This window comes from Notamacropus eugenii, chromosome 3 (assembly GCF_028372415.1).
Source record: "Notamacropus eugenii isolate mMacEug1 chromosome 3, mMacEug1.pri_v2, whole genome shotgun sequence".
NCBI classification, from domain to species: Eukaryota; Metazoa; Chordata; class Mammalia; order Diprotodontia; family Macropodidae; genus Notamacropus; species Notamacropus eugenii.
In genome coordinates, this window is record NC_092874.1 from 176,372,717 (window position 1) to 176,949,432 (window position 576,716).

The 576,716-nt window shown below is 38.3% G+C and overlaps 1 protein-coding gene and 1 long non-coding RNA gene across 5 annotated transcripts; both read left to right on the forward strand.

Moving 5' to 3' along the window:
- The first annotated feature begins 17,099 nt into the window (after positions 1–17,099).
- SFMBT2 (Scm like with four mbt domains 2) lies at positions 17,100–312,142 on the forward strand. 4 transcript variants are annotated; one of them, XM_072653415.1, is made up of 21 exons: positions 17,100–17,451; positions 68,844–68,996; positions 77,433–77,527; positions 80,968–81,208; positions 170,851–170,939; positions 172,821–173,067; positions 186,234–186,331; positions 210,664–210,765; positions 214,314–214,461; positions 221,046–221,128; positions 227,671–227,797; positions 248,543–248,656; positions 254,153–254,195; positions 260,450–260,520; positions 262,346–262,485; positions 285,672–285,781; positions 298,358–298,533; positions 303,449–303,615; positions 303,964–304,203; positions 305,292–305,420; positions 311,276–312,142. In XM_072653415.1, the coding sequence occupies exons 2-21, from the start codon at positions 68,894–68,896 to the stop codon at positions 311,414–311,416; spliced, it is 2,664 nt and encodes an 887-aa protein (XP_072509516.1). In that variant the 5' UTR covers positions 17,100–17,451; positions 68,844–68,893; the 3' UTR covers positions 311,417–312,142. The 4 variants fall into 4 exon arrangements, with proteins under 4 accessions (XP_072509516.1, XP_072509517.1, XP_072509519.1 ...); XM_072653416.1 differs by lacking the exon at positions 17,100–17,451 and adding an exon at positions 19,713–19,893; XM_072653418.1 differs by lacking the exon at positions 17,100–17,451 and adding an exon at positions 21,466–21,561.
- A 45,452-nt stretch (positions 312,143–357,594) lies between these two features.
- LOC140533547 (uncharacterized) lies at positions 357,595–360,659 on the forward strand. Its single transcript, XR_011976967.1, has 3 exons — positions 357,595–357,970; positions 360,221–360,460; positions 360,574–360,659. It is a non-coding gene; the product is annotated as an uncharacterized lncRNA (long non-coding RNA).
- The last annotated feature ends 216,057 nt before the right edge of the window (positions 360,660–576,716 follow it).

Consider the following 576,716-nt stretch of genomic DNA (forward strand, 5'->3'; position numbering starts at 1 on the left):
CTGCTCTGCCTTCTTCCTAAGGTTACCTTGTGTCACCAGGCAGCTAGTTTGTGCAGTGAATAAGAGCACCAGTGCAGGAGTCAGGAGGACCTGAGTTCAAATCTCACCTCAGACACCTGATACTTACTAGCTGTGTGACCTTGGGCAAGTCACTTAACCCCAACTGCCTCATCCTGGGTCATCTCCAGTCATCCTGATGAATATCTAGTCACTGGATTCAGATGGCTCTGGAGGAGAAGTGAGGCTGGTGACCTGCACAGCCCTCCCTCACTCAAAGCAAAGTCAAGTGCAAGTCATGTCATCATTTCTCTGATGGCAGGGTCTTCTTTGGCAGTGAAGGACGAACACACACCTTGTGTCAACATTCCATATGTATATGTTTATAGGAATGTTTATATGTGTATATGTTTATAGGCATGTTTATATACCTTATAGGTATATGTTTAAAATATGTATATATTCTCACATATACACCTCTGTAGGGGTATTGTGTCTCCCATTAGAATGTAAGTGCCCTAAGGGGCAAATATTATTTTTTTCCTTTTCTTTGTATCTCCAGAATTTATCAAAGTGCCTGGCACATGGTAAGCACTTAGTAAGTGTTTGCTGATTGATTGGTTGCTTTCCTGAATTTTCATATTCATTACTTCCAAGGGAACAACAATATTCCATCACATTCATGAGACACAATTTGTTTAACCACTCTCTAATCAATAACTGTACACTTTGTTTTCAGTTCTTTGCCATTAAAAAAAATACTTTCATGAATATTTTGGTAATTATGGGAAAATTGTTTTGTCCTTGAATTCTGGGCATATAATTACAATAGAATTTCTGGGTTAAAGAATATAGATGTGGAAACTTTTTAGTAAAATTTAAAATTTCTTTCTGTAGTGGTTGAACCAATTCATAGCCCCACTCAATGGGTATTAGTGTAGGGTGCTTTTCTTTCTTTAACCCCTCTGTCATCTTTGACAATTTGGTAAAACATTAGAGCTATTTTGATTTGCACTTTTCTTAATATTAATGATTTGCAGCAGGCTTTCATAAGACTTTTTAATAGCTTTTTATTTTTTTAAAAACTGTATGCTTCATTTGACCACTCCACTGGGAAATAGCTCATGTTCATTAATTTCCTATGTATCTTGAATTTCAGACCTTTATCAAAAATATTCCTGGCTGCATTGATTTTGTTCATGTAAAAGTTTTGCAACTTTTATGTAATTAAATTGATCTATTTTATGTTTTTTTTGTGATCCCTTCTATCATTGTTTTTAATTAGTACAGTGTCTGACACAAAGTAGGTACTTATGAAATACTTTTCCTGATTGATTGATTGATTAGTTTAAGAATTCTTCCCCCCCAGACATTGCTACGAAAAATACCTGATCTCTTCATTTTCTTCCTTCTTTCTTTCCTTCCTTCCTTCCTTCTTTCCTTCCTTCCTTTTTTTCTTTCAAAGTAGTGTGACATTTTCTATTCAGGTTGCATATCAAATTTGGGTTTATTATCATGTAATGAATAGGAAGTTGGTCTAACCTTGACTTTTTTCCAAACTATTTTCCCAGCAGGTCTTGTCAAAGAAGGAATTCTTCTTCTTGTTCTTTTAAGTTACTTGTCAAAGAAGGAATTCTTCCTCAAGTAACTTAAAAGAACAAGTTTATTAAGAATGATAATAGCAGTAATATCCCCCACCTCATTTCAATGAGCTTTCTCTTTTCCTTACCTCTATCATAGCTTATCAGTGAACCCATAATAAAGCTCAATCTAGCACCTTCTTACAATGGATTTGAGGGGATGGGAACCAATATAGCCCTTATTCACAGTTAAACTCATTATAGTAGAATTGAGGGCCTTGATTGAAGGGGCAGCATCTGTGGTATGCTCACCTGTCTCTGCCTCTATGGTTTCCATTTAACCTTCTCCTCTTTGGTTTCTGCTTCATAAACCTGCTCCTCCTTGGGCTCAGGGTTGTCTATATTCCAGTGCATTTTAGCAGAGAAGAGAGAGCACAATCAATGCTCTATGCTGGCTCCCATGCCTCCTGGCCACTTTGTTCCCCTGGGAATTTTCTTGGTCCTTCTGGGAAGGAGTTAATGGTTCAAAATAGCCATTTGGCAGGAAAATTCCATCTCCACTTTCATTAGTACCTGATCCCCAACTAGTCTTGCATAAGGGAATGGGGTAGGGTTATGTTTGAGTAAATCATCTACAGGTACATAATGAAAGTTTAATTTTTAGTCTTTTTAATACCATTAACAATCAGAAAAAGGAAAGGTGAATAATTTTTTAAAAGTGGGAAAAATCAGCAACATAGTTTAATCAGTGGTTCCCAATGTTTTTTGTTCCATGAACCCCTTGTAACAACAACAAAATTGTGTTGTGAACCCTCGGGGAATTTAATATACTATTCATAATATTTTGCAATTATTTACTGCTTAAAGTGTCACTAAATAATTTTTAGAGAGAATCGCTTTGACCATCATTGTGAGCCCAAACCACTAAATGAGAACTATTCATCTAAATCAACAAATTTATTGGCAGATGTTCTGTCAGTCTCTATAAGACTCACAAGGAAGTATAAAATATGGTCATTGCTCTCAAAGGGTTTATAGTTTAGTTGAAGCAATATATAAAAACACAAAGAATTAATGAACAATACAAACCAGTATTTGATATAGGAGAAAGAATAGTAGATTGAAAATCAAGGGAGAAGTTCAGCCCTTTCCTTTGCCACAAACTAGCTATATGACTGTAGGCAAGTCGTAACTTCTTGGGGTTTAACTTCCTCATCTGTAAAAACAAGGGAAGCTGACCTCAAATGTCTGTTAGATTCTAAAATTGGTGGTTCTATAAATTGCCAATAAGTGCTATGGTGAATTAACATCGCAAGATTTCATAATTGTGAGCAACTTGGGAGGTTACATAAGCAGGATTTAAGTCAGAGCTTGAGGTTTTGTAGACATGAAGAGAAATGGCACATGGAATGGACAGTGCAGAAACAATGGGAGCAAATTTGGAGAAAGAATTCATGGGAAAAGTTTCACATAGTTGTTATTGTTTGTCCCTCATTCTCAAACAGGACCAGTGATATCATGAGGGTGATGTCTTGATTTGTGCATGAATTAGATCTAAGTAAGACAGAGCTATGCAAAGTCATCTATTGAGAAGCATCTCTCTTTGCGAGTTACCTCCAGTCAGGGACCCCACCAGTCAAGAAGCCATTGTAATATTCAAGAGTCCTTTCAGAAGTCTCCAGATAGAAATGCTTGAACTCTGGACTAGACCTTATGCTGTTGCTTTCTTTATAAAATGTTACATTTACCTGGCCTACACATTATAAAATGTTATATTTACCTGGTCTACACATTACCTCACTCTAATATAACTCTATTTTTATAATTTAAGTCACCTACATTAAGTAGAAATTTTCTAGATTCCTGCCTGTGCCCTCTAGGGGATAACTCTGGACCCAGAATAAAATCCTAAGGAACTGTGCATCACACCTCTTGCTAATTTATTACCAAGTCACTGAACAGTCACTCTTTTAAAAACATTCTAACAGCATTCTCTGTCCCTATTCCCACAGTCCTCTGATGTCTTATTATGATGTGGAGATGACTCTAGGTTCTCAAAGCTCAGGCAGATTCTACCTACCAGGCAGGAAAAGATTCAAGGGTAGCTCTGGAGAGATTGTCTGTTGACCAAGAGCAGATCTAGCTAAATTCAGAGGGTCTCATTTTTCCCTGAGCCCCAGAGAGATGAATATTTTGACCTCTATAACTTTCAAGCTACCTATTAAATTTTAGAGGGATTGCCACAGTCATTAGTGGAGAAAGTGCCCTTCAATGAAATCATGGGTGCTAAAAATATTGATGAATCCCCATAATAAGGCAGGTTGATATAGGGGATAATAAGCCAGCCTCAAAGTCAGGATAAATTTCAGCTCCAGTCCTTTTATCATATTTTGTCCATGTGATCCTGTCTCTCAGTGCTTTAGGCAACTCTCTATCTTGTGTGTGTGTGTGTGTGTATGTGTGTGTGTGTGTGTGTGTACAGATAATCAGGGTTAAGTGACTTGCCCAGGGTCACACAGCTAGTAAGTGTCTGAGGCAAGATTTGCACTCAAGTCCTCCTGACTCTAGGGCCTGCACTCTATCCATTATGCCACTTAGGTATCTCTTTAAGACTACAAGTTATAGAGAAGGTGGTGATATTCATGGGTAGAAAGAATTTCTTCATCTGGAAGTTCTCAATATTAATGAAATCACAAGTCTAATCCTTATTTCCATAATAAGTTTTTATTACTCTGGTAATAAGGAAAGAGAAAAGGCAAAGGCATGTAGGGAACTAAAAGTTCATTAAGTTGATATTTAGTGAGATATTGTACAGAATTCTAGAAAACTAGGAATATCTATAAATTTGTTTTATCTCTTTGGAAAAATAACTTTTTTGGCTATTTCCTATTTGGGAACAATAGTGTCCATTGTTCAGTTCATATTAAGATGGAAGATGAAGTCAGAGGTAATATTTCTGTTACTAAATAACTTCTAAGTGTGTATTTAGCTTTTTTTCCTATTATCATCTTCTTATCAAAAAGGCCAAAGTAATCCTGTAAATCAGATGTCTGTTTTGTTTTCCATTAGCTAGTCCTCTCCCTTACCTTTCTAATTAGCAATGTTTTCTTTGAAAAAGTTTTACTCTATATTTTACATGATTGCACATGTATAATCTATATCAGTTTCCTTGCTATCTTGGGGAAGGGAGAGGAGAGGGAGGGAGAGAGAGAGGGAGAGAGTAAAATTTGGAACTCAAGATCTTATAAAAATGAATGTTGAAAATTGTCTTGACATCTAATTAGAAAAAATAAAACTACTGACATTTAAAAAAAAAAGGTTTTCCTTTTCTAGAAATTGGTTTAGGAAACATGAATAGGTTGTTGGGGCTTATGTTAAACTTTAATCCTTGACTTAGAAAATTTTTAAAAAGCTGCAGAATCCTCTATCCCTACCCATTTTAGTATAAGGACATAAACAGATTTTTATTGAGGCAAGAAATAAAATTCTAGCCCTTTATTACAAATGGAGTTTTATTACCAATATCTTCGTTTTCAAACATGAAAGTAGCAGGAGATATCATTTTAGAAAAGTATATAGGCATAAAAGCTAATTTCATTTAAAAAGTTAAAGGTTTAAGAGAAATAAAATTGGAGTCTATTTTTATGTATAACTTTCAAAATATCATCTGTGACCATTCATCTTGTACTAAACAATATAAGAGTGTCATTCTTTCTGAACTGTTCATATTCTCTCACCTTCCTAATAATACTCCTTCTTTAAGCAAAATCTGGATACTTGAATGAAGCCGATTCAGTTTCTGTTGCCAGTAGATGGCACTGTACATCAAGGCTTTACAGATTTCAGTATGATGTGCTTTATCATTGCCTTTTATTATTACTATTAGTAGAAGTAGTAGTGATAATAATAGTAGTAATAGTAGTGTTTTAAGTAGCCCAGCCCTCACCGATATCATGAGGTCAGCCATTGACACTCACAGAGCAGGCAAACCAACTTATCTGAAAGAGATAAGGCATCATATGCCATGGCCACCATCTTGGCCACAATCTTTCCACAGACCTGATGGGGTCAGTCCAGGATCCTGGGTCCAAGAGCCTTGGTAACAGCAGTGCCCCCAGACCATCAAACCAATCCTATAGCCATCATCAGGAGAGAAATCACTGTGGAGAAAAGGGCCCCCTTTCTCATTAACACCAGAAGCAACTGCTAATTGACTGCCACTAACAGGCAAGTGGGCCCAGGAACCCTGAAAGGGGCAACATATCTCAGACCACAAGGCCTGCTTCCAGCACATCCCTCAGAGCCAGTATCTGGGGAAGCAATCCCTGTAAAGAAGGCCTAGCCCTCCCCACCAACTGCCAACCAACTGCTCTACTCACAGAGCAAGGGAGGCACTCTGAGCAAGGAAGTCACATATGCCAGGCAAGTCAAACTACCAATTATCACCACTACCATTTTGACTCCCATCTCTTCTCAGACTCTGATGGAGACAGCACAGGACCTTGAACCCAAGGGCCTTAGGAAAGCAATGTGTCTAGCCCATTGGTCCTAGACATCATCCTGAGGAGCATTTTCTGTGGAAGTGGAACCTGGCACCTGCTCCTATAGATGCTAAAGCCAAAGCTACTGAAGACCTAGAAAAGAAGGTTATTATCACTCAAGTTCTTGGTACTCTCAAATGGTTCCACACCAGAAACTGATAGTATGTTATCACTGGAAATGACATTAAAGTAGAGACATCAGCCTTTCCATTGTCCCCCAAGGACCATGGGACCATTCCATCTGATGCAGCCAAAATCTCCCACATATTTTGTCTCCCCCAGTAGAATATGAGCTCCTAAAGAGAAAAGACTTACTTTTTAAATATATCCCCAGGACTGTGCACACAGTAAATGCTTAATAAATGCTCATTCATTCATTTATTCAAGTATCAGATAATCAAAAGGCATAATCATTGACTTTCTGAAACAAACACAAATGAATTGGAATCTTTGAAGCTATGATAAAACAATACTTTCATGGTAACACAACCCAGGTACTACCTATCCCATATATACATCATATAGATATATAGATATATAGATACGTGTGTATGTATATATATATATGCATATATATATATATAAATGGGTATTTAGTAAAATTGTACTCATAAAACACAAATTATCATCTGCATTTATACTAAATTCTCTGTCTGATATGGGTTTTTGGCTGCTTGGCTCAACTTATTCAGTCTGCTTTTCTGTTGTCCTCTGAAGGATCTCTTTATAGTTTTATACTGTGACAGAGTCATTCACACCTGTGTCAGTTAGCTTTTAATAGAACCCCTTCCCCCCCAAAATAGACAAACCAATCTTCCAGTGCAGCTTTAATCCCCTTCGGCTGTTTTGTTGGAGAGCGGGGTAAAAGAATGAACGGCCCAAACAATCTGTGCTATTGAAGAACCATATCCCACTGAGTACTAGACTGAGCTTATCACATGTATTCAAAGGGTGTTGTTATACAGTCCATTTTCAGTCCTGTACGATGTTCATGACCTGTTTTGGGAGTTTTCTTGGCAAAGATACTGGAGTCATTTGCCATTTTCTTCTTCAGATAAGGAAACTGAGGCAAACAGGATTAATTGACTTGTCCAGGGTCAAATGGTCAGTAAATACATTAAGGTCAAATTTGAACTTGTTTTCCTAACTCCAGGACCAGCAGTCTATCCATTGTGCCATGTAGCTGTCAATTCAAAGAAGAGTATACTTTAAAATACTGGTATTTAATATTTAGTGCAATATTTTGTATGTTTCAATGGAGTGAAAGATTTTTTCAGTCTTCCTGAGCTGGAGTGATTGGATATATAGGCCTAACAGCAGACTTTGTTTGCTAAAGAACAGCCTGGCTAAGTTTGGAAAGATCCTTCACATAAAAGTTGCCAACTGGGCTTGGGACAAAGCAACTCATGAAATTCCAATTCTTAAGGAATAGGGAACTATTTTGAGTCAATGGAAGGGGTTAAAAATCATGAATACTTAGAATATCAAGGTAAATATATAGTAAATGAGTGTTACGTAGAGGCTGGGTAGTGAGGTGGATAGAGCCCTGGCCCTGGATTCACAGAGAATTGTGTTAATAAAATTTAGCTTCAGACTCTCCATTCTGTGTGATCCTAGGCAAGTCACTTAACTTCTGCCTGCTTTAGTTTCCTCTTCTTTATAATGGGCATAATAGTAACTGCCTTCCAGGGTTGTTGTAAGGATAAAATGAGGTAATATTTGGAAAGTGCTTTGTACATCTTCAAGCTATAACAATGCTAGCTACTACTATTACTACAGAGTGGATCAGCATATACTAAGTGTATACATGTATCAGTTTGAGAGTCTATGCACTCAAATACATGTGACAGTAGGTGTAGAAGTGTTGCTGATTTTCATCAGAGCATTTATCTCCCTCAAGGGAAAAAGGTGGCCATACATCAAATCTGGCATACTTGCAAATAAGCCATACTAACTCTTTAAATAAATGTCATTGGAAAGTACAAAAGTCCTGTATTTTTTAAAAAAATATGTTCTATATGTTGTTCAGTTGTTTCTGTTGTGTCCAACTCTTCATGACCCCACTTGGGGCTTTCTTGGCAAAAGACACCGGAGTGGTTTGCCATTTTCTTCTCAAGTTCATTTTACAGATGAGAAAACTGAAACAGACAGGGTTTAGTGACTTGCCCAAAGTCACACAGGTAGTAAGTGTCTGATAGTATATTTGAATTCAGTAAGATGACTCTTCCTCACTCTAGGCCTGTACTCTATCCACTGTTTCACCTAACTGAATCTCTCATGGGAGAAACCACAGGTATATACATGGGTATTTAAAAGGTAAATTTTGAGAGGCCCTCGTCAAAAGTTTAGAGACTTTTCCCATCATGGTGCCACAGAATAGGGATAGAGAAAGAGATAGAGGTAGCACAATATAGTGGGTAGGACACTGGACCTGGTGTCAGGTTGAGCTGCCTCAGAGGTTTTTTAGCTATACGTTTCTCAAGAAGTCACTTAATCTCTCTGGTCCTCAGTTTTCTCATGTGTAAAAAGAAGGAATTGGACTCTGTCACCACAAAGGTCTCATTCAGCTCTAAATCTGTGATCCTATGATTTTTTTTTTCTTGGTCAGGAGTCCAAGATTTCAATTTTTCCTCTACAAATAGAGAAAAAAAGTCCATTGAATATTCATCGAATCATCGAAATCCAGAATTAGAAGGGAGCTTGGTGGCTATCTAGTCCAACCCATATCCGAAAAAGGAATCGCCACTATAATTATCAGCTTTTTCTTGAAGACATCTAATGAGGAGCAATCTACTCCTCCCTGAGACAGCTCATTCCACTTTTGGAGGCACTTTTTGCCCTTGGATAGCGGTTGAATCTTCCAATCTTTGCACTGGAAGGCACTTAAGGATTTTTGAATCTGACACTTTTATTTTATAGATGAGGAAGGCTGAAACCCACAAAGAGTTAGGTGACTTATCTAAGAAAACTCTTAATTATGAAGTGACAGAGGTGTCACTAGAACAGGTCTTCTGAACCTTCTGATTTAGTGCCTTTTCTACTGTACTCAACTAGATCTCGCATTCGGAGTAGGGAAGAGAGGAACAATGGATGAATTAAGGTGGGGAGGAATCTGTCTACATTTCAGATCTCTTGACAAAAAAAAGCCCTAGGTTGTTTGACACATTGTCATAGTAGAAAACAGGTAATGATTGACATATATGTTTAAAGCTGTCATGGAGGAGATTCGGCACAGAGGGATAGAGTTCCAGGTTTCAAGTTGAAGAGGGATTTCCTATTCATAAGATGGTAAGATCCTCTAGATAAGGCCTGTGTAACATATGGCCTGCCAAAGTATTTCGGGTGTCTGTCATGTTACCCTTGGAGGGTCATGGACCCTTGGAGGGACTGATCTAGATGTTCCTTTTTTCAAAGGACATTATGATGATTGTGTGCCCACAAGAAGTTCACATTCTTTCGGGGGGACACAACATGAACAGAATGAATAAAATACAAACCATTTGCAAAGTAATTTCCAGGGGAAAAAGGGACTAGCACTTGTAGTGATCAGGATAGACCTCATGTAACAGGAGTCTCTTGAACGAATCTTGAAAGAAACTAGAGATTCCTAAGAGGTAGAGCTGACAAAAAGGTACATTCCAGGTCTACAGGACAGGCACAAAGATGGAAAATTGAATGTCATGGGCACATAACAGCAAGTAGGTCACTTTGGATAGAATAAGATTGTGAATGGCTTTAAATGTCTGTCAAACAAAGGAGTTTGTGTTTGATCCTAGTGTTACTAGGATACCCCTTGAGTCTACTGAATAGAAAAGTTACATAGTAGGACCTGAGCTTAGGAATTTTCGTTTGGCAAGTTAGTAGGGGATGGATTGGAAAGGCAGGGCAACCAATTAAGGGGTTATTCCAATAATCTTTGCAAGAGGCTATGTGGGTCTGAACCAGGGTCATGTGAGGAGAGATAAGGGAATGGATGAGACATAGGTTGTGGAGGTAGAATCACATGATCTATAAAATGATTAGATATGGGAATGAGGGACATAGAAGAGTCAAAGATGGCTCTGTGGTTGCAAACCTGGGTGACTGAACATATGGAGATACCTCCAACAGAAATGGGGAAATCAGGTACAGGGTAGGGTTTGAGGAGAAAGAACAATGAGTGTTGTTTTGGTTATGTCAAGTTTAAGATATCTTCATGACATTCAGTTGGAAAGGTCCAATAAGCAACTGGAGACCTGGAACAATAACTCAAGTAAGAGACCAAGATGGTGTATGTTGATCTGGGGATCATCAGCATAGAGATGAGTTAGCAGAACCCATGGAAACTAATCAGATCACTAAGAAAGTATAGAGAGAGAAGAGAAGAGGGTACAGGAAAAATCCTGGAATACATCCGTACAAAAGAGGTGATCCAACAAAGAGACCGAGGCTAAGGCCAGGCAAGCAGGAGGAGAATTAGTCAAAACATCAAAACTCAAGAAGAATACTTCAGGAGAAAGGGGGAAATATTCAGTTTCAAATGCTGTAGAAAGGCCAGGGAGAATAAGACAGAAAAGAGGCCATTGGATCTGGCAGTTAAGAGATAGTTACACTGTTGAATGATGAGATTACAAGGCAGATTGTAAGGGTTTGAGTAGCAGATAGAAGAAGTAGAAAAAAGAACCAGTAGTTTTTTTGAGGGTTTTGAAAGAAGTTATATAACAGGATATATGGTGGGGGAATGTAGGAAAGATGTAAGATCAAATGTAGGTTATTTAAGACTGGGGAATATGGGCATGTTTGGAGGTAGTGGATAAGGAGTCAAGAGATAGGGAAAGATTGAAAATAGACGAGGGAGAGGTGATCTCTTATTTATAGGAAGCTACTATAAAAGATGGGAGGGGAGGGGGTCAAGAGCACATATCCCATAAATAGAGGGAATGTCATTGACAAATAGAAAGACCAACTCTTCATCATTTGCTTAATCCTGAAGCAAAGGTAGAAAGATTGGTGAATGAGGTCAAAGGATTCTGAAACATATAATATGGGAGAAGAGGGAGGTCAGGGTGGATAGCTTTTATTTTCTTAGCAAAGTGTGGGATGAGGTCCTCTGTTGAAAGAGAGGAATGAAGATAGATTGTGGGAGGCTTAGGATAGAAGAAAAGAAGCCATTGGTGAAGTAGATAATCAATTAGAGGAGAGTAAAAGGATTGCTGTGCTTAAGGGAAGATCCAGGTGAAATCAGATAATACATATTTGTAGTGAACCCAGACTGCATTGCTATGTGGTTTCTGGAAGTTTTCATTCAGCAGCATGAATAAGAGTAGTAACAGTGAATGGTGAGGGTATTCTAGCTCTGGGGCTTGACAAGGTTTGAGTAGTGATAGCATAAAGGGGCAAGAGAGTTGTAAGGGTGTGGAAGACAGTCTCCAAAGAACTCAAAATGAGTGTAACACAGAAGAACATGGGTGTCCATAGGCAGTCTGTAAAACATTACAAATGAAGAGATACAAAGCAGAAATGGAATAAAGGATGTCATACAAAAATGTACGGGTAGAAAAGGAAGATGGTAGAAAGAAAAGATGGACTAGTCCACGTTGAGAGGAAGGAATAGCCAATTCATTCTGGTATCCTTGTGATGTCAGGAGAATGTGAGAAAGGTTCCCAACACATTTGGTGAACCACCAATAGTGACTTTATAATAGAATATGGACATGAGTGGCCTAGGGTAGGGAAGGCCCAGTTGAATTGCCCTTTGTACACAAGTGAGTGAAGTACATTTCATTATGGATTTTTATTTTTTTAAAGTTGAGCATTTATTGAGTCCACAATCACAAGTCAACAAGCATTTATTAAACACCTATTATATACCAGGTGCTGTGCAAAGAGCTGGGGATACAAAGAAACGCAAAAACAGTCCTTACCTTCAAGTAGCTAACAATCTAATGGGGACAATATTTTTATTCACAAAGGATTTTAGTCATAAAACTAAAGAAACAAACATCAAATTTAAAATGAAAAATTAGCTAAGCCTTACATTTAAAAGAGAAATGAAAAACAGAAGCAAATTATAATTATTTTTGAGATATTAGGATGAGCTTGAGAACACCTGACATTTTACTGGAGGGAATAATGACATCACTGAGAACATGGATGAGTTGACATACTGGATTAGGTCAGAGGATCTGCTCTGGAACCCCTATTCTGCAGCCCCCACTATTCTGATTGGAATGACCCACAAGGTCCAGTACATTTAGCTGGACCCAGTTAAACTTCATTTTTTATGCCCAGGCCACCTCTTGCTTGCCACTGTGAATATATCTCTCCTCTCTCCCCTTTCCCGCAATCCCTCCACTTTCCAGATCCTGACCCATAATCAATTTAATATTGCCATTGGTTCTGGAAAGGGTATGTCTTTCTTCTCCCCCTTATGGCTTCACTCATCATTTCTGTGACTTTCCAAACCAAAATACCCTGAACTGGCCACCATTTTGGTAAATTTGCTGTCTTCCTTTTTGTATTCCCATCACTTAATATAGTATCTGACACATTGTAAGCAAATGTTTTTCCTTCCTTCCTTCCTTCCTTCTTTGTATCCATAGTTTTAGAACTGAAAGGGAACTCAGAAGCTGTATAGTCCAACCCCTTTTTTCCTGATGAGGAAACAGATCTAGAGAAGTTGCATGATGTCATAAAAGTCCTATACTTCAGAGACAGGATTTGAACTCAGGTCTTCTGACTCCTGTTAGTGCTCTTTGATCCTGGAAGCACTAAGGTTTTACAGTGGTTAGTTCTGGTAAATTTTGAGCATTCTCCCTCCCTCTGCCCCCACTTTTGTTCCAAGCTAGCAGTTTAAACATGTGGAAATGTTTGAGTCATTCTGTATATTAGGAAAAAAGATGATGGCTTTTCTCCCATATGGCATTTATCTTCTCCAGTGAAGAAAGATAATTTAAGAGTGGCAGGGCTATGAGTGAGTTGTCCCAGCTCTTTCTATGGAGTGAAGATTAATATTATAGGAAATCAGTTATCATGTATCTTTTATATAAAGCATATACATAGAGATGTGATGGAGCACAGATTTTTGATCTGGAAGGGACCTCAGAGGTCATCTAAATCAATCTCCCTTTTTTTTTAATAGATGAGGTAATTGAGGCCCAATAGTTTAAGTGCTTTGTCCTAGGTCATAATGTAATAAGTGACACAGCAAAGATTCTCTGCCACCCTTCATCACTTTTGAAGTGATACTTGGGAAGACAGAGTATATGCTTAGTGCGGGTGAGAAATGTGTCTTGTGACTTTCATTTTTATTTCTGAAAAAGATCCATTGGTTATGCAGTACCAAATATCAGTTTACTTGGAATAGAATGTGAAAGTGTTAAGGACATGATAAAACATCATAACTTTTTATGTAATGTAGCACCATTAATCCTGAAAGTTTTTCAAAGTCTTAGAAACTACACTTTAAAAAAATACAGCTTCCTTTTGAAAAGAGTGACTTGCAGTTTATGGTCACATAGGAGACAGTGAAATGAAAATTTTAATCTATGGGTATGGTAAAATGCTTATTGCTAGATTTAGGGTAAATGTTTAACATTGTGCACTGGGATTTGGTGGTATTAATCATAATGGGGTTTGCTTGGCTAAATCTCCCTGCATTGAAAGTACAATTCCTAACAGAGAGTACATTAAGTCTCCTTGACTTGGGAAAGGCATCAGTGGGTTTCACCAATGCTTTAGCTTTGGCAGGATATGCTGTTTTTTTGGCTTTAATTGATTTACTGTGGCTCCTAACTCTGAATATCTATATCCCCAATGTACCTAGTTCTGAAATAAAAATTAAAGTTGGAAGGTATTGGAATGGGAGGAAGGGGCCACTTTAATTGCCTCAGGGAATCACCTAACCAATTTTCAACTTTCTCATTGGTGTCCTTGGAAGAAGGAGAATGGGGAAGAAATTTAAGGAAGAAAACCAAGGAACGTTCTAGAAGCCAGGAAAAAACAAGTAGAAAAAGCATATAGGTTAAAAAAATTGGAGCTTCAAAGAATGCTTTGAAAATGGAAAGTTTTAGGTGACTGCAGAATCCATTGATTATGTTATGAGAAGTTAGACATAGATACCACTAGTTAATAATTTTAACTATCATGAAATCTTTTCCATCTTTTTTTAATCTGTAGCTATTCTGGTCTTCAACATCCCTAAACGGAACACAATATTGTAGTCACAGGTGATGGAGTTATCTTAACCATTAGGATCTCAATGCTAATATAGACCCAGTTTGCATACATTAGTACACTGGACTGAATGTTCTTTGCATATCTGTTCAATTTGTTAAAAGAGATTCTTCAACTCCTTAAAAGTCCAGAAAATTAAAGGGAAAAACTGGAGATAATAGAGAAGTAGCTTTCCATTGTCCTCCCACATCCCATCTCACAGCTACAAGGACACAGATTGTTCAGACCAGGGAAGAAATCATTTCCTCCACTAAGCAGACAACATCCAGAACTTCTGAGCACTGACAGAGAAGCTAAAAGGACGCTTGATCTCTGAGCCGCCTTTGGACAGACTAGTGTCCTCTGAAGATGAGACAGTAAGCTTCATCTGCTGACAGTAAGTCCACAGTGAATGGAGCAGTGCCTGGGAGTGCGTTTGAATGAAGAATGGTTTCGCAAATAAACATTTAAAGTGTCCACGTGGACTGAGACCGGCCCTAGAGCTCTTTGACTTGAGTGAGGGCACACACTTTCTCCCACACACTAGTTCGGATACGCACAAGGTCATTTGCAGACCATCCTGCGTGGGGTGTCTCGAAGCGCGTATTATAATGGCATACTAGGGGGCGAAGCGCAGGGCTCAGGAGCCCGTTTAGGCTCTTAACCGATCAGGCCGTGTATTAATAAGGACGCTGCGATCCCCGGTCACTTTGGTTCCACCCAGAGTCCGCGCTACGCAAAGTGCAAGGGGGACAATCCCGCAACTCCCCGGGGCTGAGGATGACTGGATGCCCGCGCAGGGGGTGGAGGGTCTGTAGCTGGGAGGGCTGGAAGGAGAATGATCATTCCCACCGAAGTGTATTTCTGCCAATTCCTGGGGAAAGTCGTGGGGATGAGAAAGAGGGCATTGATCCCACTTTCCCTGGAATCAGGATCTCAGGTTCAGATCTGAAGGCTTTTTTGGGGGGGGGGGGGCGAGAAACAGGGGGATTTGGAGGGCCTACGCCCCCAGTTTGAATGTGTTTGCATGCACATCTCAACCTCCAGCGGGCCCATCCTGAGCTCCCACCGTTTTGGCTAAGGGGGAATTTCTGATAGTTTATATTCTGAAGCACGCTGTTCTTCCCCTAACCCTGGAATTCTCTTAATTCAGGCGATCGTTCTATTGTCGGAGGGGAGTCTTCAGGACCCCAAAGGATGAAGTGAAATTCTAGATCCTGGGCCTCACCATCCCCCTCCTTAACCGCGTCCCACCCCAACAGCGCCCGTCTTCCTATCTTTCATCCCATCCCATCCCGTGCCATAGTCGCCACATCAGTCTTTGAACTTATGGACCACACTTCGCAGCTTTCGGGGTCCGCCCCGAGACACACTCTTCCCCCCGGCGGTCAGTCCTTAACTAGGGTCCGGTAGCCCCGAGGCTAACCTGAGGCTGGAGTCTAAAGCCAGGTACCCAGTCACATCTCAGCAGCCTGACTCCTAGAGGTTACTTGATCTCTGGGGTGAGGAAGGGGGAGGGGGAAGAATCAATATCGAGATAAACCACTTCTAGACACCTTGAACCACTGAGGTGGAGCAGAGGGAGAGGGAAGGAAGCGGTTACAAAGCCCAAAGAGGTTTTCTCCAATCTTTGGCATTTGAGGGAACCCCACCCCCCAACATCAACTTTCCCAAGGGGAAAAAAGTACACACACAAAAAAATCCCTTAGCATTCAAACGTCAACCACCACAAAACCCCACTTTTCTCTCGAAAACCTAAACCCAAACCCCAAATCACGGACAAAACCTAAAGCTAATCTTTCAAAAACACCTGGTCCTATTTAGCAATTCCACGAAATCCCCAGGATGGGGAAGCTGATATTTCACTAGGTTCCTGCCAATCAATCAATCAATCAATCAATCAGGAATCAAGCTAAGGGGTGGGGGTAGGGAAGACCGTCTTTCCCTACCCCGACTCCCAAACTGCTTTTCTGGGTAATGGACTGATTTTTAAACCAAGTCCAGGATATAGCGCCCCTGAGATGAATTCAACTCCGACAAACTTCGGATTGTAATTTTTCGCTGTCGCGGGGTCTTTAATGTTTCATTCTCCAGTTTTATCTGCCTTCTATTCTCCACACCTGCCTCGTCTCCATTCCTGACCTAGAGCCTTGTGCCACGCACAGCTGGGGTTGAGCCCACCTTACTGACCATATAGGGTTTTATTAGCATTGAAAGGGACTTTTAAGAGTGCAGCTAGTAGCCCCAAACTCCTACCTAGGGCTGGAATTATAAATTAAACAGTTTTGTTTTCCCTTTTCCAAACCCGAAGACAGCAAAGTACAGCTCTGGGGACACCTAGTTAATTTCCCACTCGGTGGGAAAGTTTTCCCCATGCGGTCTCCTCCCTTCCCCTGGTAAAAAGGTTTCTGAAAGCCTGCTAGGGACTAGGCTAAGTTTAAGTCAAAGCTGGGCGCCACAGAGTGGGAGGGGCAAAAGTTGCTTACAGTTATTTCCCCACACTTGTTAACATTAGTTTAAAAAAGAAAGCACCCCAACCACCCCAACTTTCGAAGAACTGGCAAGTTTGTACACTTGGACCAATAAAAAAAATTAAATTACTCAAAGAGCAAAGCGAGCAGCCAACGGACAAAACCCAAAACGACTCAGTTACATTTTGTACTTGTCAGTTTCACCGCTGGCGATGTAAACTTTCAGTTGCAAGTCTACCAAGGGGGAACTGGGGTGGGGTGGGGTGGGGTGCGGTGGGAGGGGGGGAGCAGAAAGCAGTGGGCGGGCGGAGGGAAAGGGAGCTAATGTTGTGAACGCGGGCCAGTGGGTTTAAGAAATTTTGCAACCGCTGGAAAAGGTCATTGAAGGAATTGAATGCAAAAAAAAAAAAAATCATCTTAAAAAAAGAGTGCCGGGCATGCGCAGAGGGAGGATGCCATATTGGAATGAGTCTGTAGTGAGAGAGCGGGAGGGAGAGGAGAGAGAGAGAGAGAGAGAGAGAGAGAGCGAGCGAGCAAAGGGAAGGAGAGAGAGAGAGAGAGAGGGGGAGAGGGAGACAGAGAGACGTACACACACAGATCGCCTTTTCACCACTGAGCTGAGGGGGGCTTTGCCCTTTTAGAGACTGGGGAAAAAAAAACTTCATCCAGGTAAGACGTCGCTGCTTCTCCAGGCGTCCCAGACTTAGCATGCTTAAGGAAATCTCTGGCTGGCAGGTTGAGCGCGCAGATGAGCAGATTTTTTTTTTTTTCAGTTTAGAAAGAAAAAAAGGGTGGGTGAGTAGAAGGAGAGCTTTTGGGCCAGGGGCAAAGGGCTATGTGTGGAAGGAAAACATCCCAGTCTCCAACTCTCCAACTCTCCTGGATTGCCTGTCTGCAGCGTTTTTTTTTAATTTTTAAAATTTTTGCTTCCCCCCCATCCACCCGAAAAGCGAGGGTGGGTGTGCAAGAGAACCTAGCACCCTGCTTGTAAAGTGTCTCCTTTGGGAAACTGCGTCTTCCTCACCGTGGCACCCTTTACACCTTTACTGGTGAATTCCTTTTTTACACTGGCACCACCATCCTCTTCTTCCCTTTGGTAGTTGTTTTTTTTGGGGGGAGGATTGGGAGCAACAGCAGGGTAAGGTGGGGGCTAGCTTGGTTGGGAGGACAGCTAGTGAATTTATATATGTATGTATATGTATATCTGTATTTTTTTAAAGTAGTGTTGGGAAGGATTTGCATATGTAGCTAAAATGAAATTACCACTAGTTCTGGAGGGTGCTTTGGAATGGATGGGCTCTCCTTTTTTTTTCTTCTATTTTTTTTTTAAAGTAATATCCTGTCATTTGGGGCTTTCCTGTTCCTGTGACTTTCTTTCGAATTGACTAGACTTGATCTCTGTTGTCGAGTTTATTTTCTTGCTTTTCTTGGTGTTTTCCCTCCCCCCCCCCATCAAGCAAAAAACTGCACCGCTTATTTATTTTGATAAGGGGGTGAGCAGCGGAGGGAGGAGGAGGGGTGTGTGTGTCTGTCTCTCTGTGTGTGTGTGTGTGTGTGTGTGTGCATGAGACGTTGGACAGATAATCTAGAGCCCGTGTTTTCTCCGAAGCTCTACAACTGCGGTAAATGAATATTTATAAATCGTGTCAGTTTCAACATGGCGGGCTAAGGTGTCTTTTAAAAACTGAAAATGAAGATTTTGAAGTGGGAAAAAACCCAACCGGAGATGCCACCTTTTAGGTTCCACTCTCTTTGGTTACCCCAGGAGGTGTTTTAGCGAATTAAATGGGAAAGCGAGACAGGGGCTAGCTTGCCCTAGTTTTTTCCGCGGTAAAATTCTCGGTGTGTAAAGTCCATTACTGGAAGGGAGGGGGAGCAGAAGGCAGCGAAGTTCCCTCCCCTCCTTCGGGCTGAGAAAATACCCGATGATGGAGGCAATCTTTACTTTAGATGTACTTGAGATAACTTCGGCCCCCTCCCCCCCTTCTTCCTCTCCCTGTGTTTACGTTGTGGTCTCTTCGCTGTCAAAGGCTCTCAGTAGGTGGAGCGAGGGGGTCCCTATTAAACGAGGCTAATTGTCCAGGGTGGTCGGAGGCGCTGGTGACTTTTCTTCCCCGTCCTCCCGGTGCGAAGAAGCGTGCTGTGCTGAGAACGGGACTGCTCTTTCTGTCCTGTGTGTGTGGAGGGAGCTGGGGCTGGGGGTGGAGGGGGCAGTAACGTTGAAGTAGAGAGCCCCCGAGGGTGTGACCGGACCTTGGAAGCACCGCGTCCAGGATGCTGGGCACGGAGGCTCTTCCTGGTTACTTGGAGACGCGCTTTCTGGAAGGCAGGAGGTGTAGAGGGAGAAGGGGGTACATGGAGGAATAGGTCCCTCCTGTAGGTAGAGTTGATGTTGTGTTTGTGCTTCCTTCTCCAAGAGGACCGTGACATCTAGAGGATGGCATGGCTTGCAGTTGACTTGGATGTACCTAGAGGGCTAGGCTTTGGAAAGGTTTGCTCTTGGGGGTCCGTGGGGTGGGGGAAGGGGGTGTCTTTGAAATTGCAGGTTTGATGTTTGGGGGGGTGGGTTGGGAGGGAGGGGGTGTATAAAAAAGCTAGAGCATTCATTCAGAATAGGATGTACCCCGTGGCAGGGAAGGGACTGGAAGAGGAATCCCAAATGGGGGTGTGTGTGCATACTAAGAGAACCAGAGAACAAACACAGAAACAAACCCCAAAGCTGAATTACCCTAATGATTTCTAATTCCGGAGAAGCTTTGGATGGGTGCCTGAGACCGTAACAGTGTGACCTTGCGCGAGTCACGCACCCTCTCGGTGCCTCAGTTTCCTCCCCTGTACGACGAGGGCGTGGGGCTCGGGTCCCTTATCGGAGGATCCTTCTTGCCACGCCGACAGGGGTCGCCGAGAGTCGCCGCGCGGCCTCGCTTAGCGTAGTAGCCGGAGAAATCCTTCCCCGAGGGAGCAGGGGCCAGGTTAGCGCTTTAGCGCAGGGCAGGGGGAGGGAGAGCGGAAAGCCGAGGGAGGGGGCGTAGACCAGCCGGGCTCTGCCTTCCGCAGTGTCTGCAAACTTAACCAGAGCCGAGCCGGGCGCACCGTCGTGCAGAAGTGAAAGTTAGTGCATTTCATTTTTTATTTCTCAAAATTAGGGTTTCTTTAAAAAAAGAGAGATATTCTGGACAGGGTTGGGAGTAGATGCGGGCATTTTGAGTGGGGGGAGGAGGGATCGATACAGTCTATTCCTCCTCCCTTTTAAACGGATGCTTACATTGTGTGAAAGGTCCTCGCCATTCATTTGGTTCCGGGGGTCTTCGGGGAGGGAGCCGCAGGGACTGTGGGCGTGCGCGTGTAATGTGTGTGTTGCGGGGGTGGTGGAGGAGGGACGGGCTAGCCCGGGGGAAGGAGCGTCGTTTCAGCCCCCTCGGGGCTGCGGGGACCGGGAGTTGAGGAAAGCCTAAAAGAAGAGCTCTGGTAACGGGAAAAAGCAGCCCTGGCTCCTTCCCCGTCCCGTCTTTCCCTCTTCTCTCCGCCCCTTCTTCCAGATTGCCTGTGGGAAACAGAGGAGGCTTTGGTAAAGTAGGAAACCAGCCTAAAATGGCTCTTTGCTCGTAAACTGCAGTTTCAGCCGGGAACACCTCCCCTCCTCCTGACGTCGCTTATGACAAGCAAAGAATTAACTCCAACTCCACGAAACCTGCATTTTTTTTTGCATTGTACAGTGGAGGTGAAAATGCATTCGTGCGTGTGTTTATTAAACTCCTTAGAATCCGTGTGCGTGTATGTGTAGGGGTGTGTGTGTCTGTGTGTGTATGTATGTATGTATATATTATGACTTTTCTTTCTTTTGGGAGAAAGAAAACCTAGGGGTTGGTTGTTAAGAAGTCGGGCCAGACCCACCGCCTCTTTAACTAAGCTACCCTGAGAGCCAGCTCAGCTGTTTCTTTGACTGGCAAGGTTACTAACCAACGGGTGCCAATAAATGGATTAAATGACGTGGAAACGGAGATCTTTACGAGCCGAAGAACTCTCCTATCTCCACCCCCCAACCTCCCTATCCCAGGGCGCCAGAACTTGGCTTTTTTTTCTGCTGGGGGAGGCCACAGGTGACACTCAAAGCTCAGGGGAAAGGTTGGGGGGGGGGTTCCCAGGGAAACAGGAAAGAGCATCCCTAAACTTCTTGCAGTTTCGCTTTCAGAATTCGAATCCCTCTTTGCCATCAGGATCTTTTATTTCCAGGCTTGAGTGGGGGCTTTAGGGAGGAGGAGAGGCCCCAGACATTACGTTTTGATGGGGGTGACTTTTTGGGGGGAAACTTAAGTGGCTGCCATTCCTAACAAAAGCCCTGTCCTTTACACGAACTTTTTGCTTCTCCCTCTCCTCCGAGAAGCCCCGCCGTCGTAGATGTGTATGTTTTTCCTTTGGACTCCGTGCCCCCCTCCTCGCCAAGCCCCCTTCGCCCGGCGCAAGGACGTGGAGAGGAGACAGCCCCCGGCTCCAAGGAGAGCCTTCCCTCGCACCACGTTTTGTCAGTTTCAGCAGTAGCGCAGACGCGGCTGAATCCGAGCGGATTGGTGGGAAACCGATTTCCTACGTAGGGCCGAACCTGCTTTAATCGGGATCAATCGCTTCTCCTTTCTCTTCCTTACCCTCCCCCTTCCCCCTAATATGCCTCTAACCCAGTAGCGATTTGGAAACTGAGAAGGCGAAGCCTGTGTCCTACACCAAGTAAATGGATCAGTCTTTTCATCCAGGTGGAAAACCCAGCGAGGGGGCTTAAATCTGGTATGCCTTTTACAGGGGAGGGGCAAAGAGGGGGAGGGATGGGGGAAGGGGAGAGTGGAAAGGATGGGGAACTGCCGGGAGCCGGGGAATACGCCCTTGGCTAGTGTAGGAGGTGTGTTACTCCCCCCTCCCCCCGCCCCCCTTTAGCTTTTCCATCTGATACCCCGGCCCACTTGTATACCTTCCTTAGAAAAAAACTGGTTTACCCCTAAAAGGAAGGAACTCCTCCCCTCCACTGCCCACTCTCCCCTCCCCAGCACTAAAGTGCCCTACAAAGTATATTAAATCTGTGTGCTCCGTTGGTACAGTACCATACTTTTACAATATCACAAATTCCACCCAAACTGAGAACCTGACAGCCCCTGAGGCCTTATATTTGTGATCTTGAAGCCCTTTGGGTTCTGAGCTGTTTCTGCCAGAAACACCCTGGAGAAAATTTCAGACCCCCAGGGCTTGGTAATGGTGGGAGCTCAAATCACCTCCTCTCTCATTCCCCTCCCTTCTCTTCCCCACCTCCCTCCAGTGTTTTTGAATAGCTGAAGCTCCCCCACCCCCGCCACCCAAGGCTTATTGTAACTATGATAGGCTGTCCAGCTGGGAACTGAAATTCACCAGTGATGAAGAGAAATTGATTGGAAAGAGTTTTTTTATCCTCACCTTTTCTTGAAGCACTTATGGACTAATTTTTAACTCCTGGCTATAAATAACTCTGGGCTGCGTGCTTTCTGGTTTTTTTTTTCTTTAAATGGCAGAATGAATTCTAGAGGAAGACTTGGTGGCTTAGGATTTTTCCCTCTCCCCTCTTTATTTATTGTGGGGAATTCTAAATTACCCCAACCCATTCCTCTCCGAACCAGCCAAGGAGGCATCTCCAGCTTTGTTTCAGTAATCATTCTCTATTCCCCTCTCCCCACCCTACTTTATATGTACAGGATGCTATATGATGGAAACCTTGTTTTTAGCAATAAGTGAAAGGGAAGGATATACTTCAATTGCAGTGTGCTTTGGGGAATTTAGGAATTCTCTGCATGTAATTAAGAACATTCAGGGATCATGCTAGACCTTAAAGCTTCTCTCTAGCTTATCTGCTACCAGGAAAAAAAAGGTTTTATTTACATGGTGTCTCTGTGAGCAAGAGTGAGCATTTGAATGCACATTTGGGGTTACCACCAGCTTTTTCATGCCAGACTTTTGGACATAGTTTCTGTTCAGCTGAGATCCTGTTGAAGAAGATTGGGGTTGTCACTTAACCTCAGTGGACTTCAGTTTCTTCACTTGCAAAATGAGAGTTGAGCTAGATGGTCTCCAGAGTCCTTTCTTGTTCTATAACTCTTTGAGTTTATTAACCTATGTAGTAGGTATACCTAAACAATCTTATCTTCTGAACTGAAGTTAGGTAATATAAGTGTGACATAGTAGTCTCTTTAATGTAGCCCAACCTAATCCTTGGAAGGTGGTTGGATTAGTTCATCTTTAACTTTATGATTTAGGTTTCATAAGTTTGTGAGCATGTAGCTAGACTAGAGAGGGCTAGAGAAATCAAAACCAAAAAATCCTTAAAGTGGAGAGTTCATAGATGATGTAGGAATATGGGATAAATCATTTTGTGTTTGTCTGAGGGTCCAAAATCCTTTGAGAAGTATGAGACTTGCTTCAGTTCTCACCATGCCAGGCCTTGATGCAACCATTCTTCATGGAGAATCATTTGAGACTACTGAGTATCCATATTTTACTTGTAAATAATTCTCAAGATGAAGATTTGATGACCCACTTTGTTCACACCTTGTTCTACTTTTCAGTAGAATCATATGTAAAGCCCAAGACTTTCATTCCTATTCCTTTCCTTTTAAAAGTTTAAAAGGATTAAAAAAAAACCTCCAAACCCCCAAACCTTAAGCCAGTTCATAAGAAAGATGATATAATGTAGACAATAAGGCCATGCATTAACCATATTTGTATTCCAGATGTTTATTAGGAGAGATGTATACTGTAAACCAGGGATGATTTTTCAGCTGGCAGTCTTGGAATAAGACATGAAATCTTAGTAGCTTTTAAAAGTTGCTTACTACTCAAAATTGTTGTGTGTCTATGAGTCATAGAACACTATAGTCTCTGAGGAATTAATAATAAATGTCACTCAGAGGGCAATGGAGAGGCGTGTAAGGTGAGTATGAGCAAATAGCAACATCTATGAATGATAAAGAAGTGTAGAGGACTCAAGTACAGTCATCAAAGAGATATGATTGAAAAAGATGGGCTGGTCCTAGGGTGAGAGCCAGGGATAACTACCTAGTGGCTGTCTTTCTACAATAATCCCATTAAAACTCTTAGCTCTAGTGTTGAAAGATAAGTATAGTAAGCATATCATTTTATGCATTATCATCCTCTTTTCCCCTGTCATCTGTATTCCTTAAAAAAAAAAGCCATAATTTTTTTATAGTTCTTGGCATCTTTATAAATGGCAGCTATCTGGAGTCCATAATAATCAAACTGTCTTCACTTTCATGTCATTTATTCTCATGACAAGATGCCATCTTTTGACACTGGTTTGAGAATGGGGCTGTTGTATTTATTTTCTTTCTCATATCTTTTTGATTTTTATAAAAATGATATGTCTGTCTAGATACATAGTGTTTAGTTACTGTAATAAAAAATTCTGCAAGGTGGGGTAGGGAATGAAATTGCACCTTATAACTGTTGAGAAGGTACAAAGATGACTGTAACTCCTCACTGATATTTTCATCCTGTGAATTCTTTCATGGAGTTTTGTAGACTAAGAAAAGCCTTTCTTTAAAAAACAAAAACAAAAACCCAAACTATTGAAATAGACCCATTCTTCTGCTATGTTTGATAGTTTTTCTTCCATTTCAGTCAAAATTAAGTAGTAAATAAGAGTCTAAATTCCCATGTTTGTAGATTTTGCTACCATATGTGGTCTGTGGGCAATATTATTCTATTGTCTGCTGCTCATTTAAAAAGCAAGGATGCTATGTCTGGTGGGTGAGGATTGATTGTTGCGTTCATCCTTTGTTGCTGAAGAAGACCATGCCATCAGAGAAATGATGACATGACTTGCACGTGACATTGTTTTGAGTGAGGGAAGGCTGAGCAGGTCACCAGCCTCACTTCTCCTCCAGAGCCATCTGAATCCAGTGACCAGATATTCATTAGGATGAGTGGAGAGGACCCAGGATGCACTAAGAGACCTTGGGCCCTTTAGGCCAAGGTCTATCCAGGTGCTCGTGTAGGGTGAGGTAAGGCCCATTCATTGAATAGACCTGTTTAAGAAATAGCCAAGACACGGCCCCTTTAATGAGGTCAAGAAAAAGACATCAGGCTGGGTGGTGGGTAAGGAGATTAAAAATGATTGGGATGGTCTTTTGATTATGCTAATAATTTTGTCTGTATACTGGCCTAAAGTACTTTAAAATGTCTTATTGGACTGCTTCTGCTAATAGAATCTTCCTTTGTTACTAAGAAGTACAACAAAGAAAAACAAAGATATTGGTCATGTCTGACCAACTATATGTGCCATGTTTTAGTCATGGTCCACTACTGAGAAGAGGAAAACATGTTTTACCATCAGTCCTCTGAGGTCAAGTAGTGGTCATAATTATGATGCTTTTACTTTTCTTTTAAATTTACATTATTATGATCATTATATGAATTATTCTGACTCAACTTACTGTGCTGTGCATCAGTTGATTGAGGCCTACCAAGTTTCTCTGAATTCTTCATGATTTGTCCCTTCTTTATAGCGGGGTAGATTGCATTCCATTCATATACCACAATTTGTAAAATAATACTAAAAGTATTTCTTTTGTGTGTGTACGTGGGACCTTTCACAGTGTCTGACGAATTTGACTTACATACCTAGAAGAGTGGTATGACTAGGGTCAGAGGGAAGGTACAACTCAATAACTTTTCTACCATATTTCAGTATTGTTTATCAAGGCAACATGACATAATAGAGAGAACATTGAATTTGGGAGTCAGTATTGATTGGTATTGCACCTTGGATTCTTTTTATCCTATGCAAGTCACTTAAGCTCTCCAAAGCTTAGTTTCTTCATCTATAAAATGAGGTTACTAATGAGACCTAAGTTATAGGATTATTTTGCTGATCAAATGAGAAAGTGTATGTAAAATACTTTGTAGAACTTTAAGTATTATTATAAATATCTGTTCTTATTTTCTGATGAGGTTGAATCAATTCACAGCTCTCCCAATAAGGCATTAGTGTACTTGACTTTGGGCAGTTATTATCTTTTATTACCATTCCCAGCCTGATAGGTGGAGGAGAAGCCTCTGGGTTGTGTAAATTTGCATTTCTCTTAATAGTGCTTCTGAGCATTCTTTTGTGTGGTTGTTAGTGTGCTATTCTCCTTGAAAACTTCCTGTTCCAATTCTTAGACCCCTTGTTTATGGATCTTCTTATATTTTTATAGTGGGCTTCCTATGTCTTGGATATCAACCCTTTCTCAGAGATTGCTGCAAAGATTTTTCGCAAGCCATAGCTTCTCCTTTTAGTATAGCTGCATTGATTCAGATTTAGCATCATGGCCACCAAACTGCTTTAAATAGGTTACTTCTTGAACTAGGCGAAATAATAAAATTCATTTGGAGGAACAAAAGATCAGGCATCTCAAGAGAAATAATGACAGAAATTAGGAATGAAGTAGGTTTAGCATTACCAGAACTCAGTCAGGACTTATCAAATTATTTTTAGACTCGTTTGTGATTCATTAGTATGGGGAGTCCTGTACCAATAATAGGAAATAACATTCTCCCAGCGTTCTCAGCATCTGTCATTTATGCTTTTAGAGAGTTGTTTTTGGGGTTTGTCTCAAGATGGGGGTGGTGGTAATATCCCAAGTAGTGTATGAGAAGTCCACTGTAGGTTGCATGCCCACTGTCCCACTCAACCATAGCTATCGTTTACCCATTGCAAACCTATAATCCTCTACACATCTTCCTTTCCTTGTGCAAATTCCCAGTCTTGCCACTTGTGAGTGAGGTGCAGGCCTGTCAGAGCAGTTATTAACTGACCCTAGCCAGACACCCGTAGCAGAAGGTATGGAGGTGCTGTTAGGAAAAAACCTTCAATATACCCCTTAGTAAAAAAAGTACTGATAGGGGTACATGATCAAAAAATTTGGAGACTACTGGTGTTGAAAGAGATGAACTTGCCCAAGGTCACAGTGACACAGTATAAGTGAGATTCAGGTCTTTCTGAATAGGAGGCCAGGCTAGGTCTCTATCTGTGGTGCCATGCTGCTTCTACTTGAAACTGATGGAAAAATAAAGAAATTGACCAATGGGGAATAGATTAGCCAAGCTAGAGTCTGAAGCAATTGAGCAAAGTTGCTTTCCTGTTGTGTGAATGCAAAACTGGAATACTGGAATAAGAATTCCTTATTCAACAAAGACTTCTGGGAGAACTAGAAGGCAGTTTGGCTTAAATTCAGTTTAGGTTAATACTTTTTATCTTATTCCACAATAAGTTCCAAATGAATATGTGACCTCAATTGAAATGGTCATATCATAAAAACATTGGAGGAGAATGGATAGAGGTACTTTGTGAAACTGTGACTAAGGAAAATTTTAGCTTTATGAGGGATAGAGGTGATAATAAAAAGTAAAATAGATAATTTTAGTCATACAAAATTTTCCTTAAATGCTTATTTTAATCCAAAGTGTTAAAGGCTAGTTTTGACTTTTGGTGTTTTTTTGAAAGGCCTTAATTTTACTATGGGGTTAGACCAGAAAGTGGTATGTTGATTAAGCCATTATTTCATTTAGGGAATTACTGGCAGGAGGTAGCAAGATGCCCAGGCAGTCCTATTGGAGGCACAGCAGGCAACAAATGGCCTTGCTGCTCAATGCATTACCACTTAATGTATCAGGCCAATGTTTGCATCAACTCTACAATATTTAATTCATTTAATTATTAAGTGTCTACTGTGTGCAAGGAACATATTGAGTTCTAGAAACATTAATGTTAATATGATTTTGGGTAGACCAAAATGATGTTCACTGACCTGTGTGACTTGAATTATAAATGGTAATGTGGGGGAAATGAACTTTGAAAAAAGGTTGAGTAGCACACAGGGCCGAGATGTGAGAGTTTTTGGCCACTAAAGATTTTAAAGGACTTGAATTTCTGAAATTGCAGCTGAGGTACTGAGCAGCATTCAATTTTGATTATAAATTGATTTCATTTTTTTTCCTCTGTCAGTATTGGTACCTACCCATTAAATACATAAACAAGAAAAACAAAGAAAATGGTCTTCTGGAAGAGGGGGAAAACAGAAATCAAAAGACACTGGGGAGGGGCTGGCGTTTTCTTTTTCTAAAAAGTGTTGGCAGCTGATGAAAACAGACTTTGGATTCAAACTTAAGTTTTTGGCTTTTCTTTTGTATTTGATTTTCTTGATCACTAAGAAAACTAAAGACAAAAAACAAAAGCTGGTATTTATCTTATCCCTACATAAATACCATCTTGTGCTTCCTCTCTTGGCTCATCAGCTGTTCATAGACCCTATTCCCATGGCAGAGTTGACCTCAGGCAGTGATGCTGACAAAACAAAGGTTCTTTACTCTATATGAATGAAAATTAATTTCAGCTCTTTTCAAAGCACAAGAGAAAAATCAATGTTTGCCAAGTGGAAGTAGCAGAATTCTCAGAGAATCATTTGGCTTTCATATTCCTATATTCTTCGAAATGACGGAAAGGAAATGTGGTCTGGTGGTTAGCATACACCAGATACGTGGAATTCTGAAGTTGATGTGTTTTAAAGAGTATTTTATCAGTTTTACAAAGCCACTACTCTTACAACAACCCTGTGATGGATATAGTATGAGTATTATCCCTTATTTCATAGGTAAAGAAATTTGGGATATATGAGGTACAATGACTTTGTCTCTGATTACACAGACCAGACTTATTTAAGCTGAGATTTGAAGTGGGCTTTCCTAACTTCTAAATGAAGTGCTTATTTCCACAATTGTCTTTACTTAAAAACTGCTCTCTAGGTTTCAGAGATCATAGAAAGAAAGCTGAGAGATGTAGTTAATCACCTCATTTTACAGATGAGATCACTGAGGCACAGAAGGTTAAAGTTTCTAGCAACAGAGCCAGAATTCAAACAAACCCAGGTTCTCTGACTCCGAATACGGTATTCTTTCTACTCTACCACTCTATTAGTGACTCCTGTTTTAAATGGCCAATTAGTATTCTTCCCCACTATCTCACAGGACAGTGATGAAAACAGATCATATTTTAAGGTAAATATGTTACCTTTATGACAAGTCTCATTTGATTTTTCTGTTTTTAAAAATGTATTTATCCATTCCTTACCCTATAAGCATGTGGTTAAAACTTTCTCCTTCCCCTCCCGATCATCATTTTTTTTTTCATATTTTATTTTTAATTTATGGAATAAAATAAGCATTTTCATAACATAATGTAGTAAAAAAGATGCAACATGAAACTGCCAGTCTATTTTGTACAACTCGATATAATAAAGTTATTATGTAAATTTCTTCCTCCCCTACCATTTGACACAAATAGGTGTGTATACACTCACATACACACACACATGTGTAAAATTATTCAATACATCTATTCATGAGTTCTTTCTCTAGATGCAGACAGTGTCTTCCTTCACATGTCCTTTATAGTTAATCTGGATATCTGTTATAGTCAAAATGACGTATTTGCCCAAAGTTCTTAAAACAATATTGCTGTTACAGTATACTGTGTTCTCTTAGTTTTACTCATTTGACTCTTTATTATTTTGTGCAAGTCTTCCCATGTTTTTCTAAGATCATTGAGTTCATTTCTTACAGCACAGTAGTATTGTTATTAAGATGATCTTAGCCCTAGGTCTGTGTCGCAAGACACCCACCCCCATTCCTCCCAAACCCCACCTGTTCATTCTCTTTCCTGGGGTGAAGTGTTGTCTTGGGAAGTACTAACCTTCCTTTGAAAAGGAGGTCCTCTAGTCCGTTACTCATGGATTCCTTGACATACTGATGAAGCTTTTGCATCTTTTTTCAAAATAATTTTTAAAAAAATGCATGACATGAAATACCTAAGGATTACAAAAGAAACCAGCTGTGTTGAAATACAGACTTTTGAGATTCCAGATGAAGAACCCTGACCATAGACAAAATCCATTCATTATAAAGCTCTCATTACAGATACGCACTCTCCCTCTCCCAACCCTGCTCCCTTGGGCTTTTTCTTTAATAGCATCTTTTAATTTCTTCTTGAAAGGAGAGGCCTGCCTTCCAGTCTTCCTATCCCAGACTTTTCCCTCTATTGCTTTTACCTAACTCTACTAACACTACTGTTAAGACACTGAATTACTATAGGCTTGGTGGGGTTATTCAGGGACAGGGAACCTTTGGCCTTCTAGATCCCTAAGTGTGGCCTTTTGACTGAATCTGAATTTATACAATTATAAAATTTGGATTCAGTCGAGAGACTGTACTTAAGGACCTAGAAGGCTGCATGTGGCCTTAAGGCTGCAGGTTTCCCACCCCTGGGTTATATACCTTCAGCTGCCCTCTGTCTTTTACATTCCTCTCTCCTGGTTTGAGGGATTCCCACTGTTGTGGCCCACGAAAACGATAGTGGTATACTTAGAGTGGGATTGAGCCCAAAGACTATTGCGTCAGTTCTTTTTTCCTGTTTCCTGATTGCTTAAGATCATCCAAATTTCTCGAGCCTCTTAGATCTCTTATTTCTCATTTTTGTCTCCTTTGCTCAGTCTATTTCCTTTAAAAAATCTTCTATAGATATGAGAGAATTCCATTTCTTAATCTTTCCTTTACAATTATACTTATTTACCATTGTTGGGATGTTTGAATTGGATGTTCTACGCTCTCCCCCCTTCTCCACTCTCTTCTCCCTGCCTCTGTCTCTGTCTTCCAGAAATCTTGCAAATGCCTCTCTTGCTGAAAATCTTTCTTTTCCCTTTAATCATTAGACGCAGGTTTGCAGAATGTTATTTAGGGTTGACACTTGGGTTCCTCTGCTTTTTGGACCATTCTGTTCTGTTATTTTCTTTGATTTCTTGACTATGAATAAGACTGAGTGATTTAAATTGAGGCTATTTCATAGCTGAAGACCTTTCTCCTTGTTGCTGGCAGTCTTTGTTGTTTGGTATTGAAATTCTGAAATGTTACCACTACATGCCTTGGAGTTTCAGGAGTAAAGTTTTTCTTTGGTAGTGATCTGTGGTTTTATTCAACCTGTGCTTTATTGTCTGTATTCAAAAATTCTGGATGACTTTCTTAAGAGTATGGTATTCAGGTTTGTAAAGTTTATCATGTTCTGCTGGGAGAACTGTAGCCTCTAATTTGTCTCTGCACATGTTGTCTTCAAGTTCAGTTACTTTGGCTTGCAGAGAATTCATGTGTTCTTTTATTTTTTATATTTTCATTGTTATTTTCTGATAACATAAAACCCTCCCCCTCCCTGAGAAACATCCTACATGGCAAATAATATTTTTTAAAGAGAGAATAAAAACTCAGCACAACTGATGAATTCATTGGAAAAGTCTGAAAACATGCAATATCTCCCATCTGCACAAAGAGGTAGATTTGGGGGTATCTTCTCCTAATTCTTCATTTGAGTCTTATTTGGACTTTATGACTTGTTATGTTTGCTTTTGATATTTTGGTGTGTCCTAATTCTTTCCATTTCCATTGTTGTGGTTGCTGTGTGTGCTGTTTTATTGGCTCTACTTACTTCACTCTGTATCAATTTATATAGATCTTCCTATGCTGCTTTGTAGTTATCACATACCTAAATTCTTGCAACTTAGCAATATTCCATTATGTTCATGTACCATAATTTGTTTAGCCATTCCTTAATTGGTGAACATTACCTTATTTCCAATTCTTAACTTAGAACAAAAAGTATTGCTATAAATATTTTGGATTATATGGGAAATTTTTTCTTACATATGACTTTCTTAGGGTATATATAAGCCTGATTATGAAATCTTTGTTTGAATGGGCATGAATAGTTTTAGTTTATTTGGATAATTCCAAATTACTTTCCAAAATGGTTGTACCATTTCACAGCTCCACCAATAATGTATTAGTGTGCCTATCTTTTTATAACCTCTCTAATATTGACTTGCTGTTTGGAGGTCATTTTTGCCGGTTTGCAGAGTGCGAGATGAAACTGCAATTGTTTTGTTTTGCATTCCTCTTATTAGTAATCAGAAGCATTTTTTCATGTGGTTGTGAATACTTTTGCAGGTCTTTTGATAAACTGTCCTATGATTGTCTACTAGGGAATGGCTGTTATCATATATCTTGGAAACCTTATCTGAGCAGTTTGATACAAAATATTTTTCCGATTTGACCGTTTCTTTTCTCATTTGAGATTCATTAATGTTGTCTCTGCAGAAAGTTTTCAGTTTCAAATACTCAAAAGTAATCTGTTTTGTCTTTTGTAATTGTTTCTATCTCTTGTTTGGTTAAGACTATATCTCCTAACCATAGTTGTTAGAGTTTTATGATCTTTTTAATTTAATTTTTTAATAATATGATCTTTATTATTAAAATCATATATCTATTTAAAATGTATTGTGGAATGTGGTGTAAGATGTTCTTAGGCGAATTTATGCTCTCCATTTTTCTAGAAGTTTTTATAAAATAAGGAGTTTTTCTCTAGATAATTTATAGTTTCTACTTTATCAAACACTGAATTATTGAGTTCTCTTGTTTCTGAATCTTTTTTTCTCTAGTCTTTTCCATTGATTTATTCTTTAGAAATACCAGATGGCTTTGATGACTACTGCTTTATAATATAGTTTTGAGGTCTGGAAATGTACTCCCCATTTATTCATACTTCATCATTTCCCTTGATATTCTAGGTCTTTTGTTTTTTCAGATGAATTTGTTATTGCTTCATTAATCTCTGGAAAGTGTCCCCTTGGTAATTTGATTGGTATAGCTTTAAAGTGTAAATTAATTTTGGTAGTATTGTCATTTTTATTATATTGGCACAGCCTAGCTATGAGCACTGAGTATTCTTCCACCTACATAAGTTCTTTATTTCTTGAAGGAATTTTTTGTAATTGAATCTATACAAGTCTTTTTTGTACTTTGGATGAGGTTGCTCCCCAGACACTATGCATTTTATAGTTACTTGGAATGGAATTTCCCTTTCTATTATTGCTTTTTGTGTTTTGTCATTATTATATGTTGATATTATATATTGATTTTTAAGGATTCATTTTGTAGCCTGAAACTTTACTGAAACTGTTAGTTGTCTCAATGAGTATTCCTAGGGTTTTCCAACAAACATTATATCATCAGCAAGCAGGGACAGTCTTATGTCATAACTCTTTACCCACTTTTATATCTTTAATTCCTTTTCTTGTCTTATTTCTATTGCTAGCATTTCCAGAACTGTATTAAATAATAGAAGGTTCATGGGGGAGGAAAGTGAGAATTGTTTCACTCCCACATTTATTGGGAAAGGTTCTGTTGTATCCGCATTGCCTATGATGATTGATTTTGGGTTTTTTAGCTATTTTTTGTGATATTTAGAGAAAAGGTCTTATGTCTGTTCTTTTCAGTGTTTTTAGCGTAAAAGTATACTTGGTCACGTATACTTATTCATCTGTTGAGATGATCCTGTGGTTTTGGATGTTCTGATTTTTAATATGATGAATGATGTTGATTGTTTTCCTAATGTTGAACTATCTTTGCATCTCTGGAATAAATCCCACCTGGTCATAGGGAATGATTTCTTGGACACATTGATGTAGTCTGTTCTATAGCATTTTAAAATTTGAGTCAGTGTCCATTGACTGGTCTGTATATATGCAGGCCATATACATACATACATACATACATACATACATACATACATATATATACTGGTGTATAGTTCTTTTTCTGTGTTTTGTTTTTCCTTGGTTTGGGCAGGACTATGTTCTGTAAAAGGATTCTGGCAGGTTGCTTTCTATAACAATTTTAAAAGTTTGATAGAATTTTCCCATGAATGAATCAGAACGAAGAATTTTTCCCTTTGGTAGTTCCTTTACAGCAAAATCTATTTCCTTTTCTGAGATCAGATTACTTAAGAATTTTAGGTCTTTTGGTAATTTAGATACTTTATATTTTTGAAGGTATTCTTCTATTTCTTTTGTGTTCTCAGCGTCATTAGCATGTAACTGTGTATAATATGTTCTGATTATTTTTATTTTTTCTGGTTTTACTTCTTGCTGTTTTGGTGATATGATTTTCTGCTCTCTTTTCAATCAGACTGACAGAGGCTTTTATCAGTTTATCAAATGCTAAGTTCCATAATACCCATACGCACCTCTTCACTCTTGCCTCCGTCAGATACCCACCTTCATCTTTGGAAAAAAGTCTCTAAGAGAAGTCACTCTGTGGCTGTCCTTGCCTGCCTGCTGCATTCATTTGCTCTCTGTCTTTCTGTTGTTAGAGGTGTTTGAAAAGCAGATAATCTCTTCAGTTCTAGTTTTTTTTTTTAAATTTTAGACTCAAATACTAAAACATAAATATACAATAAGAAAAGAAACATTATAAATTTAAATATTGAAACTTAAATACAAAATAAGAAAAGAAAAAAAGCATTGCCATATGCACAGCAGAACATGAGAGAATTCAAAATGTGCAGCAATAAATTTTCATTTCAAGAAAGCCTGTATAATAAATACTACATACTGTGCTGAGAACTGTCCATCTTTGCTTCCTTGCAAGTTTTCTTTTGTTCTCTGCTGGGCACTTTTTACTTTGTTCTTTTTTTCTCCCTTCCTCCCTCCCCAGAAGGCTACAATTAAGTACATGTATAGATGTATATATGTATGTCCACATACATATATACACATAGACATACACATATACACTTAATACATATACTTATGTACATACACACTTAGATATCTATAATCATATATGTAGACACACATTCATATGCATCTGTGTGTATATGCAGACATGTTCACATGCATCTATGTATACACATATAGACATAGACATTCATATGCATCTATGTAAGAATGTACTATATTTATTTGCCCTCTGTTTCTCTTGAGGGTGGATAGCTCCTTCCTTCAGAAGTTCAAGTCTTTCCATAGTTTTTCAAGTCCACTAACTCATTTCCTATACCACTGCCATATTCCAGACTTATACCATCTAGTTATTTTAAATAGTCCAAAACAGCATTTCTGGATGTGACTGCCACATAGTGTACTTTTCCTATCTCTTTTAATTAAATCTTTTTAGCCTTAACTTAGTCCAAGACCATGATTACCACTCATGCTCCTTTTCTCATAACAGATTCTTCTCTCGATCTTTATTTTATGCTTGTGTGTGTCTGGTTTTCTTTCTAAAAGTGTTTCAAACTCTTTGTGTTTGAATGAACATCTTTTGTCTTGTAGGATTAAGCCCAGATTTGCAGGATAGGTCACCCTAGACTGCATCCTGAGCTCCATTACCCTTTAGAAGCATTATTCCATACTTTTTCCAGCCAGTGTGGAACAGTCTTGCGTTACTTGAATGCCCTTTCCTTTCTCCTGATGGCTTATAGAACCTGTTGTTTCTGAGTTGAACTGCTAAATTCAACAACTGCATTTCTTGGAATTTGCAGCCTTATTTTTTTTTTTCTAGCGGTGATCTGTGAATTCTTTCAATAGCAATTTCATTTTCTATATTTAGAAATTCAAGACAGTTTTCATCTATTATTTTCTTCATGACAGTGTTAAAGTTTTTTGTCCTGTTGTGTTCTGAGAGACCTGTGATTCTTAGGTTGTTTTTCTTTATCGTGTCTTAGAGATCAGTATATTTTGCTTATATTGTCAGCATGTTTTCTTTTAATATTGTGGTTTTCTTTTTCTTCACTTCTTTTGTGTATTTGCATTCCCAATCTCTGGTTTCTTTGGTGATCACTGCATATCATTTTGCTCTGCATGCTATAAATTTTTTCTCATAATTACCGTTTCTCTCTTAAACCACTCAGGCTCAGTGTGTTGTGGTTCCATATTCTCCTCAAACTCCTCAGGGCTCTCTTTCTTATCAAGTGTTGGCTCATTTTCCTTCATTTTGTAGCAATTTTTCAGATGTTTGAACTCGTTTACTAGACCTGGAGGTCACATTTCCTTCTGTTGTTGCTGTTTTTCCTGTTGTTTTATCTATTTCTATTCATGGTCTTTTGAGTTTTATTCTTCCCGAAATTTTTGGTACTTCGAATCTTTTTTCTCCCTTTATTTTCCCTACCACTCATTTTTCTGATTCCTCCCTCCCCTCTGACTATGGGTTTCCTTGGGGGCTGGATCTCAAAGCATCTAAGCTTCCTTTCCTTCTGGGAAATTCAGTTTATCAGTCTAAGTTTCTGCCCTGTCTAACTTTTGGGCAGTCAGAACTGACCCTAGAAGTGCTTTTCCCCTTCATCTTGATGAAGTACAACACAGCATGGTGTCTTGTCCCTGTGAATTGTCCCATTCTCTGTACCTTTGTTCACTCGCAGTTCAGAGCTTTGCAGCTCTGGTACTTCCAGGTTGTAGCCCCTGGCAGGCTTCTGCTTCTGCTGGCTACTGAAGCTGGAGCATATATCTTCAGTCTGGAGCTGCAGTTTCCAGGCACTGGACAGAGGCAGGGGGAACTGAGTTGTAGGGGTGAGTTTTATTGTAAGCCTGTATGGTGTCCTTAGGTCTGTTAATGTGGGCTCATTCTTGGTAGGATAGAAAATGGGAGAGGAGCAGTGAGTGAGCTGGGGGTCAGTGAGCATCAGTTCATTTTTTTTTTTTTTAAAGTTCTTTCTGTTCTTGGTGACTTAGACCATAGAGACAGCTGAAGTTTTTGATTTTGGGGGCACAGTTTTTGTTTTGAAGAGGAATGAGAGGTTATGAGGATCAAAGAAAATGGCTAGTCTACCTTCTTGTTGCTCAGGTGACCCAGAAGTCTCAAAGCTATATTCTTTGTCACTTTTTTTCCCCACTTGAGTATTTTTGAATTCCAAATCTGGCATTCTTTTGTTTAGTCACTCTAAAGTTCTGAAGAGATTTTCTGTGTTTTAAGTTGTTTATTCTGTTGTCTTTGTTAATTCTGCTTTGAAATCTTTGATTTCTAACCCAATTCCCTTGCTGATACCTTCTTTTGAAATTTTGTTTGACTTTTGAATCATTCTGGAGTTTCTTCCTATTTGTTCTTGGATCTCTGGGAGTCTACAGGATTTTTTCTTTCCCCTTTGGGAATTTTGGGTTTGTCTTCCTTAATATTTGTTCAGTGTGCTCTTTGAATTTTGAGAGTCTCCCAATTTGTCTCACTGCTTGGGAGCCAGATTTCTTTTTTCTTGTGAACTTTTTGTTTTTTCCCCTTTTTTCCCCCCTGTATCCTAGGAGCTTTGACTCTAAACTCCCCCCTAATTTTTGACCACTTTCCCCTTTGCTGCTGTGTTATCCTGTCCTCCTACAGAGAACCCTGAGAACAGGGCATTGGTAAAGTAGCGGGGCCTGGCTGGTTCTCTGCCCAGAATAAACTCCATGGGGAGAGAGCCGACTCCAGCTAGGTTTTTAGAGCACCTCTCCCACAGACACAAGAGCCCCTTCCTTGGCAGCTCTGCATCTTCTGTCCCTCCCCTCATTCCCTTTCCTTTTTTTTCATGGATCTGTATAATCAGCCTTCTGCCTCTAGTGGACTAGGGGAAGACTTTAGACTGAGTTACTCCTGCCTTTGGAAATTAGGAGAGGCCCCTAGCTCCAGACTGTGAAACCCAAGCCCATGAGGTTTCTTGTGTTGGCCGTAGTCCGTGCCATGGTAGGAACATTAGGAGTGGGAGCTTTTAAAGTATTTCAGTTCTCAGATGTTATTTCACGAGGCTGTTATCTTGTATCGTTTCTATCATCTTATCCTTTGGGTTTCAGCTTTAATTGCTCTAGGTTTGGCACACATTTCTCTCTTTTTAGGTTTTTAGGTTAGAGTTATAAAGGAAGTCAAGTACTTTGCCATCTTGCCCCAAATCTCTCGGGTTTTTATAAAGAAACATCCATTGTTAACTCTCTTACCAGGTATAGTACTTAAAAAATTGCAGGAGAAGCATTTGCAGGAGAAGCCAGTGAATCATTTTTCCTTTTTCTCTCTGTCCAGATTATAAAGATGTTTCTTCTATAATGTTTCTTTTTAAAAGTAAGCAAATGAAACCCACTAAACCTCTGTATGCTTACAGTAGAACTAAACAAAAGCAGAAGCTGAGTATTCTATGGAAAATACAAGCTGTCATATGGTGTAAATGGTGCCAATTTTTGTGTGCATGGCTTAGGTTGGACACCTGAAATTAAAAGGCAGATATACATAGGCAGTTGTCTTGACTTCCAGTTGGTGGTCTGTCCAGAAGAGCGTCAGGCTGTTAGTTACTTGGAGATCTTAGAGAAACGCTGCCTAAAATTGAGAGCCTTCTAGAGGGTGCAGCGTGTCTGAGGCTGGATTTGAACTCATGAAGATGAGTCGTCTGAGCTCAGTGCCCTATCCACAGAACACCCAGAGGGGAAGGAGATCATGAGGAATATCATGATAGCAAGCAGTAGGTCTCTTTCTGGGCTCCTTTTCCTTGATTATCCTATCCTGAATCCTTAACTTTGGTCTTAATGGAAAATGAATGGTTGGAAGTCAACCTAGTGATCAGCAACTCTTCAGGGTTCTCTGTGTTCGTGTTCAGACAGATAGATCTATAATCATAAAACACCAGAACTGGAAGAGACATTAATATCATCTAGGTCAACTCCTTTATTTTACAGGTGAAGAAACAGGGTGAGAGAGGTTACGTGAATTATTAGCATCAGTATTAACCGTCTAATACATACATGCTCAGTACACACTTGTTCTGGTTTCCTGGCTTCTTGAGGAAATGGTACCTTGGACCATAGGTATTTAATAATTATTTGCTGAATTGAATACTTTTTTCTTGAACTTTCTTTCCTTTTATTTTTATTTTATTCTGTTTCTCCATCTACCTCCCATACCCCCTTTTTCCTCCCCTTGTAGGACCATATAATGCAATTTACCCCATGCCTAAAAATTGGTCAAATAAGAACACATTAAGGTTTGCAAAAGCAAAGACTGAGCCCAGATATTAAGTGGCACAATTAAGATTTAAATTTAGGCCTTACCTGACTTGAGGTCTAGGACTTTTCTGGTATCTTAGGCCATCTGTCTGGAATTGTGGACTTTAATTCTTCCTTAAACCTCACCTCCTAAAAGCAATTATTTAGAAACTCATCTTATGACTCCTGAGGAGAGTAGTAATTCAGTCTTTACTTCAGACTGACAAAAAGCCCTTTTAGGAATAAAGGTTTTGCGTAGGCTGTGCTGTGTGTTTAAGGAGTTTCTGAGGCTGGGCAGTCCCTAGCTGATCCCCTGAGTAGGAGGGAGGAGATCATTGATAAGTATTAGCACCGACAGGCTAATTATAAAAAGCAGAATGCAGCTGGTGATGGTTTAATATAGAATCTGACAGTTTTCAAAGATTCTTCAAGGCCCTGTGCCTTAGTGAGTGTGATCTCTGCCAATTGTGCGCCTCCTGATTTTTCCATAAGGAGATGTGGATGGTTGGATACTGCCCTTTTAATAACATTTGACAGTTCTATAGCACGTTTATTTCTTCCTGTCTTTCTTTACTCTCTCATCCATTCCCTGTAGCATCATTGAAATATAGCCAGCTCTGGGGTCAAACATGGTATTGGGAATTGTGTCTGCTAAGGCTCCTGTGGAGAGAGTACGGTTAGGTTAGATTAAACCACAGGTTGGAAATTTGGGTTTTTGAACCGAGTTGTTTATTAATTTGTAAATTTTTTTCTCTTTGGCCATTAACTTAATTGTTTTTCACTTTCATATCTTTATATATCTCCTCCATATGCTTTTCTCTTGGCCTCCCATATCTCAAAATATTTCTCCTCACCTTGTGATAAGTAACACACATACATTTAAAAACAATACCATGTTATCTTCCTTCTTAATAAGCCACCAGAGCTACTGATTGCTTGTCAAACCAAACTCAGCTTGTCATTCAAATCTGGTCATTACTAGACTCCATCTTAAACTAAGCTCTCCCTCCCCTTCCCCCTCCCCAATGTACCCAGTACTTTGAGTCTGGCTATTTTCCATACCCTTATGCTGGTTTTTTTTTCCCACCCTCACAAAATGCTTCATTCTCTCTATCATTCTTACCTCTTGTATATCTCTTAGGGATCTGTTCAAAGTCTTTTTCCTTCATAAAACCTTCTGTGACTAATCGCCATCACGGAGATTTATTCCTCTCTCATTTCAAGTATGTTCCCATGCCTATGCTTCATTATCTGATTTTCTTTAGGTACACCTTGTTTTAGTCTTAGAAATCTGAAATTTCCCATGTCTTGTTTGTTTAGTTAGCTGTGAATGTTTCGTTTGGGACAGCTCTGGATAATGGAGAGAGAGCTGGCCTGAAGCCAGGAAGATTTCAGTTTGAGGGCTGCCTCTTACTGGTCTGGACTTGGTGACCCTGGACTAATTTCTTAATCTTTCACTTAAGTTAACTCTCAACACTATAAATTGCAGAGATGTCAGCTTGCTTTGGTACAGGAAGTTTCCTTGCCTGAGAGTTCTTATAGCTATGAAATTATAAGTCTGCTTCCTATTCCTGATTTGCCTTACAAAAAGATTATTACATATAAATATCAAATGATAATTAGATAATAATAATTAGATAATAAAATATTAGATAATATTTTTAAAAATAATGTTCAAGTTTTTTCAATGGTGCAACCATGTGAAATGAATGATTTTGTATCCATATGTATACATAGATTCATGAATTTAATCACAAAATTAATTATATTTGCTTTCAATTAGAATTACTAATTGATCTAGGCCTGTTATATATGAGTTATAACTGACAGGCCTCCTTAGTTCATATGAATTAGCTGATTAGTTAAAACTCTGTGTGTGTGTGTGTGTGTGTGTGTGTGTGTGTGTGTGTATGTATAAATCTCAAACAGTTATAGGTCATATTTTTGATGTGAAGTGATGCTTTAATCATTCTACATTAAGTAGAATGGGGTATAAATACTCAATTTACATGCTACATTGAAAAAAGTCTACCATGTGGACCCTGCTGGCTTTAGAGTGATTATCAGTAGTAACTGTTGCTGTTTCCCACCCAGCCTGATGTCTTTTTTTTTCCTTGCCTCATTAAAGGGGCCATGCCCTGGCTACTTCTTAAACAGGTCTATTCAATGAATGGGCCTTGCCTCACCCTAAGTGAGTACCTGAATAGACCTTGGCTTAGGCCCAAGGTCTCCCAGTGCATCCTGGGTCATCTCCAGTCATCCTGATGAATATCTGGTCACTGAATTCAGATGACTCTGGAGGAGAAGTGAGGCTGGTGACCTGCACAGCCCTCCCTCACTCAGAACAAAGTCAAGTGCAAGTCATGTCATCATTTCTCTGATGGCATGGTCTTCTTTGGCAATGAAGAACAAAAAACACGCCTTTAAAGTCAAAGGATCCAAGTGTGAATTATGTATGGCTCTGCTGCTTAGTACTTGGGCTAGCAATTTAATCTCAGTGGGCCTCAGTTGCTTACTTGTACTTCCATGATCCAGGAAGAGAAAGTGAGACCAACAATTCTGTGCAGCTCTGCTTCCCTTAAATCCAATTCCCTGGAAAAGTCAGGACACTGCCCATGATGTCATTGGACCTCTTCAGAAAAGAAGTGCAAACATCACCCCCAAAGTCAGGTAGTTAAACCACATGCTCTCTAAGTACCCTGTTCAGTTCTAAACTCAGTGATTTTTTCCAAGCTTTTAAGAAACACATCTATTGCATAAAGCAAGGAATATTTTCTCATTTTACTGATGTATGTATCTTGTCTTTTCAACTTGATTATATATTCCTGGTTGGGTTGGAATCAATTTTTTAACTTATCCTACAGTATAATTTGCACAAAAGTTTTCTGCGAGTAGTACCTAGAAATATTGTGACTGATTTACAAAACATTTGTAAAGTTCTTTGAGTGCCGTGAATGAAGCTACTAATTAACTACATGGGAGATATGGTATTATTACTGAAATCTATTCCATTTGTGGAAAATGCAGTATACAAAAATATTTTCTTCCAAAACAGAAACATAAGATATTGACCTAGAAGGATTCTTTGCTTTACAAAAAATTTTGTTCAAATAGAGAACACTTACACTACATTTAATATGTTGTTTGATTTGGCCAAATTTGACTTGTAGGCACATATATATTCAGTATTCTTGCCTTTATTAGAGGTGGGGCTTGGCTTATGATTTCAGTTGGTATAAAGAACCCCTAAAGAAGAAATTCCCTCTGATTTCAAGGCGAGTTGTCACCTTTTCTGCAATCTAGAATCTTGAGAGTTTGCCTAGGGGAGAGCTGTCAAACTCTCCATTAGTAAAACTGGAGAGCAGTTAGAATCAGATTAAAATGTAATTGGGAAATGTTTAACAAAATAGATAACAATACACTACAATACCTATTACCTATATTACAATTATCTATATATGTTACCTATATTACAATGGTCTATAGGTAATGTTGATTTATAGTTTTCTAAGCTATGGTGTTTATCTGCAGGGATCCATTTCCATGTGAGTGCCCAAGTAATAAGCCCAGAGCCATGATTCACACTCTGGCCTGCACTAGAGGAATCAGGGAGCCTCACCTCCTTCCATACCACAGCCAATGTAGAGCAGAGGGAGAAACTTGAACACAGGTCTTCCCAGCTTTGAGTCAGCTTCCTCTTTACTATGCCATACTGCTTGTATATGTTGCAAACATTAAAATATTTAAAATTATGATTTAGAATCAGAAATTTTTATTCCCTTTTAGTAAGAGTAATCCTAGAGTTGATAATACAGTATTAAAGTAGATCTTCCATTCAGGATGTCAAGAGTGACTCAAGAGAACATATCTTTATTCCGTTCATAATGCTGTCTTCTCTTGTTAAGAGTTCCTTCCTAATTTCATATAATTCCACATACCTGTCCATGGAAAATGAAGGACCATGTGCTCTTAGGTGTCTTCTTACAAATGCGAGGCTTCTACATTGCTGTGTTATTACAAATCCTAATTATAGAGGAATCCTAAATCTGGTATTTGAATTCTTCTGTAATCTAGTTCAGACTTCCTTTTCGAGCCTTATCACATGACCAGTACATGTCCATTGCTCAAGTCAAAGTGGACAACTTACTATTTCCTGGATGTGTGATAAAATGGAAAAACTAAAACAAAACAACACTGAGTCTGGAGTCAGAGGATGTAGGTCAAGCCACATTTTTGATGTTCATGACAGGTGGCTTTGCGCAAGTTATTTAACCTCTTTGCTTCTGGGTTTCCTCATTTGTACAACGAGGAGAAGGTCTCTGAGGTCCCTTCCAGCTCCCTACCTCTTAGTTTGTTCCTTTTTTTTTTTTAAACTGGTCATAGGATCTTAGATTTATGAAGGACCTGGAAGGCATTTCAAGGCCATCTAAGTCACCTCTTTCATTTTAAAGATGAATAAATGGAGACCAGTGGGGTTAAGGGACTTGTCCAAGGTCCCGCAAAGCCTATATATCCTTCAAAGTTCAGCTTGCCTGATCTCTTTTTTTCCTTCCAACCCCTTGTAACAGAAAAGCATCCTCGTAGTATTGTTAGGGTCTCTTTGGGCACTTATTTCTTTCTGCTATTCTGCTATTCTGTGTTGCATGATAATTATTTACATACTTATCTTCCTACTTAGATTAAAAACTCTCTGAAGGCACGGAATCAAAGGCAGGCAATGTTTTGCTTTTGTAATTGTGTCTTCTGTGGCTGGACCTTAGTTTAGGTACTTAATAAATTTATCAATCAGTCAAAAAGTAGTTGTAAGCATTGGGCCTGTCCTCTGCCATTGTTGGAATCCAATAGATATTGTTGATTGATTGAATGAATAGAATGAATATCTCTTAAAGATGCCATGCTGAGCACCCAGAGGTTTGAGTAACTAGCACTTGCTTTATAATAGGGGGAAGGATGCTTTATCATCTCATGTACTGCATGTCCATCTTGGGAACCTCATAGTTCAGTTCTAGTTTGTGTTTGTAAATAAAATCCAGCTTTTACTGGATTAGAGGGCTTGCTACTTAAAGAGACCTTAAAATTTTGTAAAGTAAATGATATTTTTATAATGTAAAAATAATAACAGAATTAGAGCTGTTTGGTAAGATTAGAAATGACATATTTAGGAAGACGCTTAAAAAATCAGATGTTACTTTCACTTCAATTCAACAAATGCCAATCGAGTACCAACTATTGTGTGGGGAAGTGTGCTGGGTGCCAAGGATACAAAGACAACAAATGAAATATTTCTATTCTCAGGAAACTTACTTCCTACAGGGAGAAAAACTATGGGTAGACATTAACTCTAAGGGGACTTGCTGACTTAGGCTATTGCTGCTGTTGGCCCTTTGTTTTCAGAGGGGACTAGTGATATCACTGGTGATGTCTTGGCTTCCACCGGAATGGCATTTAAGTGAGGGAGGGTTGCAGAGAGTTGTCAGGCTCTCTTTCTGTTCTTGAGTCATTGAAGTCCAATGACATGACAAAAGGCAAGACTGGCTACAGCCCTGGCTGCAGCTGGCTCAGACCCTTTGGATACAAAGACTGCTCCATGGAGAATGGATTGGAGTGGGGAAAGGTAGAGACAGGGAGGACAGTTAGGAGGGTTATTAGATAAAAAGATGATTGGAAAAAATATCAGTTACCCCTTGTCTACACCTTTATTTTTCTAGTTCTACAAAGCCTTTGAAAAAAATCTGCAGCATATGTATACTCATACTTATATACATGTATAATATATTGAAACTACTCATATATAACTATGTGTAATATATAGTTACGCAGTCTATATTTAAAGTTAGAGTGAAAAGAAATTTATTTTCTTAAAATATCAACTGAGAAGTAATTATCTGACTATTTTCCTTAGCAAAATGAATAATTTGTATTGGTTATGTTTATATCACTTTTACATTTTTATTATTGTTACATCTTAAAAAAACATGTTGCTTTATTGCAGGTTTAGTCATTCTGTGAGTGTGCCTTGAGTATATTGGCATTGGTTTATAATCATATGACCCAATTAATTGTGACGTTTGAAATGTTTTGTGTTGGACCAGATACGAATTGAATAATGTCAAATGTTTGTTTCTCAGTAAGAGGGCATTTGGCATTCTTTCCCTCTACCAGTGTTCAGGGTTAACTTTCAGTGGGAATTTATGACTTTTCCATTGACTGGGTCTTTCATTTGATGATTTCTGTATGTTACAGCTAAAATGTCTATTTAGATTTCAGACTTTAAGATGAGTTGCCCTAACTAGGTATTTATTGTCTCAATACCCAAAAATTACTCTAAGATTCCTTAGTCTAAGGCAGTGACTTTTTCCTCCCATGGGCATCCTCTTTTAAACTGCTAAGGAGCATAAGCATCCCAAATTGGGATAGTCCTGGGAAACCAGGTTCAGTCAATCAAACATTTTATTAAGCACCTACTATATGCCAGGCACTGTTCTAAGATTGATTAGATAGGAAACTGGCTTGCTGTATAACTCTGAGAAAGTCACAACTTTTCTGGACCTCATTTTTCTCATCTTTAAAATGAGAAAATTGGCCTTGTTGAGCTGAAGGTTTCTTCCAGGTCTAATGTTGTGTTATTCTGTGGAATGGTATGACTAATAGGCTGTAGGATCATGGAGGGTGAGAAGTGGAATACCTTACTAAATGTCAAAGCCCATGAAGGGCAGGGATCAAGTCTTATTCATCTTTGTAATACTCATGACCAGTTATGAATAGCATGCAGCTGGATTGGATTCCTGGTAGGCGCTCAGAAAATACTTATTGAATGAATACAGCAGTAGGCAAAGAAAAACATAGCCTTTCAAAAAAAAGAAAAGAAATCAAGTCTGTGCTACAGTGATTGGAATTTTTCTTTTCTCTATTCACTACAATTTACTGCATTTAGCTTCTCATTTCATGTCTCCCAAATCTGAACAACAAATTTAATAGTCCGGCTTACCACGTCCTGGTGTGCTACTGCATTGGGAGGTCTGAAGGTAATATATTGTGGCTTGTAATTCATGGTCTTTAGTTGTTACTGTGGGAATAGTAGGCTGCCTTAGACCTTGATATTCATGCCATGACCCTTCTCATATCCCTTGGTGGACAGAGGGAAAAGAGGAAGGGAGAAGAGGAGGGAAGGAAGGAAGGAGTGAGTGAGCTGCTTTACCCAACTGGAGCTGGCCGATTGGGTCTCCAGTGGGGCAGCTCCTACTATTTACAGATGATTGATAGTTTGTCCTTTGTTCTCAAAAGAGGACCATGACATTGGGGAGGTGATGTCATGAGCTCCAGTGAATTAGATAGGGAATCATACCCATATCTGTGGATGCTCTGCCCAAAGGAATATAAATTCTGATTGCTGAAATTTTATAAGATTTCATTTTTATGGACCATGCCCTTAAACCCAAATCCCTCTGGCTTTCATTGATTGGCCAACTATAGGTCCCAGCCCAAATCTCATCTGATCATTGTTTAGGCTCTGATGACCCAGAGCCAGTGTAAATAGCAATTGTTTCTGTTTTGGCCAGAAACTCTGAGGGTCTTCCCTTCCCAGATTGATTTTATTTTATTTTTTTTGACTAGGTAAAGAGGCCAGTCTCTGCCTCATTTCTTACCTAGCCTTAATCACTAAATGGGTGTCGCCTCATTCAGACTAAGACCTGTTAAAGACTTTAGTTTAAAAGGGCCAAAATCTCATCTGCAGTCATCCTGATCTACGTCTTACCACTGGACCCTTATGTCTGTGGAGGAGTGAGTGAAGCTGGTGACTTTGCACAGCTCTGCCTTGCTTAAATCCATTCAGTGCAAGTCATGGCATCACCATCTCAATTTCTTAATCCTTTTATAGAAGAAGGACAAGTAGCAACGATGCTCTTATCATTCTGTATTATGTTTCTTAGCACTGAGGTGTGAATTCGATTGAAAAAGGAAAAAAAAACCTAGTGTTTGGGCAGCAGTTTGTCTCAAATTTCAGTCTATTTTAAATGAAAACCACTGAGGCCATTTGAAAAAAAGAAGTAGATTGCCTTGCTAATCAAGGAAAATCAAACCCTAATGGTGAAATTTCACCAGTTTTTGCCAATAAACAGCTCATTTCCACTTGATGAGGGAATGAGGCAAGGCCTGTGTCTCTCCTTGTAAGTACTTGAGGTTGGCAGATGAGGGTGGGAGGATATGTTCTTAGGCATTATCATCAGTGATCCCAGTCTAGGATGGCTAACTAGAAGGCAGTACAGTGATAGATTTCTATCATCAAAGCTATTTACCAATATTGGTCCTATGGAATATTCTCAAGAGGGATTGCTGTTATTTCCCATGTTCTCTGAAGGGGAACTGGAACCTAGAACCTAGAATGACTGAGAATTTCAATGAGCATCTCCATCAGAGCCCTCTTAAGTTTTTCAGTTTGGTTGATTTCTCCCCACTCCCCCAAATTCTTCTTGCAAGCTGGTTTCCAGTAATCATTTTGAATTTCTCTGAGTGTCAGATGAAGTCTGGTTTTTGAAAAACAGCATGATTTCTGAGACTAGCTGGAATTTCATAAAGTCTCACTTTTTTCTGTCAGAAAGGACTAACAAGTTCTTTTCCTCTCAAACTTTCTCAAAAGTAAAAGACATAATAAAGTGACTAATTTAGACTGCTTTGCGGTGAGGCAAGTCTGAATTAGGGAAAAGTCTACAGGGTGAAATATGGTATTGTCTCTTTCAAATGGCATTTTTGCTTGGCCCATTTCATTGTTCTTACTGTGGGACTTGGCCACCCCCCTCTTCTGTTCCTACACATTCTTGATGGTATCTTTTGCCACTTTGGGTGTACAAGCCTTTGTTGATAATAGGCTGTAAATCTGCTGGCACTCATCACGTGTCTTTCCATTTTCCTTCAGATCACCTGAAATTGTGATTTTCCTGAGATCATGATGTCCTCTGGTTTGGAACTACATAATATCCCATAGAGACTAATAATGTTAAAGGATGAACATTGTGTCAATGAGCCACTTGGCCGCCAAATTGAAACTGATAGACTCTTTCCCAAATTCAGTCTTGTCTGCTCTGTTTTCAATTTGGGGGTGCCCAAGTAATTTCTAAACTAGAGGTACTGGGTGCTGCCCATTCCTTTGCAGGCCATAATCTGCCTGGGATGATACCTGGATTTTCTTTTCCTCCTTTTTTCCTTCCTGTTTCCCTCCTAAAATGCTCTTTGCTTTACATAGTATAGAAGTGATCTATACACTCTTTCCCTCCTGTTTGATAGGGTTTTGTTATTAGGTTTGTATGCTAAGACTGGCTGCCTGTCCCTGGTTTGCCTCATGTCTGTTTGGCCAGGAGATTGTTTGCTGACTATGAGGGCTGCTGGGCTTTTTGGGTCTTCTTGCTCTGGCATCTTTTGAGTTTTCTAAATTCAGATTTTCATATAACAGTTTTCCAAAAATGAAGGACGTGCCAGCAGCTCATAAAGTTTTCTTTCTTCTCTTTCTTTCCCCTTTCCCTTCTCCCTTTTCTTTCTTTTTGAAGGTATTTAAAACATTTTAAATATTGAATTACAAATTCTCTTTGCCCCCCCATTGAGATAGTAAGAAATATGCCCATGATACATATGAAGTCATACAAAATATTCCCCCCACCTTTCTCTCTTTTGGTTGTTCTTTTTCAGTCATGTTCATTTATGTCTCTTCTGTGACCCCATTTGGAAAAAAATACTGGAGTGGTTTGCCATTTCCTTCTCCAGCTCATTTTACAGATGAGAAAATAGAGACAGGATTAAGTGACTTGCCTAGGGCCACCCAGCTAGTAAGTGTTTGAGACCAGATTTGAACTCAGAAAGATGAGTCTTCCTGACTCCAGGTCAGGCACTCTTATGTGCTGAGCCATCTAGCTGCTCTCTCTATGTTAGCCATATTTAAAAAAGACTTTGGGGAGGGGGTGGGGCAAGAAAAATAAGAAAGGAAAAATTGTGCTTCAGTCTGTATTCTGAATCCATCTATCTGGAGGTGGATGGCATTTTTCAACCTGAGTCCTTTGGAGTTCTGGAGGATCGTTGCATTCATCAGAATTAAGTCGGTCACAGTTGTTTATCTATGCACTATTGCTGTTGCTGTGTACTCTGTTCTCATGGTTCTTCTCACTTTACTTTGCATCAGTCCATAAAGTCTTCCCTTGTTTTTCAGAAACAGTCCGCCTTCATCACAAGTAAATTCCCTTACATACTTATGTCATAACTTGGTCCACTATTCCCTGGGTGATGGTTTTCAATTCTTTGCCACCACAAAAAGAGCTGCTATAAATATTTTGTACATAGGGTTCCTTTTTCTTTTATCTCCTTGGATATAGACATGGTGGTATTGCTTGGCCAAAAGAGCCCTTTGGGCTATATATAATTGTTCCAAATGGTTCTCTGGCATGATTGGACCAGTTCACAACTCTACCAACATTATGTTCATGTACCTATTTTCCACATCCCCTCTAGCATTTGTCATTTTTCTTTTCTCTTATCTTAGTCAATCTGTGAGGTATTTAAATTAGCCTCTGGGTTGTTTTAGATTTTCGTTTTTCTTCATATTAGTGATATAGAGCATTTTTTCATATGATTCTTGATAGCCTTGATTTCTTTCTTCGAAAACTGCCTGTTCCTATTCTTTGACTATTTTTCAAATGGGGATTGGCTTTTATTTTTATACATTTGTATCTGTCTTCTAAGCATTTAAAAAATGAGATCTGTCAGAGAAATTGGCTGTAAAATTGTTTTTCTTTTTTGTTCCTGGTTTTCTTCTCATTCTGGCTGCATTGATTTTGTTTGTGCAAAACCTGTTTTATATAGTCAAAGTTACCCATTTAACTTCCTGGATCATGAACTCCTCTATTCATATATCTGACAGGTAGTTTCTTCCTGGCTCCTTTCATTTGCTTGTGATTTCCCCCTTTGTCTAAATCATGTTCTCGTTTTGAGGGTTTATGGTGTAAGATGTTTGTCAGACTGCTCCACATTTTTCCCAGTCTTGCCCCATCAGCTAGGATCTTTGGGTTTATTAAACACTAGGTTACTGTGTTCATTTGCTTCTGAATGTTGTGTACTTGATCTATTCCGTTGAACAGCTACTCATTTTTTTTATCTAGTACCAGACTGTTTTGATGATTACTGCTTTGAACAGTGGTGGGAGATGTGGTACGTCTAGGCTTCCTTCACATTTTTTCCCCGTTGATTCCCTTGATATTCTTGACTTTTGGTTCTTCCAGATGTATTTAATTATTAAATTCTTTGGTAGTTTTATTGGTTTGGCACTCAACAAGTAAATTAATTTAGGTAGTAAGTCATTTTTATTGTATTGAGTTGGCCTACCCATAAGCGAGGAATATTTCTCCAATTATTTACATCTGTTTTTAGTTGTATCAGGAGTGTTTTGTCGTTGTGTTCCTTTGGTTCCTGTGTGTGTCTCGGGAGGTAGAGTTTCAAGTTTTTTATAATATCTATGGTTAATTTTAAATGGAATTTCTCTTTCTTTTGCTGCTGGACTTTGTTAGTAATATATAGAAATTCTGATGATTTATATGGGTTTATTTTCTGTGCTGCAACTTTATTAAAGTTAACCGTTTCAGCCAGTTTTTTAGTTGACTGTAGGGTTCTTTAAGTAAACCGTCATATCATCCACAAAGGCGATACAGTTTGGTTTCCTTGTTGCCTGTGCCTTTAATTTTTATCTAGTCTTATTACTATGGCTAGCATTTCTAGGACAGTATTGAACAGTAATGCTAACAATGGACAGTCGTGCTTCACTTCTGATCAAATTGGAAAGGCTTTTAGTTTATCTCCATTACAGATAATGATTACTCTTGATTTTAGGTAGATACTACTTTTTATTTTGAGAAAAGCTCCACTTACTCCTATGCTTCCTAGTGTTTTTGATGGGAATGGGTGCCTTTTTTTGTCAAATGCTTTTTCTGCATCCGTTGAGATAATACTTTAATTTTTGTTATTGATATGGTCAATTACGCTTATAGTTTTCTAACCTTGAACCGGCCCTACATCTTTGGCATAAATTCAGTCTAGTCGTGGTGTGTGATCTTTGTGATATCCATAAAGTTTCAATACTTAAGTTATAGTATTAAGAAATCATCACTCCAGTCATTAGCAGTGGATAATAAGCTCTAGATTTGCAAGGTCTCAGGATAGGTGATAGTTTCAAGCAGTGGGGTTGAATGAGATAGTGGATAGAGTAAATGTAAAGAGATATAAGAACCCAGAGAACACAGTCTGTGTAGTGGAGACAATTTGCCCTGACATTGTTAACTTATTGGTCTGTCATGTCAAGTTTTCTTGACATGATAGACCTTCTTTTATGTCAGCATATATTTTGGTGTATAAATCTCAAACAGTTCTGGGTCGTATTTTTGATTTGAAGTGCTGCTTTAATCATTCTACATTAAGTAGTATGGGGTATAAATACTCAATTTGCATGCTACATTGAAAAAAGTCTGTCATGTGGACCCTCCTAGCTTTAGAGTCATTATCAATAGTAACTGTTGCTGTTTCCCACCCAGCCTGATGTCTCTTTTTCTTTGCCTCATTAAAGGGACCATGTCCTACCTACCTCTATTCAATGAATGGGCATTTCCTCACCCTCAGTGAGTACCCACAAAGACCTTGGCGTAAAGGGCCCAAGATGTCCCAGTGCATCCTGGGTCATCTCTAGTCATCCTGATGAATATCTGGTCACTGGATTCAGATGGCTGTGGAAAAGTGAGGCTGGTGACCTGCATAGCCCTCCCTCACTCAAAACAAAGTCAAGTGCAAGTCATGTCATCATTTCTCTGATGTCTTCTTTGTCAACGAAGAACAGAAAATAGACACAACACAACATTTTAATGTTCATTGACTTTATTGTAAAAAAAATTATAAAATATTGAATTTATTGTAAAAGTTGACTTTATTGAGGGAATATGGCAAAAAGCATATTGTAATATTTGATTTGGAAATCACGAAATGAAAGATGTTTGTAGATTATTTAGACACTTCATAGCTATAGATCATGAATATTTTCTTGAAGAAGGGAATCTGAAAGCACTAGAAATAGTGATCCTTAACAGGATCGTAGAATATTAAATTGTCTCTTGTAATGATATTGACTGATTATAGATGAAACAGTCATTCTAGAATAACTTTTCTGGTTAGGACTTGTCCTTATTTCCTTATTGCCTAGAAGGATGTCTTGCGCATCATAGGTGCTAATAAATGCTTGTTGAATTGGATTGATTTTGGTTGGTTAGAACAAAGGTCAAAGTTAACACTTGCTAATAAGAAAGGATAAAGATGAGAGGATCATACTACATGAACAAACTATTCAGCTGAATAAAATGGCAGTTTATGGGCCAACTTCTTTGCAGAAGATAAAAATCGATATTCTCCATAGTACTTGACAAGATACAAACTCCTGACTCTTGTATTTGCCTCTTTCAGAAGGACATAAGTCACCTTTCCACTTAGTTAAGACTTACTTTTGTTTCATTTATGGTGATAATGTCAATATGAGTGTTTTTCTGTGCCCAGTGTCCTAAAACACTGTCTCATCATTTCGTTGTGCATCTTATATTGCATTGAATACTACCTGTCAGTCTTTCTTTTTGTAATTTTTTTATTTTAAACTTAAATGCAAAATGAGAAAAGAAAAAAATATTGCCATGTATACAAGCAGAACATAATGTAAAACAATATATTTCCATTTTAAGAAAATCTATATAATAAATACTACACATTGTTTTAAAAGCCGTCCAGCTTTTCTTTGCTTCCTTGTGGTTTTCTTTTGTTCTCTACTTTGTACTTTTTACTTTTTTTCACCTTCCTCACCCTCCCCCAGTTCCCAGGAAGGCTGTAGTTAAGCACGGAGATGAACACACACGTGTATATAGGTATATAGACATGTGTTATATATATGTGCACATACACGCATGCACATACACACATACACATATCTATAAACATACACACATACACTGATACATACATACATACTATATCTATTTCTTCCTATCATGTGGTTCCCTGAAGGTGGATAGCAATTTTCTTCATAAGACCAAGTCTTTCCATGTTTTTCTAAATCAATCAGCATATCATTTTCCTACACCACAGCAATATGATAGTCCAATTACATACTAACTGAGAGGTTGTCTTTAAAAACATAGTGTCTTAAAAAATATTCCTTTGACTTCATAGGGTGCCTCCTTCCTGGTAAAGCAAACTCCCTATGGACTGACTGGGAGTGGGGAAGGGAACCTGATCTCAGTTTGATTATAACTTGCCAAGTGGAGTCTTTAGAGTGTTAACATTTTGAATAGTAGAAGAGCTGAGAATAATGGTTTAGGAGGTAATAGACATTTCAAAGGAGGGTGGGAGAACCAAGTTATTCTGAAAGGTAGGAAGCAATTGGTCCTGGCCAAGGGGAAGGTTTTTTTTTTTTTTTTTTTTTTTTTTGACAAAACCCAATAAACTAATGAAGCAATTTGGAAAACTTCTCAAGATTGGAAAAAGAGAATGAGATTATTCTTCTTTCCCCTCTCTTACTGTGACTCTTATATTTATTAAGGGATATTCTAAATTTTCTTCCAAGACAGTGGTGCAGTGAGGTGTTTCTGAGTCACAGGGCCTGAGTTCTAATTTATCTTCTGACAATACAAGGTTAACCTTTTACGTGTACGATGAAGTGGTTGAATCGGGTGATATCTGATGTCCCTTTCAGCTTCAGATCGATGATCCTGGGAAATGGCCAACAACTGCACATGCTTGAATCTCATCAGCTCCCGTGGATGTAACCATCATCTCAGTGCTGATGATCATCTCTCCTGACTTCAGTCTCTCATCTCCGTCAGCCTGTCATGTTTCAAATCGTATATCCCGTTGGCATCTCAAGCTTAGCATGTCTAAAACTGACTTTGTTCTCTTTTCCCCTAAGGTGTCACCCTTTTTGAACTTCTGATATTATTCAGGCTCACAAGTTCCATGTTGTCCCTCATGCGGTCTTTCTCAGTCCTTGTCAGTGCTAGTGCCTTCCCTTCTGAGATCACTACTTTTTGTATCTTGCATGTGCCTAGTTATTTTCATATTTGTCTCCTCTGTTAGAATGTGAGCTCCTTGAGGATAGGGATCATATTTTTACTTTGCATCCCTAGCACTCGGCATGATGCCTGGCATGTAGTAGGTGATTAATACATGCTTGTTGACTGACAGTCTCTGATGTATTGAATGAAAAAGTAGAAACAGCACTAGAGAGAGCCATGATAGGGAAAATATCCAGTCCAGACATTTATACACAGATAGTACAATTTTGAGGACATTAATGAATTGCATTTCAGTCTTTAGAGAGAATATTATTATTGGACATTATTACCAAAAAAAAGTGATCAAGAAGATATCGGTAGCTAGAACTATAACCATATTCCTTCTTTTCCATCTTCACAAAATTATTATGAGAATAATGTTGTGAGAATAACCTCTACCCTCATCAGATAAAAATGTGAGAAGGAAGCAGGCAAGCCTTCAGAAGCTATATCCTACAGCAGACATTATCTTTACAATCAAACTGACTGAAAGGGCTAGAAAATACAAGAGCTCATTTGTTTTTTGACTGCAACAAAAAAATTGATTTGGTACAGCAGAATGCTGCCTTAAAGGCTTTTATTCAACAAACTGTCTTCTCAGCATATGTCAAAATCTTTTAAAAATACAGTTTATTTTTAACACTCATTTAAATCTTTTTTTATTTTTGAATTTTCTCTTACCTACCCCTTCTCAACTCATTGTGAAGTCAAGAAATGTGATATCAATTTTACATGTGAAATCAAGCAAAACATATTTCCATATTAGCCATGTTGCAAAAAAAGCAAGAAAAATAAAGTGAAAAAAATTATGCTTTGAACTGCATTCAGACTCCATCAGATCTTTCTCTGGAGATGGACAGTATTTTTCATCATGAGTCCTTCAGAAATGTTTTGGATCATTGATTGCTGAGAATAGCTAAGTCAGTCACATATGATCATCATACAATTTTGCTGGTACTGTATACAGTGGTTCTGTTCACATCATTTTACATCAGTTCTTGGAAAGTCTTTCCAGGTTTTTCTGAAACTGTCCTATATAGTAGGAATACTGTATAGGAATACTATACAGTATTCCATTACAATCCCATACATAACCTTTTTAGCTATTTCTCAATTGATGGACATCTCCTCAATTTCCAATTCTTTAACAACACAAAAAAAGCTGTTATAAATATTTTGTACATATAGACCTTTTTTACCTTTTTCTTTGCTGGGCCAGAGGGTATGCATAGTTGTAGTGTTTTCGGCAAAGTTCCAAATTGTTCTACGAAATAGTCTCTGTTCTGTTATATTAGCTGTGAAGTGGTACATGAGTTTTAATTTGCCTTTCTCTAATCCATAATGATTTAGAGCGTTTTTTCATATGACTATAGATACCTTTGATTTCTTCTTCTGAAAACTGCTTATTCATATCTTTTGACCATTTATCAATTGGGGAATGACTTATAAATATTTTATAAATTTGACTTAGTTCTTTATATACATGAGAAATGAGTTCTTTATCAGAGAAACTTTCTGTAATTCTCCCTTGTGCATCCCCTGCATTTCCTGCTTTGTAGTCTTGACTTGCATCAGTTTTGTTTATTGAAAAGATTTAAAATTTAATGTTATTAAAATTATCCACTTTCTGTCCTGTGATGCTCTTTCTCTCCTTTTTGGGTCATAAATTCTTTTTTTATCCAGAGATCTGACAGGTAAAATTTTCCATGCTTTCCTACTGTGCTTATGACATAACCCTTTATGTCTAAATCACATGTGCATTCTGACCTTATCTTGGTATGTGGTGTACGTTGTTGGTCTATGCCTAGTTTCTGCCAAATCACTTAACAGGTTTCCCAGCATTTCTTTGTCAAATGGTGAGTTTCTGTCCAAAGAACTTGGATCTTTGGGTTTATCAAACACTAGCTTACTATGGTTATTGATTTCTGTACAGTGTGTTCCTAATCTGTTCCACTCATCCACCACTCTATTTCTTATCCAGCACCAGATTGTTCTGATCATTTCTGCTTTGTAATAGAGTTTGAGGTCTGCTACTGCTCCGTCACCTTCCTTCACATTTTTTTTCATTGATTCCCTGGATATTTTTGGCTTTTTGTTTTTCAGATGAATTTTGTTATTTTTTTCTAGCTCTATGACATAATTTTTTGGTAGTTTTATGGGTGTGGTTGAATAAATAAATTTACTGAATAAGTAAATAAATTTAGGTAGAATTGCCGTTTTTATTACATTGGTTCAACCTACCCACGAGCAATTAATATTTCTGCAGTTGTTTAGATCTGTCTTTATTTGTGTGAAAAGTTTTTTGTAATTGTGTTCATACAGTTCCTGCATTTATCTGGCAAGTAGACTTCAAAGTATTTTATTTTGCCAGCAGTGATTTTAAAAGGAATTTCTCTTTCTATCTCTTACTGCTGGACTTTGTTAGTAATATATAGAAATGCTGATGATTTACATGGATTTATTTTACATCCTGCAACTTTGCTAAAGTTGTTAATTGTTTCAACTAGTTTTTAGTTGATTCTCTATGGTTTTCTAGTATTTAAGTAAGAATTGAGTGTTGTATTTTGTCAAAAGTTTTTTCTCCATTTCGTGAGATAATCATAAGATTTATTGTTAGTTTTGTTATTGATATGGCCAGTTATGCTGATAATTTTTTGAATGTTGAACCAACATTCATTCCTGGTCTAAATCTCGCCCTATTCTAATGTATGTATCGTCTTTGTGATATATTGCTATAATCTCCTTGCTAGTATTTTATTCAAAATTTTTTCATGAATATTCATTAGGGACTTGGTCTGTAGTTTTCTTTCTCTGTTTTTGTATTTTTTTGGGTTAGGTATCAGTGCCAATTTGTGTTGTGAAAAGAATTTGGAAATGCCCCTTTTTTGCATATTTCCCCAAATACTTTATATAGTATTGGAATTGATTGTTCTTTAAATGTTTGGTAGCATTCACTTGTGATTCTCATCTGGTCCTGGGGATTTTTCCTTAGGGAGCTCATTGATAGCTTGTTCAATTTTTTTTCTAAGATAGGGTTATTTAAGAATTCAGTTTCCTCTTAATCTGGAAATTTATATATATATATATATATATATATATATATATATATATACACTCATCCATTTCACTTAGACTGTCAGATTTATTGGCATATATTTGGACAAAATAGTTCCTAATTTTAAATTTCGTTTTCATTAGTGGTGCATTCACTCTTTTTATTTTTGATAATGATAGTTTGATTTTTTTTCTTTTTTAAACTTCAAATTAACTCATGGTTTGCCTATTTTGTTACTTTCCCCCTACAAAACCAGCTTCTGGTTTCATTTATTTGTTTAATGTTTTTTCTTAACTTCACTTATATTAAGCTCTCCTTTGATTTTTCAGGATTCCTAATTTGTTGTTTAACTGGGGCTTTTAAATTTCTTTTTCTGTTTTTCTTTACTTTTTAAAAATTTCACATCAGTTCATCGATCTGCTTTTTCTTTTATTGATGTTGCACATTTAGAAATACGATTTTTCTCCTAAGTCCTGCTTTGGCTGCATCCTGTAAATTGTAGTATTTTGTGCCATTGTTCTCTTTAATGAAATTATTATTTCTATGATTTGTTCTTTGACTCTTGTAATAAAATAATCTAGGACTATTTAATTTTCAATTAATTTTTAATCTGTTTCCAGTCATTTATTCAATGTAATATTTATTGCATGTGTTCTGAAAAGGATGCTTTTAACATTCTACTTTTCTGCATTTGTTTGTGAGATTTTTATGCCCCAGTTCCTGGTCAGTTTTTATGAAGGTGCCATGTACAGCTGAGAAAAGAAAAAGTATATTCCTGTCTGTTTCTGTTCAGTTTTCTCCAGAGGTCTGTCATATCTAACTTTTCTAAAATTCTATTCCTGTCTTTAGCTTCTTTCTTAGGTACTTTATGGTTAGATTTATCTAGTTCTGAGAAGGGACATTTGAAGTCTTCCACTAGTAGAGTTTTGTTGTCTATTTCCTTCTGTTAACTAATTTAACTTTTCCTTTAAGACTTTGGATGCCATGCCTTTTGGTTCATATATATTTGGTATTTATATTAGTTCAATGCCTGTGGTACTTTTTTAACAAAATGTAGTTTCCCTGCTTCTCTCTTTTAATTAGGTCTATTTTTGCATCTGTTTTGTCTGAGATCATGTTTGCTATCCCTTCTCTTCCTGTCCCCTCAGTGAAGCATAATACATTCTGCTCCAGCCCCTTATTTTCACTGTGCCTCTCTGTTTCAAACTTTTTTTTTCAATATTGTAGAATTCTAGTTTCTAATCCACTCTACTACCTGCTTCTGTTTTACGGGTGAGTTCATCTCATTTATGTTCAAGTTATGACTCCATCCTCTTTTTCCCATTCCTCTCTTTCCCTCTCTCTTTTTTTGCCCTGTCTTTTCTCAAGTCTGTTTTGTTTCTGTCCACTACCTCCCCTTGCCCCATCCCCACCCTCTTTTTTTACCTCTTTCTCCTTTTACTTCGCTATTGGGAAAGATAGAATCCTCTACTCAACTCTGTATGTGTCATTCCCTCCTTCGCCTCGAGTTCTCATGAGAGCAGAGTTCAGATGCTGCCTTCTACCTTGCCTGTTTCCCCTCCACTGTAAAAGCTCTTCTTTGCATGCCTTTTTACATGAGATATATTTCCCTGTTCTTCATACGTCAAAATCTTACAAGATTCCTTTAAAGATGTAACTGGGGATGTTTTAGAAATGGTCGTGGAATAAGGCTTAATTTAAGCCTAGTAGATGCACGCTTAATAAAAGGTGTTTCCCATTATCATAGAAAAAACAGAGTACAATGGTAGAGGGACTTCCTATAGATGTTAATGTTTGCCCAGATAAATCTGTTTGTAGATGACATTGTGACAATTGCAATAATACCTCTGTTGTTCTTTAAATCTTATTTTTAATTATTTATACATCGCCTATACTTTTGAATATTTTCTTCCCTCACCCCTTCTCAGGGAAGCCATCCCTTGCATCAGAGATTTAAAAAAAGGAAAAAGGCAGCTTAGCAAAATTAACACACCAGTTGTATCCAACTGTGTGAGCATTCCTCACCTCTGTAAAGGTGAGAAGAACATACATTTTCCCAGCTCTTCTCCAGGGTCAAATCATGACAACATTCTGAGGCTCAGTGCAATCAGTATATGGTATTTGACACCAGAAGTCGCTAGAGAACCTTACCCTTCTGTTTGCATCTTGTTCAGGGAATGTTCTGTGACTCTGAACAACTTTGAGGAGCATATGACCCAACATCTTATGCCTTGTTACTGACACACAGTTCTCTGGTTTTATCTGTCTTGTGACTGATTGTGTATTTTTTTTCCATTGGCTTTGAAGATACCATTTCTTAAGAGAGACTTTATGCTTGTCTTAGGCTTGACTGAGTGAAATGCTTTTTCAAAATTAGAAATTGACAAACTGGGACTTTATATCATGCCTGCCTTTCAACTGTGCCAACCGATAAAGATGTAGTTTATTACAGAAACAAGTCAGTGACATTCTGCCTTGTTCCTTCATGTATATTCATCAAGAATTATTATTCCCCTAAAGATTTTATAGAGATGAGAAGTTACAGAGATAGGTAGATGGCTCATAGATTTAGGGATGGAAGGAACATTAAAGGCCATCTTGTTCTTTCATTTTATAGATAATAATAATCAAAAAAACCGGACCTTGAGAGGTTAAATGCCTTTCTGAAAGTCATATAGTTATCATGGTCTACAGCCAGAGTTTGAATCCAGGTTTACTTATTTTCAGTTCCTTTAAAATTATGTCACTTCTAGCACAAGTTTTTTCCATGGGGTCCAGAAGTTTTCCCGATTTTCTCCTACTGTCATACAGTATGTTGAGATTATCATGGAGCTGCAGTCCAAATGTAGCTGTAATTTTGTTGCCGATTAGGTTAGTTCGTCATAGAAGTGCCGGAAGATTTGTTCCACATGGTCTTTTTTCCGATTACATGTCCAGTTGCATCCACAAAGCTCTTGGGAGGCTCTGTTGTGGCTGAGTTTCGCACCAGGCTCTCACCAAGGTTATCTTCTCTAATGTTTTGTCTTGGTTTATTTCCCATCACCATGTAACTTGTATCTTAAATTATCTTCAGTACTTCGCAAATGTGCTTGTCTTCTGAATGGGGATTCTCATGATTTCCACCTGTGGTAGGATGATTGTTGTCTCTGGGGGTTTGGGGCTTATTCTGGTCTCCTCCTTGTGGTGACTTCTTGGTATCCGTTAAACTTTCCAAAGAAATGGTGGCAGTTTGAGTCAGTGTTTTTACTTGTATCTGTTTCTTGTTTTTCTTTTTCTTTTTTGTTGGTCAGATTGTGTAAACAGTTATAGAATTTCTCCGTCTTTATTCTTCAAATACGGTATTGATCTGGTCTATTATTCAGTTGATCCATTCTAATGGACATGCACATAGACATTCTGAAATGATTCCCAGGTTGCTTGGTTACCATTTATTTCCTATCAGTTAATTTCCAAGAGGCAATGTGATTTAGTGTCTAGAGAGCCTGCCCTGGAGTCAGGAAAACCTGAATTCAAGTTCCAGTTGTGACAAATGGTACCTGTGTGACCTTGGGCAAGTCACTTTTACCACAGCGAATACTGGATCTATTATGGTAGAGGGAGTCTCTTCATTGGCAGTTGCCACATTCTAGTGAAATCACGAGTCAGGTCCAATAGGAAAAATACTCAACAGAAAATAATTGTTAAAATAAGTTTAATTAAGTCACTAAGTAAGTTGTAATTATCTGTGGTATTTGTGTTACTACCAATGAGTTCTGTTGGAAATTAATGATTTGCTACACTTTAATTAATGCCTCAGACAAACAAAACAAAACAGAAAATATCCCAGATTAACCTTTCTGCACTATCTGATTAGAATCAATTGTATAAATATTGTAACCATTAAGGAATAATAAAAGCTTCAGCCTTTTTTTAAAAAAAAGTGTCATGTTAGCCACTTACATTTAGCTGATTTATTATTAGTTAAATTTATGGAAACTTTCTTGTTCTTGGCATACTATTTTTTTAGTAAAAATTTTTTACTAAAGTTTTTTTCTTTTTTTCTTTTTTTTGGTGGTGGTGAATAGTTTTATTTTTCTTTCAGTGGAGAGTTGGGAAAAAAGTATTCCAAGCATTACTGATGATTATTTTTGAGAAAATTTTTAAAAAGTATGGCTATAAAATTCATTTATTCAGTAAGAATTTATTCGGAATCACCTTGTTGTCTCCATCAGGTTCAGGGTATTTTTCCTCTTGTTTTTCTCCTCTTGTCACTGATATATGAATAACTTATAATAGATCCTAGAATTTATGACTCATAAACAAGTATGTTTCAAACCCTTAATTATTCACTCTTGATTATCCATGTTAAAACCAGAATGCATAATGCAAAGTGGTAGATAATCCCTCAATGTGGTGTTTTTAATACTTACTTGATTTCTCCCTGTCTCTCACCCCACCCCCTCCTCTCTGTATTCCTCAGAAGATTTACTTGACCAATTTTGTTTCGCTTACATTAATTTTAAAATTGGTTTATATTCCCCGAGGATATTGAAAATGATGGCAGGAGGGTAAAAACTTTCAATGTAGAAAGGATCTTGGAGGCAATCTTCAACCTTCCCCATGTTTTTTTACTCATGGAGAAACTGACGCTCTGAGATGTTAAATGACTTTACCACCATCCCACAGGTAGTAACTGGTAGAATGAGGAAGTAAACTCATATCCTTGGACTCTTTCCACTGTACCACATCACCTAGGGGGTAGGGATGATGGCAGGAAGGCAAATTTTTACTAGCAATGGAAAACATTGAAAATTATGAAATTTTTGAGCAAATATTGATAGAGGTGTGTAGTGCATTTTTCATTAGGATGTGCAACCAGGGAATTTTAAAGACAAATATTTATTGAATAAGGGATAAGGGATTTTATTTTTATTTCTCTAACAAAAGAAACTAAACTTAAAAATTAACAAGTAAACCACTTAAAAATGCAAACTTAGCAAAGGCACTTTTAATCAAAGCCTTCCCCTTTCCCTAAGATACAGGATCATCTTTTCAACCTGATCTTGAATAAAAAAATGCATCTTTCCAAGTGGTTCCTATTCTCCTAATAGGCTCTAAAAGGTCCACCAGCAGAGCCATTTAATTAAATGGACTGGTGGTCAGGGGTGAATTTTTTTTTTTTAACCTTCCTTGTTCTTATTATCAACTATAGGCCTGGGAAAACAAAATTGCCAGAGGAATCAGAAAGGAAAAAATGTGCCATTGACTTTTCCCTTGACCCAGCTATAATGGAATAGGGTTCTTTGGGCCGGAGAAGGCCTCCTGAAACCAACAGACAAGCCTAAAAACTAAACCTGCTTGACCCTTTTGGAGAAGAATTGGACTCCTTCCAGCAAAAACATCTTTGGACCAGTAGAGGCCGCACAGAGAAGAGAATCTGAAAAAGGGTCGTAACCAGGTCCTGGACTGACCCAGAACCTCATGGAAGCTGTGGAGGGGAAGTGAGTGGGAAGTGGAGGAAGAAAACAAGAAATAATGATGGAAAAAATTAGTTAAGGATGCAGCATCTACAGCGACTGGAGCCAGGTTGAAATGGCTTCATCTGACAATGAACAAAGAAAAGGAAGTTGATTTAGCCATAGAATGGAAAGTATGCTCGCCAAAGAGCAGCTAGATGGCCTGGTGGATAGTGTTGGACTTGGAATAAGGAGAACCTGATTTTCTGTCCTACTTCAGACACTAGCTGGCTGTTCCTAGGAAAGTCACTTGACCTCCCTGTTCCTTAGTTGTCTCATCTGTAAGGGAGGGGCTTGGACTTGGTGGACTTTTAAGGACTCTTCTAGCTCTGATTGATAATCCTGTGATAGAATATTACATTGACTCAGCTGTGCCTCTGGGAATACACAGGCAAGATGTGTTTGTCAACACTGAGGAAGGAGCTTCCTAGTTCCTTGTGGGCTGGTTTTTTGTACTTGGGTCACCAGGAAGCTTTGTCAGAGATTTGAACTTTGGCCCATTTAAATTTAGAGGAAAGTTTCTAATATCTTATTTTTCTTTTTTGTGAGGAAATTGGGGTTAAGTGACTTGCCCAGGGTCACACATCTAGTAAGTGTCTGAGACTGGATTTGAACTCGGGTCCTTCTGACTCCAGGGATGGCACTGTACAGCATACCTTTTTAAAGGAGAAACTAACCTAGCCTTTGAGGAGGTGAGAACATGAAGAAAATCTATAACATGAAGAAAATCCCTTATGAAGGTGTAAAAGGGTTTTCATCTGTTGGCACAATTTAACACAAGCTGTTTTGTAGTATGTCCCAAAAATTAGTTTCAGGACTATTTTGGGGGGAATGGGACAATGCATATTATACTATGTGTGAACTCTGTCTCCTATCGTTATCTACCTCTTGATGAGCATAGTATAATAAACATTTATAGAATAAATAATATAGGTGAGAGCTAGGTAAAATGAACTCCAAGGACACCCTTGAAGGAAAAAAAGACAAAGGGAAGATATAAATTAAATTGGATGGAAAGGCCAGATTAGGTCACCAGTTCTCCTGTATTGGAGCCAATGGTGGACTTGATACATATTTCCTGAATATAAATGAATAGTAAAGGAAAGCTGTTCAGTGTTGAAGGGTGCTGCATTTGAAATCAGACTAACTTGGGCTCAAGTCTCAGCCTTACTTGTTGGGTGACTCAGCCTCAGTTTCCTGGAAGGTGAAATAGAGGTAATGTTATATGCACTGTCTGCTTCACAGGGTGGTTGTTAGGAAAGTTCTTGGGAAGCTCTGGCACCATATCCGTTTTTTTTTAGTGATTTGCTATGTAGCTTTGTCTTCCTGTTTCCCACATTCTCATAGCAGCATCTCTTCAAGTATTCCCTGTCCCCCCTTACCCCACATCCATATTGCTCAGAGTTGTTTTCCTGGAGAAGACAGTTGGGTCATGCCACTCTTACAGAGAGCAAGCTGGGCAAATTCCCATGATGCCTGGCAGCTTAGTAGAATTTTTAGGGGGGTGGTGAGTCACTGGTCTCCTTTGTCGTACCCTAAACATAGCTTTCCTTTTCCTTCTGTGCAGTGTAGGTCATGGTGTAGTTCACCAGTATGGTCTAGTTAATGGCTCTGTTGCTTATAAAGGTTAAGGACTGCCTTTTATATTGATCCATATCTTCAGCAGTGCCTAGCACACAATACCTTGCTCCTCAGGAGGTAGACACTCATTACAATCTCTTGATTGGTCAGTCTCAGTGAGTGACTTGTACCCTAGTGACCTTAGTGCTTTTTCCACATACCCTGTTATCCCAAGGACATTAGAGATGAGTATAGTATGTGAGCAGATGCAGCTGGCTGAATGGGGACCCACTAACTGGGTAACTCAACTCCTCCTCTTCTCTTGTCTGCCTCCACCTCCCCTTTCTTCTCTTCTCCAAAGGATGGTAAATTTGGATGGCTAAAAGATGCCCAGTTGACTTGAGTTTTACTGGCCCCTTTCCTTCTCTTCCTTTCCTCCTGTTCTGTCCTGTCCTGTCCTGTTTTCTCCCAAAACCTTAAACCTGTTGCACTCTGAAACTGTAAAACCAATGGGCCCCTGCCTAAGGGCTCTTCTGGACCCTGCTGGCTTTAGAGTGATTATCAATAGTAACTGTTGCTGTTTCTCTCCCAGCCTGATGTCTTTCTTTTTCTTGACCTCATTAAAGGGGCCATGCCCTGGCTACTTCTTAAGCAGTCCTATTCAATCAATGGGCATTGCCTCACCCTAAATGAGTACCTGCAAAGACCTTGGCCTAAAGGGGCCAAGGTCTCCAAGTGCATCCTGGGCCATCTCCAGTCATCCTGATGAATATCTGGTCACTGAATTCAGATGACTCTGGAGGAGAAGTGAGGCTCGTGACCTGCACAGCCCTCCCTCACTCAAAACAAAGTCAGTGCAGGTCATGTCATTATTTCTCTGATGGCATGGTCTTCTTTGGCAATGAATGACGAACTGCAGCATTTTTAAATTTAAGGAAAATAAATGTAAGAAAATTTAAGGAAAATAACTTTAAGAAAAATAGGCAATAGTAGAAAAATATAGGAAGTTAGAGTCTTGGTGTTAGTGGCAGGACATGTTGTATCTGGGCACTTGATGTTAAAGGAGGGTTCTAGAATATTTGGATACATCAAGGCCGAGTTGATGAAACCTCTGAATCATTTTGGATCAAGCAAGCCTCTGTGCTGGTCTGCCCGCCCATTATTGGTCCAATCATAACAGCTCTGTTCCTACTCTATATTTTGGCTGTGAGAAGGCTATTCCAAGAAGACAACCCATGCTCTCCTTTGGGATGGTAGAGTTTGTCAGGGGGAGAGGTGATTCCAGTCAATCATGTGATCCTAGGGTGTCCCTGCAAGACCTCTCACGTACCTCAGTCTGTCCCACATCATGGCTAGTGAAGGAGATCCAGTCATATATCCTATAGACTGAAAGACTAGCAAGTGGAAGGAACTCGGGATTTTTAGCTGGCAGAAGGACAGATTTGGTCTTCAGTTATGTGAAGGCTCTTCTTTTGACATGCTCCGCTTGGCCTAGGAGGACAGACCTTGGAGCAGAGGGTGGAAGTTGCAGAGAGGCAGATTGAATCAGGATGGTAGGAAGGTGGAATGTGCGCTGCTTTAGGGAAGGGTGGATTCATCCTCACCTGAGGTTGATGAAGGCCCAATGACCTTTTGTTGGGCATATTGTAGAGAGGATTTGATGTAAGGTGCAGGCTATGACATTGAGGCCCCTTCCAACTCTGGGGATTCTCCAGGAGGGCTCTTGACCCAGTCTACCCCTTCCTGCCTGGCTGAAAGATGCCAGCATGTTGACCAGTCTGCAGTTTTTAAAATAGGTCTTCCCCAATAGGATGCTATCTTAGAACTTTAAATACATGTATATATATTATATTAAACTGCAGCTGATGTTTTACTTTTGTTAATGTTTTAATTTGGAACTTGCTCCCTAAAGGGATTTTTTTTTGTGAAAGGTATGATTAACAGAACATCCACATATATAAATATTAAGAGAGTACAATGGAGAGAAGGCAGTTCTGCCCCATCGGCATCTGAGTGATTTAGAGAATTAGGGTTCCCAGAGTAAATATTTTCTGTCCCCAGTACTGTGTATGTGAATGTTTTCTGCTCAGCCCTCTGTTAAACTCCTCTGTCCATTAGGCAGTTTGCTTTTAATTGATGATGTTTAGTAACTAATTGTTCAGGCATGTTGTTGTAGAGGTCGTTTTTAGTCATGTCTGAATCTTTATGACCTCATTTAGGGTTTTCTTGACAGAGATTCAAGAGTGGTTTGCCATTTCCTTCTCCAGCTCATTTTACAGATGAGAAAACTGAGGTAAACAGGGTTTAGAGACAGGGTTAGAGACAAAAGTTAAATAATTAAATTGCTTAGTGGATAAAGTGGATAAAGCCTATGGCTTGGAATCAGGAAGACTCACTTTTCATGAGTTCAAATCTGGCCAAATACACTAGCTCTGTGATCCTGGACAAGTCACTTATCCCTCTTTTCCTCAGTTTCCTCATCTGTAAAATGAGCTGGGGAAGGAAATGACAAAGCTCTCCAGTATCCTTGCCAACAATCCTCCCCCCCCAAAATGGGGTCACGGGGATCAGATGAGTGAAATGATTGAACAAAGAGCATACAGCATAATGCTACTTACGGTACGTGCAGTTTCTTACCATAATAAGCTAATGTGTAGTGATGGCTTACATAAGCCCTAAGGAAATTTTATTTTTCCGGTCATTCTTCTGTTCCTTGTATTTGCCTCCTATTTTATTGATTTTTGCAGTTTCATATCTTTTGCAGCAGTGGGAAGCTCAGGGAGTATTATAATGAAGCAACATTGATATTACAGTGAAAGTGTCAGCTTCTGTCCAAATTGATCTCTGTCTCTGATTTTGTCTCTGTCTTCTTTCTCTCTGTTTAAAGAAACGTTATGTCTCAAATTCTTCTCCAGGAACTTCCTAATTATTCACTGGTGAACCTTTGTTGTAGTCAGTTAAAGAAAAAACCACTGTGATGTAGGGGAAAATGCCTTCAGTGGATAAACACTTGGGTTTAAATAAAACAGACTCTTTCTCAGCAGTTCAATCAAGAGAAGCAAGCCACCTACCTTCTCTGAGCTGCCTCATCTTTAAAATGAGATGATGCCTGTAGCATTTACTACTTCACAGGCTCATTGAGAAGATCAAATGATGAAAAGTATTTATAGGGCTTTTGCAAACCGTAAAATGCTATGTAACTGTTAGCTATTAAAGGAGGAAAAAAGCAGTGTTATTGGGTGACTTGCCTTAGCCTCAGAGTTGGTGTAGAACCTCTGGCTGTCTGTGAAATCAACTAGGATGATTCTTTTAAATTTTGACCGAGTTAATAAAAATGATAATATTTATTATTACCTAATGTATCTTCTCTCCTCCCCTGACTCTTCCAGTTCCTCTGTTCCCCTGCCCTCTTTTACTGGCAGGTTAGGTTCCCAGAGGGGAGAGTATTACTTACTGTTCTCTTCTAGGTTCTAGGGATAACCCTGAGGGATAAGTGACTTCTAATAATATTACGCAGGAATCCCCATCAAGTATGCCCCCCAGTATTGATCAGCCATGTGACAGTTTTATAAGGTGATATTTACTGAGATGATAGAGCAAAAATTGTAGTTACAAAATAATCCAGTAAAATGAGAAGCACATGCTCCCTTGAGAGTCTCCCTTGGTCAAACTTGAAGTACAAACTTGGGTAGAGAACACATGGGGCTGAGGAGTGCCTCTCAACTCCTAGCTTTGGGAGGCCTCCTCTCCCTTTGAGAAGTTCCCACTAGTTGAGGTTGATGAACTAGTTGTTTTCTGGCTCAGCCAGGCTGCCTTCTTGCAGGGCCTGGTGTTTTGACGGATGGGCCAGGCCGCTGCTGGGCTGAGAAAGCAAAGTTGGTCAGTGGATATGCTGGGTCCCTTAATGGAACAGGTTTCTCCTGCTGCTATAAACTCTAGTTATCAACGGTACCTCTCTGATAGTTCTTTCCAGCTCATGGATCACCTAGGTACTTGCATCTCAGGATGCTTATTCATAGGAAGGAGTAAGTACAAAAGAATCCAGAGGCATTATCGATCAGGTAGAGAGTAAGGGAGATAGTCAATCAGATTGTAAACGTTTATTAAACTCAATGTGCTAAGTGCTGGGGACACCGAGAGAGGTAAAAGATGGTCCCTGCTGTCTAGGAGATCACCATCTAATCAGAGAGACACGATGCAGAGAACTATAAAAGGGTCAAGGGAGGAGCTTATGGATCTTTTTGTACCTGGGCTCAGTTCCATTTGAGTTACCATTCTTTCTGACTCTTCAGCCAACCAGAAAACGTCTCTTCACCAAAAGCACCTGCCTGTGTCAGTCGCTGTAGGCAGCCATATATTATACTGAAACTAGCCAGAAAATATTTCTCATGCACTTTAATACCAACTAGGTAGGGCATTGGTCACCCATCCATTATAGTGATGATAATAGCTAACATTTCTGTATTGCTTTAAGGTTTGCAAAGTTTTTAACATATGTTCTCATTTGATCCTCACATCAGCCCTCAAGGTAGAGGATACGATGATCCACATTCTACAGAATGACTTGTCTGGGGTCATGCTTCTAATAAGTAGCCTAGACAAGACTGAGGCTCTAATCTTCCTGACTCCAAGCCTTGCACTCTATACAATTCACTGACTATAGTGTGAATTATGTGAATCACCTATTGGTAAGCAGGAGGCAGTCTGTCCTAAGAGCTGGATGGAGTTTTGAGCTTGACCTCGTTCTCTTCTGGTTTAATGAAGTGACCCCAGGATTCCTGATGCCTGTGGAGTCTTCATTAGTCAGAGTACTTTAAATTTTAATAGTCATCATAAAAATGCAGTAGGACAATATTTCCTCTTCTGGAGAAATAGGACATATGTAGACTTGATGAACATGTCTTAATATGTAACTCTCTTGTCCTGAGTGTTGCTTGTTTTTTTCTTTTTTTTTCTTTTAAAGGAAACGCTTTCTACAGGATGAAATAGAGAGCAGAAGGTAGTTTTCCTCGAATGGAGAGCAGTGTGTCTTTGGTTTCCAACATGCAAGAGACTTCACGTTTGTCACTGGAGAAATGTAACAGTCCAACCAATGGTAACAATGACTATGATTCAGGTGAGTTGATTTATCCGGGTTCATTTTACTGTGAGTTACAAAATCGTTGTGGTTTATTTTTCTGGAATGAGAGGAAGGTAATTCCAGTTTTATATAATTGAATTGAGCAATCGTTTTCAAACCCATATGTTGCACATTTTGGATGGTTTGCTTTCATGTTTTTAAAAGTATGCCTTTAGAGTTTTGCAAGCTGACATTTAAAATTACCTTCACTTCCAAATCAGAGAACATCTGACATGAAAAGTTTAATAATTTACAAGAAATTTAAGAGTTCTAAAATTTGCACTGAATCTTCTTTTCTTGTTTTTCCTCCCCTTCACTCTCCATCCCAATCTAACATACAATCTAAGAGGAAAAGTCTTCAACTAAATCCTAACATTTTTCATATTAATGATAGATGGTGTGGAGCTGAGGGAGTAGTTTCAAGAAGGAGATTCCAGAAAAAGCTAGGGATAACCAAAAGGACCTATCTTTAAAGAGTATGTTCAGAGCAAATAAAATTTTGGGAGACATGAGTCTACTACTGAGAGTGGATTGGTATGATGATAAATAGCAGAGAGAAAGGCAGACAGTTACCTAATTTCTATTTTGGTTCTGTCTTCACAATCTAGGAGAAGATTATTTAGATGGGAAATTTAAGCCCAGCCTAGGTGAGTAATAGAACACCTGGCTATTTGTGAGTAAAAGTTGGTTGGTTCAGAAGATTATGTCTTAGAATGCTGAATGAATTTGTAGAGGAGCCCACTGAATTGGTGCCAGCATTGTCTTTGTAATTGTGGAGAACGAATGAGAGTCCAGAAGGCTGGAAACAGGCATATGTTGTCCTGAGTTTTAAAAAGGTGGGTTCCAAATGGTGGAGTGATAAATGGATTTGAAGTCATAGGACCTTGATTTGAATTCTGGCTTTGTCACCTTCCCGGAGCTCAGTTTCCTTTTTTGTACAGAGAGGCAATTGCTCTGCTGCTCATTGAACTACATGACCCTCTAAGTCATTTCCAGTTCTGCTGTGAAACTTATAGATGGCAATCTCAACATTAATCTCCAGAAAAATTTTGGAGCAGGTCATTAAAAATGGAAGTCTTGTAGACACTTAAGGAGCACTAAACTCCAGCCAGGGTTTGTTCACCAACAACAAGTAGTTCATGCTAACTTCCTTCCTTTTTTGATAGATCTTTAGGCTGCTGGATTAGGGAAATGCTCTGAGAAAGTTGTATGTGGATTTCAGCAAGACATTTGACAAGATTCTTTCATGAAATCCTTATGGACCAGATGAAGAGACATGTGGAGGGTATATAGTCCAGGAAATGAGGTGTCTAAATGAGTCTTGATTAAATGGATCAATGTCAGCTTGCAGGGAGGTTGAATGATACGTGTCAGGGCTTTGTCTTGGACATCCTGCTGAATGCATTTGTCAGTGATAGATAAAGACATGGGATTATCAAATTTTCACAAAACACGAAGATGAGAAGGGTAGCTAATGTGTTGGACGAGAAAGTCAGAATTCAGAAGGACCATGGCTGGATAAAATAAAGGCCTGAAACACCCTCTGGAGTAGGGCCATTCTGAAGTAGGCTAATAATTTGTTAAATTATGCCTTGGGAATCTGCAAAGGCTATAAGGTGGAACTTGATCTATCGTTTTGTTGATTGTTGAGCTACTTAAGCTACTTATATTAATAAAATATTAATTAACAATGCTGATGAAATTTATCGTAGGTACACTTTTCTTTTTGTGGAAGAGCTGATTGTTAAACATTTACCGGCATACCCCTGCTGTGGAGCTGTGGAAGTGAGGAAACCCAAGTAGAGACAAATCCTTGCCCAATGGAATCAGGCCGAATATCTCATGAATGCTTTTTAATATCTCTTAGTTCCTTAGTTCTAGGACTACAACTTAGAGGACGCCTTTCTTGAGCTCCTGTCCCATTAACCTTCCTGCTCCTGTGCCGTGAATACGGGGCTGGGCCCAGAGTCAGAAAAAACTGAGTTCTAAGCCAGCCTCAGACACTTAGGAGTTAGTTGTATGATTCTGTACAAGTCACTTCACCTCTGTTGGTCTCAGTTTCCTCATCTGAAATGTGAATAATCATAGTATCTTAGCTTGTTGGTTGTTGTGGGGCAGCTAGGTGGCACAGTGGATAGAGGTAAGCTAGGCCTAGAGGTAAGAAGATTCATCTTTGTGAACGCAAATCTGGTCTCAGATAGTAACTAGCTGTGTGACCCTGGGCAAGTCATTTTACCCAGTTTGCCTCAGTTTCCTCATCAGGAAAAGGAGCTGGGGAAGTTTCGCAAACCTGTATCTTTCCTGAGAAAACTCCAAATGGGGTCACAAAAAGTTGGATAAGACATAAAAAAATGACCGATTAATTGTTGTGAGGATCAAATGAGATGATAAGTGTAAAGTGCTTACTTAGCACAGTGCCTAGCAAGCACATAGTAGAAATTCTCTAAATGTTAGTTATTATAAGTAGCATCATTATTATTATCCCCCAGTGAGTGAGGGGTCCTTAAAGGCAGGTACTTTCCATTTTAGCTTTTCTCTTCAGTGCCATGCCATGAAGTGGGCATTGAATAAGAGCTTGACAGATTGACCTGAATAGGTATGTTTTTCTTTTCAGGATACTTTTCAGTTTTTCTTTTCTTTTTTTCCAGTGCTTGTTGAACATGGGGGTTTTCAATTCTTAAAGCTTCTGGCTTTGACCATATCTTGCTTAGCATATCACCCCCCAGCCATCTGCCTTCTGTTGCTGCTGGGCCCCTTTCCACCAGCTAAAGCCTTTAGAAACCAACTGGCTTTTGACTTCTATGAAATCTTAACTGTTTCCTTCTGCTCAAGTGCTTTCTTGTATTCATTAATGATCCTAGCATGTTAGAAATATTACACCTCTTCTACCTGAGATTGGCCTGCTCGAGGAAAGTCTGTTCTGACATGGTTTATGGATCCAGGTATGCCATGGTTCTGTAGGCAGTTTTTTCCTCTTCTGGTTATTCTTGTTGGATTGCTGAAAGCATGGATACAATAAGATATGATATATGATATAGCTTTTATGGTTTGTAAAGTGCTTTACATGTTATTTCATCCTCAAAAAAACCATGGGAGGAAAGGGATATTACCATTCCCATTTTACAGAGAAAGAAACTGAGGCTGAGTGGTTAAGCGACTTGCCTAGGGGATCACATGAAAAAGTAAGGGGCAAATGCAGGTCTTCCTGAGCTCCACGTCCAGTGGTGTATCCATTGTGCCACCACGTCCTCACAGTTCATGCTGTATCTAATTTTCTAAGGTTGGGGATCCTTGATTCTTTCTTATGAGGATTCCCTGTGATTTTGCCTTCACAGTGCAGCAGGGAAGCCCTTAGTGGATCTCCCAACAAAAAAGAAGCTTTGTGAAAGTAGAAATGGTGTTATAATAAGGCGCTGGGAGTAGGAGCAAGACCAGTCACTTTATTAGACAGGCAGAATGAGATGCCACCTTGGACACACAAAGGAAATGGGTGAATCCCAACGTGGTTTCACCCGTTGATGACAGGTATATTCAAATACATGAATACAATAAGTATTAAAGTTTGACATGTGTTAATAAAAACAAACCCCTTTCAATTCTGAAGTCAGCTTTAGAAAGCTTGCTAGGTATTAACTGGGAGTCTCTGATATGGTGAATGCTGTAAAATGTCTGCTCTATACAGAGCCTATCTGGTGGTCAAACCCTCACTGTGCATCCAGGTACGGCTCTTTTAAGCAAACATCTAGCCAGGTTTAAATGACCCCAAACCTTTGCTACTTTTTCTTTGTAACTCAAGAGTGCAGACCACAGTGTCTGTTGTGACATAGGGCACAGTTGGCTCTTCTTTCTCATCGCAGGATTTGTTTCCTTCAATCCTGAAGAGAACCTAGTCCTTTTTAGACAAAAGCTTGGGACGAAGGAAGGGAAAAGCTAATCTGCTCTGTTCTAGTATCTTTCTCCCTTGTGTGTATCTCTCTGCCTGTTGCTGGTCAGGAAACTGCTATGATTCTTGACAGTGGTGATTTTTTTTTTTTTCTGAAGCAGAACTTCAGATTAAAACAATGGACTTGGAGTCTCATTAACAATCTCTTTCCCTCTCCTGTCCTGGTCTCTTTTCCTTAAGAAAGCTCAAATAATAGCGCGGATCAATAACTGACACCCAAGTCCTGTAAATGAAATAGGCACAACATAAAATTACTCCTCATCCTGTGAACACAGGCGACGTGCCTGGAATGAGCACAAATAGATGAGCTAGCCCAGGAACTGAAGACCTCTCCAGCAGACAGAATTGACAGCATTATCACAAGAAGCACAAAGAAGGAAATATACGAAAACACAATTTCTGGAAATTCTCAGCTCCTTCAATTTCTATGTGATAAAAGCAAGCAAAACAATATTCTGACACAGTGATAAATGGATTCCTTGACATTATTTTTACAGACACAATAAATGTAATTTCCTGATGAAGTCTGTAGATAAAATGTTGATGTAAATTCAGACCAGGGGAGTGTCAGGATGAATAGGGGGCCTGTCTAGTTTTTTTTTCTTCTTCAGTGATGGGAATATATCAACCATTGCATTCCTTGGATTTTTCTGTTTGGGAAGGAAGAAATCAAGACTTATGGGAAAATTTGCATCTTTTAATTGAACCCCTTACTCATTTTGGGATTCAGTTTAATATGGTACTGAATTGATTCACTGCCTGTTTTGTGAAATGATTCAAGTAAGACTCACCAGTGTTCTTTCTTCCCCAGTCTGCCCTAATTTAATTTTATAATTTACAAAAGTGGTCTTTATTAGGATTTTCCCAGGAATCTCAGCCAGTTTCCTAAAATTGTGACAGGTGCCTTAAGGACCGTTGCATATAATTGTACCCATTTGGAGAGCCCTGGCCAACATGCTCATCAGAAAAAGAAGTCTCAGTTCTTTCCTCAAAGCCTTGGGTTTATCTGATGTGTAGATATGTTCAAGGGTTATCTCCTCCCATGAGGTGGCTAAATCTTTTTTGTACTGTACTAAAACATTACCCACTAGCACTCCATAAGTTTTCAAAAAGAGGTAGAAAAAAAATAAAAGCAGTGACATCATGCAGAAACTCTCCAGGTGAGAGAGCTGTTTTCCTTACCTGATTTCAGGTGCCTTTTTTTATCCCCAGGCTCATGCTTAGCATTTTATTTGATGCTGCTCTGAAAGCTTTCCAAAGATCAGGAACTGATCACCATTTCTTTCTCACTGTTTACAGTTCTTTCTTTGTAAGGCTGACATACAATTGAATAAAATAATATTAGTTAATATAATATATATATGTATGTATATAAAGTAGCATAGACATGAACATGTCCTTTCTTTTTCATGCCTTTTACCCATCCAATTAGTTCCTATTTCTTCACTCAGGAATATATTGTAGTTTTTAAGTTAAGCTTGATAAGAGGCAGTGTGGTGTAAAAGATCGGGCACTGGTCTTGGGGTTCAAGAGGCTTGATTTCAAATGCCACCCGAGGCACTTAGTAGCTGTGTGACTGGGCGAGTCATTTAATTTCTGTCTGCCTCATTTCTCATGTGTGTAATGGGGAGGAGTTTGGACTCCTCTGAGGTCCTTTCTGGCCTTAGATCTATGATCTTGTGATCCTAAAAGTATTTTTATTTGACGATAAAATCTATCCAAACTTTTCTTTCCCCTTGTGAAAGCGTGTATCCCCGGTTCTTTTGGAAAGGTGAGAGTGGATTTATTTTTTATATTAATACTCTAACAATCTGGTTATGCAAATAGCTCTCTGTCTTCCATATCAAGAGACTTTGCAGGGATTACTATTGATGAAGGCCCCTGTTTTTCGTTAGAACTAGGGAGCTATGGGCTTTTCTTAATGTGACTTCTGATGAATTTTCATTACATTAATAGGGAAGTTTTGTGGAGTAGTTCCTTAGCCCAGTGCATGTAGTAGGCACTTACTAAATGCTTATTATTTTGTGTACAGGAAAGGGACTGTCAGAATGTCCTTGAAAAAATGTTTGAGGTTAAGAAGTTTATAGATGAGCTACAAAAGCTTGCTCTGAGTTTATGTGGTCTTCCATCGGAAATATTTTGTCTGCTTTATTTGGAATTTCTCAGTGATTTATCTTTGTGGAATCTCCAGGTCTCATCAGGAAGTAGTATATTGAACACAAATTTTAAAATGTGAGGAAGACCAAATTTGCATGTAGTCATTTGGTCATTTATTATAATACCTGGTCAATAGATTAAGACCTAATGTTAGAACAATAGAACAGAGTGGACATACATTTTATGGTAGCAAATAAATGTCATAACCTTGTGTTTGACAAGCGTAAAGACTTAAAATTTTGGATAAGAATTCATTACTTGGTAAAAATTGTTGGGAAAACTGGAAAGGAGTATGGCAGAAACTGGGCATAGACCAATATCTTACACCATTTACCAAGATAAAGTCAAAAATGGATATATTGACCTAGGTATAAAGGGAACTATTGAGGAAACTGGAAGAACGTGGAACATGTTATATCAGACTTAGGTGAACAATTTATGAATAAATGAGATAGAGAGCAAAGTTAGGTATAAAATGGATACTTTCTTTACGCTGAGTTAAAAAGCTTTGGTGTAGATAAAACAAATGCCACCAAGATCAGAAGGAAAGCAGAAAATTGGGGAAAAAATTTTATAGAGAATTTTCAGAGGCCTTTGGAAAGGGTCATAGGATGTTGGATCCAGGACTGAAGCAGACCCTCTTCAGGACTCATCTAGGCCAACCCCTTTATTTTGCAGATCAGGAGGGCCAAGAGAGGGAAGCATGTTAGTTAGAATCCCAGAGCTAGAAGGGATGGGCCTCTCGTTTTACAGATGAGCTCATTGTGAGGCCCCAGGAAATTGAGTGATTTATCTTTGTATCTTCAGATAGTGGAATCCGAACCCAGGTCCTAAAGAATCAGTGATTTTCTGTTCTGTTTTACCCCTTTAAGCCTGTTGCCTGTGATTTTGGTCACCTTTTGTCTACTCCCTTTGATACACATTTGGATATTTTATCAAATTGGTAGGTACAGTGAGGCTTATGTTCTCACTTCCTGCTGCACCCATCTGTCCCATGAAAACAATTGTATTCATTGAGTTTATCAAACTGGATGAACATGAAGATGATTTTGTAAAACATTTTATGTTTGTTGCAAGAAGAGGATTAAGTTGTTGTGGGTGTTTAATCACATTTAAGCCCCTGCTTTGTGCTAGGCATTCTGCTTAGGTATTGGGGATACGAAATTTTCACAAAAGCCACCAACAACTCTGCCCCCTTGCCTCAGCCCCCCAAAATCCTCAGCCAGTCTTTACTCAAGGAATTTACATGCCAGCAGGGAGACAACGCACACATGTAAGTGGATACAGAATAGCTGCAACCTATAATAAATTGAGTAAAATTCCTGGAAATGAAAGAATTCTAGGTATGTCATAGGTAATTTCTCAATGAATTTTATTAGCTGCTAAGTTTGCTGTTAACAGAGTGGTGACATCAGATCAAAATTCTGTCAGGGATGAAAGGTTATGATAGATGGTGTCAGGCTCAGTACCATTTTGTGTATTTGTTTGTGTTTCCTGTTTCATGTTGTTGGGTAATTAGCTCCCTCTCATTAGACAGTTGGATCTTTTGTTGGGACTCTTTTCTAGCGAGAATGGCATCATTGTGTGGCTCGAAGAACAGTGGAATAGAGATACTGGAATCTCCAGGTCTGGTGCTGGTCCTGCCGCCAGTTCACCAGTATAATTAATCTTCATTTGGTAAATTAATTGTTCACCTCTCATAGGCCTTCAGTAAATATTCATTGAGCAGTGACTGTAACCTCTGTTGCAGTTTCCTTGTCCATAAAATGAAGATTTTTAATGACCTTAAGAGAGCTGATTCTGTTTGCATTACTCTTCCAAGAACCCAATATAGTGCTGAGCACATAGTAAATTCAGTGAATACATAAAGTAAGAGGAATGAATTAAAACGTCAGAGTGCTCCAGTGTGGAGAAAGACTTTGTATTGCTTCCTTGGTTCCCCTGGTCATCCCTTTGAAGTCTGTTGTAGCTACATTCAATAACTTAAACCGGTGCGCTGAAGCTCAGTAAAGATGTCAGTGAAATACTGTAGAACAACTTGTTTTGTTCTTAGAAAGCTTATTAAAACCTTGACTCTAATAGGACCTCCAAGTGGAATTTCTTCGTGGCTTCATTTCCCCAGCAGTCGTCTTGATAACCAGCAAACCAAAGCCACGTGTGGAATCTAACAAAATCCCTTTAAGCCAGTGCATCAGTTTTTCTTGCATTAAAGATTTTTCTGGTCTGACTGAATTTCTCTTGCCTTTACTTATTTCACCATGGGATTAGTATTTTTGTGTTTTTCAGGGGGCTTTATTTTGGCTTAATTTTTGTCTCGTTTTGTTTTTGAACAGATGAAGGGTCAAGCATGGAAGATCCTGACTTTAATTGGGGTGAATATTTGGAAGAAACAGGAGCAGTTGCTGCTCCTCATACATCCTTCAAACATGTATGTAAAACCATTTTTTTTCTTTTTTTCTTGTTTTTCATTTAGATGGTTAAGGGTGAGCTTAAAAATAGATGCTAAACAAATGACCAGCAAACAACGACACCTTGAAAAGTAAAGTATGGAAGGAAACTCAACTGTTTTTTGTTTGTTTCAAGAAGTAGAGCTGACAAGGAAAGTGAGGGATCTGGTTTTACCTACAAAGGGTCTATATTAGAGAATTCTCTTGTCCTTAAAATTAATATCATCTTCATTGCCATCAAGCAATATTGATTTAAACACACCCGCCTAGACTCTAAACTCGCTTACTGTTTTTCTTCTCAGACATCATAGCATAGTCTCGCGATGGTGGGCACTTACTCAGGGTATGCTGACCGACTGCAGATGGTGGTGTGCTGGGTCTTGTGCAAAACAGATTAGACAGATGTTGTCTCTGCTCTCTAGGGGCACACAGCCCGAGGCAGGTGCCATTAATATGGACAAACAGAAAGTCTTCAAGTTCCAGGAATGGTATTTTAAAACAACCACATAGATATCTGTTCAGTTTTATTTTCTACCCTCATATGTATATATGTATATGTATATAAAAGTATTCTCTTATGTGAATATATAGAACTTTGGGACAAGTAAGAGGTGGTGATAGTCTTCCTTAAAAAAGGTTTTATCAATGCCTTTTTTTTTTTACATCACAATTATTTCTGAATACCCCTTCTGCAAATGGATAGCCCTTGTACCAAGAATAAGCATTAGGCAAAATTATGCAGGTGTGGGGTCCTCCCTCCCGAAAGGAGGAGGTGGGTTTCATTATCTGTTTCCTGGGACCAGTGCTAGGATCAATATTGATTAGTACAATGGGAGAATCTCATCATTGTTTTTTACCTTCTTTTGATTTCTGTTGTTATTTTATATATTGTTCTCTGACTTCTGCTCATGTGGTTGCATCAACATATAAATCCTCCCATGCTTCTCCATTTTCTTATTAGAATTCTTGAATTGTAAGTTTCTTGAGGGCAGGGACTATCTTTTGTCTTTTTGTATCTCATGCTTAGCACAGTGCCAGGCACATAATAGGTGCTTAATAAATGTGTACTTATTGACTGATTATGGTGCAATATTATTGCGTTGAATTAATTTACCACAATTTATTCTGCCATGGTCTAGTTGTTGGGCACCTACTTGACTTCCAGTTATTGGCTCCTACAAAAAATTCTACTCTGACTATAATTCATGTATATGGAGTCTTTTTTTGTTTTCTTACTACTGTCTTCTTTGGAGGTATAACCAGTATTGGGATAGTTGGGTCAAAGGGTATGGACAGTTTAGTTACTTTTCTTGCAGAATTCCAAATTGTTTTCCAAAGCTGTTGGATAGACAAATCCACTGCTGTACTAACAATGGATTAGCATGCATGTCTCTCTGAAGCTCCCAGAACATTTTCTGTTTTTTGCCTTTTGTCATCCTTTGCTAGTTTGTTAGGCTATGAGGCAAAACCTCAGAATGCTTTTGGTTTATATTTGTCTTAATACTAATGTGAAGCCTTTGAAGATATGGTTGTTGATAGTCTGCAGTTCCTTTGAACTCTTCACATTCTTTGACTACTAATTTGTTGGGAGTGCTTTGAAACAAAGCCTGTAGATTGGATTTAAAGAGTTTTGTATAGTTCATTTTAAAGAACAGGGTTTACTGGGTCTTCCAACTAGTGGGGAAGGTTGTTGGGTGGTTTGGGGTCCTGGAGTCACTTTTTCTTGACTCTGTAAGAGAAGTCATGTGATGACTTTGAAATGGAAATCTTTACTTTTCCTGGGTTCCCGTTTTCCTGTTCTCTTTTCTATTGTTATAAATTTGTGTCTGTTCCATTGGGGTGTTTCCTTTTAGTCTGAATATATTTGTTAATACTTTCCAACTTAGGATCCTAGTAGTTTTTAACTTTAAGCATGGTGGCTGAGGCGGAGCAGTCAAAGCAGGAGATTGTTGTGTGGTAAGAAGTACTTAGTTGTAAGTCACTATAAATTTACATAAAATTTATTGAATCTGAGCCTAAGAAAACAGCTCTTATCATTAATATTGCTTCTCCACAGAGGACAGATGACATATTCACCACTGGACAAGCTTCCAAAGAAAGCACAATCCTCTTCTTAATTGGATTATTACTAAAATAAGGAAATTGTATTTAACAGCATTAGAGAGGAGGTTAAACTTCAGGATATGTGCTTTTAACTATAATAAACATTGTTTTGTAGGAAATAGGAATTTGTCTGAAGAGCACGTTTATTCTGTGGTGACTTTCCCAAGTGTTCAGGGCAAAAATTGATCTAAGCCTCATATACTGAATTTAGGATACAGTCTTATACTTGCCCTCCTTTAGTGCTTGTGCTCTATCACCAGGCTTGACAGCTCTTTGGAAGTAGGATGTTCCACTGTGAAGGTAGATGCAAAATCACCTTTATTCAAGCTCTTTTTATTTCTTCTCTAAGGTGAAGGATTCTTTTACCTTTAGGGGATGGATCTTTAATGCTTAAGAATGACTAGCCGCTCATGAAACCTTAGAGCCTTAAGAATTAGGCACAGTCTGATAGTGCTAGAACAGCCAAGTCTCAGAACTGCTTTTCTTAGAAAAGGTTTAATACCTACACATAGAAGGAAGGAACCAAGCATTTATTTCATACCTACCATGTGCCACGCATGTATCTTACAAATATTTAATTTGATCCCCACAATAACCCAGAAAGAGGTAGGGGCTACTATCATTCCCATTTTACAGAAAAGGAAACTGAGGCAGAGGTTAAAGGACTTGCCCAGGGTCACACAGCTACAGACTCATAATTTTTCCACTGGGCCACCAGTCTGTGGTATAATCAGTTATACTTATATACTTCAGTGAGTCATGATTTCTTTGCTGCTGTGCTGCTGTTCACCGACACAAATCACAACCCTCTCTGTACTTAGATAGTTTTGATTAATTGCTGTAGTTGAGAAAATTACATCAGCCAGTGGCCCAGTTAGAAACGTCCTGGCACTATCTTTCAGGCCATGAATGTTTATATTCTGTTGAATTGTGAGCTTTGTGAGGGCAGAGAACATTTCTTCTTCTGTGCATTCTCCATAGAACAAACATAGTGGTTTCCATATAGGCATTCATGCATTTCTTGGATGCTGGTGTCTTTTGATACATCATTAATGGGGCATTAATATGTTCCATTGGTATGGTTTTTTGAGTTGGCAAACATGTTGGTAGTTTGTTGGGTTTAAAGACATCTGTCTGCTGCCGTTTTAGAATAATAATATTTTGTGCATTATTTTCAACAATAGTTCATTCCTAATTTGTTTCATCAGGGCACAGTTGGGTTGGTCTTTGCATCATTATCGATTCATATTAGCTATGTAAATCACCTCTCCCTGCGTTGCATGTTATAATCATTGCAATGTGTTTCTGATCCTGTAAGGTTGAAATCAGCCTTCAGAGCAGCTTCCAGCCTGGGATGAAGTTAGAAGTAGCTAACAAGAACAATCCGGACACATATTGGGTGGCTACCATTATAACCACATGTGGACAGCTCCTGTTGCTGCGTTACTGTGGCTACGGAGAGGATCGAAAGGCCGATTTCTGGTGTGATGTGATGACGGCTGATCTTCATCCAGTGGGATGGTGTACTCAGAACAACAAGGTGTTGATGCCACCAGATGGTAAGTTCTCCTCATCTGTTGTCCATTTTGAAGACTTTCTTGCTTTGTTATCCTCATGTTCGTAGTTATTACAGGAGTGGAAAGGAAATCATAGATAATGAATTAGAACCCTAAAAAATGATTAATAGTAAAACACCTCTGTGATATTTTTTGGAACTAGTCCTTTATTTCATTATCTGAAGAGTAGGGATTTTTTTTTTTTGTCTTTTATTTTGTTTTTTAGCAGGGGCAAAGGGTAGACAAAGAATCCATTTCTAGATGTCAGAGTCTGATCTGACAGTTTTGTCATCCATGGCCTTTAATAGATGAAGGTGTTTGAGCACAGAGCTAAATTTTTTTTTTTATGGGGCCTGGGGAAGGAAGCTGAAGGGGGAGATCTGCCAAAGAGAGAATCTAGTTTTCTCTTTGGTGATTGATGACATCACTTTTTCCTTTTACTTTGGATAGCTGACATTTTGAACATTACTGTTGAGCATCTTAAATATCCTTCCTCTAATAAGCTTTAATCTGCCTCATTGTCAAGAGATGGTCATAGTGGGAAGCATTGAGAAAACCAAATAGATGTGGGAAAATTACATCATTTTCAAGGGAGCTTGTGAAATTTCTATCCCTAAGGTCACTATAAAACTAGATTAGTCTGAATGCTAGAAGTAGAATTTAGGAAATTGCTTTCTTTTGCTGCTGAGGTGAGAAAACTTCTGTATCAGATCCCATGATTTTGGGGTCACATTTTACATGTGTGCTTTATGCCTTAGCAGATTCCTTTGTATTGAAAATATCAGATTCAGTCTCTTCCTTATTTAATGTAGGACTTACGTTCAAAATGTTTTTTAGATTAAATTAATTAAAATGTGTTTTAGATTTTAACCTGTTGGTGGTAAGAAGTTGTGATGTTTTAAAGTTAAATGATGAATACCTTTGAGTGTAATGTGTTGTAAATCACTTTAGTTTTTCAAGCCATGAAACTTACTGGTCTTTTAAGATGCCTGATCCATTGGAAGTAAGGCTTTTCCTTTGATTTTTTGGGGTGGGTTTGGTTTTTATTGGGTTATTTACACTTTCTTGTCTGGTCCTTCTTATGGTGGTTCAGTAAACTGAAGAAAGAGCGGGCTTAGGTTGGGGTTACAGTATGTGACTGTGCACACAGCTGGTCTGTGTGAAGTTCAACTCCATGACCTTGACCTCTGTGACATGTTCTGACCAACTGAGGTACAGATCCCCAGAACATATCATTTGATAAAGAAGATTAAAGCAACTTTGGCACAGCAACAAATAAAGGCTTTTTCAGGAAAATAAACTTTGAACTCAAATTGGTGACTTTCAGGAAAATAAACTTTGAACTCAAATTGGTGACCTATGTTTGCAGCCTGCTACTAGGGAGATGGAGACTGGGGAGATGGAGGCTGATGAGTCATTTGAGTTTGGGAGATCTGAGTTACAGTAAGGTTGTTGCCAAGTGGGTTCCCTCCCCACCATCAGGAAGAGCATAAAAGATGAACGCACACGCACACGCAGGGGGAGAGAAACAGTCAGACACAGATGGATGGAGGCAGGGAGGGGTGGAGGGAGGTGAGAGAGACACAGAAACACATATGAATGAATGCAGACAGAGATGGAAGGGGAAAGAGAGACAGATGGGAATAAGGAAGAGGAGAAGAGAGAAAGAGAGAAGAGATGAGAGAATCCACTACTCTTGTGGTCGCTGCTACATTAATTGCTTGCGGTTTTTGTATCCCTTCTACCTCCAGCTCTGCTATTTGATTTCTGTTAAAAACTTCTTCACTTAGAAAATTCTTGCTTTTATGGTTTTGAGAGAAGGTTTTTAGGCAACACCCTCTGATATTTTTGGGTCAGGTTCCAGCTGTGCCTTAGCTTTTGTCTCCGTAGACCTTAATAAATAAGCAATATGAGAATCAGCCTGATAAACAATTCAGGACTTGGAGTCAGTAGTCCTGGGTTTGAATTCTGGCTTCTCTACTTACTATCTCTATGATTTGGGACAATAAGCTAAACCCTTTGGGCCTCATTGCACCTAGTAGAGTGTGTGATACACGGGCATCTAGATAAATTGAGTAATCTGTTAAAAAATAGATATGCCCAAGGTCCCTTCCAACTCTGAATCTGTGATTTGTGTACATTGTAGAGGATGGGATGTGATGTCTTAGGCTGAACAGTGTAGCTATTTGGAAACACTTGTTCTAGAGACCAAGATCTGGTCCAAATTTATAACATTTTTAGGAACCATTTTGAATGAATAACATTAATATAGTGTAGTAGTATAATAGTCAGACAAGAAACAGTGTAGTATCATAAGAAGAAAATCTGCCTTGGATTTAAGGTCAGGGTTAAGGTCAACCCAGGTCTTTTTCACTTCAAGTTATGGTTCTGACACATAATAGTATAATCATGGGAAAATCACTCCCCTTCCCAGTGTCTGAGGTGACTCTTTAAGACGATAAGTTAACAATTAGTTACTGATTTGGAGAGGTGGGGAGATTTGGCCCAAGCATTACTCATGCTGATAAAAATCACAGACTTGGACTTCCCCCACCCCCAGAACAGCAGCAGCAAATATCTGGTGCGGTACTCTCAGGTCTTTACAAGAGTGTCATATTTGAGCTTCAGAACAAGCCTGTGAGGTGGATGGTACAGGTTATTATCCCCATTTTACAGAGAAGCAAACTGAGGCTCTTTCATTGAGATGGAGGGGCTTGCCTTTTGGTCACACAGTGAGTGGAGGTAGGGTTTGGGGAAGTCTTCCTGACACCAGGTCTGGCAAACCAGCCATTCTGTTATGCTGTTTCTTTATGGTGTCTCTTTGGGATGTTAGAGATACCAAAATATTTGGAGATGTTTTTCTTATTGGCATGTACTATAAAATTCCTAAAAAAACTTTCCCTTGTGATTTTTTTTACATTTAAAAAAAATTTGGAATTTTACAGATATTGCCAAAATGAGCCCTTATGTATATACTGTAGAACGAGAGGAGTTATACATGCAACTTCAAATCTCTTGCTTTTATTTTCAAGTATATACAGTTTTCATAGTGTTATTTTTTTGCACTGTTTTGTTTGTGATTGCTTCTAGACTTTCTTCTCTAATATAAATTCCCTCCAACTTCACTGATATGTGCTAGCTTAATGGTAGAATATTAAAATATTTCCCAAGTAATAATAATGTTAATAATAAAATAGCTAGCATTTATATAGTGCTCTAAGGTTTGTAAAGTGGTGTTTACAAATATCACCTCAATTTTATTCTTCCAACCATCTTAGGAGATAGGTACTACTATTATCCCCATTTTTACGCATGAGAAAGCTGAGGCAAATGACTTATTCAGAATCATAAAGCTATTAAGTGAGGCTGGATTTGAACTCACGCCTTCCTGACTCCAGGTCACTGGAGTGGATAGGTGAGTTATTCACAGAGCCATGTAGTTTTGCTGTGAGGCTGCCTTGTGTGTGAGTTATTTATAATGATGTCCTTTGGTAGCTGATTACTAAATTCCCTGGGGAGGCATCCAGATTAGCGCCACCTTAGAATGAATTCTCTATTGTGAATAGCACCAGTACCCTGTAAGAGCTAATGGGTTCATTTAGTGAAGAATCCCTACCATCGCTTGAAAATAGTACATCGTTTATTAATCAATTCTCTTTTCTCACTTGGATGAAATGTGTGTCAGCAGTCACAGTTTCAGAAACACTCACATTTATAACCTACTGATTTGTACTGTTAAACAAGACCCAGACACCCTAAACATGACAAATTCAAAATGAAAAACAGAAAAACCTTGTCAAAAGGAACCTAAAAAAAAACTAAGGGGGAAAAAATGCTGCCTAGTAACTCAACACTAATAGAGTTGAAAGGTTTATTATCCTAACAATAGTAAATTATGTTGATTTGAGGCTGCTTCTCTTTTATTTTCTTTTAAAAAACTTAAAAAATTTAGCTAATAATCGATATAGCTTAGAAATCTACAGCACAGAGAACAAAGTCAGGAAATGCCAAGGTCATGGGGCAAGAGGTTTTATTGATTGCTGTAGTACAGGATAATTATTGCTTTGTAGCTAGACGCTGCTGTTCTTCAGGGGAACAGTAGAATCTCCTTTGATCCAGGATTCTTGTTTTTGGATTTTTGAGCCATAGAGAGGCAAGTATAGACCCTTCAGTTGAAGCTTCTTTTAGGTTAGGTATGGCTGAATTGGGAAGGTAACATACTAAATATTAACTTGAACAATGAAAGTGCATGATGTGATCTGGTTTGAGTTGCTAGAAGGTAGTTTAGAGATTCCTTTATTAGTAGTATATTATAGTGGAAAGAGCCTTGGACCTTGGAGTTAGGAGAAATAGATTCTGGTTCCATCTCTGGCATTAGCAAGGTGTATGTCCTGGGATGAGTACCTCCTTTGATCTGTAGTTTCTCTATCTATAAAAAAGGGAGATGGAATGAAAAGTCCCCTTCCCTGTAATCGTACGTAATGTGCCTCTTTTGCAACAACTAAAGGCTGCATGGTTTTCTCCCAATTTTACATGTGTACCCTGAAGCAAAGAGATATTGTGAACCTGCATGTACCACAGTTAGGTGGTGATTCTATGATGAAGTTGGGACCAAAATGTGACATTGAAGCCCAGTCCAAGGATTCCAAATGGAGCTCAAAAGTCGAGGGGTGCTACTGATGACTGTAGAGTTTGAATTGACTGATGCATAAAACCCACCATATTAAGACGATTTTGGCCACTATATAGAGAGGATTGTGGAAGCAAGAAGCCTACATGTTTCACATAAACAGAACAAATAGAACTTCTCGATAATATGATTTTGGAGCAGAGTCAAGTCAATGAAGTGACAGTTACTGCTACCAAGTTGGGTTGAGAATGCCTAAGGGGATGAGACGACTTCCATGTCTCTTAGGCCAGACAGTGATGGGTGTTGGGAGGGGGAAAGGAAGAGAATAGGGAAGTGACTTCTTTTCTTGGAAATTCAAGGGCCTTTGCAGTAGATTGTAATACACTGAGTGGCATTCTGAGATTATCTACAGGGTCATTACACTTTTCTCAAGTTCTTTTTGTTGTGAGAGGAATTTTATTATTTTAGATGACAGTTTTACAAAGCACTTTGAGCTCCTCACATTGGCATATTTTCCTGCATTGCTCTTTTAAATTAATTTTATCTGTGAATTAATGGGAGCAGCAGTTATTCCATTAAGTGTTACGAGGAGGCAAACAGCATGGCGGCAGCTCAACTGTCTGTCATTAAGATTTGATTTCATCAGCCCTGTCAGAGAACTCCATTAATAAGGATATGTTTTGAGAGGCCCAGGTTTCAGTCACAGATTGCCTATTCAAAGAGCCATGTTCTTGCTTATAAGCTAGATAGGACTAATCAGTACTAATCTTTCATATTAAAAGTATTAAGAAAATATTCTACATTACAGCAGAAGATTATGACTCATATAAGAGGAGTGAAATGTAAAACATTTTGGCTTAACAAATCAATAATGCCTGATTTATTCATTAGCACATACAGTGCTTGGAAAGGGCAGCTGCCAAATAATTATTGTTTATAGTGATAATGTAAGGAAATCATTTAATCCACTGACTGTTTCATTGTTATTTATTGAGAGATAGTGACATTGCCCCATGGTGTAATGGTGGGCAGGGAGCTGTCTACTTTGGCAGGTGCATGTTGGCATCCTTCACAAGAGGTCTTCTAACTGTGGAGTTGCGTGTGCGCATGTGTTCTGGGACAGTGGGCCTCTAAGTAGAATCCCTAGTTTTATGAACCAAGAAGGTTTTGTGACTGCTTTCTGTGGTCAAAGTTAAAGAAATGGTCTCCTTGCTTTTTCAAAATCAGACCACCAATTTAATTTTCCTCCTTATTTCTGTAATTTAAACTGCAAGCTTAGCTGTCAGCATAGTGGCTTTTTGTTTCCTCTTTAAAGGAGAAGCAACATTATTGAAATCAGAAAATCTACATATAATCAAGCAACTGAGGGGCACGTATTTGTTATGGCCTGTTATATGCCAGACATTGTGCTGGCTACTCAAGATTCTGCCACAAAAATGAAATAGCACTTGCCTTTTAGGAACTTCCATTCCATTGGGAGAAAGAACAGGTACACATGTGAAATATGTGGGAAAATATAACTTATTTGAATGAAAAAATGTTTATGAAGAGTTAGAAAAAAATATTGAAATCAGCCTTCAGTTCCCAGTCCGTTTTTGCTCCTAAGGTTCTGAGCCTGATTTTGCCTATCATTTTATTGCAGTTGTGGAGGCAAGTATGATGCCAGGAGCTATCTGGGACTATTCTTTAGTTGGGCCGCTGAGATCAGTGAGTGGTTATTTCTAGTTTTAAGAGTTGGCTTGGAGGAGGATATGGACTTTTGTGGGAACTGGGAGAAATCTAACTGGCCTGTAAAAACTGAAGTGGGCCCCCGGACCAGGGAGATAAGTAGAAAGCAGCCTTCTGGAAGGAGGAAAACAGCCAAGTTAGAGATACAAAATAGGGCAGGCCTGATGTCCTTCAAGTGGGGCAGGAGCTATGATGAGGGGCACTCTGTGGAAGTTGCAGTCATATTCTATTGGCAAATAAACTACTGTCAGTAATCAAAGTAATTATTCTGTTAGTTGCTTCAACATTGGTCAGATTTTAAAAAATGTGTCAGTATCGTCTGCAAGATGTTTGGAATTTGTATAGAGAATCCAGAAGATGTGAGTGAAAGTTATGCAAGGGTTTACCATCAGTCAGCAAACCTTAGGCAAACCATTTAACCATTGTAGACTTGGAGAGATGATCTTTGATGTCCTTTTTAGCTGAAAAATTACACACTTATGTTCTTATTGCAACTGGGCAAGGGATTGGTCCTTTGACTCTTGTCATAGGGATGAAAAGACAATGATCCAAGTGGGGGTGACGTGATACAGTGGGGAAAGTGCTGGATTTAGAGTTGGGGCCGCAGCATCAAATTCCTGCTAGCTACTTCCTATTTGGGTAATTTTGGGTAAATCGTTTCCCTGGGGCGTTGTTTCCTCATCAGTGAAAGGAGGGTGTTGGAGTAGGTGACATCTAAAGTCTTTTCAAATCTCCTCTCCTCTGGTTCTTACACGTAGGGTGGAAATGGTTCAGCGGGCAGACATGGATCACGGTCTATCTGTCTGTGGTGGGGAGGGGATTGAGAATGTCATAGCGGTGACCTCCGTTTGTAAGTAGGTTGCCTTTAAAACCATATTAAAGCTTGAATGCAAACATTCATTTTGTGCTCCATGAAGCAGGAGCGTGGATCTTGTGATTGACAGCTGGATTTGGTCTGGATTTCTGTTGTACAGCTGAGCCAACAGACCAGAATCTCCTCTGGCATTATCTTAATGCCTTCTCTGGGATGTATTATAGGCACTAAAAGAGGAGAGTACTGTGTACACTTGTAATTGCCATGGTAGTTTTTGTCTTAACATTATTGACAGACAATAATTCAAGTAGATGGGTTTTAGAATATTATGATATTAACAGAAAGCTGGGGCGGAAACCTGAGAGGTCTGCTAAGAACTATGTGAACATATTCCTATGTGCCTTTATTTTGTTGTGTTGTTTGATGCCTTAAAAAAAAGCCACAGACCTTTCCTGATATTCAAAGTGCCCCCCGACCTGTGCCCTGTCAAAGGGAAAACCAATTAACCAAACCTTAAAATTCAGTAGCAGTTGCTGATGATATAGTATACCCAACCCCTCCCCCCAATCTCTCAGAAAAATCATAGGACTATAGATTGAGAGCTGGAAAGGATCTTCGAGGTCATTTAGTCCAACCTCATTTTAGAGATGAGTAAACTGAGGCTGAAGGAGTATAAGTGACTTGTTCAAGGTCATCCGTTAAGGGGCATACATAAGGGGCAGAGGTGATGTTGGAGCCCAGGTGCCTCTGGCTCTAAAGCTAATTTTGTTCCTGTTGCACTACTGGAAATATTTTCTCACCTTTCCCCTGGAGTAAGTATTGGTTCCTGTCTTTCATCTGCTGTTAGCTACCTTTTAATGGTTTTCATTTCCATCATTGTACTTGTTTATTTATGAGACCATACGTGCGCAGTGGAGAAAGTGCTAAACCTGGAGCTCAGAAGATCCGAGTTCACATTTGGCCTCAGACACTTAAGAGCTCTGTGACTCTAGGCAGGTCACTGAACCTTGCTCAGCCTTCATTGCCTCGTATGTAAAACGGGGATCACGAGGATCATAATGGCACCTACCTCACTGCGCCGTTGTGGGGATTGAGGTAATATTTGTAAAGTGTCCTGTAAGCCTTCATGTGATGTATAAATGTTAGCTTTTGTTATATTTTTGTTACTGTCATAATTATTTATTTTTATTCTTGACCTCCTACATGGGATCATTAAGTCAAAAGATATGATCAGTTTAGTGACTTTGGTAGTGGATAGAAAAATTATTTCTTAGTGCTCTTGATTTTTTGGGGAGTGGGGGGAGTGGGAGATGAAGATAACTAGTTGATGCAGCAGATAGAGTACCAGGCCTGGAGTCAGGAAGGCCTAAGTTCATATCTGACCTCAGACATTTACTAGCTGTATGATCCTGGGCAAGTCACTTAACCCTATTTGCCTCAATTTCCTTATCTATAAAAAAAGAGTTGGAAAAGGAAATGGCAAACCATGCGAGTATCTTTGCCAAGAAAACCCCAAATGGGATCACGAAGAGTTAGATGCGACTGAAACAAATGAATGACAACAAAGTGGGAGATGGATTTAAAGTTAAAAAACATGAGGCCAGTTTCTTCAAAACAATCACAAAATGATTTTTTTCTATATGTAGGCTGGTGTTATTTCCTTAGCTGTTTAATATTCTCCAAGAGCGCAGGTCTATTACGGGTTACTTACAAATAATTCATCTAGTATATACCCTTCTGGTATACAACTGTTTGCTAAGGATTTGAATAAGATAGTTGCTTTACGTGTTTTCATCATGAAGTGTGTCTGGGGCCTGAGTTTGCCTTTTGGATTTTTTCCCTTAATTCCCCCGTTGGGAAGCCCTTAGATGTTACTTTTCAGTACTGTCTGTGCTGGTACTAGATAACCAAGCCTTTTAAAATGAAAGTATAATTGGGTAAATAGGCTTTGAACTATGGTCCAAGGACATCTCTGTGGAGTAAAATATGAATGTGTACTCTGTACAGGTATTTCTGTGGCTCAGAACTCTTCAATAAAAACTGAATATTTTATTAAAACTTAATGAGCATCACTATTTCCATTTAATTAATTAATTTCAGTGCATAAGAAACAAAGATCTAAAAAAAATCCCTCCTGTTAAGTAAGCCCCCACCAGGATTCCTTGTCCGTCCAGTCTCATTCTTTTTCCTGTGTGGAACATGTGCTCCGTTCTCCTGGTTTTGCTTACAAAGGCCCTTTCAGCGATTCTCCTTGTTAGTTTCAATAGCATCCAGTCAGTTGCCACATTACCTTCCCAGCTCCCTCACTCACATCTGTCCCCTTCTCTCCGTTCTGCTCCCATCCTAGCTTAGTGCTCATCCCTTCCCTGGGCTGCTGCAGTGGTTCCCTAATTGGTTCCCTGCCTCCAGTGTCTCCCTTCTCTAATCTATCACCCATCCAGTTGCCAGATTGATGTTCCTAAAGTGCATGTCCGACCGTGTCTCTCAGCGCGATTTAGTGGATGCCAGTTGCCTCTAGGTAAAAATGCAAATTCCTCTGTTTGGCATATCAAACCCTGCACAACTTGGCTCCAGACTCCCTGTGGAGAGTGATTGGATATTCCTCCCCCTTCACTGAACTCTCCAGCCAAATTGGCCTTATTCACCTTCTCTTGACGTGACATTGTATCTCTTACCTCTTTGTTTTTGCACAGGTTACTCTCTCCCCATCCTTTCCCCTGGAATGCCTTCTTTCCTCTGTTCCTTGGCATCTTTAGCTCCTATAAAGGTTCATCTCTGCTTCCACTAATTGGTTTCCTCTCCTCAACGATTTTTAATATATTTTTATTTGCCTATCAGTATGTATGCCATTTTCCATGAGTAGAATACAAGCCCCTTTAAGGCAGAAACAATTTTCATATTTGACTTTGTACCCCTCGTGCCTGGCCTATTGTAGATAGATGTTTGTTGAATACCTGTTGAATGCTTTTGGGGCTAATACTGGATTTTCAAATAATAATTCATTATCAAATGCTCTACATATTCCATGGGATATAATGGACTGGACAGAAGGCTTTTTGAGAGCTCACTTAATCATTCCTGTTTCCTTATGGCAGGAGTGTAGATAAACCATTTCAGCCAGATGAGAATCTCTCTCATTTAGAACAGTAAGAAAATGTAGTGGCAAGAGAATGTTTGGAGTCAAGGAGGTTTGGATTTGAATTCTGGCTGTGATGGGAATGAATTCTGTGACTTTGGGCAAATCACCTGCTGTGAGCCTCAGTTTCTCCCATTTTAAAACAGGGATGATAATGTAGCACCACTGCCAGATGATATTGCAGTACTTCTGCCAGTCGTTAGGAAAGTACCTTACAAGTCTCAAAGCCATCTCTGTGATTGGGAGTTGTTACGATCTTTGAGAGGATACACGGGCACAGACCCCCTTTGTTACTAGTCTCATATACTCACTGTCAGGAAATCGTGTCTTGTAGATTTAGATGTTCAGAAGTTTAATCCTAAGAGTCATTGAAGTGGTTCATTATCATTAGTGACTTGTGGAGCAAATGCATTTATATGATTGGGATGACCCAAATGTCTGCCAAGAGACTTGGAAATATTTCAAATGGCCAACTCCTTTTAACACCTAAGGAAGCTCATGGGAAAACAAGAAGGGAGAATTAAAAACATTCCAGAAACATTTTCAGCATTGGTGGTCCAGTAATTAGTATTAATTTTACATTTGTTTTTGTAAACAAACATATTGTATTAAATTATATACAAGGGAAGTGGTTACTAAGGCGAATTTTTCTGTTCAGTCATTTTCTCCATTATATCTGGCTCTTTCTGACCCCATTTGGACTTTTCTTGGCAAAAATACTGGAGTAGTTAGCTGCTTTCTTCTCCAGCTCATTTTACAGCTGAGGAAATTGAGGTAAACAGGGTGAAATGATTGCCCAGGTCACACAGCTAGTAAGTGTCTGAGGCCAAATTTAAACTCAGGAAATTGAGTCTTCCTAGCTCCAGGGTGAACTTAATGTATTTGAAAAAATTCTTGGTTTCATAAAGATTAATTGGAGTGTTTGTGTAACAGAAACTATGAGGTACACTTATCCAAACATTGTATATAGTAACATACATATTGTAGTAATTGCTGTCTTAAAAATTAAAATTCATCTTAATTATTGAATCCCCCTCATGATTTGTTGTCTGTGAGGTGTGAGCCTTGTGTTATTCTAGGTTCTGTGAAGTATACAGGCAAGCGCAAGGCTTGATTTTTTTTTTTTTCTGCACATATATTAGCACAGTGTAGGTTTATAATAGAATAAGCATTTGGACTTTTAAAATGCACCCAGGTGACACCCTTATTTGTGGAACAGATGTTCAGCTGGGTAGATACTAATGTCAATTGCCTAGGCAGCAGTTCATTTTTCAGTAGGTTGTTCGTTTTTGTTTTGGCACGCTACATTCTCACTTTATCTTTTAAAAAATATTTAGTGCATGTACATACTGTTTACGTGGATCTTGTATCCTTGTTAGAATTACTCCTTAAAGGCAGCGTCAATTTTTGCTTTTTCTTTGAACCCCTAGGGTTTAGCATTGTATCTGGCGCATAGTAGAAGGTACTTAAATGCTTGTTCATTGATTGATGGTTGATTGATTTGCCCAGATCTCTGTGTTGTTCAAAGGCTATGGAAATTGTTTGAAATGTTACTCTTTGGAAACTTGGACTCTGTGTTATTCACTGATTAGGGAGAGATTCTTCCCAACCTTTTCAGTTAAAAGTAGACTTATATATGTATGTATCTATATATCTGTCTACTCTAAGCATTTTAAAAGAGCTATTTACCTGGAGTGAAAATTTATGGCATTTGAGCCAACCTGATGCTGTCTCGGTGGCCTGTAACTTCTGTAGTAGTGGGTCAAAGATTACTAAATTGAAAGGTCTCTCTAGAGTGTAATCTTTCAGTTTTAAATCAAGGAAATTGGAGCCAAAAGAATGGAAAGCTCATTCTTTCCTCCTGATTGACTAAAAGACTTTTTTTGTTTATTCCCTGAGTGTATTTGCAGTTGTGGTACCCACAAACGGAATTCTTCAGATAACTGAAACTGAACCTTTTCAAATATCAGCCACAGGAAGAAGGGCTATATCCTAAAATGGGCATAGATCAGTACGCTGCAATAACTTACTTAATTGGAGGGCATTTATTCAGTACTTTAAATGCTTCAAAACATTATTGAACCGGTAAAAAAAGACAGTAGAGTCTAATCCAGGGAGCTGAAATTGATGTCCTATTGGCTGTGTACTAAATAGCTCATTTACTTAATTCACACCCTTTACTCTAATTTTTTTTAAATCCTACTGTCTTTAAAAGGTTTCCAAGCCCATGACAAATTAGAAGGATTGATGGAGAAGAAAGAGGACTTTGAAAATCAGTTATAGCAAGAGATAACAGTAAAGGAGGAGAAAAAGGTTTTTTTATAGTAACTTGAAATCATATCACAGTACCTTTGGGGTAATTTAGCCTAGAGGCACATAACCCTGTACACACATTAGTAGCTCTTGAGGGTGTCCCTCTATTATACATAGCACAATACAATGATTGATTCTAATAATAAACCTCCCTCCAAGTAATTTAAAAATAAATTAAATTATGTTTAGTATAATTTGCTTGTGAAGGCAGTTTGGTATAGTGGCAGAAATACTCAATTTGGAGCCAAAAGATCTGGGTTTTAATTCCAGCTCTGTGCCTTTGCTGGATTTTAAAGAGCCTGGATTTTTTAACTGCACATATGGCTAAGTCACTTGACCTTTAGGCCTCTGATTCATCCTCATCTGTTAAATGAAGGTGTAGGAGATCCCTTCTGGTTCTAAATCCTGTGGTTCTTTAAAGGAACATATTTAATAACTTGACAAAATTTGGTAAAACTGTAAAAAGACTTTAAGATTTTAACAAGTGCTGATATTAGAAAAGGTTCAGTTTCAGTTATCTGAAGAATTCTGTTTGTGGGTACCAATTCAGTATGAAAAATTTACCTCATTTTCCTACAATGTAGAATTAATGAGATTTTAGTGTATTTTGGTCAAGTAATTAGCTACGGTAGTAGTCAACAAAATTATGTAGCTTTTGGAAAGTGACTAAGAAAAATGAGATCATAAAAAAATGTTTTGAGCTCTTTGGCAGAAAGGTACTATTTGGGTCACAGTAAAATTACAAAATTATGACTACTTATCATTCCATAGATCAGGACATATATACCATGGTTTTAATCCTATTCCTTTAAAACTCATAGCCACATGTGGCAAAATTCTGATAAAGCCTGATGTGTATCCTATTATGTGAAGGATTTGTAATTTAAGGATATTGAAACTCCATCCACTAATTCAAATCTCAGCTTCATCTCTGACTTAGAATGTCATAAATGATGATGGGGTAGGCTCTTCAGCTCCCCCACCTTGGCTCTCAAACTTCTTGGATGAGCTGATAGGTCCAGCGATAGTCCTTCCCATAAAATGGGGAAGCTCCAGGGTGCCAGACCCCTGGGCACTGCCATTTGAACAGTGTAGACTGTTCCAGATGCCTGGAACCTTGCCCCCCCCTTCCTTCTGCTGTACTGTTAGGAGTTAATGGGCCTTCTCTATCTCTTCTGCAGATGAACTCTGTTATATATATTATCTTCTCTAATTAGAATAGGAACTACTGGAGAACAGGAACTGTCTTGCTCTTCTACTTTGTCTCTCCTTCACTTGGCACATAGTAAAGTGGCTAATTCTTTCATGATATTGTAAGTAGAGCCTTGTCCAGTGTCCAGGATAACATAAGTTAGCAAGGGTCTATTTAAACCCAAGATTTCCTGAATGCTAGCCCAGTGTGCTAGTATTCCATTTTCCCATCTGATAGAACAATTAAATTATAAACTGTTTTTAATGCTATTTTCCCCAGCCCTAGCATTATTAAAGTTTTTCACTGTCACAATGATGATAAGTCTGCATTATGTTAAAATTCTTATTTTTGCCTTGTAGTTATCCTTTGTTGCTGGAACTGAAGGCAGAGTGGGAGAGTTGGAATTTGAGCTCTTGTGATTCACTGGACTGTTTTCTGGGCCTTCCTGGCTTGAGTGATGATCAGCAGTAATTGTTGCTCTTTCTCTCCTACCTTGATTTACTCTTTTTCATTTGGTCATTAAAAGGGGACATTCCCTGGTTGCTTCTTAAAGAGGCCTGTTCACTGAATGGGCGTTACCTCACTAAGTGAGTACCTGAATAGGCCTTAGGAGAAAAGGCCAAGGGTTCCCACTGCATCCTGGGCCATCTCCAGTCATCCTGATGAGTATCTGGTCACTGGATCCAGATGGCTCTGGAGGAGAAGTGAGGCTGGTGACCTGCACAGCTCTCCCTCACTCAAAACAAAGTCCAGTGCAAGTCATGTCATCATTTCTGTGATGTTACGGTCTTCTTCGAAAATGGAGGAGAAATGCAACGACGAACATAGGGCAAATGTTATAATACCTTGATGTTTTTTAAATAGGTGAATGCGGTGTGTGATAACATAGTGCCATGTTAAAAAAATCCCAAATCCCACCTTACTGATATTAAATACTTTGCTTAAAGTATTTATTTAGTGCTTATTGGATTTCAGGCCCCAGTAACTTAGAGGATGATTATTTGCATTAAGAATTATACTTAACTTTAGAAGGTCCTTTGTTACATTTTAAATTGAACAAAAAAAAGTGAATTTCAAAACTTTGACGTAAAATGAGGTGCAGTTGCATTTTGATAGGCCTGTTCAGGCATCTTTTGAAAGTTGTTGCCATGATCAACCTATATTCCTAAAGGCAAATAATTTCAGAGAAGCTGAAAAATAGCAGGCTTATTAAGTTGAAAAATAACAGGTATATTAAGAAATTCCATAATTGTTTATTTTTCTGATGATCTCTTATCAACGCACAAAGCTATTACAGATAGTTGAGTAAACAGTGCTAATTTTTAAAAAGCCCGTAATAGCCATATTTACACAATAGTTACTAATGGTTTCTTAAAGCCCGTCATAGATTATAGAGTACATTATAGCCATTAAAAATCTGTAATTATTTTTCCACAATAGACATTTGTTTCGTGCTATTAGCATCTGTTCTGTTAATTTCTCAGAGAATTGCATGATGAATTTCTTTTAAGGCTATTGTAAAGAAAACCAAACTGTGCAGAACGCGTCATCAAAACAAACAAAAATCTTTCCCCAAAGGCAGTTTAAATTCATTTAGTGGCTTTTCTGGCTCAAGTTTTTTTTTTTAATTATTTCTTTTTAATTGCTCTATAGAGATCAAATGATAATTTATATGCTTTGTTTAAATCTGATTTGGGATATTATTTAGTAACAGACATATTCTGTGAAACTGAAGAAAACAGTACTTTTTACTTTAACACTGGGAATACTAGTGAAGGAATTACCCATTTCCTGGCACATTCTTCATGTGTTGGTCTAGTATGTAATTTGTTAGCCCATCAAAATTAATTTTAGATCCTCTAATGTACGTGGATCTTTAGATTTATAAGTACTGTTAATGGTCGTTTCAGTTAAGTGTACGTATTTATGTGCCCTTCCAGAGTGGATTTCCGTGAAGTATTATGCAGGGAGGATGTTAACATAAATAACCAGCTGGCAAATAAATGTCAATTAAATATTCTATTAACATAGCTGGTAGCAGCCCTTTAACATATAAGTACAGAATGTTTCAATCAAATTTTATTTTTTGAAATGTTTTCTTATTTAGCTTTCATATTTCAAGGCATTTTTTTCTTTTTTCTTTCTTTTGGCTAACAAAGGGAACTTTATTTTCAGAGGAGTGTAGCACTGGATATCGACATGAGTGCTCTATTTTAGCCATATAGGGATTTTCAAGTGTAAAATTTATAAAATAAGCAGATTTTGGTCATTTTTGCTTTTTTAAATACCATTTTCTTTTCTTCGGGGGAAGAAGAAAAAACTTATTCCTTTCCATCTCCCCTCCCACCTCCAAATTGCCAGATTCTAACACTTGATTAGACTACTCATTTAGTCAATTTGAATTTACCATATAAGATGATTGTTTCAGCCATAGAAAACATCTCATAGACAATGAAGAAAAAATTCTTAAGATCTAATACCCAGTCACTTTCTTGTGGCTTTTCTGGAAACTGTAAATGGATGCTTTCCTCAGCCAGTTTAGTGTGTTGGATTTTTAAACTTGCAGTTACTGGGCTTGATTTAATGGAATATGTACTTTCCCCTGTATTAACTTTTAAAGAGATTAATGACCCAAGCTGTTATCTTCTTTCCAATACTTAGGATAAATCAACGGTACTGTTTAGCTGTCCCACTGAGTCTTTGTATTGTGGTACATCTGCAATGGTGTATGAAATCATCCACACTTTGTGGAGACTTGTCCTGCTTAGGGAGATAGGTGTTTTTATGTCTGTGCCTGTTTGTACACACCACATATATGTGTTTACATACATGTGTAGATAGATATAACTGCTGATTTTCTTTTTTTAATTTGATAAAAATTAGTTTCTTTTGTAATTAGATAGGGCAGCTACATGGCACAGTTGGTAGAGGAAGACCTGAGTTCAAATCTGGCCTCAGATGCTTATTATCTGTGTGACCCTGGAAAAGTCACGTAGCCCTTTTTGTTTCACTTTCCTCATCTGTCACTCCAGTATCTTTGCAAGGAAGACCCCAAACAGGGTCATGAAGAGTCGGACGTGACTGAAACAATTGAACAACAGTTTACTCAGAGGAGTTGTATAACAAAATGGTTATCAAATAGTACGTTGTAATTTGAAACTAAAATTGATTAAAACATTTTGTTCTGTCTCCCTTTTACAAAGAAAGAGATATTACAGCTGTTGAGAACCCAAATAATCATGGATTTGTGTGTAGCACAGAGTGATTGTGGTATAGGCAACACATTCAGGTATACTAAGTTAGCCTTAGGAATTTAAGAGCATCAGGAAAGGTGTGGTGTGGTGATGGCTCCTAGCCATATCAACCCAAATCCCCTTTGTACCAATGCCCTTTCCTCCCCTCCTCTTCCTCAATAATAGTGAGTGTTCAGGTAAGAAGAGTAGCCCTGATACACACATACAGGTATAGATGTATATGTCTATATATAGAGATATATGTGTTAAGTGTCTTGCCCAAGGTCACACAGCTAGTGAATGTCAGGTGTCTGAGGTAAGATTTGAACTCAGGTCCTCTTGACTCCTACACTGGTGCTCTATCCACTGTACCACCTAGCTGTGAATACCACATGACTATCCTCATACTTATATGTATGTGTGTATATAGGTATGTATGCAACATGTTTGTATACAAAGTATATGTATTTATGTGCATATGCACAATAACACAATATGTGCACATGTATCTTTAGGCATATATATATATATATATATACATACACGCACACACACACACATATATATATGTATTATACGCACACATCTGGACATAGACACATATACTAATCTCTCCTGGTACTTCCCATTACAGAGGCTCAGTATTGTACTGTAGTAGAAAAGACAGCTGACTTTCTGGCTTGTACCTGGTACTCAGGTAACTGTGATTTTGGGGCAAGTCAGTGTACTTTCTCTGAACTTCAGGTTCCTTATTGGTTGGGCTGAATGATCTGAGAGGGCCCTTTCTGCTCTCAAACGTTATAATTCCATTAGAAGCTTATCAGTTTGCTTTCTGCTCTTGCGCCCTAATTATCATTCTCTCCAAGCTTCTATGAGTGCCATTCCCTATTTTCAAATTACATAATTTATACAGAGCTGGAGAGTCAGTAGGCTTCCAGTCTTAGTTCTTGATTTAAGAGCATCATGCTCTTTTGAATTTTGTTGGGAGTTTGCTGGATCTGTCTGTAGGTAGAAATATTGAACAGGGAAGGCCGAATGTCCTTTTAGCAAATGGTAGAACCACACATTGAGCCCATAAGCCTGATGGAGAGTGATCATGTCTTATTGTGGTTTGCTGCCTGGGACTTTGTTTGCATTGAAAATGGGTATATATTAAGAAGAACTTTGAACAAATAAGTCATTTTGACTTATAAATACTAAAATCACTCCAAAGAGTATATGAAGACTATCTGCATTCAGAGAAAGATCTGACAAATTGAAGTATGCATAGAGTGATTTTACGTATATACATTTGCATATGTATTCACACACATATTTGTGTCTAATGGTAATCATCCCTAGGGTGGGGGAGAGGGGAAGGAAGAAAGAAAAGGAAAAAAAGAAATTTATATTATAACCTTGTTATATATTTAAATGGAAGAGCAAGTTATATGAATAGTTCTGTACTTTCATGTGTTTATTATGTTATAGAAATGCTTATTTCGGAAATTAACAATAAAATAAATTTAAAAAGTACACATTTTAGAGGATACTGATGAGGAGGTTGGATTAGATTGCCTGTGATAGCCTCTTCCAGCTCTGGAGCTGTCCTATGACCTGTGGCATAAGGGATTTAGCTTAGACTTTAGACTGTCTAAAAGACTGATTGATTATTTCTGTCAGTGTTTTTATGAAATAAGGTTGGTTTAGGTAGTTCTGTCTGAAAACAAGAGCAGCATACTTTAGTAACTCCTCTAAAGGTTTTTCTAGCATTGTAGCACCATAGTTTGACCTCTGATCTTTCTAATTTCATGTTCTAGAACCTTTTAACCATGATACTTATTTATAAATAGGGAAGGAGGGGGAGTATATACAATCTTTTTGTGTTTTGAGTCTAAAGTAAAGTGTGTTTATAGAAATCAGTGCTGCTGTTTGGAAGAGGTATTAAGTGTTTCCTCGAAGGCCATTAAGGGATTGTTCTGTTTTGGGAGCCTTCTGGTTTGAAGTTCTGTGAACATCCCTCATAGGTTGCTAACTGTCACGGTTATGAAATCGGGAAATTCTCCATCCTAGGATCTGGTAATCATATGGCTTATCAATTGTGGAACAAGTACGTGGATAAACATATCATGGCAAACAGTTAAGTTGAAAAAGGCTTTCAGGAGACTTAGTCACAATGCTTAACTTGGCTTCCCCCCTTAGATTCCGTGACTACTAAATTGGTGCAGTGCTTAGGGAAAAAGAATCATTAAAAATTCGCCTAATATGAGTGATTGGAATAACCTTCAAGATGAGCCTTCTCTCAGCTTTCCTTCCTACTTCATTGTCCGCCTCTGTTCTTTCTCACGTGGCAGTTTATACTTCCGACTAATGAGACTATTCTTTTATTTTAATTTTTTTTTTTGGTGGGAATCCAGTGTTGGGGTGGTTTCGGAAGGATCATGTTTTCTGTCTCCTAAATTCCGTAGCTACTGTTGTGTTTGACTTTTTTGGGAATTCTAGATAAAACACACACACCACACACACAAATTAGCTTATTTGGTCAAATTGGATTTTTTTTTAAAAATAGAATGACTTCTGATAATGTATTGTTTTCTTGATCTTTTTTTCATAGTTCATGAAGTTCTTTGGAAAACTTGCTAATCCTAGTAAACCATCTCTGTTATGGTCAGCCAGTCCAATCATCATATACATTTAGTATCATTTCAGTCATTGTTTTCCCTTCTTTTTTTTTGTAAATAGTATTATATTTTTTCCAATTACATGTTAAGATAGTTTTGAACATTCATTTTTTTATGACGGGGTTTTAGGTAAAGAGACATGTGTTATACTCCTAAATGGTAGCCATTGCCTATTAACGGAGGTAGGTGAGGAGAATAGACTCCTCTTAAAAACGAAGAACTGATTCACCTAAAGTAAATTGTTTTCTAAGTTATTGTTTCTCTTTTAAGAATTGGAAATATTTTACTTTTTTGATTTCATTATAATTGCTTACCAAGTTTACCTAAGTGTGCCGTGTTATGAGCTTGATTCATGATCTGGATTAAGAGACTACTAAGTGTAGTGTGATGCTTCAGGCGTCTGTAATTTCAGAGTCACAAATCTTCAGAGCTGGAAGGGGTCCCAGTGACCAATCTGTGCTGGAAAAATAATTCCTTCTCCAACATCCCTGAAAAGTGATCGTTTATCTGTTGCCGGAATGACTCCAACGATCAGGAGTCCACCATTCATTTTATTTTTAAACAATTGTAAATGTTAGGAAGGTTTTTTTATTATAGCGGTGTTCTCAAACTTTGTAATCTTAGGATTCCTTTACAGTCTTATAAGTTATCAAGCCTCCCCCCCTCCTTCCCAGGGAGCTTTTGTCAGCCATTTATGTCTATTGATATTTTACCATTTTAGATATTACAGTGTCTTAGAATTATTATGAAAATAATTTTGACTTTGCTGACCCCCTGAAGGGCTCTCAGGTCCTAGACCACACGTGGAGAGCCATTGTATTATATCAAGCTTAAATCTGTCTCTTTGCAACTTGGATCCATTTTTCCTAATTCTTCCTCTGGGGTGAAACAGAAATAGTCTAATCATTAGATTAGATTAAACATCTTTCTATTAAGGGGATTTGTTCTGGGAAGTTGGAATTCAGTCAAAGAGCCACACTTGAGGACCTAGAGAACCAGATGTGGATCAGCCCTGGATTTGTAATTCAAGTTACAGCCCTTCAGATATTTGAAGATAGCTATCTTAGTCTCCCCTGTCCTCCATTTTCCCCCACAAATGATCCTCGTATGCTATGAAATGGAAGCCTTTTTGGCCTTTATTTGAATGCTCTGCAGAGGAATGACCTCTCCTTCAAATGGAGGTCCCAGAAGGAACACAGCAGTGGGAGAAAGGGGACCAGCATGGTATGGGATGTACTGTTAGACGCCACAGGGTTAGTTCTAGGGTAAGATGGCCACTCGGATACCACAGTGGCAAAGACTGGAAAGTCATAAGAAGCATAGTTATAGTTTGGGGAGGAAAAAACAGTTAAGGAAAACTGATCCCCATTTAGACTGTGTCTGATAGTGTATGTACTTATAGTTCCCCCACCTCATTTCTTGAAAGTGGGAAATTATGTGTGTTTCATCTTCTGTCCTCTAACTTGTTTTTGGTGAAGTCACCGTGACTCTTTGTGATTTAACTTTCCCATTCTAGATGGTTCACTGATCATGCCTTTAATACTGTGTTCTAGGATTTTGCCAGGAATTGAATTCAAATTCATTGGCCTATAGTGTGTAGGCTCCAATCTTACCTGTTTTATTCCCTCCGCCCCTTGCTGATCCCCTAGTGCTGCTATTGTTGTCTGAGGATCTTTGAGAGGTCAGCAATAGTGACTTTTCAGTCACACATGGCAGTTCTGTTGGAGTGTGCCCCTACTCCAGTAACACGTAGTACAACCTGCTTGTAAGCTGGTGGATTGTCGTGGAGAACTGGTTTGGTGTGGAAGTTATCACTGCATAGTCATCCTTGGTAAGGAGCCTCGCCCAACTGAGCTAGCTGATCTGGAGACAACATTTAGTCCCTTATTAGACTCATACTTGAAGTTTTTTTTTTCCGTTTGATAGCATGTGGGAGACTTTGTAAACTTTTGGCATAATTTGAGCCCCCAGTGTCACCTCCATGACGATGAATTAATCAGCCAGAAGACATTTTTTAAGTACCTGCTATGTGTCAGGCACTTTGCTAGGTGCTGGGGTGCTTGGCCTGGAGTTAGGAAGATCCATGTTCAAATGTGACCCCAGACATTTCCTAGCTGTGTGACCCTGGGTGAGTCACTAAAGCTCTTTTTCCCAATTTCCTCAGCTGTAAAACAGGAATTATAATAGTGCTTTCCTGCCATGGTTTTTGTGAGTATCAAAAAAGAAAATATTTGTAAAGTTCCCAATAAGTGGAACCCTTGCAGGTGCTTAATACATGCATATTCTGTTCCTCACCTAAACCAATTCAAAAAAGCTACTGTCACTTGTCATAAATGAGTAATAAGTTAGTTATTTTAGAGCATTTCCTTGGCAAGTGCATGACATTTTAAACTTAAAGAAAAGCAAGATGTAGGACCCAAAGTCAGATTCTCAGCTGTGATTGGTTTTTTTTTTTAAACGTACTGACTTGAATGATATGAAAACATCCGGGTACTTTTATCTGTAGTAGAAGGATTGTAGTTGTAGACTGGGTTGTTACTCTTGGTAGCTTTTTGTTTCTTTTTTTAAAATTTCATTATATGTATGAATAAAATATATTTACTAGGAGAAGTTAAAAACATGGCACCCTCAACACCAAAACGAAACACAGAGGATGACTTAGATTTTATCATGTAGTAGGACAGTTTAAAACTTAATTTTTCTTTCCTAGACCCAGGATGAATGTTTGGATTTAAAACTGCTTTCTTTGAATGAAACAATTGTGGGGGAAATGACTTTGTCACTAAACAGCTGTGCAGTTTCTATGTTATATATTTATAAATGTCTAATAAATTCAGTAGTAATCATTAGTCCACATAATAGTAAGATGTTGGCAGTGATCCTTGAGTAAGCCAGGATATCATTAAATGCCCCAATAGTGGTAATTTTCCAAATGATCCCCTGAAGGCATTCGCTTACTGCCTGGGGATGAGCAGCATGCTGTGGGAATGTATTTATTGGACGCCCTGATCAGGCCAATTCCTTGAGTGTCTTCTTTCTTCTGATTATTTCAGAAAGAAAGCCCCACTCTATGGAACTGTCCTGTGTTGTCAGTACTTATCTGGACAAATACGATCAACATTTTCTTTTTTTATTCTTTGTTACTGGCTAGGATTCAAGTATTTAAAATACATCCTGGATGTTTTCTTGTGTAGCTTTTTCATGGATACATCTAAATCACTAAAGTGTATCATGATTTTGGAAATGGAAGGAGTGTTGTTTTCAATTTCTTTTTCCTTCTAGAACATGAAAAATAGTAAGTAGCATTAATCTACTCAGTGATAAATTGAATCATGACCTTCCTTTACACAGGAATAAATGACTTTAGTACCTGTGTATTCTAGGGTGGGATCAAGAAATACCCTGAAATTTTGTCTCAAATGCCTTTTCTGTTTTTCTCAGAAATATTTTCTGTCTGGATTGCTAAACACCAGCACTGTCTCTAAGGTTGTGCTCATATGTTAAGTGTTTTCTCTAAACACCATTTCCCGACATTTAAACCTGGGGCTTTATATGTTGTAACTCTATTACATATTGACTTTTTGTCTATTCTCGATTGCTTTTTTTTTAAATCTTTTGTTTTTTGGCATCGTAAGTATTAAGGCTGATCTGGGATCAAAGCTATGGTTATTTTATGATCTCTCTCTGCTTGACTCCTCCCTTGTTATATAAGCTCCAGTGGTCCTCTATTACCTCTCAGATCAGATATAAACTCCACTATTTGGTACTCAAAGCTCTGCACATTGTGTGTCCTTCCTGTCTTTCTAGTCTCTTAATACATTCTCTCCTCTCTGTTCTCTTCACTCCAGTAATACTAGCCTGTTTGCTGTTCCTTACACATAAGACTCCATGTCCTGGCTGTTTCCATATCTGTCATGTTCTCTCCCTTCTTAACTTCGATGCTTAGGGTCCCTGACTTCCTTCAGGACACAGCTGAAGGTCCATCTTCTGCAGGAGGCATGGTTTCCTCCAATGCTAGTGCCTTGTTCCCTCTAAGGTCATCTTCTGTCTGGTCTGTCTGTGTCTCGTATTCATTGTTCATGTCTTCTCATTAGAATGCAAGGTCTTTCAGGGTTGGTACTGTTTTTGCTTTTTTTTTTTAATTCCCTTTTCATAGTTATATTATGTTCCTGGCACAGAATAAGCACTTAATTGATTGTTTGTCTCAAATGTGTGCCACCACAGTCTTATTAGGCTGTGAGTACTGGTCTCTGCTTTGTTATGTCACAGGACCTACTTATTTTAAAAAAGAAAAGATGTTTTTAGTATTCTTCCATGATGGTCCTTTCCTGTCTATTTCCCCCTTCCTCTCATTGAATTCCCTCTGTAAAAAAGAAAGAAAAACCAAGAGATAAAAGACATGCAGCATTTTGTTACAGAGTTTACTACCTTTCTACTGAGAGAGTATAAATGTATTTTTTTCATATTTTTTTCCAAGACCAAGATTGACCAATTCAATTAATCTGAGCTTGGTTGCCTGTTGGTTTTTCTTTTTCATTATTCCAGTCATTGTGTATATTCTTTTGTCTCTACTTTCGTCATCCTGAGTCAGTTCATAAAAGTCTTCCCACCTTTCTCTGAAATGCTTTCATCTGCCAAAAATATACCATTATGTCCATGTGTCATAGTTTGGTTAGCATTTTCCAACTGATAGATTCCTTTCTTGTTTCTGTTTTTTTTTTGCTTTCATTAAAAAGTACTGCTTATAAATATGTTGTCGTAACATGAGTCATTAGTGGGATTAATGGATCAAAGGGCAAGGGCTGAATTTTTTTTCTTCACTTACTAAATGTTTTCTTAGAGTTTAGAGGTTTTCTGTCTGAGTGCACGGTAAGTTGTTACCGTGCTCTGTAACCTTGGGCTATCCTAAAGCACATTTCCATATCTGGAATGTGCAGTTGGCATCAGGATGTGTTGGTAACACACTTGGTAATACCGGTGAGAGAGTGGTGGATGCTTTATAACTGCAGAGATTGTCCTAGGTCATTCATTGCTGTTTCCTGGCCTGAGGGATGAAAAGGTGCTTCCCCCAAGTGTACAGGACGCAGTGAACGTATTTAGTGCTCACTCTAAATGTCATGAGCAAACTTCTCAGTAGTGGGGAAACTTTATATTTGACACTTGAGTTCATTACAGATTTAAGTGGAAACCCTGTGAGTTGGAAACTTGGGTAGATTCATAGCTGATAGGTTAATTATTGTTATGATTACTTAAATAATTGATATTTATTTGGCATTATAAGGCTTGCAAAATATTTTGCATGTCTAATTGTTGAGGAATCCCTGCAGGGCACACAGTTCACTGATGGGGCCCTCTGCGTGACTCACAGGAATATGTTCTGACTAGGTTCAGTCTTGGAGAAGCCTGGCGTTTCATGAAAGTGGGGGCTGTGTTTGCTTTTTTCATATTCTTTGGTTCCTGAAACCCCTACTTCATGACTCCAGTTTATTTAAAGCTCAGTTCTCATCTCACATCTAGGGTTTCCCAAAATGTGTGTGTGTGTGTGTGTGTGTGTGTGTGTGTGTGTGTGTGTGTACGTATGTGTGTACAAAAAGGTATTCAATGTACAGTCTGAATCAAGTATGAAATACATTTTTCTTTCCCCCCCACAAAAGGAATGCTAAGCAGAGAACACTCATAAGCACTCACTTGATTAAAAAGTCTTCAAACAGGATTCAGTAATAGCTTAGAACTGCTTTTATACTCTTCTGGGGGAATGAATCCTTAAATCTCATCAGAACATAATGTGGTTTGTGGCTTGTGGATTAGGCGTTGTACCCTTCATCTCAGTTTTGCACTGTAGAAACAACTCCTGGTACATGGCTGGTAGTAAAACAGCCCTCCTGTTGGTGATTTAGAAGCTTCCTTTGCTGTTCTGACTTTAGTTCTTACTTGGTGGGCCCTAGGACTTCTGGGCCACTTAATAAGCAAGCTTAGTCATGTTGATCTCTGCAGAGATGCTTGTTGCCCTAAGATCAGTAAAGAATATACCCAAAAATGTAGAAGGCAGTGAGGGTGCCAGGTGAAAGATTGTCAAGTTGATTTTCCCTCCACTAGCTGCCATGTGGGTGGAATTGGCAGTACTGTATACCAGGGTGAAGAAAGGCTAGCTTTTCCCCATCCCAAATGGAACTCTTGTAGTTACGTTGTGCCCACCAGACTCAAGAGCAAGATGCTAATGTGGCCCAGTACGTATACCCTAATGTGTCCCAGGGCTGGAGGGAGGACCCAGGGAGCACTCCGTGTTTGCTCCATTATTAAAATTTGTGTAGTTTAATTGTGGGTCACCGCATGGCCAGAGGCAGCCGGGGATTCGTCTCCAACATAACTAAATGCTTTTTTACATGTCCCTAGATACATTTCAGGGGAACTGAGGAGGCTTGTTCCCTGGGAAGGCCCCAACTTTTGCTACCCTCATAATCTTATTTGATTTTCACAATAACCTTGGGAGGTAAGTGGTATTACCTTGATTTATAGATATGGGAACTGAAGCCCAGAGAGGTCACAATCACATACATACATACATTGATTAGTAAAGTGTTGGTGGCAGAATTTAAACATAGATTTTCCCCAATCCCAGGTTCAGCACTCTTTCCAGTATATCTTCCTACCTCTATTTAATGGGTACACTCATCTGTTTTATTTTCTTTCAGTAGCCATTTGTTTCAGAATCAAATATATTTCATCCAAATTGAATTTATTCTCCTTTGGCATAATATAAAGGCAAAATGAAAGATGTACTTTAGAGTTCATTATGCAAAGTACTAAAGGTGAAGATTTTATTACCATTTAATTAGTTTCTCCTTTTTTTCCTCTTCTATCTCCAAACCTCTGAGGTTTTTCATAGAAATTTGTAGGTAGCTGAAATCAAGTATCAAAGTGCTGTTCCTGCTTTTCTCTCTGTATTTTTATGTGATTTGATGAGTTCTGTATCTTTGGAATGCATTATTTTCAGGCCATTGGATTATAGACTTACAGATTTAGATCTGGAAAGGGCCCTTTGAAATGACCTCATCTAACCATCTAGAGGAAGAAACTGAGATTTAGAGAGGGTAAAGTGACTTATTTAAGGTTACAAGGGTAGAAAGCTACAAGTCTGCTCCTCTTTCTATATGTTAACAAGTTAACTGAGAGACAGAATTACCTTTTTATTTATTCATTTATTTTAATATAAATTAGTTTAATTTTTTCAATAGATTTTCCTTCCCTCTTACCTCAAGCTCATTTGACAATTGAAAAAACAAAATAAAGACAAATATACTTTTTATAATAGGTATATACAGTCAAGGAAAAGACATTCTTGCCTTGGTCACGTCCAAAAATGTAGGTCTTCTTTCTGCATCTCGAGCCCATTGCTTACTTGTCAGGAGATGGGGAGCATGCTTCATTGGTTCTTTGGAGATGGTGGTTGTGGAGAGTTCTTGTCTTTCAAGATTATTTATATCTTTGATGTTATAGTTATACATAATTTTTTTTTTCTCCTGATGACTTCACTTGGCTTCATTTCATAAAATTCTTCTTAGGTTTTTCTGAAACTGTTCCTTTTTTCTTTTTCTCAACACAATGATATTTAATTACATTTATATACCATATTTTGTTCAACCATTCCCCAACTGGTGGATACTCCCTTGGTTTCCAGACCTTTGCCACTTCAAAAGAGCTGCTATAAATATATACCTCTGTGTGTATACATATATACGTACATATATATTCATTATATTGATATCTTTTATAAATTTGAATCCATTCCTTCCATATCTTGGAATGAGACCTTTTGATCAGAGAAATTTGTGGTGCTGTTCCCAGGTAATTGTTTCCCTTACAGTTTTAGCAACGATGGTTTTGTCTGTGCAAAGCTTTTCTGTAAATAAAATTATCTCTTTTAACTTCACTAATCCTCTCTGACCTTTGGACATGATTTCTTTCCCTATTCGTAGATCCAAAAGGACATTTCTTCCATGTTCCTCTAATTTGTTTATGATGTGGCCTTTACGTCTTAAGTTTATCTGCCCTTTGGAACTTATTTTGGGATGTATGACTTGCCCTTTATATGATTGAACTAATTTATTTTTCTGGGAAGAAAAAGGCATTTTCCTACCTTCATTATATGTTTTAGTTTTTAGTGAAATTATGAAAAATTTGAAAGTAATTAGTAAGTATTCATGGAGTGCCTCATAGGTATAGATTATTCAGTTGTAGGAGAATGTCATTACTTTAGAGGATATTTTGAAGATGATAAAAATTAAAGTTTCCTAGACAGCAAAAAGCAAGAAACTGGTAGAGAGAAGTTATGAGAAACTGTAAGGATAATAGCTCAGTTAAGGGATTTTTGGCAGGGATGACAGATTGTTGGCATGGGGCAGATTTTAGGAAAGACTGTGGTCACCTCTAAAATCACCTGGATGAACTTCTGCATAAGGAGTGGCAAGGAGAGGAGGCTTTTATCGGTAATGGATGGGTGAAAACGATGTAATTGCTTTTCTGCTTCATGGGGGCCTGAAGCAGCCATTTAATTCTTAGGCTCCTTCATAAGAAATGCCACCCACTGATGTATGGACTTTGAAAGAAATAATTTTATTTGGGCCTAAAAGGGAAGGGGGCGTACAACTTTAGAAATACTAATAAAAATTATTCCCAACTGTTATAGCTTTAACGTCAACACAGTGCTGTCCGTAGCGATTTTAACAGCATGATGTTGCCATAGGTTGATTCCATTTGACTAATCCTGAGGATTTACTAATCCAGTGAAAATAATATCACTTGTCTTGGCATCATAGATGGAGATATCCAGGATTACTTTATCTGGAAAGGAAAGCTCTACTTTCCTTGGCAATGCCAAAAGATACCCTAGTTATCTAAGGACTTGAACTTTTCTTTAAAATAAAATTATAAGGATTCTAACAGGAAGCCCAGGATTGAAGACAGTATAGCCCGTTGTTAGAACCATGCCATATCTCTTCTTTTCTTTCTGAGATTGTGTGATTTTTGGAGGGCAGGCCTAGATGGAGATATGTCCCTAAGTATCCTGCAATTTTTTTTCTTGAGGTCTTCTCTGCTTTACTCTTTACTTTAATGACATCATGCTTCACTTTTGACTGTGTCTTTCTCATTTGGTTATCTGGATAGTGAGGATAGTTATACTGCAGATAGGAAGGAAGGAAAAAAGCATTTTTTAAGTGCTTATTATGTGCCAGGCACTGTGCTAAATACTTTACAGATATCCCATTTACTTCTCTAAGTAACCCGATGAGGTATTATTTACCCCATTTTAAGTTGAGAAAACTTAAGTTGAGGCAGATATCAGGGACTTGCCATGAATCACATAGCTGGTGTCTGAGGCAGGTTTTGAACTCAGATCTTCTGACTCTAGGCCCAGCCCTCTCTCTATCAACTGAGACATCTAGGCTGCCTCAGGGAGAGGAACTGGACTTGTGATTTCATTGGTCTAGGGAACTCCCAGAGAAGAAACTCCTTTTATCAGCGTAGGTTGGTACCTTCTCTTCAGCTTACAGTCTTGGGGGTTGCTTAAAGTACTTAGGGTCATGCAATTTGAGGTAGGACTTGAATCCAGGCTTTGGCCCTAGCTCTTAATCCACTACACTATGTTGTCCTTTTAGATTATTTTTTATTTAAATTAAATTAAATTAATTTATTTAAATTTTATTTAAATTGTAACATTAAGGAAGCCTGAACATAGCTTGCATGGTCTGTGGAGATGAGTATAAATCACATGCAAATTAACTTCTGGTTACATGTAAATACACTTTTATGCATTGAAATTTGGGCCTTAGGAAAAATCCTGATAATTAGCTTAATTTGTTTTCACATTTCACTGAAATTTTGGGAGCACCTACTTTTTGTGGATGCCTGCTAAGTACTGTGGGAGACAGAATGATTATTAAAGTATGGTTCTAATTTTCCGCAGACATTATAACAAAGAATTAAGGCTCAAATAATTGGCAATTTGATCGAAATCACAGAGCTAATAAGTGGTAAGAAGAACCAGATATCCTGAATGAATGCGAAGACTGGTATAGCTTTAGATTGTACATCAAAAAGGGCATTTAAAAGATTAATGCCACAAAAACGTAGATCAGTGCATTTGTCTTAGGCAATGCAGATGGATAATGAGATGCTGAGAGGAGATTGAGATGAATTACAATTGGGAAAGTGGCTTGAATTGTCTGTCTTTAGGTATTTTTCTGCCACCTAAGCCCATTAAAAAACAAAACAAAACAAAATGCATGTGAATCCTGGAACACTACAGTCCTAAAAGAATAAAGATCTGAGGCGCTGGGAAGGTTCGTGGTGCCTGCGGGTAGGTTGGAACATATTACTAGTGGTGGAGAAAGAGATCCCTCAGGACATGTAGGACTGGAAACAAAGGTGGGCTTGGTCATATGTTGGAAGTGGGTAATAATAGTTGGAAAACCTGAATGTTGCATTGGTATCCACAACATGTGAAAAAGAACCAGGGGCGCGGTCCTTTGGAAGAAAGATATGGACAAGAATCACTTGGAATGAGAATGTATGGATTGTATACCATGTTGGAGTCAGGAAGACCTGAGTTGAAATCTAGCTTTAGACAGGAGCTTTGTGGTCCTGGGGAAGTGACTTAACTGCTGCCTGCCTCAGTTTCCTTATGTGTAAAATTGTAATGATATTGGCACATACTTCCCAGGGTGGTTGTGAGGAGCAAATTAGACCATAGTTGTAAATCACTCTGCAGATTTTTAAGGTATATCTAAATGCTAGCTATAATTATCTTTTTTATTAATGATATTGCCCATCAGAAAGGAGCTACTCTCAGTCAGATTACAAATCCTCAGAAGTATTCAAATTATGATAATGTTACTTCACACAATAAAATATAGATCTGGTGATCATTGTTAATGTTAATTCTATAAGGGAATTGAAGGACCGGCTGGAGGCAGATCTGCAGACCATATTTCAAAACTACTGTCATAAAGTGACCATAAAATAAAAGTTGCCCCTAGCCGAGAGTTTATCCTGATTTTTGTCTCTCTCAGAAATGTGTTGTATTGAAAAGGTGCTCCTTTAAAAAGACTCTTAAAAAGGCTTAATTTCTTTGTTTGGAGCCATCTTGCATGGAAGAATTTGTAACTGTAGGGCAGCTAAATATATCAAAGTGAATTTGTGCTCATAAACGTAGGAATTACTTGAATTTGAACATTTTGCATGTTTAACCATTCAGGCCAAGTGACTGACATTCAGTTTTTAAGAGTAACGGGGCCATAGATCCATTCATAGGGTGATAAACTACAGTTTCACTGAAACTCATAAACATCCTTAATAAGTCCGTATAGTAATTAGCAATAAGAAAAAATGACATGTAAATCAATAAAAATCAATTAAAAATTTAAAATAATAAATAAATAAAATAAATAATAAGAAATAATAAAAAATTACAGAACCGAAATCTGCCAAGTGCCCTTCAGGAAGTTCAGTCCAACCTGACGGTGGTTTGTACAAATTGGATGTTTAGTTCAGTTGCTGAAATCCATCAGGGAGCGGGAGGGAAAGGAAGAAGCATTTATGTGGTGCCTGGTATATACCGGACACTGTGCTAAAACACTTTTTATGAATATTATTTTATTTATTTCATCAATAAACATTTATTATAATGAGCCTGCTATTTACCAGATAGTATTTTTGGTCTGGTATATATAAAGACAAAAAAATTAAACTCTCTGCCTATAAAGGCTTATATTCTCTTAAAGGAAAGTCACTTACATTTAAGTAAATACAGAATATACGAACAGTACATATAAGGTAATAGGGGAGATGGACCAGCCGGTGGGAGAGTTGGGCAGGAAAGGTCTTATAGGAGGTGAGGTTCTTGAGCTGAACTTTGAAGGATGCTAGGTATCTAAGAGAAACCGAGGCAAGTTGGGGAGTGAATTCCAGACTTGGAGGATAATTGTGCAAAGGAAAAGAGCCAGGAGATGGAATGTGTCAGGTGCCTGAAGAAGAGTAAAGTATAAAAAGCCTTGAGAGAGAGGGAGGCTAGAAAGAGATTGTGAAAGACTTTAAATGTCAGGTACTAGAAGCAATGGGGGAAAAAGAATTTTTTGAGTAGGGAAATCACGTAGTCAGACTAATGGATAGATTGGAATGGGGAAAGGTCGTGATCAATTAGCAGAGGGATTCCTGATCCATTAATTTGTTCAAAAAGTATTTTGGTGCCTTTTTTTTTTTAAATATAATTGGTTTCCTTTGTAATCATGAGTATTTTATTTTATGCATTTAAAAATATTATTCTGAGAAGGGATCCATAGGCTTCACCACACTGCCAAAGAAGGTTAGGAACCTTTAAATTAGGCAGGTTATTGCTGTGATCCAGGTGAAAGGGGATGAGGATGTGAGATGGGTTGGTGGCTTGTGTGAGGGGAGAGAGGGGATGGATGTGGGAGATATGGAGATGGAATCCACTAGGCATAGTCACTTGGTTTCCATGTATTTTCAGTCTTTGGTACTTTCAAATGCTAAATGAGGGTGGTTGTATGGATTAATTAGTTAATGTTTATAAAGCCTTATGTAAGTGCCAAGCAGGATTATTGTTAAGGGTTGAACTCCTGCTAATTCCAGTGTAAAGAAAGCAGTGAGGAAGAAAACAGGAGACAAGGAAAAGGTAATTACACAGAAAATAGGCTTTTATGACTCAATTTAGCACATTAACATACTCTTTCATTATTATAAAGTAGAATTTTATTTTAAAGTGATCCTGTGCCCTCCCCCATTACGCAAATAGAATTATATAGAGGTATGTTAAACTATAAAACAGTTTAATTTCCATTTAGTATATTTTTCTGAATTTTGTACTAGAAAACAAAATTCAGAGTAAAGAAGTGTTTCTTTTTATTGTACTGGTTTTCTGCTATTCTTTCTCTCCCTTATTTTTGAATAAATAAATGTTCTTGGGTAATCACAACTCAACCAGTATAAAAGGTATAACCAGTAAAAGTTTAAAATATGGGTAGAGTTCCAGCACCTTCCAGATAATAATTAAATTATTAATTTTAAATGATAATTTAGAAGGTCCTTTGCCAGTCTTGGACTCAAGCCTTTGTCACAAACAGAAAATAGTCACTTGCCTGTTATTTGCCATGTGACTTTTAAAAAGCCCCTTTTCCTAAGAAACCCCAAATTGATTGGAATGTCGCTTGATGTTTACATTGTCTCACTAATATGAATAGAACTGAAGTGATTTTCTTTCTAAAATTAACACAGATTTTATGCCAATTTGTATATAGCCTTGAAAAGCTTATCAGGATAAATTCCCTTCTCAAGGAAAGGAATGCATTTGGTTTGAAATTATAATCGTGATGATCAGCACATTCTCCATAGCAACCTAGAGGTACATACTGCTTAGATTCTATACGCCCAGGAGCATAAGATAATTAGGGTCACCATAAAATGTTATACTGCAAATCGTATCATGGAAACAACCACATGTTTTAATATATTGCCTTCCCAGAGACAATGTGGACTGATTAAATTATAAGGTACTTTTAAAGTGCACTTCCATATAGATTTAACCTATGTCATTTAGGATACTAAGATCATAGATTTAGAGCCAGAAGGGACTTTTGTGGTCATCAAGGTCAGCCTCTTCATTTTACAGTTGAGGAAACTGAGGCAGAATCAGGTTGAATATGAATGAATGAATGAAATATCTCTTTCCCTTTCCTCCCCCCAGGGTTGTGTGTGTCTGTGGTTAAAATAATAAATTAAATGAGATTAATTCAGCCTGGGAAATAAAAAAAATTCTTTGAACTCATTTAGTGACAACTGAAAATGGCAAGTTAAAATAGACGTAGCTCTTTAGCTGAAGGTGAAACAGAGATATTGTAGTTACTAAGAGCTATTGAAAAACATTTATGCTGGCTATCAATATAATAGCATTTAAGGCTAAAGTCTGTGCAGGTAGAGAGTAATGTTCTTAATTAACAGTATGACCCTAGTGCTCCAGGAGGATGATTGGGAACCCTCTGGAACACTTAATTCACCTCCTAGCTATGGCATCTTAATGATGTTGCCCTGTGCCTCTGTGCCAGTGAAATGAAGGAAGTAATTTTGAGATACACCACAGAGCTACTTTCAGGAACTCTAAAAATCTGAAGCAACAAATAGTAAGCTTTAGTGCCCTGTTCCTTGGGATTCTTGTTTGGAGCCTTGGGTTGTTTTTGGACAAAAGGGAAATGAAAGTGGGAAGTCTGTGTGATGAATGCTTGGTGTTGCCTGGGCCAGGTGGATCTGACAGTGAGTTTTTGGGCCACCTGTGAATTGCATTTGATTTTTCTTTCATTACACAACATTATGTTGGGCCCATAGTCATCATTTAAGGGTATTGTTTCCTGAATAAACCATATGTTTCTAGAGTCTAGGAATGACATGGTAAGCAGTAATACAGTACATTGATTGAATTTATTCAAGCAAATATGGGGGGTGGGGAAAGGAAGGATTTTGTTGGAGGATCCATTAAAAAGCCATTTGCTTGAACAGAATAGATTTCTGAATAATCTCCAGATAGCATCCCAAAGCAGTTGTTCTCAAAGGACATGCCATGAAACACTTGGGATAGGTGCACCTGAATTATATGGAGCTTGTCATTTTATGCTGCCTGAGTCTCTTGGGTGGGCATTTGTAATGACAAAGAATTATACTGTGCCCTGAGGGGGAAAAAGTTTAAGAAACACATCTTCACACTGTTACAATCAGTAGCTCACAAATTGTTTTCATCCTGTAGTCATCTTTTCTCCCTCTAAAAGTGTATACTATACCTCACGGTACTTTTTTTTTGAGGGGGTCCGTGAACTAGTCATTTCAAAGGTATATGAAACTCCCAGGAGGTAATGCCCTCTAGCAAGCCATATTGGGAAGGGAAGGGTGTGAGCATTTATGTAGCACCTACTATGACTAGGCACTGTTTATACCAGTGAATATAGGGAAAGGGAATAAGCATTTATACGTGTGACTACAAAGTGACAGGCACTGTTGCTAAGTACTTTTTACATATACCTCATTTGATCAACAACCCTGCAAGGTGGGTGCTATATCCCCATTCTATAATTGAGGAAGTTGAGGTTGACAAAGTTTAAGTGACTTGTCCAGGTTCTCACAGCTAATTAGTGTCTGAGGCTGAATTTGAGCTCAGAACCTTCTTGACTCCAGGAACTCCTCAAATTCTAGCTATGCTGTTGTTATTATTATTATTATTATTATTATTTTTTATTTAACTTTTAACATTCATTTTCACAAAATTTTGGGTTACAAATTTTCTCCCCTTTTCTCCCCTCCCCCCCCCAAACCCAAGCTTTCTAATTGCCCCTGTGACCAATCTACTCTCTCTTCTATCCTCCCTCTCTGCCCTTGTCTCCGTCTTCTCTTTTGTCCTGTAGGGCCAGATAGCTTTCTTTACCCCTTTACCTGTATTTCTTATTTCCTAGTGGTAAGAACATTACAGTTGATCCTAACACTTTGAGTTCCAACTTCTTTACCTCCCTCCCTCTCCACCCCTTCCCTTTGGAAGGCAAGCAATTCAATATAGGCCAAATCTGTGTAGTTTTGCAAATGACTTCCATAATAGTTGTGTTGTATAGGACTAACTATATTTCCCTCCATCCTATCCTGTCCCCCATTACTTCTATTCTCTTTTGATCCTTTCCCTCCCCGTGAGTGTTGGCCTCGGATTGCATTCTCCTCCCCATGCCCTCCCTTCTATCATCCCCCCTACCCTGCTTGTCCCCTTATCCCCCACTTTCCTGTATTGTGAGATAGGTTTTTCTACCAAAATGAGTGTGCATTTTATTCTTTCCTTTAGTGGAATGTGATGAGAGTAGACTTCATGTTTTTCTCTCACCTCCCCTCTTTATCCCTCCACTAATGAGTCTTTTGCTTGCCTCTTTTATGAGAGATAATTTGCCCCATTCCATTTCTCCCTTTCTCCTCCCAATATTTCTCTCTCACTGCTTGATTTCATTTTTTTTTAAGATATGATCCCATCCTCTTCAGTTCACTCTGTGCACTCTGCCTCTATGTATGTGTGCGTGTGTGCATGTGTGTGTGTGTACTCCCACCCAGTACCCAGATACTGAAATGTTTCAAGAGTTACAAATATTGTCTTTCCATGTAGGAATGTAAACAGGTCAACTTTAGTAAGTCCCTTATGACTTCTCTTTGCTGTTCACCTTTTCATGGTTCTCTTCATTCTTGTGTTTGAAAGTCAAATTTTCTTTTCAGCTCTGGTCTTTTCATCAAGAATGCTTGAAAATCCTCTATTTCATTGAAAGACCATTTTTTCCCCTGAAGTATTATACTCAGTTTTGCTGGGTAGGTGATTCTTGGTTTCAGTCCTAGTTCCTTTGACTTCTGAAATATCCTATTCCATGCCCTTCGATTCCTTAATGTAGAGGCTGCTAGATCTTGTGTTATCCTGATTGTATTTCCACAGTACTTGAATTGTTTCTTTCTAGCTGCTTGCAATATTTTCTCCTTGACCTGGGAACTCTGGAATTTGGCCACAATGTTCCTAGGAGTTTCTCTTTTTTGGATCTCTTTCATGCGGTGTTCTGTGGATTCCTTGAATATTTATTTTGCCCTCTGGTTCTAGAATCTCAGGGCAGTTTTCCTTGATAATTTCATGGAAGATGATGTTTAGGCTCTTCTTTTGATCATGGCTTTCAGGTAGTCCCAAAATTTTTAAATTGTCTCTCCTGGATCTATTTTCCAGGTCAGCTGTTTTTCCAATGAGATATTTCACATTATCTTCCATTTTTCCATTCTTCTCTCTTTGTTCTGTGATATCATGCTTTCTTGCAAAGTCCTTAGCCTCCATCTGTGCCATTCTAGTTTTGAAAGAACTATTTTCTTCAGTGAGCTTTTGAATCTCCTTTTCCATTTGGCTAATTCTGCTTTTGAAAGCATTCTTCTCCTCATTGGCTTTTTGAGCCTCTTTTGCCAATTGAGTTTGGCTAGTTTTCAAGGTGTTAATTTCTTCAACATTTTTTTGGGTCTCATTTAGCAGGGAGCTGATCTGCTTTTCATGCTTTTCTTTCATCTCTCTCATTTCTCTTCCCAGTTTTTCCTCCACCTCTCTAACTTGATTTTCAAAATTCTTTTTGAGCTCTTCCATGGCCTGAGCCCATTGGGTGGGCTGGGACACAGAAGCCTTGATTTCTGTGTCTTTGCCTGATGGTAAGCATTGTTCTTCCTCATCAGAAAGGAAGGGAGGAAATGCCTGTTCTCCAAGAAAGTAGCCTTCAGTAGTCTTATTTCTTTTCCCTTTTCTGGGCCTTTTCCCAGCCAGTGACTTGACCTCTGAATATTCTCCTCACACCCACCTCGCCTCCTGATCCTCCCAGCCAGCGTTTGGGGACTGAGACAAATGCTGCTTCCAGCCTTAGGGCTTTTGGCGGGGGCAGGGCTGCTATTCAGTATGAGATTATGTTCAGGTGGTCAGGTCGGGGCAGGGCTGTCTCTCAGGCTCAGTTCCCTCAGGGGGTTTATGCACAGACCTTCCACAATGGATTCAGGCTCCTGCCCGCTTGAGGAGCCCCTGTCTGCAGCGGCCTCTCAGCCTGGGGGGGGGGCGATGGGGCGCCTGAATCATGGGGGCACCCCACTCCCCTCTCGACCCGCCAAAGAGACTCTCTCACTGACCCCCATCACCTGTGGGTGGAGGGACCCGCGTGGCCGCTGGAGATCCCGTCCCCGAAGCCCGCTCAGATCTTTTCCTCTCGGTGCCGCGGCCGCAGCAGGGCTGCTCTCAGCTTCCAGTCCAGGCGCCCAGTCCGCAGCGCGAAGGACCCCCGCGAGAGGTTTGCAGATCCCTCCGGAACAGAGATCTCCCTCGCTCCAACATTCCGTGGCCTCTGGGTGCAGAATTCGCCGTGAGTTACTCCCCTGTAGCCGTTCTCTGGGGTGTGGGTTCGGAGCTATGTGTATGTGCATCTTTCTACTCTCCATCTTGGCTCCGCCCCTGCTGTTGTTATTATTGATGGGGGTAGGGGGAGGGCATCTGTAGTAGTCCTGATCTCTATCTTGCCATTGGACCCAAATGGCTCCAGAGGAGAGAGTGAGGCTGGGGACTTTGCACAGGCCTCCCTTACTTAAATCTAGTTCACTTTCATGTTATGTCATCACCTCTGCGATGGCACGGTCCTCTTTGAGAACAAAGGACAAACACCAAGTGGTGGTGGTGTTGGTAGAGTCTATTTTAAGCCCATCCTTAGCTCTCCATGTATGGTTGCCCCCACAGAGGCATTTACTAAGAGTAAAGATACACACTGTCTCATGCATGGCTATGTTGCCTTCACATTAGTAAATATAATAGAGGTTTGCTGTTCTTTAGCTCCATTTCCCATCAGAATTCACTTTTGTAGTAGCTGTTACAGATGTGGATGATGAGAGCGATATTATTAATTCATGGAGGGAATTTCAAAATAATTTATGCATAAATTGTTCACCCCTTGAACTTAGTTGTGCATATAATAGATAGGTGAAAAGCTGGAGGGCAAAATTTGAGAAAGTGTATTCATTGTTTAACATGGGGACAGTGACACATTTGGAGGAGCTAGGTGGCACAGTGGATAGAGTGCCAGACCTGGAGTCAGGAAGACTTAGCTTTGTGAGTTCAGACATGGCCTCAGACAAGCTGTGTGACCCTGGGCAAGTCATTTAATCCTGTTTGCCTCAGTTTCTCATCTGTAAAATGAGAAGGAAATGGCAAAACACCTCCGTGTCTTTGCCAAGAAAACTCCAAGTGGGGTCATGAAGAGTCAGACGTGACTGAACGGAAGCTGAATGCAGTGAAAATATGAATGATCTCTTGGGGAAATTGTTCTTTCCTCTTAGGGGCTCACCTAGCATCACCTCATTAGCTTTGAACCTTTTAGCGTTCTTGTTTAGCAAGAGATGTGATGCTATACCAATTCTTCTCTCTAATTCTTAATCATAAGTCAGTCCGCCGATAATCATTTGTTAAACTCTAATTATGTGGCAGGCACTGTACTATGCATTGGAGATACAAATGAAGGCTCCTTGCCTAAAGGAGCTCACTCTTAACCCAGGAGACAATTGCAAATCACCATATTCATGTAAGATATACACAGCATACAGGTAAGGTAATGTCTGAGGGAAGGCACCAGCAGTAAGATGCATTCGGACAAAGTTCTTCTAGGAAAGAGGATCTGAGCTGAGTCTGGAAGGAAGCCAGAAAAGGAGAAGTTTGGGAGTGAGAGCATTCAGGACTTGGGAGACTTCCATGAGATGTAGTGGTGTGTGAGCAGCTACAGATAGATCAGGGTAGTGAGATCTCAGAGGGCAAAGATGACCACAAACTGGAAGAAGACTAGACAGGTAGGAAGGGTTTTAAATGCTCAACAGAGAGTTCAAAAGTTTGTTTGAACTTGGAGGTAATAGGGAGCTACGGGAGTTTATAGAACAGGACATGTAAACCAGTTTTGTGTGTGAGCTTCTTAATTAAAGCTATCCTTTGCATTTTTTAAAGAATATGTTCTGTCTAAATATTTATTTTAACGTATCGTATTTTCTTTAAATAGGTATATTTACATCCTTATTTTACAGATAATAAGAAAGATAACTGTGGAAGATATTAATTGTTGCCACAAAGTTAACATTACATAAAACATTTCTGAAATATTACAACCCTTTCCCTGTGAGTTCTTCACACCCTTTCTTCATGGGCATAGCATATAATAGGAGTAGTCAGAAGACCCGGGGAGAGCTGGTTTTAGCTTGGCCACTTGTTACTTTGACCAATTAAGTTAATATAAACAAACATGTATCAAGTGCCTGTTGTTTAAAAGACACTTGCAAGTTACCTAACTTTGGGGAATGGGGGCTCAGTTTTCTTCTTTTTTAAAATAAAGGGATTGGAGTAGATAAAGGATACCTCATAGATATTGTCAGAACACCTCATTTTACAAAAGAAGAAACTGACTCCAAGAGAATTACCTTCCAGAGTTATTCCTTGAGACCTCCAGCACAGTTTGTTTTATGTCCTGAGAGCCAAGGACGTTGCTTGAGGTAGTATTGGAAGTGAGAAAACAGTTTTCTGACATTCCAGGCACCAGAAGTGAAAGTTAATAGCACAAATCTAGATAAACACATAAGTTGCTGGCTGGTGGTTGAGGAACATATTAGAATGTCAGCTCCTTTTGAGTAGGAATTATCCCATATGGATTCACCATCATCAGGCAAGATGTCACGACCTTCATGTCCTTCATGTCCTGACCACTTCAGGTATCATTCCTTCCCGAGACCTCTTGTACTAAAATGTAACTGTGTTTTCTTTTTATCCCAAACTCTTAGCGTAGTGACCGACACATAGTAGGTGCTTAATAAGTTTTGTTGGCTGATGATACATTGTGTTTAATAGTTGCTTTCCTTGATAAGTGTGATAGACATACTGTCTCTTAATTCCCCACCCAGTGTGTATATATTATCTTCCTATTAGGAAATATAAACTGAGAATGGAGTTTCAGTGTATTTGAAATTCATTTGTATGGTCAATGTATTGCAAAATGATGGAAGGATAGGATAAGATTTTAGTCTTTTGGGGATATATGAGGTGATAAAAATGGCTAGTAGTGGAATTGGCCTGACTTATTACTTTTTAATCCTAACAAGATATGAATAAAGATTTGATAGATTGCAATCCTTTTGGAAGAGCACCAACCCAAAGGAGAGGTCAAAATTCAAACAAGCATCTGACAGCTGTGATGATTTTAAGGATAACCAAGAGTTAATGAGGGTTGTAATGATGCTGTACTTGGATTCAAGGCATGTCATGGCTGAGTTTGACTGTACCAGGGTTTGAAAATGATTTCAAACATGCTGACAGTCACTCATCAACAAAGGGTTTCTATTGTGCTACAAAAATCAGACACACAGAGAGTGAAGGAATCAAAAGTCAAAGATTAGAGAACTTGTTGTTTTTCCCTGTCTCTTGACACTAAGAGAGGTATGACAGTATGTGATTGGTTTTGTGACAGCAGCAAAAATTAAATAACCACTTTTGACAGGGGAGAGGGGGAGAGAGAGAGAGAGAACAGGAGAACTCCTTTACTAGGACAAAAGGTGGCTTGATGGAGTTTTTCTTGATTATGTAATTATGGTGATTATAAATTAACACCTTGTATTTAGCATATAATGTACCTCCTGGGGTTATGCTGTGTTGAGGATGCATGATTAAAAGTATGAAAGGATATGTGATGTATGTCCATAAGGCCACTGGGGTGCTGATTTACTTGGCTTACATGTTATAGCCTTATGGGACAAAAGGGATTCATTAGTATTTGATCATAAGAAGTCAGGTGATGTAATTCAAATTAATTACGGGATGTGTTCTGAAGGGAAGAGTGGACCTGAAACAGTTGATTTTTATAGGATCTCAAAATAGCAACCACAGACCTTGCCTGAGTCGTTATTTTTGAAAATAATGAGAAATGTAATAACGTTGGCTGATGGTATCGATTCATCTTTCAGTATGTACAAAAGGGGAATCTTGAGAAACAGGCTGGATACGTGGTAGTAGGGAATAGCAGAAAACTCCCCTTGTTTAAAAAAAAAAGTAAAACACGACAACAGACAAAGCTTCACAGCCATTCTTCTGGCCAGAAACAAGGGGGGGAAACCAGATGATGAGACCTTTAATTCTGTGAGATGATCCCACGGGCAAGGGTGGCAGGATCTGCTCAGAGTCATGTTGCCTTGAGGTTTTCTAACATGGATTTCAGTGGCCAGGTTTGCTCTAGTAAGCTTTTCTCTTTGCTTTCTATACAATGTATAGGTGGCCCTCAGCATTTGCTGGTGATACAGCGTGCGTTACCATATTGCATCTCATGGTCAGTCAGACTCACTAATGCTTATAGTAGCACTGCACATTTATAGTCATAAGATTTCCAAAGCATGTCCATGTGTGGTTTCAATTGGATCTTCACAATAACCTTGTGATATTGTTGAGTTGTTTCAGTTATGTCCAACTCTTCGTGATGCCGTTTGGGGTTTTCTTGGTCAAGATCCTGGAGTAGTTTGCCATTTCTTTCTCCAGCTCATTTGACAGATGAGGAAGCTGAGGTAGACAGGGTTAAGTGACTTGCTCAGGCTCATGCAGTTATTAAATGTCTGAGGCTGGATTTGAACTCAGATCTTCCTGACTTCAGGCCCAGTGCTCTATCCACTCTACCACTTAGCGGCCATACCCTCTGATATAAGTTATAATAATAATAATATTTTTCTAGTGCATCAGGTTTTGCAAGGTGCTATACATATATAATCTTGTTTGGTTCTCACAGCAATCATTTGAAAAATGTGCTCTTATCCTCATTCATAGATGAGGAAACTGAAGCTGAGCCCCACTAGCAGGATTTGATCAGATTGGTCTTTCTGACTCTCTCCACTGCTGCGTAGTTGTCTGAGTATGACAGCTATTGAGGGTAGCTAGATGGCACAGTGAATAGAGCACTGGACTGGGAATCAGGAAGACTCCTCTTCATGAATTCACATCTGGCCTCAAACACTAACTAGCTGTGTGACCCTGGGCAAGTCACTTAACCCTGTTTATCTCCATTTCCTCTTGTGTAAAATGAGCTGGAGAAGGAAATAGTAAACCATTGCCAAGAAAATCCCAAAATGGTATTATGAAGATTTGGACATGGCTGAAAACAACATGATAGATGTTGTTATCCCCACTTTTCAGATGAAGAAGTTGAAACTGAGGAGAGGTTTTGCCATGTTAAGGTTACATCGAAGTAAATTTAAAACTGAATTTTTTTTTTTTTTAAACTTGACTATAAATCCAGTACATTTCTCATATAGCATGCTGCCTTATCTGACTTTTTCCCGAAGAGTTGGTCACCAGAAGTTGACTATTTCATTTTGTTTTGGTATCCCCAAGTGCCATGTATGTCATGGGTGCCTAATCAGTCATTGTCAAATTAAATCACCAGTTGGTTAGCTACCAGAAAATGAGTGTTTCTAACCATGACAATTTATGGAACCTTTCTAATAAGACCTCGGACATGCTGTGATCTGTATTTGGTGGGAGATTCCACAGTCACTGATCCTTGCACTTTTTTAGTGAATGTTCTTAGGATCTCATTTCATAGGCCTCACTTTTTATTACCAGCACTAAGGCAAAGGTTCTCAGCAATTAGGTCCTGTAGGCATTCAGGCATGACTTCTGGTGGCAGTTACTGGGAAAGGCAATAAAGCTTTTAGGCTCTGACATTACCAGATAGAGGGATGCTGAGGTCTTTATTCACCTTATTTACTCATGATGTTTCAGAGGCACACAACCCTGTCTGTCATGACTTGCCGTAGTGGAGCCTTGATGTGGTTCGTACTTACAGACTCAGAATCAGGTTTTCGAATATTGAACGACTGATTAGTTTAGAACCTTAGTGAAATTAAAAAGGAACACAAAAAGGCAGATGTCCTTAAAGATGAGTGTATAGGTCTTTTAGTGACCTGTTTGCTTCAGTGGTATTCCCCAGGTGAATGCTGCATGGTTCCATGGCCCACAGAATGTTGGTGAAAAAGAGCTATACTTAGATTGGATTTTTGGAAAGACTTTGAAGAGGAAATATTTAAGGAAAAAGAAGGGAAAGAGTTGATTTAAAGAGGATAGGGAAGGTGGGGATGGGAAATTTTCGATACATTTTGCCACAATTTTACTTCATGATTGAAAATGAAACTTAGGGAGAAAATGTGGGAAATTTGGAACACTCAGAGAAATTAAGTGACTTGCCTGGGGTCGCACAGCCTGTAAGCACCTAAGGTGGAATTTGAACTTTGGCATCAGTGCTCTGTCCCCTCTGCCCTGATGCATTCAACCTAGGTCTCCCCATAGTTCATAGAAGAAAAACCAGAACTACCTCAGAGGATTTCAGGTCTAATTTCACAGTTCTGGTTTAGCTTACTACTCTCCATGGGATATTTTATTATTTAAACAATATCATATTTTTGTAGTATCCTTTTCTCAACCTTTGAATACTTTCCCCTACTTTATCTTTGCTACAGGGTCTCTTCAGCTGGAGAAGACAAGCATTTTAAATGAAACAATATTTTAAAAGGGTGTAGGTAGCTTTGCCATAAGAAAAAAAAACACAAGAAAAAACAAATATAAATCCAAATATTAACAGGAGGAAAACGAACTGGGAAGAAAATGCTTTTTGCTCTTGTTGCCTAGTACTCATAGAAGACTCAGAGAGCTCTTACCCTAAAGATTTGTCATTGTCTGTTTTCTTCTGTCCATCCTCCCCATTGGTGTGTTTCTTTTTTTTTAATCTCCTTTTTACAACTGCCCTCTTTCTTCTGTGCCCTTCTTTCCTAAATGTAGGGCTTTATCATCACCACGTTGTTCATCTGCTGTGTTTGGTATGTATGAAAACTGTGTCCAGAGGTCTTTCAGTCAGTGGATGCTTTTGAAGAAGCAGTTTCATTCTAAATCTAGTAAGAAAATGCGTAAGCCTGCATGGAGATTTGGCAGACATTCTTATTGTGTCTCTCTCAATTGGGCACATCATTTCTGACAGGATCTTAAACTTAGCCACTGCCAAGATGCTCGTACATGCTGTGGTAAAGCTTTCGGGCAGACTCTCCTTTTGAAAGGTTGAATGTTTTTACACAAGGGTTTCCTCCTATTTCCCTCCAGAATGATTGTTAGCTTGTATTATACATGAGCAATCCTGTACTAAAACTTGTCACATTATTAATTAAAAACAACACATGGAGGGTCCTGGGGGACTAGGTTATAGAAAAAGTATTCAGTGTAATTTTGAATAGGAATCTTTTTAAGGTGGTCTGTTTCATTCTTTTTTGTTCCTCTGACCAGTGATGGAATTGGTGATTGATAGAACAGAAATTAACAAAGTCCTGTTATCTCATGGACCTGTTAGGGTGGAAATCATTTCTATAGTATATAGACCATGAATGAATAATAATATATTCCCTATACTTGGGCGATTTTGTTTCTGATCATTAGGTTGGATTTGGCTTACTCCGTTAGCAGGATGAATAAAACTCCACCTGGAATCTCTTACCATGTTGTGTCTCTTCCATCGGACTGGGTATGTTTGTTTAGAAAGCATCATTTTCTTAGCATTTCTTAGCGGAGTCAGAAGGAAGGAACTTAGTTTCTCTTCATTCCAGAAGTTCACCTAGTCCTCCCTGATTTTGTGAGTGTCTTGGAGAAGTTGCTACTACATCTTAGTTTCTCCGTTGGAGGGATTCCCCATTCTCTTTCTAATGAAGGGTACCCAAGAATGCACTGTAAAATTCTTTCAATCCTATCATGGAAGCTACAACCTGAATATGAGTTACTAATTAATTTAAAGCATAACAATTGCACAGAAAAACGTTTCTAGTTTGATACTAAAAGAAAACATGTTCAATGAATTAAAGTTCTCTGATATGGATGACAGCATATTAGAGTAAATGAGGGTAATTCATCTTTTTATTTTCAGTTTGTCAAGCCTTTGAACTCTTTTGTTGTTAGGTTGCTTGGTTTCTTGTTCTTTTTTCAAAGGAAGAAGAAAACAGGATTCCATTAATTTTGTTTTATTTACTAGAATCAGGTGGGGAAAAAAGTAACCCACTAAAACCAGGCACTGTGTCTTAATAGTTTAAATCTAGAACCCAATTTATTTTAAAGGAGGACTCAGTAGATTGTTTCTGAGAGTCAAGTATTATGTAGAATAAACCTGTTTGAAGGATAGTAGTGCACTTGGTTACATGTCAGACCTGCCCTGAAGCTTTTAAACTGGGAGTTGATGTCATTCAATCAAAATGAACAAACCACAAAAGACAGAGCTAAAGTGAACTCAAATAAATGCTTGTAAAATGTACTTTCTTGAACTGAAATGAATTGTGTGCAGCTTTGGGGGGTGGGGTATGTGAAGAGAGCTAAGCCTTTCCTGCTTTTAGTAGAACTTGTGTGTTCTGTAATTATTGATAACCTTTTCTAGCTGGTTCATCTTGGTCATTCATGCCCTGCTCAGCCACACAGAATAGTCTGTCTAGTGTGTTTTTCTAGTGCTGTGGTAGCAATGTCGTCAGTACTTCTCATCGTACACATTAGTTGTTCTAGACACATAACTACTCAATAAATGCTTGTTGATTTATCCAAGTACAGTCCAAATAGTGGATACATTCACTTGGGTAGTTTTGAAGGATTAGTTTTTGTAAATGAACAACATTCCTCCTTGCGTCTTAGGTTCACAGGTGGTGAGCCATTTTAGGTTGTGACATAAAGCTTAAAAATTCAGGTACATTATGGTTTACTGATAGCAGCCAGTGGCCACATAAGTATTAGTTGTTGTTTATTATTGTTATTAATTATCATTACTAGCTTGGTCAACTGACCTCCAAAACCAATAAAAGCTCTTTGGTTATGTACATCCCCCCAAATTTTTATGGTTTCAGTCTCTTTGATACTGTCACGTGAGATATGAGACTGTACATTGGTGAAAACAGTATCATATTCTATGCTTTTGTTGTTCATTTGTTTCAGTTGTGTTGGACTTGTGACCCAGTTTGGGGTTTTCTTATCAAAGATACTGGATTAGTTTGCCATTTCATTCTCCAGCTCATTTTACAGATGAGGAAATTGAGGCAAACAGGGTCACATGGCTTTTCCATTTTTCTTTGCATCCTTAGGAGGTAGCATAGAGTCTTGCACATAGCAGGTATTTCCCAAGTGGTTTCTTATTGGTTAAAAAAATATGGAATGGCCTAGGGTCAGGGCCAGATTTCCTTGGCACCTTCCAGGAGAGACCTACTCCAAATTGGCATCTATTTATTTTTTTCTCCTGTTTTAAAGTAATTATTTGAGTTAATTCCATATTAAACTAACGTTCCCCTTTTCTTTTCATTCTCTTCAAAAATTACTTGAATCGGACAACTTTCAAAGGAAAGATAACTCAGTCTCAAATCTGTGACGTATTAAGTACAGAGGATTTTGTTAACATTCTGCTTATCACGTTTGGCCCTTTTCTAAGTACTATGTCAGTCAGTTGGGCAGCACTATACTTTTGGTACTAGAAATTGCATATACTCCTCAAACATCAAAAAAATCAGTTGGGTGGTTTGGTATCTAAACCAATTCTCTATCAAACAGCCTCATTGCTTTTTCTTCATTTGTTTAATCCAGTATGAAGCAGAGATACATCCCAGCTAAAATTGTCATGTCTCTTCTCTTTAGATTCACTGGACTTCTTTCTCTCTTTCTTCAAAGTATCCATTTCTTTATAGGATACAGTGAATTTTGTCATCCAGATGTAAATGTTCTTCATAGAATATTTTAATCTTTTCTTCCTAATTTGGGAGTTTCCCTTTGCCTGTTGTCCTTATATCCATCCAGCAGTAGTTTATTTCTTTCTGAATATTTCCTGGTTTGGGGTCATCCTCATACTTGTCAACTTTCCAAGACCTTAAGTTGCCAGAACCGTTCCTGGTTGACTGCACTACACTTGGTTGTTATTCAGTTGTGACTGACTCTTCACCACTCCATTTGAAATTTTCTTGACAAAGATCCTGGAATGTTTTGTCATTTCCTTCTCCAGTTCATTTTGCAGATGAGAAAAACTGAGGCAAGCAGGGTTAAATGATTTACCCAAGGCCATGTAGCTAGTTAGTGTCTTGAGGCCAGATTTGAACTCAGGAAGATGAGTCTTCCTGACTCTGGCTCCAGCACTCTACATGTCCAGTGGACAGCACACCCAGGTTTTAATCTTTGAGACTTTTCTCAAATTCTTTATAGAATCATCTATTTACAAAGCTTCTACCATTTCTGTTTTGTGATGAGCAACAAACTTTCTGGAGAACTCCTCCTGCTTTACAGTTCCTAGAGAAGGTCACCCTGTCCTCCTACTCATTTATTATTAATTTTAGGATCTTGCCATTTCAGCCAGTTCCAAATACATACAACAGTTGTGTAACCTACATCCCCAATTTTTTTTTTTGCCCAAAAGGATAGTATGACAGACTGTCAAATGCTTTGCTGAAATATTTTATATAGCTCTCTTGTTATTTTACAGTTGAATAATCCTTTCAAAAAGTAAGATGAGGTTAATCTAGAATTACTTGTCCTTATGAAGCCATTCTGGTTATTTGTGCTTACTATTTGTTTTCTAAATGTTGGCTAAATAAATATTTGTTTATACGTTTTCAGATTTTGCCAAAAATGAAAATCAGTCTCACTGGTCTGTACTTTGTAGTCTCTTTTCCTTTTTCTTTTTTATCCTTGTCTTTTTCTTTTTTCTATTTCATCTTTTCTTTTTTCTTCTGCTTTTTTTCTTTCTTCTCCTGTACTTTTCTTCCATCTTCCAAGATCTTCCAGACATCAATAGAGTGGCTTAACACTCACATCTTCAAATTCTTTCCTTCATTACCAGTTCTTTTGGTACTTGATGATAAAGATTCATCAAGAGCTCTTAGGTGTACTTTCTTATGAACTTCTTGCTTCTTGGAAAAAAATGAATATATTTAAATTTTCCCCCGATTATATGTTATAAAATAGTTTTTTGCACTTTTTCTTAAGTTTTGAAGCATGAAGTATCACTTGTCACAGTAACTATCCAAAACCATAATGAGGAGACTCCATGAATTCAGTGTGATTCAGCAGGGATTTATTTAATTTCACATGGTGCATAGGGTTCCCATGGGAAGTCAAGAAGACTAGAGAAAGGGATGATCCTAACCTCTAATGCCATATCCCAGGAACAGAATATTTCCTTTAATAATCATGTGATAATTTTTAAAATCAAATACTATAGATTGCTTTTATATTTAACATCGTATTGATTATATCTCACACTTCACCTACAATATTTTCAGGTAGGTCTGAATATGATTTTTATTTCCAGATTGGGTCACCTCATTATCTAGGTATGTCAGTTGACCACAGATGGGTGCTTTTATGGAACTAAAACGGCTTAGGGACATCATTGGTTTCTTTTTTGGCAATCTGAGTTGCTTCTATTTATCCTAGTAGGGTATTTGAACAGCCAGTTATTGAGTAGAATGTTAAATTGATTGACACTGAAATTCTGCCTCAGGAAGGAGGGAGGAGGAGTCATGTATTTTTAACTCTTTTGAAGTCTGTTACTTTGTGTGTATGTTTGTGCATGTTAGGTGGAGGGGGGGCAGAAACTGCATAGGAATACTAGTTTGTTTTTAAATTAGCATAGTTTTTCTGACTTTTAGAAATTTTTGTCATGTCAAATTTAATTTAGCTCTTTGTGTCTCATGTATTTTTGTCTTCTCATTCTTGTACATACACGTACACAAACTTACTGATATCAACTCCCAAATTTTCCGTGTAGCTGTTGACTGTTCTTTGCTGTACATGTTCAATCATTGGATCTGGTTATTACCTTCTTCAGGGATTCTTGCCTAACTAATACAGCCCTTTTCATCCCTCTTTATTCAATTTATGGAACAGTCCGCTGGTGTCTTTTCTAGAAGTAGTTACAATATATTTTTTTTCTGCATGTAAATCCCAGTGATCAAATAATCATTAAGAAATCTGAATAGAGTGACTTGATTAGTCTTGTGGAAGACCATTTGTTACTGATGTTCAGTTGCCTAAAATTTGCACTGATGTTAAGTAGCAATAATGCAACAGTGGCCTTGTTGTTTTGTTAATGTTGTGTGGATTTTTATTTAACTGCTGAAACCAGGTTTGCAGATTGAATTATTTTGAAACCAAGCAAGTGGAAAAAGCTAAGCCTGTTGAATGTTGTAAGTTCCATCTGTCTTATTCCATCTGCTGCCCTTTTGAAAAAGAATTTTTTTTTCCTTCTGACAATTGAGTGAAATCCTTTTTTTAACACTGCTTTTTGTACATGTAGTTCATAGATTTCCCATGTTATATTAGGCTTCTAATGTATTTATTTGTTGGGTAGGTCTATCCTAGGCAGATCTGAAGTTATACCGTAATTGGGGTCTATTCTAAAATATATCTATTTTTTAATCAGCATGATAATAGTGTATATAGAAAGAACTGCCTAATACAAGCTAAAGGAGATGTAGATAAGTAGCAGTTTGTCTGAAAAGGATCTCAGAGATTTTAGTGTGATACAAGCTTAAAATAAGTCAGTAGTGTGATATGGCACCCAGGAAAGCACAGATGATCTTGGGCTGCTTGTAGTAAGGAAAGACAATATCTCAGAATAAGGGTGGGACCTTCCTGCTGTGTTTTGTGCCGGTTGGACCACACCTGGATGTTGTTGTCGTTTCTGGGCATCATATTTTAGGAAATACAATGGAAATCTAAAGTATGGTCTAGAGTGGGGCAGACTGAGGAATGAATGGCTTTGAACTCATAGCATTTGAGAATCAGCTGAAAGAACTAGTGATGATCGGCTTTGAGAAGAGGTGCTGCCTTCAAGTATCTGACGGGCTGCGAGATGAAAGAAGGAATTTGCGTTGTTCTAATTTGTATCTGAGGCCTGATTTAGGAGCATTGCATGGGAAAGCTGCAAAGAGGCAAATCTAGGTTTGACAAAAGCTATGTGTACTTAATCATTAGAGCTAATCAGAGGTGGAGTGAGCTGCCTCAGAAGGCAGTAGGTTTCATCACACCTGAAGTTATTTATTTATTTTTTTTTTGAGGGGGAAGGCGAGGCAATCTTGGTTAAATGACTTGCCCCCAAGGTCACAGAGCTGGTAAGTGTCAAGTGTTTGAGTTAGGTGCTACATGATAATCATGTTGGCATAAAATACTGCTTTGCTCTGCTTATACTTGAGTATATTATGTACCTACCATCTAACCTCTTTTACTAAGTTTAAGACTAAGACTAATGGAGAATTCAACTAAAACATAATTTTCATTTTGTCAGAATCAACAAAAATACCATTTTGATGTACTAGAAGGGCAGGAACCATCTGCTGATTGAATAGAGACTGTTAAGTTGCAAACAAATATTAAATTATGTCAAGTCCACTGCCTTTTTTTTTTTTTTTTACCGTTAGATATTAAATACACTTTATAGACAGTTAAAGATGCAGTTGATCTGATCATGTTCTTCAGTGCATGAGTGATCTCCTCAATATGGCTATTGCCTCTTATAACTACCCACATTGTTCTTAGTTCTGTCTCCTAGAGCCAAGGAGACCAAGCTAAACCCCTTTTCCACATTGCAGCCCTTCCCATACTTTGGAACAGTTGCCATGTCCTTCTGAGTCTCCAGGCTTAAAATCTCTGATTCTTTGACCTGATCCTTCTGTGTGGCATCAGTTCACCATTCTTCACCAGACTGGCTTGCCCTCTTCTAGTTACCTTTCAGTTTATCAATATCACTTCTAAAATGTACCACCCAGCACTAAAAATAGTATTTAGATATGGTCCAGCTGGGGAAGTGTATGGCAAAATGATTACCTCCTTATTCCTGGAAGTTCTGACTCTCTTAATATGCTCATCAGATTTTTGGCTGCCTTCACACATTGTTGACTCATCTTTTTCAAAAAGACTTCTATCCAGCTATAACGTCTTCATTTTTGTACTTGTGGAGTTGGTTTTTTGTAAATCCAAGAGTAAGACTTCACATTTATCCTTATTAAATTTCGCTGTATCCAGCTTTGCAATTTAGCTTGTTGGGGCAGTTAGATGACACAGTGGATACAGAGGTAGACTTATGTTCTGAAAGATTTAGTTCACTCCTCTTACTGTGTGACCCTGTACTTAACTTCTATTTACCTTAATTTTTTATTTTTGGCAAAATCAGGTTTTGGGCTTGATGGCTTCTCAGATTCCTTCCGGCTCTAAATCTATCACCCTATGATAGGATTATTTGGGGGGGGGGGGGTTTGAATTGGTTACTTGGTATGTGAATGATCTCTTACATCTTTATGGCAGGTGAAAATTTTCTAACTATGAAAGCTTTTCTTTATCCACGTTGTTGATAAAAATGTTTAAACAACACAGGGTGGCATTAATTACAGCACCTTGGGGGTACTTCCCTGGAGATCTCAATTCCATCAGCTTTGGGTCTTGCCATCTAGTCAGTTTCATAGCCATCTAATCTTATTGTCATTAATCAATTAATACTATCATTAATATCACATCACTCTATTTTTTTTCCACAAGAAGAGCATGGTAGACTTTATCAAATATCTTGCTAAAGACCTACATCAACAATTTTTACAACTTATATAGCATTTTCCTGCTTTACCTGTTTAGTACTTCCATCAAAAATGGAAATCCTTGTCTGGCATGAACTGTTCTTGGTCAAGTCACAGTTATCACCACTACATTTCCAAATGCACACTAACCATATTTTTATATTTTGTAGGATTTTTCAAGGAATTGAAGTAAAACTAACTGACCTATATTTTGCCTTTCTCTTACCATTTGCTGAAATCCTCATATTTGCTCTTCTCTGTTCCTGAGTTTCCTTTTCTATTCTTTTCACTATCTTTCTGATGTTACCGATAGTGCTTCAGCAATAATGTCTGCTAGTCTCAAGGGTGTAGTTCATCCAGATGACTTAACCTCAACAAGGATAATGAAGTATTCTTGGACTATTTCTTTAATTACCTTGGGTATCATCCTCCCTTGTAGCCCTTTGTGTTCTTTCATTTCTATTTCACAGGTCATTCTTCTTGTTTGAGAAAGCAAACAAAATGAGATGTGGACATTTGGGTTTTTCATTTGACATAGGTTATCATCATCATCCCATTCTTTCTGAGCATTGATCTTATCCTCTCTTTGATCATTTTCTGTTCTCCAATATATGTGGGTAAACCCAAAACCAAACCCTCTCAGTTTTCTTAAACTAGCTTAGTTAGACTCAGTCAGCCTTAGCTCATTCTGACTAGTTACTCCTGACATTGTTGCTTGGGAGTAAGAATTTGTTAGGAGTGTGGTGGGAGTGACTCTGAATTAAAGACTGAATAGCAATATGAATAGCAAAAATACATGTGTGTGTGTGTGTGTGTGCGTGTGCGTGCGTGCACGCGTGTGCAGTGATTTTTGGGTAAGGACAATGCACATTCAAACAAGTTAACTAGTAATGTTGATTCTGAATGGAGGAAAAGTAAAGCCAGTGATGCTTCATCGTAGGAGAAAAGAAGAGTAGTAGAATTTTTGTTAGAATTAAGGCTAAATTAGCTCTGTAGCCTCTGATTTGCAGAACCATCTGTATCAACAAAGACCCTGATGTACACAGGGAGGGCCTGCTGTACAGATTCTTAGATCTGCTTTTTCTGAAAGGAAAGCAGCTTTTGAGGGGTTAACAATCACTTTAATCAAGCACATATATCATTCACTTAGTTTAGGGGGAAAAGTCAGCACCCTGAACTTCAGAGTAATATGGAGAAATAAAAATCAACAGACCAGGCTTCCCACTGTCTGACCATAAGCAGTACATAGATAGTTACCAGAGAGAGAAGCCCCAACATCTGGGTTTTCAAAGCCGGGGGGCTCCTTCACGGCTACCCAGAGTTGCATCTGGCCAAACAAACACTTCCAGTGAGTAAACCCCCAAAGTAAAACCTCACCTCAGAGGATACGTATACTTTTCAGAGCCAGAGAGTATCCCAACCCTTGAGAAATGGTGCCTCATTAGAAATTAACAAAAGACATAGGCCTTCCTACAAAACAAATCTCCCCTAATCAAAATCCCTTAATGGGTAGACTCATTAATTTGTGGGGAAGATCTTTAACTCTCATAATTACCAGTACACCATCGTCCTTTCCCTTTTTCTTTCCCTTCTCTCTTGCTTCTCTCCTCTTCGCTCTTTTCTCATCTCCTCCCCCCCCCCCCCTTAAAAATCAGGGTATTTGTCTGACTTCTTATAACCCATTACTAATTTTACCCGTCATTCAGAAATCACTGAAAGTGCTCAGGAACCACCTCCCCTTGGTATAATACTATGGGTTTCCTTTTCTTTAGTCTTGGTGATGGAGTGAGATGAGTGAGGTGTGCTCTCTTATTAGTCAGTTCCTAACTTCTTTTGGGTTATAACTCCCTATTAGCGACTTGTCTTCTTTCCTATAATGAAGGTCATTCTTTTTAGCAGAAAAAAAGAAAATCAGCTTTGACTCGTTCTGCCTTTTCACTGCTTACCATTATTATTATTTGTTAATATTACTATTCCATCCTACCAAACTGTGCCAATCTTCTGTATTTATTCTTACTTACTCTTATTTCCATTTTCTCCTACTTGTCATAAATATAGGCCTGTATATTGTTCTTTTTAGACAGCTTTTTCACATCTTCCCCAGTAGAATTCTTTATGTTAACATCTTCTGAATTTCACTTTTAATTTCTTCCCATTTCTCTTGAACTGACTTCCCTATGTAGCATCTTAGGCCTGAAGCTTGAGTCTTTCCTTTTCCTAAACTTCGTTTTCCCCAAAATGGAGGTTTGTGTCAGACCATACTCAGATTTCTTTTCCTTCTCTTTGGCAGAGTTTCAGATGGGTGTTTGCTCACCAGGGTTCCTTTCCTTCCTGCATCAACATCCAGGTCTAGAATACCAACAGTTCCTCTTGTTGATTACTCTACTTTGTGTAAAATGAGATTATTGTTGAGGCAGTGGAGGAGTTTATCAGATACTTTCCATATCGTAGGAATAGAGCACCTGCAGATGTCCAGGTGTCACACATCCTTCATCAAACTCATGTCTCTACGCCACATTCTTGATCTATTTACGGATTCCTTTTCCGTCTTCTCCTTCTTCCTAAGTCCTCTGGAGCACTTGCTTCGCTCACTGTTTTTCTTTCTATTGAACTTTACTTAAGTGATTTCGACTGTGCTTCCACCCCTGGGTTTTCACCACCACCACCACCGCCATAAAAATCATATTAATCTGCTATTATCTTCTCTTTTTAATCAAGAAAATGAGTGTATCATTATTGCTGTATCCTGCAAAGGAAACTGAGAATGAAAGAGTGGCATAACTGGCTTAATAGTTTTTAGGATCCTAGATTTGAGAGCTGGAAAGGACCTTAGAAGTAAGTCATTGGGTTCAGTCTTCTCATTTTATGGATGAAGAAATTAAGGTACGCCAGGGCCACATAGCTCATTAATATCTGTGGTAGGATTTGAACCCAGGTCTTCCTGATTCTACTTCAAGTAGGCAATTCACTGCTAACCAGGTGGTGCTGTTATTACTGTCATTTTACAGATGAGACAGTCGAGGCAAATAGGTTTAGAAATTTGCCCAGGGTCACACAGAGGCCAATTGAAGCTCTCGTCTTCCTGATTTGGGGCCCAGTGCTCCATGCACTGTGCCATTCTCACAATGATTTCTCTTGTATATAGTGCCACTTTAATCCCTCCTTTCCCTGTCATTAGCCCTCGTAAGTAACTTTCCCCCCAAACTTAACGACCTAAGCCACTCATCAAGGTGGGTTAGTGCTTTGGAGAGTGGCGATTGTAAAGGGAAAGATACTTGTATGGATTACGAATTTATAGTTTCAGATGTTGTTATTCTCTTATTTATAAAGCTCTCCTCTGTCTCTGGCACTAATATGAACCCTTTTAGAGGCATTAAAAGATGGCTGTGACAACTGTAGTCACAGCAGATAAATTTAGCTCTTGTATTTTATCTACATAATCTGATTGTAATTTATATGTCTTCTGTCTAGATAAAGTAAAGCCATTTCTCATTACCAAATTTTTCTTTTTGCCAACATGATGTGAGTGGGATATTGACTTTAACTGAAGGCCGGTGATTAATCAGGCGGTTTGCAGGGAAATCATTTATTGCTCTGGGTATTTCAGTCACTGCTTGGATAGTTGTATTTGCTGTGCGTCAGTCAAGATAAACTCAGGTGGGTTAGTGCTACCTGGATTCCAGTGCAGGTGGTGAAGGATTTATTAGCCAGATTTTCTTTCTGAATCATTTTACATTCTCCTTAGTTTAATTTACAAATGGAAGAATTATGAGTCTCTCTCAACGGAAGAATTTATCAATGGTTGCTGTCCAGCCAAGAGCTGTCTGCATCAAGGGCTGATGGTGCAGTCCCTGCCCCTAGAAATGTTTGTTCTGTACTGTGTGCAAGAGTTCAGTAACTCCCTTCTGGATCACCATATATTAAAGATTGTGAAAAAGAAAAGAGCTGATTCTGCATCTGTTTCTGCACAGGGTTGATGGTTTTTGTTTTTTCTTTTTTTAGAAATCATTTGGTCATGGGAAACTATGTGTGGATTTTCCAAAGCAGATTTTCAACCCAGGCCTGTTTCTTTCGTCACTCACCTTAACAGGAAAATCTTGCATTTGTCTAATACAATGATGATTATAAATCACTTTCTTCCTGACAAGCTGGTGAGGGAGATAGTATTAGTATTATTACCACCCTTTTTCAGATGAAGAAACTGAGGCTCTGTATGGTTAAATGACTTTTTTTTTTTTGAATCACCTAGCTAGTGTCAGAGCTTAGGCTTCAGTTTGGGGTTCCCTTTCTCTAAGACTGACTTCTTTTTCATTTATCCCATTCTACTTCTCCATGTCCTTAAGCTGTCTTCCCTTGCTACTGTTGTGTATTCAGGAAATACGTATCAATTTGAATGTTAGCCCAAGTGGAAGAAAATTAGAAATATAATCTGCTTTTAAAATTTGTACCATTCATACCAACTTATAACATAAAGTTATTCATGTTTTTATTATTTGCGTCACTTTCCCTGCATTATTGTGGATTATTAATTGAGCATTAGCTTACATTAGTTTAACATTAAAGCAGAATTTTATTAAGGGCAGGGGGGCTTACTGAGTAGACTACTGGTTGACGTCAGGAGCCATGTCTAGGTTCATATCCTGCTTCTCAGATATAATAGCTGTGTGACCATGGACAAAGCACAGTCTCTCTTGGTCTCAGGCATCCTTCTAAGACTATTAGATACAGATGTTAAAACATCTTTTGTGTGGGAATTCCTACCCTGATGAAGCCACAGGCCCTTGAGTTACTGATAAAAACAACTTGGAGTAGTGGATTGGGCAGTGGGTGTGGAGCCAGGGAGACCTGGGTTCATATTCTGTTGAAGCTGGGTGGCCCTGGTTAAGTTATTTATCCTCTCTGTGCCTTCATTTTTTTGTCTGTAAGATGAAAAGATTGGACCTGATCCCTTCCAGCTCTAAAATTTATTATCCCATGATTTTGTTATAGTTCAGTTGTTTCCAGCTGTGTCCGACTCTTTATGGCCCCTTTTGGGATTTTCTTGGCAAAGATGCTGGAGTGGTTTGTTGTTTCTTCTCCAGCTCATTCTACAAGTGAGGAAACTGAGGCAAACAGGGCTAAGTGACTGACTTGTGCAGGGGTGCACAGCTAGTGAGTGCCTGAGGCTGGATCTGAACATGTTTTTCTTGATTCCAGACCTGGAACTCTAGCCACTGTGCCACCTAGCTGCATGATCCTATGATATATCAGGCCAGGCACGGCATTCATTAATTCTCAGTTTCCTTTGGTGGATAGTGCAGCAATGATGTACTTATTTCCTTGATTACAAAGAGGATATGTATATATACATATATATATATTATATATACACATATCAGATTAACAATATTTTGACCATGGCTTTGTTAAGAGCTAGTGTTTGACATTAAATTCTGGGCATAACCTTTGGTGTTTGTAGTCGTGTTTGGAATTCTCCAAAGCTTGAGGTTGTCATGACCAAAATACACTGTTGTCTCCTTCTAGTAAGGTAGACGTTTTCTCTGGATAAATTTAATTGTTGCGTTTAAAGGTGGGCCACATAGTCAGATAAGTGTAGTTTAGAAAAAATGATCAGTTCTGTCTTCTACCAGAATTACGAATTCTGTTTCTCACTGATGTTCTAGCAGCGATACATCTAAAAGTAAGTAATTAATAGCAGTGCCTAGAAGAAAAGACTTAACCAATCCCTTCCATAACCTGTAATACAAGTATTAATTAATTACTTAAGTATTTATTAAATAGTGCCTGTCCTTTAGGAACTTTTCATTTTCTTGGGAGGGGAAATCAACATGGACAGATAGAGATAAATATAAAATATGTGAAAAAAGCCATTTTGGGGAGTGGGGAGTGGGATCAGGAGAAGTCTCACAGAAGGAGATGATCCTTGAGCTGAGCTTCCAGTGAAGCTAGGAATTCTGAGAGGCAGAGGAGAGCTAGGGGATCCTTTGCGGGCATGGGAGAGAGCTTATGCAAAGGCCCAGAGATATATGGGAGGTGAAATGGATGGTCATAAGTGTGTGTAGCACATTTCATCAGAGTATATATACAAAGATTTAAATTTTTTTTAAGGCAGATGTTGAATGCTCCCTTTTATTTGTCAAACCAAAAAATGATAATTTAAATTTAATTTTAAAAAACACTCTAAACTTTGCTTTAAAAATACATATTTAAAAATGAGACACAAAATACCATTTTTTTTTTTTCGGAGACAAGTGTGACCAGCTATATCTGGCATACCCCATACACATGCCAGTATAGAATAGTTAGGCTGCAGGGGGAGCCCAAGATGGAGTAAGGTGAATTAAGTCTGGGTAAATAGATTAGAGCCAGACAGTGAAGGGATTGAAATGCTAAATACAGGAGTTTTAATTTTATCCTGAAGCTAAAATGTGTTCTCCATTCACTGTAGGGAAATGACATGGCTAGACTTTACGCTTCAGGAATATCACTTTGGCAGCTTGTATGGATGATATCTTGGGAAGCGGTGGGAGTAGTGGCAACCAGATCAGTTAGGGAGCTATTGCAAAATAGTTCAAGTGAAGGAGAATGACCTCAATGGTATTAGTTGTGTGAACACAGAGAAAGGAAAAAGTGTGTGAGAGATATTGTGGAGGTGGAATCAACAAAACTTGGCAACTGATTGGATGTGGGGGAAGAGAGAGATACTAAATTGATAATATGGGTAACTGGAAAGGGGATGAGTGCTAGAGAAATTCAGAAAATTGGTTTGGGGAGGAACAAATTGAGTTATCTTTGAGATATGTTGAATTTGAGATATCTGTGGGACAGTCAAGTGGATGTGTGTGTGTGTGTATGCATATATATATACACATACACACATACATACATATACATATATACACACACACATACATCTCTATATCAGAGATGTGCAGCTGGAGAGAGAGGCGTGTTGGATATATAGATTTGAGAGTCATCTTCAAAAAGATAATTGAATGGATGGGAGTTGCTGAGATCACCAAGAAAGAGAGCTTATAGAGATAAGAGGCTCCAGGACAAAGCCTTGGGATACACCCCTGCATGTAGAATATAGCTTGTGGATGATGAGAAAAATGAGGCAGGTAGATAGAAGACTCACAGTAAAGCAATGTCAGAAAAACCCGGGGAGGAGACAGCATTTAGGAGGAAAAAGTGGTCAAGCAATCAACAACTGTTTATTTAATGCAAATTTATATGCTGTGCTATGGCTACAAAGACAGTAATGAAAGTTAAACTGATCTTGCCCTTCAGGAACTTAAAATGCCATCAAGGAGAGATGACATATACATAAACACATAGAAATATATACAAAGTAAAAAATAAATACAAGGTAGTTTGTGGGAAGCACAAACAGCTGCAGGTAATAGCATCAGAAAAAATAGACCTCCTATAGGGTGGTATTTAAGCTGACCTTTGAGGAAAGCTAGGGATTCTGGGAGGTGGAGGTAGCGGTACGGCGAACTCTGAGAAATTGAAATAACCTTGTAGAGAACAGTTTCAGTGTAGCTTGTGGTGTTGAAAGCTGGATTGCAAAGGGTTGAGAATTAAGGAAGTGGAGGTAATGAGAGTAGATAGCTTATCCTAGGAGTTTGATTAAGGGAGGAGAGAGGGCAAGAAATAAAAGGGATGGTAGGTTTTGTTTTTTTTTTTTTTTTAAGGATTAGGAAACCTGAGTATATTTCTAGGGAATAGGTAAGAAGTCTGTAGATAAGGAGAGACTGAACAACAGATAAGGGTTTGGGGAGGGAGAACTGTGGGATCAGTCATGGTGGAGGAGATGGTATCACATAGAGTCAAGAATTGAAGTAGAAGGGTTGGCTTTGGCAAAGAAGATGTATCCTATCTTCCTCAGAGATTAGAATAAAGGAGGAGACCCTTGAAGATGGTCTTTTGGTGATTTTGTGAAACAGAATGGAGAAGAATTAGGAGCTCAGCATATGGTCAAGTCCTTTGCTCATATTTCTGATTTTCGTTCTGCTTTCCTCACCATGTGTGCCTGATCATTTCTGAAGTGGGGTCAAGTGGAACATTGCTGATCCTCGTGGCTGCTGTTCCTGGTTGTGTCAGGGTTATGTGATTGAAGATTTAAAGGTTCACAGTTGCATATATACTGTAATCATGAGGGCAGATGCAGGCTCACATTCTTTGTTTTCCCTTCATTGCTGTAGACCTCCTCCATTTGAAAGGGCAGCTGGGGTCATAGCCTTAGAGCTTGGAGGGAACTTCAGAAGCCACTTAGTCCACTCCCCTCATTTTATAATTAAGGAGACTGAGTCCCAGAATAAGTCAAATGACATGTACAGAGTTACACAGGGAGTAAGGGATAGAAATAGGTTTTAATTCTTGTCTTCTGACTCCCAGTCCAGTGTTTTTGCCATGGTACTGTACTCTCGTTTATGGGTAAGGTGGGCTAGAAGAGGGTTAGTGAGAGCCAATGAGTAGATGATCTTATTTTTGAAGAAAGTAAGGGTTTCATGTTCCTTTTTAATCATCAAGGTACTTATCCAATTGGCATCAGCATCTGTTTCTTTTAAGAAAAATATTCAACATTCAGTTCCACAAACTTTTGAGTTCCAAATTTTCTCCTTCCTCCTCCCCAAGATGGTATGCAATCTGATATAGGCTCTACGTATACATTCACATTAAACATATTTTCTCTTTAGTCATCTTGGAAAGGAGAATTATAACCAATAGCATGAACCATGAGAAAGAGGAAAAAAACAAACCAAAAAGAGAGAGAACAAATATTATTCTTTGATCTGCATTACAACTCCGTAATTCTTTCTGTAGATGTGGATAGCATTCTCCATCATGAATCTTTGGGAGTTGTCTTACAACCTTGCATTGCTGAGAAGAGCCAAGCCTATCAAAGTTAAACATCACACAGTGTGACTGTAACTGTTTACAGTGCTCTCCTGCTTCTGCTCCCTTTAGACAAATATCTATTTCTAAAGAGATGACTTAGTTTCTTGAGTGTAATGGAACGTGTACTTAGCCATGAAACCCATGTTTTCAGACATTTTAATAGTTTGGTTTTAATGTGTAAGTCATTTAACTATGGTGGACTATTCATTGACAAATTAACCTTAATTTAAAAAATTTTATTTTAATAAGCCTTTTGACATCATCTTTTCTGAACTTTCTGAGTTATTGTCATTGGATGGGATGCAATAAATATTAGGGCCAAGAACTTATGTTAAGCAGCCAATATCTGTAGATTTCTTTAAATATATACATAGGCCAAGTATTTAGGGGGCAGGCGGTGAATTGACAAATACTTAATCAACTCATCTCTAGGAGGGAGTATCTTCTAGTCCAAACCCCTCATTTTACATATGAGGAAACGGGCAGGTTAACCCAGGTCAGTCAGTCGACATTTGTTAAGCACTAGAATTAAGAGGGATTGGGAAAAACTTCCTGTAGATGATGAGAATTAATTGAGACTTGAAGTCAGGGAAAGTAGTAAGTGGAGATGAGGAGAGAGAGCATTCCAGGTATGGGGGATAGCCATAGAAAATGCTTAGAACCGAGAGATAGAGTGTCCTGTTCCTGAAACAGCCAGTAGGCCAGTGTTGCTGGGTTGTGAAGTACTTTTTGGGGAGTAAGGTGTACAAAGACTGGAAAGATAGGAGGTGGGCTACCTTATGAAGGACTTTGAATACTAAGCAGAAGATGCTGATTTTGATGCTAGAAACAGTAGGGAACCAAGGGAGTGATATACTAAGCAGAAGATGCTGATTTTGATGCTAGAAACAGTAGGGAACCAAGGGAGTGATATCGGAGGACCTATGCTTTAGGACAGTCACTTTGGTGGCTGAATGGAGGATGGATTAGGGTGGGAAGAGACTTGGCAGGCAGACCCATTATCTGGCTGTTGTAGTAGCCCAGGAATGAGCTGGTGAGGGCCTACACTAGAGTGATGGCAGTGTCATGGTGGAGGGAACTTATTTGAGAGATGTTCAGAGGTAAATCAACAGACTTTGACAACAGCTTGGATATGGCGGATGAGAGATAGTGACGAGTCCAGGAGGACTTCTAGGTTGTGAGCCTCAGGGACTGACTGGGAGGATGGTATTGCCCCAGTAATTAGGGAGGTGTGGAGGTGGGGAAGATTTAGGAGAAAAGATAAGAAATTCTGCTTTAGACATATTGAGTTTAAGATGTCTACTGGATACCCAGTTTGAGATGTCTGAAAGGCAGTTGGAGATGAGATGACAGGTCAGCAGAGAGGTCACACAGGTCGCAGGTGGCCAGGGTTTGAACTTCTCCATTTTTTCTTCCAGTTGCACCACACATCCTCCCTTGTCTGTAAACAAAGACTTATTCGAAGTTGAGAATATGATTGCAGGCTGCAAAGCGCTTGGAATGCATTATCTTTTGGTATCCTCCACACACAGTACATGACAAATGTTAAGAAATGGTTACAGATAGTTTGATTTTCTTTGACGTTCATTCCAGTGGAAAGCTTTTGGTATTTGTGGTGGTGGTGTTGCTTTTGGGGAGTGTCTTTGAATTGGTGGTCTTTTTCCTGAGGCCTGCCTCATTTATTCTTTACTAATGAAATAAAATTCAATATTGATGGATGGGAAAATATGGCAGTTGTAATTTAACTGATGATCATTTAGGTGGAGGGAAAAGTTCTAGTACTCTCATGCAAGTTGCTATGAGTGACTCATTATTAGAAGAATATAGAGACATCTCCTGTTCTGCTTTGTGCAGAGTTGGCAACAAATTGTGCTTTCTGTTTTCTTTCCCTCCAAAAACCCCGTGGAAGGGAAGGCTATATCAGTAACTTTGAAGAGCATGACAACAACTTTTCAGTCTTAGATGTTTGGTCGGGTGATTCCCATGAAAAAACAATCCTGGGGTTCGTTATATGATGACGACACTGGTGCCAGCATGTCTCCTGGGGAATCCCTTCAGATGTTATTGGGGTAACCAGTAATGACCCCAACAGGAACAGTGATCCTGCACTCTCTGGGCTATGTCAGTGGAAGGCAAGTTCTAGCAGGACTCCATAAGGTGAGAGAGCTTTGAGAATTGGCCCAGGGAAAGACTGGACTTCTGTCATTCGAGGACCACTCTAGGAGAGTTTGGATAAGTTTATTACCAGAAGGGGGCACCCCAAGGTGATGAAATTTTCAGCCCCTTCATCTCGTGAAAGCCATCTAGTGAGGTGTGGGGAGGAATGGGTGATCTGTCAGATCCTTGGAATATTAAAGTGTTTCATAGCAGCAAAGCAAACAAAATCCCAAAACGGGAAAGGTGACTCTTCTCATCTTGCCAGTTCTCCTTTGCTTGCTGAGGGTCACTATGGGGTGATTCTAGAGAATTTCGTAGTATTCACTGAGTTCATACTAAACATGGAAAAAAATCTGTCGTGGTAATTTAAGATAATGAGAGACTAGATGCAAGAAATAGGTGGTATAAAGTAGGAGGGTCAGTTCTGGAATAGTGAATATGAAATCCCAGGTTTAAGGCAAATTAGGCAAGAGCTATGTTGGAGAACTGGGAGTTTGTAGGCATTTAGGTGGCAATGAAGTCCAAAGATCATGGGATTTAGGAGTGGAAGAAACATTCATGACCAGCGCCTCCCCCCCCATAAATAAATAAATAGAACTTTACATTTAATCTGCATCATTAACATTTTCTTTACCACTTCCTCAAGTTTAGGCAATCAACAAAACAATAAATTAAGTTCTGAATTGTTGGGTTTGCAGATTTCCCAGGTGTAAATACTCACACCAGAATTTTAACAGTCAGACCTCTGGTTTGAGCCATCTCCAGCAAACCCCTGGGTCTATTTATATCTTCCTAATGAGAGAAAAGGAAGGCATTTGGTCCAGAAAAGACTCCAAAGACTCCTAGCTAAAATGATAATAATGTTAGCTGGCTAAATGTCAGCCTTTCTGGTACTTGAAGCCTTACAACAGCCACCCTGGGAGGGTAAGTTCCACAGGTATTGTTGGCCTTCTACAGATGAAGAAATCTACTTGGAGAGGTGAGGTGGCTTGGCTACCATGACAGTAGTTGTTACGTAAGTAGTAAGTGTCAGAGTATGGGTTTGAACTAAGGGGCATTCTGACTCCCAAGTCCAATTTTGCATGAAAAGGAAACCTGATTGAGGTAGCCTCATTCAGCTCCCTGGGGCTCCTTGCTAGAGACTGTCCCTTCACTGGCTTTCCTAGTGTTTAGAACAGCAAGTGCACTCAGTATTTCAACAGAGCTGATTCAGTTCTAACACATCTTTTTAGTGTTGTTTCCTTAAACATCATATGTGCTCTTGTTTGGACTAGATGATACAATACGACTTGATAATCTTGCCAGACATTTTGTATTCTATCCTCTAAGAGGAAGATCTTCGAAGGGATTGATTGCCCAATTTGTAATTGGCTCAGGCACCACTTTACACTTAGTATTTGCGTAATTAAGAAGCTGGTTACACAAGCTCAATTTTTGCAGCAATCTTTTTGCAAGATGTGTTTGTAAAAAAAAAAAAAAAAAAAAAGTACTTCTAATTGAAAAAAGCAGAAAAGGGACTGGTTGTTTTTTGTGTCTGTGATAAATGGAAGTTTTTGAAGAAGTCTGATTATCAGAGAGTGTCAAATGCACATGTCCCTCCTGATTTGATGCACCCATATTCACTCTTAGCAGTGTCACCAGGAGAGAGGTTTCCATTTATTTTGCCTTGGTGAATTTCTAGTTAATAATGTAAATTGGGAGCCCTGCTCCACAACTAGAGATTTTTGGAAACAGGGAATTCCTAATTTGAGCTGCCATTGACTTAAGGCGTAAGAGGAACCCTGGCTTCTAGTGCCTAGTGATGGTACCCTGCTGTCTGAGCCTTCTGTGTGAGCTGGAGCCACTCCTAAGCGTTATTTCTTCTCCAGTTCTTTTCTGAACACTGGGGAGTGATTGCCCTATAGAAGTACTTTTTTGTCATGCAAATGCCCAGTTATCAAGTTTTGTTGGCCTAGGATCATCTGTTCCCTTTGGGGGAAGAGCTGCCCTAGACAAAAACTATTGTTCTTATTTTCTCTGCCCAGCTGTTACTGCTTCAGGGACAGAGAAAACATACATTTTTAAAGTGCCTGCTGAATGCCCAGTGCTGCCTTGGGGGAGGGGAAAGGGATTAAAAAACTGAAATAAAACAAAGCCTCTGCCAAACACAGGTACCTATAATGCACAGCAGTTTTTGTACGTGCATAAGAAAGTTCTCCAGTTATAACTTGGCAGGAGCATTTACTCATTGAAACAGTGTGGATGGTAAGTTGTAGTTGAAATAGGTTATTCCTGCCATAATGGCACAGATTATTATATATAACATTATTTCTATGTGAAAATACATTCTGAACTTACTTGTGAATTAGTGTGTGGTATGTAATATTTGTGTATTAGTGATCCCCTTTAGTGGAGGTTTTTTTTAATAAGCCATGTATTTATGAGTGGTCTATTTGAGTTGAAGTCTTGCACATACACAAGATCACTCACCATTTATCATTCTCCTTTTTGTTGCCTCAGCAATTTGAGGACCCTTTCCATGTTACTGGATAATCTCATCACCATTTTCCTCTTTCTTTGATAAAACCAGTTCCAATTGATATTTATGAAAGAACATTTTTTTTTTTTGAGAGGGAGGGGGATCTGATGGAGTGGCCTGAACCAATAGTAGAGACATCAAATTAAAGAATATTAAATCTGCGAATAACGTTAGATGAATAATTCGGCCTTATGTGATAGATTTCAGAGGCCAGGGCAGGGTAAGAGGGAAATGACTTGACTGAGGTTTGCCAGTTTTTGAGTGGAAGTGTGATCAATCTCTTTCTCCTGTACATTTAAACCTTTTCCTCTTCTGAATGACATCCGTCTCTTTACTGGGATCGTAACCAAGGAGGCATCTCCTAGAAAGAAAGTCATTCAGTGTCCTAAGAGAATTCATAATAGTAGCACGATTTCTGGTTCTCTCTTCCTGTTGATTACAAAGGTGACTTTATTTGTGGAGGAGATTTCAAAGGACCAGTACCTGGTTGGGTATGACTCCCTGGAAAGTCAGGTTTTCACATTTATTCTTAATACTTGTAGAAATGTGAGCAGTTCCACAGCTTGCCAGGGTTCTCTGTTGCAGTACAAAAAGCAGTAAAAGTGGCTAAGAGCTCATGGGAATTGTGACAGTATGCCTAGTTGTCTTAACCTAGCTTTGTAATGAAAACAAACCTTTGCTAGCTTGAATGGTTTTTTACTTTCTTTCCCCCAATTAGCCTTCCTTCCCCAATGGAAGGACTCTATGAATAAAATAAAAAAAAATTTTTTTTCTTTTCACTTAGCATGAATTTCTTGCCTAGCATAAGGGATTTACAAAATGGTTTTATTTCGTTAAACTCCCAGATCTTGTTTGCTGTGGTTTTAGTGTTACAGTAAATAGGCACATAAATGGATATTAGTCGTAGTGTTATCTTACTTTAAATAATTTTCATTGTAAATGCATATTTCCTCAGCTATCTTTTGATCTCATTTTATTAATAGAGTGAAGATTTGGGGAATTTGCCCAGGCTCTATTTATAGCGGAGTTCTTGAACTGTGTCACGCAGTGATTCCAGATGAGTTCTATTTGTGTAATAAAGCAGGCAGAATTTATGGTACACTCAGAATGAATTACTGTCACGCAGAAAAGCTCCATAGTCTTTTACATACAGTGACCCTGCTGCACAGTGGTTATTGAGATATTTTATGATAGGTTATAGCATAGGCTTTTTTTTGTTGTTGTTTGTTTATTTTAAGGATCAGAGAGGAAGAGTCCTAAAGGACTTTTCATCATTCAAAGCTTTTCTCCTCAATGATCATAATGAGGGCAAGCGTTAAAGCAGAGACCTATACTGGTGTGTTATTGTTTGTTAACTAAGTATAGGTAACGGTTGAAGTATTTCAACTTTTTAGCTTTGCTGAAAGAAAGAATTTTTTATTTCTCAACACCCTTTTTTTCTGTTAGAGATAGTTCTTTTTTAAATACTCAGGCTGTTATATAGCACTTTGAATATAAAAAACTCTTTCTAATCATTCTATTTCACTTTTATCCCTCTTTTCCTAATTATATGGATTATCTGTGCCCAATCTATGGTAGAGCCTTGTGTGCATGTATTGGTCTGATCAGCCACAGTTGTCCTTTGGGCCCAACATAGTGATGCCATTCTGTTCCTCTTTAAGAGTGAGGGGCAGCCACCTGCCATTCCTAATCGCCCTATCTGATAAACCTGCATCGTTGCCTGACCATCTCTGTATATGGGATGGCAACAGGGAGAACTTCTGGGAGTTGACTTCAGGTCACGCTGAATCCGTGTCATAACTGCCATTGGAGTGCTGAGTTGATTCTCAGGTTACTTTGCAAGTGACACTAGCTTGCTGCGAAGTTGATTAATTAATAGTAATTCCTCATAGCATTATGGTTAAGCGAACGCTACGACTGTGACAATATTAATTACAATTTAGAAGACACATCACTCCTGTTCAGGGGCATCTGTGATTTCATCTTGGAAATTATTCCCTCCATTCATGAATACTCACCCCCACCCCATCCCGTACTTGCCCATCCTGTGTCATTCTTGTCCATGACCTTCCATAAAGAAAGTCATGGGACTCCACCCAATGTGTTGGAGCCCTTTCTTGAATTCTCTTGACTTTGAGAGGAATTCATAGCCTGTCTATATCACTGGCTCTTCCATATTTTTTTTTAATTGTAGAAGATGATGTAGGACCATTGAAACTGGACTACTGTAAGTGTGTTTCAGCAACATGCATTAGAGTTGTGAAGTTTATGATAAGCAGAATAGTGACCATCTGTGCCGGTTCAGTGAAGTTAGATAAGACAGCATTTGTTAAGACTGCAGCTAGATACATTTAGGTTAGAAATAAGGGACTTTAAAAGAAATTACCAAGAGAAGTTTTGAAAATTTCTTAATTGGATGAGGATGTGAGAGTAGGCATTGTTATTCCCATCTTACAGATGAGGAAACTGAGGCTGGGAGAGCAGAAGTGACTTGCCCGGACTCACAAAAGCAGTTAATATATGAGATAGGATTTCAACTTGGGTCATCTACATTACAGCATTGGGAAGTGGGGAAAGGGAAGGGAAATAAACACTTATTAAGCACCTGCTGTGTTCCAGTCACTGTGCTAAGCACTTTGCAAGTGATCAACTTGTGTAGTTTTTTGAGTCAGGAAAGTAATCTGGATTGAGATGACAGAGTCCCTGTTTTTGGTCAGAGCTACTTTAGGCAAGCAGACATTTTGTTTGACTTAGGGGTTTCTGCTTATTTCTTGTATGTGCTCCTCTCATCCATGAGACTTGCTTTTCTTGTGAAAGTTGCTTCTGATCCTTTGGCTATAATTCTAAATGGCAAATTATTTTTGCTTTTAGGAAACATTCAATCAGATCTAACTTTCAGTCAATGGTCAGGAATGGGAAGAGAGAAGAATGACTTGGATACGCTTGCTTTGGGAGCTCACATTGGCTGATATAAAATTTCTAAGAAAAGTAAACAATTCTTAGGTCAGAACCTAGGTTCCTTGACTCCCAGTCTCCTCAGTATTAGACTTCTTTGATATTTGAGTATACCATGAGTTTACTGGTGTATGATACAGCCTCCAGAATAGAGTGTAAAACCACCACTCTTCCTCTTCTATCTGATTCTTCCCTGTGGCCTTCTATAAATCCTCCATAGAGGATACCTTCCCAACCAGCTGGAGAACTTAAAGTATTTTAACATCCTCTGATTATCAGAGCAGCACACTTGCTTTTCCCATTGATTCTTACTCATGGTTTCTACATGACTAGCTTATTGCCTTTTCCCTTATATATTAATTTAATGTTGTTATTTATGCCATTTCTTACTTTTTAAATGCTGTTCAGTTACATGTATCATACCTGCTCGCTTCTGTTGATTATCTTAAATTTTTCCTACATCTAGCTTGGTTCCTACATCTAGCTAGTTGTTTGCATTAGACCGAGGTTCTTGAGAACAGGGAATGCCTTTTGCCTGTCTGTCCCCAGTTCTTTGCGCAATACCTGGCACACAGTTAGTGTGTAATAAATGTTTATTGGCTGACTGATCTACTTTTATCTCTCTTGCTCTTTGGGTGACCTACAGTTTTGGTCTTTTGGAGGTAAATAGTCTATTATTCATGACTATGTGGCATCACTGTTTAGCAAGATGGTGTGTGTGGGTGTGGGTGGATGTGTATAGGAAGAATAAATTCTATTTAAACCATATTCTTCCAATTTAATCATTAGTTCAGCTCATTCTCTATCTACATTGCTTGTTCATGAAATCAAAAGAACCTAAGAGTTGGCCAGGACCTCAGACTCTGTCTAGTCCAACTCATACCTGAATAAGAACTATGAAGCCATGCAACTTTTGCTTATAAATCATTGGGAAGGGAGAACTCGCCATCTCTGAGCGAATACATTAAACCATCTGATAACTCTTAAAGTTAGGAAGTTTTTCCTTACTATTCAGTGTAAATGCTGCTCTACAACTTCCGCTTATTCCTTCTAATTCTGTCTTCTGGGACCAATCTAACACAGGTCTCTACCAGAGACCTTCAGATGCTTTAGTTTATTTAAATAAACATCATGCCATGATTCTGAGAGTTATGAATATGATAAAGAATTGGATACCTGGGCTATGTACAGGAGGCAGGATATTGATTTTAGGAAGTAGTGAGCAGGGCTGGCTCCCAAACATTGAGTTTGTAAAAGAGAGTAATGTGAAATAAATCTGGAAACATTAAGTTGGGCCCAGACTGAGGAGTTAGGATTTTGCCTAGGAGCTGCTGAAGATTTTTGTGTAGGAGAATGAAATGAATGAATGAAAAGCATTTATTAAAGCACTCACTGTGTGTAAAGCACTGTTAATTGCTAGAAATACAATTGGAGAACCCCTGCTCTCAAGGAACTCTTAGTCTAATGAGGAGGACAGCACATCTGGAAAGTTTTAGCTGAAAATCAGATGGGAAAGGTTCTATGATCCTTAGGGTACAGCAGCAAAACAGATGGTACTGCCTTTTCTTTAATGTCATTTCTACTGAAAAAAATCTAACCAGTTTCTGATGTTGAACCATTTGAGAGTACCAAAGATTTTGGTGGCAAAAACTTTCCTTTTTAAATCTTCACTAACTGTGACTCTAGCACCTGTAGGAGTGGTTGCCAGGCTGTGTCCACAGGGGCTGCTCCCAAGGTTCTTGGGTTTAGGATTCCAGATTGATGAATCAGTCTGAAGGGAGGTGATGTCAAATTGCTGCTGCTGCTGCTGCTGGTTTGACTGGCCTGGCACATGCTGCCTCTCTATCCCTCAGGGTGCCCAGCTGCTTCAGCTAGGCTGGCTTGCCTTCCTTGTGGGTAGCAATTGGTTGGGCATTGGTGGGGGTAGCTGGCCTCTTTTTAATAGGAGTTACTTCCCTGGTTATGGCTGTGAAGGCTGAGCAGAACTTTTGGTCTGATAACATGTTTGGATCTCTGCATTAGGAATGTTAATTTGTGGAAAATGGATGGGCAAATGGAGAGACTGGAATCAGGGAGATGGGTTAGGAAGCTCTTCTAATAGTCCAGGTGAGAAGTGATGAGAGTCTGAATTAAGGTATTGGCCACAGAAATGATGAGAACAGGGAGCATGTGAGACCTGTTATGGAGGTAACCATTAGGAAGACATGACAGATCACTGAATGTGGGAGTGAAGGGGGAGGGAGAGCTGAGGGTAGCTCCCATTAAGGGAGGGATAGGAAGTTTGGATAAGCGACGAATTTAAGGAAGATGATAATGAATTTGAGACAGTGATGGAACACTCAGATAAAGATGTCTAGCAGGCTGTACAAGACTATCATATTATAGACCATATGTTGCGCTATCTCAGTGGCTGTCTGACTATATGCCCTCATTTGGGCAATCTGTACTTTCCATCCCCTCCTCATCTCTGCCTCCTGGCATCCTTCAAGTCCTACCTAAAATCCCCCCTTCTAGAAGAACTACCTCTTGATTCCCTTAATGCTAGTGCTTTCCCTTTCTTGATTGAATCTAATTTATCCTATATATAGGTATGTGCATATGTGTGTGCATACATCCATCAATGTGTGTATATATATACACATATGTATATGTATCTTGTTTGTATATATGTATGTATATATATATATATATATATATATCTTGTGTGTATACACATACACACATATACACATACGTATGGGGAAAAGGGGGGCAGGTAGACAGGCAAGGTAGAAAGAGTTGTTGGCCATGTCCAATTTTTCATGCCCCCCCTCCCCCCAATGGACCAACTGTCCTTGGCTTTTCTTGGCAAAGATACTAGGGTGGTTTTCCATTTTCTTCACTAGCTCATTTTTTACATATGAGCCGGGGTGAACAGAATTATATGACTTGCCCAGGGTCACACAGCTAGTAAGTGTCTGAGGTCAGATTTGAAATCTGATCTTTCTGACTCCAGATCCAGTACCCACCTAGTGGCACCCACAGTGCCACCTAGCTGCCCTTTCTCTCTGTCTCTTTCTCCGCCCCTCCCCTCCTTGTGTGTAGATATTTGTTTGCAAGTTGTCTACCTCATTAGACTGTGAGCTACTTGAGAGTAGGAATGATTTTTCTTAGGGAAAGTGGGACTTTCTTTGTATCCCTACCGTGTAGTGGAGCGTCTGGCTCTTACTAAATTACCTTCTTTTTTGCCCAGGGTAGTAGACATCCTAGAGTCATAGACTTCTAGAATTGGGAGGTGAGATTTGAGCTCATCCAGACCTGTTAACACTCCGTTCTTACAAATGCATGGTATAGGCAATAGTAGAGCTAAAAGCAGGACTTTTTGCTTCTGTTACACCAGACTGAAACCTGAAAGCTGTAATGAACCAGCATCTTTGGACTCTCTTGGTCCAAATGACATATTCATGTTTTACAGAATCTGCCACCTTTTGTTTCTCTTTTTTATCCTTAGCAAATTCTAGACTTTCCCCTGACAGTGCTTTCTGGGAATGATGATGAGCTGCTTCTTAGAGGATTTTGTTTTTGTTTTGAAGTGTTCACAGGTGGGTAGATTTTTACTTCAGCCATCTCCTCTGATGCTAGTTTTGTTCAGGTCACTTAATCAATCAACTTCTTTGGGCCTCAGCCAACTGTCTAACACTTTGTTATCTACTGGTTGAGATCTGTTTGGGGGAGGGAGTTCTTATATCTACCTACTAATGAAATCGTAGGGCCTTGACAAATGAGACTGTTTTTAGTCAAAAGTTTCTGGAAACATGATATTGCTTAAAAAACAAAAACCCCAGATGTTCTTCTTTGACCGAGATCAGACCTATGACCTTACTACCCAGAATTCACATGATCTTGTCATCTCTAAAGTCAAGAAGGATTGGGTCTGCTTAATACTGAGATGGAAGACTACCTAGAAATACTGGGTGCTGTAGGCTTTTATTTGGGGAGTAGCAATGTATGAAGGAAAGAGCATGGGTTTTGGAATTAGATTTGGGTTCAAACCCTAGCTGTGCCATTTACAGCCATTGTGACTTTGGGCAGGTCACCTAACCTCCCAAGATTTCCTCATCTATAAAATTCCTATGTTGGACTAGATGGTCTCCAAAGAAACTTCAGTTATAAATCTAAGAGACTGTGAGGTCTAAATTTCAGTTTGATTTCATTTTATGAATTTGTGTGTTCCATGACTTATAATTAAAACAACTCACTGATTTTGGGAATAGTCTGTTCAATCTGTTAAGAGAGACCAAGTTATATCTTATTTGAATTGTGATTGCTCACATTTTAAGAAAGGCAGTTTTTAAATTGGCCTATCTTTTGAAATTACAAAACATTCCAATGAAATTTCATTGGTTTCAAGCTGGAAGAGACCTTAGCAGCCATTGGATTTAATTCCCACCACACCCATTTCATAAATCAGGAAAATGAGGCACATAAAGATTAAATGTCCAATCACACCACTAAGTGTCTGGAGAAAGAGTGTTTGAACTCAGGTTCTCTGGACTCCCAAATCTGATGTTTTATCTTTTAATATACATGCCGCCTCTTAGGACTATGGATTATTTCTTTACATGAGTGGAAGATAGTGCACTGAGTCAGGTTCACAGATCATAGAACCCCAAGAAAGCACAGGATGATTGATTCATCTTTTTTCAGCAATTCACAGTTACATTTGTCATTTTTTCCTACGGTAAGTTGCTGCTACATCAAGGACTGTGAGTTTATTCACATGAATGTGTCCTTATTTAAGCATACATGCTTATAAAGTTATTGTTTTCGAATGATTGACATTGTTCTTAGTCAATGGAGGCATTATATGCCTCCCCTTCCAGAGAACTGTTTTTTATAAGATAATTTAAAAAAATCCAATAACCCCAAACCATCGTTCACCTAATCAACACCAGTTTTGTTGTCATGATCCATACCCATGGTCTCTCTGCTTCATCAGCATATATGAGGGCTTTCTTTTTAATCGCTGATCTCCTTGGGCAGAATATGTCTAGCAAGTGGCAACTCTGCAAATTGTGGTCATTTTAGTTGCTTTCCTAGCATGATTTGAATATTACTTTGCAGAATTGCCAGCCCAATTCAAAAATTGTGTTATTTCTGATTCTCTGGGCCCTGTCTACTTAGATCTGGTAACTACTTAACCTTTTTTAATGTTTCCGTTGGCATCCTCTACCTGCCAACCCTGTCTTATTTAGTTGGACTCTAGGCACAGACCATCTGTAGAGCTTTGTGTTTGAATACAGTAGTCAAAAATATGCACATGAGTACCTGTATAATTTCAAGACATAGATGCCAAAGTCCCAAAGGAAAAAAATAGCTATTTCAGGGATAAAACTCTAGAGTTGCCAAGAGAAGAGAGAGGAGAAGGAATGAGGTCAGTTCTTGGATTGAAATAGAACCTTTGACATTTTGTTGTTGGGAAATATACGATAAACTTATGTTTCTCATTTTTCAGAGGAGACTCATGTGTAACCAGAATGTATATACATACTCACCCCTAATTTTAATTCTTATTAATAATCCCTGTAGTTTTTATCTGTTAAATGTTCATATGCTTTGCAGATGGTGTGTGTGTGTGTGTGTGTGTGTGTGTGTGTGTGTGTGTGTGTATGTGTGTGTGTGTGTGTGTGTGTATGTGTGTGTGTGTGTGTGTGTGTGTGTGAGTGGGTGTGTGTGTGTGTGTGTGTGTGTGTATGTGTGTGTGTGTGTGTGTGTGTGTGTGTGTGTGTGTGTGTGTGTGTGTGTGTGTGTGTGGGGACACACACCGTGGGAATAGTAAAGTATACCTAGAGCAAAACTGGAAAGAATTTAAATCTCCTTTAACTGTATACAAATTTTGTTTTGAGACAGCTGAGCTGGTGAAAACACTTGAAATGTTTCTTTTTATGAGGAATAATGCCTTGAAATTGTACCTGTTCCAAGGAGCACAAATTGTTTTGTAAACAGAGCTCTCCTTTTTGAAGCATCTTGGAAGGCAGGTAGCAGACAGTTTTCTTTAGCATTTCAAAATTTGACTACATTCGAGGGGCAATATTTGCTTGCAGACATGCCTATTAACTACCACCTGTCTCGTCATTTATTTGGTTGCTTTATCAAATGCTTAGAGGAATATCATGCTTAAGAAAGCTGCCCTTGATTGTTCACATGCCCAGTGTTTCTCATGAAATGCGGCTTCTAATCTTGTTTTACTTTACCAAAGAGAAAAATTTCCTTGTGTATTGTAAGAATGCTAGATCTTGGTCTGAACAGTTAGATAGAATCGTTCTGTTGACTCTCTTTATTATCTTTCACTGAAGTTGTATATAATGATAATTATATTTACAGGTACTGAAGGTAAAATCAGAATTGATTTTTATAAAGTTACAAATTAATATTAATCTGATTTGCATCTGTTGAGAGGAACATTCCATGATCTGTCACAAAATTTTATTTTTTATTAATGATGTGGACTCTAGATGAATTAAATTCAGTTCAAGCTTTTGTGAAATACTTACTCTGTGCAAGTCACTCTGGTTGTCTGGTTTAAAGGTTTTCTTTCTTTTCTTTCCTTTATTTTAATAGTTTTATTTATTTATTTTTAGATTTCGATATTCATTTCCACAAGATTTTGAATTCCAGTTTTTCTCCCCATCTCTCCCCTCACTCCACCCTATAACACCTTGCATTCTGATTAGCCCTTCCCTCGATGAGTCCTCCCTTCTATCACACACCATCCTTCCCTTATCTCCATCTTCTCTCTTTTCTTGTAGGGCAAAATAGATTTCTATACCCCATTACCTGTGTTTCTTATTTCCCAGTTACATGTGATAATAATTCTCAACATTTGTTTTTAATACTTTGAATTCCAATTTCTCTCCCTCCCTCCCTCCCTCCCCATTCCCACTGGGAAGGCAAGCAATTCAATATAGGCTATATATGTGTCGTTTTGCAAAAGACTTCCATAATAGTCATGCTGTGTAAGACTGACTATATTGCCTTTTATCCTGCCCTTCCCCCCCTTTTTTATTCTCTCATTTGACCTTGTCCCTCCCCAAAAGTGTTTATTTCTAGTTACTCCCTTCTCCCATTTGCCCTCCCTTCTACCATCCCCCTCACCCCACTTGTCCCCTTCTCCCCTACTTTCCTGTAGCATAAGATAGATTTTCATACCAAATTGAGTGAGCATGTTGTTCCTTCCTTAGGCCATATTTGGAGAGAGTAAGCTTCACTTTTCCCCTCTCACCTCCTCCCTTTTCTTCTCTACTGAACAAGATCTTTCTTATCTCTTTTATGAGTGATGGCCTGCTCCATTCCATTTCTCCCTTTCTCTTCCTGGTATTTTCCTCTTTCACTCCTTAATTTTATTTTATTTTTTATGGATATCATCTCTTTTGATTCAACTCAACCTGTAGTGTGTGTGTGTGTGTGTGTGTGTGTGTGTGTGTGTGTGTGTGTGTGTGTAAGAGAGAGAGAGAGAGAGAGAGTGTGTGATCCCTCCACCTACCCAAATAGTGGGAAAAGTCTCAAGAGTTACAGATATTATCTTTTCATGTAGGAATGTAAACAGTTCAACTTTAGAAAGTCCTTAATGATTTCTCTTTCCTGTTTACCTTTTCATGCTTCTCTTGATTCTTGTGTTTGAAAGTCAGATTTTCTCTTCAGTTCTGGTCTTTTCATCAAGAATACTTGAAAGTCCTCTATATCATTGAATGACTGTTTTTTCCTTTGAAGTATTATACTCAGTTTTACTAGGTAAGTGATTCTTGATTTTAATCCTAGTTCCTTTGACTTCTGTAATATCATATTCGAAGCCCTGTGATCCTTTAATGTAGAAGCTGCCAGATCCTGTGTTATCCAGATTGTATTTCCACCATACTCGAATTGTTTCTTTCTAGCTGCTTGCAGTATTTTCTCCTTGATCTGAGAACTCTGGAATTTGGCCACAATGTTCCTAGGAGTTTCTCTTTTAGGATCTCTTTTAGGAGGGGATAGGTGGATTCTTTCAATATTTATTTTGCCCCCTGGTTCTAGAATATCAAGGCAGTTTTCCTTGATCATTTCATGAAACATGATATCTAGGCTCTTTTTTTGATCATGGCTTTCAGGTAGTCCCAAAATTTTTAAATTGTCTCTCCTGGATCTATTTTCCAGGTCAGTTGATTTTCCAATGAGATATTTCACATTATCTTCCATTTTTTCATTCTTTTGGTTTTGTTTTGTAATTACTTGGTTTCTTATAAACTCATTAGCTTCCATCTGTTCCATTCTAATTTTAAAAGAACTATTTTCTTCAGTGAGCTTTTGAACCTCCTTTTCCATTTGGTTAATTCTGCTTTTTAAAGCATTTTTCTCCTCTTTGGCTTTTTGGACCTCTTTTGCCAATTGAGTTAGCTTATTTTTAAAGGTGTCACATGTCTGGTGCGACAGACTTTTCCCATTGGCCTTCCAGGTCACCCTGGGCTGGAAATCTCATCCTATGGCTTCTGCTGCTCTAGAATTTGTTGAGAGTAATTTTTTACAAGTATTTTGTGGGATGTGGGGGAAGCGCTAGAGTATATGTGTCTTTCTACTCCACCATCTTGGATCCTGGCTTAAAGATTTTCAAAAAAATCTTTATTTGTAATAAAAATGACATTTTATGCTTTTGGACTTACTGATCTAGTACAGTTGGAAGATAACATAATTACACATGAAAAATCAGTGGTTTGGAGAAGTTATAGTTGGCTTATAAATAGATCCTGATTAGTTGTATATTTTGGATCAATGAATACGTATTCTATTCCTATTGGTTTCCCCTGGGCAGTTAACTTAGTTCAGCTTTGTGTTATCCTATTTCTTTGAATCTCTCCCCTTCCCTTCTCTTGTTGCTGTCCACTCTTTTCCAAACCCCAATGCTTTTTTAAACTTCCCCATGTGCCATTGATTGCCAATGGAAGAAGACTCATGACTATGCTAACTGGGTTCACTACTGTATCCTCTCAGCTGTGTACTCTTTGGGTTTTATGCCAACCTGTTTTCATGTTCCTGATTGACTGTCTGCCCCATATCCTTTGGCATTTGTCCCGTACCTTTTTTTCTCCTCACACCACCTCTGCTACCTCATCTTCTCTGGTCTCTGCCTCTATCTCTCTCTGTTTTTTCCCCCTCCTCTGTCTATCCTCTCTTTCTTTTTTTTCCTTCTCTCTCTGTCTCTCCCTCCTCTCCTCTTTTCTTTCCCTTCCTCTCCCTATTCCTATCTACACTCTCAATTCCCATCCACTGCCCCACCTCTCACCAGAAGGTCGCTCCTCGCATTCTGACTTCTGACTTCATGACTCCACTGAAACTGCTGTCTCCCAGGGTTGCCAGTAATGTTTTAATTGCTAAATCTGATTGTCTTTTCTCAGTTCTTGCACTTTTTGACCCCTCTTAATTACTTGAGACTGTTATCCAATTTATTCTCCTATATCTGGGGCTTTTAACTTGGGATATACAGATTACAAAGAGTCTGTGAATTTGGATGGGGGGAAATAATATTTTTATTTTCATTAACTAAAATGTAGCATTTCTTTCATTTATGCATTAAAAATACAGCATTATTTGGAGAGGGGGTCCATAAACTTCACCAGACTGCAAGAGAGTTCTGTAATGTAAAAAAAAAAATAAAGAACCTCTGTCCTAGGTATTCTCTCCTCTCTAAACTTTCATGGTTCTGCTATCTCCTGGTTCTTTTTCCTCCTCGATCTCTTTGGCTAGAACCCCCCAAAGTTGTGAGTGCTCCACTTCTCTCAGAAGTGACTTTCTGTATTTTTTATAGTTAATTTTCAGTATATACATTGTTTTTCTTATATAACATAAAAATTCCTTGAGGGTAGGTAGTTATATCATTTTTATCTTTGTCTCTTAAGTGGCTACCATAGCACCTATCAGATGCCTAATAAATACTTATTGAACAAATGAATATTAATTTGTATACTTTAAAATTGTTTTAGGATATACCTTGCAAAAGTCAATGATTGCTAATTTGCCATTGGAGTGTTTTATGTAGATTGTAGTTTGATTGGAAAAGTATATTTCTTTTTCTGTAGATGGACACTTAAAACACCTGTGTAAACAAAAAGTAGAATTTTTCTAAATCATATAACATTTCAAATCCATTAGAAGAAATTGGAATTTAAAATAATACTGTGATATAAACCCATCCTCTAAGAACATCCCAAACTTTAAAAAAATACCCCCCCATTTTATCCATTTTGAAATTCAGATTTTTGCATGTTGAGAAAAGATGTAAAAATTCAAGTATTGTTCAGTAGTTTAAATGAAGTTCATACAAATTAATTGTCACATTTAGAGTCATCGAAGTATTTTTTGATTGTATTTTACACATATACATAGACATGCCAGGAAGATTTTATTGAGTCTCTGTTGGTCATTTCTCAGCGTAGTTCCTCATCAGAACCTTCCTTTGTCCCAGAGAATGTGAGAATTTTTTATAATTCTCATTAACTAAAATTTAGCATTTCTTTCAATTATACATTTAAAAGAACAGCCTTATTTGGAGTGCAGGTCCATAGGCTTCGCCAGACCGCACGAGGGTCTCATAATTTTGTAATTCTCACCCCCACCCCCAAACCTGTTGACAGGTGCTTCGTTCCGCCCTAGCAGGCCTGGCTCACCCCTCTGCAGAGGAGAGGGAGGCATGCTTCACCCTAGGTCTTCTTGCGTCCAGAGTGATCATTGCATCATACTGGATTCTGACTCGTTCTTGATGTTGTTATGCTTATTGTGTGTATTGGTCTCTCTAACTTCAGAGAAGGCCCAAGTTTCTCTGAATTATTCATGTTTGTTTTATCTTATGGAATAGCCATCTGTTGTATTAAAAATATTTCATTATATTAATTTATGTCAATTTGTTCATCCATTTCCAAAGGATTAGGCACCTAGTTTGTTTAATTTCATGAACAGAAAGTTCTGTTATGAATATTGTGGTTTATATAAGACCTTTCCAGATGTCTTTGACCTCCTTGGGACATATACCTTTGTCAAAATATACGAACATTTTATTTGCACTTCTGGCATAGTTCAGAATTCATTGTGGTATTTATGCGAAGAAATACCAGAAGGCATTGTGTAGTAAAAAGGAACACTGTGGTTAGTCAGAATATTTGGGGCTTTCATCTCAGTTATAGCCCTTTTCAGACATATAATCTGGAACAAATCACATGACATCTTTGGGCACCATTTTCTTATCTCTCAAGTGGGGATAATGTATGCATTGTGTGTCATATAGGCTTGTTGTGAAGATCAAATGAGATCTTGTGGAAACACTTTACTAGCTGTAAAGCTCCATAATAATTTAAGAAATAATCATGAAGAAATTTTAAGTTATTAGGTATTAGTATCAGAGATTTAAATGTGGTGTTATGGTCCCTGTTATGGTCCCCTTGCCACCTCTGACACACATTCTGAGCCGGAGTTTCCTCATCTTTTAAAAAGAGGGATAATCCCCATAGAACCAACCTCTTAGGGCCATTTTAAGGATCAAAGAGATACAATAAGTATTTTCTATACTTTTCAGTTATTGCTAATAACTGTCATAAATCAGCAAGATTAAAAAATGTTTGCACTTAGAACATTTCCCCAGAATGGGGAAGATGGTGATGGCTCCCACTCTTCATCTAGAAACTATTTAGACTTCCTAAAACTAATTCTAATCTGTGAAATAGTGTTCCTAAGGATGTGGCCTGGGGAAAATTCCTGTTTTGGTCCTCATTTATTCTGCTTCAGTTTTTGGTTTGTCTTTTCTGCTGTTTTTATGTATTCGTTGAATGAAATGTTCTTTGGAGAAGGAGAGTGAAGCCAATCAAGAAATGGTAACGTTTATTATAATGTAATGATAACAAATAAAAAAATAATTAATAGCGATGTTAACTTGAAAATTGCCTGAAAACAGACGGAATCATTTATTTGGACACATGCAATTCTCATGCTAATGTGCAGATTTTATGCACGTGTGCTCATTATTCTTCTATTTTCTGTACCTAAATGTGGCATTTTGAAAAATCACAATGAAGGCAATTTTACTCTGACATAAAAATTATTTTATGAGAGTAAACAAGAGATAGCCCCAAGGGGATAAAATCTTTGGCAAGCAGGTGTCTCATTACATTGAACTTAGAACTGTGGACTTTAGGTGACTTGTTGATTCGGAATGGATGACTTTTGTATAGGAAAATAGATAGTCAGGAAAATTAGGATGGTGGAAAGAAGTACCTAATGCCTTAAGAGGAAATTATGTCAGATGCAAGAGTGCTTAGAGCAAATGATTTGAAGCGAATATTTTGATTTTTGTTTCCAGCATAAACATGGATTCCAACAAGACTTAAAAGTTATAGAATTTGGAACAGATTTCTCTGACTTCATATTCTACATCTGTATCCATGATTGGTGGTGATTGGCTCCTGGAAAAGACTGGAAGGAAATGCATAACAACAGCAGTTCCATTTCCTGCTAGATGAATCTCTAAGCAATGGAAGATGCCAAGATTTTAAAATTTCCTTTAATAGTCTTAAAGGTCTTAAAGGCTGCTTAACTTCTTGGCCCCTTACAGAAATTATGCCAGATGGCAGGAGGTGTACCTTGATTCTATTAGAAGCAGGTGTTATCATTAATTCATCCAAGTTAGTATAATTACTTTTGCTTGGTCAACCTCTGATTGCTCTAATGAGTGAGCAGGACTTCACTGTCTTCACAGAGAACAGTAGGTGCTTCTGGTAGTGGAGGAGGGGGCAAGGGAAGGAGGATGATTCACCTGGAATTACTGCCCTGTAGCCCCTACGTGTACTGCCTGCTCTTGTCTGAAAGGGACTGGCAGACGTGCCCACCTGATATATGTGTGTGTGTGTGTGTGTGTATACATGTGTGTATATATATATATGTGTGTGTGTATGTGTGTATATATGTATGTGTCTGTGTGTGTATATATATAGGGGAACATATATTATGACAGAAAAAAAAAAGAAATTCCAGTGTGCCTGAGTAATGTAAAAGATGTTAATTTACATAGAAATGCAAATATTTTTGAAAATCAGGTGGAAAAATACATATATGAGCATAAAAATATGCTGCTTGATAAATAGGGCGCTATTGTAGGTTATACTAGCAAAAGTTTGTGTGAGCTTTGGTGGATGATAACATAATAATTGCAATTTGACAGAATTTGAGTAAGTTCTCTTGAGCACAAAAATGTGCAAAACAAGTTTTTGCATTTTTGTGAATGTTGTACTCTATTTAAGCCTTCTTTTGTCATTTTATTTTTATCCCCTTATTTCAGAGGAGCTGAGGTTGGAACAGCAGGGCCAGAGGTGATGGAGAGAAATGTGGTGAAGTGTCACTGGGACAGCGTAGGGGTTAGCCTCTGGACAGGGCAGAACAAACAAGTGAAGGAAGAAGATGAGTGTGGAGGCAGGGACGTAGGCAACTGTATGACTGGACTTTGTGCAACACTGAGGGGAGAGGAAACAGAGGTGAGGATTGGGTGCAGAGAACGTATAGAGTCCAGGATCCCTGGTGCAATCAAACCGAAAACCTATAACCGTAGGTGCAGCAATCTTTGTCTTTGTAGGACCACTTAGTTCATCTCTGATCCTTCCACCAAAGCCCCATGTTCAAGAAGTGTTACCCTCTCCCACCAAAAAAGAATATATCGCACACAGATCTGCACAGGAAACCATGACTACTGACATGTTTTCCACTGGAATGGTTGTTTAAAAAATAAACACAAGAGGTTTACGTTGAATTGGGATCACCTATGGTAAGAAGAGATGGATATCGGATTGTTAGAATAAGTGAACGCTAGAGCTAGGAGAAATGCAGTAAACACAGATGCGCAGTTTGAATTGAAGTAAATCTGTTCCAGATTTGATGAATTTTATGATTATAGTTGTGTTTATGTGTTAGAAATTAGAAGAACATCTGATTATAATTTTTTATTTTGAAACAATGCTTTACTCCATAACATGAAAAGCAGCAAAAACACATACATCTGATTTAAATGTAGGAAAAATACCCACCTGATGGGGACGCACGTATGTGTGCGTCCATTTTGACATCTATCGTGTCCACCCACGGTCGCTACATTGGTTCCTTCCTCACTGTGTTGATTCTGTTCTGATAAAAATCAGAGGTTAATTAGCTGTCTATACAGTGGTCTTTTTAAATTGTAGATCTTTTGGTTCAGAGATTCATTGTTGCTAGGGTGAACTAGGGACTTGCACTTGATAGAAAAGACCTCAAGTTGGAGGATATTTTTGACTACTTAGGAAAAAAAATCAAGTTGAATTTAACATGAAGAAACATCAAATCAGTTTTATTTTTACTTTATTGTTCTTTATTTACTTTTATTTTCCAATACAGTTTCCTTCATTTGCAAATGATTCTAAACAGAGTCATCATAGCCTAATTAGTGATGACTTATAATCCTAGGGTTGGAAAGGCTGGACTTAGAAGAAATGGTACTCTGGAAAATTTTTTTTAAAAAATAGTTCTTATAAAAATTACATATTGTATAATTTTGATCCTTAGAAACTTCAGTTTTGTTACAAATCAGAGTATTTTGCAGAGCTAGTACTATTATAACCTATATTATCAATAAATTGTGTGTCAGTATAAAAATAGTAGTTTTAAAGTTAAAAAAAAACCTGACTATCCAGAAACGAAAATTATTATTCAGATTATAAAAAGATTCTTCTCTTCAAAGGGGGACTCATATAGGCTGCCTTTAAATAATGTTTCTGTCATGCATTTCAACTGCTGTTTATTTAGGCTATTAAAATAAAGATTTAAATGAAACTTTTCAGAACTATTTCTCTTGTGTAGGTACACTTCCATTTTCAGTTTGGCTTTGGTGATATCTATCAGAAGATAGATGACCCCGTTTGGCTTTGGAGATCAAGGTTGAATAGACTTCTAAGACTTTATGATGAAGCATAATCTTTTCATAATTATAGAATTAGGATTGCAGTTCTGAAATGTGGTTTCACCCCTCGGTGAAACAACAGAAGTGAAAACTGAGAAATTCGTATTCAGCCACATGCCAAATGCATGTTACAGAATAACATTATTACTATCTGAACCATTTTTTTAAAGCAAAAATTCAGACCTTTGTCAGGTGTGTTTAGCAGATGAGGTGAGACTTTCCTTGAAAGTGCAAATTAGAAACAGGACATTTGTTTTTATAGAATTTTTAATTGGAAAGGTCTTAGTGTGGGGGCACAGTTCCTCACTGATAGTGTCACACGTTTTAGCCAATCCCAGTTTATATTCTATTAGTGCCTATGTAGGCATATTTTTAAATTTTACTTTTATGTCATTTTATAGTAATAGGTAGCAGTTTAAGGTTTGCAAAACACTTTACATGTATTTCCTTGTTTGATCTGCACAATAAGCCTGTTTCTTTAATTTCTTTAATACTTTGAGGGACCTGTGATGTCATTGATAGGTGTATTCTCTCTTAGTGGGGCTGATTGTACCCCTCTTCCCTGTGAGATGTCCATGATTTCCTGTCATTCCACTGCAAGAAGTTAAGCAAACTTTCTGGCAGAATTTCCTGTGGGACTTTTGACATTCTGTGGGTACCAGGAAAATACCCAAGATATCCATTGGTTGTCCCTTGCTCTCAGTACATGACAAGTTGATCTTCTGTTCTAATCATATATCTCTCTGATGATGATGGCCTTTACATCCTGGATGTTCTCCTCCACATGTTTTTGCTGGTAGCGTAACTCACATCCCACTCACATCCACCATTGTCCTACACAAACTGTACAAGTGGGAAGGTAGCTCGCTACCTTCATACGTTGGTCACCATGATGTTCCATGGCTTGGAGCCATACAGTATCACCAAAAGAATATTTATGTTAAAAAGATGGTCGGAAGCCTGAGGTCATTGAAACTGCAGCATCATTCCCTATGGTTAGTCCAGCCTTTTCCCTTCTTATTCGAGGCTGGACCCAGTTCATTGCCCAATTTTCTTTTCTGGATAAGTGTACTCATAATGACTGGCTCTGTGAGTTGGGTAGCTAACACAGATGATGCTATCCTCATTTTACAGATGAAGAAATTGAGGTTCAGAGTTTAGGGGTCTTGTCCAAGTTCAGAGTCAGGGTTTAAACCCAGATTCTCCCCACTGATGAGTCTAGCATTTTTTTCTAATTTACATCATAATTTCTCTTATTATGTTCTCTCCTTAACTAGATTGTAAGTTCCTTGAAGGCAGAAAGTGTTATCTCTTTCTTTTGTGACCTTTATACTCCCTGGTATAGCATACTTCCCACACTAGGAACTTACCACTTGATGTAATTGGCCAAGTCATTGGATTGAGGCCTCCTATAGGGATAATCTGGTCTGCCACCCTGTTCCTCAGTGAACCAATTATGGAAGATTCTGTTTCTGTTCTCCCTAAGAACCTCTGGTGGAGATAAGTCTATAACCTAGTGGCCTGTGATTTTATCACACTGAGTTCACTTCTCACCCTTCCCCCAATAATGAGGCACAACTTTTCTATCACTTAGTGACTTTTGCCATATCAGAAAAGTTCAGCACCTTACCTCTCGCCTGGTGTCGAACCCCTTTCAGTTGAGTTCTGCTGGTCTTTTGACAGCAGACATGTAATCCATCACTGGATACTCTAAGGACTTCCTGCCTTGGCGTAATATATTTCAAGGCTACTTACATGGCCTTGGAACATTTGGAGTTATCTTTCCTCTGTGAAGAGGCATCTGTATAGGACTTGAGAGGAATAGTAGTGACAGCTCACCCTTGTATAGTGCTTTATGTTACTTAACTCACACAGTGACCCTTTGGGGCATGTGTTACAAGTACTATCATCTTTATTCGTTAGTTAGTCAATACACGTTTTTAGAGTCCCTATATTATCTTAGACACCTGGGATACAAAAACAGGAGAAAGATACTCCCTATCTTCGAGTCCACAAGAGACAGATTCAAAGACAGGACATCCCAGAGGCAAGCGTGAAGCAAGACTAGAATATCTCAGTCTTCGTCTGGTGTACGCCACATAATCGGTACTTCATAAATGCTTGTTGACGGGCTCTTTCCACTGGTGTTTTTCCTCATATGTACCCTAAATTTGTCCAGCAAGAATTCACTTCTGTGTTAATAAGTTTCCAGGTACATCAAGACATGCTCTGTAAGTTTCCTCTTTAGCCTTTTATACTTCATTGGGGCATCTTGTTTTATGGGCCCCTGTTGTGAACAAGGGTGAGTTTGAATGGATTAATTAAGTCATAGACAGACACCTTTTAGGAATAGATGACTTTTTCTAAGTGGGAACAATCCAATTGTGGAACGTGAGTTGCTTGGAAATCACCCACTGCCGCTGTTGCTCTTGATACATGAGCCTGCTTCCCCCAGCCATTGGTTTTATGTGTGTGTGTGTGTGTGTGTGTGTGTTTGTGTGTGTGTGGTGTTCTTTAAATAGCCAGACTCTACTGTGGCATGTTGTGCACCAATGAATGCATTTTTGCTGCAGATTTCTTGTGACTGCAGGGACCGTGGCACATTCTTAAGATTGTTACAGTCCGTTAGAGAAGCTGAATTAGGTTTTTGCTTACATAATGCCAGATAGCTTCAAAGTAAGTGTGTGTGTGTGTGTGTGCACGCGCATGTGTATGTGTTTGAGACCCCCTAATTGGGTTGTTTGATAGTGTGTGGAAACCTGTTTTGAAAACTGTTCTATTTAAATGTATTTTACAATGTAATTAGACCCTTCAGGAGAGAAACCATTTATTCCAGAAGCTAGGAACAACTGGTTGTTTAAAATCCGTTTTTAAAAGAAAAGAAAATTGCTGGAAAAGAAAACCCCTTAGACGGTAGTAAGGAACAAGAGGGGTTCAGTTGAGAGATGAAACAATTGGAATTTTTCCACTTTTCAACCAGATAGTATCACTTAGACCTTTAAATATCTTTTCACCAATATCACTACCTAATGAAGAGACTTAGTCATCTAGTAAACCTTTTTTTTTTTAAACCTCCTTGATATTTGTGGGCATTTATTCTTAATAGGGTATGCCTGTCACCCTAGCTCATCATGGAGTTTACTAACTTGTCTATGAAAGTAACATGTGATAGAAATTTTTTTTTAAGTTATCATTTCTGTTGCATTGTTTGTTGTTGTTCAGTGGTGTCCAACTCTTGGTGACTCCCTGGACCATACCATGCCAGGCAGGTCTTTCTGTTCTTTACCATCTCTTCAGTTCAAGTTCCTGTTTGTCGTTTTCATGACACCATCTGTCCATCTTGCCCTCTGTCGTCCCCTTTTCCTTTTGCCTTCAGTCTTTCCCAGTATCAGGGTCCTTTCCAGCAAGTCCCATCATCTCATTATGTGGCCAAAGTATTTAAGCTTCAGCTTCAGTATTTGACCTTGCGGTGAATAGCCCAAATTAATTGCTTTAAGAATTGACTGATTTGATCTCCTTGCTGTTAAGGGGACTCTCCAAAGTCTTACGTTACATTAGCCCAGAGGTAAATTATAGGAAATTTGACTTTTCAGAGAGTAAATGACTGGCTGCAAAACAGTAACTCTTGAGTACTTGAAAGAAAGTTAAGAGAAATTCCCATTTTGTTATTTTGTTATCCCAAGAATTTCCTGACTACGTGTGCCTGAGAAGGAATGCCTCAGAATGAGACTTGATCTGTATTTCAGCAGAGGGCACTTGTCTACCTCCCTGAACTCCCCAAAATGAGCAAAGTGTGGATACGTGTAGGATAGGATATTTGCTTTGCTGTCTGCTATGTCAGTCAGAGATAAGGAGAGCAGGTTGTCACCTTTAGTGAATTTGACCCCCAGCACAGCAGTTGGATTGTTAAAGGAGTGGGCCTGAACATATTACACTGATTGGGGGCTATGTACAGGTGGACCAATTATCCTGAGGAGACTTCCTCTGCAAGCTGACAAGTTGACACCGTGTTAGCATGGGTTCAAAGCCTGCAGTCTTCCTATTTTTCCATATTCTGAAAGCTTGAATCCAAATAATTCTCTCTGCGGTCTCTTGCTCTGTACTTTGTTTTCTTTGAAGACTTTTCCAGCTCTGATTAAGATACGGAATATTTTCCTGTCATCCTGAAGTATACTTGCAAAAAATGATGGTGTTTTGGAATTTAGGTTCACTCATATACTTATTCCCGTTGTGAGATATGACTTCTTCACTGAGGCACTGTTGTGTAAAAGTATGTTATTCTAATGTGCTACTGGATTTACAAATTCCTAAAGTCTTGAAATAACGCTTAATGATCTGCCTGGTTTTATAGTTAAAGTAAGAGTGGCTTGAATGGATGCTGAGTTGATAGGGCTGTCTGCTGTAGATTAAAATCTATCCCCATATATTTAAAAACATGGCTATTTGATGATCCATGGAACAGCTCAATTTCCCTATTTTCAGAAAGCTTAATAAATGTTCAGAAGTTTAGTAAAAGGAATTGCTTTATAACACATGAAGCATATCTGATCTCGGTTTGAAACTGTAAGTCAAAATGCGTAGATAGGGGAATTTAGCATTTATTAAGGATTAATCACTTACTAACTTTAAGGTTAGTAAGGTATTATTAGATCTTTTTATTTATTTTAAATATATTTATTATTTCAAAGTTATCTCATTTGATCCTCAAGGCAGTTCTTGGAGGTAGGTGTGATTATTATCTTCGTTTTATGAGTGAGAAAATAAGGCAGAGATTGTGACTTGCCCAAGGTCACACAGCTAATCTGTGTCTGAGACAGGCTTTCAAGTTCAGTTCTCTTTCCATTGTGCCACCTAGTTAATAGTTGTAATGTGTTGAACATGTAGTAGAAAGTTTTAAAACTTGTTCATGAGTCTTGAGGAGCACCAAAACAGAAGATGTCTTCCTTCTCAAAGCGGACCATGACATCAGGAAGGTGATGCCATGACTTACAAGTGAATTGGATTTAAGTGAGGGAGGGCTGTGCAAAGTCACCAGCCTCACTTTCACCTCTGGAGCCATCTGGGTTCAGTGGTGAGATATAGATCAGGACGACTGGTGATATGCCCACCCCCTGCCCCTTACCCTGTTGGCATTTATTCTCCATGGACAAACATTTTTTTTTCTCTAGCAGCAATATTTATTTAACTATGCTTTTCTCTCCTAAAGGGAATGCCCTTTGTTTTTCACATGGCTGGTGGCAATGAACAGTAACATTTTTGAAAAGTCTTTGTGTTCATCTGTGCATTAATAAACACATTTTGCATATAATTTCACAATATTGTAAGATGTTGCTTTATGTAGAATTTAGTTAAACAGCTTTACAAAGCAGAGGGTGTGTGTGTGTGTGTGTGTGTGTGTGTGTGTGTGTGTGTGTGTGTGTGTATTCAAGTATTTGTTTTATGTATTTTCTTGTATGTGAAATATAACCCAATCTGGAGCCATTCCCTTGGATCCTAAGACACTCCCAAACTTGGGGATAGTCTTTGATTTCCTCTCTGTCTTTGTCTCTTGGCTAACAATCAAACTTTGTTTATCCTTCCTCTTGTCTCTTTTTCATTCATACAGTCACCCTTCTAGAGGGTTGAGGCCCTGCCTGACCATTTTAACCACTTCTGTACTGGCTTTTCTAACATTGTGTGTTTTACCCCCGTTCTCCTCCCCCCCCCCCCCCCCATCTTTGCCTTCTCCATCTAACCTACCACCCTCTGCCTATTCAGTGGCATGCTGTCGGCTTTGACATCAAACTTTCCTGGTTTTTGAAGTCTTCAGTAATCTGTCCCTACACTTTCTTTGTACTGGAGAACATTCCTTTTAGTTCTCAGTCCTCTGATCTATGTTTTCTATAGTCTGGTCTGTCCTCACCAATCTTTTCCATCTCTGACTTTCTGTAGTATGTCCTATCTGTATCCTCTAGCTCAGCAATATCTAGTGTACTGGTTTGTATTGGAATTGAATTTATATAAATCTCAAATCATCCTTCAGATGGTAGAGTTCTCAAAAGCAAGGTCAGCCTCTTTTTTCTCCTTTTCAATGCCTGTGTGTAATGTTTGTTCCCAGAATAGAGAAGTCCATGAGTGTTTGTTGGTGGATTCATTGGCCCCATTAGAGTCATTGGAATAGTGGCTGGGCTTGCGACTGGTTGACTTCTGTGCGTTTACATGTTCTTTCTTCGCCTTTCCACAGCCATCAAAGAGAAGTACACTGACTGGACGGATTTTCTTATACATGATTTGACTGGCTCTCGAACAGCACCCGCCAATTTACTGGAAGGTGTATGTATTACGTATTATGTTGTTCTATAGTTTACTTTTTGATTGGGGTGGTCACATTTTACCTGTGCTGACATTCTGGCTTAGGACCCCAAAATACCAAATGTGTTATATTTGCCATACACAGTTTAAATCTCAGGCCTTTGTGAACTTGATTTAAAATACGCAAATAGATCTGCATGAATATTGACTTTTTATCCTCATGGCAATGCAGAATCTTCATCTGTGGTAACATGTGCATCAATCACCACATTATTGTAGTAAAGATGTGCTTTACTGTCATATCATTCTGTAGGACTTCATGTTACAGCGGAAGTTAGACGCATTCTAGTGCAGACTCTTGGATTAGTTTAATAAATGGTTCCACACTAAATATTTTATTTCAGAGGGATTACCCTGCGGTAAGGCACCTCAGTGAAAATTAATAACCTAGTAAGCTTTCCGTATGCAAACCAAATGAAAATAGCTTACTCTTTTTTTTTAAAAAGGATTAAGGTTAATATTAGACTTCTGGTATTAAACTATAGGTTGTGCTGAAGAAAATAATATTATAGCTGACAATCATGAGAGTGGATTTGGAAACATTATTTTGCTTTGACAGAATGTTGTGACAAGACATATTTGTATATTTACTATGTAAAGTGAAAATAAAAAAATTATTATACTGAGGTATAAACCATTATTGGACTGAAAAATGAACTGCCAGATGTGTTTCATATGATTTTGCAGAATTTATCATTTAATAATCACCTAAAACAAGGCAAAGCATTTTGGTTTCATGCCTTTTGTACAAGAATGTTAAAAATTGAAGATGCAGTCCCTTTAGGTTTAAAAAAGATGATATAGTGTGTAGAGTTTTGTACTTAAGATCTTTTTCCCTTTTACACACACAGACACACAGATACACACACCCAAACACATACACGCCCACGTAGTCGTGTATGTGTTTGGGGGGGTGTGTGTGTTTGTATGAATACGTGCATGCATCTGTCCTCTATTAGCAAGTGTTCATCAGTTAGGAACAATCATTTTGATAATTCTTAAAAAAAACAACAACAACAAACCTGGAAAACTCCAATTTTCTATTTAATTGATGGCTGCTGTCTTTATTTGGTATGATTAGAAAATTAGAATATGTTAGAGATAGATAGTTTGCGCTACCCTTTTCTCAGAAAGGGTAATTATTTCAATACATTTTAATGTAGTAACAACTCTTAATGAGGATTTCAACTGTTGTAGGTTAAATAAACCAGCTATCAGGTCATTTCAGGAAAGAAATAACTATACAGTCATGGTCTGCAAATTAGTTAATTACTGATGGACATTAACAGTGACAGAGACATATCTGTGATATGAGAGATTACTGGTATTTAAAATGGTGCTGATCCTTAAAGGAATACTTTTGGAAGAATGGTACCATGTCATTTTAAAAACTTGTATTATAACCATCTATTGAGAGTAGCCTTTTCTCTGTTAATAAATATGTTTTATGCTCCAGCATTATTCTACCTCTTAAAATTAAAAGTATCTTAAAGACATCTTTACCCAGACGGGGAAGGGAGGCAGGGTGGTGATGGTGTGGTTTGTTTGGTAAGAAATAAGTGCAAACTGTTATTTTCTGTTTACATGTGATGTTGTTGCTAGAATATAGAAATTGGCAAAATTGTGTGTGTGTTTGTGTGTGTGTGTGTGTGTGTGTGGTGTGTAAGAAGGGAAATGTAGGGGTTGGCTATAAAGAGGGGCGGGGGGGGAAGGGAAACACCAGACTGTTTGATGATAGCTTGGATGGTAGTGTGAAAAAATATAATCTTCTGCTGTCATCTGTTTCCATGAGAAGTCTCAAAATAAAGTTTAAAATAAGGAGTTTTGCTTCTGTTTAAACAGCCTCTGCGAGGGAAAAACCCTGTAGACCTCATTACAGTTGATTCCTTAATAGAACTTCAGGATTCTCAGAACCCCTTTCAGTACTGGATAGTTAGTGTGATTGAAAATGTTGGAGGAAGATTACGCCTTCGCTGTGTGGGATTGGAGGAGACTGAATCCTATGACCAGTGGTTGTTTTACTTGGATTACAGACTTCGACCAGTCGGTTGGTGTCAAGAGAATAAATACAGAATGGACCCACCTTCAGGTAAAGGCTAATGAACGTAATAACATTTTAATGTAGACAATGTCTTTCAAAAGAATTTTGCCTCCTTAGAGGGAAATGAGTGAGTGTCCAGGTTCATTTTTTGGATGCTAGGAAATGAATTGATAAATAGAAAGAAGTTTGAGACCTGGCAAAGCCTTTGCTCTTTACAGCCATGAAACTTTATTTCATGTTCTTCTCAAATCTGGTTGATTTACCGAAAAAAAAGCTGAGTCAACGAGGAGCCATTTTGAAAACTGGGCTTATTGTATCTCCTGAATGATGTGCACGTGGGACAAACTTCCTAGCTTCTTTGTATTCTGAACACAGATTGCTAAAGGTGAAATATGCATTTTTGGAATAGCTTCTAAAGATGATAATTTTAGAACTCAGTAAATAATGTGTGATAAAGAAGTGGCAACCCCCCTCCCTCCAGATCATTAATTAAACATATATTGTGTGCACAATTCCTTTCTAGCCACACAAACATTGGAATTTACAGTCTAATAGGAGATCAGAGACTGTAACTCAGTATAATCAGAAGATCTGTGGCCAAATCCTGATTGATACTTATTCTACTTGTGTGCCTTGGCAAATCACTTAATCTCTCCGAGCATAAGCTTCCTCATTGGCAGAATGAGGGGTTTCAACTAGATGATGGTCTCCGAGAACCCGTCTGGCTCAAGATTTAGGATTTTCTCAGAAGCTGCAACATCATAGGAAAGGAGAGTAGCGATCTGTTTTAATGAGTCAGAGTAAGCCATTCAACAGTGTAGGGACATTTGAGCTTTCAGAGTTCTCTCTAATGTTCCAGGAATTGTTCTTTTGATAGCATTTTTTCTTTTTACTAGTCATTACGCAATCTATATTGAAACAGATACATAACAGGTGTATGAGAAACACATTTATTATTGGCTGTGAGACATTTTGCAGTGTCCCGTTAAATGTCTCATAGCTTATGGACCTTATCAACATTTGGATATGAAACTTTCACAAGCTATTGAGGAATTAGAGACACAAGGGAAAATGTTCTTTCCTTTGGAAAAGCCATCTTTGGAAACAACCTCAATTTCTTGGGTTATGAAAGACACCAGAGCATTTTCCTTAGCTGTGAGAGGGCAGCCTAGCAGTGGATAGAGTTGGTTTCAGAGTCAGAAAGACCTGGTTTCAATTCCTGACTGACATATATTGTTTATGTGATCAAACTTCTCCATTCTGTGGGTAGCTCTGTAGGCCTATAAGTAGCAGAACAGTTGCTGATCTGCATTAGTGGAGAATTTTCTATTTTTTTACTGGGAGGTCCCATTAAATCACAGGGTCAGGCCTTCCCCAAAAGCTCTCCCCACTCTTCTTCCCCCAATTAAAAATGTAAGAGAAATTAGCTTTTTAATCTGCCTCTGATAATATAATACAAATCCAAATTTTTTTTTTCTGGAGCTGTTCCCAAGGGCAAAATATTTTCTTCTTAGTTCCCTTTCCCAGAATATTTGTATTCTTTTAAAAATTTGTGAGAGATTATAGAAATGTTAGATGGTATTTCATTATTATTGTTGCTGGCAACATTTTGAAAGGCAGCCAGGAAATCTATTTATAATCTGGATAATTTTGGAGTATAATAACATTCTATTTCCATAGGCAAAGAGACAAAGGGCACGTCAGTATTATGAAGAAGTATCTAAGATTGGACCCCGTGGAAAAGCCATAGCTTAGCAGAGAAAATCGTACTTTGTAGCTGTATAAATGTCAATTCAGGATATAATTACCTTATAAAATTTTGGAGGAAATTCTTTTGCCATTCATTTCAAAAACTGATAACCAAACAAAGAATTAGGAGTAACATGTTAAAATGTTTTGGGATATTCCTAAAACTCTGAAATCATGAAATCACCTCCAGGTAGAAAGGATGGAAAATTATCATGAGATATTTGCCTATGGCATCTGTTCCCTTTGGCAATGAATGCCTTTTTTAATCTTAAAAAAAATCTCATTCATTTCCTAAAACAATTAAATGTAGTCCTTTTTTTCTCTGGAGAGCTCATCACAGTGCTTAAAGACATAAGAAGAGGCATTCATCATCTGAAAGTTTTCTTTCAACATTTTAATAGGAAGAGAGGGTGGGATGGGAGGAAGAAAAGAGAGGAAATGGAAACACAGGCTCAGCGCCTTTCAGTTCTTCTTCAAATATAGTAATTACAAGATAAAAACTTGGCTGTAATTATATTGAGACTGTTAGCACCCATGTGAGTTAGAAAGAAAGATATTATCTTCATATTAAAAATGGGAAAATCAAAGAATCAGGTTGTTCCAAGTGTTTAAAAAATTATTTTAAAGATAGGAACAAATGCAGCATTTACATTATAATCTCATTTTCCTAATGCCAGAGAAGGTGAATTGCAGTTCTGGGCTCCCTTCAGGTAGCAGTAATATTTTATCTGACCATATTTACTGTTGAATAGGTGAGTGTTGCCTAGTCTGAGCTCTTCGCTGGCTGATTGCAAACAGGTAGGGAGATATAATAAAGATAGCCTGTACCTGTCTAGTATTCTGCTCCCTTCTTTCCACACAATTAACTGCCTTTCTTCTCTTTGTAATTTAGTCACTTTTTCAGTCAGGTCTGACCCTCCATGACCCCATTTGGAGTGTTCTTGGCAAAGATACTGGAATGGCTTATCTTTTCCTTCTCCACCTCATTATACACATGAGGAAACTGAGGCACACAGGATTACACAGTTAGTAATTGTCGGAAGCCTGTCTTGAATTCAGGAAGATGAATCTTCCTGACTCCAGGCTGGTGCTCTCTGTCCACTGCATCACATTTTGTACCCTAGGGCCTAGGGCAGTATTTGGTGCACCCATAGATGCTTAATAAATGCTCATGATTGATTGTAACTTTGGAATGAGCTACATTTGTTCAGATGTCTTTATTATGTTCCCGTTGAACAGAATTAGAGTTCTTTTCTGGTGGCTTGTCTCACTGAGGTTTTGATTGTGAGGGTGGTTGGGGCTGAGTATTCTGTTGTCTTTTTTTTTTCCTCGTTCTTCAGTTTTGTGTCTGAACTCAGCATTTCTGGTGCTCATCTGCACAGTAGGGACATGAGGTTGCTTGGTAGAATGTTATTTGAATTGGGCCTTTTTCTGTTCCCAAATTATCAGATTTAAGACAATTAGGCATGTGGATGGATACTTGCCTGACTAGGGTCATTAAGATAGACTCTGGAGAGATGCTCATCTTGATGTTTTGTGGTCTTTTCCTGATTAGCATTGGTTTTTTAACATGTGTCCTTTTTTCTGATATCTCTAGATTGAGGGTTCCACCAAACCAATATGGTGTTGAAAGCTGTCGTCTACCAGCCTTCAAGTTAAAATGCCTTTCTAATAAAGGAATTTGGTACCTACCATGATTGCTTCCTCATCCCCCCTACTGCCTTCATCCTTGGGGACTGTAGTGTACATGTTGGTGTCCCCTTAAACCTCTTTGCCACACCCACTTATTAACCTTTTATTCCTGTTCCCTTTTTTCATTGCTTGTGAGCAGCCCCCATAACTGATCATACCTTAGATCTAATGTAGATCATCTATGCATGTGTTGCTTATTCTTAATCATATCATGACTTCCTACCCTCTCTTTTCCCTACTTTACTTCTGAATCTCTTCCTCATTCTCATGATTGTGCATTGAGATGTTACTCTGAAATTCCTTGAGCTCTCGCCTGGCGCCAGTCAGTTCCTGCCAGTCCACAAGCCCCCCAGTCTTTCTTTTCTGCTCCTGCAGAGTACCATTAGAAGGAATCAGATAATCTTGCCAACTGAGTCTATTGCAGACTCATGCTTTCTAATCTCATTTGGACCATGATGGCTACACAGTAATCCTTTTATTTTCCTTTTTGATCGACCCTCTCTCAGCTTCTCTCAAGCCATCTGAGCTGATCCAGACACACCCTCCATTTCTTATCCCTTCTTCCCTCGTTCCCCAGCAGACAAATCTACATTCCTACCTTACTGAGAGAGTCAAGGCCATTTGTTGTGATCTTTCCTCCAAACCTGTTTCCCCTGTCTTCACCTCCTTAGCCTCACTTTCCACGCACAGGGCTTCTTCTTTTCACTTTTAAAGTTCTTTGCTCCCTCTATACCTTTCCTTCTCGCCTTTGCTCTAACGTCTAGGAGCTTGCTTCATCTGTCCCTCTCTTTTGCTTAGTCACTGTCTTTCTTTGACCCCTTCCCTGAAGCCTACAGACATTTTCATGTTTTTCCCAAACAGAAACAAAGCTCTTAAATTGATCTTACCACCCATACGGCTTATGTTTCTCATCCCTTTTGTTGGCAAACTCCTGAAAAGAATAGTTTGTGTTTGCTGTCCCTTCTTTCTTTCTACTCATCCTCATTTCACCCTCTTAAGTCAGGGTTCTGACCCTGCCACTCTACTGAAAGTGGAAATTTCTTTGATCTCTTAATTCCTAAGTGCAATGACTTCTCAGTCTTCATTCTCCTAGACTTCAGCTTTGGACACTGTTGTACATCAGTGGTTCTTGGGTCTTCTTCCCTCCCTTCGCTTACGTGACTTAGAGGCAGCAGGTACACAGAGGAGAGAGCACTGGAGTGAGCTCAGAAGAACCAAGGTCAAATGTGACCTCCAACACTGCCTTTGTGACGCTGGGCAACTCAATTAACCTCTGCCTGACTCAGTTTCCCCATGTGTAAAGATGGGGATGACTATAGCACTTACCTCCCAGGGTTGTTATGAGGATAATGAGATAACCTTTGTAAAGTGCTTTGCAAAAAATGCTGTATAAATATTAGCTATTATTTTTATTGTTATTTCTGTGATTCTGTTCTAAACTAGTTCTCTTACATATCTGACCATGCCAATCTCTTCTACTGTTTCATTATACACATCTCCCTCTGGCTGAGCATAATTTTTCCCTCTGACCTTGGTCCTCTTCTCTTTTTACATTCTCTCCCAGTATGTTTTTGTCATCTACTATGGTTTCACCAATCATTTCTATGCAGATACCTCCAAATTGAACTTTTTAACCCTATGTCTCTTCCACGCTCCAGTCTCCCTCTCCCCCAGTTGCCTAATGGACATCTCCTGGATATTTCCCTGGCATCTCAAAGTCAACATGCCCTAACTGTAACACACCATCTTTTCCTCCTCTTTTCCCCTACCTGTTTTCCCCTTCCTTTAAACTTTCCTATTTCAGTTAAAGGTACTTCTACTTATTCGGGTTGCTTACCCTGGAGTCATACGTGATTATTGTCTCTTTCTGTTTTCTCACCCTCCATCCACTCCATATCTAGTTATCCTGTTGACTCTCCTTACTCATTTTGTAGGATGTTTTGCCCTTTTCTTCACTCTCCTGGCTACCTTCCCATAGCAGAGGTGCTAATCACCACCTACTTGGAGTATTACAGTAGCCTGCTTATTATTCTCCCTACCTCTAGCCTCTAGCTTCTGTAACGCACCTTCATACCAGTGCCAAAAGAATATTTTTCAGGTATAGGTCTGACCATGTCATTCTTCTGCTCAAAAACCATTAGTGGCTCACTATTGCCTCTAGGATAAAGCACAAGCCCCTCTGTTTGACATTTAAAAATCCTCCACCATCTGGCTACATCTTGCTCATCTAGCCTTATTCCACATGCCTTTTTATGCATTCTGTATTCCAGCTAAATTGGATTGCCAGGTGTTCCTCCATGCTCCATTCCATCTATTTTCCACCTTACATATATGCAAAACTATCTCCCATGTTGGTCAACAAACATTAAGCACCTACTACGTGCCAGGCACCGGAGATGCTGATACGAATGTGTCCTTTACCTCGTTTGTCTCTCAGTATCAAGGCTCAGCTCAGTTGCTCTGTGGCCCTTCACCCCCTTCCTGTCAATTATTAATATACTCTCCCTCCTCAAGTTTTCCTGTATTTACTTATATAGGACAAACAAGGGGGAAACATTTATATGTGCCAGCCATGTGTTAGTATGGGGATTCTTCTCTTTTCTGTGTCATTGACCCCTTGGGAGGAAGTCTGATGAAGACAGTGGATCCCTTGTCAGAATAATGCCTTTAAATACATGAAAGAAAACACTTAGGATATACAAAGGTCATCAGTTACGTTGAAATTCACTTATCAAAATATACTTTTTTAAAGCCTCCTGATAAGAACCCTTGTGCCTAGTAGAGAGTAAACTCCATGAGGCAGGGGCTGTTTCTTTCAATTTTGTCTCTTTATCACCAGTCCCTGAATAGGTAGCCTTAGGTACTAGATGGTCCACAGACATGCTCTATAATCCTAGGTAGTCAGTAACATCTCAGTGCCTCTGGTGGGTGCTGATTTTAATTAGTTGAGGGAATGTTCTCACTGGATGTTCCCTCTATGGATGAAATCACATTCCTTCCTTTTTAAAAAAAAATCAGAAACAAATAAAAAATTCAGTACCTAGCATGGTGCCTTTGCATATAGTATATAGCCTTAATAATTGTTTGCTGAATTGAATAGGATTGTTTAGTCTCTGGATTTTCCAAGTTATTTTTTTTACACTCCTGTTTCCTGTAGCATTTATCATAAAGCAGCCTGCCAAATCCTACGAAGGAAGATTGCCTCATTTTCATGTAGGCTTCTAGTTAAAGATGAATCAGGACCCATTTTAATTGCTTATTACTTCCCCTAAACACACATTGACATGGTGCACTTTGTTAAATTACCTGCAACACTAGCATTTTAAGAAAATGCTTTATGCTCTTTTAACAGTACTGTTTATTGTCCATAAACTTGCCAGGGTAATCGAAATGCCTGTCTAATGAATTGCACACATGTGCAATTCTGCTTATTGAAACTATTAGGTGTTTAGCTTCTGCAGGTGGTTGAGTATAGCTGACAACACTGCAGTTAATTTTCACCCTTTAAAAAAAGAGAAAGAAGCCCCAGGGTTAAATTCTGTTTTCATAGGCAGTATTCCTAGAAGGAGGACAGAGGGATATTTTCTGTGCACTGGCTGAAGCCTCTTTTTGGGTATGGCTTAGCTTTATGATTTTATCCCTACCTCCTATGCTCTTGGCCTTGAAGCTTTGGTCTGAGAAGAGTTTCTGTAATCGCTAGTTTAGTAGTAGTTTGAAGACTGATCAGTGTCAGAAATCCAGGATGAGCCCTACCTACGTGGTGCCTCAAGGGCTGGAGAAACAGCAGTTACCTATTAGACGGATGAACTTGAGTAGTGCTTGGCCTTCAATCACATGGGCAGTGCCCCTCTCCCTACCCCAAAAGGAAGTTCCCCCATTAGACTTAGCAATTCTGCTAAGACTGAAGAGATGGTCCTTTGTTTTCCAAGGTCCGTGAGCCATACCCGGGGTCGGGGGGTGGGCTTTCGTAGCTCTCCTTTCTCTTTCTCCTCCACGAACCCCAGAATGCCTCCTGACCGTTATAATACATCATAGTCAGAATCCGTTTATGTGTACGGCTCATATTTATTGCAATATGAGAGGATCTTAGAGTATGCTATAGCTAATTAATATAGTAATTGTTAATATAATTTTATTGTCATTATTCTGTGTATTTTATTAATATAAATAAGTTATTAATTAAATTATATGTATAACTAAAACATAAATATATAGCTTTCCATTAAGTACTTAGCTAGGCATAAAATTAGAGTATTAAAGAGGCTCTTGGGTGCTGCTCACTTTAATTTCCTCTTTGGCCAGCATGGCATTCCTTTAGCCATAATCCTTGGGTTCACTGCCATTTCTTGCAAGTCTGTCTCACTTGTAACCCAGGCCTAGACAGAGTGGTCTCGAGAGAAATCTAGAAGCCCTTGGAATGGTAGAGTTCTTTTGCAGTTGGACCTTGGGCCTCCCCTTTGTTGATTCCAGTTGGAGTTGTTCTCTGGATGGTCGTTGACCTGATGACTTAATCTCCTTTAGGCTCCATTAGCAGGACCCTCTGTTTTCTTTCTGACTCCAAAGAAGCCTTTTACTCAGTTTCTCTCAGCTGTGGGACATATCTCATTTAGACTTTATCTAGTAAGCTGATTATTACCTTTACTTCCCCATTCTCATTCATTTCATCCTGTGTTCTCATTTTATGTCTTCCTCTGAACCTAGTTTCTTTAAAAGGTTTCATATAACCTGGTCCTTTGCAGTAACTGGCATCCCTGGTCCGGCATGCCAGCCCCATATTTATCAGTATGACTCCAGGCTGATCCGTATCTGGCAGACTTACATTTATAAGGTCATACTACTCATATGCATTTTACTCTAACTACCCTCTGGCTTTCTTGACTTGATATTGCTAGAGAGCCGCCACTTCCCAGTTACCCATTACAAATGATTGTAATTGTTCTTGCTGTCACTAAAGATCTTGCTTCCTGAGAAACAAAAGACGTACGGGTGATAAAGAATGTTCATGAAGTTGTCGCCATTCATATAAATTTGCATCATGCGCTGAATGCCATTTCTTTTTCATACTGAATCAATCCACTTGTGGTCCCCCCTCCTCAAGCCAGTGTGGAGGTCAAACCTAATTCTTTAGAGTGGTTACGGATTTCTTCCAGGAGCTTTTGCAGTGTTTCAGGGCTTTTTTGTTTTTTTTCCCAACAACCACAGTGCCAACTACCAACAGGAACATTGAGCACTCTTACCATTGATAAGGGAAACCCTTGTCGGCTTGGACTCTGTTCTGAATGCCTGCCATGATGATAGAGGCAAACTTTGCTTACATCTCCCTATTTCATTTCATTGAATGATATTTCAGATCAGACTCCATCAGGGAGGCCAGGCATGAAAAACTGCTACATTACTATCCTTCCACAAACTTCAGTGAGGAGACAGGATGGGAACAGTGACGTGGCTGCTCACCATTTAGATGAGCTAGAAGTCATTAGCTCCAATCTTTCTGAAAAGATGATGGTCTGCCAGGCCTTCCCATCTGTGCCCAGTCCCTGAATCTGCAGGTCCTCCAAGCTTTACCCTTTGCCCTTCTAATCTACCCTCACGATCCTTGGACACTTACCATCAAGCTTATTATTGTCCTCCAAGTTTCTATTTATACCTTGCTGTCTACCTATATTCTTAGAATTTTCAGATCTTTACATCTGAAGCAGACCTGAAGCTGGAAAAGACTCCTATTTAGAGTATAAGCGTTTTGTGAGCAGAGCCTGCCTCACCGTTTGAGCTTTTATTATCCAGAATTTAGCACATTGCCTGAAACATATACTCTTAGTAAATGGTTTATAATTTTTCTTTCCATTCATTCTTTCATCCACAAAGGATATCTGTTATTAGATCTTTCAGCAACTTTTGATAGGAGGCACCTTAGAAGAAAGTGTTCAAGGCAGTGCTTTGATCTAATGAGTCAAATGCTTTTTTATAATCAACATTAAAGCAGAAAGGAACCCTAGATTTGCTGTATCTTTTTGTCAGTTGTATGATAAAGATATGGTTTCCTATGTAATACCACTTGTGAAAGTGCCCTTTACTCCCTTCTTATACTCTCATCAAAGGTAGCTCTAGATATATGATAGATATATGAAGATATATAGATTATCTTCATAAAAAAGTTGATGTATATGTGAAAGAAGTCTTTAAGACAGATCTTTTCTCTGTACCTTTGGTATTTTCCCATGCAGTAACTCCATGGCTCTATCTTTCAGTACCCTCCCAGCACATATCTCCTCTATGTGCACTTAGTCTAAGCTAGCTTCTTTGCCTTTGTTTTATTTAATATCATTTCCACCATCCAGGACAGGAATATAAACAGTCTAAATGTATTGACTCTGCTCCCCTTGATGGTGAAAAAAAAGATTGTTATAAAAGTATAGATCTATTTCATTCTTCTTCTGTTTCTTGACCTTCTGTTTTTCATCTCTAAATGCTCTTGGAATTATTTCCTTACTTGGGTCACCTGCAAAGTTTTATTTAAACCCTGATTTTATCTTTAACTGTATCTGTCTGATCGATGAGATGACTACTGCTCATAATCTTCATCATCCTTCTCCATAAGATTTTGCCTGGTTTTTTCCTAAACCAGTATTGTATTTTATCCCCTTCACTTGGCCGTGAGTCAAGTGTGTGCTGACTCAGAAACCTTTTAGGCTGTTTTGTGGTTCCTTTGTTATGGTCATTGATTCTTATTGAAAAAAATTCTGAATAAAATGATTGTAGTTTGTGGTCTGTGTTCTTTCTTCCATCCACATCCTCTGTTTTTGGTCATCAATAATATATTTAAGCCTGCCCAGATGGAGTTGTTTTAATTGTACACCATATCTTTTTTCTTGTTTTTTTCTAACTTTGTTCTAATTTTGCACTTGGTCTTAGAAGTCAGTGGTCTGACTGTACCCTGACAGATGATTCAGGAATGACTTCTATTATCAGTAGTGAATCATTTCCTGTCAAAATATAATCAGTTTCGTTTGTTGCAGTATTTATTTAGCTCATCATGTTCAATGCCTACCGATTTTGTTTTTCTGAAAGAAAGTATTCATGTTATGTTGACAAGAGGCATCTGCATAGAATTTCCATTTTTGGCCCCTCTCATTTCTTTTTCTTGATTCATATTTTCCAATATGTCTTATCATCCTAACCAATTTCCACCTTGCTTTGAAGACATCTAGTATCAAATGTAGATATATGTATAATTTGGAGGACCTTACTGTGTTCTTCATATAATTTTTTAAAACCTTTTAGGCTTCTTGGATAGATAGATGCAGTTGTTTTCATGGTGGTCTTATCAGGACCTCTGCAGTATAAGATGACCAAATATCCCATGAGGTGATGTTTCTTATTGTCTTTGAGTGGGTGTAGGAGAAAACCCACTCTTCCAAATCCTTCCTTTGCCTTTCTCACTAGAACTTCTCAGTTGTCTGCTGTTTCACCACTTCACCTTCCTTGTTCCATGTAGAGTGAGAATGTCAACATGGATAGGATTCAATTCTTCTAGTAGTATGTCTAGTCAGTGATCATTGGACAAGATACTTATTTTTAGATTATCAGGCTAGATGCCATTTTAGCATAACCATCAAAGGAGAGTTTTAGACAGTCAAAAAGAAGTTCTTAAACTTTTTCTTTTTTTATCACTAATCATGTTGGCATCCAAGAAAACGTCTAGAGACATCTTCTTACAATGATATTCTTAAATTCATAAACTGAGGGAAACCAATTTTAGTGAAATATTTGCACTATGTTAAAAAACTCCAGTTCATAGAATTCCTCGTTAATAAGCTCATGTCCAAAATCTTTGATTCATAACACTTTATGCCCCCTTTTCAAGCCATGTTGCCCCAGTCACCAGAGAAGCTATGTAAGACTGAGAGCCATTTTATATTTTTGTTTAGTGGGTTGCCTTGGCCAAATGGCTAGCCTTCTGGTGGTGATTTTCATCCTCAATTAGGCTGAGGATTTCATTCTTGGAAAACAGAATCAGACTCTTGTTGGTATCATACTCAAAGCCTTTCCAGCATTGTATATCTTCCACAGCTGGTACTCCACTGGCAAAGCTTTCAAGACCTGGTTCACCTCCATGCTACTCTAAAGCATCAGAATAGGGCTTTGTTGAGCACATTATTCCATACTGAGAATAAATTAGTACCAGTCTAAGTACCTTAGCATAAAAAAAATAAAAACAACTACTTAATAATGAATAAAGCCATCATTCCAATCTGGCTACTTAAAAATAGTGCAATATTCAGTGTTTGAAGAACTAAGTTTAATTACCTTAAGCCATATTTTCAGTGAATTTTTTAAGTTTAGTAAATTCTACAGAAATTGTTCTCTTTGGCAGTTTGTTGTGATGGAAAAACCATTTAAATAAGTTAGCAAATCCGAAGGTATTCCTTGAATGTACACTGTCTTCTGAATGTTAGACTAGTCATCAGAAATTAAATATCAGCCATGAAGATACTCAGGGCTTGACTGACTTCATAGTGATATGCCAAGTTCCATGATCTGTTTCTTTTATCTCTCTGCCTTTATTGGTTGTAAATGGTAACTTGTGTATTAAAAAAATACCTCAGTTCAAGACTTTCCTCCCAGACACTGAAGTATTATTTGTATTCAAATATAGTCTACTATTATTTACAAGTTAATCTTGGGTTTTTGTAGCTAGTTGGCCATCAGTGCACCGGGGTGAGGCGCTGATGGTTCAGTGAGTTTGGGCAGCATTTTTTTCCACCATAAAAGGTATTGAAAATAATAAAGAGACAATGAACACATACACATCCTACAAGGACTTAAAGTACAAGGTGAATCCAGAAGCACTGAGGATCAGAATATATGACCACATGTTAAAAAGCAGACAAGCAGGGAATTAAAAATATAGCCCCAAATGTTTAATGTTGCCTTTTAAGTGTACTTAAATTCATATTCATATCCTGTCTGTCTGTCTAAAGTAGCCTGGGTTGATATAGTGATGGTATAAACATAGCCACTTCCAGTGAGTGCTTCTGCAAATCCTATTCTGATAAGGTCTTAAATCTGTTGAGAGCAGATCATAAAATTCCCTTGAAGTTTCAGCCACAGGTAAAAACATTACTTGACAATTTCTTAAAATTTTAAAAAAAAGTTTTACACTCAGAGTAAATAACGCACATGGGTAATTTTCCTCCAGAAACAAATATGTGTAGCATGTGGTGTGTTAACAGCAACATTTCATGTGTAAATATTAAACTTGGTTAGTAAATTTTAATTTACCTTTCAGTAATTTTCTGATTTACATGGATCTGTTTTTCACATGCAGAAAGCTTAGAGATCTGGTGACAGATGTGCTGTAATAATGGTGACTGATAGGCAACTGAACACTTTTTTAGTATGGAAATACATCAGATATTAAGTTCTTCGTCAGTGGATATTGTTTCCTAGGTGATTTGTGGGTAGTGCATCACTGAAGGTCTTGCTAATGTGATTAATACCATTAAATCCCTTTTAGAATGCTTGTAGAGTATATGCAAATGCTCCCCTTTAGAGGAGCCTTGTTTCGCCCATTTTGCACATTGTATAATGGAATCCCAAGTTGCCATTAATCTCACAAATTTGGGAATGGGTCTTTGTAGTAGTTACGGTGTGACTGCTGTGGTTATTAGGTTGTTACTGAGCGTTTGCAGAGTTAACATTTGTGAATGAACACATAGCTGTAGAACTCTCTAGCCTATACACTGTTATGTGATTTGTTGTTGTTCACCCAGAAATCTATTCTTTGAAGACAACATCTGAATGGAAATGTGCTCTGGAAAAATCTCTTAATGATGCTGCAAAATTTCCTCTTCCAATGGAAGTGTTCAAGGTAAGCTGTTCATTCTTCTCTAGAATATATGTTTGGACAGGACACCAGAAACTAATGAACATACGAATGTTCTCAAAGTCACATATCAAAATACGGATTGGTGTTCTTGCCAATCATTTCCCCCACTTTTTCACTTTAGAATGCTTCCTTTCTGGTTATGTTTCCATGTCAGATATTTAAATATAAACCGTTTAGATACAGTCATATAATGAGTCAGGAAGCCTGGGTTCTGATTCCAGTTTTGTGACTTATTCCTTGTGTGATCTTGAGCAAGTCTCTTACCATCCCTATGCCTCAACTTATTCATTTGTGTAAATGTAAAGGTTGTGCTCAGTGTTGATATTCCCTTCCTGCTCTAAATGTATGGCCCTATAAAAAGGAAGAGGAATCAGTTTTGATATTTGAATTGTAGTGTTGACCCACTGCCCTCTCTCGGTTCCATTTTGATTCAGCAGACAATGTATTATGCGAATGCTATTTATATGTAAGGTAGCTTTGTCTAACTTTTTCAGTTTTTCTCTGTGATTACCCATGAGGTTAAAGTTATTGATTATGTAGCACATGCATAAGTAGGAGCTACATACCTATGTGTATTTGCAAAATTTTGAGCACTTTGAAATTGATTGAATGCCTGATATTCTTTCAAGTTTTATAAGAATTTGTAGGAATATATTTTCTTTTATCCTGGGAAATAAAGACCATATGTATAGAATCATAGAGTTTTATAACAGAAAAGAGACCGTTTTTTTTGTGTTTTGTAGATGGGTAAATGAGGTCCAGAAAAACTGAAATTCCCATAGCAAAGTTGTGATCTATGTTTCTAGATTCCCAGGCCAGTGTCCTGTCCCCTGTATATTTGACAAAGAGAAAACACTGTTAGTAATAATAATAGTTTATTTTTTAGTACTTTTAAGGATTTCAAAGCACTTTACAAATATTGTCACAGCAACCCTAGGAGATAGGTGCTATTATTATTCCCCATTTTACAGATGAAGAAACTGAGCCTAGGAGAGGTTAAATCAATTGTCCAGGATCACATAACTAATAAATGTCTGAGGCTGGATTTGAACTCAGATATTCCTGACATCAGGTGAAGTCCTTTATGTACTGTAGCACCCATTGTAGGTGGCAAAGTTCAGGCTATATAAGAATAGCATATTACAGTGGGAAGAATATTGAATATATAGTCTTAGGTCTTGAGTTCAGATCCTGCCTTTGACACTTAATGTCTCTGTGACATTGGTCAAGTTTTTTAATTTGCCTGTGTAGCACCAATACGACATTCATGGTGCCTACGGCAGCCATGAATATCCCAGTGCAGTTCTGAATTACGAAATTCAACAGACTCTCCATGTGGAAGACAGAACCAAAACATTTATTCAGACACCAGAAAGCCAAATCCATTGTAATCTATCAATAACCATGCAGAGGACAACACCAGCCTCAAGCCATCCCTGGCTAGGCTTCCCACAAACCAGCTCCATAAAACAAATCACAGGCAGGCTGTTTTACTCACACTAGCCAGCAGCCTGCCTCCTTCCTAGTTCTGACTGCTCTAAAGACCAACTTCCTGTCAGCTCTGCCCCAGCTCTGCCTCTTCCTGTTCTACCCATTCAATAAACTTCTCCCACCACAGGCTACTCAGACTTCCATTTGCACAGGCAAGTCACGTGGACCTCTTAATGAATGGGAAAGATCTTCCCATTTAAATTACCATTACAGCCTGGGCCTCAGTTTTCTTACCTGTAAAATAAGAGGGTTGTATCAAATATCCTTAGAAGGGCCTTCCAGATTTAGATTCATACTCCTATGAATTCTAGAAGTTTTTCCAGTTAGTTCCAAGTCAGCCTAATATGTGTTCGTTTTCTAGACTAGAACAACTTAATTGTGTTTTATAGTGATTTTAAAAAGTAATAAAAATATATATTTTTTTAAGTTTCTTGATGGTAGGGACTGTATTCAGAGAGTCTTGTGCATAGTTGTTATAAAATAAATGTTTCTTTGTTTAAGAATAAGATAGATAAGTAGTGGTCAGGATGTTTGTTTTCTAAGTTTCATTTCCATTACTGATTCAATTTTTTGGCAGATTAGAAAAAATGACTCATTTTCTGTTTTAGAATTTCCCTGTCTATAAAATGGGGCTAAAAAAACTCATCTCTTAATTTACGATATAGATATATGTCTTGAGCTGCTTGACTGAAGACATTGTTGCATCAGTAGCAGTAATTGCTGACAAATCAGGGCTACCTAAACATTGTTTTCTGACTGATCCTGTTAATGAATTAATATAAAATCGCTTCAGATTGTGTAACACACAGTCCTTGGTGCTTTCCTGAGGAAATGCTGAAAAATGAAGCCATATATAAACCTCTATAACTTTCTTATTCCATTTTTAAGAAATTTTGTATCTCGAGTTAATATAATAAGGGCATAATTAGTGGTACAGGTTGATTATTTAGGAGTACATTTGAAAAAGCTCATAAGTTTAAAAACCTACTAGGAGTTTATTTTTTTCAATCATTCATGATTCATATTCTGGTAGCTCACCTAAATGTCCTAAAACATAATCTTTGCTTTCTTTTGACGTCTGCTTAGACTTAGGAAGTCATTTTCGTGACGTGCCTGAGAATTTGTTGCTAAGTTTTATTCTACATCTTTTTTCTCTTGATCAAAATCTCTTTGAGGGCAAAGACCACTTAACATGTCACTTCTGTGCCTCTTACAGTGTTTGTTTAATAATGTCTGTTGGGCACTGCCAAATGCCCATCGAATACGTATTTTCATGCATTCTCATTGTGGATAGGTTTATTGCTCCATTGAATAAAAAGGAAAAAGAAATATTGACACAAACTCTCTTAATCTTATATTTTAATGAATACTATAATTTTACATCTTAAAACCTAATTTAGCCCATAATTACAACCTTTCTTTTTTCTTTTAAATATCGACTTCTGTTTACCCTACTTTATGAAGTTACCACCTCATAATGTGGAATCATTTCAAATTAGTGAGTAGGAGAAATCCTAAAGGTCTTTAATATCTGATGCATTGGAATAACAGTCCCAGGTTACTTGTGGATTCATTTATCTTTTTGTTGGTCATTGGTCAAGAATTACATGCCCATCAGGGACAGCTAGGTGGGACAGTGGATAAAGCACCAGTCCTGGAGCCAGGAAGACCTGAGTTTTCAAATCCAACCTCAGACGCTTAGTACCTGTGGGACCCTGGACAAGTAACTTAAACCCGTTGTCACCCCCAAATTTTACCAAAAAAATTACACGCCCGTCATTTAAACTTAGACAGATGGAGTATAAGCTCTTTGAAAGTAGGGTCTGTTACATTTTTGTCTTTGCATCTCCAGCACAGTCCATGGAATATGGGAGGTAGTTAATAATGCTTGTTGATTGATGGAATTTTAAAACTTTAAGATACTGAAAATTGTCTTTATAGGAGGATATGAAAAATTTAAAACATGTTGCCAAATTTCGTTATGGGTAGTTACATGTATATGAAAATAATAAAGCCTAAAGAAATTATATGGGTGTGGTATCACAATGATGTTCACAATTTAAAAAAAAATACAAAGAATGAAAAAATCTATTTTGTTTTTCTTAAGTTTTGGAAGTTTTCAGCATGCAAATATGTTCCTGCAGAGTCCAAAAATAGGCTCTGTATTTTCCCCGTTATCTCTGTTTGATCATCACTGTTTCCCAGCAGGCAAACTTATTTCTAGTTATTTTCATTGTGGTGCAAGGAATATATGTTTGGATTCAGCATTGAATCATCCTAGATGCATGTTGTGGTGGGAGATTGTCATAATGTTCAGCTGTTATGAGATACAAGTCAAAGCTAAGCACATTTAATGGGCTGAGATGAACAATATTTCAAGGCCATTCTTTTTACACTTCAGATAAATGGGTGTTTTGATGGGATGAATCACACCATATAGCATGTGTGTGTACTTCTACGTAGTGCTACCAGACTCAGGTTCACCTTTAACTAGTGTCTATTACCAGTGGGGTTATAAAGTCAATTAATAAATTAGAGCCCACTCCTCATTCCTACCAACACTACTATTACCTCTTTTAATGAAGGGCCTTCCTTTCCTTCCTTCCTTCCTTCCTCCCTCCCTCCCTCCCTTTCTCCCTCCCTCCCTCCCTCCCTTCCTTCCTTCCTTCCTTCCCTCCCTCCCTCCCTCCCTCCCTTCCTCTCCTTTCCTCCCTCCCTCTCCTTTCCTCCCTCCCTCTCCCTCCCCACTTTGCTTCCTCCCTCTCTAAAGGACTAAATGCCATAACTAAAATGGACCTTTTCACTACCAGCTAAACAGGTAGCACAGATTTGCCTAACTATGTTTTGACCACCATTGTGGTGCAAAGGAAAAAGCTGAACATCCAGTTACATTTATTCCCCCTCTCCTGGATAGAGGTAGGTAGGGCTTAATGGGAATGAGAAGGCTCTATCTATGTCCAAAACTATCAAAGCAGCTTGTGTTTTTGCAGGGAGAACGTGTTGCCTTTCTTTCACTGAAACTTTTGGTAAAGTATGTCTTTAATGAACATCCATGCATTAATTAGCTCTGAGCTTCTCACTAATAGGCCTTAGTTTCCTCATGTGCAAAATGAGGGAATTGGATTAGATTATTCCTAAGGTCCCTTCTAGCTCCAACAATCTATGGGTATGCTAATACTGGTCTACTAGCAGGTGGCTGCTTTTAAAGTCAGGTTGGCATTTCATTGAATATTGAATAAATTGTCTAGAGTAGGGTAGGTTTGTCTGAGACTGAGCCAGCTTTGTAATCATCAGAGCTTGGAAAAGGCAGATCATTGATTGAGAATGATATGAAAATATCTGGCAGCCAAGATGACCAAATTAATTTCACACTGAGCCCCGCTGTGGAGCCACCAGAACCATCATTTGATTAACTATCACATAAGCATTCCTTAAATATCGAGTCTTTATGAGTGGAGCCTGGGTTCTCATTAGTGAAGTGTGCTCTACCATCAACCAGTATCAAGTGCCTCAGTGTCACTGGAAGCTTGGGCATGTTTAGACTCACATGTAGGACCAGATATACATGGAGACTAGCTAGGTTTCTGTTCATCATGTCATTGTCTTTGTAAAATAAGGCTCTTAGCTGGCTGGTCACTGGTGGGGCTAGAATTATCTGAATGATTATTTCAGTTCTGTAATTCCCTTGCAGTGTAGAGACACAACTGAAATGTGTTTGGAAATTAGCATTTTTCTAGAAAGGTTTGTTTTTAGAGGGAACAGTATGTGCGTGGGGGGAAGAAAAATTCACATATTGAAAATTAATGAAAAATCTTTTCTGAAATCTTCACAGATCCATGCTGGTTATTATAACTTATATTAGTTTTTATTATTTGTAATTTTTGTAACTTGTAATCTATACTTTATGCTACTTGCTTGTAAATTTTGAATTATAGCAGTTTCACTGGCAGCTAATGCATCTATCACACAGATGTTCTGCAAATGAAGGAAAGTATTCCCAATTTGCCATTTATTGGCAAACTATTCCTGTCTTCCAAGGAAATGCAAATTTCTGAAGTTGGTGTGGGGTGGGTGGGATGGGGAGAGGGAGGATTTGTCAAACCACCCTCATTAACGTGGATGTGTAAGGAAAGAGAAACACTGTTTGAAAGATCACCAACCATCCATTATCCTTTTTATGGTTTTAAAAAATGACATTGCTTGATCCTTGCCTTTTTTTTCATCCTCTGTGAAAGTGTTTGAAATGAACAATAAGTGATGGAAACATTGAATGTGCTTGTGATTCATTTTGAGTTAGAAAGAAGGTGTTGGTAGCTCAGCCTAGGAAAATGAATTTCAAGAACAGAAATCATCTCAGTTGAAGAGGAATTCAGGGAAATCTATTAACTTATATCTGTGTGGGTGTACATGTGTGTGTACATGTGTGGCGAAAGAGATTGTATAGTAGGAAGAAGAGGGACTGTGGCCAAGTGAATAGATAGCTGGCCTTAAAGTCAGAAAGACTCCTGCCCCGGAGACACACCAGCACAACCCTGGGCAGGTTATTTAATCTCTCAGTGATCCAAACAGCTCTATGAGACTATAAATTGTAGAGAAGGTTCTGACCTGCATTGTTAAAGAGAATTTCCTTACTAAAGACTTCCTTATGTTTATATATCTTTATCTGTGCCTCCTTCCTTCTTTCCTTCCTTCCCTCTCTCCCTCCCTCCCTCCATCCTTCCTTCCGTCTGTCCATCCTTCCTTCCTTCCTTCCTTCCGTCCTTCCTTCCGTCCTTCCTTCCTTCCCTCTTTCCCTCCCTCTCTCCCTCCCTTCTTCCTTCCTTCCTTCCGTCCATTCTTCCTTCCTTCCTTCCGTCCTTCCTTCCTTCCCTCTCTCCCTCCCTCCCTCCATCCTTCCTTCCTTCCATCCGTCTGTCCTTCCTTCCTTCCGTCCTTCCTTCCCTCTTTCCCTCCCTCCCTCCCTCCCTCCTTCCTTCCATCCTTCCTTCCTTTCTTCCCTCTCTCCCTCCTTCTCTCCCTCCCTCCCTCCTTCCTTCCTTCCTTCCGTCCTTCCTTCCTTCCTTCCGTCCTTCCTTCCTTCCTTCCCTCTTTCCCTCCCTCTCTCCCTCCCTTCTTCCTTCCTTCCTTCCGTCCTTCCTTCCTTCCTTCCTTCCTTCCTTCCTTCCCTCCCTCTCTCCCTCCCTCCCTCCATCCTTCCTTCCTTCCATCCGTCTGTCCTTCCTTCCTTCCGTCCTTCCTTCCTTCCCTCTTTTCCTCCCTCCCTCCCTCCTTCCTTCCTTCCTTCCTTCCTTCCTTCCTTCCTTTCTTCCTTCCTTCCTTCCCTCCCTCTCTCCCTCCCTCTCTCCCTCCCTCCTTCCTTCCTTCCGTCCGTCCGTCTGTCCATCCTTCCGTCCGTCCTTCCTGAACTAAATGCTATAACTAAAGTTGGCATTTTTGCTATCATCTGAACTGTTGCACACGACTACCGTGTTATGACTACCTCTGTGGTAAAAATTAAAAAAAGGGGGGGAAATCCAGTTATATAAAACCTGAGGGGGGGAATCTATCCTACATTCACTGTTATCAAAGTTGCATCCAAATTTATACTTCGATGATTATGTAAATCAGTCAGACAACAAGCATTTATTAGGTACCTGTAATGTGTTAGGCACAGTGCTAGGATCTGAGTGTCCAAGTACTCAGGATGAAACATTCTCTATTCAAAAGGAGCTTATGTTGTGATGGGAAGGGCAAGAAATACATATACAACTATATAAAAATCAATCTGAAGAGAATAATATAACCAAATACAAGTAGTTAAATGTGAACTAGTTTGGAAAAGAGAGCAGTAGCACTTGAGGGTATCTGGAAAGGCTTCAGGCAGGAGAGGGTGCTTGGGCTACGTCTTGGAAGGAAGAGAGGGATTTTATGAGGCAGAGGTGAGGAGAGTCCTTTTACTGGTAGGGGAGATGGGCTAGTCAAAGGTGCAGAGATGGGAGATGGAATTTCATGTGTGAGGCAGAGGGAAGTGTGCTCTATCTGGATCACAGAATGTTGGAATAGGACTAATGTCCATTGGGGTTCAGAAGATAGATTAGGGCTAGCTTGTAAATGGCTTTAAAAGTTAAACAAAGGAGAACATATTTTACCTAGAGGCAATAGGAGATCGTTGGGAGTTGATTAACTAGAGTAATCACATGATCAGATCTGTGTAGAAGGAAAAATCATCTTGGCAGCATTGTGTAGGACAGACTAGAATGGGGAGAGACTTTGAGGCAGGGAGACCTATTGGGAGGCTGTCGTAATAATATAGGGACAAGATGATGAGGGCCTGCCTGTCCTAATGTTGTGTTGGGGGAGTAGAAAGAAAGGATCATATGTTAGACATAGTAGAGGCTGATGATAGCAAGATTTGGCACCTGAATTTGGACATTGAGGGAGAGTGGGTAATGGAGGATAATACCAAAGTAATGAGCCTGGGAGACTGGAAAGATGGTGATGCCTTTGGTAGAGGGTAGGGTCTTAAACCTAATGATAGGTGTAAGAAGGGTGATCGAATGAAAGGAAATTTTAATCAGAAGACCATGAGAAAGGGATGAACTGAGGTTGCCACACATTCTGAAGGCCGAAGACTCCACTGCCTTGGCAGAGGGCATTCCCAAGATAAGCCCAATTTATATGTGGAATACTTGATTGAAGTTAGTCAAAATGTCCCAGAAATCTTTTTAGGAAGGGTGTTTATGAGGGTGTACTCTAGTGTGAAAGCAATTAGTTAAAGCTAATTTTTGAGTCCGATCTCAAAGACCTGTATTGTTAATCCTTGCTTTAGTGTACTTCTTTTCTGGAGATTCCCATTTAATAATAAATGATGAAAAAATATTGTGTGGAATATTGATTTTTTAGAGACATTGAAAAATGCTTTATGTGTACATATTCCCACCTGATTGAGAATATTCAGACAGTTTGATCACAGGACATGGTGAGAATTCTTAACCCCATTATCCAATTCTTAGATATAAATGTGTGTATCTGTAAGCATGCATGTAGACTTATCCTTTAGCAAAAACATCTCTCTTCCATTTTCCCATATGAGGCCAGGGTTTGGGTCTGTGGAGGGAAGATTAAATTCCACAAAGAGAGAAAAGACTTTCCTTCTCACTCCATCTGGTGTAGCCAAAGGGGTAAGAAAGGATGTGTACACCATTAGAATTTTAGCACGGATGGATTGTGATTTTGCAGTTTCTATGGTGATTAATATTTTGTTGTTCAGCAGCTTAATATGTTCGCTAGGAAAAAACCTGTGGCCATGTCTAAGGACAGAATTTCCCTTGCCTGATAATTTCTCTTATCAAGAAAAAATGCAAATGGTATTTGGGAATTGGATATGTTTGAAGGTTGGCTTTCCTGAATTTCTCTGGCAGCTTGCTGCTTTCTGCATTTGCCAGCGTTATAAATTTAAATTCTGGGCCCTCAAACAAAATTTTGCAAAGAATCCTTCTGTTGTCTCCAAAACCAACACCCATTTCCTACTCGTCCCCAACCCTGAACGTTTGGTAGAGGTGAATGGTTCTTGTTAATGATTTCACAAATAGTTCACAAATAGGTAGTTAAGACTGTTTATTTTCCTTCTGTGGTGTAGGTAATAGTCGGCTTTGGTAGAGTTCCCAAGTTGGCGAATTGCAGACAAATGAATCTCATGGAGAAATCTCTTTCAGCAAGACATTAGGACAAATTTCTATTTCTAACAGTTAATTCTTTTAGAAAGTCAAGAGATACGGTATTTTTTTGCAGGGGGTATGAAGGAAGGAGTATTTTTGTCTTTTTTGTGTGAATTGGATGTTAAATTGAAGCACGTGAATGGCATTACTACAAATGGGCCTCAGGGAACATTGACTTTTATGAAGCCATGATCTAACAATAAATATAGCTAGTAGAATCCTTGGTATGTGTATAGTTCACTATAATAAAAGCTGTCCGTCAATAGTATTATACGATCATAGATTTAGATTAGAAGGGACCTTGGAGTCCAAGCCCCCGATGTTACAGTTGAGGAAACAGTTTCTAAGAGGTTAAGGAACTTGCCCAAGGTCCTGCAAGTGATAGGTGGTTTTGTTGTTCAGTTATTTCTGGCTCTTCATGCCCATGTGGACCAGTCAGACAGTGAGTTTTCTTGGTGAAGATACTGGAGTGCTTTGCTATTTTCCTCTCTAGTGGATTAAGGCAAACAGGGTTAAGTGACTTGCCTAGGGTCACACAGCTTATAAGTGTCTGAGGCCAAATTTGAACTTGGATTTTTCTTGACGCTGGTAGGTGCATGCTATAGATAGATTTTACTTATATTTTAGCAAAATACCTGACAAAGTCTCATGGTCTTTTTAATTAGGACCACTCATTGCATCAGTTTGAATGAGCTTCTTTTGTGTCAGTTTGAGGAGTTTTAAAACGAGAACACTTGGTCTCATTCTCCACTCCACTTCAGTTTCCACATTTTTGTAAAGGCCTCTCTAAATGAGTGATTGATTATTTAGTAATTCAGGTAATTGAAGGGAAAAAGAGGAAATGTGCATAAGACTTTTATGTTGAGATGAGATATATTAAAGGAGATTCTCTATAAGGCCTCGGGAGGGGTGGCAATGGGACAAAGGTGGTATAATTTTCCTAATCTGTGTCCAATTTGAGGTCATGGTGTTTCTGTTACCTCAATAATGGTTACCTAGTTTCCTTTTTGGACAGGACAAGTTCCATCTCTGATGTGTGTTAGGGTGATCACTCCCTTCTTTTCAAGGGTTCCAGAATGGCAGTTGGTGGGAGGAACAAGGAAGTATTTATTACATCCGCTTTCAGCTCAACATTTTACAGTTTTGAGTATAATAATTGGTTGAAGAGATATGAAAATATGGGATTGCAGTGTCTCTAATCCATAGCTGAGTAATAGGGTGATATGGAAGATTGTATCTATCTAGGTGCTATGGAACTGTCTAGTACCAAGTATGAACTAGAAGTTGGAGAAATGGGGGAAATTTGATTTTAGAAGTAAAAACAAAAAAATTGAAAAGCAGTATCATACACAGTCAAAAAATTCTAAGAAGAGAACATTTTCTTATCATCAGAAAAGTCATAGAAACCTAACCAGGCACTATAATGTGATTTATAACTTCATAGAACCCACCACATTTTCTTGTATACAGGATGGCATGATGTGGGTCAAAGAGTATAAGAAGCTTCATTTTAAACTACTTGAATAGCTGGACCTGAGGATTAATGTTTCATGTCAACTTGGAAGGTCATCTGTGCTTGGCCTTGCATTGTTTAGCATTTTTATCAATGACTTGCATAAAAAAAAGATAGATGGCATGCTCCTCGAAACTGAAAGAGATAACCAATCAACAGGCCTACTATTTGTTAGATACTATGTTAGGCACCAGAGATAGAAGTACAAAGAATGAAACAAAACCTACTCACAAGGATCTTAAAACATTGGACCAAATCTAATAAGATTAAATATAGTGATAAATGTGAAGTTGTACGCTTGAGATTTTTTTCCCCTCCTAAATCGGTTTCACTAAGTATAAAATGGGGAGAAAGTATAACCAACTACCCAATATTTTATTTGAAAAGAATTGGGGGGAAAATCACTAGCAATGAACAAAAATTTATTTAAAGAAGAATGGGAGATTTCAGTTGACTGCAAGCTCAGTTACAAGTCTGCAGTGTGATGTGGTAGTGAACTAAAGCTGACATGATCTTAGGATGCAGTGAGAAACAGCATCCAAGACTAGGGGGAAAGGTGTCGAGGAATTTCTCGTTCAGATGGGGATTCCTCTTGACGTCTCTTCTAACTCCAGGTGTGATTTTGTGAATCTCTAGATGAGAGGATTAAGACATACCCTAACAAAAATAATTAAGATGATGGCCAGCAGTGAGCACTTGGGCACAAGAAATGTAAAATGGGTCCAGAAAGAATAAGAGAACAAAGCTTGGTGACCTAAATGCTGCATTGGCTGAAACTCCAGTGCTCTGAGTCTCATAGAGCCTGTGGATGATGACTCTCTGAGGATGTGGATCAGAATTAGGATGAGAAGGTATGAGCTGGGATTTGTGGAGGGACTGTGCATATTAGGGAGATCATGAATCTGTTACATTGTTGATAAGAAATGTTTTATTACCCCCAGTTATTATATATGAACTTTGTATTTATTTGTATACATTCCCCAGCGGTAATGTGAGTTCCATGAGGATAGAGGCTCTTTTCATTTTCCTCTTATATAAAAATGGGGATGATAATAATACCTACCTCCCAGGATTGTGGTAAGGATAAAATGAGATATTTTATAGAGAGATCATATATTCACATATAACACACACACGTATGCATCTTTTATGTATATGTGCATATGTCTATGCATATATATGTATGTACATATTTATAACTAAATACAATATATGCTAGCTATTATAACAATTATATAACTTAATGTAGACAGAATAAAATTTAAAAATCACTTGTCTTTTGAATATAATCCAGTGATTATATATTCAATAAAAGAAGACAGGCGATTTTAAGAAATGTTCATTGTGACCCTGGATAAGTTGTTTCATCATTCTGGGCTTTGACTTCTTCACTTGTAGAGTGAAAGAGCTAGAATTGAGTGATAACTAAAATCTAAAATTCTCTGATTTCTGTGATTCTCTGTTTTTCATCATAATTTTCCATTCGTAGTTAATTGATGGTTAATCTTATTTCCATAAGGAAGTGATGATTGCCAGTTAAGGTTTATCTGATCATGAAAAATGTGGTTCTGATATGTGAGGCTTTTATATACCATGCATGGACTCTTTCAGACCACTGGGTATGAGAATAAGGTCATGAATAATCTACCCCTCCACTTTCTCCCCCCCCCCAAAAAGACAGATAGACCAAAGGGATGACCACATTGAGCGAGAATTATGCATTCCATGCATTGTAATTGAAATATTAGCAACTAATATGCCAAAGAAGCAGAAAATGATGAATAAATGACAGAATTTTGAATATAAAAACTGTCCATGTATAAAGGGCCTGTAGTTTAACTTAGTTATTTGTTGTTGTTCGTTTTGTAAATTAATATTACGTTCATTATTAGTGTATAAGCTCCTTAAGTGCTGGTTTGGTCTTTCTTTTGTCCTCAGAACTTAGGACAGTTCCTGGATGTAATGAGCACTTATTAAATGCTTGTTAATTGAGATATTTGTACCATATCTCACTGTAGATTGTCAGCTCTGTTTGGGCAGGGACTGGGTCTCATCTAAATTTGTGTTTGCTCTAGCCTTCAAGAATAGTGTTTTGCATGCAGTAGGCACTGTGTATTTATAAACGTTTACTGATTTAAATCACATTTCCAGTGGGCCTGAGTAATGACCTCTATAATCTTGTGCCTGGGGTCAGAATGAGTCCCCCTTTTCTTAAACAGAAACTCAATTATTTACAGGATGTTGGTCTATCGTGGGATAGAGAAAACTTCTGCTATTTAACAGCCTCTCTATTTCTCTAAACATAGATTAAATGGTATGAGATACCCTGGGTTGTTGCCAGAATCATTATTATTTTTTCTTTCTTTAGCCCTTTTCAACATGTGTTGGTTACACATGGGTAGCCGTCCTTATGGCATTAAAGAAAGATGACCACAGCACAGAGTGGTCATTGCATAAGTCAGTTTCCCCTTATCTAGGTTTGTCACCGTAGGATGAAAATGAGTCCTAACTCTGAGGCTCAGTCCATGGTGATTTCTCCCAGAAGGTCCGAAGGTAGCTCAAGGTGGCTTACCTGTGGAGAAACGAAAACAAAGGAAGGGAGTGGATGGAACAGTCCTCTCAGGGGTCCTCTGACAGAGGCTTGGAAATGACAAAAGTCTACTTTGTCCCCTCTGCTGGAAGGAGAGGGGTAACAAGTTGAAGCGGAGGGCAGCAGGGATGGAAAAAGATGAATGGGATGTGTGCAGTATCGATTCTCTGCTTGGGAGTGTGTGTGCCTTCCCTTTGAGGGGATGTTATGGAGGGTCGCATTTCATTTTACTCACAAGATTATTACTCTTGAGGGTCATTTTTCAATAGCTGTCGGATCAACAGCTAGAGACAAGAACAAGAAGCAAAATTGTGTATTTTGTGGGAACTTCCCCTTATACTTTTCCGCCTCAGAACTGTTATTTGTTACATACTTCCTTCTTTGAAGGGAAAGGGCTGAATAAGGACTTCGTGGTGGGGGCAGTATAGTGAAGAGCATTCAGTGATGTTACCATGGTAACATTTGGTTGTCTCAATGCCCTAAGCAGAAGGGACACACATCAGTAATTCCACCAGCTATTTTCTTATGGTTGGGGTATGAAGCTAGGGGGGAAATTGTCCAGCAGTGATATGGCCATGCTTTCTTGCAGCCCAGAGTACTCAGACTGTACAGAGTATTGCTGCGGGAACATGAAAGCCCTTGGTTTATTGGGAAAGAATTAAGAAGATATGAAGAAGGCATGTAGTTGTGTCTACCTTTCTCATGATGTTAATATAAGTAAGAATGGATAATTTACCCCTTTAAAAACACACTCAAGGTGCTAAATGTTATTACTGAAGAAAAGCCGTTAATACCGACACGTATTTATTTATTTATCCATTTATTTACAAGCTTTGGAGAGCCACTTGTTCAGAATATTGTGAAAAAAGTAGTTTCTAATTAGAAGCATTTGGATTCAAGTTTCAGGTCATGGTTCTCATTATAAACACTTTTTTTTTTTTTTTTTTTTTTTTAGCATTTTTCTTTAGTGTTTGACTTGTTAAAAAAAAAAAACCCATTTTGCCATTGTAATCAGAAAATGGAAGTGCTTTTTACGAGTTTGTCTTACGGAGTCTTAGTTTTTGTTATAAATAGTTTATGAGTTAAATTTAATTTGTTGCAAAAAAATGGAAATCGAGTGATCTTATTGATTTAATAAGTGCTGTAATCCTAGTGGTTGTTTTGGGGTAAAACCAATATTTAAGGAGTAATTTTTTATTGCATAAGATTTTATTTCAGAGTCACCGAACATGAGCACTACTAGGTCGCTGATAGGGAAGAAAACAGCAGCATTACAGTAACTGCATTGGAGATTTTTAAGTGTAGCATACTACTATGCCTATTTGAATAAATAAGGGAAAGAGCAGTTCATTATGTATCAGCTTGAGTATAATACTAATTTAACGGCCTTCCTTTCACTTCACTGAAACCTGTTCTTAGAAATTATGTAAATTAATTGGGGTCTTGAAGAGAAGCCTATGCAGTGTTCCAATTCCCTATAGACCAAAGCAATCAGTGTCAGAACTGAAAAAAATTCTCATGTGGTATTTCTTTTGATGAAAAGATGATACATTAAAAATATTTTGTTACTCTTTTCAAAATTTTTTGGCATCGATATTTTTCTTCATGCCACATCATGCACAATAGAGAAGGTAGTTACGTAAAGGATAATGTGAAGTTGGCTCAGCTAAAGCATCAGTCTTATAACAGGCGGTGGTAGAGCCCTGCATTCAAGTGCTGATTTCGGCCTAGTATATGTTTTTCTTCTTTAGATTAAAAATCCTCAACAAGTACTTTAAAAAATGTTTGTAATGTCTTCTGGGAAGCTATTTTGCTATGTCACATTTTATCTTTGTGTGTATGTGTGTATGCATATACTATACATGTATATACACACGTATGTACATGCACATATATGTGCATTAGTGTGTGTACACACATACACGTGTACATGCATATATACATATACATGATGTCCCAAAGGTCTTAGTGCAGTTTTAAGCTTTAATAGCTGTATTTGTAGGTCTATCAGATGGGATGTAGTCCTCTAAGGGAGTAAATAAAAGAAAGAATGAAGTGTTCGCTGATAGCCATACCCCAAATCAAAAAGAGCATAACTTCAAATTCCTTAGTCATCTGGGATGAAAATAAGAGTGTTCAACTCTAAAATGACATAAGTGAGAGAAGAGTTGAATTTAAAATGACTCCATGTTGTGTTCTGTTCCTTTACCTCTTTGTAAATGAAATAAATCAAATACCCTGCTCCCTACCACACAAGCTTGAACAGGAGCTCAGACTAATGTCTATAATCTCTCCAAAGCTTCAGTTTGCAATACTACAGCTGCTTGTTATGCCCAAAAAAACGCCAAAACTTGGTTTATGCTCCATCATTGTTGACTGATATCAAGTCATCTCTTTTTCGAGTGGTATTTTATTAATAGCTATATTTATATATCTTGTCTTTCATCCACATAAAGAGTAGACACGAGCAAAATCACAGTTTTATTTTTATTTTCCCAGAAGAAAAAAGCTCCCACAAACTACAGCTAACTGATTTAACCAACATGTAGGATTTGAAAGATTGCAAGTCAACAGCTACCCTTTAAGCATTTCTCCCAGGAGTTCAGTGATCTTACTCATTCCCCTTTCTCATATTTTATAGATGAGAAAATAGAGGTGCATAGGCTTGGGTCCCTGACCCCAGACAGTGAAGTGTGTCCCACTGCTCAGTCTAATTCTTTTGTCAAACTTTATCAGAGATGCCCCAGTTCCTTCAACTCATCTCCGTTGTCATGATTTGAAGTCTTTTCATCGTGCTGAATATGCTCCATCTTAGCAATAACCTTCCTAAAGTTTGGTGTATAGAACTGACCATAATACTCCAAAGGTGCTTTACCAGGAGAGAGGACAGTGGAACTGTCACCTCCATTCTGGGCACAGTATGTCAGTGGATCATGAATGTGGATAATTCCCTCTATTGCTACATATTGCAGTTCATTTATGCATCTTTATCCTGTGCAAACTTTATCCACATTTTCTCATAAAGATTTTACTGAGAATGTCTAAGGTTTATTTTAGGCCTCCTAATAACAAGTCTTTTCATATACCAGTGTAGCACTTGTAGGCAGCTAAGTGGTACCTGAGATACAGCAGCAGACCTGGAGTCAGGGAGACCTGAGTTCAAATGTGGCCTCAGACACCTACTTTGGCAAGCCATCTTTCCTTTCTTAGTCTTTGTTTCCTTATCTGTAAAATGAAGAGGGTCATTTCAGTGACCTCTAATGGCCCTACAGACCTGTGATATCTCCTAGGTCATGGTACTTCTCTTCCTATACTTTTGCCTCTGAGAAAGAGGTGTCCTATTTCATTCTATAGCTAGCCCCTTCTACATGTGCCCTCCATCTTGTCCTCCTTGGTATCTTCCTGGAGCTTGACCCATCAACCATTCCATTTTTTTAGTCATCTTTAGTCACTTCTTATCCAATAAAAAAAATACATGGAACTGTATCTTCCTAGTGCCCAAGTCCCTCCATCAGAGAAAAGACCATGGAGCATTCCATTTAAGTGGCCTCTTTGTGTCCAAGAAGGGTGAGTGTGACTCCTTTAAGCTATTGTTTCTGGTCACTATACTTAATGGTTATTTTTTGGGCCCTCCTGGCTCAGAGTGTAAGTAAATGGTAACTGTTTCTCTTATGGCCCACAACCCTGAAGGTCTTCCCCTCCCAGTCTGATTTTTTTTTTTTCCCATGAAAGGAGTCATCCCTTGACTCATTTCTTAAAGAGGCCTCTTCACTAAATGGGCATTGCCTCACTTAAAATGAGAACCTGAGAAGACCTTAGCTTAAAATAGCAAAGGTCTCCATTGTCTCCTGGGCCATCTCCAGTTGTCCTGATGGATATCTGGTCACTGGACCCAGATGGCCCTGGAGGAAAAAGTTAGGCTGGTGACTTGGCACAACCCTCCCTCACTAGAGTCAAAGTCAGTTGCAAGTCGTGTCATCATCTCCCTGATGTCATGGACCTCTTTGAGAATGAAGGACAAACCATACAACAACTGCAGCCATAAGTGAGTGACCAGAAGATTACTGAAATTCAGAGGTAGAACAAAACTTCAGAGGTCATCCAGTACAATCCAGCTCCCACCTAGACCCTGGGAAGAATAAAATTGATTGAGATAGGAGTGTAGAAAGCAAGTAGGGACTTAAAAGATCTCTTTTTTCAATGTCACTAGCTCTATACTTGACTAAAAATAAGCTCCTTTGAAGAGAAATTGTTACAGCTCCTTGAAAAGACATTCCTCAAATAAAATGAATGGAATTTAGTTTTGATCAATATGAAACTACTTTAGGGCAAGAATCAAATGTGTAGCGAAAGAATGTAGATGGGAATGGCATTACCAACATCTTTAAGGAGAAGTAGGTTTTCTACATCCCTTTTGACTGGACTCCAGTGTATTAAAAAAAAATTCTTTTGAATATATCTCGCATATTTGTAAATGATCTGAGGCTTTAGCATGTACTAAGGGATTTTCGGTATAATGTCATTCTTGATCTAATAATATTGGTGTGTGAACTGCACCTCAGAATTTGGCAAAGGCAAAATGAATCTTTTCATGCAGTAGGGAGCTCTTGATTATTGATAAACAAGTTATCTGTTTTGTGGGTCATCTGCAGAATCTTGGAGCTTCTTTTTTCCCTGAGCTCTCAGTACTGATAGTAGGACTGGGTTCAAACTAGGTCTGTCCAGAACGAATCATCATTCCAAAAGTAATAGTATGGCTCCCTGTATTTTGTTGTTTTGTTTTACCTATGCTTCTGTCATCACTAGAGCCTGGTTGGGAGGGATGGTGGGGGCTGGGGGGAGAGGAGGACTGTAGGCTTAGAATATTGCATATGAAAGACTTTTTTCAAAATATTGATTAGTTTTGCTGAACTGCTTCCCACACCCTTTCCTTCTTTATTCCTTTTATACAATTTTCAAAATATGGGATAACTCTGGGAGAGGGGTGAGGGATGCATTAGAAAAGGTATGTGAGCCTAAGAAGACAGTCAGCTGCAAACTGCTTTGAAACTACGCTCAGACCAGAGAGAGTCAGACAGCTGGATGAGATGAGACTTCTGAGCCTTAAATGAACTTTTTTTTTTCAGTTTACATTTTTCTTTGTATCTTTTATCTGAAAGGCTGACTTACTAAAGGGAACTGTCCCCTTTGGTTTTGTCAATCAATTTCTTCCCCTTTGCCTCGCACAGTGTTACCTGTTAGAAACCCCGTAGTTAAGAACCCTTGGCAAAGTGTTTGTAATATCAGTGCTTCACTGAGGAGACTTCATCTCTCAATTAATAAATGAGGGAATGTGAGAAATGAATATTTCTCCCTTATATTTAATAACTGCTATTGTATTAGGACCGAGGTTTTTACCTTCCTCTACTTGGTCATCCAGAAATCAAACCTATGTGAGAAATTTCTCTTAGAGATTTACCCAGGCCAAGATCTTTTCAGACCGTTAAAAAAAAATTGTAAGTTTAGACTCATGGGTGCCCTCTTACTCATTATGTTTTCTCAGACAGATCTGGGCAAATTTGATTCTCCCTATTAAGACAGGTGATACGGTAATTATTATCTCCTTAATCAAGATTAGAGTCACCTAAGTTATAATACCCCAAGATAGTCTACCTCCCATTTGACTGATGATTTAGAGGTGATTGGGCGTCCTTCAGAACACCTTCTCTTTGAAGGGCAGGTAAACTGTGGCCCTACTGCCAGTAGGGGTCTTCGGTCTAAGAGAGATGGCTAAATGGACATCCTTTTATTAATAACTTTCTGGCCTTATTTATAAAATGATTAAATTACCCAGAAAAAAGGAAAATGTCAGTTATGAGAAAAATATAAGAAATTAATAAAGGTGTATTTGAAGAAAGAAAAACAACCCTGTGTATATAGGATAGTACCCAATATTACCATTGAATTGAATACCTTATTGTTGTTAAATACGCAGCACTATCATTTCAATTAGCATTTCATTTCCTGGCCCTATGTGGTAAAAGAGTTACATGGTCATTTTCATAGATGAAAAGAGAGACAAAAGTGAAATGGCTCAATAAAGGGTACGGTGAGAGATTGTGTGACTTATGCATGAATGTAGTCTTTTCTTAGCCTAGAAGCCTTTCGTGGACCACTAAGCTGAAGGAAAATAAATAACATTGTTAACAGCACGTATACCTTGAAGTTTGCATCCAGTAGCATCTACCATGGGGCACATGGCCACAGCCATAACTCTGTGGAGTAAGCACAGAAGTCAGAAAGGCCTCTAAGGAAGTATTTTTCTTTGAATTAATATAATTTATTCTAAAAGAGAAGCCCTCCACCAGACAAATGGGTGTTAAAATAGACAGCACAGTTAATGCTAAGCATTCCTAACATGTTGTTACAGGATGTAGATCCATGTCTGGGAGATTAGGATGAAGAATGGATCTACAGGAGTGGGGAAAACCTGGGGTGGGCCTTGCATAGTATCTTGTAAGCAGGCATGCATTTGGTGTCAGGGTATCTGAGTCCTCATCCTGACTCTTTTACTTGCTATCTTTGGGATCCCAAGCAAGTCACTTAATCTTTCTGGGACTTGGTTTCCTCATCTATAAAATGGGGCTGGTGATGGTAGTGGACGGGATGATTTGTAAGCTCCCTTTTGGGTCAAAATCCATGATCCTCTGATAAAATAGGTCTGAAGTCTAAAATCAGATGAGTAGTTGTAGTTGGACTAGTCTAGTATAAAAGGCCCTAGAATTCTGGGCCAGAATGAGGCAGGCAGAGTTACAAATGTGAAAGTCAACACTGATGGAAACCTTGAGGGAAAAAATAAGTGAGCAGGTCATGAACGATGTCATTTAAATCATTTTCGTCAGTCTGTTAAGAGAGTGGGTAAAGGCGAAGTAGAAAACCTTGCACTATTGAAACATTCTATTAGTATTATTTTTGTAACTTTTCAGTTACTTCAGTTCTGACTGTCTGTGACCCCATTTGGGGTTTTCTTGGCAAAGATACTAGAGTGGTTTGCCATTTCCTTCTCCAGCTCATTTTTTGCAAATGAGGAAACTGAGGCCCACAGTGTTAAGTAACTTGCCCAGGGCCACACAGCTAATAAACATGAAGTAGGACCTGAGCTCAGATCTTTCTGGTCTTCCTCAGATCTTCCTAATTTTCTCATGTGGGAATTCTCTATACCAGTTAAATCCTAGGCCCTTTTTCCTCTTACTGTATGTAAGGCACAATTCTAAATGGTGGGGGATGCACATAAAGGGAGAAAGAAGCTAACATTTTAATGGGGGAAGGAAACATGTACTTTAATGAAATCACAGTTCTTCCATCCATCCCTATCCCAATTGAGGTTCACAAATAATGACCCCAGGTCATTAAATTTAAATTATATTTAGCATAATATACATGATTTTAGAAAATGAGGATATGTGTAATGCAGTTCCAAAAAATTGCCATCAAAAATATTTAAAATCAAGGTTTTAGTGCTTTAAAAAAATCCACAAATCTCTGTAATTTGGAAGATTTACTTATATATAGTAAGTAAGCACTTCAGCGTTGTTGACTGCCTGTTGACAGACTAGAATGCCTCATTCACAATCTGTAATTTTATCCTCGCTCCCTCCATTGATGCAGATTGCAAAACTTCCATGATTAATAGATGAAGAACTGCCCTGGAGAGAAAATTCATCACCCTGCACCCAGCCTGGGGGAAAGCCTCTCTGAACAGAATGAGATTGGTCCACAGAAAGCAGGCATGTTTATTGTCAGTCATCAGGCCTGTACTTGAAGTCTTTCCAGCTTGGGAGAAGCTCCCAGCATTTATTATGGACCACTGGTGTGGCCCTCAAGACCCCCAGGGTTTTTAAAATGTCAATACAGGTGTGATGCCTGCTCTGCTTACTACTAGAACAGACTCCCAGCAGCTCTGGGAACCAAGGCCTAGTTCAAGGCCCTCATCATTTCTCACCTGGACTATCTCAGCAGCCCCCAAATTGCGTGACTTGCCTCAGGTCCTTCCTCTTTCCAGTCTTTCCTCTACACTGCTTCCAAAATCATGTTCCTAAAACAGAGGACTGATCATGCCAGTCCTCTGCTCAGTAAACTCCAGTGGTCCCTTATCACCCTCAGGTTAAAATAGAAATTTCTCTGTCAGGCATTTTAAAGTCCTTTATTTTTACCTTCCATATTACGGAAGCTAGGGGCATGGTGCCCCCTCACAATCTAGAAAATCTTTGTACAACTTTTGGCCTTCCCTTCATACCAGAGAAGAAGTCTTAATTATTATGGTATTAAAAGACAAAATATGTTGATATTATTATACAATACTACATGTACATTTTATGGATTTCTAAATTTCTATATGTTTTCTGTCAATCTGTAGCTTCCACAAAACTTCTCCAAAATTCCCATTTAATTTCTTATGCCAACATGTGCTTATCATTCCTCTTCATGTTCAGCCAACTTGCCTGGTTTTTTTGGGAGGGATGGTGGTAAACTGTTCCTTAGACATAAAGTTTGATCTCCTATGTCCTTTGCTGCTCTCCCTCCACCCCACTGTGTCAGGAACACATTCCTTCCTTCCCTTTGTATAATCTTATATATGTATAAGTTCTCCCCCTCTCCCCCAATAGAATGTGAACTATTTGGAGGTAGACACTATTTCATTTTTTTCTCTTTGTGCCTAGTGCCTAGTAGATAATAGGCACTTAATAAGTTCTTGAGGAATTGAATATGTGCCTAGTTAATGAGACATTCCTTGTCTACTGACCAGTAACCTTCGTTTTAACTTTTATGTTATTTAACTTTTATATTAATATTCCTGTTGCCAGCTAGATGGTGCAATGGATAGAGCACTGGTCTTGGAATCAGGAAGGCCCAAGTTCAGATCAGGTTTCAGATATTTGCTAGCTTGTGTGATCACTTGTGTGATCCTGGGTAAGTCACGTCACCTCTCCCTGCCTCAGTTTCCTCAGCTGAAAAAGGAGGGTAGTAATAGCATCTGCCTCATAGGGTTGTCGTGAGGATGAAAGCAAATATTTGTAAACCCCTTAGCACAGTGCCTAGCACACAGTAAGTGCTGTATTAGTGTTTATTGTTATTTCTCCCTTCTGTGTTGCTTTTTTGAGCCACATTTTTCTAACGATTTTTGAAAAGTAGACTGGTTCTTACTGTTAGATAGTGTCACTTTGCCATGCCGATGAAATGTAAACTGTGTAATTAAATTTAAATTAATTTAAATTTTTGTTAACTATGATGTGTGTGTGTGTGTTTCATTTTCCTTTGTGTGGTTTTGTTGGCATGGAAATATAATCTGCTTGGGGATCATGGCTGTTTGCCTCGCTTCTGTCTTTGTGTCCTCCGTTCTTAGAGCAGTGCCTGCTACGTCCGTCGTAAGCACTTAGTTAATGCTTGTTGATCGGTCCAGGTAAGCAACAGTTTGTGCAGTAATTTCCTTGTGCAGATAGTTCTGAGAGATACATAGGGAAAGAAAATTGAGGAGAAAATGGTTTCTGTTGCTGTTAGGGTGTTTATAACTGTGGCTCCTATGAGAGAAGTGAAGAGTTGAAGCGGCAGATTTTGGGTGGTAATAGTCTGTTAGAGGTGATACCGGATCATTAGTCCCTAAGTTTGGTGACTTCAGCACCCCTCTAGCCTCCCTTTGGGCATTGTCTGTAGAAATCAGCTTAATCAGCTGTGACCCGTAGTAGGTGTCTCTGCATTACCATCCTGCATTTGGGGGACTCTGTAGGTTGTAATCAGACTCACATTAGCAAAGCTAAATTAATTAGACTAGCTTTTAATTCAAGGAAAAATGAAAACACACCCCCATATAGGCATGTGTGCTTCCTGCTCAACTAAAGTAAGTATTTTGAAATGCCAGAATTTATCTCTGGCCATTATTTCCTATGGGTTAGGCTGTAAATACATCCATTTATCCACCTCTATTTATATAGCCTATGAGTGATGAGGTGGCCTTCATCTCAGAAAGATAAATCGTAGTTTCAGGCTTCTAGCCAGCTGTATCTATAGCCATATGACTAAAGTGAATGTTGGAATTTGTTTCCTTGAGAAGGCAGCAAAACTCTGAAGGGGATTGTGATGAGGGGTTATAAATCTGGCATCCCAGTAGTAAACAAGAGGAAATGTATAAACTTATTTAGTAGAGGTGAGGTCTTGATTGATCATGCAGCTATTAGCAATCTTTATGTGTACACATCTCTACAAAGTAGGTGTTCGATTAGTGTTTATTGATTAGGAAATAAGATACATTTAGTGACAGAAGATGGGGATAAAATTGTTATCCATAAGATAATCATTAGAGCAGATGTTCTTTACTTTTATCGTGGACCCTTTGTCAGTCTGGCATAGCCTGTGGACCCTTTTTTAGAATAATGTTTTTAAGTGCATAAAACACATAGGATGATACAAAGGAAAACAAATTACATAGAAAATGCAGTTTGGTTTTTTTTTAAGTTTGGTTAAGAATCTGTGCTGTAGTCTAGGGTAATTGTCATCTCCATTAGAAGAGATCATATAATTCAACCATGTCGCTGCTTCTGCCTTTAAAAAGAATGATTGTTTTTACCTACTTCACAGTGTGGTAAGGAAAGTGTTTTATAAACTTTAAGGACTATATAAATGTAAGGAGTTGCTGGTATTACTATCATTAGCATAACTGGACTGTATTTTAACCAACAGCATTTCCTGCCTATTAGTAGCAAAGCAGTATTATGTGAATTTGTTCTCTACTCTTTCTAAATCGAAAAGATTGCTTTGGACAAACCCCTTCCCCCTTCTCCAAATTCCTGGAAAAAAGCTATTAGCCTGCAGAAAATAATCAAAGTTGCTGTACGTTGCAGTAATTAGAAATTTGAAGCCAGGAGAGTTAATTATTTCAGGCAGATTTCAGTGGTTGCCAAATAAAATGTTTGAGAATGTTATCCTGACAGTCCCTGAGTTAATTTTCAGCACTATAGTTGCATTCACTCTTTTTCTCCCCCTCCAACAGGATCATGCGGATTTACGAAGCCATTTCTTCACAGTTGGTATGAAACTGGAGGCAGTGGATATGAGCGAGCCCTTTAATATCTGTCCTGCATCAGTGACTAAGGTGAGCTCCCCTGAAAAGGGGATTAAACAAGTGGTTCAACCTCAAAGTCAGGCCTTTGGAATATTTTTTTGCGCAGAAGGGCCCATCTAGCAGACACAAACATAGATTTGCTACTTCACAGTCTGGTACTATTTCTAGTTTGGCTAGAGATTCTTGGAGAAGTCTAGGGTAAATCCCATCAGATGGCTTATGTATAAAGTGGGGAGCGTGATACAGTTCTTTCCCATCTTACTGGGATGAGGCAGAGGTGTCGAAGGTAATAATGTCTTTGAGCTTGGAGAAAGGATCGTAACCCAATATTGCATCATGGATTCCTGTCACCTGCGGGATCAAATATCAAATCCCATGGGATTCATCGTCTTCATGCTTGTGGATAAGGGTCACACATTATCACCTTAGTATTAATTTGTTTGTCACCTGGTAATGACTTGGATATAGTCGTTTTTTCTGTAGTTTATGTGATTTGGGGGCCCCCACCAAACTGCTGCCTTGATGCTTTATCATGGTGTGGAGTTGACCATGTGTTCTTGGAGGCTATTGCCAGCAAGTTCTGGCAGAGCTTACCAGTCTGGAAGGACTTCAAGTAGGGGCCCAGCAACTGACTCTGTCAGTCTGTCGCCTGAGGAACAGCCTAGCTAAATTTGGATAGACTCATCAACATATTGGCTGCAGGGCGATGAATTTTTCAGCCACAACAAATCTCAAAGACCTGCCTGCTAAGGCATATGGGGGTTGGGATGTGTGGTAATGTAGGCAGAACCCACTGAGACAAAATTATTGAATCTTGAGGTATTGAAGCAAGAAATATTTCAGGTAATTGCCCTCTGGTCATTTTAACTAGGCCCATGGCTCTAAAGTTCTATTAACCTTTTCTTCTCCAGGAGTTTTTTTGCTTTTTAATAGCAGTAGTAGCTTTCTAGGAGCCACTAATCCTTTCCATCTGTCTCCTTTCAGTTTTTTCTGTCCCAAGATACTACAAATATTATAAAAGATATACCTTTTTTGGTGGGGGGGGGGGGAAGGAAAGAGAGGCATGACTCAAAATTTAGAAATTAAATAGTATTAAGGAATGATAATCCAAGAGCAAAAATATATAGATTTGTAAAAAAGAGTTCCCCCTTCCACATTCGAGACCGCTTCACCATCTGGATGCCTTCATACTGTGTTGCTTTTAGGGTTAGCATATTTCTTTCCAAATACTGAAGAATGATAGCTTGTTGGAGCCTGGCCAGTCTCCCTTCTTTCCAGCAACAGTTGACACAGTATTGCCAGCTGCAGGTTTATTTGTATTATTTATCAAGTTGTCTTAAAAGGTGACTATTTTTGCAATGTCACCTTCACCTGGAGTTTAAAGAATAACAAAATGGGATTATAGCTTTTAGGGTTAGCTTGGTAGCCCCAAAGATTCCACCTCTGTCCCACTTTTTTAGGCCTAGAGTTCATTACTATGTATGAAATTAAATCATAGTTGCAGAGCGAAAATGGACGTGACATTCTAATTCTAATTGTGTAGTTTTGTGTCTGTATATGTCTCTGAATCCTTTTTATTCCCAATCTAGTTGGAAATGTTTCTTTTGGGGGTTTACTTATGGGAATATTTTTCTTCATTAATCAGTCCTATTTGGAATTATTTTCCCCTAATATTTTAATTGTCTGCTTTATCATCCCATTATTCCTTTGTGTAGTTCCCTTGTATCAAAGATTTTAAAGAAACAATTAGTCATCCTATTTAACATTTTGCCCTTCTCATAATCATACTTCTCAAACATTCATTCTGCAGTGCACAGAATTATTATGAGTAATTATCATGTGTTTATTCAAGACTCATCTTTCAGTAAAGAAGTACCAGAAGTTGCCAGAATTTTCTTAGATATCAGGAGCATTACAAGAATACATTTCCTTTTGCCTTGAGAAAATGTTTTAGAATATTGCCCTTTCCAGTATTGCATAAACTGTGTTGTTATGACTACCGCAATTTAAATTTCTTTTTTTTTTTTTTGTCCAAGGCTATTCTTTTCAGGAAAATTGTTTAAAAGGAAAAAAAAATAAGTGTAATGAATAGAGGCAAATGCAGGCAGGCATGAACTGGAACTTTTAATAAAGCACCCAGCTGAAGCATTAAAGGAAGCATTTCCTTGTGGTCCAAATAACAACATCGTGGTATAGGAGAAAGAGCACTGGAATGGGAGTTCAGAATCCTGACTTCTCATCCTGACTCAACTACCAGCTGTCTGGGTGATCTTGGACAAGGCATTTATTCTCTCTAGGCCTCAGTTTCTTTATCTGGAAAATAAGGGTTTGTTGAACTTAGATGGTGGTTGTCTATGGTTCTGTGATGTGTGTAATGTACACTGGAAACAAGGAAATGGGCTAGCTGACCTCTTGAGAACTCTCAAAAGCTATGTAAAATTTTAGTGGCGTCGCTTTAGGTAATTGAATTGTTATGACTCCATTTATTTTTACTGATATTACCTGAAGAATACCTCAGAATTGAGGGGCTAGTCAATTGATATTACATGCATGATGGTTCTAAGAATCATAGCCAGGTCAGGAATTCACCTCCTCAGCAAGGTGACTTTTGCAGTTCAGAATCCGAGGTCTTTGTTCACTGCTCCTCTGACAAGTTGAGGAAAGTTTACTGGTAACCTTTTGGTCTCATTCAACTCATCTCTTCATCTTTCATGCTTTCAGCATTGGGACAGTTCCGCTGTGTGACCCTTTTGTCCTGCTTGTACAAATTGCGCTTATCTCTTTCCCTTTGTTCTACTATTCCTTTTTTTCCTCCTTGCCCTTTTTCCATTGGTCTTTCCCAACAATTGACCCCCATGACTGGAACTCTTGCCTTTGCCTTCCGGCTTCCCTGGCTGACTGAAGACTTAGCTTAAATCCCACAAGATACTTTTCTCAGTTCCTCCACTGCTGGTGTCTTCCCCCAAGATTAATTCCACTTTACCCTGTGTTGTATGCATAAGTGTTGTTGTCTGTCCTCTCATCTCCCCCATGACAATGGGAGCTCTGTGTGACCAGGGACTTCATGTCTTTGTATTCTTGAAATTTAATGCAGTGACTGGCACAAAGTCATGCTTGTTGACTGACCAAGTGATAAATCTTTCTATACCAATCTTAGTTTTCCTTCAGGTCACTTCTAAGTGAGGTGCTTCTATGTTTTTCTTAATTTTTCAAATTCTGTTGATGTTCTTCTCTCCTCCCCATCTCTTTATACATACATATACACATACACACATACACATATATACATATACATGTAATATGATTTTCCTTTTATTTTTTTCTTCTTTATCTACCTTTTAAAATTTACCAGGTACTTTTAAGGCTTCTCTTTGGAAAAAAAAAGTCATGATGACCATCTCTACTTTTTTGACAACTAGACCGATTCACTGACACCCATGGAAGATGATAATTTCTGATTAAGTCATCCCTGTCAGAGACATTCATTGTCTGCCTGTGCATAGAAATGTGCCAGTATTTAGTGTCTAAGGAATTAGTAACGTGAGACTAACATTTGGCTTCCTTTTTTTTCCATTTAGGTTTTTAACAATCATTATTTGCAAGTGACTATTGATGACTTGAGACCAGAAGCTACAAAAATCTCAATGCTGTGCCATGCAGATTCCTTAGGGATTTTACCTGTACAGTGGTGCCTTAAAAATGGAGTCAACCTCACACCACCCAAGGGTTTGTATTCGTTGATAATCTTGCTTTGATTTTGGGTATGTGGTGGGTGGTTGGATTTTTGTTTTGTCGAATCCACATCGAAATAAAATGTTTGCTTACGTGAACAATGGCTGAACAGGAGCTGTCACATGTTGCCAAAGTAAATGCAGGGAGCCTTAAGAGAGGTCTTGGTTGTCCTCTGTTTCTCAAAGTGGATCAATGACACCAGGAAGGTGATGTCATGACTTGCAGGTGAACTGGATTTAAATGAGGCAGGGCTGTGCAGAGTCACCAGCTTCACTCTCTCCTCTGAAGTCATCTGGGTCGAGTGGCAAGAAATAGATCAGGATGACTGGAAATTCCCAGATATCTTGTGATATCAAAATTGATATTCCTTTGGGCAGAGCACCTGCAGGTAAGGATATGATTTCTTATGTGGACAGAGGAAGTAGAGGGAGAAGGAGGAAGGAAGGATTGAATTAACTGTTTTGAACCTCTTTGTTTTATTGCAAAAAAATGTTAAGTGTGTACGTGTGTGTGTGCGTGTGTATTTTGTGTTTCTCATTCTTGGTTAAATTCTCACTTGTTCTTGAAGGAGTTCAAAATAGTTAATTCAATCTTTCTTTTACATACTTGAAGACAGCTCTCATATCCCACCTAAATGTTTCTCTTGGCTAAAAATAGCCAGAGAAAGTTAGCTAGGCTCCCCTTGATCTAATTAACTGAATACTTGATACAATGATATTCTACCTGTTCTATGCCTATGTCTTGTGTGGGGGAACAGTGAGGATGCAAGTGTCCCAGGGTCATAGGGCATGTGGAAGAAAGGCTTTGAATAAGTTCCTACAATAGATAATCCCATTTTCTGATGACCAATCTAGTTAAGAGATTCTTATATTACCAGCCATGCCAGCTGGTGATGAATTCTTTGGCCTCATGAAAAACAAATTTAAACTAGCTTTCAGTCCCGCGTAATGACTGCAGTTCATGAGCCCCTCTGGGCATCTCTAGTTGATGGCAGCAGAGTAGCTAGAAAGAATACTAAAGATCTTGCAGATTTTGATAGTCTCTAAAGATCCACAAAAACTTTTATACCAAACTTTTTTTTTTTTTTTTTTTTTTTTTTTTTTACCATTAAGGAAGGTAGAGTCTCATGCTTTGACTCCTATTTACAGATGACTTGAAGAGAGCAAAAACAAGAAAATGACTGGAATAGATTTAGTGTTTCTAGAGGAGATCTGTGCTGGTGGTGATGACACAGTTGGAAGGAATTGGGGAATCGATGGACAAGTTGTAATTGAGGGATTGACTGACAAAATACAAAAAGATGAAGGTGGGGCAAGAGACCAAAGTGGTGGGGGAAAAAATCTTGGACCTTATTTTTTTTTGTTATTGTTTATTTTAAAGACTATTAAAAGAATATCAAAAGGGGCAGCTAGTTGGCACAGTGGAAGAGGATTTGAGTTCAAATTCAGCCTTAAACACTTATTAGCTGCATGATCCTGGGCAAGTCACTTAACAGTGAGAGAGACAGAGAGAGCAGTAACTGTTTTACTTAGGATACAGTGGTGCTTATTACTTGTTGGTATTGTGTGACCGTGTGTTTGTGTCTCTGTATATACACCCGTGTGTGCATATATAAAATGTATTGAAATCTCTTAATTTGGTGGCATAAAATATGACTGAAAAAGTCTTTCATGTGTCTTTGTGTCTGCCTCCCCCTTCAAAACTTCAAGGAGCTGTCCAGCTCATTCTCATGGCAGGTTAAAAAATTTGACCCATGCCAGACAGGTAGAACATGGTGGTGTTAGAATGTGAACACAGGTTCTGTAACTCTCAGCCTAGTGTGTTTCTTCCCCTTCACAATGTTATTATCATTGCTGTGTTTTTTGTGACTGCCATGGAGTTGACTGCAGTGCTGAATGTGTAGTAGATACTGAATCAGTATTTCATCTTTTGAATAATTGGAGTGCTCTCCAAGATACAGGTAACAAAATCATGGAGCTGGCTGTCTGATGTCAGTTTATTTTGGTAGTAAGGAAACGCATGATCTATTTTATACCCTTTGGACCCGTGCCAATCAGAGCTGCATCCTGATCAATCAGTCTTGGCTGCAGCCACTGTGGTTTAACAGACTCCCCTGACTGCTGATTGCAAAGCTTAACAGTTCTGAAGTTTTCCCCCATGGTTTTTTTATTCTACAGGGTTTTAAACACATTTTCCAACTTCAGTTAAGCCTTGTTACTTCTTGTTCTGTCTTAGTTGATTAATGAGGGTAATTGACCCCTGTCTCTTTATAATACGATCCAAAGCAATTTGTTTTTATAGAGCAGTTCTCCAGGAGCTGTCACAAAACTGCTTTACAAAAAGAGCTCATTATCTAGCCTAGAGGAAGAGGAATTTAAAGAGATGCAGTGACTTGAGGTCCCTTGGGGAGGAAGGAGAAGTCTAAGCAGGTGGTGCAGCGCAAGGAAACGACATTGTTCCTGGGCCATGGTAATGAGCTGCCAGTGCTGGAAGTGAGAGACCGGACCCAGTAATCACTCAAGGTTCCTTCCAGCTTGAATAATTCCATGACTCAGACTCCCTGATGAAGTAGACGGGATAGGATTCTAGGCCAAAAGGATAGAATAGAAACCTAGCTTTTTATAATTCAGTTCACTAGTAATGAAAAAACAAGCATTCATTAAGCACCAAGTTTCTGGGTTAAAATTAGAAAGAGTCCCTTTTTTCAGCAAGCTTACAAGAAGAATACGTCATGTACGTAGATGGAAGGGAAGAGAAATTGGTGTTCTTAGAAAAGGTCTTTTTCAGAGGTCTCAGATTACATCAAATTGTGGGATCAAACATTCCCAAAGAAAAATAGGTAGAACTCGGGAGAGATAGGATTCCATTAAGGCCCACAGGAAGTGTTTGGAGAACTGAGCTATTACTGTGAATCATTTCATGTCCAGATATATTTGGGAGGTATGGGAGGTAGCTCAGCTTCTAGTTGTAACCCTCATAGCCAGTAGGGGAAAACAGAAGCCCAGCCAAAGAGGTGTGGAAGTTAAGAGAGAAGAGTCAGAGACGGGGTCCTGGCTGCAGAAAGATCTGTAAGAGAGAACCAGGGAGGATAACAGTCACCAGATCCAAATAGCTCCAGACATAGGGCATTCATGGCAGAAATAAAGTGGGAAGTCAGTGTCCAAATGAAGGAGAGTCAGAAAACTGGGGTTAAGAAATAGTCAGGAGGACCTGAGTTCAAATTTGACCTCAGACACTTAATAGCTGCGTGACCCTCTTAGGGATCTTGAAGTGGTCAGTCCAGCTGTCTAGCACTATTTCCTTTAGAGTCACAAGAAGTGCTTGGATTCCAAGGCCTCTGAAAGACTTGTCATTTTGAGTCCTTGGTCCTTTGTGGGTGATCCAGAAATGGTCCCCACAGCTCTCTAGGTCCCAGGTTCAGGCCCCCCAGAATCCAGTGAGGGCCCTCAAGTGGAAATGCTCTTAAGGCCTTGTTAACCCTAGGCATTGGAACCTGAAGGTGCTCACATACAGGTCCCTGAAGGTCCATAGGCCTCTGTCCTATGCTCAGAGTAGGGGGTCTGGCTCAAAAGCTCTTAAAATCCTTGATGTTTTTAATCTGTGGATCTTATTGATGATCTTACACTGGGCTATCCAGCTTTCTAGGACTCAGTTTCCTTTCGAATCACATAAAGAGTTTGGACTCTAAGGCCTCTGAAGGCCTTGTCACTTTTTGTCCTTGGACACTTGTGGGTGCACATACAATGTTTATTAGAACTCTAGGCCTCAGTTTCAAGCAGAGTCCATGGAGGGGCCTCTAGTGAAAATGCTTTATGTTTTCAGTGCCCAAGTTCCACTTAATGTGTGGCTTAGAGTGATCCTCAGTAGTAACAGTTTCTCTTTCCCTCCCAGTGTCATGTAGTTATTTTTTTTCTTTTGCTCATTAAAGGTTTCATTCTTTGACTGCTTTTTAAAGAGGCCTATTCACTTAGTGGACACTATCTCCCTCTAAGTGAATACCTGAAAAAAACTAAGGCCTCCCACTATATCCTGGGTCATCTCCAGTCCTCCTGATGAATATCTGGTCACTGGCTTCAGACGGCTTTGGAGGAGAAGTGAGGCTGATGACCTGCACAGTCCTCCTTCACTCAAAACAAAGTCAAGTGCAAGTCATGTCATCATTTCTCTGATGGCACGGTCTTCTTCGGCAGTGAAGGACAAACACCATCACAACAACAGCAACAACTGCCTCCAAAAAAAATGAAAAGAAAGAAAGAAGAAAAGGCAGCCTCGCTGGATTCAAGATGTGGACTCAATTTACATGCTCATATTTTCATTTTTCTGTAGCCCATTTATTCTTTGCACAAATAGCGCTTATTTCCTGGGGGCTTCACAATCTTTGCCTACCTACCATGGAACCTGAATTAAAATCTTCTTTATCTGAAGTTAGCTAATTGGTCTGTTAAAACACTAAGTCGATCAGTTTCAAAGATCTTTATGTTTAAGTGAATTCTCATACTTTGCCTTTTAGGGATGATAACAGATACTATAATTATTGGGGTTTTTTTTTTTTTTTGTTTTTATTTTTTGCCATCAAGTTTATAGGCTCTTCCATATCTGGAAAATGGCTTCTCCAGATGAAACACACCTCCCACCTCTTTGAAAGGGAAATGAGAACTGTGGCTGTAGAATGTTGTTTTATGTTAGCATCTTGTAAACACTGTTTAATAATGGTTGTGTGTGTGTATTGGTTTTGCTTAATCATATATATATATTATATATATATAGGTATATAGATTTTTTTTGTTTCTCTCTGTGTGTGTGTGTGTGTGTGTGTGTGTGTGATGTTAGTGTAGAGTTTGGGAGATGTCTGTAGTGTAAAAACAAAAGCCACCAATTTGACTGTAAAAATAAAGGTGGCTTCTTTCTATTAGATATGTTTAAGAATTCATTATTGTCATCATGCTCGAATCCAAAGAAATAAATGATTTCTTAACCAGAAGATCCCAGGGAACCAAAATAGTAACTCAGATTTCTGTATATTACACATCCTTTACACTAGCCTTAGAGGGTTATAGTGTGGAAGTATGCTAGTCTAGAATGGCCTCTTGTCCATCGTAATTTTTTTCTCATGAAGAGAGAAGGGAATGAATGCTACACAAAGGAAAAAGCAATTGTTCTGCTGAGTCAGGCAAAGGAAACCAATTTATGATGCTAGAATGATAGAACATTAGGCCTCCAAGGGTCTTTCAGAGCATCGGTTATCAGAACTCCCTCTGTTTTATAGATGAGGAAATTAAAGCTAAGAAAGTTTAGTTGTCCAAGGTCATACAGCTAGTTAGTGGCCAATCCAAGACTTAGACCTAGATCTTCTCACTCCAAGCGCAGTGTTCTTTCTTTCCCACAATGCTACCACCTCAACCTGAGCTTCTTCCTCTGTTTTTGTAAACATAAGTGTTTTGACCTGAGAAGGCAGTCTCCAAAGCCAGATGATTATAGCTCACAAAGAATCAATACAACCTTAGGAAAAAAAAAAACAATAAAAACTTTTATTAGTGGAAGGAAGAAGGGTTTGGTACTTTTAAGAAGCCAGATTATAAAATGAAAAAACCAGTGTGTGTGGGGGGATCTAAGTGTGTGTGGGGGGATCTAAGTGAGGCAGCTGAGACCCAGCTCTAAATGGAAGGGCTGCATTTTTCTTTGGGATGATCAGATACCTGTAAAGGCATCAGGCTGTGTACCATCTAGGTTGTGAGAAAAACAGGGTAATGAGGGGTGTTAAAGAAGTTAACCTTTTTTATATTAACTTGGGACAGATGGAGGGTGTAGCAGTTAAATGGTTACAAATACACTTTGGGGTTTGAATTTTGACCTTTATTTTCACCAGGGAATTACTGCTTTTGAAGGAAAAGGAAGAGATGATGTATTCTAACTTCTTAATTGTGTTCTTTTAAGAAAAATTGTAAGTTAATGAACTACGAACCAGATAAGCCTACCCATTGAGCCAATGTAGTGCAAACATAAGCAGTGCTATTTGATCTCAAGTACAATCAACCTACCCCCTTCCTAGACTTGTAGTCTTCTCACAGCTTACTCCCCAACACTTACTTTCTGATCCAGTGACACTAGCCTCTTAAAGGCTGTTCCATGAACAAGACATTCTCTCTCTCAGCTCTGAGCATTTACTGCCTGTCCTTCCTGCCTGGAACTGACTGGCTTCCTTTAAGTACCAATTAAAATCTCACCTTCTTACAGAAAGGCTTCCCTGACTTTCCTCTTTTAATTATTTCATATTTATCCTTCATATAGCTTGCTTTATATGTATTTATTTGCATGGGGTCTTCTCCACTGGATTCTAAACTCCTTAAGGGCAGGGATTTTCTTTTATCTCTTTTTGTATCTCCAGTATTTAGCACAGTACCTTGGCAAATAGTAGGTGCTTAATAAATGTTTATTGTTTGATTAATTGAAATTAATCTACTTCTCAGGGGTAGTTTTGTAACTCTTGTTCATTCAGTAGTGAAAGTGTCACCAAACTACTTGACTGTCTCTAATTTGGCCTAACAGGTACTAATTTTGATCTGTTTTGTCCTGTACAGGTTATGCTGGCCAGGACTTTGACTGGGCAGATTATCAGAAACAGCATGGTGCCGAGGCCGCGCCTCATTTCTGTTTCAGAAATGTAAGTGTGTTATTCGTTAACTGAATTAAATAAGATTATTGTCCAGCGTTAGCACTCTTTTCCTTGGATGACATGTTATTTTCTTTTTCCTCTCTCACTGCATGTATTAAAACTTGAAGGATTATCTTTTGTCTATAAATACCCTGAATGTCGGTGCTCTCGTTAAGGCCTCATGAATCCAGAGGTCTGTTTATGAGTTTTTCTGTAGAGCCACAATAATGTACAAGGACATGATATATCATTATGTTGTCATATCATAAAAGCTTTGGAGTTTTTGAATCAAGTCTCTGACCTAGTTGCCTGTGATCCTTAAATGCTATCCTAGGATTGGTACAAATAGCTGAACTCTATCATCCCCAAAGTACATTCTTAAAGCATGTTTTCAAGGTCCTCTTAAACATGTGTATGTGCTTTTGTCTGAGGATATTCAAAGGCCTTTAAGTGACTTATACCTTTATATTCTGTTCTTAACGAGCTTATTCTGAGCAGCCACCTTTTTCAAGTGTATCTTACTAGTCTAGTCATTGGGGTTTTATGGCACATAAAGTAACCATAATGGCACATGAGAACACCTTGTTTTATACACAGTGATTGCCTCTCCTAAATAGATGGAAGCAGTTATTCGTTTTGACTTCATGGTATTAATGGATAGATTCTGGATCATCCACTTAGAGCTGGAAAGGGCTTTAGGAGTCATCTGGTTCAGCCAGTCTCCTTCTTTTGTAAATAGCAAAACTAGGCCTAATCCTCCTCCCAAATTTAAGTGACTTGCCTAAGCTCACAAAGAATAAATAGAGTCAAAGTTGAAATCCAGGTCCTCTGGAAGGGGAGTAAACATTTACGTAACACTTGCTATGTGCCAGGCTCTGTGCCTGGTGTTTTACAGGTCTTATCTTATTTGATCCTTACAACAACTCTTAGAGGCAGGTGCTGTTATTATTCCCATTTTGCAGTTGAGGAGACTAAGGCAAAGAGAGTTAAGTGACACACCCAAGGGGACACAGCTCATGTCTGAGGCTGCATTTGAATTCAAGTCTTCTTGACTCTCCAGGATCCCCCAGGCTGCCTAGCTTTCAGTGATCTTCCCACTTCACTAAGCTGAAACTGGACCTTATTTCTTCCCCAGTCTCTTCTTTCATCTCCCTTATGGTGGCTTGAGGCCATGTTGGACTTCTGTCGTTTTTGTCTTTTACCACTCAGTTCATGAAGAACACCCGCACTTTCTCATATAGAGCACTTAAAAGACTGGGTTTCCTCACAATGGCTTTGTAAAGTGACAACTGTACATATTCTCCCCTTCTTATATGGAGAAAATGAGACTGAGAAATTAAGTGACATTACCCTTCTGGTGCCAAGTGTAGTGCTCCCTTGTCTGCCTGTGTCCTCAGACATCAGCATCATCACCACCATCATCATCATCATGGTTCATGTCCTAGAGTTTGTAAAACATTATCAGATCCTACCATTTAGGCAGAGGGACCTTGAGAATCACTTTTCTTTTATAGATGAGAAAACCAATCAAAAATAAAGGGAACTTAATGTCCCTTAACATTAAAAAGTAAACCATTGTTACTCGATAGTGCCTTATGTTAGATTCTTAATAAATACTTGTTGAATTGAATTTAATATCTTAATCTCATTGGACCTCAGTTTCCTCAGCTGTCAAATTGAAGTGTTAGTGTATTCCAGGCTTAGAATGAGCCAACATTATGAGTCGGCAGCCAAAAAAGCTAATATGATTATGAGAGGTAGATGACAAGCCCAGTATATACTACACAGGTCAGACCACATCTGTAGTATTGCATTTAGTCGGGTACCATTTTAGGAAGAATATTGATAAACCTGATGTGTCCCAAAGAGACATCAGTTAACGAATATTTGTTAAGCTCCTGCTATGTGCCAGGCAGCGTGGTAGGCACTGGGGATACAAAGAAGTAAAAGATAGTCCCTGCCCTCAGAGAGCTGACAGCCTAAAAGTGCCCATCAGATGTTAGGAACAGCCTTAACTGAAGGTACTAGGGCTGTCTAACCCATGGAAGAGAAGGCTCCAAGGGGCATAATGTTTGCCTTCAGGTATTTAAAAGGATGGGAGGTGATAAAGGAATTGAATTTTCCTCTTCTGGGTCCTCAAGGGCGGTCATTCAAAGAAGCATTCATTAAGGTACCCCTGCTCAGCACTTGGGCTATAAAGAACAAACCAAAACAGTTCCTGCATTAAAAGGGCTTCCATTCTAAGGGGGGGAGACAACATACATAAATGAGTCTGTACAAGATAAGTACAGAGCATCAGGGTTCTTTTTGTGTCATAGACCCCTTTGAGGCCTGTGGACCTCTTCTCAGAATAATATTTACAGGTGTCTAAAATAAAACACATAGGATTACAAGAAAACCAATTATGTCATAATATATGAAATTGTTGTTTTTTTAAAGTCCATGGACTCTCGGTTAAAAACCCCTGGCTTAGAGGGGAGGTACTAGCAGATGGAGGGAAAAGGAGAGAAGACCTCCTAGGAAGGTCTTGAAGGAGGCTGGACAGTCTTAGAGGCAGAAGTGAAGAGGAGGAGGAGGAATACCAGGCATGGTGGGGCAGCCAGGACAAAGACACAGAGAGGGCACTGGACCGTCGTGTGCGAGGAGCAGCCAGTAGGCCAGGATGACTGTGCTGTAGAATGTATCTAAAAGAACTACTCTCTTAAAAACTGGAAAGATAGCGAGGGGCTAAGTTTTAAAGACATTGAAATAGCAAATAGGAGTTTGTATCGTATTTTAGAAGTGATCAACTTCTAGAGTCTTCCATAGAGAACTCCCTGATATGTTTCTTCCTATAATATTTTTCCTTTTAAAGGAGATGTTTCCTTATCAGCCTTTTTGAGCTTAAGGAGGAAATTCTGAACATCTCTGCCTAATTTCTGTTTTTAGGAGCCAAGCAGCATCCTTGACTTTGAATATTTCCTTAGTTCTCTCATTTTTGCAGTCCTCTGTGACTCTGTATGTGCCTCAGCCCCTCCCACTGTTACTAAAGCTTTAAAATAGAGGGGCTCACACAAGGCCCCCGTCACCTGCCAGCTCTTGAACCTTGACGGATATTCTCTGAAGATGAAATCAGTTTTAATTATTTTGTTGTTGCTGTTTATTCATTAGCAGAAGGCTTATTACAAAAATGCTCCCCTTTGTTTTCTGGCTCTTGATTTATTTAATAGGCAGGATTATAATCTGCCTGTTGGCATATGCCTTGCATTAACCGACAAGTTGTTGAATTTGTCAGCTCACTACAAGTGCCCTTTGATAGAATGCTTATTATAAATTCATTTTTTAATCACACATCTCCAGTGTAGCACAGCAGATCTCGTGTGGAAGTATGTGCATTGTCGCCATTTCCCTGGGGATGTTTAACAATCATAGGCAGTTATGAAATGGATCGACACAGCCAAATGCTTAGTAAAATAAACTTACAGGTAACTGTTTTGTTATTGATCCTTTACAAATTAGCCTCAAGCAGTGAGTTGAGTTGAACTGAAAGTGGGTTGTGTGGTTTTATTTTCTCCATGTTAACTACAATAGAAAGCAGTGAAACAAAAAAATAAAATAAAAAACAAAACCTAAAAAAACAAAAAAAATCTCACTTACTAAGATGGTTAGTAGGCAGCCGGTGAATTCTTTTGAAAGAAGTTCAATTCCCAATGTGTGGGACAGTCAGTAAGAGGAACAGGGAATGTGATGGAATCAGACTTCACAATGAATAAAAAATGGTATGGAACCAGTTGACTTGGGTGTAAATAGATGGAAATAACTTGCCATTCTACTTACTTAGAAGTAGATTGGGTTTTTTCAGCTTAAAGACTATATTTGACTTTAATTGAATGACACACAGAGGTATTACAAAAGAATGAGACTGATTTCTCTGACACACATGACAATTCCATATCATTACTTTGTAGTTAGTTGTATTATGTGCATACAATGCCAGATAGGCATATTTTTCCTAAATATTCTAATATCCATATAATTTATTGGGCTAAATATTCTTTGGGTAAGCATGTGCATGCGGAAGTCGTGATAGGAATTGTTAATATCAATCTAAATGGAGCAAGAGAGAAAAACAGAATGGCAGCAGATAAAGACAGAGCAACTCTTTTATCCAGAGACTGATTTTATTTTGTGAGGGATCTCGTTCTTCCTTTTTCTTATTTTGTTTGCTTGCTTTTTGGTCACGCCCTTATTCATTAGTAGCCCTTCCTCTAAACAGTCCCAATCTCATTTAATCCAAGAAAGTAAATACAGTCGGAGCTAATTAGTCCTTGGGTAGAAGGTTGTTTGGGGATAGTAGATGGTGTATTTGCATGCACGTGGCCAGATAGCTCAGTTTTTTTAGTACATAGCTAGATAAAAAGGCTAGAGTCTTGGGTTTGAATCCTGTATTGACCAATTCATTATGGATCATTTCTTAATTATATAAATTTTTAAACTGTCACCTAAAGTCTGCAAAAGTACTTTGCTGACCATAAGCTAGTTGAAAGAGTATGGAAGGATCAATGCCATTATCCTGAGTATAAAAGCAAAAGAAAATTGGAAAGTTCACTCACAGGAGGTTAAACCGTCTTTATGAAATTTCACTTAATTATCTTCACATAGAATAAACTTCAAAAAGGAAGTATCAATTTTGTTTCTCATTAGCCGCTATTATTTTTAAAGGTTTCTTCAAGAATGACCCTGAAATTGTTAATTAATGGTGAGTATTTATTCAGCACATATTACGTGCTAAGCACTGTGCCAAGTATTAAGAATACAAATATCATCAGAGAGAAAGATGGTGCTTGCCTTCAAAGATCTTCCGTTCTATGAGGGAAGATAATGCATAAAAAGGAGCTGGAGACCGGGGCGGGGGGTGGGGGGGGTGGGGAGGGGGGTTGGAGGTTCTGGAAGAGCTTTGATTTTAGGAATTAGGGAAGAACTCAGCGTTCAGAAGAGGAGATCATGAGAGTGGAAGCATTTTCCAGGGTGAGAAGGCAGCTGAGCATGATGGAGAAAGGTGTCCATAGAGTCAGAAGTGGATCCACAAGAAGAGTGACCTTTGGGACTCAGGTGTAGATTTATCCACTGGTGCCCTCAGGATATCTCCCATTAGCACACAGAACTGATAGACAACTATGCTCGGGGACTGTAAAAAGAAAAAAAACATTTGTATTCAGCCAATATTTATAGCATTACTTGCAATGTCTGCCTCCAATCTTTTTGGGTCTGGATTCTGGAAAATCAAGTTATACTTTTGGAATGTTTTTTCAAGTCTCTTTGTACCTTGTTTTCTCATAGTAAAATGGGGTTAATGATGAAGCTAATATCCTTATTTGGCAGAGGGTGATATGAAAATGACTGATTAGTAGGTGAAGTGTCATCATTCTTGTTTATGAATGAAATGCCATTCAGAGTATTATGAGTTATTATCAGGTGATAATGAGAGGCAGCATGATGTGATAAAGTAACTGACCTCTGAGTCAGGAAAAACTGTGTTCCGGTCCTACCCCTGACACACCATGGTTTAAGTGTCTAAGTACCCTAGACAGTTTTTAAGATCACGGGTCAAGAAGGTGTCAAGCTCCATTCATGGAGGGAGGTGCCTCATGATAGAGAAATTATAGGTCCAGGCCCTGTCCTCATTTCTGTTCTCAAATAGGAAGGCAAGAAGTTTGTTATTGTTCGGTCATATCCAATTTTTCATGGGAATTAGGGTTTTCTTGGCACAGATACTGAAGTGGTTTGCCATTTACTTCTCCAACTCATTTTACAGACTGAGACAAAAAGTAAAGTGACTTGCTCAGGGTCACACAGCTAGTCAGTGTCTAAGGCAGGGTTTGAACTTGGGTCCTCCTGACTACAGGCCAGCACGCTATCCACTGAGCCATCTAGCTGCTGCCAAGAAGGTTAGACTTACATGAAGCTGTAAAAGCTTTCTGGGGATTTGCAGGTATGTGGCAGGTCCAACTCCTGTGTGCCTATTTTTGATGCCTTCCCAGGAACTCTGGAAGCCACTTAAATTCTGTAATGACCTAGGAGCTACAAAAGACCTATGGTCTCTGACTCATCTTAAGCGCTTAGCAAAGTAAACTCATAGGTAACTGCTTCAGTATTGTTGATCCTTTATAAATTAGCTTCCACCCATGAGTTTTCCCCTCTAATGGGAAACAGTTCAGATCAGTTCTAATAGATATTGGAAAGAAGGTGGAGGAATGGCTCTAGTCTCCCACTATTTTATTGGTGAGTGAAATGGAGCTAGATTAGAACTGGCATAGTGGAAGAAACTATGAAACTGTGAGTCAAAAGACCTGAGTGTGAATCTCAACACTTTCACTTAACTCTTGCATGACCTTGAACAAATTAGCTCATCTGCAAAAGGAAGGGATTAGGTAATCTTCAGTTCTCTTTATAGCTTCGACTTGCTGATGATAGAATGAAAACTTAACACTTTCTCTCTGCACAGCCCAATTACTCCATCGCACCATGGCTTAGTGCGTATTGACTCAACATGCTTGCTTGCTTCCTTACAGACATCGTTCAGCCGTGGTTTTACTAAGAACATGAAGCTTGAAGTTGTAAACCCCAGGAACCCAGGGGAACTCTGTGTGGCCTCTATCATCAGTGTGAAGGGAAGGCTGATGTGGCTTCACTTGGAAGGTACGTATGTGTGACAAGAGCCTTTTAGGCTCTGGAGAGCATCGTCATGTGTGCCTGTGAATTCTGCTTTTCTAATAGTCTCTCCAGCAACCCTGCCTTTGCTCTGCTTTATGCAAATTAGTCTTAAGTTATTCAATATTCTTAAGTAAGTGAAACTAATCAAATATAAATTCATTCTGAGCCTCTCTTCTTAACTAATAATTTCATGAAATGAGATGTTGGTGAGATAATTATGTTTGGAACACAGTGGTCTTCTTGCTTGTATGATCATAAAAGCTAGTGCTACAATCAGATTAACATGAGTCGCTGAAGCTGGAATGTTGGGGTTTTATTAGCTAGATAAAATATTTGCATGTGTGCATTATTTATTTGTTTGCATTATTTTTGCTTCGTTATCTTTAGTAGATGTTTTGTTTTATATTTTCTAAAAGAATGTGTCCGTTTTTGTCTCAGATGTATAGTGAGTGGGATTTTAGCTAGGTTCTTCCAGTGCTGCATAGATCAGTCCTTATTGTATGCTCTGTGTAGAGGTGGAAACGTGATCAGTGGAGTTGGGGAGATGAAGAATTGTATCTTCTGAAAAGGGGAACACTAATGAGATTTTGGATACCTTAGAGATAAATCGATAGTTTTCTGTTGTCTCTTTTTCAGGAAGAAGTAATTAGAATGGATTTGTGTTTAAAAAAAAAACAAAACTCATCAACACGTTGTTTTTCTGTAACACCTAATATTGTTATTTCAGACACTTAATAAGATAAGTATATCTTCTTGAAAAGAGAATGCAAAACATTAGCTTGTATGGGTATATTGGAATAATCTTGGCTCTCCAGACCTGTGGTTTTTATCTTAAAAGGGCTTAACAACAATGAACATGTAAGCATGAAGTTTGGAAACTTGTGGAGGTAGCTTTGACTTTCATTCCCTTTAGAGTCCTTGGAAAATAAGTCCAACAAAATCAAAGGTTCCTTGGGAGATCTATAATCTTCTGAATCTCATTCTCAGCCGTGTGGTATCTTGTTGGTTTGGAAAAGGTGGAGAGCAACTGTTCTAGGCATTAACTTTTAAAAGAATTCTGTTTGGGTTGGCACCATTTGTCCCCAAGAAATGCTTTAAAATTCATTAACTCTTAATTTTAATGACAGTTGTCATTGGGGTTGTAATACTGACTTTTATACCCATGCAGTCAACATATTACACTTTGAGGTCCAGTTGAATAGTGGAATAATCCTCTTAAGATGTCCCATTTCTCAAGTTAGTACATCTCAGAATGGCCCAGCCTGTTAGGGTTCAACGAAGAGAGAGATTGCACTTTGTTTTCATTGCCACATTTAGGATGGAGTTGGCTATCCTTGGAGAAATAAGATTTTTCTTGTATTTCCAAAACACTGAATTTAATTTGCACTGGGATGAAACGTATTCCAAGGCTTAAGATTTGTTTACATTCTTTCTTTGAAAACAAAAATGGTAAAGTTGGAAGCCCATGTTTCATTATTATTTAACACATTATGTTTAAAATTCCTCTGCAGTCATTATTTATTTAGCAGCTTATATTTTCAGAGTGCTTTTACAGCTGTTAATTAGTTGACAAACACAGCAGTAATAGTGTCCTGAATTTTATAGGTGGGGAAGCTGACAGAGCCATTAGAATGTTTCTGGGTTTCAATTTCGAGGCTTCTGACATTGTATTTAATGCCTAGTCCTCTAGATTCTACGGCCTTCTGGTTCTCAAGCTTTTATGAGAAACATCTAATATTTAATTTTTCAAGCAGTAATCCTCTTGTTTCAGTAGTCTATCTTGTATGCTGTTGTGCCTTGGAATATTTTGGTTAGCTTTTATTTAAGTATTCCTCACGTTTCCAGAGTATGGTCACTAACCTGTCATGCGAAGTCTAGTTAACATAGAATACTCATAGGTTTGGAACAGCAGAATGTTCAGCTTCCTAGACCATTTGCAGCTGTTTTTAAAAAAGTATTTTCCAGTCTAGTATTCTAACCTATGTTTTTTTTTTTTTTTAAAATAAATTCTATTTTCTTTTTTCCAATTCCAGTGTGGACAATTTTCAACATTCATTTTTTTATAAGATTTTCAGTTCCAAATTTTTCTCCCTCCCCAATATGACAATCTGATATATTCTAACCTATGCTTTTAAGCTTTTAATATAATTGTTTTAGTGCAAAGTTGGGTACAGGAAAAGAGGACAAAAATATGTTGAAAAATGTCTCAGGTTCAAGAAACAAAAGGAGCCCAAAGGCTTACGACTATTTGGAAGTTTCATGCTTTTGCATCATGCATGGTTTCTTTCATGAGAGACATGGCAGGTGGTGAAGACATGATAATGTGATGTTATTGTGAAATAATATCACAAAAATAAAGTTCGCTATAGGCTAACTGAAAGCAAATATCTGGTTATTGATGTGGGAAGTTCTATCTGAATCTACCATGGAGGCACGCTTGCATGCAGCAGACATTCAACTACTTAGACCAGAGGTTAACATTAACATCAGGTCACCACATACAGTTGTAATGATTTCACCCTGACATATTAAAATAAGCCATCAGTACCAGAAAATGGAAAGAGTAAAAATATTGATCGTAACTACCAACAGTTTTAGCAAAAACAAACAGTAGTAAATCATTGACTGCAACAAGGAAGCATTAAGAATCCCCAAACCGTATTAGGGATCAAAATGTCAGGAAAAAAGGTAGCAGTCAGGGCCTCCACTGATTTAGAATACCAGCATATCTGCAGAACTCTATAGAGGAATATTCCGAGCCATATTAACTTATAAAGTAGTGTAAACTGGTGGAGACAAGGATAACTTCAAAATGCATATACCACAACATGCCAAGAGTATTGGTAGATGTCCCCCTATTGGGAGGATGATAAGCTTATGGGAAATGGGACAAATGTTTTACAGTCTATTATTGTCCTTACTACTGGAGGAACCTTTCCTTTAGGTAGCAGAAATGGTAGATAAGACTATGAAGATCGCAGAAGTTGTAGTATCAGGCCAAGTACACGCTGAAGAAATCTTCAAAATGGGAGCCACAGCATGACCACAAGGCATGACTTCTGCAGTGATCTGCTAAACAGAGGGTGAGATGTTGACAATCACAAGTCTTCTCTCCAGCACAGCCATTCACTGATCATTGGTTTAGCACTTCCTCCACTGTGCCCTCCCTTGCCACTGTGCAAGCTCCCAACCTCCTACTTATTCCCATCAGATGTTGACTTCTTGGGACATTTATAATCAAACCAACTGGACCCCTCCATGTCACTAGCTATACCTGTACCATTGGTAAACTTTCCACCTCCCAACATACCTTTTCCTTGCCCTAGATGACCTTCTCAAAGGACAGACTGTTTGCTAGGGCAATGACTGGTGAGTGAGAGCCCTTCCTACATCCCCCCTTTTTATTTTAAGTGAGAATAAATCATATGATATGGGCAAGCATGGATGGCTTGTACTCTGCATTGCATTTCTCATTGTGTTTTCTTTTCCCCCAAATTGGCACTCCTCTTTAAAATTCCCCTATTTGTGTTGAAGGCTCTCCTACCATTTCCAGTGCCCATTCCTCAGTGCCATCCTCAACTCTCAGTTGCCACATCATGTCTTTTCTATATTGACATCATCTTTCTCACATCCATCCTTTTTCACTCACATAGTCAGCACCCTCATTAAAACCGTAATCTTCTTTCCTGGACTATTAAATAACCTTCTAATGGGTCTCTACTCCACTTCATCTTTTGCAAACCTGCCAAAGTGATTTCCCTAGAACACAGGTCTGACCATGCCCTCCCAGTGGCAACCTCTCCGCTCTATGATCAAATGGAAACTCCATTCTTTGGCATTTAAAGCCTTTCACAGCCTGCCCTTTCTAACCTGATTATGAATTACTCCCATCCTGTACCCAAGAAGTTCAGCTAATCTTGCTGCTTTCTCACACTCAGAGAGAAACACAACCAAACTAGCCAAATATCAGTAGAAAATTAATGTATGTAAGTAGAAGCATATAAAGAAATAGAATGAATTTGTATTGGAGACTTTGTGTGGAGTTGAAATAAGTCACTTGTGTTTCTGCTTTGTGCATGTATACAGAAAAGCATGACTTGCTGACAGGATCTCTTATTTGATTGTTATATTGTGTAATATTCAGTAAAAAATAATCTAAATGTAAAAAGAAATGAACATGCTAGGATAGCTACATTGCTTAGACTAACTGAATAATTGCTATTTATTATTTACAAATCTGTAGAACATGCAGTTTTATTTTGAAAATAAGAAAGTATTCAATCACTTTGTTGCCATTGAAAAACATTATATAAAAATATTGTTACAGAGTAAAAAGTGTTGGTAACATTTAACAATATTTTTAGTATTCCACCTTTATGTCATCTTTTAAAATTTCTATTTTTGTACACATTTTATGACGTGCATCTCATTTAAAGAGAAATATACGTTGTTGGGGGTATGTGCTCAAAAATATCTGCAGATAAGAGTATGTAAGTAGAAAAGGTTGTAGAACACTGATATGAATCATAATTATATTGAAAATATCAAGGGATCATTTTACAAGATACTTCAAAGAAAAGATCCCAAAAGAATAGCAAAAAAAAAAATCTCGGATGATATAATTATTCCTACAAGGGGACTGAGATTACATCGTTAACCATGTCCCCAAAATGCTTTTTTTCCTCACACTTTCTAAAACCACTATAAGAATGATAGAGATGCATATCGAAGGGTACCTTTGATGAAAATAAGAAAAGAGGAAAGGCAAGCTGTTATAAATAATTCTCTCCTGCAGTTTCTATGTGTGCAGTTGCATAACTGACTGAAATATGCAGCAAATACAAGATTCTATTGTGGGTTTGTTCATTACAGAAAAGCATTTGATTTGCTAGAACAAAGCTCATCTTTAAAGGCTTTTGTAAGAAGGGGTCTGTCATGCATATGTTAAAATCATACAGTATTCTTTGAGAAGTAGAGCCACAAAGATATCTTTGTTCAGTGACTGATAATTTATGTCAGGCAGCGTCGAAGACAAGGAAACGTGTGATCACCAAAGTTGTTTGCTGTAGTCATGGAGGATGTCTTCTACAAGGTCCAAATGGGAGAGATTCCATATTGATGGGGTGGTATTCCGGACGTTGCTCTCGGTATATAGTACTGTGCTTGTTGAATCAAACCTCTTTCATGAAGATCCATGATTACTCAAAAGAAATCTTCCTAACAGTCCAAACAAATAAAACTAAATTGGTTTAAAAAAAAAACAACACAGCTACTAATTATCCTGGACAACAGGGTGATATTGTGTATAGAATGCAAGGCCTGAAATCTGAAAGACTCATCTCTCTAAGTTGGAAATCCAGCCTCAGATGCTTGCTAACTGTGTGACTCGGAGCAAGTCACTTAACCCTGGTTGCCTCAGTTTCTTCTTCGGTAAAATGAGCTGGAAAAGGGAATGACAAACCACTCCAGTATTTTTGCCAAGAAAATGAAGTCAGACACAGTTGAACAAACAAAAATTAATTATCTAGATAAGTTCATCTGTTAAGGATGGAACTAGATATTATGTGTTGGTTCTCGAATTGAGTAGAAAGAGAGTGGGCTGGATTTGGGGAAAACCCAATTCTTCTCTCCATGATGACATTACGTCTGTGAATCTTGAAATAACAACCTCCAAAGAATCCAAGTTGTGGGTGACCCTAAAGGCAATAGGGAGATGTATGATAGTTTTTAACATCTTTCCAATAATGTCCTGTGCATGGGAAGGTAGACTAAGGAGTATCACTGAAGGAATATATTATTGGAAAAGGAGAGGGGTCAGCCCTCTGGTAAAAGGGAAGAATAATGTGATTGATAACCCTAGTGCCACACTGATACTGTCCTTCAGTATGTGAAAGGGTCTAGAGCCTGGATTCCATAGCATGTTGAAGACATTTTTGTTGGAGTATCTGTTGGAGAACATCGACAAACCTCAGATAGGATTGATCTGCCCTGATGGAAGGGAAAACGTGTCAGATGAGATACCAGATTCATTCAGTGTAGGCTAAATCTAGCCCTTATTCTGAAACGTTTAAAGCAACTGAGAAGCTTAAGGAAAATCAGGCCTCTCACCCATCACTTAGAAAACAAAAATTCCTGCTGGTCTTTCCTTGATTGTTTGCCCTTGTTTAGCATTTAATGTTTGAAGTGACAGATTAATCATACTTCTCATTAATCGTAGCTTCACATTTATTACGTTTTCTTAAGTCCAGGGTGAGGTGGGGGTGGGGAGCCATTGAAGGTTCATTCTGGTCACTTTGTTCCTGTTAAATTATTTTTATGATGGTGGTTTTTCTGATTATGGAGCATTGAAATCACACTTTAAATTTGCAAAGTGCTTGTCACTAATTATATTAGTTATTTTTGTGCATTAAATTGATTTGAAGTATTTTTACCCAGTAGTTGATGGACCACTTTTAGATAATTAAAATGATCATTTTGGTATAATGGTTGACTCCTCTGAAGTTGCACATCCTTTCAAGGGCTCGTAAAGGAGCAGATGTTGGAGGGTGAGGAATGAATAACAGATCTGTGAGCAGCGTATTTTTATTTTAGGTGCATGTTTGGAAATGATTCCAAGCTCTTTCAGAAAAGCCTCTGACAGTCATCAAGAACAATTTGTGATGATGGGATTTGGTGTTGGGGAATGGGTTTTCTTTTATATAAACATTCTGCTTTAGATAATCGCTTCTATTACTGTCATCATTGCTATTATCATTATGAGTAATATTTACTGTGTCAGTGCCAACCGCATAGTAGCCACATTAAACCAGGCACAGAAAAGACATTCCAAGTGGCCTTATATATATTTCAGGTTTCTCTTTAGGGCAGATGTGGATCAGAGGGGTTTCTGAAGTTCTTCAGCAGACCAGCTTGCCTTCATGGTTCCTTGTTTTTCTTAGCTGTGAGATGCTTTGCAGTTAGAAGACTGTGTATTTTTTGCTCTCAGAGGTCGTGTCTCCTGAGAACCAGCGCTCCTAGAATCTTTTTAAAAACTTCATTTTTCATTTCAAGCCAGGGTCTAATCAGAATTCCATGCCTTTTCCCCAGTGGCTGATGTCTAGGACGTATCACTTCTTTTTTGAACATTTTCGGGTTTTTCTTTTTTCCCATGGCCCTATGTGAGGAAAGAGAAATCTACATTTGAATAACATGGGAGCTTTCACATACATTTCCATATGACCCATCAGTCAGTAAGCATTTATTAAGCACCTACTGCATTCTCGGGAGGGATAGTTAGGTGACTTAGTGGATAGAGAGCTGGGCCTGGAGTTAGGAAGACCCGAGTTCAAATCTAGCCTCAGATGCTTACTAGATGTGTGGCTATGGGCAAGTCACTTACCCTCTGTTTGCCTTAATCCACTGAGGAGGGAAATGGCAAACCATCGTAGAATCTTTGTTAAGAAGATCCCATGGACAGTGCTGGTGCACTGTGGTCCCCCGAGTCACAAAGAGTCAGACACAACTGAATAACAGTGTTCCAGGCACTGTGCTAAGCACTGAGGATACAGAGAAAGCTTAGCCTTCAGAAAGCTCATAATCCAATGGGGGAGACAATGTGCAAATAACTATGTATAGGGTAAATTGGAAATAATCAGTAGAGGGAAGGCCGTTGAATTAAGGTTTGGAAAAGGCTTCCTGGAGAATGTGGGATTTTAGCTGGGATTTGAAAAAAGCTAGGAGAGAAATGTGGAAGGTGAGCATTCCATGCAAGGCAGATGGCTGTTAAAATGGCTGGACTCGTACAATCGAAGAGCACGGAATTGATGAGACAAAGGGATGTTTTTCTTTGAGGAACAGTAAGGAGGCCAGCGTATCACAGGGTGTGTGTGTATTTTTATATTTGTATATTCTTATGTATGTGTGTGTGTATGTATATGTGTGTGTATATATGTGTTTTATACACACATAGATATATACATATATACATATGTATATTTGACATCAGAAATATTTATTGTACTGTTAAAACAATTCAAGTTGACACATTGTGTAAGTCATAGACCACAGCACTTTTGAGGACCCTCCACTTCCATCTGCCTTTTGCCTAACTCAGTTTTCCTCCTTGGACTCTGGTTAGGTGATAGAGTAGATCAGAAGTGGCAGAGAGGACAAGAGGGGGAAGGGAATTAGAACTGAGCATTACAGAAGGCAGAATTGTATAGAGAATGAGGGATCCGATAGAAAATCCCCCAAAGCAGCCACGTACTGGAAAAGTGGTATGCAGCTCTAATGAAGCCCAAGGAGGCTAAAGGCCAAGGTACTTTGTACAGGGTGTTGGTGGGTTCCCAGTGCCGGTTTTCCCATAGATATATATCTATATCTGTATCTCCACATGTGTATATATGTGTATACATATACACATATACATGTATACCTATATATAGACATATACATACAAATATATATGCCCATATCTAGATATCCTGTAAAGTATCTCCATTTTACAGCTAAGGAATATAAATTCTTGCAGATATTAGCTAACTTTATTAAGGTCAGAGATTGGGTCTTCCTCTCATCTTCTGGCACTCAGAGATCTGGCTCCCCTTGCATAATAGCTGGCTGTCATTTGTAGTACTACTTTCCTCCCAACAACTCACCCACTCCCCTCTAATCTCCTAGTTCTGGAACCATAAACCACAATCCAATCTGTTTTGTCTTTATTCCTTGATGGGGCATGTCAGTCTGCTCTTCTGTGATCCACTCACCCTGTCTGTGCAGACCTGATTGCCTCTCTCTAGTCCCCTCTCCCATTTTTGTGGCCTTCCCAGTTAGAATACATGTTCCTTTTGGGCTTCGGACTGTTTTGCTTTTCTGTTATTTGTATCCACAGCATTTAGCATAGGGTTTGACACATGCTAAATGCTAAATAAATACTTATTCATTCATTCATTCATTTTCCTTAGGACTCTCTGGAATCAAGGGTTAGATTTCCTGGGTCCCAGAAAGAGATTTGGTTGAGCAAGGAGTTATTTTGCTAGAAATTGAGAACATACACATTGACCTAATTGACTCAGTGTAGAGCATGTCAGACAATATTGAGCAGAAGTCAATGAGAAGACTTTACTAGACAAAGTAAATTATGTTGGTGGAGAAGTTTTGTGGGTAAGTCATGCTAAATCCACAACCTCTCCTCCTCCCCTATAGAAGGGGGATTCCTGCACAGTGATGGTGTTCTCCTTGTCCTTGTTGAGCAGAATTGGATTTTTCTCAGGTATCTGCCCCCAGAAGTAACAGTAAACACCAGTGAGAAGATGGAAGAAAGGGCATGTGCATGAAGATGGAAACTGTAATTAGAATGAAAGGCTCAGAGGACAAGACAGTCATTTGATTGGAAGTGCTGAAAGTAGGAAATAAATGTGTTCTTTCAGATTAGCTACCAGTCTTAAGCTGTAGATAAAAAGATATTCATGCCTAGCAAGTTCAGAAAAACCTTTTGCAATTGGAAAGTGAACTGGGTACCCCAGCCAATAAAATCTAAGGAACACCATTAAATGAAGAGCATGCTCTTACAGAAAGTGAAAAGACATGGGAGTGGGGGCATGTAGGGCATGAATCCATGTTCATGCAGGAATGATTCAAAATATTTTGTTAAACAAGTTGAGGAACATGCCAGCAACGACAACATTGCCCCATAGTAGGAGGTCAGTCGTAGAATTCTGAGAAGTTACCAGTGATTGCAGCCATATCTGAAGGTGTTTCAGCAATGGACTGTCCTGGTATCTGAAGGACCGGATGGTGACCCAGTAGTGTCTTAGGTGTTCTTTTTTGAGACCGTGGTTATCTGTAGGCCAGGGAATTAACATGTGTTCTTCCTTGATGTAACAGCAGCCTCAGGTGAAGTTGGTAAGAGCAGGCTTTTCTAGCTCTGCAGAGCTCAAATCATTGCATTGGATCTGTTGGATTTATATAAATAAAACTTGAAAAATTATAAGTCATCTATAGGTTTATAGGTTTTGGGTCCTCAGGGGCATCCTTCTCTACTATTTGGACAAAGCATTTTACCTTGCCATTTTGGGAGAGCAGGTCATCACAGAATTAAGTTTAATTGTATATATAATTCTGTGCTTGTGTGGGTTGGGAGGTGAAATTGGAAATAGGACTGTGTCTGTCCAGCATAATAGAGTTTTAGGTATTTCATCACTTGGAGTTTTTCCAGGTTTTTTGTTTGTTTGTTTATTTATTTTTATGACTTGAGTTGGCTTGGTTATCCTGAAGTGGTCCAGTGTCATCAGAAGCCAGGATTCTGTTTCACTGACTTACAGGCTCATGAGTCAAATAGGTACTATCAGTACTGAGTCACTACAGAGATAGTTGGAGGTATGTGTTTCTGTAGCAAATAGCTTTGTTGTGAGCCAGGCTGAAGCCTTTCCTTAAGTGAGGCATGAACTTTGTTTGGCAAGTTGGAGTTAACTAAAAAAAAGGGAACATTTTTTAGTATTGCCATTTTAGGGAGGAAAGACCATATTGTATGTTAGATGTGAGCAAATGTTAGGAATCGCTCCACTTCACTTAGATTTATAAGTGTTTGCTAGTCATTCACTACAAACATCAGTGAACAATTAGGTCTCAGTGACCTCCTTTTTGAGTAGAAGAGGGAAAAGGATCTCTGCATGAATAAATGTGAAAATGTACATTCATATGGAATAACAGATGTGAAATGCTTTGTTCATGAGAAGTGCTACGTAGTCATTGACTATCGTTACCTATTGATCTAATGTCATATAAAAGGAACTCTTCTAGCACTAATCATATATGCATTTCATACCGTATGATTGTGGACACCTTGGATCATTCATAGTTGGAGAGAATGAAACAATGGATTGTAGGATTGTGGCTCTTAGAGTTGGCAGAGACCTCATTGGGCCTCAAGGCCGGTTCTCTCATTTTTACAGATGAGGAAACAGAAGCCTGCGGAGGTTAAGTGATTTGTAAGGTCCCACAGGTAGTAAGCATCAGAAGTGATCACCAAACCTGGATCAGCCAAGTGTAGTGCTACTGCTCTTTTCGATGTACCACATTGCCTTGGTTTTGAGGTAGAGGTATCAGACTAAGTGAATTTAGAGGTTGGTTTTTACCTATGTTCACATCTGGGTAGTGACAAAGACCCTCCTTGATTGGTCAGTCAGTGTCCAGAGTAACTTAAACTCCAGTCTTAAAAATACAAAGAGCAGAATCCCTCACATCTGCCAGGGAAGTATCAAAGCTTAGTTCACGGGAATCTGCTTGGAACTATAACCTGTTTTTGTCACTTCCTCATCTAGACATCATAAAGCTCTCCCCCAGTAAAATAAGTAAAATGTGTTCTATCAATGACAAGCATTTGTGAGACTGTTTTATTTATAGCTTTTCATTGTAAACTCACAGGGAGGGGAGGACACACAGAGCCATGTCTTTTTACTTTAAACTTTATAAAGCACTTTGTACAGTGTAAGGCGTATGTACAGTAAGTGCTCCTGAAATGTCTGCTTATTGATCTTACAGGTGATTACAGTCATGAACAAACAGAAGATTTATAACTTAAGGTTTCAGCATGGCACTTATGAGTTTATAAAATCACAGCCTCAAATTAGGAAAGGACCTCAATGACCATCTGTCTAGTGTAACCTTTACAGAACAAGAATATCCTCCTTCTAGCATCTCCAGCCTTCAGTTGGAGACCCATCGGCAATCTGTTCCATAGTTCTTTGCACGGCCTTCATTGTTAGTAAGTTTCTCCTTACATCAACCATAAATCTACCTCTTTCTAGCTTTCATCCACCATTTCCTAGATCTACTTTTGAGGGCCAAGCAGAGTAAGTCTTCTCTCTCTTGTACATAGCAGCATGTACATGTTCCCATCAGTGGTTTCTTTTCCAGGCCATGCATTCCTAGTCAATTGAAGTGGATTTCGTATGACATGTTCAAGGGTGTTTCACTCACCTCGTTGCTTTATCCTAGCCAGATTTCATCTTCTTAATGCCCTTTCTAAACTGTGGTGCCCAGAAATGATCTCAGTATTCCAAATGTGTTCAGAGGAGAGAACTCTGCACACTGTTTCGTAATGCAGCCTAAGATCATATTAGTTTTTGTGGCTGCTGTATCATACAGTAACTGCCCCATAGTAAGGTCTTACTGAGTGCCTAAGGGACCGACATATTAGCTCATATTGAGTTTGTAATCTAGACCCCAAGATCTTTTTCACATGAACTATGTCTAGACCTTCTCCCCTCCATCTTGCACTTAGGAAATTAATTTTCTTAACCTAAATGTTGTTCATATTTGCAGCTACTTGTCTATAAAGCTTTATATCTATATAGATTTATATCTTCATTATAGATTTATATCTTCTATCATAGATTTATATCATCTTATATCTATTGCATTTCATTTTTTACACTTCATCCCCACGTTCTAGCCTGGTAAGATAATTTTGGATCCTGATTGTTGACTTTCCTAGTTTTGTGTCATGTGAAGATTTGACAAGCATACTTTCCAGCTCTTTGTAGAAATGATTGATAGAAATATTCAATAGAATGGGTTAAATGATAGATTACTTGGATGCTCCATTAGAGAACTTTTTCCAAGTTGACACTAGTCTGTTAATGATTATTTGTTGTATTTGGCCGTTGAAATTACTCTAAATTAACATTACTATATTACCATCTAGTCCTTGTTTTTCCAACTTTTCCATAAGGATAGCATGAGATATTTTGCCAAATGCTCTGCTATATTAAAAATAAAGTAAGTCTGTAGTATTTCCCTGAGTTACTAGTGCTAGCAATTCTGTTGTAAAACTGAGTGAATTAGTTTGGTATGACACATTCTTGAGGAAATTATGTTGGCTTTTAGTGATCACAGCTTTTCTTTTCTATATGTTAACAAACTATACCTCTAATAAAATATTCTAGAATTTTCCCAAGAAGCAAAGTTAAACTCCTTGGCCTATAGTTTATAGACTTCAGTTTCTCTCTTCTTTTGAAAATCAGCTTGACATCTGCTTCTTTTTTCTTATGGCACTACCATTCTTGTCTCTGAGAGTTCAAAGACCATGTATATCAACTTAGCATTCACATCTGCCAATTCTTTCAGTACCCGGGCATATAATTCATTTGGGCCTAGTTACTAGACAGCAGCTTAAATACTTTGGCCACATAATGAAAAGACAAAGCCTCGTTGGAAAAGACCCTGATGTTGGGAAAAATTGAAGGCAAAAGGAAAAGAGAAGACAGAAGATGAGATGGACAGACGGTGCTATGAACAAAAGAACATGAGTGTGGACAGACTTGGGGAAATAAATAGTGGAGGATAGAAAAGCCTGGTGTGCTATGGTCCATGGGGTCACAGAGAGTCAGAGATTACTGAATGAATGAACACCAAAGACTGGAAATCGTGGAGGGCACTTTAGTTTCACAATTCGGTGACAACTTGGAGGGTGGTCTGTAGGGGAAGAGCCTCAGCTATTTGACTCAGCTCTAAATCTATGATCTGATGCTGTTTCATGTATTTGTTAATGACTAACCAGTCTTTCCAATATGAAGCTAACACATTGGATCACAGATTTCAAAAGAGCTGGACAAGCCAGAATTTCTCATCTCTTTTTCATACTAAATATCATACCCAAGGCAAGTCACATCACCATTTATGAGAAATTCAAAGAAGGTGCCAAAGTCAATACAATTTCTCCCTTCCCATTCTGTTATCATTAAAAGTAAATAAAGCTTCTGAGATAATAGAGTAGAAAGTACCTTAGATTATGAATTAGTGATGCAGTTTATGTTTTTCTAAAGTTAATGAAGACAACACCGATTATGTTTCTTTTAGCGAGTTCTCAAATGGGGATGACTGTGCTTGCACCCACTTGCCTTACAGCTGAGGAAAGCATTTTGTAAAGTATAAAGGCATCACTGGGGCCTGTGATTTCAGTGCTGTAGGGGATGGGGAAATGCTGGTAGGGAAAGTCCGTATAACAACGCAGTGGCATTTTTTTTTGCAACATTGGATCCTAGAGAGTTGCCTAGAGCACAGAGAACTTAAGACTTGTTCAGGGTTACCTGAACCATATATATCAGTGGCAGGCCTTGAACCCACAGCCAGCTCTATATCCACTACCCTACACTACCTCTTTCTCTAAATCTCATTATTAACTTCTTTTTTAGCAGCTGAGCTGATGATAAATTCTTTTAGGTGCCTTCAACTTTGTACATAAATAGAAAAAGCAAACTCTTCATCAGGCCTTAAAGCACTAAAGAATATGAGCAATTTTTATGATTATTAACATAATTCTTGCTTCATCCTTCTGCTTTCTTCAGATTTGTAGACATTAATAAAGTGGCGGGGGAGAACCTGGACCAAATAAGATAAAAAGTAGGATTTTGAAAGGCAGGTCAGTGGGTATTAAGAAAATTCCTTTAGGAGTACATTAACTTTAATTTTAATTCTAAACTTCAACAGACTTATTTCATTTCTATTATGTTTTTATTTGTACAAATAGCTGCATAAAATTGAAGTACACATGAAGTGTATTCTGAAGTATTTTTTCAGTAGTTCCCTTAGTTTATAAGAAAAAACAGAAATGGAAGGAAAAACCAATGGTAACTCATTCTACCTTAAATCAGTAATGGTGCCAGGATATTAAAATGATTGAACCGGATTAGACCCATTAAAAAGAAGGAAGACATGCTTGCCAACTGAATTTAAATTTACCATGTGACAAGAATAGGTTTTGTGAGAGTATAGAAAATGGTTCATTAGCTACTGCGCAGTTCTGAGATTATTTGTGTTTATATTGAGCTACCTGCCTAGCCTTTATGTTTTATGTCAGGCAGTTCAAGCAATCATTGAATTTAGTGGTGCCATTAAGGAAGTGGTGACCCAGGGTTACAGAGAATCTGCTTCATTTGAACCATGTGGTGGACTGGCATATGGTCCATAAAGAACATTGGTACATTTTAGCAGTGAGGTAGCATTTTGCTGATCAGTTGGACAAGTTACACTTTACTTCTCAAACTCTAAAGGAAAAATTGATTTCATCAGAGCCTCTGGAGTTCTCTTTTGGCTTAGGGTGGATCTGAAGGTCCAATTTGGTGCCAACTGGCCTATGGTCAACCGAGGTAAGTCTTTCGGATCTTAAGATGGGATGATTAGATGTACTGTAGGGAGAGACAGTCATTCTCATTAGAATCTGAGTGGCTCGATGCTGCTTTAGAATGGCTTCTGTGCCTCTAAGGAAGCCCTGGAATTGATCTGAACTAGCAGTTGTTAGGATGAAGGGTGAGTATCCCCAGCACTGTACTGTGAGCTGGTCAGATGTGGTGTTACACTTGTCGTTATCTGAGCCTGACTAGCCTTCTGGGGTTAGAGAAGTAAGATGTTCACTCCTAGAATTGGTTTCATGTCAAATTGTCATTTTTTACCATATGTTAAGATATAGAAACTGAGTGTTTTGCAACAATTTTAAGGGAATGAGCATATATATGACTGCAAGGCAGAATCCATGCATTGATGACATTCAGAGAATCTAGAATCTGTGCAGCCAAACGCCAGTGTTATATGCTTACTCCCTTACTTTCACCATCAAAAAAGTGAACATGTTTGGTGAGTAGAGTGCACAGGATCTTGGAATGTAAGTCAGGCAGTTCCACCATATTTTCTAGAGTTACCTAAAACAAAAATGAAGGTTTTTTTCTTTTAATAAACTAATGATACAAGACATCACATGCCTGTCAAACCAACCTGTTTGGGCAGGCAACCAGTTGATGAAGTTAATGCTTTCAGTATAACTCATTATATACCTTTGTATGACAAGTATTATGCCCATTTTTATCCGTAGTAATTACCTTTCTCATTTCTCCCTTTTTTCATTTCCACCCCTTTCAGACTCGGCCGTCACCTTTGCTACAAGAGTTAGTGTGGTTCTGTTTTATCATTTCTCTACCTAAAGTATTTTTTTTTTTTTTGGTGATTCTCCTTTACGCATCCTTCAGTTGACCCTGTAGTTTCCAATATGTTATGTAGAAGTCTGAGGAAAGCATGTTCTTTAGAGCAAGAAACAACACAATCTATGCTTGTACTTAGAACTGTTGGGGAGTGCTAGAGCAAGGCAAGAGGATGAAATGATTCCATTTTGCAGTTCTTCAGAGGATCAAACCAACGCTTCATCGTTTTGTTTTCTCATTCCTCTGCATCTGCTTTTGCTGAACATACCCAAATTTGGAGCTCTCTTTGGTTTCCAAGAAAGTGAAGAATAAAGCTGGAAGCTGATGCTCAAATTAACAGCTTTTATTCATCCCAGATTAATGTTGAATTGAGTTGCAAAGAGGAGAAGGTTGTGGAATAATTTAAAAAGCATTGAACCAAGGAGTCAGGAGCCCCAGCATCTTGTCCCAGTGCTATCACTAACTTGCTGTGCAGTCATGGGCAAGCTTCTTCACCTGTCTGACCTCTTCTCTCATCTATACGGAGGAGGGGATTGGACTATATGGTATCTAAGGTTTCTTTCAGCTCTAAGTGTGATGGATGTAATAACCCTTGTCTGTTTTCCCCTTGAAGTTGAAGAGGGCAGGCAGCCCTCTTTGATTTGCACCTTTGTATCCCCAAGACCTAGCAAAGGGCCTGGCACATAGTTGCAGCATAACAGATGCCTGAATAGGATACAGAAGCTGTCTTTTTTTTTTTTTTTTTTGGCCCTAGTATTACTTGAATTACTTCCTGAATTGAACTAGACTCTGAAATCTATTCTCATCCTGAGTTGTTTGTGTGTCAGCATTTGAATGATACTATGATGCATTGATTACAGTTGGAAGGGCAATCAGAGCTTTTTTGGAAGCTGAAAATATCAGCTGATCTGAGAACAGAACTCTGCCCCCCCTCCCCATCCCCACCCCACCCCCATGTCAAAGAATATAACGATTTTAAGGTCTAAAAATGCACCAGAGCAGTTAGCAGGATCATTTATATAGCTCGTACATCAGAAAATATTCTTAGATCTTTTATTATTTTTATCCCATTAAAAGGGAAGTGACCTACCATTTCAGGAAGTGGTTTACTTCACTTCCTGAAGGTAATTTGGCCTTCATTAATCTGACCTTTATGTGAGCATTTGCATAAAAGAAACGGATCTTTTCCTCAATTATTATTTATTGAGTGACTCATGAGGATGTAGCTTAAAGGGCCTGTTTAGGGCTAAAGGAAGGTGGCCTTACATATAAAGAGTGACCATAATGAAATCATTTTTTGTGTGAAGATTCAGTGTGACAGATAAATAAATATAGATAATAAAGCTCTACATGGTTGATTTAGTGATAAGGTTAGAAAAGAAATTTAAATGGAGAGTAGGATGTAAACGCATTTTTGGTTGCCCAGAAAGGTTGCCTCTAATGTAAAGTCCTTTGATCATAGTACATCTAACTTGTAGCAAAGTGCAAATTTGGATGTATAGATCAGTCAAACAACTAAATCTCCATGGTTAATGAGTACGTTGAGCAGTGGCAAAGCAAACAGTGTTTGTGTTATCCTTTCAAATCCCTTTAGCAGTGTCTTCCTGAGGATAATAAGACATACAGTTTCTGTAAGGGGAAAAGACATTGAAGAGCTTGCCTTATTGACCACCTTTGGGAATCATGAGCTTTTCAGAGGCGCACGAGTCACTTCTCCATCTGGGTTTCATTAATTTAGAGCTGGTATTTGGGCAGTTGCTTCACTGGCTGGCATTTTTTGATTCATTATTTGATATTGCTTTTTGCCAGCTGAGATTGATATTGGACTAGAATGGTTTTTAATCAGTACCCTTTGTTGAAATATATGCTCTAGAAAACCTGTTCTTTTGCTTAAACTTACACGCCCATCAGATTATGGCAGACTTGAGCAAAGAAAGTCAGGGTTGAATGATAATTATAATGATTTTGTGCCTTTGAGAACAAATTGGAAGTTCAAGGTAACTAATAATAATGGTAATGTATATACGTGCATATGAGGACCTGACTCATATTTCAAAGTGATTTTATCTGTGTCAGTAACTTTATTTAACTCTAGGTTAAGAGCACACATTCTGCTAAGTGATGTATTTAAAGCCTTTCACAATCTGTCTCGAGCCTATATTTCCAGACTGATTATACATTACTCCCTCTCATGTGAGTGCACTCCAGCTTAACTGGCATACCCCATCTCCCACCTTTGTGCCTTCGAATAGGTCCCAGCCCTCATGGAGTTCTTTCTCTTCTTACGTCCGCCTATGGGAACCCCTGGCTCCCTGCATGGATCAGATCTAGTGCTACCTCCTTCTAGAGGAGGTTGTTATATTCCTTTCCTCCCATCTCCAGTCACTATGCATTTATTTTGCATAAGTCCTATATTTATTTGTCTATTAAAGTGTTCTGCATGTCCCTGTTCCTACAGAGCAAAGACTGATTTAGTTCTGGTGTACTTTAATAAATGCTTATTAATTGATTGATGTATTCAATCCTCAAGCCATCTATTTTATAATGCATCAAAGGTAGGAAACAAATGGATGGAAACATCCATATAAATATTTGGGAATAAGAACATAACTTCTTAAAATAGGTTATCAAGTTATTACTGTTATGTTAGACATTTTCTTCACAGAGTTACCTGGTTTGGGGGAGGGGTGTCATTTAATTCATAATATAGTAGAGTCAGTGTAATTGTAAGCATATTATAATGGACTTTCACTATGTCATTTTCATTTCATTGGAGAAACTGAAACACAAAATGATTAAGTGGTTCGAGTTAGTGACTCAGTTGCCTAGCTATTTATAGAACTCTTATCTGTGGTCCAAGGCTCACTGGGATTGCTTCCAAGAATTCTGTATGGGCATTCTGGAACATAATTATTGATTCATAAAAAAATTGCTAAATACTCAACTTGTTTTACCAGTAATCTGCTTGTAATAGATTTTTCCTTAATTACTGAACTTTCATAACTAAGCAGAATTACCATTGTAAAACAGGATGAGGAGTTAAGTCATTGCTATACAAATCTGTTTTTGTAGATCAGTGAAACTGCAGACCACAAATCAAGACTTTATTAAGAGACTTCTGTCAACGTGATAAGTTAGCAATCTCCTTGAGATATTATCTTTTCTGTGTTAGGATTGGCTTTATTAATTTTTATTATGTAATTTCAGCTTTAAATCTTAACGTTTTGGGTCGAAACAGAAAAGACTAATAGTAGATAGTCATCTAGGTATAATAACCCAGTTTCCCACAGTTAATACTCTGTGGCTGCTCTGTGCACATACCTGCAGCTTCTATTTGATGGCCTCAGGGAGAGAATTGAATAGGTTTTATTGAGTAGGATTTGTCAAGATTTTTTTTATTACGGTATCTTTCCTAGATTAACTGGAAAGATTACTGAGAGTCTGGAATTATGTCCCTTGTTTGCATTGAAGAGACAAGGGGATATAATTCTTTCATTCTTTCCCTCTTTTTTGGGCCATGCCATTAAACCCCACCAATCTCATTTCGTAACTAATGTAAATAGTTTTCAGTTAGTTTCCAGGAGTGAGTTAGAGAGGTCATATGATATGTTGTTGGTTGGTCATTTCTCCAAGTGTTGCTTTAAAATACCTAAACTAACTGCCCTACCTTACAAGTCTTTCATGTGCATTTTGAAAGCAAGCTTCCTACAGAGCAGAATCTGCAACGGAGAGTTTCTTTATATAGTTAGTTCTAATACCACAGGAGCACCAGATTATTGGAGGAAAGTCTTTAGTCTGGAGAAAAGAAGATTGTGGGGTGAGGAGGGGAGATGGGTGTACGCAAGAGTTGTCTTTTAGTTCTTTGAAGGACTGGATAAGGGGTCTCACAAGGAAGAAATAGTCACATTTGGTGGAAATTAAAGAAGGCATTGTTCCTCAATGTGAGGAAAAGCTCCTGAACCATTAAAAGGTGGAATAGACCATAGTAGAAGGTGGTGAATTCACCATCACTGGAAATCTTCAAATAGTGATTACTTATGATTTATTTGGGATATATGCATCCTGATTAGTTAGACTCTAACCCATAATCTTATGATTTCTGATAGCCTTTTTAACTCTGAGATTCTGCTATTCAGTGATGATGTTTCCTATGGCATATTCTGACAATATGAAAATGAAAGGATGCTCCAGATGTGCCACAAATAATAAATGAAATAGCAGCTGTAACTATATAAACTGAGACTGAAAGTTGTTAACGATCTTAGTGATTTTCCATAGGATTTCCCAAAAGGAAGAGATTATGGCCTCATAATTTCTTTACCTACCCCATTAGAATTATGACATTATTCAGTATAGATACATGCCAGAAATATTTTTAAAAACATGAGGATCCATTTAAAGTGGTATCCATGCAGCATGCCAGGCAAATACATTATTTCCCTATGGCTTTGTCTAGAAGAAATTTAGAGCAACTGGTTATCAGGACAACAACATTACAATTGAACTCTTTGTGTAGTATAAATGATAAGATTGTATGTCAGTGTTTCACGGTGCATGGATGGGAAACTTGATCAGTGGAATCATTCCCAATGAAAACAGAAATTATCTGCCAAACTAAACCTAGGAACTTTTTTTTTTGATGTTGTGAAGGATTTGTATTGCCTACTCTTCGGGTCACTCCGTTCTTCAGGTGTTATTTTTGTATAACTTCATTTTTCTTGCTGGTGAGGAATGTTTAGACTTGTGTAATTAATGACACTGCCTCTCTCCACTGCAGGCTTGCAGCCTCCTGTTCCAGAGTACATCGTTGATGTAGAGTCTATGGACATCTTCCCAGTTGGCTGGTGTGAAGCAAATGCTTATCCCTTAACTCCACCACATAAAGCAGTTTGTAAGTACAGTCAGTATGCCTAGTTACATGATGTAACCTTATCCCAATTCTGAAGCAATTATCATCAGTTGATTTCCCAGAGAACTAAAGAATTCCATTTTTCATACATCTCCACAAAATCAAGAAGTCATTATCGGCCATTTCACAGATTGGAAATGACGGGGTGTGGGGGGGGAGGGAAGAGAATGAACATTTATTAGCCCCCACTATGTGCCAGGCACTGTGTTAAGTGCTTTTACAAATAGTAAAAAAATTACTAAGACACCAGGAGTTCTCACTCTATTTGCTGTCCCTACCTAGTTCCTGTCTTCAAACTGTAGATTTGAGAAGTTCTAAGTGAAATCTGTGTCATTACTTCATATTTTCACATTATTGATGTTGGAAAAGGGATAATTTTTCTCACAAGATTTTCTCTAAAAGATTCATAATTGGTTCCAATGATTTATTGAGTTAATGTAAACAGTTGGTTAACATTGAAGTGCTTAACACCGAATCATCAATAAGATTTGTCATTTTTGGACACAGTGAGGCTGGTTTGTTTCAATATTTTCAGCTGTGTCAAAATTAAGACATTTAAATCTTGCTTTTTGTTCCTGTGTGTTCCATAAGAGCACATACGTTGCAGAGCATCATGTTTAATTCTTAAGGTAAAGAATGCTACAGGAAATATTACAGAGACTTGCTACACATCTGAAATTCTTAAAAACTTATTTTCATCATTTCATAGGTGCTTGATTTTGGCTAAGGATTCATGCTGAACTGGCATGTTTGAATTGCTTTAAAAAAAATCTAAATAAAATATAAACTTTTTTGTCATTCCCAGTATGCTTTCCATGCCTTTCAGAGGTCATGGAATTATATCATTCCATTCATTCCAATTCATCCTTCATTGGAAAGGGGGCATTGGAGCTGTGGTCCAGTTTCTCCTTTGACTCAGTGAAGAAATGATGGTCCAGAGAGGTTGAATAGCTTGCTAAAATCTAATAGCTAGTAAGTGACAGTCGGACCTAGTGACCAGGTCTCCTCTGACTCCCAGTTCAATAGACTTTCTCTTCTGCCGCATACCTTCATAGTCTACACAGTTTAGTTAGGAACTTTCTGAAAAGTGTGAGAAGGGCTCACTCTGATGACACTTGGCCATTTCAGATGTGCAAAGAGGCATCTGGGAATTGCAGTGGATAGAGCAGTAGACCTGGAGTTCAAATCCAGCCTCAGACAATTCTTAGCTGAGTGAAGTTACTTAACCTCTATCTCTCTCACTTTCCTTAACTATAAAATGAGGATAATAACTGCCCCTGTTTCCCAGAACTGTTGTAAGGATCAAATAAGATCATATTTGTGAGCATTTAACACAAACAGGAACCTGGTACATTTGTTCAGTCATCTTAGTTGTGCCTGACCCTTCATGACCCCACATGGGATTTTCTTGGCAAGGATACTGGAGTAGTTTGTCATTTCCTTCTCCAGCTCATTTTACAGATGAGGAAGCTAAGGCAAACACGCTTAAGTGACTTGCCCAGGATCACATAGCTAGTAAGTGTCTGAGGCTGGATTTGAACTCTGAAATTGGAGTCTCCTGACTCCAGGCCTGGTTCTCTATCAACTGTGCCACCTAGCTGCCCTGGGTATATAGTAGTATATAATAGGTATATAGTAGACACTTAATGATTTTAAAAACATTTATTATATAGTAAATATATAGTAGGCACTTAAATGTCCCATCTTCCCTCCCTCTCCCTTCCTTCTCCACAGTTGTAGTAGCAGTGTGTATGGGCGGCCAAAATAGCTTTCATTTATTTACTGTGTTTCCTACATTTTCAAATATATTCAATATACACAAGTTTCTGCCACATGCATTCACTTCAAAAATCTTTCATGAGCTAAAAGATCGTTGCATTATAGGTAGAATGTGTATACAAGAACATGTGTACAATCTTGGTGTAAAGTGGCCCAACTATTATTGTCACCATCGTCAGTATGTGTGTGTGTGTGTGTGTGTGTGTGTGTGTGTGTGTGTGTGTGTGTGTGTGTGTGTGTTCCTTTTTTCCCCATGTACTGAGCTTCTAATACCAAGTGGAAAGCTGGCGATGAGGAGGGAGAGTTTGGGAGTGGTAGAGATAGGAATAGTAGTCAGCATTTCGGAAAGGGCAATAGGGAATAAATTGGATTTAGAGCATTATCTCACGTTATGCTAAGATAGGCTCCAAATGCATATTTGACCTAGTTATAAAGGTTATATTATAAATGTATTAGAGAAACATGAAAAAAATTACCTATTTAGATCTATGAATAGGATAAAAGTTCATGACTAGGAAGGAAATAAAAAAGATGTTGTTTGAGAGGCCCAGCATTGACTCTCCTTTTCAAAGGTCCTCACTTCAACCTTTTTCTAGCCACAAATGTATTCCAGGTCCAATTCTACTACTTGTAATTGGTAGCATTTATATAGTACTGTAAGGTTTGCAAAGTGTTTTACATACCTAATTTAATCCTCATGATAACCCCATGAAATACATGCTGTCACTCCTATTTGATAGGGGCAAAACCAAAGGCTGAGAAAGATGAAGTGACTTCCCCACAGTCACACAGCTAGTAATTGTCTAAGATAGGATTTGAACTCAGATCCAAGTTTAATGTTATTGCCCACTAAACCATTTGGTTTCCTCAAATACTACTAACAAGTTTGTACAACCTTAACAAAATTACTTCCCTCCTCTGGCCCTACTCTCTGTGTGATAAAAACTAAAAAGTAGAAAGTGCCTGGAGTCAAATACTCACATCCTAATGAGGAGACAGGATTGCTCCTTGAGTGGAAATCTCAGGTGGTCTTTAAGGCACAGTTACAAGCTGGATGATAAATGTTACATGGTAGTCAATACCTTTTCTGTCAGGCTTTCTATATCAGGAGTTCAGAACACTTTACCTATCCATTATTATCAAAACCTTCCCAAATATTGCGGCACTCAGAGACTGAATACTGCCTTTTTTTAAAGAATTGTCTTCTTATCTCCAAGTGTGCCATATTTCTCTGTCTTTCCCAGGGATGATTCTTAGATATGGAACTTTGTAACTGAAAGCTGTCAAGGAATCTTCATTTTAAGAGGTCCTTACAGATAGAAATAGACTGAATTCAATGAACATTTGTTCACTAGCTACTATGTACACTACGCATCTAAAGAAAGATCTATTACTCTTGGCTCACTGAGATTTAAGTAAGGTACCATCTGATGGGGGTAAAATAGGTATGATTTAAAGAGAAATGTGGTTACTGAAAATGAGATATCTGGTCAAGGGAGTATGGGAAGTTTAACTGCAGAGAAGATCCCTTGGGGAGGAGAGAGCCTGGTGAGGGCTTCATTGAGAATGTGGCAGCTGAGTTGGGTCTTGAGAGAAAGTAGGAATTTTAGTCTGGGGATCAGTGATCTCAAGTGTGGGTCGGGGAGGCAAATGGGAACCAGTATGGATTTGCAGATAAGAGGAATGAGACTAAGGGTTACAGAGAGGTCTGTGTAGCTGCAGTATAGAGTATAGAAAGGGAATAGTGTGAGCTAGGGCTGGTCAGATTACTTGGTGCCTGGATATAGAGGCCCTTCCTTCCCTGGGCATTGGGAAGCAGCACTGGGGTAGTTAGAGGTGTTCTGGGATCACAGCGGTGCAAGAGCAAGATTATGTGAGCCACAGAGTGAAAAGGGGAAATCCGGCTACAGAAGATCAGCTAGGAGGCATTTTCTGTTACTACTGTAGGTGAGAGATAACGAGGACTTGGAACAGAGTGATTGTAGTGAATGGTACAGGGGTAGGTAAACATGGAGACTAAGGAAGTACGTGGTGGCCTTTGAATTTTCTCCCATTCCCGTCTGAGATTCCCCCTGGCCTCCACTCCCTTGCAGCCCCACCACTTTGCTGGGGCTTGAAGATGAGAAGAATGTGTTCATCCCCAACAGCTGGTGTTTTTGCCCAAGTGTTGCAGATGTCTCACATCAGTTCTACAGCTTCGCCTTCATAGACAGTCTCAGGTTTCACCAGTGCCAGCTCTGTCACTGACTTGATCCACAGTTTAATTTCTCACTAAATTTGGCGTGTTTAACTGATTCTCCTCTGTGAGAGTAAAAGACCTTTGATGAGTTTTTCTGAGTAAAGAAACTATGTAATAGAAAGGTGAATGTGATAGTATCCACATCATTGCAACCTTCTGTGTCTCGTGTTGCACTGAATCCAACGTTTCACAAAGTTCAGGGTAATTTATGGTGGTAGATACTGAACACAGTTTCAAAATGAATGAAGTTTTACTGATTATCTTAGTTATCTCCAGATCCTGCTTTGTTACTACTATACTAATTTCATTTCTTCCAGATAAGTTAACATTTAGGATAATAGGATCATAGATGCTGATATGGAAGGGACCCCAGAAGTTATCTAGGTCAACACCCCTTTTAAAGTGGAAGAAGCTGAGGACTAGTTTTCTTAGTGATAAGTATCACGGGCAGAATTGGAATCCAGGCCTTTTAATTCCTGAACTGGTCTTCTTTCCCTTGAATCATGTTGCCTTTCGCAATATGGTATACTGGATAGAAAGCTGGCACTCCAGGGTCAGGAAGAAATGAATTCAACTCTAGCCTCGAACATATTGCCTTTGTGACCCCATATAAATCACTTAACCTCTCTAAAACTGGAGTTTCCAGTTGCAAAGAAGGCATGTGGCTGTATCGAGAGAGGGATTTGACACACCAGGAACTCCCTATATCACTGACAACAGAGGTCCAGACCACAAAAAAAGCTTAAAATTAATAATCCGAAGCATATTACACTTTTCTCTGATTTTTCACAGCTTTTGATGTGTTGGATTTAGTTCCTACTTATTTAGGGGGAGATGTAGTTAGTTTATGCCAAAATTAATAAGTGCCAGGAAGTGATGGTCTAATTTTATTAAGGTGGAGAATAGACAGTAATAAATCTAAATGAAATGGGTTGTTTGCAGAAAAATATCCTCAAATGAGGAAAAAAATCCATCTGTTTGTGTTAATATTTGACAGCCAAATTTACAGTGCATCAGCTTTTCCCTTTTGAAGAGTAAAATATGTTTTAGTTAAAAATCATACCTAATTGAGATTATCGTTTTGTAGCAATTGTATTCAAACTCTACAGTTTTTATAGAAAAAAAATCATGCTGGGTAATCATGCTTGCAACCGTGTGTTTCTGCATCGTACAATATCTATGAGTTTTTCCACTGCCTTTTCTTAAAAGAACATTTAAAATATAGCACACCATGCAGTGATAACATTAAATATATTCTGTCCTACAGAGAACTTGTTTCTGATGAGTTAATAACCAATTTTACGTGAGAAAAAATTAATATATGATTGCAATCATTTCTCTTAAAAATGCTACCTTAAGGGCATTTTATTTTTATAATAGACACTTTAAGACACAGTTGCCTGAATGTCAGAATAACAGAGTTCTTTTTTTTTTTTTTTTATCTTTTCCTTGCCTTCTAGTACAAAAGAAGAGAAAGATTGCGGTCGTACAACCAGAAAAACAGTAAGTCCCCCCACTAAACCACACTATTGATATTTCTTCCAATGAAGGATGTTGTAAGGAGCAGTTGAAGCGAGAGCTTGGAGAGCTAGTACAATGACCAGTCTAGTACCACATCTTTTCCTTCATTCATTCAGTTCCTGCTAATTAACCTTCTAGTGAAAGACATTCTGCTAGGCTCTTCAGGATCTAGAATATTTTAAACCAGAAATAAAACAGGCCCTATGCATATGGAATTACAGGATCCCAGAGTAGTTAGGGACCTCGTTAGATACCTTCTGTATCACACCTTTGAGCCTCTCAGTTCTTATTATGTTGAATAGTCTGGCCATGCTGCACTCCTCTTGTGTGTGTGAAGTAGGTTTTCTTTTGGACCCAAGTGTTAAGATTTCCATTTTACCCTATTATATTTCGTCTTATTCACCTACTATGATCTTTTGTGGATCCTGACTCTGTTAGCCAGTGTGTTAGCTAGCCTTCCTAGCTTTGTGATATCTGTAATTCTGATAAACATGCTGTCAGTCGAGCCCCAGAATTGAACATGAAGAACAGACTGCTTTGCTTTGGGGAAACTGTGGACTTCTTTAACTGATCCTTCCCCGGACAAAGGACTATATTTTAAATACCAACCTTTTACCGCTGTTGCTCTGTGACAGCAACACATGGAATCTCCCTGCCTTAGAAGAACTGAAATGAGTATCACATATAAGGTAGTCAGGAGTCCTGTGATAAATACACGCAGGCTGTACCCAATACAGAGCCAGCGAGGAGCTTTGAAGAGGTACATGTTAGAAAGAGAAAATGAGCTGGTCGTGTAGTAAGAACACAGGATGACAGGTGGACAGTCAGAATGCTTCAGGGGTGCCCATGATGTCAAGAGCAAGTGAGGAAGGCCCTTAGCCTTTGGGCAGACTCTCTGAAGTTTTGGGAGGTTTGACAGTATGCAGGGGCTCACATTGAAATTATGGGAAATAATACATACTTCTAGGAGGTACAGTTGTGGAGGAGGACAGCCAGGTGGTACAGTAGATAGGAAGACCCAAGTTCAAATCCAGCCTCAGACATGTAATAGCTGTATAACCCTGGTCAAGTCATTTAACTTCTGTTTGAGTTTCCTGAAACATCTGCAAAATAGGGGTGATAATAGCACTTACCTTTTACAGTCATTGTGAAGCTTCAATGAGATCCTGTTTTCACAGTGCCTGGCTCATAATAAGTGCTATATACGTGGTAGCTATTATTATTTAAATTGCAGCAGTGGGGCAAGTGACAAATCTGAAGTCATTAGGGTTACGTTGACAGGTCAGATGCCAGTGACCTGGAGTCTGGAGGACATAACAGCAGGGCAGATAGTGAGAGTTGTTCGATGTTAGGGAGCACTGGCGGAACAGATGGCAATGCTCATTCATTCAGTTCGTTTTGGGGCTTAAAGCCTTTTTTATAAGAGAGATGTTGAGAGCCAGCCTCAGAGCCAAGGAGATGAGAAAGTCAAATCTTGCCAGTTTTTGGCTGTATGATTCCGGGCCAGTTCTCTAAACTCTCCGTGTCCTAGATAATTCTATAAAACTATAAATTGTAGAGAATGTGCCAGCATTCAATGGTAGAAGAACTTTTCTCACCTGGGAGTTGTTCCCTACGTCAATGAAATCACAAATCCAATTCCTATCCCTATTCCTTAAATGAGACTTATAAAACTCTAGGTAAATACATTTTCTTAAAAAAACAAAAAGAGGCCTTGTTAGATTACCCTTTATCCCTGTCAAAGATGTTGTAATTCCTATTTTTAGCCATGGTCCAGAAATCCTAATCTATTTATTAGGTACCATTTTCCAAATCCACTATTCTCATAATGTTTTTGCCAGCAGTGAGCTGGGAGGATGGGGGGGGGGGGGGGGGGTGTATGTGGAATTCTATCCCTATTCCTTTGCTTTCTTGCCTCAGGCTTCAGAATCTTTAGAATTTTTCTAGGGTCTGGCATTATCATAATTCATTCAAAGTGGGTAGTTGTGAGTAAGTCTGCTTGGAATGTTCCTGGTCCCTTCCCGAATCCATGCTCTGAGAAGACAGTGGAGTTCCTTCTTGATGCAGCAGATCAAGAGAGTTCTCTTCCTCCGTTGGGTGATAGGGACTTGGGCCTCTTACACATCATCATTCTTTGAAAGATCAGCAACCACTTCCCTCTTAGAGTATCTAGCCCCCTGCCCTTTCAGAAACCCGTCTTTTATGTAGTTCCATATACTTGATTTTCTTTCTTCTCTTTCTTTCTCCCTCTTACCTCCTGAAAGAGTTCAGAATTTCCTTTTGCCTTTTGAGGGTTTTTTCTTTGTTTCCAGACTTGAAGCTCCTTTTCATCCTTATTTGTAGGATCCCTTCATTTTCTCTGATAACCTGGAGCGCAAGGGAGTGTCCTGTAAGCCTTTTTCAGTTTCCATTATAGAAGAGATATAAGCCTTCATTTTGAGCATAGGTCACAGTTACTTGACCATGACAGAAAAACCAACATCTATCTCCCAGTCTCAGTGTTGTTACAGTATTGTCCTTGCTTTCTGTACTTCACATAATCAAGCTTCCCAGTCTTTTCTTTCTTTGTTTTGTTCAAAAAGCTTGCACTCTGATAACTTTTAAAATCAGCCATCAAAGTATATACAGATTATATTGAACAAAGCTGGATGTCTGGTGGAGCCTCCATACTCTTATCTTTTACTTGCTAAATGAATACTGAATAAGTAATGCTGAATAATTTTTTGAAAATAATGTGATAATGGTTTCAAACTCTGAGCACAAGGACTATGATTTCCGTACGTATCCCCTGTGCCTAGCATGATGCTTTGCACATAATAGTTGTTGAAGACCTGTTGAATTGAATTTCTTGAAACAGACAGTTGAAAGCAAGTCCTGCCATGTTCCTCTAATAATTTAAGGTTTTCTTTTCTCAGAACTCAGTTATATGAATATGAAATGCCTCATGTGTGTATAATAATGTAGGTGCAGAGATAAGTACAAAGGAAGACCTGGATCCTGTCCTCATGGATATTACAGTTCACCAGAGGCCTGTGAGATCAGCTGTGGTACAAAGTAATATGTCATAAATGCATTAAAGAGTTTTGCATTAGAGAGCTGGAACAAAGTATTTTTTGAGATCTGAAGGAAAAGGTCAAAACAATGGAAATGACATGCTTTGCATTATGGGCTTCTTGAGAGAGGCCAAAATTTGTTCACTCCCCAGGTCACGTTTCAGATCAGGCTCTGAAGTTCCAGTGTTTCATTTATTTTTCCAAGTAAAATGTCATGTATTTTTAAAACATTAGTTCTGTGCTACGTAGTAATTCTGAAAGAAAAAGCATAGCAGAGATGATTTGCAACAATTAGTTCAAATAGAGTAAATTTGGCCTCTGGTATCAGAATTCTTTTGATCATTAATAGGGCAGCATGACAAGCCCTGTAACATGGCAGACAAAGGACTGGCCTCTGAGTTAAGATTGGATTGCCTCTGAAACATTCTACCTGTGTAACTGTGGGCAAGTCACATACCTCTTAGTGGTGCCCCTGCTAACTCTAAGACATAACTCTAAGTTATGGGTACGTGACTGGTATTTATCCGTAGAGGGACCTTCACCATCAGCCAGGTCTCCCACACTGATGAAATGACAATTATGGTCCCAAGGGGTGGGGCAGGGGAGGCAAGTTATGTGTGTGCCTTAAAGAATATTCCAACCAGTCAGTATTTATTAAGTGCCGACTTTGTACCAGGCACTGTGAGAAGTTCTGGGCATACAAAATAGGTGAAAGATAGCCGCTGCCCTCAAAATGCTTACAGTCTAATGGTGGGAATATTTGTTTGCTTCCATTCTAAGTTACTAAAGCATAAAACTGCAGCAAGATTTTTGGGACACCCTGTATAGGCTAAGTATTCTGTTGCTATTACATGTTTTATTTCCTTCAACTATTTTTGTTGGAGGTAATTGTTAAAAGAACATAACTGGAATGGGGTAGAAGCCTGGGCTTTAATGGCCCTTTTTTCTGGATAGTTATTGAGATTTTGGGGATCCAAGGGCAGAGGGAGTATTCCTGTACTAGCAAAATTATCCGTAGGAGTTTCCAATAAGCCATTGAACAATTGCAATTGAAGCATGTGAAACGTGATCATATGCCTAATCTGTGTCTTTATGTCCCAGTTTTAAAGAAGTTTCATAACATGTTTCATAATAGGTTTTACAGTATTATTGATTAGTTATTTTTTTACTAAGCCCAGTAAAAGAGATTAGTTTTTCCATCTCACCATTCTACTTTGGAGGAAAATGATGTGATGTTAAATAGTTTTCCCACATTTAGGACTCAGTGTTCCTGCAAAGATAGTAAAAAAAAAAATTACCCAGTGAGATACTTTGAAAATACTCACTTTTGTGTAATTATATCCTGCCACTTATTTTACTTAAGAGCATGAATAACTTTACTCAAAAAACACCACCACCATAACATATCCCCTAACTCTTCATATTCCCTGTAGGGAATTGATTCTTAAGGAATGATACTTGACGAACCCACAAGGTTCTTCCAAGTGCTCTACAAGTGTGGCTTTTTTTTTACTTGACCTTTGACTTCATTGGTATGGGAAACTCCCAGTTAGGAAGCTCCATCTATCACTGCAGATCAGCAACTACTGTTCTTCAGTTTATAGTCTTGGAGTTGCTTCTTGAGATCTCAGAAGTTACACAACCTGTCTGTGTCTTTGAGAGGCTAGGCCTGAGTCCTGGGTTATTATAATAGCCTGATGGTGGGTCTGCTTTCCTCCAACTCTCCCTGCTCTAGTACATCTTTCATTCTGCCATAAAGTGATTTTCCGAAGCGCAGATCAGCTGTGTCACACATGCACCCCACTCCACCTCCAACTCAGTAACTCTGGCCTCCAGGAAAAAATACCAAATACTGTGCTTGGTCCTCAAAGCTCTTCATAACCCAGCCCCCACTTACCTTTCCAGTCGTCTGGTACCTCCTTCCCCAACCTATGAGGCTGGTCACCTGCATAGCCCTCCCTCACTCAAAACACGTGCAAGTCATGTCATTATTTCTCTTATGGCATAGTCTTCTTCGGCAGCGAAAGACAAACACAACAACAACTCTTCAATTCAATCACTCTGGCCTCATGGCTATTGTACAAACAACTCACTCCCTCTCTTAGCTTTGAGCATTCTGTTTGGTTGTCCCCCAATGCCTAGAATCCTCGCAGCTTCCACCTACTGGCTTCCTTTAAATCTCAACCAAAATTCCACCTTTTATAAGAAGCCTTTCCCAACCCCTCTTAACTCAAATGCTTTTCCTTTTATTTTACTTCCAATATATAATTGGCTTTGTATATATTTGTTTGCATGCTATCTCCCTCCTTAGATTGTAAGTGCCTTGAGGGCCAGCACTCTTTTGCCTTTTTTTTTTATATTCTCAGCCTGGCGCTCAGTAGGCACTTAATAAACGTTTACTGATTGGCTGAACCCACATCTTCCTGATTCTGAGGCAAATTCCATCCACTACATGACTAGACCATTGTGCCCTCCACTACAGCTCTTCTAATATTGATGTTAATGACTACGTCTATGGCTTATATTTGGACTTGAATCAGTCAGTGTTTTACTTAATGTAAAATAGACTTGACATAATTAGTGTCTTATCAGAAGCAACACAGCATTTCCAATTTATTGTGGTAATTCCCACAGTAGCAAATGAGAGCATGTGGATGACAGGCCCCTCTTATTACTGCAGGATGGTTTTTGGATTAACAGTGACGATGAACAACTTCTCTAAATTTAACTTTTCAGAAATTATTACTCACCCTGCTCCAAGAGGCAAACATCCCTTCTTGTTATCATAGGGTGTCTACAGGTTTCCCTCTTAAGGTTTCTCTCTTACTCTCATGCAGAAGATTAATAATCATAGTTGGCAATTATATGACCCTTTAGGGTTTACAAAATATGCATTACCTCATATGATCCTCAGGTAGGTTCTACAGGTATTATTCGCATTTCACAGAGGAGGAAGCTGAGATTCAGGTCAAGGGAATGCCTCATGGGGATGCCACTGCTAAGGGTGGATGGCAAGATTTGAAGTTGAGTCCCTTCTCACTCCAAGGCCAGTTTTCTTTCCAGGACACTAGACTCCCTCAAAACAGGCTAGGCAGGTGACAGGAAGGGACGGCTCTCCTAATTAAGCACGAGGCCCTAAGCAAGATTTGTTTAGTTTTGTTGTGTTCTGTTTTTCATTAACAGATTGCCATCCACAGTGCCTGTTGAGAAAATACCTCATGACCTTTGCTCATTCCCTCAGCCAGACACAACAGGTGAGTTATACCAGTCTGGGCCTAGCTGCTTGGTGATGCCCTGGGCAACAGGTGGAGCTTGTAGATAGATCCTCATGTCTCACTCATCTTTACAGCTGGTTCTTTTTCTTTGGAAATTACTTGGATGTTTTTTCCCTTATTTCCTCTATGGTTAAATGATGCCTTTCCCCTTTTCTATCACCTTCTGGTCATTAGTTGTATTAATTTTTGTCTATTTACACATTTTTACCAGAGTATGATAGATTTTTTGATTATTGGATAGATTTATTTTTATTACTCCTTTAACTTGACTGTGTTTGAAAATTGGCAGTAGGTTTCATGGGTATGGGGGGGTAAGGGAGGTGTTTTTTCTTTGGGCAAAAATTACTATGAGGATATTTTTTGAAATCTTACTTTATTTTCTGAAAATCTATTGTATGTTACCCTTTGTTAATCTACAAAAATAGTAATGGTAGTCTTGTATTAGGTAATATTTGGTTAAGGAACACTATTTTCTATCTCAATAAAAGATCAACTTTGAATTCTCTGAGGTTCAGAAACTTAGAAATCTTAAAATGTAAGATCCTAAGTTTAAAAGCTGCAAGACCTTGAAAGGATGCCTTTATCTAGAACTATCTTTGCATTAAAAAATATAACTTTATGGGTAGACTTACTAAAATTATTTTTCTATGTGGGTCTTGGCAGGGTTAATCCTACTGAAGAATTTTCATGTAAATGCAAAAGCTGGCTTAATAATCTTAGCAGTTGTGTGGAATTCAGTCTAAAGAATTGTTCAAACAACCATGTCAGCTACTTTTTTATAGTCTACAATTGTTCTTTTACTCCCCTTTTCCTAGATGCAGGAAAGTAACATTTATACCCTCTACCTTTTTTGTCCTTTGTTAAATACTTCATGAAAACAAGCCTTCCTGAAATCTATTAACACTTTCCATTCCAACTGGAAATCATTTGAACTGAAACATCATTGTTATTCTAGAATTTAGAGTTGATTTGAATCTCTTCAGCCAGGCTTTAAGCTAATAACTTAATTTTATCTGCAAATTATAAGAGCTTGCTGGAGACAAGCAGTAAACTTCCCTAACGAGCTATCATTTTGCTGTCATACACACACATCCAAAAATACCATCCTCTGTAATTATCCAGAAAATCAATTTTACCCATTGGCATTCTTCCAGGGACTTATAGCTTTTAGATTTAGAATGCTTTGTTTTTACTTTAAATGTCAGCTTACAGCACAGACAGGTTAACTGACTTGTCCCTGTCTTTTAGTAATAATGCCATTAATGGTAATTAATACTTACACAGTACATTAAGGGTTTGCAGAGTGCTTTACATGTGTTATCTTAATTGATCATCAGAATAACACTGTGAGATACATTCAATTATTAGCCCCATTTTTCAGATGAGTAAACTGAGGCTAAGAGAGGTTAAGTAACCAGGATCACATAAATAGTAGTCTGAGCCAGAGTTTTAGCTTAGGTCCTACTGATTTCAAGTTCATCTCTCTCTGCATTGTAAGAATCATAACTGCGTGTATAGGAAGACATTTTCTCTAAAACTTACAATTCTATGCCTGGATATTTTTCAAGTTGCTCCACAAGATTTTGACCAGAATCCATGCAGCTTGATTTTTGCCCTGTCTTCTTTAAAATTCTAGGAAAACATTCCTTTTGGAGACTTTTCCCCTTTGTCACTCTGGATTCCATATCCATCAGGATGTCTGATGACTTTTTCAGGAGACTTTTCCAGCCCAGATTTCTGGTTGTTTCCTGATACACAAAAATTGTGATCCTCAAGTAGATGCTATGTTGATTTTTTCATTCAGGTACCGTCAATGGGAAATACTGCTGCCCTCAGCTTTTCATCAACCACCGGTGTTTCTCAGGCCCCTACCTGAACAAAGGAAGGATCGCAGAGCTACCTCAGTCTGTCGGACCTGGCAAATGTGTGCTGGTTCTTAAAGAGGTATCCTGTTTTCATGACTATGGGTTATTTTCATATGTTGATAAAATCATTGTGATACTGTTGATGGAACTTGAGGACAAAACCCTGGGGGAGTAGGGTAATAGTCCCAGTTATTGATACATACACACACACACACACACACACACGCGTGCGCGCACGCACACACATACACACAGAGTGCTGTCTTTCATTTTTAAAAATTAAAAGCCTGTCGTTTATCATCAGTGTTTACAAGTGTAGCCTGCAAAGATTTGTGGGCAGTTCACGCTCGTGTAAAAATATGCACACGTGAGGACTCCATTGGTTTGAAGATGCAGCGGTTATTTATAAAAGTTGTTTCTTTTCCCAACTCTGTTTCTTGGACAGTCTCTCTTCTCCCTCCCTCTTTCCACTCTATTGGGTACTGTGCTGGCTTTAGTTCCAGAGAAGCTGCTCCAGTCCTCATCTGGGCACAGCAGATGGGTCATTCCACGGCTGTTTCCTACCCTGCTCCACCAATACTCCGTAACTATGCGTCCCTTGGGACATGGGGCATGTACTGTTGACAGACACTTTAGTTTTTATATCTGTCATATCATATCACTTACCCTGTTCATAGGAGAACATCTTATTCCATTGGATCCCTTTCCATTAAAGATGATATTGCTGATAAATAATTCATGTTAATTATGCTGGTGTTGCCTTGGTCATAGTCAACTCCACAACAAACAGCAAATCCCCTAATCAGTTTCTTTACCTTTTTGGAAGGAGGTAACTATCATTGTCAAGCCCAGAAATGGACAGTTGCTCTGCTCTTAGTTGAATGTCCGTTATAGATGACCAGAGGATTGAAGTCTGCCATTACTATATCATGTTTTCATGTGAGTCTTGATGGGTTTTCTGAACTCATCTATTTCTCCCTTCTGTCCTGTTGTTCTGTAGTATATTTTTCTGTTTCTCCCTCTGTTGTTCCTTCAAAATAAGGCGTTTCCTACAACTGTTTCTCCCTGTGATTCTCAAATGAACATATCTTAAAAAAAAGGGATGCTGACTTCTCCCTATCCACATATCCCTCACCCAGTCTTGTTCCTTCCTTTCAAAGAAGGTATGCCCTGAAACTTATTTCAGTCATAGAGCTCTTCCTCTTGGGTCTCAGTGATATCCTGGAATTCAAGTGTACCTACTTGCATTAAGATTTCTAATTCAGCTTGTCTGTTACCCATATTTTATGTATCTGTGTTAGATAACTGAGGCTATCTTAAGGCATAGGATTGGGCGCCTGAGATAATGTGGTATAGTAGAAAAATCAATTGACTTGGTATCAGGAAGACCCAGGTTCCAGTTTCACCTCTGGCCCTTACTAACACTGTGACCCTGGGTAAGGCACTTAAACCTGTTTGCCTCAGTTTCCTTATCTGTAAAATGAGGTTAAACTTAATGGCCTCTAAGGTTCCTTATGGCTCAAAATCTATAATCCTTTCTTGGATAGCTTCATGTGGTCACGTCCGCTACTATTCTCTCCACACTGTAACAACTCTTTAGCTATCTGGCCTAGTGGCTGTATGTAGGATCCGTGTCTTTCCCTTTTCTCTTTGCCTGAAGCCTTTTTGATTTCCAAGACTTCAGACAAAATGCATTCTTTTTAACCAACCCTGGTCAGTCATATTTCATCCCTCGCCCTGAGATAGCTTTCCTATTTTGTAGACCCCATGATTCAGAAATCCAAATCGCATTCTTGATCACTTATCACTTTCTTTCATCAGCTATTCACTTGACAAATTCTGCTTTCTTTTTTGAAGTCCTCCACTTTAATTAGAAACCTTCCAGTACCCAGTGTCTTCTCAGGGCTCCTTAGTCTCAGCTTCTGGCAATAGAAGTTCTTACCCCATGAAGGATCAAAGGTAAGTGATGGTCATCAGATTTGGGAAGCTCTTGGTTACCTCCTAGATACATGAATTAGGAGAAAACACACTAACTTCCTTGTTAGTAGTGTCATGTTGACAAATGGCAGCCTCAGTACCCCCTTCTCTCCTGGGAACCACCAACCCCCACTCTTCCTGTCTTACCCCTTTAACTCCTTCTTCTTGGGGTATTGTGAGCTGCTTCTTCTATCCTTCTCCCCTCAGTTCAAGTATTCACTACTCCTTTTTCTCTTTCTCCTCTGTATCCTATTTTTCCATCTTCCAGTCTTCCAACACAACTCTCTACCTTAGCCTCATCAGATCCTTTTTAATTCTTTGTTTCTCTCTGGAATCCTTATTTCACTTTGCCGTTTCATTCTCTGTTTTACAGATAAGGAAACTGAAGCAAGCAGCATTAAGTGGCTTGCCCACTAGGAAGCTAGGAAGTGTCTGAGGTCAGATTTGAACTTGGGTCTTCCAGATTCCAGGGCTGGCACTCTACTGCACAGGTGTAGAATTGGTTAGATGACCTTTTAAAAATGACTTTTAACTCTGTGATTCTTTGTTATCCTGCCTCTTTCCAGATGAGCCTGTTTCATGCGGAGCTAGCTTGATGAATGGAAATTACTTTCCTTACAGTTCTTCTTTTTTGTTGTTCTCCTAAACTTTAGGATTCTCCCTTAAGGAGAGGGAAAACAACATCCCTTTCTTCATTTGTGACAAGTATTGGCTAGTGAACCTTTTGTAGTTCATTTGTCTCAGGTGGCAAAAAATTAAACTTTAACCCATGAGTTGGGACATCAGCAAAATGAAACCATTTTTTTTTCCTGTTTTACCCTCTTAAAGTAATTTATCAGGGAAGGTATTCTATCATGCATGTTGGCAGGCTGAGCTTCTGCCCTGCTGAGGTGGAAAGTGGATTCCATTGCTGAGTGCTCTCCCAGCCAAGTAAATGGGATATGTGATATGATGCCTTGATTAACAATATCCATGTGGTTTGCCATGGGACCTCCAACCCAGAAGAAATTAAGCTGAGCCACAAAGATATCAGATTGTAGGCACAAGGAAGGATTTTAATAACAATTTAAAATGAGATCCTCACTAGTTATTGCCTTCCAGAAAGTTACTGCTACTTGGTGCCCATCGGCACATCTTTGTTATGACACTTTGTGTGTGGGTGTATGTGGGTGTGTTGAAAAGGCCTGGGAAAATATGTTGAACTAATGGATTTTTCAGGGCTGTTTCTGAGTGAATTGTCTTTTCCAGTTGTTGAAATAAGATATTCAGATATCTGTCAGGTGTGTTGGCCAACAGGGCAGCCTAAGGTTAAGCCCATTCTACGCTTGGATTGTTTGACTTTTATTAAGTGATTTTTTTAAAGTCAGAACTAGTTAGTTATTCCTAATCAGAAAGCTCGGGATGTGATAGGTGACAGTGGCCAAATTTCAGAGCCAGGCCTGAAGAGTTTACTGATGACAGAACTAGTTTTCTGCTGATGTTTACAAATGCATGAGCCTGGAGAGGATTGCAAGCTCTTCAGTTCCATAAGTGTAAGAAAAATATAAGTTATGCCAAACCAATATTTATGCTAATGCTTTCTCCCTTAGCGTCAGTGCCTCTGTGTATGTGTGCATGTGTGTGTGTTTAACATTTAACATCGAAAAGGTAATTGAAGAGAAGGTAGAACATCTCTCTTTAGGCGTTGAGTGATATTAGAAATACATGTTTAAAAATTTGCAGAGGTGGGTCGGGGGGACGTGGGGAGCATTGGATTTAATATCTTTTTTTGATGTATTGATCAATTTGGGTGGATTTTTTTTCTCTTCCTCTGTAAAAAAAAAGTGTCATAATTGATGGCTCTTTTGGAGAGGATGGGTACAAGAGAAATCACAGTGATGTAAAACATAGGACGACAATGTGTCCAGGAAATTCATAATGTTGAATTATTTCATTTCCCTTCATTTCCTAGCAGTCTAAAGAACAGTATAGTGGTGCCAGTGTGTATATATGTGGGAGAGGTCTTTGGAAAGGTAAAACCAAAAAGTAAGAGAGGAGACTTGATTTAATTAGGTTTATTTATTTAGTTATTAAATACCTACTGTGTGGTAGGCTCTGGACATACAAATAGGAAAATAAAACAATCTTGACTGGAAAGGGTTGTATGTTATAATAGATAGCAATCACATATATAGATATATTCAGTATAAATATCAAGTAGATAACAGTGATTTGGTGAAGCTTTGATGTCAATATAACAAAAGGGTAGGAATCAGTAAAGTCAAGGATAGATTATAACAAAGAGAGCCTTTTCAGGGAAGAAGACCAACGTGAAGACTGTTGCCATAGTCCAGGTTTGAAATGATGAGGGCCTGCATCAGATTTATCAGAAGAAAGAGGGGGAAAATGTTTCATCAGTAGTTCCTGGTAAACCAAGGTTGGATTTGTGGGGTGAGAGTCAGGAGTCCAGGATGGTACCCAGATTAATAAGCCTGGTGGTGATTGGGAAGATGGTGCACTCAGTAATAATAAGAAACTTTGAAGAGGGGAAGGTTTTGAAGGAAAGATCACGAATTCTGTTTTGGCCATATTGAATTCGAGATGTCTATGGGACATCCAGTTTGAGATGTTCAAAAGGCAAGTTGATGGTGTAGGACTGACTCTAGCTCAAGAAAGAGACTAGGACTGGGTACATAGATCTTGGAATCATCAGGAATTTATATCATATATAGGGAAAATATAAGTGATCCTGGAAAAGAGCCTTGGATATGAAACCCATTCTCAGTGGGTATGTCTTGGGACATGGATAATGATCTAGCCAGGGAGACTGAAAAGTAGGAAGGAATCAGATACATGGCAAGAGACCAGGAAAGAGCTGTGTCATGAAGGTCTAGAGGGGAGACACTACCTAGGAAGGGGAGGGAATCAAAAGTATTAAATACTGCTGAGAGGTCAGCAAGGATCAAGATTGAGAAGACCATTAGATTGAGTGATTAAAGGGCTCACTGGGAACTTTGGAGAGAGCAGTTTCATTGGAAAGATGAGGTTGGAAGCCAGATTGCATTGTTTCCATAAGATTGAGAGGACAGGAAGCAGAGGCCCTGATCTTAGAAGGTTTAGGTGGAAAGGAACGAAGACGTTAGATGTTGGTTAGTCGTAGGCTGGGACCAAGTCAGTGCTTTTGGAGAACGAAGGAGACGTGGGAGTGTTTTGGGGAAACGTAGGTGAATCTAGAAGGAGCAATGGGGGACAGAGAATGTTAGGGTTCCCTCACTGTGGCCCCAGAGTACAGAATATGAAAGAAAGGGTAGCCAGGGAAGAGAGAAGCAGTACCATCAAGATTTCAACAGGTCTCAGTCAGTCCCAGAAGATCGAAGGAATGAGAAAAGAAGAGGTTTGTTTATCCCTATTACTATCTGGTCAAGAAATGCAAAATTATAGATATAACCAGTTGAACCTTCATGATTATTTGAGAGATGGGGCAAAATAAATGAAGAGAGACAGAGAGAGAGGCAAAGAGACATACACATGCACACACAGAATGAGAACACAATCATTCAAGCTAGAGCTGGGGCCAGGTGCTGCAGAATGTAATACTGCATAAACAAGTGAAATCATTGCAATGGCAAGGAGACGCTAATAGCCATTAGAATGGTTCTGAAGGCAGGCATGCTGCCCACACTCATGCAAGGGGGCATAGAAGGAGACTGGGAGCTCAGCTGGATGCTGCAGCTGTGTGTGTGTGTGTGTGTGTGTTGGAGAGCAGGGGAGGGTTAATAGGTCATAAAACGAGAAATTTGAGGTGTGAGCACTGTGAGTCAGCACCGTTACCCTATACTGAGTCATTCCACCCTCCTCCTTTCTCTTCAGTATCTCCATTAGTATTGGCCCTATATCCCACCTGTATCTTTCTATTAAAGCCTAGGTCTGAACATGACCCTTCCCTCTACTCACTCAGTAAACTTCAGTGATTCTCTGTTGGCTCCAGGATAAAAGAGAAATTCTAACATTCATCTTTTTAAGCTCTTTGTAACCCGATCCCAACTAATTTCCCAGCCTCCTTGAATAAGGTCCCTCCCACATGCTGGGATTTACCTAACTGGACTTTCTCTTTAGCCTCCTTGCCTTTGTCCTGGCTGTCCACCATGCTTGGAATACACTGCCTTCTTACCTCTTCCTTTAAGATGCACATCAAGCATTATCTTCTACTTGTAGCCTTTTCTGATTTATTACCCTTTTCTATGTCCTCTCTCCCAAACTAAATTGTATTTAACCGCTCTGTATTTGTTCTCTTTATTTTAATCTGTATATTTTTATATGTTTACTTATTGGCTCACTTGTGAGAATGTAAACTCCTTAAACAAAGGGATTAGTTCTTGGTATTTGATCACCCAGCACTTAACACAGTACTTGGCACACAGTACACACTTAATAAACGTTTGTTGAGTAACTGATTTATTTACAACTCTAAGTGGCAATTTTGGAAGGCAAGCTGTGCTAAAATAAATCATCTGGGTTGTGGGACACATTAGAAGTCAGGGTTTCAGTGATATCTTATCTGTAGTAGGTCCTGGCATTACAACTGTACATAATAGAATAAAAATGCCTGCTTCCTAAGTACAGCTTTTATTGAGCAACCTTTCAGCCCATTACCAACCTGACTCTTAGGATTTGTTAGAGATCACAATCCATCATCACAGTTCTTCTCTCCAGCTTTCTTGGGATAATAGAATATTAGCAAGTCTGCAAAACGTTGCCCTCTAGTAATTATCTCTGGATTTGAGATGGTTCCAATAAGGATGACAGATAGAAGCCAGTCAAGTGGATTATGATTTCCAACAACACAGCAGAGGACTGAAATATTGCCCATCCACACCATGTGAAGTGGAAAGAGAGGGGCCAGACATGCTGTCACTGAAGATTCTGGGCCTGTTGCTACCCTTCTTTGCTTCACTGACATGTGAAATAGGTTTGAGCTGGAGGCTCCAATGAAATCTCTACTTGTTACACTGCATTGAAGCTCTATTTGGTCTCCATGCCCTAGAATTCCACATTGAATGGAGTGCCTGCTTAACCCCCTAGTTTAGTTGTTCTTCAGGTTCGGGACTTCTTTGTCAGTGCTGTTATTTTCTATACCCAAGAATCCACATTCCTGCCCCCAAAATGGTTTAATGAGCAGCAGTAGATCTTCCTCCTTGAATAATTGACTGTATCTATTTACTTCTTGTTCTTAACTTCTGGGTCAGTAGGATATTTGATCCAGATTGTTTTCCCTATCTTCATTATACCTTTTTTTTGTTTTTTGATTTGTAAGCTGGGAGCCTTTCTACATCCTGTGAAGCCCTGGGTTTTGTTTTGTTTTGTTTTTTACTGGTTTTCCCTCGTAATGGTTTTAGAGAAGAATTAGCAAGTTTTGATAACAAAGAATGCAAGAGGGAAAAGGACAAATCTTAAATAATTGGTGCAGTTTATACATGAATGTATAGAGCCTGTTAATTTAGAAGCCTTGCAATTTTTTGATGCAAATCTTGATTTGATACATAACTAGTGAAGTCCTACCACCTATTACTCTCCTTATCCAGGTGTTACTTAATCACTGCCAATATAGGAGTCACCTCCTTCCATCTCTTACCTTGTAATCTTTCACCCCTGTTCTCCCTAACTCTACCCTTCCCATGTTACACTTCATCTCTTCTCACTAGGCCTTCTGGAAGTCCATGATGAACAAACATCCTGTTATTCTGGACCTCTTCCTTTTATACTCTTTGATCTATTTGCCCTTAGAGCACCTGACTTTTTGTAAATGATGCTACAGGCTTGGTTGTTTTCTTTAGCACTGGACAGGTGTGTGTGTGTGTGTGTGTGTGTGTGTATGTGTATATATATACACATACACACACACACACACACACCCCTTCACTTGTACCCTTCAATTCAATCCACTGGGCCCAGAGAAAGAGTCCAAAGTGTTCCTTCTTTTCCATTGCCATTTCCAGACTGTCTCTTTGTAAACATTCTGAACAACTTCTCTTTTAAAATTTACTCTGCTGGAATTTTTCACCCTTTACATATAGACTATGGTCCCCCAACTCATTTTCCTTTTCTATTCAATAGCTTCAGTATCAACTACTGCTCTTATACTAGAGGACCATATCCTCTTTAGTTAATATTCTTTAAGGTGCCCTAGTTTCTCAGTTCCTCATGAATGTTCTCACCATAAGTCTCCCCATTTAGCTACAAATGTTCCTCTTCTTTGATCAAAAACTGACCTTCTCTCCCTGCTCACCATTTCTTATCATTCTCTTACCCTTTATACCTCACCATGCTGAAACCTATTCATCATTTTCCTCCGCCTTTCACAGATCATCACCGCTGCTCTAACTGCACCTTCACCCTTTCCAAATCACAGCCTTTTAATTAACCAATTCAATTCCATATTGTCACCTATTCTTGAATCCTCTGACTTCTTGTCGCACTCATCCCTTACCAAACCTGAGCCTTGGGTCATTCCGATCATCTACTTCCTCAGTTCCTATTCGTGGGCTGCTCACGCAGTCAGGCTGACCTTGTGCACTTCACATCTATGTTGTCTAATCTCTACTAGACCTTTGGTGCAGCAAGGCAGTCCTTTTGCTCCTCTTTAATTGATTCCCTTCCTTGCTGCAGAAACATCTAAACCTCTTCTCAAGCCTCCTACAATTCTGCCTACTCCCGTCCTTTCAGCTGAGGTCCATGCTTCCTACTTCAGTGAGAAGACTGAGCCCATTCAATAGAATTCCTTACACTTCTTCATGTCAGAGGCCCTTGGCATGATTTCTCACTCTCTGTATTTCCTCTAGCCTTTTAAAAAGAAGAGGACCTTTTCCTTGCCAAGGCCAGCTCCTCCTCATGTGAGCTTTTATCTCGTTGAACTTCCATCCATTTTATCCAGGAGATTAGAGCTGTGATTATCTGCTTTCTCTATGTCTGTTGAATCGTCAGCCTGTCCCTTTCCACTGGTGCCTTCTCTCTTGTCTTCAAGCATTCTCAAATTTTTCTTGTCCCTCAGCCTTCACTTACTTTACTCCCATAACTCTTGTCCCTTTCTAAACCAAACTCCTGAAAAAACTGCCTACACTCACTGCTTCTACTTTGTTATCCCTCAACCCTTTTCTCACCTCATCCCTTAACTGAAACTGTTGTCTCTAAGTTTACCAAAGATCTCTTTAACGGCCCCATCTTCATCCTTCTCATCCTGTCGGTGGTATTTGTTACTATTGACCAGCCTTTTCTGCTTACTTCTCTCTGAGTTTTTGAGACTGCCTGCCTTACCACTCCTCTTCAGATTCCTTTGCTAGGTCATCATCCGTATCATACTCTCCCCTACTCTCAGTGTTTCCCAGGGTTTTCTCCTGCTCCTATTTCTCTGTATTCTCTTGGTTTTAATCATAAGCACCCACCTCTGTGCAGATGACTCAATAGATCTATATATTCCACCCTTGTCTCTCTCCTGACCCCACATCTCCAATGACCTATTAGACATTTCCAAATGGATACGTGGCGGGCATCTCAAACTAGCAAGGATATTTCTTTTTGTTTGTGCATCCCTAGTAGGCATGTAATAAATGCTTGTTAATTGAATGGATTCATTTGTACCAGGTACAAAGACCATGAAGGATCACAGTAATAAAAGAGCATTTCAGATTGCTGGGATCAGGACAGGTCTTCATAAGTAGGTGGCTTACCACATGGTCCTTGAAGGATGGGTAGGATTTTGGCTAGCAAAGATGAGTTCCAAAATTCATCTAATAACCATTCTCAAAAATCAAATAAAAAGGGTTTCAAACTGCCACTCCACAAAGAGAAACATCCCCAAATATGTAAATTCTAAGAGTGATTTAATATTCATGAGAAGTTAATAGCGAGCCTGCCCATTGCATTAGATACTGATATCACTGTTCCCTGGATTTTCACAGTGCAAGGGACAGAGTCACTCTTTGCAGTCAAATTGATCTCTTACTTTGTCACTTAGTTTTCTGGTCTTTCCTTATACCTCATACTCCTTGACTTCATCAGGAATTGTTTATTCCAGTGATACGTTTTATTCTGTTTTTTGCCCTGGAGAAACATTTTTTTCAAGCTTTGTCATTTTCCCCCTGTGCTCATATGGATATGAATGAGATTAAAAGATAATGTCATTGGAACAGGACGTTGCTAATATGATAATAGGATCCTGGTGGGGGGTGGAAAGAAATAGAACAGCTTTTCAAAATAGAGGTAGTTTTGTTCAAATGCCTTCTTAAATGATGTATTTTCAAAGGAAACCTTTTGGAGAACCTCAGTACTCAATTTGAACAAAGTTACCAAAATACAAACTACACCTTTGGAGCTCTGTCCAATGAACTTGCTGGGTTTCTGAAGCATTTTATGATGCTACCCAATGGAGCTTCCATAAACACACACTCATCAAAATGCCACTCACTTCCTAATTAAACCAGGACAGGGTGGGAGAGCTTCTGGGAAGTCATACTTGTGTTCCTTTTTTGACAAAACAGAATGTCCAAACCAAATGAAATCTGGTAGATCTTGGTAGGAATGGGAAGAGAAGAAAGCTTTTGTTATGCTTGGTTTCTAGGCAATGTTCAGTTGCCATAATTAGGAAGCCTTAGCTGACCGAGGAACAGAAAGGACCCTGACAGAAATCTACACAGAGGTGACTAAAGGCTGGCTCACTAGTAACAGTTTTCTTCCAGACATTGCTGTAGGGAGAACCCTCAATGGATCAGTTGATTTTTTAAAAAAACAAAACATTTAACTAGTTGAACCTCTTTAAATTTACTTGAAGGCAAAGGATTTCAAGACCCAGAAACCTTGATTTATTACTCTGCTAGGTAAACTAGAGTTAGCTTGTAAAAATCATTTTTGTTAAGAGAAATGATTTTTTAAATGTATTTTTTTTAACATGTAACACGGTACCTGGAACATAGTAGGTGCTTAATAAATGCCTATTGATAGAATGAGTTGAAGTTAGAAATATTTTTGTTTTCTTGATCTTTAATGGCAGAAAAATTCCTCCATAGTAAGATATATTTGAAAAAAATTAATTGGTTATCAAAATTCCTAAATTATTTCTGGTAATGTTTAAGCAAGAGTTCCCATATAATTTGTTAGAAATCCAGTAAGTTAATGTATTAATTAGCAAGAAAATTAAAATTTAGTTCAATTTGCATAATGTTTAGGGAAGGTGGGCATAGGCAGGGGGACAATCTTGAGGTAGTCATGTTGCATTTAGAGTTTTTAATTTGTTTCATAATGGGCAAAACCTACATTCATAATGCACCTTTCAAAGTACTTTCTAGAGGACAGTCATTTTTAGGTATTACAGTTAAATATAAAAGTGGCATGATAAAGTTCAGGACTAAGTTTGGTTCCTTGTTAAAACACAGGAGAGCGATTATGAGTGAAAAAGATGGAGCTAATCCTAAAGGATCCCATTTGATGACGACGCTGATAGTAATAATGTAAATGTGTCACATGGAGTTTGTAAATCACCTTGCAGAGGTAGCTGTAGCAGGTAGTGTCCCCATTTTACAGATAAGGAAACTGAGGCTGAGAGGAGTTAAGTGATTTGCCCATGGGTACGTGGGAGCTGTACTCATGTCTTTCTGACTCCATATTCAATACTTGATCATTATGCTTCTCTTTGGGGTATTTTTTTTTCTAGGAAAAACCAACAGCTCCATTGCTAGGGACAACAGGAATATGTTTGATATAATTAATGAGTTAGAAAAATAGGTCTCAAAATAAGAAAGTCCAGTGACTTTTAGTAAATACATTGAGAATTAATGCTTCTAGGCAAAATTTTGTATCCTCTTTTTCTGTGTATGTTGGGGGGGTCATTGTGGGGAGAGAGTGTCTTTCATCCTGTTTCAGGGATTCTGTGAAAGGCCTATGGCAGCCAGAGACCACTGGCCTAGGGTATTGGATTACTAGAAAAGAAAGGCATGGGGTGGCCATGATCATACTGTGAGAGACAAGTTGGAGAAGCCAAGGGAATGTGATGGAGTCGGAGAGGGACACTGATGGTTCAAAATGTGGATGCGGTCAGGGCAGAGGAACTTAAAAGGGAATGATGATGCTACTTGGATTGAAATTACTTTCTCCAAAATAAAGAAGTGCTGTGTTTTAATATATTCATCTAAAAGGAAAGATCATTTGTAATTGATATATGAACCACCTAGAAAGGATTGAGTATAGACCTCGGTATAACACACTTAGTGGCTAAATCATACCAAACCATTTGAATTAATATTTATAATAAATATTTCAAAGGGTTTACCTATTGTTTGCTGTATTTTACATATGAGGGTAGGGGGAGGGTGGAATAAGATGAATTTAAGTAAGCATATATTCCAAGTACCTTATTGTAGATACAAAAATGCTACCCATTTTCTATTAGAGTATCTATGAAAAATACATTTAGACTCAGTTATGAGGATATGTAGTCATGCACATATATAATCTAAAGACAAATAATTTACTATATAGTAAGTGATAGGTCTACAAGATATGAATTCACCTTATTAATTTATTCATTATATTTTAAAATCAATTAACTTGTGAATTTATTGTGGTTAAGGCCTTTTGAACCAAATCACATTCCCATATAACATATGTAAACTAGATTCAAATAAGTAGATAATACATAAATCATATTCATCAGGATGGTAATGAAGTGTCTGATATATGTATCTTACAGATAGATGATGTAGTCTAAACTGAACTTTGGGAATTTTTAAAACTAAAAGGATCTAGCTTTCTCGCACATTAATGGATACCACCATTGCTATTTCTGTTGGTGGAGAGAGACTGGAATACTTAAAAAACAAAACAAAGCAAAACTCTAAAACAAATAGACACACCAAAAAAAGAGAGAAACAACTGAAGCGTTCATCTGCATTCAACTATTTTTTTTTAAATGATCAAAGTTCTCTTGCAGGTAAAAATATAATAGATCAGAGTTTCTTAACATTCTGTGTGTCATGGACCCCTTTCACAGAATAATGTATTGTGAAGTGTGTAAAATAAAATACATAGGAATGCAAAAAAAGCCAATTATATGGTAAAGTAGTCATCAAAAGAAAATTTTTTAAAAACAAGTTCATGGACATGAGGTTAGGATGCCCTGCTTCTGAGCAAACAAATCACCTGAAGCCCTGAGAGCAGTGGAAATGAATTAGAAACAACACAAGATATCCGGAGGCCACATGCAGAGGGATGCTTCAGTGAAATCAAACAGCTGTTTGCTATCCTTAAAAAAACAAATAGAACCAAATGAAAAACAAGATCAGATCTGGAAGGAATTTTTTTTCATCATCAATTAAGTGTAATTGAAAGTTAAGAAAAGGAATAAATAAGGAAAAAGTGGGAAGGCGTCTAAGGAGCTGTAGTGCAGAGAGTGCTGGATTTGGATTCAGGAAAAACTAAGTACAAACCCTGCCAAAGATACTTACTTACTAGCTTGGTGACCCTGGGTAATTCTGTCCATCTGTCTTTTTCTCTCTTTTCAAATGAGATATAATATATGCAAAGTGCTGTGTAAATGTGAGTTATTTTATTGTTATTAGTATGAATTGTGTAATAGAAAATTCTCACAATCCATACAGGCAGCTAATAGACTTATTAAAGTAGAAAACTGAATTGTACATAATGAACAACAGATAGAAAATGTGGGCTCAAAAATCATTGAATTATTCAAATTTTATCTATGTCCACTGGCTGAAGCAAAATACTGAGAAGTGAGATCGTGATAATAATCGGATTGCTGATGTCATAGAGAACTGGGGAAAGAGGGAAGGCTGTGGATACTGTTCTTTCAAGAAATCATCCAAGAAAATTTCTCAGAACTAAATAGAATGCACAGGACCCCAATAAGGAGGAATCCACGATTTAACACACACACACACACACACACACACACACACACACACACACACACACACACACACACACACACTCTCTCACACTCTCTCTCTCTCTCTTTAACTACACTTCAGTGTTACAAGAGTTAAGAAAAATACTTCAGTCACCCAAAAGGACAAAAATAACTTACTTTCCATCACAGTGATTGTTTCATAGAGGACAAAGGAAGGCTGAAAAAATTGGAGTGCAGAATTTACAAAATTTAAGAAACATGGGCTACAAGCACAGACTTAACTACCCAACAAATTCAGCAGCTCTGTAATGTTGGGGGTGCGTAGGTGGAAAGCATTGAGACTGAAAAATTTACATAAAAAGCTTAACTACCACAAGGAAGTCACTGATCAACAAACAAGCTTCCCAGCTCAAAAGATAAGTAATTAAACAACTAAGGTAAAATCATTGCTGACAAAATGTGAAAATAGAACACTGTACTGGTTAAGTCACTAAATCTTTAGAGGGGTGTCGGAGAAACAGGTAGGAGGTGGGGGAAGAAACCCAAATAAGGTAGAATACTTTCTAGGGAAACTGCTGTCTTTGATGAAGGTGAAGTCCAAGTTAAAGTTATTCATAGAAACAGGGGAACTTCCTTTAGGGCAATTTTGTTATATTTGAGTTAATAATAGAAATAATAAGAATAACAAAGAATGTATTCTCTTCCACGAAAATAACTGGAGACTATTTACTAATTGTAACATTAAATTATTTAGTAAATGTGCATCGTACACATGCGGCACTGAGACTATTCATCTGTTTATCTGATACATCCACCTTATTTTCCAACTATACACTTCCTTGATGATATAATTTTCATCTTTCTTTGTGTGCAAGTAACACAGATGTGATCTCTTTTTCCTTATATCTCTTTCTTCCTTACCTAGGTGGTGAGCCCAGGCACTCAGGTTTACAACCTAGGTGTCCTCCTTAACTCTGATTCCCCATATCTAATCTGTTTCCCAGTTCTGTCAGTGCTACCTTTACAACATCTTTTGTATGCTCTCTGCTTCGCTTCAGTGACCCTGCCCCCCACCCTTGTCCAGGCCTTATACTTGACTCTTGCAAAAATAGCCTTCTGGTTGGTTGCCCTGCCTCCAGTCTTTCTCCACTTCCATTCTTTCACTCAGTTCTCATAGTGATCTCCTCAAAGTGCACGTCTATGACCCTATCACTGTCATCACCACCATCCCCTTGCCCCTCTACAGTAAACTCCACTGGCTCCTTATTACCTCCAGGATCAAATGTAAAAATCTCCCATTTGGCTTTTAAAGCTTTTCTTAACCTTGTGCCCTGCTTGTTTTTCCAGTCTTATACCTTGCTCCAAGCTGCATTCCCATGACACCAGCCTCTTTGCTGTTCCTCAAACAAGACATTCCATCTCCAGGATCCTGCATTTTTAATAGCTGTCCCCGATGCCTGGGATGCTTCTCCCTCATCTCGGCCTCCTAACTTTCTTCAAGTCTTAGCAAAAATCCCATCTTCTATAAGGAGCCATCTCCTGTCCATTTTAATGCTAGTTCCTTTCCTAGCTGAGTTACTTGCATATTGTCTCTTCCCATTTGATTTTGATTTCTTCAGGCTAGGAACTGTGTTTGCCTTTCTGGCACATAGTAGGTGTTTAATAAATGCTTTTTCTTCTTTTTGCAGCTTTTATATTTCTACTTTCTGTGAAAGTTACAGACTAGTGTAAATCAAAACCCAGTAATAAGCTGCTTAAAAAAAAACCACACACACCAATATTTAATCCAGAACAGTCTAAGTTGATTTCAGGTGAAAGGCTGGTCTAACATTTTCCATGCTCTTGCCAAGTCATGTGAAATGGGAAGGGCACTAGTATTAGACAAAACTGAGTTCAAACCAGAAAATATTACAGCAAATAAATATAATATTTTAAAAATAAATATAAAAATGATAGCATGCCGGGAGGTTCTAAGTGGAATGAGTAGATCAGTTTTAAATGTATGTAAATAGCGATTCACTTTCCCCATTTATATTACTTCCTTTATGGAAGGGTAACTATTGCTCCACCACTTATACCAATCATACATCTCTCCATTTCCCATTCGATCGCTTTTTGTGGCTTCACAGATGACAGTTTTCCATGATTCATAGCCATATAGCATCATCACTCGGTGACCACTGGGTAACATATATTAAAGTTGCTTTTGTATAATAGGAATCATCTTAAGATCGATGGAAATGCTGTGTGTGTAATTTCCCCAAATCAGTTCAGACCATTCTCTTCTTACTGCATGCTGGGTCCATCTCATTGCTTCTCCACCATGACTGTTGAGTAGTACAGAATATCAGAATTAAAATGGATCTCAGAAGCACCCACACCTGAACAAGAATTCCCTCTATGACACACTCAACAAGTAGTAATTCTCCCTTTTCTTCAAGATCTCCAGTGAGGGCAATTCCCCCTGAGGCAGCCCATTTTATTTTTTAATAGATCTAATTGTTGGGAAGTTTTTTCTTCACATCAAATCTTAATTTGCCATTTCTACCCATTTTTCCTAGTTCTGCCCTCTGGGGACAAGCTGAAAAAGTCTAAGCTTGTTTTGATGTGACAGCTCTTCTCATACCAGAAGATAGCTGTCATGTCCTTAAGTTTTCTTTTCTTCTGGATAAATATCTTTAGTTCTTTCCATGTTAGTCATATTGTATGATGAATTAGAGATCTTTTACCCTCATAGTTTGTCCTCTTCTGGATGTGCCCCAATTTATTAATATCCTTGCTGATACGTGGTACAGTACCTAACCTGAACACAGTAACCCAAATGTGATCTGATCGGGGAGAATACATACACTAACAGGCTCCCTCCATGGGCTGCAATTTAGGTAATAAAGCCCCCTTCATTGACTTGGTTTTTATTGTGTAGGTTAGTAGGTAGGTAGGTTTCTTTTGTGTAGGTAGGAACCTCGGTGAGGACACCCTATGGTATTTTTATCAAGTTTTATTGTTATTCTTTTTTTTATATCACAGACATTTCTTGAGAAAAATTCTCTTCCTCTCCATATTGAATCTCCACTGTAACAGAAAAAAATTGAGAAAAATATGTAATACAGTGATTACCTCTGATAATTTGTAAAAATATCCTGTTCTAGTAGACTCCTACATCTTCACATTAGGAATGAGATATGTTTCGTTATCTGTTCTCTGGGTCCATGATTCACCTCTCAGTTCACCTTCCTTTTAGTGATACTTTCCTTTAAACTTCTGTCATCGTCATGCTGTTCTCTAGCTTCTGCTTAGTTCACCCTGCGTCTCCTCCTACGAATCGTCCTCTTTCTCTGATTTTTCATATTTGTCATTCCTTATCTTTAATGATGTTCCCTTATATTTCTGTGCCACAGTTTACTGTCATTATTCAGTTGGTATATACCCAGTTTGTTCATCTTTATCACCACCAAAGAGGTTTGCTTTTAATATTTTGTAGTCCTGTAGTGTTTTGGGCATAATACAATCAACTTTATGCCATCTTCAAACAGGATCCCGGAGGGCCTACCCTCTCTGCCAGAATTCTTAATCTTTTTTTTTTTTTTCTCTGTCTGACCACTTGGACAATCTGATAAAACCTCCAGACTCCTTGGGGAAAAAAATCCCCTTTAAAATTAATAATTGAAGAAAATGCTAATAAAAAGATGTAAGTTTCCCCCCTTCCCATCCAAGTTCATGGATACCCTGAAATCTATCAGTAGACCCCATGGTGTTCCATAGACCTCTATGAAACCTGGATGTATAGGGAATCTCTCACTTATGTACACTGTGTGTAGGATATTCTTTATCTTGGTGGTAAGTACCTTTGGGGAATGTAGATTTCCATGTTTGTCATGCCTTAGTTAATAATTGATTACCAGAAGTTAGTTGAACAAAAGTTCTCTGAGATTACATGTATTAAGGAATCTTGTAAGATTCCTTACATGTGCATGGGAGACACGCTTTTAGAAGAGAGCCTTTAAGGATGCATTTGTATTTTGCATTACATCTCCAGTATGTAGTTGTTTCTTGGTAATAAAAAGTAGCAATAATTAGCCTTTATGTAGCACTTTAAGATTTGCATAAAATATGTTAATATAACATGTTATCTCATTTGGTCCTCACAACAACCTTGTGAGGGAGGTGCTGTTGTTTATCTGAGTTTTATTTTTGGGGAAACTGAGGTAGATAGATTAAAGGACTCTACCAGAGCTTATATAAATAGTAAGCAGTATTTAATCTCAGGTCTTCCTAAGTCTTTGTTCAACATTATATCTACCAAAAGCACCATGTATTTTCTGCCTCTTCCTTTTTTGTGTGTCCCTGTGAAAACGTGTCTGCTCTAGAAAATTGTCTGCCAAAGCTTGTCTATTTCTTTCTCATGTTTTCTTCAGGGATAGTTAGAAGTATGTAGACAACTCTCATAAAGATTTCATAAAATTAAGAAAGTAGACATTTGTGTTTGTTAAAATTATCTTCAAAGTTGTCTTATTTTTTTAAAAAATGCCATTTGTGACTTCTGCATCCTTTTCTTATCCTTCTCTGTTTAGATATTTTAAAAACCAGTCCGTTGATGCTTTTACAGTTGTGGTGTTCCCTGTGGCTTGGATTTGGTGCTTGGTTGTATGTGTCTGCTTTTCTTTACTTCGTGTTCATAGCATTTCTATTTCCTTGAGTTCTGTGGAGCCAAAGTAAAACGGTGCTTCCAGCGTAATTAATGTTGACCTGAATTGGATTGTTATAGAAACATTGACCAATCTGTATATTTTTTGTCTCTTTGTTGCACTCTTTCTAATTCCATCTATAAATTTTCTTAGGATGATCTGATTTAGTTGGATCTGACGGTAAGCTTTGTATGTATACTTCCCCCACTACCCCCAGTTCATGAAGTGATACTACTTGCCATCTTAATTGTTCTACAAAGAAGCTTATATTCTAAACCAGTGGTGTCAGATGAGAATAGACATGAGAAAGAAATGGATGGCTGTGGGCTATATAGTGACTTAGGAAACCACAGATTAACATTATTTATGTTGTATTCTATTTTTTGTCTTGTTAAACATATCCCAGGTACATTTTAATCTGGTTCCCCTTGCACTCTGGAGTTTTGTGGGCTGCTTGTTACTGGCTGCTCATCTCTAAACCCTATTGGCTTTTGTTGCCTGCCATGTCCGTTTGCTTGGCCAGGAAACCAATGGAAGTCTGACTTGAGATGATTTCCCAACGCTAGTCTCCTTATGGTAGTGACCACTTCCTAAGGACTTAGAATAGCTTTGAATACATTGTATGGTATTTATTATATAGACTTTCTTGAAAAGAGAAATTAATTGATCTGTATTTTGAATCTTCTCTTATGTTCTGCTGCTGCACATGCAGTGCGTTTGGTTTTTTTTGTTTGTTTTGGGTTTTTTTGTATGAGAAAGGGGCATCTGGATGGTAGCTCCTGAAGCCATTTCCTGACTTCACAGAGTTCACATGTAGCCACAGATATTTCTCCATGATCTTGGACAAGTCACTTAACCCTGTTTGCCTCAGTTCTTTATCTGTAAAAAATGAACTGGAGAAGGCAATGGCAAACCACTTCAGTATCTTTGCCAAGAAAACCCCAAATGGGATCATGAGGAATTTGACACGACTGAACAACAGCACATTTGCTTAAAAATATTTACCATCAGAATCAATGTCATATTCTCTTTTTTTTCCAGAGTTTTAATAGCTGGTTAAACAGGTTGCATTGGAACTATGCACTGAGTATCTTTGTTCTCTAGCCTTTCTTCTAATTTGCTTCCTTGTACAAAACTTTACACACTAGTCTGATACATTTCTGACTAAAACCATTCTTTTCATTAACTTCCATAAAACAGCCATTAATTTCTGCACTGAAACCATTTTTCAAGGCTAAAAATTAAATCACAGCACGTACTTGGCATAGGGACCAAGTACTGATGAGAGTAGCTTTGCAAAAGGGTACATAAAGTTACAGTTGAGCTACTTCATAGTCTAATTCCATTTATGTTATTGTATTAGGCAGAGTATCACATTATTATACTCCCCATATGGTACCACGAGTAATTAATCTTGTGTATTTACTAAAAAAAAAATAACCCTTGTGTCTTATTTTCCAAACTCATTTGTAAACTTCTTGTAGGCAGAGATAATCTCATGTTTCTTTGAGTTTTCTGTAGTGCTGTATACATTTTAGTTCTTCATTAAATACTTATTGAGTAAATGATTTAGGTGTTGATAATGGTTGCATCGATTTGTTTGGAAGTAACAGGAATACATTTTAGCTGTGGCAGCAGGCATCCAATAAACGTTTGAGGATGATTCCATGGTGATTCTCGGCAAACCCCGTAGGACTCTGTATTATAAGAAACATAAGGCTCCTTTTTATTTTAATGCTCTGTTTGCCACCTTCATACCAGCAAATTGGGATTAGAAGCTCTGTTGATTCCACATATGTGACCCTTCCCCTCTTATGCTCTGCTGCCAGAGGCACTATCCACTGGGGTCACTACCCCTTTGTTATCACTTGGTGCCCTTAACATATACACTGGAAACTCTTGGAATATGCATGGCAAATTCAGATAAGCTCTTGGGCTATTGTAGCCTCCCAAGCTGTTTCATGGGAATGGCCAAAAAGTCCTTCAAGCCCCTTTAGGGAGTGGTTTCAGTTCGTTGTGAAAAGGCTGAGAGAATTTGGAGATGAATGATATGTTACACCCTCATTTTTAAGGCACAGCATTTGACGTTTCTGTACAATGTAATTGCTGCCTACTCCTGTATTAAATTTAGCTAGATGGGTCTTTTTTTTTTTTCCACAAGAGCAAAATGCATTTCAGCTTACTGCAATGTAGCTCTTGGGGTTTTCTCAGCGGAAAAGAATGAACAGAATCAGCTGAAATTTTATTGTCTGTTGGTAAACACTTTGTACATTATTTCAGCCAGCTCTAATTAGATTTATTTTAAAGCTCAGTTCCCATAAACTGTAGTGACAGCCAACAATAAAAATCAAATGCTGATTCTAATAAAAACACACATACACACAATCGCACCAGAACTATTTGTAATTCATTCTTGTGGCCTTTTAGCATACCTACTGCAACATGTTGATGGAGAGAAATTTTAGACCCTCAGAACATCAGGAAAGTACTAACCTGAGGGAAGAGAGGTATGCCTGCCATGTAGCTTTTATGGTATGAATGAATGGTGTTAGAATTGATTTTAATTGTGTAGGCAAAAAAAAAAAAAAAAAGTGATTTGTCTTCTGAAATCAATCAAATTTGTTTGCATTTGAAAAGAGACTTCATTCTGAGGGTACAGCCAGTGTTTGAGGGTTATCTGTGTTTGGGGGAATGTGGCTTCCTTAGGGGCTGAGCATTCATCTTTTATTGGTTTATGATGCCTGCCCTAACTGTGTGGCATTGCATCAATACATATTGCTTTGATAATAGTGCCAGTGCGTCTGTTACATAAGATATTTTTTTCACTTTTTTAGAATTTATTTTGTTGTGCAAAATTTCTGCCCTGTTTGAACACTTATGTCACCTGTCTTCTACATACTTCCTGATTTTTTAAAAAATTGTACTTACCAAATAAAATGAGCATTTCTGTATATGTAGAAGATTGTACAGGAAACTAAATCTCCATTATATAGAACTTGCTTTTCTTTTTAAGTGTATAACAAATTAAACATCCGATTTTCAAAATTATTTTGATTATCTGTGAAGATATGTAGCCTTTCTTCTATTCTCTGCATTAACAATATTTTAGTATCCTTCTTTCCTTTGGGGGATGGGGTGGAACTCTATCCCTAACACCTCCCCTTCCTACCTACATATTTGTTTCCTTACTGATTGTCCCTTCAAATTCCTTGGGCAGTATCTCTAACTAGAAATACCTCCATGCCATGAATTCAGTAAATAGGAATAGATGGTAATAATTTGTTTATTAAAAAAGTGACTATGCCAGAGCATTCAGGTTTCCTAGCTCGAAGTGAATATGGGCCTCAGTTCAGCTGAGGGAGCATGCATTTGAATGCTCAGCCCTTGAACAGTGCAGTATTGATCTGAATATAGGTAACTGTACCCCCAACATGAAATCTCTAGTCTGATTTGGACGGCATTCAGGTTTATATCGGCTGGACTTGGAAGGGAAAAGTGTCTTCAGATCAGTAAGTTGCATTAGGAAAAACATGAGCATTTAAGGTCCCATATATATCAAAATATTCCTAGCAGCACTTTTTGTGGAAGCAAAAAAAAGTACCCTGAAAAAAGTGGATACCCGTGAATTGAGGAACAATTGAACAAATTGTAATAGAATATTATTATACAGTACGTAATGATGGATATGAAGAGTTGAGAGAAACATGGGAAGATTTGTATGAAATGTGGTACAAGTTAAAATAAGTAGAACCCAGAAAATCACATAAACAGTTATTACAACATTATAACTTAGATGAGTTGCAATGACCAATTCTTGTCCCAGACGATGGATTATGAAACACACTCCCCTCCCCTTGGTAGGTAACATGTGGGACAGATGGAAACATTGCCAACTCTTCCAGACGAGGCGGTTTTGTCTCATTTGTGTTTCATTGTTTGTCTTTGTTTCAAGGGAACATTCAGTTTGAGGTGGTATACCACACAAGATGACTGTGGCATAAAAACAAAAGATTATCAGTATAGCTTTTTGAAAAGATTAACTATCAGGTATCTATTTTCTTGGCCATTGAGTAGAAGTGACAAGTCAGGGCAAAGTTATATGAGAATTAGATCCGGAGACAAAGCCTCCTAAATAGATATGTTTCTGGGGAAGTTTGCCAAGGGTTAGATTCTCATAAGTTGGGACAGTTCCACGGAAACTGCAGCGGATTGTTACCTGACTATACCAATTCAGAGGTTAGGCATAAATGGTTCTGTCAACCCAGAAAATGATAAAATAAGTAGACTGTTTCCTTTTTATTTATTCCATCTGTATTTTAGTTCTTAAGCAAATGATTAGAACAACATCCTGTTGGAGAGAGGAATATGTTTGTTTTGTTTTGTTTTGTTTTAGATAGAAGCGGTTTCAATTCATTTATCCTGGAAGAATTAAGAAAAAGTACATTGCCTTTCTGTAATGAGTAGCTGGTTAGCCATTGGGATGGAGGTCATCCCCTGTTGTATTCAATTGATGATGAAACTGTTTAGTGTTGTCTTTCCAGGTGATTTCATCACACTTAACCAAGATGTTTCACTTAACTTAGGTGAAACAGTTATTATTTTAAGTGTCAAGGATGTGCGGGTGTACAAATGAGCCTCATTGCCTCATTTAAGTTCACCTTAATGACTGTTTTGCTTTGTGTTTTCCTCTCTCCCCCTCTCCTGCCACAGGTTCTTAGCATGGTGATTAATGCAGCCTACAAGCCAGGAAGGGTATTGAGGGAACTGCAACTTGTGGAAGACCCACAATGGAATTTCCAGGAGGAGACCCTGAAAGCAAAGTAAGTGTTTTCTACTCTGGGAAACCTGGCTTTGAGTAATGCTTAATTTGCTCTGTCTTATTGACCCAGGAATAAGCAATTAAAAAAGCAAAACAGAAAACTAAAGGAAGTGAAATTATTGTCCAGAAGCAACATATGCTATGTGTGAATGTAGATTTATATGAGTTTTATTATATCCAATTACATTTTGGACAGGAATATATTTCTATACGTATAGATTTGAAAAATTTTTTTAATTGTTCAATAGCAAGTATCTGATTGGTTCATTTGAAAAGCAGACTAGGATACTGTAACTTTAAAGGGAACATATGTGGGCTTTGGTGGATGTAAAGGAAAAAGCCTTTTCATATATATGAAGAACATTCTTTAATACAATTCCCTGATTAGTCCAAATAATGAATCCCCTGAAGTGGTCATTTGTATTTGAATTCATACTTTTCAAAGGTATAATTATATGAAATATGGTAATTGGTTCCAGCCCATTGGAAATATGCAGTGCAAATTAGAATAATGCCCCTACCTCAGGGAATTCTTTATTCACACAAATCTGGACCTAACTGTATTGATATCTGTAGTTAAGATACAGGAATGAGCACATGGACAGACACAGCCCTTGCTCCCTGGAAGTGTTCTTTTTTTAGGACAATGGGTCTACATTTCTCTGGGGCTGATGGAGGGAGGTGGGGAGTGGTGATTGTTTCTTGGGATGGTAGATATTTCCTTCTTATCTCCATTTATTTGCAGGTAAACTTACTAGTTTACTTTCAGTTTCCTGAAATATGAATTTGAGAACCCTTAGCCAAATGTTTCAGTGGATGTAAGAATACATAGGTGATAGAGATTGTACTTTGCTCCAGACAACTGTATGTTAAACAAATGCTTTGCAACTTGATGGTTTTTAAAAAATTCTCAGTGCCCTAAAATAGTTTAGCTCTTACTGGCTTACTTCCTCTGGAATCCATATTTCCTCCCAGTTCATACTGTGCAAACACTTTTTCATCTTCACCCTTGGCACACTGTATACATTGAAGACAAGTTAAAAAGAGAAGGAGAATCTATCTATAGCTAGTCTAGGAATTTTTTAACTTGGGATATGTGAACCTTTTTAAAATATTGAATAATTTCAGTGTGAGTTCCTTTGTAATCTTGTGCATTTTATTTGATCCACTTCCAGCATTATTCTGAAGAGGGGCCCATTAGGCTTCATCATACTGCCAAAGAGGCCATGGCACAAAAAACATTAAGGAACTTCTGATCTCATGTACGCACTCTTCTTTCCCTTGGTGAGGTGGCTTCCTGCACAGAAAGTAAAAAAGTACCCGTTCTAGTCTATAAAAATCCAGAGAGAGAACATGTTAACAATGTTAAGAATCAAGAATTTCTTGCTTAGAGCTAAATCCTTCTCTAATACAAGTTCATTATCCCCTTTTGATGCTTGGTCTATATTTTAAAAACTAGCACGTTGCATTATCCTCATCTTGAACATCCCACTTATTGCCAGCAATTGACCAGCACTCCAGGTGTGAATATGTTCAGGGCCATCTTCTGAACCGTGACTTCTTGTTAAAATCACTGATGGGATAATGACACTGTACTAGACAATACAAGATAGATAGTATCCATAAAAAATTTAAGGGCTTTTGGGGGGTTGTTTTTTGATGGACATGTAACATGTCCATTCTATTCAATGAAGGATTATTTGATTTTTCCTTCTGCTCTTTTATTTCTCAAATATTAGCATTACATCATTTCAAATACTTAATTTTTCTATCCACTCACTTTCAAGGAAGTTTTAGGGAAAGTCTGTCTGCAACTCATTCTTATGAATCTCATATGGCACAGAAAAGGGAAATTGGGATTTTTCTCCTCTAAAATTATCTTTTTTCTCCTCCACTAAAAAGAAAATCATCAGTAATCGTAGAGCCTTTATCACATGTAGTCAGTTCATAGTGGTAGAAAATCAAAGTAAATCTATTAGATGTTAGAAGGTGATTAATTATCTGGGCAACCAGGAAAATCTCTTCCTTTTTTGGTCCCCAAACATAATCCCAAATTCTATACATGTAGAATAAATCGAATAGATACACAGATAAGGTTATTTTTAGTGGGTCTGTGTTCTCAGTGATTTGGATATTCCCTCGTGTCATCATAGATCATAGACCCTCCTGTGCCTTTTCACTTTGTCTAACTCTTACCCATACCCTCCCCTTAATCTTACACAGGGCGTCACCCTAACTTGAGGGGGCTTCAGAATCTCTTGATATTGCTTGGATATCCATATGACCCTCCACAGTGTCATCCCTCTCTCTTTATACGTGACCCGGCCATTTCTCTCTTTAATACTAACTTATACAATGCTTTGTCCATGTTGTAAATTGTTGGTGTTGTGCTGCAGTCCATTAATATTCATTTGGTGTTTTTCCTTGCTTTTTGGGTGACAACCTCATTTTAATTTCTCAGCGATTTAGCATTCCATGGTTTAAAGTTGTACACCATCACCAGAAACTGTCCATAATAAAGCGATAGGTTTTTATTTCAGGAAGAAGCTTGGGGTCATTCAGAGCACCACACAATTTGCTTCACTCTCACTTCTGTTTAATGCTGAGCCTGGTTCTCTTTCTGCAGTGTCTATCTAGGATACGTACATACGTACGTACACACATACATGCACACATACGCACACACACTAATGGACTAGCTCTATGTGCTAATGGCATATCGTAGTTTAGAAAGTAGGTATTCTTTATCCATTTGTTTTTTCTGTGGGGATGTTTAGGTTGGGCTCTTTTTTTAGTGATTCTAGATCTAATCTAGAGTGCCAGGATTGATTATCAGGAAAATGTCATCTGCAGATAGGAGCATCCAGAGAATTTCCCTTTCCCTAGGGAATTCCTCCTCGAGTGGATTCTGTACTGCGTGTCCTTCATAACAGGGGCAAAGCAGAAGGATCCTGTTCCAAATGCTAGAAAACGGAGATGGTACTTTGTGCAGAGCTTGCACTAGTTCTTGCGTTGCCAATTCGGTCAGAGTTTTTAGTAAATCTAGCCTAATAAAATCAAAACAGGCATTGTGAAATCTGGCCCTGCGATATTCTAAAAGCAACGTATTACCTATTATATCAAATATGACAGTAAGTTCCATTTCAGAATCTTACACAGCAACTTATAATGAGAAAATGTCTGTCTCAACTGGGTTTCAAGTGCGCTAGATCACAGTAGCGTCTTTGAGCAGCTGCTAATGATGACAGGTTTACAGTCAGCAGGAATGTTAGTGTTATCGTCCTACATGGTGAGTCACCTCATTCCTTCTGATGGAGAATGACAGCTCTTTAGATCTTGACAACTTTGCTGTTTACTTTAGTAGGAAAGGAAGGAGGGAGAGCTCCTTCCCACTTAGCTGAAAGGCAGAAATCCTTGCTGTCATGAATAAATTAACTTGCATTTAATTCACTGAGCTGTCAAAGGTATATGTCACTGAATCAACTGCAAACAGTGTTTCAAAGAAAGATATAGTGTTGATTATCCATGGGGGTGAGGCAATTACTATCACTTATCATTCACAGTTCCTGCTTTTTCACATTGTTGTAAAAACCTATATACTGGAAGGAGTTTAAAGTATAACGGAAAAAAGGATATTGATGGGTAAATTTGCATGAGAACTACCATATAGCTTCTGTAGGGATGTTCTAGTATCTTTTTATTCATTTATATTGTGTCAAAAAGACTTTCATCATTCCCATAAAAGAGTCTTACAGTTTAAACAGTATTTAAGGTGTTTATCAGTTTATTAATGACCATTTTATTGAATACCAGTGATAAAAAATTAGGTATTCTATAACATAGTTTGGTCAGCCACTATTAGGTATTTTGACAGAAAAGGCCCTTTTATTTTATTTCATCGTTCTCCAGTATTTTGGACGTACTGCTTAAACTTATCTCTACCGGTTGTTATGAGGCTCACGTGACATGATGATTATAAATGCTTAGCAAGCACCTGATACATAGTTAGCACTGTATAAATATTAGCTGCTGCTGCTCTTACTGCTCACACCCCCACCACTGCCACCGTGTTCAAGAGTCTGCGTTCTTGCTCTTATCATTGTAGCACCCACCCAAAACATAGAGCTTATCCTTTCTTTGATTTTTTTTCCATTTTAGCCATTATAGATTTAAAAAAAGCAAAACAAAAAGTTTTTGATGGCTAGAATTCCTTACCAATTGCAGTTTATTTTGAGATTTAGCATTCTTAATACTATTATTTTTAAAAATAATTTCATTATCATCCATCATTTTTACTTCATTTTCATTTCTGAATGTATCTGTCACTCCTACCCTAACCAGACAGCCATCCCTTATAACAAAGAAATCTTTATTAAACGAGAGTATAACAAGCAGGTCAGCACAGTTAGCCAGCACAAGGCAGACTGGCCCAGCGGATAGGTGTTGGATTGGAAGTCAGAGGTCCTGGGTTAAAAACTGGCTTGGCCACTTACCGTCTGTGTGACCCTGGGCAGGTCTCTTTATCCCTTTGGGTTTCAGTTTTCTCACCTGTAAGGAAAAGTTAGTGTTGGCCTAGAGGGCCTCTGAGGTCCCTTTCAGTTTGTGGTCCATTATCCTGTTATACATGTCTGACAGTTCATGCAGTAGAAGCTTCTGGATTATATGACCAACAAGACAGAGGACTGTTTTCTCTGATCCTTGTGACCTCTCAGACCTTTCAGAAATAGTCATTATGTGCAAGTGATATAGCAGTTTCAGTTTTTTCCATGGTTTAGGACACTAAGAAAGAGAAAACTGATGAGCTAAAAGGCATAGAAGGCTAACCCCTAGTTACTAACTCACTCAGCAACCCCTTGCCCATCTCCTACCTAATTCCAGGAGCAGGCTGTACAAAGCAACCCACACGCTTGCAGCAGAATTCTACTCCCCCCCCTTCCTCTTTATTCTAGGGAAAACCAAAAGGCAGGGAAGCCTGTCCTGACTAGGTACAACAGCATGGCAGTGCTCTGTGCTGCAGAGGTACTCAGACAGAGTACTAAGAACAGAAGAAAGCAGGGCCAGGATGGGTTTGTGGCTAGATGGTGCTATACTTGGCCTGAAGAAAAGAGTCTCGAAGCTATCTGGGGCCAGTTGTGTTCTCCCAGAAGTCACTTCGGGGAGAAACTTGAGCCTGAGGCCAGTGAAACATAAATTGCCCAATGTAGGAGGAAGACTGAGATGGCTTTGAGGTAAAACATCATCACAAAGAAAAAGGGTGGAAATCTGAAATTTCCAAAGATATCAGGAGGAAGAAAACTCAATTAAGGACCCAGAGCATACGCAGCTAAATCAGCAGGGAAGATATTAATAACAGAAGAGAAAATGACCTCCAGATTGGGGAAAAGAATCCAAGCATCTATGAATAAGTATTGCAAGACCAAGGAAAGAAATTAATACCTGATGAGGGCACCCTGTGGAACCACAGCAGGATGTTCCTGAATGGTTTAAAAGAGAAATAAGAATTATGAAAGAATTTATGAATTACACAGGAGAAATAATTGACAGAAGAGAAGAATTTGAATCCAGGGGAATAAATCTCACCAAAGAAACAAATGAGAGGATAACTGATTTGGAATGGAAATATATGGAAGTGAAGGACATTCTGGAAACGAAGCAAAAAACAGGATGTATAGAGATAATTTATGGATTATGCATCTCCCAGAAAAGTAGTTTCAAACAAATAGAAATGGTGGCCACAAACTGTGCATAAGGATCCCTACAGGTCGCATGTTAGTTTAGAAGTCACATGTTAACATTATCTATGTTGTGTTATGTCTGTATTTTTCTATATTTCCTAATTATATTTTAATCTAGTTGAAGTAGTAAGGTGTTTTTGACCTTTTTGCTCCAGAAGAACATGACGAATCAAAAAACTTGAATACCGTAATACAGGAAATAATAGAAGAAAAGTGCCTATAACTTCAGAACATAGAGAAAGGGCCAATTGAAAGAATCTACTGATTGTCTGAAGGGTGTGTGTGTGTGTGTGTGTGTGTGTGTGTGTGTGTGTGTGTGTGTGTGTGTGTGTGTGTGTGTGTGTGTGTGTGTGTGTGTGTGTGTGTGTGTGTGTGTGTGTGTGTGTGTGTGTGTGTGTGTGTGTCTGTGTGTGTGTGTGTGTCTGTGTGTCTGTGTCTGTGTGTCTGTGTCTGTGTCTGTCTGTCTGTGTGTCTGTCTGTCCGTGTGTGTGTGTCTGTCTGTGTGTCTGTGTGTCTGTGTGTGTGTGTCTGTGTGTGTGTCTGTGTGTCTGTGTCTGTGTGTCTGTGTCTGTGTCTGTCTGTCTGTGTGTCTGTCTGTCCGTGTGTGTGTGTCTGTCTGTGTGTCTGTGTGTCTGTGTGTCTGTCTGTGTGTCTGTGTGTGTCTGTCTGTGTGTGTGTCTGTGTGTGCATCCATCTGTCCATCCATACCCGGGGTCCTCTACTTTTGCAAATTGGAGATACATTTTATCATCTGTTTTCTGGGGCCAAGTTTGCTCTTAACAGTTCTTACAGGATCATACCACGCTTCTGGATTTGGCTCTTATTATTTTTGCCCTTTCCACAGTGTGTGTAAGTCTTTTAAAAATCTGAGTAGGTTGATAAGTTGTTCTACATTGATCTCAATATCCCATATTCCTTTTCCTTGGAATTTATACTTCTGCGCTTGAATTTCCCCTTTAGAATTTTTGGCTGTAGGATACTGCATAGCCTTCCTTTGGACACTCTGCTGCCCAGTTTGCCCATTTTGAGGGTACATATCAAATGCTCTGACCAACTTTCCTTTCGCACCATAAATTCTAACATGGAATTATCATTCCCTCCCAAGAGTCCCATCATCAACACCTCCAGCAATTAGTATATCCTGGTCAGTGAAAACTGTCTTCATCCGCCTCTCAAAGATGCAAATTATCGTTAAGGCCAACAAAGTGTTAGCTTCTCTGCTTCAGACAGCCTGAGGCCTCTGCAGGTTGCCTGATGAACTGAAGTCTCCCCTCACTACTACATGATGCCTCAGTGTCAGACTTGTGATCTACTTGCGAAACTTTATTTTTTCCTTTTCTTTCAAGGTAGTCTATTCTGATGACTCTCTTTTTTGATCTCCTGACATCTTTACTAACAGCATAAGCCGCACTGAACAGAACAAAACAGCTTTCGCTTTCTGAAAGAGCTGAGGATAGAGTTTAACTCGGTTAAGGATTTAACTAGAGCACCCTGTCTAGGAGCTACCTAGAATATGCTCTCTCTTCATGCAGGATGCCTTCCTGACCATTGTACGCTATCTTCACCATCCATCAGCTCTGATGCAGTGATTTTTTCCCCCATTTTTTCTTTTCCTTCCTTCTGAGATGATTCATATTGACAGAGCATTTTCTATTGTGTACCAACTTAGTTGTCTCTTTTTAATATCTCCCCGTTGCTTTTTCTTTTCCTTGCTTGTAAGGCATGTTTTAAAATCTTATCTCAGTGTGTACAGTATCCTTTCTGGGCCATTTAATAAATTATATAGCTAAGGATTTTTTCTTCAGGTTCATGTCTGCAGTAGGAAATAGAAAATATGAAACCACGCTTTTTAAGCAGTATCTCTTCATAAATCCAGTGTACAGAACAAAGGAGTTATTTCTTTGTCATATACTTCCCCTCACCCTGGGGAGAATTTTCATTGGATAAACCCTGCTATTGATTTCAGTGGTCCTTTGCGATATATATAAAGTATGATTAGGAATCATGAGTTCTGGATTATAGTCCTAACACTACCTGATACATTGGATGACAGTAGAGACCACTCCCTCGGGACATTTGCCCTAGATAAGTCATGAAAGTGTGCTGTGAGTCATAGTTCCCTCATCTGTAAAATGGGAATATTTGTAATAGCTTTCCTACAGGACTAAATGAGAAAAAATATATGAAGGTATTTGAAAAACTGTAGAGGCAGGGGATAGTACAGTGGTTAGAGTGCCAGGCCTGGAATCAGAAAGGCTCATCTTCCTGAGTTCAAATGTGACCTCAGATACTCACCAGCTGTGTGACCCTGGGCAAATCACTTACCCCTGTTTGCCTCTGTTTCCTTATCCTTAAAATGATCTGGAGAAGGAAATGGCAAACTGCTCCAGTATCTTTGCCAAGAGAACCCCAAGTTGGGGTCGCAGAGGAGTCAAACATGATTGAAACCAATGAACGACAACAATGTGAAAAATTATTTAAGCACTCCGTGTATACAAAGTATCATCGCTGTCTTCATCTTCATCAGCATCAAAGGCAGCTCCTTAGTGCCAAAAATTTGGTTCCCCGTGTTGTCTTTTATTTTTTGTTCTTCAAGTTTCTTCGTGTCTTTAAAGACATTTCACACCTCAGATGGAGCTGCGTTCATCGTAGTCATCCTCAGTCAGCCCTTTCCCTTCCCCCAATGTCTCTTCATTGAGCACATTGTGTCCTTTAGAGCAGGCCTAACATCGTACTTGGCTTTGCATCCTCATTAGCTGACAAACCAACAGTAATGAGAATAGCGGTTTTACAGCATCAACATGCTGCCTACATTAGGTGCTTAATGTTTATTGAAACTGTACTTATTTAAGAAAGTGAATATAATTAATCTTCCTTCTTCTTAGGTTTTTGTAGTACTTTCCAGCCAAATTCTAAGAAATTGTCTCTGCCCCTACCAAAAGGTTGGTAACCCACTTTTCAGGGACTTGCTCTCCCCATCCATCTTTACCCTATATGCACCTTGGTTACAGCCTAATTTGTTCATCCATTTTGGGCGGCCAGAGACACAGGTGTTAGAGAATTCTGTAAACATGCACATATTTGTGAGCCCCAGGTTCCCCACTTTAAGCCTTGACCTGAATTTCACCCAGGTCTTGTACTTCTACTTCTATTTTAAAATGTCACCCGAAAGCCTGGTTTTTAGCTATTTTCAGTACAAAACCCAAGTATCCCGAGGATTATATAAGTTGTAAGGGATGATAACAACAAAGGACAAATGTACGGATTGGATGTTACTTTAACCTCACTGCCAGTGCATTTTGGTAGTTCATGCTACCTACACAATTTGATTCCATTTTCATTTTGAAACACAGTGAATGTCATGGGTGAGAGCCACCCAGGATTACAGAAGCTCTAAAGAAGAAAGTTCTTGATTAGGAAGAAAAATAACTTTATAGAAGTTTAGGACTTAGAATATGGTCTTGTTACCAAGGATTTTTTTTTAAATTCCTGTTCTATAGAAAGTCAAGTTTAGCCCGCCAAAGGGGTTGATCAGAAAGGAAAGCTAGAATTGGGATTTGATAGAGTGGTCACAGAAGGCAAATGAGTTTTGTTTTTTTCTAACAATGTTGGGATCTAAGGAGGATCAGAGAGAAGTATAACCCTGTTGCTAAGGGACTTTGATAAGGAATGATGGACAAATGGCAGAATTATTCAACTCTTCATTTTCCTTTCTTCATCTGCCAAGGAGAATAATCTTTGGACTGAAAAGAGCAACCCAAAAAATGGCTTATAGGGAGTTGAAACACAAGATGCCAGCTGTATCCTAGGGTGTAGGAACAAATGATGGATATAATGACCAAAGCACTTGTAATGGCCTCTTAAAGATCATGAGGAATTGGAGACATGTTGAAAAATGGCAGGTGGACAAATGACCTGAGGAAGTAGTCTCTAGATTGTAGGCAACATCTTCCATCTGCTTATGAAAGAGAACCCATCTCATCATCATAACCAGAGATTTTGTTGAGAGTAATGAGTTGCTCTTCGTCACATGATAAGTTGTGGTTTCTGTAAGACAACTGCATACCCTTCAACAGGTAGCTCTGGGGTGGTCATGTAACTGTACAATGAATGTTTCACTTCATTAGAAAAGAGATGATCCCAAGCTTTGCTGTGACACCACCATGTTCTAGGATTGAAATGAGCAGACAAAAGTTATAAGGGATCATGTCAATAAAAGGCATTAGAATAGTTTCTGGAGTCCTTCCATCTCAGGTCAGCGACATTGAGATTAAATTCAAAGAATGGATAAATTCCAGTGATCCAAGTATTGTATATTGAAATAAACGTTTAGGAAAGCTTAGATAGAAGAACCTTTTTTGTTACCCTTAGGATAGTCACTGAAATTTCTTGTAGGTTAAAAAAAAAAGATAATACTTTCACTTGTAAGAAAAGAGGAAAAAATGCTGAGGATGATCCTAGGAAAAATTATAGAACTGAAAACATAAAAGGACCTGACTTGCAAGAACCAGTGACCACTGTTGGGGGCAATAACCTTGTTGAACAGAAGAGATGAGAATAGTGATTTACGGGTGTCATTTGGGCTCCCTTGGTCTCTGGCAGTCTTTACCCCTCAGATTGAATCTGGGAACTTTTTGAAGGAAATTTCAGTTAAAATGGATGCATTCAATATTTTCTAATTTTTTTCAGTTAGCAAAAATCTATCTCCTTTCCTTTCTATCCTTTACTAAAAACAAAAACTGTAACAAATGTGAATAGTCAAGCAAAACAAATTCCCATCTTTGCCACTTCCAAAGCATACGTCTCATTCTGAAGCCTGAGTCTATCACCTCTGTTGGGCGGTGGGTCCTGTGCTTCATCCTAAATCCTCTGGAATGGTGGTTGGTCATTGTGCTGTTCTTAAGAGTTTCCTAAGTCTTTCAAAATTGTTCGAGATTTTTTTTTTTTACTTTACTGTTATTGTACACGTTGTTCTGGTTCTGCCTACTTCACTTTGCATCCCTTCATGTAAATCTTCTCAAGCTTTATATGAAAACCGAAACCATGCTGAGACATTCACATACCATAATTGTTTCAGCTGATCCCCAGTTGATGGGCACAACCCCCTTCCCCTCCTTTGTTCATAGTTCTTTGCCACTTTGCTACTGTAAGTATTTTTGTACAACTGAGTCCTTTTGCTCTTTCTTTGTTCTGTTTGGGGCATAGGTTTCCATAGAATGGCTACATTTTAGAGACACTGGGACAAATGTAAGCAAGGAGGTGAGAATGGGGACTCTGCCTACTTCTCCAGGATACCCTCCTCTTGTGGATAAATTGGGATCATTGGTAACCTAAAATGTAACGTTCCTGTTTAGCCTCTACTAAGTGACAAGCTTCGATGGGAGGAAGATTTCTGGCTTTCCCAAAAATTGTATCTTCTTGTTTAAGTAGTTCCAGAAATCACAACTGTCTCTAAACTACCTCTCCTAGCTTTCATAAGTAACCAAGGGATCCTTGAACTATAACACTGAATGGGAGATCCAGGTGCAGAAGTCTTTGCTATGGCCATGTCTGTTGAGAACTGATGCTGGGACTCCCTTGTTGCTCTGTTATTTCTCACACTTGAGATTTGTCCAGGGCTTGTTCTTTGGTTTATTTCCTCAGTGTGTTTTTCTTCTGTTAAAAAGTGACCTTGCGGGGCAGGGTAGGTGGTGCTGGTCCTGCAGTCAAGAGGACGGGAGATCAAATGCGGTCGGTCACAGACACTTGACGTTTACCAGCTATGTAACCTTGGGCCAGTCACTTCATTCCAATTGTCTTATCTTCTCCCCTCCAAAAAAAAATAAATAAATAAAACAAAAAGGTGACCTTGCATTGTAGGTAGGTCTTTCTTCCCTGTCACTTCTTTACAGATATGCCTTTTTGAATAATAAAAATCAATTGAATTTCTAGAAGATATGCAATTTTTACCAAGATAAGATTTCTTTGTCCTGAATTGCGTAGTTTTCAAAACGGTAACATAATTACTTATGTGCTTAATTTTTCAAAAATTAAATGTGAGATAAGAGCTCAGTTTCATTTCATAACATTTATTTTTGGTACTGATGTTCATTAGTTATGCACCATGTATTAAACTGCACATTACCAAATGAGAATTTACTTAATGGAAAATTTTATTGTAGTGGATTCTTCTAACATTTCCTTCATAACACTAACCATTTATAAACAGTTCATTGTTGCGATGACGTGAAAATACTTGTTGATGTTTGCCACTCGCTGACGCCTGCATTCTCATTTTTCATCCTTCCTTCATCATGCCTTATGTTCTCGTCTACCACTCTTGAAATAAAATTCCCTCTGCTTCCACTCATCACTGCTGTTTGAAATCCTTCACTTCCTTGTGGAGCTGGATGTCTCTCCCATGTGGCTTTGCCTGATTCCCCCCAGTGGGATAGATTTCACCTTCTAAACTTCTCCTAAAATTTTGCATTGCCCCAGTCCTTTGTGCTTAATGACTAGTGAATATGTCGGTTGTTCTGTGCATGTGTTACTGTTTTTACTATATTCTAATATCTAATCAGATGTCTGATTTTATCTTTATTTCCCCAGGGCCTCACACTCGTATGTGGGTGGGGGGGAGAAGGTTCCTTCTATATTCCTTATATATAGGTGCTTACTATATATATATAGGTGGTTGGACTTGATTGAATTTACTAATAAATATGAAATCAAATAAAGTAAGCCACTTTACAAATTGCTTTATTATTTTAAAATATGATATTATAATATCTGTGAAATGTGGTCTAGAAACTGTCCCTATGAATAAAAGTTGGGTTTAAAATTTTTTTTTTCTCTTTGCCTAGGTACAGAGGCAAAACGTACAGAGCAGTTGTCAAGATTGTACGAACATCTGACCAAGTAGCTGATTTCTGCAAGAGAGTTTGTGCCAAGCTGGAGTGCTGTCCAAATCTGTTTAGTCCTGTTCTGGTTACTGAAATCTGCCCAGAAAACTGTTCCATCCACACCAAAACCAAATATAGTAAGTCTTAATGGTGGAAGTAATGCAAGCCAATATTCCTACTTTTCATCCTTCTTTCATCCTCCTCTTCTTCCCCCTCCCCCAAAAGAAAACCCTACACATGCCACTCTGTCTCTTATTTTTAGCCATTTTTCAATAATTTTTTTACAGGAATGTCTGTGAGATAATTCTGTGGGAGTATCTGTTCTAAACAGATATTAATGTTTTGAGTAGAGAGGAGGGTTTAGACCAAATTGGTGATTTTAGTATTTTGGTGAACTCCCTCTGTTGTTGAAAAATCAACAACTGCTTCTGGTATGGAGAGGAAAGTCAGAACTTGAGCCTAAGCCTTTCTGATTCTGTGGACAATTCTTTATCCACTGAACTGCTTTGTCTTGTAGGCAGAATAGTAAGTGAAAGGGATGATTGGGAAGAGGATAGAAGTTGTTCCGAATCAAATAGAATCTCAGCAGGTTGAATGAACATTCTTAAAGACAGCAATGTATAAAATAAGGAGAAGAATTCTTTTGTTGGTGTATAGATTAAACTTGTTTAACCTACTGGTGGTGGTAGGGGTAGTTGTGTCCATCACGTTTGTCAGAGTGATGCAGTTTATAAGCTACTTGACTAAATACTTTGAGGGATATAGATAATTTCAGAAGCAGTTGCTCAAGTGGAGGAATATGCTACCCAGAATGACTGGACTCCTGCCCAGATGTGTGGTCTCATTAGGTGTTCACCTACTGCCAGGTGTTCCTCTGCAAAGATCACTTCTTGTCTTGGTTCAGAGAGCTATGTGTCGCAAGGCCAAGAGCCTAAGAACCATGAAAATGTCACAAGTCAGTGATGCTTGTAAAACTGTGTGGGCATCAGATATGGTTTCTAATTGAAATTGCCACCTGTTGTTGTTACTTCCCCAAAGTCCTACTGACTTCCAGCCCAGCCAGTCTGTTCTGGCAGAAGATTAGCTCTAGAGGAAATTAATTTTTATTGAGTTGGACTAAGTATCTATCACCTTGTACAGATCACCATACAGTCCTCCTTCTACAGCACCACTACTCTCTACCCCTCTCCAAGCTTTTCTTCCACTCTTCTTCGGATAATGCGTATGATCTACAACTACAGTGGGCTACTTATGGTTCTTCAGATGGATCTCTCAATATCTTACCTGTGTGCCGTCATTCACAGCATCCCTGACTCATGGGAATCCTTTCCCAACCTCCTGGGACTAACCTAAATGCCCTTTCAGTTAATCTGTCCACCGTTCCCTGAATTCTCACAGCACCCTGTGTCTCTTTTGGGCATTTGTCATATTCTGCTTTATGTTAGAGTTACTTGTGCAGAGCCAATGAGTGGTTATGCAGACTGCACTTTGATTTCTGTTCCCACCTCTTTTCTGGAAGGGGCAGAGCAGACTCTCACCTGTGCCTTGCCCATTTTACCTTTGTTGTTATTGTTCAGCTGTAGCTGACTCCTCATGACCCTATTTGACGGTTTTTGGAAGACACTGGAGTGGTTTGCCATTTCATTCTCCGGCTCATTTTACAGATGGGGAAACTGAGGCAAACAGGGTTAAGTGACTTGCCCAGGGTTGCATAGTTAGTGTCTGAGGCCAGATGTGAACTCAGGTCTTTTTGACTCCAGAGCTGGCACTCTATCCTAGATAGAGTATATCACCTAGATGTCCTCATATATTTTACCTATGCCTTATCTATTTCCACCAGGCTCTCTTTCCTTTCTCACCTCAGAGGCTGATTCTTTAATGAGGCAAGCTGATTACAACTTGTGGCTGACTTTTATTTTGGGAAAAATATCATGTGTCTCTGGTCTACACAGTCTCTTTTTCTGCTGTTTTATGAATTTTGAATCAGATAAAATGATTAGTACCATCACAATAGCTCAGAGCCCCCAGTTTAAAAACAAACACAAAAACAACAAGCAACCTAGCTTTCAGATAAAGGTTTGACTCTGTTGTAAATTCAAAGTTTTGTGTATCTCTAGTTAATCCCTAATATCTTTATGTTTGAGGTAATATCAGGGCTCAGGAAACATTTAGGTAAACAAAGTGAGTAGAGTGTATTATAGTGTATTACTCAACAGTCACAGAGAGCAGAAGTTGGGGAGAAAAAGCCGAATGTGTTAGGAGTATCCCTTGGGTCTGGAAGCAGTCAATCCAAGCAGTAGCCTGAATTCTCTGTTCTGAGATGCTTACGGGGCCTTGTGTCCCACCTCTATCTCTCCGTTTTTTGACCCAGCTCAGGCTGCCTTTCAGTTTCTCCTTTTAAGTCATTATCACTCTACTGGCAGATCTTTCTAGCTCAGCTTGTTAAAGACTGTGAATAACTGTTGCCTGCTGCTGCTGGTCTTGAGCACTTACTGTCCCCTTTCCTTCCTCTCTATTTGTCTCTTGAAGACTGTGTGTGTGTCCCTTTAAGTACTGCGAGGCATGATTCAGATCTGCCTCGTTTCAGAGATCAGCAGTCCTAAGTTTCTCTCAGGGCTGAGAAGGCATGCTTGTCCCTCCACAAATTCCAGAATTCCCATCAATTCACTAACTCATGTTATATGCAGACATACTATACATATGTGTGTGTAGATACATATATACACACATATACAGATATATATAGAAAATATTTGTATATTTATGAAATATAATGTGTATGTCTGAATACACATACAAACACATACGTAATATCTTATGCTATTTGTATACATATAACAATGGTTGACATGTCTTTTCCCCTATTAAATTTTAATGTGTTCTAGAGTAGGGATCATATTTTATTTTTTTATATTCCTCTCAGAATCTGACATGATGGCTTGTATATAGAGGAAGCTTAATAAATGTTTGAATTGAACTGAATGTCTATAAAACTTGGACTCTCTGTAAGATTACGATGAATTGTAAACAGGTTTCAGTACTCACAGTATGGTGGTCCGTTCAGCAGCCACCCTTAGTGAGAACAGCCGGATGTGACTGAACACTAAACTTGGCCTCTGGTATTGGGAGAAAAAAGAAGCCACTCTTTCCTCTCACGCTTATGGGGAAAAAGAAGCAGGCACCTGCAATTAAAATTAAATACTATTGAAAGTGAAACTAAAGATTTTTCTAGGTCTGGCATCATAAGCTGCAAAATCTTTTAACATCCCTTGGGTCAGCTCACAGTGAATATTGCTGATGGCTGAACTGAATTTATAAAGAGCCAGAGGGAAGATGATAAAATAATCTTTGGATGGAATTTTGAACAATAAGGTACAACAGTCATCGAATCTAGCTCAGAAGCTTTAAAAGATGTCACACTTCTTACTTCATTCGGTAAAACCAACCCTGATTTCTATAGTCCTACTTCCAAAAATCAGATTTTAACAGACTTTGCATGCCCAGTTTGGAATTTCCCAACATAAATAGATACTTGTTCATTTGTATCTTGTACATTCAGCTAAATAAATATGAGGTATTGTTCACGTAGCAATAGTTTGTGCATGCTCAGCAACTTGTGTCCCAGGAGAAATAGAGAGAGTGCTTTATAATAATTCCAGGTTCTTAAGGGGTATTTTTGCCTCTATTAAGAGTCTGATCCAAAGATGATGATAAATCATATGTATAGAATGTTTTGGTTAGAATCTTATAAGCACAAATATCATCCAGATGAAATTTTCCACCATTACTCATTTGAATCAACGGGGTTAAAGTTATTTGGTCTCATTTGCTTCCTTAACTGATGAATATCGGCCATCAAATGACATCGGTGTGGATTAAACTCTAGCTTATTTATTAAGGAATCGTATAATTTAGAAAGAATATCAGAAATCATATAGTCCTGCCATATCATCTTACAGACCAGGACTTAAGAACGTACTGATCATTAGGGGTAGATAATCATACATAAAGTTGAAATTTGGAGAAAGATTTAGGGGACTCCCCCATCCACAAAACTTCCTTGGCTACATTTCATTGTTCTTTTATAAAATGAGAACCACATCGTGGGACAAATGAGCTTCTGATTAATTAATGAGCTCTCTTGATCATGACCATAAGTATTTCATTCTCAGTGATTTTAATTGAGTAATTGATTATGAATTTAGTTCATATTAATGAATACATTATTCATCAGTGCTGATCTAAGACACCTATTTCTCCCTGGATTGTTGGCATTTATACTGACATCTACTCCTCACTATTTAATATGTCAGAGAACTGAATTCTGTTTTCTGTTGAGTAGGTGAGTTGGAAGAATGCCAGAGTTTCTAATAATAATAATAGCTAATATTTTGTAGAACTTTAAAGTTTGCACCATGCTTTACAAATATTATCTTATTTTGTCCTCACTAACCCTGGGAGATAGGTCCTATTATTATTCCCATTTTTCAGATGAGGAAACTGAGGCAGCTAGAGATTAAGTGACCTGCCCAAGATCACACAGTTAGTAGGTGTTACAGGATAGATATGTTACGTACATTTTTGTCTTACTCAGATTAGGAAATGTAGTGGAGGTCTCTTCAGGGACACTCAACATATCTGTCCTCTAAAATTGAGACCTAGGGACCAGCGGTAAGAGCACTCCATTAGATACAGATTGCTGCTGCGGTACACAGTGTAAAGAATGGGCATGTCTAGGTACTGATGGCAGTGTTGGGCTTTCCACCATCTCGTCAAAACCAGTGAAGAGATATACTCTATATCCTCTAAGGTCTTTTTAAACAATCATTTCTTATGAAAAGATTGGGGTTTGAGTTGAGATTTAAAGGAAGCTGGGTAAGTTAGGCAGGGTTGAGGAGGGAGAGCATTCCAGACCTGGAGGACAGCCAGAGAAAATGCCCAGGGTTCTTCATCTCTATTGAATGCAGAACAAATGGCATGTTAGTAAATAAATAATTTTTTTTTTGTGAAAACTTTTTTTCATTAAATTTTTAATTTTACTTTTCCTAATAGCTTATTATTATGGAAAGAGAAGGAAGATTGTCAAACCTCCGATTGGGGAAAACAATACTGAAATTGGTCCCCCTAAGCCAGCAAGGCGGAGGAAACGACGGAAATCCATTTTTGTGCAGAAGAAAAGGCGATCCTCCACAGTAGACTTTGCGGCAGGATCAGCAGAGGTGAGTGTGTCTCCAGAAAAAGAAATCTTAATCAGCCCACATTTGATAAAAGTGATTGAGAGGATTGTAACTGCTATGTACAGATACAAGCCTACATTTGCTAAGTGTGATTGTTTTATTAAAGAAAGGATGTTTTCTGTTATTTACAGATGCCAGAGATTATTAGACTATTAGGGATACTTGGTATTTCTAGCCCATGCATGTTAGTAAAGTGCAATGTCCCTGTTGGAGACAGGGTTAAAAAATGTCTCCCTAAGAATGAGAAGAGGAGCTATAATGAAAGCTCAGTTTTTCCTGAATTGTTAGTGTTCTGTCCTATGTTAGCCACGAATTGTCTCTTTGTGGCAGGAAAGTGAAGAGGAGGACACGGGGAGTGAAGAAACCAGCTCTGAGCTTCGGGATGACCAGACCGACACTTCCTCAGCCGACGTCCCCTCTGCCCGTCCCCGGAGAGCCGTCACATTACGGAGCAGCACAGAATCAGATCGCCCCCCTCCTGTCGAAAGAGCCAGGAGAAGCCGTAAAGCACAGACGTTCTCATGTGCCGAAGGAGAAAAGTGCACCCAGGTCAAACAGGAGAGACCAGAGGTGAAGTGATAGTCCCTGATGTAGGCATAGAAAAGCCTTCTCTGAAAGAGTACTTGATATCTAGCTTGAAGAAGAGGAGACTAAGGCAGGACAGGAGAGTAGTCAACCAGGTATCTGAAGGACTGACGTGCAGAACAGAGCACCATATGGTAGAATTAGAAGCAGCAGTTGGAAGGAGCAGAGAGGCAGGTTTCACTTCCATGTGAAGGAAAAAAAAAATCAAAGCAATTGGAGAGGTCCAGAAGTAGACTGGATTGCCTCAGAGGGAGTAGGTCTGCAAGAGGATGCTGCTTGTCCAGGGTGTTAGAGAGAGATGATTCCTTTTCACGTAAGGGCTTGATGAGATGACCTCTGAAAGAATAGACTTCTGTTAGGAGGCTTTGAACATCAAAACAAGTGAGTGGAAAGAGTTACAGGACCTTTTTCTGAGGCTTTAAAAATGAACAAGAACCCCATTGGTCTGCAGTGGGTTACATGTTCCAAGCCCCCTTTGAATCTGGGATGACAGCTTTTTCTGGCCTTGTCTCAGTATCTTTGTAATCTCTGCATCCTGGGTTCTCTTTTTTGTATATAGAGCCTCATGGTGAATCTCTCAGTGGTGTGGTACACCACTCTTGGGCATATTTCAGGGAACAAGCCCTGACCAGGCCTGGGTGCATATCCCTGTTTTTTTGTTGTCCACAGAACTAAACCCATGCACCATGGCTTCTGCCGCTGTTAACGTCAGCAAAGCATCAGCCTTCTTTGTGCTTATTTATGTAGAAGGGCTAAAACGTCTTGCCTTTTTATTAATATGTGCTAAATTAAATAACCCATACGTACTGCGTTTTTTGCTCCTGTGTGACAGGCTCTGAAGCCGTATAAACCCCTAAAGGCATGACCTTGACCTTAGTTACTGGTGGTTCAATTTAGCAACACTTTTTGGCTCTAGGGACCAGAGAGAGTTCCTGTAGCTTCCAAAAGTATCTTACATACTGCCAGCGTCCTATATTTAGGAGGGTTTGGTTCAGTGGTTTTCAAAATTAATCGAGCATTGCCACAATTTTTACCATTTCCTTTTACTCTTTGTCACTTTCGGATTCCTGTAGGAAGTAAAACATGAAGAGGAAGAGAAGCTTGTCCTGGAGAGTAACCCGTTAGAATGGACGGTGACAGATGTTGTGAGGTTTATTAAACTGACAGACTGTGCTCCCTTGGCCAAAATATTTCAGGAACAGGTAGGCTTCTTCTTCTTCTTTTTTTTTTTTTTTTTGCTTCATACTTGAACACAGGAGATACTTATTAAACTTTTTAAAAATTTAATTTAATCTTATTTGTCAGATACGTTGCAGATGGAATTCTGTCTTGTGTCATTTGGGCAAGGTGACTCCTGAGGCCTGTCTGTGTCCAACTCGTACTCATTTCATGGGTTTTTATTTCCTTCTCCTGCCAGTATGGACTATGGAATTACTGCCATTTTTAGCGGTTTATTCGTTCATTACAGAAAGTGTGAGGAAGGTGTCTGTGAGGGCCTTGCCAAAAAATTGTAATGTCTTCGAAGATGGGCATTTTCTCAGCATTTTCAACAGATGAGTCGTAGAAGTTTAGGACTAAAAAGTACACGCTCATCTTATAGATACAAAAACCACGACTCACATTTCTTCTAATTTGTCCTATTTGTATTATTTTCTTTCTAGCTCTTTAAAAATAGATATTAAGGTTTTGCTAGTTAACCCTCAGCAAGAAATTTGCATTCCTTGAAGGCACATTTTGTGTGATTACCACCCATGACTTACTAGCCTTACATAAACATTCAAATTTAAGCAAATGAGCATTTCCTTTCACAATATGAGCTCAACATAGTGCATTATCTGCATTTTCACAATTTTTAATTAAAGCATAATTTTCCCAATATAAAAAGTAATTTTACTTGAATCTTCATTTTTTAAAAATACTTTATGTGTAAAATGAATAAAAGCACATTTTTTAGTTGCCCTTATAGAAATAAATCAGAAAAAGGCTATTATGTCTCTAATTTGTCAGGATGGACATTTAAACAATAAAGGGGGGGAAGCTACCAAATTTTTCATAGAGATTTGCCTATGTCTTCTCAAAGGACACCATAAAATGGTAGTGGATCCTTCTGTTTACTAGTGGGAAAAGTTCCATGGTTTCATACACAGTCCCATCATTAGCCCAGAAAAATTAAGGAATGGAAGGGACATAAAATTTATTAAGCTCTTCCTTCTGGTCCATAGTGGAGGTCAATTTTATTATTTTATTTAAGGAGGGAAAAACATTGTCTGTTTTCTTCCCCTTGCCCTTACATTTTCAATTTTGAACAAAACAATTGCTATTTTAATCTGTTTAACATAGCAGCTGGATATTACAGCATCCGTTTCTTGTTTTTGTCTTAGTTGCTGCACACAGTTTTCTACAGGTTTTAAACCAGTACAGAGTTGTTAGTTCCCAGCCCTTCAGCAAATCTGGAAAGCAGTCCTTTAGTTGGCAGTTTTATCAGTGGTATTCTGCCTGAGTAGTAAATGTTTCTTCTTCTGTAAGTGCCATGGGGTGGAAGTAGAATCCTGGAAAATAGTATAGATAGCGCTTGTTTCAATACTGATAACCCTCATGCTCGTACTTTAAACAAGATTGCACCCACCATATTGCTTTACTATTGAAATGGAGAAGAGTCTATATACCAAAAAACCCTAAAGCAGATAGGCTCTGACATCATATTTTTCTTTCTTCTTCTACCTGGAGCATTCCACTTCAGCGGAAGTGCTTAGTGTCTGTTACACAAACCCAGATTTCTAAATCAGGGGTTCTTAATTTTCTGTTCATAGCTACATTTCAAGGGGATCTGTGAACTTGGATGGTGAAAAACAATTACATTTTTATTTTCACTAATCATTAACCTCTAATTGAAACGCAGTATTTCTTAAATCATGAATTAAAAAAACAGACATTATTGAGTCCATAGACTTCATTCTCTAGACTGCCAAAGGCATCCAAGACACACACAAAAAATAAAGAACACCCATATACATCTAAATGTAGTCTGTTTTGTGAAATTAGGGGCATGAAAATTTGGGAATAGAAAGTTTTGAACTTTACTAACCTAATCACATAAACCTGAGTTCATAGGACGCTGACTTAAGAGATCTTAGGGAACATTAACTCCTTTCTTTATAAACTTGAACCCAGATCCTCTGATTCCAGATTTAGGATTCTTTCTGCTTTGCTACATTATCTTCATTCTTGTCCCAATTCTACTTTTAAGGTCATTACTCATTAGGGCCTGTGGATTCCTGGGCTCCCCATGTGGCCCTCCAAGCTTCAGTTAAAAAAACTTGGATCCAATTACTGACAGTTGAAAATATCAGGGGTTTTCTCCCACTGAAAGGGGAAGAAAAAGCAACTTTATTCATATTTGGAATCAAATTTAATATTAAACATTTTTCTTATCACGTAGAAAGCTGTTACCCACTGAGCTTTTAATGTAAGTGGGCAATTTGGCATTTTTTTGTTCAGTTAGACCTTTAATTACCTTCCTTACCTAATTAGCTAGCATTAAGGCAAAGACATTTATAGGACCAAGCACTAAGATCCTGATTTCTCTGAGGCTTCCAGCCAGTGTCTCCTCGGGTATTTTAAAGGAAACGTATGATACTTCCCTAGGCCTTATTCTTTGGTAGACATCACAGTTTTAAAAAGTAGAATGGTCACATTTGTTTATTGTTTTTGATAGTATAAACTAATGAATTGTTATGAACAAAAAAGAAGCATTTGCAAGAATTATATATTTTCCTTTTAGTTCTGAATGGTCATATGTATCATTTCATACTCCAGGCATATGTGTTTATATACCTACTTTCAGAAAAGCTAAAATAGCATACTCCTGGGAGGTCCAGTTTTCCAGTATATTTTAATAGGAAAGATTTTTTGACAAGAAAGTTAGCTGAATATCTGATATTTAAAAGGTAGGAGGGGAGCAATTTCTCCACCCTCTGTACAACTATATATCAGTAATTGATGTTCAGAGTCCTTTCAGAGCCTTGTGATACACTGAATCGCCTTCTGAATCCAAAATGACATTTTGTTTAGGTCAAGCCACAAGCCATTTAGTAAGTGTGCACAGTGTGCCAGGGGCTGTGCCAACAACTGCTGTAGATATAGAGGTCCCTACCCCCGAGGAGGTCATATTCCAGTGATGAAAATAATTTAATCCATTCAGGTAGAAAGGATCAGATTCGGCAGTAGATTAGATAGGTGGGAGGAATGGAGGACGACACCAAGATGATGAGCCTAGGCGATGGGAAGATGGTGATTCCCTTTGACAGTAATAGTGGAATTTGGAGGAGGGAACTGTCAGATCATTTTTAAGTTTTCCATTCTTAGCATCTAAGGGTAGTAGGCAGAGTAGACTCATGATGAAGACATAGTACGGGTACATGGGAAGCATAATAAATCATTGAGGTAGCATGGCAAATAGAGTACTGGGTTCACACCCTGCCTCAGAGACTTAGCATGTGACCCGGGACCAGTAAATGAACCTCTGTCTGCCTCAGTTTCCTTATTTATAAAATGCAGGTGATAATAGCATCTGTTGCTAAGGGTTGTTGTGAAGATGAAATGAGTTAATATTTGTGAAGTGCTCTGCAAACTTTAAAGTGGGAGATTAATGTTAACCTGTTATTAACACAAATAACAAAATTTTCATCATACTTGCTTTGAGGGCTACCCCTGGAGATATTAGCCACACCACGTGTCATACATTTGCATCTGAAGTCAGGTGGCACAGGCCGATGCTGGGTTATTGAATTACCGTATAACCTTTTGCAGATAACTTTACCTGCTAGGCACTGATAGGCATGTTCTGAAAATAAAATTAGATTCTACAAGTGCAAAAAAAGCTTTCTAAGACAATGTAAATAAGACGTTGAAATTTCCAAGAGTTGAAACTTATTGAGTTAGGATTTAAGCTGGTATTTGTAATTTATAATCTCAAATGCAAACATATTTGAATCATAGAGATAAGTAGACCAGCCCCTTTATTTTCCAGATGAACTGGAGCAATAATTCCCTAGGGTTCCTTACAGCTCGAACAGTCTATGACAGCTCTGCATCTTTAGTGTTAGGATAGTGACTTCTTGATATATGTCATGCCTAATGTTTGTCAGCAATCAAAAAAATTAATAGACAACACTGCCATCGACGTATCTATACTTAGCCTTCTGGTTAGTTTATAAATCTGGCCGTTTTCATTAGTATAGCATGTTAGCACATAAAGATGACAGTTTTGAGCTAGGCCAAGTGATAAATAAATGATCCTTGTGGGTTTAGTCTTTTGTTCCCAAGGTTGACAGACCTTTGTTTTAAACACCATTTCATACTAAGGATTCTGATTAGTCAGTCAGTTAAATTCACAGACCATTACTTTGAAGACAGAAGTCTTCACACAGACAAAATGAACTAATAATTTGCTGTTTATTGGTGGACATTAGCCATGTCATATATTAATTGCACTTGCGTGATTATAGCTTAGATCAGGGGTGGGGAGCCTGTGGCCCCAAGGCCACATGTGGCCCTCTAGCTCCTCAAGTGTGGCCCTTTGACAGTTCGTGAAGTTTGGATTCAGTCAAACGGCCACACTTGAGGATCTAGAGGGCCACAGGCTCCCCACCCCTGGCTTAGATCATGTTGCCCCATGCCTGGGATAAGCTTGGAGATTTCAGAAGCTGTGAAGTTCTAATCACAATGAGATCACTGGTTTCCTCTTATTTCCAGAGGAGCAACTTAAAATCTCTTTGAGACATGGTTATGAAGAAACCATGTTCAAAAGATTTCAGACTCTCTGTCTAGATTAAGTATTTAAGGAGAAAAATTCACCTTGTCTTTTCCATGAATTGTAGCAGCTTCTTGGCTTGTCAGCTTCATATTCTCTCCTGACTACAGTCATATTTGCACCAGATAAGTGTCATGGGGAGGAGGGAAACTGAGAGCAGCACTGCTTACCAAATCCACATTATGCTAGACTTGGATATTTGTTCACAACAGAATCTGTGCTCATCCAGTCAGAGTTATCTTAAATTTTTAGGGTTAAAGTTTACCTCTGAATTTCTCCACTGCACAGGAAGGCATCTCTATCAGGTGGGGGTGGGGGTGGTTGTATGTGTATTTTAGGCTGGCCCTGACAAAAGTTGTGAATATGTGAGATGTGTCTTTGTTATCTTCCTTTGCAGCCCTCCCTCCTTCACTCCCTCACTTTTGCTGCCTACATACCTCTTCTTCCAAGGCCCTTTCTCCCATCTTTTGTCTACCTTGTCTCCTGCTAGCTATTAATTAATCCTGCTTCATCAAATACTTAGGAATATTCCCCTCAAAAAAAAATTCTTTTAAGACCCAAACAACTGACTTTCCATGATGATAATTCAAGCCTTAGCAAGGCCTTGGGGCCATCACCAGCCCTAGTAGCAGTTGCTAGAGCTTCCTTGTGTGTGTCCAGCATCTCTACAGAAGCTGTGTTCTATCTGCAGGAAATGGAAGCGGCTGAGTGTGTGACATTTTAGATCTTCTATGGCAACTCATGACAAACCTTTTCCCCCATCACCTTCTTGGGGGGGTATTCCTTGTTTCAAGGCACACAAATGCTATGAAAATAAGAACTTTCCAGCTAATGAATAGGTTAAAATAAGACTTTTTTTAGGCCATATCCCTAAATAAAGATGAAAAATTCAAACTAAGTTCTCTTGTAATTCCCATTGGATTCAGAGTAGCCCAGAGCTCTCTAGACCTTCTCCGAAGAAGGACGCATTCTAACCTGGCCAGGGATCAGCTTGGACAGCACCACTTCAGCCGAATTAGCTGCTCCTCTCCCTAATCCAGGAGTTCATAATCTAACGTCCAGGAACTTTGTTTTTCTTTTTAAAAAACTATTTCAGTATTATTGGCTTCCTTTGCAATTAATTTTAGTTTGTGCATTTAAAAACATGATTCTTAGAAAAGCATAGATTTTACCAGACTGCCAAAGGAGTCCATGATACAAAAGAACTTAGGAACCCATATTCTAACACTTGTTTTCTTATGCCAGGATATTGACGGCCAAGCACTTCTACTTTTGACGCTTCCCACAGTGCAGGAGTGCATGGAGCTGAAACTGGGGCCTGCCATCAAGCTTTGCCATCAGATTGAAAGAGTGAAAGTTGCATTCTATGCACAGTATGCCAACTAGCCCTGTTCTTGGAGGATTCCTGCCTGGGGGACAGGCCATCTGGAAACAGGCTTTCTTCTGTCTGCAGACATTTGACATTGAAGCACTAGAAAAATCTCAGTGTGAGAAAGACCCAGACTTCTCAACCAATCTCTGACCCCTTCCCCTGCATTTATTTAATATGTCTCTGTTTTTAAAGCACACTGAAATACCACAGCAACCACTTTCTGAGAGCATAATTTGCTATTTTCTATTGTGGCATCCCATGATACAGCAAAAGCTTAGGGAGCCTTGCTCCCCCTTTCCCACGAAACCCATGGCGCCTTCTGATTGAGGTTTCCTACGCCTTTCAAGAGAAAGGTTAGCAGTCGGTAGTGTTTTTTTTTTCTGCAGTTATATGGGATACCCACCAGGCAATTAAAAAAAAAGAGCTACAAATAAACCTCAAGAACATCTGTCCACACTTCTTTCATATTGAAATGTGTGTGATCACATTTTCAAGTGACTTTTACCATTGCAATTTGATCCTAGTGATCAACACATTTCTGTCACATTTATAACACGAGTGTTGATGAAGATATATATTAAAGCAGGATGTGATTATGACAGAGACCAACTAATCCTCTAGCTTTGTCAGCGCTCTTAGGAAAAGTGTGAGCATGGGAAAGGAGAGCGGGAATCTAGAAAAAGTCTGCAGAGACACAGAGTATTCCCAACTCTTAATAAAATGAAGCCTTGTCCCTTTAATTTGTCTGTAATTGGATCAAGAAAGGGGTTCTTATGATTCTCCTAAGGAAGTCGAACTACAGGACATGATACTGAAAGAAATTACTTGAGCATCTCAGGATAGGGAAATGGAACATTTCAGATGAGGTGTTGAGACTTCTGTTAGAGACAACCTGAAATTCCTTGGGGTGGAGTTCCACAGTGTGTCACCTATCAGCTTGGTATGACTTTGTTTTGGTTAAGTAACCCAGATTTCACAGATCACTTAAACACATGAGTGGGAGATGGAACAATGAAAGGCTCTCTACTCACTTGCTGTCCATTCTCTTAATGGCATTATCTGGGTAGACAAAATTGGACCCCTGTAATCTTTCCCCCAACTAACACTGTAGCCACAACTCCATCCAGTTTCCCAACCTGACTACTTGGAACATTTTGCAGATATTAAGAGTTAAAGAAGTAGGCCACCTATAGAGATACCTCTGTGTGACTCCAGGTTAAGAGTGCTCTCAGACCAAAAGAATCATCCGTGAGATCCAATCAATTACTCAAGCATTCATCAAGACCTGAAAGTTTTCTTAAAAAATTATTATAACCTATTGTGATTTTAATCCACTGATATTTTTACAAAAATATTTTAAATTAGTAACAAGTCCTAAATTTTTCAAAAGCCAAGCTCCACGGTGATGCCATATCCAAAAATAACTATTTTGATCTTTCCCCACCTGAAATTTGGTCTCAGCACTGGCAGTGTGTATAGCTATGATCTGGGCTCCTATGTCTGCTGTGGGACTATTTCATTGGCTGAACTTTCTCTGGCAAGTCAGATTAGAAATGCTGACCTTTTATTCAGCGTTTTGGGACTGACAAAAGTGAGAAGTTACATGTACATCTTCTGCTATTGAGATGTGTTTGTCTCAGCCTAAATTTAGTGTTTACAGCCATGTTATAAACCTTTAAGGAATGGACTTCTGTGTTGAGAACCCTGACAGAGCATCATGTAGAACAATGCTTGTTGACATTGTAATGCTGGAAAAATGCCTTGTGATGCATCATTGGTTTGTAGTGGAGTTTTAGTGAATTCTCCAAGCTAGTTTTGATCTACCTTTGGGTCTCCTAGCCCTGTGTCCTCAGTCTCTTTGGCTCAAAATACTTTATCATGAAGTTAAATGTGACTGAGAGATTTCAAGAGTTCTGGCCTTTTCTCTGTAGATTTCTTTATGATCTTTTCTCTGTGGTCTTTTCTAACCATGCCATTTGCATGTAGCTTAAACTGATATGAAGGAATGAGCCAACTGCACTACATTTTACTTTTAGTATTGATATCAACTTCTCTTGTCCTTTCCAGGAGGTGGAAAGGGATTGGAGAGGGAAGGGCAAGACATCACCATGACCAATGGATGTGTTGATGAAGGCCACAAATCAAAGCTGGGCTAGTCTCTTAATTGGATGCTCAACCTTGGGTTGGCACTACATGCCAGTGATTTTCCTTATCTATATGACTTACTTTCTCCCCATATTCTCTCTGCCATACAACAAGGAAAGAATGGGGTGAGTGTATTGTTAACTCAACCTTTGTGGGCATATAGGAGGAGAAGGTGGACACTGTCTCAGAGTCCAGCCCGTGATTGGTTTAGTTAGAGTGGGACCATCTTCACAACCTTTGGGAAAAGCAGCTCATTTTAGGCCTACAATGTTCAAATCATATAAGGGACGGATTTTTAATCTTTCTTCCCTTTACTTTGCGTTGCTACTGTATAGAGTGATCCCCGCCCCCATCTCAGTGAAGTTGTTGATATCTTCCAGAACTTCTGACTCTTGAATTCTGTGTGTACACTTTAGTTTCTCCAAATAACAGCACAGTATCATGAGTCCACCCAAAAGAAACCCACATACACAAATACATCTTTAGATATGGTTTTTCCCCAGTTCTTTAAAAGTTTCTGAAGACCTTTTAAATTTTATCTCTCTACCACTACTAATTAAAAGGACAGTAAAACTCTTTGAGTCTACCACCATCATCATCATTCTGGCCCTCTCCCAGACTTCTAACTATGGTCTTTTTTTGCCCCTCTCAAGCGAATAGGTGTGGTCTCTTTATTCAACTGCTCTCCAAAGACTGCTTTCATTTAGTTCCTCCACACCATACTTTTGAGACCACATTCCCTCAAATACTTTGGTCTTATGTACATTTCATAACTTGCTACCCTTAAAACCTGACTTAATTTCCTTCCTGTTCCATACGGAAAATCTGTGCAATTTGGCAAACAAACAAAAAGTCATAGACTGTGTTGCTGTGTCACACCAGCAGGATTCAATTTCCCCTCCATCTCCCCAACACACATGCACATGCACATGCATGTGCATGTGTGTTTCCTTACTATAGGTATGGACTATAACTGTACAAAGGAAAAATTAAGGAAAAATGTAATTTTTAAAAAAGTAAATAATGGAAATGATATGGTCATGATAAAAGATTCTGTATAAGAGAATTCACCAACATTCTTTTACGGAATACACTCCCATAGCATTTTTGAAATATGATGTGAGTTAGCAAAACTTAATGTAGACATGAAGTTTAAAATTTTCTGCTTCTTTTTCATCGCCACCCCATCCCCACACTATACTAGAGAACTTCAATTCTCGGTTGCTGCTCAGTAACTTATAATGATCCAAGCCTGTGGTGCAGGCTAATACTTAGCTTTAGGAAATGAATCGTTTTCTGCCCTTCAAAGATTGAGTAGAATTTCCTAATCTTCCTCTTAGAGCTGGGAGGGTTAAGTCAGGCAGAACACTGAGTTCTGCCTTCATATCTTGCAGCAAACACCCCATCCGTAGATGTTTTTCCTTAAGCTGCCACATTTTGGAAGCCCTAGGGGCTTTCATACTTAAAAATAAACAACAGTTTATATTTGTGTCTATATAACTGAAAATGAAAAAAAAAACTGTTAAAAACCTCTTTGCTATGATTTGGACCATCAGAGTTACTTATTGACAAGATCATGAAACTCAATTTTTTTCATTTTTGCAAAACTATTAGAGGCTGCAGATATTTGAAGGGATAAGATAAAGTGAAACATCCATAGTTTCTAAAGGAGAAATCGTTGGAGAAACATAAATATTCTTATTTTCTCTTTGGTGCAATAATTCAGAAGCAAATGAAAATTGTAGAAAAGTGGCAACAATGATAATGTAAGATGTTCTCATACTATGAATGTGCAAATTTTTTCTTAAACATGCTCAAAATTAATCTGTGTCACCCTCCCTTTAAATTAAATAACATTTGCTGTGGTTAAATTCTGCAGACCATTTATTTTCTCTACTTTCAACCATCAGTCATAGTATGTTATGTGCCCACTAAATATTTTGGTTTGAATCCTAATTAGTCTGGTTTGAACCACTTACTTTACCCAAACATCTTTCTAACACACTAAAAATGCCAACACATGATGCTGCTTTCAGTTCTGGCCAAGCTTTCTCACATGTTCCTTTATTTTAAATGCTGCTTGGTATCATTTCCCAAGTTATCTCTATTTAGTTTTTCTTAAACTATCAGTTAAGGTCAGAGTAAGCAGTGCCAAACCTTAATCAGGAATTGTAAGAGTCCCATATGGGTAGAAAAAGATGTATTGAAGACAAAAACTTGTAGGACGACAATCTTTTGCTAAAATAATGATAATTTGTGTGCGGGGAAACAGACAAATGAAAAATGACAGAAAACTTCTCTCATTTATTGTCCAAAAATGGGAAATAGCATGACGTTTAGAAGCATAAAGTCTTTCTAGTGGCGAATGTTGAAAGCCCTCTTGCTGTTTTGCATTCCAGTTTGAATAGTTTGTATTGAGATTTGATTCATATGTTGTGTACTTTTTGGTGTGTAAAAGAGAAATTGATGGTGTTTTTACTTTTGAAATTTGCAGGACAAAGGGCATGTTGTTAGTTTGCTGTAAGATTGTATTCTGTATATATGTTTTCATGTAAATAAATGAAAATCTATATTCAGAGTTATATTTTAATTTTTATTCTAAATGGAAAAAAAAATCCCCTTTTTACTTGAAAATTGTAAGCCACATTGTTAATAAAGTAATAATGAATACTACATTCACTGCTTGTGTCTGACCTGTGTCTGGAAGGTGAATAATGACAGTCCTTTTGGCCTTCAAATGAACTCATATCTTCACAATAGTTTTTGTTTTAATGCAGAGTACTATGTAGAAGTTAGAACAAATATCTGAGAGCCAGAATTCAAGAATGTTCATTTCTTCTGCCAAAGCAAAAGTATACGTATGGCCATTCATGATTACTTATCTTTTCTGGTCCTGATTTGCCAAAACATAAAACCTGAAGAAGTCAGTACGCACAGCTCTTTTTGGTGTTGGGAACGTCAGTATGTATAATCAGATGATTCTACTGCTACCTGTTATCATGGGAGCTGGAGCGAGGGTGAGTCAAGTAAGCACCTGGGTCTAGGTCTGCCACCACTATCATCGGCTGTCATCAAATTTGGTGTTTCACTGATGTTGACTGAAGAATTTTTATTGGCTTCTGAATTATTGTACAAAAGAGAAATTGAATGTGTATTTCTAAAGATTTCTTTAGAAAATATAGATATCTTACCAAAGAATGGCAGCCTATTTGGAAGTATATAAGTTTCTAGTAGATAGCAAACTACGATGAACCAAAACCAGAAATCCACCCAACTTCTCTGAAGTTGAAGCCAGTAATCCTAATGATTTTGAATGGCTCCAATTGTTTCAATTAGTGCAGGATTTATTGGCCACTTTACATACCAAGATGCACATTGTGTGTGTGTGTGCTATTTCTCATGGTCCTATGCAACATTTACCATTAACAGAGTATCAAAAATTAGACATATTATTCATAGCACTTCATCACGGTTAGGATTAGAGAAGGTAACAAATATAAAGATAGCTAACACGATGTGGTGGTTAAGGGGACAGGCTTTGGAGTCAAGACAACCTGAATTCCAATGTGACCTCTAAATCAAATTGATTGTATGATTAAGGGAAAGTCAGCTTCTCAGGGCTGCCAGGAAACTCTCCAAGTCAATTACAGAGAAGTTCCTGATCTTCATGAATGAAGGGAATTTCCCACACGGAGAAATGAAATCTCAGGTCCAGATTATTTTAAAAATAAAACACAAAAATCAAAGCAACTATTTAAATGGGAGGTATCCTTCCCCCCATCTTTAGTCCCAAACATCTCTTTCCCCTTTTGATCAGTTACTTAGGTTATCTACCCTATCCACATTCACCAGGTCCTTGCCTCTCTTTGTGTTACGTAGTTTGACAAAGGGGACAAGAAGGAAAATTCCTACTGCCACTACTGTTATTTTGAACCCGAGTTCTGGCTGAGAACATAATCAATGTTTAGTAAGCGGTTCAAAGACCACTTAAAATAATATGCTTATAAGATCACAACTTTCACTGAGTATGATGCAAAGGTTAGACATTTTGTCAGTAAAGAGAAAATACAGCTGCAGCATAATAGATGTGTTGCAATGATTTATAAGGAAATAATTTCATCAAAGGTTGTTGTTTTTAATGTCAACCCAAGCCAGAGTTAGAACTCATACAAATCATTTTCGCTTTGGTGTGAAGTATGGGACTCGTTATACTTCTACGAGAGATATGTGTAAAAGATACTTTAAAAAACCAAAAACCTCATCACACCCGCACAATCTACCCCTCAGGTTAATCTGATGTCATTTTGATATTTTTCTGGAATATGATTTATTATTTACTATTGCTATCACCTTTGTGTTTGGTCAAATGATAAATGGGCAACTGCAAGTCTTTTTTATTTATTTTTAGCTTTCAGCATTCACTTCCTTAATGTTCTGAGTGCTACATTTTCTGTCCTTCCCTCCCCCCTCCCCAAGACAACATGCAATCTGATAGAGGCTCTACATATACATTCATATTGAACATATTTTGACATTATTCATGTAAAAAACGATTCGAATCGATGAAAGGAAACACAAGAAAGAAGAAAAAGGGGAAAAAAGCAAATAATAATGCTTCGACCTGCATTCTGACTTCATAGTTCTTTTTCTAGAACAACTGTATGTCTGTATATAAAAAGGGCTCTGATGGCATAAAAAAATCACCAATAGTTCGGATATGCAAAAGCCTAAGTCAGTAGTAATGTTCTAATGGAAAATTCTCCATGTAGCCTTTTTTGGGTGATTTTATTGTCAATGTTGCTCCTTATTTTATGTTGGTTTTTCCACCAGCAAACAGGAATAGTGTAATTTATATGCTACTACTTTTCATGATTCCATGCAACATTTATCATTGATAGAGTCCTCAAAATTTGACAACTGCATTATTTACATCATTTCAATATGGGAATTTAGATATTAGGAAAACTGAGATTCAGATCAGTTGCTGCTCCCACAAATGTTCAGATAATTGCCATTTCTACCAATTCCTATTATATGGACTTGATTCTGACATTTCTTTATTATTTTAAAATGTATTAACTTCTCTATTGGCTAATAACTTGATACTTCCTTCTGTCTCCACCTGAATCTTGGGTCACTGATGTCTCACTAAGAATGTATGAATGGAATGTAGCTTTAGAAGAGTGTACCTTATTCAGGAGGAGCAGAAGAGACCCAAAGGGGTTTGATGTTGCTAATATTGTATATATATGAACATTTAATATACACATATAGATATGAATATCTATAAATCTATATCTATATCTCTGTAAACACATATGTATATATACATGTGTGTATATATATATGTATGTGTGTGTGTCTAAATGTGTGTGTGTGTGTGTAAATGTGAGAAAAATCCCCAAACCGCAGATTTTTTACGATGAAGAATATTTGAGTAAATATTGAATGGAGGCAGGAATAAAAACTATATTCATCAGAGAATCTGGGAAACATCATAAGCCTGGCACAGAGATGAGACATTGAAATAGTAATGATGGGAATTGGGAAGGGGTGGGGTGAGAGGAGGCTTCAATTATCCAGACATCTGCTGTAGTCTCCTGCCAAAAGCAAAGCAATTAATAATTTTTGACTTGCCTCAATGATAAGTTAATCCTTCAAAAAGTGGAGAAGCCAGTAAGAAAAACTTGGACTTGGGACCTTATCCTGAACAAGAAGAAACTGGTTCCCGGGATAGGGACCTTGAGGGTAAGTGATTATGTCAGTTTAGAATTTGTGATGTAGTAGGAGAAAACCAGCAGTTGTCTGTTATATGCCACAGAATTTTAGGAGAAAAAATTTCAAAAGGGATCCATTGCTGATTAATGAATAAGAATTAACGAAATACCTACTCTGGTAGGCATCAGGTATGCAAAGGCAAAAGCAAAGCAATTTCTGTCCTTAAGGACCTTATATTCAGAGAAGTGTTTGTAAATGTTTAACAACCGGCTTGGAGTAGGTATGACATACTTGTAGTTTAATTTGCATTCTTAATACTTTCTCCATCACTTCCTTAAGTCTAGAGTGTAGATAGTCAATGAAACAAGGAAAGCCCTAATTTGTAGAATTTACTATAAAGTGTAAATATGCTGAAAATTTAACAATTGGCTCTGGAATCCAATATGAACTGGTTCTAGCACACCACTATCTTGTTAATAGACCGATGACAACTGGGAGCAGGGAGATCAGAAAAAGCCTTGTGTGGATGGTGGCACTGAATCAGAAGAGTGAAGGGAACCAGAAAATATGAAAAATGACTGATAAGGAGTTAAAACCCAAGTAGGAAGATGGTATGAAAATGTTTGACTGTTCTGAAGAGTTCAAATCGCCCGAACCAAATGAACTCCTTTCCAGGATCTTGAGAGTCTTTACTCTGGAAGATCTCTTGGCTTGGAAGCTCAATTTACCTCTGTACTTTAAACAGTGAAAGTACCTTACATTCATGTCGATTTTCTCTCTCTGATTGGCTAGTTCCTCTAGCAGCAGTATTTGAAGGAGGGCACCTACACTAGCAATGTCTTCTTTTTCTCCCCAGGTTGTACTTTCTGACTCTCCTAGACTTTCTCTATCACGTCCACAGATACCTTCATCTTCTCTGTACCTCCCCACTCCACCCCTCTTTCTCAGTTTCTTTCCATAGATACTTGAGAACAGGAACTGTCCTTCTGCTTGTGTTTTTGCCTGGTACATAATAAGCATTCAATAAATGTTCCTTGACTTGACAAAATTCTAGGATATATTATTAAAAACCTGGTGACTATACAAAGGACAGGCAAACCAATCACAGAGAACCAGAATGACTTCATCAAGAACATATTATGCCAGACTAACCTCATATCCTTTTCTCATGGAGTTATTAAGTTCAGGAAAATGTTATTGGTTTAGTTTCTCAAGCTATCCTTGCAAACAACCCCTCCTAACATATATGCACACACACACATATATGTCTATATGTGTACTTACATATGACATGTATTTGCACAGTATATGACTGTATGTTTTGCTTCATTCCACAGATAAATAGATAATATAATATAAAAGACATAGGATTACAAAGGAAACCAAGCATACTGTGAAAATATAGTCATACTGTGTGTGTACATCTATTTGTGTATATATATACACACATTCTGGACAGAAGACACTTCTGCTCAACAATTAATTTGACCCAGAGTTGACCAGGAGGAAACGAGGGGGTTGGATTATGTTTGAAAAATTATACTATCTTTTAATGAACCCCAAACTTCTTACTGAAACAAAGGCCTATTTTATATCATTTTTGTGATGTGGAATACATTTATTTGGAAGGTGTTAGAGAATGGTGATAGAAGATTATGAACTGCAGTGCCTCCTAAAAGCGATGTCTTAGATGTAGGGGAGTGGTATTAGAATGCTTATTTCCCCAATACAGGTAGTTTTCAGTGGAGAAAACTCCCTCTACCAGTGAGGATCAGGAACATGAAGAGGCCAAGTAACTTGCTCAGGGTTACACAACTAGTCAGGAGGGCCTCAATACAGCTGTTTTTGGTTGTTGTTGTTTTATTAGTTTGTTTTCAGTTTTCTACAATCATTTCCAGAAGTCTTAGATTTTCTCACCCTCCCTCTCCAAGATGGATGACATGCAATCTTATACGGTTTCCATACGTACATTCTTATTAAGTACATTTTCACATTAGTGATGTTACATAGAGAAATTACAATGAATGGGGGAAACCATGAGAAAAAACAAACCAAAATAAAACATAACACAAGAGAAAATATTCTGTTTCATTCCATGTTCCAATTCCATAGTTTTTCCTCTGGATGTGGATGGCCATTTTGCCTCGAGTCCTTTGGGAATATTCCAAATCCTTGCAGTGCTGTGAAGGGCTAAGTCTACCAGAAAAATTCCTCACACACTGTGGTTGTTACTGTGTACAAAGTTCTCCTGGTTCTGCTTCTTTCACTCAGTATCAGTTCATATAAATCCTTCCAGGCCTCTCTGAAGTCTTCCTGTTTATCAATTGTAATAGCACAATAGTGTTCCATTACATTCATATACCACAACTTGGTCAGCCGTTCTCCAATTGATGGGCATTGAACACAGCTTTTCTTAACCCAAGGCTGGCACTATCCACTACTCCATACTGCCTCTATGTGATATAGATGGATAGATAGACAGACAAGAAAAAGTAAGGAAAGAAAGAAGAGAGAGAAAGAAGGAAAGAGGAAGAAAGGGAGAGGGGGGTGGGAAGGAAGGAAAGACATATACACACACGGGTGTATATATACATATATGTATATATGTGTGTGTGTGTTTGTGTATACATGTGCATAGGAATATTGTATTTGTTTGTGTTGTATATACCCAGGTTTTCTTGACTCTAGCCACAGCTGACTATCCACTATACCAAGTTGCCTCTATGTATTTCATATGGAGGTAGCTGGTGGTGTCACTCAACAATGGGCTTGGAGTCAGGACAACATGAATTCAAATCCAGCCTCAAACATTTACGTGATCCTGGACAAGTCACTTAATCTCTGTTTTACTCAGTTTCCTCAATTGTAAAATGGGAATTATAATAGTACTACCTTACAGGGAGTTGTTATAAGAATCAAGTGAGATATTATTTGTTTCAAGCACTTATTAACACATTGCCTCACATATAGTAGGCACTTAATAAATGCTTCTTCCCTTCCCCCTTATATGTATGCATTATAGATACATGCGGGCATGCATATGCATATTAAAGTATATGTTTATGTGCTGTAAGACAGATAGATAGACAGATGATAGATTGATAGATAGATAGATAGATAGATAGATAGATAGATAGATAGATAGACAGATAGATAAACCATCCAACTCCACGTTATACGATGGTTAACACTCCTCATCCACTTGAGTTTTCTTGCATGGGTAATTAAGCCAAACTCTTTGAATGATAATGGATATTTTTTCTGGAGCTCTTCAGTGTTCCAGGGACTAATATAATCAGACGAATGTAATCTGCAAATGAGAACATCTGGCAGGTCACATCATTCAGAGTGAATCTATTCAGCTTGACCTCTGTACAGACTCTCCATGACAATGGTGAACACCACTGCCAAATGCACATCTCCCCTTTTATTCCTTGATTGATACTGTTAATTAGAGAATTATCTAACAGCATGATCTCTGTTTTTATATTTAATAAGGTAATATTTGCATGTCTATGGAAGATGTTTTATTAGAAAAGACATTTTAAGGTGGTATTTGGCTCTACTGAATTAAATACTTAAAGTCAATAGACAATAAGCCCAATGGGACCCTCTATTTAGCTAGAGCTTTCAATTCACTGTTTGATGAAAAAGATGTGGTCTATAGAATATTACTTTTGAAAGCCTGCCTTTTCTCTTCTACTGCCATAACTGACAATGTCCTTAATTCTTGTGTAGATTATTTTTGTAAAGATTTTACATGGTGGAAAGTAAAAAGTAGTAGAGAAAATAGGTCAGTAGGCTCATAGGTAATTTCTGATGTTCTTATAGTTGCCTTGTTTTTTTGTTAACAATAAGGTCTAAGGTTTGTTTGTTTTTTCTTTATCTCTCATTAACACCATTTCCACTTACTCTGTCTTGTCTTGATTTGCGAATGAATTGGATTCAGATCAGGCAGGGTTGTGCAAAGTCACCAACCTCACTGTCTCCTCCAGGGTCATCTGAGTCCAGTGGCAACACATAGATCAGGACAAATGGAAATGATTTCAGATACAGTGGGAGTATTGGCCTTTTTATGCTAAGTCTCACTGATTGGCCAATAATAGGTCTCAGCCCAAGCCTCACTTGGTCATTTTTTTGGGTTTTGATGTCTCAGAGTGTATGTAAACAGCCATTATTTCTGTTCTAGTCACAAACCCTGAGAATCTACCATTCCATTTGATTGATTTTTTGGAGTAGGCAAACTAGGTCCTTTACTGCTTCATTTCTTACCTAACCTTAAATCATTGGATGGGTGTTGCCTCAGACAAACAGACCTGGGAAAGAGCTTAGCTTAAAAAGGTTGTCTCCCACTGCATCTGGGGCCATCTGCATTTGTCCTGACCTATGTCTTGGCAGTGGACTCCGATGACCCTGGAGGAGAGAATGAGGCTGATGACTTTGCACCGTCCTGCCTCACTTAAATGCAATTCACCTTCAAATCAAGATACCAGCCTCCTGGGGTCATTGGTCCTCTTTGAGAGGCAAGGACAAACAGCAACAATAAATCTGCTTACTCTAAAGCAGCGCCTCTTAAAATGTGTGTGTGCATGTGTATGCACGTGTGTATGTGTGTGCATGCATGTGTGCACATGTGTGTATGTATGTATGTGTACGTATTGTGTGGATGTGTATGCATGTGCATGTATGTGTATGCAAATGTTTATTGTGTAGGTGTGTATATATGTGTTTGTGTGTGTGTGTGTGTGTTTGTATGATGGACCTTTTTGGCATTTGGGTGCAGCCTATGGACCCCTTTTCAAAATGCTGTTTTTAAATATGTAAAATAAAACAGAATTATAAAGGAAAACAGTTATGTCGGAATATAATGGTAATTTTTTTTAATATTTGCAGAACCCAAGTTAAGAATCCTTGCTCTAGAAGCCTCGTCATGACTGTAATATCAGAGTCCACGTATGATAGCTCTATAGCTCCTCATGTTAAAAAGTCTCGATTATGAACATTTTTTAGATAGTTTCCATCTTTTGTCTGTGTGTTGTTCTTCCATTTCCATTTTTAAAAGCCCTGGGAATGGCTTCGTTTAGTTGGGCATCTCACTAAGCTTTCTTTAAACTGATTTTCCCTCTATTCCTATTTTATAAGGCACTGCTGTTCATATTCTTCAGACTGACAGAGATATATAGATATACGTATACAGAGACACATGTGTGCATCTATGCATTTATGCATTATGTATGCATGAATGGTGAAATATGCATATATACATACACACCTGTGAGAGAGGAAGCGATGACCAAATGTTTTATTCTCTTGGATGCACAATAAAACCAACTCTACCCACCTTTTGCCTAAGGAAAACCTTAGCTGCAACTTTTGTCTTCTGACTTCATTCGTAACAAGAATGTCCTCCAGCAGTGTGGCTTGTGAATGGTCTTTGGAAAAGACTCCCATTTAGAGCAGCAGCAGCTGAGTTGTTTCTTGATAGTCTAAAAGCTGGGTGATTCTTGACACCTTCTATCCCCCTTGTAGCCACTTTGCCACTGTTACTGCAGAAACAGAAGAGGCCTATCTGGCACTAAGGAACATTTGGTATTGTTTTTGCTTCAAGATTTACCCTGGCCAATCAATGAAATCAATCAATAATCCTTTATTTGGTACCTACGATGGACTAGCCACTGTGCTAGGCGCTGGGCATACAAAAAAAAAAAAAGGCAAAGATAATCCCTGCTCTCAAGGAACTCATAATCCAAAGGGCAGACACCATACAAACAAATATATAAAAACAAGTGGGATAAATAGGAAATAATTAATAGAGAGAAGGCACTAGAATTAAGAGGTTTGGAGGAAGATAATGGAGAAGCCACAGGTAAAGGGGCCTTAGCTCCAAGATCTGCTTCCTCAGAAAGGACCTATTGTTTTCCACTTCCAAATTTTTTATTTTTTAAAAATTATATTAATTCTTTTTTTTTTTTTACAGTTTTCAATTTATTTATTTTTAGTTTTCAACATTCACTAAGTTTTAATTTTTCTCCTCCTCCCCAAGATGACATGCAATCTGATATGGGCTCTACACATATATCTCTGTTAAACATGTTTTCACATTAGTCATGTTGCATAGAAGAATGGGAAAAACCATGAGAAAGAAAAAAAATAAAACAGAAAAGAAAATAGCTTCCCTTTGCATTCTGACTCCATAGTTCTTTCTTCCTTTGGATGTGGATGGCATTTTGCGTTATGAGTTCTTTGGAATTGTTTTAGGTCCTTGCACTGCTGAGGAGTCTATCAAAATCAGTCTTCGCACCCTGTGGCATACCCTGTGAACAATGATCTCCTGGTTCTGCTCACTTCACTCAGCATCAGTTCATATAAATCTTTCCAAAAAATTTTTCAGAAAATTGAAGTTCACCTGTTCATCATTTCTCATAGTACAATAGTATTCCATTATATTCATATACCACAACTTGTTCAACCATTCCGCAATGGATGGGCATCCCCTCAATTTCCAATTCTTGGCCATCACAAAGAAAGCTGCTATAAATATTTTTGAACACGGAGGTCCTTTTCCCATTTTTATAATCTCTTTGTGATACAGTCCAAGAAGCAATATTGCTGGGTCAAAGAATATGCACATTTTTATAGCCCTTAAGGCATAGTTCCAAATTGGATCAGTTCAGAACTCCACCAATAATGTATTAGTGTTCCAACTTTCTCACATCTTCTCCAACATACATCATTTTCCTGTTTCGTCAAGTTAGCCAATCTGATAGGTGTGATGTGGTACCTCAGAGTTGTTTTGATTTGCGTCTCTCTAATCAATAGTGACTTAGAACATTTTTTTCATATGACTATAGGCATCTTTAATTTCTTCCTCTGAAAACCATCTGTTCATATCTTTTGACCATTTATCAATTGGGGAATGAGTTGTATTCTTGTAAATTTGACTCATTTCTCTATATATTTTAGAAATGACTCCTGTAATTCTTTCCCAGTTTTCTGCTTCCCTCCTGATCTTGGCTGCATTGGCTTTGTGCAAAAAAAACTTTTCAATTTAATGTAATCAAAATTATCCATTTTGCATTTCACAACGTTCTCTATCTATTGTTTGGTCATAAATTCTTCCATTCTCCATAAATCTGACAGTTAAACTATTACCTGCTCCCCTAATTTGTTCATAGTATCAGCCTTAATATTTAAATCCTGTACCCATTTGAACTTTATTTTGGTATACGATGTCAGATGTTGGTCTATGCCCAGTTCCTGCCATACATTCCAGTTTTCCCAGCAGTTTTTGTCAAATTGTGAATTTTTATCATAGAACCTGGGATCTTTGGATTTATCAAACAGTAGATTGCTATAGGACCTTGTTTTTTTAAAACATACAGTGAAGGCAGCTTCGCTCCCTCCTTCCACCCTTCCCCCATATCTGATATACTCTAACAGAAAAAATGTGTAGCATAGGCAGTGGATGAATATAGCAGATGACTTCTTATAGCAAGCATCTGTATATGCTGTTGTAATTTTCTATCTTACACATTTTCTCTAAATGTTTATATTCCAATAAAATTCTACCTCTTCACTCACAAAAAAAAAGAAGGGCGGAGAAAGGCTTCTTGTAAAAGATGAGATTTAAATTGAGACTTAAAGGAAGCCAGGTAAGTCAATAGGTGGAGTTGAGGAAGGAGAACATTCCTGGTATGGAGGACAGTCAAAGAAAATGCCCAAAGCTTAGAGATGGAATATTTTGCTCAAGGAACAACCACGAAGCCAGTGTCACTGATTGAAGAGTATGTGGTGGGGAGTAAAATGTGAAAAGACTGGAAAGGTAGAATGGTGATAGGTTATAAGAGGCTTTGAATGACAGAGAATTTTATATTTGCTCCTGGAGGTAATAGGGGGCAAGTAGGGTTAATTGAGTTAGGGGTGGGGTGGGAAGGAAGTAAGGAGAGAATAAAAACTCAATTTTATATTGTCTTCTAGGGCTATCAAACATATTACATTAAATATTAATTTGATCCTTGTAATATCTCAGTGTAATAAGTAACGTATCCATTTTTCAGAGGGGAAGACTGAAACTCAGAGTTTAAGAGGTTTGCTAAAGTTATGAAGATAGAAGTAATGAGAGTATTACTTAGTGGTAGTCTAAACAGAATCTCAAATTTTCAGGGGAAGGGCACTTCAGAAGCTCTCTGGTTCAACATATAAGAGATAAGGTGCAGGCTAGCACGTCTGCAATTTATAATCTTAAGAGGGTTCCTAGAGTACTTGGCAGTTAAATGACAGAGTCAAACAGCCAGTATGTATCAGAGTTAGGTCTTGAACTCAGATCCTCCAGGCTTCAAGGGCAATTGTCTCTTTCACGACATCATGCTGTCTCCTGTAATAATCCAAAGAACAATCTGCTTGTTGCTTAGGGCTTTACAGAAGTCCTGGATAATTTTACCTGTCAGCAGTTAATTGATAGAGTATCCCCAAATCAAAGCATTGTCTCAGAAGCAGCATATTCTGAGGAATAAAAAAAAGGATATTAGCCTTGGATTACTTTTGTATGGTATTTGAATGATGAACTCATCTACTTAAGAGAGAGGTCCTCCTCCAAATGACCATGTAAAACAGCTTAGTACTGTCATCATGGTACTCAACCAGCTAGTTCTCCCCTGAGCTACCCAGATATAGTTCTAAAACCTGAACTTCAAGTTGCACCTTTGTGTCTGAAAAAATCTGCCATATGATACCATCCATAGGAGAAACTGGAAGGAAAGGAATCTATGAGGATTTTGATATAAAAGTTACACATATTTGTAACTAATGGATTCTATGACTCTTCTTTGTAGCACTATTGGTCTTAGTATCAGAATAATATTCCACTAGCAACTAAATAAGAAGACTCCTGAAGTTTGTATTTTTTAATTTTGTTGCCGGGAATCACAAAAAATAATGCCTAAGCACAAAGGAAACAAGATCCTGGAGAGAGAAAGAAAGAGATAATGAATTGGGAGAGAAATTCCATCTGAAATATCAGCACATGCTCTGATATACCCTACAATATTCCATTAAAAATAAACTGTATTCTTAATGTAAATACTAATGTACAGGGGATGGTTATTCTGCGCATTGAATAATACTGTTAAAGAGTCAATTACAAACACACATTTGCTAATATCCACAACTCTGTAGCTCCAAATGTGTAGATAATAACACTGTTTGGCGTTCCTTTGTATCAGCAATGTAATATCATAACACGGAATAGGATAAATGTTGCAATGTTCTTTTGAATTTTTATATGGGAAGCTGTACAAGAACGCTCTTGTAGCAATTACCCAAGGCCGCTCGAAGTTAACAGAGGTCTCCAAGCTGCAGGTGGATCAGAGTACAGTTTTAATTGGTGCTCAGGAACCAAAGCAGCATGAGATACCTTGGAAGGGGAGTTCACCTACTAGCTTGTGTTGCTTGACCCCTTCTTGCGGGCAGGTAGCTAGTCTTTAACTGATATGCTTGTTTTCAAGTGTCCCCTGCTCAGCATTTGTCATGTTTCTCTCTTAAGTGAGGATGAAACACAACCAGGCCTATAGATGATATTCTGAATAAGCAAGAAAAATTTAATTTAAATGGGCTGATCTATACATTCTTGGATTTTCTTTATGCTGCTTGTATTCATCATCATTGTGGCAACCTACTTATACCAATATTTCGTCTTTCCATTGCCCTTTGTGTCATCTGTAGTTTCCTTCATTAGAGGCTGTAGTGGTCAATGATTCATGGCATAACCATGTAGTATAGGGACCAGAGAGAAATTGCATTCCTGTGATTCAGATAAAAGTTCAAGGAGAAAATGTATGATTTGAAACATTATGTAGCAAGTATGAGGAATAAACAGGTTGATGGTGTGAATGCTTGTACTGCTACCCAAAAACAAGAGGAAGATCTAGCTCTACCGTGCTTTGTTGCTGCTCAGTGGAGGATTTATTGGAAGTTGCAGCCAAGAATCAAAGGTGATGTAAAAGTATGAATTCATTGCGATTTACACTAGTATAGGACCTATACCTGAGAGGTCTGGTGATGAACTGATATGTGTTAACTAAAAGAAAAGACAAATAAGAATGTGTATTTAGCCACCCCAGATTCCTACTTTTTTTCCCCAAAATCATGCCGCCAACATTCCAACCAAATGTATTTTCTTCCACTGAATCAAACTTCAAAATCCACATGGGATATTATGTATGTTGAAGTCTCCAAGTATAAGACAGGGTTTGAAGTAGAAAGAAAAACTGAAACAGGTACTGAAGTCCTTACGGACAGCTAGGTGGCACAGTGGATAGAGCACTGGTCCTGGAGTCAGGAAGACCTCAGTTCAAATCTGGTCCCAGACACTTCCAGCTGTGTGACCCTGGGCAAGTCACTTAACCCTGTTAATTCCAGTTTCCTCATCTGTAAAATGAAGTGGAGAAAGAAATGGCAAACCATTCCAGTATCTTTGCCAAGAAAACCCCAAATGGAGTCATGAAGAATCAGACATGACTGAAATGAATGAACAGCAACACTGAAGTCCTTAAGAAAAGAGGGACAGTACTGACCTTGGACCTGGTAAATGACTGCAGCAAGGTTCTAGAGTTAGTGATATAGACAGATAGAGATATCTAAGGAAGATAAGTTGCCAAATGATTGTATTGAAGAGTTAGTCTGGATGTTACTGTGAGGAACAAGAAATTTGCCCATTCTTCCTCCTAGTACAATATGTTAGAGGCAAGAGAGAAAAAATACTGAAGGGCTACTATGTCTTCCACAGGGAGGCAAACACTAGAAGCTTTAGGATGATGAAAACTAAAGATCATGATGGGCTAAGATGACTGTGGATGAGAATACAGAGTAATACAGCAGGAGGAAAAGATCTTGGCAGGCGATAACTGAATTACAAGGATAGAAGGATCAGGAGGTGGGAATTTGGGGGAAATTTGGGTTCTACTTACACACTATCTCCCCCATAAGTGGGTAGGGGACGTTCACACCTCTGGTGTAAAGTCTGCCAAGACCTTCTCAGAGCTGCTTTTTACCTTTGGTGTCCACCTGCTCCACCTCTCACCTGTGAATCCAAGAAGCTGTAGCATGCACACTGGCCACACCCCAGTAAATTATTGTGGCAGGCAACCACTTACCCTGGTTGAGGGTAAGTGAGGGGACTCAAACCCATTGGTGAGTTAGGGGGGTATCTACCCCAAGCATGTGAAGACTTCTCCTGGTGGAATGGGCAGATGAGAACAATTTGTTCCAATGGCCATGAAGGCAGCTGAAGCAGTTGCTGTAGAATGCTTAGAGTTTGGTTAGATGTTTGTGGATCTGACCAAGGTCTTTGATACTGTTAGTCGTGAGGGCCCATGGAAAATTATTTTAAAATTTGGTTGCCTGGAGAAATTCATCAGCATTGTACATCAAATTCAATGCAGCATGGTCGCCCAGCTTCTGAATAATGGATAATGCTCTCGCGTTTTCCCAGTCACTAATGGAGTGAAACAAGACTGTGTGCTTGCTCCCATGCTTTTCTTTTTTTTACTTTTTAAAATTTTTAGTTTTCTTAAATAATTTATTTATTTTTGGTTTTCAACATTCACTTCCACAAGATTTTCAGGTGCAAATTTTCTCCCCTTCTCTCCCCTCTCCCCACCTCAAGGTATCATACACTCCGATAATCCCTTCTCTCAATCTGCCCTTCCTTCTCTCATCCCCTTCCCCTCTCTTTTCATGTAGTGCACGACAGATTTCTATGTCCCATTGCCTTTTTGTCTTATTTTCCAGTTGTATGTAAAAACAATTTTTAACATTTGTTTTTAAAACTTTGAGTTCCAACTTCTTTCCTTTCCTCCCTCCCTATCCATCCCCACTGAGAAGGCACACAAGTCAATATAATTTATAGATGTGTAGTCATGCAAAACACTTCCATAACTGTCATGATATGAAAGACTATTTTTTTTATTTCCCTCCATCCTTTCTTGCCACCCATTTAATTCTATTCTCTCTTTTGACCCTGTCCTTCCTCAAAAGCATTATAATTATATATATGTAAAATATAATAATATATAATATAAATTATAGTTTTAATTATTACATATATTATAATTATTCTAATTACCCCCTCCTCCCATTTGTTCTCCTTTCTATTATCCTCCCAATCCCTGCTTATCCCCTTTGCCCCTACTTTCCTGTAGTGTAAGATAGCTTTTCGTACCAAATTGAGTGTGCATGCTATTCCTTCCTAGGCCAAATGTGATGAGAGTAAGCTTCACTTTTTCCCTCTCATCTCCCATCTCTTCCTCTCCATTGAAAAAGCTTTTTCTTGTCTCTCTTATGTGCGAGATAATTTACCCCATTCTATTTCTCCCTTTTTTCTTCTCCCAATATATTCCTCTCACCCCTTAATTTTATTTTTTAGATATCAATGCTTCATATTCAACTCACCCTATGCCCTCTCTTTATATATAGATATATATAATATGTATGAATATATAAAATCCCTCCAACTACCCTAATACTGAGAAAAATCTCAAGAATTACAAACATCATCTTTCCATGTAGGAATATAAACAGTTCAACTCTAGTAAGTCCTTTGTGATTTTTCCTTCCTGTTTGCTCTTCATGCTTGGTTTGATTCTTGTGTCTGAAAGTCAAATTTTCTATTCAGTTCTGGTCTTTTCATCAAAAATATTTGAAAGTCCTCTATTTCATTGAATAACCAATTTTTACCCTGAAGTATTATATTCAGTTTTGTTGGGTAGGTGATTGTTGGTTTTATTCTTAACTCCTTTGACCTCTGGAATATCATATTCTAAGCCCTTCATCTTTAATATGGAAGCTGCTAGATCTTTGTGTTTGTGTTTCCACAGTACTCATATTGTTTACTTCTGGCTGCTTGCAACATTTTCTCCTTGACCTGGGAGCTCTGCAATTTCACTACAATATTCCTAGAAGTTTTCCTTTTTGGATCTCTTTCAGGAGGTGATTGGTAGAGTCTTTCAATATCTATTTTACCCTCTGGTTCTAGAATATCAGGAAAGTTTTCCTTGATAATTTCTTGAAAGATGATGTCTAGGCTCTTTTTTTGATCATGGCCTTCAGGTAGTCCAATAATTTTAAAATTGTCTCTCCTGGATCTATTTTCAAGATCAGTTGTTTTTCCAATGAGATATTTCACATTGTCCATTATTTTTTCATTCCTTTGGTTTTGTTTTATAATTTCTTGATTTTTCATAAAGTCATTAGCTTCTATCAGCTCCATTCTAATCTTTAAGGAATTATTTTCTTCCATGAGTTTTTGGACCTCCTTTTCCATCTGGTCATTTCTGCTTTTTAAGGCATTCTTCTTCTCATTGCCATTTGGGTTAGTCTATTTTTTAAGGTGTTATTTTTTCAGCATTTTTTGGGTTCCCTTTAGCTGGTAATTGACTCAGTTTTCATGATTTTCTTGCATCACTCTCATTCCTCTTTCCAATTTTTCCTCTACTTCTCTTATTTGATTTTCAAAATCCTTTTTGAGCTCTTCCATGGCCTAAGACCAATCCATATTTTTCTTGGAGGCTTTGGATGTAGGAACTTTGACTTTGTTGTCTTCTTCTGTTTACATATTTTGTCTTTCTTGTCACCAAAGTAAGATTCTATAGTCTCATTTTCCCCTCTGTTTTTGCTCATTTTCCCAGCCATTTATTTTACTTTTGAGCTCTGTGTCAAGGTAGTTCTCTGCTTCCAGTGGAGGTGGGGGGTGTACTGTCAGCTACCCAATCCCCCCACAATCTGTGGGCCTAGAGCTTCAGAAATAGTCACTGCCTCTGTCTTTGCTGCAGCTGCTGTGACCTCCTCTACCCCTTCCACCTTCCTGGGTCAGGGGCTGGACCATTCTACTCTCTCACACAGTTCTGACAGATTTTTCCATTGACCTTCCAATTTGTCCTCAGCGTTTTGGGGTTGTGGAGTCTGGAAACTGCCACAAGTGACAGAGATTCAGTCCTGCCGAAGCCTGCTGAGGTCCCATCTGTGCAGGCATGGCCCATGTTGAACTGAGCTCTGCTCCCAGCACAGCACAATAACCACTTCTCATTGACCTTCCAGGCTTTCTTAGACTGGAGATTTGCTTCACTCCCTTGTTCTGTGGGTTCTTCAGCTCCAGAATTTGTTTAGACGTCATTTTTTACAGGTATTTGGTTGGGCTTGGCAGGGGAGAGCTCTAGCAAATCTCTGCTTCTACTCCACCATCTTGGTTTCACCTGCCCCCATGCTTTTTGCATGATGTTTTCAGCCATGTTGCTAAATGCTTTCAATGACAATGAACACAGCCTCAAGGTCAGCTATTGCACCAATGGTAAATTCTTGAACTTGAAAAGGCTGCAAGCCAAGACCAATGTGGAGGGAGTGTTGATGCATGATTTTCTGTTTGCAGATGATTGTGTGCTCAATGCAGCCTCTGAAGCTGAGATGCAACAAAGTGTGGGTCAATTCTTTGCTACTTGTGCTAATTTTGACTTAACAACTAACACCAAGAAAACACAGATGCTCCATCAGCCATCACCATAGCATCCATTTGTAGAACTATCAGTTGCTACAAATGGAGAAGTTTTGAATGCTGTGGATAAGTTCATTTACCTTGGTAGTAAACTTTCTATTGACGATGAGGTTGATGCATACATTGCCAGAGCTAGCTCAGGGTTTGGGAGTCTCAAAGGAAAATGTAGGGGAGAAGAGGTATCAGACTGCCTATCAAGCTGAATGAAGGCCTACAGAGACTATGTGCTGATCTCATTGTTGTATGCCTGTGAAACCTGGACATTATACCAGTGCTGTGCCAGGAAACTGAATCACTTCCATTTGAATTATCTTAGGAAGATTCAGAAGATCACCTGGCAGGATAAGGTACCAAGCACTGAGGTCTTTTCTCTAATTAAACTGCCAAGCATGCAACGAGTGCAGCTCAAATAGGCTGACCGCTTTGTTCAAATACAAAATATACACTTGCCAAAAAGATTATTTTGTGGAGAACTCACACAGAACAAGCATCCACATGGTGGTCAGAAGAAGTGATACAAGGACATTCTCAAGGTCTCTCTTAAGAACTTTGGAACTGATTGTGTGACATGGCAGACACTGGCACAGGACTACTCAGCATGGTGTGCCCACATCAGAGAAGATGCTGTGCTCTATGAGCAAAGCAGAATTGAAGTAGCTCAAAAGAAATGCAAGATGTGCAAATTCAGAGAATCCACCCCAAATGTTCACACAGATTATTTGTGCTCGATCTGTGGTACAATGCTTTGAGCTCATATTGGTCTGATCAGTCACAGTCAGACACACTATATCTTGACCCTAGTGATATCATTTTGATCCTTTTGAGAAGGAAGGACAACAACCAATCTTCTAAATATACTTCCTTTTCTTTATTTTCACTGCCACCCCTCTTGTATTTATGCTGTCATTACTCTCTATCTGGACTGTTACAATAGGATGCCTAACAGATCTTCCATTCATTCCCCTCTCTGATTCTTCTTTAACAGCAGTGCCAGATTAATCTTGCTTACATGCAGATCTAGTTATTTCACTCTTCTCTTTAGCCTTCAATTACTCTCTAACGAATTAAATAATACTTAAATGCCTCAGCCTCCACAATCTGGTGCTGTTCTAATCTTATATGATTTTTCTTCATATGCTCTGGACTCCAGTAAAATTTACCATTTGCTGTCCACTATACTTAGTGTTTTATCTTTGCTCATGCTGTTTCTTATGTTTGGAATTTATTTTCTTCCATCCCTATTTTTTTAGGGGTGAGGGCAATCCTTCCTATCCCTTAAAGGTCATTTCAAATACTGCTTACTCGATGGAGCCATCTACAATTCTCTTTTCCCTCACTGAGTAATGCCTTTTCTACCTTGGATTTCTTATAGTACTTTGAAACTGCATAATGTATTTATGTGTCATTTTGTATTATGCTTGTTTGTGTATGTCACATCCTCCTTCTCTATTTATTTAAACTTGGTATCTCTCTTTGTATCTACCCTAGTGCTCTGCACACAGTCAGCATTTAATAAATATTTGTTGAACTTGAATTGGTACCCCATCCTGCTTGGAAGAAAAGTAACCACATAATGTTAAAGTACAGGTGTCTTATAAATGAAACATTCTAGGATTTCAGGAGAGGCAATATCTCTATGAACAAATACCTTTTGAAGCCACATTATAAATAAGCTTGTCCTCCTTTGAGGTTCACTTTTATCCATCTATATCAGGTCCAGATTCTTGTTACAGTTATCTGCCTGCCTCAAGGTTGTTTTCCCTTCTTTCTCAAAGATTTCAGTAGCTGGCTCATAGTTTTCCTCATTTTTCCAAACCCTGGCCTTATGCTTAGGGATTTCAGTTTGCAGGATGATGTCCCAACAAGCACTCTGGCTTCCCAGTTCAGCTACCTCAGTTTCCTTGGCTGACATTTTCCCATCATCTTAGTCACCTGGAACTTAGATCTTATAAATGAACATACCATTACTACTTTCACGATCTCAGTTTTTAAAATTTTTCTTTCTGACCTTATCCTGTCTTTCCATATCCTCCCTTGCCTCAGTCATCCTAAACCTTTCATCTATCCTCTCTAGGACTTACTCTCATTCTGTCCCTCCGCGTTCTCCCACACAATCACCACAGTTCTGATTTCAGTTTCCTCCACATTTTCCTCCAACCTCTTGACTCCATAGCTGAGCAGTATAACTTAAGCTGCACTCTCCTTTTAAATCCCTTGGGCCCATATCCCATCACCAGTCACATCCTTCAAAATCCTAAACTTGGGTTGATTACACTGCATGCATTCCTTGTTTCTACCTTTCTTTTGTTTGCTTCCGAGTACTGCTCACATAGCTGTCAAATGGGTCCACTACAATTTTGTTATCTCATCTCAGTTAAGCCCTCAGTGCTATGTAGTCACCCTTTTTAATCTTTAATTTACTTTCAAAATTCCCACAGTATCTCTTCCAAATTCTCTTTTCCTTAAGCAGTCTGCAAAGTTGCCTTTTTGCTCTCTTTTAGCAGAAAAGCTCACCTGCTACTTTACTGACAAAATAGAAGCTACTTACTACCCCTTTCTCATTCCCCCACTCTATACCTAAACATTCTATATTATCCCCTATTATCTTTTTCCTTTGCCCCAGACTCTGATGAAGAAATGGCCATTGTCATGGCAAAGACCAACCCTTCTACTTGTACCCTTGATCTATTTCCTATTGTAAAATTTATGTTATAATACTTCCTAGTTTGAATTCAACTTTGTCTGACATTAGTGCCACTTCCACTTTTTTCATTACTTGTCAATAAGATGGCAAATTTTGGAGTTGTCTTTCATTTTGAATCTACCTGAATCTTTCTGGATTGAATGTATGTGTGTGTGTGTGTGTGTGTATGTGTGTTTGTGTGTGTATGTGGTGAAGCATATTATTGAATACCATCTTTCAATCCAGTTTGTAACTTTTTTGTGCTGTATTGGAATAGTGAAAGTTGCAAAAAAGGTGAATTTAGACTTGGTTGAACAACAAAAGAAACAATTTTTTAAGTCCCTACTATGTGCTAGGCATTTTACTAAGCACTGAGTATACTTTTGTTGGTGGTGTTTAGTTGGTTTTCAGTTATGTCCAACTCTTCATGACCCAGTTTGGGGTTTTCTTGACAATGACACTGGAGTGGTCTGCTATTTCCTTCTCCAAGCTCATTTCACAGATGAGGAAACCGAGGCAAACAGGGTGAAGTGACTTGCTCATGGTCACACAAGCTAGTAAGTGTCTGATGCCATATTTGAACTCAGGAAGATGAATCTTCCTGACTCCAGGCCTGGCACTCTAACCACCACACCTCATAGCTGCCCCTTTGGGGAATACAAAGAAACAAAAGTAGTCCCTGTGGTCAAGAAGTCACAATTTAGTGGAAGAGACAACATATAAACAACTATGCACAGACATAATACATAAGATGAATTCGAAGTAACACAGACATAATACATAAGATGAATTCGAAGTAATCTCAAAGGAAAAGCGCTAGAATTAAGATCTTGCAGAAAGTGGGATTTTAAGTGAGATGTGAGGCAGGAGGCAGAAACAAGGAGACAGCGAATTTTAGGCCTAGGAACAACAAATGAAAATGCATCGAAATGAGATATTGAATGTTTTGTACAAGAAACATCAAGGAGATCCGTGTCACTAGATTACAGAGAAGACTGGAAAGGTAGAAAGGAGCAAGTTTGTGAAGAACTTTAACAAACAGAGGAAAAATTCTTAAAACCCTTTGTACTTAATCCTGGGAATAATAGGCAGCCACTAGGGTTTTTTAATAGGACAATATCAAAATCTTTGCTTTAGTTACTGCATTTTGATAGCTGAGTAGAGGAGAGATTGGATACGGAATAGACCAGGCAGAAAGATCAACCAGAATACTATTGTGATAGTCCAGCCATGGGGAGATAAGAGGCTACACCAAAGTTGCTGCAGTGTCACATATAGGGGGGATGTTGAGTGGGTGGAACTGATAAGACTTAACAAAAGATTTAAAGCAGGAGGTGGTGGTGATAGAAAATGAGATGAAGATGATAGCTAGGTTGGGCCTCTGGTGATAACTGTCAGCAGCAATAGGGAATTTGGGAAAGGGGGACAATTTGAGGGAAAGATAATGAATTCCATTTCGGACATGTTGAGCTTAAGATGGGCCATCTGGATTCAAGTTAGAGTATGCCATAGGCAGTTAAGAGTTGTGAGGCTGGAGATCAGGAGAGAGCTAAGAGCTAGACAAATAGATCTGGGAATACTATGTGAAGAGATGATAATTGAATCCATGAGACTGATGAGATTGCCAAGGGAAAAAGTATATAAATTAAAAGCATAATACATAAATAGTATGGTACATGAATTCAAGATAGGGAGTTTGCTCTCTGAGGCCTTCCTTGATATCTAGGGTGCCAATGGAGCATGTAGACTGGCCATCATTTACCTATTACTCCTAATATTAAAAACACCTCATCTTTATTTCTGATTATTCATTTATTTAATAGTATTGTTTTACATCATTTCCTATTTGAGTCATATTGTAGCATATTGTGACATGCTCTCCCTCACTAGGAACAAGCACCTTTCTATTGTTCTTTGGGACTTTTAAGTAGAGAAAAAAATAATTCTTGAGGAATGTATAATAAAGGAGCAAACCAAGGGATATTAGTCAATGGGAAAAGTCATCATTGATTTGGGAGATTATTGAAGACCTTATGGTTTTATGAGGGAATACCTAGGTGGCACAGTGGATAGAGTCAGGATGACAATTCAAATCTGGCCTCAAACATTTACTAACTGTGTGACCCTCGGCAAATCACTTAACCCCGATTGCCTTCTCCCTCCAACCCCCCCAAAAAAGCCCAACCTTCCCTTATAGAGAAGTTAACATTGGAACTGAACTTTAAAAGATAGCTAGGATTTCAACAGATCAGTGGGTAAAAGAGTTGAAGAAAGGCATTCCAGACATATGAAAGAACCTTAACAAAAGAAATAGAAAATGTAGTTTAGTTTTAGGTGGAGCTTAGACTATATAGAGGACAACAGTATAGCTGGAAAGGTAGAATAAAGTTAGGGAGTGGAGAACCTTGAATGTCAGGATTTTGTTAATTAGGATATGAGAAGTCATTGAGTTGATGAGAGATATGACATGTTGAGGTATATGGATGAGGAACCTGCTTAATCTGGTAGTCTTACAAAAATAGATTGGGAAGGGGACAGAATGGAGGGCAGCGGTGCGCTGGATCTAGCTCAATCCTGCTACTAAGAACTGATAAATACATTTTCTGTGTAAGCACTTGTATCTTAGAAATCTACAAAAGTTACAGGTCAGGATTTGATTTATTATTTTGTTAGTTGTCTAGACTTAAGGAAGTGATGGCAAAATATGTTAATAAGGTAGATTCAACTTCCAAGTGTGTTGGGGAAACATTTTTTTTTCTTGAGAGCTGATTGTTAAGCATTTACTAGCGTGCCCCTGAGATGTAAGCAATCTATTAACCTACTCCAATAGTCTATATTGCTAAGGAACAATTAATTACCCCCTTGATCCTTAAGGAAGAGAAATTCCAAAGAACTGCGTGTCTAACAGGAGGATAATAATACAAAACAAAATTTTCAAGATTTTAATGACAGCTGAAGCTATGTTAAAATTTTTTTTAAGTTGCTTACTTTTCTTTTTGAGGAAAGGAATCCACTTCATTTGAGTTTGTGGAACAAAGGAAAGAGAAGCACACCTTGCTGCCTTCAGAATACAATAATAAAGTGTCAAGTCAAAATTAAATATTGAAACTAATTTCGACACAGGGAAATGCATTTTCAATAAGTAATCAGGATAGAGAACAAAATGAAAGGGTCCTATTTCTCACCCTCACTACAATGCACACAAATCCCCAGATTTGCCAGATGCATCTCTGAGTGGATTGGGTTGTTTGGGTGTTAGCACAAAACTGACAGGAAGAGAAATTTCCACAGACTATATGTTGCCCCAGTGGCCTAAATCAACTTGAATAAAACTTGGATAGGAAGCATTCTTGGTAAACAACAAAAACTATACCTTGGAGGTTTCCTTTTGTAAAGCCATGTTACAAACTATATGTCTACATCTGTATGTATATCTATATCTATATATATATCTATGTATATACATGTATATATATGTGTGTGTGTGTGTGTGTGTGTGTGTGTGTGTGTGTGTGTGTGTATATGATCACAAAAAGCATCTTCTAACTTCCGTTTGACTTAACTTTCCTATCTAGAACCCAGAATTGGGCCTAGGACACATAATAATAGCTCACGTTTACATCGGAGGACCTGGGTTCACCTCTACTTCTTACTATCTGCGTAACCTCATGCAAGTTACTTCCTCATTCAGGGTCTCCATTTTATCTTATATAAAAGGAAGGGTTGGCCTAGGTGGCTTCTAGGGTCTTTTTCTGTTCTAAATCCTATGGTTTCTATATAACATTTTCTGTTCACAAAGCCCTTTACACACATTGCTTTATTTGCTTCTCAGAACCATGCAAAGCTGAGAATGAAAATACTATCATATCCACTAGTGAATGAAAAAACTGGGAGGAGGAATAACTTAGCTCACATGGCAGCTCTTGAAACCAGGTCTTCTGATTCCAAATTTCATATTCCTTCCCATCATAGTATTCTCTTTCTCCCTCCCTCCTCCTCTCTTTCTTTCTCTCTCGACTTTCAGATTCCTTCATCCATTATATTTATTCTCCTCTGATCCGCTCTATATTGTAGGTCAACTATGTCAAGACAAAGTTAACTCTGAAATCAATTATGTCAAAGAGCAAAGCACAGATTGGGTTATAAGATCTTAGGAGCACAAATTTAGAGCTAGGAAGGGGCCCTCAGAGGTCATCTCTTCTAAGACGCTCATTTTACAGTTGATGAAACTGTCCAAATTAATAGAGGTGGTAAGTATTATAATTTGAATGCAGTCTTCAGGTTCCAATAGTGTACATTTCCATTGTACCAAATGATTTATTACCATCTATATTTGCTATATATCTCTATCATAAAACATTTTCATATTTTCAAATCATTATAGAGTCCATCCTAGACTCGTTACCATTTAACAAATTTGAGAAACTATGGGAAAATCTTGCTTGAGATCACCCAGCAACTCATTGAGAGAGACAAAATAAGAATTGAAAACAAATAAATGTAGGTCCTATATGATTTTCACTCAAATATGGATTCCAAGGGATTTTTCTTCTCTTCCTTATCTTGTATGCCTATCACTGTCATCATTTTTTAAACAAGCATAATCTGTTAGGAGCTAATCATGCTTATTTTTCAAAGTCCAGTCAACAAAGTACCCTTTATTTACTGTTAAATTGATAAAACTGTGCCTGTATTTTTGTATAGCCAATGGGCATCCTGCTACATAGCTCAAAGTATTTTATTGACTTTTCAAAAAAAAATCCAGCAATCCTTAGCAACATTTGAAAGAGTTATACCAGACTAGAGAAGGGGGCTGAAAGCGGAGCAAAATTTAAGTAGAAAAAATATGTTACCACTGAGAAAGGGTTGTTGGAAAAATTGGGGAAAATCTGCAAACATCTCGTCTCCCTTGACTACTTAAAAGCAATATCCTGAGGGCTATGTACAGACATCTTTAATGTCTTGGAAAGTCACAAATCTTCATAGAATACAGTCCATTCTCTGGTTAAAATATCATTACCATCCTGAAGTGTATTATTTCTAGTTTTGTTCTCCTCCCAACACTAATCCTACACAAAGCCTACAAGAATAAGGAGAAAGATTCTCACAAGGGTGAGTAGGTGGCCACCAGAAGACTGTTCTGGACTGGGCATAACTGACATCTGTGATGGTCTGTACGAAATATCTCTGATACAAGGCCCTGGTGCTGAATTGACTAGGTGTGTGGCAAAATTGGCAGTTGGTGACTGCCTCCAGTATGATATTCAAAGCTCAGACAGATGAGTCCTTATCTTCTACAGTGTTTACACTTTCCCCTGGCTTTCTCCTGCCAGTAAGGCAGTAGAGAGGCTGCTCAAGTTTGAGTGTAGATATTAGGGTGTAAAATGAAAATGAATTACACTATAGGCACCAGCGTCTTAGGGAAAGATTTCATTAACAAGGAGAGAAAAAAAATCCATTTTCCCACTTGCAGCCTTTTTGTTGAAGATATTGACAGAAATTTTCGTCATTAGTCACCTTCCAAAAAATTGAAGTTATTGTAGCAATGGTAGCCAAAAGCACACTTGGAATGTCCAAAACCGGGATAAATGTGTTCTCCAAGTGCAGGACTGACTGCATCCTAAAGTTAGAGGATAATTAAAAAAGCAGCCAAACTTTGCTATGAGTGTCATGGTTACTGAAAAATGCATTCTCATTCTCTCCCTCTCTCTTTCTCTCTGTCTCTGTCTCTCTCTGTTTGTCTCTCTGTCTGTCTCTCTCTGTATCTCTCTCTCTCTCTCAATGCATTTATTGTAATCTAGAGACTTTCAGGAAAGATGCCCATCAAAGGTAAAGAGGAGCCCAGTGTTCCCATTTTTACAACAGCCATGGTTTAAAAAAAAAAAACCAAACCAGAGCATCTGAATGAACAATGACCAAAAAATCCAAGGAATTTTAGTAAACTCATCAGTCCTGCCAAGTATGAACAAAGGGATCTTGATAAAGAAGCCAGCACAAATGTAGGCAATGGGCTGTGTGGTAGGATGAAGATCCCTCATATCCACAAGGATTAGATTTCCCCCACTTCACAAAACTGGGATTAGTTTTCCCAAAAAATGATCAAAGCTGTCCTTGGGACTTGATTAACTCTTGCTTCTTTTGATAAAGCTTTGTGGGAACCTTCAGTTATAAAAAGCCCCACCCACAGGGAGTTAAAGCCCCTCTGACTTGAGAGATTTCAGAAGATCTCTCGAATAAACCATATGCTGCTCTCATGACAGATATATTTCTGTATGGAGACAAGAAGGCCTGGGGACAAGACAAACTGCTATTATAGTATCATTACTGCATATCCTTGCTGTTTTAGCATAAAATAACTGTTCATTTAAACCATTTAGTGAATTTCCAATGCCTCATTTCATCTTATTGTCAAACTTGAATGAGGAGCATTACTCTTATTGCTTACAAACTCCAGCATAGGATTCTTTGGCAAAGCCTTAGCTGAGTAATCCCCAGGGCAGATCCTAACCAGGAAGCACTGAAACAGCACAGAAGGAGCAGTGTTCTACTAGGAAAACCCCAGTGGTTCAGTAGATCTCAAAAACACCCTGAGTGGACAGAAGACATAATACTCTGCAGCTTCTATATTAAAGGATTGGAAGGCGTGGAATAGGATATTCCTAAAGGTAAAGGAGCTAGGATTACAATCAAGAATTGCCTACCCAGTGAAACTGAGCATAATCCTTCAGGGAGAAATGATATTTAATGAAATAGAGGACTCTCAAGCATTCCTGATGAAAAGATCAGAGCTAAACAAAAAATTTTATTTTCAAATACAAGACTCAAGAGAAGCATAAAAAGTTAAACAGGAAAGAGAAAACATAAGGGACTCAATATGATTAAACTGTTTATATTCCTATGCAGGAAGATAATACTTGTAACTCTTAAGAACTTTATCACTATTACGGCAGTTAGAAGGAATATACAAAGAGGGTATGGGTATAAGTTGACAATGATGGGATGATATCCAGAATTGTATTGGAAAAAGAGGGAAAGGAAAGGTAGAAGGAATAAATTATCTCACATGATGAGGTACAAAAAAGCTATTACAATGAAGAAAAGATGGAGTGAACAACATTTGAACCTTATTCTTATTGTAAGTGGCTCAAACATACACACTCAGGTATAGAAATTGATCTTACCATATAGGACGTTAGAAGGGGATGTGGTCAAAGAAGGGGGGGATTATAGAAGGAAGGGTGGATTGGAAGATTAAGTAGTCAGAAGCAAAACACTATTGAGGAGAGATAGGTTGAAAGGAAAGGAAGACAAGGATAAAAAGGGGAAAATAGGAAAAAGGGAAATAACACAGCGATCATAACTGTGAATGTGAATGGAATGAACTCACCCATAAAATAGAAATGAATAGCAGAATAGATAAAAAACAGAATCCTACAATTTGTTGTTTACAAGAAACACATTTAAAAGAGAAAAACATACACAGAGTAAAGATAAGGGGCTGGAGCAAAATCTATTAAAAAAAAGTAAGGGTAGCAATCATGATTTCAGACAAAGCAAAAGCAAAAATGGATCTAATTAAAAGAGATATAGAAGGAAACTACATCTTGTTAAGAGGTACCATATAGGAGGAAGTAATATCAATACCAAATATATATGCACCAAGTGGAATAGCATCCAAATTTTTAAAGGAGAAATTAAATGAGTCACAGGAGAAATGGATAGAAATAGAGGAAATAGGCTATAATCTAGTGGGGACTTCAACTTTCCCCTCCCAGAACCAGATAAATGTAGCCACAAAATAAATAAGAAAGAAGTTAAGTGAATAGAACTGGAGAAAACTTAGATATGATAGAACTATGGAGAAAATTGAATGGGAATAAATGTATTTTTCCCTCAGCAGTACTTGGCACCTCCATAAAAAGTGAGCATAAATTAGGGCATACAAACCTCACATTAACATGCAAAAAAGCATAAATAGAAATGCAGTCTTTTCAGATCATACTGCAATAAAATTACATTCAATAAAAGACCATGGAAAAATAGATTAAAAATTAATTGGAAACTAAATAATCTAATGCTAAAGAATGAGGGGGTTAAAGAACAAATCATAGAGACAATCAATAATTTCATTAAAGGGAATGACAACAATCAGACAACATACCAAAATTTATGGATGCAACCAAAGTAGTACTTGGGGAAAACTATATTTCTAAATGATTAGATCAATAAAACAGAGAAAAAACAGATCAATAAATTGGGAATGCAACTAAAATAACTAGAAAAAGGAAAACATTTAAATCACCATTTAAGCACCAAGTTGGAAATCCTGAAAATCAAAAGAGAGATTAATAAAACCATTGAACTAGTGAAACTCAGAGCTGGAAAAAACAATAAAATGGATAAGCTATTTGTTAATTTGACTTTAAAAAAAAGAAATAAAAAATAGAATTACCTGTATCAAAAATGAAAAAGGTGAATTTACCATGGAGCTATTTTGCCCAGTTATATGCCAATAAATCTGAAAATCTCAGTGAAATGAATGAATATTACAAGAAATATATTTCCCACATTATCAGAAGAGAAATAGAATACTTAAATATCCCCATCTTAAAAAAAGAAATTAAAAGTCATCAATGAACTCCCTAAGAAAAAAAATTCCCAGAGCCAGATGAATTTATAAATGAATTCTACCAAACATTTAAAGGTAAATTAATTTCAATATTATATAAACTATTTTAGAAAAACAAGTCAAAGAAAAACTACCAAATTCCTTTTATGATACAAATATGGTGCTGATACCTAAATCAGGAAGAGCTGAAGCAGAAAAAGAAAACTATAAACCAATTTCCCAATGAACATTGATGCAAAAATTTAAAATAAAATACTAGCAAGGAGATTACAATAAGGAAATTATCACAAAGATCATGCACTGTGACCAAGTAGGATTTATACCAGGAACACAGGGCTGGCTCAACATTAGGAAAGGTATCAGCAAAATTGACCATATCAATAACAAAACTAACAGAAATCATATGCTTATTTCAATACATACAGAAGAAGTTTTTGACAAAATATGGCACCCATTCCTATAAAAAAAAAACAACTAAGAGAGCATAGGAATAAATGGAGCTTTCAATCACCACCAGCAAGTAATAACTATAGCAGGGATAATGTAGAAACCTTCCTGATAAGATCAGGGGTAAAGCAAGGATGCCAATTATCAGTACTATTAAAGTGTTAGCTACAGTAATAAGAGAAGAAAAGGAAACTAAAGAATTAGATTAGGCAATGAAGAAACAAAGCTCTTTGCAGATGATATGATGGTATATTTAGAGAATTCTAAGCAATCAACTGAAAAAACTAGCTGAAATGATTAGTACCTTTAGTAAAGTAGTAGACAATAAAATAAACCCACCTAAATCATCAGCATTTCTATATATTTCCAACAAAGTCCAATAGTAAGAGACAGAATGAGAAATTCTATTTAACATAACTTTAGGCAATATAAAATACTTGGGAATCTACCTGCTAAGACAAACCCAGAAACTATATGAACACAATTACAAAATGTTTTTCACACAAATAAAGTCAGATCTCAACAACTGGAAAAATATCAATTGCTTGTGGGACGGCTGAATTAATATAATAAAAATGACAATTCTGTCTAACTTAATTTACTTATTCATTGTCATACCAATCAAATTACCAAAAATTATTTTGTAGAACTAGAAAAAAATAACAAAACTTGATAAAGGATGTCAAGGGAATTAACTTTAAAAAATGTGAAGGAAGGTGATCTAGCCAGATCTTAAACCGTATTCTAAAGCAGTAATTATCAACACAATCTGGTCCTGGCTAAGAAACAGAGTGGTAGATCAATGCAATAGATTAGGCATACCAGACACATAAATGACTATAGTGATCTAGGTTTTGATAAACCCAAAGATCCAAGCTTTTGGGACAAAAAAATGACAATTTGTCAAAAATTGCTGGGATAACTGGAAAACAATAGGGCATAAGTGAAGTTTATGCCAACATCTTAAATCATATAACAAGATAAGCTTAAAATGGGTAGATGATTAAACTCAAAGGATAATAGCATAAGCAAATTAGAGGAACATGAAACATTTTACCTGTCAGGACTATGGAGGAGTGAAGAATTTAATTGAGATGTAAAATGGATAATTTTGATTACATTAAAATAAAAAGCCTTTGTACAAACAAAACCAATGCAACTAAGATTAGAAGGAAAGCAGAAAGCTAGGGGAAATTTAAATAGCAAGTGTCTCTGATAAAGGTCTCATTTTTCAAATATAAAGAGAATTGAGTTTACACAATTTGCAAGATTCCCCAACTCATAAATGGTCAAAGGATATGAACAGGTAGTTTTCAAAGAAATCAAAGCCATCTACAATCATATAAAAATGCTCAAATCACTACTGATTACAGAAATGGAAATTAAAACAATTCTGAGGTATCACTTCACACCTATCAGATTGGCTCATATGACAAATAACAAAGTGACAAATGTTGGAGGAAATGTGGGCAAACTGGGACACTAAGGTACTGTTGGTGGAATCGTGAACTAATCCAACTATTCTGGTAAGAAATTTGGAACTATGCCCAAAAGGTGATAAAACTTTTGATCCAGAAATGCCACTACTAAATCTATATCCCAAAGAGATTAAAAGGGGGAAGACCTGTTTGTACAAAAATATTTACAGCAGCTCTTTTTGTGGTAGTAAAAATTTGGAAATTGAGGGATGTTTATCAATTGGGGAATGACTGAACAATTTGTGGTATATAATTGTAATGGAGTACTATCATGCTATAAGAAATGATGAGTAAGATGATTTCAGAAAAGTCCTGGAAAAACTTACATGAACTGATGCAAAGTGAAGTGAGTAGAACCAGGAGAACAGGGTACATAGTAACACAATATTGTATGTTGATAAACTGTGAATGACAGCTATTCTTAGCAATACAATGGTCAAGGACAATTCCAAAGGACTTATTGAAAAATACTATCTACTCCCAGAAAAAAGGAGTCTGAATATAAATCAAAGCATACTATTTTTCACTTTATTTTTTTCATGTTTTTTGACTGTGTTTTCTTTCACAACATGACTAACGTGGAAATGTCTTGAACGATTACACATGTATAACCTATATCAAGTTGCTTACCATCTCAGGGAAGGGCTGCAGGATGTAAGGATGTGGAACTCAAATTTTAAAAAAGTGAATATTTAAATTTATTTTTACATGCAAAAAGAGGAAAATTGTCATTTGAAAAAAAGATTTAGGTTCAACAACAACAACAAAAGATGCAGTGTTCTGACTATAAAACCCCTAAAAAGTTGGCAGTAGATCACAGGAATGTTCTGAGTAGGAGGGGGAGTAATCCAAAGGGCATAGAAGAAACAATGTTCTGATCAAGGAATGGAGAGTAAATATATGTAAAGGCACTGAATACTATGAAGAAATATGAGTTAAGAGTCACCCAAGAAGAAAACATTGGGGAAAAAAAGCATCACAACAACTCTAAGGAGAAACTTAGAAAAGAAAATGGATTGGCCACAAAGACTACAAAATACCCTAGGAAAAAAGAGCAAAATTTGATATAATAAGAAATGAAAACTTTAAAGGAAAGACTTGAAATGAAAACTAATAGTTCAGAAAGAAGGAGCAGCAGAGCAAAAACAGGTCAGTCCAATTCTAGCTCACTAGGACTAGTCATGCTCCTTGTTCACCACCATCTTTGAAGAGAGATGGTTGTAAAAGGCATAAAAAGGATAGGATTGAAAGAAGTACATAATTAATAAGCATAACTGTACATATAAATTGGGAAAAAAGAATGGATTATAAACTAAAATTTAAAAAAAAAATGTTCTTTACAGGAAACACACTTGAAACAAAGATTTACACAGAGTTAAAATAAGGGAATGGAACGAAATACATCATACATATCGTATCAGACACATATCTCTGGTTATTAAAATGAAGTAGAAAAGATTTTACTTATTTTGTGCTGTATATAATATAGCATCTTTACAAAAGTTGTATTGGGGTATTAAATCTCATAAATACAAAAAAGAGTAAATATCTTCTCCTGACAAAAGTGCAACAAAACTATATTCAATAAAGGGCCTTGAACAAAATATTAAAATCAACTGGAGATCAAATAATTTATTCCTAATGAATTTGTGGGTCAAAGAGCAAAGGTAGATGGAAAGTAACCTTAGAGGGAAGGCATTAGCATTAAGAAACTTGGGAAAGGAAAAAGGATATTATTTGGGATGTGAAGGAAGCCAGAAAGTAGAAGCAAGGATGGAGAGCATCCCAGATATGGAGGATAACCAACAAAAATGCATAGAAGTAGGTGAGAGGTCTTATACAATGAACGACAAGAAAGTCAACGTCACAGGATCATAGAATATGTAAAATAAAATGTGATAAAACTGGAAAGGTAAGAAGGGGATAGGTTATAAAGGTCTTTAGAAGTTAAACATAGAATTTTATTTTTCATCTCAGAGATAACAGAGAGTTATTGTTGTTTAATGAATTGGGAAAATGATTAGACACATTTTAGAAAGATCATTTTGGTAGCTGGGTGGAGGATGGGCTACATTACAAAGATATTTGAGACCAAAACAATTGTTTTATTTTTTAAATAAAAATCATAAAATAGATAATTTGTTTTTCTTAAAAAGAGAGAAGACAACTGAATGCCCAGTATCAAAAAGAAAAAAGGCAAATTTATAAGAAATGTAGCAGAAATATGAAAAGTATAAAAAGTGACTATATGCCAACAAAACTGCCAACTTAGATGAAATGAATACATATTTACAAAAATATTAAAATACCCTGATGAACAGAACAAGAAACAATGAATTAAAATAAAACCCAGCTTAGGAAAATGAACTGAAACAAGACACATATAAATTTCCAAGGAGAAAAACAAGGATTGGATGAATCTACAAGTAAATTCTATTAAATATCAAGAGAACAATTAATTCCAGTATATCATAGCCTATTAAAAAAAAAAACAGCAAAGAGAGGATATTCCCAAATTACTTCTAATGATACAAATATAGTTTTGATATTTAAAATGAGGGAAAGAAAAAGCAGACAAAAGATACTGTGAAACAATATCCCAAATGAATAACAACATAAAAATAGTTCATAAATATATTAGCAAAGCAATTTAAACATTTAAGCAATATGATAGTTAAATTTATAATCAGAATGCAATGTGGATTCAATATAAACTGCAACTATAAACTATAAAGCTATATTTTTATAGGAACTATAAACAAAATAGATATTAATAATAAAAACAATAAAAAACACATGATTATAAAAATGATGCAAATGATGACAAGATCTTTGGCAAACTATTTGACAAAATAGTTACCTATCAAAAATCCAACAGATACGTAATGAAGAGAGGTTAGTGAATTTTCCAGTGAGATCAGGAGTTAAACAGAGTTGTTCATTATTATACCTACTATTTGCAAAAGTGCTAGAAAGCAAATTACTGCAATAAAACAAGAAAAAAATTAATGAAATAACCCCAGGCAAAAAGGAGACAAATCTATTGTTTTTGCAGATAATTTGGTATCTATTTAGAGAATCCTAAAGTGTCAACTAAAATCAATTAATATAATTAATATCAAAATCCACATAAATATTCAGCATTTCTGCATATTAAGAAGAAAAATAAGGAGGAAGGAATAGAGAAATTTCATTCAAAATAATTATAGAGTATATAAAGTCTTTGGGAATGTAAATAGCAGGAAACACATAAGAATTATATGATTCCAACTACAAAATAGTCTTTACAGAAATATACATAATATAAATAAATAATTAGAGAAATATTAATTGGTCAGTATTGTCTTTCCAAATAATAAAAAGGATGGTATCACCTAAATTAATTTCCTTTAGTACCCTACCAAACAAATTAGTAAAAAAAATTACTTCATAAAGATAGAAAAATGTTCACAAAATTCAGGAAAGATAAGGTAAATTATCTTAAGGGAAATAATGAAAAGAATTGGAAATGAGGGGGGACTCAACATATATTACAGAGATACAATAATCAAAACTAGTTGGTGCTGCTTAAAAAACAAAAAAAGTCAAACAATGAATAAGTATACAGCTTCATGCACTCAAAGACCCCAAATACTAGGGTAAGAACTCCCTATTCAACACCTGCTGAGAAAAGTGGAAAGCAATCCAACAGAATTGGATTTAAAGTAATAACTCACCTTACATACCAAGATAAGTTCCAAATAGATGACTTAAATACAAAAGATTGCATCATAAATTAGAAGATCAAGGAAGAAAGTCCCTTCTGCAGCTATGGATACAAAAAGTGTTCATAATCAAACAAAGGATAGAAAAGATAATAAAAGATAAAAGACAATTTTGATTGTTTAAAACTGATTAATTTTATTCAAATAAAACCAAACAAGCTAACATTGGAAGGGAAAGAGTTATTTGAGGAAACAGTTGCAGCGACTTTCTCTAATAAAAGTGTCACAAAGTACATATACATATATATATATATATATATATGATACTGTTTTAAATTTGTGAGAACAGTCACAATCAAGAAGGTAGAGTAGAAAGAAATCAGACTAGTACCCCTACAACCACTTCATTACTGTATAAGAAGAATACCAGATCAAGCAATGAACATGAAATTGAAGGAGAAACTACAGTGAAACTTCCAGCCTGAAAGAAAAAATAATCAGATTTTCAGACAAATCACTAGAGCAGAAATTAAAGAAACTGAACACAGGTTCAGCATCCAGGGTACCAGATTAAGCCAAAAATTTACAAATGCACAGAGCTGATCATGGACTAAGTTAAAAAGCCAAGAAGATAGCAAAGGCTGAGAGCATCAGCATAGGATCTTCCAGAAGGATCAGGAACAGAGATTCAATACATAAGCCCTAAGTGTAAAGGTTGCCCAGGACAGATCATGAACCACAACCAGAATATCTGCACAGGTGAGGTCTGCCAAAGGATCAGGGTAGCAGATGCCCCAAGAGCCCTCTAGCTAGTCCAGAAGAACCATCTGCTGGGTTGCCTAGAGCAGATCAGTAAAAGAATTACTTTAAAAAAAGACAGAACATTATTGTGAGATCAGAGATGCCCCAAATGTAAGCCCAAAAGAAGAGAATAACTATAAAACACCTACTACAGTGCCTCTAAGAAAACACTACTCACTCAGATCAATTAAAATTCTCAGAACTTATAATGTAAAAGTTTTTTAAAATGAGTTTTTAAATGGCATTATAGATAAAATGAGTGCAATAGAGGAAAGAATTAGAAAAGAAATGAGAACTATAGAGGAGAAACTTGGAAAGAGAATGAACAGTTTAGCATAATAGTCATAAAATCTTACCAAGTTCCCTGAAAATTAGAATTAACTAAACAAAAGTTACAGACTTTATGAGACAACAAAACCAAAATATTGAAAAAGTTGAGAGACTAAAAGACTAGGCAGAAATGTAAGGTATGTCATATTTTTAAAACTGACTTTGAAAACAGATCAAAGAGAGAGAATTTAAGAATTTTAAAACCCTCCTCCCATTGAGGTCCTCCTGAAACCTCCATTTTGGGGAAGGAAACAGGCCAGTCATTCTACATTCCTCTCACACCTCTCCCTCTGACTCTCCAGACTTTATCATCATGTATCAGCTGCCTTCTCACTCCAGAAACTCCCTCAGTTTTGGCACCTTCTTAGCATAGGACATCCCTTTGTCCCTGAAGCTACCTTCTTCTATTAGTGAGTCACTCCTAGAACCAGCATTTTAGCCAGTCTTAATTCCTGCCCCAGCTCTGCTTCTGCTTCTCTAAACTTCCTCCGTTCCTTCATGTTTCAATTCCCTTTTATACATTGCCTCCCATTAGAATATGTCTCTTACATTCTAAGAACAGAAACTATTTTTCTTTTAGCTTGTATTTTTTATCCCTGGTACCTAGCAAGTGCCTGAAAATAGCAAGTTCTAAATTTCTTACTAAAAATAGACAGAGAGTGTAAGTACTGAAAAATCCAAGTCAGTATCACACAAACTTTAGCAACTACCACTATAAAAGAGCAAAGAGCATGAAACAACATTCTAGAAGGCAAAAGATCTAGGGTTACAACCAAGAATAACTTATCTAGCAAAACCAAGTGCAATCTTACAGGGGAAAAAATGGACCCATAATGAAGCACAAAACTTCGAGGTATTCCTAACAAAAAGACTACAGCTGAATGACACTTTCAACTACTAACAAGGAAGTAAGGAGAAATACAAAAAGGTAAATACAAGCAAACAAGCAGAAAAAAAGCTTTTATGAGCATAAAGTCTTTGCATTCTCATGGGGAAAGTAATACTATTATCCCTTAACAACAATGATGTCAGTAAGTATCATTGAAGGAGTCTAATAAGATGGAGAATACAAGAGTGAATTTGGTAATGTTTTGATGATCATAAAAGAATAAAGAGTTAGGGGAGGGGAGGATAGATACACTTGGGAAAGAAAAAAGGAATGAGGGTAATGAAATTTGTTATCTCACAAAATTGTGAGGGTGCAAGTATAGGTTTGTACAAATGAGAAAAGGAGAGAGAGGGTGCCACATGTACATCACGTTAAGCTGGGTGAAGTAATCAGAATCAGATCAATTTATGCTATCATGACAACATTGTAGAAATGAATAATTTTGAGAGGCATTAAGAAGTCTGAGTGAAGGGATCCTACTGCCCCCAGTCCCAATGTTCATGACAGGCCCTCTATACCTGCCTAGCTCCCCCATCCACTGCCAATGTCCTAACTTCTTCATGTATGTCTCACTGCTCACTAGAACAACAGGTGTGTCCCTGAAATCTTAGCTCCCACAGAAACACCTGGCATGTCCATGTGGTGGGAGCCCAGTCACTACTGCCCCACATATCTGAACAGGTATGTACTTGTATTCAATCATGTCATCCGTCTGGCCCAAGACAGGACCATAATAGCTAGTCAATTGGAGGGCAGCATGGCCAGAATGTTTAACTACCAAACCATAGATGGAACCCCTCCTCCATTACCTAGTCCCTTCACAAACTCCTCCTGTAATATTAATTATATTCCTATGTTCTATGTAAATTTCTGTTATGTGATCGCATCTTTACCCTATAGAAATCCCTCTTGCTTTCTCTGAAATTGCTGGTTCCTCTTGGAACTTAGCCCAAGTTTCATGAGAGGCGTCAATCTCAATAAATACCTATAACTTCAGTAGAAGTGGTCTGAAACATGAACACTGCAATGATCAACAATTAAAGAAGAACAATCATTTATAATGTTTCTCACCTCTTGACAGAAAGGTATGTAGAGTGATGCATGCATTTTGGGATGTGACCAATGAAAGAATTTGCTTAATGATTCATATTAGTTGCATATGGTGGGGAAGAGGGAGGAGAAGTCAGAGGAAGATGCTTGTGAATTGAAAAAAAAATATGTATAAGAACAAGGTGTTTTCTAATAGGTAAATGGTCAAAACTATGAGCAGGAAGTTCTCAAAGGAAGAAATCCAAATTATCAACAGCCATGTGAAAAATGCTAAAAATTGCTACTAATTTGATAAGAGGAAATTAAAACAACTCAGAAGTTCTGCCTCATGTTAAGCAGACTGATACAAAAAGGAAAATGATGGTTTTTGGAGGGACTGCAGGAAAACAGAAACGCTTATTGCTGGTAGGTCTATAACTTGGTCCAGCCATTCTAGAAAGCAATTTTGAACTATGTGCGTAAGATCAGTAAATTCTCTGTATGCCCTTTGACCCGCTATACCAGAATTAGGTCTGTACCCCCTAAAAATGATCAAAAAAAGAAGAAAAGAACACATACAGATAAAAATAATAATGGCAGCTATTTTTGTTGTGGCAAAGAACTGGAAAATAAGAGAGTGGGGATCAAGTAGGGAATGAACAAATTCCAACATATGAATGCAATGGAATATTATTGTGCTGTAAGAAATGATAAAAAGAGTTCCAGAGAAAACTTGGAGACGTGAAATGAACAGAAACCGGAGAGCAATTTATATAATAATAGCAATGTAAGGAAAAAAAAACTAAGTTTGAGATTTCTGATCATTGTAATAACCAACCACAATTCTAGAAGACTGCTGATTAAGCATGCTCCCACCTTCTGACGGAGAGGTGTTAGATTCAAGGTGCTGAATGAAACATATGTTTTTATACTATGTCAATATAGGAATATTTTTGCTTAATTACGTGTATTTGTTAGAGGGTTTTGTTTCCCCTTTTTCATTTGGGGAGTCTGGAAAGGGTGAAGGTCAATGTTGATAAGGTTATTGAGGAAAAAATGGGGAAAGAATGCAGATGAAAACCAGAAGTAAAGTCTAAACCAAACAAATACTTTGAAAGTTTTATGTTGAATGCATCACACCTAAAAGAAGAAACCAGATGTATATAATAGATATTAGTGGTTTCACTAAAGGTTTCAATCCTCTTTTCTTCTCTATAAAAAAGTCAGGATGACTGGCCAAGTCTGGGCATGCAGTGGAAGACCTTGGCATCTTCAATGCCTGACCAAGCTCTAAGCATTTCAAAGCACTTGCTTCAGTTGCTTTCTTGGTCAATGGAACAAACTGTTTTCATCCACCCATTCTATGAGGGGAACTCTACACATGCTTGGGGTAGACACTCCTCTAACTCATGGATGAGTTTGAGGTCTGTTAGTTACCTTTAACCTGGTTTAGTTTGTCTGCTGAGACCTTTACTAATGTGGCTGCTGCACATGTTACAGAAGAGGAGAGTTGACTGACCGGATACCAAACTTGAATGGAGAAGCTCCCAAAAGTGCTCAGCAAGCCCTCTCACCAGAGCTACTAGTCTTCCTTAAACATGCCATATACCCCTGTGGTATCTATATACCAGAAAGTGATCTGTAACCCAGAAAGGCTTCCCCCAGAAAGTAGCACTTGAGATGAGTCTTAAAAGAAGCCAAGTAGTCTAAGAGGCAGTGATGAGGAAGGAGATTATTCTAGGAGTGGAAGACCGTCAGTGAATGTATCTTGTGTGAGAAACACTAAATAGGTCAAAATTACTTGACTGACTATAAAGTATATGGAGAGGAATAATGTATGAGAATAGTAGAGAGAATGGGGTCAAACTTTGGAAACTTCTTAATGTCAAACAGAGGAGTTTATACTTGATCTTAGATGGGCTAAGAGTTCATTAAATATGAGGATGACATTGACAGATCTATGGTTTAGGAAAATCACTTAGTCAGCCATGTGGAGGATGTATTGCAACCTCAGTGTTATCTTTGATTCCTCTCTATTAATCACACACATATACAATCTATTGCCAAATTCTTTCGCTTATACTTTTACAACCTCTCTAGTATACCTTGACTTTTCACACCTACGCACATCCCTCAAACTTTAGTTCAGATCTTTATTTCTTAATTATTGCAATACACTTAAATTTAGTCTCTCTGCCTTGTCTTTCCTCATTACAATCCCTGATTTTCCTAAAGTATAAATCTGATCTTGTTAGCTTCCTACTGTGAATAATAAACTCCTGTGACTTCCTAATCTCCAAATCAAACATAAATTTCTTTGTTTAGCATTAATAACTCTTCACAACTTGGCCTGTTCCTTTCAAGTCTTCTTACACTACACTCCCCACCACATACTCTACAGGAATGAGAAAATACATTGTATGTAACAATTCAGAGATCTTTGGTAATTTTGGAAAGAACAAATTCAGTTGAATTATGTGGTTGGAAGCCAGATTGTGCTGTTGAGGAAGAGAGAAGAAGGCACTAAGTGTTTTCTCAAGGAGTTTAACTATAAAGGAAAGGAGAGCTATAAAAAGATAGCTAGTAGTGATGGTCAAAATAAGTGAGGATATTTGAAGGAAAGAGGGAGATATGGCCTCCTTTGTAGGCAGCATAGAAGGACTCAATAGGTAGGGAGAAACAGATGATAAGCAAGCCAGTAGTAACAATAGTGGGGACAATCTAATGGGAAAAAATGGGATAGGATATAGAGGGGTTGTAGTTAGCAAGGAGAAGAGCCATTTCTGCAGTATAAACTGTGATGAAAATAGAGATAGTGGGGGATGGTGTTCTAAGGATGTAAAAAGAGGTAGTTTCCAGGAAATCACCTCAATATTTTGAGATAATTTCTACAGATAAAAGGATGGAGGAGGGGTAGCATGGGAGGCTTTAACAGAGAAAAGAAGATTTGGAACACTGTCGCAGTAAGCAGGATGGGGAAACTGATTAGAGAAGAGAAGAGAAATTGCCTGGCAGCAATGAGGGCCCAGATGAGATAGCATAAATTTATAGTGGACCCAGTGAGGATGGTTTCATGATTCCCATTCATTCCAATCGATTCCAGTTCATTTCAGCAGCACAAAGAGTGGTAGATGGTGGGATAATCTAGGTTTGGAATTCTGAGCAAAGTATGATCCATAACAGTTCAAGGGATATGAGAGTGGAGAACAGTGCAGTGTTGAACTGGCTGATTCCTTAATGGATCAAGATTGGCAAGAGAACAAAAGGATATCTGGAGGAATATGGAGGGCACGGGGGTTGTGGAGTGGAAGGATTGGAGGTCACAGTAGAGACAAATAGTATAGGAAGAATAAGGGATTAGATGATATGGGAAAGCTAAAAATTATGATCAAATATGGGAATTTGGGAGATCTTGAGCATGGAAGTAGAATATGGGGTGGGAATCCCCTAGAACTAGAGAAAAGTGAAACAGGGATATGGAGTGGGAATGACCCCACTAGACTGAGGAACTAGGAAGTTAACATATTTGAGGGACTGTCACCATACATGTTGAAGCCCCTTATTTTTAATGAAGGAATTAGATAGAGAGGATGAGAACAAACTAAGCATTGAACTCACTGAAACAAGGAGAGTGAATGTCCAGAGTGTCAGTAAATAACAACTTCTAGAATCTGGAATGAATTTTAAATTTCATCAACCTCATAGTAACAGAGCTTCCTGGGTGACAACAGTAGAAGCAGAATCTGAAAGTGAGGCAGTTAGGAATATAGGACTTCGAGTAAGGAAGACATGAGGTCAAAACCTACTTCTGACTTTTAAGTGAACAAGTCACTTAAGTTCTCTCAACTCCAATTTCCTCAGTAAAAGGGAGATAATAGCACTGCCCTTATAGAATTATTGGGAGGATCAAATGATTTAATGTATACTATCATCATCATCATCATGACAATTATTCATTGAGGAGCAAAAGGTATTCCTGGGGAGAATGAGAGAAAATGAAGCCATTTCTGGAAAGTGTGGCCAGGGAGGGATCTAGGTCTCAATGAATGCCCACAGATAAAAGGAACAAGACGAAGTTGTGTAAAGCATGAAAAGAAGTCTACTTTTGTGGTTTCCATCTACAGCAGTGACTCCTGTTTGAGCCTGGGCAACAGAATTATGTGTCACAAACAGGTATTGGTGTGACCCTGCTTAGGTGAATTCCCATATGTGTAACTGCCTAGAGACAGAAGTGACTACAGAGATTTCATATCCATAAGGTCCACTTACTGTTTATTCTTTTGCAGGACCTCTACCTGGACTTCTCCCTTCTGTTAGAAATGAGCTTAAACCCCTTTCAATAAAAGGTCTTTTTTTGCCACCACTTTATAGTCCTCACTGTTTTGGTACTTCCCATGATTCGAATCCAGCCCTCTGCAGCCTACATTAGGGTAGGTTTTAAGAATGAGGTAGACAGGGTTGAGAATCGGCATTTGTTCTTTGATATCTGGGGTTCCATATCATTGGGATGGGGAAATTAATAAAGTGGGAATGTATTAACCATTGGGAAGTAAGTCCAGGTTGAGTTTCAATGAGGTTTGCTGAGAAAAGCAAGTAATTTTTTTAAAAAAGTTTTATTGAAATTTTTGTCTTTATAGCAATCATTTCACCACCCTTCTTGAACTAAGCAGTCTTTGTAGCAAAGAAAAATAATTAAGCAAAAATGCAATGATTATGCCTGAATGTGTGCACCATTATCTGCCCTAGTAGTCCTCTGTCTTTCTGCCATGAAAGGAGAAATGTTTTTCATTTCCTGTTCTCTGGAATCTTTATTTGGCTTTTCAATTACTAGAAATTCAGCTTATTTTTAGTTTTTTTTTAAATTTATATTGCCACTCTACAGGCTCACCAAAAGTCTATTATTGTGCCTGTCTTTCCCTAGCCCCTCCAACACTTGCTATATCCATATCCCCTAGAACTAGAGAAAGGTGAAAGTTTTTGTTAAGGGCTCCTTGCTGTCATTTCCAGCTAGACTGTGAAAAGCAGAGAGGACTTTGCAGCTACATTCACATCCTGGTGAGCTGATTTAAAGAATCAACCTGAGTTGTGCTTCTCTGAGCTACATTCTGGTTGAACAGTGAGGGATCCAATTGAGTGAATAACTGTCAGGCTGGTCTGTGTAGTTCAGGGATAGCTAGTCTGATGAGCTTTATAGTTTTCTGGCTTCAACATGACTGCTATTCACATTAAAAACTAACATTTTCTAAATGATCTTTTAAAGGTGATGGTTAATTGAAAGAACTTGTAAAACTATGTTTGAGTAGGAGAGATAAAAGAATTCCCCAGCTGAAGAGTGGTAAGGATCAACCGTTAAGCAGTGAGCAGAGAAGCAGTTTCTTGTGGTGCAGATGTTCTTCAATGGATCAATAACATTGAAGCCTGCTGTCCAGAGTTGTGAATTACCCTAAGCACATGAGGCTTTTCCCTTCATGTGTTTCCTTGCCAGATTCCTGTAAGTGTGTACTTACTATTCAGAATGGCTATTGAGTGCATAGATGAGAGAGCCTGATCCAGGTTCAATATGGGCACTGTAAGATACTTTATTACTTGTTTTGCTTTACTGACAAAATAAATGACTATTTTTAAGATCCCAGAAATGTCACGAATGTAAGTTGTTAGTTGTATCACTATCATACACTGTATGAATGTGGAACCTTATGAGTGGTTGGTTGTCTGTATAGAAAATGCATTGAGTAGGGGCTCGAGCTAGTGTGCTAGCTAGAGGAAGTGAATTTTCCCCCCAAAGGGTCATTTTTAGGACTGCTAAGTAATTTGGATGTAACTATATGATAATGATCTATCTCTGGGGAACTTACACCTGCTTGTATGAAAAGAGGTTGGAATAATGAGAGATAAATGGGGTGTCTAACACACGTAGATGTGAGACCCCGGTATCATATAAAGTAGTGATTAGACCCAACTTACAGCACATGGTTGGGGTATTCAAATAGACTGCACATTTTACTGAAGTTTCATGAGCAAGATTTCATATCCACTTACAATCTGAGATTAAGTAGACATTCTTTTGGTCCCAGGATTTCTAATCACTTTCTTTACTACATAAAACTATGTGGCGATGGGGTAAAGGGGAGAGGAAAAGAGGAAGCTAGGGCATGGGTTACCATCCCCACAATTTCCCCTCAACACACTCTGAAGGCCCAGGCAGAGGGAATCTGCCAGATAGGCAGTGTCAAGGCACTTAAGAACCTACCCAGAGGCTATCCTCACCTCCTACCAATGGAGTGAGGATGCCTGCTAACCTAAGATAATTTTTAGAGGAAATGATACAATAGATGGATTGATTAGTCTCCAGCCCCTATGCCTAAGCTTACTTTTTTAGATTAGAACTAATTTAAATTACAACTAACTTCTATATCAAAACAGGTCCTCCTCCAAGGTTTTACCTGGCTTTGCCTACCCAGACATTCCACTTTGACATGTGGATCAGCTGACAGCAGATGAGAAACATAGGATCTCAATATTGTAAGGACTCTTGAAAGACGTCTATTCTATCTTGTACCCGAATGAAGATATCTTCTACAATACTTCTAACCAGTGTCCATACAGCTTAGCGGAAGCCTATGATGTGACATGAGGTAGAGCTCTAAAGATTTTCATTCTCAGGTAACTTCAACACACTCTGATAAGGTTGCTAAGAACTGGTCTTTGAAAGAGCTATCAATGTTATAGTTGTTACAAGATAACTAAGGAGCATTGTTTTCTGTTTTTCTCTCAAGATGTCCTAGCAAAGAGAATCACAAGCTTTGAGAGAAGCTACTGAGAGAAGAAAGTGGATCAGAAGCAATGGAAATGCATGCTGAACAGAAAGAATATGGAAATGCTAATGGGAGTATCTGACAAATACAGCATACCAGGAACTGTGCTTATAAATAAGAGACTTTGTTAGTACTGAGTGCCTATAGGGAGAACTTAATGGATCCAAGTATCTAGGGAGCGGGCAAGGATTAGAAGTAGAAACCTATGACAGTCATTGATTCACAAGACATCAAGAGAAACGTTACAAGACCCCTACGCTTGGACAAGGAAGAACAACAACCCCCACCTGCCTTAGGTTAAAGGTCTTTCTGCCTAGAGTCTCCCAGTCCAGTAAGCCTTGCAGCTATGTCGTGTCTACTTCCCAAGCTTTGGTGGAGGGTTGAGCCAGAAACAGAGGCTGAACAAATCCTAAGATTCTTTGTGGAGGGGGTGGCCCAAGAATAGAGGGTTAATCTGATGCTGAATCTGATGTCCCCATCATGCAGCACCCTGTACGTGCTACACATTGGGTCTAATCACTACTTATGTTATATAGGGGTCTCATGTCTCTCACCTAGGTGTGTTAGACACCCCACTTATCTGTCCTTATTCCAACCTCCTTTCACACAAACAGGTATAAGTTCCTAGAGACAGAACTTAAAATCAACTTTAAAATTGGGTTTTGAAATAAAATGGGACAAATAAAAGATAGAAAATGCAAACTAATAAACTCTGAATGAGAACACACAAGACAGGAGAAAAGGTATCACCATATATTTTAAACATCTGTTTGAAGGCTATTATTGCATTTAAAAAAAATGAAAAACAAGTTTGTTTACTCCTTTCCTTCTTTCTCCCTTAGTGGGCTTATAATTCTTGCAAAAACTAGTAAAAAAAATTAACAACAAAAGTAATAGAAAAAGATACTATTCCTCTTTAGAAATGGGGAAAAGACCCCTCACATTCTAGTTTAAAGAAATGGACTAAATACGTTTTTTAGACACAATAATCACCACCAAAAGCACTTGATAGAAAAGAAAATGAGATCAATAACTGGAAAACATTTTCTGTTATTTCTTGCTCATGGTTGAAACATCATATAATGAAAATGGAAATGGTACTTAATTTAAAAATGTTTGGCTATAGCATTTTCATGATCAAAGGGATACTTTTTAAAAGTAGAAAAAAAATTTGTAAGAACAAAAATTCTAGAATCTCAAGGAAACCAATCAGAAAAGTACAAATGAAGGAGGTAAACTATATTATAAAGCCATAGTCATCACAACTCTTTGTTAATAGTTACAAAAAGGCTTTCCGTCTCTCTTTAGATTCCACTCCCGACCACTCTGACTTTCTCCACCATTCCACAGCAGCCTTCGTACTCTGGAAGTTTATTGCTGTCTCATGGCTTTTTTCTCTGACTGGCAGGTTCCTTCCATAATCTCCATTGTAAGGAAAGTGCCCAGGTCATATTTTCATTCCTCTCTGGGCTCTCCTTCTTAATTCCCCAGATTTTGTCTAATATGCTACAGCAATATTCTTCATCAAGAAGTTCATTTGTATAACTCCTTCTGATTGGATATCCCCAACATCACCATCTTAAGTAAAGTGTCCATGACAGTTATATCTTAATTTCTCTCCAGGATCTACTTCCAACTCTCAGATTTTCTCTTCTTTGCCCCATATATACTTTTCCCTTCCTCCCCCTTTCAGCTTATCTTTATGTCCTATCTTCCACAAATAGAATTTAAGTTCTTTGATGGCAAAGATTATCTTTGATTTTGCTTAGATTTGTATTCTCAGCATTAGCACAGTGCCCAGTTCACTGTAACATGTGATGCTTGATACTGACATTGATACATACGAGATAAGCAGGAAGTAAGAGCACAGGATTTGGATGAAACTAATAATATATCCTGTGAGAAAGTCTCTCTTTTCGGAAAGAAATTTTTGGAAAAATAACAACAGAAAGTAATTTGAAAGAAAATCTATTTTAACTGACATCTTATGATAAGCTTGAAATGGATACATGATAAACAGCATTAAAAAAAGTAGAATAAGATCAAAGATCCTTCACAACAATGCATGAGGGAAGGAGAAAAAAAAACTTTGAACAAGACATAGAAGAGAGCATTAAAAAACGAACCATAATAGACAATTTCAATTACATATAATTAAAAAGATTATAGACAAATAAAATCAGTGAAGATAGAATTAGAAGGGAAATAGCAGAACCAAAATTTCCATTAAGCATTGATGCTAAAATTCTGATATCTAAGCCATATAGGGAACTGACACAAACATATAACACCAGCAGCATGCCCCAATAGATAAATGGTAAAGGATGTGAATAAATTACTTTTAAAAAAGAAGACTGACAAACTAGAAGTGTGGAAAAATGCTCCAGATCTTTACTAGTAAGAGAAATTTAAATTAATTTTTAATTTTTATTATGCACTGAACAAACATGAGCATTTCAAAATACGATGAAGAGAAAAAGAGGATTACATATGAATCAGTATACTTTTAGTACATTTAGTTTTTAAAGTGCATGATTTAATGTTGCACTAATGAAATGGCACTGCTTGTTGTGTCCCTTTCTGAAATTTTCTCCAGTTTTCTTGTATTTTTAAAGGTTTCACTGATTCTCTTTTTTTCCCCACGTCAGTATCATCCATCATCTCTCTTCCACATAGTTGCAAAAATATCTCTTACCTTTCTGCTGCATTTTTGTGATGTTTTAATCTTATATTCAATTAGAGTTTGTTTTGTTATATGATTCAGGAAGTTAATCTAAACCCCATTTTGATGATAGTGGTTTCCATTTGTTTCAGAAATTTTTGTAGATTGGGTAGTCTATAGTCCAGTCCTTTGTGTCCTTGGGCTCACTTAACACAATGATACTATGTTCAATTGCTTCTGGATCTTATTTGCTTTATTTGTAGTATTAACAAAATTTTCTAATTTTGAATCAGAACCAAACACTGTTGAGGATTACTGTTTTATATTACAATTTGAGATTTAGTTCTGTTAGACCTACCTTTCTTTCCATTTTTAAAAAATTAACTGATTTGAAGTTCTGTACCTTTTGTTGCCCTGGATAATAAAAATAATTATTTTGATTGGTTCTTTTAAAGCAATCTTTTAGTAGTTTCAAATAGTACTACATTTATAACCTATTTAATACTGTCATCTGGAGGCAGAGCCAAGATGGCGGAGTAGAAAGATGCACATACACATAGCTCCGAACCCACAACCCATAGAACATCTGTAAATAGCAACTCACTGTGAATTCTGCAGCACCAGAGGCCACAGAACATTGGAGCGAAGGAGATTTCTGTTCCAGAGGGACCTGCAAACCTCTCACAAAAAGGTCCTTTGCGCCGCGGATTGGGCGCCTTGGACTGGGAGCCAAGCACAGCCCTGCCACGGCCACGGCACCGAGAGAAGATCCGAGCGGGCTTCAGGGACAGGATCTCCAGCGGCCATGCAGGGCCCTCCACCCACAGGTGACAGGGGTCGGTGAGAGGGTCTCTTTGGTGGGTCGAGAGGGGAGTGGGGTGCCCCCATAACTCAGGCCCCCTTGGGAGGCAGCAGCTGAGGCAGCGGCAGACCAGGGCTCCCCAAGCAGGCAGGAGCCTGGATCCATTGTTGAAGGTCTCTGCATAAACCCCCTGAGGGAACTGAGCCCGAGAGGCGGCCCTGCCCCCACCTGAGCACCTGAACTTAATCTCACACTGAATAGCACCCCTGCCCCCACCAAAAGCCCTGAGGCTGGGAAGCAGCATTTGAATCTCAGACCCAAAGTGCTGGCTGGGAGGATCAGGAGGCAAGGTGGGTGTGAGGAAAATATTCAGAGGTCAAGTCACTGGCTGGGAAAATCCTTTCCCAGAAAAGGGAAAAGAAATAAGACTACAGAAGGTTACTTTCTTGGTGAACAGGCATTTCCTCCCTTCCTTTCTGATGAGGAAGAACAAAGCTTTCCATCAGGCAAAGACACAGAAGTCAAGGCTTCTGTATCCCAGCCCATTCAATGGGCTCAGGCCATGGAAGAGCTCAAAAAGGATTTTGAAAATCAAGTTAGAGAGGTGGAGGAAAAGCTGGGAAGAGAAATGAGAGACATGAAGTCAAAGCATGAACAGCAGGTCAGCACCCTGCTAAAGGAGACCCAAAAAAATGCTGAAGAAAATAACACCTTGAAAAATAGGTTGACTCAATTGGCAAAAGAGGTTCAAAAAGCCAATGAGGAGAAGAATGCTTTCAAAAGCAGAATTAGCCAAATGGAAAAGGAGATTCAAAAGCTCATTGAAGAAAATAGCTCTTTCAAAATTAGAATGGAATAGATGGAGGCTAATGACTTTATGAGAAACCAAGAAATCACAAAACAAAACCAAAAGAATGAAAAAATGGAAGATAATGTGAAATATCTCATTGGAAAAACAACTGACCTGGAAAATAGATCCAGGAGAGACAATTTAAAAATTATGGGACTACCTGAAAGCCATGATCAAAAAAAGAGCCTAGACATCATCTTTCATGAAATTATCAAGGAAAACTGCCCTGAGATTCTAGAACCAGAGGGCAAAATAAATATTCAAGGAATCCACAGAACACCGCATGAAAGAGATCCAAAAAGAGAAACTCCTAGGAACATTGTGGCCAAATTCCAGAGTTCCCAGGTCAAGGAGAAAATATTGCAAGCAGCTAGAAAGAAACAATTCAAGTATTGTGGAAATACAATCAGGATAACACAAGATCTAGCAGCTTCTACATTAAGGGATCAAAGGGCATGGAATAGGATATTCCAGAAGTCAAAGGAACTAGGACTAAAACCAAGAATCACCTACCCAGCAAAACTGAGTATAATACTTCAGGGGAAAAATTGGTCTTTCAACGAAATAGAGGACTTTCAAGCATTCTTGATGAAAAGACCAGAGCTGAAAAGAAAATTTGACTTTCAAACACAAGAATGAAGAGAAGCATGAAAAGGTGAACAGCAAAGAGAAGTCATAAAGGACTTACTAAAGTTGAACTGTTTACATTTGTTATATTTGTAACTCTTGAAACTTTTCAGTATCTGGGTACTGGGTGGGATTACACACACACACACACACACGCACACGCACACACACAGAGACAGAGTGCATAGAGTGAATTGAAGAGGAGGGGATCATATCTTAAAAAAATGAAATCAAGCAGTGAGAGAGAAATATATTGGGAGGAGAAAGGGAGAAATGGAATGGGGCAAATTATCTCTCATAAAAGAGGCAAGCAAAAGACTTATTAGTGGAGGGACAAAGAGAGGAGGTGAGAGAAAAACACGAAGCTTACTCTCATCACATTCCACTAAAGGAAGGAATAAAATGCACACTCATTTTGGTATGAAAACCTATCTTACAATACAGGAAAGTGGGGTTAAGGGGATAAGCAGGGTGGGGGGGATGATGGAAGGGAGGGCATGGGGAGGATGGAGCAATTTGAGGTCAACACTCATGGGGAAGGACAGGATCAAAAGAGAATAGAAGTAATGGGGGACAGGATAGGATGGAGGGAAATATAGTTAGTCCTATACAACACAACTATTATGGAAGTCATTTGCAAAACTACACAGATTTGGCCTATATTGAATTGCTTGCCTTCCAAAGGGAAGGGGTGGAGAGGGAGGGAGGTAAAGAAGTTGGAACTCAAAGTGTTAGGAACAACTGTAGAGTAATGTTCTTACCACTAGGAAATAAGAAATACAGGTAAAGGGGTATAGAAAGCTATCTGGCCCTACAGGACAAAAGAGAAGATGGAGACAAGGGCAGAGAGGGATGATAGAAGAGAGAGCAGATTGGTCACAGGGGCAATTAGAATGCTTGGTGTTTGGGGGGGGAAGGGAACAAAAGGGGAGAAAATTTGGAACCCAAAATTTTGTGAAAATGAATGTTAAAAGTTAAATAAATTAATTAATTAAAAAAAGGAATACTGTCATATTTGTTAGTATTTGTTACTTTATTAATATGATCCAATATGAGCAATTACTATTTTTCTGATTATCTGTTTTTCTTTTGAGTGTTTTGTAGTTATATTCATATAATTCCTCTGTATGTATTAGGAGGGGGGAGTCCCAGAAACTATATACATATATATTCTATAATCATTTTGATTGGAATTTCTTTTTTCCATCTCTTTCTGCTAATTTTTATTGGTAATATACAAAAAAAGAGACAACTGTTTGTGAGTTTATTTTTTATCTTGCTACCTTATTGAAGTTGTTTTTCTAAAACTATTTTTTAACTGAATCTCTGTTTTCTAAATAAACTTTCTAAATAACTTCTAAAAGCAATAATTTTATTTCTTCTTTGCCAGTACTAATTCCTTTATTTTCTTTACCTAGATCTATCGAGATAGCTAGCACTTCTACAACCCTATCTAATAATAGTGGTTTCAGTGTACATGCAGTTTACCCTTGTTCTTACTCTTGCCTCAAACATTCCATCATTTAGTAATGATAGGATTTGGTTTTTAAATAGATGGTCTCATTTTAAGGAAAAGTTCACTTCTTTGTATGCTTTTTCATGTTGTTTTTAAAAATATAAATGGGTGCTGCATTCTTTCAAAAGCTTTTTCTGTATCTATTGATATAACCACATGATTTTCATTACGGGATTTTCATTATGGGATTTTTTTTTTGACCTATAACATTTAAAGTTTTCTCAATATTGAATCAACACTGAATAGTCTAATCTAGTTACAGTATACAATTTTTTAAATATGTTGTTGGGGCCTAGCCTTTGTGATATTTTATTCAATAATTTTGCATCAATCTTCATTAGAGGTATTGGTCTATGATTTTGTCTGTTTCAAGTCTCCTGGCTTGAGCATCAGTTTATCTCACAGAAGGAATTTAGTAGGTTAAAACAGAAATATAAATGAAAACAAATCTGTGGTTTCTCCTCATACCACACAAATTGACAGTGCTGACAAAAGATGGGAATAGCAAATGCCAAAAGGCATGGGAAAGAGAGGCAACTATTTCTAGTGTCATGTATGATTAGTGGAGTTGTAAAATGGCTTGATCATTCTGCTTATCAATTTGGCATTATGCAAGAAAAATGATTCAGCTGTCCATATTGTTTGACCCAGTGGTTACGATACTAGAAGCATATTGTTATCTCTTCCAGATCATGGCTTTCCCCACTGCAGTTTCGATATATCATGGGTTTGCATAAGAAATTAAATGGGAATTTTGGGGGAGTTTTACAGAAGCCACAGATGACACAGAAAAAGTTTAGAAACTCAGAAATGCACAAAATATATGTATAATATTGTATATTAATATCAACTCATTTTATCTCTTAATACCATAATAATTTAGACTTTCCTGGCCAAAAATTTTTATGCAGATTTTCCAGGTGGCAAGAGCACTGCACCCCTAACCCCTGAAATGTGGAAGGGATAGCTGAACTCCAAAAAACCAAAGACAGAAACAAATGTTCAATATATAACAAAAATATTCTCAGTCATAACCTTTACAGTGGCAAAGAACTGGAAATAAAGTGGGTATCTGTTGATGGGGGAGTGACTGAAGACTGGAATATGATTAATGAAATATTATTATGCAATTACAAATAATGACTTAGGAATTTAAAGAAACATGGGAAGATTTTATGAACTGATATAAGGTATAGTAAGTAGATCCAAAGGAATAAGATATATAATGATTGTAGCAATGTGAATAAAATGGTCACTAAAAAGTAAAAATCAGGGAAAGTCCCAGAGAATAGATAATAAACCATACCTCCCTCTCATGGCAGAGAAGTAGACAACTACTAGGAGAATATTGTATTGGATGATTTTACCTTTTTTTTTTCTTTTTGCTTCAAGGGAGTATTCAATCCTGGAAGAATAATAAAATGATTATGTTGTTTAAAAATTGGCATAAGGAAACTTTTTAAAAAATAAGAAATGATAAATAAACCAATCACCAAGCTTACTCTGTGCTAGGTTCTCTGAATAGGGATAGGCATAATATTTATGATTTTATGTGCATCAGGAATTTCCAGATTAGGAAACTTTTCTTCCCAATGTTGATTGGCACTTCCTTTGCAATTTACAGCATTAGAAAGTTACCTAGGACACTGAGAAGTTAAGCAACTTGTTGGTGGTCACATAACCAGTTCTGAGCAGAAGCAGTACCCAGGTCTTCCTGACTCCACTCAACTCTCTATCCTAGCTCATGATGCCTTTCTGGTGCTGTGAATATAAAGTCAAAAACTGAATAATCTCTACATTTAGTTGGGGAAGACGACATATATAACTTGTCAGAGTATTGCAAGTTGACAACTCCCAATTGCTGTTTTATGAATGTAAATTATCTGAAAATAAGAATGATCCTGACTTTCCCATTAAACTTATATTACTCAGATCCCCGATTTGTGCAAGACAGATTCTATTTCATCACAAAATACATTTAATTATCATTGCTAACTTTAATGGATTATTGAAAGTGTGGACCAATTATATCTTTTAAATAAGAACAATGGCTAATTCTTTGGTCAACACTTGAGATAAATTTAAGCAATTTTCCTTATTAGGCCTACGCTTGTATGGGATATTACAGCCCAGGTCTGATTCACTTCACCCTACTAGGTGTGAGGAACCTGTGACCTCATGTCAAAGGGATGTACTTGAGGACCTGGAGGGCCACATGCTGCCATGAGGCTGCAGGTTCCCCACCTTGGCTCTACACCCTCCTCCTCCCCCTTGTCTAAGGGGCAGGCATAACTCAGGTGTGGCAGCTTGTTAATTCAGGTTCAGTGCTGGCATGATGTTGAATAGTTAACAAATAGCTAACAAAACAATAACATAACAAAATAAAATAATAACAAATTGGTAACAAAAAGAGGTTTATTTAGCCCTAACCTGGAAAGAATATTCAGAAAGATTAAATTCTGGTAGACAAGGTCTCCCTCTTTGCCATGTGGAAACTCATGATCAACAGGGGATGGATGGTAAGGTGACTTACATGGTCTTGGCACTTCCATCTAGTCTAAAGAGCACTGACCCCACATAGCAGGCAAGCCTTTTCATGTTCCTAAACATAAAGGTAGTTGGATAGAGAACTAGACCTAGAGTCAAGAAAATCTGAACTCAAACCCTGTCTCTCCTCATTGTTTCTCCCACAGGACAGTCCTCCTGACTCTGCTTTTTCACTATTTGTCCCTCGTGCCTGCAATACTCTCCTTTTCAATCTCTTAGCTTCCCTGACCTTAAGATTCAGCTAAAATCTCACCTTCATTAGGAGGCCTTTCCTAGTCTTACCTTCTGCCCTTCCCTCAACAAACCTAGTGCCTCTGCAATGAGGATACCTACCTATTATATTGTATGTCTTTTACATGCACACAGTTATTTGCTTGTGCTGTCACCCCATGATCATATGAGCATCTTGAGGCAAGAGACCTTGTTTTTTTACCCATTTTTGTATCCTCAGTGCTTAGTACAGTGATTGGTATATAGTAAGTGCCTAATAAGTGCTTGTTACCTCATTGACTGATTGAGGCTGGTCTAATGTTTCAAATTTAGAACTGGAGTGAAGTGAGACACTTTTTCAACATTTAGGAGTTTAGCTGCCACAGGAAAAGGATAATCAGCAAGGACAAAACTTTGATTCAGCTGGGTACAGCTTCCCTGCCTCAATATTGGCCATTCTGGTCTGCTAGCCTAAGGGAGAAACTACTGACTTCCTTTCTTGTTTCTGTACCTTGGCCACCAGGAAATTAAATCAGTGCTGTTAGCCATAATCCCGAGGCTATTGCTGTTCAGTTGTTTCGGTCCTTTCCAACTCTATGTGACCCCATTTGGGGTTTTCTTGGCAAAGATACTGGAGTGATTTGCCATTTCCTTCTCCAGCTCATTTTATAGTTAAAGAAACTGAGGGAAACTGGGTTATGCAAACAGGATCATGGAGCTAGTAAGTGTCTGAGGCTGATGAACTCATGAAGTCTTTCTTGACTCCGGGCCCAGCATTCTATCCATTGTGCCACCTAGCCTCCCTATAATCACCTGGGCTAATTCAAATACTTCTTAAAGAAAATGAAGCTAGCTTTCACAGGTTAAGGAATTAGGAAAAGCTAGCCCAGCGTGTGTGGCAGAACCATGGGAATGATTGTTCCTTTTACAGGGTAGTAGATGTTATTGAATTAATTACCAACTCTGAACAAGGGCAGCTGGGTGGTGCAGTGAATAGAGCACCAGTGCAGGAGTCAGGAGGACCTGAGTTCAAATCTCACCTCGGACACCTGATACTTACTAGCTGTGTGACCTTGGGCAAGTCCCTTACCCCCAACTGCCTCATCCTGGGTCATCTCCAGTCATCCTGATGAATATCTAGTCACTGGATTCAGATGGCTCTGGAGGAGAACTGAGGCTGTTGACCTGCACAGCCCTCCCTCACTCAAAACAAAGTCAAGTGCAAGTCATGTCATTATTTCCCTGATGGCATGGTCTTCAGCAATGAAGGATAAACACACAATTCTGAACAAACAACTTTTTAAGTGGTTATTTTTGGTGAACATTTTAGCTCAACCAGTTTCAGTAAGTACCCGACTGAGCTCTTTCCACTTTCTTCTGAGCAAGGTGGTTTGTGTGGGTGTAAGCATACCTAGGAAATGTTGGGGATGGCACTTTGTAATTGTTTGCTGGGTTGGAAGTCTATTTACCTCTTAAAACATACTTCAATTTTCCCTCCCTTCCCCATGCCAACTACAGTCCTCTTCTCCACCATAGTAGAATGCAACAAAGATGTGTAAGTGATATTCCATGAGCAAGTCAACATTTAGAAATATCAACATGTGAGCACACCCATGTTTTTAATATTAATACAGTCACAGGATAACATAATCATAACCCTCAATATTTAAAATCAATTGTTGAGGAATATTAATTATCCTGACATCAATGCCTCAAAATAATACAGCTGATATTGTCAAGTATTTTAATCTGTGATATCCAGTTTTGTTACGCTTTGCTGAAGCTTCCATCGTAGGCTGCTTCTATGCATGACTTGCACTGTGATATGATTCATGAGTGATACTAAACGAGGCCCTTTGAGACTACTGGCATTCATCATCATCAAAGGTTCACTTAGGGCAGTGTTCAGACCCCTGTAGCCTGCCTTTGAGAAGTCAAACAGAACTGCAGTCTTTTGCCCAAAGGCCTTCTTTGTGACATAAGGCACGAAGACAACACCCACTTGCACACTCATAATTTACCCATCATCAATAATGAAAAATGATTCATGAGAACAGGCTAGAGTTTAAAACTAAAATGTGTTACCTAGTCAAGCCACCAGTTTTGATGAAATAATGCCACTCACTAGCTTTGTCAAAGATGGGAGCCTTGTGTCAGGATGACGTGGCAATTTTGCGTTTGATACATTTATCTAACAACCAGTACTAATGCTGTCATGCTGCCTGCACCCTAGCTATTCTTATCTCTCTCCCACCAGAATCTTGAACTCGTACCCTAGGATATTGCTTTTACTGTATCATTCCAGGAACTAGGCCCTCATATCACTTTTTGTTAATCTATATAATCGACAATGCTACTCCATATATACTTGCCCTTTTCCTCTTCCAGCTTTTATGTATGGTTTCCTCCATTAGAATATAATCTCATTGAGGGCACAGATACTTTTGCTTGCATATATAGTCACCAGTGACACATAGTATTTAACAAATGCTCCTTTTGTCTGTCTGGCTAGCGATTAATCTATTTTTAAAAATTCTTGTTAGATGAATTCCTCAAATTTTTCTCACTTTCTCTGATTTTAAACCAAAATGGGAGTATTTTACCTTTCAATGATCCCCTAAGGAAGGGAACAAAAGGGAGAAAAAGTTAGAGCACCAAGGTATTTTCCAAATCTGAGATTAAATGAATATATAAGAATTTGTTCCATGAACACTTATTATGGCCATGGTCACTCACTCCTGCTACATGTTTTACCCATAAAATGTTGGTTACTGTGTGGGAATGGCTGGTAGAATACATGCATGAAAGAGTTAAAACCCAACTCAGCAACTGCTCCATTGTCAAGGTTCTAATGCTAATATTACTCATTTCCCAAGGAGTCACTTTCTCTCTTCTCAACATTTGTAAGCTTAAACAAACAGAGTCAATAGCAGAGAAGTCACAATTTCCAGGTGATAAATCTTGATGGAGAAAGATCAGAGATTTGCTTAAACTGATACTAAGATGAGTACCATGTACCACTCATGCTTTCCTTATTAAGATGACCAAAAAAACGCTAAAAATTATTCTATCTGTAAAAGGCCTATCCTTTCCAAGAAGTAGGACAGTACAAAATAAAGGGACTGTATAAGATTCTTTCTAATTCTACTTCTGAAGCCATTTGACATTAAGAAACAAGTGGTAAGAACTCTGGCTTTGAAGTCAAGCAAACTGTAAACTCAGTGTAAGTCAACAGCATGATAAGTCAGCTAAGATAGCAACCAACATGAACTAGGGCTCAATAAGGATTAAAATGATGGTAATAATAATTAACATTTATAGAGCATTTGGGCAGTTATGTGGTGCAGTGCTGGGCCTAGAGTCAGGAAGACTCATTTTCCTGAGTTCAAATCTGACCTCAGACACTTACTAGCTGCGTGATCCTGAGCAAATCGCTTAATCCTGTTTGTCTCAGTTTTTTCATCTGTAAAATGAGCTGGAGAAGGAAATGGCAAACTACTCCAGTATCTCTGTCAAGAAAACCCCAAAGGAAGTCATGATGAGTCAGACACAGCTGAAATGACTCAATAACCGTAACATGTCCCCTTATGATTTTTTGAACACTCTACAAATACCTCATTTTACCTTCATCTCACAACCCTGGGAGGTTGGTGCTACTATTATTCCCATTTTACAGAGGAGAGGACTGAGGCAGACACAGGTTAAAGGACTTACTCAGTGTTACAGAGATAAGAAGTATCTTAGGCTAACTTTGAACTCAGGTTTGAAACACTTTGAGAAAAGATATGTCTAAGCTGCAGAGCACCCAGAGGAAGGCTTTGATAATGATAAAGGGCTATGAATTCATGCCATAGGACTGTGTTAAGTAACTCTGGATGTTAGGCCAAGAGAAAAAAAAAGCTTGGGGTGATATGACAATTATATTCAAATACTTTAAATGTCATGGTCTAGGATGAGGAATCAGATCTGTTGTGCATGGCTCTAGAAGGCAAAGCCTGGAACAATTGCTGGAAGTTGTCAAGAGGCAAATAGACCCTTGATAGAAGAGAAATTTCCGAAAAATTAGAGCTATCCAAATGTGGAAGGTCTGTCTCACAATGTAATCAAGTCAACAAACATTCATTAAGCCCCTACTATGTGCTAGGCACTGTCCAAAGCACTGGGGTACAGAGAAAGGCAAAAGTCGGCCATAATCTAACAGAGGAGATAACACACAAACAACTATATACGGACAAGATGTAACCAGGATAAAATAAAGAGGGAAGGCACTAGAATTAAGGAGCATGGGGAAAAAGGCTTCTTGAAATGGGAGGATTTTAATTGAAACTTGAAAGAAACCAAGGGAGCCAAGAGGCAGAGAGGAGGAGGGAGAGCATTCCAGGCATGGGATACAGTCAGTGAAAATGCTAGATGTTGGTGGATGGAGCATCCTGTGCGAGGAATAGCAAGGCCAGGGTCACTGGATCATAGAGTATATGGAGATGAGAAGGGTATGAGTGGGCTTCCTTCATTAGATTGAAAGTCTGGGTAGCTGTGTTCAAGTGTTTCTTTTCAATATTTGGACTGGACACCGAAGTCCCTTTTCAACTATAAAATGCTATGATTCTATGCAGTAATTTGCTTAGAGTCACGCAATTTTTTATTGACAAAACCCTAACTAGAAAAATCAGCTTATCTGACTCATTGTCTCAGGATCAGTCTAGTAGTCTACATGGTTTAGGGTGAACCTTCCTGAAAGCAATGGGCTGCATCAATTGGGGAACAGCTGAACAAATCATGGTATGTGAATGTAACATAATTCTATTGTGCTATAAGAAATGACGAACAGTTGGACTTCAGAAAATCCTGGAAAGAACTGATACTGAGTGAAATGAGCAGAACCAGGAGAACATTGTACATAGTAACAGCCACAGCATGCAATGACCGTTTCTGATAGACTTAGCCCTTCACAGCAATGCAAGGACCTAAAACATTCCCAAAGGACTCTTGAGGCAAAATGCCATCCACATCCAGAGAAAGAAGTATGGAATTGGAACACAGAATGAAGCAGACTATTTCCTTTATGTTTTGGTTTGATTTGGTTTTTCTCATGGTTTCACCTATTCATTTTAAGAGTTCTATGCAACATGAGTAATATGTGTTTAGTAAGAATGTTATGTGTAGAACCCATATAAGATTGCTTGCCATCTCAGGGGATGGGGAGAGAAAATTTAAAACTTATGAAAGTGATTGCTGAAAACTAAAAACAAATAAGTTAATTAAATTTTAAAAAAGAATTATATGAACTGACACCAAGTGAAGCAAGCAGAACCAGAACAGTGTACACAGAAACAACCACAGTGTGTGATGATTGATTTTGATGGACTTTGCAGCAACATAAGGACCTACAACAATTTCAAAGGACTCATGATGAAAAATGCTATCTAGATCCTGAGAAAGAACTACGGAGTTGAAATGCAGAGTAAAGTTGACTATTTTCTTTTTTGTTTTATTGTGTTTATTTTTTCTCATGGTTTCTCACATTGTTATAATTCTTCTATGCAACATGACTAATGTGAAAATGTGTTTAATAGGAATGCATCTGTAGAGACCACATCTAGATTGAGTGCTGTCTCAGGGAGGGAGACAAAATTTAAAACTTATGGAAGTGAACGTCGAAACTAAAGAAAATACATTCAGAAATGTAAAAAAAAAAAACCATAATGGTCTGAAAGACAAGGTATTGGAGCCCAAACCCTAAGTAGGCACTGGCTTTCACAAGTTGGAGTCCCTGGAGGATAACTGTCCATTCTCATCAAGGTTCTAGGGATAACTTCAAAGACCTGGACTTTCTAGTACTGTTGCTCCTGAGTTTTCACCATCACCAATCAACCATTTGACCTTATTAGCTCATAGAAAAGGGTGTTTGAGAAGGTATAGCAAAAACAGCTGGTCTGAAACATTCACTGCAAGTTGGGGGCATGTTCTTTGCACTTATAAGATCCCTAACTTAAAGAACAATAGTAGTGAGGCAAAATATGTGGGGAAGGGGTACTTCACACCCATGGACTACAAGTACTTTTTCTATCTTTTCGAGCCTTCACCAAGTTCTCCTTAGATGTGCTGAGTGGGATCCCTGCTTCTGTTAAGTTCACAATCAGCACTTCTCACAAGAGGATCCATATTCATTTGAAGTTGCTTCCACTGCAGTTGGCTATCATTATGTCTGGTTATTGATGGGACCTCTGATGAAATCCCTGGATCTTCTGAACTCATAAGGTCTCTACCTGAACAGGTCTATCTCACCTTATTTGCTTAAGATCAAAGAATAACCACCACCAGAGACTCTCACATATTCACAACCAACATGGTCAGGCTGAAGAAAAGGCAACTAACCTTCACCCTGTCCAGCTTTCAGAGGCTTCTCAAAGTAGTCCTGCTCCCCTGAAACCTCAAAGGAAGGAGAGTGATTAGAGAAGAGTGACTTCTTTGTATACTCGTTCACTTCTGGTTTGGCAACTTGAATTATCAGTTCTTCCAGCTCCATCGCCAAACAGAAGACGCTGCTGTCACACAGCACGAGCCTCTCAATCACATATGGCCTAGAATCTCCTACAGTTTCCCCCATACTCACTTGGATTGAAACCAGTCTAAAACTCCCCCCAAACCCCATATGCCATCTAGCTCACCCATACTATAACCTTTAAAGATTTCTTTTAGTCCTAGAATACAAGACCTGTTCTTCCATTTATATCTCTTTACCATCTTAGGGAAGGAAGGTGATAAACCATCTCTCTCTACCTATTTTTCCTCATTCATTCTAAAGGAATGTTGACTCTCAACTATTTTAACTCTCCACTCTTCTGTACATGTGGAATCAGAAGACCTGGGTTAAATCCCCTATCTGATAATCACCATATGACTTTGCAAAGCACTTGATCTCCTAGTTTATTTCCTCATTCATCAAGTAGGGATAATACATCCACCTTCTCCCAAAGGATCATAATATCACAGATCTAGAGTTGGAAGAGGCCTCAGAAACCTAATCCAACGTCAAACATTTTACAGTAGAGGAAACTGAGGCCCAGGGAGATAAGGTCGCACAGGCCTTAGAGGTCAACAGTAGGATATGAATCTAGATTTGACTCCAAAGGAAGTGTTCTTTACACTATACCACACTGTCTCCCTGAAGCATAGCTAGGAAGCAATAAACTATGATACTTTAGATTTTTGTTGTTGTTTCAGTCACGTACAACGCTCTGTGACCCTATTTGGGGTTTTCTTGGCAAAGATACTGGCATGGTTTGTCATTTCCTTTTCCAGTTCATTTTACAGATGAGGAAACTGAGGCAAACAGGCTTAAGTGACTTGCCCAGAGTCACACAGCTAGTAAGTGTTTGAGGCTGGATTTGAACTCAGGTCTTCCTGACTCCAGTCTTGGTGCTCTATCCACTGTAGTAGCTGCAGTGAAAACATAGGCTATTATTGTGGTTGGGATAGTATCATTAAAATTACCTCGACTTGGTTGGTATATTGTTATTTTTGCTAAACCAGTTTTCTCCCTTAAAAAATGTTTGTTACAATGGATGGCTCAACTGCTATGGGAGAAAAAAAGGGAATATTTTTGAAAATTTGATATTAAAATGGAAGTTACCAATACAAGTGTTTTTAAAAACATTTAAAGAAAAATAAAGTGTGTTCTGTAGCTCATTTGGTGGCAATAAGGATAAAATGACTTAATCTATGTGAAAATGTAAACTATAACATGCTTTCAAAATATTGGATAGCTTTAGCCAACAATAGTTATATAAAGTGTATCACTTAATTATTCAGTATACTATCCTTCATTGTCCTATAATTGTTTGATGTATGCATTAGTCTTATCTCCTCAAATAATTTTTAAGCTTTATGAAGACAGAGACTATGACATAGTCTTTCTCACTTGTCACTACATACACCCCTGTGCCCCACTTTCCTTTCCAGGACTTAAATAAGTACCGGCTCTGATTGGCTATTCAATAAGGATTTACCATATTGCATTTCCTTTAGAATAATCTGGTTGACAAAGATTTTCTTTTTTCTACAAGATGAGGGACGAGAAGCTATTTCCATCTTGATGGGAGAGTTAATCATGCTGCAATGTAATGTTTTCAGGGGTCATTTTTCTTAGGTTGCGAAATGCACTGGGAAACCCTTTTCCTTTGACCCTTTGTTCTACCCTGGACCCAGTCCTGCTTCTAGGCTGTTTGGACTAGTCAAAATACAATGTGTTGCAGTTAGCTTTACCACTTCTGATCACTGGCTCTCATTCTATCTCTCTCTCTTTAGGCGTAAGGGTCTGAGGGGATGGTTTGGTTTCATAAGTTCTCACACAAGCTTCTCTCTTCCTGTTCATTCCTCACTTCTCAGTCTGTGTGATACCATGACTAGATACCACTTATCCATTATATGTGACATTATTATGAGAACGTTATGTTGTGCTGTTTCTTCAAGTAGTAGTATTTATTTATAATTAATTTCTTTCAGAAAGTGTAAGCACTTGCACATTATAACAGCAACTTTATAAATCAATAAGAAAAACCAGTAGAATAGAATTTCCAATGAACACCCAAAATCAGATTAAAACCAACAACAAAAATCCCCACAAAATCCTCAGTCCTATTTCCAAAAGGGCAGAGCATAATTAAAAAAAATTGATCTAATAAAAAGGCAGCTGTGTAAAATATCTTTTCCTACCAACTCTACTAAATAGTGATTCATAAAAACAGGCACTAATGAATAGCTGTTAAAGTTAAAGATCTATGCAGACAATAAATTGTAGGTATGGCAGCAAGGTTTCCATTACAAGTGTATTTATAATTGAACTCAATGCTTGCAAAAGGGAACGTAGAAACTCAATATCCTTCTTTCGTTGCAGAATACTTAAAGCTTGGAAAACACCCAAATAGTCTAACACTCTTTCTCTCTTTGCTAAAGCTTGGGCTCTCTAAGCATCCCAGCTGCAGCTTTTAAGATATGTGTCCTTCACCTGGAGCTGCATGGCAATAACTCAGAGACTTGAACACAGAGAGATATTGTGCCTTAGAGCTCAAGAATAATTGGGAATTCTGGGGTCCTATTTCCCGCTCTCCTGTTTTTTGGTTTGAATCCATATGCACAGCATCTAATTTCCCAGTAACTTCCATTTTCTCAGTAAAGAAGTCAGTTTCCACTTTCCACCACTTTGCATTTTTCATCCCCACTCACTTAATACTGCCTAGTAAACCTTTCTTCTTCATTTTTTTTTGTTACACTAATTCCATTTGTTAAGTGAGATCTGTGCACATAATTCAGATTGCAGAGTCATCTGCAAATAGGAACACCTGGAAAACTTCATCATCCATAGGGATTGTTTCTTCAATTTAGAATCTGCATTAGATCTACTCCATCACAGTGAGAAACATTTTTGGTGAGCAGATTATTCCCCTGTTTTATGCCTTCTCTGATGTTTATGGTCAGAGGGCTCTGAATGGGAGTACTTCTGGTGTTTTATCTCTCAAGGACTCTTGAATGTTTTCAATGTGTGGATGGGAAAAATACTATTTTGTATTGTTCTAGAAAAGTCAGATATTGCCATTAGAAAGTAAAAACTCAAGGCATGAAAGTCAGTAAAGAGAAGACAAAATTAACCTTCTTTGCAAAGGGCATAGTGATGATCCTGGAATATCCCAGAGATTCATTGAAGAAACTAACTGAGATTATTAGCAACTTCAGTAAGGTAGCAGAACCCAAAATCATTATCAGCATTTCTATGGTATTAACAATAACCAGGAATAAACTATAAGAGAAATTTATTCACAATAGCTTTAAAATTCATAAACTATCTGGCAGTTTACTTATTGTGCTCAGGACTTACATGAGTACAACTACTCTTTGCAGAAATAAAGTAACAAATAATTAGAAAGAAATGATAGTTTGTAGATGGACCATATGAATAGAGAGAAAACCACACTACTACCTGAAATAATGTACAGATTTACTTCCAATCAAATTATGAACAGGATGCCTTGTAAAACTAGACAATATAAAATTCATTCGGAGGAATAGAAACCTAGAAACTTAAGGAAAGTAATAATGAGAAAGTACAAATGCAAGGAGCCTGGCAATACCAGATAGCAAACTATATTCAAAGCAGTAGTTATCAAAACAGTTTAATACTGATTAAAACCTAGAAAAGTACATGAGTGGAACAGACAAGATAAGCCAGAAGCAGAGGTCAAAAAACAAAAAGCAAGAAAAACCAGCGTTTGATAAACTCAAGAACATAATTTTCTGGTTAGGACTTCCTTTGTGATAAGAATTACCAGAGAAACTTCAAAGAAGTTTAGCAGAAATTAAGTTTAGGCAAACTCTTATGCCTTATAATACAATAAGTTCTAAATGAACACATAGCCTGAATACAAAAGATCACATCATAATTTTTTTTCCAGAAAACAAATACAGGTCAGGTAGAATTCTTAACTAAGCCAATGATAGATAGCACTAGAGATAAAAACACACAATTCCAATTACTTAAATAAAAACAAAACTTTAGTGTGAATAAGATCAATGGAGAGAAAATAAGAGAAACCCTCCAGTGGGAGAAAAAATGTTTGCATTAAAAAGCACTAAGAAAAGACATATCCAAGCTATGTAGGTAATCAACAGACTTATAACCTCAAGAGCCAATTCTTAGTAGACAAAGCGTGAAAAAATATGAGCAAATAGTTTTCAAAAGAAATGATAAACTACAAAACACCATTTCCTAATTCCTAATGGGAACAGGAATGTATACTAAACAACTGGGAGGTTTCACTTCGTAATGTGCAAATTGTTAAGAATTACCAAAAATTGGAAGAGTCTGAGTCGGAGGAATGTGAGAAGGCAGGTGCACTAATATGTTTTTGGAGGAATTGTTATAGAAATTGATTTGGAATTATTCAAGAAAAGGGACTGAACTGTTCATTCCCTTTCATCTAGTGAACCCTCTACCAGGGACATATCCCCAACAGAAGAAACAAAGGTCTAACATGTAGCAAAATATTCATAATAGCATAGTAGCACTTGTTTTTTGGTGACATCAAGAACTGAAAACAGTATGGGTACCCATCAGTTGAGGAATAGCTAAAAAAAAAAAACCCAGTATGTTAATGTAATAGATTATTATTGTACAGTGAGTAACGGTGAATAATGGGAATTCAGAGAAACATGGGAAGATTTGCATTAACCAATGCAGAATGAACTAAATTGATCTTGGTCTTCCTGATATACAAAATTCCTAAGAAACTAATTACGATCTTTAAGAACAAATAATGAAGCATGGCAGTGAGGTAAACAGCTACTGGGGCAAAATATTGACTGTAATGTCAATGGTCATTCTGCTCGGTGTTGGTGCATGATTTTTTTTCTTTGTTGTGATGGATGATTCATTCCAGAGGTGGAAGGAGAGGTTTCTTATTTTACTCTCAAACAACTTTAATATAAAGAAAAAAGCACCAATACTATGTCATTAAAAAAAGAGTGATGGAGAATCTCCAATTCAAATGGAATGTAGACTCTAAGATAAAAGTTAAACTTCAGTAGGGAGGAGGTGAGGAGCATTCCCAAAGGAAAATGACAAAAAGCTTGTTTGCTAACAGAAATGAATGGATCTAAAAGATAATTTCACATTGATTCAGTAGAAGAGTAGATTCTCTCTCTTCTCTTTTTGGTGGGCAAAAAGCTTGTCTTGACCTTTTCTCTTCTCTCTGATACATGCATGGTAGACCCTAGTGGGCCTAGGACAGAAAACACTTGCTCATCCGTTGCCATTTTCCTTTCTAAAATACTGGCATGCATCATATTTGGAGTTTAACAATGTTTTCATTATATAAAAATCATTTTTGATGAATTTATATTTTTATATAAAATGCACTTCTAGACTATTTCCCTTGATGATTTATAGATTTGTTACTTGAGCATTCCCATGAATCTTTAGTCTCATCAATTTGAGCATACATTCCAATGAGGAGCATCACAACTCATCCTTGCTTGTTATATATTACATGTCTCTTTTCCATATCCACCAATAAATCTTATACAGAAGTCATACAATTTTGGTGTTGCATGAGTACTAGTGAAACACACATGGGCTGTCCCATCTGCCTGGTGGTCATCTCTGCATTCATTTTATTTTTCTGTACATACATTTTTCTGATATCTTTTACAAATCTTGGGCAATTCATTATTTTAATATTTTTACAGCCCACTATTGCCTACCATATACTTTCCCATTTCCCTTTAAGCAAAACTTAACTTCAGCTATTTAAAGACCATATTATTCCATTACTCAAAAATTAAAAAAAAAATCACTGGAAGAGTATTGATGTTAAAAAGTTGAGTTGTTAAAGGCAGTGAGGTAGCTCAGTGGATAGATGACCCAGGCCCAGTATCAGAGAGACCTTAGTTCAAATCTGGTCTCAGGCATTTACTTCCTGTGTGAACCTGGGCAAATTATTTGATGTCTGCCTCAGTTTCCTCACCTGTAAAATGGGGATAATGATAGAACCTCCCTCACAGGGTTTTTGTGAGGATCAAAGGAGATAATATTTGTAAAACTCTTCACATGGTACCTGGGCACGTAGTAGGCACAATAATAAAAACATTTATAGAGCACTTACTACGTGCCAGACACTGCTAATACATACTTCTTAATAAATATTTCCTTCCTCCTTCCCGTCCTTTCTCAACTATAAAATGAGGGGGAAGGGGGATGTCTAGGTCATTAAGGTCATTCCAACTATGGTTCCCCAATATATCTGGGCCCTCTGTTCTTTCCAGTATCACTCTGTCCTCTTTCTTATATAAATATAAGCTACTTTCTACAAGGTGTATGGCAGAACACTGTGATGGCAGTAGCACCTTCTTTCAGATTTCTGTTGCTGCTGCTGTTACCATGGGATTTATGACTTTCTGTTTCTTTCTTGTACAGGCTACCACACAGTGCCCAACTCTGGCTCTGATTTTAAAGGCAGTAATTAAGCCCTTGAAAGTTATGATGCCAAAAGCTGTTGTGCAGTCCTATTGGTGGACTGTAAATCTTTATCCTTTCCTCCCTTGGGGCTCTTTCCCAGAAGCTGTCAAAGGCAGCTCCATGTTTATGTGAGAGTCTCTTGACGCTTTACACTCATTGAGAAGAAATTAAGTCAAAGAGTATTCAGTGAAAATGGCAGGGTAATTAAAAGAACTGTGCTGTGTCCCTCAATTTAAACTCCAACGAAAGCTCAAAACACAGTAGAAAGAGGGCTATGGGGGCTCTCCCTCTCACTAGGGTTAGGTCATTGAGTGTTTTGTGAGTTTGTCCTTTTGGACTCAAAGATCTAATCCTGGGGCACTCCCCAGGTGCCAAATTCTAGTCCCTTCTCTTAGAATTCTAAGTCCCATGAATTCAGGTGCTCTTGTGCCATGTCAACAAATGAACATGTATTAATCCTGTGCTCATGGAATGGAGACAAGTGTACTCAGCATTCAGGACTACATAATAAAAATCAGGGCACTTCTACAGTGCCCCTCCTAACTCCCACCTTATTTGAAGCCAGGGAGTGGAACCTGTTGTGATTAAAGTCATTCCATAGTTCAGGAAACAACCTCCATCATCAGAAAGCAAGAAAAGTCTGTGCTGGAAGATGCCCATAGATAAAAGGTCAAGAAATGGGGGAGGGGTGGTGGGGTAATTTTTCAGAACTGAAATCAATGTCCAAAGAGGCAGAGGCTGAGCTGAAGGGGGGTGTCAGAGAAGGAAAGCAACATTTAGATGAGAAAAAGGAATTGATCATTAGATCAAGTTATTTGCACACAGAAGTTTGGATATGTGACCCAGAAGTCAGACTGAAATTTTTGCCATGTCTGAGTTTCACAGAAAACTTAAACATTTATTTAGTTTAATCTATTTTCTGCAGACAGGTGTTTCTATGACCAGCCTAGATTAGGCCACATCTTTCATGTTCCTATAAATCAGTTGCAGCTGGACAGCATGTACCACTTCTTCAATCTGCATCCCTTTCAGTGGAAGCTGAAGTAGATCTCAAGGCATTCACAGTCAATAACCTGAAGTAATAGCACTGGAGAAATGTGGAGGAAATATGATCACTGCAAAAGTGGATTTAGGGAAAGAGATGAGTCAGAGAATGTTTTGGAGGCAAAAATTCAGAATTAATTGTAGAAAACTTGGGGTGGGGAAATGGCTTTAAAGATCAAGTAAGAGAACCATCCCCAAAGGACAGAACATCAGTCAATCTTATATTCATATCTGGTAACTGTCTAAGCCAATTTTCTTTGGTGGCAGAGGAGAAAGAACACTGGACCTAGAGTCAGGAAGACTTGAGTTCCTATCTAACCTTAGACACGTTAGTAATGTGATCCTGGGCAAGGCACATGACCTTGTTCTGCCTCAGTTTTCTCATCTACCCAGAGTCACACTGTTAATAAGTGTCTGAGGCCATGTTTGATTTCAGCCCTTGCTGACTCCAGGCCAAGCACTCTAACCACTGCACCGCCTACCTGGCTCACTGATTCTGTCAGATCATTCAGCAGAGCCTGGATGCTGTGCTGGCCAGATGTAAAACCTAGCATGGAAACCTCTCCCAGAGCCCTGAAAAGCTCACCATTCAAACCTTCTGAAGCTCATTGGTTGTAGCCATCTCTCACTTCTCATTTAAAAGCAGAAAGCATGCCAGGGGTGGGAAATATGTGGCCTTGAGACCACATGGGACCTTCTAGATCCTTAAGTGAGGCCTCTTGAATGGACTCAGAAGACCACATTTGGCCACAAGGATCTAGAAGGCCCCATGTGGCCACAAGGATCTAGAGGGCCACATGTGGCCTCAAGGCTGCAGGCTCCCCACCCCTGTCACAGACGCAGTGGGAAAGAGGCAGCAGTTGGACCAGGTACTCTTGACTTTATGATGGCTCCAAGTGGGAGTGAGGTCTTGTAACCTATAGTAGCTCATCCTTGCTTAAGTACCAACCACACAGGAAAATAGAAGAGCTTTGACTGTTATAATGGCAACGAGAATGGTTATTCTGAACCTCCTCTTGCCTCACCTTCTCCACCATCTTCCTCCTTTCCAACTCCTTTTTCCCCCTCAGCAGGCATCTTTTCTACTGAGCAAATTGGTGCTGCCTGTTGTAAGACTTTTCCTCTCCTCTACGTTCCACACCTCAGTAACTTTTTGCATCTTCATCTGTTGTCTTCTGCTTCCATGCTAAGTGCACTTGGGTCCTGGACTCCCTTCCACAAATGTGCCTCATTGGCTGTTCTCTCTCTCTCATCTTCACTCTCACTCTCTCCAAGCCCACATCCACTCTGAACAAATAAGTCCAGATTTCCTTAAGACATCTTCATTTGATCCTGACAATTGCTTTCTTCCCCTTCAGTGCTAAATTCCTAGAAAAAGGAATTTGTTACACTCACTGCTGCTATAGCACAGGCCCTCCTCAAGCCCTTGCAGTCAGGCATCTGCCCCATCAATCTGAAACTGTTCTCTCAAAGATTGCCAATGATCTGTTAAATGTCAAATCCTTTGACTTTTTTCTAAATCCTCATTGTTCCTGACCTGTTAGTCAGACCCTCTTCCTGAACACTCTACTCCCTTGTTTTCCTTAACACTGTTCTCTCCCATTTCTATACTCACCAGTCTAACTTGCCTTTAGCCAGGCCAACAGAGGAAAGGCATGAAAGTTTTGAAGGACCCATGTAGTCTGCCTAAACAGCAGGCTTTAATAGAAATGCTTGGCTAAGCGTAGCCTATCTGGAATACCACACCATACTCTTTCCTGGGTGGCACATTTCAGGGAGGACACTGACAAAGTAGAAGACAGCCAAAGGAGAGTGACCAAGATTGTAACGAAACTGGGGACCATTCAATGGATACGTGGACCAATTAAAGCAACTAGGGATACTCATCCTGGAAATGGAATGCTCAGTAGGGTATACTTGTTTTGTGGAAGAGTAAGGATTAAACTTCTTATGCTTTGCCCCAGAAGATAGAACTATGAGAAAAGCACAGAAGCTGCAGAAAAGCAGACTTTGTGAGGAAGGATTTCCTAATAATTAGGGCTATCACAGTGGAAAGGGCTACCTTGGGAGGTAAGGAATTCTCCTGCACTGGAGGTCTTCAAACAGAGACTGGAGGATGACTTGTCAAGAAGTCGAGGAAGGGATTTTTCTTCAGATATGAGTTGGATAAGACTAGTTATGAGGTCTTTTTCAGTTCTGAGATTATGTGAATTTTCCAGTCTCTTCAGGGAACTATGCACAGTTAACAACCCCATCTCTCCCTCTACCTACAACTTTCTATCATATCTTCCTAGAATTTGAAACTTGTTAGAGCCTTAGAGTCATCTAATCCAATCCATATGCTAAAGGTATCTCCATTATAATACACCCAACAAGTGGTCTTTCAGCTTCTGTAGATTTCCAAGACCTCTGGGATTCTCCACTGGAGACCTCCATACTGCCACATTGAAACGAACCATTAACAACTAAAACCTGCATGACATAATGATTGTCAACAATTCACTTTCTTAGAAGATTCTTCTAGGGTTGAGGAAAATATTAAGTGCATCACAACATTAAGTATAATTATAATATTAGGTATATATTAAGCATAGTGTAACATCACTTTGTTAGGATATTATCATGGCTGTAAAATAATATTTCAAGCATGGTTGAATTTTCTATTACTTCCACTCCTGTACTATACCTGGAATACAATTTACAAGACAGATAGGCAATGAAACTATGATTTCATTGATTAAAAGGCAATGCTAGTTGAGGAAATACTTTCTCCCAATTCAAGTCAACACTTTCTTTACAATTTTGAGTTTTAAAGCATTTCCTAGAACACAGAGGGGTTAAACAACCTGTCCAGAGTCAAATAGCTAATATATCAGAATTAGGACCCAAACCAAAGTTTTTCTGACTCCAAGACTAACTTTTTATTCATTATACACACCACACTACCTCTCTCAATATATAGTAATAGTCTGAAAATGGATTTGGAAAATACCTCCTTCTTTCTCCCCAAAAGCTACAGTAGGAAAATAAAGGCGTTTTTGAAGGAGTCAATAAAGTGAACACAATCATTTAAAAAAGATTTATGCAGCTGGTAGTTGAAGTTTTTTGCTATTTGCCAACAGAGCTTTATGTAACAACTGAACTTTGAAAGAATTTCATAATTCATTTAAAACTTAATTTTGTGCATTCATTATTAGCTGAGAAGTGTGCAAGTATGATAAAATAGCTTGCTAGCAGCAGTTACCCAGGGATTACACAAACTGTATTGTATTATGCGGTTGTTCTTTTGCATATTTCAGTTACTCGGGGGGGAAATATTATAATTTGTAATTTCCATATTGCCAGATTATTGTACACTCTCCAATGATTACTCCTTCTATTTGCTTGGAATCTGTCAATTTCTGCACAATTTAATAAGACAATTTGACTTCACAAACATCAGAAGACTCTCTGAGGGTTGCATTTCACTGGAAAATTGACGAGACTACAGTTATTTCTCAGGAATATAAGCTCTGCATTACCATTTGTTAAACTATTTTCTCACTATTTTTCCATTCCTTTTCCCCGAAGCTGAGCTGTTTGATTTCATCTTGTCAGAATGAAACTTTCAGGAAATACTTAAATATCACCTTGTCATTGAAATGTGAAATATAAAAGAAGTGATTATTAGAGGTTAGCTATGCGTATTTTAACTCGATTACTTATGTACGAAGATTTATACTTGAACTAATATGATAATTCTTCCAAGAACCTTAAACTATTTCTAGAGTACATGTTATACCAACCTATTAAGTAGTTTTCAAATAATATTAAGCTGAAGAAATTTTGTTTGGCCCACAGGATTTGTGTTAGTTCCTCCCGTATTTGCTAATGCCCTCCCCTCATGCTCCCAGCTGTCAGGGTTTTTCTTCTTTTCTGGATCCCAGTATCATTATACTGGTTTCATGACAGTCCTTTTCACTTTGCTCTGCCTGATCAATTTATGCCTCAACTAGATTCTGTAGCTAATATTCATGACATATCAGTTAATAAATCTGTTGGCTGAATTTTGTCTAATTAAACAAGTGTCTCCTGTGGATCCAGAAATATACTTGGTATCAAAATATTCTATTATGCAATATTCTGATTTATTGGCTGTCTTTCCCATTTGGCTTCCACCAATGAGTTTAAATTTCTGGCTTGAGAATGTGGGTCAACAGGGCAGAAAAAAAGCTTTTATGAAACTATTTTTCTATTTCTATGAATGTAGAAAATGTAAGTATTGGCACACACATATATGCATACACACAATTTCTGGGTAAAATAAATATTTGTTAATTCAGCAATATTTTTCAACAAATCATGCGTTATGTACTTTCTAGCTATGTGACTTTAGAGAAGTTGCTTAATCTCTATCTGCCCCAGTTTTCTCATCTGTAAAATGAGGATAATAATTGCACCTCAGCATATAGATGCATTACACATTTTTATGGTAGATTATATGAACTTGCTGTAATTGTCAATACTGACAATTACATGTTCTGTGTGACATGTAACTTGTGTGAAATCCAAGTTTACTTGGAAAAATCCAACACATAATCCCTTCTGCCTTTAGTGGTTAGAAAAATATATTTAAAGCAAATATTTGGTCTTACCAGTAAGAATATAAATAAAGCTCTAATTCATTTTGTAATTATTTTTCCCTGCTAAAGATTGCTGTTAAACAGCATTTGAAATTCTCTGTCTCCGTCTCTCTCTCCACACACACACACACATACACACACACACGCAATATAACACATATAATATATATTCTGTTGCTGGACTGTAACGTATACATACAAATAAGAAATATAAGAATTTCCTGCCTAAAGATTTTGACCCTAGAAAATGCTGTCGAGGGAAAGATTTTTTTTTTAAAACATTTCATTCGAAGAAATTTTAGGAGGAAAAATACCTACAGGCAATTCCGCTATAATGTGACAGAAAGTTTCCAAAAAGCACAGAGATGTGCAAAATTGAGCAATAAAAACCACAGGACTTATGGGGGAAATGGGGCTAGGGGCACAATACTTAAAAATTTCATCACAAAGATTTAAAAAGATAGGAACCTAATAAAAATGGTAACATGGTTTCTTACATGCTAAATGGTTAAGAACTGCATAGATATTATAATAAAGAGCCGAGACGCCCTCTGCCTTGGGCTACCTGCTGCGCAGTCTGAGCTCTGACTGTTCAGGCCACAGCGCAGGGTGGAGGTGGAGTGTGCAGTGTGGATCCACCCTCCTCCACCCAGAGCTTCCATGGCACCAGAAGACAAATGGTAAATGTGGCACTTTACCTTGAGAAAGACTTGGAGTTGGAAGGGGACGTGCAAATTCAGTTCCAGCCAAAGCTACTGCATGAGGAAACACCAGCTGCGGTCCTTTGCAGGGCATAGGTAGGATCATCCTATGACCGGGAATGGGAGACCTTTGGTATCTCTGGTGGAGCTTTACCCTGGGCAGGTGACTTGGGAGGGGCTGGAATCAAAGGGGCAGGTTTACAATTGAGTTTTTTTCCTGTATTGGGGAAGGGCTTGTTAGGGGCCTCTCTACCTTCCCTTCCCTTCTGTACCTGCCTTTCCAGTCCCCTCAGGTGTTACATACTGTACCCCTCAGTACATCTCATCACATCCTGGGCTGAGAAAGATGATCTCTACAACCTTTACGCCCATGTGGAGCTGGGCATCTCCTCTTCTCACAGACCCCGCTACAAGCTGGTGGAGTTGGGGGAGGGGCAATGAATTCCTAGAGGTTCCCCTCTCCCCCACTATATATCCCACCAATGGTGTGGGTTTTCCTCCATGAAATCATGCAAAAGCAAACCTCCAAATTTTCCTTTCTCTCAAACTATTGCTTAATGTATCAATCACACTGGAACAAATTTGAGTTTTCAAAACAAGTGCTATAGCAGAAGTGCTTGTATTTATCCAAATCAGTTCAGCTGAGCACTATTGAGAGGTCAGCTGGAGGATTAGCCTTTCACTTAAGGTCCCTCTCAGCCTTAAAAATTTCATCATTAGTCATATGTGGTTGGTTGGACTAGAAGATCTCCAATATTCTATGATTCTAGTCTTAATTTATTATATGTTCAATCATATGACTGCTTTATAAAGGTTTTATTATATACTATCAAGGATAATTTGATTAAATGAAGGACTACTTAAACATAATTAGTTAATTAAAACAGTCTGCACAGTATCCCTTAAGTTCAACAAGGGAGGAATTGTATTATAAATGGTAAGAGATTATGAATATCACCTATCATTATGAGAAGTACTCTCATTAAAGATGTTTGTTTCTTGTCCCTTCATAATAGTGAACATTAGGACATATTTGATATGGACTAACAACATATAATACTGTAAAAATTCATTCCTTTAAGAACTGAAGAGCCTCTATAGGGGGTTATGAGAATGCTACATTAGCTCTTTATTAACAAAGAATGTGAGATTCTCAGTGGACATCAGAGGCATTCTAGTCTAGTCTATACCTGATGGGAGCGCTATAGCATTCTCCTTATATTGGGTATACATTGATAAGAAAAAAGTTTGCTTTCCAACAATGGCTGCACCTGAGGTGCAAGGACTGACCGGGGAAGGGGTGGGGGGGATTTTGAGGAAGTTATGACATTAAGAATGATTAGCTGGCCAAGCAAATCAAGCAGACTGCTAGCCAAGTGGCAGAAAGCCCTTGAACCAGATGCAATGTGGGAGCTGGGACAGAGCTAAGCAGAGCAACGGGATCAGGGATTGAAACCAGGTGCAGGGACTCCATGGCCAATGAGTGAGAAGATCTGCCAGGGAAAGCAGGCATTCCTGACTCCACTCACACTACTTGGATGTCCTCTGTTGATGTGGTAAGAAGCAACCAGCAATGGTAGCTAGGTACTAAAATGTTGAATCCATTTGTTTTCTTTACATATTGAAATAAATGTTTCATTTTCAACTGTTTAGTAGATTTTTATTTGTGGGGTGTGTGTGTGTGTGTGTGTGTGTGTGTGTGTTTGTGTGTATGCGTGTGCTCGTGTGCTCATCCATGCACAATTGGGTGAGTGGGCGGATGACAGATTTGGGGAGAGGAGCCCACAAGGAAGAAGAAGAAACAAAACAATTTCAAGTGTTAATAAGAGATAATTTCAAAGGGGTAGGGAAACATTAGTCATGAGGTATGAATTTATAAATGGTAAGAGATTTTGAATATCACCTATCATTATGAGCAATACTCTCATTAAAGATGTTTGTGTCATTTTTATTGTTTCCAGTTGAACAGACTTTTATTAAGCACCTACAACGAATATAAGACACTTTGCTCAGCCTTGCATATAACAACTGAAGGTTGGAATAGTTGTTGACCTTAAGGAGTTACAGCCTACTGATGGAACACAACATAGGATCGTAGATTTAGAGATAAAAGGAACCTTGAGACTCATCAAGGCCAATTCCTTCATTTTGCACCAAGTGAGGAAACTGAGGACCAGAGAAGGTACTAAAAATGTTGAAAGGTACATAGGTAGTAGGTGGAATAGGTATGACTTGAACTCACCTCTTTCTGACTCCAAATCCAACAATGTCCTTAAGTTACAAGTAGGTGTAGATAAGGTCATATAAAATAATCTCAAGAAGAACATGCTAATAACTTCATAGCCCCATAGTACTATATGAACATGCAGAAGTTAACTTCTCTGTACAATGACAGGGCTAGATCAGGTAATTTCCAAGGCTACCCCCAGGTGTGTATAACAGGGAACTAGAAGGAAGTAAATGAAATGGAATATGGATGGAACACCATTAAAGGGCAGGATCCTTCCCAGCTTGGAGGTTTCTTTTCTTTCTCCTTAGGGTTGGATCCAATTATGGGAAAGATTTGCCCTGAGGAAGAATCACTCTCTTACCTCTAAGGGTTCCCTGCAGCTCTTGACTGGAGAATGAGTCTACTATGGACACCCAGATACTCCTGTCTTTGCATCCAAGATGGTAGCTGAGGAATGATAGGAAAAGGCAATCATGTGGCCTTGATGAGTTCTGAGGTGGCCTGGGGGTACTTAACTCCCTGAAACGCCTTTGCTCTTAGACCCTGGCATCCCTCCCTCCCTCACAGTCTCTTCCCCTAATGAGAGTCCCATGGAACTTGATTTTGCAGAAATAGCAGTGATTATGATAGATCTGTGAAGTTTGAAGTCTGAGGCAGTGCATTCCAAAATAAGCCTCACTCAGGCCATGAAAAGGGAAACAGAAACTGGTGGGGAGTTGCTGGAGTGGCCTAATGGAATGGTAACAGCGTATTGTTTATTGAGAAACTCTCTAAGATACAACCTGGCTCATAATGGTGGAGGATAGGTGTCTAGGGATTCTACGCAACCCATAAGTAACATTTTGTAAGCTCATTCTAGATAAATCTAGATCAAAGGTTTTCAAACTTATTTGGCCTACCACCCCCTTTTCAAAAAAAATTACTCAGTACTTTCCTAGAAATCTACTTTCTTTAACCTTTAATTTTTTTTTGAAATTTACATCATTTCAAAAAAAATAAAATATATGTATTTTAAAAATTGATGCATCTTAAATTGAACAATTTACTTTAAATTTATGGATTTTTTCTGCATTGAAATTTTGATGACATAACATTGTGTCATGTAACCATATAGTATTGTATTGTAAACAAGTCATTACATGCACACATTCCTGCTGATGCATGCTGGACTTCCCCACAATGTGCAACACAATTGTCTACTAACAGTTGTTTGTTAAGACCTATGGGCAGACATGACCACTGATCTGTTATAACTTGCATTTTGTGTGTTTATTTGAAAAGTAATGTAATCACTACTACTTTTATTTCGTTACACAACAGATGAAACATATATGAATGTTTTTTCAAAATTTTCTTCCCTTCTTTCCTTATGCTTCCACCACCCCCTTATTTTTATCTAATGCCCCCCAATTGCACCTGAGACTGGATCTATCCAGTACCCCCAGTATCAGCCACTCTGGGAACCTATAGTAGATGGTTATTGTTCATTGTTGTTTTCTGGGTGGGTGTGTGCTGTCACACTACCAACACTACTATTATACTGCAGATGAAACACCAGCCTACAGACCCTATAATCATCAAGGCAGATGTGACCCTAAGAAGCGTTGCAATAATGTGTATTAGGCATGAGTAACTAGCTTGGCTATCTTGTTAAGCTGGTGTATAAAAATGGGTATGGACCCCTACCAAGGACTACTCATTTGTGATGTAAAATTAAAAAATGTAAAAAATTACCTACTTGTGACATAAATGCCTGGGATAATTTGAATGTAACTATACAGCTAGGTGGACAGTGGATAGAGCATGGGGCCTGGCATGAGGAAATTGTTTTTCAGTTGTTTCAATCGTGTCCAATGCTTCATGACCCCGTTTTCTTGGCAAAGATATTAGGGTGGTTTTCCATTTCCTTCTCTAGCTCATTTTACAGATGAGTAACTGAAGCAAACAGAGTTAAGTGACTTGCCCAGGGTTGCAGGGCTGATAAGTATCTGTGGTCAGATTTGAACTCAGGAAGATAAGTCTTCCTGACTCCAGGCCCAGAGCTCTATCTATTGCATCTAGCTCCCCTGAACAGATACATCCTGTGTAATTTTCAGGTAACTTAAACTTTCTTTTAAACTGGAGATAATGGAGGGGTTTGAATATAATAGTTATGCGCTGATTTAAAAAAAAAAGGAGCTCACTTTGTCATTGTACTATGGATATGACTCACTAGTGCTGGTTGGGACATGATATGGATCTCTGGGAAGAAGACAGGTCAAGTGAGGGATGGTGGAGTTACCAGTAGTGACATAATATTGATTAGGATGGTAGGAGCAGAAGACATATGGAACAGCCTTTCTCTCGAGTGGTAAAGACCCCTTGAATTGAAATAAAAATGCCCAGAAGTTCAAAAGAAATAAAATCCAAGAAAGGAAACAGTAGTAAAATTCATGGCCTCCAATGTCTGTTTCCAAGTGCACAAAGTTTAGGCAACAAAGCAAGATCAATATAAATTACAGAGATTTCAAAGGCTTCAGAGAAAGGGCAGATCATGGACTACAATTAAGGGATATACATTAAGCAATATCAGCATCTTTATTTATCAGAAATTTTTAAATTTTATGGCCACTTCCTTCCTCTTATTCCAGATATTTCTATGCAATCAAATGCTGACCACTCTCCTGATCATGGTCACCAATAAGGATCAGAACCTGCTTTTTTTTTGCTCAGAACTTTGACAACTTTTAATATGTATCATAGTCATAAAAATACATTTTACTCATAAATTTGGGGAATGTTTTATGATGAATAATCACAATACATGTAAACACATGTAGGGAGTACATACAGAGAGGGGTAACCCCTAGGAAATAAATGGATCCAAGGCACACATATGGGTAGTCACATACCCAGGATACGTATAGAAGGAGCACGTATACAAAATAATGGTGAAAAATAATAACGATGTTCATAAAGTAGTAGTAGAAAACATTTATATGGCACTTTCTTTGTGCCAGGCACTATGCTAAGCATTTTATAATTATTAACTCATTTGATCTTCACAACAACCCTGGGAAATAGGTGCTATTATTATTCTCATTTTACAAATAAGGAAACTGAGGCAGATGGCAGTTAAGTGACTTTCCCAAAGTCACAGTTAATATCTGAGGCCAGATTTGAATTCAAGTTTTCTTGGCTCCAGACTATAGACCTAGCTAGAACACATTCAGTTTCTGGAGTACACACATGGAGGGGCACATATGTAGAGAAAACATGGTCAGGGCATACACACGGAGAGTCGCAAACACTGGGAACAGGCATGGTCAAAATGCTTGTTTGGAGGGAGCACATGGCTCTCAACTCTTAAGATTCCAGTTTCTTCAGCTGAGATCATCATGCTGCTTCCGCTGCTGCAGATTTTGCATGATACTCAGACCCTATTGGTTACATAGATTTAACTAGATGAATAGTTTCAGTCATATTTGCTTCTTGCTTATCTCACTTGGCTGCTGATCATTTGGTCCCATGATTGCTGTTGGCTCACTGGTGGCATTGTTCCATTTGGCAAATGTTTTGTGAAGCTTTTCTCTCCTTGTTCTGGATTCAGGTAGAGTCCTTTGCAGAGCTCCTATCTCTTCCTTATCAGAGAATGAATGGGTTCTGCTCTGGCTCTTCTAGATTAAAGCCCTGAAGATTTCTTTATTACAGCTATTTTACAGAGTAGAAATCCTAGTACATGTAGTCATCAAACATGGAGAAAGACTTGTCAAGAGAAAAGTTGTTTTCTAGTTTCCAAGATGGTGGCATAAAAGCAGGGACTTGCTGAAGCTTTCCCCCAAACCCTTCCAAATGCCTGTAAAATGATTCTAAATAAATTCTAGAGTAATCAGAATGCACACAGTCTTGGAATGGGGTCGGGGAGAGATGGGGATAAATTTGGAACTCAAAATCTTATGGAAGTGAATGTTGGAAAACTAAAAATTAATTAATTAATAACGTTTAAAAAATAAAGCAGTGTATGCTTAAAGAAATAAAAAAGAAAGAGCTATGGATACAGAAAAAGCTAAAAGATAGTCCCTGCCTTTGAGGAGCTCAAAATCTGTTGGGTTTCCAGATTTCTCTGAAAATGTCCCTTTATTAATTTTTCATGGCACAGATCTACTTTTCAAATTAATCTAAGACAGTTTCAAAGCTAAGAGTAGGGGGCAAGGCCATTATCTATGGTCTCCTGCCTAGCTCCATTGTGGCATTTTATATGTGCCAACAACACCTTTTCATTCTCCCCTCCTCCAGTAGTATTGGGGCTGAATAGAATAAAGAGTCTCAGGCAAAAAAAATTATATTTAAATGATAATAAATTACTTACCAGCTTCATTTAAAATTTTTCTTCTATTCTACTTGAGGCTTTCTGTGGAAGTTCAAAAAGACATAAAGTGGTTTGGCTCTATGCACCACAGATTCATAGGCCATGTGCCAAGGATCCTTTCTCTATTCAGCAAGTCATCTGCTCTACCTTTATCAACTCTATCTCATTCCCCATAGCAACTCTTCCAAATATTTTCTTGTCTCCTCTTGCTACCAGTCCTAGACCCCCAGACCTCACAATTTATAGCTCAGTGGTCTGAACATAGCAAGAGCTGAATAAATATTTCTTTAATTGTTTGAGTTGACTGCAGAAAAAATGAAGGACACCAGATTGTGTCTACTTATTCTTACTCTCTATCCACTTCTTTCTTTATCATCCTTGTCGTTAGGTCATCACTAATAAAACTTTTTGTCGTAAAATTCCGTTAAATAATTTTAACAGTCTGTGGATGTTAACAATATTTTAAGTCTGTGGAGGGATGTGTGACCCACATATTTAAACTCTTAAAAATAGATGCTCCAAAGACTACAATTTCATAATTTTTCTATCACATTTATAATTCATAATGTGGAGTGAACTGTGGCTACCATAAAAATCAATAAAGAGAAATCAGCAAGAATCTATGTAAATAAATCTGATATCATGTGAAGTATTTCCAAAAAACTCTGGACAAATGTACCTGCATTGTTTTGCTACGTAAACCTTTACGGTATTTCAGAGAACAAACAATGGTTTGTTCATATGTAGTATGTAAAGGCTACTGCTGATGTCAATTGCTAGGTAATGTATACATTTGGAAAAAGTTTTCTGGGGCTCAGGAACAGATTTAAAAAAAACATTTTAATGCTCCTTGACCTACATTGGTATTTCTATCCAGTTGTTGTTAATACTGACATAATTAAAATGCTGAGAGCTCTTAGCCTGATTCTAGTCCTGGAATGAAAAAAACAAGAATGAACAATTATGCCCTTAACTGGCATCCTTTCCTTAAGACTCACATCTCAGGGTTGTGGAAAGACAAGTATGCTAATGCATTGTTGGTAGAATTGTGAGTTGTACTAATCATTTTGGAAAGCAATTTGTAATTAATTATGTTAATAAAATAATGCAGTGACTAAAATGTTTACACTTTTTGACCTAGAGATCCCACTGCTAGACATATGCCCAAGGGGAGAGACAGACACAGAGATAGAGGGATAGAGAGAGAGACAGAGACAAAGAGACAGACAGAGACAGAGAGAGGAGAGGGACAGAGAGAGAGAGAGAGAGAGAGAGAGAGAGAGAGAGAGAGAGAGAGAGAGAGAGAGAAGAGAGAACAAGATTGTAGGTACAACATAATGTTTATATTAGCACATTTTGTAGATGCAAAAAATTGAAAGTAAAGTAGTTGTGCATTAATTGGGGATTGGCTAAATAAATTGTGGTACATGAAAATAATGAAATATTACTACACTATAAGAAATGATGCATGTTTCAGAGGGGCTTAACAAGATTTATGTTAACTCGTATAACTTTTATGGAAGGGGAAGTTCCCTTGAAAGGTGGTGATTTCCATCTCTCTGGATGTCTTTATAAAGAGTTTGAATGACCCCTTAGTAAGTATGGGGATTCTTTTCAGACGTGAGTTGGACTAAATGTTTGAGGTCCTATCCAATTCCAAAATTCTGATTCAGTAACTGATGCATAGTAAGGTAAGGAGGAATAAGAAAATAATATACACAATGACTACAACAAATTAAATGAAAAGAAAGAAATACCTTGGAATTATAATGCCTAGGCTTAGTTCCAGAGAAGGGTGGGAAAATAAATATATTTCCCTTTTTAATTTGTATAGTTTTCATATACCACAATAATGAGAGATAGTAAACTCCTCCCTTTTCTGCCTCCTTTCTTCCCCAGTGCATTCTCTTTTCTTTTTTCTCTTTTCATCATCAAGATACAACAAAACACACCTAAGACCCGCTGTCTTGTTTACCCCTTCTATGATCTTTGAGGACATTAAGGTCCCAATGGTATACTTTTTTTCTTCTTTCCCTATTGCAAATCCTTTTCCATTATATGGTCCTTTGCAATTACTCAAATACATGGGTATAGTTGTATACATATATGCATATGTGTGTGTATATGTGTATCATATGTATATGCATATATGTATATGCATATATCCATGTTTCACTGTTTCTCTCATGTTTGCATTTCAGGTCACTCAGCTCTTCTATCTTCGTTAGGAACATTTGGAAGTCTTATCATTTATTAAATGCCTATTCTCCCCCCTGTAAGATTATATTCCGTTTTGTCAGGTAAATTATTTTTGCTTTTAAACCTTGATATTTTTACCTTCTGGAATATCCTATTTCATGATTTCGTCTTCTTTATAGTGATAATTTCCATGTGATAGTGTCTATAGAACTCCTCTGTTTCCTTTTAAAGTCCTCCATAACCTTCCTATATTTCTGGTTTTCTTATATCTTCCTCCCTAACCCATCTACTATGGGATCCAGTGACTCTAACCTCCTTGCTGTTTCTCACACATAACTCTCCAAGCTACGGTCTTACCTCTGTGATTATGTCCAATTTACCCTGGATGTGTTTTGTCTGTACAGTTGTTCATATATTGGCTCTACCATGACCAGGTGAGCCCCTTGGGGACAGGAACTGGCTTTGCCTTTTTTTTGTTTGTTTGTATTGCTAATGCTTAGCACCATGCTTGACACATGCCCTTACTAAATACTGGTCAACTTGACCTTACTTGTGTTGGGACCAGACTTCCACATCTGGAAGGAATGGTGGTGTCTTCTTTTTGATACAGACCTCTTAGTTATTTCATGAACAAGATATTGCCTCTTGCAACTCCAGGCATTTCCTCTGGAATGCTCTCCCTCCTTGACTCTGCCTAATGTCTTCTCTGGTTTCCTTCAAATCCCAATTAAAATCTTATCTTTTACTGAGAGTTTTCCCCAACCCCTCTTAATTCTAGTGCCTTCTTTTGTTAATTATTTTCTATTTATCTTCTATATAGCTTGGTTTGTATATATTTGCATGTTGTCTTCCCCATTGGATCATATGCTCTTTGAGGACAGGTCCTGTCTTTTGCCCCTGTTTGTGTTTCCGATGCTTAGCACATAATAGGTGCCTAATAAATGTTTATTGAGGGCAGCTAGGGGACACAGTGGATACAGTGCCAGGTCTGAAGTCTGGAAGACTCATCTTCCTGCTATCAAATCTGGACTTGGACACTTGCTTAGCTGTATGACTCTGGGCAAGTCACTTAACCCTGTTTGCCTCAGTTTCCTCATCTGTAAAATAAACTGGAGAAGGAAATGGCAAACCACTCCAGTATCTTTGCCAGGAAAGTCCCAAATAAGGTCATGAACACTTGGGCACAACTGAAATGACTGGACAACAACAAAAAATGTTGATTGATCAATTCTCTGTTACTGACATGTATCATTTGGGGAATGAATAATGAGAACTCTGTTCTTCCAGGACCTCAGAACAGGCTGACTAATTGGCTGTTCTTGGACAGTGTAATGTGGAGTGGTTTGCACTGAGGTTGATATAGGGGTGGGAGAGTAAAACCTACATCAGAGTTGGTGTCTGTGCTAGGGGGAGTACCCTGACTGTTGTCCTCCAAATCCAAGTCACCCAACCTTCTGAGCCGTGGTTCCCAGGCAGAGTAACCTGGTTTCAGTTTCCAGGCATCCTTCACTACATCCTAATCCAGTCCCTATCTCCCTTTCCCAGTACAGAGCTTCAGGCTCTTGGCTTCCCCCGGCTTACCATGAAATTATAGGTTCTGGAGGAGCAAACGTCAAAGTTTTCAAGTTAAATGATATAAGAAAAGGAAAAATTAAACATTTCCCACATAAAACTGGAGCGTACTGTTCCACAAATACGGATAACATCAATGGAAAGAATGAACACTCAGACCGATCACATGTGGCGCGGCCACACAAGTAGAGTAGACTGATATTGTGGTGTAGACTGCTATCGCTGGGACTTCTCCCTGAATGTCTCATGTGGCATGCAGTCTCTGATGGGCATGTAATTAATCTCTACTGGAGCTGCTATCTCTGCCAGGAATTACTCCTTGCTTGTCTCCAGTGGCCATTACTTGACAGTGCACAGCTGGTCTGGTTGCTGCTGCTGGTGCAGTTCCACCGGGCATAAGGTTATGAAGCTTTTCTCTCCTTTCTCTTTTTGGCTTCAGTGAAATATTCAGCTGGGGATGTTTGATCTTTCTCAGAGGAGGAATAGTGGTTTATGTATTCCTGTTTTAGTTTAAAGTGCATTGGCTTTTTCTACTAAGCATCTTTATAAATACAGAAAAACTCACAAACCTAGTCAAGGAACAAAGGGGGAAAAATCCTCCATAGCTCTCTCCTGTTGGTGAACAACAGGGTGGAGGGAAGGCTATTTGTTTCTCAGTGCCTTCACTGGAAAGGTAGAATGGGTCATTCTGCCCCAGAAGGAAATTGCTTTAGAAAATAGTCACTCAATCTAGCTAAGACCCGTAGATGTCAATCTCCCTTTAATAACAATAATATTTATATAGTTTCAAGTTTTGCAAAACACTTGACATATATTAACTCATTTGATCTTTGCAACAATCCTGTGAAATAGATGTTATTATTGTCCCCATTTTACAGGTGAAGAAACTGAGGCATAGTTAAAGAGACCAAGAGAAAAGGTTAAGTGACTTACCCAGGCTTACACAGTCAGAAAGTTTTGAGGCAAGGTTCAAACTCAAGTATTCCTGACTCCACATCCCATATTCTATCTGCAGTTCCACTTGCTTTTTTCACCCATTCACCATGAACTCCTGGGCTATATTTTCTCTCACCTTGTAGGTATTCACTGTAATATTTGTAGCCTATGGTCATTCACAGTCATTTTTCTCTCTCCTTTCTTTTCAGTTTAAATTTTTTTATTAGACTTTCAAGACTCAGGGCAAATACTGCATATTCTTAATAGTTGTTTAATGTGAATTCTGTAACTGGCCAGGAGTGCATCATTCCTGCCTTTTAAGCTGTGGTGAAGAAATGCCAATTCTATTCCTACATAATTAGTTGTTGTCTTTCTTTCTCAAAGAGGACCAAATGACATCACTATGCTAGCGTCAAGTTTCAATGTGTCCAACTGCGGCTGATCAGACCAGTATGAGCTCAGAATGCTCTACTACAGCTCAGGCACAAATAATCTGTGTGAACATTTGGAGTGGATACTCCAAATTCTGCTTTGCTCACAGAGCACAGCACCTTCTCTGTCATGGGCACACCATGCTGAGAAGTCCTGCGCCAGCATCTTCCATGTCACACAGTCAAATCCAAAGTTCTTAAGAGAGACCTTGAGGGTGTCCCTGTATTGCTTCTTCTGGCTACCATGAGAATGCTTGCCTTGTGCAAGTTCTTCATAAAATAGTCTTTTTGGCAAGCATACATTTTGCATTTGAACAACATGGCCAGCCTATCAGAGTTGCGCACTCTGAAGCATAGTTTGAATGCTTGGCAATTTAGTTCAAGAAAGGACTTCAGTGTCTGGTACCTTATCCTGCCAGATGATCTTCAGAATCTTTCTAAGACAGTTCAAATGGAAATGATTCAGTTTCCTGGTATGGCGCTGGTAGACTGTCCATATTTCACAGGCGTACAACAATGAGGTCAACACAACTTTTACATTTTCTTACATATCATGTTGTTAAACAGCTGTTTACTTCCCAAATCTACATTTTTCCTTTGCCGCCCTTGTTTTATATTAAAGACAGTTATAGAAAAAAACAAAGCAAAAAACAACCAGCACCTGTGATTATAAATACTCTAGTGTCTTGTCTATAAACTCAATTTTTAGCAAAGCTTTCTAGATCCTTCAAGAACTATCATTTGTACTCATGCAAATGACCAAAAGTGAGTTACATTATCAGCTTTGATAAATCTTGGGCGACTAGAGAGCACCAGGCCTGGATTTAGGTGGACCTGGGTTCAAAGGCAGCCTCGGACACTTATTAACTGTGTAACTCTGAGTAAATCATTTAGCTCTGTTTACCTCAATTTCCTCATCTGTAAAATGGGTTGGAGAAGGAAATGGCAAACCACTCTAGCATCTTTGCCAAGAAAACCCCAGATGAGGTCACAAAGAATCAGAAACGACAACAACTTCCCTAAATCTTATTAAATCTAGGGAGCTTTTTCTTGTCACATCCTGGCTACATGCCCAGGGCAGAAAGCAGATCTTCTATTATTAGGTCACTAAGGAAGTAGCTTCTTCAGTACCCATCAACTGCAATCACTAACCATTGCCTTTCTTCTGCATCTGAAACTTAGCCCATGATTTCTCACTTGCTGGACAACTATCATTATTTCCTGATGGATAAATAGCTTCTTCTCTTTCAGAAGGGCCAACTCCATTTTCTTTGGGAAGATTCTCATATAGTCTTCTTGAATTGACTACAAGTCTAATAGTTGGTTTCCTCCTGTGGCTGCTGGTCCCTATCTCAGCTTCCTGGTTGACTGAGATGGAAAAGGCTATTGGGTTAGAGCCAAGTCACACCATGAAAAGACTGAAGAAACTGCTGAATCACTGATGGGTTGGATTTATTTTAATGCTTTTGTGTTAATTCTTAGTCACCGTATTAAGGGAGATTTGTAATTCTTTTTCTACTTAAAGTATTTATATTTCTTTCTTTTTCATCTTAATGCCAAATCTTCTCCCTTACCTTGCTATCCTGTTCTTCTACAACTTTTTGTACTCATTCTCATAACATTAATCTTTAATACTTACCCCCCCCTTTTTTTTTGGCAAAGCAATCAGTGTTAAGTGACTTGCCCAAAGTCACACAGCTAATAAGTGTTAAATGTCTGAGACTGGATTTGAGCTCAGGCCCTCCTGATTCCAGGAGAATAGGTCCCTAGCAAGCACCACTTAATGGTTATTATTTGAGTTCAGAGTGAATTTAAATAGTAATTGTTTTTCTTTTGGCCAGAAACCCTGAGGATCTTCCCTTCCCAGACTGATTAATTTTTTGTTTTTATTAAAGGGGCCATCCCTTCACTCACTTCTTTAATGCCGAAATCACTGAATGGGCATTGCCTCAGTCAAGGTGAGAATTTAACTTAAAAGACCTTAGCTTAAAAAGCTATCCACTGTACCACCTACGTGCCCTTTACCCACTTTTAAAATTTGCCACCTCTATATACTTGAGGCAGTTAATTGGCATGGTGGATAGAGCATCTGGCCTGAAGTCAGAAGACTTAAGTTCAAATCCAGTCTCAGATAATTCCTTGCTTTGTGACCCTAGGCCAGACCTGTTTGACTCAGTTTCTCCCTCTGTTAATTGGGGATGATAATAGCACATCTCTCCCAGGATTGTTGTGAGGATCAAATTAGATAATGATTATAAAGTGCTTAGCACAGTGCCTGACACATAGTAAGTGCTATATAAATACTCTTTATTAACATTATTATCATTATTATATTAACAGCGCCCCAAACGATGGAAATATTAAAAAACAAAAGTAACATGAGTGGTGCATTAGAATAGAACAGTAGCTGAAGCATTATGATTTTCAAAGATTTAAAAAACTTCTTTAAAGTCTATTTTCCAGCTAAAAAGGATGATACATAAACGTAATGAAATATTATTGCAATGTATTAAATATTGAAATTTAAAATTAAAATTTGAAAAAGTTAAAAAACTGTGAAGAATATAAGGAAGTATGGGAAAACTTACATAACTCATGTCAAACAAAGCAAGTAGAAATAGGAAAACTACACAATGTCTACAATGGAAAGAACAAACAAAATGAAGCTAAACTGTGTTATTTTAATGAACAAGCTTGGCCCTGGAGAATTGAAAAAATTATCTTTCTTTCCTCTTTGCAGATTTGGGAGTCTATGCATGTGTATGTTTGTGTTGTGGTTGTGTGGTTTGACTTTTGTTCTAGAAGAGGACCATGACATCAGGAAGATAATGCAATGACATGCAAATGAATTGGATTTAAGTGAGAGATGGTTGTGCAAGGTCACTAGCCTCACTTTCTCCTCCAGAGCCATCTGGGTCCAGTGACCAGACGGTCCACAAGACAGTGGGAGACCTTGGACTTGGCCTTTTTAAGCGTTTCGGGCTATTTAAGAAGGAATCCAAGGATGGTCTCTTTAATAACAACAACAACAAAAAAAATCAATCTGTGAGAGGAAGACCCTCAGGATTTCTGGCCAAAAGAGAAACAATTACTACTTGCATTCATTCTGAGCCATTAGGGCCTAAATAATAACCAGTAAGTGGTGCTTAGGTTGGGACCTATTATTTGCCAATCAATAATAACCAGAGTGAATTGGGTTTGAGGCAGTTTAAGAAAGAAATCTAGCCAGTAAACAAATTCCAATATATGTAGGTAGGTTTTAGCCTTCAAAATTTGTCTTCCTTTGGGAAAATCATTCTCAAGTAAGGTCAGAATACCCCATTATAATTGTCATTTAAATGGGAAGATCTTTCCCATTCATTAATAGGTCCATGTGACCTGTTTAAATCACATGGAAGCCTAAGTCACAAGTGGTGGGAGGAGCTTGCTGAATAGGTGGAACAGGATGGGTAGAGCAGAGTTGGGAGGAAGTTGGTAAGAGCAGTTAGGGCAGAGGGAGGAGAGGACATAGGCAGGCAGGAACAGCTGGTGTTGTGAATGTTTTGCTTGTGGGAAGGCCCCAGCAAGAGGGAAGGCTTGGGAACAGCTTTGTCCCCTGCAGGATGAATGTGTATTAACTTCTTGGTTACTATGACAGATTTGGCTTTTTGGTTTTGGGATTTTGCTTTCTGATTTCTGAATACGGGTTTTTTTCTGCCTTCTCTATGGAGAGTCTGTTATACTTTATGATTCAGAACTACAGTGGCAGATTCATAGTCACTCTCAGAGCTGTGAATATTGCCTTCATGATACAGCCATGTGTAGAGAGGAGAGCAGAGAAGAGCAGGACAGAGATGAGGAGAGAAGAGGACCTGAGTTGCCTAACTGAACCCGGCCAGCTGGTCCCCACTGGTCAGATCAGACTACTCACAGGTTGTGGTTTGCCCTACTTTCTTGAAAAGAACCATGACATCAGTAAAACGATGCTATGATGTGCAAATGAATTGGATTTAAGTGAGGGAGTAATGTGCAAAGTCACCAGGATCACTTTTTTTCTCCAGAGCTATCTGAGGCCAGTGGCCACATATAGGTCAGGACAACTGGAGGTGGCCCACTATCAGATATGGTTGCTTTGGGGATGGTTTTGCTAAACTTTTTTTTCAATTAAGAAAAATATTTGTTAGTATTCACCGGGTATATTTTAAAGTAAAGTTAATGCAAAAACATAATACATCAATGATAATAAAATGACAAAATGTTTTAAAGTATTTGTTCCCATTACCACTCCTCAGTATCCTCTGCTTGATCTACATGGAAGTTCACTCCCACTAACCGTGGGTGTCCCATAGAGTTCTGTCTTGAGACCTCTTCTCTCTCTAAATGATTTCACTTAGTGAACCCATCAACTCCCATGGTGTTAATCATCATTTCTATGCTGATGATCCTCAAACCTAGTTATCCTGTCCTTGCCTCTCTGTTGTCCTGCAATCTGAATTTTCCAATTGCCTATTAGACATCTTGAACTGGATACCTACCATAGGTATCTTAAACTTGATACATGTAGAACTAAACTCATTATCTTTCCTGCCTTCAACATTTTCCTCTTCCCAACTTTCCATTTACTGTTGAGTACAGCCCCATCCTCCCAACCTAGGTCCCATCATCTCTCTCCAACTCTTCTCATGTCCAATCTGTTGCCAAAGCAGGTTGATTTTACCTTTGGTATATGCCCTCCTGTCCTGTCTGACACTGCCACAACCTTGGTAGAAGCCATCATCATCTCATGAGAACATGATTGTGAAAATGTGCTGGTTGATATTCCTACCACAAGTCTCTGCCCATTGCAGTATATTCTCTACTCAGTGATCAAAGTGATCTTCTTAAAGCACAGGTCTGACAATTTTAACCCCATACTCAGTAAATTCCAGTGTCCCCCATCACCACCAGTGCCAAATATAAAATCTTCTATTTGGTATTCATAACCTGCCCCCACCTCACCTTCCTAGCCTTTTGGCATCTAATACCTCTTCCTTCCCTCTCTCCTGATCCCTGTGTACTCCCACTTGAACTAATAACACTGACCTCCTTGTTTTCTTTACACAAGACACTTTATCTCCTCATTCTGGGCATTTTCACTGGCTGTACCCCACATGTCCCACAAGGAATGCTCTCCTTCCTTATTTTGAACTTCCTTCAAATCCAAGCTAAAATACCACTATCTCTAATCTGGATCCCTTCCAGTGCTGGTGCCGTCTCTCTAATGATACCATCCAATTTATCCTGTATAAATCCATCCTGTATAAATATCCAGTATAAATCTTCTTATAAGTCTTCTTCTTAACTCCATGTAGTCCTGACTTTATTCTGTATTTGTACAGAGTTATTTTCATGTTGTTCCTCTTACTAGATAGTGAGCTCCTTGAGATGAGTGAATTTTTTTCCTTTCACTATATTTTCAGTATTTATCATATGTTTGGCATATGGTAGGTGCCTAAGAAATGTTTATTGACTTACTGACTATATGGTTGGCTTTGTTCAGTCTTTTCAGTCATGTCCAGTGTCATGACCCCATTTGGAGGTTTATTGAAGATACTAGAGTGGTTTGCCCCTCATTTATAGATGAGGAAACTGAGGCAGACAGGGTTAAGTGACTCACCCAGGGTCATGCAGCTAGTAAGTGTCTGAGGCTGGATTTGAATTTTAATATTCCTGACTCCAGGCTCAGTGCTCTATCCACTGTGCCACCTAGCTGCCCCTAAATTTGGCTAGTATGTAATTAATTTTTTTTCAGCTTCTGTAATTCATAAAAGATGGAGAGAGATTGTGATCTGCATTGGTAGAGGGTGAATCCACACTATTGAAACCACAGATCCTTGAAGTAAGAGTCTGTTAATTATGAAACCTCATTAGTCTTAGTACATATGCACATCCACACAGAGACTAATTAATTCATGCACTTATTAATGTGCACAGTCTGTAGTTGTCACACTCCTATTGGAGGAGTCTAATCCTCCACTTAGAGACAGACAGATATATTGGAAGGAATACCAAGCTGGGAGTCAGAAGACTTTGATCTGAGTCTCAGCTTTGCTACTGTGTGACCCTGGACATGTCACTTCACATTTTTGGTCCTCAGTGTTCCTCATATGAAAAATGAGGGGTTTGACTACATGACATCCACATTTTCTTCCATCTCTAAAATCATATAATCCTATGGAAATGCCAGGAAAATGCAGTAGAGTTGCTTCTGTCATTTAGTAACTTCTTGCTTATATGTCTCCATTTCTTCAACTTCTATGAGTCCTTTCTATCCCAGCCACTCACAGGGTTCTTTATGCCCTAGGTATCATCATCATAAACATAAGGGAGGCTTACTGACAAACATACATTGCAGACCTAGTGGGAGAAGGTCAAAGATATCACCAGCCCATGTGTGCCCATGCAGTATCAGCTGCCAGCCACCTCTCTGTGGGGTCTTGGCCACGTGTTTTGCTATATGTTCATGACTATATGCATAGGACCACAAATTTTCCTTATATGTGTACCCATCCATGTGTGTGTCCTGGCCATACATGTTCCCTATTCATGTGCCTCTCCATGTATATTCCTTATGCTTGTTAAGCATTCTGACTAATGGTGTGTGTATTTGTATATTTTGCCCTAAATTTATTGTGTAAATATTTCATTAATACATTTTTGTAGTGTGCTTTTTCACCAATGGCAGGGTCCCACCAGAAATCTCACTTTGATTAAGATGAGAAATATTCTTATGGTTCCCTGTTTAATGTCCTGTTGATGAAATGTGTCCAGTCATCAATGAGTTAAGATCTACCTTTGGACAAATTTCTAGCAACTTCCTAGGTCTAGACCCCCACTTCAAGGTTTCATGCACCCAAACTATTCTGTTCACCCATGACAATGAATGGAAAAAAAACAAAAAGGCGTAGGAACAGATGCTAAAGCCAGATAATAAAGTCTTCTTCTTAACTACATATAATCTGACTTTACTCTGTATATGTGTTTAGTAATAAGTCACACTATATAAGTAGCAAGGTAATATGAAGAGAGAAAGCTCAAAAAATCTGGGAAAGCTTTATGGAGTAGGTGTTACCTGAACCAAGTTTGGGAAAAAGTCAAATTGTTTTACATTCTTTTTATTTCTAGAACTATACAGATGAACTCTGCCATTTGTATACTTTTGGTCATTATGCAAGGTCTGATGACTAGAGGAAAAAAAACTAGTCAAGACCCCCCCTCCCCGCAAATGAGAAATGATATTGTTCTGCATAATTTTTAGAACCTGGTGAGATGATGTCTCTTCTGCCTGTTCTCCAGTTCTGTCATGCATTTTTCCATGGAGGCTTGATGGAGAGAGAATATAGACATTAATTAGCCCAAGCTCCCCAAGTTTTTGGAGGCTTTTAACCTTGGCAGGAAGTTTCTCCTACCAAGAGGCAATGTAGTTGAAAGGCAGCACACAAACAAACAAACAAAAAACCAAAGGAAAATAACCCACTGAAAAACAGGCAAGAGTGAATTTTATCTGCTTCCACAGCTGCAAGACTCTCTGGTTCTTTGGGGTTCTCCTGCCAAGCAGATAGAGAACTGGGGGCCTGAGAATATCTTCAGGAAGACAAGTGGAGCTGCAACCTTGCTGGAAGGTGGGGAGAAAACTAACTGGATGGGTCAGTAGATTGGGGCTGGTGATCCTAATGGAATCTTTGCCATTGTCTTGGTTTTCTGCCTGCTTCCTAGGAGCACTACCTAGCAAACCTGCAGCTCCTGTTACTCATCCAACTATCCTACTTCCCATTTTCTGGTGGGGAAGTGTTCAAGAATTCAATTATGGCTATGTAACCTGCAAGTGGAATCCAGGTCTTAAAAAAAAAAAACTTACTTACATTTCTGTGCTACTTGGAATTACTCTTAAAGCATATGGTCATTTACAAATCTTTTTGTTCAAGACTCCAATACATGGTTAGAGAGTGAGAGAGGAGTCCCAACAAAATGGAGAGGAGACTTTCCTCACCTCAGGCTAATGTGAGAAAAAACAGATTTAGTAATCTCTGAGATATCTACATCCTAGATTACTTGAATCTGAAAAATTGCTTAGTGAGGAAAGGATCCCTGAACAGGGGTGGAGTCGAGTGTGTTTGTTCAGTAAACAGCACCTTGCATACAGTACACCTTGCATACAGCATTGGCTCCACTCGTTTAATACCAATAAATAATTATGTGGTAAGAATGACCACCAGAAAATGAAAAAGCAAAAGCAGAGCCAAATGTACAACTCAGGTAATTAAAGTGGGCTTTATTGAAGTCTGTGACACAGGTAGCCAGACCTTAGGCAGATGGTAAGGGTAATAAATACAACTACTCTCATGCCCTCAAGGGCACAGTCCTCTTGCCCTGTAGAATTTTTGGTGCCTCTCTAGTAGTCACATCAAGCTGCTTTGTCTAGCTGGCCTTAGACCATGCTTCACAATTCATTTATCAGTAAATTATTATATTATATTACATATAATATGTTCTGCTCTATTCTATTCTAAATCAGGTCCTACCTAATACTTGCACATTGCCATCTAGTTACCCTCTTCTTTCTTTTTCCCCCATTTGCATTTTTTCCCATGACAATAATCAGACTAATAATGCTATTGCTATGGCACAGGACATGGAAATCTACTGCCCTGTGCTTCTATTCATAATTCCTGTGACTATTCACAACAGAATTCCCTTCCTTGGCCATAATTTGCTATTTGCTATATCCTCTATTAAAATATGAAGTATCACATTTATATCTGTATCCATAGTACCAGGCAAGTATCCAATGCATAGTAGGTATTTAATAAATTCTTGTTGGTTAGAATTCTTTTGATGTTCTGGCAAGATGACTGATTGAGTGGTCATGGTTTAAGTTTGGTTCTTCTCATCATCTCAAAACAGTAATAAATGTTCCAAATTAAGTCAGGAAGCAAGGATCTAAACTGAGTTGGGGTGAGGAAAGGAGAGGAGGAATTCTCACAGGAAAAGCTTTGCAGAAAAATAAAAAGATGAATGAAGACATGACTAGGCAAAACAGAGGTCTCAGCATAATGAATAAATTACACAGAATGAAAGAAAACAAGGAAAACACTCCAGAAGAGAAGAATAATAAAGCGTTGACAATTAGGCCCCCAAAGAGAAGCTGGACCAATGTAAGAGCCTTGAGTGGCTAAAAGTCAGTAAAAGATGTACAAGAATATCTGTGATATTCGAAATGGACATAAGATATTGAAAGGAGAATCTAAACAGATGAACATGACACTTGACAGCTTAGAATATTTAACAAAAAAAATCCTAGGATTCTCTGAGGAATAGAATGGCTCAGATGAAGCATGAAAAAATGCAAATAAAGAAGAACAAATAACATGATAACATGTTGAAATAACACTTCTAGAAGACCTGAGAATTCTATAAACCTTAGAGTTTGGTGAGATAATCTGAGAAATATTGATGTTCAAAAACAAACAAAAAACCCAACATGAATAAAGAAAGACTCTGAACACTATATTCTAGGAAGTTTTAGAGTATGAGATTCCAAATATTGGAGAGAGCATCACTCATATTAAAAGAATCCATGAGATACTGTCCAAAGAAGAACCTGAAGTTTAATTCACCTACTGATTTTTTCAGGAACTTCTAGGAATATTTCTAATACCTTTGATTTCAAAATTACTAAAATTCTTGCTTTCAGATAAGTAGTATGCTACTGTATCTTTTACAATTTCTACAACACTTAGTACAGTGCCATACATAAAACAGGCATTTAAAATACTTGTTAGACACACTACTGAATAGAAACTTAACATCTGAAAAGCAAAAACAAAACACTAATCAGAATCACACAGGATTACTCAATAATAATTAGAAATGAAAGAAGAAACTAGAAAGTGTTCTACCAATAAACAAAAGATATAAACCTGCACTCCTTGGGTGAAAAACTGAACATATACTTACATGAGATGAGATAATTAAATGTTGTCAGAGAATTTTAATTTCAATTTAATTTTCTCTTCAGGAGAAAAATAAGAACTGAGCAGGGTTTGTGATGTGGAAACTAACCTTTCTAAAGTTAACCTTTTTTGCAGGAAGTGAATAAGTGAGAATTCAATGATTGCATGTCATGAGAAAAAGGAATGGCTAATATATTTTAAAACATATCACATTGTATAAAAGTTATGCAGAAAGATGATGGAAAGGGAAAGAGTAAGATACAGTGATTTACTACTCTTAAAATGTGCCACAGTTGTATGTCAAATGTATGAAGTGGTATAAAAGACGGAGGTAAGGAAGGTGGTAAATCTGAAATCTCAATCTTTTTATTTTAACTAAATAACAAAATATAGGAAAGATTCTGTAAATAAAAGTAGAAGTGTGATTCCAATCTCTGAGTTTGACATGTGTGTATGTGTATGTGTGTGTATGTTGAAAGTGGGGTTGAAGGCTATTTCTGTGTAAGTGGAGACACTAGAATTGGGTCTTAACAAGCACCTTGTACTGTATCTTATGCAATTTTCAAAAGCAATTTAGCAGAATATGATGAAGGAGAAGCCTGATTTAGCAATTATAATTTGGAAAGGAATAGAGTCTCAGAAAGAATTAGAAAACAGAACTCAGAAATATAGTGCTTCCTGGAAACATACCTGAAGCATAGATCATCATGGAACTCATCTGAATGGACTAGAATGAAACTGATGCTACTTCAGCTAATTCTAAAAGTATAGGAAGAACCATCATGATTTCAGATAAAACAATCATAGAGATGAACACCCAAACTTCATTTTTTCATATGTAAAATGGAGGATTTGAACTAGCTGGCTTTTGAGTTGACTTCCTGCAATAAATTTATGAAACCATGAGAGACAAGCTAGGAAATCACATTATGCCTAAAAGTCTTATAGATAATGAAACAATATGAATATTAAACATGCGTGTTCTAAATAGTATAGTCACTAAGTGCTTAAAGAAAAGGCTAACTGAAAAGCATAATGAACTAAATTGTAAGACCCTAATTGTGGTAGGATTTAGTATTCTTTTTCCACAACTAGACAAATTAGACCAAGGAACTGATTCAGTTCATAGATTGGATCTTGAAAAACATGTATTAGAAATTAGATATTCTGTGAAACCATATCATGAAAAGAACATTCCATATAAGCAAGATTTCATCTATGGCACCTCATTTTAAGAAATAATAATTTACTCCATCCAGTTCCTTCTTCTATCCTCTAGGTGGTCTTCTGCCTATTTTCTCTCTATGGCAATCTCTGCACAAATCCTAATCCTTTGTTTTCTCAAACTTATATCTTATAAAAAAATAAACAAGGAAGATCAATGTGAGTTTGAGGAGGTAGACTATTATACAATGAAATACCATCACCATGGATTATTGCTATTTGAAATATGATGTGAGAAGAACAGAGGAGGAAAGGACTGAAGGTTTTTCATTTCATGACTCTCACACATATATATGCAACCCAATCTTGAACATTAGAAAAGAGTGTCCTAGTACAAGAAGTCCTCAGTTTAGGAATAGATAATCTTCCAAAATTTATTCTCAAGTCTCAAGTTTCAATCTCAGTTGGTCCCCTGCAAGCCTGTGTGCTCATGAGAGGGAGGTGATTTATATCCTTTGGAGGTAGGGTACCATAGGCTGACATTAAAAACATTTTCATTTAGAAACAATGTGGTAAATAGTGCTTATTTTCCACCTGAGTCCACAAATGACTCTTTAATTCACAATATATGTGAAACTCAGTTTATCATGGACAGCAAGGTGGTAGGGGAAATAAAAGCCATTTGTGTGATGGTGGACTACTCTGTTAGACATGTGCTTCTTTTGGGAGTAACATCCAACTCTGACCCTTTTGTACTTTGTTTTTAGTGTTTTTCAAGGCAGACACACTAATTTTCATGATTTATGCTTGGAAATTGTGAAGTCAAATGATATAAGGACATAGAACAAACCCTAGAGCCCCAAGTTCAGTGGAAGAGGTTGACTGAGAAGGAGGTACCTTTCCTGGTAGCTGGATAGAGTATGCACTTGGGAAGATTCATCCCAATTCAGCTATGAGTGAAAATTACAGACTTGGTAGAGTAGAGTAGAGAGGTTGAAGTCACCTGAGCAGAACCTCTTCCAAGATCTGACTGTTCAAGAGTTGGCATCATCTCTCTGGAGATGAGAACAGACAATGGGAAATGGTGACAGTGGTGAGGAGAATCAAGAACTTTAGGCTATGAATGACCTGGAGCTGGAGTTGATCCACATAAGTGGTAGAGTGATGAAGCACAGGTTGGATGAGAGAGCAAAACAAGAAGGAAACGGGGTACTGAGGCTGAATTGATGACAATAGTAATAGATCAAAGGATAGTTCCTCAGGGAAAAGTAGAATTCTGTTAGAGGTTGAATGATTCTCTTGAATCTCAAGTTATTTCCTTTAACAGGGGACTAAAACCGAAGTTAGTCTACAGGTTGAAAGGATTATGTAGGTTTCTGAAGGATAAGGTGGAAACTCACTAAATGTAGTGGTCCTTTGATTCTCCCTTTTGGCAGGAGCCCTTGACAAGGGTAGGACTACAAGTCACAAAGACTACTCTAGAAAGGAGGCAAAATCCCACTGAAAAGGGTAGGAGAGATTTCATGGACTCAGGGTCAAACTATTTCCTGAAACCTTTGAGTTTTAGTCTCAAGTGGTCCCTTGTGAACCTGAGTGCTTATGAGGGGGAGGTGATTTATATACTTTGGGGATGGGGTACCATATGTTGACATTAATTACCAAGCTTCAACTGGCTACGGGTAGATGAGTCAGGAAGACATAAAAAGAAATGTAAACTCCTTAAGGTCAGAGACGGATTACTTTTTGTCATATTCCTAGAGCTTAGCATATTGTCTTTGCATATAGAAGCTGCTTAATAAGTATTTGTTGAATGAAGTAATATCTTTCATGTCAGTGGGAAGCCTCTACAATAATACTGGACTAATTGTATTATGGAACATAATCTAACAATCGTTCTAGGAAAAAAAAAACCAGAGAGGGGAAAGATTCCATTAGGAATTTACATTTATAGTCTTGTTCTAACTACAGGAAACCCTTATATATAACAAATCAATAGACCCATGAGTATACTCTCACCATCTGTCTCTCTGACTTTAAAGCCTGAAAACCTCTTTTAAACTCCTCTCCACCCTCCAATTTTTATTAGAATCACTTAGAGAATATCCATTTACAAGCCAGCTTCGATCCCAGAGATGATCACTGATTGTCATTTTGGACAAGTACTGCTTTGCTCACTATGGAAATGTGGTCACCCCTGTAGTGGAAATAGACAGCTGTTTAGCAGCTGCACAGCATCAATTCACAGCATGTTGGGATGGAAATAGAAAATGATGTGACCCAGTTGGTAATTTGAAGAAAACTCAGGTTGGTATAATGTAATTTAATTTCCCAAGCTGGAATTGACCCAGACAAACAGGTTTATAATACTGTAACATTTATTTTTGCCTTCATCCCCATGTTCAGTGCATACACTGGAGGTATACAGGAAACAGGAAAATAAGATTAGCATTTTTTTATTGCCTCTTAGGTTAGATCACTGGCTATCCTCTTATTAAAAGGAATAATAAATTCTTGAGAAGAAATTTCCATAGGCCACTTTAGTAATTGATTTCAGTATTTAGCAACCTGTTTTTACATTTAACCTAAATCTCTCCTCCAATCAGAGGGTAATATCTTCACTGGAGATCGAGAGAAACATATCTTGTGTGATAACTCCTCAGAGATCATCTTCCCATCTTCCCTTTAGCCAAATATGTTGGAACTTAAGGGTTTTTTTTTCTTTTTTCTTTTTTGGTAGCAGGGGTTGATGATAGACACCTCTTAGTTGCTTATATGGGATGATCAAATCTCTCTCTTTCTCTCTCACTGCTACTGGCTTCTTTTTGAAATTCATTTTGTAATTCCACGTTCTCTGTTAATCAAGGGGATATGCTCTGATATTTCTCTTTTAATTACTAAAATAGCAACATTTCTCTCATTAATTAATCAATTAGCTCTAAGCTCCCACTCTAGTTTGTTAAATATTATTTAATAAACAGTAGACACTTCTTTTCCCTTAAGCTTTTACTCATTCCTTTCTATATTTCAAATCCCCTAAACTCCTAGGCTTAAATCATTAATATCAAGATTTCTTTCTGTGCTACTTATTAACAGTCTAACAGCAACAGTAACAACCACAACAAAAAGACATAAATGATTATTTACAGTATACCACCTGGGGGACAGATCACAACCACAGTCATCTTTAACCATCACTATAACTGCTGCCTTCTAATTCTGGAAACACAGTTTTGCCATTTATTTCTCTCAGGAGGTCAATTAAAGTCTTTTCTCAAAAATCCTTAACATGGCTCTTTGAAAAATCAGAGTTAAACTCAGTTCTTTCAGGAAAAAGTTCCATCAGTCCTTACCCCTCTGTTGTTTCTTCAGCCAGCACAATTTATAATCTCTCCATTAAATTCTCATGGACTACTCATTGTCTCCTAACACTATAGTAACAGTATCTACAGTCTCTATGGGAGAGACCAGTGGAGCTTGTTCTAGCTTTTTTTTTCAACCATTAAAATAAAGTATGTCCTCCCCTTGTTCCCTTTTCTCCTTGTCATTTTCCTTCTCTTCTTTCTACAATTCTTTATGCTTTTCTACCACCATGTTCTCATCAAGTTCTGATGCTCCCTCCTTTCCTTTCTCTGTTTCTCTCCTCCTCCTCCAAGCCTCAGTTTATTTCATATATTAAATAGCCTTGTAGTAATGAGACAGCCTGGGATCTGAACCTGGAATATTAAGGAAGCTATTAATGCTTTTTCCATATTCATTTTTCTAAATGGTGATTGAACAAAAATTCACTGAAATATTTCAGTTCAAGAGATACTTATGTCTAACTCCACTTTCAGTTCAGCTTTTTATGTTTAAGGTAATCTGAAATTCCATAGCCAGCATTCATTGAAGAGAAAGATTGGGTCTCACTTTGCCTGCTTTCTCCTTGTTAATCACTCACTTAAGTCACAGGCTCCCTTCTGCTTTTTAATTTGTGACAACAAATGTTTAATTTTTATCTCTAGGGGAATCTGCCCTTATGTTTTCTCCTTCTAAAGGACCCAAATTCACTGATCATCTTTAAGTGAAAGAATGACTTACTGCTCACCAGCTGCTAGGGTGGTGGGAGAAAAAGCGGCACACATTTTCATAGGATCATAGAATGAGTGTGCAGCTAGGTGGTGCAGTAGATAGAGTGCTGGGCCTGAAGTGAGAAAAACCTGAGTTCAAATCTGGTCTCTGACACTTACTGGCTGTGTGATTCTGGGCCAGTCACTGAACCTTGTTTGCCTCAGTTTACTTATCTATAAAATGAGGGGAGAAGGAAATGGCAAACTACTTCAAGAAAACCCTAAATGGAGTCATGAAGAGTCAGAAACAGCTGAAAAACAATGATAACAGCAATTAATTCAGAACTGGAAGGAATTCTAGAACAAACTAGTTCAACTTTCCTTCTTTTACTAAAGGTCCAGAAGGGTTAAGATGCTTGTCTAATATCTCACAGCTATTGAATGATAGTCAGTAACTTAAACCCCTGTCTTCTGACTCCAAATCCAGCACTCTTTCCTCTGTATTTTGTCATTTATATTAAAGTCTATATCAACTTTAGAAAATAAAAAAAGTGGATTATAGTGTCTTTGGTTAGTAGTGAGTTCCCCATCAATGGAGGTTTTTAATCAGAGAATGAATTAGCTTTTAGGGATATTGTAGAGAAGGGGAATGCTCTTGAAAAATGGTTTCCTACCACTTACAAAGTGAATCATTTGCATTATCAGTGTGTGGAAGTCTTCTGCTATTGAAAGTCTTAGGATCCTAGGTTTAGAGCTTGAAAGGACTTTAAAGGCTAACGGACTTTAAAGGCTATTTGATCAAACCCTCTTCATTTTTGAGATGGAAAAATACGTCATTCAGAAAGATTAAAAGATTTGCCATTGGCCACCCAGCTAGTAAGTGTCAGAGACAGAATTTAAGGTTCTCCTGATTCCAATCCAAAATTCTGTCCACTCTGTCATACTAGTTCTCATGACTCAAACAAATAAAAAATAGCCTCAAACCCCACTAATTCTCCTGGAAGCTTCTTTTCAGATTTCTTCTATTGAATTAAAAAAAAAACAGAACTGAACTATTTGGATTTAAATGTCAAGAGTATATCATAGATGGACAAGTTCCAGCAACCAGTGCAATCTATTTTATAGGACATTATCTCATTGTGTGGCAAGCCAGAGCAGATACAATTATTTCCATTTACTAAGTGAGGGATGCAAGGCCAAGTGGCCTATCTAGAGCACTCATGTCAGGTCTCCACTAGCAAAGGAAAGCAGGAAACTGAGGTGATTCTCTAATTCTGGTGAAAGTGGAGAATATAATTTATAGAGTCTGTGCAAATCTGCATGGGAAGAGAAAATCTGTATACCAGTACATCTATATACCATTGAAACTACAGGGCTCTTCTCCTACTACTCTCCCTGCCTCACAACAGCTGGATATGCATAAAGAACTGGCTAAACACCTCATGTTATATTTTACATTTGGTGTAAACTCTGAGCTGTCTCTCTCAGCCTGATACACATTGCCCGGTTGAATGCTCAGAGACTTGCTTCTACTTTTCCCCTCAAGGTTTTAGGGATAACCCTGAGGGATTAGAGTAACCTTTTTTTTTCTTAAGTTCCTATCTAGTATACGTCAATATCAATTAACCACCTGAGATTGTTCCAATATCAATTAATAATATTATGGCTACAATATATAAGAATAATTGTAATGATATTAATAATTATTATTTATTAAACTAGCATTTACATAGAACTTTAAGGTTTGCATAGGTCTATACATATATTATCTGATTTTATTCTTACAACCATTTTGTGAGGTAGGTGCTATTATCCCCTCATGTAGATGAGAAAATGAAGTCAGATAAAGGTTAAGTGACTTGCTCAGGATAACACAGCTAGCAAGTGTCTGAGGCTGGATTTGAATACAGATCTTCCTGACTTTCGGTCTTGCTCTCTTTCCACTGAGCCATCTAGCTGATGATGTTAATCAATTATCAAATAGCTTTTACAAAGGAATTTTTGCTGAGAAAGAATGGAAAGAACCAAAGTAAAATATTCTGCTCCTCCTCCTGCCCCTAAAATGTCTGGGACACACTCTTCCACTAAGTGCACAGAGAGTCTAGGGGACAGACGGCTCAGTCTTAGAGAGCACATATGGCTAAAAAGTATTAAGCAATAAGTCTTTCTCTCCCTTTGTGGACTCTTCCTGAAACTCTCCTTTGGTATATTTTTTTAATGGCCTTGGAAGGTCAATGGTCCTTTACTAGTCCTGAAGCTACCTGTTCTCAGTGTATCTATTTGGTACTCTCTCAGCTTCTTGATGGATGCATTGTTTTTTACTAGTCCAGTGTTTCCAATGACATAGTCAATGGGGCAATGGATGGAAGGGGAATATACAGACATTCATATATACTATATATGGTATTAATGTCAACAAATTAGATCTTTTCTCTGAGTGTGAACAGTTTGCTGCTGACTTGGAGGGAAAATTGAGCCAACACACAGTTGGCAACAGTGGAGCAGAAAAGGAGTGGGTAGCTTTCAGAGATTTGGTGTACAGCACTGCATTTTTTCATCTGAGTCAGAACACACTCAAATACCTAACCTGGTTTGATGAAAATGATGGGGAAATTCAGAAGCTGCTAAGTGAAAAATGAGAATTCCACAGGATCTACAAGCAGGATAGTTCATCCACCTCTAAGAAGGGAGCATTTAATTCCATCAAAAGCAAAGTACAAGCAAAGCTTAGAGAGATGCAGGATTCCTGGCTCAGTAAGAAAGCAGATGAAATTCAGAATTATGCTGATAATAACAATCCAAAGCGCTTTTATGATTCCCTGAAAGATATTTATGGACCAAAACCTATGGTGCATCACAACTACTCAGTGCTGATAGAGCCACATTGATTAGTGGATAAGGACATGATCCTAGAGAGATGGGATGAACACTTCCATAGTGTTCTCAGCATACTATCATCAATCAATGCTGAGGCCATTGACCGTTTACCTCAGGTCGAAGTCAGTTCCTCCTTAGCTGAATTTGAAACTGAAGAAGAGGTTGCGAGGGCCATTAGGCTCCTTTCATGTGGCAAAGCACCTGGTCCTGATTCTATTCCAGCTGAGATTTACAAGGTAAGGGGACCATTGCTCATATAAAAGCTGACTGAAATTTTCCAGGTTATATGGCAAGAGGAGGCTATCCCCCAGGAGTTCAAGGATGCCTCCATTGCCATCTCTTTAAAGGTAAAGGGAATAGATTGTCCTTCAACAATGACAGGGGGATCTCTCTCTTAGTCATTGCTGACAAAATTCTTGCTAGAGTCCTCTTCAATAGGCTGATCCTTCACCTGGAAGATGGTCATATACATGAGAGCCAGCGTGGCTCAGAAAGGACTGAGGAACAGTTGATATGGTGTTTGTTGCCCGACAACTCTAGGAGAAATGCTAGGAGCAGAACAGAGGTCTGTACGTAATGTTTGTAGATCTGACCAAGGCCTTTGACACTGTCAGTCATGAGGGCTTATGGAAAATTGTGTCAAAATTCGGTTGCTTGGAGAATTTCATCAATATTGTACATCAATTTCATGATGGCGTGTTTTCCTGGGTTCTGGATAAAGGACAATGCTCTCATGCTCTCCCAGTCACCAATGGAGTGAAACAGGGCTGTGTGCTTGCTCCCCTGATTTTAGCATGATGTTTTCAGCTATGCTGACAAATGCTTTCAAAGAGGATGAACACAGCATCAAGGTCAACTACCATACTGATGGTAAGTACTTCAATTTGAAAAGGGTACAAACCAAGACCAAAGTGGAGGGAGTATTGGTGCATGACTTTCTGTTTGCAGATGATTGTGCACTCAGTGCAGCCTCTGAAGCTGAGATGCAGCAAAGTATGGATCAATTCTCTGCTGCCTGTGCTAATTTTGGACTTATAATTAACACCAAGGAAACACAAGTACTCCATCAGCCACCACCACACCATCCATACATGGAACCATGGGTTACAACAAATGGAGAAGTTTTGAATGATGTGGATAAGTTCACTTACCTTGGTAGTTTACTTTCCAGGGATGTACAGATTGACAATGAGGTTGATGCATGCATTGCCATCGTGTTTGGGAGACTCCAAAGAAAAGTTTGGGAGAGAAGAAGTATTAGACTGACTACCAAACTGAAGGTCTACAGAGCTGATGTGCTGACCTCATTGTTATATGCTTGTGAAACATGGACAGTCTACCAGCGCCATGCCAGGAAACTGAATCCCTTCCATTTGAACTGTCTCAGGAAGATTCTGAGGATCACCTGGCAGGATAAGGTACCAGACACTGAAGTCCTTGCTCGAGCTGAACTGCCAAGTATTCAAGAGAGCACAACCCCGATGGGCTGGCCACGTTGTTTGAATGCAAAATGCACCCTTGTCAAAAAGACTATTTTATGGAGAACTTGCATGGGGCAGGAGATCACATGGTGGCCAGAAGAAGCAATCCAAGAACACTCTCAAGGTCTCTCTCAAGAACTTTGGATTTGACTGTGCAACATGGGAGACGCTGGCACAGGACCACTCAGCATGGGGTGCCTACATCAGAAAGGGCTCTGTGCTCTTTGAGCCAAGCAGAATTGAGACAGCACAAAGTAAACACCGGTTGTGCAAATTTGGGATATTCACCCCAAATATTCACATGAACTATCTGTGCCCAACCTGGGGTAGAGCATTCCGAGCTCGTATTGGTCTGATCATTCACAGTTGGACACACTGAAATTTCACTTTATCAAGGTGATGTCATTTTGGTCCTCTTTGAAGATGAAGGACAATAACCAACCAACCAAACAACCATATGGTATGTGTAGACAGATAGGTATTTACACATATGTATGTATATGTATACATGCACATGCACACACATATATGTGTATATGTACGGCAAACATATTCACATAGTATCTATACTACATTATTGTTGTTGCTTAGTTGTTTTCATTTGTGTCCAACTTTTTGTGACACCTTTTGGGGTTTTCTGGGAAGAGATACTGGAATGGTTTGTCATTTCTTTCTCCAGATCATTTCATAGATGAGGAAACTGAGGCAAACATCATTAAGTGACTTGCCCACGGTCACATGCTAGTAAACGACTATAGTTATTACAAAATATATACCTATATACCATCTATCTGTGGGCAACTAGGTGGCACAGTAGCTAGCGTACCAGGCTTGGAGTTAGGAAGACTCATCTTCTGGAGTCTAGATATTATTACCTATGTGACCCTAGCTATGTGGCAAGTCATGTAAGCCTGTTTGCCTCAGTTTCCTCATCAGTAAATCAAACTGAAGAAGGGAATGTCAAATCACTCGAATATCTTTGCCAAGAAAACTCCAAATGGTGTCACAAAGAGTCGGACATTACTGAAATGACTGAACAACAAAAGCTATCCATCTGTGTACACACACACACACACACACACACACACACACACACACACACACACACACAGAGGAGTATGTGTGCATAAATTGTACGCCTTCTCAAAGCACTCCTAAGGCTTGACTTCTAACGTAGTTGCAGGAAGGTTTCTGCTAGAATCATCTTTCCTTATGCTGTGTACATAGGCTCAAAGGTGGCTCTGCTTCATTAAGCATTTCCTTGTCTTCCTCCTCCTCTCATCAGCCATTATTATCATCTTCATCATCATCATCATCTTATTTAATTAATTTGAAGCACCTCACTTTCCTCGACTTGATTAGGCTGTTTATGTTTACTTTGTGCCTTTGATTAATTCAGTAGAGGTGTCCAGAAACTGGTTTTGTGTGTGTTTGTTTAATTCATTCCATAATTTAATCAAAGAAGTATTCTCACCTAACAAAGGCATGCATTTTATTAGTTATGTTAATTAGGATTGTTATCAGACACGCCCCTTTGTACACATAGGTCGATACTTAAGTATTCTTAAATAGCTCATAGAGTTACTTCAGTAGCTTGGCTTTTACTTAACTATTTAAATAGCAAATTTTAACTCAGGTTTTCTGAGTCAAAATGCAGTGCTGTTCCCACTGTATTGTGAAGTTTTAAAATAAATTCACAGCTAAGTAATCTGTTGCTCTTTAATCAAAATATTAGCTAATACAAACTTGATTTACTTCAAACTCTCCCACCCCACCTACCTTGTATTTTAAATTAATAAGATTTTACTATGTACAGTACTATAAAATGCTATGGAAACCATTAATAATACAAGTATGCTTTTCTCCTTGACTATTACCATGGAGTTATATTAAGGGTATGAGGCAAACTAAATGCCAAGCATATATAAATAATACCCAATAACTCATCAATATTGCCAGATTAGAAATCTTCAGAACCTTTCAGAAAATGATGACTCTTCTTAGCCCCCCTGGGCATTCAAGTCTTCTTTTCCTGGTGTCTGCAGCTGCCTTCTCTCTTGAAACAGCAGTTCTCCTAATGGTTGAATCTTTTCCAAGAGTAATAATGACAACTGCATTTTGTATTTTCCCTGAGGAGTGCCAAGGATTTCACAGGGATTTTTTTTTTCCATACTTTATAACACTAGGTTAGGGGTAGACGTCATTTCTGAGGATGGTAGCCTGAGAGCCAAAAGGCATGAATGGAATGGGGAAGAAATTCTTTTTCTGAATTTCAATCTTGACAAAATCCTTAAGCCACTAAGTAAATTATGTTACTGGAGACCTGGTCCAAAGTCAATGATCCTTTTTGAATGAATAGCAATAATAAAAAAAGTTTTTTAAGCTCTTACTACGTGCCAACCTCTGTGCAAAGTGCTGGGGGTACAAAATACTAAAGTAAGGCAGTCCCTGCTCTCTAGCAATTTACATTATAATATGGGAGAAAGGGAGACAATATTTTTAGGCAAGTGGTAGTAGTAAAGGGTGTTTTGGCTAGGCAAACCACTGAGAGACTGAATGATCAGTAAGGCAAGAGTGGTGTTCCTTCAAGTTCTATACCCAGAGCAAGAAACAGAAAGACAGGACAGACTTCAAGAAAATGGCCAGGATGAAGCTTGGTTGGTCCAGAGTGATCTAGATACAGTGGCCTGCCACCTATCATAATAACATAGACTTTCAGAGTCACAGTTCTTTTGCATTTCAATTTTCCTTGCCTATACAAAGAAATCTGCCATCACAGTTCAGGAGATAGAGAACACTGACCCTATGGTAAAAAACCTGGGTATCTATATGGTGTTGAGAAATTCACTTGATCTTGAATTTCAGTTCCCTGACCTGTAAAATGAGATATGGGCCCCCAAGTCCCAACCAGTGCTAGAAATATGATCCTTCTCTAATACCTCATCATGATAAACTGGTGATCTTGGCTTCTAATATTTTACCAGGTCCTATTGATTTAGAAAGACTTTTAATATGGACCCAGTGATGTAACAGAGTTGGAGAAAGTCACAAAACCATGATGACTAGGTTCACTATAAATTTGTGTTATTTAAACTGGGTCTTCACAGGAGCAAGACAATCTTTTTTTTTTCCTTACTGATTATCTCTCTTACTACCTCCAGTGGCTGCTACAAACTTTTCTCCTCGCAAATCTCCCACAACCCTTCTCCCTACCTTCACCTGTTATTTTACTGGAGAAGTAGAGACAAATTGTTGTGTGGTTCCCTCTTTTCCCTTTCTTTACATATCACAACCCTTGACATCACCCTCCATTCTCTTATTCTTTTCTCTAGCCTCTGATGGAAAGATGGCTGACCCTTTTCCCAAAAGCCAACTTTCTCTATTTATCCTAGCTCCCTTCACACACCCTTTTGATTTTTTCCAGTACATTGTCCCCCACACATCTCCCCTCTTCCTTATTTTTCCTTTTTCTATCTATTGAACTGATCTCCTTCTTGCACAAGTATCTATTCTTAAAAAGATTTCTCTACATCCTACCATCCCCTCAGACTATTGTCCTATATCTTTCTCTTCCTTTTCTCAAACTTCTAGAGAAAAATCTATACTTTCCGCCTTTATTTCTTTTACTCTGTCAACATATTGCAATCTTGCTTCCAAACTCATCTGTTATCTTCAAATTCACCACTGATCTCTTAATTACCAAATCTGATAGCCTCCTCTGCAGGATCTGACAAGACTAACTATCCTCTCCTCTTGAATATGTTCTCCTCATTGTTTCTTTATGACTGCTTTCTCTTGGTTCTGAGTTCTCCTCCTACTTCTCTGATCACTCCCCACCCCACCCCCAAACCCCGCTCCCTCCTGACCAGTGATTTTCAGTGCAAAGAGTATTCCATTTTATTTTTATGTTCCAAGGACCTTGTATAGTTCCTGGGAAAACAGTAAAACTTTAAAAAACATTTTTGGATGACTGGCTAATTTTTTAAATGGTGTATGGTGGGTGGAAAATTGAGCAGTATCCTCTCACACACTAGGGAAGTAATAGTATACTATATATTATAGTATGGTGTATAAGTCTACCATAGCAGGGAATGCCTGTAGAAATGTTGACAAGATAAACAACTTAAGATGCAGATAATACCCCAAAACATTTATAGATGAAACTGGGAAGATCACTAGTTTAAGAAGAATGAAACATCTCTTCCACCTTTTCTATAGGAAAATATTTTCATCATTGTAGCAGTTGAACTACCACATTTGAACTCAAATAATTCAATTTCTTTTTTTATAAATTAATTTATTTAATTTTAGTTTTCAACATTCATTTTCACAAGTTTTTGAATTTAAAATTTTCCCCCTCCTTCTCTTATCCCCTCCCCAAAGATGGTGTGTAATCTGATAAAGGCTCTACATATACATTCTTATTAAATCCATTTTCACATTAGTCATATTGTAAAGAAGAATTAGAATGAATGGGGGAAACCACGAAAAAGAAAAAGAAACAGAGAGAGAGAGAGAGAGAGAGAGAGAGAGAGAGAGAGAGAGAGAGAGAGAAAACAGTGTGCTTTAATCTTCATTCAGACTCCATAGTTCCATCTCTGGATGTGGACAGCATTTTCCATCATGAAACCCCATGTCTTAGATTCTTTCATTTCTGAGAAAAGCTAAGTCTATCAAAATTAGTCATCACACAATGTGACTGTAACTGTGTACAATATTCTCTTGGTTCTACTCTCACTCAGCATTATTTTATATAAGTCTTTCCAGGTTTTTCTGAAGTCTGTCAGCTCAACATTTCTTATAGCACAATAGTATTCCATTATAATCACATGCCACAACTTATTCAGTCATTCTCCAGTTGATGGATATCCCTTCAATTTCCATCAAATAATTCAATTTCAATATGAGGAATTCAAGGTGAAACAAAACTGGGAAGAACAGGTGAACCAGACCAAAATGCGCAGGAAAAATTGGTGCTCATCTCAATATTATATCAAAAACAACGAGAGGTTTATTTCTAAGTTATCCAAAAGAGAGGAACATCATAAATCCCTGAGGAGAAAAAGACAGTGTTATACTAAAAAAGGCCATTTAGAAGACATAAATGGGGCAGCTAAGTGGTGCCATGGATAGAGTGCCAACCCTGGAGTCAGGAAGACTCATCTTCATGAATTTCAATCTGGCTTCAGACACTTACTAGTTGTGTGACTCTAGGCAAGTCAATTAACTCTGTCTGCCTCAGTTTCCTTCTCAGTAAAATGAGCTGGAAAAGGAAATGGCAAAACATTCTAGGGTTGTTGCCCAGAAAATCTCAAAAAGGAGTCACAAGAGTAGGATGTGATCGAAAAAAATGACTGGAAGAAGACATAAATATTAATCCACATGCTTACTTTCTCATGTTTATCAATATTTATGAGATTTATCCACACATATCATTATTATCTTATTTTCTCATCTTTTCCAATGCAGTTCAGATAGAAGCTGTCCTAGGGCAGGTTGAATCCTGCTATAATTTCTGAATAGCGAACATTCTGTTGATTGTTGTTATGTTTAGAAGACATTCTTGATGAAAATAGAAAATGGGAAAAGGAATTTTCTCCAAGCCAAACCAACCAAAAACAAAGAAGCCCAAACTCTTTACACTTCTAGTCACAAACTGATGGAAAGGTACAAAAAATGAAAGGTTCCACTTCATTCATTATTTCTTGGTTATTAAGGAAATCATTTGGTTTAAAGCAAAATGGAACTTTAAAGAGTTTCCTTTGCAGATGTTAAGAGCATATAATATTCTCCTACAGAGATAATTTTGTTTATCTCTTTTTTATCTGATTTGTGGGGTGGTGGTGGTAGAAAATCTTAATGAGTAAGAGTCTATACTTATGAGTTAGAGTCTATGGAAGGATCAGGCTAGCCCAGATAGCAACTGAAGGTTTCTGCAATAGCTTGAGGGACTCTCTATATACTTCTCTACACTTCTCCATTGAAATTCAATAATTGACAAGTATAATATTCTATACTTGTTTTAAAAAAGTTAACTTCCAAAATAGAAGTTGGGAGATGAATGATGGAATATATAGCATTTTATCTGAAAAAGATCTGGGGTGTCAATGAATCATAAGCTCAATATGAGATATCAGTGTGAATGCCAATTATGTGTATGTCCCCCAAGGTTGGGTCCTTTTTCCTCTACAGTTTTTCTCATAAGCTGTAGTTGTGGATGGTATGGGAAAGGAAAGAAAACTGCTCTGGGCTTAATTCTGGAAGAATTGACTGTTGGGACAGCTAGGTGGTACCAGGGATAGAGCACCAACCCTGAAGTCAGGGCGAATTGAGTTAAAATCTGACCTCAAACACTTACTGGCCATGTGACCCTGGGCAAGGTATTTAACCCTCAATGCCTCAAAAAGAAAAAAAAGAAAGAAAAGAAAAGAGAAAGAAAACAAAGAAAGAAAGAAATGTTTGCTGAGGAAGAATTGATGAGGATCTTCCATATTAGAATTCATGAGACAAAAGGAGAGGAAAGTTGGGCATTAATTAGTATGCCTCTTAGATTTTTGGGGTAGCAGATTTTACAGCCTTCAGAGAAAGAGTAGGAATTATCCCATGACCTAAAATCCTAGAGGGGGATGTCCGCCCAGGAGAGAAAAAAAAGATCTTAAGATTAAAATTCTGAAAAAAATGGAAAGAAATTATTTCAAAGAAGATAAAGAGACTGATGTATATATAAAGGGAACTTACTGGGCAGTTCAGATAATTTTAAAGTATGTATAAGGGGGAAAAACATTTCTCCTAGAAGGTCTTCAGAGTCTGTGATGTTGAATATTTCTGTCATTGTCTTGACTTGGTTGATGATGTAAATGGCAAACATCATATTTACATAGCACAAAACTGAAAGGGATAAGTTCTTTTTAAAATAAGCTATGAGCTGCTACTAAATAATCTCTTTATTTAAATCAGTTACAAAACAGGATTATAAGAACTCTGCAATCTTAAAACACGACGTAAGTGGTTATTATTAGTAGTAGTACAAAATTGCCTGAAGGAACTAGAGATGGATGACAAGATCTGCCAAGAACTGGATGGGTTATGGATTGATTTGGGGCAGGTAGGCAGTGCAGTGGATATCGTGCTGGGCGTGGAGTCCATCTTGGTGAATTTAAATTCTGACCTCAGATACTTGCTGGCAAGTCATTTAAACCTGTTTGTCTTCATTTCCTCATGTGTAAAATGAGCTAGAGAAAGAAATGGTAAACCCTTCCAGGTTCTTGGCCAAGAAAATCCCAAATGGGGTCACAAAGAATCAGATGCAATTGAAAATGACTCAATAATAAAATACATTGGATTTGGTTTGCTTCTCTGTTTTTAGAAATCCAAATATTTTTCAGTGAATTTTAACTGGAATTTTAACTTAGAAGATTGGTTTAAAAAAGGAATTTATTATACTTAGCCAACACCTTAGAACCTATGGAATGAGGAGGGGAATAAATTATTTTCCACGGTTTCTATTAGTTAAGTGCAATATTATAACTCTAACTCTATTATAAAGCCAAACAACAGGAAAACAAAAGAGCAAAATTCGAAGAGAGAGAGGATAAAAATGTAAGGCTATGTTGTTTAAGTAAAGAGAAATTTATAGGGCCGTTGAAGTTTTAGCAGGATATAAATCCTAAAACCTCCCCTTTTCAATAGATGCTCTTCTGTCTTTTGAGATCGCTATCCATGCTTCCAATAAAACTCTTTCTTGCTGATGATGAAGTACATTTAAACAAAAGAAATCAACGTATTGGTCATCTGTTACAATGTGTGCCTCATTCCATTTTTACATTCCTCTCCTCAGCTAAGAAGAGGGCAGCCTGCTCCCGACTGGTCTGCAAATGGGATATTTCAAAGGAGTTCTCTTGATAAGTTTAACTTGATGAGATTGTGGAGCAATTGACCTTTTAATGAGAGGTTTGCTAAGTGCCTCTCCTTATAGAAAATGGATATGTCAATGGGCTTCTTGTTAAGAAGAGGAAGGCAGCACCTGATGAGGTCTTATAGACTGAGGCTGTCCCATGATTAACTGGCAGATTCTGTGAACCTCTCTTTGGTGCTGCCTAGAGTCTGGGTGCAGTGACAGGGGCTGCCTCCAAGACAGTTTGGTGGGCTAGGACTCTTGAGAGGATTGACTGTTGTTTTAGGAGCCATCCCTCCGTGTTGGCCTGTCAGAGAGAGCTGGCAGAATGATTTTTCACATTTCTGTGTTACCTTTATTCTGATGTGCAGAACTTGGAAAGCCCTTAGCTTAAAAAGGCTAAGGTCCCCGAATGTATCCTGGGCCAACTCCAGTTGTCCAGATATGTATCTGGCCCCTGGACCCAGATGGCTCTAGAGGGGAAAGTGAGGCTGGTGACTTTGCACAGCTCTTCCTCCCTCAAATCCAATTCAGTTGCAAGTCATGGTATCATCTTCCTGATGTCATGGTCCTCTTTGAGAATGAAGTACAAACCACAACTTGTGCAGCAGACATGAGAATGAAGAAAGGATTTTTTTCTTTCCTTTTTCAGGAGTCCTTAATGCTGAAGGGGTGTTAGAAGTCCTTAATCAGAAGGGAATTTCTAGAAATCATGCTCCTGGTCATCTTCTAGCTTTCCATTTCCCTTTTTAAGTATGGGTCTGAGACTGGAGAACGGAGAGTCACTGTCCTAAGGTTAAAGGACAGAAGCAGCACCTGGGTAGTGGGGGGAATATTAAGAGTTCTTGTAGAAATACACGGCAGCAGAAAAACCTGGAAAGACTTACATCAACTGACAAAAAGTGAAATGAGAAGAACCAGGAGAATATTGTACACAATAGCAACAATGCTGTAGAATAATCAGCTGTGAATGACTGAACCATTCTCAGCAATACAATGATGCAAAACAATTCTGAAGGATTTATGATGAAAAAATGTTATTCACCTCCAGAAAAAAAAACAAAACTGATAGTCTGAATACAAGTTGAAGCACCTTTTGAAACTTTCTTTATTATTCTTGTTTTTGTTTTGTTTTGTTTTGGGGTCTATGGTTTCTTTTCTAACATGACTAATATGAAGATTGCTCATGTATTATTGCGGTTGTCGAGTTGTTTCATTTGTGTCCAATTCTTTGTGGCCCCACTTAGAATTTTCTTGGCAAAGATATTGGAGTGGTTTGTCATTCCTTTTCTGGCTCATTTTACAGAAGAGGAAACTGAGGCAAATGACTTGCCCAGGGTCACACAGCTAGTAAGTGTCTGAGGCTGAATTTGAACTCATGAAGATAAGTCTTCCTGACTTCAGGTCCAGGGCTTTATTTACTGGGGAATTTTATGCAAATTGCTTGCCTTCTCAAGGAAGGAGAAAGGGAAGGAGGAAAGAAATATGGAACTCAAAATTAAAAAAAAACTAATGTTAAAAATTTTTGCTTGTGTAATTGAGAGAGAAATAAAATTTATATTACACTTAAATAAAAAAAAAAAGTAGACAGCAAACATGGTCACTCACATGGTATGGCCTGAGACTAGAATTCTTTGGCAATGTTTGTGAACCACAAGCTCCTATGTAGAGGAGGGATGGTTTTTATTGTGTAGGTAGTATAATTCCAAAATCTAACTTTTTAACAAGAGGAAGGACATTTCATAGGCAGCATGAATTTTGAGAATTGTCTCACAAGTGATTCCAAGTCTGAGAGTTTGGGGTTTGGACTTTTTAGAATAAAAAGGGAGTTTGAACAATTTGTCTCTTGGAGAGAGAAAAGTTTTTCCAGTACAGATCCCAAAATTGAAGGAGAAATATGGGATTAAACCCATGAAATGAGCAGAATACCTTTATTTTGCTACCCCAGCCATAAATCCACTTCCACCACCTTGCATCTCCCTCACAACTAGCTGTTATGGTGAGTTATTCAGAAAATACAGATCCAGAAAGAAATGATTTCCTGTCTAAAATTCTCAAGGTCTGTTTGATTTCTTATGGGGATCACTTTTGGGAGGGATCATGTAGAATCCTCTTGGAGAGAAGGATTTGGCCAGAATTTCAGGTTGTTGCCCTAATGGTAACCAAAAGTTTAGTTTCCTTTCAAGGGAGCTTTATGGAATATGTTTGGGGGCTTTATGTATTTTCATTTTCTATTTATGGGTTCCTAAAAGTCTTTTGAATTTTTTTCATTTTTTGTGCTGTAAAATAAAAACTATACGTTACCGGATATCCATTTATTGCCTTGAATACTTGCATGGGTACCAGGGAGCTTGCTACCCACATTTTTAGGAACTTTGACATAAGCATATTTGAGATTTCCTAGAATAAATTTGGGGTAGAAAAATATAAACTGAAGGATACATTGATCTACTTTATTTAGCCCCCTAGACTGGAACCAGTCCATGTGAGCACAGAGCTTAGTGGGATCTCAAGCTGTGGGTTACAGAAGGCTACCTTATTCGGAGTTCTAATGTCTTTAAATGTCTTTTCTTGACATTCTTGTGATCATTGCACACCTTTAATCCTCTAATTCTGCTTACTTCATGCTGCATTAGTAGAAGCTCCCTTTTAAATACAAAATACTATGACTGGGTAAGAGATGGCAGAAACAAACAAAGTCTTATTATGAAAGAAAAGGTGAAATTCTAGGTTGAGAAAGGTTATGAGTCCCAGCAGGTATAATGTGTTGCATACAAGGAGTATTGAAACATGACAGAATTGGAAGGTTTTCAGGTATTGGCTTTACCACTTACCATTTCTGTGACCTAAGAAAATCACTTACTCCCCAGAATTCTAGTTTCTTCCTCATCAAAATGGGAATAAAAGCATTTGTCCTATATGGGGCTATTTTAAGGGAAAATACATTGCAAGCTATAAAGTCTTTTGTGTGTGAACTGCAGCATGTTGTTATTCTGTGTGCTACAGGACCTAATCTTCTCCCAAAAAGAATAGTATCGGTCATTCTACTTTTAGGTCTCTGTTCCAAAGAGTTCAAAGAAAAAAGAAAAGGACCCATAGGTGCAAAAACATTTATAGCAGCTCTTTTTGTGATTCCAAAGAACTGGTTAAACAATCAATGGTTAAACAAATTATGGTATATGAATGTAATGAAATAGTATTCACTCTAAGAAATGAAAGGGATGGTTTTACAGAAACAAGGGAAGTAAGAACTGATGCAGAGTGAAGTGAGTGGAGCAAGAATATTTTATAACTTTATTTTATAAATAATCAACTTGGAAAGACTGAAGAACTCTGATAAACACAATTATCAACCATGATTTCAGAGGACTAATCCTAAAGAATGTTACCACTTCTTGACATAGTTGTATTTGTCCTTTGTTCTCAAAGAGGGCCATGATATCAGTGAAATGATGACATGACTTGCAGTTGACTTGGATTTGAGTGAGGGAGGATTGTGCAAGGTCACCAACCTCACTTTCTCCTCCAGAGCCATCTGGGACCAATGGCCAGATATACATCAGGATGCCTGGAGAACTATTAAATATGAAGTGTTTGAACATGGCCAATGTGTGAATTTGTTTTGCCTGACTCTGCCTATTTGTTATAGGGGTTTTCTTTTCTTTTCCTTTCTTTTTCTCTCTCTCTCTCTCTCTTTCTTCCTTTCTTTCTTTCTCTCTCTCTCTCTCTTCCTTCCTTCCTTCTTTCTTTTTTTCCTTTAGGTTGAGGGAGAAAAGACAGGTGAATGAGAGAGAAAATAGATTTTTGTTAGTAAAAAAAATGCTTAATTAAATTGATTTGTGTTCATTGAAAATAATTAAACAGCATTTAAAAAAGTAACCAGAACCAAATGCCAGACATGTAAAGAACCCTTCAATTATTAATGCAGCACATAAAATGAGACATGCCCCGCTCAAGGAGTTCTTAAATTAAACTCAGCTTGTCAGCCCTAACATGAGAACAAAGAGAGTTATGAGGAAAAGGTCAGATGTTAGGAATAACTGGTATTTTGCTTTTTGCTCATCTTTCATTCCTCCATATTAGTTGCATGGTGTCGCCTACCATTAGCTCTGTGAGATCATAGGATCATAGATCAAGAGCTAGAATGGACATTAGAGGTCATCTAGTCCGATTTCTTCATTTTGCATGTGAGAAAGCTGAAGCTCAGAGTATAAGTGACTTGCCCAAGGTCATTTAAGGAACAGGTCACAGAGCTGGGAGTGGGAGGGAGAGAATCTTTACATCAAAACCAGAACTTTTTTATAATATATGCTACCTCCTAAAGTAATTTTAAATTTTAGGAAAATTACTTTAAATTTTAGGGAGTGGTTGTTTATATATAGTTAGGAACCCAGTTCACTTCCCTCTCCTCTTCTTGGAAGCATAAGAAGTGAGCAATTTTTTTTGTGGGGGGCTACAAAATGTTTTCCCCCTTCTCAAATGGAATGACAAATTCCATTTAAAAAAAGGAAAAGAGAAGACTTCATGTCCCCACTGGAAAATAACAATACTGTAGATCACACTAACTGAAAGCTTCACATCTTATAAACATAACATGCTGCATTACTCAAGACTGAGTTATTATGTTACACTGCAGAGAGCAGCAGCCTCTGAATATATTAATGATTCATGCTTGCCTTGGCAGAACATAATGTATACTAATCATACTGAACCAGGGTACGAGGGTACTTTAAACGCATTTGTCCAGTTAATAGTTTGACTTAATCTGATATTTCATTGGGTCACTGGCCTTTTCACTGTAGGTAATGTACAGAAGAAAATGTATAGTCAACACACTGTTGAATCAACAGCGGGCTCTTCTGTTACTAGGCAACCTACTACTTAAGCTTTACCTCTGCATAATTCCACAAACACTTCTTCTATCAGCTGATAAACCTAAGCAAGGGCTCAGTGGGCATGTGTGAGTGTGCATGTGAGCTGAGGATGGGAGAGTGACAAAAGGCAAAGAGTATTTCAGTTATACTGCTTTTTACAAGCATTAAGCAGTAAGCTTCCATAATAAACAACCATGCCAGAGCTAATACTAAATAAGCAGTATGCTTTATAAGCAATTAGGGATCTGAATCGCAGAATAAGACATTTCAACAGAGCAGAAGCTCCTACCCTAACAATGCTTAGTAAGATAAAGTGGCTTGTTAAAAGTGTCATAATTCTCCTTTAAAATCAATTAACAGTTGGGTGTATTTGGGTCTGCCAAGCCCAGAGTTTCTTAATCAAATGTGAATACAATCAAAGAGTCACTTCTTAGCTCATACAATGGCCAGCTTTTTGCTCAGAAAGCACAGTGAAATAAAATGATAGATTGATATTCTCACCAGTTTATCAACCTGAGAATCTGTTGAAGATATCAAGATGAGTCAGATAAATGTATTTTGTCAGGTTTTCAAAGAAAGTCAAGGGACTACTCTCATACCATTGCTTTCATAAGATTTAAGATTTCTTTTCTTTTCTTTTTTGAGGGGCATTATTGGACAGTGGGAAACCCACTAGCAAAATAACTGTCATTATGGTAACATTTTCATTAAATTGTGAAATTATTAGAGAAGTGATGTAGATTTATTCCATTTGCCTTATATGACAATAAACACAGCTATCTAATTCTCATTCTTAGCATCTGCAGTGACATCATTGCCTTTTAATGGAATTGTTTTGAGATATTTATGATAGAATTTAGAGAATCAAGCTATAGATTCCTATCCCCCTTCCCACTCACACTATTCCTTCATTTCCCCCATGTGTGGGCTTAAATGACTGTATTTGCAAAGATACTATTAAATTAGAATAGGCTTTTGCATCATCTCCCCCAACGTGCACACACTACTAAGTACCCATTTGCAAGTGGTGCTGCACTCAGTGCTGTAAAAAGTCGTGTAGACAGATGTGGTCCCTGCCCTCTAGAAAAGCATTTTGCAAACCTTAAAGCACTATGGAAATGTTAGCTATAATTATTATTCTTGAGAGATTATAGTACAATACAAGTATTCACAATCAATTATTCCCTCTGTATTAGAGGCACCATGGTCTGGTTATCCAGTAGGCCAAGGACAGTAGACAGAAACCCAAAGGGAGATTTCCATTAACTACTAAGAGAAATGTTCAAATATGCCCAGCATGGTATATCATACCATGACTTTGGATGAAGGTTGACCCTCTTGTGGCTGTTCCTCTGTGCATACAAATATGCCAACTTTGCTTAGTCCTAAGCTATATCCTACAAAGTTACCTATGAAGATTGCTCATGTTGGAACCCTTTCAAAATACGATTTGTTCCCCTTCCCCAGTGGGATAATTGGGCTAAAAATATATTACTTCTTCTGCTGCTACTAGACAAGTCACCTTTTGAGCTTTTTCTTTACTTTTTTGTAAAATGAGGGGATTGGACTAGAAACCAGGGGTGGGGAACCTTCAACCTTGAGGCCACATGTGTCCTTCTAGGTCTTTGAGTGTAGCCTTTTTGACTGAGTCCAGGTTTTACAGAATGAATCCTTCTATTTGTGGGCCTTGCGGCTGCAGGCTCCCCACACTTGGATAATCTCTAGCATTCTCTCCAGCTTGAAAATTAGATGATTCTGCAACTTACTGAGTTAGGTTTTTGGAAATTTATGTCATATAGACATAACTTCCAAGAATAACTTACTGTTCATAGATTGGAAGATATTACTCAAAAGCAATGACATGAAACTTATTAGGTAGGTATACAGATGGATATGTCAAAATGAAAATCAGACTTATACCTTAACCCAAATATGACAGAAGCTTAAACAAGACTCTTGGAACATTCTTACTTTACAGTCAAGGTAGTAATGTCCAGTCCTTGATAGATATACTCTTTTTTTGGTATAGATTCCTTCCTTCTTATATCTTATACATGGTCTAAAAAGTAAAATCTTCCTCTCCAACACCATTTACCCTGTTGCAAACATTCTATTTTCCTTTCCAGGATCCTTAATTTCAATGAGAAATAGAGGTGTGCTGGTAAATGTTAACCAGTAGGTGGGAAAAGTAGGGTACATTTTTAAGTTTAATCTGCATTATTAAAATTTTATCCAGCACTTACTTAAGTCTGAATAACACAGGAAACAATAATCCAAGTTTTGATTCGTGGCGTTAACTGATTGCAGACGTACAAATGCTCCCATTGAAAATTTAACAACCAGCTCACTCAAGTCATTTCCAACTGACTTCAGTACATCCCTCATAAGAACCGTTGATTAAAAACAGTCATTGTGGACCTAAATCCTTTAAGTCTTTTCTCTGTGTTAATGTTGTTGTTCAGTCTTTTCTTTCAGTCATTAAGACCTCATTTTGGGGTTTTCTTGGCAGAGATACTAGAGTGGTTGGCACTTTCATTCTCAAGCATTTTACTGATGAAGAAACGGAGAGAAACAAGGTTAAGTGACATACCCAGGATCAAACAGCTAGATTCGAACTTGGAAAATGGCCTTTTTGACTCCAGGCCTGGCACTCTATCCACTGTATCACCTCATTGTTCTTATTTATACAATGTCATTATCATCTTTCACTGAGAATGCATGGATCAAATCCTTTCTAATGCTGCAGTTCGTTGAGAGTAAAGTTGTACGTGGATGCTGACCACAATAGTTACATTTTGCATAATGACTGGGTAGAGAGATAGGTACAGAACATATAAGGCCTTATAAGGCGAGCAGGCCTTAACTATGTGTCTTAGTAGGGGACCCTGAGCAATGATGATATAGATTTGTATCAAGACAGACATCGGTCTGTAGTCAACCATGTTGGATTTAGGGCCCTACCTTCACCACTTAGTAACCAAAAGGCTTTGGGCAAGTCTAAACTTCTCTAAGACTTAGTTTCTTTATTTGCAAAATGGGAATATAGAAGTAATATTAACAGCCTTTCAGGATTTATGAGGAAAGTGTTTTGCCAATTGCAAAATTGGTAAAAAGTGGTATATAAATACACAATAATACCACTATATTTATGTTATCACAATGGCACTGGGTAGTTGCAGAATGGGTGGAAGGGGATACTAAGCAGTGGGAAGAGAGTGGTGAAAGAGAACCTGGGACACTGTAGTATAGAGGAAGGAACACAAGATCTGGCGCCCAAGATCTGAGTTCAAGTCTTGACTCTGCTGTTTCTTACCTCTTACTATTACTTACCTCTTACTCTTGCTATTTCATCTTGGTAAGATTCACAAACTCTCTGGGCTCCGGTTTCCTCATCTTTAAATAAAGGGATTGGAGAAGATGATCTCTAATGCCCTTCCAGCTTTAAATCTGTTATTCTATCTCAAGATTGCCAACCATGTCCCAGTTGTGTGCATGAAAGTCTCCAATTCCCATGTCCATGATTCTTAAGCCTTCCTCTCTCAGCTCTCATTCAATCATAAGCAAGTATTGAATTCATGTTTGAGAGAATATCAAGATTTATTGAAGTGAGAAGTACAGTAAATATTGACGGAGGCAATGCAAAGGTCAATATTTACCTCAAGGGACAATAAATCTTGATATTCATTGAAACATGAAGTCAATATGCAGGCTGTACAGTCAGATGGGTCATAAACATCTTCATCAGAAGTATCTGGAAATCTTTCTCTGATGAGTGTGCATTTATTTCTTAAGCCTCACCATTTTTCCATTTAAGCTGATGCTTTAAAGAGAAGATGAATTGTGAGGCCTGGGGAAGAGAGCCACCACCTTTTCCAATTGAAATGGCAGAGGGAACTCATTGCTGCCCATCAGAATCACATTTGCCTTATCAATGAGCACCTTTGGCAATATTTTTAATTTTTTTGTGAGCCAAGATTTTTCTCTGTATGTGATAAATAGACAATATGATGCAGTCCTCTGGCCTAACCATTCCTTTCAGATTCTGTGCAGTGGGTGAAACAGAAAGGAACATCTCAGAATAAATTTATCCCTGCAGAATGTACAGGGTAATTTCTCACATCTCAATCTACCAGGACCAATTAGAGGTGCCTTCCTTGTCTTCTCTTCCCCTTCTCCTCATTCCTGCCAACCCTGCCTGCTACCACAATAGACTAACATACTTTCAGTCATCAATTTTTTACTTACTCACTTTAAACTTGACCTCACTTTCCCAGATTAATTATTAAACCATTAAGGCTTAAAAATCAATATGAGGGAAAATTTGCCAATAGAAGTCCCTCTCTGCTAGCCCCTGTTTAGGGTGATTGAATACTGCCTCTCTTATTAAGAGACTAAAACATCAAGCAAGGCAAGATGTCTGAAGGTCTTTAAGTGGATGATCTTTTGACCATTTGTCTTAGCTGTAGTGGAGACATTCCTGTTTGGCTAAAGGTTGGATCAGATGTGAGCTAGGTGGGGCAGTGAATGGAGTGTGTTGGACCTAGAGTCAGCATGTTCAGTTGTTTCATTGTGTCCAGCTCTTTGTGACTTCATTTAGGGTTTTCTTGGCAGAGATACTGGTATGATTTGCCATTTCCTTGTATGGCTTATTTTACAGATGAGGAAACTGAGGCAAACAGGTTTAAGTGACTTGCCCAGGATCACACAGCTAGTAAATGTATGCAGTCAGGTTTGAATTCAGGTCTTCCTAACTCCAGCCCTCCGTCTACTGTGCCAGCTAGATGCCCTGCGCTACCTAGCAACAAGAACTGAGTTCAGATCTCGCTTCAGACACTTACTAGTTGTGTCATTGAACCTCTGTGTCAATTTCTTCATTTGTAAAATGGGGATAATAATAAAACCTACCTCCCAGGGTTGATGTGAGGATAAAATGGGATAATATTTATAAACCTTAAAGTATAATATAAATGCTAGCTGTGATGATTGATGATGATTGATGATGTTTATGATGAAGTCCATGATTCTGTGACTTCCTACTCATATTTCTATTACTTCAATGGATCCTTGCTCTCATTAGGCACTTCCTACTTACATGATTCTTCTTACATGATCCATCCTCCTGCTGGACTTGCAATTTAATTGATATAAAAGTAGTCAGTCGATAAGCATTTATTAAGCACCTACTATGTGCCAGGCACTATGCCAAGCACTAGGGATAAAAAGAAAGACAAAACTTTTTCTTTAACTTATAATCTTATAGCATGGCCTATTGGAGCACTGAGAGGCTCAGTGATGTGCATAGAATTGCAGTCATGTGTGTCAGAGATTTAGGCCTTCCCGATTCCAAGGTAAGCATTAGTAACTGCCTCTTTTTTCTACTTAATACATTTTATTTCACCTCTTGCCCAAAAATGATCAGTTGTAATATTCTGTAGCCTGCTTATGCCAGGAGGGTGTCCCTTCATTACTTTTTGAAAATTGTTATATTCCATGATTTGCAGTGGTATAGCCCTTTGGAGGAATTGTTGTTTTTGTTCAGTCATGTCCAACTCTTTGTATACCCATAGCCCATAGCACACCAGGTCCTTCTATCCTCTGCTATTTCTTGAAGTCTGTTTAAGTCCACATTCATTGTTTCCATGACGCTACTATCCATCTCATCTTCTACCATCCCCTTTTCCTCTTGTCTTCAGTCTTTGCCAACATCTAGATCTTTTCCAATGAGCCTTGTTTTTTTTATCATATGGCCAAAGAATTTCAGCCTCAGCTTCAGTATATGACTCTCTAGTGAATAGTCTGAATTAATTTAAGTACTGAGTGATTAGGTCTCCTTACTGTCCAACAGGTTCTCAATAGTCTTCTCCAGCACCATGATTAGAAAGCTTTTAAATACTGCTATTACAGAGATGGATTTATATTCATGGAATATCTTGGAATCATTGAAAGCTTTCCTCATTGTTTAACTCTGGGAACAGCTCACTGCCTATCTTTAGTGCCCATCAAAGGTATATGGACTAAATCAATGAGTTGCCCATGTGATTGCATATCAGGGAACTATTGTTTTCTAGACCCATGAATTCTCTCTTGTAATACAGATTACCACCTCTCCCTATCTCCTTATCTTGACTCACTTGCTAATGATAATCATATGCTCCTCAAAATAATCAATATTGTTATATATTTCCAGGACTCTTGTATTATTTTGACGTAGGCATGGAAGATACTTTTTCTGAAGAAGCACCTTTAAGATTGCATTGTGCTCTACAGAATCAAAGGCTTTTATATACTCATTAGCATTAATCATAATGAAATCTTGTGTTATGATTAGGACTGGTCTACATAATAGTGATAATCAGTGGAGGGAAAAACAAATTTCTGAAAGTTTGGCAAAAGACATAATTATTCAAAATTAACCTGAGGGCATTTAAGGATGAAACTGGATTTTGAAGTATACAAATTATTTTTGTAATCTTTTTGTAGAGATGGGGAAGTAGGTGTATGGATCAGTAATTATTAAAATTTCCCAATCACAATTTTTTGGTAATATGAGGGTTTTTTTCCCTTTTCCTCATCCTCTTACAAGCTAGCATCTAATAAAGTAGATGAAGACGTAGAGAAATTCTATGAAAAATTAAATAAAACCTTTCAAATGAAATCAATATATACTTTAATGTAAAGCTGGGAATAGAAGAGGACTGTCAAAAGATGTTGGAAAACATGGATCAGGATTGAAAAATAAGAGCAACTGTCAATGACTTGTAAACTAAAGAAGACTCATATCTAAGGATCATTAACAATTTCTTTGAGAAGTGTCGTATGGTACTGGAAATGACAAGCAACAAGTAATAATAAAAAAATGAATTATTATGTATTAACAGATAGAAAGTTATACACGTGGAAGTCATTTCTGAAATACTGGTATGTTTGCAGGCAGACCAATGACTTACAAGAACAAAGATCAAAATCAAAACCAAATTTAAAGAAAGTACAAAGCGAAAAGAATATATTGACCAATATGACCAATTTAAGCAAGATGTTCATACTGAGAAAAAAAAAAGGAAATGGATTAAGGAATCAAATTATTATGACATATCACCATTATTTGAGAAAGATTAATTTATACAAATCAATCACCATAATAAGGCAACTAAAAAACCCCAGAAACCATGTCAGTTGGCAAATAGTCATCTCTTTACCAACTGGAGAAATATGTCCACCAAAGACAACATAAGTTTCAAATATGAATTTTTTTATAAATTCTGTGACGGAGAATGGCAGAAGCTATGAACATTCCTGGTTCATAAAATGGTGAGAATCAATGGAGGGAAAAAACCAAGCTTACATAAAGTCTGGTGAAAGGCCCAATGGAGCCAAATAAATCATCCTGAGGATGAAACTAGAAGATAATGAACACCCTCCCGATCTATAAAAATGAACATAGTACATACTCTCCCCAATCAATTGTAGTAGGACCACTACATATGGACTACAATATCACAGCTATGTGAGAAAGTAAAATGATAATGAAGAAAATAATCATAGGAAGAATGAGTGCATTAAGCATGTAGACACGGAAAACATCTGTACTGGATGTAACCAAATTCTGAGGGTTCTGAGAAATCATATCTTAAGTTTTTTAAAGGGAGAGAGAAATCAGAAGTTTAGAAAAGTCATATGTTTATTATTATCACACCATCTTCCCCTCGAGGTAACTAAAAAAAGTTACCTCTAACCTATGTGCCCACTTTCTTGTTTTTCCAAAACTTCTTGAAAAATAATGTGCCAAGGACATCTTTGATGAAGACATGAGAACAGATGAGTTCTTATGAATGGTATTCTATAGCAGACTATATTTTTAGTCATAGAATTGACTGAAATATATAGAGAATACAGGATCCTATTGCACTTAACGTATTTGATTTAATTTTTTATAAAAGTATTCTTACATGCTCTCTGAAAAAAGATGTCACCTATGTATGGCAAAATCATACAAGTTTCCTTAAAAGATGTAATGACTTTGAAAATGTTGTCTTATGTCTCTTTAATATCACGTATGATATTAAATCTTAAAGTAGAAGACCTATGCTCACTCAAGGCATTTATGATGATTTTGGAAGAAATCTAGCACAGAATCCAAATGGAAGAGGAATTCTTATGCTTCTATTTTCAGATGACAATGTACAGATTGAAACTAGTACCTAGCAAATGAGACCCAGGATCACTGAAAAATACTTAATCCAGCTCTGCACAAAGGAAAAACCAAGTAGGTAAAGAATATCCAGGCTATGTTAGACAATTGGATAGATAATCAATAGAACTGGCCCGTTGGTATATATCTTTATGTGTGTATATATTTCTATGTAAATTTGTGTGCATATACCAATGGGCCAGTTCTATTGATTGTCAATCATATATACACGCATGCACATATATGTATGCATATTCATATATCACATGTTTAGCTCAATTGTGTATGTGTGTGTTTGTATATATACACATATACATATATAATTGTGTGTATATGTATATTATATATGTACATATACATACACACACAAAATTATATGATAGACAACTGATAGAACTGGCCCATGGTGTGTGTATGTATGTATGTGTACATATATACATATATCCATGCTTCCACACAAATGTGCATATGTGTGTATATATACATGTATACCTTGACTAAATAGAGCTAAATAGTCTAGTCTCAGAACGGGGTAGAAGGAGGAGGAAAATGGTTTATATTACATTTGGAAAATTGTGCCGGGCTTTTTAATGACTTCAAGTTTCTCTCTGAGACAGTGTGACATTTTAAAAAATAACAATATTTTCCTGGTAATGTTTTATGGCAGTGAGTCACAGAACATGACAGTCTTACTTACAGAATTAAAGTTGCAAATCATCAAAATGGAGTAGTGTGTCATGGATGTGAGTTGGTTATAATATATTAGCAGTGAAGAGGTGTGCAAGAGGAAGCAGTATAAGAGGCATAGACACTCAGAGGGTATGGGTCAGGTGTGCCAGGATGCTCAGTCCATGCACATCTCATTCCCTTTGCACACCTATCAGTATAAGGCTTGTGCGTTATGGTAGAGATATATGAGTGGAAAAGAAGGTGGGCCATTCATACAATAAGAACAAGGAAGTTCACAAGATTAGTCATTAGTAATTACTAAATTACATTAGTAATCATGCAATGGCAATGGAATGAGAGGAAGCCCCAGTGCTGGATGGGTTCTCTGTGAAGAAATTACAGGAAAATATGAACAGAAGTTGCAACAGACTCTTAATGCCTTCTCCTGTCTTCAGTCTCTCATCTCCAACCCTGTGCTCATGTTGGAGAGAATCCAAGCTCTGAGGATCCTTATCCCAATTCTCCCTTTCACTGAAGAGTCAGTTCCTAGCCAGAGTTAGGCCGATTACCTCTCTCCCTTAGGCTCTAGGGGTACCTCAATAATCAGAGGTGATTCTTCATTATTGGATCAAGCCCCCACTGACGTTCTTACTGCCAGGATTTCATTAATCAATTTAGTCAACCAATCTTAGGTAACTTAAAAATGGGTTCTTACTAAGAACAGTTCATGCAAAACATCTCCCCCTACCTATACCATCTGTGACAGACTTTCTTACAAGCATATAGAGCCTAAGGGAGGGGTGGGGAACCTGTGGCCTTGAGGCAACATGTGGCCCTCTAGTTCCTGAAGTGAGGTTTAGTCAAAGGGTCATGTTTGAGGACCTAGAGAGCCACATGTGGCCTTGAGGCTGCAGGTTCCCCCCCCCGAAGGGAAAGTGGGCTTTAGCTTAGAGAGCACATGTGGCAAAGAGGTAACTCGCAGATTCTGGCTGCTGGAAGTCATGGAGTAATTAAGAAGTTCCATTCCAGCATGGTATAATTTCTATAATTTCTAGTCTCCGTGTAGAGCCAGGAGTCCAATTTGTCCTTGCTTGGCTTCTCATTCAAATACTGCTGGCACCACCCCCACAAGGCATTTCCTCTCCAGGGTTGTCAAGTCAACAAACATGACACATGCTGCGTTTAGTGCCAATGATACAAATGAAAGCAAAGACAACCAAAAAACAATCAAACAAACAATCCCTTCTCTCAAGGAGCTCATAGTCTAATGAAGGAACCAATGTGAAAACAATTCTATACAAACAAGATATAGACAGGATAAACTGAAGGTAATCTTAGAGGGATGGACTGAATATTAAGGAGGGTTAGGTGTTGAGATTCTAGCTGGGACCTGGAAGAAGCTGTGAGATAGAGATGGGGAGAGAGAGAATCCCAGGGATGTGAGACAGTTAACAAAAATGCCTGGGGCCTGGAGATGGAGTGTTGTGTTTGGAAAATGGGAAGGAGACCAGTTCGTGCCATTGGATCTGAATATGACAGAAAGCTACTTACAACAAATTCTGGAACTCAATCCTTTCTCAAATTTCTTGATAATTTATGGATGATACTCTAAGCATGGCCTGGTTTCTCCAGTCTTTTAGGAAGATTCTTATTCTTACAAAGTCATTCCAGTTCAAACCGGTTAGCACTTTGTCTAAGACTTTGGATTGACTGATTGATTGAGACACGGGTGAAAACTTAGTTAAAATACTTAAGGTGTCAAGGCTAAAAAAAGAGTTACCAACTTGATAGCCCTAAAGCATTATATTCCTAAATCACTTAAGTCCCCTGATCAAGATGTTTCAGTGGATTCAGTGCTGCCTTTAGATCAAAATATAGACTCCACTACTTGATATTTAAGACTTATCTTGCCAAGCTGAATTTGCATGACTTCTGCTCATGTACTAGCCCTTTTCCCCTGCGTATGGCTCTCCATCTGCTGTCTTATACCACTGCTCCATGCTCCATGTTTTCTCTCATCATCTCAACCTCTTGGAATCCCTATCTTTCATTAAGGCTCAACTTAAATCCCACCACTCCCCAAGAAGGCCTCTCCCCAACCTTAGATCTTTCTAGTTTTTAGTGTTCTCCATTCTTTGCCACATTATCAAAATGACTTTGCATTTGTCATGTATTTTTTTGTATTTGCTCATTTTTTATTTATATTTTATCTCCCACCACTAAAATGTAAAGTCTTACAGATCCCCATCTGTTTTGTTGATATTTTTTCTTCCTAGTACCAAGCACAGTGTAGGCATATAGAAGCTGTTTAATAAATAAACTTGCTAAATTTTATTGTGTTGATAGGATAAGAAGGTATGAATGAATTATAATATGAAATGGAAAGAGTACTCAAGTCTTGCAGGTCTTTTCCAGGGCAAGGACTAGTAATGGGAGTATAGATGTAATTTAATTATAGAGGCAATTTAATCTTGTGCCCATTCTCTGTTATTTGGATTGGTGTCTGTTAAGCCTGACTATCCCGCTAAGGAAGCTAATGGGTAAGTTCCAGGGGTGGGGAACCTATAACCCTGAGGCCACATGTAGCCCCCTAGGTCCTCAAGTGCAGCCCTTTGATTGAATCCAAATCCAAATCCAAAATCCAAAAGTCAGTCATAGAGGGCTGGGCCTGGAGTCATGAAGACTCCTTCCTGGGTTAAAATCTGGTCTCAGACACTTACTAGCTGTGTGACCCTGGACAAGGCGCCTGTTTGCCCAAGTTTCCTCATCCATAAAATGAGCTGGAGAAGGAAATGGAACACCAAACCACTCCAGAGTCTTTGCCAAGAAAATTCCAAATGGGGTCACAAAGAGTCGGACATGATTGAAAATGACTGATCAACAAACAAGAACAAATCTATAAATACAATGTAACTAGGAGAAACTACCCCACAGTGGAGATTTCAAATAAAGACAGAGATGTGACCAACAAAATGGAGAACTGGACACCTAGACATTTTCTCTGAGCCCTGTGTGTGTATGTATATATATGTATACATATGTATGCATATGTGTATATATTCATATATATTATATATTTGTTGTCATTTTTCAGTTGTGTCCAAATCTTCATGATCCCATTTGGGGTTTTCTTGGCAAAGGTACTGGAGTCATTTGCCATTTCCTTCTCTAGATTATTTTACAGATAAGGAAACTGAGGCAAAAAGGATTAAGTGACTTGCCCAGGGTCGCACAGTTTATAATTATATGAGGGCAGATTTGAACTCAGGAAGGTAATTATTCCTGACTCCAGGCCCAGCGCTCTATCCACTAAGCCACCTAGCCACCATTGCTGTTGATTCTGTTACATACACACACAAATAAATAGCCCTTCTTATAAACCCAATATAAACATGTATGTATGTGTATATATATGTGTATACACACAGATTCATGGCTATATGTGTGTGTATATACATGTATTTGCATATGTTTGTGACAGAGAAAAGAACTTACAGCGGAAATGGCAGTGATTCATGCTGTCATTTGCCTGTTAATGCCAGTACCCCCTAAGACGAGGTCATGGATCCCCTGAAGCAGTCAAACATTTATATTTTCTCTTAGTTGGGTTATCTTGGAGAGACTTCCTTCAGGACTCAGAATTGTATTTCCCCTAGCATGAACCTTCTATATTCTAGGTCTAATCCAACTACTTTTCCAGTCTTTGTTTCCTTGGGTGTCATTTCTATTGTCTCACATTCAGCACATCCAGAACTGCGATTTTAAAATCTGAATGTGACAGTTTCGCTGTAATGATTGTAAATGGAATGACATTTTTACAGAGCTTCTTCATTTTTATTTATTTATTTTTTTGGTCTAATGATTGTCTTCCAACTTTCATCCTTAAATATACTTGGGATGATTTTTTTATTTACTTAGTTTCTTGCCAAGATTAATGTGAATTAATTTTCCCCCTTTCTATTGCTACTTGATATTTTATGAGAGAATGCAGCTCAGAATATTCTAGGTTTTTCTACAATTTTTGTCTATTTATTTATTTCTGTTAGTCCATCTTTTTAAAGATCTGAACCTGGGAAACACAGTCTCTTATTCCCATTAAATTTCGCCTCCGCGTTTTAATCCACCAATCCTATTTCTTGAGATCTTCGTGTATTGATTCTAATGTTCAGGCAGTCCCATCTAGTTTGTGGCTTATTATCAACAAATATGATGAATATACCATTCATGTATATTAGAGTCATTGATTAAAAAAATTCAACAGAGAGGTCCGTCGCGCTGCAGACGCGGAGCCCAGCCCAGCCCAGACCTGCTGCGGCCACGGCACCAAGAGAAACAGACCCGAGCAGGCTTCAGGGAAGGGATCTCCAGCGGCCACACAAGTCCCTCCTCCCACAGGTGACGGGGGTCGGTGAGAGTCTCTTTGGCAGGTCGAGAGGGGAGTGGGGTGCCCCCATGATTCGGGCCCCCCCGGGAGGTAGAATCTGAGAGGCAGCTGCAGACAGGGGCTCCCCAAGCGGGCGGGAGCCTGGATCCATTGTGGAAGGTCTGTGCATAAACTCCCTGAGGGAACTGAGCCTGAGAGGCGGCCCTGCCCCGACCTGACCACCTGAACTTAATTCTCACACTGAATAGCAGCCCTGCCCCCGCCAAAAGTCCTAAGGCTGGAAGCAGCATTTGAATCTCAGTCCCCAAACGCTGGCTGGGAGGACCAGGAGGCGAGGTGGGTGTGAGGAGAATATTCAGAGGTCAAGTCACTGGCTGGGAAAATCCTTTCCCAGAAAAGGGAAAAGAAATAAGACTATTGAAGGTTACTTTCTTGGAGAACAGGCATTTCCTCCCTTCCTTTCTGATGAGGAAGAACAATGCTTACCATCAGACAAAGACACAGAAATCAAGGCTTCTGTGTCCCAGCCCACCCAATGGGCTCAGGCCATGGAAGAGCTCAAAAAGAATTTTGAAAATCAAGTTAGAGAGGTGGAGGAAAAACTGGGAAGAGAAATGAGAGATATGAAAGAAAAGCATGAAAAGCAGATCAGCTCCCTGCTAAAGGAGAACCAAAAAAATGTTGAAGAAATTAACACCTTGAAAACTAGCCTAACTCAATTGGCAAAAGAGGTTCAAAAAGCCAATGAGGAGAAGAATGCTTTCAAAAGCAGAATTAGCCAAATGGAAAAGGAGATTCAAAAACTCACTGAAGAAAATAGTTCTTTCAAAACTAGAATGGCACAGATGGAAGCTAAGGACTTTGTGAGAAACCATGATATCACAGAACAAAGAGAGAAGAATGGAAAAATGGAAGATAATGTGAAATATCTCATTGGAAAAACAACTGACCTGGAAAATAGATTCAGGAGAGACAATTTAAAAATTTTGGGACTACCTGAAAACCATGATCAAAAGAAGAGCCTAGACATCATCTTCCATGAAATTATCAAGGAAAACTGCCCTGAGATTCTAGAACCAGAGGGCAAAATAAATATTCAAGGAATCCACAGAACACCGCCTGAAAGAGATCCAAAAAGAGAAACTCCTAGGAACATTGTGGCCAAATTCCAGAGTTCCCAGGTCAAGGAGAAAATATTGCAAGCAGCTAGAAAGAAACAATTCAAGTATTGTGGAAATACAATCAGGATAACACAAGATCTAGCAGCCTCTATATTAAGGGATCGAAGGGCATGGAATAGGATATTCCAGAAGTCAAAGGAACTAGGACTAAAACCAAGAATCACCTACCCAGCAAAACTGAGTATAATACTTCAGGGAAAAAATGGTCTTTCAATGAAATAGAGGATTTTCAAATTTTCTTGATGAAAAGACCAGAGCTGAAAAGAAAATTTGACTTTCAAACACAAGAATGAAGAGAAGCATGAAAAGGTGAACAGCAAAGAGAAGTCATAAGGGACTTACTAAAGTTGACCTGTTTACATTCCTACATGGAAAGACAATATTTGTAACTCTTGAAACATTTCAGTATCTGGGTACTGGGTGGGAGTACACACACACACATGCATACACGCACACATACATAGAGACAGAGTGCACAGAGTGAATTGAAGAGGATGGGATCATATCTTAAAATAAAAAAAAATGAAATCAAGCAGTGAGAGAGAAATATATTGGGAGGAGAAGGGGAGAAATTGAATGGGGCAAATTATCTCTCATAAAAGAGGCAAGCAAAAGACTCATTAGTGGAGGGATAAAGAGGGGAGGTGAGAGAAAAACTTGAAGTCTACTCTCATCACATTCCACTAAAGGAAAGAATAAAATGCACACTCATTTTGGCAGGAAAACCTATCTCACAATATAGGAAAGTGGGGGACAAGGGGACAAGCAGGGTGGGGGGGATGATAGAAGGGAGGGCATGGGGAGGAGAATGCAATTCAAGGTCGACACTCATGGGGAGGGATAGGATCAAAACAGAATAGAAGTAATGGGGGACAGGATAGGATGGAGGGAAATATAGTTAGTCCTATACAACACAACTAATATGGAAGTCATTTGCAAAACTACACAGATTTGGCCTATATTGAATTGCTTGCCTTCCAAAGGGAAGGGGTGGGGAAGGAGGGAGAAAGAGAAGTTGGAACTCAAAGTTTTAGGAACAACTGTCGAGTACTGTTCTTGCTACTAGGAAACAAGAAATACAGGTAGAGGAGTATAGAAAGATATTTGGCCCTACAGGACAAAAGAGAAGATGGAGACAAGGGCAGAGAGGGATGATAGAAGAGAGAGCAGATTGGTCACAGGGGCAATTAGAAAGCTTGGGTTTGGGGGGGAGGAGGGGAGAAAAGGGGAGAAAATTTGTAACCCAAAATTTTGTGAAAATGAATGTTAAAAGTTAAATAAATTAAAAAAAAAAAAGACACCAGAGTCACCCCAAAAACAAAATTCAACAGAATAGGAGAAAAAGCACTGCTTTGGGCCACTTTGTTAACGAGCTCCCTCTTTGCAACATGGATTCATTGATCTTTACTCTTAGGGTCCAGTTAGCTTCATTCTGTGTATAGTATAGAACATAGTATAGGATATACTTGACTGTACATTCTCTTCCTCTTCACAAGGACATAAGAAAGATTTTACCAAATGTTTTTCTGCCATATAGGTGTTATGCCCATAGATTTTCCTTAGTGTAATATTCTAATAATCTTTTCAGAAAATGGGGTGAGATTTGGGATGCGTTTTTTTTAAATGAACCTATGCTGCCTCATAGTGATTATCTCTTCTCTAAGTCTCATAAATTATTCCTTTCTTAATCTACTATTCTTCCTTTTTATTTTAAATGTTTATTGATGATTTTTGTTTTTATGTCAGTTTCACTTTCAGTGAAGCAGCATAATATGATGCATAGAGAACTGGTAACGAAGGTGTGTATTCAAGGTTCACCTCTGATTCATAGTAAATGTGTGACCCCGGGCAGAGTGCCCTCTGGTGTTCATTTTCTGTGTTCTTTGGAATTTCTGAGTATTTTTAGCTCTGACTTGTTATCTCTCCTGTTGCTTTTTCTTTTACTTGAGATGTTCATAATGTCATTGTCTAACTGATTTAAATTGTCACTCAAGTTAAAGGTAGGTGAGTGACTCTGCAAGTTGATTTTATAAAAGTTCAGTCATTTTGATTCAGCGAACATATGCTCTATATAAAGTTAAGCATTTAATAATGATATGAAACCAGATTTCTTTGTGCTAGCAATTTCAGTTATATCAGGCATTGTATATATCTATGCTGTTTGTGATCTTGGATTATTTTTGTTGCTTAAACCCATGAATTTTACAAATTGATGTGACTGATATACATTGATATTCAGTGACAACATCCACAGTATTTGGACAAAGATTACCAAGAGTCAAAATCTTATCTGCCTTCCCCACGAGGATCAGGCTTACTACCCTTGGTCACTATATATCTGCAGTACCCTATAAAGCATTTTCAGAATAAAACCAGAATTGACTGTGTTGTTTCCTCTCTGGCTTATGTGCATTGACTGCAAGGAGTTTGCTTGTAGGCAGTAAGACCAGCAACCCGCTTGCACAAATGGCTGCTCCCTTTCCCTCCATGATTTCATCACACTGCTCTCCCCATTGAGTTAATATTGGCTCAGCATTCATCTTAAGTTGTATTGTTACAAAGAGAGAACATTCCAAATATAGTTTGACATGCACAGAGTATAGTGAGACTATGATTTCTCTTATCTACTCATATTAGCCTTTTAGTAGCCATATTTCACTATAACTTTAATTTTTAAATAATATTTTATTTTTCCCCAATTACGTGTTAAAACAATTTAAACTCATTTTAAGAAATTTTGAGTTCCATATTCTGTTCTTTCTCCTTCCTCTCCCCCCTCCATAAAATGGCAAGCAATCTAATGTAGTTTATACATGTGCAGTCATGTAAAACATTTCCATATTCGTAATTTTTTATATTGACTCAAATTAAAGAAAGGAAGGAAGGAAGGGAAGAAGGAAGGAAGGAAGAGAAAATTAGCATGTTTCAGTTTCCATTTCACACCATTACTTTATAAGGAAGTCAAGTGAAAGTATAGTCAATTTAGTTGCCTGCTTAGGCAATTGAGCATTTAAATGTAAATTTAGACCCTTACATTTACCCTACACATTTTTCTTGGGTTTGATCCATCATTCCCATCTCTTGATAAATTAAAAATTCTGATCCTAACAGCTGATATATTAACTATCCCTCCTTGTTATTTTTGTTGTTAGGTCATTTTTAGTCATGTCCCATGCTTTGTGAGGTCATTTGAGGTTTACTTGGCAAAGATACTAGAATAGTTTACTGTTTCCTTCTCCAGCTCATTTCACAGATGAGGAAACTGAGGCGAAAAGGGTTAAATGACTTGCCCAGGGTCACACAGCTAGTAAGGTCTGAGGTCACATTTGAACTCAGGTCTTCCTGATTCTAGGCCCATTACTCTCTCCACTGTACCACCTAACTGCCCAACTAATCTTCTTAGCTCTCTGCAAATTCGATCAACCTATTTTCTATAACTTCATCTATGTCATTTACTGAAATGTTGAACAGAACTGGACCAAGAACAGAATTCTGTATCATACCAATATAGAATTCCCTCTGAGCTGATAATGAACTGATAAAGCCAGCTCTTTAGGGATTCAGTTCTTTAGGATAGGGACCAAATCTGTGATGTAGAACGCTGGTTGGAATGAACTCATCCAACTCAAACTGGCAACTTGGAACCCTGAGGAAATGACTTCTTTTCAGGGTTCAAGGGGGTAACTCTGAGCATATGAGTTTAAACATTGTGCTCATAGTTATTAGATATCAATTAACTTTTAGAAAAGAGATTTATTGAGAAGGTATGGTAACAAGAAGGGTTTTAAAGCACCCCCCCATCCCCCACCAAATACCCAAACCCTGAGGTGTATTCTCCCACAAACACAACCTGAGTCCTTGGGGAGAGTAGGCATTAACTTAAAACACATTCATTTTAAGGCATTGGTGTAAAGGACATATGACAAAGGGATACCTCCAAATTCTTAGCCTTGGTAGTCCTTTGGAATCCTCATGGAGGTCTTTGAAGAGCACTGATGCAGCGATAGATGTGTCACTGCTTCTCAACTAGTGAGATTTTTCCACTTCTGGGTCAGGCAGCTTCCCCTTTGGGCCACGCTGCTTTTCTGATATCATCAGATACTTCCATTCTGGTAGCCACTGATATTTCTGCCATTCGGCTCCTATTCAATGAATTTTATCCTCTTCCCCTGGATTCTCCAACTCTTATAAATGAGTTTCAACCTTCAGCTGCCAGGAATCGGGTCTCTAAGTCATTTTCTTACCCACACTATGTGAACTGCCCTCCCCTCCACTTTATAGATTTCCTTTTTCTGCTTTCTTCCCTCATTAGAAGTCCTTGGGGACCAGGTCTGACCTACTTGTTTGTATTTGGAATGCCAGTATTTAGCCCAGTGCTCAAGCACAAAGTAAGCACTTAATAAATGCTCTATCTATCTATCGATCTATCCATCTATCTATCTTCTATTTATCTATCATCTATCTGTCTATCTATCTGTCTATCTATCTATCCATCTATCTTCTATCTATCTATCATCTATCTGTCTATCTATCTATCTGTCTATCTATCTATCTATCTATCTATCTATCTATCTATCTATCTATCTATCTATCTATCATCTATCTATATCCATCTATACAAACTTCCTTATTTCACCTGGGGACATCATAGTCTTCCCATTTACCTAATTTGAAAATTTTAGAGTTATCTGAAGGAGAAGCAGAGTGAAAAGCACTCCGGTTTGAGTATGTAGAAACCCAAGCTCAAATCTGTCCCCTGGTATTTACCAGAAAATGATTGTTTACGATTCAAACACTGTTGGACTAAGAAATCAGGATCCTGTCATTTTAAAAAAAAGTCTTATCTTTTCTAATTGTATGTAAAAGAACTTAACATTCTTTTTAAAATTTTTGAGTTCCAAATTCTCTCTTCTTTCTCCTTTCCCTCTCTGTCCCTGAGCAAGCAATTTGATATAGGTTATACATGTGCATTCATGAAAAATGTTTGCATATTAGTAATGTGAAAAAAACATAGCCCCCCCCCCCCCCCAAAAAAAACCCAAGAAAAATAAAGGAAAATGCTTTGCTCTTCATCCAGACTTCAGCAATTCTTTCTCTGGAGGTAGATGGCATTTTCCATCATGAGTCCTTTGAAATTGTCCTGGATCATTGTGTTAGGATCAGAATAGCTAAGTCTTTAACAGCTGACCTTCTGCAATACCGCTGTTACTATGCACAGTGACCTCCTGGCTCTGCTCACTTCGTGTAAGCCTTTCTAGGCTTTTCTGAAAGCATCCTGCTTGACATTTCTTATAGCACAGTAGTATTCCATCGTTGTTGTTTGTCCTTTGTTCTCAAAGAGTACTATGACATCGAGAAGATGATGCCATGACTTACAAGTGAATAGGATTTAAGTGAGGCAGGATTGTGCAAAGTCACCAGCCTCACTTTCTCCTCCAGAGTCATTTGGGTCCAGTGGCAAGATATAGATCAGGACAACTAGAGCTAGCTCCACCAGTATTCCATCGTAATTATATATCACAACTTGTTCAGCCATTCTCTATTGATCTTTGATTTCCAATTCTTTTCCATCACAGAAAGAGCAGCTATAAATAATTTTTGTACAAATAGTTCCTTCCCCCCCACTCCTTTTTTTTCTTTTTAATCTCTTTGGGATACAAAACCTAGTATTGTCTGGTCAAAGATTATGCACAGTTGCATAGCCTTTTGGGCATAGTTCCAAATGGTTTTCCAGAATGGTTGATTGTATCATATTTTTTAAAATAACTTCTTGTAAAGGCAGAATTATATACTAGATAGCAAGCTGACCCTGGAGGCCAGAAGACCTGGGTTCAAGTCAGGTCTTTCACACATACTTAAAGTGTGACTGTGGATAAAATCACTTAATCTCTCAGTGCCCCAGGCATACATAGAGAAGATGCTGACTTGCCTTGATAGGAAGTTTTCTTATCTGGGAATTCCCTATACCACTGAAATCATATATCATGTCTTTATCCCTATAAACCTAATATTACCCATCAAGAAACTAATTAAACATGATACATTTCAATGCATAAAATGAAGTATCATGTCTTATGCTTCTTATCATATTCCACATCACCTAACATATTCCTAGGCAAAGTAGGACACTGAGTAAATAGTTGTTGATTGAAAGTAGATGGTTTCTCTGCTTTTTCTTTTAAAATCTCCAGAGGTCATGATTACATGACCTCTTTAGGTCATATGCTCCAAAGAATCTGACTGTAACAACCATATGTAATTTATTGCTGGACTTTAAATTCAATAGCTTTCAGTTTTTTAGTAAAACAAAACAAAACAAAACAAACCTCCCTCCCCTATCTTTCCTCCTCCCTCCCCATTCTGCTAACTTTCCTATCTTCACCATTGCTGCTGATTCCCCTGAACTTTGACGTTATTCAGACAGCCATGAAGAACTGGAGCTCTTCAGTTTGAGAAAACTTTTGACAGCAAAACCAAAAGCCTTCCTCTCCTCCTCCATCCCACGGCTAATTTGTGAACAATCCCTTCTAAACTGAGATAATGCCACATCAGGAACTGCTGACATTTTCCTGACCAGGTACCTCTCAATAATTCAGCACCTCCAAAATATTCCAACATTGTCGAACTGAGAAATCAGAAGTGTAGTGATCTGTTTATGCCTCTCACTCCTTGGTAGCATAAATCATTTATTGAGGTGTACAATTCAGAGAGAAGAATGAGAAAGAGACGTGACCAAAGTCACAAGGTAGGCATATGTATATTTCATATTTTGATAGCATGCTTATTAAAAATGAGTATTTCTCTTTTATTCTGAGAAATAGAAACCACAACAAAGCCTCGCCTAAATGATTATTTTTTTTGTTTTTATTTTTGCTTCCCCCATAAGAGTCTTTGAGGTAGTTATAGCTCCCACTGCAAATTAGAACTTGGCATTCCAGTGTATGGAGCAGTGCATTGTGAGTTTGCTTAATGAGAATCTGTTCTATAAGGCTTGTTCATTCCACGGGTCAATTGGAATATTCAATCTGCCACACCAAGGTCTGAACCTTTGACTGCAGAAGTCTAGACTTTCTGTGAGGTTGGTCACGCTGACTCTGTGTGTGTGTGTGTGTGTGTGTGTGTGCGTGTGTGTGTGTAAACATATACAGTTAGTTCTTCTATAATGCAAAGTTTAGCAAATCCGAGTTTATTTCAAAGTGACTAATATATTAGGGAACATTTAGAGTCTAATTCACTTTTAAGTGGGTTTATATGTAATTTCTTCCTTGAGAAACACCAAGAAACTACAGTAAATGGCACCCTTTCATAATAACTCATAAGTCTCAAGCCTTTTGATGCCCACTTCCACAAGCAAATTTCAGGTCTTTGTCAAAGCAGAATGTTGTATTTATCATATGTCTTCTGGTACAACTGCAGCTGTGGGTAAAGGAGGCCTGGTATGAACCACCCACACCCAGACCTTCTCCATAGCCTCTGAAACCAGAATTTGAGGACTGTGCCTAAACTTGCCCATTAAACCTGCAGCAGGCCAAGGCTGCCATTTTTATTAGGATCCTATCTTATGTGTGTGTGTGTGACTGACAAAATTTTTTAAGTCTTGTGTCCCTTACCCCATTCTCCACATAAATTCTGTGGGGTTTTTTTTTTTTTTTGCTTGGTTTTGTGTAGCTCAGTGTTTTTTTGGGGAAAATTGTAATAGAACAGACCATATACATAAACATTTTAACGCTTACTAGTGAGGACAGGAGATATCATCAGAGATTGGTAACCAGCATAGGTCAGATAAACAGAAAAATAATAAGCATGAATACTAACATGAGTGAACTAGTGTATGTATACAATAAAGTATCTAGTAACTTCCACTTGCTAAAGAAATAGGTGGTGCAGAGATAGAATGTTAGGCCTTGAATCAGGAAGACTCATCTTCCTGAGTTTAAATCTGGCCTCAGACACTTACTAGCCATGGGACCTTGGGCAAGTCACTTACCCCTGTTTGCCTCAGATTTTTCATCTGTAAAATGAGCTGGAGAAGAAAATGGAAAACCACTCCAGTATCTTTGCCAAGAAAACCCCAAATGGGGCCATGAAGAGTCAGACATGACTGAAAAATGATTTAAACAACAATTACAAAAATGTTTATAAAGTGCTTTCCTCAGAATGGGTTGGCTGATATTTTAGACTTATTTTAACGATGAGGAATCTTAGGTTCAGGGGCGAAGTGATTTTCTGGAGGCACACAGCTAGTGAGTGTGTAAGTAAAGTAAAAAATGAAGAATTTATTTGTGAATGGGGGTTAGAGGCGGCTATGTTCCATGGCATGTTCCGTGGCATATTCCATGGCACCCTTAATTCTAGATCTTCCACCAGCCATGTATACTTGCTGTCCTGCATAAATCAGTTCTGGTCTTTATAAATTTCGATTTCTTTTGTGACATCAGTATTTCTTGTGCATACAGTTTCAAGCTGTCAGAAAATGTTGTGAAATCTAACAAAGTGATATTTCCCAACACCCAAAAGATTCTTAGAAGGAAAAGCACAGCAGCTGTATGTAAAAGGACTAACTATGTTATTCTCATTGCTATGAGACCAGAGTGACTGGGCAGGTCAAATAATTCTCTCTGTCTACTTTGAAAGAGTCTTGGTTTCTTCGGTATGGTAGTGAAATAAAAATGCAGTGTGACCCTTCCATATTTACTCATCCTATGTTAGGTTTGTTTTTTTTCCTAAAGTTTTAGGTTGAATCCTGCAGAGATTTATGCCACTTCATTTAAAGAAAGGTCGAGTTAATATTTTGTAAAGGAAACTTGAAAGAAGGCAAAAACCAAGTTTATAAACCACATAAGTAGAAGAAGCTTTTTTTAAGGCTTGGGAAGAATTTTAGATAAAAGCATACTTTTACAGTATTTTTGAAAGACTTCATGTTATCACTACAGTAAAATGTAAGTTAGCACCTTGAGGGCAAGAACTGTTTCTTATTTTGTATCCCCAGCTCTGGGAATACAGATAGAAAGCAGGGATAGTCCCTACTTTCAAGTAAGTCATATTTTAGTAGGGACACATAAAGCTGCATGGAAAGACTGAAAGACTCAGTGGTCCTTACTATACAGTAGCAAGGCAGGTGGAAATCAATCTTCTTTATTGCCATTTCTATTGATAAACCCATATGGTTTTCTGACATTGAATGATTTGACAGTGTCAAAGATTTTGGCTTATTAATGAATGAATGCTGACTATACATACAAGAAGGCTGTAACATCAGAATAGATCTGACCTGGAGAGACAATTTGGAATTTTCTCAGAGACCCATGAACTAAACTACTGTGGAATTAGATGAGAACAGTGACCATGTCTGAGACTCTTGGAGATAACATCATTGGTCTATGACCTGCTACCAAAATGAGTTATCAAGAAATTTAGAGAATAAATGTCTTAAAAGATTTCTAAGAGAAAGGACAATGATTGTTTTACTAGGATCATTTTCTTGGGGATCCCTTCTGAAGGCATGGAACTAGATGATTTCTCAATGTTTCTCCCAGTTCTAGGACAAGAGGTGTGCTACTAGTGCTGAGAGCAGAGAAATTCCTTCCCAGTTTCCAAAGGGTCCCATGCCCTCATGATGTATGGAACCTCCAAAGTCTTCCATATGACTTTTCATCTCTTTGTGACATGGAGCAACAAATAAAAAGCAAACTATAGCTCTTGAAAATTATAAGCCAAATGAAATAAAAATTAATGCTAAACAAAATGGGCCATTTTTCTTTAGCTGCACTTAAACTGTCAAATGGCACTGTGTGTTAGCATTCAATTCTGGAAAGATTCAGAAGGCAGTTTTTAAATCTCCACTAACATCTTTCTGAAAAGCTGGTAACATTCATGGTGACATTTATGAAACAGTAGGAGACTATTTGGTGTTGATGACTTCCTCTGCTCCTGTCTGTAAAACCCCAAAGTTAAAAAAAACCTTTAAAAACCACCCCCCAAAATAAATCCCTAACAACACTTGAAAAACAAATGATGAACTGGTCACCAAAGCACAAATTCACTGTCAATTTTATTACTTAGCCTAAAGTCAATACTGTTTTGGTTTTCATACTGACAGGACAGTTTAGGCTTTTTACTAGTACACATAATAAACTGTATCGAAGCCTCCATAATACTAAAATATCTGGATAAACAGCAAAACATAAGCCAATCATTTGGATGTTTTGCCTCCCTAATATTGGACATATGGAGATACAGTGCTACAGTGAGGAAATAGCAGAAATTATGTAAGCTTTTGAAGGACAGGGACTATTTAATTTTTGACTTTGTGTCCCAGCAATCAGCACAGTAAGTGCTTAATTAGTGACTCCATTTTGGGGAGTTTTCTTGGAAAAGATACTAGAATGGTTTACCTTTTCCTTCTCCAACTTATTTTACAGATGAGGAAACTGAGCAAACAGGGTTAAGTGACTTGCCCAGGTCACACAGCTAGTAAGTGTCTAAGATTAGATTTGAACTTTGTTCATTTGGGCTCCAGGGCTTGTACTCTATCCACTGTGCTATGTAGCTGCCCAGACCCAGGTGTACCACTTAACTACTCAGCCATCCTTCAATCATGCTGACATACATACCCTTCTATCTTGTCTCCTTCAGCTTTAGCTCTGAGAACACATAAATGTCACCATTCCTGGAAAAATATGTGTAAATCAACTTCTCTATCATTCCAGTCATTATCTGCTGTGACTTTACAAAACACTACATAAAACTCTATTCTGTCCACTCACTTATGAATATTGTCTTCTCTTGTTAAAAGTTAAGCTTCTTGAAGGCAGGGATTTTCACTTGTATTTTGCTTGCTTGCATTTTTATGCCTAGTGCTTAGCACAAGACATTCAAATCAAAGTCAGCTGCAAGTCATGTCATCATCTTGATGTCATGGTCCTCTTTGAGAATGAAGGACAAACACAACCTGTGAGTGAGTAGCAGTTCCTCCTCCCTTCCCCTCCCCTCCTCTTTGTCCTTGCCTGGGGTGCTCTACCCAGGGGAAGGTATACTTCCATGGCCAAAAGCTGCCTTTTTTCCTTTAGGTTTACTGGCTACATTTCTTGCTCAAAGACCAAGTCTTAAGCCCAATTCACTCTGGAGCTCATACACTGAACAATAGTTCCGCGCTCACCTAGCACAGAGTGAATATAAATACTAAATAGTAAGTATTCCTCTTTTACTCAGGAACTCTGAGGGTCTTCCCCTCCCAGTTTGATTTTTTAAAAATTTTATTAAAAAGGGCCATCCCTTGAGTAACTGGTTCAGGAGAAGAAAGTAAAGTTAGTGAACTTGCACAGCCCTCCCTCACTCAAATCAAAGTCAATTGCAAGTCTTTTCATCATCTTGATATCATGGACCCCTTCAAGAACAAAGAACAAAAAACAGAACAGCACAAGACAGGGTATATTAGAAGCACTTAATAAATGTTTGCCCATTCATTTAGTCATTCATCTACTCATTCATTAGTGAATACTATGCTCAGAGAGATTCAGTTATGGGAAAAAAAAACAAAACTGCAAACAAAGTTAATTTTGGATATTTCCATCCTGGTCGATGGATTCAATAAAAAGCATTTAATGTTATGAGATTTGATCAAGTCCTTTCAGGGTTGCAGTTTTGAAATGCTGAAACTGGTAAGACAGGAGTGGCTGAATCAGGTAGTGTAAAGTGAGTTATTTTAGACTAAAAAATCTAGTTTGTGGCAATCACTACAACTTCATACATCAGTGGCTTGGTAGATTGGATACAGGGCTTCATGAGACCTGGGAAACACAGATGTATCTTTATTTTAGTTTTTCAAACAATCTGCTAGTGCTTAGACGGTTTCACCCATTTTCTTTATAGCCTGGAAGCTGATTTGCCATTTGTATTCATTGTATGTTGAGATCGCAATGACTGTAGTTTTCACTGATAATATCATTGCTATAAAAACCTATTCCCAGTCATGAAAAAATAAAATGTTAAATGTCTTCACTCATAGTCAGCCTGGGATTATTGCAAATTGAACTGGCCCATTAAGTACTGTCCACCTTTAACATGTTCGTTGCTCATTCTATTCCATAGCCATCATCAGGGGTGGGAGCAAGGTGCTATGTATGTAAATTCATTGCTGTTAGGGGTACTGGAAACTTGTCCAATTTTAATGTTGTACTTAACTTTCCTTTTCCTGTGTTGTAGCCATTGAGTAGTGAGATAGAGGGTCACTGAGTAGGTCAAGCTTCCTGGGCATGACAGTACTGATTTTATAATCACAAAGTGAGCCATGGAATCAGTTATAGGCAATAGATTTAAAGGGGATGGGGTAGTATGCTGTGAATTTCTACAGGTTCCCTTTGGGAAGTATCACAGAACCACTGAGAGACAGAGATATCTTGTGAAGCAGTGAGAATAGGGTCAAGAATAAATTGCCAAAGGGTAAAAGTGCCATGGTACCAGCTAGTCAAGTAAGAGTGGAATCTTTCTGGAGGACAGGTGAATCTAAGAGACCCATCTCGGGAGAGGAAGTCAGAGTATTTGAAAATGGAGATCCAGGGAATGAGAAAAGGAAGTGGGCTCAAAGAATCAAGATATAAGGTGGTCAACAGTCAACTGCAATAGGGACCAGACCCCTAGGATTCCTTGCAACTGGATTTGCAATACCAGCATCCATAATCTTCATGCCAATTTTATGCATAAGTGGTGCCGCCGTCTGTTTACATCCTGGTTAATACTCTACTCATCTAGCAATGAATAGGGTTTAGATGGAGAAACTGAGGATGAACCAGTAACATAACCAGGTAAGGTAACTAGGGCTTTGTCTTACAGCCTACAGATTTACAGGGTATTTACAGCACTCTTTCTACCAGGTAGAAATAACTAGCTTAGTTCTATTATTGATAATTATCAATAATAATTAGTTAAAATGGAAAGCTACCAGAAGGCATGCTTCCTCCCCTCTCTTCCACCTGGCCAGGTAAGCTCCTTTTTTTTTTTTTTTTTTTTGGTTTAATCCTGTCTCCTTTCCACAGTAAAAGTTCTCAGAATCTTCCCAACTCTTAAAGCTTTCAAGTGTGTTCAATCCAATAGGCATTTGTTAAGGACTTATGGTATGCATTGTGTTTTGTGTTTTGAAATCTGAAGTCTTTCTCCTAAGCTCCTTCCCTTCCCCTTCAGGTGAATTTATCTAAACTTAATCTGAGAGTGACTTTCATGTTGGCCCATTTTTGTTACTTATTCCAGGGGCCAGAGTTGTTAGTTATGGTTCTAGGGAAGGCATTTAAGATTCTGGAATTCTCTCTGGAAGATCAAATAGTAAGTAAAGGTTAGTTCAAAGAATGGTAATAGCTTTCACTCAAGGAGTAAGCTCATGCATATAATTTTCATTAACTCTTAATTCCCTAAGAAGGTCATAGAATCAAAGAATGTTAGAAATTTTAGGAAAAAATGTCACTGATCATCTAATACCTTAAACTGACAGAATGAGAAAACAGATCCAGAAAGGGGAAAAATTACTTTCCAGGGTCCAACAAGATGGTCAGACCTGAGATTAGAATGTGTTGTTGTTCAGTCATTTGGTTGTGTCCAACTCTTCATGATCCCATAGATCATAGCACATTAAGTCCTTCTCTCTACCACCATCTCCTGAAGTCTGTCCAAATTCACGTTTGTTGCTTCCATGACACTATCTATCCACCTTGTTCTCTACAATACATTTTGCCTTTTGCCTTCAGGTGCTTCCAGCATCAAAATCTTTTCCAAATGAATATTGTCTTCTCATGTTGCTAAAGCATTTAAGCTTCAGTTTCATTATTTGTCCTTCAAATGAATAGTGCGAATTAATTTTTTAAGTATTGATTGATTGAGTCTCCTAACTGTCCAAGAAAATTTTAAAAGTCTTATCCAGCACCGCAATTCAAAAGCATTGATTCTATGGCTCTCAGCTTTCCTAATAGTCTGATACATTAGTATTGAAAATACCATAGTTTTGACTATATGGACCTTTGTCAGTAAGGTGATGTCTCTGCTTTTTAGTATGCTGTCTAGATTTGCCACAGATTTCCTTCCAGGGAGCAAGTGTTTTTTAATTTCATGGTTGCAGTTACTATTTGCGGTGATCTTTGAGCTCAAGAATATAAAATATGACACTGTTTCTCATTCTTCTCCCTATATTTGCCAAGAAGTAATGGGACCAGAAGCCAAGATCCTAGTTTTTTGGTTTAATGTTAAGCTTCAAGCCAACTTATACACTTCCTTCTTTCATCCTCATCAAGAGGCTTCTTAATTATCCTTCACTTTCTGCCATCAGAGTAGTTTCATCTATATATCTGAGATTTGTTGATATTTTTCCAGCAACATTAATTCTGACTTTTGATTCATCTAGCATGGCATTTAGCATGATGTACTCTGCACATAAGTTAAATAAAGAGGTTACAATATTCAGCCTTGTACTTCTTTCCCAATCTTGAACCAATCAGTTGTTTCATATTCAGTTCTAACTTTTGCTTCGACCTACATACAGGTTCCTCAGGGGACTAGTAAGATGATTTGGTACTCCCTTCCCTTTGAGGACTTGACACTGTTTGTTGTGATTCATACTGTCAAAGGCTTTACTGGAACTCCCCTGTTTCCTGCATAGTCCAGTGAATGTTGGCAATTTGGTCTCAAGTTCTTTTACCTCTTTAAAAACCAGTCTGCCCTTCTGGTAATTCTCTGTTCACATATTGCTGAAACCTAGCTTGCAACACCTTAAGCACATGTGAAATGAGTGCAGTTGTTTGATAGTTTGAACGGAACATTCTTTGGTATTGCCCTTCTATAGTACTGAGACATAAACTGAGCTTTTCCAATCCTGTGACCATGGTTAAATTTTTCAAATTTGCTGGCATATTGAATTCAGCACTTTGACAGCATCATCTTTCAGGATTTTAAATATCCCAGTTGTCACTTTTGGGATAATTCTAATCATAGTTATAGATTCAGAGCTGGAAGGGATCTCAGAGGTCATCAATTTTAACTGTCTCAGTTTACAGATGAAGAAACAGAGGCACAGAGAGGTTATATGTTTGTTCAGGGTCACATGACTTGTAATATTTGCACCTGGGTTTCCTAATTTCTGGTCACTACACAAGTGATTACAAGTGATTGTATATGTTATTCCTTTGCAGAACCAATTCTGGTGAGAGTAAGGTGTAAACAAGGTCTGCCACCTACCCTTCCTTCTTCCACTTCACTGTGATAAGGGTTTCATGTTTTCTCATGGGAGATAATTTACTCCATTCTACTTCCTCCTTCATTCTGCTTGCAGTGTAATCCTCTTTCTAATCCTTTAATTTTTTAAATCATCTCCTCAAAGTTACCTTATGCCTGTACCCTCGGTTCATGCATACTCCTTCTAACGGCACTAATAGTGATGTAGTTCTTAAGAATTACAGGTATCATCTGCCAGGCCTAGAGGCCTGAGGGTTACCCGAGTCTTCCCTTACCTCTATCGGAGGTCTTCGGTTGGCCAAACCGGATGCTCGTATGAGAGAAAGGACGTTCCAGAGTCGAACAAGGGTTGAGCTTTATTTCAGGGTCTAGTTACAAGTGCAGGGGAATTCTTCCTTAGGAGGGAGCGAAAAATCTCCCAAGGAGGCAAAGATCTTACAATAAGAGATTGGAAGTAGAAGTGTAAGTGGGGAGAGAGGGGGAGAGGAGAGAGGAGAAAGAGGGAAAGCGGAGCCTTGTGTCCTGTCCACTCCGTGCCCCTCCGCCCAAGAGAGCTTTCAGGCTTTCCTGATCCTACTTAAACTCTCCCGTCACGTAGTTTGCACGTCAATACCGAGCCTGTTAGGTAACAACAGGTGTGCTCCAATCCGGGACAATCTCGAGGGCGGGGAGAGCTCTCTCCCATCACGTTTCTCATGGGAAGAGGCGGAAATACACGAGATAGCTCTGTTCACCTCGATTCCCAGTCGTTTCCTGGGGGGTCTCGTGAGAACTCTAAGATTTAGAAGTTCCCACCTTTACCCGCCCGAGACTGTCCACCTGGAATTGAGCTTCCATCCCCAACAATCATCTTCCCATATAGGGATGTAAACAATTTAGCCTTATTGAATCCCTTATATTTGTTCTTTATTTTTTACTTTTTCAGTCTTCTCTTGAGTCTTGAAATTGAAAATCAATTATTTTTGCTGTTCAGCTCTGGTCTTTTCATCAGGAAAACCTGAAAACCTTCTATTTCATTGAGTGACCATTTTTCTCCTGAAGGATTATGCTCAGTTTCAGTGGGTAGGTAATTCTTGGTTATAGTTCTAACTTCTTTGCTTTCTACAATATTATATTCCATGAACTTTGATCTTTTTATATTAAAGTTCCTAAATCCTGTGTAATCCTGACTATGACTCCTTAATATTTGAATTATTTCTTTCTGGATGCTTGTGATATTTTCTTCTTGAACTTAGAGTTCTAGAATTTGGCAATAATGCTCCTGGGGATTTTCATTTTGGGATCTCTTCCTGCAGATGATCAATGGATTCTTTCACTGACTATTTTATCTTCTGGTTCTAGGATGTCAGGACAGTTTTTATTCTGACAATTTCTTGAAGTATGAAGTCCGGGTCCTTTTTCTTAACATGGCTTTCAGGTAGACCAATAATTCTTCACTTATATCTCCTGCATCTGTTTTCCAGGTCAGTTCTTTTTCCAATGAGGAATTTTACATTTTCCTCTATTTTTTCATTCTTTTGACTCTTGATGTCTTAGAGGGTTGTTAGCTTTCACTTGTCCAATTCTAATTTTTGAGAAGTTTTTTTCTAGTTAACTTTTTTAAACCTGATTTTCCATTTGGCCAATTCTACTTTTTAAGGAGTAATTTTCTTCACTAATTTCTATACATTTTTTTCCATTTTTTGGTGTTTTCTTTATCAAACCATTGACTTTTAATGATTCTCTTGCATCCCTCTCATTTTTTCCCAATTTTTCTTCTTCTCTGATTTGAGTTTTAAACTCTTTTTGAGCTCTTCCAGTTCTTGTTGGGCTTGAGATCAATTCACATTTTTCTTCATGGTTTTTCCTGAAGACATTTTGACATTTTTTTCCTTTTCTGTGTTTGTGTCTTGATCTTCCCTATCACCATAATAACTTTCTATGGTCTCATTCTTTTTTGTTTGTTTGTTTTTGTTTTTGCTGATCTTTCCCAGCTTATTTCATTACTCTTAAACTTGAACTTTGCTCATGGGGTAGAGGATGCAATGTCCCAAGCTTCTTGTGCTGGGGGGTGCAAGCCTTTATTGTTTGCCTTGTGCTTCTTTGGTGTTACCCTGGGGTCCATGAGGGACCCTCATGTTGCACAGAGCTGCTGGGGTCTGGTGACTTTCCTGGTGCTGTGTTGTGGGGGTGGTAGCTGGGTGGCACAGAGGTCTGTTGGCTCACCTGGTGCTGTACATGGCGAGATACATGATTGGGAGGGGAGGTTGGTGCTGGCACCTACCTGTTCACATCATGCTACTCAGGGCCTCCTGCTGGCTTGCTGAGGCAGGGTCTACTGCCAGCTTGCAGGGACACTACCTGCCCTGAATTGTGCTCCCCTTTAACCCAAGTGAGATAGATCTTTCCACCAACCTTCCAAGTTATTTTGGGCTATAAAATTGTTTCACTTCATTTTTATTGGTTCTGCCATTTGTTTTAAGATGCTATTTTATAGTTGTTTAGAGGTGAATATGGGAAAGTTCAGGTGATTTCCTGTTTATTTCATCATCTTGGCTCCCAGAATTGTCAAAGACTAAGTTTCAAGAAGGAGCCTACTTACTTTGGTAGAGGGAACTTCCTCACCTGGAAGTTGTCTACATCAGGGAAGTCCCAGGTCCAGTATGTAACCTGTCTTCAAAATTTAAGGATTATAACAGAAGTAAAGAATGACTTTCTGGTTGTGATGTACACTTTGACTAAATTGATTCCTGCCTGCTTTTTACTGTCCTGTCTTGTTTCCAGCTTTCTGTGGGGAGAAGGGAAAAACTATTCTATCAAGCACTAGTGTATCTTTGGAGGAAGGGTTCAAAATCTCTTAGCAATTGGTCTATAACCTTCTGATGAAAGAAGAGTAACACCAAGCCATAGAACACCAATCTCTTCTTGAGGCTCTTTTTATTCCATGTTTTTGTGACAATATTCTATCCTAGTTCTCCTGCCTGACTCTTTCTTCTCAGTTTCCTTTGCCTGGTCTTCATCTTGGTCTTAGCTACTAAAGGTAGCAGGTTTCTGTGCTGGATCCACATCTCTTCTCCTTTGATAATAATTCACTTAGTGATCTCATCAGTTCTCATGGATTTAACTATCATCACTATACTGATGATTCTCAGTTATGCAGAGATCATCAACCTCTCATTCACCTGGGCTCAAAATCTAGGGTTTATTCTCAGCTCTTCATTTTTTCATATCTTGCCCATATCTTCTCTTTTGCTAAGATCTGTCGATTTTGCCCTTGTAATATCTTTTGCATATGCCCCCTTTTCTGTTCTGACATTTCCATTACCCTGGTGCAGGTAGGTATCACTTTACCCTTGGACTATTGCATTAGCCTGCTGGTTGATCTTCTTGTCTTAAATCTGTCATGGATCTGACCATGTCACCTTCCACCCCACCTCCACTCCTCCTCAAAACTCCTGTAGCTCCAATCACCTTCAGGAGCAAATACAAAAATCCTGTTTGCCATTCAAAGCTCTTCAGAAACTAGACTCACTGCCTACATTTCTAGTCTTCTTATACCTTACCACTCCTCCTTACCACCTTACCACCCCTCTTTACCACCTTACCACCCAAACATATACACTCTCTAATCCATTGACAACAAACTTCCTTGCTATTCCTCAAACAAGAAATTCTATTTCTTGACTTTGGACATTTTCATTGGCTTTGCCCTATGCCTGGAATACTCTTCCTCCTCATCTTCACCTCCTGTCTTCCTTCAAGATCCAGATGAAATTCCATCTTTAACAAGATTTTCTTAGCCTCTCTTACTGCTAATTTCTTCCCTCTATTGATTAGGTCCAATATACGCTGTATACAACATGTTTGTACACAACTGTTTTCATCTCTTCCATTAGACGGTGAAATTCTCCAGTGAAAGAATTATTTTATGTCTTTATTTGTACCCCCAGTGCTTAGCATAGTGCCTGGCACATAGTAGGTGGTTAATAAATGCTTATTAGTCAACTGTGTTGGGTCCCACCTGGCTAATATGGGAGGTAGGGCTAGAGATGAGTCTAGAGTCATGGATGAATTATCCTTTGTCAGCAGGGTAAGGCAGAAAGCATTGTGCTGTATGCCAAAGAATGATTGACATTGAGGAGGAACAAGAGCAACAGAAGCCAGGTGACATCAGCTGCCAAGGAAACCATTTGTGTTCATTCTGGCTGACCAGTGGTGCCATCTGTAATGCTGAGACAGTGCATTGGTTATATGCTCTTCCACCTCCCAACCTTTTCTTTAAAGCATCATAACTATTTATTTTCCTAAAGTAAAAACAAACCGAGCCCAGGCATTTGAAGCTCATTGTATGTAGACACTTTGTCTGAGTCTCAAGCATTAGTAGTATTTGTTAGTCAGTCAATAATCTATTAATAAACATTTATTTAGCCCCTACTTATTATATGCCAGGCAATCGTATGGAAGAGGGGATGTGAGATAATATATTCTTTCACTTTATTAAGCAAGATTAAATTATTCTTTTAAATATTTTATTTTAGTTATAGGATGGAAAAGTAAGAAGTAGAACTGCTTGGCTGGGTCAAGGAGTGTTTTGGGAAGCCACAGATCAGATGGCAGACAAGGAAGCTTAACCTCATATTGGAAACCAGGCCAAGAACTCGACAAGGAATATTTTAATGACCAAGATTCAGTGGTACTTCATACCAAGAAGTAACTGACTTGAGGCTAACGACTCTCAAAAAGCATCAGGGAGATGGATGAAGGTCTAGTCAGATGAACATAAGCCTATAAAGTAGGAGTTCTTAACCTTTTATATGTCATGGATTCCTTGGGCAGACTGGTGAAGTCTAAGAACCCCTTCTCAGAATAATATGCTTAAATGCATGAAATGAAGTTCAAAAAATTGTGAAAAAACCAATTATAATAAGATATACTTATTGAAATATTAAAATTAATGGACCCCAGCTTAAAAAACCCTTTGCTGTACAAAGACACAATGCCATCCTCTCACTTACATTTTTTTCTAAAATTTTGTATGCCAGTATTCCAATAAAAAAGTTCTGAAATTTTAAAAAATGCTTATTTTTAAAACATATGTCAAGGAAGATGAGGGGTACAATGTGTTTTTTTTTATGTGCAGTAGCATGGTTCAGTGAAAGGAATGTGGAATTTGAATTCAGAAGACTTAAATAAAATACTGGCTTAGCTGCTTACTCCCTATGTCACTTGAAACAAATCGTTTAACATGTGACCATCTCAGCTTCCTTAAATACATGGCCTCTGAGACCCCATGCAACTCTACATCTATGATTGTATGATCAATCTGTGATGAAACCCAAGAGTCTTAGTATATTGAAGTATTAATGCAATATTGATAATAAGAATAAGCTTCTGTTCATTTTTAAATTTCTTAATAGTATTTTAGTTTTTTTCTTAATTATGTCAATACTATTTTTAGCATTCATTTTTACAACATTTTGAGTTCCAAATTTTTCTCCCTCCTTTTCTGTCCTCCACTTTTCCTAAAATGGTAGGCAATTTGATATGTTACATATGTGTAATTATGTAAAATATATTTCCATATACTATAGTCAAAGCTGTAAAGGAAGAAACAGATTTTTAAAAGGCACAAAAAATAGAGTAAGTAAAAGAAGTATGCTTCGATCTGCGTTTAGAGTTCATCAGTTCTTTATCTGGATGCAGAGAGCATTTTCAATCCTGAGTCTTTTGTACTTATTTTGGATCACTGTATTGTTGAGAAGAGCTTGTGTTCATCCTTCATTGCCGAAGAGGACCATGCCATCAGAGAAATGATGACATGACTTGCACTTGACTTTGTTTTGAATGAGGGAGGGCTGTGCAGGTCACCAGCCTCACTTCTCCAGAGCCATCTGAATCCAGTAAGCAGATATTCATCAGGATGCCTGGAGATGACCCAGGATGCAATGAGAAATCTTGGCTCCTTTAGGCCAAGGTCTATGCAGCTGCTCACTTAGGATGAGGTAACACCCATTCAGTGAATAGGCCTGTTTAAGAAGTAGCCAGGGGATAGCCCTTTAATGAGGCAAAGAAAAATAGAGACATCAGGCCCGGAGGGAAACAGCAACAGTTACTATTGATAATCACTGTTAAGCCAGGAGGGTCCAGAAGAGAGCCCTTAGCAAGGGGCCTAGTGTTGTCCAATGTATGAGCTTCAGAGTGCAGTAGGTTCAAGGTTTTGGGGAAGGGAAGTGAAGGGAAGAGAAGGAAAGGGAAGGGGTCTAGCCAGTAAGAACTAAATCATTCATAATTGATCATCATACAATGTTGCAAATGCTGTGTACAATGTTTTCCTGGTTCTGCTCATTTCATTTTGCAACAGTTCCACATTTTTCTGAAATCTGTCTTTAGCTTCCATTTGTATTCAACTTTATAAAATGCTATATATTCATGATTTTTGATTCTTACTAAAACTCCAAGAGGGAGATGATGTAATGAATTATTACTCCCTCTTTCTAGACAAGGAAAATGATGATCAAAGAGACTGAGCCCTTCTGTGGCCATTAAAAAGATCAGTTTCCAATGGAAAGGAAGGATCACACTTCCAGCAGAAATAACATTAGCTGAGGAATATACAATTTCTATAGGTGGAAGGCCAATATGGCCTAATGTTTAATTAACTTAATTAATCCAATTGAAAGATTAATCCCATTTTCTTAATTTGTTTGTTGGCTAATAGGTGGCACAGGTGAGAATTGGGTGAAAGGTGGACACCGAGGGTGAATGAATGGCAAGCCCAGAGATGCTAGTCCTTCTACAACACCCCTGCAACAGACAGTGTGGAACACTTAGAGCTTGGTTAGATAAAAAAGAAGCCAAGGTCATCCACTGAACCCTGGGCCATTGTCAGTTGTCTTGACTTTTGTACTTGCACTGGACTTTGATGACTCTAGAAGAGAGACTGAGGCTGAGGACTTTATGCAACTCTGACTCATCTAAATTCAGTTCACACTGGAGTCAAGACATCATGCTATGATGTCACTGGTCTTTTTTGAAAATGACGGACAAACAATAAGTGGCAAGTAGTGCTTTGTTATTGAGACCTCCTAGACCAACAACATGAGCTAAATAGCAGTTAAAGTATTTGTTCAGCATCTTAGACAGATTCTACACTGACTTGGCCCTTCTGAACCCAAGGTTTCTGCTACAAAGAATTACAATATTTTGGAGGTGGAAGAAATTTTACCCCAACCCACCCCTCTTTAGAGGTAAAAAAAAACTGAGACCTAGAGAGGAAAATGACTTGACTTAGCAAAGATCAGTCTCATAACAAATTAGTATGAGAGCTGAGACTAGAATCCAGATGGTGGCTCTATTTCTTATTGAGACTTTGCTTTAAAAAAAGCAATTAATTATTCTATTCTATTCTAATTATATAGTATTATTATGTTATATATCATTTATATAATATATTGTTATTGTATTATTATATCATGTTTATCCAAAATTGTTATTATAACTATTGATCCCCATTTGTTATAGAATATTTTTATTCATTCATACCTTATACTTGTAAAACATATGTAGGGAATCAGCATCAACTACGCAGCTTTGGAGTGGATCTGTGTCTAGGCAGTCAAATATTTCTGAACTATATAACCCAGAAGATTTGGAAACATCCAATACTTTGGCCATGAATGTGACTTCCAGGAGAGCCTTGAATTGTCAAGGACCCACCAAGATAGATAAACAAAGACGTAGCAGAACTGGGGCATTTCTCTATATTCCCTAACCTGCAGAAGTGAGCAGCTATTAACTCAACACTGGAGTGGCCTGAAGAGATGAAAGTCAAGAGGTGAAGGTTTAGGTACACAACTTGTAGTGACCAGTGTACATTACCCTTCCCAGCAAGAGCAAAAGGGGATTTCAACTTAGAGTCACTTCATGTGAGTTAGTCTGATGAATGACTTGAAATTCATCCTCTAAGCATGTGGAGGTAGAAGGGCTTTTATTAAGCAATTAGCATAATATAATGGGTAGAGTACTGGGTTTGGATTCAGAATGACCTGAGTTTGATCAGCTTCGGATACTTGTGGTTGTGTAAATTTAGGCAAGTCAAGTCACTTTTCTGGGCTTCACTTCCCTCATTTATAAGATGAATGGGGCTGTACTTAATGACACTTAAGATCCTTTCCAACTCAAAATTTATTGTCTACAAACTTGGGAGATTGATTACAAGGTAAGTGCATTCCCACCTGAGAGGAATGGGGTTTGCCTTGGAGTGTAAGGGCTTGGAAATATTTGATAATAGTGATAATTATAACAACAACAAAAACTAACATTTAGATAGCTCTTAGTATATTCTAGGACTTTACAATTATAATCTCACAATCTCACAATCCACTCCTTGGAAAGTAGGTGCTATTATTATCACCCCCATTTTACAGATGAGGAAACTGAATCAAACAGAGCTTAAGTGACTTGCCCAGTGTCACATAGGTAGTGAGTATCTGAGACAAGATTTGAACTCAGATCTTTTTGTCTCCAGGCCCAGTACTGTATAAACAGTGCCACCTATTTAATGTATACAAGTAGATAATGATTTGGTTTTTTAATCATGTTTTTATTAATTTATTTGTTTAGCTATGAACATGGAGGTTTGAGTGCCTGAAGTAACTTGTTGGATCTAGATAAAAAGAAGTGGCCAGAAGGGAGGGGGCTAAGTTATTGAAAGACAAGTCATGACCGCCAGATACTCCTAGACAAAGATCTTAGGATGTAAGTATGAGGAGCAGAATGCTGAGTGATTGACAGTTAGCTGGCTGGTTCCTGGGCAGGCAGGCAGGTGAAAGGGGCTCTACATAAAAGGAGTACACAAGACACCTCTGTTACACATTATTGATTAGAAACATCAAGTGGCAGACCATTTTGGAACAGTGGTAGGATAAAAAAGACTTCCTGGGAAAAAGGCAATAAAAAAATTCCAGGGCTATTGAAAGGCTTTGTGATCCATCTGAATGGGTAATGATCGACAGTGATAAAGGGTTTCTGAGGTTGATTTAGTGAGTTTGTGAATTACAGGACAGAGATTTGTCCCTTTGGCTGACTTGGATTCTTCAGCTTGTGATTTCCAATGCTATCTGAATTTTCCCCCTCTCTTTCTGGTGTTCTTAGCCTTGAAATTGTGAACATCTTGCTAATGGATGACCTTGAGCAAGGTTATTATTTCCCCTTATGACATGAGTGAAATCTACTAGGATGGTAAATCAAGGAGCAACCATAGACTCAGAAAAGCTTAATCTCGTCACTACATTTGACATTTACTTAATGGATATTTTATTAAGCACTAATTTGCTGACAATATACTTGCATACAAGATGCATTGCTGTGATAAGGTAGATTCATAACTGTTTCAAATATTGGACACAAAGAGTTGTGATTGATGAATAATAACTGGTGCATTGGGGGAAGATACTAGTGGAGTCTTATGAGACTCCATCTTTAGCCTTGTTCTATTTAAACTCTTCTTCAATGATCTGGATGAAGGGTGGCTATGACATGCTTTTCAAATGTTTGACTGACAGGTACTTAGATATTATATCCAAAAAGACCTTTGTAAGTTGGAAAGAATGATTCTGACTTAACAAAAAAGAAGAATTTGAGAGATGTAAATGTTAAGTCTGGAACTCAGGTTCCAAAAAATGATTTTGTCAAGTACAAGATGAACAAGATATGATTAGACATCAATACATGAGGATGGTAAGGACAGGGTCTATTCCTTTTGTGTCTTTGAATCTATTGTCTACTGTAGCGGACTTTTTCCACTTGTGACCCATTTTTGGGTTTTGGCAGCTTTTGTTTTTTGGTGTTGCATGGCCTGAGATCATGAGCAGTGCAAAGTGCTCATGCTTTGTGTTCAGAGCCAAGACTGCAGTGAAGTTGCATGATATAACACAGGCAATCAATGCCAGAAATGTCTCGAATTCATTACACATTGATTTTTAATTGATTTTTGGTCAGTTTAAGAAGTGCTAGTAGTGAAGAACACTGGGTTTACCATTAGAAAACATGGCTCTAAATCACAAATCTGGTGCTAACTAGATGTATGGTTGTTGACAAGTCACTAAACCTCTCAGAGTCTCATTTACTCATCTTTAAAATGGGATATTCACTCCCTCAAATAAATTTGATTTGATTTGAGCTGTATAATACTATGAGGGAAGAAATATCCATCTGGGCTTGCCATTCATCTACCTTTGGTGTCCACTTCTCACCTAACTCTTACCCGTGCCACCAAGCAGCCAACAACCAAATTAGAAAGTGGGATTAATCTTTTAATTGGGCTAATTAATTACATTTAAATTGTGTATGTGCAGCAACCTTCAAACTTTAAAGCATCATGAAAATTTCATTTATTGATTATGATGTTGATGATGATGCCACCTGGTACAAAGTAGGCACTTAATAAATACTTGTTGAACTGAATTAAATTGGTCTCTGAGGACTCTTCAAACTACTTGGCTGGTGTTTCTCTAGGACAAAGGTCCATGAACTCTGAATTGAGGGCCTTGGCCTGCCTCTTACTTTTCTGTGGTCTATGAACAAAGAATAAGACCAGGCTACGTGCAACTTTCTTTCCTCTTTCTTTGGCAAAGAGGAGAAAATATTTGTTATCTGTGAATGAGAAGCAAAGAACAAGGAGGTTTATTTTTTCTTTAAACTGAATGCCCTGCCTCTTGGGAAAAGGCTGGAGGAAGAAATTATTACTACTGGAAAGAAGGGAGGTGTTTACTAGGATTTGTTTCCATGAAGAGTGGACAGATGAGGCGGGCTGGCAGGAAATGAAGATGAACATGACTATAAGCCATAATGTTGCCTTTGTCGAGCCAAGGCTGGATCTGTATCAGAATCCAGCATGACCAAGGAAGTGATGTATGGTAGAGAGCAGATATCAGCAGGTGCGTTGATATCAAGACCATCTGCACTAGAGGGGCATGCTCCCTAAGCTGGCCCCATGTAACTCCCTTAATCCAGTTGCAGCATCCTTTGCCTATAACTTGCCCTGTTGTAGCCATTATCCTTAGAGGGACCCATTTTCCTGGCTAATCCGGGGTAATGGAGGTGGTAGATCTGGAAGGACTAGGACTATGAGTGATACAGTTTCCTATTTCTTAATATTCATTTCTCTGTTGAAAAAATATTTTACTGCCTCAATGCTATTCTTTTTTTGAGATTGTTAGTGTGGTGAGCAACTCAATATTGAGACCTGACTAGGTGTTCCTAATTTTTAATCAGCTAAGGGAAGTTAAGGTAGCTAGGTGGCTCAGTGGATAGAGTGCCTGGCCTGGAGTCAGGAAGATTCATCTTCCTGAGCTCAGATCTGGCCTCAGACACTAGTTGTGTGGTCCTGTGCAAGATGCTTAACCTTGTTTATCTCAGTTTCTTCATTTGTAAAAATGAGCTGGAGAAGGAAATGATAAACCACTTCAGGATCTTTGCCAAGAAAACACCAAATGAGGTCACAAAGCATCCGACATGACTGAAGTGATTGAACAAAACAATGAAAAAGGGAAGTCAAACCAAGATAAATAAATTAACATCATTAGTCCCCACAATTTGAAATTTACTCTGTGAAGACTTGGAATCATGGGATCTGAAGAGCTACATCTAAAACTTCTAATACTATCTGAAAAAGATTTGGGGAATTCAGGGTTAGAATGGCTTAGTAGGAAGAATGCTGGACATGTAGTCAAGAGAGACCCAAGTTCAAATACTGTTTGTGGCATTTCCTACCTATGTGAATATCAATGTTATTTAATTCTTCTGAGTTTCTATTTCCTCATCCATGAAAGTGTAGAATAACACTTGTAGCAATTAACTCTTGGGGCTATTATTAGGATCCATAAATAGATAATGCATGTAAAGTACATTGTAAACCTTAAAGTGATACATAAATGCCATCTATTTTTATAGTATGAGTCAATAGTGGACTATTGCAGCCAAAAACAATGAAATATAATAAAATAAAAAGAATTGTGATCTTAGACTGTATTAACAAAAATCTATAGTCCAAAGGAGATGATTAGTCTCATTATGGTTAGACTATGCCTGGAGCACTGTGTCCATGACTGGCCACCATGTTTTAGGAGACACATTGACAAGCTAACATGCATCCTGAAGAGCATGAACAGGATGATGAGTGGTGAACATCTCAGTATCAAAGGAGGATTGGTTGAAGTAACAGGGGTTGTTTAATATGAAAAAATGAATTAGTGGAAATATGATTACCAAGTTGTCACATAGAATACTAATCAAGTTGACTCAGCCTGGCCCAGAGGTCAGAATTAGACTGTTACAGGGAAGTTTTTAAATTGAATTTCTAATAACCTAGAGAACAGGTCAGAAGGACCAGGGAGCTGAAAGGAGAGTGGTAATAGCTGAAGACTTGGGGCATAAATTGAAGAACACATTCTCCCAGTCTCAAGTGATGATGTGCTCGCCTTGAAAGCTGGGAGAGTGGCTTGGATCCATGCATGTCAGCTATATATGCTAGTAGCTTACCAGGGCTGAAGAAGAGAGCTATATCTTCACCTCTTTAGTGGAAATAAATGAGTAAAAGTCAGGAGATTGAGGATGGAAAATCATCAGTTTATGTGTGTTTGTGTTTGTCAGGGAATAGACCAGATTCAGTTGAGTGAGGGAATTTCTATCCCCTGAATGACTGCTAATAACTCACAAGAAAGTCACCCAAGGCCAACATGTCTTAAATATGGGATCCCAGGGCATTTCTATACCCCAGGTATGTTCTCCCTAAGCTGGCCCCATCCTTCTGCCTTCTCACATCTGACTTCGCTTTCCATGTTCTTCATCTCACTCCTCAGCTTTGTTCTAGGTCCCAGAATGCTTTGTTATGGCTCTGGTGTGAAGACAAGCAGGTTAGCATAGGCAATTGTGAAGCACTGAATATTTTGCTACAGTGCTTATGGATCCAGGACTTAATATAAATAAGTTTAATGAGGTGATGCACATTTAGAATTTTAGAAAGAGAGCTTCAAGCAGAAATCACCTGATGGACATGGGCTTGCTAATGATGAGTATACATATTTTTTAATAAGATTTACTGTGATATGGGACACAGTAATGATAACAAACTTTGATTTTAAAAAAAATACATTTTCATTGCTGTCTTCTATTTATACACCATCAGAATTGTCTCCCACCCCCTCCCAGAGAGCCAGCCCACTTAACTTTTAAAGACCAGAAAGCAAAAGGAACAAAATCAGTGTATTCAATCAATATACATTGAGCAAGTCTGAAAATCTGTGTAATGTGTAACCTATGACCATAAGCCTCCAACCTACATGAAGGGGTGATCACATCTTTTTATCTGAGTCACGCTTGATTTTTATACTTTTGTTGCATTTACCTTTTTTGTTTGTTTTTGGTGTGGCTGTGTTTTTTTTAAATTTACACTATCGTAGTAATTGTATATGTGGTTTTCTTGGCTCTGCTTACTTTACACTGCATCAGTTCAAGTAGATAATTCCATGCTTCTCCCTTGCATGACATACGCCATTTACTACAACACAGTAATATTTTATGATATTCATGCCTGGCAATTTGTTTAGCTATTCCCATTTGATGACTATCTACTGTTTTCCAATTCCTTGCTGTCACAAAAATACTCCTTCAAATATTTTGGTGTATATGGGGTCTTGATTCTTGTTAAAGATTTCCTTGGGGGTAAGCCTAGTAATGGAGTCTCTGGTTCAAAGTCTATGGACATTTTAGTCATTTTGTTTAAAACAATGACTCCAATTTGCTTTCCAAAATGCTCATAGCATTTTGCAGCTTCACTAACAATGTGTTAGTGTGCCTATCGCTGCACAACCCATCTAACATTAAGTATTACCATTTTTTGTTAAATTTGCCAATTTACAGAGTATAAAATATTTGAGTTGTCTTGATTTATATTTCTCATGTTGTTAGTAATTTGGAACAGTCCTTCATATGGTTGTGAATACTTTGCAATTATTTTTGAGAACCCTTTGTTCATATTCTTTGATTGGGGATATATTAGTTATATGTCTATTATACATATATGCATATACACATATATACATACATACATATATAGGTTGTGTTGTGTCTGTCCTTTGTTCTTGAGGAGGACCATGACATTGAGAAGATGATGTGACTTGCAATTGACTTTGATTTGAGTGAGGGAGGGCTGTGCAAGGTCACCAACCTCACTTTCTTCTCCTGAGCCATCTGGGTCCAGTAGCCTGATATTCATCAGGATTACTGGAGATGGCCCAGGATGCAATGTGAGATCCTGGCCTTTTTAGGCTAAGATCTTAACACATTCTCACTTTGAGTGAGATACACCCATTCAATGAATAGGCTTCTTTAAGTAGTTACTCAAGGGATGGCTCCTTTAATTAAAAAAAAATCCGACTGGGAGGGAAAGACCTTCAGGGTTCCTGGGTACAAGAGAAACAGTTACTATTTAGTAATTACATTCACTCTGTGCTAAGTGGGTGGGGACCTGTTGTCCAGTGTTTGAGCTCCAGAGTGAATTGGGTTTAAGGCCTGGTCTTTGAGCAAGAAATGTAGCCAGTAAACCCAAAGGAAAAAAGGCAGCTTTTTGGCCATGGAAGTGATTTTTCCCCTGGGTAGAACACTACAGGAGAGGACAGGAAAGGACAGGAGAGGAGAGAGGAGCGAGAGTAGGGTTTTTAGAATAAATGAGTACTATATTTTGCCAGATGCTTTTCCTGCAGCTATTAAGATAGTCACGTGGTTTTGGATATTTTGGTTTTTAATATGAATGATTATATTCATTGTTTTCCTAGTGTTGAAATAAACTTTGATTGTGTCTATTATATGTAGAATACTGCTAGATATTAGAATTTAGTTAAGATATTTTCTGCCTTCAGGAATCTTATTAAGAAAATATATTTAAAATGCTTTGCACACCTTAAAGTAGTATAGAAATGATAGCTAAGGTTGTCTGGGAGACATTAGAATTTTCCAGAATGTCATCTTTCCCAACTTTTCCCTTCTCTTTCCTTCATTTCTTTTCCCTGGTACCTTATTGTGGCATAGGAATGACCTTGGGTTTTCAAAAGCTATGCCCTTAACTCACTAGCTGTTGAAGATTTTAACATTCTGGAAAAGCTTTAATTATGGTCCTGGTAACTGATAATACTCTTCGAAGGCTCGACCTGGCTAAGCAGGCTGCAAGGTGTTGGCCTTGACAACTCATGAGACCAAGAACATTACCAACTTCTCCTGGGTTCTTTACTAGCTCCGTTCTGCTTTTGCACCTATAGTAGAACAATAGTGGGAAGGGGGCTGAGGGTATTAAGATCCTCCCAGTTTTTGCATTGTCCATAAATGCGAACTTAATTGTTGGGATGCTCAATATAAGATCTAGATCCTTCAGTGACCAAGGTCTGGACATACTAGTGGAGGCGCTGAATCATATCATGTCAATATTTACTAAGTTTTCGTTGAAATAGAGCCAGAAAGCAGAAGGAAGTAGTGACTCAGTGAGTCACCTTGGATAGACAAATGAAAGAATTTGCAGAGTGGTTTCTTACTGTGTATCCAGAGGTAAAAATAAACATCGTGTGTTCATCTTATATTCATGAAAAATATTAAGAAAAAGACTGCCATAGAAATAATTGTAGTTTAGGTACTGACATCTGTTGCATGGGATATAAAAGCAATAGGCAATTGCTTGCATTTATATAATGGTTCAATCTTGACAAAATACTTTACAAACATTTAATTTGATCCTCACAATAGCCCTGAAAGTTAGGTGCTGTTATTATCCTCATTTTACAAGTGAGGAAACTGAGGCAGGCAAAGTTAAGTGACTTGCCCAGGATCACACTGTTAAAAAATGTCTGAGGCTGGGTTTAAACTCAAGCCTTTCTGGTTTCAAGTCAGTATTCCATGCACTATACTACCTAGTTGCCTAGGAAAATTGATGGAGAGAGAACTCTATAAGAACCTTCCAGTTAAATTAGCTAAACAAGTGGCACAGTGGATGTAGCACAGGACTTAGATTTAGGACAACCTGAGTTTGAATCCTACCTCACTTATTTACTGTGTGACTCTGGGCAAGTCATATAACCTCTCTAATCCTTAGTTTCTTCATTTGAGAAATGGGGATAATAAGAAGACCTACCTCTCATGGCTGTTATGAGGAACAGATGTATTTATATATGTAACAATGGTTAACATATAACATATTTGCAAACCTTAAGGTGCTGTATATAAATGCTAGCCAACATTTTATTGCAATTATTTCTTTGATACTTAGTGAATTCAATTCAAAGCTAGCATTTATATGGTGCTTTAAAGCAAAGAACTTTACCTAGATTATCTTATTTGACAAAGTAATAATAAGTGCACGCTTCTTACATCTCATCCAGATTTTCAAACATGAGCTTGGAATGTAACAGAATTATATAGCACATTGTACTTAAGTTTGTGTTCATCCTTCATTGCCGAAGAAGACCATGCCATCAGAGAAATGATGACATGACTTGCACTTGACTTTGTTTTGAGTGAGGGAGGGCTGTCACCAGCCTCACTTCTCCTCCAGAGCCATCTGGATCCAGTGACCAGATATTCATCAGGATGACTGGAGATGACCCAGGATGCACTGGGAGACCTTGGACCCTTTAGGCCAAGGTCTATGCAGGTACTCACTTAGGGTGAGGCAACATCCATTTATTGAATAGGATTGTTTAAGCAATAGCCAGGGCTGTAAGAAGTATTTAATGTGATTTGAAATTTCTACTCCAACAAGATGTCTTGCATGCATATGTAAAGAATTTATAGAGATAATTTCATTTGATTACCACTTATCATTAATAATATCAGGTGAAGAATCAAATAAGAAGACATATAAACTCTTCCAGGGTGTTCATCAAGGTTCACCACTATGCGTCTTTCTATTGCCCTTTGGCTTCTCTACAATTCTGATTCTTCGTAGCCACAGAGCAATTCCAGGAGATTGGTGCTAAAAGAGATGTTTTTGTTTTTGCCAGGAAAAAGTGTAGGAAAATTTTACACAATTTCTCAGCGAATCCTCTTCCTTCTATTCGATTCTGGGACTAATTCATTGTTCATTTATGGTGCCTGTGACACCACACACACACACACACACACACACACACATACACACATCTGTGTATATATGTATATGTATATGTACACAGACATGTATATATATACATATATATATATGATATGTATGGATTAGCTGTAAATCTTAGAGCACTGTCTAAATGACACTCTATCATTATTGCTATCTTTCTCCTTATGATGTAAGTGGACCAAGAAGGAATGGCAGTAGGATGAAGGGATGAGAAATTGAACATAGTTGGGAATGGAAGGGGAACACACTGAGGAGCGACGTGATTGGATTTATAAAATGAGAGAGCAAAGGGGAGGGACATTACCCTTGAAAACACAAATCATAGGCTAGATTTCCCCAACAGAGATGTAAGGTTTTTTTCCTTTGATCATTTTTGTAACCTATTTTCTAGTTTTCCTTTCTACTAAAGTGGTCCAAATATGCTTATTCCACTGGGCTGAACCACCATTGGCCCATAAGAGCTGGGTGAATTTGAGAACAAGATCACTTGCAGTTCTTTATGGAAATTGTCCTGGAGACAAGGCATCTTTGTAGTGATAAGTGAAGTTTTCATTCTCACATTGTGGTTGAAAACTGGGAAAATGAAAAATCTATTGCTTCCTGCCTAGTGTCAACAGGTGAATCAGCATACTGGTATATGAGAAATAATAATTTATTTAAAAATTATCATTTTTAATGAATGTAATAAAAATTTAATAAATTTAATGAAATAATAAATTAATAAAAAGCTAATAATTAAAGTAATAATAGACTATCTGAAAGGTAAATTTTTATAATCTTTATCCTTGCCCAACCTCTGCTTGTCTTGTCTGTGTGACTGCATAATTTATCCTCTGTGCCTACAGTTCCTTCCTTGCTCATATCTACTTCTCTGCTTCTTTGAGTCTTTAGTTTCTTTCAAAGCTTAACTCAAGGACTACCTCCTATATGAGGCCTTTCCTATGTATATATTTTGCATTTAATTATATGTATACATGTTGTTTCCCCTAATAGGATATAAGGTACTTAAAGGTAGGGGTTCTTTCTAATTTTTTTTTGAATGTCTGGCACATACTAGATACTTAATGAAAACTTGTTAATTGATTGATTGTTGAAATGATCTCCTTTTTGTGTTAATAAATGAAGTTATATTCAAAATTCTGGTCCTTTGACAAAGAGACACAAAAGAAACCATCAAATTTTTAAAGACAAATTCAAGCCTTAAAATTAAATGTAGAAGGAGATACCTTGTGACACTAACCCACAGAAGGGAGACAAAAAACACTGGAATTCTACTTGCTAAGAGTAGAGAGACCCAAGACATCACCACCGTTGAGGAGGCTTGCCCCAGTGGGGGAGGAAGAAGAAAGATAAGCTCCTAGAATTGAAGAGCTGACCCTGGGGTGTGGTCACTGGGATGAGTGGGAAGTAATAGCACCATCTGCTAGCTTTCTATTTTAACCAAACATTTTTTTTTTTTGCTAACTAGTTGCTAGGACTAGTCCCTTTTTTTTCACTATTAGAATTCAAGTGCTCTTAACACCTTCTAAATTTCATTCTCCTAGAGATTAACTCCAGTCCTCCCATCCTAGTTAAGGCTCTGAACATATCACTTATTTTGTGTGGAAAAATAACGAGGAAAAGGTTGCCATTATGGACTCATAGACTATTGGAACAGAACAGTTGCACAGCTGGGAGAGACTTCAGAGAACATCAAATCCAGTCATCTCATTTTATGGTGAGAAAGGTAAGGCCTTGAGAAATTGAATTCGTTTGCCCAAGGTCACAAAGAAACAGTGGCGGGGTACAATCTAACTTTCCAGAGTTCTAGATTAGTGCTCATATTGTTATCAATGCTAACATATTAAGTTATTTGATTATCTTCTAAAGGTGACCACTCTATTAAATTCTCTTTAAAAAATGTGCACTGTATTCATTTACCATTCACTAATTTGCATTATAGCTCTTTGCAGACATGACTTATCTCCCTGACTTTATTATAATTTTGTGAGACATAATCTATGACTTATTTGTCTTTATATTCACCACAGCACCTAGATCAGGACCTTTCAGTGAATGTTTATTGAATTAGATTTTAAAGTATAAAGTAAAATTTAATAAAATGTTTTACTGCAATGTCTCATCATGGCATCAATGTGGCCTTTGGGTTCTAGAAAGTGATACCCACAGACCATAAACTCTGGCTAGTTCTAATATGTCAGCAGGAGTTTGAGAATGTTTCCAACAACAGATGATATTTGCTTTGTGGATACTAGCATAGCTAACTACAGAGAGGCTCGACATCAGTAAAGAGGCCACTTGATGATGAATTCTCTGGTTGTGACAACCAATGTAACAAAGAAAAATACACAATGAGTCTCGGTTCATGCGGGCTCCCTACCATTTCTCCAGCAGTAGTGACAAAGTGACAGAAAAGCAGGCAGAGTATATTCAGAATTACACAGTTTCAGGTCCATCTACAGACATTAACTGTTAGTACTGTAAGTCTGAGACAATTCTCAATCTACTTATCCAGTCCTAAAGTCTCTGCTGACCTTGTCTCTGGTCTCCCGCTGTCTATAAACCATCTCAAACTGGGTGCCCCATAGACATTTTAAACTTGACATGTCCAAATGGAACCCATTATCTTTCCCCAAGGACCCTCCTTTTTTTCGAATTTCCCTATTCCACATTGGTCACTGGACAAGGAACTCATTAGTGTTGACATTCTTATAAATGGAATTAGAGGATAAGGGGAAATTGCAGTTAAAAGAACAGTTTGTGGATTCTTCTTAAGGAGGTAAATGAAGCAGAGGGAACGTTCATTTTGTTTTGTGACCAAAGGCAATAAGAAACATTATTTCATGGAACAGAGTTGCTGTGAGGGTCAAAGGAGATAGTAGTTGTAAAAGTGCTTAGTATACGCAGAGCTCGCAAATGGTAGGTGCTCTAGGTTATTTGAAATATTGAGTTATGTTCACTATCATTAAAGATGAATTGTGTGTACTGTCTTTTAAGATATTAGCTAATGATGGCATAAAGCCTGTGCCAGGGTGGTTGTGAAGATCAGATGAAATAATAATCGTAATGCACTTAGCACAGTGCCTGGCACATAGTGAGCACTATACAATATTAGTTATTCATTATTATTTTTGTTAATATTATGATTATTATTATATCAATATATATTTGGGACAAAGGCTAAAAATTCCTTCACTATAGTGGTGTGTGATCAAAAAAGTTTGGGACCATTGCCTTTGGGGCTTCTCACATGCTTAAGAGCTAGGGGCAATCAATGCCGAATCTATGTGCTCCACCAGTAATGTGAAGGACCTTAGCTTGTCTGGTGGGTCCTCTCAAAAGTTAATAAGGAGATATGGCCACACAGAATGGGCAGGCGTGCATAAGCTGAAATCTGTATTGTTGTAAGGGATAGACATTTAGATGAGAGGAAGTGATGACACAAGCATTGTGTGAGTGCTTCCTGTGTGCAAGCACTGGGGGTACAAATACAGACAAAAGGAAAGATCATCCCTGCTCTTAAGAAGCTGATATTCTAACAGGCAAGACAACACGCAAAATGGAGCAGAGATTTTTGAGAGGATAAACCCATAGGAATATATATGAGAAATAATTAATGAAAGATAAAGACAAGCTCCAGAGTAATCAGACTCAACAAAATGAAACAGAAATATCAGTGGATTCCTCCATTGGTATATAGAATAGAAGTATATTAGAGTCTAGTTCAAAGCTTGCAGATGTTTTGGTTGTGGGGCTGTCCCAAGGGATGAGTGCTAAAGTCTACCCAGTCTCCAACTGGCTTGATAGGGTCTTCACTTGGAATGAGACCCCAAACTGTGGACTTCTCAGTAGGAGATAGTTGAGGCTAAGGACAGTATATCAGGAGCCTAGCAGGAGAAAGCCTTTAAGGCCAGCTTTCCTAGGTAAAAATGATGAAACTGAGGGCCATAGTAAAAGGTGAAGTTAGTTTCAGCACCCAGTTCAACCCCATGTTTCAATCTAGAACTTTGGATATTGGTAAGACCTGGCTCCAGGTAGCTTCCCACATAGGGGCTATGGCGGAGAAGGCAACCAGAACCCTGCCACTTCATCTAAAACTGAACCAGGGCAGTACCATTTGGATTTCAGTGAGGGAAGAATGCAAATTCTCTTTAAAGAAGCTTAAGAGAGATAAACAGATTTGTAACATAAAAATATCGAATCAGAAGAGAATCTGGCAGGAAAAAAGGGAATGGCAACAATGGCGAAATAACTTAAACTCCACGTTAGCCCAAGTAAATCAATTTGGAGACAGTATGTTCAGAGATAGCCTAAGTACAACTGGTCTCCCAGAAGATCATGATAAATTAAAAAATCTGTTCAATCAAGGACATCCACAAATTGCTTCTGAAACAAAACAACGTTCTGCCCTTCAAACTCCAAGGCATACATTTAACAATTTCAATTACTAAAGACACATTCTACAAGTGGAAAGAAGGAAGACCTTCAAATACAAAAAAATGGAAATTTGAATAATACCAAATGATTCTGCAGCCATGAGAAATCACAGAAGGGACTTGAAAAACAATGAAAAGCAAAGTAACTCAACATGCAATTCAAAATGGCATATCCTAAAAACTCAAGTCTGATGAGTGAATAGACACAGTCAATCAATGAAAAGCATTTGAGGCATCCTTGAGGTGGGGTGGGGGGGACACTTGAGCAGAATATTTGACTTCTAAACATTCAAAACTACCTAAATGCAAGGAAAGAATAAGGAAAGAAATTACTCCATGTTGGAGGGAAGACGGGGGGGGAGAGAGAGAGAGAGAGAGAGACAGACAGACAGACAGACAGAGACAGAGAGACAGAGACAGAGAGAGAAAGAGAGAGAGAATCTATTGGGTCAAAAAAAAGAATGTGTGTTAGTCCTTTGTTACTGAAGAAGACCATGCCATCAGAGAAATGATGACATAACTTGCACTTGACTTTGTTTTGAGTGAGGGAGGGCTGTGCAGGTCACCAGCCTCACTTCTCCTCCAGAGCCATCTGAATCCAGTGACAAGATATTCATCAGGATGACTGGAGATGACCCAGGATGAGGCAATTGGGGTTAAGTGATTTGCCCAAGGTCACACAGTTAGTGAGTATCAAGTGTCTGAGGTGAGATTTGAACTCAGGTCCTCCTGACTCCTGCACTGGTGCTCTATGCACTGCACTACCTAGCTGCCCCAGCAAAAAAAAAAAAAAGAATGGAACAACAGCAAAAGATTATCAAATGATCAAGGGAAAGAGTCCCACAAGGGGATAAATATTTAAAGTGGAAACCATTCCTCATTACTTAAGTTGTTAAAGTACATGAACAAATAGTTCTCAAAGGAATAAATGCAAACTACCAAGAACCACATGGGGAAGCTAGCTGGCACAGTGGATTGAATGCCAGTCCTAGAGTCAGGAAGACTCATCTCCCTGAGTTCAAATCTGACCTCAGACATTTACTAGCTGTGTGACCCTAGGCAAGTCACTTAACTCTGCTTCAGTTTCCTCATCTGTAAAATGAGCTGGAGAAGGAAATGGCAAATCACTCTGGTGTCTCTGCCAAGAAAACTCCAAATAGGATCAGAAAGAGTCATACTTGACTGAAAAATGACTGAACAGCAAAAAGCTCAAAAAAGAAGAAATAGGTAACTAAATAGTGAAAGAAAAGGAAATCAATAATTTAAATAAACCCTCCAAATTAAAGTGGGTACATATGGGGAAGGGGGGGGAAGGGAAGGGGAGAAAGGGAATAAAGTCTGTGTAAATAGATTTCCATCTGAATAGTTTAAACAAAACTAATCACAGGGACAAGAGGGCTGACATTTAAAAGAAGGGGATTAAAAATTACCCCCAAAAAGTGTGCTAAAGAAAGAAATGTAGGAAAAGATGCAGGAATTAGGCATAAACCTAACTCTTATAATTTTAAATGTAAATGGACTGAGGCTACTGGTGTTAAACTCCAAAATGGCAACATCTGATCCATACATAAGGACCCCTGGAGGCACATACTGAGTAATTTTAAAATGTCATGTTATCTATGTCTTATGGTATTTTTATTTCTTTTGCTTACCAGCCCGCTGGAAGTGTTTGACACCTCTGGACTAAACAATACAATATAATGAAAGAGAGTGACAGAACATGTAATAAAACCCAACCCTACAATCTGATACTTACAACAGGCACATCTAAAAAGCAAATAGACACGCAGAATCCTCCTGACCTTGAGGCCAGCTCCATCCACTATACTGAACCACCTCTTATTTTATCTCCATATTACTGAATAAACATTTAAAAATTTTTGTGTAAGAAAATGTCATAACTATAACTTAAAAAAACATAAGATAGAAATTATTTATAATAGCATAGCAATAAAACATAATAGTAATAAAATTACATATAATCAATTATATAATAAAATTAAAATATCAAATTGATAAAAATCAAAATTTTTATTTTGAAAATATTTTTGTTTAAATTATTCCTATTGTTAAGTTTTATTATTTTAGTTATTTAAAATTATTTTTATTTGCATTAGCTTAAAAATAAATTATGTAATAAAAATGAGGGGCAGCTAAGTGGCAAAGTGGATAGAATGCTGGGCCTGGAGTCAGGAAGACTCATCTTTCTGAGTTCACATCGGACTTCTGATACACTTTACTAGCTATGTGACCCCCGGGCAAGTCACTTAACTCTGCTGCCTCAGTTTCCTCATCTGTAAAATGAGCTGGAGAAGGTAATGGCAAACTATTCCAGTATCACTGCCAAGAAGACCCCAAATGGTATCATAAAGCATCTGGCATGACTAAGAAACTGAACAACAAATTATTGCTTACTACCTTTTTTTTTTTTTTTAAGTCAAGAAGCTACTGTTTGTCTCTGTATTCCCCTACAGCTCCCAGTAGATGATGTCACTAGACTTCCAAGAGGACTAGCCTCTCTTCTGGGAGCTGTGGCTGACAGGTGGTAGGTGGGGGTAGGACTGTCTCAGCATGATAATAAAAGGTATTTCAGAATTTCTCTCTTGGAGTACGCTTGCAGTCGAATGCTGGTCGCCACTTTATAGTTTCTCCTTGGCGCTATGTTTCTGTTGACTTCTGGCTTCACACCAAAGCTTAACTAGCAGTCGGGATACAGATTTACCTCTCTTAGGCAGCCAGGTTGACCTGGAGTCAGGAAGACTTGAGTTCAAATCCAACCTCAGATATTTACTAGGTGTGTGACCCCCGGCAAATCATTTAACCTCTTTCTGCCTTAGTTTCCTCAACTGTAAAATAATAATAGTAATAACAGCACTTACCTCTCAGGGTTATTGTGAGGATAGTATTTGTGACGTGCTCCACACTGTGCTTAAGAAATGTTTATTCCCTCCTTCCCTTTCTCTCATCTTTGAAGGAGTTTCCATTATTTATATGGGGATTATCCATGCAGTCCTTTGGGAGCCAACTGGACTGGACCATTCAAATAGCTTAAGGCAGGAGAAAACAAGCAACCTTTTGCATTACTACAAAGTAATAGTCCTTGTTCTATTCAGACCATTTAACCAGAATCAGCCTTATAAGTGTGCAAAATAATCAGTTAATTATTCTACAGAACGTGCTAAGTGCCTATTTTGAAAGCTATTTTGAAATACCTATATATGAAAGTTCATATCCTTTGACCACATCTATTGGGGAATGGCTCTTGTTCTTACATATTTATGTCAACTCTCACTCATACATAATTTCAGCTGACAAAGAGGGAAGGCTTATTCTTTCACAGGAGACATAAAGTAAGGCATAGGATCTGGCCTCGCAGATTTTTATCAGCTAAGGAAAAAGTGATTTGGTTACAATCACACCAGAGATAACACAGGGCCCTTACTTCAGAGTCCTACCTACCCGTGGCCCTACCTTAACATGTGGTTCTTTGGGGTGGGTCAAGAAAGATTAGAGTCTTGCCCTCTGTCATAGCAAGTCAATTTGAGCTTATAACTTAGGCAGGAGTCCTTTTTCCCAGCCACCCGTTTGAACTTCTGGAGAAGAAAACCTCCTGAAAATCTGTCAGAGCTTTGTAAGCCATAATGACTAAGTCTGGGACTGATCTGTCCTTCACTCAAATGGAATGCAGCACATTATATGGAAAGTGTTCGGTGTCATTTGGCCTTTTTTGGGAAGAATTCAGAGAGAACAAATGATTCATCAACAGCTTTCAGACAATTTGGTTCTCCTGAAAAAGCTTTAAAAGTGAATAAAACAAACAAAGGGGGAAAATGAGAGGGAGAGAAAGAGAGCAAGATAGCCTCTCTGCATTGGAGAAGTAAAGGTCTCAAACAAGAAATGGGAAAAATGGATTTAAAAATGGGGATGAATCATCTTCAATGGCATTCCAAGGAAATTGGTTTGAAGTTTCACAGAGGAAATGGGATCCTTATAAAAGGACTTCAATAAAGGCTTTAGTATAATAACTATTTTTTTTTCTATTCCTTTTCTTCTCTCTCTCTCTCTCTCTCTCTTTCGTTGCCATGGAAATTTCTAGTCTGGAAGGCATATCTATGCATGGGCATGCATTCGTTACACAGAGTTCCCCAAATTTCCATGGGCTTTAAGCTTGGAATGAACTTTGTTTTGGTGGGGAAGCTAGATACCCGAAACATAGAGAAGGTAGGTGGCTGAGGTGGAGAAGGAGGAGAAAGAGGGACTGTGTCTAAGTCTGGACCTTCCCTCTCATATGGCAGGGAAAATATTGAGCAAAGCTCTCTGTAATGGAAAGCAGGGGACACAGGAGTGATCAGAACTGGAGCAGAAGCAAAATGCCAATGGAGGAGAGATTTTTATCAGATTGGCCAGTGAGAGTGGAATGGAATAGAGAACGGATCCACCTGAATCAGCAGATTTGGGTTGCTGACCCTAAAGCTGCCCAGCCCGCAGCACCTGTCTTTCCACTGTTTCCCTGGAGTGCTGCTTGACTTTTTTTCTTCTTGCCTGACCAAATTTGTTCCAATTGTCTATTGGGAGTGATGAGGAGAAGGTCTGAGCATAGGGACGTCGTAGAAAGGTCAGATCCAAATCATATTGTAGCCTGAAGCATGTTTAATTCCTATCTATGTTTTACTTTACTTAATAAGCTACTAAAGTACCAAGAAAGGCATAGAGCCAGTCTTGGGGTTTGGAAGACCTGGCCTGCCGTCTTGTCTCTGACACATACTAGCTGTGGGACCCTGGGCAAATCACTCCACCTCTCAGTTCTTTAGGCAACTCTCTAAGAGTATACATTGCAGAGAGGGTGTGTAAGAGGTAAAACACAGCACACTGGAGGGCTGCTAGCACAGGTTCATTCTTGATTTGGTCAGACAGGGAAGACACTAAGAAGGGGTTAATAACCATACTTTATTCCAGTCAAGTTCTCTCAGAACAGGTTGCTGATAGTGCGAACACAAACTCCTACAGTATTCCCTAATTCTCTTCTCACAGGGGCTGGTGAGAAGGGGGGGCAACTACCCCTAGGTCTCAATGGGGTCAATCGAGACAGGCACAACTTGTGCTTCCCCTAAATCCCCTCAAGCCTCAATGGGGGTCAGTTGAGGCAAACACAGATTACCCCCTCCCCAAACCTTGATGGGGTCTGATCTAGGCACACAAAGTGTTTCAGCTTGTACACTCAACCCTAAGACTCCCCCTCAAGCTTCAATGGGGGCCAGTGGGGGAACACAGCATTTGTGCATTCGTGCATTCAACCCTAGAGGTTCCTCATTCACCGTGTAGTGACCACCTGTTTTATAGACCAACAGACAAAGAAGGCACATTGCCAGCAATAGCCTCACCAGTTTACATCACCTCATTCCTGTATCTCACTGTGCGGCAGCAGTGGATGTTTATGCTGTTTATCACTATACAACTATGTGCAAGTGTGGTGCAGATGTTTTGAACCATAACTGTGGGAACTCATATCTAGTACCTGGGTACCAAAGATTGTTATCGCTATGGATCCTGGGAAATGGAACTCTGAGAAATAATAACAAAAATTCACTTGACACACACTAAAATCCACCTTACTTACACTAAAATTCACCTTACATACAGGGTGCCATGCTACTCTATCAGTAGAGGGAATTGTCTCACCTGGGAGTTCCCTATTCTAATAAAATCATAGGTCCAGTCTCTATTAAAGTAAATGGCCATTAATGATTTATATACAAATAAAAATCCATATTTGAAATTGAGAGAGGATGAGAGAACCCAAGAGATAAGAGATTTTCTCCAGTTCAGGCTGGGATTGAGGCAGGTGGATTTCAGATAGAATATCTCCAATTCTAGTAATCCCTGAGATATTCAAATCTTTTATACTGCTTTATGAACTTGGAGGTTAATTAGTGAGAAAATGAAACAACAGCAGTAGGTGGCTGGTATGTTTGTTTAGGTAAACACAGCACTGAGCCAAAGACCTATCTATCCTTCCTTCCTTCCTTCCTTCCTTCCTTCCTTCCTTCCTTCCTTCCTTCCTTCCTTCCTTCCTTCCTTCCTTCCTTCCTTCCTTCCTTCCTTCTTTCCTTCCTTCCTTCCTTCCTTCCTTCCTTCCTTCCTTCCTTCCTTCCTTCCTTCCTTCCTTCCTTCTTTCCTTCCTTCCTTCTTTCCTTCCTTCCTGACAGAAAATACATCATAGTTGAACTACATAACTCTTCAAGAAGAGTTATTGATCCTTTGAAACTCTTTATATTAGTGAATATCTTTTACAATCTAGAAAGATACATATTGGGACCCAAAACTTATCTTTCCCAAAGGCCCATAAGTAAGCTGAGTTCCAGAAAAATTACAGATAACAGTAATTTTCTCAAAGTCTTGCACCTGTGATGTCAATGCAGTCAGATTGTTTTCTCAGGTTGCTTGTCTTGGTTTCTTTTGCCTGATCCAACAATCTGGGAATTCTCACAGTTTCCATTTTCAGGCCTAAAGATGATTCTAAGTGTGATTTTCAAATGCAATAATACCTCGGTGTGATTTCTCTTCAGGGTCATTTCAAATGAACTTTGTTGGATTTTTTACAGACCTAGAATCCCAGACCACTAAACAGCTGTGCTTAGGTATTTGTTAATCTGGGGAAAGTTTATCCAGACTTTCCTCAAAAAGGTCTCATTTTGAGGCATCTCTTGCATTTTTATCAGTTCCATTAGCACTTCTAAATTTTTTTTTAGTTCTTCTGAAGGTGCACTGAAAATATTTATAGTTAGTTATTTTCCTTTATTTTTTGAAGACAGAATAACTACAATTGTATACATGACTTTAAATCATTAGCTCATGGGTCAGTTTGTGCTAAGCACTGTGATACAAAGACATATGAAAGATAATTCTTTTTCTCAATGAATTTACAGTCTAACGGGTCTAGTAAAATCCAAACAGCAGGCTTGCAAGAAGAGGAATATACTCAGACTCTCCTTTCCATCCATATTTTGAAAGTTAATGAGCAAATAGCATCTAAAGGGAAGCTCTGAGTTTATTGATGAAGAATTATTCAGTTTTGTTGTATAGTCCTTCATTTTTCAGATGGGTAAGATGAGGCCTTGGAGACGGAATGTGACAAAGATATACAGAAAGTTAGCAGCAGAGCCTTGAAGATACCGAGTCTTGTACCCTTTACCTTACAATTTGTTGCTTCTGTTCCTGTCATTGGAGAGTAGTAGATATTGGAGAGTAGTTTCTTAGTAAGTATAGCTGGGCCCAATACAAATTTCATAAGACAGTTGACATTTTTGCTGACTTGTAGATCTAGAAGGCTTGCACTAATCCTTTATTTAAGAAAATGAACTGCTGTTTAGATATTGAACCTCTCAGCAGGAACAGTGTATAATCTTATTTAATTATTCATTTCTTTGCTTTGTAGATGGAAGGAGATATTTTTTGGGCTGCCTGGATCTAAATAATCCGATTTCTTTTTTTAAGCACAAAGGGGCAGACCATAGTCTCCCTGCATCTTTGACTGTCTGCTTGCCGCAAGGCTCCTAAAGCATGCATCTGGCCAAAATCACCAACTCCTATAGAAAGTGACAAAAATTATGATACCACCCTACTCAAATTTATCAGTTATTTATTCAGTTCATTGTGATTTGATGAGTATCAGTGACTGCATTAATGAATTAAGTAGAATAAGGTTAAGTTTAAGTTGGTTATGTATGTTAATGCTGTTAGGAAAAGAGTTATGAATGATTAATCCATCATATATTGATGATTATATTATATTTATCAGTTATATTCATATTGTTAGTTAGATGAGTGAAATTTCTGCACTACCTCCCTCCCCCCTACTCTTTACTTGCTTCAGTACTCCCACTGTTACTTGTGGTAATAAGGTTCATTTAATGGTGTAATACCCCCTCACCCCAATGAAGCACTTCTGTCTACTCCCTAGTGACTTTTGCGTAAAACCCACAACTTTCTTGGACCCTGGGATATTGCTGGTCCAACATTAGGGTCCTTCCACTTGTGGAAGGCCCTGAGATGCTGATGATCTTTGGAAAGCCCCTAATAAGATGACCTATAGTTGATGACCTATGAAATGTCTTATGACTTGTAAAGGGCATTATGACAAAGTGGTTATGACTGATGGATATTGTCCCTAGCCAACTATAAGATTTCCCCACTTCTGGAATCGACCAATCAGTGAACTGCAATGTCTTCTATTTTTAGTGTTCCCCCAAATGTGTAAAAGTAGTTAGTACCCAACAAATGGAGTCCCTTATCATAGGGAAGATCTTGGACCCCTGAACTCCCTGATAAATAGATTAATTATGCTTGGAGTTTTCAGTGACTTTTGTAACATATTGGAATTTTCTGACCCACAAGAGGGTGCCAGGGATAGGCACAGAAGAACTAAGAGAATCCCCAATAACATATGACTTTTGACCTTGCTCTGGACTTGGCTTTGGGAACTGCTTATCCAAGTTGTGGCTATAGATAAGGCTGCTAAGATGACCCTTGTTCTTTCTCCTTGTTCTTCTTGCCCTTCCTCCAACCTTTATGCACATGGGCATATCTACTTGTTAGGTCCTGATTAGTGCAAATAATAGATTCCTCCAAAGTGGACACATTACTCAAAGTCACCTTGGATTGGAACCAATTACCATATTTTACATAGTTATAATTTCAAATATTGCCCATTTGAATACTTACACATATAAATCTCATTGTGTAAAGCAAAATCACCCATTTAGCATGAATATATATGTGTATGCATATACATGTATGTACACACATGTATATATACATGTATGTACACACACGTGTGTGTAGAGAGATATATATATATATATGAATTGACTCTTCCACATTGCACATACACTGTTAGATGATCAATGAATATTTGCATTTGAACTGGTCCCTGTATTTTATGCTTCCTTCAAATACTATACCAACCATGTGACCTTGGACAAATCATTTCCTCTGTATGGGTGTCAGTTTCCTCATACTAAGATGCAAAGGTAGAACTAGATGGCTTCTGATACCTCTTTTTGGTATGAAATCTACATTCTGATGATCTTACGGTCTATAAGTGTTCAGTAAATAAGAATCCTCAATGAATATATGAGTTATTAAAAATCTAGGGATGCAACCTTGCATGTCTGGGGTTGATGGAAATGACTTGGATTGATGGAAAGAATAGCCTCCTTACCATCTTTACCTATACAAATTCTGGCAGCTAGGAGGTACAGTGGATAGAGCACCAGTGCAGGAATCAGAAGGACCTGAGTTCAAATCTCATCTCAGACACTTGACACTCTCTAGCTGTGTGACCTTGGGCAAATCACTTAACCCCAATTGCCTCATTCTGGGTCATTTCCAGTCATCCTGATGAATATATGGCTCTGGAGGAGAACTGAGGCTGGTGACCTGCACATCCCTCCCTCACTCAAAACAAAATCAAGTGTAAGTCATGTCATCATTTCTCTGATGGCATGGTCTTCTTCAGCAATGAAGGACGAACACACACATACATACAAATTCTACCTATCTTTCAAAACCCAACTCAGATCTTGCCCTGTTTTACCTACTCTAGATATGTTAGAAGGACAGAGTCTATTGGGGAAACCTCTGTTAAAGGTAGGTGCTACTATTATTATGGCAATTTTTTTCTTTGGTCCTTTGGAACTCAGGGCTATTTCTCCCAAAAATTTTGGATAGATTATCCTCACCTGCCCAAAAACTATCCCATGAAATGTGAAAATTTACTTAGATCTTAAACATTCCTTAGGTAATTAGCCAGAGGAAGAATCTCAACTGTTCTTGATTTCTTGGACACACAAAAACACTCCATCTCAATCAGGATATTTGTAAATCCTCTAAACGTAGTCTGTAACCTAAGTTAGTTTACTTGCAGAGTTTGCTTGATGAGGTTTGTTTACATAGGGGATAAGTGAGATTATGACTTTATTTAACTAAATTTGCTGAACCTTTATGACACTGAAGGAATCCTATATGAGATTATGGCTATATCTTCTCTTTAACTTTTCTGGACTAAGAGAAATATAAGAGATAGCAGTATGTAATATATTGCTTTGAAATATTTTTGTTGATAAGAAGCCCTCTCAGAATCCTCATAGTTATTTTGGTTTTCTCTGAGGCCTAAAACTATGCTTGAACCTGATAATAAAACCTAAGTTTTTACCCCATATTTTCTGTGTTATGATAAATATATATTTGACAGCAATTACCCACCAAATGAACTCAGAGAGGAGATATTTCTCCCATATTATCCCCTATTTTATTACCCCATTTTAAAGAGGAGAAAATGAGGCAGACAGAGGTTAAGTAACTTTCCCAGGGTCACATTACTATTAAGTGTCCAAGTAGGGATTTGAACTCAAGTCTTCCTGACTGCAGGACTGCTCCATCCAGTGGATTGTCTCTACTCATCAGCCAAAAGCAAATTATGATTGCCCAGAACCATGGATAAAAATGCCTGGATCTCAGCCAGGACCCAGTGAGGACAGTAGAGAGGCTGGTATACTAAGTATAATTATGAGTTCAAACAAAAAGAAATGAGTAAAATGAGGTGGCACCTAAGGCAAGAGAAAGTCTGAGTCTAAATCAAGGTGCGAGTTTGAGGCAGGTGTTTCATTTTTTGTAGACAGAGTACAGGATCAAAGACAGAAAACAACTCTTAGCTTAGCTGGCTACACTTAGGGGACTTTAGAAAAGGTCATCAGAGGAAAAGATAGAGAGAGAAAAGCATCAAAGACAAGTTCTACTCCATGTCAACTACCATAGACGATGCTGAATTTGATGGTATGTGCCCTGTTGCTAATTCAGCGAATAAAGTATTGGACCTTGAGTTCAAATCTCCCCTCAGACACGTATTAGCTGTTCGACCTCAGGCAAATCATTTAATCTCTCTCTGCTTCAGTTTCCTCTTCTGTAAAATTGCAAATTTTAAAATTATACATAAAATGTTTTTAAAATTGTATAAATTATATTTATGTTATATATATAATTATGTATGTATAATTATGTATAACATACATAAAATGTAAAATTCTGTAAAATTATAAATTTAAAAGTTAAAAAAAGATACAATTAAAATTGTAAAAAAAAAAATAATGGAGTTGTTGTGAGAAGCAAATGATACAATATTTATAAAGCACTTAGCATAGTACGTGGCACATAGTAGGTGCTTGATAGAAGGTCATTCCCTTTTAAGCTGCTAATAGAGGACTAGCATCAGCCTTCCACAATCTCCCCGTTTGGCTCAATGATACTAATGTGCTATAGTATGTTGGTAGTGCTAGACAAAGGCCACCCTTTGTTAAGTATGCCTTGGAAGAAACAGGGAGGGTTTTATTTTATGAGGACTATAACTAATTTCTTGACACTTTTTCCATATTCGAGAAAACTTAATGAAGACAACTGCCATTAGATGAGTCAAACCATAGCTTTGATCTATTCACAATCTATTAATTTGTTGATTGGTTTGTAGAACACAGTCTTTTTCTTCATTATAGGTCCTTCAGTTAAGAATATAGTAGAATTTGTTAATTAATGTGCATTAATTGAGCTCTGGTAGTATGCAGAGTGCCATGCACAATCCTGAGAGGCAGCTAGGTGGCTCAGTGAATATAATTGGACCTTGGAGTCAGTCAGACCTGAACTCAAATCCATTCCCAGACACTTAATACCTGTATGATCCTGAACAAGTCAGTTGCTGTCTGTCTCAGTTTCCTTTTCTGTAAAATGGGGATAATAATAGCACTTACCTCCCAGGGTTGTTGTGAAGATCAAATTAGATAATATTTGTAGAGTGCTTCATGAACCTTAAAGAGTTATATAAATACTAATAATTATTGCCTGTAAATCAGTGAATGGTTCTATATTTTCAGCATGTCACTTCTCTTCATGATTCACCAAAGCATTGCTGTTGGTAATAAAGGCAATGGAAAGAAGCACAGTGGGTGTTAATAGGTTGTAGCCCATGCTGGGATAGAACTGGAGCCAGCTCCAACCAGCGAAAGTTGATTGTTAAATTTTCGGGATGAGCATTTACACCTGGAAATTAGCAAGCTATGAATCAGGACTTGATTTACTGTTTTATTGATTGTCTAGACCTAAGAAAGTGATGGAGAAAACGTTAATAATGCAAATTAAACTTAAAAGATTGTCCAGAGTGCATTTTCCTCTCTTTCAGAGAGCTGGTTGTTAAACATTTACCAGCACACAAGTATCTATAATTTTGAAAGGTAGCTTATTGAGCACATGGAGTTTGACTGATTTCATAGGAAGAGTAAGAGAAAATGGATGGAAAGTCCATGTACTCTGCCGATTTTTACAAAATACAGAAGGAAAAGAAGCTTCCCAGTAGTGCTGGTAGATTCTCTCTAGAATTTATAGTAAATGGACAAGATTTGGACAGTATATCTAGATGTAGATGGTCTGTGGGTGGCACCTAAAGAAGACATACTCACTAGACAAGTGTATTAACCATTTTGTTCAGATGGAATAAGATTAAGTGTATCAAATTTACCCTCAATAAATGGGAAACCTATGCATTCATATTTAGACATATCTAGCTCTATAAAATATAATGAGAATAGTTTCAGTAGACCAGTCAAGTGAAGAGCAAATGAGTATTCTGTCTCTTTTTTAGTGAAGCTATTTTTAAAACTGGAAAACATTAAATATACTATTTTGTAAATTTATCATCCGTAGCTCTAAATTTTTCATAAATATGATCACTTTATCTTTCTGAATTAGAGTATGAATTTGAAGACCTTGCATCAATTTATTTAGAGTACTCAGCTGAAAACAAAAATAAAAGCAACTCACCAAATATGCATTTTTCAGGAGGAAATTTGGGGATAAAAGAATGTTCCATCTTTAGTACTACCAATAAGAAAAAATGGTAGCAAAAATAGCATCTTGAAGGGGGAAGCACATGGTAACGTAGCCTTTGCTTTCCCCACTTTTCCTGAGACTAGAATTCTTGTACCTCTTAATTCCTGGCTTCCTTTTTCTGCATTTCTGTTTCCTTTTCTGAAAACATAATTGAGACTAGATCTTGAGAACAGATGTTTCCAGCCTTCGGGTTACCTCATTGACAGCATAGATTATATTAATATGTGCTTCTCCTCTTAAGTGCCATTTTCTCCTGCTGGGGTTGGGAGGGATAGGGCAGGGACAGCAATCTCTTCCCCTCTTTGTTGTGTTCTGATTTGGAAATTCACAAGGAATATGGAGGGGAAAGAGGTTCACAGTTAAATCTCAGTGCATCTACCTGACTCTCAATCACAATTAATTATTGGATATATTCAATCAATCAATATTTACTAAGCAAATAGAGTTCATGTTTAACTTCATAATAGGTGCCCCCTCCAACACAAAGTTACATACCCTACAATTTCATCAAATAATGATACAAAAGTATGTTAAAAATTGTTATGACAGTTAACATTTACATAGAACACTAAGGTTTGCAAAGCACTGTACATATATTGTCTCATTTGATGTCCAAATTAATTAGACACACTAAATTCATCAGGGGTTCCCCTTATCACTGTTACTATTAAAAAAAACACCCACAATCTTACTGATGTCTCAAACTAATTTGTTGTTTGTTCTTTTCTGGTACAAAGGTGATTTTTTTTTTATTTATCAAAAGTATCTTATTTTCTCTGGAAACTTTTATTGTCTTGTCATCGTATTCTGTACGTATATTTTAAAGGAATCATTCCAATATATTTCATCTTACCAGCAGCAAAAACATTTAGGCAAAGCAATTTAGCAGTCTTTCTTCTCTAACAAAAACAGTACTTATGAATCTCAATAGTAAGTATGGCATATTCTAGTTTATAGATTTGGGCTTTTTTACTTTGTATTTTTATGTGTCCTCCATTTAAGCTATTGTTTTTTCCTTGACTTGCATTAGCTTCAACTGTTTCAGTGGATTTTCTCCTCAAATCAGTTATGAAATTATTCATTCAGAAGAACAATTAGAAGCCGCAGTGTAGTTGTACAGAGGAAGTACTGATCTTGGAGTCCAGAATATCTAAGCTCAAAGGCTCCCTCAATGCTTTTTCACTGCATACATCACTTAAAGTCATCCATTCCCCCATCTGTAAACTGGGTATAATAAATACACCCACTTCACAGGGTTGTCGTAAGGATCCAAAGAAATAATACATGTAAAATGCTATTTGAAATTTAAAGTATTATATAAGTGCTGACATATTATTTCATTTTTTAAAAATTATTATTATATAAGACATTTAAGATTTCTTTATAACAAACATCAAATTTGAATTTTAAGAAGATACAGGAATTAAATTTTCTATTGAAACTAGCTAATTATATTGTACATGCACTTAGCAAAATGATGATGAGAAATAGATATTATGGCACTTTTCTCTTCCACGCAGATTAATTCTGTTTACATTTTTAGTGTTCCAATCCAACAGGCAGTGCAGTGACACTGTGTCAGAAGTCTACACTAACAGTGATGGTAACAGCATGCTCATGTCAAAATGTAGCACAATATGCTATACACGTTACAAGATGCAGCACACACAATTCAGATTTCGTATCATTTATGCAAATATTGTTACATAATCCCTGTGCTCCATTCACCATCAGTAAGACAGTTCTGCTTCTGCATTATATTATAATCTCATCCAAAGACAGGACTATCTTTTGCCTCTTTTGTATTTCTAGCACTTTGTTCAGTGCCTGGCACAAGGTAAGCTCTTAATGTTCATTGAATGCTATTTATTGATTCAAAATTTGTTTTCACTGAAAAATATCTGTGTATTCATGTGAAACTTATATTTTAAAAAAAATCAAATATATTTGACCATTGCTTCATCCTCACCCAAGGAGGTCTTGTGTTCCCTCTGTTCCCTGTCCTCCATGGAGATAGGGTTTACCTCACAGTTTGGAAAATTGAATTAGATGATGTTTTTACAAGATATGGAGAAAAGATGCTGAAAATGTGGGAAAATCTTGAATGATATTGCTAACTAAAACACAAGGCAACTGTGGCTACGTCAAGAACAAGGTACCCATAAGCTTAATATATCATTTTTATCAAATCTTCATGAGAACGATCTGCACATGGATTGAGGGAATCCTCTACAACACTATAAGAAGTGTAAAGTCAGTCTTTCATAGCTGATTTTCTATAGCAGACCACATCTTTATAGCCACAAAATCGGTTAAAAGGTATAGAATAAGAGACTGCTCTGAAAATTGTTTGTGGATTACATATGCTCATTTGACTAGGTAGAGGGGAAAAATGACTTAAAAACTGGCTCTGGAATCAGAATCTGGCATCTGGAGTAGGTTCAGATGGATTCCTTCTTTAATGCTTGAGGATTGTCAACCTTTGGCAGTCACAATTTTCTTGGATTTCCGTTTCCTTACATGTGAAATTAAGGGCTTTGATGATATGGTCTCTGAGTTACTTTCTAGTTTTAAGCTCGTGATCCTAGGAAGATGTCCAAGAATCACACAGGATGAGAAGGTGTGAAGAAGAAGCATTTTTGCATGGGCAGAGGTAATTCTCACATCAATGAGATCACAGATCTGTTGGAAGTATTGACCTTTTTCATTTGATTTTTCATCAGGCTCTGTTAGACTTGGGCCTTGCCATCAGTGGTTTTTACTAGAGATTTAAGTAAGGAAGACATTTCCAGTCGATCCAATCAATGGCTTGGTCACTGACACTCTTTCCTTCTCTCTTGCTGCTAACTCTCTAAAAAGGTTTCAATGATCCCTGGTGGTGCCCACTCTTCTCAATCTCTTTTCATTAAATCCTTCCTAATAATAACCGATATTTATATGGCACTTTCTGGGTTGGCAAATTGCTTCCTATGGATAATCTAAATGATTTTCACAATAACCTTGTGAGATAGATACTATGAGGATTATTATCACCAGGAGATCAAATAAGATAATATACATATAGCAATTTTCAAAATGTAAAGTGCATGCAAATTATTATCATAATTATTACTTATTTATAGATGAGGAAAATGGCAACATGATCTGTCAACAGCCTTAAGTTAATTAGAGCCAGAGGCAGAATTCAAACCAAGGTCTCTTCTGTCTTTAAATTCAGGATTGTTGCAGCTGCTGACGTAGGGAACATGGGCATCAAGGCTGGTTATTTAAGGAGCATGATACAGTTCACCTGTGATAAATCAAGCACTTGATATGCATGGCCCATGGGAACAAGTGCATCCCAGACCTTGTGCTAGTTTATGGGAATACAAAGAGAAGAGTTAATCCCTGGTCTCAAAAAGCATATGTTCTTTTTTATTTTAATTTTGGGGGGTAAGTAGTATTTTACTTTTTCCAATGACATGGAAAGATAGTTTTCAACATTCGTTTTTTACAAGATTTTGAGTTTCAAATTCTTTGCTCCCTCCCTCCCATGCCCCATCCCCAAGATAGCAAGTAATCTTATATAGATTATACATGTGCAATCATGTGAACATATTTCCACATTAGTCCTGTTGTGAAAGAAGAAACAGAACAAAAGGGAAAAGTCACAAAAAAAACTACAAACAAAAACAACAATAAAAAAGTGAAAATCGTATGTTTTGATCTGCATTCAAACTCCATGGTTCTTTGTCTGGATGTGGATAGCATCTTTCACCATGAATCTTTGGGAGCTATCTTGGATCATTGAATTGCTGGGAAGAGCTAAGTCTATCAAAGTTGGTCTTTGCGCAATGTGGCTGATACTACGTACGATGCTCTTCTGGTTCTGCTCATTTCACTCAGCATTGGTTCATGTAAGACTTTCCAGATTTTTCTGAAATCTGCCTGTTCATCATTTCTTAAAGCACAGTAGAATTCCATTATATTTATATTCGTATGTCACAACTTGTTCAGCCATTCCCTAATTGATGGGCATCCTCTCAATTTCCAATTTCCAATAGTCTATGTTCAATGAGTGGAGACAATGTTGGTGCATATAATTATATACCAAACAAGTAAAGCGCTATAGATGCAAAATAATGACAAAGTAATATTTTGGGAGGTAGCAGCAACTGGTGGTAGTGGGGTGGGGGTGGAGTAGGAAGATCAGGAAAGGTCTCATATAAAGGGGTATTACTTGTACTAAGCTTTGAATGTATTCTAAGAGGAAAAGCTGAGGAGCAAATGCATTTTAGGCATGGAGGACAGAAATTACAAAGACACAGAGATTAGAGATCATATATTATATGTGAGGAACGGTATGAAGTCACTTTGGCTGGTCTGAAGACAGTGAAGGGCAGTGATTCCAAACCTGAAGTGGTAGATTGGAGTCAGGGTGTAAAGTACACAAGTAGAATATCATGTCTTTTCCAACTCTTTCTCTGCTTTTTGTCTTACCTGCTGATGAGTGAATTAGTGACTTCCATAAACCTGGAACCCAAATAGACTGATTGATCCTTTGTCCATTATTAGTGCTAAGAGAGCACACTTGTTGAAGTACTCAGTTATTAACTGTTGTGATTAAAAATAAATGGGTAGAGCTTTGATGAGTGTTGGAAGATTTTGAGCTGCAGAATGAATTAAAATTACTCACTCCAGTTCCAAGAGATAAGATCAAGGGGAAAAGAATCTTACCTTTGAGATTATTAATTTGGCCATTTTTAGAGACAGAGCTCCAATTTCTGATTCTCAGATGCCTTATTCCTTTATGCCTCCAGTTATCTTTCAGTACTGACACTTAGATAAAATCAAGATCAGTTAACTGCTAGATGGTACTGACAGTTGATATGAAGCATAATCTGTAAAATGGAGGAGGTGATTTGAGTAATGAATTGTCCCTGGTTCACTCACAGCTCAGAGCAATTTTGTTGTGTGATTTCAGAATTCAGACTGCAAAAGACTCCTGGGGAACCGCAGTTAAGATTGGCTACATATTTCACTCTTGAACTGTGAAGTCCTCGTCATCATGAAATTGCTTTGCGATTTTCTTGGCTTCCAATTTCATCAAGTAGTGGATAATTGAAGATTTGTTATTGAAAAATAAAATTTGCTTTAATATCCAAAGGCCAGAGTTTTTTGTTTGTTTGTTTGTTTTGGTTAGCATCTCTGCTCCTGGTATACTCTTAACCCTTCTCTTTCTTCCCAGATATTTTTCATGTAAAATTACAAGACAGAATGAAAGAAATAGGAGACCTCTTTCACACTAGTTCTTCCTAAACAATTTCAAAGAGGATAGAAGATCTCATCAAATCTGTATATTTGCTTTGCTAAGGGTTATTGGATGCCAGAAAGTCCCTAACAGCACATTTATAGTTTTTGTTATTATCTTTTCACACATACACATATAATAAAGTAATGTGGTCAATATAAAATTTGAATGACAGTCAATGGAAGAAAGGCATGACATCAAGCAATACTGTTTTTCCATGTGGCACCCTGAATAGAATTAGCAATATAGATAGGCAACTAAAGTGTTAATTCAATCTATATAATAAGTTAGAACCAAGATTTAACTAATATCAATAGCGATAATGCTGGTAAGGCTGTTAGAATGGGAGAAAGCCCTACAATGAAGCTCTCTACCATAGTGTCTCCAACAAATATCAAATAGATGAAGTAGTGACTGGGAAAACTAGGTACATATATGGAGAATAGCCAAAGGCAAGTAGATATTGGACTTCCAGTCAAGAAGGTCTTCTAGCACAGGGACTAACTGGGCTGGGACCTGTGGGGCTATGTACTAGGACAAGGAGCAGGGTTGTGGATCCAAAATGGACAAACAGAATTTGAGGCGGTGAATCGGTCAAAGAACAGGAATAGTAACCAAAGGAACAGCAGCTGTGTAGCATTGATCCCTAATGGATAGCTTACTTGGTAGAGCTTGAAGAAAAAATAACATGGTAATTCATCTGTAGTAACAAAAGTTCAAGAATTTCAAAGGAAATGATGAAAAAGTAGAAAGGAAGATAGCCTAGTAGTATCAGATCTCAAACTATACTGCATAACAATAATCCTCAAAATGAATTGGTACAGATTGGTACAGATTAAGAAATAGAGCACTAAATCAGTGAAACAGATTAGATATATCACACATACAAGCGGACACGGTAGCCTAGTGGTTGATCAATCTAAAGACCCTTGCTACTGGGATAAGGACTCATTATTTGACAAAACTGCTGGGAAAACTGGGAAGTACTCTGGAAGAAACTAGGCTAATATCTCATTTTATATGCCAAGATAAGCTCCAAAGGATACTTAATGTAGATATAAAAGGGTGGCATCATAAACACTTTGGAGGAGCAAGGAAGAAATTACTTTTCAGATCCATGGATGGAGGAAAAATTGTGATAGACAAAGGAGAGAGATAATCACAGAAGATGAAGATATCATGAAATTAAGAAGTTTTTTTTTTACCTAAAAAGGTCAATGTAGACAAAATTAGAAGAGAAGTAGGCAACTGGGGAAATCTTAGTAAGTTTCTGTGACGATTGTGTAATGTCTAAGATATATGAGGAACCAATTGAAATTTGTGAGAATGAGAGCTATTCCTCAACTGATAAATGGTCAAAGAATACAAACAAATGATTTCCAAAGAAAGTAATCTAAACTATTAACAGTCATGAAAAAAAATGCTTCAGATCCCTAATATTTCTAGAAATACGAATTTAAGGAACTCTTGGGTTCTACTTCATACATACACATCATATGGGCAAAGATGACCAAAACAAAATGAAAATTACAAATGTCAGAGAGACTGAAGGCACATTTTGCCCATCAATCCACCATTGTTGAACCTGTAAATTAGTCTAGCCATTTGAAAAGCAATTTGGAACTGTGTTCAAAAAGTCAGTAAACTGTGGGTATCCTTCAACCTGGGGATGCCACTACTAGGTTTAAATTCCGAAGACATCAAAGAAAAAGCTATAGGACCTGTAAGCACAAAGATATTTAGAAAAGCCCTTATTTTTATGGTGGCAAAGAAGGAAATGCCTTCTAAGGAATTGCCCATCACATTTGGGGGAATGCTGAAGAAATTATGACATATGAGTGTAATGGAATATTATTATGTCATAAGAAGTTTTAGAGAAATCTGGAAAGACTTGTGTTAATCAATGCAGAGCTAAGTGAATGAAGAAAAGTATGCTCTAATTTATGCTATAATATCAATATTGTTAAAGCCTTAAGAATTCCAATCAAGGCAACCATAAGTCACAATTTCAGAAGACTAATAATGAAGAACACATGACAAATGGGTGAGGGACTCATGAAGAATGTAACATTTTGGGTTTTTTTTTTTGACTTGACTAATGTGAAAATTTGTTTTGCTTTACTATCAGTATTTGTCACAATGATTTATTTTTCTTCATCTTCAAATGGGGGAGCAGTGGGGTGAGAGTAAGAGAAATTAAATGTTTATTAATTGAAAAAATTAAAGCTCAACCATGTCAACAATGAGGGGAAGAAGAGTTTCAAATTGTGCTTCCTTTTATCCTTTCATTCCTAAGGCCAACTGATTCAATAAATGTTTTTGTCTTGGTTATAGGCCATAATAAATGGAAACTATTTGAATTTCTTAAGTAAAGGAGAGCTGTTTATTCTCCTTAAGTCTCTTTGAATTTAATGAATCTTTCATTTCACACAAGAGATCTAGACTCAGCAAATACATTTTCATGAGCTAGTAGCTCCATTAACATCTGTAGATCGTCTGGAAAGTCCACTGGGGTCATTCTCAAGTTAACAGCACTATATTCTTCAACTGGAATTAGACATGTCATTACTCAGTTCAGCAAATGTGTATAATTAATATTTGGAGAGAAGTGGGGTGTGCTTTGGATCAGACTGCTCCTGACTAGTCCTGATTAATCACTAGGTGTGAGAGAAGGTATCCATTAAATACCTATGGAATTGAAGTATGGACATCGTTTACCTTTTTCTGTATACTAATTTTCTCCTTTGTTGGGATAATGATGGCCATCTTTAAGCTGTGATGGAGTGATAGTGATCAATGAGAATGGAATCTCAGAGTATTCGGCTACCTAGAGGTATTTGTTCTATACCGATTTTTGTATTATAGTGTGGGATAGAATTACCTATTAATAGAAACGTCAATATGAAAATGATTATGCAAAAATAGTGAATTCTAGGCGTAACAGTAATGCATCTCCCAGCGGTGAAATAACCCCACAGATTCCACTTAAACGATATCATTAAGAAATTAACATGTGCTGTAGCCCAGAATGTTATGTTCATGTGACTTGTCAGGTACATCTCTAGGCATTATTTCTAGAGTCTTCTTCCCTAGAACCCAAACACCAAGAAAATAGTGTTTAAATTACATAGGACTTGACAGGTCATCTTCCCTATTTCACATTCTAAGTGTCATAACGTGCAAACCTGTGTTTAGGGTCAATTCATGCTACTGCTAAGCAATTTTCTTTCAGTCACAAATCATTAACTTCCTATAATGTACAATCACTCCTAGTTGTCCTAAAATAATAACAATGTTACTAATATTGTCATGTTGTTTTTAATAGAGACATTATGTCTATGTGTAACATTTCAATTCACAGCTCTATTACCCTTAATCTATTCCTTCCTTCATTTGCTCATTCATCAAAAGTTTTCTGTCTCTGAATATTTATCATCTGTGAAACTTGGGTCTGTCATTTAAGAATAGCATTGGAGGATGCTGAAGGAAAATTAAATGCACCAGAATTATATATGAATTAATACAACACAGTGTATGTGTGTATGTATTCATGTTCATATATATTTCTATGTGTCTATCATCTCTCTGTCTGTCTCTTTCTCTATCCATCTCTTTCTATCTGCCTCTCTTTTATTGGACATTTGAATTCATTAGTATAGGGAACCCCTGATAAAGAAAGTTCACCTGTCATTTTGAAAAGATACAGCTTAGAGTCATAGAGAGAATTTCTTGTGGTATTGAGAGACAAATGTATTGTACAGGATCATGTATCCAGTATAGATCAGAAACAATCTAACCTAGGTCTTTCTGACTTTGAGGCTGAATCTCTCTCCATCATGTATTTGTACTTGTGAATGTATATGTGTGCATGTGTACATATATTTTCAGATATGTATTGCCACATTTCCATGTCAGTCTCTAGCTAGTGGTGTGTTTGTATAATGCTGGGTAAATAATTTTACCTTTCTTAATCTCTCTTTCCATATCTGCAAAATAATGGGGTTCGACTACAGTAGAGAATTTCTTGAGTCATTTCCAACTCATACTTTATCATTTGGGTAAAGAATTGACTTATTCATCTTTGCATAGCACCTAGCACCTATCCTCTAGGTACTCAATCAGTATTTGACTAATGTATTCATAGGAATTAATTTCTAAGTAAAAGTCAGGAAGTCTCCTCTTCCTGAGTTCAAATCTGGCCTCAGAAACTTACTAGTTGGGTGACCCTGAGAAAGTCATTTAATCCTATTTGCCTCAGTTTTCTCATCTGTACTGGAAGAGAAAATCTTTGCCAAGAAAATAACAAATGGTCATGAAGAGTTGGACACAACTGAAATTACTAAAACAATGGTAACAAAAATATCTCTGAGAGACTGTAAGTGAAGATTTACAAAGGGCTATGTCTTCAACTTTTCCCTCTTCATATTTTAATAGGCCCTAGATTTTATCTCTTATTCCATCTAATCTAAGTTTAGGAATGAAGTTTTATTTTAGGATTGCCATGCACTGGTTAGCAATCTCTTGTGTTGTGTGGCTTGAAGTTGAGGATGCGATTGGCCAAAAATGAATACAAAAACCATATAGCTTATTAAATATTGCCTGTTTTATGATATTGTATTAGCATATATGTTACTATTTTCAGTTATTACATGGACACTCAGATATTTGTTTGCCTGTTTTAATGGTCAGTGCCCTCTGCAATGGAGCATTTCTAGCAGGTGCAGTACTGGTTTCTTTCTGCCTTTTTGTGGTCTCACTACATAGACTGTCACTCTCTTATACCATCCTCTGCGTCAAACTGATCATCACTATGATTTCAAGCAGAGCCAACTTTCGGTCCTATGCTGCTTCCTCTAGGTCTAGTTCCTTGACCTTAGGAGAATAATAACAAAAAGAGCTACAGCTAACATTGTATATGTCACTTGGAGGTTTTTCAAAACACTTTGCAAATATTATCTCATTTAATCCTCACAATAACCCTGGGAGGTAAGTGCTATTAATCTCATTTTATAGATGAAGAAACTGAGACGCATAGAGTTCAAGTGACTTTTCAAATACTGAAGATGTATTTGAATTCAGGTCCTCTCCACTCAAGATCCAGAGCTCTATACATAGTAGCACATTCCACAGAAAAAAATTCACTACTCTGGTTAACCCAATCGATAATGCTGCCAGAGCCTAGTTCCAAAGTGTTTCTGGGTTCCTGAAAGGCCTTCACAGTTACCATAGCAATTTCAGGACAGACAGATTGCCCATTGTACATCATCTTGGAAGGCATTCCCCTTTACCATTGTTCATCCCCCCATTCCTAGCAGAGAAGATGAATCTGATGGTGAGGGAGTGATTACGATTGCTATAGCTTTTGTTATTGTTATATTTACTGAAGAATAAATAGAAAAACTCGAATCACTTAATATTGCTACATGAGGGAATAAGTGAAGTAAAATCTTGAGTAAAAGAGAAAGCAAAAATGATTTTCTAAAATGAGGAGGGGTTTTGGACTTCCCAAGATTTTTCACTCTGAAACCCATTTGACTCATATAATGATAGAGATATCTGTTATTATCATTATGACAACATGTTAATACAACACCCTGCATGTATTTTAAACAAATATTATGCTAACTATAGCCATTCTAAGCAAAGGCGGCCAACTGAGAGAAATATTCAGATGAAATCTTTTGGACGTATCCAGAAGAGCATTTTAATTCTCCACTGAGAAAGATATGAAGAAGGGAAAGTAAAAATTCTTTAGTCAATCAGATCACAATACCCATGTGCAATAAAAAGCAATCCATCTTTTGATCAAGGAGATGATTTTCCTGGGTATTATTTTCAGCTCTCTGCTAAAACAAGCAGCCCCACTACATTAACCTTCTAGGAGAAGGTACATTGCCCTGACAATTTAAGCTGTATTCGGAAGCTTCCCATGTAATTTACACATTTCAAGTATGCTAATGAGTTCTTTGTATCAAACCCACTGTAGAGAGGAAAGCTTTCTTTTGAGTCTTCATCTTTGTGGTGTTGAAAGAAATAAGTGAACTACTACACAGGTATTATTAAAGAGCAGGTTACATTAAAGTATGGCTAAATTAAATAGACTGCACTCTGAACAGTAAGATCTTTCTTCAGAAATCTAATGACAAAAGCAGAGAGGAAAGCAAATTAAAATTAAAATTTCTTTTTTCCTCCAGCCGTTTCAGATTAATGTTGAGAAAATATATTGTATCTGTAAGGGACATGACAAGAACATTAGGTTCTAATATTACATAGTGATTCAGTCTATTTCCTATTAACTAGTTAGTTATTCCCATTCAATAACATGGTTAGGGGAATCCCAGTGAGTTCAGTGGTAAGGGTCTCACATCCTTTTTAAAAAATTATTTTATTTTTAATTCATGGAATAAAACAAGCATTTCCATAACATAGTATAATAAAAAAGATAATTACACACAAAACTTCAAATCTATTACATACAACTTATTGTTTCTTTTAAATATATAATGAAGTTATCATGTAAACTTATTTTTTTCACTTTTCATCCCCCCTTCACCCCACCCTAGAGATGGCAGCCATCAGACACTCATGGATGTGTGCCTATGTGTATGTAAAATTATTCTATATATGTATTTATCAGTTCTTTCTCCGGATGCAAATAGCTTCTTTCTTCATATGTCCTTTATTTTTAATTTGTGTGCTTTAATAGTCAAAATGACATTCACTCACAGTCATTCTTAAAACAATATTGCTGTTATTGGATACAACATTCTCTTGTTCTGCTTACTTTGCTTTTCACCATTTCATGCAAGTCTTTCCATGCCTTTCCAAGACATTGGACTCATCCTTTTTTATAGCACAATAGTATACCATTTCAGCCATACACCACAACTTATTTAGGCATTCCCCAATTGATGGGTTTCCAGTTTTGTGCCACCACAAAGAGAGCTGCTGTATCTCCCATTCACATCGCAAGTTATAATTACTATTTGTGAATTTCCCTCCATCTTATTTTTAATCACTATTTCCTTTCTCAGCTTCTCTTTTCACCCTATCCTTGTTAACTTATCTTCTTTCCCCATGCTCCCACTCCTCATCCTACCCATCTCTCCAAGGGTCCTACCCCATATATCCTGAAAGACATAATTACATTATTGAACAAATGAATGTGGCCACACTTTAACTTTCTCAGTTAAGTAACGGGGGGTGGGGGGGGGAATAGAACATGTTTTTCTCTGTATCTGTCCATTTGGAAAGGCTAAATGGTGAGGTGGATAAGAGTTGACCTCAAAGCCAGAAAATCTTGGACATAAATGTCCACCTCTAACACACTCTGCCTGTGTGTCCCTAGGCAAGTCACTTACCCTTTGGTGCCTCAGGGAACTCTAAGACTAAAAGCTACAGAATGAGTGCTGGCATTGGTAGGAAGTTTGCTCACCTGTTGGTTCCCTCTACCAATGAAATCAAGGGTCTAGCTCCTATCTCTTATACCACTAACGAGATTTATTTCCTTGAATTATGGATAATGTTGTGCATGAGACTAAATATCCCCATAGGTTGATCTATATGCTGTTGAAATTACTGACATCTAGAGATGATGGAAATTGTCATACGTAAAAAGATGGAAGTGGGAGTTTATTCCCAGTAACATATTTCTAAACCTTTATTAACTTTTATGCCACTGAAAGGAAGCAGGTTAAGCAAGGGAGGTATTAGATTTAGAACAAGGAGAGCTTCCTAGAGCTTCCTTTCATACACATAGAAAAGACTCTGGCAGAAGAGGTAATGATTTTTATGTGTATATGTCTGGGGTGGAGAGAATGACATTTAGAAGATCTTGAAAGGAAGGAAGACAAAACTGAGCTTTACCATTCTTATGAACTGGATGACCTTCCATCTGTTTGGATGTTGTTGAGTCATTTTTCAGTTGTGTCCAGCTCTCTGTGACCCCATTTGTGGTTTCCTTGGCAAAGATACTGGAATGCATTGCCATTTCCATCTCCAGTTCATTTTACAGATGGGGATACTGAGGCAAACAGGGTTAAAGGATTTGCCCGGGGTCACCCAGGTAGCAAGAGTCTGAGGCTGGATTTGAACACATGAAGAGTAGTCTTCCTGATTTCAAGGCCAGTTTTTATATACTGTGCCACCTGACTGCCTCTGTGTGAAATAGGATGATCATAATACCCTACTGGGAACAAGCCAGAATTGACTGTGGTCCCCAATAAGTCAAGTTGACAAGATTAAATAGGAGTTCTTTGTAATGAAGAGGACACAACCTCTTGGATTTAGCATAGATTCCTTCCTTTAGAAAGCAGTTGTGGAGGGCCATCATTATTGATCCTTAGATCTAGGAGATCTTGAAATGGATTGATGGATTGTATTCAGTACTTAAAAGGTCTCCACTGAACAGGCCCAGAACAAGGCAAGAATGAACATTCATAAGGACAAGTCACCTAAATGCTAGAATTCTTTGGCAGGCCTGAAGACTTCAGTCGTCTAAGGTTGCTTCTCATTCTTGGGAAACAGGAGAAACTGTCATTTTGGCTCTCTTCTCTAGGTTTTATTTCTCTTCTCCTGAGGATGGAGTAGTACTGAATAATACCTTTTATTGCCTTCTTTCCAGTGATCAGTAGAGCCAGAGGTGCTTCTTTTTTTTTGCAGGTACAAAGATGACTAGTAGCTTGCTCTTCACCACCTCAGAAACAGAGACCCAGAAGAAGAAGAAAAGATGGAATAAAAATTTCATCCTTCTTCTAGAAAAAGAAATTATGTCTCATGTCTTTAGGGTTACTATTAAGAAACCTGTTCTCATTATGTATGAGTTATTTTGACAGATGTATGTGCTTGTAATGAACTAGAAATTTTTACTAAAAGCCTGTAACAGTTCATATATTTGATGGTCCCTGTTAAAGAAATCTCAAGCAAAATTTCACATTTATTTAGAGGATTTGAGACCTCCAGGTTCTTTCCTGCTTATTGCTGACAAGGATGCTGAGGTAAAAAAGAGTCTTGGCCCTTCACAGACTGGAGGAGTCAAAGCCATGGTTACAGTGTTTAGTGGAAAGAAGCAGGTAGAAATCAATGGTGAAGAAAATAGGACAGACTCATTAGCAAGTTCTGCTAGGAAAATTGTTCTCCCTTCAATTCATTTAAATGATTTAATTCAGCTTCCTTTTATTAAGTTAAGGAACGTGTCCTTCTTTGGTTTTGTTTTCATTACTTTGTAAAGGGCAGGTATTATTTCTTTTACAGATTTTATTAAAAATACCCAGGTGTGCCTTTGAGATAAACCTCTACCTTTCTTTTCTTTCCCTGCTGGTCTCCCCTTCATGTGTGCCATGATTGGTATGCTGAAGTCCCCACTGAGCACATGAAAGAATCCCAGCTTCTTGAGAACTTGTTCATTCTTCATTCAATTCAAATAACATCATATTATGTGCCTACTGTGTGCAAGGTGCTGTATGGGAGATAGAATGAGAAAACAGAACAATCCCTACCCTGAACAAGCTGGTGTTCTACAGGGGTGGATGCATTAAGAGAATACATCATGTATACAAATAAATAAATACAAAGAACGTGGGAAGGCAGAGTGCACTAACAACTGGGAGAATCAGAGAAGGTTTCCTGGAGGAAGCAATGACTAAGGTAAACCACCTGCTAAGCTAGCTGAGGGAAGAAAATAAGGATTTAGATGAGGAAGGGAGGACATTCGAGTTGTGAGGTGGAAGATGGACTGCTGAGTATGGGCAACAGTCTGGTTAGGTTGGAACACAAAGTAGATAAAATACGGTTGGACAAGAGATATGGTCAGTGACCTCCAGGAGTCTCTACTTTGTTGGGGAGACAAGACATATGAATTTCAATTAATTTAGTAAATTACAGTATAATATCTATTTGGGGGACTTATAGTACTAGAGGTGTGAGGTGCTTTGGCTACACGTGCTTCCTACCTGTCTGCTTTACTACCATTATACCGTAAGTCTATACTCACTCTTCCCACCAGCCCCATTTACTTTCACGGAGAATACTCTTCATGGATATTGTGGATATGGAAGGGAAAGGAAGGAAGGAGGAAAGAAATTAGCATTTTAAGCACCTATTATATGACAGGTACTTTGCTAAACACTTTAGGAATATCATCTCATTTGATACAACAACTCTGGGAGGTAGGTACCATTATGATCTCCACTTTACAGTCAAGGAAACTGAGGGAGATGGAGGTTAAGTGACTTACTCAGGATCACACAGCTAGTAAAGGTGTGAGGCTGAATTTGAACTCAGGTTTTTCTAACTCCAGATGTACTTTATCCATTGCCAAACCTAATTGCCTGTAGCTAGGTGTGTTGTTTGACTACTATTCTTAAAAATAATATGAACAAATAAATTGACTATGATATGAATAAATACCTTTGGTATTATCTAATTATGCCTAGTAGTTATTAAAGATAAGCTCGCTGGTGAGCAATTTTGAATTATGGTTTTTGCAGAGTCACAGAGTACTCTTGAAGGTATCATGTCCCCTGGAGCATGACTTTTAAACCAAGGGAGTACTATGTGATTGTAGAGGTAACATGGTGCCATAGGAGCTTATTGAGTACCAGGGTGACATTGTCAGACTTCCACTTTAGGAAAATCCTCTGGCATTCTTCCCCATGCTCTGCTCTGACTTTCTGGACTCAGTCACTATTTCTCAGTTGCTTTCTTACCCTGGAACATCCCTTCCTCCTGTGAATCCCTTCTTCCATGGTAAATTTCCCCTTAACCTCTATTTTGGGAAGGACCCAGGTCAGTCATTCTATAATTCTTTTCCAATGCTAGAATTTATCCCCCTCTCCCCATGCAGGTATCAACCCCTCCCTGCCTACTTTTAGCCCACATTTCAGCTGTTTCATGTCCTTTCTTTCACCATTAGATTGAATGTTCCTTATAAACAGGTCCTTTTTGCTTTTTTGCATTTGTGTCCCCAGAGTTTAGCAAGGGCATGGTACACATTAAGCTGTGTTGAATATTTGTTGACTTGAGATCAGTCAAGATATTGAAGTAAAAGTGAAAGATGATGAAGACCTACACTGTGCTGGTGGTTGTGTGAGCAGAGAGTAGGAGATAACGTATGAGAGGTATCATGAAGGAAGAAAAGATAAGATTGGACAGCAAATTGGATATGTGGTGTGAGTGATAGTGAGGATTTGAGGGTAATAAGGAGGCTAAGGACCTGGGTGACTAGAAGAGGAGCAATATCTCCAACAGAAATAGGGAAGTTTATAAGAAAAGTGGATTTGGTGGGGAAAGATAATGAGTTCCATTTGGGACATGTTACATTTTGGATACCTATGGGACATCTAGTTTGAAATATCCAATAGAAAGTTGGTAATGAAGGACTATTGAGTCCGTTTGGAATAGAGAAAGCTTGTTTCCATGGCAACAGTGTTTTCAGGGTGATTCCTCTCTCATAGTAGCCCCCACCAAGCTCATGGAACAATAACATAGCTGAAACAGCATTAATAATATTCCTGAGGTAGTCTCTGCCTTAAGTCCTAATTCTGAGACTACAGTGTTAGCAGCTCTGGCGGGTGGGTTTAGGTAGTAGACCTGGTGGGGTTTCTGGTAGCCCCAGATCCTTTCTTGGAAACAGAATAAGGCTCTAAAGTAGCAGGATAGTGGGGTTACAGTATGTATGGGCAATTTACAGGTTAAGTGGTCATAAGTCAGGGCTCACTCGGATGAAATTTTATTCATTCAGCTACCTCCTGCTTCTCACAAATACAAATAATGCCTCTGAAACAGATCTGAATGTCAGACTGGCAGGGTGAATCAGGATGTAAATGTCAAGAACTTGTGTAAATCTCAAAGTGTGATGGCCACATTTGTGGAAATTCATGTGGGAAGATGGGTAGGTAAAAATATTTCTAAAAAATGTAGATAGAAAAGGAGAGAGAAAGGCGATAGTACCCGTAGGTGGCATAACGAAGAGAGTGCTGGACTCAAAATCAGGAAGATTCAGGTACAAATCCAACTTCAGACACTTAGTTGTGTAACCCTGAGCAAGTCACAACCTTTCTCAGCCTCAGTTTCCTCATGTGTAAAATGGGGATAATAATAGTACCTTTCTCACAGGGTTGTTGTGGGAATCAACTTTGCAAACCTTAACATGCTATGTAAATGTTAGCTATTATTATGATTAAAGAGGTGGAAGTCTAGAAAAATGAAGGAAACAAAGAATGAATAGATTTGAGAAGAGATTACACTCTGAGGAACTAGTTAGCAGGTCACTAAATTAAATTCAGGAAGTATTTATTCATTTATTTTCCAAATTTATTTTTCAGTTTTCAACATGTTTTCATCCCCAAGATGGCATGCAGTCTTATATGGGTTCTACACATACATTCCTATTAAGCTCATTTTCACATTAGTCATGTTGAATAGCAGAATTAAAACAAATGGGAGAAACCATGAGAAAACCAAAACAAAACATAACAATGGAGAAAATAGTCTTTTTCATTCTGAGTTCTGACTCTGTAGTTCTTTCTCTGGATGTGGATGGCATTTTGCATCACGAGTCCTTTGGAAATGTTTTAGGACCTTATATCGCTGTGAAAAGCTAAGTTTATCAGATACAGTTCCCACACACCATGGCTGTTACTATGTATAATGTTTTCCTGGCTCTGCTCATTTTATTCAGCATCAGTTCATATAAGTTTTTTCTGAAGTCTGCCTATTCATCATTTCTTATAGCACAATAGTATCCTACTATATTCATACACCACAACTTGTCCAGCCATTCTCCAATTTATGGACATCCCCTCAATTTCCAGTTCTTGGCCACCACAAAAAGTGCTACTATACATATTTTTGTACAAGTGAGTATTTTTCCCATTTTTACGATCTCTAGGATACAACTCTAGAAAAAGTATTGCTGGGTCAGAGGCCATACATATTTTTATAGCCTTTTGGACATAGTTCCAAGTTGCTCTCTAGAATGGTTGGACCAGCTCACAGTTCCACCAACAATGAATTAGTGCTCCAACTCTCCCACATCTCCCAACATGTATTATTTCCCTGTTTTGTCATGTTAGCCAATCTGATAGGTGTGATGTAGTACCTCAGAGTTATTTTGATTTCAGGAAGTATTAATTAAGCACCAACCAAAAGACCTGCAAAAGAGGAAGAAGGATAAAGTAGTCTATTGGCAGAAATTGGATTAAAGAGCAAAGGGTGAATTCAACTCAAATAATGGGAAGAACCTCTAAATATGGAACTCAAAATTCTTAGTGATGCATTCCAAAGGAAATTGACCTTAGTGTTATTTGGAGGACAGGCAAAGAAAAAAAGTGAGGCTGTATTTGCTGTGGAATTTATAAACTGGATTGTGACATTTGAAGGCAGATAAACAGGGGTTGCAAGAGCAATGATGAGCGAAGATTATTCCTTTCTAAATCACTCTTAGTTCAACAGGGAAAGTAGGACAGCTGAAAACTGAGAGTGGAATGGAGCAGAAGAAGGTGAAACAGATGATTCCCTGATGATTCCATTTTGGCAGTGGCTGAATCTGAGAGCACCAGGATGCAATTTATATCATTGGTCACATTTCTTTGATACTGAATATGGAGCAAAGATTCTTAACCAGGGACTGTGAACTTTTTTAAAAATATATTTTTAGAATTATATTCAAATGTAAGTGATTTCTTCATGATCAAATATCTTTTATTTTATGTTTTTAAAAATATTCTGAAAAAGGGTCAATTGGCTTCATCGCTAGACTTCCCAGGGGATGCTTGAAACACAAAGAGGTTAAGATCTATTTTTTCTAGAATATGGCCCCTGTCATGGACTGACTTTTTTCTTTTTTCTAATTAAAGGGGCCTTTCCTTGACTCTTCTTAAAGAGGCCTATTCACTGAATGGGCATTACCTCACTCTAACTGACTACCTAAAAAGGCCATAGCCTAAAAGGGTCAGAGTTTCTCATTGCATCCTGATCATCTCCAGTCATCCTCATGAATATCAGGTCACTGGATCCAGATGATTCTGGAGGAGAAAGTGAGGCTGGTGACCTTGCACAGCCCTCCTTAACTCAAATCAAAGTTGACTGCAAGTCATGGAATCATTTTCCTGATGTCATGGTTCTCCTAGAAAATGAAAGACAGGGGGTGGAGTCAAGATGGTGGAGTAGAAAGACGTATATACTCTAGCACTTCCTCCACAGCCCACAAAATACCTGTAAAAAATGACTCTCAACAAATTCTAGAGCAGGAGAAGCCATAGAACAACAGAGTGAAAGAGGTTTCCAGCCAAAGGTAACCTGGAAGGCCTACAGGAAAGGTCTATCTCATGGGATGCTGAGCAGGGTGGAGCCCATCCTGGCCACATGGCACTGGGAGGAATAGGACCTGAACAGATCTCTAGGGCAGAATTCCCAGCAGGGAGGGTCCCAGATCCTTCAACATACAAGTGAAAAAGAAAGCTTCAAAGATCAGTGTGGGAGGACTTTCCCCACTGAGAGAGAGGGGAACAGGGTCCATTGTCCAGGCAGCTTAGCTTAAAGCCTGTGGTGAAATTGAGCAGAGGATCTGAACCTCAGCCCTCAGTGGTGGCCCTGCCCCCACCCAAAGCCCCTGGGGGAGTTAAGCAGCTGATCTGAATCTCAGCCTTGAACACTGTACTGTGGAGAGGACGAGCACTAGGACCCATCTCTTGACAAAAGATTCAGAAGTCAAGTAACTGGCTGGGAAAATGCCCCAAAAAAGGGGAAAAAATAAGACCATAGAAGATTACTTTCTTGGTGAACAGGTGCCCCTTTCATCCTTTCAGATGAGGAAGAACAAAGCATACTGTCAGAGGAAGTCAAGGCATCTGCATCCAGTACCTCCAAAATGAATATGAAATGGAATCAGGCCATAGAAGAGTTTGTAAAGCATGTCAGCAGCCTGCTAAAAGAGAACCAAAAAAATGCTGAGGAAAATAATACCTTTAGAAAAAGGCTAACGGAATTGGAAAAAGAGGTCCAAAAAAACCAACGAGGAGAAGGAGGCTTTAAAAGGCAGAATTAGCCAAATGGAAAACAAGGTTCAAAAGCTCACTGAACAAAATAGTTCTTTAAAAGAGAGAATTGAGTTCAGGGAAGCTAATGACTATGAGATAAACCAAGAAGTTAGAAAACAAAACCAAAAGTTTGAAAAAATAGAAGATAATGTGAAATATCTCATTGGAAAAACAACTGACCTAGAAAATAGATCCAGGAGAGACAATTTAAAAATTATGAGATTACCTGAAAGCCATGATCAAAAAAAGAGCCTAGACATTATCTTCCATGAAATTATCAAGGAAAGCTGCCCTGATATTCTAGAACCAGAAGGCAAAATAAATATTGAAAGAATCCACCCATTACCTCCTGAAAGAGACCTGAAAAGAGAAACGCCTAGGAATATTATGGCCAAATTTCAGATTTCCCAGGTCAAGGAGAAAATGTTGCAAGCAGTTAGAAAGAAACAATTTGAGTATTGTGGAAATACAATCAGGATAACACAGGATCTGGCAGCTTCTACATTAAGGGATCAAAGGGCTTGCAACAGGATATTCCAGAAGTCAAAGGAACTAGGGTTAAAACCAAGAATCACCTACCCAGCAAACTTGAGTATAATACTTCAAGGGAATAAATGGTCACTCAATGATATAGAGGACTTTTCATAATGAAAAGACCAGAACTGAATAGAAAATTTGACTTTCAAACACATGAATCAAGAGAAGCATGAAAAGGTAAACAGGAAAGAAAAATCATAAAGGACTTTCTAAAGCTGAACTGTTTATATTCCTACATGGAAAGATAATATTTGTAACTCCTGAGACTTTTTTCAGTATTTGGATAGGTGGAGGGATTATACACACACACACACACACACACACACACACACACACACACACATATAGACAGAGAGTACAGGTTGAGTTGAATCAGAAGAGATGATATCTATAAAAAAAATAAAATAAAAATTAAGGGGTGAGAAAAGAAAATACTGGGAGGAGAAAGGGAGAAATGGAATGGGTCAGGCTATCACTCATAAAAGAGATAAGAAAAATCTTGTTCAATGGAGGAGAAAAGGGAGAAGGTGAGAGGGGAAAAGTGAAGCTTACCTTCTCCACATATGGCTTAAGGAGGGAATAACATGTTCAGTAAATTTGGTATGAATTTATCTTACACTACGGGAGAGTAGGGGAGGAGGGGACAAGTGGGGTGAGGGGGATGATAGGAAGGAGGGCAAATGGGAGAAGGGAGTAAGTAGAAGTAAACACTTTTGGGAAAGGACAAGATTCCTTCCCAAGGTCAAATGAGAGAATAGAAAAAAGGGGAGGGGCAGGGTAGGATAGAGGGCAATATAGTTAGTATTACACAACATGATTATTATGGAAATCTTTTGCAAAACGACACATGTATAGCCTGTATTGAATTGCTTGCTTTCTCATTGGGGGGAGGGAGGGAGGGAAGGAGAGAAGTTGGAATTCAAAGTATTAGAAATGAATGTTGAGAATTATTATTGCATATACCTGGGAAATAAGAAACATGGTAATGGGGTATAGAAATTTATCTTGCCCTATAAGAAAAGCATGAAGACTGGGATAAGGGAAAGGTGGGATGTGATAGAAGGGAGGGTACAATGAGGGAAGGGGTAATCAGAATGCAAGGTATTATGGGGTGGTGGGAGGGGAGAGATGGGGAGAAAAATTGGAACTCAAATTTTTTTTTAAAATTTATTTATTTAACTTTTAACATTAATTTTCACAAAATTTTGGGTTCCAAATTTTCTCCCCATTTCTCCCCTCCTCCCACCCCAAAACCCCAAGCATTCTAATTGCCCCTATCAGCAATCTGCCCTCTCTTCTATCATCCCTCCCTTCCCTTGTCCCCATCTTCTCTTTTGTCCTGTAGGGCCAGATAACTTTCTATACCCCTTTACCTGTATTTCTATTTCCTAGTAGCAAGAACAGTACTCAACAGTTGTTCCTAAAACTTTGAGTTCCAACTTCTCTTCTTCCCTCCCTCCCCACCCATTCCCTTTGGGAAGCAAGCAATTCAATATAGGCCATATCTGTGTAGTTTTGCAAATGACTTCCAAAATAGTCATGTTGTGTAAGACTAACTATATTTTGCTTCATCCTATCCTGCCCCCCATTGCTTCTGTTCTCTCTTTTGATCCTGTCCCTCCCCAAAAGTGTTGACTTCAAATTGCTCCCTCCTCCCATTGCCCTCCCTTCCATCATCCCCCCCACCCTGCTTATCCCCTTCTCCCCCATTTTTCTGTATTGTAAGATAGGTTTTCATACCAAAATGAGTGTGCATTTTATTCCTTCCTTTAGTGGAATGTGATGAGAGTAAACTTCATGTTTTTATCTCACCTTCCCTCTTTTTCCCTCTACTAAAAAAGTCTTTTGCTTGCCTCTTTTATGAGAGATAATTTGCCCCATTCCATTTCTCCCTTTCTCCTCCCAATATATTTCTCTGTCACCCCTTAATTTCATTGTTTTAAGATATGATCCCATACTATTCAATTCACTCTGTGGTGTGTGTGTGTGTATGTGTGTGTGTGTGTGTGTGTGTGTGTGTGTGTGTGTGTGTGTGTGTGTGTGTGTGTGTGTGTGTAATCCCACCCACTACCCAGATACTGAAAAGTTTCAAGACTTACAAATATTGTCTTTCCATGTAGGAATGTAAACAGTTCAACTTTAGTAAGTCCCTTATGACTTCTCTTTGCTGTATACCTTTTCATGCTTCTCTTTATTCTTGTGTTTGAAAGTCAGATTTTCTTTTCAGCTCTGGTCTTTTCATCAAGAATACTTGAAAGTCCTCAATTTCATTGAAAGACCAATTTTTTCCCCTGAAGTATTATACTCAGTTTTGCTGGGTAGGTGATTCTTGGTTTTAGTCCTAGTTCCTTTGACTTCTGGAATATCCTATTCCACACCCTTTGATCCCTTAATGTAGAAGCTGCTAGATCTTGTGTTATCCTGATTGTATTTACACAATACTCCAGATCTGTCCAGCCAGCCCTTAGGGGTTGAGATTCAAATGCTGCTTCCCAGCCTCAGGGCTTTGGGTGGGGGCAGGGCTGTTATTCAGTGTGAGATTAAGTTCAGGTGTTCAGGTGGGGGCAGGGCCACCACATGGGGCTCAGTTCCCTCAGGGGGTTTACAAGGAGACCTTCAACAATAGATCAGAGCTCCTACCTGCTTTGGGAGCCCCTGTCTGCTGCTGCCTCTGCTGCTGCCTCCCAAAGGGGCCTGAGTTACAGAGACACCTCGCTCCCCTCTTGGCCAGCCAACAAGACTCTCGCACTGACCTTTGGCATCTTTGGATGGAGGGACCTGTGCTGCTGCTGGAGATTCTGTCCCTGAAGCCTGCTCAGATCTGCTCCTCTAGGTGCCATGCAGGCCAAGGCAGGGCTGGGCTCTGCTTTGGGTCCGGTGCGGGAAGGACCTTTTGTGTCAGTTCTTCAGGTCTCTCTGGAACAGAAATCTTCTCTGCTCCATTGTTCGGTGGCTTCTGCAGCTCCCGAATTTGTTGGGAGTTCTTCTTTACAGATATTTTATGGGCTGTGGATTCGGAGCTAGCATATGTGTATCTTTCTACTCTGCCATCTTGGCTCCCCCCCAGGAACTCAAAATTTTGTGAAAATGAATGTCAAAATCTAAAAATAAATAAATAAATAGAAGAAAAAAGTAAAGACTTTTTTCAGAGATGTCTGTAGGTTTCGTCAGATTACCAAAGGGCTGGTTTTTTTTTTTTGTTATTGTTGTTTTTGACAAAACAATAAAATGTTAAGAATTCCTGACCTAAACAGATGTAGACAACAATCCATCATCTTTTAATATAAGGTTTTCATAAGTTGCTCTGAAAAGAAAAAGAAAGAAAAGAAAATGAAGGATAAACACAAAACACAATAACAACTTTGATCTAAAGAGAGTTAACTAATGGCACAAAATTAACTGGAGTTATATCCTCGATATAACCTCCACCATTACACTCTGCATTTTCTAGACGTTCTCCAGCTTATCAATACCATTCCTGAAATGAGGCATCTAGAACTTATAGTTAGTAATTTAGTTTAGTTAGTAGTGTATTTAACACTACTCTAGATGTGACCTGAATAGACTACCATGGGTCTATTACCAATGTATCTTTTTGCATCATCATTGAGGATCTTAGAGACAACATTGTTCTATCACCTCTAAAAATTCACCCTAGAAACTTCCTTTATAGAAAGCAGCACCACATACATTGTAAATGCCATGTCACAAAAGAGATGAAGAAACATCAGTTTCAAACCCAGTTCGAAAGTTCAACCTCTTCTTTACTCCTTTGCAATTTGTGCTGGTAGTGCCTGATAACATGAAGATCATAGAATCATAGGTCTATTATTAGAATATCTTTTGGAGGCTAATTATTCAATAAGCAAGCATTTATTGAGCACCTACCAAAAGTGGGGGTAAAGTCAGAGCCAGGAGTGCTGTGCCAGGTGAATCCGGATCATACATTAGATGTACTTAATGTGCTGGCTCTGTGCAAAGTACTATGTTAAGTACTGGAAAACAAAACCAAAAAAGAACTTGTCCCTTCCCTCAAGCAGCTTATATATTTTTTAAGAGTGGATATAAACATTTGCACATATAAATACATATCCATATATACATATATGTACAAATGAAAATTAATTTTTGAGAGTATTGCTAGCATCTGGGAGTGGGACATCAGAAAAGGTACCCTGTAGAAAAGGAGGAAGTGTATTCCACGCATGAGGGGCAGCTGAGTAAAGACAGAGAGGTGAGGTAGTGGCATGAGAGGAACAACATGGGCAATATGGGTGGATCATAGTTGTCATGAAGTTCATCTTACTGGATAGCTTGTCTTCAAACTAGAATTCACTAGAACTCAGGGGAAGTGAGAGAGAGCCTTCTAGGAAGCTAGGATCATAGAAAAATCAGAGAGAAAGGTCATACTCCAACATCTTCATTTTGAAGATGAGGAAACAGAGGTCCAGGAAATTGATGCCTTATCGTATCTGTGTTGCTGTCTCATACTGTGACCCAGAGTAACATATAAGAATTTTTAGAGTTAAGAAGAACTCTAAAATATTGAGTCCAACGGCTTCATTATAGATATAAAGAAACTGCTGTCTAATATTTCTTTACTTGGTCAATTTGAGAAGCTGTTTGAGATGAATGGTCATTCTGACCCATACCTCCTTCTTTGATTCATTGTAATTATGAGTAATTATCATGAATACCTGCCAAGTCCTTCTAGCCTAATTAAGAGTGATGCTTTATAAATTACCAAGTGTTATTACAGAGGACATTTTGACATTTTTTTTTGCTACTGAAGGGTCAGGCTTCATTCAGAGACAAATTGTTCTTTCAGTCTACTACCTTAGTCAACAATAACCTATTCGTTTAACACAAGCTTTCTTTATTATGTATTGACATTTGGGGTGAGAGAGTATCCAGTTCCTGAATTCTAAAATTATGATACTAATAGGAAGGCCTGAAAGAGAAAGGAAAGGAAGACAACTTAGAAATTTGGATGATAACTCAAAAAAGTGATGAAGCATCATTTCTCTGCATCTCCTAGACACATATTCTTTCATCCAGTTAAACCTGGTTTCTATATGGAAACTTAGGAATGTCTATATTGTGGGATTTCTACTAGTGAGAAAACTGTGGCTAAAATAATGAGGTCATAGGCTCCTCTGGCTAGAATGGATCTTGACAGATATGTAGTCGCTTTTCTTTCTTTCGAGCAATGTAGCATTTATGCCCTTCCACACTGGTAATTCCACTATAATGTGAAGCAAGTTGGGATCTCCAAAGTCAAAGCCTGAGTCCAAAGTTTGCTCAAACTGTCCCAAGGAAGGGACAAAATCAGTACCACCAAATCCAAGTCAGGCTCTTTTAACTGGGATCAAGTCCATTGAATGAGGGGAGATAGGGGGTGGGGGAGAAAGGAAGAGATGACACTTGCAACACATTTAGATGATCTGATTGTGAAACCAGAGTAGTGTCAAGGAATCATGGCACATATACAAGTTGGACAACAATTGATATCATGGAAGCTATGGTGAAGACCTTTTAAAATCACAGTTGGCTGAGAACCATCTATTGTAGATGGTGTTGATGTTGACGATGATGATATTGTTTTTATTTTAAATTCAATCACAAGTTTTAGATCAAATGAGATTGTAAAGTGATTGGTATAGTGCCTCGGCTATAGTAGCGATACTACATAAATGCTTATTTCTTTTCCCCTTCCTTTCCCTCTTTAAATCCCACTTTGCTAATGAGGGACAGACAAGCCTCAGCTGTCACATAATAGATGCCATCATTTTCTCTAATAGTTCATTTAATGGACTCTTGGGAAATGTTTCTTCATCTCTTTTGTGATATGGCATTTACAACGTATGTGGTGCTGCTTTCTATGATGGCAAGATACTAGGGTGAATTTTCAGAGGTGATAGAGCAATGTTGTCTCTACGATCCTCAGTGATAATGCAAAAAGATGCATTGGTGATAGACCCATGGTAGTCTATTCAGGTCACATCTAGAGTAGTGTTAAATACACTACTAACTAAACTAAACTACTAAGTGTTCTAGATGCCTCATTCCAGGAATGGTATTGATAAGCTGAGGAATGTCTAGAAAATGCAGAGTATAATGGTGGAGGGATTTGAGATCATACCATAGGAGAAGTGATTAAAGGAAAAGGGGTGTTGATCCTTCAGGAGAGTAGATATAGGAGGGAAATGACTGGTATATCTGAAGTTCTAGTTCTTTTCTATTTGGATTCAACCCTAGCAGCAATTGTGGAAAGTAGCAGAGAGGGGCATTTAGGTTCCTTGTAGGGAAAACTTCTAAAACATAAGAGTGATCTCAAAGTAAAATGGGTTGCCTCTTAGTAGAGTGTTCCCTTTTAGTAGAGGTCTTTAAATAATACCTACATGACTTCTTATTGGGAATGTAGTCCCAACAAATGGTCATCTTGGTTGTTTTTCAGGTGGGGTGGGACTAAATGCTCTCTTAGGTCCTTCCCAGTTCTGAAATTCTATGACTTCTTTACCTTCTCTCTCTTGACAATATTTATTCCAGCTGGCTCACTTATCACCTTTATGCAGATAACTCCAAAATGTGTATGTCCAGCTCTCAGCTGTGGGGCTGTTATCACTAGCTGCCAAAGGATTTGTCCATTCAGTCATCCTACTCACAATTCAAACTTAATATATCTAATATTAAATTTATTATCTGGTCTCCTAATCTTGGTTTTCTTTTTTTGTTTTACTCTTTTAGACAAAAATGGCAGCCAGGGTCAACATGAGTTTAGTACAGAAACTCATTTTCCTACTGGCAAAGCTGGACCACACCAAGTATACACAGAGGAAATGTATACTAGAGAAAGTACACTTTTGAAAGCATCAATCAGTTTTCAAAAAAGGGATAGGATACCTAATGAAAATTACATAAAGCAATTCTACTGAATAAAAGTGCTCAGGAGAGCACTGATAACTACCCGCTAGTCTGTTTTCTCATCTCTGTAGAATCACCATGAGATTTACCTTCACACATATAAAGAGGTCATTCTGGATGAAAAGGAGAAGTGAGCAGGCAGATATTTGTAGAATATTCATATGCCAGACTATATCTTCCCAGATACCCAGCCACAATTGACTAAAAGGTTTAGAGAATACACACACATATATTGTATCCATTGTTGATTATAAATATAAGATGGAAGTGGTAGAACTAATGTGGCCTTAAAGGCTCACCTCCAACAAAGTGTCTTTTATTCTTATGTTATAATCTCATAAACTTCCTGGAAAATGAAAGACAGACATAACTTCATTTGATGATTCTTTGCCAATATTAAGTGAGTTATATACTTTGCTACATAGTTCTGACCACCATGATTGTCATGGAGATGGCTAGTAGAGAGGCTAAAGGGAAAAAGAATTCCCTATATTCTACTTCTAGAGTATCAAAGAATCAATTAAATGAAATCCATAATCATACAAAAGAATTCTACCTAACAATTAATGCAGAAAAAAGAAAGTAGGTGATGAATATCCATTGTCACAAATATTTTATATATAGTAGGAAAGGCGGCCCATTGAGTTGATCTATTAGTGCAAGTATCCTGAATGAGTGCTACAATGACAGTATTAACAATAATTAGCACTTACATAGCTCCTTGTAGTTATGATCCTTTTATCTTCATGACAACTCTGTGAAGTAGTTATTATATCATCATTTTAGAGAAGAGGAAACTGAGGCACAAAGAGGTTAAGTGAGTTGCCAGGGTCACAGAGCTAGTAAGAGTCTGAGGACAAATTTGAATTCCGGTCTTTCTGACTCCCAAGTCCAGCTCTCTACCCCACTGTACCATCTAGCTGCCCATAGATAATCATTGAGCAAGGTACAGAATTGAATGGTAAGACAATGTTGGGTTAGATTGGAAATAGCATAATGCTTTTAATGATCACAAGCTTCTTTGAAATAAAGCTCTTTTAAAAACAGTATTCATGTACCAGCTGTGAATTCTAAAACACCACAATTTCTAAAGAATGAAAAACTAGCAGTGGAGATTTGTAGTGCATGATGGGTGTAAGTACAGGGTAGTGTATTATCAAAGATGATTTGTGAGCAAGAAGTGAATTAAAGTAATGGTCACAATAATGTAAAGAGAAACACTACTGAAAGACTTTAGATCTCTGATCAATGCAATAATCAGTCTTGAGGATTGCCACTGAAATATGCCCCCTCCCTCTCTGCAGAGAGATACAACAGGTATATGTTGTCAGACAGTCAGTGTGTGAATTTATTTTTCTTAGCTATATTTTTTAATAAAAATAAAGGATCTATGAGGGGAGAAGGGCATTAGAAATTACCAGTGATGTTAAAAAAGCATCATTAAAGCATTTATTAATGTAGCATCTAGGAACATCCTCAATTTACATGTGTTTTTTTCCAAATAAGACTAACTTAAGTTCAAGGCATTCTGTGGATGTTTATCCCCTAAAACCATAGCTTATGAACTCCTATTAATGTTATTGAGACATGATTATTTCAAAGTAAAGTCATTAAATGGAATGCCAAATTAAGAAAAACATAAATTAAATATTTCCTCTCTGAACACACTCTTTCATAAATACAGATATCATCAGTGGGAAGAGTGCATATACATGGGAAGCACATGTGGAGGGTTATCCACAAAAGGAGTATATGTAGCCAAGTCGCATTCAAAGCCTTTGATATGGCAGGGTTCATTGATGTCTTTGGGTTATATCCTTGCTCTTGATGCGTCTGCTCCCTTCTGGTCTTGCATAGCATATAGTCTCTGTATCATCATGTAGATAGTCTCTGCAAGGCAAAAGGGCATGGCATGTAGACTCTGCTAGTTGAAATTCCCCACTGGTCCCCGGTGATCATATCTGTTTTGTTCCACTGGTTCCACAGTCACTGCTGGTCTCTGTAAAGTGTGGCTCTACTGGGCATAAGAGATGGAGCTCCACTCTCCCGGTTTCTGGAGGTTGCAGCTCAATTCTAACATCCTCTTCCCAGTAAGTAGAGTGGGATCTGCTATTGTGCTGTTTGCTTAAAGCCTAGTGACCTTTCTACCTTTTGGGAAAGGTAGGTATCTTCACAAAAGAACTTAGTGCATGTTGGATGATCCCTTTCTCTCCTTTCTACAGAGAATTATTAGGAGGATGTAGACAAGAGATGGATAAGTTAAAAGACATATATGGGTCATGATCTGCACACCTAGGGAAAAACTTCATCCATGGTTTTCTCTCTCAACATAGGGTTTATCTACTTCTCAGAGCTTAGTCTGGAATGGGTATTTCCTTTCTGGAGGACTATTCCTTTTTTATATTTTTATTTCATTGTGTTGTATTTTATATCTATTTACCTATGTATTTGTGTTAATCTTGTTAGAATGTAATCTCCTTGTGAGTAGGGATTGTTTCACTGTATTGGAAGCCCCAAATCCTAGCAGAATACTCAGCAAATAGGTTTTTAATAGATATTTGTTGATTGATTGATTGATTCCTCACCCTGGTGGCTGATCTCTTTGAAACCCAGAACCAAAGCCACCCAAGCTATGAAGCTCCCTAAGGGTACTATTTTTTTTTGAGTTGTATTTCTTGGTTGTCAATGGCTATTTTTGTCAGAGGCTTCTTTCTGACTTTGAATCAGAAAGATCCCATACTTCTCTGCCCGTTATCCCAGTGATTAACTATTGCCAGTCAGTATCCTAGAGATTATTCTATTAGTTAACTTTCAAGGGCTTTTATAGTTTACAACCCTTCTATGCCTTAGGAAATGGTTTCTTGAGTTAAATTGCAAAACAATGCAATCACCTGACAGCCATTTTTTTTATTTTTTTTGGCAAGTGAGAAACCTTTCTAAACTTAACTAGATACCTAGCTAGATGGCAACCAGGTGTCACAATGGATAGAACATTGGTCCTGTACTCAGGAAGACCAGAATTCAAATCTAGCCTCAACTACCTACTATTTGTGTTACCTTGGGTAAGTCATTTAACCTCTGTTTTCCTTAGTTTCCTAGACTGTAAAATGGGGATGAAAATAAATGAAGTAATTTTTATAAAGTGCTTAGCAGAGTGCCTGGCACATAGTAGGCATCATATAAATGGTAGCTATTATTATTATTGTTATATGTACATATACATTGTATGACCCTATGTATATCCAAAGCCTTTCCAGACTGGAAAATCTTCCAGTATCTTAGTCTCTTTGTATAGACTTGAAGACTCAATAGTCATCTTCAAGGCTGGATGACACAATGGCATAGAATTTCAGAGAATGGTTAAATTAGATATTCAAACTGAATTGCATGCAAATTTACTCTTCTCCTTCAGATTATTTTTCTTTTCTTTCTTCAGACGATCACATAGTTTTCTCATAGCACAGTTGTTGCTGAGTCCTCTCCCAGATCGTTGTTGCACTTCTGAATCTAAATGAGGAGCAGAATCGTAGAGAGGACAGTGAATTGGGAATCAGAAGCCTGGAGTTCAGGTCCTTGGACTGCTTTCCTTGCCTTTCCTCCTTTATGGAGGAAATGTATGGAGGACAGGTCATGGGACCCTAGTCAACCTCCTTCCCATTTTGGACCGCAAAATCTCAAGATTTCTTGGCAGTTTTCTCCCAAGTTAGAATTGCTAGGCCATGTGCAAGATATTTGGTTGAAGAAGCTACAGTGATGTTTGTAGTTACCCATGCAACATCAGCACATGTCCACAGTGCTGCTCCAGTTCCTGGTTCCAACAGCCCTGCTGTGCTGGGGCTGTGCCAATTGTTTTGTGATATCTTCATTTTTGTTTGTCAGTTGTCGTTCTTTCTTGTGTCTAGTGTTCATGGGCTATTAACTGTGAAAGTCAACATCCCCAAATCCATGGTCTACTGGTAAGTGTGTAGCCACTGACTTGGGGAAAAAAGGTAATTGGACACACATTTAAATTTAATCTACCCTATTACATTTTCTCCATCATTTTTGTCAGCTTGTTCATTCAACAAATTAAATCAAGCTCTGATTTGTAACTTTTGGAGTATAAATGCTCATATTGAAACATTAACAATCAGTTCTCCCTAACCTCAGCCCCATCATATTCCTACTCTAAATCCTCTTTGAAGGAAGATGATTTAGGGTTTTGTGACTTTAAGGGAAGTCCTATTTCTTGCCATCTCAGTTCCTCCTAAATCCAGAGACCAAAAACAAGAAGTCAGTCAATAAGCATTTATTAAGTGCTTATTACGTGTCACACACTGGGCTAAACCCTGGGTGGGGGTGAAGGGGCAAAGAACCACAGAAACATTGTCCCTGCAATCAAGAAGCTTAAATTCTTATGTAGGAAAGGCAACATGTTTGTCCTTCATTTTCAAAGAAGACCAAAGATACCACAGGGTGATGTCTTGACTAGCCAGTGAATTACATTTAAGTGAGGCAGAGTTGCGCAAAATCATCAGCCTCATTCTTCCAGAATCATTGAAATCCAGTGGCAAGACAATCAGGACAACTGGTGATGGCCCAGGATGCAGCTGATGACCTTGGAGTCTTTGGTGTCTGACCAAGCTCTAAGTGATCCATAGAGCCTGCTTTTGCTGCCTTCATAGATAATGGAACAAATTGTTCTCATCCCCCCATTTTACCAGGACAAGTCTTCATATGCTTGGGGTAGACAATCCCCTAACTCACCAATGGATTTGAGGTCTATTGGTAACCCAAACATGGTTTAGTTTATCTGTAGAGATGGTTTTACAAGGCTGTGGTCCCTGCAGTTGCTACAGCTTCTTGGATCCAAAAGGGGAGGGTTGGGCATGAGGTGGATACCAAAGATGGATGAGCAGTCAACACTCCATACACCCCTATGTGCAAGATATATGCAGTGTAAATGGAAGACAGTCTCAGAGGGAAGGTATTACTGGTATGTTTGGAGGTTGGGCTGATGGCAGTGGAAATGCATCTTACAGAAGTCAGATTCTGAGCTGAGACTTGGGGGAGGTCAGAAAAGCCAGAAGGCAGAGGTGAGGATAGAGAGTATTCCAGGCATGGCAGACAGACAGCAAAAAAGGCACAGAGGTCTAGTCAAGAAGCTAAGGAAAGTGACCATTGGGCCTTTGTAGAAATCTGAACGTTTTCAGGAAATTCAGTCATCAGCAGTTTGTGGAAATTAGGTTTCCTGCCGTTAGTGAGGCTTGGGTGGCTAAGACAATTTTTTAAATTGAGGAGTCAAATTCTAGCCAGTGATGCATGGGTGTACCAAACACGATTTATGAGAATGGATAGACTCCTGCCGTACTCTAACAGTACCAAATGTAAATAATAAATTAAGATAAACTTATTTTAAAAAGAAATAACACAGCAGAATCAATCTTAGTGACTGTGCTCCTCCTTATGGTGAAAGGGGCTTGTAGTTTTTAGTGGGAAAAGACAAGGGATGGTGAATTCTGTCATTGTATAACACATTCCATTCAACAAGCATTTACTAAGCATCTACTGTATGCATAGCACTGAGTTAGGCACTGGAGGAGATATAAGATTTAGGTAAGAAATAGTCACTGATCACCATGAGACATATTTTAGTAGGAAGATATGTCACCTAATAATATCTGACATTTAGAGTAGTTAGGTGGCACAGTGGATAGAGTGCTTGGCCTGGAGTCAGAAAGAATCTTCTCTTGGGTTCAAATACGACCTCAGACACTTATTGGCTGTGTGACCCTGCGTAAGTCTTGTAACCTCCTTGCCTCAGGTCCTCATTTATAAAATGTACTTAAGAAGAAAATGGTAAACCACTCCAGAATCTTTGCCAAGAAAACCCTAAAATGGGGTCATGAAGAGTCAGATACAACTGAAACAACTGAACAACAAAAACATGTGCCAGGCACTGGCACTATGTACTTTGTAATTATTATCTCATTTGATCCTCACAAAATTCTTGGGAGGTAGTCACGATTTTTTACCCCCGTTTTACAGATGAAGGAACTGAGGTAGACAGAGATTAAGTGACTTACTAGGGGTCACACAGCTAATAAGCATCTGAAGCCAAATTTGAATTCAGGTCTCCCTGAATCCAGACTCAGCTGGAATTTTCCTAGTAGAACTGAATGGAAGAAGTACAGACTATATTCATATATATGCACATGCATATACCTATACATACGTATGCACATACCTACACATGCACATACATACATATATACATACATAATACATTTATACATTTGGACACATATGCCTAACATATTCACACATATATAACATACATATGCACATACATATACACATTCATATATATAAACATATAACATATATTTTTCTCTGAGTTTAATTATGAAAAGTTTAATTATGAAAATTATGAAAAAAATTTATGAAAATTATGAGATCTATAAGTCAATAGTTTCTATTTTAAATAATTATTCTTACTAATGAGGTGCATGTGGGCAAGGGAGGTGGGGGGAAGGAGAACATTACCATCTTTATCTTGATTCAGCCTTGCTCTGATACCCATCTCAATATCTCTCTTAGAGATGAGGAGATGATGATGAGTGAGGCTTAGAACAGGTGGTGGGGGCATCTGCTTCATACTCTCTAAACACATATATAGTTTTGCCCTTAATGTGAGAATTTGGAGGAGGAGGGAGTTTAAAAGAAAGCACATGTTTGCGTGCTATCTGGGGATGACCTCTTGCTCCCTGTCTAGCCCTGCCTGGGGATCTGTCTCCTCTTCCTCTTCCTCCTCTCTGCCCATCCAGATCCAGGGGCAAAGAGCCTTGCTTCAGTCAGGTCCTGTAATGTCTGCCCTTCTAGTCCTGTTCTCTTCTTCTGCCAACCCTCTCATCCCCTACCAGGGGAGCTTCTGGCAGAGCATGAGGATTAACCAGGCAAGGTCTTGGAAGACCCAGTCTCTGTTTAGAACATGTTGTTGGGGCATGGGACACGTTCCTTCTATTCTCCTCCCTTGTTTCCAGCTACCTGGCTTAGTACAGCTTGGAAGTTTTGAGGATTAGGACCTCTTGCCATTCTCATCCCTATTCTCATGTTCCTAAGAATATTGAAACCAAGGGTCTGACTCTGACTTCCCTAGACCCTGGAAGGGGAATGGAGCCCAGTGTGTTGGTCTTTTACTCTTCTGTCACCCTTTGGATTTTAGACTATACAGAGACTATATCCATCAAAGAGATGAGTTTCCTCACTCTCACCTATGTCATCACTATCTCTTCCTAGTTATAAGTATCCCTCTAACCAGGCTTCACCCTGCCTTTTTACTTGCAAGATTAAGTATTGTCACCTGCCCTTGAAATTTCCTGCCCTGGAGTAAATGTCCATCCCAGGGCAAAACCCAAGTGCAAACCCTAGCTATGACCTGCCTTTATTCCCTTCCTTATCAGAGAGAATTCAGACTCTTTGAACAAAGGTCTTCTTGCTTGCTCTAAGATAGATCTCTCAGAGTCAGGAAGACCTGAGTACAAATGGACTAATCTAAACCTCAATCTTCCTCAATGTCTCCATCTTCAAAATGGGCATAATCGTAGTGCCCATCTCACAGTTGTTGTGAAGAACAAAGATAATATTTGTAAGTTGTTTAACTCATTGCCTGGTTCAGAGCAGGTGCTTCAAATTTATTGGTTCCTTTCCCGCTTTCATTTTGCAAAGTCTTAATTAGGGGAAAAAGTAGGAGAGGGGGCACTCTTCTTGTGCTTCTGTTGGAAAACCCAGAAAAATCAATCAATCAACAAAAATTTATTAAGTATTTACTATGTGCCAGATTCTGTGCTTAAGTGTTAAGAGATGTTAATACAGTAGTCTCTACTCATAAAGAGGAGGCAGTATATTCATATATATATATATATACACACACGTATATACATGATATTGAAGAAGGCTACTACCACCCAGGGGTATGAGATCTGCTGCCAGATGATGGTTTGTCACCATATTTTTCTGAAGTACAGTCTGGGACCAACCCAGTGGTTGGCAGTTGAAAACAACTGAGAACTAGTGATTAGGGAAGAGCATTAAGGGAGGGAAGAACCAATGAAAGCCTTGAACAGTTGGGGTCCCTGACAATCTGCATAAGCCAAGAAGCTACCCTTTCCTCTAATGACATTCCCTGTAGATATTCATTTCTTTCTCTGCTTTAGAGAAGTAAGTTTGAATCTCCGGGACTGAGTAATCGATCTCTGCATGGGGTGCTGGGGAAATTCTGCCTCCCCTTTTATTTGTCACCAACAACTCCTCTTTTCTTGAATTGTTGGCTGAAATGGACTGGGCTCACACCTAAAGTACTTTTAATGCCAAGCAAGTCATTCATGTTAAGTGTTTCTGTTCTCCTGTGGTTAATGAACACCATACCTTGACTTTACTCCTTTCAAAGGCAAAGTGAATAGCCTATTCAAATTAAGAGCCTGATTGAGACACATTGCTGTGACCAGGGAAGCAGTAGCAGCAGTAGCAGCAGTAGCAGCAGCAGGAGTTGGAAAAGGAGAGAAAAATCTGTCATTTCCACTGAATTCCTGAAAGAACCACTTTGCAACCACGACTGAACCATGTTGGAGTGACTTCATTGTTATTTCTAATTTTAGATCCTGCTTTCATAAGCCCATGTTAAAACAAATAGCTATATGCCCAGTGATTCAAAAAAGAAAACATGCATTAAAAAGCAGGAATGGTCCAAAGCTCTTGGTATTCAAGGCAAGAGAGAGGGGGAGATGAATATTTAAATGCCTTAGTCATTCTCTCTTCTGAGGCCAACTTAATCATGTGGAATTTTATTAGGCATCAAAAAAGAGAAAAGAATATTTAAAGTAAGGAGCACTTTTTACTATCTCTCAGATGACTGCATGACTAATTCATGGGAAGATAATATTCCAAAGCTAATTTTTAGCCTAACGATTATTTTTTAGTGTCTACTAATAGTAATAATATATTATCTCTTTTGATCCTTACAGCAACCTGGGAGGTAGGTGCTGTTATTTCCCATTTTACAGATGAGGAAACTGAGGCAGACAGAGATTAAAAGGTTTGCCCAGAGTCACACAACTGGAGAGTGTCTGGCATCAAATTTGAACACAGATCATCCTGACTCCAAGTCCAGTGCATTATAAGTGTATAAGTACGTGTGGTGTACATGGCTTGGAGTCTATCTCTTTAGCAACTTGGGCACAACTGAGTCTATTATGAAAAAAAAAGAGTTTATCCAACCCTCTCTCTCATAAGAAAGACTGCTACTACTTTTTATGCCTGAAAAATGTGGCAAGTTGTGCCAATAACTCAACTGTTGGTGCTTGAGCACAGTTACCATTTGTAACCATTCACTTCAATTTATTTCATGTATCCTTAACTAGCATGAATGGGGCTACAATATAGACCACACTGGACCTGAGGCATGCATATAGTCTTTTTAGAATCAGGGCCAAGGATAATTGGACGATAGCATTCTAAATATGAGCATAATGTACAGTTGGTCATATCTTTTGGTATAGCTAATACAACTATAACCACTCAACAAATAAGCACTGATGGATATGTGCTAGACCAAGGTATCATAATTTATCTGGATGGCATGCTGACCTTTTCTGGGAATAAATGAAATTATATCTCTCAGATCCATGGGATACTTAAGTATTAACTCCCAGCACAGGTTATCTGGAAGTCCCAAAATGTGTGTCTCATCTGACCCAGGCAGCCCTCCTGAAATTTGAAGAAAGAAGGGTTACAAATGGATCTGTTGTATGTACGTAATACATTAGATTGGATTCTGCCTTTGGGGCTGAAGATCTTGGAGTATTTTTGTAGAAATAATATATTAATCAACAGTTTATACTGGAGTACTAAAAAGGCAGCATGGTGCAAAAAGTGCTGGCCTTGAAGCCAGGAAGGCCTGAGTTCAGGTTCATGAGGTAAAATGTTTCTAAATTATAAAATAAAGAAGTCAGACTCCATGGTCTCTAAGATCCTTTCTAACTCTCAGTCTATGATTCTATGACCCTGATTCACCACTGATTCAGTAAGACCAAGAGAACTTAATCTGTTGACATTTTTGGCAGACTTGACTGGATGTAAGATGCTTGATTCTGCTCTGAGGTTTTTCAACATAATATTTTGCTCAGGAGGAGCCAAGATGGTGGAGTAGAAAGATACACATATGCCAGCTCCTAACCCACAGCCCACAAAATACCTGTAAAGAAGAACTCCCAACAAATTCTGGAGCAGCAGAAACCACAGAACAAAAGAGCAGAGGAGATTTCTGTTCCAGAGAGACTTGAAAAACTGACACGAAAGGTCATCGCGGACCAGACCTGGAGCAGAGCCCAGCCCTGCCTTGGCCTGCATGGCACCTAGAGGAGCAGATCTGAGCAGGCTTCAGGGACAGAATCTCCAGCAGCAGCACAGGTCCCTCCATCCAAAGATGCCAAAGGTCAGTGCGAGAGTCTTGTTGGCTGGCCAAGAGGGGAGCGAGGTGTCTCTGTAACTCAGGCCCCTTTGGGAGGCAGCAGCAGAGGCAGCAGCAGACAGGGGCTCCCAAAGCAGGTAGGAGCTCTGATCTATTGTTGAAGGTCTCCTTGTAAACCCCCTGAGGGAACTGAGCCCCATGTGGTGGCCCTGCCCCCACCTGAACACCTGAACTTAATCTCACACTGAATAACAGCCCTGCCCCCACCCAAAGCCCTGAGGCTGGGAAGCAGCATTTGAATCTCAACCCCTAAGGGCTGGCTGGACAGATCTGGAGGCAAGGTGGGTGTAGAGAGGACACTCAGAAGTCAAGTTATTGGCTGGGAAAATGCCCAGAAAAGGGAAAAAAAATAAGACCATAGAAGGCTACTCTCTTGGTGAACAGATATCTCCTCCCATCCTTTCAGATGAGGAAGAACAATACTTACCCTCAGGGAAAGACATAAAAGTCAAGGTTTCTGTATCCCAAAAAACCACAATAAATATTCAGTGGGCTCAGGTCATGGAAGAGCTCAAAAAGGATTTTGAAAATCAAGTTAGAGAAGTAGAGGAAAAACTGGGAAGAGAAATGAGAGAGATGCAAGAAAAGCATGAAAAGCAGGTCAACATCTTGCTAAAGGAGACCCAAAAAAATGCTGAAGAAAATAACACCTTGAAAAATAGGCTGACTCAACTGGCAAAAGAGGTTCAAAAAGCCAATGAAGAGAAGAATGCTTTCAAAAGCAGAATTAGCCAAATGGAAAAGGAGGTTCAAAAGCTCACTGAAGAAAATAGTTCTTTCAAAATTAGAATGGAACAGATGGAGGCTAACGACTTTATGAGAAACCAAGAAATCACAAAACAAAACCAAAAGGATGAAAAAATGGAAGACAATGTGAAATATCTCATTGGAAAAACAACTGACCTGGAAAATACATCCAGGAGAGACAATTTAAAAATTATGGAACTACCTGAAAGGCATGATGAAAACAAGAGCTTAGACATCATATTTCATGAAATTATCAAGGAAAACTGCCCTGATATTCTAGAACCAGAGGGCAAAATAAGTATTCAAGGAATCCTCCAATCACCGCCTGAAAGAGATCCAAAGAGAGAAACTCCTAATAACATTGTGGCCAAATTCCAGAGTTCCCTGGTCAAGGAGAAAATATTTCAAGCAGCTAGAAAGAAGCAATTCAAGTATTGTGGAAATACAATCAGGATAACACAAGATCTAGCAGCTTCTACATTAAGGGATCAAGGGCTTGGAACATGATATTCCAGTAGTCAAAGGAACTAGGACTAAAACCAAGAATCACCTACCCAGCAAAACTGAGTATAATACTTCAGGGGAAAAAATGGTCTTTCAATGAAATTGGGGATTTTCAAGCATTCTTGATGAAAAGACCAGAGCTGAAAAGAAAATTTGACTTTCAAACACAAGAATGAAGAGAAGCATGAAAAGGTAAACAGCAAAGAGAAGTCATAAGGGACTTACTAAAGTTGAACTGTTTACATTCCTACATGGAAAGACAATATTTGTAAGTCTTGAAACTTTTCAGTATCTGGGTAGTGGGTGAGATTACACACCCACACCCACACCCACACCCACACCCCCCCCCCACACACACACAGAGCATAGAGTGAATTGAATAGGATGGGATCATATCTTAAAAAAATGAAATTAAGCAGTGAGAGAGAAATATATTGGGAGGAGAAGGAGAAATGGAATGGGATAAATTATCTCTCATAAAAGAGGCAAGCAAAAAACTTTTTCATGGAGGGAAAAAGAGGGGAGGTGAGATAAAAACATGAAGTTTACTTTCATCACATTTGACTCAAGGAAGGAATAAAATGCACACTCATTTTGGTATGAAAACCTATCTTACAATACGGGAAAGTGGGGGAGAAGGGGTTAAGCAGGGTGGGGGGGATGAGGGAAGGGAGGGCAATGGGAGGAGGGAGCAATTTGAAGTCAACACTCTTGGGGAGGGACAAGATCCAAAGAGAGAACAGAAGTAATGGGGGACAGGATAGGATGGAGGGAAATATAGTTAGTCTTACACAACATGACTATTATGGAAGTCATTTGCAAAACTACACAGATATGGCCTATATTGAATTGCTTGCTTCCCAAAGGGAATGGGTGAGGAGAGAAGGATGAAGAGAAGTTGGAACTCAAAGTTTTAGGAACAACTGTTGAGTACTGTTCTTGCTACTAGGTAAAGGGGTATAAAAAGTTATCTGGCCCTACAGGACAAAAGAGAAGATGGGGACAAGGGAAGGGAGGGATGATAGAAGAGAGGGCAGATTGGTGATAGGGGCAATTAGAATGCTCAGTGTTCTGTGGTGGGGGGAGGGGAGAAATGGGGAGAAAATTTGGAACCCAAATTTTGTGAAAATGAATGTTAAAAGTTAAATAAATAAATTTAAAAAAATGTTTTGCTCAGAGGAGGTCATCAGTATTATAGTCATGAATTGTTTTCCCCAATGTGCTGCTGATTTTCTTGTGCTCTGCTTCTGCTTCTTTAACCTGCATGGTACTTTTTTGAAAGGAGCATTGTCTGCTTAGACTTCCCATCTAGGTTATTTTGCATGGGAACCTTATGTTCAAAATCAGGGCCCAGCTGTAGATCCCCCTTCTAAACACTGGATGTACAGTGAGATCAGCGGATGAAAACATCAAAAGTTATTTACAGTCCTGTACAACAGAGGGGTGAGGCCTACCACACTCCTGAGTGTGGGTAGAAACAGAATAAGATGTAGTTAGGAACTGTCTAACAAAATAAAAGAACATAGATAATGTTGATAGGTAATTTTCTAGGTCAATATATGACCTGCAGGGATCCTTAAATAGCGTTTGTCTTCAAATTTAGTTTTAATTTAAATGTAAAATAAGAAAAGCCATCACCATGTTCACAGTAGAATATGAGAGGATTCACTATAGTGATAGTAATAAATTTCCATTTCATGAAAACCTATATAATGAATACTAGACATTATTTTCAAAGTTGTCCATCTTTTCTTTGCTTCTTTATATGTTTTCTTTTGTCCTCTGCTGTGTACTTTTTACTTTATTTTTTTCCCTTTCCTCCCCCCATAGCCCCTGTTTTTATCTGAGTTTGACACCACTTCTGTAAACACCCTTTCAGCAGATTCCTGCCTAAGGCAGAGCTTGCCAAAAATAATATAAAACATCTACTTCTAGGAAAGCTCCTCTTTCAGGTGATCTATGTTTTTACCCATAAATATTTGGAGAATATATCAGAAACATAGATCCCAATAATAGGAGTGGGGGGAGAGCATTTCATCCTAGATGACCTGAGAATGGGGCCACAGAAGGGACTTCAGTTCCTAAAAACCACCAGTTGGATTATCAAGTAAGTGTGAGAATACAGGAAAGTCAAGGAGTTGGGCTCCATGAAGGCCAGGACCAAAAGTTGAAGACAAAGCACCTTTATAGAGTATCAGTTTGGAGATCACCTAGGACAAGATTCTGATTAAGAGAGGACTGAACTTGGCTGTTAACACTAGAGAATATATAAGGTCACATTTCGCCAGCAGAAAACCCTTATCTAGGCAGAAGAGTGAAGCTAAGACTGAAAACACTTTCCTTTCAACCTGGTAGTAAAGTACTTCAGGTCTTAGTCAGGGCAAAAGTGGCCATATATGGTGACCTAGAGTGCAGCAGATAGCTCTGAAAACCTTCAGTTTTCATAGGCTCTGAATGCTCTTAAACAGTCATTTTCCCCAGAGAATATAGGGGGGAAAAGAGACATTCCAAAGAGAATTGATAGAAAAGGTATCTATATCATATGGATGGGATTAGAAAGGAATATATGTGCTATCCAGGTGCTTACTGTCACGGAGAACCAAGTTGTGGAGAGAAAGGCACAGAATAATAGAGCACATATAAGACTGACAATGTGAATTTGCCTTTCATGAACATTGTTTTATTACATACACATATATTATGTGAATTATATGAATGTTTACACACTCCATGTGGAGCAGTTTGAAGCAATTGACAATCCTCTGCTTTCCCAATGGTCACTATTACCAAATAAGTGCAAAGACTCCCTTTCTTCATTTCTTCCCACTTCATGAGTGGTGGCTGGAATTGGTTAGTAGCCTAGAATAATCTAAATAATGCCATCCAGTTTCTGTAGGGTGAATTGCAGAAGCTTGACATAATTTGTAGATAAGACTGAGTGTTTCTTCAGGTCCTATACCAGCATGTGGATTGCTTACTCAGATAGACATCTACCTTCCTAGAGTTTTAGGTAAAGATGAAATGAGGGCTCACAGCCACCATGTGTAAAGGTGGATTGGTCACTGGAACCTATTTGAAGATGGAGAGAGGTGATTTTCCAGATTTTGGGGACAATTTTTGCAAAGCCAGAGGTCGGTAGTACAGGGGCAAAAACCTTTTTTGAAAGAAACCATGAGGGAATACCTATGACAGAGAAAGCATGTCTTCAACTAAAAGGATTGTGCCTGAAGAGTGATGTCAGATGCAATCTTCTGGTAGTTGTGCAGAAATGAAGGAGGTGACATAAAAGGGAGTCACCTCCATGTCATATGCCAGGAGCTCCATGAAGTTGCTGGAGGAGCCATGATGAAAAAAAATGTCAATTTCTGGGAGCTCTGGAAAACAGCAGATGAAATGTCACAGGGGACCAAGGAATTGTGAGAGATGACAAATGCTAGGAATCCCGCCCAGTCATAACTATGGGTGACTAATATCCTATTCAGAATTTTAGGAAAAGAGTTGTTTATTAAAGGATGTCCTTATCATGCACTGTTGTGAGTTCTATTTTGTTTTCTAAGAGTCCAATGAAACTTCCCTTGACTGATTAGGCATACTATGTTCCTGTAAGCAGAATTTGCTTCAAAGCACCAAGTGATGCCATATAGTGAGTTTCCAAATTTTGAAGAGCTATAGTTCAGACACAAGTACTCCTAGTGTGGTTAGGTTCATGCTGTGTGATGGTCTCTGACAAAAAGGTGAATTACTAATTATCTAGGGTTGGCACACATCAGTGGCAGCAACAATAACAACAAAAAACCAAACATTAATCATTAACAACTGATGATCAGTTAGTGATGACCAGGAGGGAGAATCCAGAGCATAAGTTATGAAGGAAGGGCAGACTAGATGCATTCACCATGTCTCAACCAGAGACCCAAAACAGGAAATTCACCACAGTTTTGGAAATTCTGAGCAAGGAGCAGTTCAGAGTATAATGGATTAAACAGTCCAGGCCTAAGAAGTACAGAAACTTGCTGGTTATGAGGTGGTTGCAGAGCTAAAGCTGGAATAATGATCTGGGCCCTTTCTGAAAACAACAAATGCCTATATGGCATTGACTTGCCAATGCCTTTCGGTTGGATGGTGATACATGGGTTCTCCTGGCCATTCATATCTCTCAACCAGGGGTGGGAAATCTGTGTCCTTGAGGTCACTTGTGGCCTTCTAGGTCCTTGGGTGCAGCCTTTTGACTGAGTCCAAATTTTACAGAACAAATCATTTTCTTAAAGTGATTTTTTCTGTGAAGGTTGGATTCAGTCAAAGGGCCATACTTGAGGATCTTCTCCAGTCCTGTGACCTAATCCATTACTATATCCACAAACAGGACTACGACCTGGGGGTGGAGAAGGTATTTACAAGGAGGATATTTTGTTTCTCCCAAAAGTAGTCTTCTATGTAAACCTGTGAAAGGCTTTCCCTCCTATCGTAACTTTTTTCTCACTGCTGTGGAGGAGAAATTCTAGCTTACTAATGCTATACCTTAGGATGGGGGATGATATAGGTAAAAAATAAAGAACCTGGAAATGAGAAGAACTTGGATTAGCATTGTGTAACTTTGGACCATCCATTAGCCTGAAACTGTTTCCTCATTTTAAAATGAGTTTAATAATACCTGTATTTCCTACCTTATAGTAGTTATGAGGATCAAATGAGAAAGTGTATGCGTAGTACTTTATCATATGAAACCTTATCATACTATATAGAGGATTCAAAAACCATAATCCAGTTTTAGACTATTTAAATCTTAAAATTATGCTGTCTTCAGGAATATCCTATATAAATGTCATTTTTTTTTTTTTTGGTGAGAATCAGATTAGCTAATGTATGCAAGGCTCTTTGGAACTATAAAGCATTGTAAAAACATCAGCTTGAATAGCTCTTCAAGTCACAAATTAATTTTCACATAGAGGAGGTCATCTGTCTTTAAGGTATATCAGCAAGGTAGGTGGACAAAGATATTGATGCCCAAGGAGTTTAAATGACTGAACTAGAAACGTACAACGAGACCTCCTAGACTCAGCCTGTGTTCTGACAGAGGCACATTTGTCATCTCAACTTGCCTATATGAGTTATCTCCACTAACAGAATATGAGCAGGGACCATCTTTGTTATTGCATTTTTATGTCCAACACTCAGCACAGTCCTTGGCACATGGCAAATGTTTAATAAATGCTTTCACCATCATCCATTCACCAATGGCAATGGGTATAGTTAGGTAAGGTTATTAACAGGTACACAGGTGGAATGCAGTATCTTCCAAATTGTACCCACATGAAAAGACCTTAAATATGGTGAGGTACTGTGCATCTGTTGTCTGAAGACTCGCCTCGCTAAGTCGGGAGAGACTCTCCAGCAAGGGGCTGGCCACCATATGGTGATTTTATTTTGGCCACTGCAGCTCACTAAACTGTCTACAAAAGTGTGGAACGGTTGTTGTCTTTGCTGGTGGAGGGATTTGCGTGTACAAACAATATTGTCGACCTTTTGATACAGCAAAATACCTTTGCTCCCAACCGAACTTAAGCAGTTATGAGTTTTGCACTGGCCATTAGATCTTTAAAAATCTGCTGACACCACCACATAAATATTAATGTTCCTCAGCCTTTAAAAATATAGAGGAAAAGAGGAGAAAATTTCCTTTAAAAAACACCCAACAACTAAATACTCAAGCCTCCTAATTCTTCTTCAGTTAAAAAAAATTCTTGACATTCTAGGACACAAAAACCTTTGTGAAAAGAAGTTTATATTATATGTCTCAAAAGCTTAATAAGGCATGTGAGTGAAAAATTAAACAGCCCCCCTGAAGCTTCCATTTCTTGGGGGGAGGGGGAGGAATGATTTAAGTTAAGACATACTTTTCATCTAGGCGTGAAAGAAACAAAACTTTTTAGAATTAAATTGGCTGGAGGGAAATGCCATGCCAGCATGTGCAAGATGATGGGGGACAGCTGGCTGGAAAGGCGTAAATCAAAAACCAGCCTCACCTCCTTTCTGGTGAAATTGCCACCAGAACACTTATAAATAGCTTTCTCTGTTCCTTGGTTTTGTCAGGAATATAAGCGGGTATTTAAATCAAAGCATCCACTGTATACAACTCAGAGCCAGAATCAATAGCCTCCTTGTGGAAAGACTCTCTTTAGAGACTAGAAAGTGAGGTAAAATGGCCAGTGTGTACCTGGGACTGGGTCATGGTTACAGACCATGGTTTTCTAGGGAAGAAGGGTATCCTTTTGGGACCAGAGAGCAGTAGACTGGAGGATGGTGTAATGGTTTTGTTTTACAAACTGTACAGTTTTTGGTAACCTTGTAAGGAGGCAAAGGAGTTTACCTATTGCTCAGTAGAGCTAGGATCTAAGGGGTTCCTGTGCATTAGCCCAGGGGGATTTATTTGGAACTCTTAAGCCATTGGGTGTCTTCCAGGCAGAGTACGATGAATGATTCCAGATGAGTTTGTTGTTAGAATAATCTTAACTGCTTATTTTCTCCTAATATTTTTGGTCCAACTAAACTCCAGACATATATTGCTAAGGTCTAATATGGCCTTAAATATATATGCAAGCATGTTTATATGTATATACATATAAGCAGTATACAAACATATATATATATATTGATATACAGTAAGGAGTCCTGTATCTGGTTCATTAATACCTCACTATGCAAGAAACAATGAAATTTAGAAATAGATAACCAGGAAAAAGAAAACTTCCAGAAGGAAGTCCAACAGATAGCGTTCTAAGAGAGAGTTCATCTTTTTTGGGGCTCAGTGGATCAGATTCTAGGGGGGGTAAGCTATAGGGATAGTGTTGCCCCTAGTAAAGGAATGTCTTCAGGGAAGCCTTTGAATGAGGCTTGAGTAGATCAGGCAGTTCTAATGATAAGACCAGCCATGAAATTTACAGCTGGAAGGACCTTAGAAGTCATCTGGTCCAATGATCTCATTTTACAAATGGGAAAGCTAAGTCCCGAAGAGATTATATGACTCGCCAAAGGGCACAGAGCTAGTAAATAGCATTTGGAAGTTGAATCAATGTCCTCTGACTTCAGATCAATTCATAAAAAAGCATTTAATAAGTACCTACTATATACCAGAGAGGCAGCATGAATATAGTGGACAGAATTCTGGCCTGGAAGCGAGGAAGACCTGGGTTTAAGTTTTATCTCTGTGTTAGCTTAGAAAATCACTTAATTTCTCAGTGATTTAAACAACACTCTTAAGAGTAGAAGTTGCAGAGGAGGTGTTGGACCTATATTAGAAAAAACACTTCCTTTTCTAGGAGTTCATTCACTAAAGTAATGAAGTCATAGACTCAGTCCTCATCCCACTCTGTTCTATCTCATACTAGGTACTGGGGATGCTAAGGCAAATCTGAAACAGTCGATGGTCTTAAGGAGCTTACATGCTTTCAAATACAATAATTCTTTGCACATCTAATTCTAATCAAAGTCACTGATTAACATTTCAAAATAATATTAAACCCAGCAATGATCCCAGTGAGTTAATTTCCAGACAAGATTTTAAGCCAGATAGAGGAAAAATCTGTTAATTCCAAGAAACACCCCACCTCCCGAAAAGCCTGTGTTAAGAAATTGTGGCACAGAAGGGAATCATGCTAATATTTGTGGGTGCTGTGGAAGACTTGCTCCCTTGGCAGGAGGAACACTTGACTTCTAGTCCTGGATCAGCCACTTTCTAGTTACCTGAGCTTAGACTGGAGAGGCGGAGCTAGGCTATAGAGGACTGCACTAGGTGTCAGGAAGTCAGGGTCCTGGCCTTGGTTACCCATTTTTGGGGCCTCAGGTGCAGTCACCTGCAAAATGAGGTGTGTGGAGCAGGTGATGTCTTAAGGTCCTTTCCAACTGGGTCATTTCATGGCTGCTCACTTCTAAACTCCACTTCCCCCAATTTCTGGTTAGAAGCTAAGGTGGGGTCGCTAAGGTCCCTACCACTGGAAACATTTCCATTTCCTTCTCCTGTCTCCCTACTTCCTTCTCTTTTTTTTCTCACCCGCATTTAACCTTGGTGCTTTGGCAACTGCTGAGCAGATGCAGCTGTTTTCTTCCTCCACTCGGGCTCCTTTGTGCTTTCTACATATGTACTGCTCGTGATTGCTCTGGGGCAAAACGTTTATGTTTGATTAACTCGGTTTTAAAACATACCATCCATGGAGGCACTAATTCTACTGGATTTATCTGTCAAGTCAGTGACTTCAGATAAACACTGGCGCTACTAGAGAGAATGTATAATGGCGATATCGGCAGTAGGGGGACAAAAGAGAAAAGGCAATTTCAGATGGAATTTTTTATTTGGCATGATCTACGCCAAGGGTTGCCTCCTTGAGGGGTAAGGATCACTCCACATGAGTGCTTTTGAGTTATGTTATTCAGAGGAGAGGACAAATTTATATTCTGACTCCAGTCAATTATGGTTTTTTTTTCCCCTCAGTTCATTTTTTTTTTAACTTTTAAATACTCCTCAGAAAGAAAACTTTTAAAAAGGGAGTATTTTTATGATGAGTCCAGAACTGCTGCTGTGCCTTAAGACAGAATAAAACTTCACAGAATATATTTAAATGAATTACAAAGTGCATTATGCCCAGAAAATCAGTATTAAAATGCACATTAATTTTTGTTGCTCTTAAATACTTCAGTTGCTGAGGAGCTGCCTCCATAATATAATTGAAACAGCTCTTCAGATGCAATTTAGTGTCTGATTGGTTTTAAAGTATTTTTAAAAGCTAACAACTCAGGTGGAAAAGGTGGTTATACCCTTGAGTTTTAAACAGAAGCATGGATGTTGTTGAGTCATGTGCTCCATGGCCCACTAGGGAATTGCTTTTATTTTCTCTGGAGGAAGAGAAGCCAATTCCACAGGCTAAAACAGGTAAAAGCATATAAAGAAACCAATGTTTAATTCAGGTCTAGATGCCCTGTTGGAAAAATGATCTAGCCTTCCTTTTTCTCCCTTTTCCTTCTCCTGTCTGTTTTTTGACCACGTCCTTACTTATCACCAGCTTCAGCAGTGAATTAGAAAAAGAGAAGAGAAAGTCAAAATGAGATGAAACTAAAAAAAAAAAAAAAGGTAAAGCTGATGAAAAGTTCAAATCAATGTTTAAACTGAGGCCTCTAGATATCAATGGATTTCAGTTATCTCTGTCCCATTGGCATAGATTGTGGAGATTATGTCTTCATCCTGCCAACAGGGACCCTTGATAGTTCTAAGGAGGATTCTCCCCATGGAGATGGTAAACATATGAATAGTCAAAAATTTCAGGTCAGAAGGTAACGGTTCTGGCTTTGTGCCCACCTCTCTTATTATAAAGCTATTCTGAACTCATCCGTGGCCAGAACACCCAAGAGATGTAAGGATAGAGTGCTGGACTTGGAGTCAGGAAAACCCAAGTTCTAACTCTTAACCCAGACATTTATAAGCTATATGACAGTGCACATGCCACTTAATTAAAAAAGACAATAGTAACAACAAAGGAAACAAAAATAAACTTTTTAAAAGAGGAGAGAAAGATAGTTAAGCAAAACTAATCAACAAATCAAAAATATGCCAGCGTATGCAATGTTCCACCTATATTGTCCACCACCATTGCAAAAAGGAGAGGAAAGTGCACCATTTTCTCACTCTTCTCTGGGGCCAGCGACATTGTGATTATTCATGGGGAGCATTAGGGAAGGCACCAAACTCCCGTTAGTTCTCCACTTAGCTATCTTCAAAAGGCTTCAGTCCTCTGGAAGGAATAAACTTTAGATAGTTGTATTAAACAACGCAGATCAAGTGGAGGAATAGTTGGGTCTGCTTCAAAGAAGGATGAATGTGTTCCCTAGATTGTAGTTCCTTGCCTGGGACGCAAGGATGCCAAATGTTTATAAGTTCAAGAGTCATGCTGCAGAAAAACCTATGCTGCTCACATATTAATTTGCTGCAAAAAGCCAGTCGGGGGAAACATAAAGGATGACTATGTGACAGCAGGGAATTTAAACAGGCTTAAAAGAAAACTTAAAGAAATTTTATGCATGGATTCTTGAGAACTCTTTGCAAGCTGATATACATCTAGGCTTAACAAACCCTCTTGGAATAGAGAAACTACACTGAAAGCTGTGAATTGTTATGAAAATTCAGCAGGCTGCTCAGGCCCCAGAAATAAGAGAGGAATAGAAGGAATGATGGGATTTCAAGGAAGAGGCTTTCTGGGGAAGAGTCCTCCTCTCTCTGTTTCTAGAAGGTTTCACTGTATCCAGTTTCATTTGCTTTAGAAAAGGAAACTTTCCTAAGGCTCACATGAAGGGAAAAAAAAGAAGGAAACCCATTCAGAGAAATGTATTCCCATCAGGAAATGCACTTGTACGCCCGTAGCAAATCTCAGGCAGGCTTGGAAATGGATCATGCTGGAGGCTCGTGAATTAATTCTCCCAAACAGATCATTATTTAAATTATCTCTGTCAAAGCTTGAAAAAAATACAACAAAAACCAGTCAACAGCCAAGAACAGAGAACATCCTGCTGTAAAACCCAAATGATGGTTTAAAAAGAGTACAATAGCATACTTTCCCTGAAAAGAGAGGAAAGCTCCAACTCTTTTATTTTATTTTATTTTTGGGGGGGAGGTACATGGTGGTACTCTGAAAATGAATCTTGAATAGTTCCCAAAATATCTAGGCAGTGAGTTTCCATTTCTAGCATGAGGCTTTTGTGATTGGCTGCACTTAATTTTATTGTTATACACAATTTGTAAGCTGAATTTTAAAATAGAGAGACAAAAGGGTGATTTGAAGAAAGGTTAGCAGTAAAAGACATGAAGCATCCTTAAACCTTTTCTCTGTGGAGATATATATATATATATATATATATATATACATATATATATGTATATATACACACATACATTTGTATATATATATACATACACACATATATACATACATGTATACACACATACATTATATATATTACAGTAAAATGTCAATATTTAAGTAACTCTTGTGGTAACTTGCTTTAGACAGTGATTGAAAGGAAGGGACTGCAAAGATATGTTCTTTGGACTGAAGTCCCTGATGCTTAACACAATATCCCTTTCGCCTATAGTAAGAAAGGTCAACAGCTAACAAGAGACTGGACTAAATGAGACATAATGATGATTTTAAAAAGTTCAGAAGCTGCATGTCACTTTTCCTATGCTCTACTGAGTCTGGGCCAAGGGCCAAGGGCACCATGTGAATTGGGGTAGGGAGTAGGCTTCACTCTTTGGATCTGTGGTTAGAGAGGGAATACAAAATGGGAGTGGGGAAAAGGATAATGCTACAGCTGCTACGGATTGAGGTAAGAAAAAGCTGGAGAGTCTATTCTCTATGCATGATAGGGCAGTTGGGCTTTGGATAACAGTTTGAAAAGCTCTAAAGCTCAGTACACAGTTGCATTAAAATAAACTGGAGCAACAAGATGGCCAAGCAAGCAGAAAAGGAAGACTTCGAAAGGGAGGGAGGCAGGAAGTCAGGTAGGAAAGACAAAAGAAAGAGATAGAGGGAGGGAGAGAAGAAAAAGAAAGGAGAAAGGAAGGGTGGAAGGAAGCCAGGTAGAAAAAGGAAATCAAGGACTGACAAATTAAAACAAATCCCATAGCCATTTTCCCACTTCATCAAGATTTTTCCAAGGAAAAGTATAAATATACTCTCTGTCCCAAACATTATGGAGCAGAAATGCTCTGAGTCTAGACCCCTGGGATCATAGATTAACATCATAAATGCTGAACTGAAAGGTATTTACCTGGAAGGTACAACTCCCTCATTTTAGAGTTGAGGAAACTCAGGTCCTTGGAGGTTAAGGTATTTATTTTAAAGGTCACACAGGTGACCAGCGGAAGAGCTGCGATTTGAAGCTGATAGAATATGCTATTTCAAGAGACAATGGGTTATCCTTAAACATCTTCAAGTGAAAACTGGATAACCACTTGTTGGAGAAATACTAGAGAGTGTCCTTTTTCAGATATGGTTTGGAACAGATGGCTTTTGAGATCCCTTCCAACTCTGAGATTCAGGCATATATGTAATGCCTGAGTAGGTTGCTACCTCCATTTTAGATTCCTTGCATACTGGCTTAGTGGAAAGAATACTGGATTTGTGGTCAGAGGTTCCCATTTGAATGCTGACATTTACTACCTATGTGACTTTGGACAAAGTTTAAATTCTCTGGCCCTCAGTTTCTTTGTCTGTAAAAGGAAAGGGTTGCACTGGATTGCATTTCAGTTCCCTTCCAGTTCTAAATCTGTAGTCTTTTTAACTTATTTATCTTTCCTCTGATCTCAGCCCAATTCCTTCAACTTCATCCTACTTAAGCTCTTCGTGGATGAATTTATTTTTTCATAATTTTCCCCTGCCTCCAGTCATTCCTTCTAGTTACCTCCATCTCTCCTACATTCCTTACCTATTTGTATTTTCCCTCTTAGTTCATACTTGCAGTATGAACCCTCTTTAGTGCTAATCTGTGGTGGAACTGGGAAAATCCTTTGGGATTCCATAGCAGCCATGACAACCTTAAATACTGTGGGGGCTAGAGTCTGAAGAGACTTTGTTAGAAACAAGAGCGCTCTCAGGGCCAGCAGAACCTGTGAGGTCATGTGATGTTAGGGATGCCAAAAAGCACTCCCATCCCTGTCTATCATGGATGGAATATAATTACTCTGACAAATCTCATCTACTCTGTCTAGGAAGAATGATTAGTCATCATATTAAATGGGATTATGTTAATAAATCGTTTCCGTCTTCTATAGTATTTAAGCAAATAGTCAAACAATGAAGAATCTTGGTTCAGGGACATGGTTTGGACTAAGCTGATGGCAAATTTAGGTGCTAATTGAAATTTTAAACTAACAACTTGTAGTGCAATTTGTATTTAATGGCCTTAAAAAGGGATTTGTTTTTTCCTAGGCACAGTATTACTTAATTTTAGATGATGCCAAAGTATTTTTCCCTTGTTAAGAGGAATAGAAAGAGGCATTTGCTTTTGTATGATGGTGCTCTAGTCCCAAGGGAGTCTTAATGCAAGGCACAGCTCAGCTGTAGGAAAATCTTGCTGAAATGATAGTTTATAAGCAAGACTGGAATAAAGTAGGATTTCAAAGTCTTGCAATCCTCTGTACCTTTTTAGCTTTTCCTTAAGGACAATGGGCCCTGAAACAGACCAGCTAGACAATAACAATGTGAAAAGGCCTGGAGGCTTTAGTAGCCCCCAAAGTCCCAACGATTCATCAATATTTTATAATCCAGAGAAAGTGGCCTTTTTTTCTCTTCCACTCACTCAACTTCCTCATTCCAGGTCTTTTCACTGGCTATCCATTTCTGGAACCTTCACCTGCTGGGTTCCCTGGCTTCCTTTAAGATCCAGCTTAAATTTCACCTTCTACAGGAGGCCTTATCTTGTCTTCCCTTCTCCCCAGAACTACCCTTCCTGTTGGTGTCTTCCTCCTAAGATTTCTTTCCAAGGCCTAAGGGACCAAGGTCTCCCAGTGCATCCTGGGTCATCTTCAGTCATCCTGATGAATATCTGGTCATTAGATTCAGTTGGCTCTGGAGAAGAAGTGAGGCTGGTGGCCTACACAGCCCTCCCTCACTCAAAAAACAAAGTCAAGCGCAAGACATGTCATCATTTCTCTGATGGCATGATCTTCAGCAACGAAGGACAAACACAACAACAAAGCCTCTTTCCAAGGCACATAGTAAGTTCTTATTAAGTGCTTGTTGACTGATATGACAACCAACAAAAGCTAATATGTTCATGGAAATGGGGGCTGGATCCCTAATTTTATCCATATAGGAAACTTCCAGATAAGGAAATTCCCTCTACCAATGCAGGTCAGCATGGTCTCTGCTTGGGTGTACTGAGGTTTGCATGACTTCACCATGGTCTCACAGACAATATGCATCAGAGACAGAACTAGAGCCCAAGTTTTCCTGAATTTGAGATTATCCCTTTAGCCACTATGACAACCTGCTTCCCACATGCTCATAGGTTATCTGAATATATGTGTTGTGTCCAAAATGAAGGAGAGGATAGACCCATTGTGCCCTATCCTGGTCATGACACATCTGGAACATCATTTGGACCATAACATTAAAAAAATTGCAAGGCAGAGTGTATCTCCAGAAGAAGGCAACCAAAATGGTGATGATGAGGTACAAGCCTAAACCAAGACCTTTTCCCCTTGGATCGTGAGGACATTTGTCACACTTGTCTGAAAGGCTCTTGAAAGTCTGGCCTTGGGAGGGGGGGGTCTCCTTGGATTCCCCTTCCCTTTCTCCCAGCCAGATACTCCCTATCATCTATTTAGGATTCTTTTGATATTCCTCCCTTTGATTCTATGACCAGCCACTCCCATCAGGATTCTCCCTGGGTTTGATCTATCAAGACCATCCCTGGGTCCTGAGACTACCTGGCAACACCTGGATTCTTCCCTCAGTCTTTTTCTGTATTTAAGGTCCATCTTGCCTCCATGAAGGTGCTCAGATTCAATCCAGCTCAGACTCTATCTAACTGAGATTCTATCTGGTCTGCTTGTGAACACAAGCATTACAAGTGCTTAGGCACCTTAAGAGTCAACTCAATATGGCGAATCTTTAATAAACTTTGTTTTTCTTTGCCTTTAAGAAGGCTTGTGTTGAAATCATTTGAGCAGAACCCGGTGTGTGGGTATTTGGGGGTTCCCCAGCACCCCAGCCTCAACAGTGAGGGGACTTGAAAGCATGTCACATTATGACATTGGGGTTGGGGGGCAGAATTGGGATTTTTTTTCATTTAGCAAACTCTTTTTTCATCAAAATGATTTTAAAATCTTTTTCAGGTACTTTAGACTTTTTTCTTTTTTACACTGGTCCCTTCCCAATTATTCCACTCTCCCTAGCCCACCCAATCCCCAGAATGGAACTCTTAATCATAACAAAAAAAACATTTGATCACACACAAAACTTACTATACTAGTCTTACTATAAAACTTAATATGTTATACACCATAGAAGTGCTTCATCATCTGACTTCTAAAACTAAGATTTTTCATTGAATTAAAAAGGATTAATGAAATCTTTTAGTAACGTAATTAACATTATTTTAGTCATTGCACATATTATCCCCTTAGTACTCCCTTTTGACTCTTTTTAAGCTCATACACGTCTCCTCATATTTCTCTGAATGCCACATATTGGTTCTTTTTAATGATACAATAGCTAACATTCTATTACATTCAAATACAACAATTTATTTAACAATAAGAACTGGAATATTTAGCCTGGAAAAGAGAAGACAGAGGGAACCATGATTGTTGTGTTAAAATTTAAAAACTATCCTTTTAAAATTTAAAGTTCCTCTACACAGATAATAATGGTTCATTTTGCAGTTCACAAAGCACTTTCCTCACAGCCATCACAAAGAATTATATTTGTTCAGCCTAGTTTCAGAGGACAGAATAAGGTGGAAGTTATGGAAAAGCAATCTCTACCTCCATATTATGGAACACTTCCTAAGAACAACAGCTTTCCTCAAGTGAGGTTGGAATTGAACAAACTGTCCATCACTGAAGGTCTTCATGTAGAAGCTGGATGACCCCTTGTTAGGAGTGTTGCAGGGGAAATTCCTGCTTTATTTATAGGTTGCATTGGATTACTTCTTAGATTTATTTTGACTCTGGGAATCTATGTTTCTATGAGAATGGGGATGTGCCTCCTGTACTTTTACAATAAAATATCTGTATATCTGAGGGAGAACCCTCACAAAAATTTTGTATTTTTTTCTGAATGATGATAAAATAGACTTCATCAATTTGCCATCATCCATAATATTTTCTCCCTTGACTCTTTAGTAATAGTTTCCCCCTGAATATTTTATTTTAAAAGATAGTGATGCTACTAGTGAAAACAAAACAAAACAAAAAGGTACGGAGCACTGAAACACTATGAAATCCTACTTTATTCCAGTCTTGCTTGTAAACTGTCATTTCTAAAACCAATTGTAGGTGAATTCTAGAATGGAAAATAATGCTAAGAGAATCTTCAAGGCATGGAAGTGGAGAACTAGTAAAAGTAGAGCCTAAAGTCTGAAATATGCTGTGTACAATTTTGTGCCCAGTTTTTGTAACCTATAGCACTCCTCCTTCTTTGAAAAGGTCCTACAGGAGCCAGTGGCTGAAGGTTAAGATCTAGGAGCCAGGAAAAAATTTTGAGGACACTTTTTCCCTTTGTTGATTGCAAAATATGGTTGTTATTCTCAAAGAGGACCATGACATCAGGGAGGTGATGCTATGACATACAAATGAATTGGATTTAAGTAAGAGAAGGCTGTGCCAAGTCAGTAGCCTCAGTTTCTCATCTGGGTCCAGGGGCAAGGATGACTGGAGATAGTCCTGGATGTAGTGGGAAAAGTTGGCCTTCGAGAAGGAAGGACAACAACCTCTGTGAGTAACAGTAGGAATTACTCTAATGGGGATCCAACTGGAACTGGCCAGTTGCGCAACACAACTTCCTATTTCAATCACAAAATAAATAGATTTCTGGAGATCTGCTCCCATTCAAGAAGCAATTGGGCAATATGAATGTTAGTGAATGGAAATAGTATAACAGGATGAGATATCTGTAAGATATGTCAAATCAGGAAAATCACTCCATATTCTGTTACTCACGGGTAGACCTGTGCCCAACTTCCCTTCCCTTCTTCTCCCATTCTGCCATCCACATAAGTGTAATGATGCTACATGTTAAAAATCTCCCACTTAACTGATTGATCTTTAAGTCAATTTAGTTGGTGTGTAGCTTCACTGTGAAAATATCTATTATTAATCACCATCAGATAATAAAATCATTATGAATATGTTCTTTGGAAGGTAAAGACAGTACCTTGGACAGTACCTTGAATTCACCTATTAGGCACCTGCTCATTATTAGTTGTCTAATATTCTGAAAGGCCATTTTATATGTAGCTGTACCTAAAAAAAAGACTAAAAAATCTGGATGAAAACACCTAAAGGCTTCCAAATATCCAGATGTATGGCATATGTAAACTAAACATCTGCATGATTGGCTGCACTTCCACATTTCACTGAATGTTTTTTTTTCTTAAATAACCTGAACCAGCATGTTTCTAACATATATGGGTCTAAGTTTTATTGATATCTTTCATAAACTCTGAGAAGCCAAGAACTGAGGCTAATACATATTATGTATATGCTCAAAGAGCATGGTCTGTGTTTTACAAATAATAAGCAGTGAATAAATGTTGGCCTAATATAAATGAATCAGCAAGTTGTTGGTCTCATTCTTAGTATGGACCAGTTAATTCTATCCTTGTAACAGTGAAAGTCTCATGGACCTATCTTATTGGTAATAAATGGATGAGAGAATATGGCTGGTCCAATGTACTACTTCAGAAAAGTCAACTTGAACTTTATGTACTTATCCTTCTGACTGTTGGTCATTCACTTAATTTCTACATACAAAGTCCAATCAGTTTAAAAAAAAAGGCATAGAGCTACATGCATTCCAAGTACTCAGAAGGGCAGTACTGGAAAGTGATGGAGAAATTTGTAGGTTTTTGTTTCTATGAGATTAGAGAATCTGTTTCTAGGCAGAAAACTAATTTTGGGGGGAGATGGGGAGAAGAGTGTGAGCAGTGACATGTTCCAATTGACTTATTCCACCAGTCATTATTAAGGATTCAGTTCATCTTTGTGTATTTTGGAGGCTTCTGACTGGTGGGCTTTGGCAGACACTCAGTTAGGTACAATTGAGTGAGTAGTGATCCCCAGTTTCAAATGATCTAGATCCCAGACCCCCACCCAATACCTGCAATCATATAATATTAGAATATTAGAGCTGGAAAAGAAAAGTTCTCTATTTTTTAGAAAAAAATTTAGGCAAAAAAATTTCAGGGACTTGTCTTTAATTCTCAGGACAATCCACTGATAGACAAAGGTGATCACATGTCCCCTATGCATAACCATGGGTAGAAATGGAGGACCTCAGGGAAAATAGATAGAGGTCTACCTCTCAGTCCCTTGTTTTCATTTTTACTTTAACATTGCAAAAATATTTATGGAGCCATAGTATGCAAGATCCCTACTGTATTCTTGCACAGTTTTGTTAGAAATTTATTTGAAAGGAAAACTAAGACACATAAAATAATTAGAACATACATGCAAATAATTAGAAAATAATGCAGTATAGGACTACGTGGAGAAATTATATGATACAATAGGAGCAAAGAGAAATAGCTTGTTCCCTGCTCCACCCCCACTCAGAAGTTAATTGAGATTCAACTCATCTTCAGGGGTTTTAGTTCGCATCAGGATAGCCATGCAGGATGACCTTTTTCCGAGGTTACATTTCCTTTTTCCCTCTTCTTTTTAAATGATTTATTGCTATCTTTTAAAAAAATTATTGTCACTTCAAAATGACTCCCCACCTCCAAGAGAACCCTCTCCTGTAACAAATAGAATCACACAAAACGAATCAATGCAATACCCACGTCTGAAAATGTGTGCCTCATTCCATCCCTACAATCTACCACTCCTACTGAGAGGCAGGAGATATGCTTAACTTTCGGTTATTTCCTGAAATTATGCATGGTCACTGTATTGATCTGAGTTCTGACCTTTCTGTATTTTCTCTGTCCAATATTAGGATCACTATTTAGATTGTTCTCCTGGTTCTTCTTATTTATTTCAGTACTAATTCATACACATTTTATGGCAAAATAATATCCCATTATATGGCACAATTTATTCTTTGTTGCCATTCAGTTGTTTCAGTCATGTCAAACTATTCATGAGATCATTTAGGGTTTTCTCAGTAAATATACTAGAGTGGTTTGCCATTTTCTTCTCCAATTAATTTTACAGATGAGGAACTGAGGCAAGCGGAATTAAGTGACTTACCCAGGGTCACATAGCTAGCAAGTATATGAGGTCAGATTTGAACTCAGGTTTTCTTGACTCTAAGCCCAGCACTCTATCCATTGCATCACCTATTCTGCCATTCCCTAATTGTAGCGTACCCATTTTCCTTTCAATTCTTTGCTACTACAAAAAGTGGTACCGTATATATTTTTATATCTATGGGATGTTCCCTTGCTATTTTTAATCCAACAAACATTTATTAAGCAACTATTTTGGATAAGGCACTATTTCCTCAAGATTCAAAAATCACTGAATCATATCAAACTATTAAAGTAGAATTGTAGAGATGGAATGAAACTTACAAATTATCAGATCTAAGTCAGTCTTACAGATGAGTAAATTGAGGCACAAAGCAATTAAATGAGTTGCCCAAGTTAACAAAGCTTTTTCTACCTTAGTAGGACATGAGCCAAGTTTTTCCTCACTTCTACTTCTAGTTCTCTTTTCATTGTATAACACTATTTTCAGCCTATTAATATTCCAAGGGAAAAGTCATTTCTTTTCCTACTATGGTTTTTCCATCAATGAATGAGAATTTCTGTAGCTGAAAGAATTAGACATGAGTAATATATTGTTTCTTTCTCACTATGGAAAAGTATAAGTGAATTGAAAAAGGTTACTATGACAGTAATTGCAAAAGTACACTTGCCCAGTCAGAAATAAATATTTCTCTTCTCTGGAAATGTTTCTCTTCTCTACATTTCCAAGGTAGATTTTTCTCATACTATCTAGTTTTATCAATTTTTTTAAAGAAAGATATTTCATTCATCTAATATGTTCACCTGTATCATAGAAGATATTCTCTGCAGAGTCCAAAAAAAAGAGGTGGTTGGTCAGATGCTTCTGTTTGAACATGATGAGCTGATTGCCTGGAGCCCTGAAATGCTACAGAATTTCTTTACTGAGGTATATAAACATTCAAAAAAGATTGACTCAAACATCCATACTGGAAAACCCCCAGTGGATGAAGAATGCATTTTGCATAGAATGTGCTACACGGTTGGATGGATAGTTTATTAAACTGGTGCATCTGCATATATCTCTAACATGTAAAGGTACTACAGAGCAACAGTGAGTTTGGGCTAGAACTAAATAGGAAGAAGAAATCTGACTGTATTAAGGTTGGAAAATTATATGAAATTTTCAGTGACTCCAGGCTTCTTTTGATTGTAAAAGCCCATTAAAAATAGTCTCTGCTTAATGATTATATGTATGTAAATTATGGAACACCTAAAAAACCCACAATTACTCATGACTCAGAGGGTGATATAAAATTGAATGGTGGGCACAATTTGACTGCTATTTATTTATTACTGGTGATGACTTACGCAGGAGAAGTAGTAAAAAGCCAAGACACGTGATTGGAAAGATGAGCTACTCAAGCAGTAGGAAGATGAGGGCCACTTGAGTGTTGCCCTGGTATCCAAGAAATATTATAAGATTCAGAGAAAGGACTCAGTACATTGGGAAGATCCTCCATGAAGGACTTATCGAAAGACCTATATGGAGGAGTGGAGAATATACAATGGAGAAAGTACTTATACCAATGAGATCACCTATCTATGGAAGAAGTAATTAAAAAGGGGGGGATCTCTCCCTGATTCCCCCCAAAATCACATCTAAATTCTCTTTGGAAAGCAAGGATAGGCTATTTACAGAGAAATATATAATTAGGCCAAGTTTCACTTAGAAAAAAAAAATTCCTCTTTCTCTCTATAGCCAAAGATTACGTCGATTTTTAGGAAGTTACCTGGCATTGAGTTCGATGTAATCTTGTTATCATGGTCCTCTTTGAGAATTGTGAATGCATGACGGAACTTTGAAGGCTTTGGAATGTTTCTGTTCATGTCTTTTGCACCTCGGTTTCTGATTTTCTGAATTTTGCCACCATACCTCAGCCACCACTTCATCCTGAAATTACCTTCAGTTCCTGCAGCCTTCTCACTATGGAACATCTCTCTTCATACTGGTTCCCTTCTTCCACTAGTGAGTTCCTCTAGGGATTTCCCTTTTATGAAGGGCCCAGGCTGTCTGGCTTTCATTTGTATCACCAGTGTTTAGCATAGTGCCTGGGATATAGTACAAACTTAATAAAAACTTCTTGCCTTTATGAAGAAGGCAATATCATTGGCATGTCTGTGGAACACAAAGGAGGTGGACTGACACAATGTTCTTCTTGTAGTATATGGTTGATAAATGAATGAATGAACCTATTTCCTGGTTTGACTAGTGGGTGGTCAATCCAACTTCTTCTTAATGCTTTAACTTAATTCAGTGGAGCATTTGTTCCTGATTCAGTCATTTATCTCTTATTTGGGAATGCTCAACCATGGTGTTCTGTGGTTAGAATGTTTTCCACAACCCTGATTACCTCACCATCATTTTATTTTAGTAGCTGCTGAAATATCACCTATTCCATGAGGGTATATGATGTGGTGGAGAACACTAGTGTTGGAGGTAGAGGGCCATTGCTTAAATCTTGTTTTTATGACTAATCTGTATCTCTTTAGGCAAGTGATTTAATCTCCTAATCTCTTTGTGGTTTTCAGAAAATAATGGTTTTGAACCAGATGATCTCCGAAATCCCTTCCAGATTTCAAGCTGAGGCAATCATGAGGTACAATGGAAAGGAAGCTGACTTCAGAGCCTGAAGACCTGGCTTCAAACACAGCCTCTGTCATTTGCTACTTACGTGACCTTAGGGGAAGCCATTTTACCTCTCCGAGATTTAGTTTCCTCATCTGTAAAATGGGATGTTGAACTAGATGACTCCTAAAGGACTTTTCCTTTCAGTTCTAAATCTCTGATCCTTTGACCCTCTGAAGAGAAGCAATATCTTTCCGTGCCTCAAATTATTGTAATTCTTATAAACTTCACTTTCACTTTCTAAGTCTAAAATGCACTAAACCCTACTTCTTTATTCTAGTTACATTTGTCTAAAATTGGTGCTTTGTAATCTGTATGTTCTTTGTGTGTTCACCTATCTGCATTGGTATTGTTTTAGATTGTTAAGTGCCTCAAAAGGCAGGATATACATCTCTAAATCTCTCTACATGAGTAAATCACCAAGAAAATTGACATAAATAAAGTTTATTTTAAAGTAATGGTAATACTTTGTCTTACTGCATTTATTTTTCTCACAGCAAATCCTCTTGAGTGAAGGAATGAATTCATCTGGGCACAAATCCCACCCTTCTTTTCAAAATGACCCTCTATCCAGAAGTGTACTAGAACTACCTTGAACTGGGTGAACATTTACAATTTAAAAATCAACAAATGCTCCAATAAGGACCCATTATCTTTTTTATAGTCTAGACTTAAGAAAATAATGCAGAAAATGTTAATAATGCATATTAAACTTAAAACTGTATTGTGGAAGGGTTTTTCAGGAGCCAATATGGTGAAGTAAGTCATAAATCTCTGTAACTCTCACATATTCACCTTTAGGCAACCATAAAATTGTGCCCCCAGACAAATCTTAGGATAGCAGAACAGGCAAAAAGATGGAATAAAACAATCTTTTAACCCAAGAAATTTGGAATATTGGCAAGATCCATTTTACTCTGGTAAATGGGGAACCCATTCCAGGACAGGAAGTGTCTCAGCAAGCCAGCAGCAAGCCCTACCTCAGCAAATGAGTGGGAGATCTTGAGCTCCAGTGTGGTGAAGCAGAGAGACGCCAACACCAAGACCCCTCCATATGCCTTAGCATAGCTAGGGGAACTGACAGACTCCAAGAACCACCACACCACAGGTGTCCTCCAGAGGCCAGACCTCCATATGCTTCAGCACAGCCCAGGGCAAACAGATATCCTCTAGTAGTCAGACTTACACATATTTTAATGTAACCCCAGGAAAAGGCAAAAACACCCTACTGGGCCTCAGTACACACTAGACACAACCTCTAGGACCTCAGATCAGCACCATGTAAACTGCTTGGCCCTTGCAGCCTCCAACAGCACCCCCATTCCTCCCCTCAACACAGCACTAAACATGAGGGTCCTCTAGGGACCTCAGGGCAACATCAATGCAGCACTAGGTAAACAACCAGGGCCTAAAACCGCTGACACAAGAAGCCTGAGACAGTGACCCTTCCATGCTGGTTGCAGAGCTCAAATTCAAAAGGAAAAAGGACAAAAAAAAGAGAAAAAGCAACTAAAATGAATCTGACCATAGGACATTATTATGGTAACAGAGAAGACCAAAACACAAACTCAGAAGAGGACCATGTTTTTTTAAGTTAATTTCCTTGTTTCCAGTTTTCTACAATCACTTCTATAAGTCCTAGATTTTCTTCTCCTCCCTCCCTGCTCTCTCCCTGAGATGGCATGCAATCTTATATGGGTTTTACACATACATTCTTATTAACCACATTTTCATAGTAGTCATGTTGCATGGAAGAATTAAAATGAGTGAGAGAAACCATAAGTAAAACCAAAACAAAAGAAAATATTGTACTTCATTCTACTATCCAATTCCATAGCTCTTTCTCTGAATGTGAATGGCATTTTGACTCAAGTCCATTGGGAATTTTTTAGGTCCTTGCAGTGCTGTGAAGGGCTAAGTCTACCAGAAAAATTCCTCACACACTGTGGTTGTTGCTCTGAACAATGTTCTCCTGGTTCTGCTCCTTTCATTCAGTATCAGTTCATATAAGTTCTTCCAGGTCTCTCTGAAGTCCTCTTATTTATCATTTCTTATAGCACAATAGTATTCCATTACATTTATATATCAGAACTTGTTCAACCATTCCTTAATTGATGGACATCTGCTCAATTTCCAGTTCTTGGCCACCACAAAGAGAGCTGCTATAAATATTTTTTGTACGTGTGGGACCTTTTCCCATTTTTATGATCTTTTTGTGTTACAGCCCTAGAAGCAATATTCCTGGGTCAAAAGGTATGCACATTTTTGTAGCCCTTTGGGCATAATTCCAAATTGCTCTCCAGAATTGTTAGATCAGCTCACAGCTCCACCAACAATGAGTTAGTGTACCAACTCTCCCACATCTTCTCCAACATTTATCATCTTTCTGTTTTTTCATGTTAACCAATCTGAGAGGTGTGATATAGTACCTCAGAGTTGTTTTGATTTGCATCTCTCTAATCAATAGCGATTAAGAGCATTTTTTCATACCTTTGATTTCTTCCTCTGAAAACTGCCTGTTCACATCCTTTGACCATTTATCAATTGGGGAATGACTTGTATTCTTGTACATTTGACTCAGTTCTCTCTATATTTTAGAACTGAAGCATTTATCACAGACACTAGTTGTAAAAATTCTTTCCCAGTTTTCTGCTTCCCTCCTAATCTTGGTTGCATTGGGTTTGTTTGTGCAAAAACATTTCAATTTGATGTAATCAAAATTATCCATTTTGTACTTCATAATGTTCTCTATTTCTTGCTTAGTCATTAATTTCTCCATTCTCCATAAATCTGGCATATACAATATTCCTTGCTCCCCTAATTTGTTTATAGTATCAGTCTTTATACATAATCATGTTTCCATTGAGACTTCATTCTTGTGTATGGTGTCAGGCATTGGTCTATGCCCAGTTTCCACCACACTGTCATCCAGTTTTTCCAGCAGTTAGAGGACAACAATGTGAAAAAACCTGTGGGCAAAATCCAAAAGAAAAATTGGAAGTGATATAAAGTTCAGAAGGAACTCATGGAAGAACTCAGAAAGGAGCTTAAAAATCATATAAGACAGGTAGAAGAAAAAAATGGGAAAACAAATGAGAGTGATGCAAGAGAATTATGGAAAAAGATTCAATAGCTTGGAAAACTGTGTGAAAAGTAGAATTGGCCAAATGGAAAAGGAGATACAAAAATCCACTGAAGAAAAAAACTGCTTAAAGAGAACAATTGGCCAACTGGAAAAGAAAGTACAGAAGCTAATTGAGGAAAACAACACCTTAAAAGTTAGAATTGGGCAAATAGAAGCTAATGACTCTATGAGACATCAAGAATCAATCAAACAGATTCAAAAGGATGGAACAATGGATGAAAATGTAAAATGCCTCATGGAAAAACAACTGATCTGGAAAACAGATCCAGGAGAGACACTAACAGAATCACACTGGGCTACCTGAAAGCGATAATCAAAAGGAGGACCTGGACAGCATCTTTCAAGAAATTTTCAAGGAAAAGTACCTTGAACCAGAGGAGTATTGAAAAAAATCCACCAATCACCAAGGAAAGAGATCCCAAAATAAACATTATAGACCCATTTCAGAACTCTCAGGTCAAGGAAAAAATATTGCAAGTGGTCAGAAAGAAACAATTCAGATATTGCGGGGTTACAGTCAAGATTACACAGGACTAGGCAGATGCAACATTAAAGGATCAGAGGTCATGGAACATGACATTCCAGAATGCAAAGGAGCTAGAACTGCAACCAAGAGTCACTTACTTGGTAAAATTAAGTATAATGCATCAAGGGAAAAAATGAAAATGGAAAAAAAAGACCATAATTAAACCAAAAATTTGACCTCCAGTATCAAGACCCAAGAGAAGCATAAACAGATAAAAATGGCGGGGGGCGGGGGTGGGTACAAACAAAACCAATGCAATCAAGGTAAGAAGGAAAGTAGGAAGCTGGGAAACAATCTTTATGTCAAATCTCTGATAAAGGTGGCTTTTCTCAAACACATAGAGAACTGAGTCAAAATTACATGAATGCATTCATTGCCCAAATGATAAATGGTCAGATGATAAGAACAGGCAGTTTTCAGATGAAGGAATCAAAGTGATCTATAGGCATATGAAGAAGTACTCAAAATCTCTTTTGATTAGAGAAATGCAAATTGAAACAATTCTGAGGTACCACCTCACACCTATCAGATTGGCTGATATGATAAATGTTGAAGAGAATATGGGAAAATTGACACACTAATGCCCTGTTGGTGGGACTGTGAACTGATCTAATCATCCTGGAGATCAATTTGGAACTATACCTCAAAGGCAAGCAAACTATATATACTCTTTGATTGAGCAATACCACTACAGGATGTGTATCTCAAAGACATCATAAAAAAAAAGCAAAAGGGCCTACATGTGTAAAAATATTTTTTCATGGTGGCAGAAATACTGGAAATTTAGGGGATGCCCATCATTTGAAGAATGGATGAGCAAGCTGTAGTATATGAATGCAATGGAATACTATCATGTGATAACAAATGATGAACAGGTACATTTCAGAAAAACCTGGAAAGACTTGTAGGAGCTGAAGTAAAGTGAAATGAGCGAAACCATAAAACATTTTGTATCAACAACATTTTGTGATAATCAACTACGAATGACTTAGCTCTTCTCAGTGACACAATGATCCAAGACAAGTATAAAGGACTCATGAGGGAAAATGCTACCCACATATGGATAAAGAACTGATGGACTCTGAATGAAGATTGAAGCATATTTTTTCACTTATTTTATTCATTCTTATGTTTTTTTTCCTTTGGATCTATTTCTTCTTTCACAATTGTGACTAATATGGAAATATTTTTACATGATAGCACATCTATAAACTATATCAAACTGCCCACCATTTACAGAGGAGAGCAAGGAGGGAGAGAAATATTTGGAACTCAAAATCTTATAAAAATGAATGTTGAAAATTTTTCTTGACATGTAACTGGGAAAAATAAAATATTATTTAATGGAGAAAAAAGTGTGTTGTACATATTTTTTTTTTCCACAGAGCCAATTGTTAAATCATTTACATATTTCACAACTGGGCTCTCTGAAAAAAATATGCACAAAATGGGGCAGCACTGCACTGTCTATACCTAACAGGGAGAACAAATATTCATTTCTTTTGTCAACAACAGTATATTTTTATAAAAGATCAAACAAAATTCATTTTAAAGAATACCGGTTAGGGTTGACTTCACGCTCAAAACAAGAAAAGTCTCAACAGGGTAGCATTTTGTTCAGTATTTTACACTTTAAAATTGTTGAATTAGCAATGTAGTTTAACAAGATGTACTACTAATAGAAAATAGAAGATGTGAGCACAGAGAGAAAGGGACAAACATAATTCAACACAGAAATCCAATTTTCAAAGAGTTATAGAAAAAAGCTTTCTAGAGTTTAAAAGGATTTTGGTGGTCATTTAATCTAATTTGTACCTAATTTCCTTTTCAGATGTAGGTAATGATAATAATGTTAATAATAACAATAATAACTAACGTTTATATAGCTTGTTAAGGTTTGCAAAGCACTTTACAAATATTATCTTATTTTATCCTCACAATAACTTTACAGATAGTTGCTGCTATTATCCACATTTTAGAAATGAGGAAACTGAGACAGGCAGAGGTTAAATGCCTTGTTCATGATTGCACAAAGCTAGTAAATGTTTCAGGCTAGATTTAAATTCAAGTCTTTCTAATTCAAGATCCAGCACTCTATCCACTATGCCACGTGACTGCCTATGTATGTCTACTGAGATTGATAACACAAAAGCATAACTACAACACATGATAAAGAGCAGTACTAATGACATCTAATAATTCATGGGACATGAGAACTAAAAAAGGATTCGATAATAAAAACAATGGGCTCAGATGTCTATTTAGAAATATACAAAAAATAGAAATTAAACAATGTGAACGGGAGACTCTAAGGAAAGGAGGCAAATTTGACCTCCCATCTATCATGGGAACTTTGCGGGCTAGTACCCGTGACTGGAGTATCTTTAGAAGAAGTGGTTAATTCAAAAGGACAGATAAAAGTCAAAGGAGAACAGAAGCGAAGCAGAATTTTTTTTTGAGAAGGTATATTCATGTAAGGAAATTTCAGAACTTCAGAGGCAAAAGCTGGCTAAAGATTAATGGAGAGAGAAATAGAAGCCATAGGGTCATGGGAATATACTATAAACTACCTGAGTAAAGAAGAATTTGGGAAACAGATTAGAAGCCTGGCACAGATGGGAGACTTCAATGATCTAGACATCTGCTGGTACTCTCTTTGCTAAAAACAGAACAACTAATATTTTCTTGACTTGCCTTAATGATAATTCCATCTTTCCAAAGGTGGAGGAAGTGATCAGAAGAAATGCTATTCTGGACCCGATTTTGACTATCATTAAGGAACTGGTTATTCATATTAGAAATAATGGGAGCTTTGGGAGATGGAGGGTGAGGTTTGGGTAGGAAGTAAGCATTTTAGGATTTGAGATAGAAAAGGATAGGAAAGTCTTCTAAGTCAGACAAGCACTCTAAATTTTAGAACAGATTTCAAAAGGTTCAGAGTAATAAACCTTATGGAGTCAGTTAGCCCAAGATCAACAGCAAGTTCTCAAAAACAGAATTTTGAAAACAAAAAAATCAAATAGTCCCAATTAAGAGAACAAGGGAATTAATCATTTTAGAGCTCTCTATGGATATACAAGGAACACATGAACAAACTTCCATTTACAAAGATATACTCTTGATTGTAGATAAAATTGTGCTAATTGCAACAGTCCTCAGAATGCTATCCTACCTCTCCTGTAAGTCTATGCTGATTATTCACATAGAAAAAAAATCAAGCAGATAAAGAATGCCAGAGTCTAGACCAGTTGTCTTCAAAATATTTTTGACCATCTAACTCTGTCAGTAAAAAGTTCTGAGCAGGCACTCTAATATGTGCATATATATTTATAAATTATATATATGTATTATTCTGTTAATAGTTATATTCATTATAAAATGGACAAAATAGAAATTTAAAAAGAGATAAAGAATTAACATTTGGAAAGTAATTCACAATATTAAATTTGTTTTGCTTTCACTAAAATATTATTAGTAATAATATTTTAATTAGGCCAATGCAATTAAATGTTATTCATTTTGAGAACCCTAATATTTTATCCTGACCAATTCTGTGAAATAATAGAGGAGTAGAGTACCACATCCATAATGACATCTTCACTCCAAATGAAACTCAATTCAACCTCACAAAAATCTCTCACATCAGTTCTGATGTCACTGTGCTAGCCCAGGGCCACATAATCTTTTATCTAGACTACTGCAATAGTTTCCTAATTGGTTTTTCTGATTCCAGTCTCTTCTCTCACTAGTCCATCCCTCACACAGATGGAGAAATAATCTTCCTAAGCTAAACATCTGACCACTGTCACCCACTGCTCAAAAGTCTTCAGTTATCATAATGAGGACTCCCTGGGGATCCATGAAGTTTTGCACATTATGTGTGATTTTAAAAACACACACTATAAAATCTTGGCTCATGGATTTTTTTTCTTTCTTCTTTTGTCCACTTGTATATTGGTTTGAGGCATTATCCAAGTAACTTCTCTGCGTGTATTCTTGAACTTGGCACAGACTTTCTGCTCCAGGATATTTATTCCCACCTTGCCATTCCTTATCACACACTGGATTTAGAGTTTCTAGATGCTAAGGTCTATGGATGTTGTCTTAAAGCCTTGCCAGATCAGTAAGTCCAGCTGCATAGAAGGGAGAGACTCCTCCAGCTTTGCATGTTTGTTTCACCTTTCCAAGGCTGACATCCAGAGGGACGGGAGATATGGCAATGTCTTGACCTTTCTCTCTGCATGCACCTCTGAAAACTTTACTGTCTCCTTGTCTTCTTCCTCATCATCACTGCCAAAGTGGATACCACCATTGTCCTCATTATTTTCTGCTGGTAAGGTCACCTTCCTGGCAGGTGAGCATCTTCACTTTCTCCATAGGGGAGATAGGCTGGTCCAAGGAACTATAGAGCAATGGGATGCAGAACATTTGTCTAGCATATTCAGCAGTATTCCTGAATTACTCTTTAGTCAGACTCTGTAATTCTACTTCTGGGCTGGCAGTTCTGGTGACTTGTTCCCTGTGGTCCTCACTGGAGCTGCAGAAGGAGCAGGGGCTTGCATTTAGTGGGAGTTTGTGGTAAGTGAAATACATTATTTATGAGGATTTTACATATTTATCTAGTATCATGCTATGCTACTGAAGTTATTGACTGATCGTTTTCATTGATTCTTCAGGAATATCTAAGTAAACCATCCTATCATCTGCAAATAGAGACATCCAAGTGACCATTCATATGCTTCAAGAACTTTCCATTTCCTAGTATTTCTTAAACTGGTTCTTCTCATATATCAGGAATCTAGGAGCTATCTTCACTTTATGAGAAGAGACGAGAATAGCTGTTAGCTCATTCAAAAGCCAATTTAATGGGAAGCTGTGGGAAAAGGGATGGGTTCAAATGTACGAAGGATTAGATTTATTTTGCTCAGCTCCATTACATCAGGACTAGGTTAGATGTAAGAAAAAAAAAAACCAATGCTTCCTAACAATACGATCTGTGGAAAATACTGACTCAAGAGGTAGTAGATTTCCCCACACTTGAAGTCATTTGAAAGTAAAATGGAGATCAGACGCTATTTATGGAGATATTATAGAGGAAATTTTTCATCAGATAAAGGTAAAACTAAGTGACCTCTGATGTTCTTTCAAACTCTAATATTCTGGATTTCTCTGAATTTCCCATAGTGTTACTTTCTAGCTGTGTGTCGAAGGTGTTTACATCTCCTGAGCCTCAATTAGTTCATCTGTAAAATAGGCATGATATCACATTACCTCACATAGTTATTAAGAAGGTGAACAATAAAATTCAAAATATTTGTAGAGAAAACAATATCTATAAAGTGAATTCCAAGCCTGAAAGCTTAATATAAATACTATGTAATATAATGTAATATAACATTATATGATGATATTACTACATAGGTGTGAGCTATAATTATTATTGTCATCTATTCATTGCTTCCTTGTTTATTTTCAAGGAGGTAGACAATTTCCTTTTGTAAAAAGGAAAAACAATAATGAAAATTTAGTGACTACTGAACACTGGGCAAGATATGACCATGTAACTCAAATTATACATTAGCAACTTGTTCTCTTTCAGGGACAGACAGATGATAAATCCCCATTATGACAAATAGAGGTCTTAAAATATTCTGGAAAACTCAACCAGTATACCGTACTAGTAGCAGATCATGATCACAGCCTGAAGTATTGTTCACTATTAGCCTTATATTATAGTCATCTATAAAAACTTGAGACTATTTTTAATAGATGTCGCCATACCAAATATTTGTAAGATCCAAGCTACATGGAATGAAATACTTTCAAAATATACAGATAAGTCATGTTGGAATAGGTTAGGTATCCTCCCTGTTGTCTGCTGCTGGGCTTGGGCAGAGGATATTTTCTGTAAGTCTACAAAGTTTAAGCTTATTTCCCAATACTTTTATTTAGCTGATAAAAGCAATGATTTTATCCAAAATGGACTGTTTTTATTACATTGATGTTTGCTGATTAATATTTTATTTTCCTGTTTGGGGGAAAGTTGTTCCTTTCACTTGCTATTTATTTCCTCTCCTGTTTGGCCTGTCCTTCTTTAAATCATTACTTTTCGACTGCCAGCTATCATAGAGATAAGGGTCATTCTGTGAGCCAAGAGTGGAAGCCAAGGGAATAGTGATAGGAGTGAATATTGCTGGGGAAGAAGAGTTGATTTGGTGTCTTCCTAATTTTGCTCTTGAACCTCCCCTATCCCCCTGCCACTACCTTCCTTGCCTGAACAAACATTAGTGTACAGTAAGTGAACTCAGCATCCCAACAAAAATGGCACAAGTCTTATAAAAGAGCTGGGGATGTGTATCCTGCAGATTCTGACCTGTCAGACAGCAGGAAGTTAAGCCCCATCATGCAACAGCCTCCAATTTCCATTTGTAAATTACTTTGCTGGAAAATGGCACCATGCCTGCTCTCCTCACTAACTGAATCCCTTGGCTTCCAGGCCCTGCCTTATTATGACTGCTGAGAGCTCTGGGATATGTAGAGCGAGAGAGACCCTAGATAAAACCATGTCCTGTTTTACATTTCAGAGAGGAGATTGGAGCTGAGCTGGAAAAGCAGGGAACATGCTGGGGAAATGGATTCGATTATTGCATTAACCCATGTAACATTTCAAATGAAAACCTTCATGGTGTAATCAATAACTCAGTCTTATCAGTTTGTTAGTCAGTGCAGATGACATTTATTTTAATGGGCACTCCCTGGGAGGCCATAAAACTTTGCACATAATGTGTAGTTTTTAAAGCACACCCTGGAAGATCTTGGTCATAGATTTCTTCTGCTTTGGTCTACTTGGTCTGTTGTTGTAAGGCATTACTCAAGTCCCTTCATTTCTGGCAAATACCCAAGGCTGTCAAAAATTATTTGGAGTCATATATGGTTTATGTTTATCCCTTTAAGATGAGTCTTTGTGGACACCTAGGTGGGAAGGTATATAATGCTTTCTTTATCTCTGCTTCTATCAACTCATTAACTTTCCTTCAAAACCATATCATAAAGCTACATTCTTCAGGAGGCCTTTTCTGATTTAACTACTCTTGACTGATGGGTCTCTTAAGCTTAGTCTGAATCCCCCCAGACAATTACTCGATTATTAAATTTACAACTTGTATAATATGTTGCTCTTTGAAGAGCTATTGCCTTTTCAGTGTGTTTGGATTGTAGAGTATTAGATCCTTAGGGATAGGAATCATGGCTTTCATTTATGTTGTGATCAAAAGCATATAGGGGCAGCTAGGTGGCACAGCAGATAGAGCTCTAGGGAAGTCAGAAAGACCAGAGTTCAAATCCAGCCTCAGACAATTACTAGCTGTGTGACCCTGGGCAAGTCACAACTCTGTCTCAGGAAAAGGCAAACCATTTTATTATCTTTGCCAAAAGTAAGCCCAAATGGGGTCATAAAGTGTCAGACATGATTGAGCAGCAGAAGGAGCATTTTATATCATTCTCTGCACCCAGTGGATGCATAAGATCATAGGGACATAAACCTAGAGCTAGAAGAGACCTCAGAAACCTCCTAGAACTGCCTTATTTTACAGTTGAAGAAACCAAGGCCCAGAGGACTTGAAAGTGACTTATGCATAGTCATTTGCTGTTGTTTTCCCTTCTTGCTCAAAGAGGACCCACTAGGTCAGGCTCAGTGTATAATGTGTCTAGCTGTGGCTGATCAGACCAATATGAGCTCCAGAGTCATTTAAATAAATGGCTAAAATTTGAATTTTCATCCTTGGATTCTAAACGCATGTCACCTCTATATGTTTCTAAAAGATTAACTGATTCAGGTTCCTTTTTTCTTTCTGAGATCTCTATTTTTAATAGAATTGTAGAGTCAAAGAATGGTGTAGTTGTAAAGCAGTTTAGCTGTCATCCTGTATTACTTGGTATTTGAGTATTTTACTAAGATCATAGCTATAGAGCTATAAAGGCTATGGAGCCCTATTATCCCTATTCCCCCATTTTACAAATGAGGAAACTTAGGCTCAGGAAGATTAAATGGTTTCCCCAAGGTCACACATAGACAGTGTTAGAGGTAGAATTTTAACCTATATTCTTAGGTGCAAGCCCGGGTTTTTTCCACTTCTCCATTTATTTTAAAAATGTGTGTTCATCCTTCATTGCTGAAAAAGACCATGCCATCAGAGAAATGATGAAATGACTCACACTTGACATTGTTTTGAGTGAGAGAGGGCTGTGCAGATCATCAGCCTCACTTCTCCTCCAGAGCCATTTGAATCCAGTGACCAGATATTCAACAGGATGACTGGAGATGACTCAGGATGAGGCAATTGGGGTTAAGTGACTTGCCCAGGGTCACACAGCTAGTGAGTGTCAAGTCTTTGAGATGAGATTTGAATTCAGGTCCTCTTGACTCCTACACTGGTGTTCTATCCACTGTACTACCTAGCTGCCCCTATATTGAAAATATTCATTGCATGAAAAAAGGGCTGCTAAGTCAGACACCTGCTGGAAACTCTCTGCCCAGGTACTACCAATTGCTTAGAAAATTTTTCACTGCTACAACCCAGAGGACAATAGGAGTTACTGGGTTACAGGATGTTGATCTCCAAGTTCACCATGAGTTCATTGTTTTTCCCTTTTATTTCTCTTAAGATGCCTTTCCCTGATGGTGTTTTCTAAAGCAGTGAATGTCTATTCTGCTGATTTTACATGAACAAACCATTTTTACCAGGAGAATCTTAGAATACAAGCAGGAGTAAGATGGAACCAGTCTGCATTGGCCTTCGAGAGCCAACTGTTAAAATTTTCAAAAGTCTATATTGACACCTCAGAAGATGGCAAACAATACAAAACAGGAGTTGATGTATTGTTTTGTTGATTGTCTAGACTCAATAAAGTCATACAGAAAATGTTAGCAATCAGATTAAACATAAAAATGTTTCATGACTACATTTTTTTTTTTTGTTCTGGAGAGTTTTTTGTCACCATTTATCTTCATACTCCTATATACGAGCTACACATAGCAAAAGTAAGTAAATTATAGGGAAATGATATTGATGAGAATTTAACTTGATGAGGATTTAAGGCAGGGGTTCCCAGACTTATTTGGCTTATCACCCCTTTTTTTTTAAAAAAAATTACTCAGTGAAGCAGAGCCAAGATAGCAGAGTCGAAGGATGGACCTGTTGTAGCTCTCCCCACAAAGTGTATAAAATACCTGTAGAAATGACTCTAAACAAATTCTAGAGAAGCAGAAGCAGCAAAATGACAGAGTGAAAGAGATTTCCAGTCCAAAGCAGCCTGGAAGGCCAACAGGAAAAGTCTATCATACTGGGCACGGAGCAGAGTGCTGCCCAGCCTTGGCCACATAACAGGGACAGAACTGGAGTAGGCTTCAGGGCACAGAATGTTGGGTAGCAGCTGCAGTTTCCAGATTCCTCAACCCCACAAATGCCAGAGACAGCTTCAAAGGTCAGTGAGAAAGCTCTTTCACCTGGGTGAGAAGGGAGCAGGGTCTGGCCCTAGCCCTGGCTCCAGGCTGCTACAGCATCCATTTCTGGAGCCCTCAGGCTAAAGACCCTAGGGAAATCAAGAAGCTGAACTGAATCTCAGCCCTGAGAGGTGGCTCTGGGGTGAGAAGGAACACTGGCATGATGGAGTTGGAGGTGGTTGTGGAGAGAGAACTCTACTAGCACATCCTGGGCAGAAAAGCTTGTGGTTGCTTCCAGACCAGAGTGCAGGCCAGGAGAGGAGTAAATTCCTCTTCTTTCATTGTGCCACCTTGGAGGAAGTGAGAACTTGCAGGTCCTTAGAATATACCCTCCACTTTGACAAAGCACTCAAAACTCAAGTAACTGGCTGGGAAAATGCCCAAAAAAGAGAAAAAAAAATAAGACTGTAGTAGGTTACTTTCTTGGTGAACAGGTATTTTTCTTCATCCTTTTGGATGTGGAAGAACAGAGCATACCATTAGAGGAAGACATCAAAGTCAAAGCTTCTTCATCTCAAACCTCCAAAATAAATTTGCAATGATCTCAGGCCATGGAAGAACTCAAAAGAGATTTTGAAAATCAAGTAAGAGAGGTGGAGGAAAAATTGGGAAGAGAAATGGGAACAATGCAAGAAAATCATGAAAAGTAAGTAAACAGCTTACTAAAGGAGACCCCAAAAAATGCTGAAGAAAATAACACCTATAAAAATAGACTAACCCAAATGGCAAAACAGGTTCAAAAAAGCCAATGAGGAGAAAATTGCATTCAAAAGCCAAATTAGCCAAATGATAAAGGAGGTTCAAAAGCTCACTGAAGAAAATAGTTCTTTAAAGTTTAGAATGGAACAGATGGAAGCTAATGACTTTATGAGAAACCAAGAGATTACAAGACCATAAGAATGAAAAAAATAGAAGACAATGTGAAATATCTCATTGGAAAAGCAACTGACCTGGAAAATAGATCCAGGAGAGACAATTTAAAAATTATTGAACTACTTGAAAGTCATGAACAATAAAAGAGCCTAGACACCATCTTTCATGAAATTATCAAGGAAAACTGCCTTAATATTCTAGAATCAGAGGGTAAAATAAATATTGAAAGAATTCACCAATCACCTCCTGAAAGAGATTCAAAACAGAGAAACTCCTAGGAATACTGTAGCCAGATTCCAGAGTTCCCAGGTCAAGCAGAAAATATTGCAAGCAAGCAGGAACAAACAATTGGAGTGTTGTGGAAATACAATCAGGATAATGCAAAATCTAGCAGTTTCTACATTTAGGGATCAAAGGGCTTGGAATATGATATTCCAGAAGTCAAAGGAACTAGGATTAAAACCAGGAATCACCTACCCAGCAAAAATGAGTACAATACCTCAGGGAAAAATGATCGTTCAATGAAATAGAGGACTTTCAAGCATTCTTGATGAAAAGACCTAAGCTAAATAGAAAATTTGACTTTCAAACACAAGAATCAAGAGAAGCATGAAAAGGTAAACAGGAAATGGAAGCCATAAGAGATTTATTAAATTTGAGCTCTTTACATTCCTCCATGGAAAGATAATATTTGTAACTCTTGAGACTTTTTTCAATATTTGGGTAGTTGGAGGGATTATGTACATATAGACAGAAGGCACAGGGTGAGTTGAATATGAAGGGATGATATCTAAAAAAATAAAATTAAGGGGTGAGAAAGAAACATATTGGGAGCAGGAGAAATTGAGAAATAGAATGGGGTAAATTATCTCTCACATAAAAGAGGCAAGAAAAAGCTTTTTCAATAGAGGCCAAGAGCGGGGAGGTGAGAGGGAAAGAGTGAACCTTACTTTCATCAAATTTGGCTTAAGGAAAGAATAGAAAGCATACTCACTTGGTTATGAAAATCTATCTTACCTTACAGGAAAGTAGGGGGGAAGGGGACAAGGGGATGAAAGAAGGGAGGGCAAATGGGAGGAGTGGGTAATTAGAAGCAAATACTTTTGACAAGGGACAGGATCAAAGGAGAGAAAAGAATAAATGGGGACAGGATAGCATGGAGTGAAATATAGTTAGTTTTTCACAACATGACTGTTATGGAAGTGTTTTGCAAGTCTACACATGTGTACCCTATATTGAATTGTTTGCCTTCTCAATGGGGAGTGAGTGGAGTGGGGAGGAAGGGAGAGAAGCTGGAACTCAAAATTTTAAAGACTAATATTGAAAATTATTTTTACATGCAACTGGGAAATGAGACATACAGGCAATGAGGTATAGACATCTATCTTGCCCTACAAGAAAATATAGGCAAAATAGATAAGAGAAGGGAGGGTATGATAGAGGGGAGGACAGATGAGGGAAAGGGATCATCAGAATATATGCTGTCTTGGGGTGAAGGGGGGAGGGCAGGGATGGGGAGAAAATTTGGAACTCAAAACCTTGTGTAAGTGAATGATGGAAACTAAAAATAAATAAATATTTTTTAAAATGGCATCTTAGATTTAGTAGTTTATTGTAAATTTGTGGGTTTTTTCCTGCATTGAAATTTTGATGGTGCAATATTGCATCATGTAACCACATAGTATCATGTTGTAAATAAGTCATCATGGGTACATATTCCTGCCAATGCATACTGGATTTTGTGACAATGCTATAAGCTTTCCTGCCAACAGTTGCTTGTTAAGATTTGTTGGTGGAATTGACCACTGTGGTTATAACTTTCATTTAGTGTGTTTATTTGGAAAATAATGTAATCACTATGACTTAAATTCTGTTATATAACAGATGAAATGTGTATGAATGGTTTTTCAAAATTTTCTTATCTTCTCTTTCCTTATGCTTCTACCATTCTGTTACTTTTATTCAACCCTGCCACCAATGGCACCTGAATCATTCCAGCACTCCACCAGGGGGTGGTATTGCCCACTTTGGGAATCTATGAATTAAAGCATTAATTAGGTTTTCAAGTGTATCCTGTTTCACAATTTGTATATTAGAAAAGGTGGAAGGGATTTAGAGATTATGTAGTCTGGCCTCTTCCCTTGTCCCAACTGGTGTTAGCTGTCAGTCAATACTTAAAGAAATTAATTCAGACTATTCATGGAAGGTCAAATACTGAAGGTGAATCTTAAATGCTTTGGTCACATAATGAGAAGACAGGACTCATTGGGAAAGACCCTGATATTTGGAAATATTGAAAGCAAAAGTAGAAAAGAACAACAGAGAATGAAATGGATAGATAGTATCATAGAAACAATGAACATCAACTTTTAGACAGACTTTGGAAGATAGTGGAAGATAAGCCTATCTTCCTGATGTGCTATGGTCCATGGGATTATGAAGAGTCAGATATGACTGAATGACTCAACAACAAAACAATAACTCAGATAATTTCCCTCGATCTCATCTTCTTCACCTATAATGTAAAAGGGTTGGACAAGATGATTGTTAAGGTCCCTTATAACTCATGATGATTTGAATATGAACCACACAGTTTTTCTAAGAGAAAAAATTTGCAAATGGTAAGCACTATACACACATTCGTTATTTTGATTGATTTTACTGGCTTGTCATACTGATCTACTCTACTTCCACTATAGACCATGGTTATGTCTCACCATTTTTTGTAAGACCTAAGAAATCAAGATTTAATTTTTCTCTGTACCCTTAATCCATTGCTCAATTCCAAAGCAAACTGATCTTCTTATACCCTCCTGAATCTTCCTACCATCTGGGGCTTCTAATCTTCCGTCAGAGATCATCTGCATTTTTTTCCCTTCAGGAAGTCACATATCCAAGGCAACATACCTAAGACATTTTCCCCCACATCCAGCATATGCAAAAAACAGTATCATATTTAGTATTCAGTTATATTTTTCTGATTCAGTGGAAAGAGCACTGCATTTAGAGTCAGAAGACCTGAAGTTGAGTTCTGGCTATTCCAGTTACTGGCCATGCAATTTTAGATGCTATCTATTTCATTGGGTCTCAGTTTTTGTCTACATTTATATTTGCTCCATCTGTCTTCCTCACATGGTTATAAGGATCACATGAGAAGATGAGTGTAAATTTAAGAAGAACTGCTAAGTCAGATTTAGTTATTATCAGCAAGACCTCATCTAGCCTAACTCCCCTCCCTCAACATACATAATGGTCAACTAGCCAATTGATCAACAAGCATTTATTAAGTGTTTACTATGTACTAGACACAAATACAAAGAATTAAATAATTCCTACTTGTAAGAAGTGAATATACTTTAATATATTAAAAGGAAGATAAGGATCACATATAAGTATATGTGTAGTGTAAAGGTAAAATCAATAAACACATATATAATTGTAGCCCTTAACTCAAACAGTTAATTGTATGGAAGTCTCTTGTCATTGGTGGAGATTAATTATTTAATGCCCCACGTTTATGTGAGAGGTGGGTAGAGTTGGTGACAGCAGGAGAAAAGAGAGATCTGGTCTCTTCAGACTTTTCTAATTTCTGGTTTTGAGAAAGAAAATACATGGTTCCAACCTCTCTTCAAGTTACTCAAGGGAGAGAAAGATGGTAGGAAGAAGTCAACATGAGAATAGCTGGCAGTCTTTATAATATCCCTATCCCCAAATTGCTACATGAGTGACTTTGTGGAATTTCCCCTTGGGTGAGATCAGGGACCCTCTTGTTTGAACTGAGTTATCTCAACTCCCAAAGGGAGAGTTCATTCAACTAGTATTGTCTGATATATACTCAAGTGTATACTTCCTCTGATTTTTGTTTTGTTATGGACTTGGATAAACGTGTTTATTTCCTATTTGCTTTGTGTGTTCGTTGTGTGACTGGCCTCTGGTGGGAAGGGGATCAAGCCTTGGATATAAAGCTTGGGACACTCTTTCCCCATTAAAGAACAACAACCATAAGTTTAGTCTGAGTCTGAAAATAAGAGAGATGTCATGAAGGTAGAAATAGCAAGATGTGACAACTGCTTATTATATGGAGTGCGAATGACTTGGGTTTGCAAACCTGAGACAAGTTATGATGATTTTGGAG

What these genes read in the sequence shown, in the direction of transcription:
- SFMBT2 (XM_072653415.1), top strand. Translation starts at nt 68,894, where the DNA reads ATGGAGAGCAGTGTGTCTTTGGTTTCCAACATGCAAGAGACTTCACGT. An exon ending in CCGCCAATTTACTGGAAGGT is followed by an intron (nt 170,940 to 172,820) that starts GTATGTATTACG and finishes CTGTTTAAACAG; the next exon opens with CCTCTGCGAGGGAAAAACCC. An exon ending in CCCTCAGCCAGACACAACAG is followed by an intron (nt 260,521 to 262,345) that starts GTGAGTTATACC and finishes TTTTTCATTCAG; the next exon opens with GTACCGTCAATGGGAAATAC.